The 576,716-nt window shown below is 44.6% G+C and overlaps 9 protein-coding genes, 4 long non-coding RNA genes and 1 other non-coding gene across 50 annotated transcripts in view; 6 read left to right on the forward strand and 8 right to left on the reverse strand.

Moving 5' to 3' along the window:
- Window positions 1-11,354, forward strand: part of LOC122466382 — a 19,105-nt gene extending 7,751 nt beyond the window's left edge. Inside the window, exons 2-3 of the long non-coding RNA XR_006291818.1 lie at window positions 5,326-5,332; window positions 11,343-11,354. This is a non-coding gene — a long non-coding RNA (uncharacterized LOC122466382). The remainder of the gene's footprint in view (window positions 1-5,325; window positions 5,333-11,342) is intronic.
- Window positions 11,355-29,584: 18,230 nt separating this feature from the next.
- On the reverse strand, window positions 29,585-40,998 carry LOC102940403. Of its 7 annotated transcripts, XM_043549776.1 has the most exons (6): window positions 40,237-40,366; window positions 37,561-37,952; window positions 35,719-36,450; window positions 34,237-34,443; window positions 32,088-32,304; window positions 29,585-30,587 (listed from the first exon to the last, which is right to left on the reverse strand). In XM_043549776.1, exons 2-6 carry the CDS (start codon window positions 37,688-37,690, stop codon window positions 30,392-30,394), a joined length of 1,482 nt encoding a protein of 493 aa, XP_043405711.1. In that variant the 5' UTR covers window positions 37,691-37,952; window positions 40,237-40,366; the 3' UTR covers window positions 29,585-30,391. The 7 variants fall into 7 exon arrangements, with proteins under 7 accessions (XP_043405711.1, XP_043405716.1, XP_043405714.1 ...); XM_043549781.1 differs by lacking the exons at window positions 37,561-37,952; window positions 40,237-40,366 and adding an exon at window positions 40,892-40,998; XM_043549779.1 differs by lacking the exon at window positions 37,561-37,952 and having other exon boundaries at window positions 40,237-40,362.
- Window positions 40,993-74,467, forward strand: MIS18BP1 (MIS18 binding protein 1). Of its 4 annotated transcripts, none has more exons than XM_043549775.1 (17): window positions 40,993-41,085; window positions 41,930-42,912; window positions 44,135-44,260; window positions 45,678-46,192; window positions 47,750-47,826; window positions 50,256-50,386; window positions 52,726-52,816; window positions 53,361-53,509; window positions 55,720-55,886; window positions 59,452-59,563; window positions 62,607-63,522; window positions 65,302-65,471; window positions 67,646-67,794; window positions 69,059-69,204; window positions 71,576-71,660; window positions 73,614-73,674; window positions 73,913-74,467. In XM_043549775.1, the coding sequence occupies exons 2-17, from the start codon at window positions 42,855-42,857 to the stop codon at window positions 74,008-74,010; spliced, it is 3,051 nt and encodes a 1,016-aa protein (XP_043405710.1). In that variant the 5' UTR covers window positions 40,993-41,085; window positions 41,930-42,854; the 3' UTR covers window positions 74,011-74,467. The 4 variants fall into 4 exon arrangements, with proteins under 4 accessions (XP_043405710.1, XP_037757329.1, XP_043405709.1 ...); XM_037901401.2 differs by having other exon boundaries at window positions 40,999-41,085; window positions 41,930-42,734; XM_043549774.1 differs by having other exon boundaries at window positions 40,999-41,085; window positions 41,930-42,323.
- FANCM (FA complementation group M) lies at window positions 50,762-233,077 on the reverse strand. 10 transcript variants are annotated; one of them, XM_043549768.1, is made up of 26 exons: window positions 232,474-233,061; window positions 226,754-226,926; window positions 224,715-224,792; window positions 223,803-223,961; window positions 168,873-169,004; window positions 167,556-167,688; window positions 162,529-162,660; window positions 161,836-161,934; window positions 145,771-145,955; window positions 143,860-144,066; window positions 139,558-139,792; window positions 126,904-127,061; window positions 125,769-125,921; window positions 102,943-104,091; window positions 102,096-102,828; window positions 99,636-99,718; window positions 99,468-99,536; window positions 96,930-97,064; window positions 94,002-94,155; window positions 91,014-91,120; window positions 89,171-89,743; window positions 87,915-88,299; window positions 86,210-86,501; window positions 79,037-82,142; window positions 58,412-58,534; window positions 50,762-51,562 (listed from the first exon to the last, which is right to left on the reverse strand). In XM_043549768.1, exons 1-24 carry the CDS (start codon window positions 232,961-232,963, stop codon window positions 82,007-82,009), a joined length of 6,150 nt encoding a protein of 2,049 aa, XP_043405703.1. In that variant the 5' UTR covers window positions 232,964-233,061; the 3' UTR covers window positions 50,762-51,562; window positions 58,412-58,534; window positions 79,037-82,006. The 10 variants fall into 10 exon arrangements, with proteins under 10 accessions (XP_043405703.1, XP_037757323.1, XP_043405702.1 ...); XM_037901395.2 differs by having other exon boundaries at window positions 99,636-99,715; window positions 102,096-104,091; XM_043549767.1 differs by having other exon boundaries at window positions 102,096-104,091.
- Window positions 190,016-219,794, forward strand: LOC102939086 (heme-binding protein 2). The gene is made up of 5 exons (XM_037901403.2): window positions 190,016-190,337; window positions 206,675-206,766; window positions 211,011-211,152; window positions 212,891-213,074; window positions 213,574-219,794. Exons 1-5 carry the CDS (start codon window positions 190,100-190,102, stop codon window positions 213,743-213,745), a joined length of 828 nt encoding a protein of 275 aa, XP_037757331.1. The 5' UTR covers window positions 190,016-190,099; the 3' UTR covers window positions 213,746-219,794.
- Window positions 233,078-235,273: 2,196 nt separating the features above from the next.
- Window positions 235,274-249,708, forward strand: FKBP3 (FKBP prolyl isomerase 3). The gene is made up of 7 exons (XM_037901409.2): window positions 235,274-235,445; window positions 236,424-236,525; window positions 238,104-238,211; window positions 239,129-239,264; window positions 240,282-240,349; window positions 243,153-243,250; window positions 249,472-249,708. Exons 1-7 carry the CDS (start codon window positions 235,341-235,343, stop codon window positions 249,524-249,526), a joined length of 672 nt encoding a protein of 223 aa, XP_037757337.1. The 5' UTR covers window positions 235,274-235,340; the 3' UTR covers window positions 249,527-249,708.
- Window positions 249,709-253,191: 3,483 nt separating this feature from the next.
- Window positions 253,192-290,873, reverse strand: PRPF39 (pre-mRNA processing factor 39). 6 transcript variants are annotated; one of them, XM_037901407.2, is made up of 15 exons: window positions 290,686-290,704; window positions 281,811-281,936; window positions 281,559-281,627; window positions 281,293-281,455; window positions 281,044-281,162; window positions 280,362-280,529; window positions 272,985-273,150; window positions 272,168-272,275; window positions 269,325-269,489; window positions 268,880-269,006; window positions 268,502-268,770; window positions 267,673-267,857; window positions 266,023-266,097; window positions 259,482-259,602; window positions 253,192-254,054 (listed from the first exon to the last, which is right to left on the reverse strand). In XM_037901407.2, the coding sequence occupies exons 4-15, from the start codon at window positions 281,377-281,379 to the stop codon at window positions 253,998-254,000; spliced, it is 1,647 nt and encodes a 548-aa protein (XP_037757335.1). In that variant the 5' UTR covers window positions 281,380-281,455; window positions 281,559-281,627; window positions 281,811-281,936; window positions 290,686-290,704; the 3' UTR covers window positions 253,192-253,997. The 6 variants fall into 6 exon arrangements, with proteins under 6 accessions (XP_037757335.1, XP_037757332.1, XP_043405499.1 ...); XM_037901404.2 differs by lacking the exons at window positions 281,293-281,455; window positions 281,559-281,627 and adding an exon at window positions 283,171-283,528 and having other exon boundaries at window positions 290,686-290,873; XM_043549564.1 differs by having other exon boundaries at window positions 281,559-281,936; window positions 290,686-290,706.
- LOC114021069 lies at window positions 268,336-268,423 on the reverse strand. The gene has a single exon (XR_003565723.1). It is a non-coding gene; the product is annotated as a small nucleolar RNA SNORD127 (small nucleolar RNA).
- LOC119566489 lies at window positions 273,149-277,094 on the forward strand. Its single transcript, XR_005225670.2, has 2 exons — window positions 273,149-274,810; window positions 276,556-277,094. It is a non-coding gene; the product is annotated as an uncharacterized LOC119566489 (long non-coding RNA).
- A 4,963-nt stretch (window positions 290,874-295,836) lies between the features above and the next one.
- Window positions 295,837-380,545, reverse strand: TOGARAM1 (TOG array regulator of axonemal microtubules 1). 9 transcript variants are annotated; one of them, XM_043549567.1, is made up of 23 exons: window positions 379,726-380,540; window positions 378,616-379,692; window positions 360,142-360,298; window positions 358,359-358,493; window positions 356,818-357,108; window positions 348,931-349,196; window positions 346,405-346,634; window positions 344,726-344,829; window positions 344,153-344,320; window positions 341,685-341,783; window positions 340,837-341,012; window positions 338,909-339,077; window positions 338,451-338,582; window positions 335,780-335,933; window positions 334,253-334,358; window positions 333,647-333,882; window positions 325,698-325,856; window positions 325,265-325,391; window positions 321,231-321,349; window positions 309,744-309,933; window positions 304,040-304,259; window positions 302,402-302,488; window positions 295,837-297,024 (listed from the first exon to the last, which is right to left on the reverse strand). In XM_043549567.1, exons 1-23 carry the CDS (start codon window positions 380,392-380,394, stop codon window positions 296,771-296,773), a joined length of 5,325 nt encoding a protein of 1,774 aa, XP_043405502.1. In that variant the 5' UTR covers window positions 380,395-380,540; the 3' UTR covers window positions 295,837-296,770. The 9 variants fall into 9 exon arrangements, with proteins under 9 accessions (XP_043405502.1, XP_043405501.1, XP_043405500.1 ...); XM_043549566.1 differs by having other exon boundaries at window positions 358,359-358,484; window positions 378,616-380,541; XM_043549565.1 differs by having other exon boundaries at window positions 344,726-344,826; window positions 378,616-380,541.
- Window positions 380,546-380,754: 209 nt separating this feature from the next.
- Window positions 380,755-400,206, forward strand: KLHL28 (kelch like family member 28). Of its 5 annotated transcripts, none has more exons than XM_037901410.2 (6): window positions 380,762-380,930; window positions 385,046-385,151; window positions 386,967-387,865; window positions 391,848-392,291; window positions 395,161-395,369; window positions 396,087-400,206. In XM_037901410.2, the coding sequence occupies exons 2-6, from the start codon at window positions 385,110-385,112 to the stop codon at window positions 396,248-396,250; spliced, it is 1,758 nt and encodes a 585-aa protein (XP_037757338.1). In that variant the 5' UTR covers window positions 380,762-380,930; window positions 385,046-385,109; the 3' UTR covers window positions 396,251-400,206. The 5 variants fall into 5 exon arrangements, with proteins under 5 accessions (XP_043404747.1, XP_037757339.1, XP_037757338.1 ...); XM_037901412.2 differs by lacking the exon at window positions 380,762-380,930 and adding an exon at window positions 385,537-385,641 and having other exon boundaries at window positions 385,134-385,151; XM_043548812.1 differs by lacking the exon at window positions 395,161-395,369 and having other exon boundaries at window positions 380,755-380,930; window positions 396,087-396,222.
- On the reverse strand, window positions 387,859-391,466 carry LOC122466223. Its single transcript, XR_006291582.1, has 3 exons — window positions 390,000-391,466; window positions 389,081-389,220; window positions 387,859-388,145 (listed from the first exon to the last, which is right to left on the reverse strand). It is a non-coding gene; the product is annotated as an uncharacterized LOC122466223 (long non-coding RNA).
- Window positions 400,207-412,152: 11,946 nt separating the features above from the next.
- C6H14orf28 (chromosome 6 C14orf28 homolog) lies at window positions 412,153-427,331 on the reverse strand. 2 transcript variants are annotated; one of them, XM_043549266.1, is made up of 6 exons: window positions 427,203-427,273; window positions 424,106-424,295; window positions 423,282-423,806; window positions 420,548-420,637; window positions 416,981-417,115; window positions 412,153-412,603 (listed from the first exon to the last, which is right to left on the reverse strand). In XM_043549266.1, the coding sequence occupies exons 3-6, from the start codon at window positions 423,803-423,805 to the stop codon at window positions 412,408-412,410; spliced, it is 945 nt and encodes a 314-aa protein (XP_043405201.1). In that variant the 5' UTR covers window position 423,806; window positions 424,106-424,295; window positions 427,203-427,273; the 3' UTR covers window positions 412,153-412,407. The 2 variants fall into 2 exon arrangements, with proteins under 2 accessions (XP_043405201.1, XP_037757342.1); XM_037901414.2 differs by lacking the exon at window positions 424,106-424,295 and having other exon boundaries at window positions 427,203-427,331.
- A 92,428-nt stretch (window positions 427,332-519,759) lies between these two features.
- LOC122466430 lies at window positions 519,760-525,049 on the reverse strand. Its single transcript, XR_006291892.1, has 3 exons — window positions 524,883-525,049; window positions 524,079-524,207; window positions 519,760-520,121 (listed from the first exon to the last, which is right to left on the reverse strand). It is a non-coding gene; the product is annotated as an uncharacterized LOC122466430 (long non-coding RNA).
- Between the last annotated feature and the right edge of the window lie 51,667 nt (window positions 525,050-576,716).

The following is a 576,716-nucleotide window of genomic DNA, read 5'->3' on the forward strand; positions in this document are numbered from 1 at the left end:
AGTTTGTGGAAGAGAAGAATGAGGAGGGATTTGATAGCTGCTTTCAACTACCTGAAAGGGGGTTCCGAAGAGGATGGATCTAGACTGTTCTCAGTAGTAGCAGATGACAGAACAAGGAGTAATGGTCTCAAGTTGCAGTGGGGGAGGTTTAGGTTGGATATTAGGAAAAACTTTTTCACTAGGAGGGTGGTGAAGCACTGGAATGGGTTACCTAGGGAGGTGGTGGAATCTCCTTCCTTTGAGCAATTTATTTGAGCATAAGCTTTCGTGAGCTACAGCTCACTTCATCGAATGCATACTGTGGAAAGTATAGAAAATCTTTTTATACACACAAAGCATGAAAAAATGGGTGTTTACCACTACAAAAGGTTTTCTCAAGAAACTCCCTGAAAAAGCACAAGATCAAATCCGCACAGACACACCCCTGGAACCCAGACCTGGGATATTCTACTACCCATCATCTCAGGCATTGGCACCCTGACAGCAGGATTGTCTGGCTATGTAGACTCCCTCCTCAGGCCCTACGCTACCAGCACTCCCAGCTACCTTCGAGACACCACTGACTTCCTGAGGAAACTACAGTCCATCGGTGAACTTCCTGATAACACCATCCTGGCCACTATGGATGTAGAAGCCCTCTACACCAACATTCCACACAAAGATGGACTACAAGCCGTCAAGAACACTATCCCCGATAATGTCACGGCTAACCTGGTGGCTGAACTTTGTGACTTTGTCCTCACCCATAACTATTTTACATTTGGGGACAATGTATACCTTCAAATCAGCGGTACTGCTATGGGTACCCGCGTGGCCCCACAGTATGTCAACATTTTTATGGCTGACTTAGAACAACGCTTCCTCAGCTCTCGTCCCCTAACGCCCCTACTCTACTTGTGCTACATTGATGACATCTTCATCATCTGGACCCATGGAAAAGAAGCCCTTGAGGAATTCCACCATGATTTCAACAATTTCCATCCCACCATCAACCTCAGCCTGGTCCAGTCCACACAAGAGATCCACTTCCTGGACACTACAGTGCTAATAAACGATGGTCACATAAACACCACCGTATACCGGAAACCTACTGACCGCTATTCCTACCTACATGCCTCCAGCTTTCACCCTGACCACACCACACGATCCATCGTCTACAGCCAAGCTCTGCGATACAACCGCATTTGCTCCAACCCCTCAGACAGAGACAGACACCTACAAGATCTCTATCAAGCATTCTTACAACTACAATACCCACCTGCGGAAGTGAAGAAACAGATTGACAGAGCCAGAAGAGTTCCCAGAAGTCACCTACTACAGGACAGGCCTAACAAAGAAAACAACAGAACGCCACTAGCCGTCACCTTCAGCCCCCAACTAAAACCCCTCCAACGCATTATTAAGGATCTACAACCTATCCTGAAGGATGACCCAACACTCTCACAAATCTTGGGAGACAGGCCAGTCCTTGCCTACAGACAGCCCCCCAACCTGAAGCAAATACTCACCAGCAACTACATACCACACAACAGAACCACTAACCCAGGAACCTATCCTTGCAACAAAGCCCGTTGCCAGCTGTGCCCACATATCTATTCAGGAGACACCATCACAGGGCCTAATAACATCAGCCACACTATCAGAGGCTCGTTCACGTGTACATCCACCAATGTGATATATGCCATCATGTGCCAGCAATGCCCCTCTGCCATGGACATTGGTCAAACTGGACAGTCTCTACGTAAAAGAATAAATGGACACAAATCAGATGTCAAGAATTATAACATTCATAAACCAGTCAGAGAACACTTCAATCTCTCTGGTCATGCGATTACAGACATGAAAGTTGCAATATTACAACAAAAAAACTTCAAAACCAGACTCCAGCGAGAGACTGTTGAATTGGAATTCATTTGCAAATTGGATACAATTAACTTAGGCTTGAATAGAGACTGGGAGTGACTAAGTCATTATGCAAGGTAACCTATTTCCCCTTGTTTTTTCCTCCCCCCTCCCCTCCTCCTCAGACGTTCTTATTAAACCCTGGATTTGTGCTGGAAATGGCCCACCTTGATTATCATACACATTGTAATGACAGTGATCACTTTAGATAAGCAATTACCAACAGGAGAGAGGGTTTGTGGGGGGGGGGGGGGAGAAAACCTGGATTTGTGCTGGAAATGGCCCAACTTGATTATCATACACATTGTAAGGAGAGTGATCACTTTAGATAAGCTATTACCAGCAGGAGAGTGGGGTGGGGGGGAGAGAAAACCTTTTGTAGTGGTAAACACCCATTTTTTCATGCTTTGTGTGTATAAAAAGACCTTCTATACTTTCCACAGTATGCATCCGATGAAGTGAGCTGTAGCTCACGAAAGCTTATGCTCAAATAAATTGGTTAGTCTCTAAGGTGCCACAAGTACTCCTTTTCTTTTTGCGAATACAGACTAACATGGCTGTTACTCTGAATCCTTCCTTTGAAGTTTTTAAGGTCAGGCTTGACAAAGTCCTGGCTGGGATGATGCAGTTGGGGATTGGTCTTTCTTTGAGCAGGGGGTTGGACTAGATGACCTCCTGAGGTCCCTTCGAACCCTAATATTCTATGATTCTAAGAGGGTATCCATATTGACTGTGGCCGCTAGGCCATGCAGAAATATTGACTCGGTAGGTAGGGCGGCTATAGTGACTCTGGCTGTTAGGCCACCCTGTCCCAGCAGAAAGGTAGCCATATTAACTGTGGCCGCTAGGCCACGCAGATATGTAGACTCTGGCCATTACACCACGCAGCCCCGCACCTGCGGGCAGCCATCTAGACTTCGGCCAGTAGGCCACACGACCCTGAGTGATGGCGGAAGCTTAGCTGCGGGCCATAAGAACTCTTACCATCCCAAAAGGGGAAGGGCTCCTCACACTGCTGCTCCCTGTGGGGCGGGGAGGGAGAAAAGGTCTCTGTTCACTTTCCCTCCAATCAGGGAGTGGAACCATAGTGCAGAGGTGGAGCTATGCGAGGAGGGGAAGAGGATGTCATGGTGCGCTAGAGCACTGAATGCCTACTTTGGATCCAGGGCATCATAGGGAAGTTGCTGCTATGCCCTGCTGTGCGGTTCTGTGGACAGAGAGAGTCTCCAGGGCTGTTGAACCTGCACCTGTCATGAGCACTCACTTCACTTACATTTCCAAAGGAGAGCAGCTAGCAAAGCTTCGGTCTATGCGCTCAGCCCACTATATGTCAGGGTTTCCTAACTCAAAGCATTTTAATGCTGCTAAATGTAAATGGATACACCTAAGGAATAAAGAATTTAGGCCACACTTACAGCCTAGGGCATTCTGACCTGGGAAGCAGTGACTCTGACAAAATGTTCGGAGTTGTGGTGGATAATCAGCTGAACATGGGCTCCTAGTGGCAGTAGCCAAGAGAGCGAATATGATTCTGGGATGCATAGACAGGGGAGTCTCGAGTAGGAGTAGAGAGGTTATTTTACCTCCGTATTTAGCACTGGTGCAACTGCTGCTGGAATACTGTGAGCAGTTCTGGTGCCCACAATTCAAGAAGAATATTGATAAACTGAAAAGGGTTTGGAGAAGAGCCACAAGAATGATGAAAGGATTAGAAAACCTGCCTTCTAGTGATAGATTGAGCTCTTTGAATCTATTTAACTTAACAAAGAGACGGTTAAGAGGTGACTTGATTACACTCTGAAAATAGATACATAGGGAACAAATATTTAATAATGGGCTTTTCAATCTAGCAGAGGAAGGTCTAACTATGACCCAATGGCTGGAAGTTAAAGCTAGATCATGTCATGTTCAGGGTAAGCCCCAGGCGGGCCACAAGACACTTTGTTTACCTGAGCGTCCGCAGGTACGGCCGCTCGCAGCTCCCAGTGGCCGCGGTTCGCTGTCCCCAGCCAATGGGAGCTGCGGGGAAGTTCCCATTGGGGCTTTCTGAGGAGATTCTCCTTTCTGAAGAGAATTGTCCTCAGCTTTCTGACAAGAATTTTGTTTATTCTAGGAATCAAAACCTTTTTCTTGAGGGGCTTCTTGCAGACCAAGACCTCCCCAGTGCCCAGCCGCAGGCCAGCCGCCTCTGGTAGCACCAGCACATGCCCTGATCACGCTCCAACCCCGCTCTGCAAGGGCTCATTCACTATGCCCCACCCTATCCTTAGAGGCAGCGTCCATTTTTCTTGCTATATAATTTCTATCATTATAATAAAAACAGATACGACAAGAAAAAAAATTACTAAATTTAAACAATATGAACCTAGTCCTAAAACAGCTATTCCACACAAGCCCATCCATTATGGAGCTATTGCAAAAATATGCTCATGCTGAAGTGCTTCTTAATTATATAGCATAGGCACCCTTCCGGATCAATCAGATATAGATTCTAAAACCAGAAGGGAGCACTGTGATCATCTAGTCTAATCTCCTATGTAGGACAGATCATAGGACTGCCCTGCTTAATTGCTGTTTGAACTAGAGCATCTCTTTGAGAAAAGCCTCCAGACTTGATTAAAATATTTCCCATGATGGAGAATCCAACTCCACTCTTAGTAAGTTGTTCTAGTGGTTAATTATCCTTGGTCATGGGCCTCGTCCTTCCACAATGCCCCCTTGGGGTGTGATGGGGTTCTGTACTCACTCAGCTCATCATCCCATCCAGGTAATCTGCCGCAGAGATCCAGGGATGGAAACCCAGGCCTTCAGTGAGATTCTGCTGGAGCTCACCCCTTCCAGGGTTCGAGAGAAAAGAAACAGAGGAAAGGAAAAAAACAAGACAGTCCCAACAGTGCTGCAGGCAACCCTTGCTTCAAGGAATCCCGTCAAGCCGCAGGCTGGCCTAGTTTCCTCAGGTGAGCTATCTTGAAGCAGTTGCTGGGAGTCTAGCCCCCCTTCCTCTCAGGATCCACTGAACGCATCCAATGAAGTGAGCTGTAGCTCACAATAACTTATGCTCAAATAAATTGGTTAGTCTCTAAGGTGTCACAAGTCCTCCTTTTCTTTTAACTATTTAAAGACTTCTGATAACTAGTATTTTACAGCACTGAGATTTTAAAACCCCCACTAATAGTCCTGACGACACCACTCATACAGATATAAAGATTTGAATATCAATAGTTGGGGACACTTTCCATAACTCATACTAGAAAAACACTGGGCTTGTGATTATGACACCGGCCTGAAAGCCAGGAAATGTTGGTTCAATTCCCAGGTCTGTCGGAAACGGCCTGTGTGACCTTACGCCAGTCACTTCATCTTTCTGTGCCAGAGTTCCCCATCTGTGAAATGGGGCAATTATGTTTCGTTTGTCTGACTCAGCTAGGCTGTAAGGCCGTTCCCCAAAGAACTTTGCTTTATATTTGTTAATCACCTAGTACAATAGGTAAGCAGATGGAGCCTCAAGGTGCTACTGTAACGCAATAATACATCTAGGAAATTAATTTCGCTACAAACATTAACATAGACGTTCAAAATCTCATCAGCTTTTCAAAAGAAATGCACTTGTCATAACACCCCTGAGCAAAGTATTTGCCTAAAATGAGGTTTGCTCTATCACCACTTTTGGTAGCAGGAAGAGCAAGAAAATGGTCCTCAGGCAGGACATCTGTCCTCCTAGCCTCTGACACAGAGAAGAGGCAAAGAGAGCTGGAAAACAGTAGCTAGACTGAGGCAAACATTAACAGCAGCACTTAAAGATCCAACTGTTATGAGGGTGAGCTACAGCGAGGAGCCACATGAATTTTTAAACTCTCGGGTTATTCTGCATAATTTCTTATGAGACCTCGGGACATGCAAAGTCTTCTCACAGTCCTGGGGAAAAGGGCTGAGGTCTAATAATCGCAATGTATTACTTCCTAAAAACAGCCATCCTAAATCTGCTGCTGAATAATACCCAAGGGAGTGATGCTTGACAGGGTGTGCAAAGTCAGCTCCCAGGGAAGGAAACCCTCAGTCCAATCCATTCATTGTGTGTGTGTAGGTGTGTGTTAAATCATGTAACGTTTTAAAACACACACTTGGAAGAAGCAATGAGCAACTTGGGCAGTGAAAAGGAAGAGTGTGATACAAATCTAGCCTCAGGAAGTGGCCAGCTGTTAGCTAGGAAAGCAACTGCCCCAGAGGTGAAAGTAAGCCAGTAGGCCCCGGTACGGCGTACCGGCAAGAGCTGGTGCGCCGTACCAGGACCGGCTTTCCCAGATGGCAATTTAAAGCCCTGGGGTAGCGGCGGTGGGGGTCCGGCGCAGATTTAAAGGGCCCGAGGATTTAAGGCCCTGCCTCTTTCAGTTGAGGCCAAGCCCCCGGCTCAGGACTCCGGCGTACTGGTAAGTCCTTTAACTTACTTTCACCCCTGAACTGCCCCGACTCCAACAACCCACCAGGTCAGTTGCACAATGCTGCACATGGAGAAAGGGGACAAAACTGATCTGCTTATAGGACACCACGAAGCATCAGACTGTGTCAGTCTGTCTGATACTCCAGCCAAGTCTACACTAGCCTATTACAGGATGACGATATTTCTTCCCGTCAGTTCTCTTTCAGTAAAAGTTCTCTTTTACTCTTTAGCTCCCTTAATGTTCTATATTCAACCCAGTCATTGCCCGCTTGCTATTGAATATAAATATGATGCTCCCTGCAATTGGGCTTGGGTGTCATGACATATGCAACAGATGGAGGGACAGAATTGCTTACCAGTTCATTTCAAGCTAGGAAAACATACAATATTGGGGTTTATTTGTTACTCTGCAGCAGGTGCGTATCTGTTGTCACCACTGAGACAACTGCAGTTTGGTAACAAACATCTGTTCTCTTTTGCTCTGGGAAGATAAATGACTCTGTAAGTCTAATTAGTGGGCAGAGCTGACCTCACGCACAGGCAGAAACAGCTATTGCACATCAATTGTACCTCAGGGAACAAAGAGATAAAACACTGACTCATTCCTTAGAGTTGGGTTTGGTTTAATCCCTTAAAAACTAATACTCGTAAGGGGAAAATCTGATTTTTAATTAAAAGGCTGCACTAGCACAGCAACATTTTCGGTGGCTTCCCAGCTCGGCCGGCAAGCAGACCTGTATGTGTGCTGTGTGTGGTGACAAACACGGAGGACCAAGGGACGTTTTGCCAAGGGACTGATTCTGGATTTCAATTTACTGGTCACAGTTCCATTTAATTGAAAGAAAGAGGTGATTCTGTTCTTCCTGCAACCATTGTACTCAGGATGGCACAAACACCACAGAAACAAAAGAAAAAGTCTCTTCTAACCCCTGGCCTAGTTTGTTAGCTAGGCCTATGCTACAGTAATACAAGAGAAAGATGCGGTGGGGGGGGGCGGTTCCTAACGAATACTAGTGATTAGAGGAGGTGGAGGACAAGGAAATGCTGCTGTTTTAAATTGTTTTATTTGTTGCATCTCTGGATTTTATAACTATGTCAAGGGTGCCCAGAGTTTTGGGCTGGAGTCCTATATTGTGGAACTTGTTTTAGACTAAATATCTAAACTAATTAACAAAAATAGCCTTCTCCATCTCTGTATATTAGTGCCTTCTGGGAAATTAGGCAAAAGCAATCATGTAGCCTGCACTATTATTTATTTGTATTGGACCTAGAGGGCCAAGTCAAGGACCAGGACCCCATAGAGTTAGGGGCTGTACAAACACAGAACAAAAACACTAGTCCTCATCCCAAAGAGTTTAGGATTTTCCAAGTCCTAACACGCCAGGCAATAAAGAAGCTGTGTGAGGCAGTTAAACACAAAGGAAATGAATTCTCAGTGATGTAGGATATTTAAACTAGCACATGTTGCTAGCACATGTTTGTAACACTCTTCACTGTCAGCAAGGCCATGCTATGGTTCGTCATCACTGGGTATCACTCTGAGTATCTGACAGAATGACAGACAGGGAGGAAGGAGGGTCAAACTCATTCTGTGCTGAGGACAGAATTCTATTTCTAGCTAGGGTCATGGGCTGAGGTACGAAATGCAGGCCACGTGATACCTTTGCTACACAGGGAGACTCCTGGAATTGACCAGAGGAGTTTGTCCAAAGACCAAGAGTGGACTATTACCCTTATGTAGTACTGAGTTGTTTATGTATGTGACAGGGCTCCACTCACCACAATGGCGCCTCCTGCTGGCCATCTTGGAGATCAGCTGCGCAGGTCAGTACGCCCTCTCCTGATGGTGCCTTGCCCACCGTCCCATCTGCTCCTGGACCCAGGTCATTCCAAGAACCACAGTGTCTTCTTCATGACACAGTCCTCCGGCCGTGTCACGATATGTGCTCCCCCATTCCGGGGGCCCTGCAGTCAACTGTCCAACCACTTCCCCAGAGGCGATTGCAGTCAATTGTCTTGCCACTTCCCCAGTGGCGAGTAGGGGATCAGGGCCTGCTCACTACTTTGGGTCCCAGCCCAGATATCCTGTAGATGGCAGCCACATGCTACATCCCCTCCAACTCCTCCGTGCATTTCCCTGGGCCACTTCTCCGCAGGCCCAGCACCTTCTTTGCCCCTACCTCAGGGACTCAGCATGCCAGTCCTAGCAGCCAGCCAGGAATGTCCTCTCACTCTTCTGTTCCTGCCAAGCACTACTCTGGGTTCCTTCCACCTACAAGGCACCCAGTCCTCCCTCCTTGAGCTGCAGGGAGTAACTGACACTGCTCTGCCCTGCAGCTCTCCTTATATGAGCCTGCTGGGTCTTGATAAGCTGCTCCTCACAGCCCCTCTTCTATTGGCTGCTTGTGCAGCCTCCCTATGGCTTTATTAATCCCTTACAGGTAGTGTTGAGTTCTTTTGCCTTTTCATCTTTGGAAGGTATTCTGGGGTGCCTTAGCAGCAGGACATCTTTCAATCTCCCTCATCCCACTGCTGTTTCTCACTCACTCGCCGCACTTTTGCCAGGTGAACAGGAACAGCAATAGGGTGGCGTGGAAGGGAGTAGCTGCAGGCCTTGTGCTTGATGAACTGTGTGTGTGTTTGTTTTCTGTGCAGGTGGTATGGCTGGGCTGCTGGGCCCTGAACAAGCCAGGGGAGACACATCTGTGTTTTGGTGAGGGCCCTGTGGCTGGGACCCGGGGGCCTGTGATTGGCCCGGGTGTTTGACATTTGAGTGGTTAATCCCCCCTGGTTAGTGAAGGGGTGGAGCTAAGCAGTGAGACTTACTATAGAAGTTAGCTACCTAGTGAGCTCCTACGCAGGGAAAGAGGATCAGCTATTGAGTTGTGGAGTGGGTTTGCATTGGGCAGCGTGAGAGGCTTTCTAGATACATTTCTATATTTTATACCAGGACGACCAGCACTGGAACAATGACTGAGCCATGTTTTCTTTTCTTCCTGAAGCCAGAAGCATCAGAGAGCATGTGGAGTACTTGGACAACCAGAGTCAGAAAGCATGACAACCACAGATTCAAGAAAGAAAGGAATGGGTGCCCAAGGAACCAGACAGAGTGGAAATCAGAGAAGGAGGCTGACACTTTATAATCCCCAGAAGCAAAAGGATCAAGTGGCATTCTTCACAGCTGGAAGCAGACAAGCATGGGCAGGATGGGACTACCAGTGAGAAGAGGACCAGGAGGAATTCCACACAGCTAGAAGTACCCAATTGTTACCAGATCCTCAGTACAGAAACAAAAGCAGATGTCTCTGAAGATCCAGCTGATCGAAAGGAATGGAGAGGTGTATAGGATGCATGTGTGGATGGCTGCTCCGCCTAGCTGGCAAGCACAAACATGTTCACAACGGTCTCCAGCCAGCCAAAGATGACAGATAATTTTTGCTGGGAAGTCTGTGCTAAGAGGCATTGAAGAATTGAAGCAAGGGACAGCCAGGCAAAAGGATGGCGTGAGGTCTTCCCAGAGTCGAGACATGAGATGTGACTGCAAGAATGGATAGGCTTCTGAAGTTGATGGGTCAGGGCCCACTGGTGATGCTGCAGGTTGGCACTAATGACACTGCTTCACAGGATACCTAACAGATTACAGTCGACTCCAGGAAACTCGGAAGGATGTGATTATAGTCTACTCCAGGCTCGGTGCTCTGGAACAGCTCCGAACCAATCTCAGGCAGGACCCGCTTCAGTGTGAACCCCCTCAGGGCACACTCTCACTAGGGTAAGCCTCCTTGGCTTCAGTGCCTCCTGGGACAGACCTCAGAGCCTTCAGCTCCCCTGTTCCACACTGTGAGCTCCCTGCAGCGAGTCCACCTGAATAGGACACCTGGGGGAAGCCTTACACACACCCCCAAAGGGGAGTCATCCACCCCCAACTTCCACAGTCAGCAGTGACTCTCAACCTGCGGTGTAAAACAGAAGGGTTAATTAGTTGTCTGGAACACAACGTAGGCAGGTTCTTTCTTAACACAGAAACCAGAAAGTTATAGCTAAGTCCATTTTGGTCAGGCCTAGAGCCCTAGCTCTCCCCCCAGAGACCCAAACTGGAGAGTGTCCTGCTTCTAAGAGCCCACCCTCAGTCATGTCCAGTTGCCTCTCCTCTGTCCTTTGTCGTCTTTCCCAGGAGAAACTGGGCACCTGGCCTCCATCTCAACTCTTTGTTCTCCAACTCACTGTAGCTGGCTGGTTTCTTGCAGAGGGTGGTCCCCCTCCCCCAGCCATCAGCTGTTAAGTTTTGAAATGTCCAGCCATTGTCTGGGCCCAGGTAGCTAGATGGCAGTCGCACCTGATCCGCTAGGTAATCTCTGCAAAGATCAACACCCTTGTGCCACCACCTGGTTAATCATGCAACACATAGGGGAAACTGAGACACACACACAATATTCATACAAAACATTAAGACAATCCCCCACTTTGTCACAGTGCTGAAGGAGAGAACTATCCAAGTGATCTTCATGGAGATTCTTCCGGTTCCATGAGCAATGGAAGACAGAATGCAAATTTTCTGGAAGAGAACTGCTGGCTAGGTAAGTGGTGTAAGGTAGAGGGTGAACTTTGGTCCATTTTCTATGGTCAGAGAGGGATGTGCAGTTTGGATGGCTTCCATCTCAGTAAAAAGGCAACCAGTCTGTTATAGGACAGGCTGGCTAGAGTAGTCAAGAGGGTGTTAAACTAACAAGGGAATGGTGAAAAGAGAGAACAAATGATCCCTCATTTAGCACAAAATCAAGATGTCAAGAACAAAATTAATGAAGACTCCAAGGCAGGAGTGAGTGGGAAAAAGGGGAGAGGGAGTGGCACTCTATCAAAAATGGCATTTCCCGTTTCTGAGTCACTGGCAATCTGGAAGCAAATTATCTGGAAAGGTAATGGATCAATGTCATCACAGACAGAGCACAAGATTGGGTATTAGTTGGTCTACAACCGTCCACCAAAATACACCTGATAACAGGAAAACTGTCTCCTTATGCGTAAGGAAAAATCTGTGATCATGGGGAACTTCAATCTGAGCAACCACTGCTGGAGGTGTCATGATGCCAGTACTAAAACATTTTTGGAATTGCTAAAAGTTGTAGATGACAATTTCTTAACTCAAGAAGCATTGCATGCAACATGGGGAAATTGTATATTAGACCGCAGCTTGATAGATGAAGAACTGATCACAGAACTAAAACTGAGTGGTAGCTTACGTACAAGTGATCATGACTCGATCTATTTATATGCAAACATTAGAAGTCTCAACAGTACAGTAATATATATACAAGTAATATACTTGGTGCTTTAAGAGGCCAGTTTCATAAAGCTGAAAACAATTATGAGCCAAATCAACTGGGAGAAAGAATTTAAACAGAAAATGTAAATAGTAATTCGCAACTGCTTAAGAACATTTTACTAGATGCCCCCAAACCCACAATCAAAAAAGAAGGCTATGCTGGTTAAAATTGGCAAAGAGCGGAAATGAGGCAGCAATAAAAAATAAAAAGCAATATATAACAACTGGAAACAAGGGGCAATTGATAGCAATTAAAATAAATTAGAAGTTAGAAATTGATAAGGAAAGCAAAACGACACCAGGAGAAATCTATGACCAGAAGCATTTAGGATAATAATGAGACTTTTTTAAAGTACTGTATATTGGGAACAATGGGTATTGGTTCATTACTAGATGGGAATGATAGTATTGTCAATAAAAGTGCAGAAAAGCAAAAGTGTTCAATAAATATTTCTGTTCTGTTTTCGAGAAAGAGCCAGATGATGTAGTCATATCTTATCATGAAATTATTTCCATTCCATTAGTAACTAAGGAGAGTGTTAAACAGCAGCAACTAAAGTTAGATATTTTTACATCAGCAGGTCTAGATATCTTGCATCCAAGAGCTTTTACAAGAGCTGGCTGAGGAGCTCTTTGGACCATTCATGTTGATTTTTAATAAGCTTTGGAACACTGGAAAAATTCCAGAAGACTAGAAAAAAGCTAAATGTTATGCCAATTTGGATGGCTCAAATAATCACAGGCTTGACAGCCTGACATCAATCCTGGACAAAGTAAATGGAGTGGCTGATGTGGGACTTGATTAATTATCCTTTTTTAATTCTTTATCAATGCCAAACAACATGGGTTCATGGAAAATAGATCCTGTCAAGCTTGGGTTTTTTTATGAGATTACAAATTTGATTGATAAAGATAATAGGGTTGATGTAATAGATTTCTGTGAGGCATTTGACTTGGTACCACATGACATTTTGATTAAGAAACCAGAACGATACGAAATTAACATGACACACATTAAGTGGATTAAAAACTGGCAGCTTGTTAGGTCTCAAAATGTAACTGTAAGTAGAGAATCATCAATGAGAGGGTGTTTCTAGTGGAGTCCCAAGGGATTGACTCTTGACCCTACGCCATTTCACATTTTTATCCATGACCCAGAAGAAAACAAAATCATGACTGATAAAGTCTGCAGATGACACAAAGATCGGGGGAGTGGTCAATAATGAAGAGAGCAGGTCACTGATCCATAGCAATCTGGATTGCTTGGTAAACTGGGCGTAAGCAAAACAATATGCATTTAAATACAGCAGAATTTAAGGTCTTAAATCTAGGAACAAAGAGTGTAGACCATGCTTACAGGATGTGGAAACTCTCCTGGGAAACAGTGACTCCAAAAAAGATATGTGGGTCCAGGGTCAGTCTGTCAACCAACAGTCTCTGTCCCCAAAAAGGGAGAGTGTGTGTTTTTAAATGTTGCCAGAATGTTTGTTCTGTCTTCCCAGGAAGTTTGGTGGGCTCTGTGGGAGGGCAGAGCCAGAGGATCAAAGTGAGTGGCTTTTGCCTCATCCCAGAAGTATTTGCAGGGACCTGTCTATCAGAATCCACCTCCCCCTTTCCTGGGTGCAGGTGTTGACAACACTGCGGTGACCCTAAGAGCCTCAGACTCAACCAACTCACTACTCCCAACACTCTGTTGTCATGGTATTTATCCACAGAGCATTGTGTAAAATATCACATGAAAGCTGATAACCACACTGGTCTTAATATTACTGCAAAATGCCCATGTTAGCATTATATGTGAAGTTATGAATTCCCTCTGTATAATGTTACTAGAACATATTTAAGATCAGATGGCTTAGCCTAGGTAAAGGCAATAAACAGATCTACCCTAAGTAGATGGGTAATAGGTGCCTATATAAGAAAAAGCTCCCAAAATCAGGACTGTCCCTATAAAATCGGGACATCTGGTCACCCTAACCCTAAGTAAAGGAATGTGACTTTACCTCAATTTATATTAGCAGTAAACAAAGCTACCGAGCTAAACCAGAGGGGGTTATCCTGAGCCTGCATCCAAGAGACAGAAAATTAACATGGCTCCTGCACCCAAGAGAGACACAGGCAGCTGAATCCCCAGGAGTCCTTCCTGGCTTGTAAAACAAAGACAATCCCACTGGGGATACATGGAATGGAGGGAGACTCCATCTTTATCCTCTACGTTAGGAGGAACTGAGCTTTTTGATTTCTGTGATGGATCCTGGCCAAGCTGGCCCATTAAAGCTGGAAACGAGACTGTGGGTGAGACAACCATCTTGAACAAAGACTGTATCTTGATAGATTAAGTTTTGGTCTTTTAGATGCGTGTTTTTACTTTTATTTGTTTGTAACCATTTCTACCTTGATCCCTGTTACCTGGGATCACTTACTCCAGGCTCTTTTGTTAATACACTCATTTTGTTTTCATTATAAATCATCAGTGCTGGGTAAATTCAAGGAAATGTTGGCTTCTAGAAAGCTGACAGGTCGGAGTCTTTCATTCTCTCTGGAGAGGCAGTGAACTTAACACAGTCCCAGAGAGAGGGACTGGTCCCTGCAGGAGGATGATTTGGGGGTGAATTAAGGATACTCAGGTCGGCCTGCCAGGGGTAACCAGGCTGGACAAAGCCAGGGTGAGGCTTGTGGGCTGCTGGGGGGTCAGAGCTCTGGACCAAAGCTGTGCAGACACATGACCCCCAGGGTTACAAAGCAGACATTGACTGAATCCCTGACTGGCCTGGGTGAACCCCAAAACACCACACCTGCTTACTGAATTAACTCTGTATACAGTAGACATTTTTACACCCCACAGAACAGACAGATAATTAATAAATTATTACAGAGCAGCTCTAAATCTGTCACAGTCCTATGGCCTGTGTGATGCAGGCCAGATGAGCGCAATTGTCCCGCCTGGCCTTAAAATCTATGAACTTTTGTCCCGCTTTCACTCCGCATTTTTCGTTTTATTTTCTGCATCCCCTTTTTGATCTCTTTCCTTTTCCATTTGTACTCCTTGCTCCCTATTTCTGGCTCCTGACGCTCTTTGCAACCTAATTCTCTGCACCTGCCTCCTCCCAGCCTCTGGGCATGACCCTTTAGTTCTGGTCTCTGCTGGCCTCCCACTATAGACAATTTACACATGAGTAGCACTCAAGCCAATTTTCCTTAGCAGTCTACTTGGCTGGAGAGCGTCTCAACTTGTGAAAGCAGGGAGCCTACTAAAGAGGAAAACTGATGAAGTCTGTGAACCTACATTGGTCCCGTTCCAGGGACAATTAATGAATGCTGATTTTAGCCAATTTCTCACACTTGCCATATTGGAAAGGGCTCACAGGTGGTTTTCTACATCATTTACACCCTGCAGTGGGGTGCTGCACTAGGGACTTTTGAAAATTTCTGCTAATTAGAAGGGGGATCTCAACACCAGCCCCACGTACACCAGCACAGAGACAACAGGGGGATGGGCACCATCTTTTCATTAAAAAAAAAGAAAAGCAGTACTTGTGGCACCTTAGAGACTAACCAATGTCTCTAAGGTGCCACAAGTACTCCTTTTCTTTTTGCAAATACAGACTAACACTGCTGCTTCTCTGAAACCCATCTTTTCATTCTGTGTTTGTACAGTGCATAGCAAAATGGGGTCTATGATAATACAAATAAATAATTATTATACCGTGGGACCCAGAATGATGCAGCTCCGATGGCCCTAAGCCTTTGTGCAAGTGGCACAAAGAGGCTGCAGCAGCTATTCCCACCTATAGACAGCAATGGTGACTGCACTGTTCCTGGACGTGGGATTTTGTTCTGGTTTCATGAGGGTGGCATGAATGTCGCCCTGAGCACAGACGCTCTTTACAAATGGATTTAATAGAGAGGGTCAGATCCCAATCACTCTCCCTTAGCAGATGGTTATGTGTGTACCAAGATGTTCTTGTGTTTACTGCCACTGGCCCTGGGCCCATAGCAAAGCAAGCACAAAGTGATGTGGATATATGAATATAGGGCTGGAAATCTGACATCTGTGAGACAGAAACTGGTCAAGTGTAAGAGAAGGGGAACAGTCAGTGGGAGAAACCTCAGAATGGTTCAATATGGGGTAAAGATCCAAAACTTCAGATGCTTATTTGATACCATTTGGTCTAGAAACTTGTCTAAAAAAAACTGCACAAAACTTGGCTCTTTCTAGTGAGACAGCCACCAGATTACATTCTAGTCTTTGCCGAGATGGAAACACTGTGAAAATGTACCTCCAGCACCCCTGCTGCAGGGTGGTTAACCTGACATGAAATGCAGGACAAATCATGGAAAGGCTGATTCAGGATGCAATCAGTAAAGGATGTTAGTACAGCTAATGCCAATCAATATGATTTATGAAAAATAGGTTTTTATCAAACTTGTTTGATGAGATTACAAGTTTGGTCACACGACCATTCAGATAAAAATGTAGCCTGTACTAAACAGATTAAAACTGGTTAACTGATAGATCTCCCCCCAAAATTTGGGAGTCATCCAATGGAGGTATTTCCAGAGGGTCCCACAGAGATCTCGCTATTCAATACCTTTAAACCACAATCTGGAAAAAAATATAAAATAGCAGCTGGTAAAGTTTGCAAATGACAGAAGAAATGAGGGGAATAAAGTGAGCGAGGTAATATTCTTTATTGGACCAACTTCTATTGGTGAAAGAGAAGCTTTCAATATACACCAAGCTCTTTTTCAGGTCAGAAAAAAACAGGAGAGTGTTTGGCAAACAGCAGCTCTGAAAGGGTCATAGTGGAGACCAAGTGAACGTGAGCTGCCAGAGTGATGCCGTGGCTAAAAGATTCAACACGAACCTTGGATGAATACGCCGGAGAACATTGACTAGTAATAGGGAGGTAGTACTACCACTGTATATGGCGTTTGAGAGACCAGTACTAGAATAGCAATGCAGAGTTCTGGTGTCTACACTGCAAAAGGAACTGGAAAAGTTCAGAAAAGGGCTACCAGAATAATTTCAGGTTTTAATAATGAGGGTAATTAACCATTGGAACAGCTTGCCTAGGGATGTGGTAGATTCACTATTACTTGAAGTTCTTAAATCAAGACTGGACTATAAGATGGATAGAAAGTTGGCTAGATTGTCGGGCTCAACGGGTAGTGATCAATGGCTCCATGTCTAGTTGGCAGCCGGTATCAAGTGGAGTGCCCCAAGGGTCGGTCCTCGGGCCGGTTTTGTTCAATATCTTCATAAATGATCTGGAGGATGGTGTGGATTGCACCCTCAGCAAGTTTGCAGATGACACTAAACTGGGAGGAGAGGTAGATACGCTGGAGGGTAGGGATAGGATACAGAGGGCCCTAGACAAATTAGAGGATTGGGCCAAAAGAAATCTGATGAGGTTCAACAAGGACAAGTGCAGAGTCCTGCACTGGAGACGGAAGAATCCCAAGCACCGCTACAGACTAGGGACCGAATGGCTCGGCAGCAGTTCTGCAGAAAAGGACCTAGGGGTTACAGTGGATGAGAAGCTGGATATGAGTCAACAGTGTGCCCTTGTTGCCAAGAAGGCCAATGGCATTTTGGGATGTATAAGTAGGGGCATTGCCAGCAGATCGAGGGACGTGATCGTTCCCCTCTATTCGACACATTGGTGAGGCCTCATCTGGATTACTGTGTCCAGTTTTGGACTCCACACTACAAGAAGGATGTGGAAAAATTGGAAAATGTCCAGCGGAGGGCAATAAAAATGATTAGGGGACTGGAACACATGACTTATGAGGAGAGGCTGAGGGAACTGGGATTGTTCAGTCTGTGGAAGAGAAGAATGAGGGGGGATTTGATAGCTGCTTTCAACTACCTGAAAGGGGGTTCCAAAGAGGATGGATCTAGACTGTTCTCAGTGGTAGCTGATGACAGAACAAGGAGTTATGGTCTCAAGTTGCAGTGGGGGAGGTTTAGGTTGGATATTAGGAAAAACTTTTTCACTACGAGGGTGATGAAACACTGGAATGTTTTACCTAGGGAGGTGGTGGAATCTCCTTCCTTAGATATTTTTAAGGTCAGGCTTGACAAAGCCCTGGCTGGGATGATTTAGTTGGGGATTGGTCCTGCTTTGAGCAGGGGGTTGGACTAGATGACCTCCTGAGGTCCCTTCCAACCCTGATATTCTATAATTCTATCGTTCTGGTAGAGCAATAGCATATCTCAGCTTAGAAGTTATGGGCTTGATACAGAAGTTACTGGATGAGGTTCTTACAATGTATACCAGGATATGCAGAGGCAGCAAAGCAATAAAATGGGGAGGATATAACCACAACTTTTCAAACCTCAAAAAAAGTTCAGTTTTTATTAAGGTTTAGGTCAGTTCTTATTTTATCTGAACTCTTACTCATCCTTATGCTTTGAGATCTATAGATGAGACAGTCTCTATAAAAGTATTATTATTATTAAGAAATATAGCTATACTGTATTTTCAACAGAAGTGCAGCCACCCATAGCTTTATATGGAAGGTGAAATCTTAGCAGCCTTTGAGCTTTAGGTTGCTGAGAATACAAATAAGAAGGGGAATGCTTGCCATCTAGTGGAAGCTTGACCTACTCTACTGTTTTTCCACGAGTTCTTTTCAGTGCAAACAAAATTGGATTTTTCAAAATCCAGTGTTTTTCTTCTTTCTTCAAAGATATCATGTGTGGAATTGTTTTCTGCAGGGCCTTTGCTACTTGCAGGTGTCTCAGAATATCTTTCCTTTTTATTAGGCAAAAACCCCATACCAAATGGGGTATCATTTGAAAACTACAGTATCTGATTAAAAAAAATAACTTGTAAGAGACTTAACATGGCCCAGCGAGGCTTGAAAGGTAATACTTTGAAATTGCTGTCTGATCCTTGTAACTAAGCCATTTATGTCACTACACCTAAGACCGAGGAGTGTTTAGCATGCAAAATAGGATTTTGTTAGAATGTAGCTAAACCCTAAACAACAAAATATTTAAAAGATTTTTTTAAATAGTTGGCATTTGCTAAAAGTTATGGACAGGCCAATGAAAATGATGGATTTTTACTGCACATTTTTCCAAACTTAACTTTGTAAAACAAATTAAATGTAGCTGGTCCTTACTCTATATTTATCTTTTGGTACTTACGGCAAATAATGTGCTGTATAAAAGATGATTCTTTAAAGCTTTTTAAAATATGCCTGTACATATTAACATATTGGCAGCTTAATACCATAGCTGGATATGATGATAATAAACATGATCAGATCTTTAGTGTGTTTTCAAAATATAAAATAAGATGGGATCATGGTCCACATGGGGAGATTAATCCATAATAGAGATTACAAGGATTTGGGAATTTTGTTTAAGACTAGGTGTGTGGCAGGATAGGCATGACTTTCTTTTTCTCTAGGAAGACAGGAATTGCCACACTGCTTCAGACCACTGGCCCATCCAACCCACTACCTTGTTCTCGGGTCTGATTCAAATTTAAGAAAGAATAAACTGGATGAGCTGAGTAATTATAGGCCTATCAATCTGACACTGATCCCAGGCAAGATAATAGAGCAGCAGCTACGGGACTCGATTAATAAAGAATTAGAGGAGGGTGATGTAACTAATGCCATCAACATGGGTTTATGGAAAAGAGATTCTTTCAAACTAACTTGATGTTTTTTATGAGATTAAAAACTTAATTGCTCCAGGTAATACTGCTGATCTAATAAACTGAGATTTCTGTAAGGCAATTGACTTGGCACCACTGATATTTTGATTAAAAAATGAGAATGGTACAAAATTTACATGGAACACATTAAACTGATAGATCTCAAAATATAATTGTAAATGCGGAATCATCATTGAATTGGTGTGTTTCTAATGGGATCCTGGGATGGGTCATTGGCCCTACGTTATTTAACATTTTTATCCATGACCTGGAAGAAGACATTAAATTATCACTGATAAAGTTTGCAGGTGACACAAAAATTGGGGGAAGTAGTGAATAATGCAAAGGACAGGTCACAGATTCAGAGTGATCTGATCACTTGGTAAGTTGTGTGCAAACAAACAATATGCATTTTAATATGGCAAATGTAAATGTATACATCTAAGAACAAAGAATGCAGCCCACACTTCTGTGATGGGGGCAATTCTATCCTGGGAAGCAGTGTCACTGAAAAAGATTTGGAGGTCATGGTGGATAATCAGGGAACATGATCTCCCAGTGCGAAGCTGTGACCAAAAGGGCTAATGCAAACTTTGGATGCATAAATAGGGGACTCTTCAGTGGGAGTAGAGATGTTATTTTACCTCTGTATTTGGATGCGACTGCTTCTGGAATACTGTGTCCAATTCTGGTGTCCACAGTTCAAAAAGGATGCTGATAAATTGAGGCGGATTCAAAGAAGAGCTACAAGAATGATTAGAGGACTGGAAAACATACCTTATAGTGATAAACTAAACAGATTGAACTCCTTGAGTCTAACAAAGAGAAGGTTAAGGGATGACTTGACTACAGACTATAATTAGCTATATGGGGAACAAATATTTAATAATGGGCTCTTCTATCTAGTAGAGAAAGTTATAACATAATGGCTGGAAGCTGAAGCTAGACAAATTCAGACTGGAAATAAGGCATAATTTTGACCAATGGGATAAATTAACCTCTGGAACAATTTACCAAAGGTCGCAGTGGAGTCTCCATCACTAGCAATTTTAAAATCAGGATTGGATTTTTTTTAAAGATCTGCTCTAGGAATCATTTTGGGGGAGTTCTATGGTCTGTGCTATGCAAGAGGTCAGACTAGATGATCACAGTGGTCCTTTTTGGCCTTGAAATCTATGAATGTCAAATCTCATTGCAGTCAAAGGCCATTTCTTTTGACTTTTGTGGGCTTTTGAACAGGCCAGAACCAAGTGCTTCAGAGGAATGAACAATCATGCATTGACATTCACCAGGGAGAAGTGTCTTCCTAACCTCACTTTGGTTGCTGATATCCTGAAGTAGGAGAGTTCATATCCTTTATAGATCTTCCACAGAAAAATAAGACTGGAAGGGACTTTGAGAAGTCATCAAGTCTAGCTACCTGCACTGAGGCAGAACCAAGTAAACCTAGACCCTCCCTGACAGGTGTTTGCCTGACCTGTTCTTAAAAACCTCCACAACCTTCCTTGGTAAGCCATCCCAGAATTTAATTACCCTTCCAGTTAGAAAGCTTTTGCTAATATCAAACCTAAATCTCCCTTCCTGCAGATTAAGCCCATTACTGCTTGTCCTACCTTCAGTGGACATGGAGAACAATGGATCCCTATCATCCTTATAACAACCCTTGACATATTTGAAGACATTATCAGGTCCCACCCTCAGTCGTCTTGTCTCAAAACTAAACATGACCAGTTTTTTTAACCTTTCCTCATAGCTCAGGTTTTCTAAACCTTCTATCATTTTTGTTGCTCTTCTCTGGACTCTCTCCAACTTAGCCACATCTTTCCCAAACTGTGGCACCCAGAATTGGACACAGTACTCCAACTGAAGTCTCACTAGTGCCGTGTAGAGCAGGACTATTACCTACCGTGTCTCATGTAGGACGCTCCCATTCATACATCTCAGAATGATATTACCTTTTTTCAGAGCTGTATCACATTGTTGACTCATATTCAATCTGTGATCCACTGTAACTGCAAAAGGTCCCCCCCCCACTCTCCTGCTGGTAATAGCTCACCTTAAGTGATCACTCTCGTTACAGTCTGTATGGTAACACCCATTGTTTCATATTCTCTGTGTATATAAATCTCACCATTGTATTTTCCACTGAATGCATCTGATGAAGTGAGCTGTAGCTCAAGAAAGCTTATGCTCAAATAAATTTGTTAGTCTCTAAGGTGCCACAAGTACTCCTTTTCTTTTTGCGAATACAGACTAACATGGCTGCTACTCTGAAACCTATAACTGCCAGATCTTTTTCAGTAGACTCCTGTATACTTCAGTGGGTTCCAGCTCAAGCCCCAAGTTTCATAGTACCACCTGTACGATGTCTGACTTTAATCAGGGATATTCAAGTTTTCTTTAAGATAAGACTGGGAGTCAGCTTGGCACTCTGCTTTAAAAATATAGTCAAAACTAAACATCCTTTACTTTTTTTACCCCCACCCATGCTAATACAAGGGGTAAAGAGGCACAAAAATTCTCCTCCCATTTGCTACCCTCCCCAGTTCTTTAATTTTACTGAAAGTTACCAGATGGTGCTATTACAGATAGCATGTTCTGTTTAACTGAATGTATAGACAGATTTTGGAGACACACCAGTTGTTAAGTGTGATTCAGTTAATAATTTTAGCAGCTGTGTTATTGTACATGTAAAATTGGTTTTCTACAATTTGCAGGTGTCATAGGTTAAAACCTAATTTCAGTGGCTGATCCTGCATTCCACATCTGTGGAATCATTGTAAACAATACATCACTCCCTTTAGAAGAGTGCACTACAGTCAGAGTGCAATGACATAAGGGAAACTTATAGAAATTGGCAGAAGTTGTCAAAAGCTTTGCATCTCAATAATGGAAATGACAAAACAACAGTAAGATGAAGAACAGGACTTAAAGGACAGTTCTCTCACAAAGTAAGCATGGTAATGAATAGGGACCTGGACACGGAAATGACCATTTGTACGTATTATCTAAAGTAACAGGGCCTTTTACAGTGATGTGACTTCTCTCTGAATAGAAGGAACTCTAGTATATTTGGTCTAAAGACAGACAAAGCTACAGGGAACGTTAAAACCAGTGAGTTGGTAAAAAGAGGCAGGCATAAGGGGAAAGGGGTAATTTTCAGAGATGGCAGGAATAAGAAACCAGTGGCTTACACTGGTGAGTAGGCAGACAGAGGGATATGGTAGAAAAGATTTTGTGATCAGATAGGTTGTATTGCTATAAGAGGGCACTGATTATTATTAGGCACCTTTCTGGTAGACAGTGAAGCCACACAGATGGTGCTTTATTGGACTCGTGCAACTACTGGGCTCGCAAGAAGTTAAGTAACGAAACAAATAAAGCAGAGAAATAAAAACTATTTTGACCAAATGTTCAGGATATAGCAAATAAAAATAAGGGAAAGGAATGCATCAATATGGAAGATTGCCACAGGGTCAGTGTGTAAATGCAAGAAATTATTTACATAAAAAAATAGAAAGACAATATATATAGGCAGGGAATTACACCATGATATACGTACCTGAAGCATGATGATGTAAAACTCAGTGGGAGTTAAATAGAAAAGATATAAACTATGTATGGAAGCTAAAGAAGAGTGAAATATTACCCTTAGTTACAAAGATTTGGAGGCAGTTGACATGGGAGATCATATGCTAGATGCCATTCATATTCCTGCTGTTTTGTCATTTTCCATCCTTGAGATGCAAAGCTTCTGGCAACTTACAAGATGGCAAGATGACAAGTTAGATGCCTTCAAGTCGGCAGGGCCAGATGAAATACATCCTAGAACACTCAAGCTGTTGACTGAGGAGACATCTGAGCCATTAGTGATTATAATTTGAAAAATCATGGAAGATGGAAGAGACTCCAGAGAACTGGATGACAGCAAATATAGTGCCAATCTATAACATGGGGAATAAGGACTACCCAGGGATTTACAGACCACTCAGCTTAACTTCAGTACCCAGAAAGATAATAGAGCAAATAATCAATCAATCATCTGAAAAACCCTAGAAGCTAAAGAGGTGATAAGTAACAGTCAACATGGATTCGTCAAGAACAAATTGTGTCAAACCAACCCAATAGCTTTCTTTTCCATGGTAATGAGACTTGTGGGTGGGGGAAAGCAGTAGATATGGTATATCTTGACTTTAGTAAGCCTTTTGATACTGTCTCACATGATCTGCTCATAAATAAACTAGTGAAATACAACCTAGATGGAGCTACTATAAGGTGGGTGCCATAGGTGCTGGAACAATTGGTATAACGTGGGTGCTGAAAGCCATTGAACAAAACTGTAAATCCTGTATATGATGGAAACCACTTCAAACCAGGAGATCCTGCTGCACCTCTAGTTCCAGCACCTAAGGTGGGTGCATAACTGGTCAGAAAACCATTCCCAGAGAGTAGTTATCAGTGGTTCACAGTCAAGCTGGAAAGGCATATTGAGTGGGATCCCATAGGGATTGGTCCTGGGTCCGGTTCTGTTCAATATCTTCATAAGTGATTTAAATAATGGCATAGAAAGTACACTTATAAAGCTTGTAGATGATACCAAGCTAGGAGGGGTTTCAAGTGCTTTGGAGGAGTAAAATTCAAAATGATCTGGACAAACTGGAGAAATGGTTTGAGGAAAATAGGATGAAATTCAGTAAGGACAAATGCAAAGTACTCCACTTGGGAAGGAACAATCAGTTGCACACATACAAAATTGGAAATGACTTCCTAGGAAGGAGTACTGCGGAAGGGGATCTGGGTGTCATAGTGGATCACAAGCTAAATATGAATCAACAGTGTAACACAGTGGCAAAAAAAGGAAACATCATTCTGGTATGTATCAGCAGGAGTGTTGTAAGCAAGACATGAGAATTAATTCTTCCACCACTCTACTCCACATTTGATAAGGCGTCAGCTGGAGTACTGTGTCCAGTTTTGGGCACCACATTTCAGGAAAGATGTTGGCAAACTGGAGAAAGTCCAGAGCAGAGCAACAAAAATGATTAAAGGTCTAAAAAATATGACCTATGAGGAAAGATTGAAAAAACTTGGTTTGTTTAGTCTGGAGAAGACTGAGGAGGCACATGATAACAGTTTTCAAGTACATAAACAGTTGTGACAAGGAGGAGAGTGAAAAATTGTTCTCTTTAACCTCTGAGGATAGGACAAGAAGCAATGTGCTTAAGTTGCAGCAAGGGCTGTTTAGATTGGACATTAGGAAAAACTTCCTGTCGGGGTTGTTAAGCACTGGAACAAATTGCCCAGGGAGGTTGTGAAATCTCCATCACTGTTTAAGAACAGGTTAAGCAAAACCTATCAGGAATGGTCTAGTTATTACTTAGTCCTGCCTTGAGTGCAGGGGACTGGACTAGATGACCTATTGAGGCCCCTTCCAGTCCTACGCTTCCATGATATAGGAATTACCAACCAGGTACAGCACTGGTAGATATGAAAGAGAAAAGGACCACACCGTGATCATGCTGATGCATTTACCATATCATGTGATCAAAATGAGCATAACTTTTGTTGAAGAAAATTACAGAATAAGAAGAATATTTTTTCCCATAAGGTCCTAGACTGCTCTGGGCACCATATAACATTAGAACACAATAAAATAATAATTTTAAAAAACAGTCTGCTTCAGTACATACAAAAAATAATCAAGAGGTTCAAAACCAGGAACATGCGATAAGAGGGAACAAAAATGGTCACACCCATGAACAGCTACGGCCTGTTGAGTTTCTTAAGTATGGTAGATGTGGAATGAAGTGTTGCCAACTCTCATGATTTTATTGCAAGTCTTGTGATATTTCGTGTTTAGAATTATAGAAATGTAGAACTGAACAGGACCTTGATAGGTCATCTAGTCCAGTCCCCTGCATCAAGGCAGGACTAAATATTATCGAGACCATCCCTGACAGGTGTTTATCTAACCTGTTCTTAAAAACCTCCAATGACAGAGATTCCACAACCTGCCTAGTTAATTTGTTCCAGTCTTTGACTACACTGACAGTTAGGAAGTTTTTCCTAATGTCTAATTTAAATCTCCTTTGCTGCAATTTAAGTCCTTTGCTTCTTGTCCTGTCCTCAGTGGTTAAGGAGAACAATTTATCACCCTCCTCTTTATAACAACCTTTTATGTACTTGAAGACTGTTATTATATCCTCCCTCAGTCATCTCTTCTCCAGACTGAACAAACCCAATTTTTTCAATCTTTCCTCATGGGTCATGTTTTCTAGACCTTTAATTATTTTAATTGCTCTCCTCTGGACTTGTTTTAAAACCCAAGCTCCTGGAGTCATGTGATTCCATAACTAGCTCCATTTTTTTTATTTTAAAGGTAAATTTCTAGCTCTGGTGGTTATCAAGAAAAGCCAAAAAATGTTAACGCTAAAACTGAAAAGACACAAAATGTACTATTTTTTTAAAAATCTCAATTTTTAAACTAATCATGATTTTTTGGACCTGACTCGTGATATTTGAACGTTTGGGTTTGGCAATACTATCAAATCAAGGGTGAACTCGTTCTACAACCCAGGACCAGCCAAAGGAAAGCACTGATCACATGCTAACTTAAAATGCAATGGAGAGATCCATAAAAGGTAGGTGTGTGCAAGCACAGAAACGCCTAGGAGCTTGTAAAACTACTAGTGCAATAGGAGCTGCAACTGCAAACACACTCAAAAGCAATTACACAAGCATTTCATCCTTATCCATACCCTATGTTGCCAACACCAGTTCAGCTGCAGCAGTGTTAGCGACCGTGGGACCTACAGCAAAGGCAGTGCTCTAGCACCTGCTTTCAGCACATTGTCAGTTAGACTTGCTCTGAAAACGTTCACTCGATAGATGAATGAAAATGGTTGCCTGAGCCAGAGAGCTGCCTGCACTAGAGCTCCCACCAGTCCAGCTGAACCAGTGTTAACAATAGCAGGAATTTTTTTATTAAAAGATTCCCATCTAGACAAGGCTTTAGGAGAAAGATGCCTGTAGCCAGAAAGGCGGAGGGAGAGATCTAGATGGGCTATATACTACATCTTCTTTGTGTTCTTGAACTGGACTAGTCTCTTTTCCTTTTCCCAAATAGAACCCCCTCCCCAATAAATTGCACACAGTAGACTAGCTATGGAGAAATCACTGCAGGAAGCAACATCAGGGATTGCCACTGCCCAAACAACTGCTTTGGCCTCCAGCTGAAGGAGCAAGTAGCATCTTAGGGCAGAGTCTCTATTATACTTTCCTGAGCCTTACTTAAAAGGCACAGGACAGGGCACTCCTTGCAATTATCTCTGCATCTGTTTGTTCAGAATCACAGAAGAGAAAGTACATTGATTACAGGAAATTACAAGCTAGTGACACAGCCTCTTAACTGCAAGCCTCAGCATGATTAATCTGCCCTTTTCAAATGCTGAAGAGCCCATCAGCTGCACCATCAGCAAGGAATAGCTTCAATATATTACTCATTTTATATAAAAGTGTAGTGGAGAAGGGCTGGCTACCAGGGAGTTCAAATGCATGTATACCTTGAGTCACTACCTTTGTTTCACCTTGAAAGTCATGTTCCAATACTGGCTTTCCATTTTTGAGTGGCACGGCACATTGAGCAGAGAGTTTCACTTAACTGTACAGGTCTTTTTATCACTATTACTATTTATTTCTATTCTGGTAGAGGCCTGGAGTCATAAAGAGGTTGTGCTGGCAAAATACAAATACATGGCTAGTGTACACTACACAAAGGCTTTGCTGGCTATCTATAATGGTAAAGCCTTCTAGTGGAGACAGAGGTTATATGAGCAAAATGAGTTATTTTGTTGCTACAGTTAAACCACCTCCCCAAACGACATAAATTATGTCTGCACAGTGGGAGGGGGGTGTTGCCAGCATAGCTACATCGGTTAAGGACTATTTAGAAAAGCTGGACATGCACAAGTCCATGGGGCCGGATGCAATGTGTCCAAGGATGCTGAGGGAGTTCGCTGATGTGATTGCAGAGCCACTGGCCATTATCTTTGAAAACTTGTGGTGATCGGGGGAGGTCCCGGACGATTGGAAAAGGCAAATATAGTGCCCATCTTTAAAAAAGGGAAGGAGGAGAATCTGGGGAATTACAGACCCGTCAGCCTCACCTCAGTCCCTGGAAAAGTCATGGAGCAGGTCCTCAAGGAATCCATTTTGAAGCACTTGGAGAACAGGAAGGTGATCAGAAACAGTCAACATGGATTCACCAAGGGCAAGTCATTCCTGACCAACCTGATTGCCTTCTATGATGAGATAACTAGCTCTGTGGATGTGGGGAAAGTGGTGGATGTGATATATCTTGACTTTAGTAAAGCTTTTGATACAGTCCCCCACAGTATTCTTGCCAGCAAGTTAAAGTAGTATGGATTGGATGAATGGACTATAAGGTGGATAGAAAGCTGGGTAGCTCATCGGGCTCAATGGGTAGTGATCAACAGCTCGATGTCTAGCTGGCAGCTGGTATCTAGCGGAGTGCCCCAAGGCTTGGTCCTGGGGCCGGTTTTGTTCAACATCTTCATTAATGATCTGGATGATGGGATGGACTGCACCGTCAGCAAGTTTGTGGATGACACTAAGATGGGGGAAGAGGTAGATATGCTGAAGGGTAGGGATAGGGTTCAGAGTGACCTAGACAAATTGGAGGCTTGGGCCAAAAGAAATCTGATGGGGTTCAACAAGGACAAGTGCAGAGTCCTGCACTGGGGACAGAAGAATCCCAAGCACTGGCTAAGCAGTATTTCAGCAGAAAAGGACCTGGGGATTATAGTGGATGAGAAGTTGGATATGAGTCAGCAGTGTGCCCTTGTTGCCAACAAGGCTAATGGCACATTGGGCTGCATTAGTAGGAGCACTGCCAGCAGATCGAGGGAAGTGATTATTCCCCTCTATTCGGCTCTGGTGAGGCCACATCTGGAGTATTACATCCAGGTTTGGGCCCCCCACTACAGAAAGGATGTGGACAAATTGGAGAGAGTCCAGCAGAGAGCAACGAAAATGATTAGGGGGCTGGGGCATATGACTTATGAGGAGAGGCTGAGGGAACTGGGGTTATTTAGTTTGCAGAAGAGAAGAGTGTGGGGGGATTTGATAGCTGCTTTCAACTACCTGAAGGGGGGTTCCAAAGAGGATAGAGCTAAGTTGTTCTCAATGGTGGCAGATGACAGAACAAGGAGCAATGGTCTCAAGTCGCAGTGGGGAAGGCCTAGGTTGGATATTAGGAAACACTATTTCACTAGGAGGGTGGTGAAGCACTGGAATGGGTTACCTAGGGAGGTGGTGGAATCTCCTTCCTTAAAAGCCTCTAAGGCCTGGCTTGACAAAGTCCTGGCTGCAATAATTTAATTGGGGTTGCTCCTGCTTTGACCAGGGGGTTGAACTAGATGGTCTCTTCCAACCCTAATCTTCTATGATTCTATGGTTAGAGATGATTTCTTCCACACTCCTATCAGCTATGCCAGCAAAACAAGGTGTAGACCTGGCCCCAGAGGCAAAGTGACTCAGCAAAGCCAGGAATAGAATGCAGCTGCTCTGACACCTACTCCTGTGTCCTATTCACCAGACCATACTGCCACTCTCTTTTTCTGGAGCAGTTACAGTGAAATGCAGTAGAACCTAGCAATGTGCAATACAGATCTGGAGAATGCTATGAGCTTCATGGAAGCCTGCAAAATTTAAGCTTTAATTAAAAAACTGAGTTTATAGCCCTTACAGTTGTTGAAACAAACCTTCCAAACATGAACCCAATGCTGCACCGAGCCTTTTTTAGACAGAGAGCCTGAAACACTAGGTATGAACTACCCCATTTATTGGTCTAGCTTCATATGGGCCTGACCTACACTAGAAAATGTTCACCACTGAGTGTAGCTACAAAAGTTTTTAAAATTGTTTAAGTACTAGTAGAAACCAAACTCTTTTCCACACCAGTTCAGACAAGTGCGATTCATACCTGGTGGAAGGTAACAAATTTTTGATCTGTATTTAAAGAAGGTGCTAAAGGTGATCCTGGGAAGTACAGACCAATAAGCCTCACTCAGGCATTAGGTAAAATGGTTAAACTAGAAACATAAGCCACTTGGATGACCTTGAGTATCACAGGGAATAACCAGCATGGTTTCTGCAAAGGAAAACCATGTTTCATGAATCTCAGAATGGGCCAATAAAATAGGTAATAAATTATGGATAAAGGAGAACAGGTTGAATGTTTATTGGGCTTTCAAAAAGCTCTTGACAAAAGCTCCATAAAAGGCCATTACAAAAATCTAAGTAATCATTGGTTGGTAGGTAAAGAGCCACTATGGATTAAAAACTGGCTAAGACACCTAAAAGAATAGAAAAAATACATTTTCATGATGGCGAAAGTTAACTAGAAGGGGCCTGTGGTTCCATTCTGTGACTGGTGCAATTTGCTGGAATCCTGACCTTTTCGGTAACTCACCTTTATCCACCCAGGCACCTCCTTGCTGACACTTTACTGAGACTTACATGCTGACAAATCCCTCCCCTCTTGTATTTCCCTTATTTTCCAGTATCCCTGAGCCGCAGCTTCTCTTATTTCCTCTGCCCCTTCTCCCATGCCTGAGCTGCTGGCTAAGAATGTCAGTAAAATTTACCAGGCAGAAATGACAACAGAGTAAAAGAAAAATATCATTTGCATGTAGTCAAGCATCATATTAACAGAAGTGCAGAGTTTTATCAATGGCCATTGAAGACTTACTCAGAAATTTTAATATAGAATGCCAGTATTTGTTTACAGTTCTGTCTTGGCAGAGTTACAGGCTCAAAGATGACATTTCTGTTTTTCATATTAATGAGCCATTGGCTGTAGTGAAGAGCTATTCAGTTATGGAGAATGTTGGAGGTTTGTTTCCACTACATCTCTTCCTCACATGGAATTTCAGCAGAACTTTACAGAAACATTCTTGGTTTCCTGATAGCAGTACATTTAGCAATCAAAGGTCTGTAAACAGTGGGGGGGGTTATAAGAAAGGCAGTGCATTACGTGCTCCATAAGCAGTCACATTTAGAAGACACTGAATGCCACTCTACGAGGAGATGTACCCTGCAGTCCGTTGTGATGCGAAAATTCTGGATTGCTTCTTTTGTCAGATTTGTGCTACCAGTAACATCAAGTTCTCGCAAACTCTCCAGTTTAGCCAAGCTCAACAAGATATTGTCAGTCAAAACAAAACCACTGGGAATGAAAAACAGATTGCACTTAGGGCTTCAGAGGGAGTTAGAAACAGAGAGATATCTGAAATAGAGCAAAAGAACACTTTCTATATTGGGGACTTAAAGACCCAGAATCTCCCACTATTGATGGCAGCGATGTGTGTTCATAGAATCAGAGAGATTAGAGGTGGTCTGGGTGGCCTAACAAGTCTCTTCCACGTCCCTGTCCATGCACAAGCATGCCAGCAGTGAGCATCGCCAGGGACAAAGGATTAATAACATAACTAATTGTAAAGAACTTTTTATCCCAGAGGGCTGCCCTATGCAGTATGAATGGGCAAAGGGAATTATATGTCTTCTCCAGACCATGATCAGGGCTTTTTGGCCAACTCACAGCTATTCAAAGGTCAGATCCTCCCCAGTTGCTGGATGAGCTATCAGGCCCCCCTAACCTTAGGAGAGAGGAAAATCTCTCTGCCTGCCCCGGCTGGAGGAGTGAAAATGGCAGCTTACCACGCCTGGACGTCACTATCTGGAGAATAGTGAGTTAGAAAGACTTCCCTAGGGGAAAGAATATTGAGGGACCAGATGTACTATCCTCCAGCCAGAGACTATGGCTCTGCCCTTACTCCAGCTCCTCACTTCCCTGCCAGGTTCTTCAGTTGTTGGCTACCCAGAGTCATCGCACAGTTCCAAGTGCTGGCATCATACAACCCTCACAATGTCTTCAAGTCTGGCACCCTCCTATGCTCTTTGGAAGTCAACTAATGAGATCACTCGCCATCTCATGTGAGGGTCAACATCATCAACTCACCTCCTGTTCATGTCTCCCTGTATATTCAGAGATTAAGGAAATGAGGGCAAGTATCCCATGCCCACAATTCTTCAGCACTTGTGAGAGCAGAAACACTTGCTCCTGCTACTGACTACCCAACTGCCTATTAGCTTTACTGGCATGGTAAGGGAGATATCTCCCTTGCCCTTCCCTTCGTCTCCTCTGAATACACTGGGCTGAATCTGATGGTCTGGAAGCAAGGGCTTGTTCACATGGTAAATGGAACCAAAATACTGAATGAGGCTACATTTCACATCTGTAATTATTGCAGTTCAAGCCTGTGTATTGATACTCTTATTTCTGAATAACTTGATTTCTTTTTTACTGAAAAATTTCAAAATAGGGCATTTATTCACAAACAGAACTGAACTAGCCAGAGGTGTGAATTACTACGGATTTAGTTATTTCACTTCCATTTACTGGATAAATAACTCCCAGGAGACACAAAACAGGGTAAATAAAGAACACCCACCCCTTTCTTAATCGCTTAGTGCTGCCTCTTTATTTAGCTTTAAAGGGGTGTTAACTATGGCCATGTCTACCCACAGACTTGTACCAGTTTATCTAAAAATTGGTTAAAAAACCTCACACTTTTAGTTAGACCAGTGCAGCTTGTAACATCAACAAGTCCTAATGTAGTAAGTTTCTTTCATTCTTCAGTATCTGTAGCACATTGTCCAGTCATACCTAAGGCGCAGTCTAGTCAGCAGTGGAAAGAGGTGGGGAAATTGTTTCAGAGTCTTTTCATCAAATCCATATGAGAGGGTTAGATCCATTTCTCTTAGCTTCCAGGATTTGTCAGACAAACAGCTGAGAGCAGAGTTTGAGAGCTTGGTTCCAATCACACTTAGTTTAACAAGGCTGGAAGGAATGTTATCAACAAACATATCCAAATTGGAGATCCCTTTAAAAGCAGACAGAGGACAAAATGGAAAGACATTTATGACTCTTTTCTTGACAATATTTTTCAAAGTAAGTATCAGGGTTTTTTTTTTTAAAGTAAACTTTGTCTTTACTTTTTTTTTTTTTTTTTTTTAAAACAGATACCAAAGTTTTATGTTTTTCATCCACTATTCAGCAAGAATGAGACAGTGAAAAAGCATGAAACGTACAAATAAAACCAATATTTGTGTTACATTAGCACTTAGAGGCCCAACTGAAATCAGGGCTCCATCGTGCTAGGTGGAATACACAAACATAGACTATGTCTACACTACCGCAGTAAGTTGACTTATGCTACACAACTCCTGCTACGTGAATAACGTAGCTGGAGTCAACATACCTTAGGTATGTTGCATATTTATGCTTGTATATTTATTCCTGCCTCTGGAAATTTCCACTATATGCATCCAACGAAGTGGGTATTCACCCATGAAAGCTTATGCTCCAATACGTCTGTTAGTCTATAAAGTGCCACAGGACTCTTTGCCGATTTAACAGATCCAGACTAACATGGCTACCCTTCTGATGCTTGATACCTTAGGTAGAGTTACCATAGGGTCTACATGGGGGGGGGGGGAGGGAGCGCGGGGGGGTCGACAGGAGAAACTCTCCCATCGACTTACCTTACTCTTCTCGTCAGGGGTACAATACAGGGGTCGACTGTAGAGCAATCTGCTGTCGATCTGGTGGGTCTTCACTAGACCCACTAAATTGACAGCCAGTGGATTGATCTCAGATCGTGGATCCCGGCTGTAGTGTAGATGTAGCCTTAGTGACACACTGTCCCTGCCCAAACACCTTACAAGCTAAACAGACAATGGAAGTATCACCATCCCCATTTCACAGAGGTGGAAGTAAAGCCTGGGGAGAGTAAGTGACTTTCCCAAGGTCACAGAGGAAATCACGGCAGAGCCAAGAGCTGAATTTCGATCTCCTGATTACCATCTAGTGCCTTAACCCCAAAGTCTCTCTAGGAAGACTACATTTTCAAAACCTGCATTTTCAAGTACTTAGCTTAATAAAATAGTATCTTTTTTTCCCCTAATAAAAATAAAAACTTCCAGTCCTGTGACTTCAGACTTGTCTAAACTTAATATGCTACAACCATAGGCACCGACTCTGTGGGTGCTCCAGCCCTGGGGCAGAGCGGGGGCAGGGAAGAGGCGGGGGCTTGGGAGAAGGGGGCGGGTGGAGGTGGGGCCGGGGGTTTGAGCACTCCTGGGGCCAAGAGGAAGCCAGCGCCTGTGGCTACAGCAGCACAACTGTGCAGCGGTAACACTTCAGTGTAGATACCAACTATAGTGACAGGAGGGATTCTTCCATCGCTGTAGTTAAGCCACCTCCCCAAGAGTCAGTAGCTAGGTCCATGGAAGAATTCCTAGTCTACACCAGGGTTAGGTCGGCATAGCTACATCTCTCAGGGTACTGATTTTTCACACCCCTACATTTTCAGTATAGGCCAGCCCTTACACAGAGGATTAGGACTTCACAGGGGTTTTCACAGGTGCAGCCGCATCAGTGGCTGGTTCCATGGCTGAAATGGGGACAAATCCCAAGAGTAGATAAGAAGTAGTGGGGATCTGTCAACTGGACTGGGAAGGGAACCCGGAGGGCATTAAGAGCCATAAGGCAGCAGCTCCATTAAATAGTAGATATCTAGACTGATTTTTCAGTCAGGTTTGAATGAACACAGTCAAGCCAAGCAGATTCTGAATTGGGGAACTGATTTTTTCAGAGACAATATTAAGATGTATCAGCCAACAGAAACATCCATAAAAATAAGCTCTTTGCTGTCTTGCTGGTTACCATTTAACTGAAGATGAAACTACCCAAACCTTCCTAAGCCTGCACAGAACAAAACCAAAAAAACACTGCAATCTTAAAAACAACTTACATAGAAGATTTAATTCTGTCAAGTTTGGTAGGTTCTTCAGCACCTGTCCAAAGACATCCACTGAGTGTAACAAAAAGTCCTTGATGTAACAAACAGTCAGAGTGTGGATGGTGGAGAGCTGATCCAGGAAACGCTCTGAAAGAAGGTTATAACCAGTTTGCCTCAAGGCCAGAGTGTGAAGCTGAAGTTTTGGAACAGCAGGCGACTCTAAACATAGTGGATTGATTGAAAAGGTGGGGGGAAATACTTATTTGACATCCCAGAGATATTTGTTTTCCAATATTAAAGCACAAGGTTGTGTACAAGTCTTTACATTAGGTTCATACTTATGGTAGCACATAGTGAATATAACAGGAAAGACGGGGGGGAAATCCCCCTACATACCCACACTTTGGTTAATAATTTGGCTTAACTGCAACCTAATTTCTTCAAACAGGAAGGTATCTGACAATGAGTTACCTAGAAAGTTTGAACAACAAACTAACCAATCGTTGGTTAGTAGAAGGGGTCTGAAAAAAGGTCAGATATGGAAATTTCATAAAGGGTCCATTTAAAAATTATTTTAAGATTCCTAAACTAAGGAACAAATTCCGCTAACGATCCCCAAAGAACTTTCTCTATGTTCTCCGATTATGTGCTGTAAAGTGAAGATACACAGGGTTTTTCATATAAAACAAAGAGGTTGAATCTCTGCTTTAGTGTAAAACTGAAGTATATTATAAAAATGCTACAATACTTAAATGTGTGTGTCAAGATTTTAAAAAATGACTAGTGATTTAGGAGAGGGCGAGGTAATTTTTTGGGGGGTCACTTTAATGGTGCCTGATTTTGAGGGCAAGTGCTCAGCTCTTTCTGAAAATCAGAACCCATTAAAGGTGTCTCCATTTGGACATCTGAGAACAGACGCACTTAAAATCAAGTCACTTTTGACAGTCTTGGCCAAGAACTATATCCTCCTTTTAGGCCAGGATTATATTCTACAGCCTAATCATGGGTCCCCATATCCTATTTTTAGAGCCTGGGATTCTCAAGGGAGTTCAGCATCCAAAAGCTATCAAAATTCAGGGGAGAGGGACACCAAAGTCCCTTTTAAAAATCCCAGCCATAATCATAATTTGAAAAAGCTATTTATATCTTCAGTTTAAAATACTCCACAAGCTTTAGGAAACATGTTTACAACATATCAAAACAGTGATGCAATGAAAATCTGAACCTAGTCCACTAAAGCAAGGGGATACAGCTAAGAATAAATCTTCACTACCAATACATGCTGAGTATATTAGAGTGTGATCCTTTGAGCAACAATGGACACTTAGGCCTCAATCCTGCCAGCTCTTATGCACATACTTAACGTTCTACCTTGAGTAGTCCTATTGATTTCTCATGGTAGCAAAGTTAAACACATGCATCAGAGCTGGCAGGACTGGTGCCATAATTCTGAATATAGCGTATACAAATATAGCCTATAGAAACAATGCTCACCTTCTGATGAATAAGGGATGGGATGTCTATCTGGCGAACTGAGGCATAACAAAAAATGCTCCTTATTCAGGATATAAGAAAGTGACAGTTCTCTGAGTTTCGGTAAATGGAATAAAACATACTCTAGTGCTTTCTCAGGAAGAGCCTTTTGCACAGTATGCAATGAGAGCATATGTAGGTTTTGTAAGCAAGCAATTCTGATCAATTCACTGCCACTTAAGAAGGTTATGCCACACAACAACAAGTGGGTAAGGTGTTGAAAGTGCACAAGTTCCCTGATTACACTTCTCTCAGATAACCTAGAGCACATTTTCAAGTGAAGTTTCTGTAGATCTGTGAGCTGCTGTAAACCTTGCAGGATTTCCTCGCTCCAGAGGGAATCCACAGTTACATCTAGCAGACCAGGCATGAACCTCAGCAGCTTTTGCCATTGCTTAAGCCCAATTTCTTTCACTTCTACAGAAGTGATCTTTCTTTTCCGAAGCACGTCCCAGAACTCGGTGTTGAAAGCGCTTATGCGTCTGAGAACAATGGTACTCTTTTGCCACACAACAGGCTGATCAACCAGGTCCTTGAAGAGACTGCATGTGGCACGGACCTTGGATTTTTCTGCAGGAGGAAGGTACCTGATTATCTCAGTCAGCATTTCTTGCGGTAACTGCAGCAAGTGAGTGGCTCTCATTAGCCCTGTATTACTGGCTGGCATACTTTTCTCCTGCATTCTTCCACTCTCTTAAAAAAAAACAAAAAAAACAACAATTAGTTACGTAGCCAAGAAAAGTATTATGTAAATGTAAGCCCTGTGGCCCAAAGCCTACAATAGAAGGGAGTTGACTGAATGAGGTAGCATGACTGCCACCTACATTTATACCACATATTAACATGTACCATGAAGTACATAAATGTGTGCATGAACTACAGTGTGTTTTGTAGAGCTACTGTAAATAATACCATACCTGTCTTACAATAAAAGAATGTTAAGGTTGCAAGGTCAGGTACAGGAAAGTTAGAAAGTGGCAGAATTAAGGTTGTCTGTGCATGATACAGTAGGGCATTGACTACGGTGTTAAAAATTCAAGCTGTCACTTGAAGTATAAGGGTTTTCTGGTCTTGCTTGCAGGCTTGGGGGCTCTGTACGGAAGCATGTGATCTGGATTTTCAGCAGTCAGTCTGTAAAGAGTCAGCCAAGAGCAAAGTGGGTTAAGTTGTGTTTGTCTGCCTTGGGGAGCAACCTGCTTTGCCTCTCTCTGATTTTGATTCTTGTGCGTTAGGGTTGTGGAGTCTAAGAAATAACGTAGTGTGTTACATTGCCACTTTCCAGAGAGAGCATTTTATCCAACTTTGTGTTTGTATGTTACGAACATAACAGATAGTGTTTAATTACATGATTGCACAGTATTTTTTCCACAAAACCTCTGCATCATTCACCATGCATGATGGAAAGTGTTCACAGGCCTTATTTATTGCACACCATCCAAACCCAGAATTATTAATTTCAGGTTGTCTTCCGTGCACTCACTGTACTATCTGAGCCTAAAAATATTAATGATTTTATCTTCGCAACTCTCCATTTTACAAATGAACAAAGGCACAGGCCCAGATATTTAAAGGTATTTAGGCATTGCTCTGCTCTGTGGTGCAATACTCAACTGATTTAGAAGTGTGTCTCACTTTAAAATGTGAGCGAGGAGTTTAAGTACCTAGGTCACTTTTGAAAATGACACTTAAGCCTTGCAATGCTGAACACTTAAATACCTTTAAAAATCTGGGCCAAAGTGACTTACTCAAGGCCGCAAAGTGAATCAGCAGCAGAGTCAGGAGTAGAACTAGTCATACAATCACCCAGTCCTGTGCTTATTCCTCCAGACAGCATTGTCCTCTTATAGCTAAGCAGCCATAGCTGAAGTTGTGGGTGCTCAGCATGTCTGGAAGTCAGGTCCCAAGTCAGGTGCTCAGAAAATGATGAACACATAGTTAGTGGCGAACTGTGAAAGTTTTGGTTTCAGTAATGTGCCTTGCATCACACAAACTCTGTCTCTGAGGCAAGGATAGAACAGAGTTCTTCCAGGTAGCATTCAACTGCCTGAACCACAAGATCATCTTTTCTCTTCCTGTAGCCCTCTGCTTCAGTCATGGCAGACCTTCCAATTTCTGAAAACAAGCCAAAAGTACTACAGCCAACAGCCTTATTCACAGCCAAGATTCATTCAACCGCAACAAATAAAACACAGACCCTGCCAAGGAAGAAATGGGAAGACAAAAAACAGGCGAGAGATTAGACACGTAATACGTCTAATTAATTTGCAGCATGAATCAAAGAGAAAATTAAAGATTTAAGTGGATTTAATGGCATTTCTGGAGTTTTAAAGCCGAAGTATGGGTTATTAAATAATTATAAATTTGACTTCTTCCCCAAAGGCAAAAGACGGACCAGATTTATTCAGAGATCTAAATGTACCTGAAATGAGATCTCAGAAATTCAAAGAGTAAAAGAGTATTGCAGAGCATGATAAAAATTAGTACTGATTCTGAAGCAACAGCATGCACTTCTTATAAAAATGGAGCAAAGAAATGTGGTAATGCCAATAAACTATAAAGTGGTAAACTAGATAGATATGTAGAAAAGACAAATCTAATTACACCACTGCCAAGAAAAGAGTCCAAAAGGGAGAGTAACAATTAATGACTGATTTCCAAGGTTCTTCATAGTTGCTATAAATCTCTGTAGGAATCAGAATGCAAATCTTCAAGAAATGGATTATTATTTTTTTAATTTCAAAGAATAATTTATTCTGGTTGAATGAGGTGCACCAAGTTTCTCTTAATATTAAAAGGCTCCCGCAGCCTAGCCTAAGCCCTCCTCATTGTACCTTATTTCAAGTGCACAAGGAACTGGTATTCTTCACTGATATTACAGATAATCTAGCGCAGAAGGGATAAAATGGGCAATGATACATTAAGTCTTACATTTCCCGAGGCAAAACAGTATGTAAAATGCTGGAATGCTAGAAGATAGCAATAACCACTACTATAGGATGGAGCCACTCATCAACGGCACCACACATGTACCTTTGTACATTAAACACAGCCAATACACTTTATTTCTATTGCCCCACTATAGCCCCAAGATCTGTTATCATTATACCTAGGCCAAAATTACAATCTAAACAACCAGACACAAAATATAAAAGTGCCCCTACCCTTGCAGCTCCTGTTTTGATTTTTTACCAACTTCCTCTGGTGTTCTCTCTCTGTCTCTAATTCTCTCTCTCTTTTAATTTTACCAGCTAATGATGGGTTTCTTTTCAATTACCTTACCAGATGATCCCAATTTAAGTGATTGACACAGGGTTAGCAGCACAGGTAGGTGAAACCCGTAACATAATGCAAAGTTATTGGCTTGCTGAAGAAAACAGTGCCTTGGACTGGTGAGCACTTCTCTTTCAGTTTTTCACAACTAATCCTCTCTCCTCCACCATTTGCACATATAACATGTTGACTCGCATCCCCCTTACGCACACAATATCCTCTCATCACTCACACAGGTTGCTCCCCTGCAGATACCTCTCTCTTCTGGGGTTGGAGTTTCTCTCTACAGACTAGAGGAGGAGAGGGAAAGCAGCAGATATAGTTAGGAAATCCACAATGGATGGTCTTAGCAAAGAATAGGGTCCAGACAGCCACTCCTGCCCAGATGCCTTGAGCTTGTGAAGGTTTTTCATCAAACTGGATGTTTTCCCTGAAAAACTCAACAAGCTGTCACCAGCTTCCTCCCTGAAGAGACCAAGCTTGAACTTTGATCCCCAGTAATTGTGTATTTTCCTTTTCCCTGATTTAGATTTTATATACGTGCACTCTGCATAACTAGTGTAATTATCCAATCAGTTACATTGTTGAATAGTTACATGGCCTTTTGCCTGCAACTCTGAATTTTAAAGCTCAACTAGTGGAGCCAATCTAAATCCATGAGGTCTGGTCTATTAGATGACTTTGCTATCTCCTGATTTCACTCCCTCTTTATTTTCTTATCTCAGTGAGCCAGCACATCTGGATACAAGTTTTGTTAGTGTCACCATTCACTTGTCTTTTTCCTCTTTCCTTTTGTAACATGGTGGTAGAACTCACTATCTGGCATATTACCCCAGGCACTAACGACACCTACAAACCTACGATTTTCCACTGAATGCATCCGATGCAGTGAGCTGTAGCTCACGAAAGCTTATGCTCAAATAAATGCGTTAGTCTCTAGGGTGCCACACGTCCTCCTGTTCGTTTTGCAAACCTACTGAAGTCACTGGTAGGAAAAGGGCCACCTCGTCACCTGATGGATATAAAATCGTATGCCCAAGTATCAATGAGATAAATAACCCACTCAGAGGGAAAGGATTTCTGAAACTGAAGGAGACCTTTGCCTTTCTCGACAAAACGCAAATCAAACTAAGCACGAACATTTCTTTGAGGAGGCTGAGGAAAGGCAAAGAACAAAGCAGAGGTGCCCCTCCTGTTAATAAACAGCACCTGGATCATGCAGACACCTGCGCGTGAGCGACCTGACCCACGCGAGCGAAGCTGCTCCGTTGCCTGCAGCGCCTGAGGCGAGCCAGCGCGTTCTCTCAGTCCCACAGCAGGCAGCGAAAGCAGAAGCCCGCTCCTGGCCGCGGCGCGAGCGGCTGACCCCCTCAGGCCGGGCTCAGGCGTACGGGCCGACGGGCGGCGCAGGGCCCATGTCACACCCCGGGGGCCACTCACACCCAGCCGGCGAGCGGGCTTGCGCCACGCCGCCCCCTCCGCTCCCCGAGGGGGACAAACAAGAGAGGAGGCCGGCTGGGGTGTGGGGGGCTGGCCCCGCCGCCTCTTCGTGGGGCCCGGCATCTTCCAGCCCCGCCCCACTTCTGCGGGGGTGGGACCTGCTGAGGAACCCCTCACGCCCCCCCACCCGCCAGGGCCCGCCCCCAACACCGGGCAGCAGGCCGCGCTCCCCTTTGTTCGTAAATAACAAAGGGGGGGGAGGGCCCCCGTCCCAGCCACCCGGCGTGGGGATCCCGCGCCGCTACGGCACGAGGCGGGGAAGGAAACAGCGCCCGCAGACCGGCAGAGCCCAGCTAATCTCTCCCCTCTCCCCGCACCCCGCACCCCGGCTGGTTCCCGCCCGGTTCCCGCCCGCCGCGCTTACGTCACTGCGAGCGAACCACGCCCGGCGGGCGCCTCTGCCCGCTCCTACCACGGCCGCAGTCCCGCCTCCGCCGACGCACTCCCCTCCCTGCCAATCAGCGTGCGAGGCGGCGGGACTCAAAACTTGTAACGGCCGCGCGCGCGCCGCGCAGGGGAGAGAAAAGCGGCGGCGGGAGGCGAGAGCGAGGCGGCGGGGTGAGTGTGGCTGGCCGGGCCCTGCCGCGGAGGGGCGGGCGGCCGGGCGCGCGCGCGCTTGGGGGAGGGGTGGTGGTGTGACGGGGCAGAGCGCGGACCCAGCCTCTCGTGGGCCCTGCCGGGCTCGGCGCGTCTCGGGCGCCTGAGGGGAGCGGGGCGGCCGGGAGCCCCGATGGGGCGGGGCTGTCGGGCTCGGCGTGGCCCGCCCGGGGCGAGACCAGCGCTGATCCCGGGCTAGGGGGGAGGGCCAACGTGGGTGACCGCTTGTACCGGGAGCTGGTGGGAGGCACCAGCTGTCAGCAGCAGCGGCTGTTCCCTCCCGGGCGTTGTGTCTCCCGTGGCCTGTGCTCGGCGCTGCACACGAGCTCTGTCTCGCCCATGAAACCCCCGCTCTCGTGGTACAGCTGCCCCGGATAGGGACTGTGGCTAACAGGGCTCTGGGGATGGGGAACTCCTAAGCCCAAAGCTGATCTTTCCCCATCGTTTTCCTGACGCCTGGAAGAGGCTGGAGCCTTGTAGTTTTAGAAAACAGCCAAGGGACTTGATCCTGTTCCCCTTGAAGTCACTTGTGAAGTCGCCTATTTACGTCAAGGGTCTAGAATTCTGCTCCTTGAGACATTCTTAACCGAGTAAACCGAGCAATCCATGAAAATACAGTTGCTTAAGTGTGGCATGTTTGTGTGTCACTTTTCTGAAACTAAATAATTGGCTGTGAAACAAGCAGGCTGCCCGTCTGTATGCAGCACTTCAACTTGACTGATGTACAACAGAAGTTTACTTTAAAATGTGGCACTAACAGTGAAAACGTAAAGACCAACTTTTTTAACCACGTTTCTCTTTTTAGCTGAAATTTGAAGAAATAAAGTCGACAATCCATGGAATTCTTGTTCCTCCTTCCGTTATTTAAAAAACTATACCTAAACATGCACATTTTAATGACTTTGCAGTAGGAGCACAACACATTGTTGTCAACATTGGCAAGATGATTGCTACACCTTTAAAAAATACAAGGATTTCAAAATCTCACATTTCTTCTAGCAGACGAGGAGATATGCCTTTGCAGGCAATCTTACTGAGTAACATACCGTCAGGTACTATTACTCCTTTAAAAGATTTGGTGAAATTTCAAAATGCTGGTCTGACTACTTCTGCAACAAAAGAAGCTGTGCTCCCTTCAGTTTTACGTGACTTCAAGGAAAACCATGCAAGAGGGGCAGGAACTTCCAAGAAAAGGGAAGGTATTTTTCAGTCCACATTAATAACAGGTGGCACGTATGTTAAAGAATTTCTTGACCTCAGTGAAATAAGGCCAGATTCTGACACTGTAGCAGTACAAGTTGCATCTTGCCAGCAGCAACAGATCTTGCCACTAAAAGACAAAAATTTACTGAAACGCAAAGCTTGTGATCCTTTAACTCATGAATCTCCAGCAAAAATCTTCCAAAGAATGAAAACCAAGGCATCCCATGAAAAACAGCATCAAATGCCATCCACGGGAACATTGTTAGGGACAAATTACAACAGTGATTTGATCCTGACTCCTGCTACAAAACTTGTCCATCAGGGAACACAGGATAAAAAATCCAGTGATGAAGAAAACCAGCAAAAAGCTGGCAAGGTACCTGATAGACAGATCCAGCCAGGGAAAGGTTTGTTGCATTATATTTCCAAGATGCCTGGTTATATTACATCTCCAGTAAAACACAAGGATGATGGTGGTATCTGTCTGATCTGTATCACTGTAATACAGTGATTGTGTGAATGGAGGGATGGATCAAGCTTCAGGGAGCAACCAGTACACACAGTCATGGATTTCTATTCCATCAGGTGTGCTATGCTTTTGTAGGGTTTTAGAACTGGGAGTAGGCTGCTGTGGAGGGTACTTCACATTGCCACACTGTCCCTGTGCTGTCCCTGTCCTCTTAGGGGGAGTGACATGGTCTGTAGTATCTTAATGTCTTATGAACAATATAAGACCACTGTTGTCATACAGTGTTCTAGTAGTTTTGAGCCTTTTTATGTCTGTATTCAGGCTGTGTACAGGCTACAGCTTAACTCGGTATAAGTTGCATCACGCAGGGGTGTGAATAAGTCACCCCTCTGAGTGATGTAAGCTACACCGACCTAAGTGCTGTTGGTGAGAGAGCTTCTCCCATGGATGTTGCTACCATTGCTTGCTGGGGCTGGAGTAATTAAGCCGATGGGAGAGCTGTAGCCTCAGCAGGAAAAAGCATAGAAAACTTAACTGACTGAATTTCCCTGTACAGAAGTTTCCCATTTGTACACAGTGACAAAGGAGTAAGAGGAACTGGCTGGCTCCCTTAAGTGTTCACTTGCAGATATCTTAATGTTTTTTTTTTTTTTTTTGGTTGTTTTTTTTAAAGGTGTGGAATTTTTTTGATACTAAAGTAATAACAGTTTTGGTTGTTAGCTGGAATCTTCTGTTCCATTGTGGGGTAGTAATAGCACTCCTTATTAGGGGTGAAAGCCTGATCCCACTGAAGTCAATAGCAAAGCTCCCATTGATATCAGTGGGGCAGGATTTCAGGTCTTAAAGATTTTTAAGAGCTGAACTGCTCATGTAGAGAAGAGATCTAAGACAAAAGGGGAAAAAGACGGGAGGTAAAAACAAGAAAAGAGAGAAACTGTATCTCATCAGACTGTGCCTGTTCCTAGCCATAGATAAGAAGCACTGCCCTTTCCTATTCCAAAAGACAACTCTGATATTGGCAAGTAGAGGGAATTTAAGGAGTGAGCCAAATCAGGTCTGTTGTGAAGTGGGGCATGACCTTTATTTTTTCAAAAAAATAAACTTTTTAATGGAACAGTGTCCCACTTAGAACAAATGGCTAATATAAATCCTGTTTTTTGTTTGTTTGTTTTTTTAAAGTTTGAAATACAAGAAATAAGAGAATTATGTATTTTTTTCATTGGTGAAGTTAATGTTCTATGAAATGTATATTTAGTCTAGTAATCTTTAAATGAATACTAACAATTTTTGTTATACTGTTGTTCGCTTCCTGAATTTAAGAGAACATTTTTCTTTTAGCACTGCATTGCACCAAGATAGTGCGAAACAAAAATGTGGATTCCCTCACTGTGGACACTCTGGTTTCAGAATCTCCTCAAAAGTTCTTCTTGCGCATGAAACAGAAAGTGCAGAAGCAGCAAAAAGGTACTTTTTCTTGGTAGTGCTGGTAGTGGTTCTTAAAACAGTGACTGGTTTCTTATGTTTCTGTTTGTGGGTATTTTAGATACACTACACCCTGGCCATAACGAATCCAGTGGGATCAAAGCCATTTGTTCATTTTAGCGAAAGAGTCCCGCGGCGGGGAGGGAAGGTGGTTGACTGTGATAGCTGCAGGGGCTGAAGGAGGGGGCAGCCATGGGACTCGAGGTGGGATCCAAGGACTGGGTTCATTATAGCCGAAGGTTCGTTATTATCAAGGGCATTATAGCGAGGGTGTGCTGTAGTTAGAGTACAGTATCTCCTCTTCCCTTCCCCATCATTGCCTCATCACTCAGGGTTGAAGCTGAAGATAAGCAAATTAACTTTGTGGGGCCCCAGGCAATTGCTCTGCTTGGTATCCCCTAATGCTGTCCCTGATTTTTAATCTACTGGCTATGCAGAAAAACAGGCAGGCCGTGGAATTTTTTTGGCATGGGTGGGAGGGAGGGTGTATTATTTTCTTTATCAAAAGAAAAAGGTTGAGAACCCCTGCACTGGACGTTTGTCAAGATTTGTACCAATCCTTCATTTTGAGATGGGTGGGGGTGTAGGGTGTATCATGTATCTTGTCTCTTTTATAAAATGACTGCTCATGACATCTGATTCCAATTGTGGAGCTTGGTATTATCTTCTCCCTACTATATAAACTTCTCCCTACTAGCAGTACTATGTAAATTTCCATCTACGTTGTCTCTCCAGATTCTGCCTCTGTGTGGACAAACGGATGAGGTAATATCTCTTATAGGACCAACTTCTGTTGGTGTGAGAGACAAGTTTTTGAGCCACACAGAGCTCTTCTTCAGGTCTTTGTGGGCAGACAAAAGTTCTTGGAGCCTCTCTATACTTCTGCATACAAATTTAAGACTTCTGTGTTCGTCACTTTATCACTAACAGCTTAGGAGCAGTTTGGTAAGGACAGCAAGTGAGGAAGGTTGAAGTGGACTTTAGCAGCAGAAGTCTTACTTGGAGCTCATGCAGCTGAGTTGCTGGTCTTGGGGTATGTGGAAATCATTGTGCCAGCTGATTGGGGGTGGAGGGGAAGCTATAGTTTCTACTCAAGATTCATTAAAAAGAAAAGGAGTACCTGTGGCACCTTAGAGACTAACAAATTCTTTGAGCATAAGCTTTCGTGAGCTCACGAAAGCTTATGCTCAAATAATTTGTTAGTCTCTAAGGTGCCACAGGTACTCCTTTTCTTTTTGCAAATACAGACTAACATGGCTGCTACTCTGAAACCTGTCACGATTCATTGTAATAGAATCAGATTTCTGGTATTATGAATGCAGGTTTACTTTTTTTGGAATAACATGAGTTACTTTGCCTGAATTTATTTTTCTTTTTTTGGTTTTTTTTAATTGGGCAGATCCTGCATTGTCAAACCAAATCAAGCAAAGCATTTCTTCAACAATCGTGAACAAGCCGTTAATCAAATCTGATTTTGCCAAACAAGTCAGTAACTTTAATGGAGAATGTACAGTTAACAATACCAGCAACAGTCAGGATGATGTTTTTCTTGTGGAGCCGATTGATGCTGATGATGAAATGTCTCAAAATACCATGATTGATACTGTGAACGCAAACTCCGACCCTTCTAAAACTGGGGTTCAGTTAGCAGAAAGGTATGGCAGTGGAGAAACAATATATGCCAGTCCTCATCGAGAAGGAAGACTATTACAAGAGAGCACCTGGAAAACATCTCAAGGAGTAGAGAAGAAATCAGAGACTGACCCTCAGAGACCCACACAGTGCTTCTGTAGTATTATGTTTTCTTCTCCAAAGGTCCACATACCAAGAAAACAAAAACCAAAAGAAGGAGATTGTAAGGCCCCCTCAAGCACATCTCACATAGATAAAAATGATGGCAATGCAAATAAACAGGTGGGAAAGTTTGTTCCTTTGTGGAAGGACTTTGTATTGAAAAATACCTTCAGATTTGCTACAGCTAGTGGTATTTGTTTAGTTTTTTGTCATATATAGCAATATATAAGTATAAATATGTATCTATACTGTGGAATTCATAAGCTTCATATGTGTCCTTCTTTGGAAAACTTGCAGGCTGTCAATCTAACTATATGATCAGAGACTGGGCCTCATGTGATCCTGTTTTGGTTGATCAAACTTGTTTAAGCTTAAAAATGGTGATAGAAATAACACTTTTTACACTTTTTTTTTTTTAACAAAACTCTCAACCAAACATTGGTATTTATTCCCAGCTTTCTTTATTTTAATATCTATTAATATTAAACAGAACATTCTAAGTGGATGGAGACAAAAACTTTGAAAGAGAGATATGGGGGATAGACATTACAGGCCAGGGATCTGGGACAGACACCACTACACTTTTTCTTTTTTTTTTTTTTTTTTTTTTTACTGCTTTTGCAGCCAAAGGAATCAAGTCCTGTGTGGGACTCTTAGCCCTGAGGTCTGCATTAGTGCATCAGATTCTATGATTATGGTCAAAGTCTAACATTTTAAAAGGCAAAAACCCCTAAATCCATTACATCAGGCAGGGAGGAAAAGAAATAATAAAGAAAAGGTGTGTAGTTAGTTAATTTAAGTGTTAAAGGAATTTTTAACAAATACAGTTTTCATAATGGAATGATATAGTTCATAAAACTCTCCAGATCTTGGGTGCGCACGCATGTGTGTATAATGTTCAATATAAAATTACAAGGCCAGTTTCCAAAAGCGATAAGGCACTTGAAGGTCTGTCTTTAGTAGGCTGTCAGGTCCATTGTCTGCACCTGAGGCATGCACTGAGAGTTTACTGATACTCCCTGTGCTGTGTGTTTTGACTATAATATAATCAGTAAATACAACTGGAATCACTTTAACTCTTCCATGTGTCAACTACTGGATTTCTCCCAACAATAAGGGATTACAGGTGTGGGGGAAGAGTTGGTGTTGGAACCTTTAAGAGTTTCCAGATTTTAATTGTCTAGAAGTTTTGGAATCTAACTCCCCTAACTTTTTTAAATATTTGGGTTTTTTAACTTTCATTTTTAAATTACTGTCAAACATGTGCATATTTTTCAGTTGCTTAATATTTTGAGGCATCTGTTTTCAACTTTACCTGGAAATAGCAAATTCCACCCGCACTGGAAATAGCAAATTAATGTAAAAAGAAAAGGAGTACTTGTGGCACCTTAGAGACTAACAAATTTATTTGAGCATAAGCTTTCGTGAGCTACAGCTCACTTCATTGGATGCATTCAGAGGAGTTAATGTATCATTTGGTCACTTTTTCATCTCCTGAGTATTCAGTTTGTTGATTTACTGTTAACATATGTAGAATTCTTTGTTTAAAACAAACATTATAAAGCTTTTGTTTTCTTAAAAGTTACTGGTTAAAGGATAGTTAGTTTGCTTTTTATTTTAATGGCTGTATAATTGGCATATTAAGTGTACCTATAATGCTCTTTTTCTTTAACTTAGTCAAAAATCTGTCTAAGTGAGTGGAGGATTAAGGTTATCAACAACAATACTGCTGTGTGTGTAGAAGGAAAACGGAGGTAAGTGATTTTTTTTCCTTCATCAAAGTTGCACATTTCTGTGGCATAAAACATAGTTTTTTTTATTCTCATTTCTGTATCTCAACTTCACAAATATGCACCATCCTGGCATCTTCGCTTAGGACTATTGAGTGGATCTGGAAAGAATCACGTGCACCAAAGACTAGTCTGCCTCAGTTTAACCATTACATAGGGCTACCACTGCTGCTGACAATGGCCCCCACCAACTTCTGCCTCCCTCCACTTACCAGAGAGAGTTTGGGGGATGGACCTAGTGCTGTTAAGTTTAAGAGAGCCACGTGCACAGCTGGTGAGAAGATAGCCTAGAGCTTCATTCAGCAAATACCAAGTACACTCTCCTGTTCTGCTGTGTTGAGGGAAGGGAGCTCTTCAGCTAAGTAACTTAAAGATTTCAAGGACTAGCTGTCCAGTCTATCATAGAATTGTAGGACTGGAAGGGCCCTCAAAAGGTCAAGTCCAGTCCCCTGCACTCAAGGCAGGACTAAGTATTATCTAGACCAGGGGTGTGCAAACTTTTTGGCCTGAGGGCCACATCTGGGTTTGGAAATTGTATGGTGGGCCATGAATGCTCATGAAATTGGGGGTTGGGATGGGGTGAGGGCTCTGGCTGGGGGTGCTGACTCTGGGGTGGGGTTTGGGATGAGGGGTTGGGAGTGCAGGAGGGTGCTTCGGGCTGGGACTGAGGGGTTTGGTGGGTTGGAGCGGAATCAGGGCTGTGGCAGGGGGTTGGGGCACGGGAGGGGGGTGCAGGCTCCAGGCAGCGCTTACCTCAAGCAGCTCCCGGAAGCATAGGAGCTGGAGGGGGGGCATGCTGCTGCTTCTGGAAGCCGTGTGGAGTGTGGCAAGCCCCTGACGCTACTCCCTGGCAGGAGCTTGAGGGCCAGATTAAAACATGTGGAGGGCCGGAAGCGCCCCCCCGGGCCGTAGTTTGCCCACCTCTGATCTCGACCATCCCTGACAGGTGTTTGGAGATTTTTTTAAGAGCAGATTAAACAGTGATGGAGATTCCAGAACCTCCCTAGGCGAGTTATTCCAGTGCTTAACTACCCTGACAGTTAAGAAGTTTTTCCTAATGTCCAACCTAAACCTCGCTTGCTGCAATTTAAGCCCATTGCTTCTTGTCCTATCCTCAGAGGTTAAGGAGAACAATTTTCTGCCTCCTTCTTGTAACAACTTATTATGTACTTGAAAACTGTTATATCCCCTCTATCTTCTCTTCTCCGCCCTAAACAAACCCAATTTTTTTTCCAACCTTCCCTCATAGGTCATGTTTTCCAGACCTTTAGTCATTTTTGTTGCTCTTCTCTGGACTTTCTCCAATTTGTCCACATCTTTTCTGAAATGTGGGGCTCTGAACTGCAATGCTCCAGTTGAGGCCATATCAGCGCGGAGTAGAGCAGAAGAATTACTACTTGCGTCTTGCTTACAATACTCCTGCTAATACAGCCCAGAATGATGTTTGCGTTTTTTGCAACAGCGTTACATTGTTGACTCATTTAGCTTGTGATCCACTGTGACCTCGAGATCCCTTTCCACAGTACTCCTTCCTAGGCAGTCATTTCCCATTTTGTATATGTACAACTGATTGTTCCTTCCTAAGTGAAGTACTTTGCATTTGTCCTTATTGAATTTCATCCTATTTACTTCAGAACATTTCTCCAGATCATTTTGAATTTTAATCCTATCCTCCAAAGCACTTGCAACCCCTCCCAGCTTGGTATGGTCTGCAAACTTTATAAGTGTACTCTCTATGCCATTATCTAAATCACTGATAAAGATATTGAGCAGAACTGGACTTGATATGCCCTTCCAGCACGACTGTGCATCAATATCTTGATTCAGGTGTGACTATGAAAACAATAACCAGCAGCCCTCTCCTGTGCCCTTAATACCTACAACCTGTCCAGGATCTGGTTCTATGTGTGACAGTTTATGTTCCTTATCTTTTATTCTGTCTTACATAACTGTGGATGTCTTCATTACCCATACCTGGTAAACACCTAATCCATTTTTTACTCCAGTTAACTGTGCTCTTATATTCCGTGATATCAATATTAAATTTCTTCCATTGCACTCCCAATTCACTTAACTTTGTTAGATCCCTCTGGAGTTCCTCAGTCTTTCAGAATCTTGACTGTGCTAAATAAGGGCCTGAATCCAGTACCCATTCAAGTCAATGGAAAGGCTTCTGTTGACTTCAGTGGGAGTTGGATTGGGCCATAATTTTGTATTACTGCAGATCTTGATGCTTCTCTGTTCATTCCCTTTTCCAGATCATTAATGAAAATATTTAAACACCAGTCTGATACAGAATCTTGGTATTCTCATTGTTGGAACTTGAAACTCCAGTGTTAATAATTTTCCCTAAAGAAAATGAACAACTTATTTCTATTTATCTGTCTCTTCAGAGATATGAAAGAACTGTACTGGCATAGTAATGCAATTGTGGAACGCATGGCATCGAATCAAGTTAAAACAATATCTGGCCGTATTTACTTGTTACAAGGAAATATAAACTCTGTTTCCATGAGAAAAGAAGGTAAGGAAACTCATTTGAAATTTCAGCATGTGCAGGAGGCTAAGAAATGTGGGCAGTGGCAGGCTTGGGTGAGGAGTGAATTCTGAAGTTAGACACCTCATTGAGAGAGTCTTGCCAAAAGCCCCTTCTTCGTATATCAAGATGGCAGTATGGCTTGGGGAGAAACGTAGCTTGTTAGGTAACCTGGACCTAAGCCATTTACGGCTTTAAAGGTCTATGCCAGCACTTTGAATTCCACTCAGAAGCCCACAGCTGCAGTGTGTTTCAGTAGAATAAAGTTCCACTTAATAAGCAAGTTGCTGTACTAGCTTCAGCTTCTCAGAATGTTCTTGAGGCCCCAAGCAGAGAATATTACAGAGGTGACAAAGGCTCAGATAAGCATGAAAAGGTCCAAATCCTTTATTAAAAAAAAAAAAAAAAACGGTTTCCCTCACTGAGTACAGATGAGGAAAAATGCACTCCTTGATCTACAGTTTCTTTCTGAGAATCTAATAGCAGCCATGGCCTAATAAACCCCCTGAATTGTAAACCTGATTCACAAATGGCCACACACTTTCAATTAGCGGAGCATACATCACTTTATCTAATGCTACTCCTACCCAACGGTGTAATCTCTGCCTTGTCCACCTAAAACCTCAGCCAGCTAACCCCAAATCAAACCCACTCTCTTATTGACACTGGTAACTTCTACAGCATCAGTGGAATTGACCATAAGGATATTTTCAAATCAAGACTGGATTGCTTTCTGGAAGATAAGCTTCAGTCAGACAGAAGTTATCAGGCTCCCTAAGGGGGTAACTGGGTGAAATTCTTTGGCCTGTGATATATACAGTAGGCCATACTAGGAGATCTAATGGCCCCTTCTGGCCTTAAAAATCTATGACATTCTTTGGAAGTGCAGTGAGAGAAATCTATGACATTCTTTGGAAGTGCAGTGAGAGAAGCTCTACTCCATGTCCAAATGGAGACAGCTCAGATTAGCCATACTATCAGAAATGGTTCAACTATACATAGCTATGCAAATGCTATGAAAGAGCCCCAACAATTGTCTTTAAATGTCTTTATATTCCAGTTGATTGAACTCAGGTGGGGATCTCGGCCCCTAGTGCTGTAGTCATTCTTCCGTTCACTTCATCCATCACAAGTCTTCTGTATGCCAGTGGCCTGTTAGGGTGACTTGAGGAAAGACAGCATTTACTAGCCACTGCGTGAACAGTCATGGACAACTGAAGAAGTGTAATGGTTATCCTGTGTCATGGATGCAGTGATTACGTCCCTAACCTCCAACCCATTTCCAATCACTAAATCCAGCGTGCCGCCAGCTGCATGCAAAGTAGCTTTAAATTAAATGGACTTCCCCCATTCCTACGGCAGTATTTTCAGTATTCAGCTTAGCAGTTTGCTCTTCAGGGAATTAATTAAAAGTCACAGACGTAATTGACTACATGTCTATTTCTTTTTCTTTGGGGCGGGGGCGGGGGTGGCACGGAATTGACTACTGTTCTTTTTTTCTATATACAGTAGAACCTCAAAGTTACAGATACCTTGGGAATGGAGGTTGTCCGAAACTCTGAAATGGGGGTGCAAGGGCTCCGGAGTGGGGGGTTGGCTCGGGGCTGCAGCTGCAGGATGGGAGGGAGGGCGGCTAGGGCTCTGGGTTGGGTGGTGGTGGGGGGCCTCGGGGCTGCAGTCGCAGGGGGTGGGGAGGGGGTGCCTGGGCAGTGGAGGGGTGCTCACAGATGCAGCCACAGGGTGGGGGGAGGGGGCACTTAGGGCTACAGCCACAGGGTGGTGGGAGAGGGGGCCAAGGCTCCAGAGGTGGGTGCCAGGGATCAGGGCTTTAGCTACAGGGGGAGCGCTGAGGCCGAAACCGGCGCTCCCTTTGTAGCTAGAGCCACAGCACCCTCCTCAGGGCTGAAGCTAGGTACAGAACTGCAGGGTTTAAGCCCCGAGCCCTGGTGCTCCTGAGGGTCAGAGGCCCCAAGTCCACCCTGAACCTCCCCCTTGCCCATGGCTGCAGACCCAACCGTCCAGTGAATAAAGCCCCAAGTCAGTACAGTATTTGTGGGGGGTGTTTTGGTCTGTGCTGCTGCCTGATTGAGGACTTGTGGTTTCACAGGGTGTCCGGCTGACCAGTAAGTCCATAACTCTGGTGTTTTTATCTTTGAGGTTCTACTGTCACATGTAATGTACTACAACTTATGTACTCCTGTCAGTGAACCAAATTCACTATTCAAATATCATTCTTTCTTACTGTGAAGGGGGAGGAAATGCAGTAGAAAGTAGAGTATGCTGTTAAAATTTTAGCCATTATTAACGCTCTCCTCTGTTTCAAACAGGATTTCCATACAAATTCATCAAGAAGTTTACATTTGGATTTCCAAAACAATGGAAACAATATGTTGAGAATTTTCTTGGGGAACTAAAGAGGTAACTTTTGGTAGGCCTTTATTTTGTTCAGTGCTAACTTAATAGTGTAGAGTGAATATTTGTTTTTAAAAAATATGTAAAACAACTGAGGTTCAGTAGATATGTATTTAGACTAAGTTCTAAGCAAATTCTTAGTAACCAATGTGTTAACTGGAAAATAAAGTTTAGCAGGCTTTGTCTACTCTGTGTGTGTGTGTGTGTGTATACACAAGAGTGTAAGTGAGAGAGAAACTAGTGCAGCTACACTGATTTAGCTACAGTGGTGCTACCAGTATACCCATTGCACTAATACCGGAGGACTTGCACTGGCTTGGCTTCTGGCGTAGTTTATTTACATTAGGGGTTTGACTCAGTGCAGCTGCATTAATACACTGGTGTGGGGATAGGGAAGAACCATGTACAAGGCTTTTCATTTGTGAGTTTTCGGTGTTTGAATGGTGTACAATAGTATTTCAGCTGAAGTTCTTTAATAACAACTAAGCAATATTAAGCAGTGACAGATTTTGGTGTTTTTTTTTTCTTTTCTTAAACTTCAAAAAATTAGGAAAGAACAAGATACTGATGGGGCTGGCAATGAAAAAATCAGTTCTGTGGAAGTGGATATGTTGGAAGAAGAGGAGGTAACAGGAGACTTACAAAAACAATCTAGAACACAAAACACCAGTTATGAAGTAGCACTGAATGATAACAGATGTGAGTACTACCCCACCTCCACCCCCCCCCCCCCCTTTTTTGTTCTAAATTGATGGTAATTTAAATGGTTAAATAACTGACTGCTTCTTAACATTTCTCATTTTTAGAATGGTCACAGCATGAAGTTGTTTTTTTTCAATTGTAGTGGCATTTCTTTCTCACAGTGAAGCTCAGTGTTCTATTAAAATATTGGAACATGAAGGGATAAATTTAACCCACAGTTTGTGAGGAATGATCTATCAACATTGGTTTGTGTAGAATAACTTAGGCTAAGTCTGAATTTGGTCCAAAGAGGTTATGTGATGCATTCACATACATGGAATAAAAGGTTGCGAGGGGGTAATTTCCTTGTAAGTTTTTATTTTACTCCCTTTTATAAAATGAGTACATTTGCAATTCCTGTTGTTCACAGCCATTCCAAATTCTCTCCTTTAAACTATTTCTCTTTATCTCCCTTAATGCATGGACACATGAGGTGGGTGGGGTAATATCTTTTAGTTGGTCCAGTAAAAGATATTACCTCACCCACCTTGTGTCTCCTAATAACCTGGGACTGGCATGGCTACAACTGCACTGTATGAACAGTTATGACATTCAGGTTTTCTCTGAAATGTTGACATTTTTATAACCCTATACATTGTTTCCTCTTATCCACTTCTCTTTCTTAGTACAAGCCTAGTTTTCCTAATTCTAGGGGCACCATATCTTAATTGCTCTTGGCACCTCTGTCAGTTCCTGAATATCCTTGTGATCTGATGCTCCAAAATGGCTTTCATCAGATTTAATTATTCATTATCTCTTTATCCAGACTTCTTCATTTTTGTATCATCTGCACATTTGTACTCTTTCCAGTGTGCTTCCAATTGATTGTGTACTTGGGAATAGATTGAGTCTAAACTTTTCTTTGGCTAAATCCACTTATCACCACCTTCCTATGTGATCTCTGTGTATCATTACTCTCTGAACTATGTCACAAAGTCAAAAGACTTCAGAGCATAAATTTGGTTGCTGTGGGGGGCAAAAATTACTATAATACTTTAATCACACTAAGTTACATGGGTCTTTGACTTGTCTGCTTTTAAAAGTAAGAATGGTAATTTCTTGATTTAGATGTTCACTTTTGTTTTGTGTGAGCATCATTTTCATGTAAATCAATACAAAACTGGGTGACTGGGCAACAAAATGGCAGACGAAATTCAATGTTGATAAATGCAAATGCACATTGGAAAACATAATCCCAACTATACATATAAAATGATGGGGTCTAAATTAGCTGTAACAACTTAAGAAAGATCTTGGAGTCATTGTAGATAGTTCTCTGAAAAATCCACTTAGCTTTTTTGACTGCTGCTGCACTAACAGAATGTTGTGAATCATTAAGAAAGGGATAGGTAAGAAGACAGAAAATATCATATTGCCTCTATATAAATCCCTGGTACACTCACATCTTGAATACTGTGTGCAGATGTGGTTGCCCAATCTCAAAAAAGATATATTGGAATTGGAAAAGGTTCAGAAAGGCCAACAAAAATGATTTTAGGGGTATGGAACAGTTTCTATATGAGGAGAGACTAATAAGACTGGGACTTTTCAGCTTGGAAAAGAGATGACTACAGGGGGATATGATAGAGATCTACAAAATCATGACACGTGTGGCGAAAGTACGTAAGGAAGTGTTATTTACCTGTCATAACACAAGAACTAGGGGTCACCAAATGAAATTAATAGGGAGCAGGTTTCAAACAAACAAAAGGAAGTATTTTTTCACACAACACACAGACAAACTGTGGAACTCTTTGCAAGAGGATGTTGTGAAGGCCAAGACTATAACAGGATTAAAAAAAGAACTAGATAAATTCATGGAGGATAGGTCCATCAATGGCTATTAGCAGGATGGGCAGGGATGGTGTCCCTCGCCTCCGTTTGCCAGAAGCAGGGAGTGGGAGACAGGATGAATCACTTGATGATTACCTTTTCTGTTCATTCCCTCTGGGGCACCTGGCATTGGCCACTGTTGGACGACAGGATACTGGGCTAGGTGGACTTCTGGTCTGACCCAGGATGGCCGCTCTGAACTTGCTAACGTTGGTTTATGCCCGTAAGATCTTACTAAAGATTACTTTTAAAATACAGTATTCTGATGTTTTTAAAAAAACAAAACTCAAAACTATCCTGCTGCTAACAAGATTTTTCTTTTTGTGTGTGTGTAGATATGACACCCAAACGCAATTCTGTGCAAAAAGATCCAGATGCAAGTTACAGCCGTAGTGGTCGGCGCATTAAACCGCCATTGCATTACTGGTGTGGACAACGAGAGTTTGTTGATCGTAAACTAAATGTTACTATAGAAGAGGGTGGAAAAAACTACTTGAGTATTGTAAGACTTTTCTGCATGTTATTACCTTATTGTTCTATACTTGTTTAAAAAGTATCTAAGTTAAGATGACTTTTGTATGCCACAACCTTTTAATTCAGTAGTTTTTGAACTTTTTTCTGTGTGGACTACTTTGTAAGGATCACTTTTTTTTTCATAGATATTTAGGTCAGAAGGGACCATTATAATCATCTAGTCTGACCTCCTGCACAATGCAGGCCACAGAATGTCACCCACCACTCCTGCAAAAAACCTCACCTATATCTGTGCTATTGAAATTCTCAAATCGTAGTTTAAAGACTTCAAGGAGCAGAGAATCCTCCAGCAAGTGACCCGTGCTCCATGCTACAGAGGAAGGCGAAAAACCTCCAAGGCCTCTTCTAATCTGCCCTGGAGGAAAATTCCTTCCCGACCCCAAATATGGCGATCAGCTAAACCCTGAGCATATGGGCAAGATTCATCAGCCAGATACTACAGAAAATTCTTTCCTGAGTAACTCAGATCCCACCCCATCTAATATCCCATCACAGGCCATTGGGCCTATTTACCATGAATATTTAATTACCAAAACCATGTTATCCCATCATACCATCTCCTCCATAAACTTATCGAGTTTAATCTTAAAACCAGATAGATCTTTTACCCTCACTGCTTCCCTTGGAAGGCTATTCCAAAACTTCACTCCTCTGATGGTTAGAAACCTTTGTCTAATTTCTAGTCTAAATTTCCTGGTGGCCAGTTTATATCCATTTGTTCTTGTGTCCACATTGGTACTGAGCTTAAATAATTCCTCTCCCTCTCCGGTATTTATCCCTCTGATATATTTATAGAGAGCAATCATATCTCCCCTCAACCTTCTTTTAGTTAGGCTAAACAAGCCAAGCTCCTTGAGTCTCCTTTCATAAGACAAGTTTTCCATTCCTTGGATCATCCTAGTAGCCCTTCTCTGTACCTGTTCCAGTTTGAATTCATCCTTCTTAAACATGGGAGACCAGAACTGCACACAGTATTCCAGGTGAGGTCTCACCAGTGCCTTGTATAATGGTACTAAAACCTCCTTATCCTTACTGGAAATACCTCTCCTGATGCATCCCAAGACCGCATTAGCTTTTTTCACGGCCTTATCACATTGGCGGCTCATAGTCATCCTATGATCAACCAATACTCTTGAGGATAAGGATGGTTCAGTGGTGAGCATTCTAGCTTGGAACTTGGGAGATGTGGGTTTAATTTCCTGATCTGCCACAGACTCCTTGTATTACCTGGGCAAGTAATTTAGGGCTGGATTTTCAAGTGCCTAAAGAGCCAGATATCTGCCTCTGTAGGCACCTGAAATCCCTTTTGAACATCTGGCCCTGGGTTCCTCTGTGCCTTGGTTCTCCATCAGTAAAATGGGGATAAAAGGGCTGTGCTATCTCAGAGGGGTGTTGTGAGGATAAATACTGTGACACTGCACCCCATATTCTTCATAGTTCTATTATGATATGATTATGGCATAATTATGATGCATTTTGTACAAGATAAGTCATGTGAGGTGTCATGGGAAAAGTTATGAATTGCTGAATATGATTATTCTATTTGCATGCGTGTATCACTTTTGTATCTGAAGTTATAAATACTGACTATGTATCTGTACTTCAAATGTAGTTATACCTGGGTAACACCCACTACTCTAAATAGCTGGTTGTAAAGGGCCTAATCAGGGTAAGGGGCCATTAGGAAGACCAACAGGCCTTAGGAGAAGCTTATCCCCCACTGGATGAGTCTTCCTGAGAACTCTCCAGACAGCATGTAAGTAATGGCTGCTATGACCCTACAAGGACATGTGACCAGGCCACATGATTCTGGACTCCATCTTGGGATATCAGTATTTTTCCACAAATTGGTCTGGGAGCCAAAGCTTTGAGACAAAGGGTTCCCGCCATATGCTAGAGCTATATAAGACAGGGAGTGACATCATCTGGGCTTCTTCACTTCCCACACAAGAAGACCCCTGGAAACACTTGAGGAACAAAGACTGAACTGGGGGGAAGTGCTGGACCCAGGCTAAAGGGATTTCTGGCCTGTGTATGAAGCATCCAGGGATTCCAAGCTGCAAAGCAAGTGTAGCTTGTGCCTTAAGAACCTACAAGTCTGCATGTGCCATTAGTTAGGGTGAGAATCTGCTATTCATATCAAATCTATCTAGTATATTAAGCTTACTTTGCAGTTTTTGTTTATTTGCTAGGTAATCTGCTTTGATCTGTTTGCTATCACTTATAATCCATTAAAACCTATCTTTTGTAGTTAATATATTTTATGTTTTAATCCAAACCAGTGAGCTTTCACTGGAGTGCTTGGGGGAAAATCTCTGCTTGATTACCACAAGTGTGCATTGCTCTCTTTACATTGAGGGAGAGGTGGACCAGGTATTAAACCCATACTCTGGCCAGGTTTGAGCAGGGCAGGACGGTACTGCTCTGGGGTCCTAGGCTGGGAAGCTGGTTGTTAGAGAGTCTTCATGTAACTGCAGTTGGGTGTGTACCTACCTGTGTGAATGCTGGTGAAAGTGCAGGCTGGAGGGCTTTGGAGCTTGTTACAGCAGCACAGTGTGAGAGGGAGCCCAGGCTGGTGCGTCAGGGCTCAGTGGTACCTCAGTTCCACGTGGCACCCTGGAAGGAACCAGTCACAAATACATCAGATTGTGAGGCGCTCTCATACTATGGTAATGGGTGCCATATAAACACCTGAGAGAGATTCCTTTGCAACCTCAAAATGCTCATTCCACAACTATATTGATTATATTAAAAATGTAATATTAGGACAGCACTAAAGAGAGAAGATGAAAATAAACTCATGCCAGTGCAGTAGGTATCAACATTTTTTATCTGTGCTGTTTAATTTAATTTCCTCAGTGGCTGGAGGACTTCACTTTCATTAGGACCAAATGTTCCCTCTTCTCCTGTAGCTCTTTCTGGTCTGATCTTCCCTGGTCACTTTGCAGTTTGGATCAGTCTTTTGTGTTTGGAACTGTGGGCTAATTCTAACACACTGGGCAAATTTGATTATGGTTGAATTTAAGTGAAAGGAAGATGCTGTTATTTCTGAGTTGTGCATGGGCTTAAATGGGGCTGCTGTTATGGTTTTTTGTTTTGGGTTTTTTTTTAAGCTTAATTGATCTAAAAAGCCTCTAGAAACCTTAAGAGGACTGGACTTTGCTGTAATAGCTAGCTGGTAGCATTGCTTGACGATGCATTGCTGCTTTACCATCGTGATATAAATGGCTCCATGGACCTCAGTTTGAGACTCACTTTCTTAGTTACAGTGGTCCTATAAATTAAAGGAAACCTGATCTACTATTTTGGTCTCACTGTGATGTCCCATGTGGAATCTGTATGAGCATCAACATTTACAAAATACTACTGATGCAGTATAGCAAAATACTGTGCCATATAGTTTATTACTGACACCTCCACCCCTCCATCTTAGAGTGCAACACAAAGAATTTACAGCTGCTTGTTCCATACTGGTTTACTATAGCTGATGTGTAGAATCTCTGGCAGACACATTTATTTTCTTATTTTTCAAGGTATGTAGTAGTAGTAAACAAGCCAAAAAGAAAACCATTTCCAGCTCTCCAAAGAACAACAGAGAGGATACAACAGAGACAAGTGAAGGAAAAACTAAAAGCCAATCTAAAGGTAAGAATGGCCATGTGTTTCCAAGCTATGAAGTGCATTTCCCCCCCTCGAAGTAATTGTAAATGGGGAAGATAGTCTATTAAATGTGGGCCTATAACAAAACCACTACGATGGTGTTGATGCTAGATGCTAAGAACTTTTTTCATCTATCTTGATTGCCAGTTGATTTTTTTAATAATTAAAGCAACACTGTCCACTAGTTTTATGCCCAAAAGATAGATAGGTGGTGTGAAAATAGAGAGGGGATACAAACTTCATGAATAGACAGATTTGTTATCTGTCATAAATTGAAATGGAAACAGGTTGATTAAAATTTCTGCTACACTATGCTGTGAATCTGAACACATAAGACTTGGAGTTGTCAGTGTGTGACAACTGAAAAAGGAAAGAATAAACAAAAGTTCATCAGTCTAGCTTCACTTTTGAAACTGAGTGAAGTGCAGAAAGTAAGTAGCCTGCGTGAATAGGAAAAAGTACACTCGATCATCAACTTTTAAGTCTTTTGGGAAATATACAGTAAACCCATAAAACTAAGTTAACAAAAGTTAGTGTCCTTTTTGAAACAACTAGAGCCTCTCTTATAGAATTCTTTATTGCGTGAAGGGAATATTTTATTTTGGCTGGGTCTTATCCAAAATAAAACTCATGTAGCTGAATGATTTAGATTGAGTAAAACAGTAGCATTTTCTATTGACTTTATGTTCCATGTTTGTTCAGTTTCTTTATGTTGGAATTAACTCTTCAAGATTCTCTTTGTGGTTTTGATAGTCTTAATTTACTCATCAGTTCGGATGGATTCTATTAATTGGGTACACTTAACTGAAACCTAGCAGATTTGTTTTGTATGAGGAGCCCTGCCCGGGGCCAGGCCTGCCTCTTCCCCCCCCCCCCCCCCCAATTGTTGTGAGCAAAAGGGTGTTTGCATTTTTAAATGGAACTACTTCCTAATGGACCAGTTCTGCTTCTGTAATGACCTGAGGGCTCCCACTGACTTCAGGGAGCAGAATGTGTCCCTAAGCAGTTGAGGGAGAAGGATTCTTCTCAATTGAAATATCATGTCCTGATACAAGAACTTGAAGAGACAGATGTAATGAGTGCAACGTGTCCTCTGTGATCTAGAACAGGCTGTCAGCTTATTTGGTGGCTGAGATTTTTGGGGTTCAAATCCTCCTTGCTTTACTTGTTACAAGTAGGTTGACTTGTGTAAGCAAGAGGGATTTGAAAGGGCTTTCAGGGATCAGGATGACATACAATCTTGCACTTGTTTATGACTAGAGCTGCAAGTTTGTCACAGCAGTGGAAAAGTCACAGACACCATGATTTCTCTGTCTGTGATTTTAATAAAGTACCCATGAAGAGGGGAAGGCCTGGTGGGGAGAGAGTGAGTTCTCCCCATATTCAACCCTGGGAGTGGTGACTCCTGTGTCCCTATGAAACCTGAGCGGTGCTATCGACCTGTGCACTAGGCTGCACCACCTGGAGTAGGGAGTTGGGTCCAGCTCTGTGGGGAACAGGAGCCGCTGCTGCCCAGGGTGAGTGCGGTGTGGGCTCAATCTCAGGCACACACCCCGCTTCAGGCCTCTCTTCCTCACTTGTCAGTCTTCTTTAAAATAAAAAAAATGAACCTGTGACTTTTTCTACATTTACTATGACTGCTGGAAATTTGTACTTTTTCAATTTTTTGTTTGAGCATGAAGTTACATTTTCTTCCAAGAAAAAAAAGGAACTTCCACGTTCTTTGATACATGATACCACTCAAGCCTTAGTTATTAACATCTCTTCCCAAGCCTCTTAACCATAAAAATCTTAATAATTGAACTGTATATATTTTCTGATAATTGGGTTGTTTAAATTAAACTTGAAATATATTTTTACTGCTCACTTTCATGAGCATGAAATGTGCAGTGAGGCTATTCTATAGATTTCTTACTGTACCTAACTGAAAAGTATAAAGATGGGAAAATGTGTTTATGGTGTAGATTGGGGGGAAAAAATTCCATGTTTCTCTTTGATCTGTGCAATACACAGTAAGTTATTAGCATGAAAATGTCTTCCAACATAACTGATATATTTAACTCTTATCTAGTGCTTTTCATCCATAGATCTCAGAGTATTTCACAAAGGAAAATCAGTTTCCCCCTTTAAAATGGGGATGATATTTAAGACAGAAAAGTTAAGTATCTTGACCAGGGTCCTGCAGCAGGTCAGTGGCAGAACCAGAAAGAGCCTAGGTCTCCTGCCTCCTCATTCAAGTGTCCTGACTGCTGGACCATATTGCCTCACACGTATACTAGGTAGCATCTGACTTTCCAGAAGGGTTTTGAAAATATAAGCCTTCTCAGTGGAGTCTCAGTAAATTGAAGTATATGCAAGATTGCATAAGTGGGCCCATAGGACTACATTGTACCTTCCCGAGGCATAACCCCCGAGATGGACCAGAGAGCCCAGAAAAGTTTGCCATATTCACCTGGTGGAATTTTCAATTAATGCTCATGTTAAATATGACGTAGCACCATAGCCTTCAAATGCTGGGCAACTGACTCTTCCACCACCTGGAAGGGATGTCCATGCAAGGTGACGGCAGCTTGCCTGTGCCATATCTTTCTCATGTTTGGGACAGGATAGTACAGGGTCAGAGTTAACGCTGCTTAGCGGCACTAATTCCCACTGGTCTTACAATATTATTTCTGTATGTTTGGGAGGAAAGCTGTCTTCTTAAGGCAGCTTCTTCCTAGCCCAGCATGAACTGATGGACACCCTCCTGACCTCTGGAACCCTAATCTCCTGTTAGTCTGATGGAGAGGCTTCTGTGGAGTCAGGGGATTTGCACACTGGGGAGTTGCTGCTTGCCTCAATCCTGTTCCACTGGATTCTGCCAGTAGAAGTGGAATGGAGCATCCAGCTTTAACAACTGTACAAGGGGTTGAATGTAGCTGCTGTACGGGGCGCACGGTATAGTTGTTTAACAGTGTGCAACGCTACATCACATGTAAAACGTGTTTTGGTGTATGTGAAAACCTGTATATAATATTTTTTCTTTTAGGAAAAATCTATGAGAAGAGAGCAAATTTCAAAAAAGAAATTGGGTCCAGTGACAAAAGAGACCCTAGACGTTTTATTTCAGATCCTGATGAAAGTGACACTGAAGCTGAACTTAATAATATTGATAAAAGGACTGTTGTGTTGACGCCCTTGAAGCATAAAAAGCTGTATCAAAATAACCTAACATATAATAGCCAGACTGCAGAAAAAAATGCAGAGCAAAATATTTCAAAATATGGAATTGAGACCAGAAATTGCAAAACAAACTCAAGGAGAGAGCTAAAGACTTGCAAGTATTCTCTAAGGTCACTGAAACAGTTTTGCCAAGACAAACTGTCTACAGAAGAATCCTCAAGCAAGGATGAGGAAGACTCTAATGAAGATATCCCTCTGTCTATCAAAAGGAAAACAAAACCCTCTTTGGAAAGAGAGATTCATAATTATAAATCTTCCTCTGATGCTAAGAGTTCACAGAGCGATACAAAGAAAAAATCCTCGGAGCAAAGAAAAATAGAAAATTCTGCAGCCACTTCCTCTCACAACAGACAGTTAAGGATAGAGCTGTCTGACCAGAAGAAACAATCAGAAGTGGAACCTAAAGCGAAGGCTCCTGCTGGTGGGTCCAGCAGTGCCCCTTTGATTGATAGCACACGAAACACAAGAAAAGCGAGTATTAACCCTCCAACATATGTGTTTGAGTCAGAAACCGAGACAGAAGACTGGGATAGAGAATTTCAAAGAAAAGAAAAGAAATCAAAAGTATCTGCCAAAAAACCTGATTGCAAGATTACCAACAGTACAAAGTCTTCAGCGGTGAAGTCAAAGGAATCTGACAAGAGAGAGGTGCAGAATTTCTTGGAGTCTTTTCCAGGTGCAACTGAAGACTGGACTGAGAGAGAACTACAGAAACTACACAGGCAAGCAGTTACGCTTGGTAACAAAAAACAGCAATCTACCTGGACTTTTAAGCAATGTATTAGACTTGAGCATTTAGATTAGCTTAGCATCGCTTTGATTACTTCTCAGTCAAGGTAGAGTAAGACGTACCAATTACACTAGTGTGTCTTTAATATGTGCTTAGACTATTCTGTTCAAGTTTTTCATGTTTCATTTTCAGTCCTTATCTGTTTCTTAAATTTGGAACTTTGTCTTTTTCAGACTTTAAAAAAAAAAAAAAAAATCGTGAACTTTTGAGTATTTCTCCAGACAATACAATCCTGTACACCTAAAAAAAATAAAAAAATAAAAAAAAATTTGAAATGAAAGACACAGACAATGTAGGTTTTGGTAAAATAAGTTATGCAAAACCTTTAAATTTTGATTTAAACCAATTTTTCTTGAACATGAGTCTCCTGTTTTTTTGACAGGGTTTGCAGCTCAAACATATTACAGCATTGTGCCAGTGCTGGAAAGCTAGAAATTTAAAATGACTAGAAACAAAATAAAAATTCACTTACTTTTGTTGTGGAAGTTGATATGCAAAAAGTAAACCATATATGTTGTATAAAAACCCCACAGAAATTAGATTTTTTAATTCTTCAGTTGAATGTGCTAATGTTTCTAAGTGTGAAAGATTTTTCACATGAGGAAATTTAGAGAGCTCAGGACTGTTTAGTTGAAGGAGCAGGTGAATAAGAGGTGACATAATAGAAGCACACAAACTAATGAATGAGATAAAGATAAGTGGGAACTACCATTTGCTCCCTCCAAATACAATAGGAAGGGGATGTTAAAAAAAAAAAATTCTAACACTTAAAATTTACAGGGAAATTAACTTGTGGTACTCATTGCCACAAGGCATTGATGAGGCCAAGAACCATCAAATTAGGCCTGAATAAAGACTGGGAGTGGATGGGTCACTACAAAAACTAATTTTCCCCCTGCTGATACTTGCACCTTCTTGTCAACTGTTTGAAATGGGCTACCTTGATTACATGGAACTCATTAGCACTACAAAAGTGATTTTTCCTCCCTTCTTGTCAACTGTTGAGAATAGCCCATTTCCACCTTAATTGAATTGGCTCGTTAGCACTGATCCCTGACTTGGTAAGGCAACTCCCATCTTTTCATATGCTGTGTATTTATACCTCTCTACAGTATTTTCCACTCCATGCATCTGATGAAGTGGGTTTTAGCCCACGAAAGCTTATGCCCAAATAAATGTGTTAGTTTCTAAGGTGCCACAAGGACTCCTCGTTGTTTTTGCTGATACAGACTAGCATGGCTACCACTCTGAAACCTGAGCAGGATTTGACACTTCTGTGAATAATAAGAATGACTACAGTTATTTTAGGATAAAAAAAACCACTTAAAACAGAAATAAATTCATGTTTCAGGGTGTAAAAAACTACTCTGCCTGAGATTAGGAAGAACCTCTGCCCATGTGCAGGTCACGGCATGATTGTCTGTGATGAAGGTTTTACACCTTCCTCCAGATTGTCTGGCACTGCCTGCTTTTGGAGGCAAGATTCTGGATTAGAAGGACCATTGGTCTGGTCTAGCAATTTCTACATTCCTAAGAAAAGGAGTCTGTCTTTTATAAAATTTGATTTTATTTTTTTAAACCTAACAATTTAAATGTTAGATTCAGTCTGTCTTATGACTTTTGTAGATCAGAGGTTTGACTTTTGAATGAACATGTAGTTCAACCCATTTCTTCTAGCTATAGATTATTAAACGTTTTGCTCTCTTTACAGGGCTGTTGCTTCTTTTCCAAAACACAAGAATGGCTTTTGGTTGGATGTAGCAATGGCTTTGGGTACTCGATCTGCGGAAGAATGCCAGCAGAAATATATGGAAGAGCATCAGACAAAAGGTTCCAAAAAGCATGCCACAAAGACTGTGTTAGATAAAAAAGGACAAAAAGGTACTGGCTTTTCTGCCCAAATCACATTTGTTCCTTCTATTTCTTCCTTTTTCTGATTTTTTTCAAGCAGTTTTTTTTTAAATTCAGTCCACACTAAGCAGGTAGACTTACACAGAAGTGGTATTATTGCATGTGTAGTATGTAAATTGATAGTGATGCATTGGATTTAATCCAGTACAGATAGAATAGAATCTATTATCTGCTGAATAGAATCTAATATCAGTCTGTAAATCCTGTAATATTGTTAGCCCAGTAAGAACTGAAGAGGTGCACAACATTTGCAGCAGCCTAAATTTCCTTGTTGTGAAAATAAGGCTGCCCACCTGAACCGCTCGCCAGGGTGCACACCATCCATGCTGCCAGCATCTCCACACCTGTCAGCCCACTCGGTACCACAGACATCACCGCCCGCCTCAGGTGCTCACAGGGACGTTCCCTGTACTCCAGGACACTGTGAACCGTTTCTCCCATTGGTGCATCTCAAACTGTCCGACGTGCATTCTCTGCTGCTTGTTACAATCGAACCACCCACTCTGGTGGATGAACCGTCCCTGCTCCAGAAGCAGCATTTCCAGGCTGTGTGTTGCGGACCCCCTGTACCAACGACTCCACCGCTCCCGGAGGCTTTGTCAGGCTCCAACAGTTTCTCTGAGGTGCACCTGATATTCTCCCCTGCTTCCAGGAAAAGCTCGGACTCCTGTACCCACGCATCTCACCCCCTGGCATATGACCTGGCGCTGCTGGCTTGGTACTGGTACACCTGTGGCCCACATACTAGCCATATCCATCCCTGTCCTCCTGGATTACCTCCTAGAGCTCAAAATGTCGGGCTTTGCCCTCAGCTCTGTTGGGGTTCCTTTGGAGGCACTTAATGCCTTTCTTCCCCCCCTGTGGATGTAGACTCTGTTTACACTGACCCCACCACTGTTCACTTCACGAGAGGCCTTCTCAACAGCTTCCCTCAGGTACTTAAAGCTATGTATCTATGGGACTTTAATCTTTGCCTCTCCACCTCCCTTCAAAACCTCTGGCAACGTGCTCCCTCTCACATCTCCAAGAAGGTAACCTTCCTCATGGGTATCACTTTGGCCAGGAGAGTCATTAAACTGGCAGCCATGATAGCTGACTGCACACCCACCCACCCCCATACACGCACACTATATTTAATAGGGACAAGGTTTCCTTATGACTGCATCCCACGTTCCTCCCAAAGGTGGTGTCAGAATTCTTCCACTTCAAATGATCTGTTCTCCTTCTAGTTTTCCATCCTGAGCTGCATTCCACTCCTGCAAACAGGACTCTTCACTCCCTTGATGTCCGCCATGCACTGGCTTTGTCTGCTCAGAACTCGCTTCTTTCAGGCCTCTCCCAGACTGTTCGTAGCCACTGCTGACTGCTTCAGGGGCCAAACCCTCTCCTCCCAATGAATTTCAAAATGGGTCTCAGGCAGTCCAGCACCCTGCCACCTGACGCCATTATGACACACTCATTGTGGGCACAGGCAACCACGTCTGCCTCCCTAGCAGACGTCTCCTGGCAGGCCATCTGCTGGGTGGCAGTGTGGTGTTTCATACATACTTTCACAACCCATTACACCATCTCCCATTTGCTAGTCCCCATGTCTGTTTTGAAGCTTTAATGTTAAATACTCAATATACAAATAAATACTGTAATTTATCAACTGTGAGAACTAAGTGGCTTCAGATCCGCAGAGGGTGGAGTCCTCATTGAACTGTACAAAGTTAGTTCTGGAATGAGCATTCCAGAAGCTGCTGAATCTATCTCAGGTCTGCTCAGTCTATTGCACAGAAGATCTGAGACGCAATGAAGCCGAAGGCACCTGAGCTCACAGATTCTGTACAACAGAAACCTAATGTCTGATATGCCAACACAAAGACTATTTCTGCTTAACTGCCCAATAAAATAGCTAAAAAATTGATGTTTACAATGCTGCCATAAGGCTGCAGAGTCAACATCCAATTGAGATAAGGGCTAGACTTTTCTTTTTTTTTTGTGTGTGTAAATTCTATAGAAACTAGAAGTACCGGGAGCAGGAAAACTCCAAAGATCGTAAGACTGTGGATTATGCTTCACAACAGTATTGTCTATAAATAATAATCTGTAAGGCCAAATAACGTAGCCAGTACCTCTGAACAAATGTAATATGTTGGCAGATTCAGATAAGAAACAACCGGTAATGATAACTGCTAAGGTGGGAACGTTTAAAAGGAAACAACAGATGAGGGACTTCCTGGAGCATTTGCCAAAGGATGACCACGATGATATTTTCACTGCAACACCGCTACAGAATAGAAGAGTAAAGGTAAATCTGTAATTTAAAAAATATATTAAATCAAATCTTCTGTTTTAAAAATCTGCCCGTTCAATTTCTTGGATCATAGGTCAGTGACTTGTGCTGGGAGAAAGGGCTTATATCTTTGACCACTTATGGCCGAGTGTTGGCAATCTGGGTTTCCTAGATGTGCTTCTAGACATGTCTGGCTGCTGCAAGCGTCTGGCCTTCAATCAAAAGTACTGCAGAGACTTGAACTTCCAAAGAAGAGTCTAAGAAATAGCTAGAATAGGTTCCTTTAAGCTACGGATAGCAATGTTACAAGGTTTATTTCCCCAGCCTCCTCTTGTCACATAGTGCACCAGGATTTATTTGAGGGGCTGTCTTCAAGAACCTTGATGGTAATGGTTTTCCCAGCTACTACTCTAATCTGACTTTCTTGGGCAAATTTGAAGAGGAGGTGACATGAAATCTAGCAATACTTTCCCTTTCAGGACATGTTATGTCCCTTTCAATTCACTTCCAGACCTGGCTATGGCTCAGAGACCATTTTGAAAGATGTTGTTTTAGTGCTTGTTTGAAGACAGGTTGAATACGAAGGGAAGTTTCTTATAAATCTAAAATGAGGCAGGTAATAAAACTGTCTGGAGGTTCTGTCTCCTGTAATTACAGTTAGAATTTTTATTCTGCAAGTGAGATCAAAGTGATGGCTAGGTTTCTGTGTGACTAGTAGTTGATGGAAAAATTCCACAGTTGTGTGGTCTGATTATTTTTTTTAAAGGTGGGTATTCCCTTTGTGGGTACATACACCTGCATGCATGCTTGTCAAGCCTTATCCCGTGTGTACAGACAGACTTCACAAGCATAAACCTGACAGCAGCCATTAGTTTTTAAAAAGTGCACATGTAAAACTGTGCATGCATAAAAGGAGGCTGAATTGAGGCTTATTTGAAAACCAAATCCATCTCGTGCCAAGGAAAACTTAATATGGATTGAAATATCTTGAAAGCTGCTAAATAAAATTTTAAGGCAACTTTTAAATCTCTTCCCATCTCACTCTCAAAACCCAGTCCAATATTCTTGGTGTCTGCTAAAACAAAAAAAAGTGCTGTGGCTTTTGCTGTCCAAATAAAAAAGCATTTGGCTGCAGGCTATTTCGTCTGTGCTCCTTAACAAGAGACTACAGAGGGGAAAGCAGAATAAGTAAGGTGCATCTTTAATTCACTGTCCTAGATGTATAGGTTTCTAAAAGTGCTAGTTCATTGATGACGACGATGGTGTGATTTTCTTGTAGCTCCCAACATTTCGGGAAAGCCAAGATGATGATGTCTTCCAGCTTATGGACAGCAATCCAATCACACCTTCCTCAGCTGTCTTCCCCTTGGTAAAAACCCCTCAGTGTGATCATATTAGCCCTGGCATGCTGGGATCTATCAACAGGTAAGAGCTACAAACTGCTGTTCATTGTGTAATTGCCCAAAGAGTTTCTCAGTTATGTCTTTCTACTTGAAAGGCGGGGAGCAGGTTCTGATGGGCATTATCACAGAATCATAGAAGATTAGGGGTGGAAGGGACCTCAGGAGGTCATCTAGTCCAACCCCTGCTCAAGGCAGGACCAACACCAACTAAATCATCCCAGCCAGGGCTTTGTCAAGCCGGGCCTTAAAAACCTCTAAGGATGGAGATTCCACCAGCTCCCTAGGGAACTGCACTGTTCAGGCTCTACCTTTTTCATATAAATTGCAGTCGCTGGCCAGGTGTTTAAACTTTACAACCAAAGAGTAGACTTTTAAGAAATTTAATATTTTGAAGCTGGCTTGGATGGCACCCTGGAATTAATAATGTGTCAGCTTCATGGAAATGCGAATTGGAACATTTAATTAAGACTTAGCAAAACTGTCTCCATGCTTCAGAGCTGAGGTCCAAGAAGTGTTCGAGATGAATACTAAGAGTTTATATCTTAAATAAAAACCCAGCATTTGAAAGATTCTGTAAGGACACAACAGCAAGTTCCTGTTGTGTTTAATTGTAGTTGTTCAGGTACATTACGTTATATTTCTCTCCGGTTTTGTGTGCTTTTTTTTTTTGCCTTCCTCTGAAACATCAGTAACGGGCAATTGTTGGAGCTGGGATATTGGTTTTGCATGCAGGCTAGGCTCCTGCATAGGAAATCCTGCATTCCTGTGAATTTTTGGTTGGACAGAGAGATGTTTAACAAAATTGCTCATGCTATTTGAACTATGTGAATTTGAAAATAAACATCTAAGAAATTGATGAATTGATTGCCCTTTTTCACTCTTATGATTAGTGATTGAGTTTCATATTTAGCAGGGTCTTTCTGCTGGCAGTGGAATTTCTTCAAAAAATCTGAAGAAATTTGGTTCAGAAGTGGACTTGTCATTTTCAATTGCTTGCAAATTGAATGTTTGGAAGGGGGAGCCATGAGTGTTGTGTTCAGGCAATTTGCAAAAAGGAAAAGGAGGAACAGAATGTTAGCATTTAAAGATGATTTAAGAGCCAAACACAGCACTTCACTTGTATCACTTCAAGTATTTTTAGCTTTAGTTCCAAACTAGATTCCTTCATACCAATCGGGAAATTAAAAAGTGCAAAAAAGCATCTTAAGTGTGGAAAACGTGAAGCATAGGGTAGTCGTGAAATATGTAGTAGTGTAGGATTTGTTGTATCTTTCTTGGGGTTTTTTGTTAGTGGTCCACTGCCAATGTATCTGAGCACCTTTCACTTCATTCATGCGTCGAGTTTAGTGTGTGTGGGGTGGGTGTGTGTGTGTGTGTGTGTTTCTTTTTAAGGTAAAAATTGGGTTTGAATTGCCATCAGCCATTTGATGTTTCCTCTTTCTCCATTACACATATCTGCAAGTCTATGGTAATCCTGACAACCTGTGCATAAGGCTTAGATGGTAGCACAGTACCCGCCACCCCAGAGAATACTAGGAAAAGGTTAGCTGGGATAGCTCTACTGGCAAACCCCTCTAGGGGGAGACGCAGCTTATACTGGGAAAAGTTCCATGGCCTGGAAGTTAAAGCTAAACCAATTCAGACTTTAAAACAGTGAGGATAAGTAGCCACTGGAACAACTTATTCAAGGTTGTGGTGGAGTCTCCATCACTATCAATTTTTAAATCAAGATCTGCTTTAGTTCGAACAGGAATTATTGCAGGGAAATTCTATGGCTTGTGTTATGCACGGAGACCAGTTGAGAAGGTCACAGTTCTGGCCTTATGATCTATGAAAGAGACTTTTTCGGTAGTATAACCGCATCTACACAGTCTACAGTAGAGCTTTTTGCTGGTATAAAAATGTCCTAAAGAACTGCATCCCTAATCAGTATTATTATACCAGTAAAGTTTGTAGTGTAGACCTGGCCAAAGTTGGTTGAGAACCCTCAGTAGTTCCTAGAAGTCCTGAAGTAGAATTCCTACTACTGTGGCCAATACAAAAGGCTTCACTTCCGGGGTTGACTGAGGAAGCAGCAGCTTCTGGGATGCTAAGCTTAGCTAGTGCTAACTTGTGAATGGAAGGGATAAGCACTATATATTTTAAAGGAGGATGCTGACTGTTTCACTGGTCTCTCACTTCAGAGAGCTGTCGCGCATTCTGACTACTGTGTTACTATAAAGTTTATCATACAATTCATGCACAGAACTATAGTGCTGGCTTTTTAAAAAAGACTAAATATGGTATCAGTTTTTCTTTAAAATGGTTTGGTTACCTTTCTGTCTACAGGGGTAACTTATTTATAATGGCTGTAATTACACCAGTAATACTGACTGACCTGTTTGTATTTACAGGCATGACTATGATAAGTATGTGTTTAGAATGCAAAAGAACACACAAGGCAAGAAGGGTACCTGGGGCAACATCAAGAAGAAATCGGTAATGATTTTTTCCTGTAATTTGAACTGAAAACTAGTAATGCTAGCATGGAGTATGTAACCCTAGTCCCTGTGCGTTGTTCCTCCTGCTGAATGGAATCAGAAAAATCCCAGAATTGCAAAGCTGTAATTGTAGACCTATTTGTTACAGTTTTGAAGACTGGGAGCTTTTACTATGTTGGAGAAAACAACTTCTAGCCAGAAAATGGCAATTCTCTGCAACGACTAAATTCCGAAACACTAGGAGCTAGATCCACAAAGGGATCTAGGAACCTAACTAGCACTTTAGGTGCCAAAGTCCAAAATGTAGCTCCTCAGAACATGTGATCAGCTGCTGCGTAGCCCCGTAGGTCAGTGGTAGGCGACCTGTGGCCTGTCAGGGTAATCCGCGGGCAGGCTGCGAGACAGTTTGTTTACATTGACTGTTTGCAGCTCCCAGTGGCTGTGGTTTGCTGTTCCTGGCCAATGGGAGCTGCGGGAAGCAGTGTGGGCACCTAACTGCCTAGTTAGGCACTTAAATACCAGAATTAGGCTGCATGGGGATTCACAGATGCCCCCAAACCCTGTAGGCACCTAAACTTGTTTGGTGCTTAATTTTTGCAGTAAAAGTTCAAGTGTCTGTATCCACCTCTGAATTATGTGCACTGCATCACCAGGTCAGGCATCCAGCTTCCTAAGGCTCAGAGCGATGCAAAAACTAGGAAAAGAGAGGCAGATAAATACCTAATTAGCCTCCAAGGTCCTGTCTGATAAGCTCCCTTACTGAATCAGACCCCTCTAGGGAAGCTTACACAACAGAAGGCCTCCTTCAAAACTCTTAGACTGGTGGTCACAGTTCTCAGCTGGGATGCCGGAGACTCCTCCAGCTGAGGGGAAGGGAGGTTTTGAGCTGGGATCTGCCAGCTCTCACATTTGCTCTAACGGTTGAGCTATGAGCTATTCTGATGTGGAGCTCCCTCTGTCTCTCCTGTTGAAGCTGTTGTACTATGGTTTAAGTAAAGAATCATGTAGCCAGAGAGAGAGAGCATTAGTGATGCGATAGTCTGGGGGTTAGAGCACTCACCCGGGAAGGTCCAGTCCCCCAATCTAATGATTTTTTTTAAACATCAGGTATCCACCATGGAACAGCTTCAACAGGCGCGCCTGCGGGATTCCCCCATCGCCCAGTGGTTAGGGCACTCACCTGAGAGGGGGTAATCTCCGTTCAAATCCCTGCTCCCTGTTGTGGAGGGAGTGGGAGAAATTTGAACCAGAGGTCTCCCACTATCCAGGTGAGTACCCTAACCACTGGGATAAAAGTTGAGGGAGCTCCTCTTACTATTAAAAATTAAAAAGTGCCTAATGCCATCAGTGTTTGAAGTTGAGGGAAGTGCCTCCCTGTAGCCTGGACTTAAACCCTGCCCCTCTCTTGGCGATGGGCACCTAATACCCTCCTCATGTTGGCACTTCCCATGACCTAGCTTGGGCAAGGAGCCAGCTAGCAGGATGATTTTTGTAAATCCTGTTCTCCGGTGCAGCTTCCTCCATTCAGCATGTAGGAGCCTGGGTGCAAAAGTCAGGCTTTGTGAATCCCTGATTTCCCAGGCACCTACCCAGTTAGGCCTAGCAATGCTCCAGATCACAATGCCGAGGCGTCTTTGTGACTCTGCCCCTAAGTGCCTAAAATTTCTCCACCCAAGCTCAGCTGCTGCCTCACCCCACAGTTACGGCACCTAAGTTCCCTCCAGTGGGCATGTGCAAAATCGACTGCTTCCTGGTACCTAGGTCATGCCAAAGCCCTGGTGGGATTCACAAAGTAGGTGTTCCCCCATCTGGTGGACGGTCTGAGGCCAGCTACTGAATGGGGCCCTACACCACACATAATTGCATTCTAATAGTGAACTAGTATCTTCATTATAGTTGATGCAAAAATGGACAAAGTTGTGTAAACTTTCCCCCCTGTCATTTAAATCAGGCTCGAACTGTGTTTACCACTCCAGCCACTGGAAGAACCACCACATTTGCCTTTGATCAAGGTGAGCTTTGTTATCCTTGCTGCTTTTCCTCATTTCAGGCCTAATCCTTTGAGATGCTGAGTTGAAGGTGATTGCTACCTTCAAGCTAGGAGTGCAGCAGCATGCTCCCTAAAGTTGTTCTGTTGGAGCAAAATCAGCAGCAATTCACTTCCTGCCTGCACTTCTATATCTGTATCTGACTTCTATAAGCGCTCTTCTACTCCAGTCAACTTTCCCCCCAATGCTTTCCTTGTTGCAGGTGCAGTGAATGACTCTGTTATAGGGAAGCTGTTCGTAGGTGAAGCAGCAGAGCGGTCTGATGAAGAAGAGCAAGAAGATTCCTATTTTTCTACTTAACCAAGTCCATGGTTGTAAATAGTTTAACATTTACTGTAACTCTCGTACTGAATTAAAGGGCAAAATATTCCAAGGGGCTTCAGCCACCCCTTTCAACTTGTGCTCCCATACTTGGCCTTCACACACTAATATTTGGCCTGTAGTGTTTTAAGGTGTCCAATTATGTTCGTCTTGTTTCATTCATGCCTGTTGAGGAGATTAATAATGCTTGATCTTCTGTGTAAATTGAAACACTCTGTCCCAATTCAAGGTGTACCTTTCACTTCACTTCCTCTTCTGGGGAAAATTTATAAAATACCAATTAGTGTCAAAAGTTGTTTTTCCTTAAGGTAAAAATGATGTTTTAAAAATGGTAGTGTAATAAATCTCCAATAGGGTTTGTAATGAAATGGCCTTTTAATTTCCTATATTGAGACCACCTGTATTTTTATTAAATAACTCTTCTCAATGCTTTTCAGATGTCTCAAACTGTTTCATGATCATGTCATTATTATAGTAAATGATTTAAAGGTGTAATTATAATATCAGTTAATTACCAGCTGCTTCAGGTTGTAAACCTGTACCCTTCAGTTAGTGTGTAGGATTTTTTTTTTAATAAAGCCTTTTTAAATTGGGGGAAGGAGGGATCTCTGGCCATGTAGGATCTGTATATGAGGCTTGAAGAAAACACAAGTCCTACTTTTCAGCACCTAGGGCCTGACAGCAGGTGCATCTCTCTGCCTCGTTGCAATATCCTCAGAACCATCCAGGGAGGCTTTCACCCTAGTGAGCCTTAATGTGTCCCTAGCTGTTACTTTCCTCTAGCTCTGTCTTTAATAGTGCAGGGTGAATTGAGGCAGGGTTCCCAACTTAATGTTTCTCAGGATGGAGGAAGGTTGGGCATGCCTCCCTTCTTAGCAGTGCCCACTTCAATAAGCTATAGGACTTGCCCTGCCACTTCTTGTACCTACCCACTGATATTGTAGCCCTGTTATCACCTCCATGGGATCTGGTATTTCCATAAGCAGAGTTTGGGGCCATGCTCAGAGTCTAGCTTTATACAAAGCTAGGGGGCTTAATTAAGGATCTGTTTCTGTAACTTGCTGTGAGGATTAGTTCTGTTCTGCCTCCTGAGGTGTAGGCAGACTTTGCCAGACTCCTTGGTACAGGGCAGGAATTAAAGCCCCACAAGTTCATATAACTGCTGACTGATATCACAGACTGCAAGTCTGTTCTACACTACGCTCTGATAGGCTGAGGGATGCTTCTATGTACCCCAGTGAAGGGCAAACTAAAGGCAGTTCAACTTGTTTTAACCTACAGCTCTATGAGGTTCAGATGCCTAGTTTTGGTTGTGGTGAGGGGAGTGGAATCAACCAATTTCACCATTAGAGAGATCTTACCTAGACCTCCTGCATTTGTGCCCACAACAGCAGCAGACCTTTTTAGAAAGCTGTTAGGTAGGACTTAAATCTCAGTTGGAAAAAAAATTTCACTTTAGGTAACTGATGGAGCAAGTTCATTAGGCGTTCACAGAATATGAATGGAAATGGTAGAGTTAAAACAAACATCTTAAAATGTGTGAAGTACTTGAGTAAAGTAGAGTTTTGAGCCACACTAACTTATTTCCTGGACTATTGCCTGATTAATTAGAGAGTGAGGCACAGGGGTAGAAGACACCACTAGAACAGAAAAGTCAGGCAGGTGCTGGCACAGATTTTAGTTAACAGTGGAACAAACTGAGGCAGGAGCTGTGGCTGCTGTAGGAAACAGCTTGCTGTAAGGAAGCTAGTCCATTGCTTTGGTAATTAGAGGCTTGCTTAGGGTTGAGGCCTGAGCAGAGTGGAAGAATTTCTTCTCATGTCTTGCTTACAATACTCCTGCTAATATATCCCAGAATGATGTTTGCTTGTGATCTAGTATGACCCCCAGATTCCTTTCTGCTGCAGTCATTTCCCATTTTGTATGTGTGCAACTGATTGTTTCTTCCTAAGTGGAATACTTGGCATTTTTTCGTATTGAATTTCATCCTATTTACTTCAGATCATTTTGAATTTTAATCCTACCCTCCAAAGCACTTGCAACCCTTCCCAGCTTGGTATGGTCTGCAAACTTTATAAGCGTACACACTATGCCATTATCTAAATCACTGAGGAAGATATTGAACAGAAGCAGACCCAAAACAGATCCAGGCAGGACCCCACTCAATATATGCCTTTCCAGCTTGACTGTGAACCACTGCTAAGTATGCTCTGGGAACCCTAAATATGGGTTTAGGGCTCACCACCATCTTTCCTCTTGATTTAGCACACATTTCCTCCCCCACCCCGAAACAGCTGTTCAAACTTTCTAGTTTTCTACACAATCTCTATGGGAAAGAGTTACATAGTTCTATACACTTTACCTTCCATGGTAGCAGTTAAAGCTTTGTTCCTTTTTGAAAGGAGAGTGAAGAGCTTAGGAGCAAACTAAGTAGGGTCATGAAAAACACATCACAGACTGAAATCTGGTCTTTTGTGTACTTTTACCCTATACTATACTCATTTCATGGAGAAGACCAGTGTTTCACAAACTGAGGGGCCCTATCCAAAAGTGGTTTGCTGGGGGTTGCAAGGTTTTTGTAAGGGGGTCACGGTATTGCCAACCTTCTGACCTGCCTTCAGAGGTGGGTGGCGGAGAGCAGCAGCTGCTAGCCAGGCCCCCAATTCTGAAGACAACGCCCTGCCAGCAGCAGTGCAGAAGTAAGGGTGGCAATACCACGCCACCCTTACTTCTGTGCTGCTGGAGAGTGGCAGCTGCTAGTGAGGGCTCAGATCTACAGGCAGCAGCAGAAAAGGAAGGATAACAATTAGGGCTGTTGACTAATTGCAGTTAAGTCTAAAAAATAATCATGTTGAATCATATCATTAAACAATAGAATACCAATCAAAATTTATTCAATATTTTTGGACATTTTTCTGCATTTTCAAATATATTGATTTCAATTACAACATAGACTACAAAATGTACAGTGCTCACTTTTGATTATTTTAATTACAAATATTTGCACTGTAAAATGATAAAAGAAATAGTATTTAATTCACCTCATACAAGTACTGTAGTGTAATCTCTATCGTGAAAGTGCAGTTTACGAATGTAGATTTTCTTTGTTTTGTTTTTGAGTGCCGTTACATAACAATGTAAAACTTTAGCGCCTACAAGTCCACTCATTCACTCAGACAAACAAGTTTGTTTACATTTACAGAAGATAATGCTGCTGGCTTATTTACAATGTCACCTGAAAGTGAGAACAGGCATTTGCATGGCACTTCTGTAGCTGGCATTGCAAGGTATTTACGTGCCAGATATGCTAAATTTTCGTATGCCCCTTCATGCTTCGGCCACCATTCCAGAGGACATGCTTCCATGCTGATGCCACTCGTTAAAAAAATAACCTGTTAATTAAATTTGTGACAATTCTCTTCCAATGAGTGCAATGTCTCCTGCTCTGTTTTACCCGCATTCTGCCATATATTTCATGTTATAGCAGTCCCGGATGATAACCCGGCACGTGTTGTTCGTTTTCAGAACACTTTCACAGCAGAGCTGACAAAAAGCAAAGAAGGTACCAATGTGAGATTTCTAAAGATAGCTACTGCACTCAATCCAAGGTTTAAGAATCTGAAAGGGATGAGGTGTGGAGCACGCTTTCAGAAGTCTTAAAAGAACAACACTCCAATGCGGAAACTACAGAACTCAAATGACCAAAAAAGAAAATCAACCTTCTGCTGGTGGCACCTGACTCAGATGATGAAAGTGAACATGCATTGGTCTGCACTGCTTTTGATTGTTATTGAGCAGAACCGTCATCAGCATGGATGCATGTCCCCTGGAATGGTGGTTGAAGCACGAAGGGACATACGAATCTTTAATGCATCTGGCACATAAATATCTTGTGACACCGGCTTCAACAGTGCCATGTGAGAACACCTGTTCTCACTTTCAGGTGACATTGTAAGTAAGAAGCCGGCAGCATTATCTCCTGTAAATGTAAACAAACTTGTTTAATGATTGGCTGAACAAGAATTACGACTGAATGGACTTGTAGGCTCTAAAGTTTTACATTTTGTTTTTGAGTGCAGTTACGTAACAAAAAAAATCTACCTTTGTAAGTTGCACTTTCACCATAAAGAGAGTGCATTATGGTATTGTATGAGGTGAACTGAAAAATACTATTTTTTGTTTACCATTTTACAGTGCAAATTGTAATAAAAATAAAGCAAGCACTGGACACTTTGTATTCTGTGTTGTAATTGAAATCAATATATTTGAAAAAAGAAAACATCCAAAACTATTTAAATAAATGGTATTCTATTTTGGTTTAACAGCATGATTGATTAATTTTTCTAATCACCTGACAGCCCTACGGGCAATACCAGACCAGGCCATCCTTACTTCTGCGCTGCGGCTGGCGGCGGCTCTGCCTTCAGAGCGGGGCTCCCGGCCAGCAGCTGCCGCTCTCCAGCTGCCCAGCTCCGAAGCCAGCGCTGCTGCCAGCAGCAGTGCAGAAGTAAGGTTGGCGATACCCCATCCCTCCTTCCAATCACCTCGTGCCTCCCCTCCCTGCAAACCCTGTGGGTCAGGACCCCTACAGTTACAACACCATGACATTTCAGATTTAAATATCAAATCATGGCATTTATAGATTTTAAAATCCTATGATCGTGAAATTGACCAAATCGGAGTATGAATTTGGTAGGGCCCTAACAATAAGCTATGCCATTTAAAAGAACCTACCAGGAGATTTTACTGCAATGGGGTAGAGCCATTTTCTAAAATTTAAACATGAATCAGTGTAACTAAACATCAGATCTATGTTATGAGAACTAAATGCAAACCACAATGCTTATGGAGACCTCCACTATTAACCACACTTCACTGTAACTTGTTCTGCAGCCCAGCAGGGCCTGGGATGAACAAATGGGTTTTAGAAAGGCCAACCGGGCCTTCAATACCATGTGTTAGAAATAATCACTCATCAACAAGGATTTCTACTTTTGTTGCTTACCTTAAAATCCATACAATTGTCTTTCTGAAATCAAACTCTGGTTGCTGTGGAAAAGAAACAGGAAGGCTTTCACTAAGATATCATTAGCAGAATCTTTCTTAAAAATCTTTATCTTCACTCATCCTCCTAATATTAAGCAAGGGAAGACATCTACCAATAGATTCCCCCCCCCACCGGTTTCCACAAGGTGGCAGCAACATGCTGAGCGTGGTTGCCTGGCGTGAGGGCTGGTGTTTTACAGAAATTGCAGCTATTGCTATGTTTTTTTCCAAAATGATTCTTCATTTCTGGAATTGCAATTCAGGGTGGGTGGGGCATATAGGGTCACATTCCCTCCCCTCCCCCCTTCAGATTTTTCCCCAGACACACCTGATTCATTCCCAGGGCAGAGGCTGGGCCCTGGCTGATATTCCGACTCACCGCCAGCTTCTCCCTTCCTCACACAAGACTGGGCTTGGCAAAACCACCATGGAGCTCCCCCTGGATGGGCAAGGCACTTGGCAGCAGGATGCTGAGCTCTCTCACTATGCCGCAGAGTGGAAGGTGTTCGCACCTGCTCTCGGCAACGTCCACAGCACCTCGCCCCTCTCCCCCACAAACAACTGGCCTGGCTGTACCCCTGTGCCCAGCATCTGTCCTCCTCTGCACACAGCTGGCTCTAGGGTAGAGGCCTCTGTGCCCAACATCTGTCCCCCATCTCTCCAACATAGCTGCCTCTAGCATTTTTTTTGTATTAACATACCCAAAATTACTCCGTTTTCATTGCCAGAAAACACTGGCCCTACTGGTTGTTAGGATATAGATATTCAGGCCTGTCTGTAAAGGCCAAACTCTAAGAATTTAGGTGTATTCTTATCACTTGGCTAGTTAGAGGTATAAAAGAAAGAATCAAAATCACTGTCTGCCAGTGTAAGGGCCTTCTCTCACTGTGACAGTCTGAGGCCCTATTCTTAGGCTAAGGCCTCTGGCTAAGCAGCAGAGGCAGCCATAAGCTGGGAAGCGACCGGTCACCTCCTACCATTCCAAACTAGTCACACTGAAATAAGGTGCTATTGGGCTGTTAGGAATACAATCCTGTCCTGATAGTGCCTGTCGCCTCCAGAGAAAGGGAAGTGTCTAGAAAATGTAAAAGGAAACTTAGTTTGATAGCATCCTGTCTGGCAAGAACTCACTTATCAATAGCTAGAATGTGAAATCCTCACTTCTGTATTGTTTTGTCATTATAGTTCCCACTTTGCTATTGTTTGTCTGTATAATCTCTGTCTGGTTCTGTGATTGTTCCTGTCTGCTGTATAATTAATTTTGCTGTGTGTAAACTAATTAAGGTGGTGGGATATAATTGGTTACATAATCATGTTACAATATGTTAGGATTGGTTAGTTAAATTTCAGGAAAATGATTGGTTAAGGTATAGCTAAGCAGAACTCAAGTTTTACTGTATAGTCTGCAGTCAATCAGGAAGTGTGTGGGGGGGATGGGAACAGGGAATGGGGGTGGGGAAATTGGAATCATGTTTTGCTAAGGGGGTGGGAATGGGAACAGGGAATGGGGCTGGGGGGAAATTGGAATCATGTTTTGCTAAGGCAGGGAATGGGAACAGGGACACAGGTAAAGCTCTGTGGTGTCAGAGCTGGGAAGGGGGACACTAAGGAAGGAAACTGGAATCATGCTTGCTGGAAGTTCACCCCAATAAACATTGAATTGTCTGCAGCTTTGGACTTCGGGTATTGTTGCTCTCTGTTCATGCGAGAAGGACCAGGGAAGTAAGTGGGTGAAGGAATAAGCTCCCTAACATCGATGTGTATCATTGAATCAAACGGTTCCTGGATACATATTGCCGAAGAACAAAACGACAAATGGATCAGCACTGGAATATCGAAACTTTTTACATCATGTTTCTGCATTTGAACAATGTTTCAAGAGCGGAAAGCCATTGGGTACAATGAGCCACTAAAGTTTTTACTCCTGATGTGAGAACTCAGTTTGAAGATGTACTAGATGTGGAAGGATCAGTTTGGTGGGGAGCTTACTATCTTTCCATAACCCAGCAAAGCAACGGCCCCAGCTTTAGTCTACCTGTGGAATCCCACTGTCCAGCTGTGGTTCCAGACCATTCTATGTGGACAAGTAGCTAGAATTCCTGACCAGTATGTTAATCCTACATTCTCTGGACAAGAGGAGCCATGTGTACTACCACTCAGCTGACAACCTTGCTTCATTTAGACAAGCTATTTAGGCCTCCATTATTAACCAGTTCAGCTGTAACAATGCTGTAACCCTGATGTCATAATAAGCTGTAAGTATTATTAGTAAGAGACAGGGAGAATTCAGATGGCTCTGGAAATCATTTTGGCATCTTTACACAATGATCAGCTTGCCCACATGATGGACATCTGCCAGGGAAAGTTTGAATGACATGATCCCTGCCCATATTTGGCATACATATAGTAACACCTTTCAAGTAACATCTAGCTATGAAAAAATATAAAGCAGTACCATCTCGTTACTGTAGTGGAGGGGCTGAGATGTAATGTCATGCCCCTTGCAAAACACGAAGTTTTACTGCCCAAATTAAAGAAGCGTGGTTCTGTAGCTCAGAGGCAGAAGTAGACTCATACGTTCCTATGTATGGACCAGCCACTAGAGAAGGACAGAGCCACATAGGTTACCATGCAAGACAGATCTGTTCTTCCAAAAATTGTTGAGAGAGAGAGAGAGGGATGGCCAGAGTGGACCTGGTCCAGCAAATGCTTCCCCCAAGTACCAACATCATAGATACTGTCTCATTCTGTCACAGCAGCACAACTCAACATCCCCTCTCCCACCTATAAAGAAATATACTTTTTGTGCAACGATTTATTTACATATTTTACAGTGAATCATATGTAACAATAATAAAGTGCATTGATTAAAAATAAATTGCCTCAAAGTTCCAGAGTCCAGACTTGTGTTTCTCTCAGTGTGTTGCTGTTACGTGTTACTCTTCCCTTTGGTGTGAAGTTTTTCAGGCAGCATTTGCAAGTCAAAGCCAGAATGGATATAGCGGTAGATCTCTTCAGCCTTCTGCTGACTCACTTGGGCACAAGTGGCTATGTCCTTCGGGCAGCTGCAAAAGACATTACACAAACGAGGATATTTCAGATGCTGCTCTTTGGGTTCCAGCTAGGTTCCACAGTAGGGGAAAAGCCAATTGGGACAAACGAAACAGGTGCTTGTTAAATCTGCTACAGGTATCTGTTACAAGTAAAGTGAGGGCCCAGAGATGCCAGGGAACTTTTCATAGTATTCTCTCACTGGGACTTGAGGGAACTCCCCGCCATCAGAGGAGGCCAGCCCAAAGCAGAGAACAACTTGGGACACAATGAGGTGAGAGCAAAGGCAGGGCTGAGGAAGGGGGCTTATGTCACATTCCAGAGCTAGGAAGGGAAGATTAGCAGGAAGCCTAGAGAGCAGTGCTGGGGGGAGACACCTGGAAGCAGTGAAGGAAGGAAAGCACAGGGTTTCTCAACACATTTTTTGATAGCCTCAAAGTGTGGCCACCGACACTTATTGGTGGCTGCTCTGACAATTTTTTCCTAAAATACTTAATTAACTTTAGGAAAAACAAATAAATATGCACAGATACACACCCAAATCACTGTAATTTATTTATGTAAGGTTTCTTTTTCAAACTCAATCAAAATAATGTACTGTTCTTTACTGGACCTCAACAGAATAGACACAAAAATAAGGTGCTTTGCATGTTCTTGTCTTTTATTGTTGTTTCTTTTGCTTTTTTGGTTTCTGTTTTGTTTTAGACTTGCTAGTTAGTAAATGGCTCGCGTGGCTCGGGGTCGCAGTCTGCTCTGCTAGTTAGTAAATGGCTCGCGCGGCTCGGGGTCGCAGTCTGCTCTGCTAGTTAGTAAATGGCTCGCGTGGCTCGGGGTCGCAGTCTGCTCTGCGAGTTAGTAAATGGCTCGCGCGGCTCGGGGTCGCAGTCTGCTCTGCTAGTTAGTAAATGGCTCGCGTGGCTCGGGGTCGCAGTCTGCTCTGCGAGTTAGTAAATGGCTCGCGCGGCTCGGGGTCGCAGTCTGCTCTGCTAGTTAGTAAATGGCTCGCGCGGCTCGGGGTCGCAGTCTGCTCTGCGAGTTAGTAAATGGCTCGCGCGGCTCGGGGTCGCAGTCTGCTCTGCGAGTTAGTAAATGGCTCGCGCGGCTCGGGGTCGCAGTCTGCTCTGCTAGTTAGTAAATGGCTCGCGCGGCTCGGGGTCGCAGTCTGCTCTGCGAGTTAGTAAATGGCTCGCGCGGCTCGGGGTCGCAGTCTGCTCTGCTAGTTAGTAAATGGCTCGCGCGGCTCGGGGTCGCAGTCTGCTCTGCGAGTTAGTAAATGGCTCGCGCGGCTCGGGGTCGCAGTCTGCTCTGCGAGTTAGTAAATGGCTCGCGCGGCTCGGGGTCGCAGTCTGCTCTGCTAGTTAGTAAATGGCTCGCGCGGCTCGGGGTCGCAGTCTGCTCTGCTAGTTAGTAAATGGCTCGCGTGGCTCGGGGTCGCAGTCTGCTCTGCGAGTTAGTAAATGGCTCGCGCGGCTCGGGGTCGCAGTCTGCTCTGCTAGTTAGTAAATGGCTCGCGCGGCTCGGGGTCGCAGTCTGCTCTGCTAGTTAGTAAATGGCTCGCGCGGCTCGGGGTCGCAGTCTGCTCTGCTAGTTAGTAAATGGCTCGCGTGGCTCGGGGTCGCAGTCTGCTCTGCTAGTTAGTAAATGGCTCGCGCGGCTCGGGGTCGCAGTCTGCTCTGCTAGTTAGTAAATGGCTCGCGCGGCTCGGGGTCGCAGTCTGCTCTGCGAGTTAGTAAATGGCTCGCGCGGCTCGGGGTCGCAGTCTGCTCTGCGAGTTAGTAAATGGCTCGCGCGGCTCGGGGTCGCAGTCTGCTCTGCTAGTTAGTAAATGGCTCGCGCGGCTCGGGGTCGCAGTCTGCTCTGCTAGTTAGTAAATGGCTCGCGTGGCTCGGGGTCGCAGTCTGCTCTGCGAGTTAGTAAATGGCTCGCGCGGCTCGGGGTCGCAGTCTGCTCTGCGAGTTAGTAAATGGCTCGCGCGGCTCGGGGTCGCAGTCTGCTCTGCTAGTTAGTAAATGGCTCGCGTGGCTCGGGGTCGCAGTCTGCTCTGCTAGTTAGTAAATGGCTCGCGCGGCTCGGGGTCGCAGTCTGCTCTGCTAGTTAGTAAATGGCTCGCGCGGCTCGGGGTCGCAGTCTGCTCTGCTAGTTAGTAAATGGCTCGCGCGGCTCGGGGTCGCAGTCTGCTCTGCTAGTTAGTAAATGGCTCGCGCGGCTCGGGGTCGCAGTCTGCTCTGCTAGTTAGTAAATGGCTCGCGCGGCTCGGGGTCGCAGTCTGCTCTGCTAGTTAGTAAATGGCTCGCGCGGCTCGGGGTCGCAGTCTGCTCTGCTAGTTAGTAAATGGCTCGCGCGGCTCGGGGTCGCAGTCTGCTCTGCTAGTTAGTAAATGGCTCGCGCGGCTCGGGGTCGCAGTCTGCTCTGCTAGTTAGTAAATGGCTCGCGTGGCTCGGGGTCGCAGTCTGCTCTGCTAGTTAGTAAATGGCTCGCGTGGCTCGGGGTCGCAGTCTGCTCTGCTAGTTAGTAAATGGCTCGCGTGGCTCGGGGTCGCAGTCTGCTCTGCTAGTTAGTAAATGGCTCGCGTGGCTCGGGGTCGCAGTCTGCTCTGCGAGTTAGTAAATGGCTCGCGCGGCTCGGGGTCGCAGTCTGCTCTGCTAGTTAGTAAATGGCTCGCGCGGCTCGGGGTCGCAGTCTGCTCTGCTAGTTAGTAAATGGCTCGCGCGGCTCGGGGTCGCAGTCTGCTCTGCTAGTTAGTAAATGGCTCGCGTGGCTCGGGGTCGCAGTCTGCTCTGCTAGTTAGTAAATGGCTCGCGTGGCTCGGGGTCGCAGTCTGCTCTGCGAGTTAGTAAATGGCTCGCGCGGCTCGGGGTCGCAGTCTGCTCTGCGAGTTAGTAAATGGCTCGCGCGGCTCGGGGTCGCAGTCTGCTCTGCGAGTTAGTAAATGGCTCGCGCGGCTCGGGGTCGCAGTCTGCTCTGCGAGTTAGTAAATGGCTCGCGTGGCTCGGGGTCGCAGTCTGCTCTGCTAGTTAGTAAATGGCTCGCGTGGCTCGGGGTCGCAGTCTGCTCTGCTAGTTAGTAAATGGCTCGCGCGGCTCGGGGTCGCAGTCTGCTCTGCGAGTTAGTAAATGGCTCGCGTGGCTCGGGGTCGCAGTCTGCTCTGCGAGTTAGTAAATGGCTCGCGCGGCTCGGGGTCGCAGTCTGCTCTGCTAGAACAGAGAAAGAATGTTGCTGTTCCTATGCCAACAGAGGTGAAAGGGGCCAAACAAGCAGCTCTCCGGTTCTGACGGACTATGGAAAGTGACTGCTGCTGTGAAACGTGATATTTGTATGTTTGTTATCATTTTTCAATATCATTTTTCACAGACGCAGTCTTCTAGCTAGCTGGGAGGCAGTGAAAATTGATACTAACATAAAAATATCACGTTTCACAGCAAATCTACTCAGCCCTCGCATGCTGAGGGACAAATTAAGCCCTGGATAGGGAGGTGGGTAGAGGGTCAGCAGGGTCCAGGGGCAATAGGGAGCGAGGAGCCTGGGGTCAGCGCCCGAAGCCCAGGTCTGGGCCGAAGCCCTGAGGCCACGGTCTGCCACTCCATGGCCGGAGCCTGCTGCCTCCCATCCCAGGGCTGCAGCCGGAAGCCTGAGCCCCACCGTCCCCAGGAAGGTGGGGACTCACACCGACTGCCTGCTCCTCCAGCGTTTCTGGCTCCAGAGGGGGGCAGGGTCCAACCTCTGCTGGTGGCCTAGGGGAGGAGTCACTGCTTCTCTCCCCTTGCCCCTCCCCTCCCAATCACTGCCCAGGAGGCTGTGGCCGCAAGAAAAGCCCCTGGTGGCCACATGCGGCCACGATGGCTGCATTTGAGAAACCCTGTGTTCGGGTAACTTTATTATGAGCAGTGCTGTGGCAGAGACTGCTACCCCAAGCCACTCTAGCCGATTCCTGCCCTGGCAAGAGATCCTGTGTGAGAGGGCCAAGGAAGTGGCATGAAAAGCAAAGGCACAGAGGGAGGTGAAAGGATCACCTCTGCCAAATTCACTTTTCCCTGTAAAATGAATCCTGAGGTATTTGCAATGCAATCTACCCTGCCATTACCTGTTAGCCATCTTCTTCACAGAATCAAAGCCATGGCACATGTTCAGTGCAGCTACGTAGCTGATGTTGGGAATACTCAGATAGAACCGGAGAGCTTCTTGTTTGGCCCCTGTCACTTCTGTTGGTACATGAATAGCAACGTTCTTTCTCTGTTCTACCAGAGCCAGATCTTTCAGCAAATGGGCAGATTCCTCTTGGCAAGAGCTGAAAAGGATTCGGATTCCAGCCCGGATTAAGGCTGACAGCATGGCGTCATAGTACTTGGTCCTTTGGAATAATCTTGAAGTCTCTCCTGCATATTTAAAATAGAAAAGTTCAGAATCAGAGTTTTCACAGAGATTGAATTCTTTTTAAATCTGGGATTGTTAAGAAGGAATATACATCAATAATCATGACCACAACTTTGTAAGTTACTTTACAAACAATAAGATTGTTTTAGAGAACTCACTATATAAGATGATGAGATGAGGGAAAACTACTCAAATAAAGAGAGGATTGGGGAGAAGGCTGGTTTCTTGGAAGAGGAAAAGAGAAATCGTGGCAGAAAAGAAGTAGGAAGCCGTACCAAACACAAGGGCTAGATGACAAAATTCTAGGTTGAAAATGCAAAATAGATGAAGAGCAGTTAACATGAGGGACTGGGAGGAGCACAGGGGCAAGCAGTGGAGGAGAAGGAAGAGCCAAAGATGAGGAGAGATTATATAGGGCCATGAAGGTAGGGACTAGGCGCTTTAACATGAAGTGGTGAGAAATGAGTAGCCAATGAAGAAACTTGAGCAGATAAGTTACACGGATGGAGTAATGGGGAAGGAAAAGGAGGAAAGCAGCAGCATTCTGGAAACAATGGAACGAGGGAAAGAGGACAGGATGTTACAGGAATGAACAATGTGTGCAACAGCATCAGCAGTGGGATAGTGAGGCACCTTTACATAAGTCAAGACACTTATTTTTGTGACTGTATAGAATTTAAGCACTTCACTCTCAGCGTCCATGTTCAAAACTTGCATCAATCCCATAGTCCTCTGCCGGTTTGTTACACAGGGGCAGGGATCAGGAGCACTGGGGGTTACAGTTTTAAGCATTTATACTTCACATAAAACAAAGCTACATTTACAAAAACATTTGGTTTCAATAATTTAATACCTACAGCTGCTGTACAGAGTCTCCTACTTCTCTCTCTGATTTCAAAGCAAGGCCATTGTCTACATAATCTGTTAGATACTAAAAGTCTATTGGCAGCAACATGGCAATTTTGATGGAACAAGTTGCTGTCTTAATGCTAAGTACGCTTTAGTTTAAAAATATACAGTACGCTGTTTTGAGGGAACATTGGAGTTTACCTTTACAGCACTACTTCAAAAAATATTTTCAGCTAAACAAATAAGAGAAGGTAAATTGCCTTCATCTCACTGGGCAAAGCTGGCTTTTGGCTGCTTCAGGGACTAGCATTGTTATGAATAAATAAAATAGGGATCACTATGTTTGATTTTGCAAATAACTTTACATCCATTTATAAAACCTTTCAATATACAGCAAATTATATTGCTCAGCTTGTAGCGATGGGTTTCTGGCTTTATTTCCATAAGACCTCACAAAGGTTCTAAAACAAATGTTCTTAAAATTTCACTGATTCCAGTAATATATAAAGCCAATGCAGTAACTATTAATTTTGCCAGTCACAGCAGCAGCGTGAATACTAGCTAACCTGCTTTAATCCTGTCCTTTTCCACAATCACACATATCCTCTCGAACATGCTCTGCAAATGCTGAATCCGTTGTGTAACTTTGTTCCTGTTCATACTGTTCAGCAGTTCTGACTGAGTTCTCCTTTCCACGGCCATTCGATTGCTCACAATGTAATCACAGCCTCCGAGAGAGCAAACCTGCACCTTTACTCCATGAACCGCTTTCAGGGAGGAAATTATTTCTGATCCAGAGGAGATCTCACGACTGTCGACCAGAATGCAAAGGGAGGCATCTCTCTCCAGAAGACCAGCTGAAACAGGTGGTGCAGCAGCAGAATTTCCCTTGGAACCAGAGCACCATGTATCTGAAGTGTTTGCACAGAGGTTGTTTGAAGAACCTTCCACCTGCAAACAGAAAAAGCACACACTACACCACGTTTGCAATGGCAATATGGAGCAAAAGGATGGCACTCCCTAAGAATGTAGATTTAAATATAAAGGCTTAGCAGCATCAAGTTTCGTTTCACGCTCATCCTGGCATTCTCTCAGAAATCATTCAGTTGCATCTTTTAATGAGAAATTCACTTTTATCTTGTTTGTAACTTTTCTGTACCACAGAGACTTAAGCTTCAAGGTCAACATTTCAAATCTGTCTGCCTAAAGCGAGGCTCCCAGCTCTGCATGCAGGTACCAGACGAGTGGCCTGAACTTCACAAGTAATCAGCACTCACCAATACTACTGATGCCATCGGCACCGCAGGTGCTCAGCACCTTTGACAATCAGGCTGCTTTGATTTGGGTGCCTACACAAAGATTTAGGAGCCAAATTTTAGACCACCCAGGGTTTGATTTTGGACCAAGGGTACAAACCTATTACAGGAATTATAAATACAGAAATTATAACAGAACCCTGGTTATTTGACCCCAAACTATCCGAAGCTCCCCATTATTGGAAATATGGTCATGTTCCTCAATGACTGTTAACTGAAAATTCTGTCAGTTCCCAACATCTTGACCTTGACCATCAAATGCACAAAGCATGCAGCAAAGCTCCACTTGGTGAGTGATAAGGAGATATGGCCACTCCCCTAGTACTCCGTTGCACCGTCCCTTCAACTTTCTCTCGAATGGCACCAGATTCACAGCCATTATTATCACCTGTATTTACAGCAGCACAAGTACTTAATCGCTCGGGGCCGGGGCCCCGGTTTGCAAGGCACTCTACAAATACATGTGAAGTGAAATGGCACTCTTATGCCTTTGAAATAATACCCACCTTGAGTTTTGCCTGAAAATCCCCATCCCTTCTCAGCGAATCATTGTTGGCAATAGCCAGCGAAGACAGCCTGCCTCTGCCCCTACTTTCTGGCTGAAAGTCCAGCACTTCAGACACTGAAGCCTTCAGGTTAATTAGTCTCTGATCCTTGTTCTCCAGGGGCTGATGAATAGAGTTCTTTCTAGCAGGAGCTTTAGGCTGTCCAGGAGAGTCTGAAAGCAATGACTTGGGTATGTGAGCATGGCTGTAGTCTGTTCTGGGAGAAGCTGTTTTTACTGGCCTCTGATTACTGACATTTGTTTCATCCCCACTAGAATCATCAAGAACAATAATTCGGGACCTTTTCTTTGTTAACGGAACTGCGCAATTCTGTTCTGTCTTGGCCTGGTTTAATTTTACTCTGCGGCGAGTGAAGTATTGTTTTCTTCCACTAGCAGAGCGCTCATCCATTACAAGGTCAAAATTGACACACACTTCCTCTTCTTCACTAGCGTCACTTTTCCTGAGATTTTCCTCTTCCTCCTCTTCGACACAGAAACTATCTGCTAAGTAAGCCTCATCTTGCTCAGGAATCTGGAAGGAATTAGAACACGATCACTTTGGCTTTGCACTATACGTAAGTGGTGTGCTCATTTATCCATTTTATGCAAACTGCTGAACGCAAAACAGGTACCTAATATTTGAGCTACTTCCAGTGCCCAATCCTACAGCCCCCACATGCGTGTGATTCCCCAGGGAGTAAATGGGAAACGTGCAAGTATTGCAGGCTCAGGCCCATCATTTGTCACTAGAAAATATTTATAGTGAATATGACTAACATAACAGGAGAAATTAAATGAGATTTACTGGCTAATAGTTCTGAGACTGCATTTTAAACAAGCAATCCTAATTTCAGTTTTCAGTATGTGTTATAGCTAAATATTTCAGATTACAAATATTTATTCTTTTGTAATTTCATTCATTCTACAACCTCAAACTTGTACCCAAAAGACAAAATTCTACAATTTTTTACATTAAACAATGCTGATGACACACAACTCACATTCTACTATGTATACAATGCAAATTCCACAACACATGCAAAATGGCTTCCACTAGGCCTATACAACAGATTTTACAATAATAAGACAGGCATTTTGCTAGATTTGTTTTCAAAACAAGCTATCTACTCTGCACAAATCATCTCAATGCACAAAGATTTGGGAAATGCAAAATTAAATTCCAGAGTGCGGTCAAGTTCGGAACATAAGCTTCACAGGTTACATATACGCCACAGCAGTGGCAGATTCAGAAAAAAAGTACCTTCTCCACAGATTCTGCAGCCCCTGTGTGCATTGTTTATGCTTTGTGGAATTTATCTGCATGCAAGTGTAGGAGACCAGCTTAATTACCATGCTAGTTTGATTTTTCATTTGTAAATAGCAAAAAAATTGAGATTTCCACCTATAAAATCAGTATTACTGCCGTGATGAGGACAATGTACGACACTATATTGACTACAAAGAGGCCACCGGCAATAATTAATGCCATTGTCCATTTTGCATTGTTCAATAAATGAAAGACGACTAAATATTGAAAACCAAACCATTTAACTTCAAATTAGGTAATGGCCTCTCTCTGATGGAAAAAAGAGTAGTATAAAAGTACAGATGCATGCATGTCTATCAGTGTATGCATTCTGGTCTCTTTTATAATGAATAACAAAATCATAAACTGGGTTTTTGCTAGAAAGAACTATTTAGGAACTCTGGGTTGCAAACAAACCTGAAAGAAAGATTAAACAGAAATACAGCCTTAAATAGGTTACATTTCTTGAGGAAAGCAGAGTCATTTCACTTCATACCTGTGAGAAAACTGCCATACTATTGAATCCTTTATGCACCATTTTATACCTGTTGCCGAGAGCTGGGCTACGCACAGATTTTAGATAAACTCCTTCCATCTCAGAATCTGAATAAAAATTATGAAAACAGAGACACACAACATTTTATTAAGTGTTTAATTACACAATGGTTTTCCACCAACAAAATAAACATTTCCATAAAGGTATTGCCCAAAGTAATATTCCATAGCAAAACAAGCTCTTCAAATTTTTCCTGACTTGATAAAGACTCAAGAGTCTCCTACAAAATCCCCACATGCTCTTGGAAAAATAGAAGACTGGACCTACCCAGTCTTCTATCAACAGTGAACTAGGAGTCACACAATAAAATGAATAGGCAGCAGGTTTAAAACTAACAAAAGGAAGTACTTCCTCACACAACGCAGTCACTCTGTGGAACTTGTTGCCAGGGGATGTTGTGAAGGCCAAAACTATAAAAGGGTCCAAAAAAGAACTAGATAGGTTCCTGGAGGACAGGTCCACCAATGGCTATTAGCCAGAATGGTCAGGGATACAACCCTATGCTCCCTAGCTTGTGTTTGCCGGGAGCTGGGAGTGGACGACTGGGAATGGATCACTCAATGATTGCCAGTTCTGTTCATTCCCTCTGAAGAGCCTGGTATTTGCCATTGTGGGAAGACAGGCTACTGGGCTAGATGGACCATTAGTCTGATCCCATATGGCACGTTCTTTTGTGCCATAAGATTTCTCCCAATAGGCAGACCTCATAAAGCTCATTATAGCTCCCAACAGAGAAGGTTGACATCATGTATCTGTAACATTCAAACCATCCATTTTTCCACTATGCAAGTCTCCCTGAAAATGGATCTAACCATCATCTCTTCATGGGTCGCTCTGAAAACAGGGATGGCATTGTCGAAATCCAACATAAACAGGGAACAACTGAGACCTGAGCTGCAGGAGAAAACTCCTCAAGTAACTGCCTTTAAGAATCTATCAAACCAAAGTGAAGATGAATCCATTTTCCTACATCCTTCCCTCAAAGACAAAATTAGCCTTCCAGACTCAGAGCACCTAATTATTTAACCTGAACAAGACACCATCCATTAGCATCAATTTCTTCCCACCTCCTTACATGAAACATTTGTTTCCAAAGCTGGTGATTTCCAACATTTTGCTGGCCGATATTCCACAATCTCATACTTACTTCCTCCCTCATCCCCTTATATAGGACTGTATAGAACAGGGGAGCAGAAAGTTGGAAATGAAACAGATGCAAGTCTGGCATAGTGTATAAAATGCATCCTGGTTGCTAAAAGAATAATTCAGAATAGAAAGTGGAACAGATTTGACAGGCCATCTTCCAGATCTATTCCTCGGGGGGAACAAACCTCAGACAGTAATCTACTGGAGTAACCACTCACTTCACTTGTGATTACTAATTCCTTGGTCCTGCCTCATTCCCCACACAGCCAACGATTTGCACAAAAGTACTAAACAATTAATTAATCATCCCAGCAGAAAAACTTTGCTTCCTCAACTTTATCAGTAAGTTCATACCATTTTATCTTAAAAAGCACCTGATCATAATCCTCACTTTATATAAAAGCATTTTCCTAGGAGACCTGAAAGATCCAGACAGACCCCAACTGGAATGGAAAACTGAGGGTTTTCTACATTCATAATGGAGGAAAAAAATCACTTAAGGAAATACAACCTGGTTATAATCAGTCAATCCTTGAAGAGCTTCTTCAACATTGCACGACACTGTCACACCCCAGAAGCCCGCAGTGAAGAATAAAATGCATTGTAAATCTATGTGGACATGAACACCATGAGACACAGACACCATAGCAGGGTTAAATGCAGTGGCTATTGCTTTATTTAAAAGTATTATCCAACTGGAGTGACTACTCCAAACTACCCAGCAGGGTTGTTCCAATGCAGACCTCACCTGGCACAGATAGCCCTGGTGGATTATAAATTTGAGGGTGTGTGTGAAAGCCATGCCCCCTTCTGCAGCCTCAAGCCTACCGAGACTGGAAAACAAAGTGCTGACTTGCTCCCTTCCTTCACGTCATAGGTAGGAGAGAGGAGGTGAAGGGAGCCATATGCCATGTCACAAGAAGGTACACCCTCTCTCCATGCAGGGCTGTGCCCAGGACCAATACCCAGCAGCTGCATGGATTACAAGGACCTCACATCGACCCTTTCTACCCCTCCACCTGCACTGGAATCTGCCCAAGTTGTGACAATTGTCATTTGAACCCCTCAAAACCAGACCTCCAGAATATAGGAGAGAAAGTGAAAACCCACATAGTAGGTTGGTCAGTTTTGCCATATGGGAAAAATCCCTTCCAGACCCCAAAGCTAAGTGATCTGCCTACCTCCCAGAATCACAAGAGATCCAGCAACTAGATTAAAGGTGAGGCTGAAACAAGGAGCTCACAAGGGCTACTCCCCGCCTAAGCAGCAAACTGTATCAATCCCTCACACTCCACCACCAACAGGAACCAATCATCCAGCTCCAGCAGCAGGACAGGTCTCAGTGCCTGGGGTCAGATGCAGTATGTGATTCCAAGCCCCGATGCCCTGGGGGGTGGGGGGAAGAAGAGAAGCAGCTGCCCCCACATAATGTAAGCAAATGGGGGAGAGAGAAAGGAAGAAGGGGCATGTGGAACATTGCCTCAGCTAAAATTCCTTCTAAAATTCTCCACACACACCTCTCACTTTCACTAGAAAATCTTCCCCTTTTCTTCTCCAACACACCCTCCTTCCCATCCTTCTTTCTCAGATCTCACATACAACAATTGGACATTGTGTATCTCACCCTTTTTACACGTTGCTTTCACCACATGGAAATATTTGGCCTTTTATGCAATATGTTCCTCGATAAAATGTGTCTAATGGTTACCTGTGAGATCAGATCTTCAAGAGAAAATCTCAAACACTGTTTTAATAGAAGGGAAAGTGATATTCTTCATTTACCATTTAAAACCTCTGTGAACTGTGTCTCATCATTAAGGAATTGATTGAGTGAGGAGTTTTGTTCGTTCTCTGAATCACTCTCATCAGATGAAATATCCTCTGCCTCTTGTACGGAAAGTTCAGCTTCTTCATCTAAAAATTGTCTGGCTGCACTCTATGAAAATGCAAACAAGTGAGTCATTTACAGTAGCATACTTCAGAGGAACTTGTATCGTAGATAAGTAAAATCAATTAATGAATTCAGGAGACACAGGGCTCTCCGATGACCACAGATTTTATATGTCAGACTTTGAAATCAAAGGAAGAGAAAGCCATGAAAGAGTACAGTCAAATTGCTGCAACTGAGGTTAGAAAGGAGTAGCCAAAGTCAAAATGGGGGCTGACTCAAATGCTGAAAGCAGAGAGCATATAGTCCAGGGGTGGGCAAACTTTTTGGCCCGAGGGCCACATTGGGGTGTGAAACTGTACGGAGGGCAGGGTAGGGAAGGCTGTGCCTCCTCAAACAGCCTGGACCCCGCCCCCTATCTGCCCCCTCCACTTCCCGCCCCCTGACTGTCCCCCTCAGAACCCCTGACCCATCCATCCCCCCCTGCTCCTTGTCCCCTGACCACTCCCGCACAGGACCCCCACTCCTGGTCTGAAGTGACCATGAGTTGGTTGAGTTCAGGATCCTGACGCAGGGAAGAAAGGTAAGCAGCAGGATACGGACCCTGGACTTCAGGAAAGCAGACTTCGACTCCCTCAGGGAACAGATGGCCAGGATCCCCTGGGGGACTAACATGAAGGGGAAGGGAGTCCAGGAGAGCTGGCTGTATTTCAAGGAATCCCTGTTGAGGTTACAGGGACAAACCATCCCGATGAGTCGAAAGAATAGTAAATATGGCAGGCGACCGGCTTGGCTTAATGGTGAAATCCTAGCGGATCTTAAACATAAAAAAGAAGCTTACAAGAAGTGGAAGGTTGGACATATGACCAGGGAAGAGTATAAAAATATTGCTCGGGCATGTAGGAAAGATATCAGGAGGGCCAAATCGCACCTGGAGCTGCAGCTAGCAAGAGATGTCAAGAGTAACAAGAAGGGTTTCTTCAGGTATGTTGGCAACAAGAAGAAAGCCAAGGAAAGTGTGGGCCCCTTACTGAATGAGGGAGGCAAGCTAGTGACAGAGGATGTGGAAAAAGCTAATGTACTCAATGCTTTTTTTGCCTCTGTTTTCACTAACAAGGTCAGCTCCCAGACTGCTGCGCTGGGCATCACAAAATGGGGAAGAGATGGCCAGCCCTCTGTGGAGATAGAGGTGGTTAGGGACTATTTAGAAAAGCTGGACGTGCACAAGTCCATGGGGCCGGACGAGTTGCATCCGAGAGTGCTGAAGGAATTGGCGGCTGTGATTGCAGAGCCCTTGGCCATTATCTTTGAAAACTCGTGGCGAACGGGGGAAGTCCCGGATGACTGGAAAAAGGCTAATGTAGTGCCAATCTTTAAAAAAGGGAAGAAGGAGGATCCTGGGAACTACAGGCCAGTCAGCCTCACCTCAGTCCCTGGAAAAATCATGGAGCAGGTCCTCAAAGAATCAATCCTGAAGCACTTAGAGGAGAGGAAAGTGATCAGGAACAGTCAGCATGGATTCACCAAGGGAAGGTCATGCCTGACTAATCTAATCGCCTTTTATGATGAGATTACTGGTTCTGTGGATGAAGGGAAAGCAGTGGATGTATTGTTTCTTGACTTTAGCAAAGCTTTTGACACGGTCTCCCACAGTATTCTTGTCAGCAAGTTAAGGAAGTATGGGCTGGATGAATGCACTATAAGGTGGGTAGAAAGCTGGCTAGATTGTCGGGCTCAACGGGTAGTGATCAATGGCTCCATGTCTAGTTGGCAGCCGGTGTCAAGTGGAGTGCCCCAGGGGTCGGTCCTGGGGCCGGTTTTGTTCAATATCTTCATAAATGATCTGGAGGATGGTGTGGATTGCACTCTCAGCAAATTTGCGGATGATACTAAACTGGGAGGAGTGGTAGATACGCTGGAGGGGAGGGATAGGATACAGAAGGACCTAGACAAATTGGAGGATTGGGCCAAAAGAAATCTGATGAGGTTCAATAAGGATAAGTGCAGGGTCCTGCACTTAGGACGGAAGAATCCAATGCACTGCTACAGACTAGGGACCGAATGGCTAGGCAGCAGTTCTGCGGAAAAGGACCTAGGGGTGACAGTGGACGAGAAGCTGGATATGAGTCAGCAGTGTGCCCTTGTTGCCAAGAAGGCCAATGGCATTTTGGGATGTATAAGTAGGGGCATAGCGAGCAGATCGAGGGACATGATCGTCCCCCTCTATTCGACATTGGTGAGGCCTCATCTGGAGTACTGTGTCCAGTTTTGGGCCCCACACTACAAGAAGGATGTGGATAAATTGGAGAGAGTCCAGCAAAGGGCAACAAAAATGATTAGGGGTCTAGAGCACATGACTTATGAGGAGAGGCTGAGGGAGCTGGGATTGTTTAGTCTGCAGAAGAGAAGAATGAGGGGGGATTTGATAGCTGCTTTCAGCTACCTGAAAGGGGGTTCCAAAGAGGATGGCTCTAGACTGTTCTCAATGGTAGCAGATGACAGAACGAGGAGTAATGGTCTCAAGTTGCAATGGGGGAGGTTTAGATTGGATATTAGGAAAAACTTTTTCACTAAGAGGGTGGTGAAACACTGGAATGCGTTACCTAGGGAGGTGGTAGAATCTCCTTCCTTAGAGGTTTTTAAGGTCAGGCTTGGCAAAGCCCTGGCTGGGATGATTTAACTGGGACTTGGTCCTGCTTCGAGCAGGGGGTTGGACTAGATGACCTTCTGGGGTCCCTTCCAACCCTGATATTCTATGATTCTATGATTCCTAACAGCCCCCCCGGGGACCCTACCCTCTACCCAACATGTAAAGCTCCTACCTTGAACATAAAGTTGTCATCACTCTTTTGCCTTTTGACACCTTTTAGTTGTTTCCTGTAACGGCTCATGTCGCAATCCACAGTCCTGTTTGATTTCTTGTGAAAATCCATGCCCTCATCACTAGATACGTCTGACTAGAGTATGTTACAAACACTTCAGTGAATAGGAAGAAGACGGTCATGTAACCATTCATAATGGCTCAGTTTGCTATTCTTCAATATCAAATATTATCTAAGCAAGTGGTTGTCAAACTTATTTGATCGCGCCACCCCCTTTCTTTGTGTCTGTAGTAGTTTACGCCTCCCTCACTCTTGCCACACAAGTACATATATGGCTGCTTAGCTCTGAAGGCAGCATAAAAGTAAGGGTGGCATAGTATGGCATTGCCACTCTTACTTCTCCACTGCTGGTGGTGGTACCGCCTTCAGACCTGGGTGCTTGGCCAGCATCTGCTGCTCTCTGGTTTCTCTCCCCGACTGCCCTCCGAATACCCCAGTTTGAGATTCTCTGATCTAAATAATCTGTGCATCTGATATGATGATAATTATACTCCCACAAAAAGAACATTAATAGTAATCTTTCTATGAAATAAAGAAGCCATCCATTTTTGAGGAAGGGAGAAGAAAGCTTATGTCATTCGGAAAAAAGATTAAGTGAAATATGATATGAAAGCTTTGTGGGCTTATTGGTAGCACAACTCTCTTATTTTACTAATCCTTATAAGGAGAGAGGCTCTGTTCTTAAAACTGTGAATGTATAATTCATTGCCAGATACAACTACATATGCATCTTAAATAAGATATTTAGGGGTCAAAGGGAGAGAAGAAAGAAACATTCTAATGAGTTTGGGTCAGATGCTTTTGGTCCTGGATCAGGCCCCTGATGAGCTAGCTCTTGAAGCCCAACATATTAAGGTCAGAAGGGACCATTATGATCGTCTAGTCTGACCTCCTGCACAATGCAGGCCACAGAATCGCACCCACCGACTCCTGCGATAAACCTCTCACCTATGTTGAGCTACTGAAGTCCTCAAATCGCGGTTTAAAGACTTCAAGGTGCAGAGAATCCTCCAGCAAGTGACCCGGGCCCCATGCTGCAGAGGAAGGCGAAAAACCCCCCAGGGCCTCTTCCAATCTGCCCTGGAGGAAAATTCCTTCCCGACCCCAAATATGGCGATCAGCTGAACCCTGAGCATATGGGCAAGATTCACCAGCCAGATACCCAGGAAAGAATTCTCTGTAGTAACTCAGATCCCACCCCATCTAACATCCCATCACAGGCCATTGGGCCTATTTACCATGAATATTTAAAGATTAATTCAGGAGGTCAGACTAGATGAACATAATGGTCCCTTCTGACCTTAATATCTATGAATGATTTAGCTTTATAAACAACTTAAACAAGTGAATCTTTGTTTCCAGTTCTGAATATTCCATTTGATTAGGTTTTGCAAAAGGAACGCCAAAACATCTATTAACTCATTTTCCAAGTAACTTTTTAAACAAAGTCTTAGAACCCCAAATCAGTTTTATTTAACAATTTGGTATTTTTTTTAAATATACTGCTAAATATAAATGGTATTTAAATTAAAATGGCTAAACTGATATAAACTGGCTTAAACCAATGTCAGTGTGTCCACACTAGGAGTACGTACAAATTTAAATTCGTTTGTACAACAATTTTGTAAAATCAGTGCAAAAAACTGCGTAGACAAGCCCTAGTTTAAATCATCCAAGCTATTGCAGAGTATCCTGATATTTGCCTACCTGAAACTGGAAATTCATTCTAGTTTTACTTTGTAATTAAAGCACAACGTACAGACGAGCCGTGGAACTGAAATTCAACATTTCCCAGAATTGTATTGTCTTTGTTGTTTCCAGAAGGGCAGGGGCCACAGCAGCTGGCTCGCTGGGCCTCACTCCAGAGAATGCCAAAGTTGCCAGTTAATGTCATTTACAACGGTGGTTTGAGTGATGTGGAAGAGATCTATCCAACTAGCAATTGGACTAGACAGCTTTGGAGGCAGGAAGAGGGGAGTGAGGGGGAAAGGGAGACACTAGCATAGCTAGTCTGCAAAATAATCTACCATACATACCCTAAAACTGGCTCCCCCAATTTTATTTTCCAAATGCTGTTTTTCTGAAAGTTTCAGATATCCTCTAAGACCTTTACAAAAGCTGGACTTTTACCCTGAGAAGGGAGTATTTCAGAAATTAAGTTTGCATCCAAAAATGTGACCAAGAGCCGAAAATCTGAGAAATTAATTATTAGAATTGGAATGAAGAGGAGGCCATTTTGCAAGAGATGTTGTCCCTTAGCACATTTTAAAATGGACTGTAAACTTTACTTTGCATGCTTTATATTCGTGAGTCAGCGTCCCTTATGGTACACCAAAGCAGGTTTTGGGTTATTTTTTTTTTTAAAGTAGGAAAGATTCTATAGTGATTGGGAAAGTGTTTGCCATTTTAAAATCAGCTGAGTGAAATTGTGTTCTTTTAAACATATTTTCTTTATGTCTTGTTCAAGCATTTACTTACTGTGTTAAGTGGATGTCTACGCTTCTTGACAGCATGAACTGGTGATTCAAAATCGCTGTTATTCTTAACCTTGGTGAATAGAAATAAATTAAAATGTAATTACAGATTCCAGAAAGGAGTTTTGCTTTGGCGTTTAATGAAACTTTCTTTTTTTTTTTAATGACTCACATCAGGAGACTTCAAAACATTTCCTTTTTTCTTATTTTTCCTTTGGAAAACAATCTCTTCTTCACTTTCGCTGCTACTTTCTACTGAGGAGTGGCAAATAGATAACAATCATAAGAAAATTTATTCTCTACAACACAATATAGCTCTAACCAAACAATCATAATCTATTTGGCTTTGAAGATGTCTAAAAAAATAATTACTTATTGATGTATGTAGTAAGCATTGTTCCTGTTAGCCCTGGTAGCCAAAACAAGTATTTTCCTACTGAGATACAAGGAAAATGAGGTTTACTGTGTATTTCTTTGCATTGAAGTAATTACCCATGCAGCACAGAAGATGAAGAGTGGAGAGAATAAAGTAAAAGAGGGGAAAAAACCCATATTAGTAGTGAACAAGTTACATATTTATTTTCTTGTTAGTTGCCACATTCTTCTTTTGTTCCAGCACACCCTGAAGAGAAGTGGAACTGACTGAAAATTCTTCTTACGAAATCTGTAACAGTCTGTGTATTAATTTTCTAGTGAACTACAAAGAATTATACCCTGTTTGATGTATTCTGAAAGATGCCATATTCCCTACACTGCCCAAGATATAGCTGTCCATTCTGACTCTTACATGGAGTTCCTGAACAGACGGATGTTCTCTGATGAGTTTTCTAATTTGCCAGTAAGAGCCATCAAGAGGCTATTTTAGCAGTCCTTTCACCTTCTCTAATTTTTTTCTCCAAGGTGTGCCTGAGACTTGCTATAGTCACAGTTGGCAGGGTTATTTATTTATTTCTTTATTAATTTTGGTGCTTGCAACAGAAAGAAGGCGAAGTGAACATTGGTTTTATTACTTTAGGGAGAAGCACTAATAAGTCATACTACCTAGCACTTCTATAGCAATGTCTTCAAACATTAAATTGTAGTGATCCTTATTCACTACATCTTCTTCTAGTTGGAAATAACTGACCTAATTCACTAATTCCAGACTTTTTTACTAGGTTGAATTTGTTTATTAAATTTAGTTAATTTAAGTGTTTACTGAAGTTGCTTGCTCAAACATCCTGAAGACTGAACAGATATAGACATCACACAGGGAGATGTGAGAGTCCGAGCAATGTGCCTCAGCCAGATTCTAGAAGGAACCTAAGTTTCTGGCAAAAACAAGCAAGCAAGCAAGAGACTTTAGAGAATCCAGTAACTGGAGAGACTGAGCAAGTGTAGTAGGAGCGTAGGGGGAGAAAAGAAAGACTCTTCAGCTGCAGGAAGAGACTGCTCAGCAGTGAGTTATTTTCAACATTTAAGAGTAATAATGAAACCAGGCAGCAAACCTCAGTAGGCCCCAAGAATCAGGTTCAGTAACATTAGATCTTGATTTTTGTCAAAGTAGTTCAAGGTTATTTAGAGATAAGTGGGCTGGAGGGACAGAGGAGGGAAGAGAAGACTGCTGGCCCTGATCAGTTGGGAAGGTTTGGGCTTTTAAGGACAGCAGTATGGAATTTATGAATTTTGTGGTATAGATGCACCTAGAACAAGGGAGAGATTTAGAAGATTTTACACACACACGCACCCTTACACCCTTTATAAACTGACATTTATAAAGGCAATCCACGTTCCAGCAGAAGTTATTGTCAGGAAATATTTACCATGCAAGTCAGTCACTGTGTAATTAAAATTAAACAGATCTGTCAATACAATTTCTGTCCCATTTAGAACTATGATACAAAAATGTGAAGGCATGGATTTAGGGGTTACAGAGTAACAGATCGAGATGATTACAAATAAGACACTGAGAGGATTAAACAGGCTTTAAAGGCAGCTACAGTTCACATAACTGCATCTCACATGTTCACATGATCAGTACTTGTGCACAGACTTTAGGGGTTTAACCTAGACCCCCAATTGCTGCAGTATTCACAGTCATTCCGCCTGAAACAGACACATTTAAATATGTATTCTGCATGTTAACCAAGTGAAATCTGAGGCAAGCTTTATAGAAACTAAAGTTCCTTAGGATTATGCTCACACATTTCTCTTCCTTCTCCCCTCAAAAATCAGACTGTATAATCCACTGCTGAGTCTGAATGCTGCCAATAAAAAAAACATTCTCAGCTGTAATCCAAAGGAACCCTTACTGAACAAAGAATAATTCTTTATGATAGCTCAAGGGTGATGAGAAAATAATTTATTCCTATCAGTAAAACCGATAGGAGTTATTAGCTGATGCTCTGGCAATCTCTGTACAACATTATCCATACTGCGTTATCCATCCAAGAGAATTCTGGGGTCCATCCCCACATAGCCATAAAGGTTGCCCCCCCCCCAGAAATCAAGGGGTTGTGCTTCCTCCCACACTCCTGATGTCACAACCTAAAGGTTGAGGACCCATGAATTATTGAATTCTACAGGAAGATCTATTTATTTTTTTTAATGGAAGTATGAGCAACCTTTCAATTAACTACAGCTGACACCTTACCTTCAATAGGAAACTTCTGGGAAACATGCAGCTGTCTGTGGTCCAGGTTTTCAGTCTTTCCTGAGGGGAGGTCTGGTGTATCAAAAGCTGAATTTAGCCCAACTTTAACAGTGTTGGTATTTACTTTATTTGTAGGCAAAATCTGGGGAATTTCCTGCCTGATTCTAGAAAAAGCATTCATAGAAATTCTTTTGAGGACTTTAACATTCCTAACCTTTCTACCTTTTGGTGTGGAAAATGCAGAAGCTAAAGAGTCATATGATCCATGTTCCTTTTCTTCTCTTAGCTTCATAGGAGAAATGACTGAGATACAGTTTTCAGTCAGTTTTGCTTGATTCGTTCTCTGATTCTGTGAGGGCAATGGTGTAGAAAAGTTTGTTCTTGCAATGCTTTCATCTTTCAATTTTGGTGGAGATGGATGTCTTAAGTTATCATTTGATAACTCATTTTCACCTCTAGTAGGTTTAACATCTACATGAGTGCCCAAGATACCATCTGAATTTTGACTACCATTCATGTCTATTTGTTCATCCTCAGACTCTTGAATAGAAAATCCCAGATCAAAGTTAACGGAAAACAGTTCCTGAGAACAGTCATAAAGATCTTCATTATCCAGAAATTGTTTGCTTACAATATCCAAATGTTCAGATATTTTCAAATTTCTGGTCCTACAGCTTATTAGTGATTCTCTGGGGTTTGTATCACTGTCTAGAAAGCACGCATCTGAAATATGCCCTTCAGAAATTTGTCCAGCACTTGGTGCGTCTTTATCACACAAATCTGATGACATCAAAAGTTTATTGCAATTGTAATTAGAAAGGCTTGCATTGTTAACATCAGAAAAATGTTCATCTTCAAATAAATTTATGCTCTCATCTCTGTCAGTGGCCACATTTTCCTGGAACTTTTCAGAATCCATTTTATGCCCGTCAACTGAATTTCTGTCTGAAGGGCTATTTGTCAGAGCATGATCTACCATTGTTAGATTGTCCTTTTGAATTTCTGTGTGCTCTCCATTGTCACAGTCAAAGATGTCGTCCCAGTTAAGACCATTATTTGTCTTGCCAACAAAAGCCTCAGAAAGGAAGCTTGGTTCTGAAGGACAGTTATTTATAGAGGAACACAATTTACTGGGGGCATTTAATTCTGAGCATTTCTGAGTGGGGAGTGATGGATTCTGGAACTCTGTGAAAGAGACAGAGGTTTTGCCCTGCAATCCCTCTGTGAATGTGTTGGAAATAACTTTTTGAAAAGGAACAGGCTGTTGGATTTCATCTTCTCTGGTTCTGTCCAATCCTTCACAATTATGGAGTTTATTCAAAGGTGGAGGAGACTGTGACAAAAGCCTTTTTACATTTGTTAATATTATTTTTATCAAGGAAGGATCCTCAGTTGGAGTTGTGAGTGCAAATGAATCCAACTCTGCTTCCGGTAGGTAAAACAAGCTAGGTGAAACTGGTGATTTCTCCTCTGTGAAGCTACTGTAACCAGAATCTGCACAGTTTCTGTTCAGTGAACTATAGGCTTGATTTACAGATTTACATTCCTTTACTATTTCACTTGCACAACAAGTAACATTTCCACTGAGATCACCTGGGGCAGTAAATTCATTTAAGTGAAATGTCACATTTTCTCTGTTATCTGGTAGACTTTTATGTACAGTACATTCAGAAACAGCGTCTTCTGCGGTTGAAAAAGAATTTAAAATGTTAACTTCTGTACATGCTGCAGGCATTTTCAAATTTAATGCAGATGTTCTTTTTGTGGTCTTGAAGTTGGTTGTTTTAAACAGTGAAATACATTCTGTATCAAGTTCACTTAAGGAACACGAACCAAGTTTTACTTTCGATCCTTGTGCCACGTTTTTTCTGGATGAAAATGCCTTCTCAGCCTTGGAGTTGCTGGTGGAAAGACATCTACTCCTTTGAGCATTTGAGGTTTTAATATCGTCCATATTTAAATAAGGCTGAATTTCCCGTTCATAGCTGCAGTCTCCCTGGTGAGAAACAAACAAATATTTAAACTCAAACATTTAAAATCAGATAAAAACAAACAGATTCAGGTTTACAGACATTTTAATAAAACCATTTAAAATAAATGCCAAGATTCTAGGCCCAAGGTTTAACTACCCTTAAAAATGGGATAGAGAAAATTCCTTTGGATTCTAAGGCCAAATTTTTCCAATGAAGTTTGCCTGAAGTTCAGTTCTTACACACATATTTAGGTATCCAGGGTTGAAAATTATGGCCTAAGTCTTTTTAAAAACAAACAAACCCACCAAAAATTAAAAGGTAGTGTTGTCACAGAGAATATCATGCATTGTAGATTATGTTTCCTCTGCTGCCTTAATAGTAGCAGTTAACTATTCTCCTTCATGACATTATCTGCATTTGGATTTTTTTCTTAAAATATCCACTTCTGCTGCAACCAGTTCAGCTCCACCAGTGGGAGAATAAGCACCCTTCACCATCTGTGCTTGCATCTCAACCCAAAGATCTGAATTTCAGAGTCAAGAGTGCTAGAATGGAAAGTGGCATGACCAAAGATTAATCCACCATAACTAAGTATTGGAGTAGAGCCCATGAGTTGCTAGAATTATTACTGTGTCAGAAAGTCAAAAATTCTTAGAGCTATAGGAGTTCTGTTCCATCTTGTGCTGGGAACTTGAGGTCCAGGGGTGAAAATCTTGTAGTGATGGTATCTTTAAGGAATATATCTATCTACTTTCCATCCTTCCTTAACTGTCCAGGATATCTATTCTCCTTCTGGATACTCCCAAGCCAAGTGTCCAGTGTTTAGTTTGTTCAGTGGGAATAACTGTAATGCCACAATATTTTGTCATTCTTGAAATAAGACTCTCTGAGGAATATGCCTTCCTCCCAAATTGTGCAAGCTGTCCATCAGTACAGATTAAAAAGCCTTTCTTCCAAAGTGGGACTTCTTGTAAACTACTGACAAAATCAGATATGCTGGAATTACAGTTTCAAACCCTCCCTGCAGGCTTGACAAAGAGACTAACCCAAGTTTTCCAGAAGTGACAAATGATTTTGGGTGCCTCAAGTTTTTTGGTGGCCCACTTAAGACACTTTAAAGGAGCCCCAATTTTTGCAGAGAGCAGATGCTCAGCACTTTCAGAAAATTGGCCCTCCTGCAGCTGTATCAAATCAGTCACCCCAAATCACTAGAGACTTTTGAAGATCTTTGCCTCTTATTTTATGCACATGGGTGGTTCAAAAGCTCCCTAGCAGGATCTAGCCACTCTTCATTCACAGGGAATGCAAGCTCTCCCTCTCAATAGCTGTAGTATGCCAAACTCTGTGTAAGCTGGCTGTAACGGACATTTGTTTTCAAAACCCAACCATTCTGCTCATTAGATAGTGAAAGGCTGTTGCCATCCATAGAAGAGGAAGAGATCAAGGCAGAATCATCTGTGGCTAATAATTAAGGGGGTGGAAGCTCCAATGTTGGCCCTGCCTGTTCCTCCTCAGTCTGTGCAGGCCTTGCCTCTCAGGGGATGGAGTCCCAGAACTCAAGAGCGCATACTTTCCTTATCCACAGGAGAAGGATCTTCCTTCACAAAGCTGACAAACTACAAAGGTGGAACTCTAGGCCAAATACGTTCTGAGATGTCAAATCCAGAGAGAAGAAACTGCCCAGGAAGCATAACTCCAGGGAACAGACAATGCAGAAAAAGAAAACACAGAAGCTGTAGTAATATATGGTGGCCCAACAACCTCCAGCTTTCCTCTGCGAATCTGAAGTCTGTGTAGAGACTTGAACAGTGAGTAAGTCATGCTCTGATCCGACAAGCCCAACAAGGGTTCCCTTTGTAAGGCAACAAAGGCCTTAAAACAATCTCTGAAGGAAAAGCTGGTTACAAAGACCCCACCAGCTCAAAGGATCCATTGCTTGGATTGGAGGAGGCTCTGTCAACCCTTGAAAACCCTAGAAACACAATTAGAACCAACCTGTGGCTCCAACTCCTTTCCAAATGTGGAACACAAATGACTGGTAGGGGTTTTCTCTCTGAAGACGACTGTGGAGGAAACTGAGAAGCATTCAGAGCCTTTCGGACTTAGGTACTTTGATCTTCTGTGTTAAACTACCTCATATCTTCAGACTTAGGGCTTGTGTACACTGGCACTTTACAGTGCTGCAACTTTCTTGCTCAAGGGTGTGAAAACACCCCCCCCCCCCCCCCGAGCACAGCAAGTTTCAGCGCTGTAAAGCGCCATTGTAGACAGTGCAGCAGCGCTGGGAGCTGCGCCCCTTGGGGAGGGGTTTTTTTAGAGTGCTGGGAGAGCTCTCTGCTGTGACTACACAAGCCACCTTAAAGCGCTGCTGCGGCAGTGCTTTCACGTTGCCAGTGTAGACTAGCCCTCAGTCCTGGATCCAGAGAATCGTGGATCCTTCCCTGAAAAACGTCAATAACTACTGCATACTAGAAGCGAATTAACAATAAACTATATAAAAAATCAAGTTTAAATTTTTGATCTCTCACACTCTCATTTAAATAAGAGACAGTGATCAAAATTTGAACCTAAACTCCACTCTCATGTAAGGAAACCACAAGAAGGTTATTTTCTGTAACCACCAGCAAGCAGAAAGTAGTAATGGACAGGAAAGGGATTACGGAGGGGGCTTCTATACTGTGGATTTCAAGAAAACTGTACCCAAAACAGCATGTGTGTGCATTTACAACCCCAACCCCCCAAAAAACTACTTATTACTCTGAAAAGAGTTCTGTCTCTTCTGTGACAGGGTATGCAATTTGTACAGTGTCTGCTGTGGCAATATCATGAAGGAAAAAGGAAAGACATGAAGCTTTATCATAGCTTTTTAGAAACTCCGAAGAATCAATGACAGTTAACAAAAGCTATTAGTTTGTAATACACTTTCAGCTCTGGGATTCATTTTCATCAGTGCTTGATAGACTTTAAAGGAATCTAAGATATAGAGAATTCACCAGGCTTCATTCTTAGTTCTCTGTGCATTAAGTATAACTATATGCATGAAAAACCAATTTAAGAATCAAAAAGTAATTTGACAAATTAATATCTAAAGATATAAGTGTTGATCTCCCAATATCCAGTAGAACACGTATAATGTACAGCCAATTTATACACGAGCTACTTAAAACAGGAATACAGAACAGTGTGTCATGTCTACATAGCCAGTGCTCAAAAATCTTCTAACATCTAGGTTACTGACATCTGTCCTAATTTCAGGCTTACAGGGAGTTACATAAATGTTCTAGTTTGCTATAGTGCAGTGCTAAATCATACAAAATGGTTTCTTCAAACAAAACTGCTTACTACTTACTGATGGATGCAAAGACAGAGTTACAAAAGTTACATTTTAGCCTGAATACATACAATTTCTAAAGACTTAAAATGTCATCTGACAAACTACTCCACAATCTAGCAAGTTTCAATAGTGCATCAGCTGATCAGTAAAGTAGGTCACGAGAAAGAGGAAAACAACCCTCTCTCTCATATTATTGTATTAAACCAACAACCTTGTCTAGAATTATTAAATTCAGTTTTTCCTAATACACAAAAGGCAAGTATATAAATAAATAAATAAATACAAAAGTTCTAACATCTGAAATGGGCTTCTTGGCTGCATTTAAGGTGATAATTTATTTTAATTGTAATTCCTCTTTCTATTATCTAAGGCTTCTGTATCAGATATTCTGGATATTCAGATATTCTGGATATCAGAATTAAAATTCACAAGAAAGACTCCATAAGCTATAAAATGTGTCCAAAGCAGGTTAAGTCTAAAGTCTATATTAATACTTTTTTTACTATTTTAAAATTAACAGATAAATGCTACAAGACAATGGACACTTTGTAAAAGTTATATCTTCCAAAAAAACAGGCTTGTTTAAAACTAAGGTATTGAAGTAAGACTAGTACTAACAATTAGAATCAAATCTATTGTGACGAAACAGAAAAATAAATACTTATATGTCAATAACTTTAACGCAACAAAGTGTAGGAAAGACAGGGCTTTGGAATGTTTAGGGTTTGGGTTTTTGTTTTGTTTTTTTTAAATGTTGGTTTCAGTAGCTACCCAATGATGCATTTGGAGTAGTTACTACCTTCAGTATGGATAGTTCAATTAATACTTTGCTATCTTAAGGTTAATTAGATGTCGGTTACAACTTTAATGAGCACTTCAATGCCAACGTTACAACATTAAGCCTAGTGGCTTTTATACCATATGGTGTATAAACAAACAAAAGAACAGATGTCATAATTAAACTGGTACATTCTATTCTATTTGAATTACATATAGTTGCAAAGTTATCCTTTTAGCTGATCAGTTCACTTCTTAATTCTCAAGGACAAACCCACATTTGTTGGTTCTTTGGTACAAGACAGTCTTTCCTATACTTGGAACAACAAAGTACCTTGAGCGCTACTTTGAAACACAGCGAATCCCCTTTTTAAATTTACAAGTAAATATTAACAATATTTTAAAAATATCAGAATGCTTTTAACATGCACTTAGAAAAAAAATCAAGCTTCTGCATAAAACAATATGTAAGAAGCCAGCTATGCCATCAAATATAAACAAAACTTTTGGCAAAAGTCAAATAGTGTGCAACCCATCCCCCCTAAAATGGAGTGTTATTCTTACAAAGACAGCCTTCTCCTGAAACCAGCTTCTTTAAAAACTTCTGTTCACCTGGTTGATTTGGATACAGAGGACAATTGTTCAGAGGAAAATACTACAGTCCTCTTTAAAAAAGAAATAACTAGGCTTGTTTCAGTGGAAGTGGTTGCACTTTCCAGTATTTCTTTGGTCATTACTTCCAGTAAACAACGAAATGGATCTTACTAATAAGCTATAACAATAAAAAGGTAAAGTCAAACGATTCCTCAGAGAGGAGGACTCATAGCAGCAAAATATGACAGTCATGGTAGCAGCTAAAATAACCAGTATCATCAATGTGGTTCTACAGATGTTAAGAGGCTCTCAAAGAACAAATGAAATATGAGACTAATAGATTAATATGAGTTGGAGTGGATATATTGTAGCATGACCATTCTGGATACAAATGATAGCTAGTTTGTATTACAGATGCCTGAAATGGTGGCTGCAACAATTTTCTCCTGTATGGAAGACAGACATAACGAGCATCTGAGAAAGTCCCCTGTAGCTCACATGTTGGAGTTCCCAATAGTCCACAATTCACCACTGTTAGAGGGATATAATCATGTATTTTAAAACTGTTCAGGTATGATTAAAAATATAGATAGTCTAAACCTAATAAACTATGGATAACAAAGACACATTGTTGGATCCCAAACTGTTTCAAATGTTCCTAAACCTTAATGCTTCTTTGTAAGGTTCCTAAACCTTAATGCGTCTAATACAGACATAGCCAACTGCTATCCATTCTACTGAAGCCTACAAAACAAATATATACAAAAGCAGTTTGCTAATTTCAACAGTCAAAATAAATTACAATGTACAATATTAAATTATCCCAATGGAAGGTTTATTTTTATACCTACAGTAGCAAGACCCTAAAATGCCACCCTCTCCCCACATAAGTAAGTAAAAGACTTCAATCACTTAGATGTATGGTAATCCTTGTAGGAGCCTGGATGACTTGTTATTAGATGTATACAAACTGATAATCTGTTTACATTTATAATTCAGGGTTTCAATAATCATTTCATCTATAGAATTTCAGGGAGGAAAACATTATTCTTGTGCAAGGATATTTTTAAAATTTAGGAAATTGAAAATTACAACTATTTTTAATAATTTGAGTTTTAAGCAATAAAAAAACCTACATACAAAAAACAAGTCACTTATACAGAAAATAATACTTACATAAAAAGAAAGCCATAATTAAATAATATAAGTCTTATGAATATGTGATTTAGTAACTAATGTGGCGGTCATGGAGTACCAGTAAGAAACTGAAAAAACCTACAGTGGCCAGAACAAAAATCAACAAGTGCTTCCAAATTAAATAATGTTGCTCAGTTGATACTGGTGACAGTGAAGGGTGGTATAGATTGTGAATACTGCTGTGTGGTATAATACATCCAGTAAGTTAATGAAGAGTATACTGGAAATATCATAGAATCATAGGACTGGAAGGGACCTCGAGAGGTCTTCTAGTCCAACCCCCTGCATAGAAAGCAGGATTAAGTATTATCTAGACCATCCCTGACAGTTTGTCTAATCTGCTCTTAAAAATCCAATGACTGAGATTCCACAACCTCCCTAGGCAATTTATTCCAGTGCTTAAACACCCTGAAAGTTAGGAAGTTTTTCCTAATGTCCAACCTAAACCGCCCTTGCTGCAATTTAAGTCCACTGCTTTTTGTCCTACCCTGAAAGTTTAACAAGAACAATTTTTCTCCCTCCTCCTTGTAATAACCTTTTATGTACTTGAAAACTTATGTTCCCCCTCAATCTTCTCTTCTCCAGACTAAACAAACCCAATTTTTTCAATCTTCCCTCACAGGTCATGTTTTCTAGACCTTTAATATTTTTTGTTGCTCTTCTCTGGACCTTTTCCAATTTGTCCACATCTTTCCTGAAATGTGGTGCTCAGAAATGTACACAATACTCCAGTTGAGGCCTAATCAGCATGCAGTAGAGCGGAAGATCATGACAGGAGTGATAGGAACCCCACACTGATATTTGTTTTACTCTCTGTGTGAGACGCTGAATAAAAATTATTTCCTTAGTAAGATGAAACCACAAGGGTGCAGTGGTGGTCGTGGGGTGTGCCGGAACCTGAGGCAGCAGTGCCATGGGAGCACTTAACACATTAATGCCTTAGTATGCAGGCACTGGGTTCCCCCTCACAACGAGTGCACAGCCCCAGGTCCCCACAACTAAAACCCCTTCCCCTGAAGCCTCATAACTTGCTAACTTCCCATGCCCCTACACCTGGCTGCTGATTTCCCCAATGTCTTTACTTTTCCTTACCTTAAACACAAAAAATCTGGAGCGTTAATAAAAATAAGAACCACCTGCATGTAAGGCCAGTACCAGTTTTAACACGTGCCTAGTTAAAATATGGCACAGTCTCAAACTATTTTAACTATCTGTCAACAGCATCAGAATGTTGGCTATATTCTAAAAGGGAACTACCATAATCAAAAGGCTGTAGTGTAATTTTTCTCCTTTGTCTATAGCTCAACTTCTTTCCCAATGCAATTTTCAAGATCCATAATTGTAATATTTACAATACTAAAGCACTCTATGGTACACACTTTATCCAGAAAGCAATTTTAAAAAAATTCATTGAGCTAAAGAAGAGCAATGCAAGTAAATACTATTGTAGGCAAAGTATTAGCCATACCAAAAGTATTCAATTAAGCACTGTGTATATCTGCTCATGATCCTGTCCCGCATTCAGCAGAATTTCCAATTTTGAAAGAGCACATAAATCTGTCTTGTTCATTCCAGATGGAAAACATATTACTTTAATTATTTTCCTTTATTTGTACAGAAATACCTAAATTTACACAAATGTATTCTAATGATTAGTCTGTCCTGACCTTGTATAATTTAATCTTCAAGATGTTTAAAAGCTATTACACTGTTTTGGAGTTTAAGAGTCAACTTGGTTTGTTATCATGTTACACAGAAATCCTTGCTTACAGTCAGTAGAAAATCCACTCCATCTGCCCAGTTCTCGTTGCCTTAGTAATAAAGCCACACAGGCATTAAAAGCTTCCTGCAGTACATGCGTTTGCTACAAAGGGTCAGATATAAATATATATTTTTAATGTTCCAATTTGTTCTTTGAATACATGACAAACAGGCTAAAATGGATAACACTTGTATAACATTTACTAGATTCTCAATTGCCATAAAACAAAATAAACTCAAAACTCTATTAAATGCAAGATTAAAATACAACAGAATCTATTTTTAGTTTCTAGGTTTTTTTAAAAAAACTTTAAATGTTTTAATTGTATTTGTTTAGTCATTATAGAATGAAAACAGTTGCAGGGTAAATTTGAGGTTTCTTCAAAATCAGATTAAAAGGGCACAATGACAGGAGAATGATTGTTTTTTGCCTTTTTGCCACAAGCCTATAAAGAATATACAAAACATCTACAGAGCAGGTAAGTCTTCAGATATTTATATTAGAATAAAGTACTTTAAATTAGCACTGTTCCAAATAAGTGCTTAATAGTCTCACCACATACTTCTAGTTTATTTGCTGGTTTTGAAGAAAACAGTGTTGATTCACTTACACAAACCACTGTAGTTTGAAGTGCAACACCTTGGTTATTTAAAGTGGTGGCTCTGACTTGCATTTGCCTTAATCCTTCTATTATTAAGGGCTGTAAATTAACATTAGAGGAGAAGGATTAGTAGCAGTACATTTGGCTATCTATATTTATAGTAGGTACCTGGCAGTACCCCATAATAGCTGAGACTGAATGCATCCGATGAAGTGAGCTGTAGCTCATGAAAGCTTATGCTCAAATAAATTGGTTAGTCTCTAAGGTGCCACAAGTCCTCCTTTTCTTTTTGAGACTGCAAAGTGATTTCACTTATAACCATACCAACACTGCTGTTTTTGCAAACTCACTTTCTTAGAACACGGCCTTTTTAGGTTGCAGTTCTACAGGCTTGGTCTCTGCCTACAGGTTAATTCTCAGGAAGTTACAGTAAAACCCCTTCATCCATTGTTGAGATCAGTGAGGATGGGTAAATAAATATAACCACATTAAGGTACATCAAAACATCTGAAACTTGACATGGCTAAAAGAAAAGGAGGACTTGTGGCACCTTAGAGACTAACCAATTTATTTGAGCATGAGCTTTCGTGAGCTACAGCTCACTTCATCGGATGCATACTGTGGAAATTGCAGAAGACATTATATACACAGACACCATGAAACAATACCTCCTCCCACCCCACTCTCCTGCTGGTAATAGCTTATCTAAAGTGATCATCAAGTTGGGCCATTTCCAGCACAAATCCAGGTTTTCTCACCCTCCGCCCCCCCACAGACAAACTCACTCTCTTGCTGGTAATAGTCCATCCAGCAAGAGAGTGGAAACTTGACATGGCTGGAGTCCTCACTGAGGACTAGTGCCTTAATTTCATTTGAAGAACAGTGGTCTTGATTAAAGAAAGTGATAATTTGAAAACTGCGTCCTGATCACATATAATACAAAGTCTACAGATGCATACCTAGATGCACTACACCTGTCCCAATTCAGGGCCACTGCACCTGTATTCCCCATTAGTAGTCCAGCAAAGGCACGCACACTCTCAGGCTTCCAGCCCCCCAGCTCCTGCCTCTCGGGCAATGACACATGTCTCTCTTACTGTTGACCAGGGCATTTCCAGGCCGAACAGTTCCCTGAATTCACTGTTATTCCCAGCAAAAGACAATCTGATTCAGCAGGCCTGCTTCACTTCTCCCCTCAGAGACTGTATAAAGTACAATTGTCCCAGTTATATGGTACCACACAGTTCTTTCTAAACAAGCATATTTTATTCTTAAGGTAAAAGCTCTACAGAGAAAACATTAAAACCTATACAAGAACCTGCATGCACGCTAATAATCTTACCAGAGATCCCCTCCATCTGTTTCCAATAAGGGCTCTGGCAGGTGAGTCCTTCACTCACACTCCTTCCACCCCCACCCCCCTTCTACCCCCAAGAGATCTCTTTCGTGGTCACAAGTTCATAACAGCCTGGACTCAGAACTAGCTCTCAGGTCTTATGGGGCATCAGTAAGCCAAGTCCTTCCAACTCTTCCCTAAGGATTGCGGCCCTCTATGAACCAGAGGTCCTGCCCATTTGCTGGATCGGAACAAAAGCCCTGAATCAGTCTAAAGTGGGGCTATATATTCAAAAGTCCTTTCCTTTGTCTGATGGTCTCTGGTTCTTTGAACTGTCCTTATGTCACAGGTGATCAGCAAACAAAAAGATCCTCCCCTCAGGGCAATGCTTCAAAGACAGAGTCTGTAGGTGGGGTTTTGCAATACCCTCCTCCCCAGTACTTCCGAGAAATTCCACTTCACACTTATTGTCCCAAAGAGAAACCACATCTGCTATATTGTTCAACATAGTCATTTGAAATTCACCTTATCTCCCAGAGACTGCATTAATCCCTCTTTCTCCTACAGAAGTCCCATACAATTTCCCCCCCACCAAGATATTAAATGTAATTCAATAAGGTTTAACTTAATTCCATAAGGTTTGCCCAGGATATTGTGCCACAGTGCCTATATGTTGATGCCTGGATCCTGCAAACACCTAAGCATGTGCTTCAAGTAAATGGGATTTTTCATGGTGCTTAAAGTTACATGTGCGTAAATGTTACCAGGATCAGAAACAGCTCGTAAATACATTGCTTAGCCAAGTCTACACTTGTTGGGTCAAAGAAATGTATAAGCTTTACTGGCTAAGTCAAAATCTTCAAGACAACTGCTTCCCGATATTCTTATTTTCCTTTTAGATTTTGCGTAATCATAGAATATCAGGATTGGAAGGGACCTCAGGAGGTCATCCAGTCCAACCCCCTGCTCAAAGCAGGACCAATCACCAACTAAATCACCCCAGCCAGGGCTTTGTCAAGCCTGACCTTAAAAACCTCTAAAGAAGGAGATTCCACCACCTCCCTAGGTAACGCATTCCAGTGCTTCACCACCCTCCTAGTGAAAAAGTTTTTCCTAATATCCAACCTAAACCTCCCCCATTGCAACTTGAGATCATTACTCCTTGTTCTGTCATCTGCTACCACTGAGAACAGTCTAGATCCATCCTCTTTGGAACCCCCTTTCAGGTAGTTGAAAGCAGCTATCAAATCCCCCCCTCATTCTTCTCTTCTGAAGACTAAATAATCCCAGTTCCCTCAGCCTTTGCGTTATTTTTGCATTTAATTTCAAAACAAAATGTTAGTCTTGAAAGATTAAGAACTCCTTAACTAGTAAAATTTGAGAGCTAAGATTATTCCAGTGTAATCAACTCATCCACAGAACTTTCTGTTCATCTTTCTCTTGTTAACAGCATGTGCAACACCACCAAGTTAGTTTTGCCAAAGCATGCTGAAGTTTTGGAATTTCCTGACTTGACTAGTATTGCATGCAATACTACTACTGTTTCCCATTATCTCCTATTTCATGAGGGAATTCCGAATGTGTGACTCGCCAGGCATGACGGACTCCTAGACTTTTAGGAGGTGAAGGAATGCCACATTATTTGAAAGGTAATGTTCCCTAGATTTTGGTTCAATCTATGAATTTGAAACCACGCTCTATTATTCAAGTTGATGCCAATATAACATTTGAGCAAATTTTAATTTTTTAAATTTTATACAATTAGAATAGCTATATATTTAACATTTTACCTCAACTCAGTATACATATCGAGGAGGTGATTCCAGTTGTTCATCAAATAAGAACTAATGTAATGAGGCGATTACATTGGAATTGTGCTCTCTCTCAAACTATTAGAGGTGGGTATACAATAACGGACAGATTCTTGAGTGTGATATTCAATTTATACATTTAGATTTTTTTAAAATTTAAAGGATCAAGGAAAACATCAATTAGCGCATGTATATAACATTTTTAAAAGTCCCCTCCTCTTAAAACCAGTAATTTTTAAAAAATACTTATTTTACTTACAGATTATTTAAAAGTTAAATAGTTGTTTCAGCTGCCATCTTTCTGATGTACCCAAATCCATTGCTGACAAGTCTTCCTTGGGGGGAGGGCTTTTGTTTTTGAAAGAAGGTAGTTGATTTATCCATTAAAATGTGGGAGAGCTACACTAATTCCAGACCTCCCGTCTATACTCCCCCTACTGCTGACCTATTATCGGCTCTGAACTCCCCATCCCTGCCCTTGCTTCTTGGATGAACAGCTTAGCTCTCAAAGTGCTGCCTGAATCCCATGCATAAATGTCTCTGCGACTGCCACAGCTAACCAAGCCTTAAGATGTAGATGCAGCTACAATGAAGATTAAGGGAAAGATTCTTACCGATGATTAAGATTATAACAATCTTCTCTCCTAAAAAAAATTAGAAGAGCTAGCATTAGGACTCCAATTCCCCAGAAGCAAGGAGTGGCACAGCTGTCATGGCTAGCATGACTAAGCCCGCTTTGACCTGAGAATATGGAACCCTGCGTCTCAAGGCTCATCTCCTAGTTCTAATTCTGTTTATCTGTCATTATCCCTTCAAGATCACCCAAGAAGAAAAGAAAAAGAACATCAGACAAAAGAATGAATGCCCAGCACAGATCATTAGAGAACAGGGTGGGTGAACCTCTGAGAAACTGAGGTTGCTAGCGGGCAGGCTTCACCATAGATTTTGAAATCTCTTAGTGACATGTTATCTGTCACACTCTCCCGATTCATGATGGAGTTGGCTTACAGAGCTAAGGCAAGTGGTATTCTCACCACGGGTGGTTTTATACATGGCTTTTTCTTTCAAGTGTTTTTTACACAAAAGGATCTTCACTCTGCAGTTACCCCACACTACATAATTATACAAGATGTGCCTGTTTGCTAGCTTTGTTCTCACAGGTCACCCTGATTTACTGATGATTTTCAGCAAATGAGGCAGGAGGGAAGACAGTTAGACCAGCAGCGGCATAAGTCTCATGCCAAGGCTGACTAGCTGCAGCAGAAAGCTTTGAAAACTCTTATCTGTGCGGCCTGGGATGAAGCACCAAAAAAAAAAAAAGAAAAAAAAAGTCTTTTTCCTCCACCATAGCATCTACAAAATCTTAGACAGCATATTTGTTTTGGGTGGAAGAGCCTGGTAAATCCAGGCTGCCTGAACTCAGTAGCTGGTCTGAGCACACCTCACTACAAGAAATTGCGTTATTTTGCAGAAAGGACTGATCAGATTAGGAATGGGCTGTTTGATTCTATGGTGAGACAGAGCAAGGCCTCAGGAACCCAGGACCTCATCTTTCCTGCTAGTTTCAATCAGTGATGATCACTGGGGTAATGGAGGTGCTCATTCCAAAACCTGTGCGTGGGATCCATGTACTTCTTGGCTGGGGAAGTAAGGAAGGAAGTACTGGGTACCTGGCTTGAGAAGACAGTCAATGCTTCTCAGAAAGGGCAGGTTGCCTATTGCTTTGAAAGAAACATTAGTCTGGTTTTTGCTCAAAAAATCATTGCTTGATACTGACCGTTTAGTTAAATTTCAGCCACCATCGCATCTTCCCTTCTTGGGTAAGTGTGTCGTTCCCCTGGTGTTATGGGGACCAGTGATCTGCTAGGACTCCTTGACTCTGGGAGCCAGCTTTACCCTGCTCTGCAGTGAGACCCCCACTCCTGGGCTGTTCACGCACAGTCTCTGTCATGTAAGCTGCTCCTTGGACTGTGCAACCGAATGACATTAACCAATATCTCTGGTCCCAGAAACAACCCTAGGAACCTCTGTCTTGCAGTGTCCAGTTATGCCTGCTGGACACTGCAAACTTATATGAGTTCATCAATTTAACAAAGAAATTGATATGTACCATGCTTGTTATCCCAAGGGGAGTCTCTGACACACTTCAAACCAAACACACGCTTCAGTGAGCGGCGGGGGACAGCAGAGCAGCAAACAGCAGGAGTTTGCCTGGGATCTGTGTTGGTGAGTATCTGGGTATCTGAGTGTGTGTTTGGTGAGAGGATCAGAGTGTTTGTAGTGAGGGCAGCTTGAAAGTTTGAGCGAGTGCTTGACTGGTTGGCTGAAAAGGGCGGGAGTTGGGAGTGTTTTGTTTCAGGTGAGCCTGGCTGTTTAAAAAAGCCGGCGCTTCGCGAACCAGCTGAGCAGCGGGGAACCAGCTGAGCAGTGGGGGACAGCAGAGCAGCAAACAGCAGGAGTTTGCCTGGGAGTTCACCTGGGGTGAGCCCACTGAGGCTTACACCCTAACGACTTCTCTGAGTAATTACTGCATCTCCTGAGGAAACTCATAGTAGGAAGGTAATATGGATGGGGAGCGTTCAACTGTTGTGACCTGCACTGGATGTGCCATGTTTGTCTTTCTTCCAGAGGACAGAAGCAACTTTGTGTGTACAAAGTGCAAGCTGGTCTCCATATTGGAAGAGAAGGTTCAAGGTCTGGAGCAACAGGTATCGACCCTGCGTTGCATAAGAGAAACTGAAGATTTCTTGGACAGATGTCAGGATATGCTTCTACAGGCACAAGGTTCTGAAGATTCAGAGCAGGCTGCGCAGCGCGGACAGGAGGACGGTGAAGAAATCTGGTAACATGTGACCTCCAGAAGAAGAAGGGGGAACGTCCATGTACCAGCTACGCGGATACAGGTAAGTAACCGTTTTCATGTTCTCTCCACAGGCACCATTGCAGGGAGTGGCCCAGATGATACGTCTGGGGGAAGGGAGCAGAAGGAGACTCCACCAGTTGAAAGGCATGAGATGCACCGTCCTAAGGTTGGGGGTTCCACGACCACCACTCCTAAGAGAAGGAGGCGGGTAGTGGTGGTCGGGGACTCTCTCCTCAGGGGGACTGAGTCCTCTATCTGCCGCCCTGACCAGGAAAACAGAGAAGTTTGCTGCTTGCCAGGGGCTAAGATTTGCGATGTGACAGAGAGTCTGCCGAGACTCATCAAGCCCTCGGACCGCTACCCCTTCCTGCTTTTCCACGTGGGCACCAATGAATGGGTACGCAGGTGGTGTCGGAGAGAAGGCTTTGGATTCTTTGACCATGGGATGGTGTTCCAAGAAGGAGGAGTGCTAGGCAGAGACGGGCTCCACTTAACGAAGAGAGGGAAGAGCATCTTCGCGAGCAGGCTGGCTAACCTAGTGAGGAGGGCTTTAAACTAGGTTCACCGGGGGAAGGAGACCAAAGCCCTGAGGTAAGTGGGGAAGCGGGATACCGGGAGGAAGCACGAGCAGGAGCATGTGAGAGGGGAGGGCTCCTGCCTCATATTGAGAACAAGGGGCGATCGGCGGGTTATCTCAAGTGCTTATATACAAATGCACAAAGCCTGGGAAACAAGCGGGAGAACTGGAGGTCCTGGCAAAGTCAGGGAATTATGATGTGATTGGAACAACGGAGACTTGGTGGGATAACTCGCATGACTGGAGTACTGTCATGGATGGGTATAAACTGTTCAGGAAGGACAGGGAGGCCAGAAAAGGTAGGGGAGTTGCACTGTATGTAAGGAGCAGTATGACTGCTCAGAGCTCAAGTATGAAACTGCAGAAAAACCTGAGAGTCTCTGGATTAAGTTTAGAAGCCTGAGCAACAAGGGTGATGTCGTGGTGGGAGTCTGCTATAGACCACCGGACCAGGGGGATGAGGTGGACGAGGCTTTCTTCCGGCAACTCGCAGAAGCTACTAGATCGCACACCCTGGTTCTCATGGGCGACTTCAATCATCCTGATATCTGCTGGGAGAGCAATACAGTGGTGCACAGACAATCCAGGAAGTTTTTGGGAACTGTAGGGGACAATTTCCTGGTGCAAGTGCTGGAGGAACCAACTAGGGGCGGAGCTCTTCTTGACCTGCTGCTCACAAACCGGGAAGAATTAGTAGGGGAAGCAAAAGTGGATGGGAACCTGGGAGGCAGTGACCATGAGATGGTCAAGTTCAGGATCCTGACACAAGGGAGAAAGGAAAGCAGCAGAATACGGACCCTGGACTTCAGAAAAGCAGACTTTGACTCCCTCAGGGAACTGATGGGCAGGATCCCCTGGGAGAATAACATGAGGGGGAAAGGAGTCCAGGAGAGCTGGCTGTATTTTAAAGAATCCTTATTGAGGTTACAGGGACAAACCATCCCGATGTGTCGAAAGAATAGTAAATATGGCAGGCGACCAGCTTGGCTTAACAGTGAAATCCTTGCTGATCTTAAACATAAAAAAGAGGCTTACAAGAAGTGGAAGATTGGACAAATGACCAGGGATAAGTATATAAATATTGCTCGGGCATGTAGCAATGGAATCAGGAAGGCTAAATCACACCTGGAGTTGCAACTAGCGAGGGATGTTAAGAGTAACAAGAAGGGTTTCTTCAGGTATGTTGGCAATAATAAGAAAGCCAAGGAAAGTGTGGGCCCCTTACTAAATGAGGGAGGCAACCTAGTGACAGAGGATGTGGAAAAAGCTCATATACTCAATGCTTTCTTTGCCTCTGTCTTCACAAACAAGGTCAGCTCCCAGACTACTGCACAGCGCAGCACAGCATGGGGAGGAGGTGGCCAGCCCTCTGTGAAGGAAGAAGTGGTTCGGGACTATTTAGAAAAACTGGACGTACACAAGTCCATGGGGCCGGATGCGTTGCATCCGAGAGTGCTAAAAGAATTGGCGGATGTGATTGCAGAGCCATTGGCCATTATCTTTGAAAACTCATGGCGATCGGAGGAAGTCCCAGAAGATTGGAAAAAGGCTAATGTAGTGCCCATCTTTAAAAAAGGGAAGAAGGATGATCCTGGGAACTACAGGCCAGTCAGCCTCACCTCAGTCCCCGGAAAAATCATGGAGCATGTCCTCAAGGAATCAATTCTGAAGAGCTTAGACGAGAGGAAAGTGATCAGGAAAGAGTCAGCATGAATTCACCAAGGGAAAGTCATGCATGACTAATCTAATTGCCTTCTATGATGAGATAACTGGTTCTGTGGATGAAGGGAAAGCAGTGGACGTGTTATTCCTCGACTTTAGCAAAGCTTTTGACACGGTCTCCCACAGTATTCTTGTCAGCAAGTTAAAGAAGTATGGGCTGGATGGATGCACTACAAGGTGGGTAGAAAGTTAGCTAGATTGTCGGGCTCAACGGGTAGTGATCAATGGCTACATGTCTAGTTGGCAGCCGGTATCTAGAGGAGTGCCCCAAGGGTCGGTCCTCGGGCCGGTTTTGTTCAATATCTTCATTAATGATCTGGAGGATGGTGTGGATTGCACCCTCAGCAAGTTTGTGGATGACACTAAACTGGGAGGAGTGGTAGAGACGTTGGAGGGTAGGGATAGGAGACAGAGGGACCTAGACAAATTGGAGGATTGGGCCAAAAGAAATCTGATGAGGTTCAACAAGGACAAGTGCAGAGTCCTGCACTTAGGACGGAAGAATCCAGTGCACCGCTACAGACTACGGACCGAATGGCTCGGCAGCAGTTCTGCAGAGAAGGACCTAGGGGTGACAGTGGACGAGAAGCTGGATATGAGTCGACAGTGTGCCCTTGTTGCCAAGAAGGCCAATGGCATTTTGGGGTGTATAAGTACGGGCATTGCCAGCAGATTGAGGGATGTGATCGTTCCCCTCTATTCGACACTGGTGAGGCCTCATCTGGAATACTGTGTCCAGTTTTGGGCCCCACACTACAAAAAGGGGACGTGGAAAAATTGGAGAGAGTCCAGCGAAGGGCAACAAAAATGATTAGGGGACTGGAACACATGAGTTACGAGGAGAGGCTGAGGGAACTGGTATTGTTTAGTCTACGGAAGAGAAGAATGACGGGGGATTTGATAACTGCTTTTAACTACCTGAAAGGTGGATCCAAAGAGGATGGATCTAGACTATTCTCAGTGATAGCAGATGACAGGACAAGGAGTAATGGTCTCAAGTTGCAGAGGGGGAGGTTTAGGTTGGATATTAGGAAAAAAATTTTCCGTAGGAGGGTGGTGAAACACTGGAATGCGCTACCTAGGGAGTAGGTGGAATCCCCTTCCTTAGAAGTTTTTAAGGTCAGGCTTGACAAAGCCCTGGCTGGGATGATTTAGTTGGGATTGGTCCTGCTCTGGGCAGGGGGTTGGACTAGATGGCCTCCAGAGGTCCCTTCCAACTCTGTTATTCTATGATTCAGGTAGAATCAACAAACAGATTTATTAACTACAAAGACAGATTTTAAGTGATTATAAGTCAAAGCATAACAAATCAGATTTAGTCAAATGAAATAAAAGCAAAACGCATTCTAAGCTGATCTTAACACTTTCAGTGCTCTTACTAACTTAGATGCTTCTCACCACAGGCTGGCTGGTTGCCTTCAGCCGGGCTCTCCCCTTTAATCAGCGCTTCAGTCGCTTGGTGGTGATGTCTGTAGATGGAGGTGGAAGAGAGGAAGAGCATGACAAACGTCTCTCCCTTTTATCATGTCCTTTCTTCCCTCTTGGCTTTGCCCCCCCCCCCCCCCCTTCAGAGTCAGGTGAGCATTACCTCATCACAGTCCCAAACTGACCAAAGGAAGGAGGTGACTCACTCCAGAGTCCAACAGATCCTTTGTTGTTGCCTAGGCCAGTGTCCTTTGTTCCTGTGAGGCTGGGTTTGTCTCATACATGCCCTGAGATGAGGTGTGAACTTCATCTCTGCTCTTCGAGAGTTTTCTCCTGGGCTTGCTTTAAGCCACAAGGACACATTTTCAGCCTCATAACTATATACATGAAATTACAACCTATAACATTATTGTAACAATTACTATAACATCACTATAACAACAATGCTCAGTGCATCATGAGCCTTCCGAAGACACCCGACATGACAAACTTTGCACTGGATATCACAATATCACACAATCATTTTACAAGGATGAACATGGGGGTTCCCCTGAGGTACAGAGAGTCACAGTAAGACTGTGGAGAAGGTTGTAGCGAGATGCCTTTGATCTTCTTGATCCTCGTCAATCAAGATACGGATCTGGCTTTGGCACAAAGATTGCACTGGTCAACAATCTCCTCCTGACGGTGGATGACTAGGTGGTCCATGTCAGTATTAGATTAATCAGCTACTTTCAATACTGTTTATCGTAAGATATTGCTGACCTGCTTGAGGACCTTGGCAGGAACAGACTGGGCTGCCTTTAATTGGCTTCATTTTTTTCTCTCAGAGATCTCGATGGGTAGTTGTGATTGCTCTTCTTCCTAAAGAACTCCGATGCAGGGTGCTGCAAGATGTCATTCTGTAACCCCTCCTGTTCATGCCTAAGGTGATGATGGTGGGAACCAACCTCAGGAAATGGTATAGGCAATATCAACTCCTGTGATGAGGGAGTGAATCTACCATTTGTTACTAGGTTTTGCAACTTAGGGTGATTCCAGGCCTCCTGCTGCTGTTAAGCAAATTAAATTACAGCTGTGATCTAGCCAGCTTTTAACCACCTGTGTCTGGTTAGAAGGTTGCAATCCTTCCTTTCAGATACAAACCTTGCCATAGTTATCCATGCCTTTGTTACCTCAAGATTGGACTATTCCAATGTGCTGTGCATGGGGCTACTCCTTACAGTTAAACTGGAGATTAAAGTTGGTGCAGAACACAGTGGCATGGTTATTGAGTGGGCATCTCACTGCCCGCATGTAACACCAGTGCTCCAGGCTCCGCACTGGCTGCCTGTTGGTCTCTAGGTGAAGTTTAAGGTGTTGCTACAACCTTTAAATAGAATCCCATGAAATTCTTTTTCTATTATAATCTTTCATTTTATTTTTAGGGAATTTCTTGTCATTTCATTTTATCCCACTGGGATGACAGAGGGGTGGCCAAGTCAAACCGGAGCAGTGCTCCAACCCTGTGCACCAGATTGCAATGCCACTCACTAAAGTTCAGCCACCCTGCCAGGTTGGAAAGGCAGCCCAGTCAAACCTGAGCAGTGTTTCATTCTATTTTAGGTCACACTTAAAAAAAAAAAATAATAATATTTCATGTTTTTTCATATTTGCGAAAAACACGAGGCTCTACCTATGAAGTCTTAACTGGTCTAGGTCCAGTCTAGCTGAGGGATTGACTCTCTCCCTGAGCCACCCTGGTCAAAAGAGGGGGCTGCTGAAAGACCGCTCTCTGTGAAGACCCCAAGATTCTGGGACTTGCTTCCCTGCTTCATCTGAAATGGCCTTCATCCAGTGACCTTCCAGGCATGTAGCAAAAAACATTGATTTGAAAGGGTTGTGGATGTGCTTCTTAGATGATGGCTGGCAGAGTTCCTTTTTGAATTATTTTATTGCTGCTGGGTTTTTGTTGCAATACTCATGAATTAGGGCACCTACAGCACTGCATAAGCATATTTTGTATTTAAATAAAATAAACAGGAAATTAAATCCTCACAAATACTCAAAATGCCACAATCAAAATGTACAGTCATGATCACACACTAAAACAGCATTTATAAAATCTTCTACACCATGGCAAAGGATGGGGGTCAAACAAGGACTACCTTATGAGCCTTCTCCCACTTAACAATACGTTCATGAATCCAGATTGAGAACCCATGCTCTAGAAGGGCTTAAGACTTCTACTGTTCTGGGCTGAAATGGATAAGATAAAGCTGTCCCTAAAATGTCTATTTATAATTTACCATTAACTCACTTTCCTGGCAAGAAATGCAACTGCAATGTCTCTAATTCTTTCCCAATGATTAACCATGCTGTTCAAGAAACTTTGGCAGCTAAGCAACAGATTCTGATGACCTAGAAAACTTCAGCACACCAAAGAGCCACATTTACGGATTATGCTGAAGCTAAACTGGACGAAAATGCAGAATAATGTCCAATTAAAATCTTCAAACTTTGTTAATACATCTATCTGTACATAATATCACCTACAAATGCATTTTACTATAAACACCAAATGCCACCAATCAATGACAATCTAAGGAAATCGATAATATTCCCAACTTAATTTTCCTCCCTGTATATTTGATTGGTGTACTCTTGACTCTTCAATCTCCTTCCTTAGAAGTTTTTAAGGTCAGGTTGACAAAGCCCTGGCTGGGATGATTTAATTGGGGATCGGTCCTGCTTTGAGCAGGGGGTTGGACTAGATGATCTCCTGAGGTCCCTTCCAACCCTGATATTCTATGATTCTATGACCTTGCTCTTACCTTTTAGAACCCAACAGAGAAGGTTCTGGCTTTCTTTTAGTATTTTATACTGTGATAATTAGAGCATTTTTTGTGAGATATTGCTGAAGTATATTTTCAGTGCTTATATGGGATATGTGAAAACGATGAATTTGTGTAACTGCATTTAATACATACAAGTGATATGCAAGTACTTCTAAACTTTTAATATTTTTGGAAGATTGGTAGTGTCCCTTTTTGTGATTTTGTTATGATGTTGCTTCCTTGGTATGTGTTTAGTTCTCTTATTGTGGGTTTTCTGAAAAGTGATATCTGGATACAAATAATTATTAAAACTAGAATAAATTTATGTCATAACATTCTGCAAAAACAAACAAACACTTACCTTTTATACAACAGTTTAATAGCACAGTATAAGCTTTTGAAAATAAAAGACTGCAAGTGAGGGATATTTTAAGATGTTCAGTTTTGTGAATATTTGCTTGGCCACTACGCCGTCTTTAAAAACTACATACATTTTTTCCTTCTTTCATCTTGACTGACAAAGATACAGAGACTAAACCACTATTTGGGCTTGTCTACGTGCGGAAAAGGTTGTGAAAAGCTAATGTGGAATAGCTATCACTCAGTATTAACCTAAACTGCTACTGCGGTTTAGATTAACCCACTTTTTAATCTAAATTGCAAAAAGGTACTCAGTGTGGAATAAGAGTGCCTACACAAGGAATTATTGTGGAACAGCTAATTGCGCATTAAATTTACACCCTAGCTATTTCATACTCACCTCCCTGTGAATTTTTGTGTAGATAAGCCCTTAAACATATTAGAATTTGCTTTTTTTATTATTATGCAGTTGATGCATATCTATACTTGCATACATAGTCAAACATAGTAATTCAAAGAACCTACCTCTTCATGTCTCATCAGTTCTATCATTTCCATAACTCTAATAAAATGGTAGCAACGATCCGAGTGGTCAACCAGATAGGTAGGAAAGGGACGATTCTGCCAAAGTCTCCACTCAGATAGGGAAAGTTCATGAGCTCCTTCCACTCGAGATGCCTGCAGTTTCAAATAAATATTAACACGAAGATTTCAATCAGGCAATTGGTTCACAAAACAGAGTCCCAGTTCTCTATGGAAACCACCCTCAAATGTCCTGAACAAAAGAGAAGGCCTATAAACTTATTGTTATGAGGGGGATATGTCTGTTTTAATAAAAGGAAATATTCTCTGTTTTCAGTCTGAACTATGTATTCTATACTACTTTCCAAGTAACCAAAAGGAACTTCCAACTATTGCCATTTGTCATGCACAAAGCATGCGGATCTAAAATGTGTGAGTGATAGATGGGGATCCCTATTTATTCTTTTGCATCAAGAAAGAGCCCACTGAGTGGGAGTCTGTTAACTTGGAGAAGCCAAGAGGGATTTCAAAATACCCATAATTACTGATCATCATCACTGAGGATATAGTTTCCTTTTTAAACAAGAAATAAGTTTATACAAGTTGTTTGTATCCAACAGAAATAAGTTTCCTGTGCCTATAATAGCAGCAGGAGACATGACAATATTCTACAAATATTTTAATTGACAGGAAGTAGGTCTCAGATATTAGAAAAAGCTCACATGCTGAACAATCTCTGATTACAATTCCCTGGTTCTTTCTCATATAGATATCAGAATGTCCTTAAATTGTATTTTTTAGATAGGCTTCCTTAGAATCTTTTTCATCAATTTGATTCACTGCCCAGAAGTCTTTGGGATTATTTTCCCTGTCAAAGGATTTCTTTGAATTGTTCTCATATATATGAAGAAGAATCTTGGTCTGGGAAACTCATTAGGTAATATTCTGTCAGCATCTGGCATCCCCATAGCAGAAGTAGTTCAGATTTCTCTACAATATTACAATAACTTCTGATAATTTTACAGTGTAGATCAATTCTAATATTAAGGAAAAACACGTCCAAAAATCAATGGCAGAGATTCACTTCTGTAATTTCTTCTGGGTCTTCTAGTGACATTACACTTAAGTTTGAACTTACTGCTATTTCCTCCATATTTTCTAAAGTTTCAAAGTGACTTTGAGACAATATTGGTTCTTTGACTCCATCACTTTCTTTTAGTTTGTATAAGCTGTTCCATACTTCAAATTCCTCTGACGTTAGGAACCAATTTTCACGAGAGTCTGTTTGCTTTGTGCCTGCAAATGGGTAAAAATGAAAACATCTTTGGAAAAATAAATCTATGTAACAAAGAAAAAGACAGTGATTAATTAGGACCTCATATGATACCAGCCACAGGAAATCAAATTCGCACTGCCACATTGGTAATTAAATATTAACCTTTTCAGTCCTATTTTTCTTGTATATTAAATTTATTTGCATTATTAACTTTTCTCCCAGAATCTTTATGATATCAGCAAAGAGTGTGTTTGAATTTGAAGGCTAGAGTGTTGGTTTTTAACCTGTGAGTGACCTATATTCATGTGACCAAATATTGAGCTATACTTTATTATGGCTGGCGCCTCCACATACGTGGGGAAACATATCCTCCACCTGCTAGAGGATTCTTTGCTCCTTGAAGTCTTTAAACCATGATTTGAGAACTTCAATAGCTCAGACATAGGTGAGAGGTTTATCGCAGGAGTGGGTGGGTGAGATTCTGTGGCCTGCGTTGTGCAGGAGGTCAGACTAGATGATCATAATGGTCCCTTCTGACCTTAATATCTATGAATCTATCTATATGTCGAGGAAAAAGACCGAAGTATGGAAATATGGTATAAACACGAGTGGGTGGTTGATGAGGGGTGCCTAAGATTTAGTTATGTTGTTTGATTGATAAGAGGTACTTGTTATTGCAGATGTCTTCTGTAATGGATAAAATAAGGATCCACTGAAAGATGTTTATGTTAACTCCATAAGAACTGGCAGTTGTCACAGCTGTCAGTAATAATGACCAGATTAGAATCCTTTTTAGTTTATCGATCATGCAGCCTAAAGATATCATAAAGAAAATTCCATCCATATTAGGTAAAAAAAGTCAAAACAGGTCATAGTAAAATTAGTCATCAGAATTATTTTCCTTCCGAAAAGGAATTTCTTTGTCTCAGAGGTTTTGGGAGTTAGATTGGGAATTAACACTGTCAGCATTCCACCAAATACGGAGGAAGGGACCAAACTACCTTTTCTTCACCTACATCAAGTGGTGAAGTATGTCTTCTTTCTGTATTCTGGATAGTGCTGTACTAAACACTGATTGTTAATCTTTAATTAAATAATTCTATTTCAGCCTGTTATTTGATCATCTCTAATTGCTATTGAATTCAAACATGCAGCAACACAAACTGAAATGGATAGGCAGAAGAATCTGTTGTTAGAAGCAAAAAAAAATTCAAATATTCTGTTTTATGGAGGAGCTAGTGGACAGAGGTGTGCGTATGCTTGTAAACGAACACTGGCAAGCCCTGCAGGTGGTGATAATTATCACACAGGGCAAACATAGTTCCTCAGTTAATCATGTGTTGCCAAAAGACTAAGGAGAAAATTGAAAATATCAGATGGAATTATTGGAAAAGCCCTGTTATTGCACTGTCTAAACCGTTAAAAATGTTAAAACCAAACAACTAATTAATCCCTTGACTATTTTGGTCCCCGTTTTACCTATCAAGGGCATGTGGATGGGGAAGAGAGTACATAGGAAAGAACTAGAGCAATCTTTGAGGAGGAGGAAGAGAAAGGAAGCAGAGTACACAGAATGCTAATTCTTGTCCTCAGTTGACACCTTATGTAGCCAACACCAAACTCCTGAAATGAACACACTGGCATTGGGGGCATCAGAATAATGGAGCGATTCCTCAATTTGCAAGGGGCCTACCTACTGTTCCTAACCGTCCTTTCCAGGTTCCTCACTCAGATGCCACAAAAATACATGACTTTCATATCTCAGTTCAAAGGCTGGTTCATGACATATGATCATAAGCAAAAATAAACTGTAAAAGTAAGCTGGTTAGATGTAACTTTTATACTTCTATGAAAGGCATATTTGTCCTCAGTACATTACAGTACAGTAGGCATGCTTTTATAAACACATGTAGTCTTTTGGATTATACATGACATCCACCTAAACTGCTTTAAGTGCACAACCACACAACACACATCACAATATTAATAAAAGCACAGAATAATTATTCAAATTTCACTTTATGCTGAGACACTAAAAAACTCCCACACCCCAAGAACAAACCAACCCCTCACACCTCACCTGTGAGAGAAAATGGGTCTTACAGTGGCATCAAACTTGGAAAAAGGAAACTGGACCAAACACAGAAAGCAAAGTTCAGGGTGGAGTGTCTTCCAACAACACCATCCTGCTTCCAATCATACAGTACTAGGAATCATCAACGCAAGAGACCCAATTGGAATCAAATTTAAAGGTACAGCATAAAGATCTGCAATATCCAGGGCCCAAACCTACTTGGTTTTAACAGATTTAAAAAAAAAAAAAAAAAAAAAAATCTCCAAAAAACCATCCATCCAATTTCACCCATAAACTTAATAGGAGCAAGTGCAGTCTATGGAGCAAAGATTAAATATGTTCCCTGCATAAAACATCTATGTAAACAGGCAGATTCTGTAGAAGTTGAAGTTTCTCAGTAGTTTATGCTTTTAAAATACTCAACCATTCATCCCATTGCCTGACACTAACCTTACTTCACCTCTAAACTGCTTAAGATTAATAAAGATCAACATTTCTTAAAGACACTAACTTAGTGCCAGAAGAAAGCTCTTTATTACTTTGTTACGTTACAATCCATTACATAATAGTACCATGCACCAAGGTTCAGTGTTAGGAGGAGAGAAACAGAAGCACTAAGTAGCACAGCCAAAGACTGGGTTTAAAGAAGGCATGACCTAAATAGTAGAGAGAAACAGTTCAGCTTTGTTTAAGTTTTAGGAATCAGATTTGCCTCTTTTGTAGTATCTTTATGTTTCCAAAAATCCACAGAAAGGGAAATTGTCTGTAGTTGTAAATAAAGGATTTAGAAAGCAAACTCCAGTGTCATTAAATGCTGTTACAAATTCAGTTTTAAGAGACTAAATGGACAAGTTAAATATTTAGCAATTTTGGGGGAGATGGAGACAGGGATTAACAGAGAGACTTTATTTATAAAGAGGGCTCAAGGTTGACCACCGCAAAAATGACATACCTTAAAAATAAGCTTCTTGTTCCATTTAAGAGACACCACAATACTATTTCCTAAGAAACTGTCACATACATATCAACAGGAGCATCTATTCCAAGGAGCTTTCAGCCACCTGTAGTGGTGGCTTGAGTCTCTGGTCAGTCAGTCAGGTGAGCAACTTCAGTCAGGGTTCCCTTCCCTTCCCGCCAATGACCAGATGCCCTGAAGATTCTAACAGATACTCAGATACATAAGAACAAAAATTAGGCCCCAAATGAACTATTTACTCCCTTAGGAGCGTTAAGCCTCCCTGTTCAGCTGCTGAAGCCAAACAGATGAGACAGAGCTCAGGAAAGAAAAAATATTGCAAATGTGCTACCTTCAAGTTGTCACTAACTTTAAAGAATAGTGAGAGCATGTGGAGGATCTCCTGTGGACTGGCTTTGAAACAATAATGCAATGATGGACAAGATTTGAGTTTCAGAAACCGGTACACAAATGAAGTTCCTGCTTTTTTGTTTGCAATAATAAAATCTCACTCAATACAGAAACGTGATCACCTACCCATGGGTGCATTACATATAGATATACATGGTTACACACATGGGAACAAGGAAGTCTCCAGAGCATCCCTGGAACATACAGTGCTGTTTGTGCTTTTCACAGTGGCATCACTATCTTGGAAATGACTGTTCCAGTCAGACTGACGGTATACCTCGTATTTCTGACTCCTTCCTTCTGTTAAGATATTGTCCAGTAAGAATTCAATTGTTTAGAATGCTCTCAATATAGATTCATAGATACTAAGGTCAGAAGGGACCATTATGATCATCTAGTCTGACCTCCTGCACAATACAGGCCACAGAATCTCACCTACCCACTCCTGCAAAAAACCACACCTATGCCTGAGCTACTGAAGTCCTCAAATCGTGGTTTAAAGACTTCAAGGAGCAGAGAATCCTCCATCAAGTGACCTGTGCCCCATGCTACAGAGGAAGGCGAAAAACCTCCAGGGCCTCTTCCAATCTGCCCTGGAGGAAAATTCCTTCCCGACCCCAAATACGGCGATCAGCTAAACCCTGAGCATATGGGCAAGTTTCACCAGCCAGATACTACAGAAAATTCTTTCCTGGGTAACTCAGATCCCACCCCAATATCTAAAGCTATGGGCAAATACAGGCTCTGTGCTCCTAAGTCTTTTCATTTTCCACAGAAATTAAGGAAATAAAACTGAAATCAGGTCTCTACTTGCTGTTTCCTAGCCTTGCTATTCGATATCCAGAATATGTGTAAGCATTACTTTAAGATATTAAGCAGAAGCTACCACCCTAAAAACAAAAATGCAACAGTATAGGTTAAACACGCACATTAATTCCTTGCTTCCTTCAGGATCCACTTAACACTCAGAACTCCCAAGATTCCCCTATCCTATTTTCTCCACTTTTATACATCTATCCACGAGGCTTTTGTTGAAGCTGTAATCTCCGTTGGAGGACTGTGATTAGAGCTTCTTTCAAACTTGTCACCATCACTTCTTAAGTCAGTCAAAAAGAGTCTCAAAAACATGAAGTGACACTGGCAGGCAAGGTGCCAGATCATGCCAAATTCCCCATGTCCCAGCTAGACACTTACAGATACATAGCTGGAATCTGTCTGGTTCACTTTGGGGTTAACACTGATAAAACTGGTATTAGAATGATAAGAAAGCATTTAATGTTTGGATTCTATCGAGTGCTTGTCAGTTGCCACATGCATTAATCTTATCTGTAATATCTGTGTTCCATGTTGTACTGCAATATTTGAGCAGGTTGTACTGTGAGCCTCTGTGACCGTATGGCGACATTAGTGTGAAGAGCTGCTCTTCTACAGAAATCATTACACCTCTCCCAAAAGAGGAGACCCATTGATATCAGATGGGCTAGAGTTGAATCTTGTAACTGGAAACTGCCTACATATGGATAGAGAAGCCATCAACAAAAGGACTAAAGACAGGACAAGAGGCAATGGGTTCAAACAACAGCATACAGATTTAGATGAAATCTCAGGAAAAACTTCCTAACTGTAAGAACAATAGGACAATGGAACAGAGACCTAGAGAGGTTGTGGAAGCTCCTTCACTGGAGGTTTTCAAAAGGAGGCTGGAGAGCCAACCGTCTTGGATGGTTTAGACACAACAAATCCTGCACCTTGGCAGGGGGTTCGACTAGGTGATCCTTGTCATCCCTTCTAACACTATGGTTCTATGATTGTTTTTCTGCTCTTCTCCCCATGAAGAGTAGTCATGCAAGCGGATTCCTCCCATCAGCTGAGTTAGCAGCTCAGAGCACATGGCAGAAGCGGAATAAAGACCCCAAACAAAAGGAACTAGCTATCTCTATGCTGCTTGGACTCTGGGGGAGCAAGGTGTTTCTAGGAATAAGCAACAGATTCCTGGCTGCTTAGCCTGGGTTAGCCCTAAAGGATAAATAGAGCTTGCTGATGATAGAGGCCTATATTACTCTATTATATATATTTATATATATTTTATACTCTATAAAAATTATTATATTTTTGAAACCTAAGACTGTAACTCATTTGTGTGTCTATGTTTGCTTGCTTTAACCTTGTAAATAACAATCTAGTTCCCTTTTTTTTTTTAAATAAATCTTAATACAGGTTACTATGGAATTGGCTACAAGCACTGTCTTTGGTATCAGAGTAGCAGCCGTGTTAGTCTGTATTCGCAAAAAGAAAGGGAGTACTTGTGGCACCTTAGAGACTAACACATTTATTTGAGCATAAGCTTTCGTGAGCTACAGCTCACTTCATCGGATGTGAGCTGTAGCTCACGAAAGCTTATGCTCAAATAAATTTGTTAGTCTCTAAGGTGCCACAAGTACTCCTTTTCTTTTTGTCTTTGGTATGAGACCTAAAGCGCAACTGACGTGAAGTAAGTGACTGGTCCTTTGGGATTAGGAGTAACTTGAATATTGCTGTGATTTTTGGTGTAAGGGGCCATCGATCACAAAGATACGCTTACTTGGGTGGCAAGACAGACTGGAGTACCCAAGGGGACAGTCTGTGGCTCTGTGTTGAGGCTGTTAAAGTCTCTGAAGAGTTGGCACTTAGTGCAGTTGGTTGGTGAAACCTAAGCTTGGAATTCACAATCAGTTTGGAGTTTGTGCCCTGGTTTTTAACAGTCTGCCCTGAGGTTGGTACTCATACTTTTGTGTCACCTTTAAGATTGTCACACACGATGCACTTTAACACCCCCAGGTACCACTGGGTAAGGTACTTCATTTTTCTGTAGGGTACAAACTTGCAAATGTAACACAAACAGTGAAGTGAATATCAGAGTGAATAACGACTTGGTCCTGAACTGAGAGAGTGTTTACGATTTAATACCATGCTATTGTCCTGTGATGTTTACCCTTTCTTGAAGGATCTGCCTTTTATGAACTATTTTTCAACAGGAAAAATCTTCTCCAGTAACTTTTTAAAAAATAGACTTTTTCTATTGCTGTAGCACGAAGGGGACAAACCTAACAGACATTAAGATACAGGCTTTCTGTACTCAGTTAAAAACTTCATAGTTACTTAAAGTGAATATAATCAGTTTTTTCTGAAGTACAAAGTGTGTCACTTGAGACGGAATGTGCTATAGCATCCCCTTATTCTAAACTTGTTCCTTCAAACAGATTAGAATGGTTAATACTTAGAAAGCTATATGACAGATTTTCCAGTTAACCAAAATGAAGCTATGATGTCCAGTACACCACACTATTATGTTTGGACCATACTGCAAAATCCCCAAACCCTTCATGCATGTTGTCAGGAAGTAACATAACATTCAGAAGAACTCCTGGAGCCTTTTTAAATTTTCTTTTAAAGCCAAACATTCAAGCAGGATTCCTGAAGTCAAGTTTTACTGAGTTTTTGTAAGGCCCCCTGAACAACAGTGTAATATCACAGGTCAGCATGGTTTTGCCTTCCAACTGAATGTGTAGGGGGGAGGTCATGTGATGCAGCCGAGCAGCTAAGCAGTGTTTCAGTGAGCTCCCTGCTAAATCCATTTAATATCATCTAAATAGCAATTTTTTTTGGCTCCTCATAATTATAACATAGAAATAGCTTTCTACACGGAAAGAGAAGAATGAGAGGGGATTTGATAGCTGCTTTCAACTACCTGAAATGGGGTTCCAAAGAGGATGGCTCTAGACTGTTCTCAGTGGTAGCAGATGACAGAACAAGGAGTAATGGTCTCAAGTTGCAGTGGGGGAGATTTAGGTTGGATAGTAGGAAAAACTTTTTCACTAGGAGGGTGGTGAAACACTGGAATGCGTTACCTAGGGAGGTGGTGGAATCTCCTTCCTCAGAAGTTTTTAAGGTCAGGCTTGACAAAGCCCTGGCTGGGATGATTTAATTGGGGATCGGTCTTGCTTTGAGCAGGGGGTTGAACTAGATGACCTCCTGAGGTCCTTTCCAACCCTGATATTCTATGATTCTATGATACACCAGTATGAATTTTTTATGAGCATCAGTGAAGACGAATCCTGCCAAATTTAGTATCAAAACTAGCAGCTGTAGAAGAATGGGGGCAGACGAGGACGACAGTCAAGGTTGCTGAGTCATTTGGTCTGCAATACCCAGCAATGTGGCCACCAAGATCATGTAAAAAATTAAACAATCAGAAATTACAGTCCTGTCTACATCAGGCTCATTTTTGAAATATTTCCCATTATTAACATCAGTTCTGCTGAATCACTGTTAGCAACACCAGGATCCCACGTGAAAGCACTGGCTGTTGACACTGTACCAACCAGATGTGCTCTAACCAGAGGGTTAGAAGACATGGTGTTGAGAGTGGTATCTGCAGCAAGGCCAAGCAGTCATATGTTATTTGACTATTATTTTCACCCCTCCATGACAAATTATTCAGCATACAATAAGTAAGTTTTTCAGTACAGCCATAACCAGCCTATAAATATGACATTTAGACATTTTAGTTTACTCCATATGCTTCAGTCACATAAAACCCTACAGAGACAAGTACAGAAATATTTTACTGCATCAGCATTTTCCATTTTATTTCCATGGAAATAAGAGGGGCCTTTACCAGTTATGCCTCTGGATCCCAGAGCAGGCTCAAAAGCAGCACTCTCTGATCCAACATACTTGACCTTAAAAAGCCAGATTAGGTAATCAGCAGTTCAGTAATATTTTTAAGTGTTTTTTTTTTTTTTTAAAAGGAATTTTAGAAAAAGGTAGCCCATTGCAATGAACATGCTGATGAGATAAGCATAGGGATGGAGGCAGTGTAAATACTCTGATTAAATGAAATGGCTGAATCAGTCTTCTGGAGAGTAGCTTATAAGTCACAAAAGTCCCTGGGGAGCACCTGCAATTTGTGTAGATCAGTTTTAAAGTCTAGAGGCTTCCATGAGCTCTTAATCTTCTCAGTATCTAGGTCAAGAGGGAAAGCAGACACGTTCTTCAGTGAGAGTAGAATTCCTGGATGTGAAAGATCCAATACAAAAGGAAAAAAGCTCAAAATCCTTGGTTTGGAATTGTCTGGTCTTACCAGGAAAACAATCTTCCTCTTCCTATGGTGTGCTGAACAACAGTAACCCTTCCTTCTGAGCTCTGATATTTCTAACTGCTGGAAGGAACCAGCTGGAAACAAAGAATCTCTCCTACCCCAAGCCCTCATGCTTTCTCAAGCAGGCATCAGCTCCAACAGTGCAGCACCACAGTGGCTGACCATGAGCAGCTGGAAGCCTGGCAAATTCCCAATGTAGACAAAGCCTGAGGAAGGTAAGATTCTGAGAGGAGAGCTTTCAGAAAGAATCGAATTTGCAGGCAGCTGCTGCTCGAGGAAAGTGGCTAATTGTACTTGCTCTACCAAGTGACACCTGAGTCTTGCATGGGAAACAGGATGGAAACGAGATGGAGCTAGTGGAAGCAGAGTCTGCAAGAGAGTCTGGAAGTTTTACTAAGTTCCCTTTCTTCCAGGCCTTCTCAAAAGCTGGTTAAGAAACCAAGCCACAGAAGAATTAATCCTACTGAGTTGAAGAGGCTGCAGGCCTCTTTCTTCAGATACTTACTTCTGAAGCAGGACAGCAGCAATTTTAGGATCCACTTAGACCAGGTACCTCTCAAGTACCTAACCAGGACTCAAACTCAATGGATCTTCATCCTCCCAGGGGAGAAAGGGAATGTATCAAGGTAAGAGGAGGTGCAGTAAGGGCCAGCAGAAAATGGCATAATGACTGTACTACAGGCTGGGCACCTAATTCCTTCCCCTGACCCTTGAGAGTAAGCATTATTTTTTAGTACAGTCCGGGCCATCTGAATCAGATGTTAGGTAGTACTCAGGCTACTGGAGGGAGGTGAGGGCTGGAGTGAAGCTGGAGTTGCCAGAACTTCAGAAGTATGATTGACCATTGCCACCAACCAAAATGCATGCAAACAGCTCACTATCCCATAGGATGAGTGGGCCATTACAGCAAATACTACATCTAAAAAATAGCCTCTTAAACAGATTACTCAAGTAATTAGGATCTCTGGTTTAAAACAATAATAGATACTGTTCCACTCACCAGCAATTACACTTATCTCATAGGAATAAAAAATGTGCCAAGCATTCGGATGACACAGTGTGATTTCACACCAATGAGCAGCGTTGTACTAAAATGGAGAGGAATGGGGACGCAGGTTGGCACAAGTTCATATATGCATTTATTTGTAAAATAAGTCTTTGAATCCGTTATCGTCAGCGATCCCTCGAGGTCAAGGATGATCCCTCTCACAGATTTTATTTTTTATGGGTCCTTTGATGAGTGAGGAATCTAATCCTTGAGCCGCAAACTCATTGGCAGACATTGTAGGTGGTGTTGGAAGTCAGGGTTGGACCAAGATTGTTGTGTGTCAGTTGTCTGACCTTTCTTTTCTGGTATTTTTCTGCAATCAGGGCAAGGTGATTTTCCTCAAAAGTAGACGTTCCTTCTTTGACAAGCCTTCACCACTTATCTCTATCCTGTCTCCCAGTGTGTGGGGTCAATGCCACATCTCTTGGATGTTTATCTTGACGGTGTCTTTAAAGCGTTTCTTTTGGCCTCCCAGTTTCTTTTCTCCTTTGGTGAGCTAGGCATACAGCAGTTGTTCTGGTAAGTGTACATCAGGCATGCACGCACAGTGGCCGCTCCACCTCAGCTGCTGTTGGATAATAAGGGCCTCAACACTGACGATGTTGGCCTCTGTGAGGACACTGACATTAGTGTGATGATCCTCCCACTTTAAACTGAGGATCTTCCAAAGGAAGTGCTGGTGCTGGCATTCCAGGTTTTTCAGGTGTTTTTGATAGGTCACCCGAGTCTCACAGCTGTAGAGGAGAGTTGGGACTATCACCACTGCTTTATAAACTAACAGTTTAGTGTGTGTTCTGATGCCGTGATTGTTGAGCACCTAGAGAGACAGTCTGCCAAAGGCAATGCTGGCACACTGGATATAGTTTCACCTTTTTAAAACCCCAAATTAAAGGATTCATTTGCAACAAAAGACATAAGATTTGTCACTACGAAAAATGCATCAGCACTCTTAAATATGATGTAATTAAAAAAAAATTCAGACAAATTGACGTCTACTGAAAAAAACATATTTGTAATAAGTAGAGAACTTTAGAGCTAAATAATAACTGTAAAAAGATATATGTGACATAAGTATATTACTTTAATACATAACCATAGATCAGAGGCTTATTCAAGTTCAGTATATAAATGCAGAAGAGTAGAGTATTTGAAATTACAAGTAAAGTTCTAAGTAAAAAAATTTGAAAAGGCATTTCAAAATACAGTAGTGATTAAATTAATGGAAATAAATAATTAAACATTTTACTGTTGGTCTTATAATTTAGATTGTTGTCTACAACATCTAGACATATTAGTTTGTTTGGCACAATTATTAGTTTGTATAGCCATAAGAATGGCCATACTGGATCAGACCAAAGGTCCACCTAGCCCAGTATCCTGTCTTCTTGTCTTTGATCTCAGTGTCTCCCCAGCCCAGTAAAATCTTACAAAACTCCATCTTTCTTTGAGAAAAGGGATTAGGAGGGATTTAAAAACATATTCTGTTTATGTAAATTTTCAGTCATCCTGTAATGAAGTACCAGAATTCACTGACATTTTCTTTTAAGTTGTACGCTACTGGAATGAGCCAAGCTGCTTTCAGAGATGAATTATCAAGTCTTGGGGGCAGGAGAGAAGAAGGGAAGGGGCTAGATTATGTCTACTACAAAAACTTTTCGGATGAACCTAATCTCAAGTGGTAGAACAAGCAGTTCCCTGGACACAAGCTGTGGTGCTGATCACACCTTTACTTTTCCTAATGTATTAGAAGAGTCTTTGGTTATTCCTATCTGTTCTGAGGGTCCCCTTCTTCTTACCAAACAAGAGAACGTGAAATGGCCAAAGGGTCGACAAAAGATTTAAGTATCTACATGGGGAACAAACATTTAATAATGGGTTCTTCGGTTTACGCAGAGAAAAGTATAACATGACCCAATGGCTATTGGCTGGTGCTAGACTGGAAATGAGGCATAATTTTTGAGCAGAGCGTGTACAGGGTAATTAACCATTTGAACAATTTACCACAGTGGATTCTCCATCAGTACTTTTAAAAAAATCAAGACTGGATGTTTTACTTAAAAAGATCTGCTCTAGGAATTATTATGTGGAAGTTCTATGACCGGTGTAATGCAGGAGGTCAGACTAGATTATCACAATAGTCTCTTCTGACCTAGGAATCTATAGTTCCAATGGGTCAAGTCTAAGACCCTGCCATTTTTCAGACTGAAACAAGAGCTCTGCAAATACAGGGAGCATTCCATCTTGATTTAGTTGGGGATTGGTCCTGCTTTGAGCAGGGGGTTGAACTAGATGACCTCCTGAGGTCCCTTCCAACCCTGATATTCTATGATCTATAGTTATCTGCTAAAATATGTGGTGAATTTTCAGCAGTTTTTCTAATATTATTAAAATTAGTCAAGAAAACAATTCCTGCCTAAGTTACAGAGCCTGATAAAGATGCAAAAACCTTTTGATGCAATACTACTTGTTTAAGACCCAGCAAACACTTGGGAGTTGAGTTAAGGAAAAGTGAGACAAGGAGCTGATTCACACTGTACACACTAAGGGAATAACTATGATTCAAGGATGCTGAAAGAATTGGAACTTGTATATAAACAAGTGGTCTCATCATAATATTGGAACTGAAAAGTTATGAGTAAGATAAATTATATTTTTTACTAATGACCCATAACACTTATGAACAGTTTTGTGCATGTTTCAGTATCACAATGCAGTCAAGACATCAGCTTACACCAATGCTTCTAAACCCGTGGCCCAATCAGCACACAGCTGCGGTCCATGTGACATCCTCAGGGCCATACAGGTAGTATTGGATGCAGCCCACAATGGTAACTAGTTTGAGAACCACTGGTTACATAATACATGTAAAGAAATCATCATCATCTTACTTGTGCCCATGGAAAAGAGAGCGGATTTATGCTGGAGGGAGCTGGATCTTCTCTCTTTGGAAAGTGATCTTGAATTATTTGGTTCATATATTGCAGGAGTGATAAACATTTTGTGCAACTTTGGGTTTATTCCCTCAGGAATCAGACGAGGGCTTTGCTGGTAAAAGTGAAGCATTTTGTTTTCCGAAATTGCTTTGTAAATGCTCTTTTTGTTGGACTGGCTTTGATTGTAAGTCTGTAAAATAGAGGATAAGCCACTTGTTACTGGAGAGTTTCACCTTATAACTAAGAGAATTAAAAGGCCACTTGAACATTCAGGTATTTTTTAATACTTTTGTTACGGATTATATTTTTGAGTCCCCAAACGTGTTACAAAAACAAAAGAAAAGGAGGACTTATGGCACCTTAGAGACTAACACATTTATTTGAGCATAAGCTTTCGTGAGTTACAGCTCACTTATGCTCAAATAAATGTGTTAGTCTCTAAGGTGCCACAAGTCCTCCTTTTCTTTTTGCGAATACAGACTAACACGGCTGCTACTCTGAAACCTGTCAAAAACAAAAGAATACAGGCCAAATTTGATGCGACACATCAAAGCCAGATTGTGACTCCTTTACTCACATGAATCGCCCCAATGGAGTCAATTGAACTACTTGTGAGAGTAACGGGTTCACAGAGCTGTCGGTAAGGGGTTCACAATCTGACCCCATCTCAGGACGAACAGAGGAAAGGAAGAGAAAGATATGCATGACAATAATCAGGTCATCCAGTTACACAGAAAAACATCTTAAAAGTTCCAGTGGGAGAAAAAACAGAACAGAACAAAAAGACTGCCACTCCCTTTCTTCTCAGCCCATTCTTACCTTCGCACTCACTTATTGCAGGCAACTAAAATGAGGTGAGGAGATGGCCTGACAAATTCATTTATGAAAACCATGCAGAGCATAATACACAGCACTGAAGAAAAGACAGATGTCTGACAACATGTCATCTGAATAAGAAACCGCCCAGTAAGACATAACAACAACAATAGTATTATACAGAATTAAATTTTTTTTGTACACAGTATCAAAAGTGGGCATGAACCCTGGGGGGCAGAGGGGGAACCACCCCTCCCTGAAGGAGTTTAGAGTAATCTAGATTAAATACAATGTGACTTGGCCAAGTTTGATTTTTATTTTTCAGATTTCAATTAATATCAATATTTTAAGCATTTTTGGGGTTTTTTTTAGATTTCTAGCTATTTAAATTTTCCCAGTTGTGCAAAATTATGGGGTTTAAAACTATAATAGTCTGTACACCCTTTCTTCACCAAGATGAAACTTCTGTATAAAACACAACAATACTATTTCTTTTGTTTTTCTTATTAAAAGCACGAAAGGAGAAGTCCAATAAGATGCCAATTCTAAGTGATTTCTTCTGTGATGTAGACATCCGTCTAGTAGGACCAGACTGAGACAAGAGAGGCCATCAGCTGGCAACCACTTCTGGTCACTGCTAACTTGGACTGTATTTGAAAAGATTACTTACAAATGAAGAACGCCAACTCTCAATCAGCTCCTAAATCATACAGTTTGCAAGAAGTTTTTGTTAGGTGATACTTTTTAAGGAGGAAAATCTATATAGGGAAACAAACGTTGTGCTAGTAGGCCTGCATACGCCTTGAAAAATCTGTATGGAGTTGTCTGACGACCTTCCTGAATAATTTTCCTGTTTAGAACGTATGGGGCTGAGCTTTCACATGCCTCTTCTTACACTTGTGACCCCAAAATCTTTGGATGTAAACCTGAGACCTGATTCCCCACTCCCACCATTCCTAGCTTCCTTCCAAAAGTGGTGTTTGAGTTCCTCTGACCAGCTTGTGCTAAAGTGGAATCTAAAGCTTACAAATGTATGATCAGAACGGTCTGCCTCAAAGGTTTCCATGCAATAACCTGAAGGTCACAGGAATACAACTGCTTCAAAAGGAAGCTTCAGCAAACAACCACATTAGTATCCCATGACGCAGGGAGCTTTTAAACATGTACAATAATCAGGCAGATTTTGTAGGTGGCAACTGAAAATATCTACTTAATACATTTAAACAACATATCGCCCACCTTTTTCTTTTCAAATACAGTATGCCCTTCTGAGAGGTTCCTCTTAACAGACAGGAGTGACTAAGGATACCTTGTCTGAGAATCAAATCTCTGTCATCTCAAAGTCTAAGCCAGATACAAACAAACATCACATCTTGGACTGGAACAGTATCGAGTGAGAATGTTAAGCTGAGATGGGATGCTCAGCTCTTTAACAGTCACAGGAGATTTCCATTTATGCAGATCTCCTCAGACCTCACCTCACACTCAGTGCTGCTGTTCCAAGGTGCTTATCACTAGGGCTGCGATTTAGTCACGGAATCCGTGACTTCCAAAGATCTCTGTGACTTTAGGCAGCGCTGGATGGGAGCTGCAGGGTCCCCTGCTGCCTGCGGAGACAGGCAGCTGTGAGATACTCCTGCTGCACTCCCCTCCGCCGTGAGCAGCAGAGGACGCCTGCCGCGCCTCGCTGTGAGCAGCAGAGGACCCTGCCACAAGTGACAGGGGAGCCCGGCAGTTCAGAGCCGCCAGCGGAGGGGGACCATGGAGCTACAAGCCCCCACTCTAATTCCAGCTCTGCCACTAATTATTTTGTGACCTTGAGCAACTCACAACCTTATATGCTTCAGTTTACTCATCTGTATAATAGGTATAATTACTTATCTGCCTCAAAGGCTTTGAAAGACTTAAGACTGAAAAAAACCCCAAAGAATTCATCACCATCATCAAGCTCCCCAGGATTTTAATCAATCTGCATGCAATTGTTTTGTGAGAATTTTTGAGGGAAGGAGGAGGATCCTGGGAACTACAGGCCAGTCAGCCTCACCTCAGTCCCCGGAAAAATCATGGAGCATGTCCTCAAGGAACCAATTCTGAAGCACTTAGACGAGAGGAAAGTGATCAGGAACAGTCAGCATGGATTCACCAAGGGAAAGTCATGCATGACTAATCTAATTGCCCTCTATGATGAGAAAACTGGTTCTGTGGATGAAGGGAAAGCAGTGGACGTGTTATTCCTTGACTTTAGCAAAGCTTTTGACTCAGTCTCCCACAGTATTCTTGCCAGCAAGTTAAAGAAGTATGGGCTGGATGGATGCACTACAAGGTGGGTAGAAAGTTGGCTAGATTGTCGGGCTCAACGGGTAGTGATCAATGGCTCCATGTCTAGTTGGCAGCCGGTATCTAGCGGAGCGCCCCAAGGGTCGGTCCTGGGGCCATTTTGTTCAATATCATCATCAATGATCTGGAGGATGGTGTGGATTGCACCCTCAGCAAGTTTGCGGATGACACTAAACTGGGAGGAGTGGTAGATATGCTGGAGGGTAGGGATAGGATACAGAGGGACCTAGACAAATTGGAGGATTGGGCCAAAAGAAATCTGATGAGGTTCAACAAGGACAAGTGCAGAGTCCTGCACTTAGGACGGAAGAACCCAATGCACCGCTATAGACTAGGGACCAAATGACTCGGCAGCAGTTCTGCGGAAAAGGACCTAGGGGTGACAGTGGACGAGAAGCTGGATATGAGTCAACAGCGTGCCCTTGTTGCCAAGAAGGCCAATGGCATTTTGGGATGTATAAGTTGGGGCATTGCCAGCAGATCGAGGGACATGATCGTTCCCCTCTATTCAACACTGGTGAGGCCTCATCTGGAGTCCTGTGTCCAGTTTTGGGCCCCACACTACAAGAAGGATGTGGAGAAATTGGAGAGAGTCCAGCGAAGGGCAACAAAAATGATTAGGGGACTGGAACACATGACTTATGAGGAGAGGCTGAGGGAACTGGGATTGTTTAGTCTACGGAAGAGAAGAATGAGGGGGGATTTGATAGCTGCTTTCAACTACCTGAAAGGTGGATCCAAAGAGGATGGATCTAGACTATTCTCAGTGATAGCAGATGACAGGACAAGGAGTAATGGTCTCAAGTTGCAGTGGGGGAGGTTTAGGTTGGATATTAGGAAAAACTTTTTCACTAGGAGGGTGGTGAAACACTGGAATGCGTTACCTAGGGAGGTGGTGGAATCCCCTTCCATAGAAGTTTTTAAGGTCAGGCTTGACAAAGCCCTGGCTGGGATGATTTAGTTGGGATTGGTCCTGCTCTGGGCAGGGGGTTGGAGTAGATTGCCTCCAGAAGTCCCTTCCAACTCTGTTATTCTATGATTCTATGAATAAGTGATGAGACTGAAAAGTTAGAAAATACTACAGTGAGAGATTTCTTAACTCACCCGTTGTTCCCGTCCTTCTGCAAGTATGACAACAATTCTGCCTTTCCGCTTGCGCCCAGTTCGACCCATTCGCTGCACAAGACGAACTGGACTTTTTTGAGCATCAAAACAGATTATGAGGTCCACTTCTCCAATATCTAACCCTTCTTCTCCTACACATGTAGAGACCAGTGTATTATAGCCACCTTCACGAAAGCATTTTACCACCTAAAAATGGATTAAAACACATATCATAAATCTCCTTTACTGTCCTAAATAAATTCTCACCATCTTTTTACATTCCAGCCTGGTGATTAAAATTCAGCTTGTCTAAAAACTGTAGAAGCACAATCTACCTCCTTCCAAAACAGTTAAGTATTCCAGTTCAAACTGCTGACTAACAAATGCTAGATGTGTCAGTATTATCAATGTTATTCTACCCTTAAATACAGAATCACAGATGTTTCACACCTTATCCAGCCTCCAGCTACGACATACACAAGACAAACCTACTCCTACTAATCAGTTTCTGAATATTACAAATATGTATTTCTACTACTCCACTAAGTCAAGATTTTAGGGTATATCTCACCTTTTAGAATTCCAAAAAACTAGGGAAAACAGCACTGTACTCAATTCATTCCACAGACATTTTCATTCTTTTCAAATATTGCATATTTGTTATTAAAAGAAATCACACCACAAAATTATTAAATGCAAATATTTTCTCTTTTATACATTTCTTTTTGGGCAGATGACCTGAAAAAAAATACTTTGCAAGTGGATGTCATGCTTCCCAGGGCTGAGACACCCCACACTACCATCTGACTTCGGCGTGAGGAAGCCATGCCTGTATGCTGGGGGGTCAACTCCCGAGCCCCACTGGCCATGGGCAACACAAGCATTCCCTCCTCTAAGCCTATGCAGGCCCCACTCTCTCTCTACAGGTTAGCTCCAACTGTCTCCCTGGAGTGTCCAGCTCCTGATCCACTAGACATCCGCAATATTCACAGGTCTGCTACTTTCAAAGAACAATACATCCCTACTTACCACTTTCACCTCAAGTCACCACTCCACTTAACACACAGCACTTAGATAAGTTTATAGAGAAGTCAAGTATAAGTTTATTTAACGTAGCACAGACATTTAAGTAATAGCTAGGAGATGTATTGGAAACAAACTGTTACGTATAAAATAAAATCGTAACATGCGTTCTAGAGTCTAGACTTAATTAACTACTCTCATGTGTTATAGACTATTGCTCATGCAAAATCCTTTCAGTGCTTTACAGCCAGGCTGGCTGTGACCCTCCTTTCATAAAACATACTGTTAGCTTGTCTTCTCAGTGAAGGATCCTGTGTGTTTCTTTGCATCCTGATATACCAGACTAGTTCTTTGGTCTTAGTGAAACAGGATACCCCTCCACTGAGTATGCAAATAGGCATTCATTGTGGGACACACAATACTTATGGCCAGATAGAGAAAAAAGCATCTGTTACCTCCAGCCTGAAAGGAACATGTGCGAGGTCTGTCACTTCTTGGTGACTTGCCTCAGCTCCCAGACCTTAAGAACATAGTTTTTAGTATAGATACACAACTCCTCAAATATTATCCATGCCTACATTTCACAAAGATTATGATGTCTGGTGGGCCCTTGGATCTCAGTAGAGTCCACACATGTCACGCTTTGGTGAACTGTTATGCATATATCTGATCCAGAGGATCTCTGTAAAATCCTGTGCACCCCTTGGACCCTCTCCAGTTGGCACCAAGAGGTCCTGAGATCACAGTTGTTTACCTAATACAGTGGTTTACCTAGTACAGCAATTTACTAATGGAACTTAAAACTACACAGTCATTTCTATACAATATATATTAGCACATCACATTCCCTACACCCATCTTCTCAAACAAGATTGATTATACCTTTACCTCAAGCTGATCTTTTTGTGTAAAGCCCTTCGTGCTCTTTCCTGTGGAGTGGCCAACGAAGGTCATTACTCTGACAATTGGCTCGTGCTGGGAAAGCATTTCAGCAATTTCTTGGACGCTGTCTCGAAATGAGGAGAAGATCATAACTCTGGTATCACTGGGTTTGCTTTCAGACATGCTTTGATCTGTTTAAGACAAAAATAAGTCTATGAGCTAGAAAAGGATTTTATATCCACAATAAATAAAAAACACAGGGCCAGATCACCCCTTCTTTGGGCATGCATAACTCCCATCACTTCAATAAGGATAAGATTGTGCCCAAATGGATTTCATTCCATTTTTTGATTTAAAGTGTGCCCTTCCCATTTGTGCTATGAGCACAAAGTCATCCAAATTAACACAATGTTAAGAAAAATGACAATTACACACTTCCTAACCTATTAAAAAAGAAAACTCTCCTCATTCACTACAGAAAGGATACAGTCACTCCCTGGAACATATCACGCAGAACTAACACTGGCTCTGCTCTGGAATTTGATCCAAGAGAGGGCCCTGCACTGAGAAAACCTTGTCCCCAAGTCACAATTTATTATAATGTATTGCTTTATAAAGCCCCAAAGTGCACTCAGTAGATGCCGCAAAATAAAATTAAGACATGGTTGTGCAACAAAGAATCTGCAATCTAATTTCAGAACCAAATATATAATGACCAAACAAAAGAGATAACAAAAGTCAGGAGGCACAGGGGAAGTAAGGATGACTTCCTAGCAATAAAAATGCACGATACTCAGGAAAGGCTAGTGCACAGCATGGTAGAGCAGAAACATGGGGTTTAAGTTATAAATCAGGATAAATATCTTAGTTGATAAACAAATTTAGGTACTGATAGCCTTTATCAATTACTGCTAGAAGTCGGCAACTTCGGCTTCCTGGGTGAGCTCTCAGCTCAATGAGTAACAGAGCAATATGCTAAGCTGCACACCGGGACTTCCGTTATGCTGTGGCAGCCTCCAGACTGCAAGTTACTGAGTGTTGTAGATTCACACCTTGGCTTGCCACATAACCTGCCACGTAGACAAGTCCCTAAGAGGCAGTTGTCCTGCCACTATCTCAAGGCTCTACTTTACCTACCATAGGGCTATATTCTGTCCCATTTATCTTCATACAGTCACATCACCTAAAAGATCGTGTTGCCTGTATTCATTGTTTATTTTAATGGTGCAGGTAAATTGCAGCTGAATTTTATTATGTATTTGCACAGCACCATTTTGGGGTTAACACTGGGATTAAAGCATGGTTTGTTGATCATTTGAAGGGTAATTATCTGAGCTATAAGCAGTATGATTATGCAGTTCTGTCTACTCCTTCCAGGTACTGCAAATACATTACCACCAGGTGACATAAAAGCCAGGGAGATCTTAGAAAAAATCAGCATGCACACCTGAACTTTGTCTAGCTCATGAATTACTGAAACCAACACTGCCTCAGGGCAATATCAAGGTGTAATTGCTGTCTGAAATGGAATACGGCAATTGCAGGACTATAGGTAATTCAAAAGTTCCTTTATCACAAACTTCTAACATCTTCGCCTCTCCAAAAGAAAAAAAAAAAAAGATAGATATAAACATGGAAATAACTGGCAAGACTGATTGTATAAAGAGATGGTTTCTTGTGAATAGGCATAACACTCATTTGTTGGAGAGCTGCCGAGAGCCACCTATGTTTCCATGCTGTGCCTGTTACTCTGGTATCTGAGTGCCTCCTGAAGTTAGAATTGAATATAGATATTTTTCACAAAGGTGTCTCTCTCTCTCTCATTTTCACTCCTCACTTCAACCAACAGAAACTGCATTTTATTTATTTTTCTTTTAATTGTACGTGCCTGGCGTGTTTGCGTGCAGTGACATTTTGGGCAGGCAGAGTCAAAGAAGTGGGTTTTGCAATCTCCTTTTAAGAACCTGAAGTTAGTAGCCCTACTCACCTCTTCCAAGAGTGAATCTCAGATTCACAGGCCAGTTGACGAGAAAATGGTCTCCGGAAAATACAAGAGTCGCTTCTGAGGTCAGCAATTTCCTTGTTCTTGTGGGATATAGCCAACATGGAAGGCCATTCTTCAGGTAACAGGGACCAATTCCAGGGACGGCATGGAAGTTGCAGACTGAAACTTTGACTATGATCCAATATTCAACAGGGAGCCAGAGCACTGAGTGGAGTACTGGTGTGATGTGTTCTCAGTAACTTGTCATGCTAACAAGAGAGGCTTTGTTCTGAGACTAAGTGAGATCTTCCAAGTGCTTATTTCTCTCCATCAGCACTGCCTCATTCTTTCCAGTATTCAGTTTCAGCTGGATGCTGAGCTCAGACCTGTGAATAGCTGCGGGATGGTACTCTGTGTCTCATTTGAAGCTCTCATACAGCCGGGTGTTGCCTGATACAGTGGTTGAACAGGATACAGGAACAGATGGATGCCTGGGAGACTCCACAGCTGAGTGTTCTGCTGGTGAAAGTAACCCTAACCATGGCTCTCTGGGAGCAGAATGAGGGGATATACTGAATCTATCTTAGCATGATCCTGCTAACCCTGGCCATAGTTGAGGTGAGACAACAGGATTCCATGTCTGGCTGTATCACATGCTGAGGCAAGGTCTAGTGATAAGCCTAAGGATCCTTGTTCTATAGGAAATCTTCTGTTAATGCCATCACTGTTCCATGACCTGACCTAAAGCCTGACTGGGATAGGTCCAGCATATCAGCTATATCCAGCTGAAGTTGGAGGCAGCCCTTGAACAATCTAATAAACTCTCCAGGTATGGAAGATTAGATACTGGGCAATAGTTGACAAAGTCCATTGCACTGAGCAATTGTTTCCTTAAAAAGTGGCCAGATTATGGCATCTTCTAGAGCTGCTGGTAAATTTCCCTGCCCAAAATAGGTGTTGGCAGTTTCAGCAGAAAAATCCCAAATGAACTTGACTCTTTCACTATCCAGAAAGGGATGAGACATACCAGGTGACTCTGTAATGCTTCTAGCAGTTCCTGTTGCATGAATAGGCTGAATTCAGAGAAGGAAGGAACTAGGTTCTCATTCATGCGTCTGTTGTATAGTTCCTGGTGTCCCAGGAATCCCGTCTCAACTGCAGATAATTTCTTTTGAAAAGGAAGGGGACAGGTTCTTTGCCACAGGAAATGCTGGGTTCTGGAGTCGAGTGGAGACATTGTGTATTGTTGTGTTAATCCAGAATCTAGAATAGTTCAGTTTTTCCAAGGAGGAAAATTCTGATATCATCATGCAATTCAAAGATGTGCTGGAACACTTTTCCAACATGACAACCACCTGACTTCAGTGTGAAACAGAAGCTGAGCCCATCTCTTCACACAGAATGCTAAAACAACATTTGTTCACTGTCTGGGATTTTATAAAATTAACAATTTTAATAATGATATTGAGGGTCTAGAACAGGGGTCTCAAACACGCGGCCCACGGGCTGCATGCAGCCTGCGGAGTTATTTGCTGCAGCCCGCCAAGCTCCCTGACACCCCCCCCCCCCCCGAGTTATTTCCTGTGGCCACCAAGCTCCCCTCCGCTTCACCCTCCCTCCCCCCACCCCCACAGCGCGCCACGTCCCCACTCCTCTGCCTACCTCCAAGAGCTTCCTGCTGCCAAACAGCTGTTTGGCGGTGCTTAGCGCTTTCCAGGAGGGAGTGGGGAGGAGTGGGGAGCCGCGTGCTCAGGGGAGGAGGCAGAGAAGAGGCAGGGCAGGGGCGGGGATTTGGGGAGGGGGTTGGAATAGGGGCAGGGAGGGGGCGGAGTTGGGGTGGGGACTTTGGGGAAGGGGTTGGAATGGGGGTGGGGGCTTTTGTATCTGTGTATGAAAAGGTGTCAGTGATGTGGCCCTTGGGCCAATGTACTAGTCCTCATGTGGCCCTCGTGGTGATTTGAGTTTGAGATCCCTGGTCTAGAGACTTTCAGGTTTCAACTTATTCTGTGCCAAAGCTTGACAATGAATCATGCAGTGTCTCGAAACTGCTGCTAATGTGACTTTCTTTACTTGTGCTACAACCCCACTGTTCTTTCCAGTCCTGGCTGCTGCCCCATTAGTGCAGAGACCCCCACACATCAGTTAAGACCTTCATCTACTATAAATTTATCGAGAACCTTGAATATTTCCTCACCAGTTATTTGGGTTGGGATTTCTTTGCAAAATGAAAGTTCTTCAACTATTGTACTTGCTTTGACTTATCAATATCACATAACATAGAAGTTGAGCCATTTTGGCTATGTCTGGATTCATCAGGCTGCAGAGCGAAATACTGGCTCTTCTTAAATTGTTCCATCAATTGGTCCTGGACATTTTCTGCAAGGTCATCAGTACATCGATGAAGGGTATTGTTTAACATAGGAATGGTTTTCAGCATCGTGGCTGCTCGTTACAGAGTCATAATTCTACACACGTCTATTGCTGCTGGAAGTAGAAGGGTCTCACCAACGGTGTGTGCATGTTTACATTTTGCAATTCACCTGGCCACAACATAAGATGCTTGTAAAGCTTTTTGAGTAACAGCTGCTTCTTTAGACATTACTTTATTGCTGCTTTAATTCTTCAAGTTTCTGAAGGAAAATATTGTTGGGCTCTTTTTTATAAATTCCAGATGTCTGGTTTCTAAATGTCTCTGTAGTTTCCCTGGCCTCATACTTTCATTTACTAACATTTTAAAACAAATGACACATTGGGGCTGTGGACTTTCTGCAGTAATATTGACACACAAAAATCCAAGCATAATGTAACTATAATTGGATTGTCTGCTTTTCTTCTTTTTCTATTTAACATTATTAAAATCATCATCTTCAGCCAAACGTTTGCTACATGTAGGTTTAGCACGTGGTAAAGGTTGTTCCAGTACAAGGATATCCCTCAGCCCCTTTCCCCTTGCACTGGGAAGCTCTCTCTGCCTCTGCTCCAGCTGGGGTCTTTCAGCTGAGAGACTTCCTGTTCAATGTTTCCCCTAGCCGGGAGTCTCTCTGCAAAAGGCTACCTCCATGAGCAGAGGCACCCAACCTCTGCAGCAGCAGGAGCATAAGACACAGACCCATAGATAAGACACAGGTGATTTTTACGCCCAGTTTAATAGTCCCTTAATTAAAAGCAAACAAAAAATTTGGGGTATCAATTAAAAACCTTTTCCCAACACTTGTGACTCCCCCATGAACCATTTATGGCTCTTCAAGGGAGCCATGAATTATAGTTTAGTACTGATTTAGCAGATACAAAGGTGGAAAGACAGGATTTCTTTATGTCTTCCACAGAGAGGGCATAGGCTCACAAAAATTCCTTGTTGGATGCTGTCTGCACCTGCCTATATTTTACACTGCTGATGTACAAATTCTCTTCCTCTGACTCCTGTCACAGACTGCAGAGAACCGTGGAGATCTCTTGGGAAGGGTGGCACTTCGGTGTCAGTGTCAATTGCTGTGGTTACGGAATAGTTACAGTGACTCGCTTAGTTTTTGGTGACACAGAGTTACATGCAATGATGCTTTGGAATTTTACTGGGTCCGTGAGCTTCTGGGGGTGGACTAGTATGATTGCTTCTTGTCTGCAGGAAGGAGATCACCAGAAGCTGTTTCTTGTATTCCCTGTATTTCATTTGAGTCTGAAAATCTAATCCAGAGTGTGACTGGCTGCATGTGTGTAGGTCCAGAGATTACTTGGAAAAAAATCAAGGGTACAAAGGGTAGAAGTGGTGGTTTTGGGTCATTGCAGCATCAACACGGTGTTTAGATACACATGGACAATAAGCCTTGGAAACAACATCACTGTTTCACACAGGTTTCAGAATGGTAGCTGTGTTAGTCTGTATCAACAGAAATAACGAGGAGTCCTTGTGGCACCTTAGAGACTAACAAATTTATTTGGGCATAAGCTTTCATGGGCTAAAACCCACTTCATCAGATGCATGGAGTAAAAAAGACAGTAAGAAGTATATATATTATAGCACATGAAAACATGGGAGTTACCTTACCAAAAGGGGGGTCAGTGGTAACAAGCCAATTCAATTAAGAATGAGAATAAGCCACTTCCACCTTAATCGAATTGGCTTGTTAGCACTGACCCCCCACTTGCTAAGGCAACTCCCATCTTTTCATGTGCTATAATATATATTCTTCTTACTGTCTTTTTTACTCCATGCATCTGATGAAGTGGGTTTTAGCCCATGAAAGCTTATGCCCAAATAAATTTGTTAGTCTCTAAGGTGCCACAAGGACTCCTCGTTATTTTTACTATTTCACACAGTATCTCAGTCGACTCCTTTTCAAAAGTCTATAGATTAGCAGGATGCCCATGTTGCTAGATTCACGGAGTAGGCCGGTGCCCTGTGTTGATTTTCTGATAAGACTGAATAATAAAGGGCTTCCTGATCTCTGATCTTGCGTTGATCAAGAGGAGCACTACTCTAGGGTGTTTGCCTTTGTTATAAGTATGTGCAAAGTAGCTGTTTCATGTTTTAATTTGATTGACCACAAGTGCCTCCTGAACTGCTTTCTGGATGCTGGTTTACACTTCCTGCAGCTGTTCCTTCTAGGAAAGACTTGGACTGAGGAGAAGTGGTAGATGTATGCTGTGATGGATCAATGATACTGATGCTGCCCAAGATAGCCAGCATATGAATGACAAACATGATACAGTAACTTACTCTCTGTGCTACAAAAGACTGCTTAATTATTTATGTATACATTTTAATTTTGCATTATAACTGTAAAATTGTTAATCTCTTGCTTAGAATTGATGCCCAGCACACACTATTCACCCACAAGGTTCAGAAATCTTGGTCCATACTTAAATATTAGAAATCTCAAACATTTGAACTGATTTGAATATTAATTACTTTTAAGAGGTCTGGCAAGCCCTCCTGCCCGTGATCCTAAGTAGCCAGGATTTACTGATTTTAGGACACATTGCAGGGCCAACATGTTACAACCTATGAATCTTCAAAGGTCAAGTGAAAGGCCAGAAAGAACCATATTATGATCATGGAATATGATCTCTGCATCAAGACAGTAAGTTCTGTGAGAGCTAAAAAATCTCCCTTAGAAAGATGTTCAGTGTTGATTAAAAATCTTAACTAATGAAGAATCTACCACATCCCTAGGTAAGCTGTTACAATGAATTACTCTCACTGTGAAAAGTGTGTGCCTTATTTCTAATCTGATTTTGTCTAGTTTTAGCCATTGGCTCTCATTATGCCTTTTTCTGCTAGATTAAAGAGCTGTCTACTGTCAGAAATCTCTTCCCCTTGTAGGTACTTGTAGACCATGATCAGTCAGCTCTTAACCTTTTTCTTGGATAAACTAAATGTACTGGAGCTCCTTTAGTCTCTCCCTAGTTTTCCAGACCTCAGATCATTCCTACAGCTCTCTTCTGAAGGCTTTCCAATTTTTCAACATCTCCTTTGAAGCATGGAAACCAGAACTGAACACAGTATTCCAGTAATGGTCTCACTAATGCTGTATGCAGAACGAATAACCTCCCCTTCTCCTACTTGATATTCCCCGACTTAAGCATCTGAAGATTTTGTTCATCCTCTTAGCTCAGACAAGTAGGAGATGAGAAGATGAATAGGTGTGTTAACGTTAATTATGAGCTGCTGCTTGGTAGATGAGCTAAGCTGATTAAACTTTACTGGATTTGGAAATTTAACATAATTGACAGGGTACTGAGAGCACATATCCAGGCACTTTTTATTTTGATAAAAAAGGAAACAGATTATTTAGCACTACAAACAGCTACTATTGCAGAAAACTGGAAGGTGGCTAATGTCGCACACCCAACTATAAAAAAAAATCTGCTTCTCTGTTTCCGTTTGGCTACACGGAAAAAAAACAAATCTACAATTTTTAATTTGTAGGAAGTTTCAATAAAATGTTTTCCAGACCTAGACATATAAAAAATGAACAATAAGATCTTTATAACTGAATAAATAATAATAAGTAGCAACATTGCGCCAGTAAAATTTCTGCAGTCTCTCAAACCTCAACTGTCACCACAAGCCTCTTACTTCTATGGTTATTTGCACAAATTATTTTATGTATTATTGTGCTAAGCATACACCAAAAGCATCAAGCTTTTTTAATCTAAAATTGGAAAATTTGTGTTTTACTGACCAAATTATTTTTGTAATTTTGGCAAAAATTCAATGCTGTGATGGTAGAAATATCTATAAATCAAAGAGTACATTAAAAATAGTAATTTATAAAGACAAGCAGTTATACACTGGTTGAATAAGATTAAAAAAATACTGTAACAAGCCTTACATACTGGCCTGAAATATTTTCCCCCAATTTTTAAGGTATCAGCACATACATAAATACTATTATGCTTAATCAATATTTCTGTAATATCATTACTTTGGCAATGCATCTTGCAAATTAAAAAAAGACAGTCCCTTTCCCACTAACCTATTAAAAAGAGCATGGTCTCCTTCCCTGAAGAATTTGCAGTCTCTATATATGTATCCAACACAAACACTTAATTGTACAACAATTAAAGTTGCTCAAGTAAAGCCATGAGCACCACCAACAACAGGAAATTCAGAATTATGTTACATCAAAACTACCACATAGTAAAAGACAGTTACCTTTTCTGTAACTGGCGTTCTTTGAGATGCGTTGCTCATGTCCATTCAACTTAGGTGTGCGTGCTTGCCACATGCACTGGTGCCTCAGCAGTATCCAAAGGGAACCAGCTCTGGCACCCCCTAAAGTGGTGTGCACATGCTGCGGTATATTGGGCACTGCTGGTTCCCCCCACCCTCAGTTCCTTCTTGCCGGAAACTCCGACAGTGGGGAAGAAGGGCAGGTTGTGGAATGGACATGTGCAACACATCTCGAAGAACACCACTTACAGAAAAGGTAACTGTCTTTTCTTCTTTGAATGCTTGCTCATGTCCATTCAACTAAGGTGACTCCCAACCAGTACCCCTCAGAGGTTGGTAGGAGTTCACGGATGTGTAGATTGCAACACAGCTCTGCCGGACGCAGCGTCATCCCTGGCCGGCTGAGTGATGGCGTAGTGGGCTGTGAATGTGTGCAACGAGGACCACGTCACAGCTCAACAGAGGTCCTGGATTGGGAAGTGCGCCAGGAAGGCTGCTGAAGATGCCTGAACTCCAGTTGAGTGGGCTCTGAAGATTGGCAGTGGAGGGACTCCTGCCAACTTGTAGCAGGTCCAAATGCAAGAGGTGATCCAGTTAGAAATCCTCTGCATGGACACTGGGAGGCCTTCCATCTATCAGCTGTAGAGATGAAAAGCTGAGTGGACTTACAGAAAGGCTTTGTCCGATCTAGCTGGAAAGCCAGAGCCCTTCTTATGTCCAAAGTCTGAAGGCGCCTCTCTTCACTAATCTCATGGGGCTTAGGGCAGAAGACTGGAAGGAAGATGTCCTGGCTCATGTGGAAAATGGACACCACCCTGGGAAGGAAAGCCAGGTGGGGCTGAACCTTGTCCTTACTGAAGACTGTGTACGGTTCTGAGATCAGGGCTCGCAGCTCGGAGACTCGCCTCGCTAACATCACCGCCACCACGAAAGCTACCTTCCATGATAGGTGAGACAGGGAGCATAAGGCCAAAGGCTCAAAGGGTGGTCTCGTGAGCCTGGACAGAACCAAGCTGAGATACCACTAAGGGGCTGGCAACCAAACTTGAGGAAAGAGTCTCTCGAGGCCTCTAAGGAACCTTACCATTATGGCATGGGAGAACACCGTCTGCCATGGATTGGCAGATGAAAGGCTGAAATGACCACCAGATGCACCCTGATAGAGGAGTGTGCCAGACCCTGGTTCCTCAAATGAAGCAGGTAGTCTAAGATCGACTGCACCAAAGAATGCAAAGGGGAGATGCCCCATTCAGCCACCCAGTGGGAGAACCTTGTCCACTTTGCCAGGTAGGTCTGCCGAGTTGAGGGCTTTCTACTCTCGAGGACCTTCTGGACCCCTTCCAAACAGGCCTGTTCATCTGGGTTCAGCCACGCAACATCGATGTGGTGAGGTGGACGGACGCCAGCCAGGTTGGGGTACAAGAGTCGGCTGTGATTCTGTGACAGCAGGCCCAGTCGGTTAGACAGGGCCAGGGAGGGATCGCTGACAAGCTTGATAGCGTCCAGGACCAACGCTGCAAGGCTACGCCGGGGCGATCATGATAACCTGCGCCTTTTCTCTCTTTATTTTCGCTAGGACCTTGCTGATGAGCAGAATCAGAGGGAACGCATACATCAGGCTTCCTGCCCATGGCAGGAGGAAGGCATCAGAGAGGGAGCCCTTGCCCAGACCCTGTCTGGAACAAAATCTGCGGCACACCCTGTTCTGCCTGGTCGTGAACAAATCCACTTCGGGAGTTCCCCACCTCTGGAAGATCATGCTGGCTACCTTCTGGTGAAGCACCCACTTGCGGTCAGAGGAGAAGTCCCTGCTTAGGTGATATGCTAGTGTGTTCTTGGCACCCAGAAGGTGACACACTTCTAGATGGATTCCGTGGTCGATGCAAAAGTCCCAGAGACAGAGTGCCGAGGATTGCGTGCCGCCTTGTCTGTTGATGTAGAACATCAAGGCTGTGTTGTCCATGAGGACTCTGACCACTCTGCCCAACAGGTAAGGTCGGAAGACTGTGCATGTACTGTGCACCGCCCTGAGCTCTTTGACGTTAAAGTGTAGTATCGGTTCCTCTGGGGACCACATACCTTGGGTCTGGAGGGTGCTGAGGTGTGACCCCCAGCCGAAGTCCAAGGCGTCCAAAACCAACTCGACTGAGTGAGGAGTGCTGACAAAGGGAACTCCTTCTAGGACTTTCCTGGGGTTGATCCACCATAGCAGCAAGGTAAGTACTGTCATGGGGATGGTGACGACCTTCTCCAGGTGGTCCCTGGACTGGAAGTAGACCGTCGCCAGCCACTGCTGCAGGGGTTGCATCCGGAGCCTGGCGTGGCGCACCACATATGTACACGCTGCCATGTGACCTAGTAGACGCAGGCAAACCCTGGCTGTGGTCAGGGGAAATGCAGAGACTTCCGCGATGAGGTACATCAGTGTCCTGAATCTCTCCAGTGGCAGGAACGCCCTGGCTCAGGTTGAGTCGAGCACTGCACCGATGAACTCTATCCTCTGTACCGGAACCAACATGGATTTTTTGTCGTTTACCAACAGACCGAGGCAATGGCAGGAGGCTAACAGCATCGTGACATCCCTTTGTACCTGGCTCTGCCCTTGACTAGCCAGTCATCTAGGTATGAGTAGATCTGGACACCCCGACATCTGAGGCAGGCAGCCACCACTGAAATGCTCTTGGTAAATACCTGTGGTGCTGTTGCTAGGCCAAACGGGAGGACTGCAAACTGATAGGGTTTGGGACCCACCGTAAACCAGAGGAAGCGTCTGTGTCCCTCGAAGATGGACAATCTGAAAAATGCATACTTTCACATGAGGGCGGCATACCAGTCTCCCGGATCCAGGGAAGGGATGATGGAGGCCAGAGAAACCATGAGGAACTTCAGCTTTGTTAGGAAGCGGTTCAGGTCTCGTAGGTCCAGAATAGGTTGTAGACCGCCCTTGACCTCTGGGATTAAAAAGTACCAGGAATAGAACCCCTTGTTCTTGAACTCTGGAGGAATGACCTCCACCACACCTACCTGCAGTAATCCCTCTACCTCCTGCATGAGGAGACCCTCATGAGAAGGGCCCCTAAAGAGGGACAGGGAGGGGGGTTGGAAGGAGGGGTAGAAAGTAACTGAAGGGTGTAACTCCGCGCCACCGTACTGAGGACCCATCTTTCCGACGTTATAGATGCCCACACAGGGAGGAAAGGAGAAAGGCAGTTGGTAAAAATAAGGGAGGGAGGATCCTGGGAACAGTCTGGTATGTCGTCCTCGGGTGCACCCTCAAAATGAGCACTTGACACCTACTTATTGTGGGTCGAGCTCGACCGAGAGGCCTGCGAAGGATGTTGGCTAGGACACTGCTGGTAGCCTCTGGATTTCTTATGGGGAGGCTCCTGGCGAGGGTGGCTCCCCTGACCCTGAGGCTCCTGCGGCTTAAACCACTTGCGGGTAGGGCCGGGAACATACACGCCCAGCGTTTTAAGGGTCATGCGGGAGTCCGTTTGGCCACGGAGCTTATTGTCAGTCTGTTCCACAAAAAGGGCTTGCCCATCAAAGGTAAGGTCTTGCATCGACTGCTGAGCCTCCGTGGACAAGCCAGAGAAGGGCAGCCAGGATGTCTGGTGCATGGTGACGGCTGAGGCCATGGTTCAGCCAGCAGTGTCCACCGCATCCGATGACGCCTGAAGCCTGTCCCGAGGCAAAGTCCCGTTGGGGACCTACAAAGTCTCTAACTATACTTACGGGATTTATAAACACTAATCAAAAGCTATATATAGTATAATACAGGACATAACTAGTTTGTGCAAACGACCATCTACAGCACTAGCTGAAGCAGCAACACTTCCAGCACCGTCACTGGTGGCAAGAAGTAATTGAGGGTGGGGAGAGCCGATGGCACCTGTTAGGATATAGATATTCAGGCCTGTCTGTAAAGGCCTGTACTTTAAGAATTTAGGGGTATTCTTATTACTTGGCTAGTTCTAGAGGTATAAAAGAAAGAATCAAAATCACTGTCTGCTGGTGTAAGGGCCTTCTCTTACTGTGACAGTTTGAGGCCCTGTTCTTAGGCTAAGGCCTTTGGCTAAGCAGCAGAGGCAGCCATAAGCCAGGAAGCGAACAGTCACATCCTCACTAGCCACATTGAAAGAAGGTGCTATTGGGCTGTTAGGAATACAATCCTGTCCTGAATACAATCCTGTCCTGATAATTCCTATCACCTCCAAAGAAAGGGAAGTGCCTAGAAAATGTAAAAGGAAACTTAGTTTGATAGCATCCTGTCTGGCAAGAACTCACTTATCAATAGCTGGGATGTGAAATCCTCACTTCTGTATTGTTTTCCCACTTTGCTATTGTTTGTCTGTATAATCTCTGTCTGGTTCTGTGATTGTTCCTGTCTGCTGTATAATTAATTTTGCTGGGTGTAATCTAATTAAGGTGGTGGGATATAATTGGTTAGCTAATCATGTTACAATATGTTAGGATTGGTTAGTTAAATTTCAGTAGAATGATTGGTTAAGGTATAGCTAAGAATATTACTATATAAATTAGGGGCAAACAGGAAGTAAGTTGGGATTCGAAAATAAGGTAAAAGGAACTTGTATTTAAGCTTGCTGGAAGTTCACCCCAATAAACATCGAATTGTTTGCACCTTCGGACTTCGGGTATTGTTGCTCTCTGTTCATGCGAGAAGGACCAGGGAAGTGGGAGAGTGAAGGAATAAGCTCTCTAACAGCACCCTACATACCGTGGCATGTGCACGCCACTCCAGGGGGCACCGGAGCCGGTCCCCTACGGATACTGCTGAGGAAAAAAATTCCAGCACCGATACATGTGGCAACCACACACACCTAAATTGAATGGACATGAGCAATCACTCGAAGAAGAACCAATTAACTTGGAGAGAGCACCATTATTCTGCAACTATTTACCACACTTACATCATCCATCACACTCCTAAGTATATGCATATTACATAGATATAGATCTCTCTATATATCCACTCTGTATTTAAAGAATAAGTGATATAAATTTGAAAAGAACACACCGTACTCTTCATATATAACGAAATGGTTAAATTCCTACTTTAAATATAAAATTCAATTTAACCTTACTATGGAGCCATGGTCAGTACCTCCATATATAAATGACAGGTATACATACTCAATGTGACTGAATATACCCCTACACACTTGTAATAATCTTTGCACAAAAAATGCCTTGTAAGGCATCATTTGAAAACTCAATTTGCTGGTCAGTATTGTCTGATAAAGTATGTGTGGCATGATCGTACCCTAGTACGTCACATTCATGTAATATGACATGATTCCATGTGACTAGAGAGATGAGATCAACTTGCCAAGCTGACCTACTTTAAATTTGTTTCTTCATGCAGTCCTTAATTTTAGGATTCCTCCAATTGTTCTTTTCAAATCAATGGTTTCAGCACTAAAAACTGTTTTATTTTCAAACATTTAACTTATGCTTCCTGATGCCAATGCATATAAAAATATATGGAGTAGGATTGAGGGGGAAGAGAGGTTGTTTTTGGTGTCATAAATTCTCAATGTTGCAAACACGGATTGCTTTACAATAAGAAGTCTCAGAAATTCTGAAATTAAGACTGGAATCACTTTTAAAAAGTCAGAATTTTTAAGCCTAATTAACTTGATACAGGTGAATCATTTAACGTTATCTGAAAGTGCTCTTTTCTCTGAAGCATCAAAATAAACATTTTGCATTATTTAAAGCACAAATATATGCACTGATTATCTTAGGTGACTTTTATGGCTCTTCACAGAATCTCAAATTAGGAGCGTCAAGCATTGTATCCTTGAACTCCATAATGAAGAGTGATATACCTTTTCCTCCCCATTAATTGAAGTTTTCAGTGGGAGAGCTCTTCCAATTCTTCTTCCCAAGGAACTTTTGCATAATTAAAATATGAATTTTAATTTTTTTAACACTTTTTAACACACAAAATAAACCCTATAAATCACACTAAAGTGAATCAAGTAAAAATACTACAAAGAAACAGAAAACTCAAAACAGATTAATAACATATCACATATGAGGATTTTGTTTATTTTGAATCCAACTCATTCTTAAAATTTCACATTTTTCCTTTAGTTATGTAGAAGTCACTTTGTCTGAAAACTTTGTTCCAAGTTCTCTGCCACTCAGGAAGATGACATTGCATCAGTTCTTGTTTACACTTTAAAATGTTTCCTGCACAACCATATTAACAAGATTTTTTTAAATGAAAGCATAGCTTCAGGGGCATAATTCTGCAGAGAGAGTTGGATTCCACAGCCTGTTCCATGGCCATGAAATCCTGGAACAAATGAGGCCCCAGTAATAAAACTAAAATGTTTATTATCATTGTTTTAACATTTGGTTAGAGTTGTGAAAGAATGTATAGTAAAATAAGGTTAACGTAACCTATAAGGGAATTTCACTTAAATAATTCTATGATGGCAACTTGTTTTTTCAGGGATTGCAAGGGGGTCCACTCATCACTCTGGTGCCTCCTCAGCCTGTCTTGGGAATTAGCTCTGCTGTTGAGTGTGCCCCCTTTATGTGGTACATTGCCGCCGTGATTCCTGCTCTTGGACCCACGTCTCTCCAAGGACCATGGTGTCCTCTTCAGCGACACAGCGCTCCGGCCGTGCCACACACTGTGATCCCCCATTCCAGAGGACCTGCAGTATACTGTTCAGCCACTTCCTGCCAGTGGCAAACTGCAGTCCATGGTCTAGCCACTTCCCGTGTGGCTCCGGCACCCCCTTTACCCTTGTATCAGGGCCTCAGTCTGCAACCCCCCAGCAGTCAGCCAGGAGTTGTCTCTGGCTTCCTCGGCCCCTGTTTGCAGCACTGATCTGTCCAGGGTGCTGGCAGTTCTCTTGGCCCTTCAGGGACACAGTCCTTCCTCCCTGGGCTCCCAGCAGAGAACTGCCCTACTCTGCCTTGTAGCTTCCTTTTTATATGGGCCTACTTAGCCCTGATTGGCTGCCACCAGCACAGCCTCCCTAGGGCTGCTTTTAACCCCTTTTCTGCCAGTGAGGGGCAGCCGCCCCATCACAGGGATATTTTTTCAAGTGGATAAAATAAAAATACCTAGCAAAATATGCACGACTTTCAATCAATTAAGGAATTAGAACATAAGAATGGCCATACTGGGTCAGACCAATGGTCCATCTAGCCCAGTATCCTGTCTGCCAACAGAGGCCAATGCCAGGTGCTTCAGAGGGAATGAACAGAACAGGTAATCATCAAGTGATCCACCCCTTGTCGCCCATTCCTAGTGTCTGGCAAAAAGAGGCTAGGAACATTTCAATTAAATGAATGAAACAATTAAAGAAGAATATTATGGATTCATACCCAGATAGTGCTATTAGATTACATTTTGGAGACTAACATTTACCTGTACATCCCTTCCAGGATTTGAAGTGTTCTACTACAACCTCTTCTAATTTCTTTAATTTTGGATGACTGTAGATGATTTTATTTTTATTTGCAGGTCCTGTAAACCAAATAAAGTCATTTTAAAAAATATACCTGTATGCCTTTTTTGGAATAAGTATATAAGAGGTTCTGTGAACCTTGTTTTCTTAGTCTACTTCTCTCTTCCAAGTCTGAGAAGCACCAATTCCCAACATTTCCAATCTAATTACAATAACTATCTAGCACATGAACTTCAGTGAACTCATTACTGAAGCGCATATTTGTTAAACCCAGTTTTTCAAGACCAGAACATTACTTTTGTTGTGGTCAAATTAAAAAAGTATTGCACAAGGCTAGTTAAGAGATTATAATAATTTATAGTTAAATTCTAACTGAACTTCAAGGCTTCAGACCTACAAAACTGTGATTTGAAGGCAGATGGAACTGCTTAAATAGAACACATAAAAGCTGCAATGTAACTACCATCCAGTTTTGTGCACTAGGAAAGAGAGGCACCACACTGAATATCAGACTTATTTTGCATCACGAATCATCAGCAGTTAGGCTTTATGTTGAATAGACCTTTTGCCAGATTTAAATTTTGAGGGGAAAAAGTGCTCTTCTAGAAAAAATTCAGGAAGCAAATATGCTGACTTCAAAGGTAAACACTGACCTGTTCTATTGTTGTAAAGAAAATTTCCATTTGCTGAAGTCACAGATGTGTCTGAAAACATGTTTTCAAGTTGCCGATACAATTTCATGAAGTCCTCATTCCGGCTAAGTTCATTCCTGGCACGAGTCAAGCCTTTATAAAAAGATAAGATGGTTTAATATTCAAACTCTTGAGTAATCTTAAAGATTTGGTGTTTTGCTACATATAAATTGAATTTAATTTAGAATCAATTCCACATTTCCTTAACTGAAACCGAAATAGAATTTTCTGAAGCAGCTAAGGTTATAATGGAAAGGCTTATGTAATTGGGAGTAAGTATTATTTCAGGGGGTGTTCGCATGTAAGTACGAGGATTAAATGCACATAACAGAAGTCTACATCCTGTTGAGGAAAATTAAAAATGATTATTAAAGAACTCTTAAGCTTGTCCTTTTCACCAACAGAAGTTAGTCCAACAAAAGGCATTACCTCACTCACCTTGTCTCTTTAATATTATCCAGTTTAAATTAGGAAACTGGCCAGCTGTTCAAGATGCTTTCTGCACTCGAGGGGACCCACAGCTGAAAACAGTTGAGCTACTAGTGTAAGCAGGACAGTGTTACATGTCTTCTTGAACGTGTCTGTAACAGTGCAGAAAAAAGGTTTGCCCTGGTTACCCTAACAGCTGAACTATTGCCAGCCCTGGTTCAAGGGAACCCACTGTAACGGAGAATGTTGTCAGTAATCAACTTCCCATTGTAGAAAGGGCTTAAGGAAGCAGTGAAACGGAAGAAATGGGAAAAATAATAAATGCATACTCCAGTGCATGCATCTACTAATACAACAGTAATAGTCTGTTGTATTAGTAGATAGTAATAAAATGTCAACGTAAGCATGTATGAAAGCAGTAATTGTAAAAATACCAGCGCATGAATGTCACAAGACACTAGCATATACATTACTATTTGCTAATGATTTCTATGATCTGAGGCATTCTGTAAGGTTGTTTTTTTTTTTACATTGGTATCAAACCATCCAGAAGTGCTAATGGTATCATGAATACAAGGTCTCATGAGAGAGCTCCTGTCGGCTTAATAACTCCACACGTCTGCAAGAAGCAGTAGCTATATCAGTGGGAGAAGCTCTCCTGTCAACATAGAGCTGTCTACACAGGGAGTTAAGATCGGTATAACTACACTGTTCACACCCTGGACTGATGTAGTTATTCCGAAGCAAGTGTGTACTGTAGACGTGGCCAGATTCATATTAGTTTCTTTCTAAATTAATAAGGATATGTGTATATTGCATTGGAAATCCAGGGTCAGACTCAAGTGTGAGCCCAACCCCGCCCTACCAGCCACACACAAATCTTTCTGACTTGAGTCACCAAGCACTCAGGACCTGGCTCCTTGGATTCATCTGGGGAGCATGTAGAGAAGTCCAAGCCCTAGTCCCACTGTGACTTGGGTCTAAGCCCCGTCATTTTGCAGTGTGGATGCAGTTCAAGCCACAAACTCAAGTCAAAAGGTCTGCATAGTGCAGTATGGACACGCTAGCATGGTTGAAAGACCCGGGTCCCACAACTGTAGACCCAGGTTTACAATGCAGCGTGGATGCTCAAGCATACCAAGTCCACAAGCACAGGTCCCACAGACCAGGGTTTACAACACAGTGTAGACATATCCTAAGTGGTTAAAATATATTGTGTATCTTATTCTATACATCTGTTTGTACCCTGAACCCTTTCTAGATATGTGGTTCTCAGCCTTTTCCATACCATGGCCCCATGTTACAAAAGAAAGTGTATGGACCAACATTCCTTTCCATCTAGCCACAAAGAAAGGGTGGGTGGCAGTGACCCCAGGTTGAGAAAGAGGTTACTCGCCAGTAACTGTTATTGCTTGAGTGTGACACCCCTGCACACTCACACTTCTGTGGCTGGCATCTCTTGGCACAGAGCTGCCCAACCATCTTGAGAGTCATTTTGCCCCTTGAGAAGAATTCCAAAGGCTCCAACCACCCCTCAGTTCCTTGCCTAATTTTGGAATTATTGAACTGAGACTCAAAAGAAGTGGAGGCAAGTTGATGAGGAGTGGGAATATGCAGAGGCAACATGCTTGACGAACAGTTACTGGTAAATTTCTTTTCCAGTGGCTCTGCATTCTCCCATTTGTGGGAGACTAGTGAGCAGTACCTCTCAGAAGATGGGATGAGCAATTCCAGGTGAACAAGGACTTAAAAATGAGCATCACCTTTGGATGACAGATCAAGAGAGTATTAGAAGTGCCTACAATCTTGCTCTCCCAGATCTGACCTCAGTGAAGGACAACAATTTTTTTGCGTTAAGACCATACAGTTTTTCAAGTAACGGCTTTGCAATTTCTATAAAAAAAACTAGTAAGGACGCCTGTAATATGGGTGCTGTGTTCAGATTAGTTAATACCTTTTGATATATTCAGATAACTGAACACGGGCAAGTCATAACAAGGGCATAAATGAGACTTGGGAAAATACAGACACGTTAGTGACCTGTCCAAGATGGAAACAGATGGCTGGAGACTGAAAATGGGTATGAGGACACTGACCAAATCACATTTCTCACATGCTCTACAGTTTAGAGAGTATTTGCCATCTGGCCTGTATCTAACTAAGTCTGTGGGCTGAAAGGCTATGAGGAATTACTTCTTCACAGATGTCTGCTGTATGGTACAGATGATACTCTGACAAACCAGAGGTCCCAAGAGCTTTGTGAAACAAGACTCCAATCCCAAAAGCAAAAAAAGAGATACATGAAGCAGAGGAAATATCCCATGACAGCTACATCCACCTCATGATGACAAAGATCCAGTGAATTGGGAAGACGTATCATATTCAAAGGCAAACCCTGGTAAGGACTACTAACAACATCTTGGCTCCACACCAGCTGATCACAGAATCATAGAATATCAGGGTTGAAGGGACCTCAGGAGGTCATCTAGTCCAACCCCCTGCTCAAAGCAGGACCGATCCCCGACTAAATCACAGACCGATCTGCAGACAGATCTCGAGAACCAATAGGATCAAAGAGAATACACAGAGGAATTCCTGATTCCAGCCCAAGAGAAGGGGCTTCTATCAAGGACATTAGGTCTTGTTTGACCATGTATCAGAACTGGAGACAATGAGCGGTCTCCTTGCCTAGTCAGGACTACTCTCCTTGTACTATACAATACCCGAACAAGACCTAAGACAGACATCTGTGTCATTGTATGAAAACTCTCTTCAAAGTATTTGCCTGGACATAGCTCTCCACCCTACACCACATGAGTATGTGGTATTGGCCAAAGAGAGACAGCCTTCCAAGCTAAACAAAACAGCTCTCAACTCCAGAACACTGGCATGAAGCTTTCAACTGGGACGAGATCCACAAACCTTGAAAAGGTGGGGGTGAGGTGGCAAGATAAATATCCCAGTCCACATCTAGAAATATTCCTTTAGAGATGGTAAGGGAGGTGAGAAGGGAATTCCCTTATATGCATGTGTTTCCTTCACCTTTTCCATCTTGAATGATCTGAGACTTAAGCGGCTCAGTTGTAAGTAAGGTCAAGAAGAGGTAGAACTTTTGTAAATCAGTGTTGTGAAGACCACCGATATAGCCTGGGTGTAGTATCACCCAGTTACACTGTTAAGGAGCCTGTCTGTGGGCCAAGGTCCGGATGCGGAAATGAATGAAAAAATGCCCTGACACCTGGAAACTTGAACATTTCTACTGATTTCATCTAGAGGACTCCCACAAAAGTAACTTCTAGACCCTCAGTAAGCTATCTCTGCAGGAACTGAAAGTAAACCATCTGTAACCATCACCTTTGTGTAGTGTTTATCTGAGATTAAGTTTCTGATACTGGAAAGACTCTAGGACAGGAGATCTAGGTATAAGGATGCCAACATAGTATACCCCAAAGGATCAGGGGACTATTGTGTTCCCTATAAAAGCAGAGTTAACCATGCCAGGTTCTCAACACCAGACTCAGACTATCCAGTTAGGTCTGGGGACACATCCTCTGAGCAACTTATGCTAGACAGAGGCCCACTGCATATGAATATGCTGTATTGCACTTAGACTAGTACATCACCAAAGCTGACACTGGATGAGGAAAGCATCAAGGATCCTGTGTGCAATAACTGCACCTTTGGCAGTAAAGAAGGAATTAGAAGCAGTTGGGACCATTCCCATTTTATACTCTCAGAACCCATCACCATATATATATACACATATACATGCATTAGGAAGGGGCAAGTGGCCCCAGACGCTGCTCTCTAGAAGACTGCACAGCTTGATGCCAGGAGGTACTAATCCCACGAATAGGAATATGCAGAAGCCAGTCAAAGAAGAATCCAGGTTTTATACCACAGTAAGATCTTTTCTACACCATCAAAAATGGAACACACTATACTCCACTGGTGATGGCGAGAGAGGAAGATGTAGTGCAGACAGTGTTCAGGCATTTTACTGTCATGTACCTAACCCTGCAGAGCCAGGAGACATGATGGTAAAAACACCAGAGTGCTGCCCACGCTCTGTCTTCCATGGCTGCTATTACCAATAGAGCTGAATTGTTGGGGAATTACAGGTCCTTTTTTTTTTTTTTTTTTTTTTTTTTGGCCAGTGTAGACACTGCCTTAAAGACCTAATCCATTTCTGCACAGACCTTTTAATGGCTGGTTCTGTCTCTTTTCAGGTCTATTGCTGTATCATGCTCTGAACTCTGATTGCATCTTCCTCATACTTCACTGATCTATCTCCATACACACATCATTGCTTTCCCAATCTAACTACACTATCTCATCTACAGATTATTTCAAGTCTTACGTTGAGCATGATATTTTCATCAAAATGTAAACTGCAAAAGGAAAATATACAAATTTTATTTGCAACTCATTTGTTAAACTATTTTTGTTCTAAATACTCATATATACCTGGTACTCAACGTAATATGTTTTTATTTCCTAGTAATTAATTGGAGGAGGAAATAAGGAGCAGAGATAGTTTGTTTGTGAATGCATTTTACCTTTTGATCCATCCATAATTCCACACAGGAAGATAAATAATGATCTTGTTCCCATCTGCAGCAGTAGTTCATAACCATGATACAAACTAATGCAAAGAGCAAAATCTCCTTCAATTACGCCCTGCTGTATCCCCTAATAAAACAATTATGACACATTGGATTAAATAAAAGAGGTGAATAAGCAACAGGGATCAAACTGCAATTTTTGATGCCAAAAATCAGTTTAACATTTGAAAAATGAAACTGCAAAAGAAAACAATACTGAATTGGTGGTTTGTCCCCCAAAAACCTCATGAACCAGGCTGGAAATGGTTTGGGAAAGTTTCCTAATAATTAATAAAAGAAACCTTTTTTCTCAAAGGAGTCATGGAAGAATTTTGATAAAGGAATCACTTGAGAATAATGGACATTGGCAAAAATATTTTCAAAATACACCAATGCTGTTTTGCTTGTCCTCTGGAATAAATTAACTATCTGCCTTATCAAGAGAATACCATTTTGTTGTACTGCTCTTTTTGTTGTACTGCTTGTTGTGTCTGGCAGGGTGGGATTTCCTTTACTCTTACCCAGCCTAAGCATCTTGAGTTGATAAAGCTGTACTGGTTGTTACAAATTACATTCTCTGTTATGCTTAAGGCACTCATAGGACTTTTGGAAAACCATAAATGAACTGAGTTTCTCTGTATAGCTGTCACCTGGCTTACTGAATAAATGAAGGGAAGACTATTTGTGATTAGTAAAAACCCTGGGGCAATTCAGACAAGGAGGTGCATTAGCTGAATTTTCAGACCTCAATGTAATCTGGGCAGTTATATTTTACACGTCTAGTTCCCTATATAGTTTCAGATGGATACAGTATTCTTCCCTCTTTTCCTAAATCAGGGGTTCTCAAACTGGGGTCAGGACCCCTCAGGGGGTCGTGAGGTTATTACAGCGGGGGTCACGAGCTGTCAGCCTCCACCCAAACCCCACTTTTTCTCTGCATTTATAATGGTGTTAAATATATAAAAAAGTGTTTTTAATGTATAAGGGGAGGGTCACACTCAGAGGCTTGCTGTGTGAAAGGGGTCACCAGTACAAAAGTCTGAGAACCAAGGTCCTAAATGGTCCTGCAGTGGTGTTGAGAGTGGTTAAACAAGTTGGCACATTCCATCCCAGGGCTGCATATCTATGGTAATTTCTATTTATAGTTTGTCCAGCATTTTGAGATCCATTGGTATTTTATGTACTATGTAAATGTAGGAGTATTACTACTTTTTATTGAATACTGTAGAATATAAACTCATTTAGCCAATTACATTACTAAGTAACATTTACCGCATTGCGTGAAGAAGGGTTTTTCCGAAATTGATCTCTTGCTAGAATTATCTGGTACTTTGTAAGGCTGGGAATATCCCGCTGTGCCAAAACTCGAATTTTAATCAGGCGGCCAGCAAATGTTTCCAAAACCTGCGGGTAAAACAAAAAGCACATATGTAATGCAAAGATAAGAAATGATTATGCTTTTTCAAAATTTTGTTTGTTTATAATAAACAGTCAGCTTTAATAAACAGTTATCTGCCAAACAGAGATAAAATAAACAGAATTTAACTGACTCTCTTAGTTTGTAGGTTAAATGGTAATTTTGTAGAGACTATTCTGTGATTAAATTCACATCAGGATAGCTTATAGTATAGCAGATGGATACTGCCCATGTTATTTCCCATTACAGTGTTCTCCACTGTCAATGTAAGTTTCTTGTGTCTTCCAGGGTGTAAGTATTTTTTTTTTTTAAATTTAATTCTGTTCACACACATCATGCAAGCCTGTTTTCTACTTCAGTGGAGCAAGGAAAATTACCTGCTCTAATTCATCTTAATACTGTTTTTCTCCTTTGCTCCTTTGCCAAAGGTGGTCAGGATTTTTTTCCATATACTTAGTTTTGCATGAGCACTAACTCTACAATTTTATTATTGGAGTAATCAGATTTGCTCTAGACAAGTGGCCTTTTCAATTTGTTGGTCCATTTGGGTAGCAGTATCGAAAGAGTCTTAGCACTCTGTAACACCATCACAAGTTTTCTCCAAAGACATCTTTGTTAATTTGACAAAAGACCATTAACTCTGAATTCATGTTAGCTGTATGCACTAGTAATCAGACTGAGGTAGTGTCTGTACTAACTATATTTACACAATTTCCCAGAGGTTGTAGGAGGAGCTCAGTTGAATTGGTGTAAAAGCCAGTGAAAGCTGTAACATTCAGAAAACTCTGGACGCCCTACCTGTTTATAGCCATTTTTGTTAAACATGTTGAAAAACGAGGCTAACTGCAATAGTAAGTACAGGTCTGCTTGTTGGAATCTTGGGTACCAACAGCTCCCGCCAGTTTGAACACTGGTTAAGGCTAAACCAGAGGGAAACGGTTTGGGAAAGTTTCCCCTGTGTCTAGAGTGAAATGTACTAACAGCAGAAAATCAGTATCAGATAAATCACAGTTTTAGAAGAAGAACACTTTTATTCCAGACGTCAACTATTCCAGTTTTACTTTGCACAAACCTATAATATTCCGATCTCTAACTATGGTAATTATCAAGTCTACAATTCATCTACACGTACCCACTACGATGACAACTTAACATAGTTCTTTTTGCTCACTTGCTTCAACTTATACTGCAAGTTGTATTGTTCTGGCTCCTTATTTTGCATTTGCTAGGTTAGACATACTAGGGCACTTGAAGGCAAGTCCTGGGGGAGGGGAGAGCGATAAACTGCCTCAGCTCATCTACAGAGATTTCTCCCCCACAGAATCACCAATGGGAAAGGAAAGGGAGTGGGAGAGGAGTGAGAGGAGCTTCAGTATGGGAACATATCTCCATCCCTGCATGTCACAGACCCGTTGAATGTGGAAAACCTAACTAGGGGATTATAAAGTCAGCAGACTAAGCAGCCCATTATGATGTGAGCAGTGGGCTGTTTATTGGAAAATGAGTCTGGGGCTCCAACTACTAACTTAATGCTCTGTTGGGTGGATCTGGGTCTTCTTCTCTTGCCTCCTTCCATGGCCTTGAATTGGGAGACAGAAATGATCCACTGCTAGGACCATGATAAAATGTTGAAGCTAATGTAGCAGGTTCACGCAGCTTGTCAGTAGCAATTTCTACCTTGGGAGAACTGCCTTCATATCATTGTGTCACTTGCTCCCTCCTGGGAGGAAATGAAGCAAAGCAGGAAAGATCAAGGGGACTGGTTGCTGCTTCACTGTTGGGGCTTCCCGACTTTTTTCTGGCTCAGGAGAAGGCTATTAGGGTGACCCCTTCCTGAGCTGGCCACAAAACGAGGAGAGCTTATTGTCTATGCACTGTCGGGCAATAAGTGTCAGAATATCAAGTTTTCCCTCTAGGCTTTTTTCTGCTTGATTGCTAGGCTACAGGGGCATACGCTGCTGTAGTACTTCAGGAAGAAAGGGAAGCCAGAATCCAATCTCTCTGTCCCAAAAGCCAGTGAAAAACACTTGCCCAGATTTCTGCATCAGAAATTAAAAACATTAAGGTTTATTTTAATTTAGAAAAAAAATCAGAACTTCCTAAATCTCTTGCAGCAAGGAGTTCTTGTTCACTTTGCCTGTATCTGTGGAGGCAGAATAAAGGTGGCATACTCTTCAACAGAACAATTATACCCCGGGAGCCAATAAGTCAGTTCTTCCCCAAAGACCTATTGTAGAATCTGTAGGGACTTTATTGAGCTGAAGAAATACATATTCTATTGCATATATCAATGTAACTTGTAAATGACAGTCACTAACCACTAAATTAACAACATGATGGGATTTGAGTGAGATCTGCATTACACATTGGAATAAAATATCTAAATAACATGATTTGAGCAGGTCAGGGGAGACATTTACTGGAATGGCGTGCCGTAAAATACTATATTCTAAGAGAAGCAATAACTTCCATAATGCAGTACTACTATTAGATCAAAGAAACACTTCAAGATGAGAACGTGGAAGACCTGAAGGCAAAAGTGTAGTGTGCATTACACCCAAAGACCTGTATAGTGTACATTAGTATTTGAATATAAGCTAAGAAACATAAACAAGACTTCTAACTAAAAAATAGCATATACAAAATATAAAGGTAGACATTTTTCCTTTAAAGGGAGCCAACGCCTTTGCTAAATTTTGATAACATCATAGCTATGGTTTTATGTACAGGTTTTTTGTTTTTTTACACTATTATTTCTTGTAATTAGATACATCTTTTAAATTTTTCATTATGTATGTTTGTGTTTCATCTCCCTGACCTAATCTGCAGTATGGAAGAAAATGATATCCCCACTACATACACGGTGTACAAGCACTGACTATCTGATCTAATCATCTTCTACAAAACAAACCAAGAAAGACTATTATGAAAGACAGCAGGATTTAGTCACCTGGAGCTTTAAAACTGAAGTAGATAAGGACTGTAAACATAACCTACTTAGAAAAGTTACAGCAACATGCATCACTCAGATACAAGTGAATCATTACATTTAACTAATCTCCCAGTATTTGATTTAAATCAGCTATAATTAAAAAGCAGAGTAACTGCAAATCATTTTAATCTTTCCAGGACATTTTAGTTATACACAATAATATAAAAATATTTTTTTAAATAGAACTGTAGAACAAATACATTTTCTTTTAAATTTAAATACGAAATTCTCAATAGTGCCTGAGTATATTTATAACTCAATGAGGTCAGTTAAAAAAAACAGCTGAATATATTACCAACAGTATATACAAAGACATGCATGCATAATTATCCCACTCTATCAAGTGGGAAAGTAGCCATGAGTGCAGTGGCATATGGTATCAAATTAAATAAAATATTTTCCCCTACTAAACAAAATCAACATAACTTTCACCACATAAAAACTGTTCAACTTCACCCCCATACCACTTAAGGTATTAAACTACAAAAAGGTTTCCCATGGCCCACTAATATCCTCAAGTATACATGGAATCATTTGAGACCTGAATTCAAATCTAGCATAGACTGCAGTATGGATGTTTTAATATATTTAAGAATATGCACATTAAGTCAAATCGGATATGATTTTTTTAAGAACCGCTGTGATCTCTCACTAGTTCATGGCGTTAATTTGTTCTCTTTCAGCCTAAATAAAAATAAAGGATGTGGGATTATTCCTAGAGACGGCAGATTTAGGCAGGAAATAAACCCTGTCATTAGACTGGTTATTTAACTCCACACTACCAAGTTTCCCGCAGTTAAAATGATCTCTAACACTAGAAGAGGATCAGGAAAAAAAGATTTAATAGCTTGCGCATAAGGAAGTCTTTTTTGGGAGAAGGATTAGTTTAAGGGGAACTATCATCTTAAGAACATAACATAAGAACGGCCATGCTGGGTCAGACCAATGATCCTTCTAGCCCAGTATCCTATCTTCCCATAATGGTCAATACCAGGTGTTTCAGAGGGAATGAACAGAACAGGCAATCATCAAGTGATCCATCCCCTGATGTGAACTCCCAGCTTCTGCAAATCAGAGGCTAGGGACACCTAGAGCGTGGAGTTGTATCCCTGACTATCTTGGCTAATAGCCATGATGGACCTATGCTCCATGAATTTATCTAATTCTTTTTTAAACCCTCTTATAGTTTTGGCCTTCACAACATCTCCTGGCAATGAGTTCCATAGGTTGACTGTGTGGTGTATGAAGAAATACCTCCTTCTGTTTGTTTTAAACCTGCTGCCTATTTATTTTATTGGGTGACTCCTGGTTCTTGTGTTATGCAATTGAATGTATCCTCTTAAAAATAAAGATGGTAAGATCTAACCTACACCTGGCCTCCCATAATCACAGGAAGTTCAAAGTCTGACCTCCTGTCAAAACACAGGCCACGGAGCTTCCCCAAAATAATTCCTACAACATATCTTTTAGAAAAACATCCATCCCCACCTCCACGGAGTGGCAGACCTTAAGGAAAGTTTGGCAAACAGAGGATGTTTATTGTTCTAAGGTATGTTTTCTCTTAAACGCTTTGAATTCAAGAAAATCTGGAACATTTTATCTATAGAACTACTAAACATTAAGAGACAAATGATACACTGCTATACCACCTTGAAATCCTTTTTTAAATTGTCCAAAACTAAATCGACATCCAAAGCTAAATAAACCCAGACTTGGTATGGAACTCATTGTGGTCTGCCCAATAACAGTACCTATATCCCTCCTTAAGTTGTCTTTCTGATAACCATATACATTCATTCCGATCCTTCAGCCTTTCCTTACTTCTCACCTGCTTTCTGGTCAGATGATTATATATTATTCATAAAAAGATTCAGAGGCTTAGGTTCCTTTCAACAACTTGCAGTGATTTTTTTTTCTCTCCATATGAGGTTTTAAAGTTGTCTGAAGCTACACAAAACAGAATTCACACAGTTTTCTTGCATTTGTATTCATTAAGCTAAAAACAGATATCACACACAGTCTTGTATAACCAATTTTAAACTAAAACAAAAAGGAAAAAACGGTTACCTACCTTTCGTAACTGTTGTTCTTGGAGATGTGTTCCTCTAGGTGTGTGCGCGCCCATGTGCGCAGTCGTCAGAGATTTTTCCCTTAGCGGTATCCGTAGCTTCAGCTGCGGTGCCCCTCTGAGTGCTGCGCTCATGCACTGGTATATTAGGCGCCGCCAACCCTACGCCCTCTCAGTTCCTTCTTGCTGGCAACTCCAACAGCGGGGTAGAAGGGTGGGTAATGGAATGGACATGAGCAACACATCTCCAAGAACAACAGTTATGAAAGGTAGGTAATTGTTTTTTCTTCAAATGCTTGCTCATGTCGATTCCATTCTAGGTGACTCACGAACAGCATGCTCAGAGGTGGGCTCAGAGTTTACAGTCTAGCGGCTTACAGTACTGCTTTACTGAAGCCAGCATCGTCCCGGGCCTGCTGGGTAAGTGCGTAATGGGACGTGAACTGTGGAAAGACGAAAAGGTGGCTGCCCTACAGGTGTCCTGGATAGGCACTTGGACTAGGAAAGCTGCCAAAGAGGCTTGCACCCTGGTTGAGAGGGCGGTTATAATTGCCGGAGGTAGCACCTTCGCCTGATCGTAGCATCAGCGAATGCACGCAGTGATCCAAGAAAAAATTATTTGAGCGGACACTGGACGACCTTATATCCTGTCGGCCACTGTGACGAACAATTGCGTTGACTTGCAGAATGGCTTGGTCCTTTCAATGTAGAAGGCTAGTGTCCTCCTGACGTCTAGGAAATGCAACCTACTCTCCTCCTCCGAGTTATGCAGCTTTGGAAAAAAGACAGGTAAGTAAATGTCCTGGTCCGTATGAAACTGAGAGACCACCTTGGACAGGAAAGCTGGTTGTGACCGCAGCTGGACCTTGTCTTTGTAATAGACCGTACAGGGCAGTTCTGATGTAAGCGCCCTAATCTCAGAGACTCAGCGAGTAGATGTTATTGCAACCAAGAATGCGACCTTCCAGGAAACAAGAAGGAGAGAGCAGGAAGCCAAAGGCTCAAAGGGGGTAGGAGTTTCAGGTCCACGGAGGAATGCCATGCAGGTAGAGGCGCTCAAGGCCCTAGAGGAACCTGGCAGTCATGTCCGGGGTGAAAACTGACCTACCCTGACGTGGCAGATGGAAGGTCGAGATAGTGGCCGAGGGCAGTGGTTTTCAAACGTTTTTTTTGGGCGGCTCCCAGTCAGCAGTGCTGCAGGGGTGCTAAGGCAGGCTTCCTGCCTGTCCGGGCACTGCGGACTACGCTGCGCCCCAGAAGCGGCCGGCAGCAAGTCTGGCTCCTAGGTGGAGACACACAAGCAGCTCCGCGCAGCTCTCGCCCCCGGGCACCACTCCCACCCAGCTCCCATTGGACGGTTTCCAGCCAATGGAAGTGCAGAGCTGGTGCTCGGGGCGGGGGCAGTGCACGGAGCCCTGTGGCCCCCCTGCCTAGGAGCCAGACCTGCTGTTGGCTGCTTCCTGGGCGCAGCGCGGTGTCAGAAGAGGTAGGAACTAGCCTGCCTTAGCCGGGCAGCACCGCCGACGGGACTTTTAACGGCCTGGTCAGCAGTGCTGACCAGAGCTGCCATGATCCAGTGCCTTACATTCCACGACCCAGTACCGAGTCGCAACCCGCAGTTTGAAAACCACTGGCCTAGTGGACCTTGATAGACCTTGGAGCATGAGATGCAGAAGATAGCCCAGGATTAACTGCAGTGGGCCAAATGCCTTTGTCGGAGGTCCAACAAGCAAAACACTTCCATTTGGCCAGGTCGGTCGCTCTGGTGAAGGGCTTTCTGCTGCCCCAACAGGACCTGTTGGACACCAGCTGAGCACTCCTGCTCCTCTGCATTTAACTATGCAGCAGCCAAACCGTCAGGTGCAGTGCTGCCAGGTTCAGATGCAAAGACCTCCGTGGTTTTGGGACAGCAGGGACAGCCTAAGCAGTGGCTAATGGAGCAGCTACAGAGAGGTCCAGAAGCATGCCGAACCAGTGCTGGTGCGGCCAAGCCGGCGCTATGAGGATCATCTTTGCAGTGTCCTGCTTGATCTCCGTGAGGATCCTGTGAATTAACAGCATTGGTGGGAAGGCGTACAACAGAGTCCCTGACCACGGGAGCAGAAAAGCGTCCGACAGGGAGCCTCTGTTGATCCCCCGAATTGAGAACAAAACGTGGCATTTCCTATTCTGCCTAGATACGTACAGATCCACCTGGGGATTCTCCCACCTCTGGAATATGATGCGGACCACTTCCAGATGGAGGGAGGATCGACCATGAACTGCAGGGTGTAACCTGAAGATATTATGTCGAGCACCCAATGATCTGAGGTCAGCCAAGACCAGGCCGACCAGAAAGGACACAGGTGATTGAGGAAAGAGTGGGAGGCTGAATCCTGGAAAGAGACTAGGGCGCCGTCCTCTAGTGCATCCTCAAAATGTCTGCTTCTAGCCTCCTTGGCTCCCAGAAGGGCCAGGCTGAGCAAATGAATGGGAAGACGACTGGTGTCGCTGCTTAGATCCCTTGTCTCTATCCTTTCTCCTGTAGGTGTTCAGCCCGGGAGTCCCCCAGGACCTCCTCAGTCTAGGTGAAGGAAGAGGATGGAACAGCTTCCTGGACTGCTGAGGGATATGAAGGCCCAAGGAGCGAAGGGTACAGGAGTCTTTAAGGTCGTGGAGCCTTGTGTCTGTGAGCTTGGAGAAGAGCCGTGCCCCCTCAAATGGGGGGTCCTGAATGGTGGTCTGCATCTCCTGGGATAAACTGGAGGACTGCAAGCAAGAGCTGCGCCTCATGGCCACTGCAGAGGCGATCACCCTGGCCGCTGAATCTGTAGCGTCCCAGGTCATCTGCAGGGCGCCTCTCGCCACCGCTGCGCCTTTGTCGACCAAAGCAGCGAACTCCTGGGCTTGGTCCTTGGGAGGGCCTCCTTGTATCTGCTAAGAGAGTCCCACAGATTAAAACTGTACTTGACTAACAAGGCCTGGTGGTAAGACACCTGAAATTGCAGGATGGCTGTCGAATGAGCTTTTCTGCCAAACAAGTCTAGTTGCTTGGCATCTTTGTTTTTCGGAGTGCCGCTGACTTGGTCCTGCCTGTCCCTTTCATCCACAGTGGACATGACCAGTGATGCCGCTGGAGGGTGAGTGTACAAATATTTGAACCCTTTTGCAGGGACGTAGTACTTCTTTTCCGCCTTCTTAAAAGTAGATGGAATGGAAGAGGGGGGCTGCCACAGCGAGCTGCCAACCTTAAGAACTCCTGGGTGGACAGGCAGCGCGACCCGGGCTGGGGTGGAAGAGGATATAATATTAAGAAGTCAGACTTCTCCGCGAACTCCTCAATTTTTAAGTTCAAATTGGCAGCCACCCTTTTAAGGAAGGCCTAGTGCTCCTTGAAGTCGTCAGGAGGACTGCCCGTTTGGAAGGGACATGCCACCGCTTCATCCAGAAACAACAAGGACGATTGCACCGCCGGAGGAGGGGCGGGTTCCCCTTCCCTCTCCGGGGACGGCTCCTTACGTGTTGGAGTCTGCTGCGCTGCCCCCACGTCACATTCAGTACCATGTTCCGACTGCGGTGCCAGCGATGCCAGAGGTGGTTTCTCTGAGGTGGCCAGGGAGGACTGGTGGAAGTATGGGACCGGCATCATCAGTACGTCCTGCGGGTTCCAGTATGGTCCTTGAGCGGGCCACTGTCCCCGCTGCCATGCCGCTGCTGCAGATGCCACACGGGTCTCACGGGTCGGCGGCGAATCACTCCTTTTTGGTGAGGGGCTGAACTCCAGGTCTGACTCAGACCATTGCCCTTCCGGCGACCAGAGTGGAAGGCCTGAGTCTGCTGACTTACCCTGGTTGGTGACCAGTGAGATGAGGGTGAGGATCTGTGCCTTCCCAAGAAGCGATACCAAGGAGGTGGAGACCGGTGCCATGATAGGGAGCAATCCTGCCCCTGTGGGGACTGACGTCTAGGTGAAGGTGACCTGTGCTGTGGCAATCTTTGGCGGGAAACTTGCCAGTACCACGGACACAGGGATCGGTGCCTTAACTTCAGCGTCCCATGCCTTGTAGGGAGAGAGTGCGGCACTGGGGACCTGGGCATTCTGACCCACTCTACTGAGAGTGTGGTGCTGGGGTCCTAGGCCGTGGATATGGGGATCTACGCCTGAGGTCCCGAACCCAGGCTCTGAGTCTCAGAGCCCAGGTCATTTGACTCAGGCTTGTAAGGTGAAAAATAGTAGTGTAGACATTTGGGCTCAGGCTGGAGCCCAGGCTCTGAGGCCCACCCCCCTCATGGGATTTCAGAGCCTGAATGTCGACCCTGGAATTTTTAGCCCTGCAGCCAGAGTGCGAGTCAGATGACCTGGGCCAGCCACAGCCATGCTGCGGGTTTTTTATAGCAGTGTAGATATACCCAAAGAGATTACAGTTAAATGGTCAGCAAAGCTTCAGCTCTCTGTATGCATGTAATTTAACATTTCTACATCTGTCCATATGTGCAGCTTGGCTGCTTTGAAATACTACACATTCTGCAATCAGAAGAATCGAGAGTATGCACTGTCCTTTTATCATACGATGGCATGAAAAATGCTAGTGATGACACACTGTAATCTCAGTTTGTAAAACTGAATAATTGCTTCTCTGTTGTGTCTTGAGAACAACAAAAAGCACTAACTGCAGCACAATTCTCTCCAGAACAGCTGTGTTTCTTAGCCAGCACAGACAGAGTCTCGTTAAACTCCAGTCGATACTGCTGGAAAGGATGATGGCTAAGCAATGTATTCATGTTGAGCCCATCACCCTGGTATCTGGACACAAACTGCATGGGTTATTTAGCAGTATTACAAACATATTGCTTAAGAGTCAGTTTATCCCTACAACCTTAGCCACTATTAGATACATCAGAAATGCAATGCATGTGACTGTATGTATGCATGTTATATCACTGCGTATCAAAAGAGCATCACCTTGATCTGTAGACTTGGGGTCCTTTTGAAGTCTTTGCTCCTGCTGGAGTCTTAAATAGCTACAGCAATGAAAGATGACTTTTTCCAGCTGAAAATGGCTAAAAGCCTGTGCCCCATCTTGTCAGATGATGACCTGAACACAGCAATGCATACCTGTGTGACTTCCAGGCTGGAGATCTACTATAATTCACTATGCCTAGGTATAATTATGCAGATATTTACAAAACTTCAGTCCAGAATGCAGCCTTCCCCCAGAACACAAACAGTGGAATACAGCAGATCACCTTGGTGCTGCCACACTACTAAATCAAATTCAGATTTCAGGTCTTAATTTTCAAAATCCTCTGTGTAACTGTCTCAATAGGACACCTCTCTCAGTGCAATAATTCTCTTTCAAGTACATTTCCTCACAGGTTAGGAATTTGTCAACCTGAAGAGTGGAGCCTGCGAAAATGAGACACCGGGCTTTCTTGGCAACAGGGCCATGCCTTTGGCACCTGTGACTGCAGCTATTTAGAATGATGTTGTGGCCTTCAGAACCACATGCAAGACTCACTTATTTGACTTGGCTTTCCTGCAGTCTCAGTTAAAAACAGAAAAGTAGCAAAAAAGAAGATGGACCAAAAAGAGGAGATGTCAAGAAGGAATAAAGGGAGAAAAAAAGAAAAGAGAAAGGAAGTAAAAACTAATTAAAAACCCCCAAAATGACACACAAATCCAACTGCCTTGAAGTGAGTAGAGAGAAAATAATGCAATGGGCCTTTTTAAGACTTGGATTTGATTCTTTACCAGGTGCTTGGATACAACAATGCTGGGTGATGTTATAAGAAAAATACATATGGTGGCCAAATCTATTTGAAGATTCTGCACAAAGTGCCTGGAATTCTGTGCAGACAAGACAGCATCTTGGGTTGCACCTCTGCTTTCCTGATTCCAAACAACGTCACATATAAACCACATCACAAAAAAGTTCCTTTGTGCCCATTCTTAGACTGATTCTGATGGAACCCCGCCATACGCACCGAGGTTCTAATGTGCAGGGGGTGGTCCCCCAGCTCCGCCCCAGGTCCCACCCCCACTCCTCCCCTTCCCCCAAGACTCCACCCCACCCTGCCTCTTCCTGCCCTGTTCCACCTCCTCCCCCACAAGTGCCCAAGCCCTCGCTCCTCCCCCCCAGTGCCTCCTGCATGCCACGGAACAGGTGATCTGCAGGGGGTGGGAGGCGCTGGGCGAAGGGGGAGGTGCTGATAAGGGGGCAGCCAGTGGATGCTAAACACCCACCATTTTTTTTTGTGGGTGCTCCAGGGCTGGGGGACACTGTGTAGGACAACATGGAGGCAGCATAGGCTGCCCTGAAACACCATCCAGGCCAGGCCACGTGAGCGAGTGATGCAACACAGGTGTAATGGCACAATCTGCTGCTTTGCTGTTACAGTAATATTTGCTGAAGCCACCACCCTCACTCTGCCCTTATTTGGGACTCCAATGTGTTCCCTGCTGTTTATGGGGGTTCAAGGGTACACTGGAGTGGGGGGGAGAAGAGAGATGGGCAGAATTTGTGTGTGGGGGCAGGAGGAATGAATACACAGGATGACAAAACAGCTGGAGGTAGAGGAAGGAGAAAGGCCCAAGGGCAAAATCACAGACAGGGAGTAGGAGTTGGGGGTAAGAATGGGATAGAGGCACTGCCAGATACTGGGAGAAGGAAAAAACACTGGGATGGGAAGAGGTAGAGGGGATAAAGGGTGAGCCACCTGCAGTGGTTGCAGAAACAGGTGTGGGTGACAGAAGGGCTTCTTCCCCCCATCCCTTTCACAGGATGGTACATCTCAGCATCCACTTCCCAGGGCTGTGTTCTTAAAGGCACAGTGCATCCCAATACCTAGACAAGGGAGCTCTTCTTCACCTGAAATGACTGAGTTACTAAAAGGGACTTGATTCACTGAAGTATTTTACACACTTACACACACTCCTAAAAAAATCAGAATTGTCATACATGTTTTTAGAGTTGAAAAGAATTCTTTATTAGTTTAAATGTCTGCATAAAACCGCATAGCACTACATAAATTTGTCTTATCTGCTGTTCTGATACCCTGAGTTTGACTTCCTTTCTTGTAATCTATTGTAAAAGTAATTTTGCGCCTTTTAATAATTTTTAAAATGCTTTTACAACTACTATTCTTAGCACTTCATTTATCTTTGTTAACAGATGAATGTCATTGTGCTATATAATTTGTATTTTATTAACAAATCATTAAAAATAGGGCTATCAAGTGATTAAAAAAATGAATCATGATTAATCACATTGTTAAACAAGAATGGAATACCATTTATTTAAATATTTGTGGATGTTTCCTACATTTTCAAATATATTAATTTCAGTTACAACACAGAATACAAAATGTATAGTGCTCACTTTATATTTTTTATTACAAATATTTGCACTGTAAAAAAAATAGTATTTTTCAATTCACCTCATACAAATACAGTAGTGCAATCTCTTTATCACGAAAGTTGAACTTACAAATGTAGAATTATGTACAAAAAATAAACTGTACTGAAAAATAAAACAATGTAAAACTTTAGAGCCTACAAGTCCACTCAGTCATACTTCAGCCAATTGCTCAGACAAACAAACTTGATTACAAATTGCAGGAGATAAGACTGCCCGCTTCTCGTTCACAATGTCACCTGAAAGTGAGAACAAGTGTTTGAATGGCACTGTTGTAGCCAATGTCGCAAGATATTTATGTGCCAGGTGCTCTAAAGATTCTTATGGTCCCTTCATCTTCAATCACCAATTCGATAGGACATGCTGATAATGGGTTCTATTCGATAACGAGTAGCAGAGAGGACCGATGCATGTTCATTTTCAGCACCTGAGTCAGATGCCACGAGCAGAAGCTTGATTTTTTTTTTTTGGTGATTCAGATTCTGTAGTTTCGGTATCTGACTGTTGCTCTTTTAAGACTTCTGAAAGCATGCCGCACCCCTCATCCCTCTCAGATTTTGGAAGGCACTTCTGATTCTTAAACCTTGGGCTGAATGCTGTAGCTTTTTTTAGAAATCTCACATTGGTATCTTCTTTGCGTTTTGTCAAATCTGCTGTGAAAGTGTTCTTAAAACAAACATGTGCTGGGTCATCATCCAAGACTACTATAACATGAAATATATGGCAGAATATGGGTAAAACAGAGCCGAAGACACACAGTTCTCCCCCCAAGTGTTCAGTCACAAACTTAATTAACGCATTATTTTTTAATGAGCAACATCAGCATGGAAACATATCCTCTGGAATGGTGGCCGAAGCATGAAGGGGCATACGAATGTTTAGCATATCTGGCACGTAAATACCTTGCAATGCCACCTACAAAGGTGGCATGCAAACCCCTGTTCTCACTTTCAGGTGACACTGTAAATAAGTAAGCAGGCAGCAGCATCTCCTATAAATGTAAACAAACTTGTTTCTCTTAGCGATTGGCTGAACAAGAAGTAGGACTGAGTGGACTTGTAGGCTCTAAAGTTTTACATTGTTTTGTTTTTGAGAGCAGTTATGTAACAGAAAAACTACATTTTTAAGTTGCACTTTCATGATAAAGAGATTGCCTACAGTACTTGTATGAGGTGAATTAAAAAAATACTATTTCTTTTATCATTTTTACAGTGCAAATATTTGTAAGAAAAATAATAAAGTGAGCATTGTGCACTTTGTATTCTATGTTGTAATTGAAATCAATACATTTGAAAATGTAGAAAAACATCCAAAAATTTTTAATAAATTTTAATTGGTATTCTATTGTTTAACAGTGCGATTAATCACGATTAATTTTTTTAATCGCAATTAACTTTTTTTTGAGTTAATTACGTGAGTTAACTGCGATTGACAGCTCTAATTAAAAATATTATAGTTGCTAGTAGTTTTAGCAGTCACAGCTAAGTAGTTTTAGTGTAACGTTTTCTGTGGTTTTTATTGTGAATTTGTAATTTGCAATTTTTAAATTCTAATTTTTATAGTAAGTCAGAGGGGGACAAACTACGGACCACGGACCACACCCGGCCCGCAGGACCCTTCCCTCTGGCCCCTGAGCTCCTGCCAAGGAGCGGGGTCAGGACAGGCTTACGGAGGAGCCAGCCCAACTCGCCGGCAGCGTGGTGAGCTGGACGGAGGCTAGCCTTTGCCCCCTCCCTGCCTCCCTAGCAGTCACACCTGGGCAGCGTGGCTGCAGCTCCAGCCGGGCGCACGGCTATAGCGTGGCCAGACCTGGTGCTCCAGGACAGTGTGGTCAGGGGGAGTTCCGGGGGGGGGAGCAGCCAAACAAGCAGGGAAAACGCACAAGGAAAGGACTGAGCCCTCCTTTCCCCCACCCCACAGGTAACGTGGAGCAGGGAGAGCAGGGAGGGTTGGACAGGGGGTGGGGGGGCCCCAGGGGGGGCAGTCAGAGGGTGGGGAGCAGGGGGGATTGGATAGTGGACAGGCTTCCCGGGGGGATGGTCAGGGGGCAGAGAGCAGGGTGTTTGGATAGGATGCAGGAGTCCTGGGGGGGTAGTCAGGGGTGGGGAGCGGGGGGGGGGTTGGATGGGGGTGTGAGGTCCGGGGTCTGGAATGGGGGTGGGGGCCAGGCCACACCTCGCTGTTTGGGGAGGCATAGCCTTCCCTACCTGGCCCTCCATATAGTTTCTGTACCCAATATGGCCCTGGGGCCAAAAAGTTTGCCCACCCCTGTAGTAAAGTTTATTCTTTTGGACCCAAAAATCATGACATTACCAAAAATAAAAATAAAAAAATGATTCTTTTCATTTGCCTTTTTGTTCCTGAGCCTTCAGGTGCAGTAGGCCCAGATCCACAAAGGTATTTCAGCTCCTAACATCCACTGATTTCAGTGGAAGCTAAGAGGCTAAATAGCTTTGTGGATCTGGGTGTAGACTCATACTTCTTTTATCTCTTCCAAAGAGCCCATATACCTAAACAGCTAGACATTCCTAGAATGTTTAATGCTATTTTGGACTCCTTCCGCCCCAATTTAAAATTAATTAAAAATCCCTATTTCTGTAAGTAATTCCGCAATCTTGCAAACAGTGAAGTGAATGCTTTATATTCTTCTATTACTTCATTTGGTGCATACATAGATGTTGATTTTTCTACTGAATTGTCTTATTTCTAATTACATTCTTTACTGTTATAGCAAAATATATGAGATACATACTTGTGCTATGATACATTTCTGAGGTATTCTTCATACTGACAAGATTACTGTTTTGTACTACTAAAATCAAAGATGTTTAAGAATGAATCCATTTTGTTAGGTTACTCCTTTGCATTGTTGGTCAGGCATGGGGGCATAGTGCTGACCTCACCTAGTTTACCCTTCAATATAACTTAAGTGCGTGGTCTCTGGTATGTTTTTACAGCAGGTCGGGTAATACATGCTAAAAACACAGGTCGGGTAATACATGCTCATGGCAAAAAACACATCTTACCACTAGTCAAACATAATGTAAGCCTTTTTTTTCACTAACAATACGCTCCCAGGAAAATATGACTTACAAACGCACCAGAGAGACAAAGTAATATATTTTATTGGACCAACTTCACTTGGTCAGAGAGACTTGCTTTTGAGCTTATACTGCACACTTCTTCAGGTCTGGGACAAGCACTCAGTGTCACAGCTAAATACAAGGAGGAACACACTGTTTAGCATAAAGTAGTTAACACATATTTCCAATAACAATTACGTAGGTGAAACCAGACAATCACTATGCTCTCGTGTGACCTCATAGAAAAATGATAAAAGTCAAAAACACTGTATCATATGTGGGTGAACACTTCTGACAAAGTGACCATGCTGTATCTGACCTATCAGTCCTCATCCTCAAAGAAAACTTGCACAACTAAAACCTCTCCAACGCATCATCAAGGATCTACAACCTATCCTGAAGGACGACCCATCACTCTCACAAATCTTGGGAGACAGGCCAGTCCTTGCTTACAGACAGCCCCCCAACCTGAAGCAAATACTCACCAGCAACCACACACCACACAACAGAACCACTAACCCAGGAACCTATCCTTGCAACAAAGCCCGTTGTCAACTGTGCCCACATATCTATTCAGGGGACACCATCGTAGGGCCTAATCACATCAGCCACACTATCAAAGGCTCGTTCACCTGCACATCTACCAATGTGATATATGCCATCATGTGCCAGCAATGCCCCTCTGCCATGTACATTGGCCAAACTGGACAGTCTCTACGTAAAAGAATGAATAGACACAAATCAGACGTCAAGAATTATAACATTCAAAAACCAGTCGGAGAACACTTCAATCTCTTTGGTCACTCGATTACAGACCTAAAAGTGGCAATTCTCCAACAAAAAAACTTCAAAAACAGACTCCAAGGAGAGACTGCTGAATTGGAATTAATTTGCAAACTGGATACAATTAACTTAGGCTTGAATAAAGACTGGGAGTGGATGGGTCATTACACAAAGTAAAACTATTTCCCCATGTTTATCCCCCCCTCCCCCCCGCTGTTCCTCAGACTTTCTTGTCAACTGCTGGAAATGGCCCACCTTGATTATCACTACAAAATGTGTTTTTTGTCGTCCCCCCCCCCGCCGGTAATAGCTCACCTTAAGTGATCACTCTCATTACAGTGTATATGGTAACACTCATTGTTTCATGTTCTCTGTGTATATAAATCTCCCCACTGTATTTTCCACTGAATGCATCCGATGAAGTGAGCTGTAGCTCACGAAAGCTTATGCTCAAATAAATTGGTTAGTCTCTAAGGTGCCACAAGTCCTCCTTTTCTTTTTGCGGATACAGACTAACACGGCTGCTACTCTGAAACAACACTTTCAGAAGACGAGCCTGGGAGCTGGAATTCATAACTTTGCTAGACACTAAAAATCATGGACTAAATAGACACACTGGATTTATGGTTTATTACAATAAATTGTAACCCACTTTCACCCCCTACCTGCCTTTCCCTCCTATGACTAGAGGGGTGTTAATGGGCCACTTCACCTTGAATTGTCCCTTGAAATATGTGTTAACCACTTATGCTAAACAATCTGTTCCATCTTGTATTTAGCGGGGACACCCTGACGGCTGGTCTATACTACACAGTTAGGTACACATAAGGCAGCTTATGTCAACCTAATTATGTCAACATCTACACTACAGCCTTCCTCCACCCTACTACACCTCCACGAGAGGTATAAGGCTTATGTCAGCGTAGTCAGAGTGACGCAGTGTCTATGAAGACACTGCAACCGTTACATTGACTCTGGGGGAGAATGGACTCTGCCCCCAGCTGGGACCTGCGGTGAGAAGCCCTGGTGGCCCTCACTCCTCACCAGAAGCTAGGCATCCTTGTCAATTTCATGGTTCAGTGACAAGGCTTCCTGGCTCCAGGTGGGGAGGGGCAGGGGAGGATTGAGGGCCGAGAAGTCAGGGTAGCTGGACCTAATTCCCCAGGGGGGCAAGAAGCCACTGGAGGCTTCCCGCAGCTCCCAGCAGGGAAGGGAGAGGGAAGAAGCTCCAGGTGGCTTCCTCCGCTCCCAAAGGGGAATGGGGAAGACAGAGGGGGCAGCCCCCTGGGAATCCAGGAATCTGTGGGGCAGCCGGGGTCACGGCAGGGAGCAGCCAGAGGAACTGACAGACCAGGCTCTCAGCTCCCCATGATGATCCAACCAGTGGACCAAATTCGGTGATGAGTCCTGATCACATGACACCTGAGGCATGTTGCACATATGCTAAAATGACTACCCTTCTTGGGATAGTGGTGGAAGCCCTCCTGGTGAGGATGTGCACCACAGACCCAAGGAGGGCAGTGTGGATTGATGGTTGTAAATCGACCTCATATAGGTCAACTTACATTTCTAGTGTAGACATGCCCTGAATATGTTTCCCAGACCTGAAAAAGAGCTCTGTGTAAGCTCAAAAGCTTGTCTCTCTCACCAACAGAAGTTGGTACAATAAAAGATATCACCTCACCCACCTTCTCTCAGATATTTCAAGGGGCCATTCAAGGTGAAGTGGCCTGTAAACATCCCTAACAAACATGGAGGGGAAAGGAAGGGAGAGGGGAAAAAGCAGCCTGGAGAAGCGGGGTGTTAATGGGTTATAGATTGGGATGATTTAGTTGGTATTGGTCCTGCTTTGACCAGGGGCACTGTTCCCTCTAAGCCAGGGTCGGCAACCTATGGCACGTGTGCCAAAGATGGCACGGGAGCCGATTTTTAATGGCATGCTGCTGCCTGCCAGGTCCCAGCCGCTGGCCCCGCTCCGCCCGCTACCGAACCCAGGCCAGGACCCTGGCAGGCAGCAGCGAGCCATTAAAAATCCTGCCCCCCACCCCCTTCCCTGGGGCAGGGTGAAGAAGCTTGGTCCTGCCGGCTGCTGCTGCAGGGCAGGCAAGGTCCCCCCTCCCCGACCTCTTCCCCCAGCCTGCTGGGTCCTGCCCCTCCCCCTCTCCCTCTCCCTCCCTGCCTCCAACCTGCTGATGGCCCCTGCAAGGGAGGGGGAGAAGCAGAGCCAGAGCAGCCCTGCTCATGGGAGGAGGCCGAGAAGAGGTGGGGATGGGGGGGTGGAATCAGGGCATATCCCCTCCACCCCCTGCCATGAGCCACTCTGGGCTGGGAGCACCCCCATGACTCCAGCCCACACCCCCAGCCCTCTGCCCTGACCCCTGCACCCCCCTCACACACTCCCAGCCCTCTGCCCTGACCACTGCACCCCCCTCACACATACCCCCAGCCCTCTGCCCTGACCCCTGCACCCCCCTCACACATACCCCCAGCCCTCTGCCCTGACCCCTGACCCCTGACCCCTGCACCCCCCACACACCCCAGCCCTGACTCCAGCCCCCCTACACATACCCAGCCCCCCCACAGCTTTTGCCAACTCCTGCACCCCCTCACATGCCCCCAGCCCTCTGCCCTGACTCCTGCACCCTCCTCACACACGCCCAGCCCCCTGCCCTGACTACTGCACCCCCCCACACATACCCAGCCCCCCCACACCCCATGCCCTGACTCTTGCACCCCCCACATTCCCACCCCCACCCTGAGCACCAAACGGGAGCTCCTGCACCCCCCCCCCCACATTCCCACCCCCACCCTGAGCACCAAATGGGAGCTGCCCAGGTAAGCACTCCATCCCCAAGCCTCCTGCGCCAACCCTGAGCCCCCTCCCTCATTCTAGCTCCTGGCCAGACCCTACACCCCAACCCCCAGCCCTGTGCTCAGTGCACTCCCACCCTCAGCTCAGTGCAGCAAGAGAGGAAGAGAATGGGCTAGAACCAGGGCGAAGGTAGGTACCCACTCTGTGTGGGCAGGGATCCCAGACCGGCAGCGGGCTGAGTGGGGCCGGCAGCCGGGACCCTGGCTGGCAGGAGCCGGCGGATGGAACCCCAGACCAGTAGCGGGCTGAGTGGCAGCAAGCTGAGCCACTCAGCCCACTGCCGGTCTGGGATTCTGGCTGCCGGCCCGGGATTCTGGCTGCCGGCCCCTTACCAGCCAGGGTCCCAGCGAACGGAACCCCAGGCTGGCAGCGGGCTGAGCAGGCCGGCGGCGTAAGATCAGCATTTTAATTTAATTTTAAATGAAGCTTCTTAAACATTTTGAAAACCTTGTTTACATACGACAATAGTTTAGTTATATAATATACAGACTTATAGAGAGAGACCTTCTAAAAAATGTTAACCTGTATTACTGGCACGCGAAACCTTAAATTAAAGTGAATAAATGAAGACTCGGCACACCACTTCTGAAATGTTGCTGACCCCTGCTCTCAGCTGTGCGCGTGTGCACACAGATCCTAAACCCCGCACACATGGCGAAACACCGTGCACACAAAAATTTGCAGAGAAGCACAACAATTTGCACAGAAGAAATTTTTTTGCACACATGGCCTGTCAAAAATTAGAGGAAACACTGAGCAGGGGGTTAAACTAGATGACCTCCTGAGGTCTCTTCCAACCCTAATCTTCTACGATTCTATGATTGTTATAATAAATCATGATAATAATTATAATAAATTGTTATAATAAATCCAGTGTCTCTAGTCCATGATTTTTAGAGTTTAGAAAAGTTATGAATTTAAACTCCCAGGCTCATCTTCTGAAGGTGTTCATAGTACAAGAACAAAAGTTACAGCTCAGTATCCAGACAGTTGCATATAGACTCAGTGGAATAACCTGGATAAGGATCAAACTGTGATAATGTTAGCAAGTGTTTCAGCTGCAGCCAATAGTCATATCTTCACTAATGATTATATGTAGCTGTAAAGTTAAAAAATATAACAGAAGTTCAAGGAATTTTTTTTTATAATCTTACTAGTTAATTTAAATTATATTTTGCATAATTAATCGTATCATCATTTTTTCCCATCAGCTATTTTTCAAAGCTACAGGGGGACTTCTGCAAGAGGTGGGAACAGGCGCCCTCCCTTCCAGAGAGAGCCAATAAAGACATCCCAAGCAACAGGAAAGAATACTGCTGCACAAAGATGTATAGCCCTGATGTTTACAAAACACTTACATTGTACAATTATTTGTGAAGATAAATATTTTGGTTTTCTTGCAATTATACAGTTGAAATAGAAACGAGTAACATTTAGAGCAGTTCGTTTTAATGTAGGTTTGAATAAAATGTTAATTGTTTCTAAAACCACACTCAGATGCTTGTTTTGGCAAGAAGGTAATGTAAAGCCAGCCACTCCTTTTTCTACCTTGTCACAATGGTCACCTTTTCCAGCTGAGAAGAACCCCTCTCCCTGTCCACCTTTCAGAAGGTAACCAGCTGGCGCATGGGGGCACCGCCGCGCGAGTTGCGAGCCCCGGGCCAGGGGGCTGGGAAGGGCAAAGGCAGCAAGCGGCGGCAGGGGCGAGGCAGCTGTCCGCCAGCGCGGCGAGCCGCGGGTGGGGCCGGCGGAGCAGGCTGCCCCCGCCCCCGGGCAGGGCGAGCAAAAGCGCCGCCTTGGCCGCCGCCGCCGCCAGTGCTCGCCCTGCCGCGGGGCGGGGAGCAGCCCCTCGCCCTCGGCCCGGCGCGGCGGGGCCGGCGCCTCCCCGCCATGCAGCAGGAAGCGGCCAGCTGCCGCATGAGCGGCGCGGCCGCGGAGCCCGGCGCCCCGGGGGCGATCACGCTGGAGGAGCTGGACAGCATGGCCGAGGAGCAGAGCCCCGACGCGGCTTATCACAGCAGCAGCTGCAACCCGGCGGAGGAGGAGGCGGCGGCGGCGGCCGAGCAGGAGCGCCTGCTCAGCTACTGGCAGAGCGTGGGCAGGGGGCACCAGGTGGACGTGCCCAGGGGTAAGAACCCGCCCGCTCGCCGCACGGCAGCGCAGGAGTGGCCCCCGGGCTCCCCGCCGGCGGCCCAGGTCCCAGAGGCAGAGGGGGGTGGCTGTAGCCGACCGAGGGCTAGAGAGACCAGACGAAATGGCGAGCATGGAGAAGAGGCAGCGCACGATTAGAAGGGTTGTGTAGTTTGTGCTGCAGCCCCACTTCTCCCCTTCATCTCCATCCTCGGCTCGTTTTTCAGTCTGCCACCATAGATGTGTAAAACGGGATCCAAGGCTCCCCCAACAACTCCGGGTGACATTTGAGGTGGTTAGTGCTCTTGCACCCTTTTTAAGGTAATTTAAAGGCCATCCCAAAATTCAAATTTAAATTTGAGCCTCTGTACAAGTGTATTTAATTATTAATTAATTTAATTTATGCAGTAAACGAATGTGCCTGTAAGTGATGAAACAGTGTGGAGCTGGGTTAAACCTCTTAATAAAAACAGTTTAGGATTTAGCGAGATTACACAGAAGGAACTTGGAAGGAAGGAGCATACTTATTAGAAACATGATATTCCAATTCTTTTAGGAATCTTACAATATTGTCCTACCATTAACAAATTTTACTTTTGTTTTATGGACTATGTAGTTTTTTTCAAATGCTTTGTCTGTATAGTGAGATTGAAAAAGAAAGGGAATAGGAGCAATGATCCTTCCAAGGAGCGAGCAGGGAAGAGATTACAATTTGTGTTATCACGGTGACAGGTTTCAGAGTAGCAGCCATGTTAGTCTGTACCTGCAAAAAGAAAAGGAGTACTTGTGGCACCTTAGAGACTAACCAATTTATTTGAGCATAAGCTTTTGTGAGTTACAGCTCACTTCAATGCATCCAAGTGAGCTGTAGCTCAAGAAAGCTTATGCTCAAATAAATTGGTTAGTCTCTAAGGTGCCACAAGTACTCCTTTTCTTTTTGTTATCACTATGACTCTAACAGAATTGGCCTCCACACTGGTGAAACTGAAAATAATGTGTGTACAGTTATAAGGCTTGTATAGGTGAAAGTTTACTCTTGGAAGAAAGCTGATATATTCCTGTCACTACAGAAAACGGGCAGGGAGTGGGCTGTTTAGATTGTGGTTCTATTATAATTGATCAAAGAGCTTGCACCAATATTTTTGAAACAGTGACTTCTGCAAGGCTGCTGCTAAATATCTGGTTTACAAGCCAACTTTTACACCTTCTAATCTGTATTTATTGTCACATGTATCGAAAATTTTAGTCACTACCATCATGAAATTTCCCACAGTAATATTTTAATGTGAGGGTGTGGATAGGGAGAGCTCATATTAAAGTTTGTTTGATATTAGCTATCATGTAACAAATATTGCCTTTTGACTATAGTTAAGGGAATGTAAATTAGACCTCTAGTTTCAGGTGTTTTGGGGAAGTTACACTTCCAATTCTGAGACATGTGGCCTGAACCATCAAGAATAGAGCAGTGTGCATATGAGATAAGTGGATCAAAACATGGATAAACAAAGTCACAGCTAAAACTTTGTTCAAAGTAATTGTGGAATTTAAAAAAAAAATTATTTGGAGTAATTTTTCAGGTCCTAGGAACCTGACTTGTTTGTAGTGCAGGACATACACTAAGTAAAAAAATGTGGACAGCTCAACTCTAAAACGGAGTTTGGTTTTGTTTTTTGTAAACATCTTTGTCACCATTCTTGATCCACCCGATGAAGTGAGCTGTAGCTCACGAAAGCTTATGCTCAAATAAATCTGTTAGTCTTTAAGGTGCCATAAGTACTCCTTTTCTTTTTATTTTTAGTGTTTGTAGAAAGTGATGATACTCTATTACTGTCGCAACAGCGGGCCCGATAGTCAAACCAATGCCTACCCACTGGACCATGGCAATGGCAAACGCCTCAATATAACAAATACAAAAGTTCTCCTTTAGTTATAAACACAGCTCCTTCACTATCTATCATCAGAAGCAGGAAACCTATAACTGCAGGTATTTCAGATTACTTTATTCCAACTTAAGAGACTCCTTACAAATCTTTAAAAAACTGGCAAAACCAAGCCTATCCTACTTGCTTGAAGCATCCAGTTGCTGAATTTTAAAGTTATTAGCCAAGATATTTAATGCCATCATAATATAAAAGGCATTGTGTATGCCATATACCTACTTAGGTTAGTGACTGCCAAGTAGAATCCTCCTCTCTTTTCTCAAGTGAAGCCTACAGTAGGTCTGATGAATTTAGATAAGGTGCCTGGTAGGACATTCAGTATCTGGTGAATGTATATGCTAAAAGACCCACCACAATTAGAGGTTACCGAATCTTCTTATTAACTGACTTCTAAACCAAGTCCCGTCAAATATATCAGACCATTCCTACCCTCTTCCAACTGAAATCCCACCAAAAAGACTTGCTTCTTCTATAACACTCACATATAGAGTCAATCCTAATTACCATTTTAATATTTAAATAATTGAACCCTCAAGATGTACACATAGTGCTGCAATTCATCCTTCTTCAGCCTGTCCCCTCCCAAAGTTATTTCACATCTTATGTCTGAATGTTAAGCTTTTAAGGACATGTACTATATGGCTCAAGTACCTATCACAGCTGTGGGCATTATTTTAAATATATATATATGCTATACTAGTTTTTATGTATAAATCCATAACAAATGTTCAAATTTAAAAGCAGTTTGAATTGAGTAATATGTATTTTACTTCACAGTTCCATAATACAAGTTGTTTGGCTAACATTCCAAAGACTTACCTTCAGGCTAAACATGAAAAATTTCCTCTAATGGAATTTTTTTAAAAAGGTCACTAGAAGGGGTGAAATAGAGCTTATAAAGAATACCTTATGCTACGGAGATGCTTCAATATATCAAAAGCCTTATTCCAACTACTCTCCTGAGATAAAGGTAAAAAATCCTATTACTATAAACAGCATAGACAAGAATGTTATTCAGTGATTTAGCTTGAATTAATTTGCTTTCGTACAAAATTTTTTCTATCAACTCTCAATTTGTGTCATGTTATATATTTTATTGGACCAACTTCCACTGGTGAGAGACAAGCTTTTGAGCTTATACAGAACTCTTCTTTAGATCTGGGAAAGGTACTCCGAGGACTAATGCAGCTGCACCGCTGTAGCACATCTGGTGAAGACGCTCTAAAACAGTGCTTTTCAAACTTTTTGTATTGGTGAGCCCTCTCACATAGCAAGTCTCTGAGTGTGATATTCCCCCCCCCTTATAAATTAAAAATGGGGAGGTAATGTAATTTAATGGGGACTTGGGGCTGTGAGCCCCACAAAGCTGACAGCTTGTGACCCCCACGTAACTACCCTGTGACCCCCCTGAAGGGTCACGACACCCAGTTTGAGAACCCCTGCTCTAAACTGACAGGAGAGAGCTCTCCCATTGACTTATTTACTCCACCCCTGTGACAGGCAGTAGCTATGTCAGCTGGAGAAACTATCCTGCAGACAATGCGCTATCTACATTGGCGATTAGGTCAGTGTAATTTACATCGCTCAGGGGTGTGGATTATTCACACCCCTGAGCGATGTAAGTTGCAGGGAAGTGGTAGTGTAGACAAACCCAGAGTGTCACAACTGAACAGATAGTAATTAGCACCTACTCTAAGGGACTACTCAAGGTGAAGTGGCCCGTTAACATTTCCTGCAGTCATAGCACAAAAAGGGGGGTTTGTGGGTTACAGATTGTTGTAATAAGACATAAATCCAGTGTCTTTTTTAGATCATGATTTTTAGGGTCTAGCAAAGTTATGAATTTCAGCTCCCAGGCTTGTCTTTTGAAAGTGTTGTTCAGATTTCCTTTGAGGGTGAGGACTGAAAGGTCAGATATAGACCGATCGTTTTGTGAGAAGTGTTCATCCACAGATTGTGTTGTCTTATTTTCCTGTGTGAGGTCATTTGAGAGCACAGCAATTGTCTGATTTCAAATGGTGCCTTAGAACATGAGCTAACTACGTGTATTAAACTATCTGTTCGAACTTGTATTTAGCTGTGACATGGAGTACCTTTCCCAGACCCGAAGAAGAGCTCTGTAGCACGTAAGCGTCTCTCCTCCCAACAGAATTTGGTCCAACAGAGAGACAAGTTGGGTGAGGTAATATCTTTTAATATCCTGGGACCAACATAGCTACAACTATACTGCATATCAAATTGTAAGTCAGCCTCCGATGACATTAAAGCAGGATCTGATGTTTTAATTACTAAGCAAAAAACTTAAGGTTTAAACCAGAGATCAAAAGTTAACCAATTAATATTAACATTTTCAATAACAGAGTTCTCTTCATTAGAAGATGACATTCAAGTCACACAAATAGCATAAAGCTTGCATGTTCTTGGATAAAAAATATAAAGAGAACTACTGTAAAGATCTGAAAATGTAACTAATTTTTCCACCCAACAGACATCTACACTTGTGGTGTACAAATTGAAACTCAGTCCTACTAACAAATAGTTACTTACCTTCCAGTAACTGTAGTTCTTAGAGATGGGTTTTTCCACACACATTCCACTCAGTGTCCATGCAGGTGAGATTGGATTCTTTTGAACATCAATGTCTGCTAAGCCCACACTAGGTGCCTACCGTCGAGGACATGAAGGGTGGGGTGGCTGCAACCCAATAAAATCCTCTAGGAGCAGGAGTCCTATGAGTGGTGATGGAGGATGCTTTGTAAAATCTGTGTGGACAACACATCTTAAAGAGCCACAGTTATTGTAAATAACTGTTCTCTCTTATTTCAGGGATTTGTCCACACATTCTACTCTGTGACTAAAATGGTTGCCCGGAGCTAGGGTGAGCAGAGGCTTACCTGAAGAATAATTGTAGAATCTTCACTACCAAAACGAGTATCCAACTTTGTAGCTTGCACCAGGGAATGAGTGGTAATGGTATGGACTGAACTCCATGTTGATGCCCTTCATCTCTCTGATATGGGGATATTACCCAAGTAGGTCACCAAAGGTGCTTGAGCCATGAATGAGCTTTCATCTGTCCAGGTAGATCTTTCTTAGCCAAAACCTGTCATAACACAATCAGAGACCTGCTTTGAGTCTCTGATGGCATAGGTTGCTCCTTAGCCCATTCCACAAATGCCACACACAGTCTAGATGTACACCTGAATGGCATGGTCATATCTAAATAAAATGACAATGCTCAGGATTATCCAGCATGTGAAGTCTCATTTTACCTGGAGTGGAAGGCAGTTCAGGGAATGTGAAAAGACTGATGCAGAAGTTGGAAACCACCTTACGCAGAAACTTAAGGTGAGATCTGAGAGTGACAATGTTCTTGTGAAAGAATGTCGGGGGGACCCTATCACGAAGGCCTGAATCTCTCCTATTCCCCTAGCTGATGTGATGGCCACCAAAGAGGCTGTCTTCCTCAACATGTAATAAAGAGACCTGGTAGCCAATGGTTCAAAGGGTGGACCCATCAGTCCAGTCATCACCAATTTGAGGACCAAGGCAGGAGGGGGTTCCCACTGCCAGACCAGTGGGGAAGCATGTGAGCACCCAATAAAGAACCTTGTCGGGTGCTAGAAAATGGTACAGCCTTGTGCAGGAAGATGATTCACCAATGTCTCTGCCAAGTGTACTCATATCAAACTAAGGGTCAGGTTTTATTGTTTTAGAGAAAGTAAGTAGTTCAGTATAGCTGAAATCGAGGCTGCTACCAAGCAAGAGCTGATGCTGCATTGCCCAGACAGAAACCCTCTTCCATTTGGCTCTGTCAGTCTGGGTAAGAGTTTCCTGTTTTGGAGCAAGATGGCTTGAAATGCAGCAAAGCGGATCCTTTCTGTAGATGTTAGCCAGCCAGCATCCAGGCTATCAGATGCAGGATCCAGCCATTATTCTGTAAGACCAGATCTGAAAAGGAAATGAGACATCCTAAAAGGTTCACAAGGCTTGAGTACCAAAGCTGTCTGGACTTTGCTGGAATTATGATAACCCAACCTGCCTCAATTTCCTCAAGACCCTAGGCATCATGGGTCTTAATGGAAAGGCATACATCACACCAGGAGCTCACCAGAGGAAAAAGACAGCATCAAACAGGGACCCTGGGCTTGTGCTTCCCGTGCAGCACAACCTGAGGTACTTATGGGGACAGGTTGCAAATAATAGAACTTTAAGAAATTGACCAACCAGTCCATGCTGTGCCTGTTTGGTTGAGGCTGGTGTATCTACCAATCTTAACCACCCTTGCAAAGACTGCAGGTGAAGTCTGGCATGCTTCCTGTGACATATGTCCATTCCAACACATACCCCAAGAATCTGAGGCTGGTCATACTCACGGTATGTCTCAAGTTGCTCGAGGAAGATGAGCACAGCCTGCAGTTTCAGAAAGGTATGCTCTAATATACCTGAAATGTAACAGCACCCCAATAAAGTATGCTCAGAGACAGGGTCAGTATGGATTTTTCCTTGTTTACCCTGAGTCCCAGCACAGCAAAGTCCTTTGAAATAAGTCTGTCAGTTGCTGGAAGGATTTTCCCTGTACCAGCCAGTCATCGAAGTAGGAATACACCTGGACTCCTTGTCTTCTCAGACACGCCTCAGCTAGGACATGGGGAGTACATGCAGGACTGCAGAGAAACCAAAGGGTAGGATTCTACTGATAGAGACATACATATCAGGAACCTCAGTTATCTTCTGTGAGCAGGATGTATTAGATGTGAAGGTAGGCATTTTGAAAGTTGAGAGCTGGCAAGCCAGTCCATGGGATCCAGGGAGGGGATTACAGAGGCAAGAGTCACAATATGGAATTTGAAGCAATAGACAAAGCTGTTGAGATGGTGAAGACTGAGGATAGGTCTTCAGCCCCGCTTTTTTCTTTGGGATTAGGAAATAGTGGCAAGTGGGACAGGTGGTTGCCAAAAATAGGAACAGAAGGAGGATCTGCAGACAGTCTAGCCGGACTCTCAATGTACATGTCAAAACTGGTTTATGTCAGGAGCCCTGGAATGTGGGGCAGCAAGAAAGAATGTGGTGAAATCACTGCCTCTTCCTCCAGGCTCGGAGGACTGTTAGTGCAGATAGTGACTGTCGTCTGGCATATGGTTGCTATTGTCTCAGGTGCTTCCTTTTTGGGGATGAGATGCACAAGCCTAAAGATCTCAAAGTAGTTCTTGAGTCTTTTAGGATGTGGAGAGACTCATCCATATCACTGTTAAAGAGCTCACTGTCTTTGAATGGGAGGTCCTCCATGATGACGTAGACTTCCAGTTTCACTTCCAATGCTTAATACTACAAAGACCTCATCATCCTGGCACTGGCCATTGACCTGGTGGCTGCATCTGATGCATCAAGAGCCACGTGGAGCACTGTTTGGGCTGAAAGCTTTCCAGTTCCTCGAGCTGTCCTTTCCAGAGTCTGTCCCATAAAGGAAAGTTATGTGTGGAGAGCAGCACTTGATCCATATTCACCACACCCAACTAAAGTCTTACTTGGTGTCACCATGCCTTCGTGGGTCATAACTGAGAAAACCAAATTCAGGACAAGCTGCTGGAAAAAAGGGCAGACACACTCCAAAACTGGTGGTTATTCTTCCATAAGATATACCATATCAGCAACAAATGTAAACTTGTGTCTTACCACACTGGCTAACAAGAAGTCAGAAATGCAGCCTCCTTAGATATTCCAGTCCTGGATTCAACACCCAGAACTAGACTTAAAGATGAGTGGTTCTTTAAAATCAGTTTAATCAAACAAAAGGTTCTCCTGATCTCAAAGGGCCAGCCACACACCCAGGTCAATATATAACTCAGATCTTACCCAATAACCATACTGTTGCCAATCCTTTAGTATTTAAAATCTAAAGATTTATTTATAAAAAGACAGACAGAAAAGAATTAAAATTGGTTAAAGGAATCAAATACATACAATAAATGAAAAGCTCTTCGATCAGGCTTGTAGCAGTGATGGAGTAAACTGCTGGCTTAAATCAAAGCTCTGGTTGCTTCCAAATCATTGGAAGGTCCTCAGTCCCTTGGTTAGAATGCTTAGTATAAGTCCATAGTCCAGAGGCTAGAGCAGGAAAGCGGCCAAATGGAGACGTTTCCAGGGCCTTTTATAGCTTCTTCCAGGTGGAGGGAAACTCATTGTTCCAAGCAAAGCACTCAGCACAGTTTGTGGAAGAGTACAAGCATACAAGATGGAGTTCAGTACCACATGATCTAGTAGTCACATACCCTTGCATTCTTCGATGAGTTATAGCAGCCATTACTCACAGTCTGGCTGAAACGTCCTCAGGAAAGTCCATCAGATCCATCAAGTTCTCTCAAGTGAAGGGAAACCCATTGTTCTCTCTATGGAAAATTACAGGTAGCAAGATGGTGTTTGGAGTCACATGGGCAAGTCACATGTCCATGCATGATTTCGCTTAGTCACAGCAGAAGCCATTACCTATACTCCAGATGGAACATTCGTAGGAAAATCCATTAAGTGTAGACAGGCATCTCCCATGGTACATTGTGAGTTAAGTGTTCCTTAATGAGCCATTTTAACTTGAATAGTCCCTTCAAGATGTGCAGGCTAAATACCTTGTGGGTGGCTACCCAGGAGCAAACATTTGAAATCCAGGTATAGAGCTAATACTCCTAACTTCAAATACAAAAATGATACCTCCATACAAATACCACAATCATATTCAGCAAATAATAACTTTTCTATTGACACCTAATTTGACACACAGTACAAGATTTGCTGCAAACATATAACAGTGGTAGCAATAATGATCTACATGGTCATATTTTAATTAGACAACATCACACTTGGGAATACACTTTTCTCCCAAAGAGGTCTCATTTCTTCAGGTCTTTCTCTTGAGAGCAAGGCTTTGGATGGCCCTCCTGCTTTGGCTTCGCATGAGCCACCTGTAATACAAGAGTACCAATAGGTTTTCAAAAAAATATTCAAACACTTTAGCTAACACCTGATGTCTCCTGTGGAGAGTTTTCGATGTTGCTGTGACTAAGACAAGCCTATGCCCAATCAATTAGGCTGATTCGAGCAGTCCATCATTAATGGGCATGGCCACTTGCCCCAAGGAGGAAGGCTGCAGGATATCCAGAAGCTTATGTTGATTCTCTTGGATGATTTTCCACAGCAAAATATCCAGCATCTCCACTATTCTCTTTAACAGGTGCTAGAAGACCTTTAGCTTGTCCATAGAAGCAGTGGATTTAGGATTAACTGCTTTATCTGGGGAGGATGATGAGATGGGTAAAGGCAGGTGACTTTTAGGAAATGGTCACCTCCACTATATTCGTCTTCTCCCTCCATGAAGAGAGGTTGAGCCAGGAGAGGGGCCTGGGCTGACAGGAGCTATTTCTTTGGCAAGACAACTTTAGATGAAGCTAACTTTCTCCAGTGCAGAACAAAAAACTCTGAAACCACAAATATTTAGTGTGAAATGGAATTCTTATTTTCCAACCAGTCCTACCTACAAGCCTTACAAAAACCACAGTTTGGACACTCTTAGTAGAGACTTATTAGCGAACAGCTAAAATTGCTGAAGATTCTGTCCTTACTGAGCATGCTCAAGCTTCTCACATATCCTACCACTGTACTGGCCAGACTGCAGGTGTGAATCCCCACAGAGCAACTGAGCGTGTGTCATCCCGTAACAGCTCCAACATGTTACCATACTGCACATAAGCGATCCTCACAGAATGAGTGATCATGGTGCAGCCCATGGTAACAGGGGCAAAGACAGACCTTCGATGAAATGGCTGCTCCAGGCTGGGATGGGGCTGGGCATTGGGACTCAGAGCAGGGAGCTTCTCTCTCTTGTGGTCTCAATGACCCTCCTGCTGGCATCCAAGCAGCATGGAGAAGAAAGCTGTCTGATTCAAATCCAGAGAAGACAAAACCCAGACCTGGGGAAAGGAAAGTAGCTGGGAACGGGGACAAGAAGTCTGGTGAGTATGGGAGTGGGGGAGGAGAGAACCTGGGACACACTGAGCAAGGAGACTAGGGGGATGGGAGCGAGTAGGCTTTGGGGCACAAACACTGAGATTGGACAAGAAGCAGGGACTGGCAGGACGAGGAGCCTGGAACGAAATCAGTGATGGAAGAAATGGGGGTGCAGGGGAAGGGAGACAGATCTGACAAGGGGCTAGGTGTTCAGGGAGAACGGGGACTGGCTAAACAGAGAGACTGACAAGGAACCAGGGAGGGGAAGAGGTCAGGGGAAAGACAGACTGGATAAGGAGTCCAATGGAGGGAAACTAGGACTGGACTCTGGGGGAGTGGACATGGGAGAGCAGAGAAGTTGGATGAGGAGCCTGGAAAGGGACACGAGGACTGGCTGGGCAAAGAGAATGGGTCTGGCATGAAGCTGGGTAGGCAAGGAGGAGACTGGAACAAGGAACTTGGGGTGGAGCAAAGACGCAAGTGGGACAGGACAGAGGGTCTGTACCCACTAGAACACACTCCCCTCAGAGTCTCACCATTCCTCTGCTGTTAGCAACTATCTTTGAAACTCACACACAAAGTGTCTCTCCACCCCCTCTAGTGCTGACCCACATACAAGATGACAACCTACAACTGCTATCAGTTACTCCATTAGCTCAAGTGGCAGAGGTCTATGCAGTGGATCTAAAAGGTTCCAACCTTGCAGAGGACCGATGTTGGTGTCCCTATAATACCACAAGAGGGCACTTCCTGTTATTCAGTTTGCTTTTTTTAAAAAGAGCTAGGAAATTACATACAAAAACATATTAAAAGACTATTACGTTGCAAAGTCAAGCACTCAGATGTTAAGTCTGGCATTTCCTAGGGGCCCTGTGCCACCTTAATTCAGCTGCCTGGGTGCCAGGACTGTGATCACAAGCAACACACATGACACTTAAGAGGCTCATTTTTTTATATGTAACACCCTCTTTGCTTACAAACAGAGCAAAGTAGTGTGCAAAATGCAAGTGTGCCTTTTAGCCCAAACAAAACTGGTAACTTTTTGATTTTAGACTTGCCAGCGTCTTATGTTATGGCATTATGACTAATCTTAAAATATTAATCCACTGTGAATTCTTTCTGCAGCAGGATGTGAAAAATTTACAAATCTGAAGTTATGAAACCTATTTTGTCCTGATTCAAGCTTTTGTACATTACAGCTTCATTTTGCTAGAAAGTCAATATTTACTATTACAAAAGTTGACCAATTCATTCTGTCATTAAATATCTTCTGCACCTTTAAAGTTAAAGTAACATCCCTTATCAAAAGTAGGTTATGTATCATTACATCATTGATATTTGACAAATATGTATAAAATATTATGCAACAGATGGAAACAATTGCAATATAAAAAGCCTTCTACATCACAGGTTTTAAAGTAGCGTGTAGAAAAATTCCCCATGTTATTTAAATATTGAATTATGGACCTGTGGCTGTTTAAAATAAGCTTTCAAAGGACACGATCTTCAGCGAAACGTAAAGCTGGCATGTTTCATAAGTTTGGCCATTTTATTCCTTCTTAGCTTAACTCGATTTCCCCATGTAAGAAATCTCAGTAGTTTTTAAGGTTAACGTGACAAAGCAAACTTCTTTTCAAGTAAGCTTAGTGCCTGTCTGTGGTATTTAGATACCATATTAATGTCATACTTAATTCTGTATAAGTTGCATGCACGAACTCCCGATCAGTTCCTTGACTGAAATCCCTTGTTTTGCTTCAGGGCTTTGTTGTTGTTTTTTAAATACTCTCCTACTTTGAACTCCTTGTTATTAGGGAAGGCTTGTGTAAGGAGGCAGATATTGCACCATTCTCTGAAGACAGCCAGACAGTGACTTGTCCAATTTCTATGGGTACAAAGTTTGTCACATACCCTGAGCTGAAGTGTCCTGCCCATCAGCTTCATCCTATGCTTCATCAGTCACATAATCCCTGCTGCTTGCAGCTAATAGTGGATCACAAGGAAAGATAGTGTTTTAGGACATGTCTACACTTACCTTCGGAGTGATCGATCCAGCAGGGGTCGATTTATCGCGTCTAGTGAAGACACGATAAATCGACTGACGAGCACTCTCCCGTCGACTCCGGTACTCCATCAGAGCAAGAATCGTTGGCGGAGTCGAAGGGGGGAGCGTCAGCAGTCGACCTACCGCAGTGGAGACATCGCGGTAAGTAGATCTAAGTACGTCAACTTCAGCTATGTTATTCACGTACCTGAAGTTGCGTAACTTAGATTGATCCTCCCACCTCCCCAGTGTAGACCATGCCTAAGATAGCTACACTCTAGCCCATTGAGGGCTTCAGAGGTTAGGACCAGGACCTTGAATTTGATTCAATATTGAATGGAGAGCCAATTGACTACCAGAGTAATGTGCTCTCATTTATTTCTCCTGGTAGGAGAAACAGGCTGTTGCATTTTGTGCAAGTGTAGATTAATTTCCAGAGATCGAATGAAAGTAACTGGAGGTGACTGAGATAGTGTGGGTCACAATGACTAAACCAGTGGTTCTCAACCTATTTACCATTGTGGGCCGCAAATGCAGCTCTCTATGCGTTATGTGGGAAGCATCCACATACACGTCATACGATTAACTAAAAAAATTTAATCACAATTAAGCGCACTGTTAAACAATAGAATACCAATTTAAATGTATTAAATATTTTTGGATCTTTTTCTACATTTTCAAATATATTGATTTCAGTTACAACACAGAATACAAAGTGTACATTGCTCACTTCATATTATTTGATAAGTATTTGCACTGTAAAAATGATAAATAGTATTTTTCAATTAATCTCATACAAGTACTGTAATGCAATCTTTTTATTGGAAAAGTGCAACTTACAAATGTCGGGGTGGGCGGTTGTTACATAACTGCACTCCAACACAAAACAGCGTGCAACTTTGGAGCCTACAAGTCCACTCAGTCCTACTTCTTGTTCAGCCAGTCGCTAAGACAAACAAGTTTGTTTACATTTACAGGAGAAAATGCTGCCCGCTTCTTATTTACAATGTCACCTGAAAGTGAGAACAGGTGTTCTCACATGGCACTTTTGTAGCCAGCATTGCAAGGTATGTGTGTGCCACATATACTAAGCACTGGAATGCCCCTTCATGCTTCGGGCACCATTCCAGAGGACATGATTCCATGCTGATGACACTTGTTAAAAAAAAGTGTTAATTAAATTTGGGAATGAACTCCTGGGGGACAACTGTATGTCTCTGGCTCTGTTTTACCCGCATTCTGCCATATATTTCATGTTATAGTAGTCTCGGACGATGACTGAGCACATTGTTTGTTTTACAAACACTTTCGCTGTAGATTTGACAAGACACAAAGAAGTTACCAATCTCAGATTTCTAAAGATAGCTACAGCACTTGACCCAAGGTTTAAGAATCTGAAGTGCCTTCCAAAATCTGAGAGGGATGAGGTGTGTAGCATGCTTTCAGAAGTCTTGAAAGATCAACATTCGGATGTGGAAACTACAGAACCTGAACCACCAAAAAAGAAAATCAACCTTCTGCTGGTGGCATCTGACTCAGATGATGAAAACAAACATGCAACCTAGTGACAGAGGATGTGGAAAAAGCTAATGTACTCAATGCTTTTTTTGCCTCTGTTTTCACTAACAAGGTCAGCTCCCAGACTGCTGTGCTGGGCATCACAAAATGGGGAAGAGATGGCCAGCCCTCTGTAGAGATAGAGGTGGTTAGGGACTATTTAGAAAAGCTGGACGTGCACAAGTCCATGGGGCCGGACGAATTGCATCCGAGAGTGCTGAAGGAATTGGCGGCTGTGATTGCAGAGCCCTTGGCCATTATCTTTGAAAACTCGTGGCGAACGGGGGAAGTCCCGGATGACTGGAAAAAGGCTAATGTAGTGCCCATCTTTAAAAAAGGGAAGAAGGAGGATCCTGGGAACTACAGGCCAGTCAGCCTCACCTCAGTCCCTGGAAAAATCATGGAGCAGGTCCTCAAAGAATCAATCCTGAAGCACTTAGAGGAGAGGAAAGGGATCAGGAACAGTCAGCATGGATTCACCAAGGGAAGGTCATGCCTGACTAATCTAATCGCCTTTTATGATGAGATTACTGGTTCTGTGGATGAAGGGAAAGCAGTGGATGTATTGTTTCTTGACTTTAGCAAAGCTTTTGACACGGTCTCCCACAGCATTCTTGTCAGCAAGTTAAGGAAGTATGGGCTGGATGAATGCACTATAAGGTGGGTAGAAAGCTGGCTAGATTGTCGGGCTCAACGGGTAGTGATCAATGGCTCCATGTCTAGTTGGCAGCCGGTGTCAAGTGGAGTGCCCCAGGGGTCGGTCCTGGGGCCCGTTTTGTTCAATATCTTCATAAATGATCTGGAGGATGGTGTGGATTGCACTCTCAGCAAATTTGCGGATGATACTAAACTGGGAGGAGTGGTAGATACGCTGGAGGGGAGGGATAGGATACAGAAGGACCTAGACAAATTGGAGGATTGGGCCAAAAGAAATCTGATGAGGTTCAATAAGGATAAGTGCAGGGTCCTGCACTTAGGATGGAAGAATCCAATGCACCGCTACAGACTAGGGACCGAATGGCTAGGCAGCAGTTCTGCGGAAAAGGACCTAGGGGTGACAGTGGACGAGAAGCTGGATATGAGTCAGCAGTGTGCCCTTGTTGCCAAGAAGGCCAATGGCATTTTGGGATGTATAAGTAGGGGCATAGCGAGCAGATCGAGGGACGTGATCGTTCCCCTCTATTCGACATCGGTGAGGCCTCATCTGGAGTACTGTGTCCAGTTTTGGGCCCCACACTACAAGAAGGATGTGGATAAATTGGAAAGAGTCCAGCGAAGGGCAACAAAAATGATTAGGGGTCTAGAGCACATGACTTATGAGGAGAGGCTGAGGGAGCTGGGATTGTTTAGTCTGCGGAAGAGAAGAATGAGGGGGGATTTGATAGCTGCTTTCAACTACCTGAAAGGGGGTTCCAAAGAGGATGGCTCTAGACTGTTCTCAATGGTAGCAGATGACAGAACGAGGAGTAATGGTCTCAAGTTGCAATGGGGGAGGTTTAGATTGGATATTAGGAAAAACTTTTCCACTAAGAGGGTGGTGAAACACTGGAATGCGTTACCTAGGGAGGTGGTAGAATCTCCTTCCTTAGAGGTTTTTAAGGTCAGGCTTGACAAAGCCCTGGCTGGGATGATTTAACTGGGACTTGGTCCTGCTTTGAGCAGGGGGTTGGACTAGATGACCTTCTGGGGTCCCTTCCAACCCTGATATTCTATGATTCTATGCGTCGGTCCACGCTGCTTTGGATTGTTATCAAGCAGTACCCGTCATCAGCATGGATGCATGACCTCTGGAATGGTAGTTGAAGCATGAATGCACATAAGAATGTTTAGTGCATCTGGCATATAAATATCTTGCGACACCAGCTACAACAGTGTCATGTGAATGACTGTTCTCACTTGCAGGTGACATTGTGAATGAGAAGTGGGCAGCAATTATCTCCTGCAAATGTAAACAAACTTGTTTGAGTGACTGGCTGAACAAGAAGTACAATTGACTGGACTTTTAGGCTCTAAAGTTTTACATTGTTTTATTTTTGAGTGCAATTAATTTTTTGGACATAATTCTACACTTGTAAGTTCAAGTTTCATGATAAAGAGACAGCACTACAGTACTTGTATTAAGTGAACTGAAAAATACTATTTCTCTTGTTTTTTTACAGTGTAAATATTTGTAATCAAAAATATAAATTGAGCACGGTCCACTTTGTATTCTGTGTTGTAATTAAAATCAATATATTTGAAAATGTATAAAACATCCAAAACTATTTTTAAAATGGTATTCTATTATTGTTAAACAGTGTGATTGTGATTCATTTTTTTAATCGCTTGTCAGCCCTAATATATATATATATATATTACACACACACACAGAGTGTGGATGCGGCCCACATATATAAAACCCATATACCTTCGAGGATGTCACATGGACCGCAGTTGTATACTGACTGGGCATGTTGAGAACCACTGGACTATGCTCTTATCTAGGTTTTGTTTCCTGAACAGCTGTACATGTTGGGGTTTTCTACTGGAGCAGTGGGAGTGTCAACAAGCAACAAGGGGTATAGTAGGGCTCAGACAATATGCTACTTTGTGATATGAATAAATAGAGTCTCAAATTTCCTATAATTTTAGAGGTGCAAAGGTAAGAGTCAACTGACTATGTCTTTCTACACTGAGGTAAGTCAGGCTCATTTTTAACAAAAACACAAAAGCAAAGTGGGCCAAAATAAAACTACATGTGCTTACTCCTTATTTCTGTAGTTTCAATTATAGAATTAAAAACATATGATGTCATTGCAGACATGGCAGAGCCAATTCAGCAACTGACCAGAAATAATCAACATCAGGAGAGGGAAAGTATCCCATTTACACTGGTACACCGCAAAGAAAAGGTAATTCTCTTCCTGCAAAGTATTTATTCTGGTATTTGAAATGAGTACACTTTGATAAGCAATTTAATTGTATACGTGTTGCAAGACTGATACAAACCTGGCCCTAATGTCTTAACTGTCCATAATTGAAGAAAGGGAGAACAGTGCACACAAGTGATTGAAATCAGTACGCCTAGAATGAACGTTAGGTGACCCAAAAACACTTCAGTATGTGAACATCCCAAACCAGTAACTGAATGTGTACTTAAATTAAAAGAGTTTAAAGGATATTTTCCCTTTATTTACCTTGTAAAAGGAAAGTTCAAAATTTTGAATACATTTTCCTTTCCCAATGAAAATCCAGAATGTGTGTCTTGCCAGGTATGCAAGAGATGTTATTTTCAAATATAATTTTAAAAAATAAAGTCAGTGTTTTCCCCAAGCAATTAGATTAAGTCCAAATTAAACAGAAAAAGTTAAAGTGAGAAACAGAGTATGAGATTTGTATGAACACCGCATAATAGCTACTGAAAGCTTAATGCAAGCTAAATACTTAGATATGTTAACTTCAAAAGTAAGAGTCCAAAAAAAGACTGTCCTTGAGCGTACTTTTGATTTGTGAATTTGCCATTTTGTACAATCCATGCTTACTCTGATCCAGAGAATAGAATACCTTCTCTCTACTCAGAGCCTGGGTTAGCTACAGTCTAGTTCTGCTTTGCAGATTTCAGGAATACACATGTAGAAATTATCTTTAAAATGCCTCCAAGATAACATTTCCACTCCTTCAGACTATTTGAAATTCATTTCTAGTTTTCCACTTCCACTCTCAAAATGTATCACTAAGCTGGCTAATCAAGTGGTAGGGTTAACTTCTCTGTTTATCAGATCCATTGTTTTATCAGAACACAAAGGCTATTACCAAAAGTGAGTAAAAAAATTCTCATCAGATATTTAAAAGCAAAAAGGTGAAGCCAGAAGAGTTGGATTATCTATCTATAGCTACTTCAATTAATTTCACCTGTTTACAAATAGACAGTATTAGTTATTGGAACTACAACAAACATTCATTGCAAACAGATTTCAGACTCTGGATTTTTCACCAATTGCATGTGCCATTTACTAGTCATTACAAATAATAGCATGGCCAAGCAGAAGGGGTCCAGGTTGGAAGAAAATGAGCAGAAGAATCTGTGCTCTGTAGAGCATACTCCCACCCAGAAGCTGGAATCTAACCCAAGATTCCTGAGCCTCACCATTCCTCTGCTATCAGCAACCGTGAAACCCACCAGCAAATGTGCATCTCATCCTCCTCTAGTGAAAGTCCACATAGCAGTAGTACCGGAATCCTCTATCAGTTACTTCTTTACTTCAAGTGGCAAAGGATCTAAAGTTTCCACACCTACTGATAAACCAAGTTGGTCTCACTATGATGCCACATGAGGGAATTTTTTTCCTCAGCTGCTTTTTTAAAAGCCTAGGAAATGATAGTGGTGTTGTAGTGGTGTTGGTCCCAGGATATTAGAGAGAGAAGGTGCAATTTAATAACCTCCTCAAGGGGGGAGGGCTACTACAGCTCCTCCTCCAGGAATCAAAAGCAGTGGGTGGTGATTAAGGCCCCCTCCCCCAGTACTCCTTCCTGAGAAGACTCACATATACTAATTGAGACTTCAGAGATCAAGAGACTGAGAAAGTACTTTAGAATAAACTGCCTGAGTTTTAACTGACTTGAGGCTCTTTTTCCTGTTCCAACAAACAGAACTTTCTGTTTAATGGGGCAGAGACTAATGGGTAACCTCTAGTGAACTTTTGGTATACATATAGGAAAGTACTTTATTTTATAAGTTCTCTCTATAATGCTTTTAACCTTATGAACAAAAAGCGCTGTTCAGGAGCTGTGTGGTAACTTCTAACTGCTGGCAATACATTAGTCATAGTTCTCAGAAAAACACAGAGCAGACACTGGTCTTTTAGGCAGACTGGCTTGCTGGGGATACCAGTGTAGATCAGGTAGTGCTGCAGCCTCAAAACCTCTGTCAGGAGGGAGTCAGACAGTTCCCACCCAGGAGAGGTGATGGCTGGAACCTGGAAATCTTTAAGCAGGTTCCTGAAGAGACCATGGAGGGGGAATACAGGTGCAGTTATCCTGGAACTGTGACAGTTACATACTATTTTCCTCTACAGGATCTGTGCCTCATTCAATGGATGTGATGGAAAGTGCTCTGGGTATGAATCAAGGCTGTGTAGTACAGGAGGCTGTTGTCAATAGGATCCCTGCCTCATTTGTTGCAGAAATTACAAGGTGTGTAGGAATGAGGCAGGGGATTGCAGGGAGAGAAAGATGGTCTCACAGTTAGCTGAATGCTGCCCTGGAGAATCAGATTCTATCTCTGCCTCTACCCCCATTTTCTTATGTAATGCTGGACAAGTCACTTAAACCCAAACTTTTCAGGGGTGTTCACTAATTGTGTTCCTCATTTTCTGGGTGCCCAACTTGAGACACATGGCTATGATCTGAATAAATGCTGAGCACTCACTGCTGCAACTGCAGTCAGCTGGAGCCGTGCTTTGAACATATGAATTGTTATATAATGCTAGTACGCTGAAAAGATCATGTTGTTGGCCTCTCAAATTAAGCACCCAAAACCAGGTGGATACTTTTGACCTGTATCTCTGCCTTCAGCTCCCCTTTGGTAAAATGGGCATAGTAATATCCCTTCATCTCACAGGAGTGTTGCAAAGATTAATTATGGTTCATGAAGCACACACTGAACGATGAGTTCTATAGAAAAGTCCAGGAGGAAATTAATACTGTCTTTAGAGCTGGGTTTGAATAGTGTGGAACGAATAAGATGTAAAGCCACACATTCAACAACGAGGATAAAACAAATACTGCATAGCTGCTCATTAAGTGAGTACTGTCCATCCTGTGCACTGAATGAGGCAGGAGTTCTGGGGGAAAAAATAGTAGGTCATCAGGTAATTAGAGACTGTACCATAATGCATAGGTGTAAGGGAGTGAATTAAGGCTGCATGGGCAACTTTAATTCTGGTATTTCTTTATCTTTGAATGCTTGACTTTGAAACCTCAATGTTCTTTGAACATAGCTGGTAATTTACAGTAGTACTGCAAACTCACTGAATGCTAAATCAGTTTAAGTTATGTTTCAGAGTAGCAGCCGTGTTAGTCTGTATTCGCAAAAAAGAAAAGGAGTACTTGTGGCACCTTAGAGACTACCCAATTTATTTGAGCATAAGCTTTCGTGAACTACAGCTCACTTCATCGGATGCATAAAGTGGAAAATACAGTGAGGAGATTTATATACACACAGACCATGAAAAAATGGGTGTTTATCATACACATTGTAAGGAGAGTGATCACTTAAGATGAGCTATTACCAGCAGGAGAGTGGGATGGGGGGAGAGAAAACCTTTTGAAGTGATCATCAAGGTGGCCCACTTGTGAAGTGAAGATTATCACATCAAAAGGTTTTCTCTCCCCCCACCCCACTCTCCTGCTGGTAATAGCTCATCTTAAGTGATCACTCTCCTTACAATGTGTATGATAAACACCCATTTTTTCATGGTCTGTGTGTATATAAATCTCCTCACTGTATTTTCCACTTTATGCATCCGATGAAGTGAGCTGCAGCTCACGAAAGCTTATGCTCAAATAAATTGGTTAGTCTCTAAGGTGCCACAAGTACTCCTTTTCAGTTTAAGTTATATTACCTTGCCACTAACCTCCACATAAATCTGTTTTATGATCAAGTTACAGCACCATTGATTATGGCCCTTGTCAAGGTAATCATTGATATTGATTAGAGTTAATGGAAAACTTGGAAAAAAATGAATATATCAAAATGTGTAGATGGCCCCACTACCAGAGTTTTAAGTCTTAAAAAAATCCTGCAACTTACCAGTGTAATAATCTTTTGAGGCAAGTGGCTAGCACGCAGCTATATCTCAGCAGACAATCCCCATTAGATAACCTTAGTGTTAGCGACAAAAAAAGTGAACTAAATATTTAAGACTTGAAAAGCAATATTCTTTACAATTTTTTTAATTGAAACACCTAGACTTTAGTATAAGTCACGTCATTCTTTTCATTCTCCTGCCCATGTACCAGTTAGCTTATTCCCTTTCAAAATAGGCAAAGGATCTGACTTAGTCATCTTAAACACTGAGGAGTTCTTTAAATTACCCATACCAAAGCTTAACATCAAATTAAGATACTAACTCATTGTCCGATTTTTTGTTTGCAGTTTGGGGAAGTGCTTTACGAAAAACGTCAGTATGGAAAAGCTAAATGGGCTTGTATTAAAATGCAAGAAGAACAGTATGAACAGAGCATATGTCTGGGATTCATGAAGCTTATGAAATATATTTGTGAGCAGAACTCTTCAGGTAACTACAGATGCTAGTTTTGAATTACAACATCTTCTGCTATTTATGCTCCAGCACCTCTCATCAAATTCTAGTTTGATTTGCACCAACCAAATACACAATCCTTTATAGCAGAAACAGCTCCCTGTGACAGCTTCTTTGTATTGGAAATGAAAACAAACAAAACAAAAAACGCTCAAACTGAAATGCCTCCTTGCACAAACATTTCAAAAGCACAAGTTTTATAATTGAGTGATCTCCAGCTTTTATTTCCCACCAAGTCCTCTCCCTTTCAAATTCTGATGGGGCTGGGATTTGTGATTTTTGTACTTACACTGAGTACACGATCAGCACTAAACAAATGAGTTTTTCCTGAAAGGCTGTCTGGATATTGGTCGTTCAAATATTTCTAAACTGGTAGAATACTAATGAAAAATTGTAAGAGTCAGTTTGCACAGCTAAAGGCCAGAAAAGACCACTAGATCATCTATTTCTAATCTGATCCCTTGTATAATACAGGCCACTAAATTTCACCCAAGTACCGCTGTATTGAGCCAAACATGCGTTAGCCAACACGAGCTATCTTCCTTGTATTGGAAGGCATCCAGTCTTGATTTGGAAATTTGTTCCAATCATCATCACCCTCCCTATTAAAAATTTGTGCCTAATTTCCAATATAAATTTGTCTGGCTTCAGCTTCCATTTATTGATTCGTGGGCCGTTTTCTGCTACATTACAGAGCCCTTTAGTACACAGAATTTTCTCCCCCCAAAAGTACATATACACTAACCAAGTCACCTCAGTTTTTCAACTTCCTTTCTAAAATGTGAACACCAGAAATGGACAAAGCATCCCAGTATCAGTCTCATCAATACCCATATACAGAGGTAAAAATCACCTCCCTACTCCCATTCCCCTCTTTATCCATCCAAGGATTGCATTAGTCCTTTTTGCCACAGTTATCATATTAGGAGCTCACACTGAGTTGCTTGTCCACTATGGCCCCTAAATCTTTTTCATAGTCACTGCTTTCCATAATACAGTCCCTCATTCTGTAAATATGGCCTACACTATTAGATGTGTAACTCTGCATTTGGCTGCATTAAAATGCAAAATAATGATCAGTAGAGAGTGTGTGTGTGTGTGTGTAAAAATATATATACAAACCTGTTAGATTAATAAACCTAAAAAGACAAGTGTTCAGAGTTAAGGCAGTTTGTGGAATAAGGGAATTATTCCTGTGTAACTCCATGTCTGGAGGACCCTATTCTGCAATAAGAATGCTCCTATTCCAAATCCAAGTGGATTAAGTTATTTCAGACAAAGGTACTCTTATTGCAGAACAGCAGCATCCACTCATGGAGTTAATCAGGAATAATTAATTCGCTTTAAATTCACACACTACATTACTCTGTGATTAACTTTCATGTGTAGACAAGCCCTATCTTTGCCAAACCTAACTACATCTAGACAGGGAAGAGCTCTCAGAACACTTCATTTTAATATATTGTATGTACTGCAATTCCAAGGCACAGTGGAAGGTTAATATCAACTAGCTGCCTCCAGCCAACAGCACCTAAAGCCACCACTTTCTAAATCTACTGAATTCCATTCTGCTATGAAAAGCTTTTCTACTCTACAGTAGTTTATCTATGCTTAGCTTAAGAATGTTCAATATTAGTTTTAAAACTTCATACATATTGAGTGCAAAAGTTCTCCTTTGTATTCTCTAGAGTGATGGTCATGTATTTTTCTTTAGGATTGTACTTGGGGATGACTATACCCATTGTGACTCTAGTGCATACTAATGAATCTCACTCAGAGATCACACGTTCAGTGACAGTCGCATACTACCTGCCTGAACTACTGCAGGAGCAGCCACCTCAGCCTTATGATTCTGACATAATTATTGAAGAGTGGCCTCCTACTGTTGTTTATACTAGGTAAGAAACACATTAATCCTGTTCTAGTAAAGCCTTAAGTAGTACAGGTCTCTTTCTATATATTTAAAATAGAATATGACAAAAACTAAAAGCTAACATTGAAAATCAAAGCGTGTGTTATATCTATTAAATACCTCTTGTTTCAAAGACGAAAGTCAAAGTCAACTCAGGACATAACTATTACATTCTGTAGACTGTTGCTAAGGTCACAGAAGTATTTAACTTTTTGAAGTAAATTAGTTACGGTGATACTTCTATTGGGCCTTTTTATAAAAAAATGGAATGATGAGTACAACAGGGAATGTTACATCTGACAATTGTAAATTTTGGGTTAAGAAACATTTTAGCAGTTATCACCATGTATAATACATACATTAAGCAGTATCATTGAGAATCACCATAGAACCACTGGGAACAGAAAAAGAATCTTCCAGGTTTAGAGGGGACTTCAGGAAATACAATAAAAGAATAGAATATAATTAAAAATTGGTTGTTGCAGGAGCTTCAGAGGGGTCACCAATGAAGACTCTATAATGAGAGAAATAAACTTCTTGGCAGAACTTCTGGAGAGCCCTGAGCTATGTTTGCAGAATATATTCATTGTTGCAGGATACACCAATCCAGCTGCTGCAAATCGACACAATGAAATATGGTTCCTGCAAAGACCATAGCCTCCCATTTCTGATGCCTAGCATTATCCAAATTCAGTTTGTACACAATGGCACGCTTAAACTTGCAAGTGAATCATGTCAGCCTAGTTGACAGCTTTATAAGTCTTTGTGATAAACTATACACAATTTTTAATCCTATTTTCCTAAACTACATATCACAGTCTATCAAATTAGCACGACAATCAATCCAATTTAGTTATTGAGCCATCAGGGTTAACATCTGAAATTTTACTGCCAATTCGGAAAAAGTCTTATACACAATTTCTCATTAGTTACTTCAGTTTTTACAGTTTATCCATAATATTTCTGAGATTTATAGTACTTTGCAAATTGATTCATGTAATCTTTGTAAACAAGATAAATTCAAGTCACAAAGGTATAGATCATAAGTTCTAGTGTTAAAAAACTAAACTTTTTAGATTTTTCAAATATTAACATATTAAATATTTTTCCACTACAGCATCTCTAGGGTGCCCAAAACATTTAGCAGGAGATTTTCAAAAGTGCTCAGTGTTGGCCCAACTCTGTTCCCAGGGAAGACAATAATAAAAGTTAGGAGCAGAGTTTGGTCAATGCTGAGCGCTTTTGAAAAATCCCACCCTCGAGTACAGGTTTTCCCCACTCTTCTCAAAAACTGAGTTAACCAAAGTATTTGTCACCTTTGAAATACAGAGTCCAGGATGCGAAGAGTCAGTTACATTATTCATTCAAGTTTTGTAAGTAAATAGTTCAATTTTTCCATTTTTTAAAACTCACTACCACACACCCATATATGACTAAATACACTACTCAGCAGACAGAAGATAGACATCATTCCGGCTCAGCTGTTCAACTTACTGAGTGACATGAACTTTAAAGAGAGCTTTGCCTAGATATTCAGAATATAGTAATCAAGGCAGATTAATTGGCATCACAGAAACTTGAAGGGATAAATCTCCTGACTGAAATATTGATATATAGGGGTACAGCTTGTTCAGGAAGGACAGGAAGGGCAAAACATGAGGAGGTCCATAAGGGTGTGGGAGGCAGACTAGTTGAAAGTTTCTGAGTAAAGATAAAAGGGAGAGAAAATTGTGTGACATCATAGTAGGAGTCAAATATAGACCACCAGGAAGAAGAAGTGGATGAGGAATCTCTAGAACATACAACAGAAATATCAAACACAAGACCCGATAGTAACAGGGGAATAACTATGTAGACATCTGTTGGAAAAGTAATATGGCAAAGCACAAGTTCTTGGAATGTACTGGGAACAACTTGGTGTTTCAGAAAGTGGAGGAAGTAACTGGGGGACAGCCATTTTAGATCTGAATCCAATCAATGGGGAGGAATTGGTAAGGGATCTGAGGGTCGAAGGCAATTTGGTATAAACTGATCAAGAAATGACAGATTCTAAGGAAAGAAAGGAGGAAGAGCAGCAGAACAAGGACATTGCACTTCAAACAAGTAGACTGACAAACCCAGAACTGATAGATTTTTCTTCCCATGGAACTTTATCTAAGTGACAGAGGAGTTTAGGAAATCTGACAGTTTCTCAAGGAGACAATATTATAGGCAGAACAGCCATCTATTCCCAAGTGAAGGAAAGACTGGAAGAATAGTGAGAGGCAAATATGGCTCCATCAGGAGCTCTTTAAGGACATGAACATCAAAAAGGAATCCTACAAAAAGTGGAAACATGGACAAACTGGTAGGGAGCAGTACAAAAAGAACAACACAGGCATGTAGGGACAAAATCAGAAAGGCTAAGGCACAAAGTCAGTTACACTGAGCAAGGGATATAAAAGGCAATAAGATGATGTTCTTTAGATATATTAGAAGCAAGAGAAAGATGAAGGAAAGCATAGGTTAGCTACTTAGCAGGGAAAGAAAGCTAATAACTGATGACATCACCAAGGCTGATGTGTTTAATTCCTGTTTTGCTTTAGTATTCGTTAAATACTCAACAAAATTAATATTGACAACAAGAGGGAAGGAACACAAGCCAAAACAAGAAAAGAACAGGTTAAAGAATATTTATCTAATTAGATGTATTCCAGTTGGCAGGGCCTGACGAAATTCATCCTGGAGTACTTAAACTAGCTGAAGCAATCTTTGCGCAACTTGCAGTTTTCTTTGAGATCTTCTGGAGGATGGGTGAGGTCCCATAGGACTGGAGAAGGGCCAATGTAGTACCTAACTTTAAAAAGGGAACAAAGAGGACCTGAGGAATTCTAGACCACTCAGCCTAACATTGATAGGTGAAAGATGTTGGAACAAATTATCAATCAGTTTGTAAGTACCTGGATGATAACAGGGTTATAAAGAATAGCCAGCATAGATTTGTCAAGAACAAATCGTGCCAAATCAGCAAACTTCATTCTTTGACAGGGTTATTGTCCTAGTAAATAGGAGGAAAGATCTGATATATCTTGATTTTAGTAAGGCTTTTGACACAGTCCCATATGACATTCTCATAAGCAAACTAAGAAAATGTGGTCTAAATTAAATTACTGTAAGTGCACAACTGGTTGAAAGACCATACTCAAAGTAGTTATCAATAAGGCTGCAAATTTGTCATGGAGGTCATTGATTCCATGACCTTGGTGACTTCTGCAGTGGCCAGCTGCACCAGCTGCTGCTGGGGCAGTTTTGGGCCATTCCCGCCCCACTCCGAACAGCAGCAGGAGTTTGGGTGGAGGGCAGGAGGGGGTGAGGGCTCTGGTTGGCATTTACCTCGGAGGGGCTCCCCGGAAGCAGTTACATCCACCTCCCTTGGCTTCTAGGGGGAAGCACGGCCAGGGGGCTTTGTGCACTGCCTGCACCTGCAGGCACTGTCCCCGCAGCTCCCATTGGCCGCGGTTCCTGGCCAGTGGGAGCTGCGGAGCCAGCGCTCAGGAAAGAGGCAGTGCACAGAGCTGCCTGGCCATGCCTCTGCCTAGGAGCTGAGGGAGGAGGATGTTGCCACTTCCAAGGAGGCATGGAGCCTGCCAGCCCCACCCTGCAGCACCAGCCGGGGTCCTGGGCAACATTCCCCCCCCGAACCCACAACATACCCCCTCAAGCACCCGCTGTGCCACTCGCCCCCCCCCCGAACACCCACAGTGCCCCTCAGGCCGCCCCCCCACCCCCGGGGGACGCGCAGCACCCCCAGGCCGTTCCCCCCCTGGATTTAGTCAGGGGTATATAGTACAAGTCATGGACAGGTTATGGGCTGTGATTTTTTGTTTACTGCCCATGACCTGTCCATGACTTTTACTAAAAATACCAGTGACTAAAACAGCCTTAGTTATCAATGGTTCATTGTCAGATGATGCGACGTATCTAGTGGAGTCCCAAGGGGGACAGTGCTGGGTCTGGTGCTATTTAATATTTTCAGTAATGACTTGACTGATGAAGCGGAGAGAATGCTTATAAAATTTTCAGATGACACTTGGCTGGGAGGGGCATCAAACATTTTGGAGGACAGGATTGAAATTCAAAATTACCTTGACAAATTGAAGAATTGGTCTGAATTCAACAAAATGAAATTCAACTAAGACAAGTGCAACGTACTTCACTTAGGAAGGAAAAATCAAATGCACAACAACAAAGTGGGAAATAATTGGCTAAGTGGCACTACTGTTGAGAAGGACCTGAGAGTTATAGTGGATCACAAACTGAATAAAAGTAAATAATGGGATACTGTTGCAAAAACTGGAGTAGTGTGTCCAATCCTGAGTGCCACAATTCAGGAAAGATATGGACAAACTGGAAAATCCAGAACACAGCAACAAAGATGATAAAAGCTTCAGAAAAGCTAATCTATGAGGAAAAGTTAGAAAAACTGGGCATGGTTAGTCTTGAGAAAAGACGACCGGGGGGGAACACCTGATAACAGTCATCAAATAGGTTAACGGCTATTGTAGAGGAAGGTGATCAATTGTTCTCCATGACCACTGAAGGCAGGACAAGTAGTAATGGTATTAATCTGCAGGAAGGGAGATTTAGGTTAGATATTAGTAAAACTATAATGGTAGTCAAGCTCTGGAACAGGCTTCCAAGGGAGGTTGTGGAATCCCCATCACTGGAGGTTTTTAACAACAGGTTGGACAAACACCTGTCAGAGATGGTCTAGGTTTATTTGGGCCTGCCTCAGCGCAGGGCATTGGACATGACCACCTCCCAAAGGCCCTTCCAGCTCTGCATTGCTATGATAGCTAGCATACAGCCTTACTCTGAAACCCAGTAAGAAGTTTATCACATTACAACTGAAGAAGTGTATTCACAGGAAAAGTCCAGTGGTTAACTGTATACAATATTGATTAGATACATTAAAAGAATTTTCAAAGTAGTTTTTAGATGACATTTGTTTCAGTGCCACAGGACTCTTTGCTGCTTTTACAAATCCAGACTAACACAGCTACCCCTCTGATACTTGAAAGATATCTTACATTATATTAAGTATAAATATATAGCTTATGCAGACCTATGAGTTTCAATACAGGATCCAGAGATGCAGTCAGATTTCAGTTTCTGTCCAATCAATTCACATATGTGGCAAATACAGGAAAGGGGAGAAATAGGTGGTTTCACAATAGCTTACCAAGGTTTCCTGGCAGACACTGAAAACCTATGCATTTTGATTACTCAATAGTAATATCATCAAAACATGTTTTTGGCAATACAAACTTCAAAAATCTATAGGAAACAGTTAATGCCTATAGTCTGAAAGCATCAGTTTGTATTTAATCTACAGAGCAAATAAAACCTCAAACAAGTCTCAGTTGTTATGCAGTTTTCAGTTCAGTTATAGAACTATTTAACTATTTTTGTGGGCGTCAAGCAAGGTCACACAGAAACATTCTTGTTAATGTGTAAGCTACAGAAAAATCTTCCCACAGTATCTGAATGTGTGTTCTTCAACACCCTGAAAACTGCAGTAAATTGTATAGTCATTTTATGTAAAACTATGGATTAATGTAGAACATTATTATTTATTATGAGTTGTGTCAGATTGTTTAAGCTGCTAGAAGCACCAATTAAATTTCAAGGTTGAAGGTACATTGTATGGCTATGGAAAACTGTATTTTTTCTGTAAATGGCCAGTACACTAGTGGGTGCAAGGAGACATGGTTTCCTCATTTATACAGGTTTCAGAGTAGCAGCCATGTTAGTCTGTATTCGCAAAAAGAAAAGGAGTACTTGTGGCACCTTAGAGACGAACAAATTTATTTGAGCATAAGCTTTTGTGAGCTACAGCTTACTTCATCAGATGCAGCATATTTTATAGGAACATTGATGAAGCTTGTTGAAATCTCGCTATTCTTACATACTAACATTTGAGGAGGCTGGGGAATATACTTCTAACAAGTCATAAAATTCACATTTGTCATGCTGTGGTACCTGCTTCCCATTATCTGACTAGACATTTTATTATGCTCCTATTGCTATACAGTGGAATCTCAGAGTTACGAACGCTCGGGAATGGTGGTTGTTTGTTACTCTAAAATGTTCAAAACTCTGAACCAAACATTACTGTTGTTCTATCAAAAGTTTACAACTGAACATTGACTTAATACAGCTTTGAAACTTCATTATGAAGAAAAATGCTCCCTTCCTTTTTTTTTTTAGTAGTTTATGTTTAACACAGAACTGTACTGTATTAGCTCTTTCTTCCCTCCCATCTCTGCTGCTGCCTGATTGTGTACTTCCAATTCCAAATGAGGGGTATAGCTGACTGGTCAGTTCGTAACTCGGGTGTTCGTAACTCTGCAGTTCTACTGCACTTCCTCAAAGCATTACTAAAGTAATTCATATTTTTAATGTGAAATGTTTAAATAGTTTGGACACAATATACTGTTAAAAGCAGCTGACAAAACTGCATCCATCCAATCACATCCTGGCAGTTTAAATATTTCCGCCTTAATACTGAAACATTGTTGCCCTGCCTACTTTGTACTTTTCAAATCAGTGTTAGTGCCTAAGAAGTTTAATCAAGTTATTGTGAAACTCAGGGCCTTGCTTATTTACTTTTACAAAAATAACTGTTTAACTAGGATAGGATACAGAGGGACCGAGACAAATTAGAGGATTGGGCCAAAAGAAATCTGATGAGGTTCAACAAGGACAAGTGCAGAGTCCTGCGCTTAGGACAGAAGAATTCCATGCACCGCTACAGACTAGGGACCGAATGGCTTGCAACAGTTCTGCAGAAAAGGACCTAGGGGTTACAGTGAACGAGAAGCTGGATACGATTTAACAGTGTGCCCTTGCTGCCAAGAAGGCCAATGGCATTTTAGGATGTATAAGTAGGGCCACTGCCAGCAGATCGAGGGACGTGATCGTTCCCCTCTATTTGACATTGGTGAGGCCTCATCTGGAGTACTGTGTCCAGTTTTGGGCCCCACACTACAAGAAGGATGTAGAAAAATTGGAAAACGTCCAGTGGAGGGCAACAAAAATGATTAGGGGACTGGAACACATGACTTATGAGGAGAGGCTGAGGGAACTGCGATTGTTTAGTCTACGGAAAAGACAACTGAGGAGGGATTTGATAGCTGCTTTCAATTACCTGAAAGGGAGTTCCAAAGAGGATGGACCTAGACTGTTCTCAGTGGTAGCAGATGACAGAACAAGGAGTAATGGTCTCAAGTTGCAGTGCGGGAGGTTTAGGTTGGATATTAGGAAAAACTTTTTCACTAGGAGGGTGGTGAAACACTGGAATGCGTTACCTACAGAGGTGGTGGAATCTCATTCCTTAGAAGTTTTTAAGGTCAGGCTTGACAAAGCCCTGGCTGGGATGATTTAGTTGGGGATTGGTCCTGCTTTGAGCAGGGGGTTGGACTAGATGACTCCTGAGGTCCCTTCCAACCCTGATATTCTATGAACTACAGAACTAGTGGAATTTTTCCAGCTTTGTTGCATTACTGCTGTAACTTGTTTTACGCTGTCATTCACTTTCTCTTAAACTTGTGTCTTGTTTAATGTTACAGACCGTCATAAATAAAGCTTCAGATTTCATTGTGCATGGGGGTCTAACTTTTCAAGCACATTATGCGCTTAGCATGCATATACTAATGTTATTTTTAAAAACCTGGACCTCTAATCTATGCTTACAGATGCTGAGAAATGTTATTTAACCTACATATATATATGTCTACTCTGGCCTTGCAAAGTTTTGCTGAGAACTTGTTGGGAGCTCTTAATTGAAAGGTGGACTTCAGACTTTTCTCCAAACTATTTGAAGGACGAGAATTGTTAAAAAGCATTTAAAGAGTGTCAATCAGATTTTATTTCCTTGTTGCTGTGATGTCATAATCCTACTAGTTTCTTAATGGCATAGTCAGAAAATGACATATAAAAGAAGGTGACTTTTCAAAAAAGCTTTCCAGAACTTTCTGTTCTACTTCAGAATCTAGTTGTGCACCTTTGCAGATCACCTGGAATCCAAAGCATAGCTAGCAATGACACAGCAAAATCATAAAAGGTATCATTCTACATCTATAAGGACTAGTTAGTCTAAAAGATAAGCTGGTAACGATATTAAAAACCAAAAGGCTTTTTAATCTAGCTTTCCTACAACAAGCCACACACTCCTTGCCCAGCTTGAAAATACGGAATTAGTGTGTACAAGTAGTCTCATCATGACTTTGCTGCCTAGAAGCTGTCAGCCTGGAACTGCTATGCAAGGGTACAATCTACCGTGCAGCTAGAGGTGTAATTCCCAGCTAGGGTAGATGTGGACATGCTAGCTTTGACTAAGCTAACTTGCTAAAAATAGTTGCAGGGGAGTGGGAGGCAGCAGAGCGGCGTGGGAGGCAGCAGAGTCTAGCCACCTACGTACAATCCCATCCAAGACCCGAGGTGCACACACTGGCAGCTAGCCCATGCTGCCGCTTGCACCACTGCAGCTACACAGCCATTTTTAGCATAACACAATCAAAGCTAGTGTGCGAACGTCTATCCAAGATGGGAATTACACCTCCAGCTGCAGTATGCTCTTCAGAGTGGGGAAGGTCTCCTATTATGTGTCAGAAGAGTGCCTAGCACAGAGATGCCCTGATTTTAGCTGGGCATCTCAGTGCTATTATAATAAAAGCCTTTAATAAGAATTGCCACAGAGGGTCACAAAATCTTAAGAGTGAGTTTCCCATGATTCCCACTGGATGCCCAAGATCCAAGAGTCAGAATAAACAACATAGGATGTTTTGGAAATAAACAAAAACAAACAAAATGAAAGAAAAAAAACCCCCCACACACCACAAGAGGCATTTAATAAAGAGTGTCATGTGTGCACATTAAAATGTTTTCCCTCCATTGCCCCATCACCATGTGCACTTGAAAATGCTGCGATGGTGACTGGCCCTGGAGGACAGAAAGAGCTCTCCCGCTCGTACACCTGTCAGGGAAACCACAAACCTGTCCTCAGGGAGTGCAAAGGCCAAGGAAGGTAAGTGCCAGTGCGTGAGACACCTTGAGGGCCAGCAGGGTCATGGCTCCATCCTCTTTTGAAACAGGTGATGCACAAGTGCAATACTACATCTCTGAAGAGATGTTGTAGTTACCTGAGCCAGTCCCCTGTGCCATCTGAGGCATTTTAACCTGCCTGTATATTCTACAAGTAGAATGCAGGAGAAAACCAGTGCAGTACCCTTTCACTCTCCTACCTCCTTCACTGCAGCTATAATTAGTGTAGGTAAAAAAGACATCTTACATTCCAAATCAAAATAAAAACCTCAAGTTCTCAGTGCCAAATCCAAAAAGGAAATTAACACATGACTGAATGCATACTGGCACCCATTACAGAAAATAGAGTTTGGTTTACAAAGAAACTACACTGATTTAATTAAACTGACACAAATTTGTGGTGGACACTTGTTTCAGTTTAGCTTAAATCTGCTCTAAATGGATTTAAATTAAACCAAAATAAGCTATGTTTAAGATAAAATGAGTTAAGGGTTTGCACTGGTTTAAAACTTAAATTAATTAAACCAGTTTGACTGTCTCATGGAGATAATCTCTAAGATTAAAGATCTGAAAATAGCTCCAGGTTAAAAACTGTCTCCTAAATCTAAAGATGTACAAATAAGAAAATGTTCTTCATATACTTAATAGGACTCTTCACATAGACCCTAAACAAAACTTATTAACGTGGAAGGCAAACTACCCCTTCAACAACATGGTGGATGATCAACTTTTAAAAAAATAAATACAACATTTGGAGAAAACATGTTACTAAATCTAGCAACTTTGAACATGTATAAACCTCATCCATTAATAAATACCTGAAGATTTCTAGGAAGAGCCTCCGTTTTTAATAATTACTTCCATAAAGCAGACATCTGTCTAATAGAACCTGACTGAGAACAGCCAGGCCACAGAACAGCCATCAGTTGGCAGCCACTTCTGTTCATTGCTAACTGGACTGTATTTGAACAGATTACTTATAAGTGAAGAATACCACCTGAGCTCCTCGGTCATACAGTTTGCAATATTTTTTTTGCTTGGCAATACTTTTTAAAGAAGAAAAATCTATTTAGCAGTACACTCACAAAGCAGCTAAGAATCAAAAGTTAAATTTTTACAGAAAGGAAGACAAGCATTTGATTCAATACTCACAGTATAGGAATAACTTTTGTGTAAATATAGCAATGAAATGGATAGCTTGAGAATTGTACCCATCATGTTAATACTCTTACACCAACCCACTTAAAATAAGCTGTCAATTTAGTTTAGGCTCAAATGTAGGTTTTGCAAGTTTCTTAATCGAGTAAGACACCATATGATGAGATTTCTATATTTTAATCCAAGTTTAATTTTAAACATTACCTCATGCTGTTGTGAATTCAAACAAAAACTTGAAGCAAGTGTATCAGAAACATTAAGAGATACAGTAGTAACAAAAGTGAAACTGGCCACTCTGTTTTACTATCTGAGCTAAACATAAGCAAAAAGCCAACAGCATAAATAACGTAAGTTAGCTTAACAGAGTACTTGTCTTAGTAGTTAAAGGCATTAACAAGACAGATAAGGATTTTATTACTATTTCTACAGTGACATTGAGCTCTTTAATAGTAAAAAAAAAATAGTAACTCACCCTGATGTAAGCATTCTGAATTTCTGCTAGTTCTTTACCAAGTGGAACAACAAATTTTTCAACTTGCCGCTCATGAGAGTAAGGCTGAATATCTGGGGAATCTTCAGAACACAGCTCTATCTGTGCTATCAATAGGTTGGAAATAACTTCCTGTACAGCCTATGAAGAAGTCACAGGAAAAGAGTGTTTAACATAGTGTATTTTTCTTAATGTCATCTCACTGCTGTAAATCAAGGATATGTGAAAGTTAGCAACACAGGCCCTGTAAAACTATTTGAAATAGCAAAGAAACATTACCTGTATTGAGGGATATGCAGACAGCAATTCATTTTTCAGCAGTCTCCACTACAACTAGGGGCTTTGATTGATCTTTTCAGCCATTTTAAACATCAGACAAAACAATGTAGTCAGGAAAATGCCCTACCACATCATATACATAGCAAGTAAAACAATCATTAAAATAGCAATAAGAAAAAATACTTGAGTTAGAACTATTCTAGCACCATTTGTTAAAAAGTTTTGCTATAAAAAACTACGTCTGCATCAGCTGCCATAACCCTCCCTCACTCCACCTCATCAGGCCATTAGTCCAGTATAAACAAGTACATTAATAGGAGAGGGATAATTTGTGACATTTGTTATAAATGTGGAAGAGTTTAGATCACTGAGTTTGGAAATTCCTTGTTTCCTCTGATACTATTTGGGAAAAGGTGGCATAACACACTCAGACTAGTACTGCACAGCAACATTAACAGTGCCGCAGGAGCCGCTTGTGCCTGACTAGGATCATGCAATTCTAATCAGCAAACTGCTGCTGCCAAGAGAGCAACACTCATGTAATGATCGCTCTTCTGGGGGGGCTCTATTGAAGCCACTCTAATTCTCAGTCCACCAGTGCAGTCCTTGACTCACCTTTGTGTCACTGCCTGGTGTGGCACTTAGAGCCAAGATTCTGAATTGGTTTGTGTATTTGCTCAGTTCCTTCACAACCTGACAAAAAAACCCAAGAGTTACATTAATATCCTTAAAGAGGAAAAGCTCTTACTCTCAATGGTTTACATATGTGAAAAATTAAAATTTAAATGTTCAGAAAAGTATTCTCCACAAAGTTAGTGTCTAGCCTAGAAACAGAATCTAACAATAAATGATTGTCAATCCCCTCCCATCCCACCCCCCAAAAAACCCTTAGATTATGTGAACTGGCTTCAAGAGCCAACTCCACATACTAGAATAGGGGTAGTCTTTTTTTTTGGGTCAAGGTCTACATTTATTAGTCAAGATATAGTGAACATCCAGACTCAAGAGAAAATAAAAAAAATAAGTAAAAAAAAAATCGCAGGGTCCGTGCAAAAGCATCTGGCAGTCTGGATTTGGTCCGCGGTTTGCCTGTTGACTACCCCTGTACTAGAACTACTTGGGTGAGCACTGAAAAGGATTATTACTGGATTCAGCAAGTGGATTTACAGCACATTAGCCAAATGAGCTGCCAAACAGGAAATCTGGAAGGCCACTCTGAAAGCCAGCATTTGCAACCTGAGTACAAAACTAGTCTGAAATGATGAAGAAAATGGTATGACAAAGGAGCTGGACAAGGGGGCAAAAGCTGCATAAAACCACATGCACCCATCTGTCTCTCATTGCAAACTTGTTTTAATGGCAACTGGGAAAGAGGGAGGCTGAAGCCATCTATATTCCTGTTCCTCACCCAGATCAGCTCCTAAAGTCAAATACACAATTAATGTACAGGGCTACAAGCAGCCTAGCAGCACAAGCATCTACTCTTCTGTAGTACTCTGATATACTGTGACCAACAGTCAGTCTTCTGCTGTGTGGGGAAAAGTATGAGAACCACTGGAAGGGCACAGAAAAGTGCTACAAATATCAAACAGAAATTTAAAAAAAAATACAAAAAAGTCAACACATAGAAAAGGACAAGGGAATTAAATATACACATTAAAAAGTGATGGTAGTCATGCCCAAGTACAGCAAGACAGGACAAGGAAAAAAGCATTTTATATGCCAATTCCACAGCAAAGGTGACTAACAAAGGAAGCTGGGAACCACTACTCTGCATTAAGTAAGCTCACAAAATTCTCAATGAAATGTGAGTCTTGTTTCCCCACAACACAGGTAAACGATCACCGCAAAAAAAACCGATCACCATTAAAAAAAGCTACATTGGACTTTAATAGAATAAAGTAGTATGTAATCCTTTGTCAGATGCTCAGAAAGCACCACAACATGTACACTTGCATTATTACAAAATGAAAACAAGTTACTAAAGGGTTTGAAATTTGGGAGGGCTGCAGGAAGGAGATGGTGCAGCTATGGTGAACAAGCCTGTTCTCTGTTTTAATTCTAATAAAAACAGAAGCCTCAGCATTTTCCTTTATGTGGGAAAACAGTGGGTCATACTGGGCTCAGAATTTAGTTCAATTTAAGTAAAGTTTTTTAAGAAATGTGGTTTAATTTGCAATCTCTAAGATAGGAGACCCCAGTGGCAGCAGTTTAAATGTTTAATTCCTTGCCGATACATGCCAGATAGACTAATGTAGATTGAGTTCTCATAAACATACCCATGCCCTGTAGAAATAGCCCCAGCCGACAAATGCATTTTTAATTTTTTACAATCTAAGGTTTAAAAATTAATTTCTGAAAAGAAAATGCATTCAATACCCAACCATACAAAATGCTTATCTCCCCATCTACTTAAGATTTCATAATACAGTTAGAATGCTCAGCATCTTGTGTACATTCTTGCTGCATGCAATTTATCCATTACTTGTATCAACGTATTGTAAGCCACAAAATAATGTTTTGTTTTTGTTGATTTCTTAGCAAAATCCTCAGTTTAAAAAACTGCAGAGCAATCTACATTTGTGCGTAAATTATCTATGATTGCAAAAAGAATTGCTCACAAGATTATGCAGTTCACATTAGTCCACCATTACCTGGCAGTAGGCGTAGTTTCCAAGAGCTTTGTGGGCTTCATCAATAACCAGACATTTTATTTCTGCTGCAGGACAGGTTCCACGAGAAAGATCATTTACCATTACTTGAGGAGTAAGAAAAAAGACCCTCTTATTGTGCCAGATTTCCTTCCGATTGAGAACCTGGGTACCCCCTGGAAAAAAAAAAAGAGCACTATTACAGATTTCAATTAGTTGTTACCACTCAAGGGAGAAATCTTGGAGTCACTGTGGATAGTTGTCTGAAAACATCCACTCAATGTGCAGCAGTAGTCAAAAAAGTGACCAGAATGTTGAGAATCATTAAGAAAGGGATATCTCAAAAAAGATATATTGGAATTGGAATATATTCCCTCTGGGTCACGTGGCATTGGCCACTGTCAGAAGACAAAAAGAAAAGGAGGACTTGTGGCACCTTAGAGACTAACCAATTTATTTGAGCATAAGCTTTTGAGAGCTACAGCTCACTTCATTGGATGCATTCAGCTGTAGCTCACGAAAGCTTATGCTCAAATAAATTGGTTAGTCTCTAAGGTGCCACAAGTCCTCCTTTTCTTTTTGCGGATACAGACTACTGTGAAACCTGTCAGAAGACAGAATACTGGGCTAGATGGACGGGGAACATGCCTTTTTAAGTCTGAACAGTTTTATAGGCATTTCACCTGCTGAGTCACTCAAAGCTTAAGTTTATTGTAACCAGTATGAAAAACTTCACTTAAAACAATAGGATGGCCCAAAGATTCCCTGGAGAGTACCATCTCCTATGATACAGGTGCCATAGCTCAAGCTCAAGTTTAGATCAGTGGCAGCTTGAAATAAGGAAAGTGAAAATTAGTTTGGGAATAGGGAACAGACTGACTGCATTATTCTGAGGTCACATCTACACTACATGATAGGGGTGAGATTCCCAGGTCGCAGACACATACTCGTGCTCACGCTCATCGAGCTAGCACAGGTATAAAGAGTAGTGTAGCTATGGTAGGATGGGCAGTGGCACAGGCTAGTGGCCCTGAGCATAAACCCACCTGAAACCAGTGGCTACCTCTTTGGCACAGCTTGCCGCCACCGCCCATGATGTGTCACCATTGCCCGGGCTACACTACTATTTATACTTACCTTAGCAGCGACCGATCTAGCATGAGCATGCGTACATGAGCTGGGAATCACACCCCTAACTTGACATGTAGACATGCCCTGAAGATCCCCTAATCCGTGGAAAGCTACACGAAGAGGTATTACATGTTGAAGTTCATGCCCACCCTCGGCTTCAGGAAAGAAGGCAGCTTTTAAACATGGATAATAGAGTCTTCTAGAAATATCTAGTCCACCTTTTGGATAATAGGGTTGAGAAAAGATTACTTTGTGTATTGATTAAGCCAGTAAACATCACAGATTTACAGTTTAGGTAAGAGGTGTGAGCATCCTGCTGAGCTGAAAATTGATACAACCTGAATTATGGTCTCCCTACTGCTCCGCTATAATTGAGAGTAGTTCATCACTAAGGCTGCGAGTCTGTCATGGAGATCACAGATTCCGTGACTTTCCAGGACCTCCATGACTTCCGCAGCTACTGGTGCGGCTGACCCTGGGGGCCGGCCACTGGGGCAGCTCCTGGGCTGCCTGAGCAGCAGCTGGTGCCACTTGCTCTGGGCCATATCATTCAGTTTCTTCAGAGTTGATTTTTTTCTAAATTAAGTTTCTAGCCCATGTGGCAGCAAAGATAACCTTCCAAATGTGACTTGAGCGTAACTGTTGCAGTAACGTCTGAGTCTGTAGGCAGCCTGATACAATGATTCTGAGATATGAACTGCACTGTCTCCTGTTAATCTGATTAAAGTATCAATTTTGTGATGACATTTTAGTGTCAATATTAACTACAGATTAAGTGTTCACTTTAACTGATGAAATGAGGGTACAGAGTAGTAATGAAAGAAGGAACTGCAGAGAAAAGAACAAAAGACTCAAACACAGGGGTGTAGGAGCTCCTGTTTGGTGCTGGACTCAGGGCACGGGGGCGCTGGGGACGCGTGGGGGGGGTGCTGGACTCAGGGCACGGGGGCGCTGGGGACGCGTGGGGGGGGTGCTGGACTCAGGGCACGGGGGCGCTGGGGACGCGTGGGGGGGGTGCTGGACTCAGGGCACGGGGGCGCTGGGGACGCGTGGGGGGGGGTGCTGGAGTCAGGGCACGGGGGCGCTGGGGACGCGTGGGGGGGGGTGCTGGACTCAGGGCACGGGGGCGCTGGGGACGCGTGGGGGGGGTGCTGGACTCAGGGCACGGGGGCGCTGGGGACGCGGGGGGGGGGTGCAGGACTCAGGGCACGGGGGCGCTGGGGACGCGTGGGGGGGGTGCAGGACTCAGGGCACGGGGGCGCTGGGGACGCGTGGGGGGGGTGCAGGACTCAGGGCACGGGGGCGCTGGGGACGCGTGGGGGGGGTGCTGGACTCAGGGCACGGGGGCGCTGGGGACGCGTGGGGGGGGTGCAGGACTCAGGGCACGGGGGCGCTGGGGACGCGTGGGGGGGGTGCAGGAGTCAGGGCACGGGGGCGCTGGGGACGCGTGGGGGGGGTGCAGGACTCAGGGCACGGGGGCGCTGGGGACGCGTGGGGGGGGTGCAGGAGTCAGGGCACGGGGGCGGGCTGGGGACGCGTGGGGGGGGTGCAGGACTCAGGGCACGGGGGCGCTGGGGACGCGTGGGGGGGGTGCAGGACTCAGGGCACGGGGGCGCTGGGGACGCGTGGGGGGGGTGCAGGACTCAGGGCACGGGGGCGCTGGGGACGCGTGGTGGGGGTGCAGGACTCAGGGCACGGGGGCGGGCTGGGGACGCGTGGGGGGGGTGCAGGACTCAGGGCCCGGGGGCGGGCTGGGGACGCGGGGGGGGGGTGCAGGACTCAGGGCACGGGGGCGGGCTGGGGACGCGTGGGGGGGGGTGCAGGACTCAGGGCACGGGGGCGCTGGGGACGCGTGGGGGGGGTGCAGGACTCAGGGCACGGGGGCGCTGGGGACGCGTGGGGGGGGTGCAGGACTCAGGGCACGGGGGCGCTGGGGACGCGTGGGGGGGGTGCAGGACTCAGGGCACGGGGGCGCTGGGGACGCGTGGGGGGGGTGCAGGACTCAGGGCACGGGGGCGCTGGGGACGCGTGGGGGGGGTGCAGGAGTCAGGGCACGGGGGCGCTGGGGACGCGTGGGGGGGGTGCAGGAGTCAGGGCACGGGGGCGCTGGGGACGCGTGGGGGGGGTGCTGGAGTCAGGGCACGGGGGCGCTGGGGACGCGTGGGGGGGGTGCTGGAGTCAGGGCACGGGGGCGGGCTGGGGACGCGTGGTGGGGGTGCAGGAGTCAGGGCACGGGGGCGGGCTGGGGACGCGTGGTGGGGGTGCAGGAGTCAGGGCACGGGGGCGGGCTGGGGACGCGTGGTGGGGGTGCAGGAGTCAGGGCACGGGGGCGGGCTGGGGACGCGTGGTGGGGGTGCAGGAGTCAGGGCACGGGGGCGGGCTGGGGACGCGTGGTGGGGGTGCAGGAGTCAGGGCACGGGGGCGGGCTGGGGACGCGTGGTGGGGGTGCAGGAGTCAGGGCACGGGGGCGGGCTGGGGACGCGTGGTGGGGGTGCAGGAGTCAGGGCACGGGGGCGGGCTGGGGACGCGTGGTGGGGGTGCAGGAGTCAGGGCACGGGGGCGGGCTGGGGACGCGTGGTGGGGGTGCAGGAGTCAGGGCACGGGGGCGGGCTGGGGACGCGTGGTGGGGGTGCAGGAGTCAGGGCACGGGGGCGGGCTGGGGACGCGTGGTGGGGGTGCAGGAGTCAGGGCACGGGGGCGGGCTGGGGACGTGTGGTGGGGGTGCAGGAGTCAGGGCACGGGGGCGGGCTGGGGACGTGTGGTGGGGGTGCAGGAGTCAGGGCACGGGGGCGGGCTGGGGACGTGTGGTGGGGGTGCAGGAGTCAGGGCACGGGGGCGGGCTGGGGACGTGTGGTGGGGGTGCAAGAGTCAGGGCACGGGGGCGGGCTGGGGACGTGTGGTGGGGGTGCAGGAGTCAGGGCACGGGGGCGGGCTGGGGACGTGTGGTGGGGGTGCAGGAGTCAGGGCACGGGGGCGGGCTGGGGACGTGTGGTGGGGGTGCAGGAGTCAGGGCACGGGGGCGCTGGGGACGTGTGGTGGGGGTGCAGGACTCAGGGCACGGGGGCGGGCTGGGGACGTGTGGTGGGGGTGCAGGACTCAGGGCACGGGGGCGGGCTGGGGATGTGGGGGGGGTGCAGGAGTCAGGGCACGGGGGCGGGCTGGGGATGTGGGGGGGGTGCAGGAGTCAGGGCACGGGGGGGCTGGGGACGCGTCGGGGGTGCTGGAGTCAGGGCACGGGGGGGCTGGGGACGCGTCGGGGGTGCTGGAGTCAGGGCACGGGGGGGCTGGGGATGTGGGGGGGGTGCAGGAGTCAGGGCACGGGGGGGCTGGGGATGTGGGGGGGGTGCTGGAGTCAGGGCACGGGGCGGGCTGGGGATGTGGTGGGGGTGCAGGAGTCAGGGCACGGGGGGGCTGGGGATGTGGGGGGGGTGCAGGAGTCAGGGCACGGGGCGGGCTGGGGATGTGGTGGGGGTGCTGGAGTCAGGGCACGGGGGCGGGCTGGGGATGTGGTGGGGGTGCAGGACTCAGGGCACGGGGGCGGGCTGGGGATGTGGGGGGGGTGCAGGACTCAGGGCACGGGGGGGCTGGGGATGTGGGGGGGGTGCAGGAGTCAGGGCACGGGGGGGCTGGGGACGCGTCGGGGGTGCTGGAGTCAGGGCACGGGGGGGCTGGGGACGCGTCGGGGGTGCTGGAGTCAGGGCACGGGGGGGCTGGGGACGCGTCGGGGGTGCTGGAGTCAGGGCACGGGGGGGCTGGGGATGTGTCGGGGGTGCTGGAGTCAGGGCACGGGGGGGCTGGGGATGTGGGGGGGGGTGCAGGAGTCAGGGCACGGGGGGGCTGGGGACGTGGGGGGGGTGCTGGAGTCAGGGCACGGGGGGGCTGGGGACGCGTCGGGGGTGCTGGAGTCAGGGCACGGGGGGGCTGGGGACGCGTCGGGGGTGCTGGAGTCAGGGCACGGGGGGGCTGGGGACGCGTCGGGGGTGCTGGAGTCAGGGCACGGGGGGGCTGGGGACGCGTCGGGGGTGCTGGAGTCAGGGCACGGGGGGGCTGGGGACGCGGGGGGGGTGCTGGAGTCAGGGCACGGGGGGGCTGGGGATGTGGGGGGGGTGCTGGAGTCAGGGCACGGGGGGGCTGGGGACGCGTCGGGGGTGCTGGAGTCAGGGCACGGGGGGCTGGGGATGTGGGGGGGTGCAGGAGTCAGGGCACGGGGGGGGCTGGGGACGTGGGGGGGTGCAGGAGTCAGGGCACGGGGGGGCTGGGGACGCGTCGGGGGTGCTGGAGTCAGGGCACGGGGGGGCTGGGGACGCGTCGGGGGTGCTGGAGTCAGGGCACGGGGGGGCTGGGGACGCGTCGGGGGTGCTGGAGTCAGGGCACGGGGGGGCTGGGGATGTGGGGGGGGGTGCAGGAGTCAGGGCACGGGGGGGCTGGGGATGTGGGGGGGGTGCTGGAGTCAGGGCACGGGGGGGCTGGGGATGTGGGGGGGGTGCTGGAGTCAGGGCACGGGGGGGCTGGGGATGTGGGGGGGTGCTGGAGTCAGGGCACGGGGGGGCTGGGGATGTGGGGGGGTTGCAGGGGTCAGGGCCCCTCCCTACCTGTCATCTCGGCCATGTGGTGCTGCGGGATGCCCATGACGCGGGCGCAGGCCTCCATCTGCTGCGCCACCAGCGGCCGGGTGGGCGCCAGGAAGAGCACCTTGGCGGAGGGGAACCAGCGGTAGAAGTTGTACATGACCACGGCGGCCACGAAGGTCTTGCCCAGCCCGGTGGGCAGGCAGACCAGCGTGTTGGCCAGCAGCGCCGCCCGCGCCATGCGCTCCTGGTAGCCGCGCACCGGCCAGTTGGTGGGGTAGACCCACAGCGAGCCCGCCGCCGCGCAGAACCCGCCGCCCGGGCCCCGCTCGGCCTCGGCCGCCGCCGCCGCCAGCAGCAAGTCATCGTCCCCGGCCGCCGCCGCCTCGGGGCCGGGCCCAGGCGCGGGACCGGCAGCCGCCTCCCGCCGAGGGGCTGAGGGGGCCCCCGGGGCGCGGCTCACGCCAGCCCCCCAGCTCTGGAACAGCGTCCTCTGCCCGCCGCCGCCGCTCATGCTCGGTGGGGAACGGCCGGACCCTCCCTCAGCGCCCGCCCGCCAGCGCCCCCGCCGCCATCTTGGGGCCGGCGGCTCTCCGCGGGCGCCTGAAAATCTCGCCACGCTCCGAGCGCCGCCGCCTGAGCGCCGGCCCCCGCAGCACGCTGGGAAGTGTAGTCATTCAGGGCCGCTCTCTGCGGCGAGGGGCGCTGCGGCATGCTGGGAAATGTAGTCATGTGGGGGGCTTATTGCTAGCAGGCACTGCAGCATGCTGGGAAATGTAGTCATGTGGGGGGGCTTACTGCTAGCAGACGCTACGGCATGCTGGGAAATGTAGTCCGTCTAAGAGCCTGACCAACTTCCCTAAAGGGAAGGCAAGTGCAACCCAAGCGCTTGCTAAAGCCACCAGGACCCAGTCCCGCCTTCCCAAATGCTCTAGTCCCTGTGCATGTTGTTCAGGGAGCCTGTGCTGGAAGACTACCCACAGTATTGCTTCTGCACTGTCAACCATAGCATGTACCGGGCTGGAAACTTACTAGCCATCACTTTACTAATGTGGAACTAGGCCAAGGGGAACAGAACCGAATAGAAGTTATTCACCTATTTCACTGACCCGTCATGCTCCTGTTTAAAATGCTGGCAAAACTCTAATCAGGCATTTTATCAGACTGTCTGTTAAACCAATTTCCGTGATAATAACACAGTAAAGAAAGGTTTCAGTGTAGTAGCCGTGTTAGTCTGTATCCGCAAAAAGAAAAGGAGGACTTGTGGCACCTTAGAGACTAACAAATTATTTGAGCATAAGCTTTCCTGAGCTACAGCTCATTCATGAGCTACAGCTCACTTCAACACCCATTGTTTCATGTTCTCTGTGTATATAAAATCTCCCCACTGTATTTTCTACTGTATGCATCCAGTGAAGTGAGCTGTAGCTCAAATAAATTTGTTAGTTTCTAAGGTGCCACAAGTACTCCTGTTCTTTTTACAGTAAAGAAACACCCTGACAAACACACCCTGCACACCCTGACAAACAGCTAGTCAGGTACACCCTGACTGTGCACCCTGACTGCACACTCTGACAAACAGCTAGTCAGGTACCACAAGGGTTCAGCACGTTATAAGAAAATAGATTGACTACCAGTACATAATGACAAGCACCATTACATACTTTTTGCCAATATTTAGGTTATAAAGTCTTCTAATGATAGCTCTAGAATAGTTGTGTTTTCATGTCATCCCATTATTTACACTTAAAATCAGTTTCCTTATCCTCTTCACAGTTACGGAACAGTCCACTGGAAGCTGGACTGCTGCAGATGTGGCTGTCTAGAAAATAATTACTAATTATGCACTGAGTACTCTGGAGAAGTTTGAAAAGTAGAATTGCAGGGGGGACCTGCCTCCTAGTCCCACGGACAACAGATTCTTCCTCTTATCCACCCTTGCTTCATAAACAAGCAGATTTTAGACACAACAAATCCTGCATGTTGGCAGGCGGTTAGACTAGATGACCCTTACCATCCCTTCTAACCTTGTGATTCTATGATTTACTTTCAGCTTGAGATAATTACATATTTTAAGTAACCCATTCTTGCCCTGTTATCTTTCTACCACTTTGAACAGCATCACAGTCAATAAAGTGAAGCGCAATAAAGTTTCCACTGCAGATTGCAAGTCACCACAAGATGTTGCTTCTCTTTGATTGTACCTGCATATTAATAGTTTCTTCATTTCTGTAGGTGGATGCCTAGAGAGCAGCTCTTCCCTTCAGCCAGGAGGAGCCAACTGCCAACCTTCAAGAAGAGCTCTGTATGGCTTGAAAGCTTGTCTCTTTCACCAATAGAAATTTGTCCAATAAATATATTACCTCACCCACCTTCTCTCATAATATTCAAACTGGCCTTTGTCATGACTGGTCCAACCTCACCCACACAATGGGGGTTGTGGTGCTTTAATTATACCCAGAGAGTCAAAATGGATAAGGACAGGTTTCAGAGTAACACCCGTGCTAGTCTGTAGCCGCAAAAAGAAAAGGCTGCATCCGATGAAGTGAGCTGTAACTCACGAAAGCTTATGCTCAAATAAATTGGTTAGTCTCTAAGGTGCCACAAGTCCTCCTGTTCTTAAAATGGACGAAGGTTACTCTACCTGCCACCCTTCTGGCCCCGCCCACCAATCCCAGGCCCCGCCCTGACCCCACTGGCCCCGCCCACCAACCCCAAGCACCTCCTTTACCCCTTCGGCCCCTCCCCCCAAGCCCAGACCCCGCCCCGCCCCCTCTGGCCCGTCCCCCCAGCCCAGGCCCCTCCCCCAGCCCTCTGGTCCCTCGCCCCGCCCCCAGCCAGGCGCTGCGCGGGAGCCCCTGCGACGCAGCCGGGGGGCGCGGCGCGGCAAGATGGCGGCGGCCCCGCCGCGGCAGTGGAGCGCGGAGCAGCTGCGCAGCGAGACGCTGCCCAAGAAGGACCTGATCAAGTTCCTGCAGGAGCACGCGGCGCAGGCGGTGCGGGCGGAGCGGGGGGAGGGGCCCGGGGCTCGCGGCGGCCGCGCCCGCGCCCTCCTGAGGGCAGCTGCGCAAGGCGCGGCCGGACCCCGCGGCCATCCGGACCTACCGCCCCGCCCCGGCCGGACCCCCCGCCCCCGCTCCCCCCCTCGCCCCCGCCGGACCCCCCTGCTTCCCCCTCTCCCCGCCGGGCTCCCTCGCCTCGCCCCGCCCGGACCCCCCGCCCCCGCTCCCCCCTCTCCTCGCTCCAGGCGGACCCCCCACCCTCGCTCCTCCCTCACCGGCCCCCCCTGCTTCCCCCTCGGCTCGCCCGGGCCGGGCCACCCCGCCCGCGCTCCTCCCTCGCCGGCCCCCCCGCCTCGCCTCGCCCTGGCCGGACCCCCCGCTCTCGCCCCGCCCCCGCTCCCCCCGCGCCTCACCCTCACCCTGGCCAGACCCCACGATCCTTCTCAGCCTGCCCCCCCCCCCACCTGGACCCCATGATCCTCCCCAGCTTCACCCCCCTGCCCCCAAGTCATCCCGGCTGGACCCATGATCCTCTACAGCTTCACCCCTCTCCGCCCCCCCAACTCATTGCAACCAGACCCTATGATCCTCCCCAGCCCAGACCCTCCAGCTCATCCCCTGCAGGATCCCATGCCCGACTCCCTCCTCTGGCCAGGTCCCCTGGCTCCACCCCAGCAGGAGAACATGACCACTTCCAGCTTCACCTTCACCCCCAGGCTGCCCCTGTCTCTCGACTCCACCCCAGCTGGTCCCCATGACACCCCCACCTCCGACTCCACCCTGGCCGGACACCACCACCCCACCCACCCAGGCACCCCCAAGGGAGTCACAGGTCCATCCTGTGAGAGCCCCCAACTCCCCGAGTGCAACCTGCCATCCCCAGCAATGCTAGCACCCCAGGGCCCTTTCGCGGCAGACTGCGGGCACGGAAAGCCCTGGCAACTCAGCTAAATTTCCCCTTCTTGTCTCTAGTTTCTTGCAGAACACAAGTTACTGGGGCAAATAAAAAATGTGGCCAAGACTGCGACCAAGGACCAGTTAGTTACGGCCTATAACCAGCTCTTTGAAACTCAGGTGGGTACCTGCCTCTCCTAGGCCTGTATGGGTCAAAGAGCCCCTCGTTCTTATAGCACTTGCTTGTGACTGAGAACACAGATGGCTTTTGTTCTAGCCTCATTTCCATGTTCTCCAAACCGTTCGCCTGTTTGGCTGAATTGTTCTGAAGCTGAAGCATATTTTTGTTTTTGAACTTTGAGCAAAATTCTTGCTGCTTTTCATTTGAGTGCGTGAAAATAGTGTTCATCTATTTAAAGGGACATTGTGAACTTCACAATCACACTTGCATTGGAATAGCGTGTGCCTGCTGTGGCTCCTAAGGCAGTCATTTGTAACTGAAAGATGAGATTTTTCTCTGTGCTTTGCTTTATATGTTTGACAGCACTCTCTATAGTCAATTTCATCATTTGTTGATCCTTTGTTCTTGCTGTCTCCTGCACACTCTTGCTAATAACAGCAACAAAATTGGAACTGAGGAGACAGATACTGTGTGCTCAGAGAGGAAGGGGCTAGAGGGGAAAGAGTCTGATACTGCTTTCAGATCTCAACAAGGGGCCTTCTGAACATCATTACGGGAACAGAAACACCCAGATATTTGATAAAAGTAACTTAAAAATTCTGTGCAGGTTATTTTTAGGGTGTGCTATCAGAAACACTACTTGTTCAAGTTAAACCAAGTTAATAGAACTTTTTAAAAGGGTATTACCACAATTCACAGAATAACACAAACATGGATGAAGGTTGATAGCTGACACTTGGTATATAAGTAGTTCTCAGTGAGTGATGGTTTTGCTGGGTTTTGAATTTTTCCTTTGACCCATCAAAATCCAGATCATTTGAATATATATTTTTTTTAATCTAGAGGAATATGATTTGATTATGCATGCCCTTCAAAGCAAATTAAGATAACCAGTCATGCAAATACATCCTGTGCATCTTCAGTTGTCAGAAACCATGTGACATCTTTTATCCTTTATAAATATCCTGCATCATTATACATAACTCATATTTCAGTTTGCAGTGTTTTAGTCACCTTGATCCTAAGTTATTAGAGAGGTGAGGTAATATCTTCTATTGGACTAACGTCTGTTAGTGAAAGAGGCCAGGTTTGGGAAAGGTACTCGGAGCATAGCAACTAAGTACAATGTAGAACTGATCGTTTAACGTAAGTAGTTACATATTCTAATCTAAGAGACCATTCAAGGTGAAGTGGCCCTCTAGTACCCCCCACAACACACCTCTCAAGATCCCTGGGTCCTACACATGCCTATCACAACAAGGCGGCGTACCTCATCCAGTACACTAAATGCCCCAATAACAGCTATATGGGTGAAACCAGACAGTCACTACTCTCTTGAATGAACTGTCACAGAAAAATATCACCTGTGGGCAAACACTTTTCATGAAATGATCACCCCATATCTGATCTAGGTCCATTGTAGAGCCTTAATACTGCTGACTATTGGAATCCATGGTTGTTTCTCTTCCAGAACTGGTCCTTAAGTATATAAAAGCTGTAAAGTAGATTTTTGACAGCCTTCTGAAGGATTTTCTATCCTATTATGTAGCAGGTAATGATAAATGCTTTCCTTACAGCGCTTTAAAGGCACAGAGAGTGCAGATAAAGTGACGGAACAGGTAAAGAACGTCAAAATTGATGAAGACAAGGCAAAAGAAACTAAGCCTGAAGAGATCGTTGATGAGGTTTGTATAGAAAACTACTCTTTCTTAGATTAGGACTACTGCCTATGTAGTAGAATAAATGCTTTTGAAACCTTGAATTATAAAAGGTAGAGAATTTGAGTGGGCTGGGTTGAGGGGGATTGGTAATAAAGCATGCAGCCTGAAATGGATCCATAAATTGATTCTGAAATTGTTTAAGATGAACACAACAGTTCTTGGAAGTGAAATGGTATGGCGGACAAAAATTCACTAGTGGGATCTTTGGTTGGTTGGCAGTATCCAAGCAGAAAGTGTTAATATGACTGCAAAATGTTTCTTTTATTGGTACAGTGTATCCCCTCAGCATTTTCTCTCTTGTTGGAATAGTCACTAACTGGACAGGGGTACATTTGAGGGCCAAAGCCCCATGAAGACATTTTCAGTGAGGTTAAGAGAGCTGAGCAGCGTAACATATACAAACTGGTAAAGAGAAATTGTGTGCTCTTGGTACGCTTTCTCACCAGAAGTGACAGCTGTGAAGTGTTTATTTACAAGTTGTTGTTCTTCATAAGTCTGTATTTGTAGTTTTCTGGAAGACCCTCATCCGATTAAAAAATTGGACCTTAATTCAACTTCTCACTTACCCAGCATATTTTGAGCCAGTAGTCATTCTCATGCAGATTTCTCCCCAAAGTTTTAAATAACTTCGGCATCAGGACCAATCTTGGTTTGGCATAGACTACATTTATATAACCCTTTCCTTCCCAAAGGATGCTAAAGTACTGTACAGACTATATTAATTTAAAAGCATATATGAGTGCTGTTCACCTTAGTATCTGAATGTGGTTCGTTCAGTGGCTTAAACTCAATTAGCTTCAGTTAGTCCATCTTGTGCTTTGTTGGTAACTTGGGACGAGTCATTAAGGTTGTGGTAATTCTCTATTTCTATCTTAATTCAGGGTCCACCAAAATATACAAAATCAGTTCTGAAAAAGGGGGATAAAACTAACTTTCCCAAAAAAGGAGATGTCGTTCATTGCTGGTATACGGGAAAGTTACAGGATGGGACTGTCTTCGATACCAATATTCAAACAAGTAAGGTCACATGGATAACAAGGTCTTTCAGGTTTAAAGAGTTCAGATAGTTTACACAACATATGAGTGGAAGAAATTAGCTGGAACACTAGTCACCAAGTTGTCTTTATGCATCTTAAAGGCTTGAATAGCCTGGGTCCTAAGAAACTGCTTCTGCCCCGTGTCCTGTTGCTGTCAGTTCTTGGGATGAATCTTTCCAAGAGAGAAAGCAGGGTATTCTTTGAGGACTCACTTTTATAACATGATCCCTGCATCTTGCCATAGGCTACATATGGTATTTCCAGGCCATGGATAATGTGAAACATACTGATTTAGTCAGTCCTGTGGCTCTGCAGAAGGGCAGAGATAAAGGCTTTTAATTCATAAAACTCTGTTTAGCTATAGAGCCTGAGTGGTGGTAGCTTATTTAGCTGCCCAAGCAGACAGCTTGTATAATTATCAGTTAAATGCAGAGATGCTTTGGGGATAAGTGTGTAAAATACATAGCTTATCGGGGAGACAAGTGCTAGAAACATAAATTTTGCAGCAGTTTTATAGCACTGTTAAAAGTAATAGGTTGTAATTGCAATACTATGCAAGGTTCAGATCATTGTTTTACAGTCTGTTTTTCTACTCCAGACATTGTACATAAAATTGGTTCCCTGCTGATTTTATTGAACATGTTGCTTGCCAAATACAGTACCTTCCTGCATTTCTAATACCACAGAAATAGATCTTCTCTGTTTGTTACTTCAGTGTCAGCTCTGGTGTTAGTGCAACTTCACTGGTTTAAAGAAACTATGGGCACTTGCATCAAGAGTGAATTTGCCCCATTATTTGCTATTTAGCTGCAATTTTGAATGATTAAATTATATGAAACATGGGGAAATTCATTTATAGCTCATCTATAATATATATCTTGGTGCAGTAGATATTTGTGGTGCATAACTGTAGTGGTAGTTCTAGTTAGAAATATTAGTGTGAGCTAGTTAATGACTTAACTTTGGCTGAATAAATGTATCTACAAGTGTCTTTTAGGTTCAAAGAAGAAAAAAGGAGCAAAACCTTTAAGCTTCAAAGTTGGTGTAGGAAAAGTTATCAGAGGCGTAAGTAAACGACATAAAAGTCTGTCTGTGTCAAAGTCTGATGAAGTCCTCGGTCTGTAGGTTTACCTGTTGGTGTGCATCTGTTGTGTGCTTCTCTGAATTATCTGGAGAAGAGAGTGAGTTTACAGCTCTTATGCCAGGAATATGTTTTATTTCAGTTTTTATATAAATGCCCTCATCTAACTTCCCAGTGCTAGGCCCTCTCCATAACTAAACACATGGACAGCAGTATTCAGGTGTATGATCTTTGGGTCAGAGACAGTGTGTTAGATATTTGTACAGCACGTAGCACAGTGAGCCTTGATTGGAGCCCCTGCGTGCGACAGGCTGCGTTCACAAAGGAGTCTAACTGCTAGGGGTCCTACATCTAGTAGAATTCACAGCCCTGAGTGAGGCGCCTAAGAAAGGGATTCTCAGAACTCAGCAAGCTGAGCCAGGAAGCACCTAAGCAGAAGTGTGAAATACAGAAGAAAGGGCTGGGGCTTAGGGCCCAGATCCACTGTGGTATGCAGGTGCCTAATCCCCATCGGTCCAGACCTTAGGCACCTGACTGACAGAATGGAGAGAGGCACCTCTCTCTGCTTGGAATTCTCCACCGTGATAACTCTCCTGGAGTCAGGGCCTAAGCAAGATCAGCGCTTTCTTGTGATATGCCAGAGAGACAGGCCACTACCCCACTACAGCAAATAGCGCAGTGGTCAGGGCACTCACTTGGGATGCAAGGGTCCTGTTTTCAGATCCCTGCACTGTCTGATTTAGAGCAGGGACTTGAACCCAGGTCTCCCATGTTTCAGTTGAGTGCCCTATGGGGGAGAGGAGGGTTTCTCTGTATAATTAATATTCATTAGGGCAGAGAAAAAGAGAGAGTTAGCAAGTATCTCAGTACCCAAATGGTTAGGAAGTCAAGTTCAAGGCCCTGCTCCAGTGTATAGTCAGGTTTTTTTAGATAGTGGAGCAGCACCAACAAAAGAGAGAGACCTGCCACAGAATAGTCAGGCACTTGGTGGTTAGGGCACTCTCCTGGGATGTGGGGGCCCTGGGGCCAAATCCCTGCTCCAAATCAGGCTGAGTGGCTGTCACGCAACGCAGGTCAGGGCCCTAACCACTGAGCTAATGGGTATTCTGATACAGATAGCCCCCAGAATTCCTAACTTTGCCCTGGGCTGTCACATGCAAGTTAGGTCTTCTGAGAGCATATATACCAGACTGGCCCTGAAGGCGAGAGATGCAGAGGAATGCCTAGTTTGGGAAATCCGATAAGACTTGCCTGAGCGAGGGCTCCGACAAGCTTGCCCACCCGTGGAAACCTATGCATGAAGTGGTGATTTAGGTGCCTAGCGGGTTTGGTGGCAGCTGAGTGGTGGTTTTGTGAATGTCAGTTGTGCCTAAAGAGGCATGTAGGCACCCAAGTCCCTTTGTGCATCTAGCCCTACCACAATGCAAATTGACAATATGTGCTGGTTCCAGTAACCTGACAGGTCAGTCAACATATCCTTATCTCCCGCCAGAGCCCCTCTTCTACCCACTCAGTCACCCCTCATGCCAAAGCTGAACAGACGAGTTAAACAGTATCCTGAACTATCCCCAAGCTCTGATGCGTGTCATGGTGTCAGAAGAACAGCTGCGAGCCAGTATGGTGTGTCTGGATTTCACTTCAGAACTCTGAAGAGCTGATCACACTTCTTTGCACTTAAGCTTGATCCTTGCACAGGGCACAACATAGAGCTCCAGTCTGTCACTAGTGCAAGTGAAGGCTACTTTTAAAAGGATGGGTAGCTAAGTAAAGCCCTAGGTATAGTCCTCTGGACAAAGCAGATGTGTCAAGCCCTTTACACAACTGCCTGCCTACTTACCTTGGAGAGCCTAGAGAATGGGGGCAGGTGTGGATGCTGCATGGGTATGTCTGAGGAGATGTGGGTGTATCCTCTCATAATGAGGTGCTTAGCTACAGGCCCTGCTCGTTGCCTCCCTTCTATTACTGGACAGTAGTAACTTGGTGGCCGCCCTGCTGCATTTCTCAGTGCAGGATCAGGTTCCTCACCAGTGCCATGCACGACTGCTGTGGCTCGGCGTGGATGTACTGTGACAGCTACTTATGGAGGGGGACACCCCCAAAATATCATTGGTCTTGTGCCCACTGCTGCAAGGAAACACTTGCTTCAGTTTTTTGTGATAAGCTTTAGTCTCTTGCTATAACACTTCCATGCTTGGATTGTTGCCATACACCTCAAACAGCTGAGATCTGAACACCACCTGTTATCTGATAAGCTGATACTGTGCTAAACTCTGAACACTAGCTATGAGGTTTGGCACGGGGAGGGACAAGCGCTGAGAGATAAAATTAGTTATCAAACTTTATAAACCCCAGCTGGATAACAGCTTATCTGTAAATCCCCAAATAAGTGGAATCTGTGAAAACACACACTCTGAGTTTCATACTCTTATTGAAATAAGAAAGATTTGGCCTACTAGTATCTTCACGTCAGGGGATACTAAACTTCAGAGGCTAGTTTCCACTGTACTGTATGTGCCTGGGCTATAAATCCAAATCCGTGGCAGTAAATCCTAGAACAGCTCTTAAGCAGGTGTTATTGTGGGAACATTTTCATTTTTTAAAAGGAAAAATCCAGTTGTCGAACACTACTGCTTGGAAGGCCATCTGCAGTTAGTTAAGCTGCAAGCTGGGAAGCATTTACTGGTGTGTGTGTTCTGGCTCAGAACCCAGGTACTTAAAAGGATAGAGTTGGAAATTACATCTTTTTTTTTTTTTGAAGTTCATGTTACAACATACTTTCTTTTTTAGTGGGATGAAGCTCTGTTGACAATGACTAAAGGGGAGAAGGCTCATCTGGAAATTGAACCTGAATGGGCTTATGGGAAGAAAGGGCAGCCTGATGCCAAGTATCCTTTTACTTGAAAATATGAACAGGATTGAATGTACCTTTTGGGAACGTCCTTGTTGTTCTTCAAGTCTCTTTGCAGTAAGATTTTTCCCTCTGGAAACATATAACCAAGGCAAAGATGGATTTCTGGCGGGGTGTACGTTGGCAACATGGTGCTTGACTTACAGAACAGGACGATTTTGGAGTGTGCGCGCGCGTGCTCTCTCTCTGTGTCTCAGCAGCACCTGCCATGCACACTTGTTTCAGAGATTGTTGCCTCTGCTCAGCAGTTAATACAGTGGGAAAAGAGCAGACTTGTACTACTGGCTGTCACAAACGCACTTGGCAGGACAAAGGCCTTGCAGGCAGGGATCTGGCAATGGAATATACATTTGCAGTTACAGGTTGGCTTAGGGTGGAAGCCTAAGTGAATATGGGTGGAATTAATGTAGGTATGGATTTCAAAATGCTAATGACGGTTTATGCTTTAAAAGTGTGTCCTAGCTGAACTAGGAGCAGGACATCTGAACTGAGGCATGACACTAATTTGGGAACAGGGATGACTTGCCATTCGTCTATGGTAGCTTCATTGGCATAGTTCTTCCTCTCTCCTCTGCAGATAAGTATGCGTTCTCTTAAATGTTTCCAGCTCCAGCACTGAAACAAATTCAGTGGTCTATCTGGGGACCATATAAGGGTAGTAAAGAGGTAACTTGCTGTGCTTTAAATGAAGGGGAATCTGATTCTAGTAGAATTCTTTGAGGGGATGGACCAGGGGGATCCAGTGGATATAGTGTACTTGGACTTTCAAGAAGGCTTTGACAAGATTCCTCACGGACTCTTAAGCAAAGTAAGCTGTCATGGGACAAGAGGGAAGGTTCTCTCATGGATCAGTAACTGATTAAAAGTAGGGAGACCATATTTCCCTATGCTGAATATAGGCCACCTGTTAAAATAACTCATATGCAAGCGAGTTCAATGGCAATCAGTCAGAACTATGCAGTACAAACATTCAATTAACATCAAGTTGACTGAGCCCTTGTTAAAAAGAAATACTGTGTAGTTGGATTCTTTTTATTTACCTTATCTTTAAAGCTTTAGGATTCACATGGGGCGAGGTGACACACACACGCTCCTGTATACCTCTCTCACATGGTGTGGGGGTGACCAACCGACCTGACCCTCCCTGCCCAGCCCTCTCCACCATCAATGCCTGGCTTGGCCCCCGGGACAGACCTGCCTCTCCTGGTACCTGGCACCATGTCTTCCCAAGGCTACACGGGCTGGGGAGAGGGAGGCACGTTTTTAAGAAGTCGGAACACCTGCAAGGGGGCTTAAATATGGGACTGTCCCTTTAAAAATGGGATACCTGGTCACACTAGTTAAAAAACACACACGCACAGTCAACCTGTGGAACTCATTGACAGAATGTTGTGAAGGTCAAAACTATAACTGGGTTAAAAAAAAATTAGATTAAGTTCATGGAGGATAGGTCCATCAATGGGTATTAGCCAAGCTGGTCAGGGATGCAACCCCATGCTCTGGGGGTCCCTAAACCTCTGACTGCCAGAATTTGGGATTGGATGACTGGGGATGGATCACTTGATTGCCCTGTTCTGTTCATTCCCTCTGGCACTGACCACTGTCAGAAGACAGGATACTGGGCTACTTGGACCATTGGTCTGACCCAGTATGGTCATTCTTATGTTCTTAACAATCGGGGTGGGAGAAAGAGAAGTCTGTTGTCATTGCTTCAGCGGCAAAGAGAAGAGGAAATAGTGAGATTCATCTGCGCTTATGTTCCAGAATGCCTCTGGCCGGAGGACACAAGGAGAAAACGGGAGTGGGCTGACCTGCTGAACACTCCCTACATCCTACTTGTCTTTGTTCCTTGCTAGCTTTTTTTGCTGCTAGTAGGAGGGGGAGAAAGGGAAAATACCCCCTTTGTCTCCAGCATCTCAACTTGTGCCCCCTGGTGCCTTGTCTGCCTGGTGCGAAGGTTGCGGATCTCTTGAGTTATCTAAATAGACTTACGTGTAGCGCTGGGGAGGAGCCGGTGGTCGTGGTACATGTAGGTACCTATGACGTAGGGAAGGGTGGGAGAGACGTCCTGGAGGCCAAATTTAGGCTGCCAGGAAAGGGACAAATTCAGGACCTCTAGGGTAGCATTCTCAGAAATGCTACCAGTTCCATGTGTAGGGCCAGGTAGGCAGGCAGAGCTTTAGAGTCTCAATGCGAGCATGAGACAATGGTGTAGAGAGGAGGGGTTTAGATTTATTAGGAACTGGGGAAACTTTTGGGGTAGGGGGAGCCTATACAGGAAGGATGGGCTCCACCTAAACCAGAGTGGATCCAGGCTGCTGACACTTAACATTGAAAAGTTTGCAGAGTAGTTTTTAAACTAAGAGATGGGGGGGGGGGCGATGGCTGCAGAGGCACAGGTGGGTCGGACAGAGACTTCTCTTAGAGGCAAGTCTATTGATAGACATTCTCTAGGGTTTAGTCAGGAGGAGGGGATGGAAGAGGACAAAGAATGGGCCAGATGAGATGAGAAACATTCACAAAGAATCTGACACATCAGAAAAGGGCAGACAAATAAGCAGTGACAAGTTTTTAAAGAGCTTGTACACAAATGCTAGAAGTCTAAATAATAAGACGGGTGAACTAGAGTGCCTCGTGTTAAAGGAGAATATTGATATAATAGGCATCACAGAAAGTGGGTGGAGTGAGGACAATCAATGGGACACAATCATTCCGGGGTACAAAATATATCGGAAGGATAGAACAGGTCGTGCGGTGGGGTGGGGAGTGGCACCATATGTTAAAGAAAATGTAGAATCAAATGAAATAAAAATCTTAAATGGATCCACATGTTCCATAGAATCTCTATGGATAGTAATTCCATGCTCTAATAAGAATATAACAGTAGTCATCTATTATCGACCACCAGACCAGGACAGTGATAGTGACGATGAAATGTTAAGGGAGATTAGAGAGGCTATCAAAATAAAAAAAAGTCACTAATAGTGGGGGATTTCAATTATCCCCGTATTGACTGGGTACATATCACATCAGGACGAAATGCAGAGACAAAATTCCTCGATGCTTTAAATGACTGCTCCTTGGAGCAGCTGGTACAGGAACCCACAAGGGGAGAGGCAACTCCTGATCTAGTCCTGAGTGGAGCGCAGGATCTGGTCCAAGAGGTAACTATAACAGGACTGCTTGGAAACAGTGACCACAATATAATAACATTTAACATTCCTGTGGTGGGAAGAACACCTTAACAGTCCAACACTGTGGCATTTAATTTCAGAAAGGGGAACTGTGCGAAAATGAGGCAGTTAGTTAAACAGAAATTAAAAGGTCCAGTGACTAGAGTGAAATCCTTGCAAGCTGCATGGACACTTTTCAAAGACACCATCATAGAGGCTCAACTTCAACGTATACCCCAAATTAAGAAACACAGTAAAAGAACTAAAAAAGAGCCACCGCGGCTTAACAACCAAGTGAAAGAAGCAGTGAGAGATAAAACGGCATCTTTTAAAAAGTGGAAGTCAAATCCTAGTGAGGTAAATAGAAAGGAGCATAAACACTGCCAAATTAAATGTCAAAATGTAATAAGAAAAGCCAAAAAGGAGTTTGAAGACCAGGTAGCCAAAAACTCAAAAGGTAATAACAAAATGTTTAAGTACTTCAAAAGCAGGAAGCCTGCTAAACAACCAGTGGGGCCTCTGGATGATCGAGATACAAAAGGAGCACTTAAAGACGATAAAGTCATCGCGGAGAAACTAAATGAATTCTTTGCTTCAGTCTTCACGGCTGAGGATGTGAGGGAGATTCCCAAATCTGAGCCGTCTTTTGTAGGTGACAAATCTGAAGAATTATCACAGATTGAAGTGACACTAGAGGAGGTTTTGGAATTAATTGAGAAACTTAACGGGAACAAGTCACCGGGACCAGATGGCATTCACCCAAGAGTTCAGAAAGAACTCCAATGTGAAACTGCGGAACTATTAACTATGGTTTGTACCCTGTCCTTTAAACCCGCTACTGTACCCAATGACTGGAAGATAGCTAATGTAATGCCACTATTTAAGAAGGGCTCTAGAGGTGATCCTGGCAGTTACAGACCGGTAAGTCTAACGTCAGTACGGGGCAAATTAGTTGAAACAATCATAAAGAATAAAATGATCAGATACATAGAAGAACATACATTGTTGTTCAAAAGTCAACATGGTTTCTGTAAAGGGAGATCATGTCTTACTGATCTATTAGAATTCTTTGAGGGGGTCAACAAACATGTGGACAAGGGGGATCCAGTGGACATAGTGTACTTAGATTTCCAGAAAGTCTTTGACAAGGTCCCTCACCAAAGGTTCTTACGTAAATTAAATTGTCATGGGATAAGAGAGGGATGATCCTTTCATGGATTGAGAACTGGCTAAAAGACAGGGAACAAAGGGAGGAATAAATGGTAAATTTTCAGAAAGGAGAGGGGTAACTAGTGGAGTTCTCCAAGGGTCAGTCCTAGGACCAATCCTATTCAACCTATTCATAAATGATCTGGAGAAAGGGGTAAACAGCGAGGTGGCAAAGTTTGCAGATGATACTAAACTGCTCAAGATAGTTAAGCCCAAAGCAGACTGTGAAGAACTTCAAAAAGATCTCACAAAACTAAGTGATTGGGCAACAGAAATTTAATTTAATTAAATTAATGTGGATAAATGTAAAGTAATGCACATTGGAAAAAATAATCCCAACTATACATACAATATGATGGGGGCTAATTTAGCTACAACTGATCAGGAGAAAGATCTTGGAGTCATCATGGATAGTTCTCTGAAGATGTCCACACAGTGTGCAGCAGCAGTGAAAAAAGCAAACAGGATGTTAGGAATCATTAAAAAAGGGGTAGAGAATAAGACGGAGAATATCTTATTGCTCTTATATAAATCCATGGTACGCCCACATCTTGAATACTGTGTACAGATGTGGTCCCCTCATCTCAAAAGAGATATACTGGGATTAGAAAAGGTTCAGAAAAGGGCAACTAAAATGATTTGGGGTTTGGAACGGGTCCCATATGAGGAGAGATTAAAGCGGCTAGGATTTTTCAGCTTGGAAAAGAGGAGGCTAAGGGGGGAGATGATAGAGGTATATAAAATCATGAGTGGTGTGGAGAAAGTGAATAAGGAAAAGTTATTTACTTGTTCCCATAATATAAGAACTAGGGGCCACCAAATGAAATTAATGGGCAGCAGGTTTAAAACAAATAAAAGGAAGTTCTTCACCCAGCGTACAGTCAACCTGTGGAACTCCTTGCCTGAGGAGGTTGTGAAGGCTAGGACTATAACAGAGTTTAAAGAAAAGAAAACTGGATAAATTCATGGAGGTTAAGTCCATTAATGGTTATTAGCCAGGATGGGTAAGGAATGGTGTCCTTAGCCACTGTTTGTCAGAGGGTGGAGATGGATGGCGGGAGAGAGATCACTTGATCATTACCTGTTAGGTTCACTCCCTCTGGGGCACCTGGCATTGGCCACTGTCGGTAGAGAGGCTACTGGGCTGGATGGACCTTTGGTCTGACCCAGTATGGCCGTTCTTATGTTCCCAGATCAGCAAACAGGGCTAATGGAAAGCAGACAGGGACACCCATTGCAAAACTGCTCAGCAGACTCCCAGCCGTGCTCCCCCTTCTATAGCTGACGCATGGTTGGAGGCTACAGTTCTTCCCTTGCTCCTACTTTGTTGCTCTTTTTGGACCTGCAGCTCTGCCAATGAGACATGCTGATGCTCTGTCCAGAGTCTTGTGCTACTTTTGCCCCTCTTCCTGCTAGAAGCTGAATCAGCAACATTAATAGTACCCTAAAATGAGGAAGATTTATGGCTTTATGCTGCTCCTGACTTCCTTACATCACTACCCTAGCTGGGCTTTACGAGGGGGAAAGTCTCATGCCACAAGCATTTCATTAAGACCTTGTGAAATCTACCTGCTGAGCAGTTGGTACGGAGTGTTTCGTATGGTCACTGCCATGTTACAAATACAGTGAATGATTTAATAGCTTGCTTTTAGCATGTAAACTAGTGGAGGTGAAAACTTTTCTTGCTAGAGGTTACTGAAATGTCAAACTTTGAAGTGTCAGGTTGAACAACAGGTGGTAAGTCACAAGTTATATCTAGCCAGTTCATATATCCAACTGGATTATGTTAAAATGTCTTTAACTCTTGTGCAAACAGGATTCCTCCAAATGCAAAGCTCTTTTTTGAAGTTGAATTGGTGGATATTGATTGATACGAAGAATTTGTTCCTTTAGTGCTGTGAATTCATCGATAAGTGAGAAGACATCTGCCAATTGCAATTCTGTCTTACTGCTTCAGGAAATGTTACAACTATGGCCTTCTGTATTGAAAATCATTTTGTTTTTTTTCCCCAATTGCTGTACAGTAAAACATCACTAAAGAAAACAGATTATAGATGCAGGTAGTTTGACTTCTTTTTTCCTTGTGCTTCCATACTTCAGTAAACTTATTCGGAAAATCTGTTCTTCTGCAGTGGAAGCAGACGCTGGGTTTATTTGTAAGTTGGCTTTGTAGAATCTGTTGCAATGAGGGGGAAGGGAAACCCACTTAAATTTTGTCAGCATTTTTCCCTCCCTGTTGGCCTGGGTGCTAAACCCTGCCTTCAGTGGTGGTGTACTTCTGCCTCCTTTAAGCTCCTAGCAGTGCCTGGTTCAGATCCATGTAAGCTGTGTCTGTCTTTCCACTTTTGTCGTTTGGCTCATAGAAAACACCATAGGTTGAGCAAGGAATGTATTAGCCTCTTCAGCCTTACCAACCTCTTACTGCAGTTGGCTAAGTTGTCTTTAGTTTAGCTTTCTGATCACAGCAGTGACACAAGAGTGGATTTTTTTTAGGGGTTAGCTAAACTGGACTCTATTTGGAAAGGGGGAGGGCAGAAGGAAACAGACAGCGCTAGGAAATAAATTAGTAAAAACTTCACAGTAACCTTCCAGGTGTTGCTCAAGCTTTAGCTGAACCCTCTGGAGGTCATGGCATCTAGTTCCTCTGGACCTTTTTAATTAACCATGGGAACAATTGACCATGGGTTGCTGTGGGTTCTCCATCTGACAATTTTAAAATCAAGAACAGATGTTTTGTGAGAGTTGTAGTAAGGTACTTAAATTTTCTGTGCAGTTTCCCCATTTATGAAATGCATTATGTGCTTACCTTGTCATTTTTAAGACTTTCAGATACACAATCTAAGGTGGCATCTATGGTTGATTTGCATTTGTTTTTTATACATAGGAAGTGTGGCATCCCAAGTGTTGCAGTATTGAAAGAGGAAGAGGTCCATGGGGTGGTATCACACATACAGATTTTACAGCTGAATGAAGTCAGGGAGCAAGTTTGCAATGTGTTTGCATCAGGCCTGGTCAGGCAAGCACCACAGTCCCATCTCATTGCTTGGGTTGTTGCAGGTTGAGCACTGCAGAACACCAACTCTGTTTTGTAGCCTTGACTTCCACTGTAGGACTCTTGTATCTCTGCTTCAGAATTTAGGCCTAGGTCTTCTCAACTAACTGAACGGTCTGGCACTTGGGGATGTGCGGCAGATCCAGCAGTGGGAAATTACATTTAAGTTTCACATGCTCAATACTGCCATACTAGTCTCTCATGGAGGTTTAATATAAGGTGTCTGGGTGAGGATGGGCAAGTTCCTTGAGATTCTCCCCCCTCAGGTTCCAGGACTTAACTGTGTGTGTCACTCTGAACCTTATATCTGCAGAAAGGCAGGGTGGGTGGGTAATATGTTACTGGAGCAATGTCTGTTGGTGAAAGTTGGGCTTTTGAGCTTATACAGACTCTGCTTAAGGTCTAGGAAAGGTACATAGCCCTGGTCTACAAATACCAATCTGTCAGCATAACAGGCTTTGTCTCCACTAGCACTTTCCTTGTTAAAGCTTTAGTCACTCAAGGGTGTGAAAACATCCCCCCCGCACAACAAAAGTTTTAATGCTGGAAAGCACTGGTGCGGACAGGGCTTCATCAGCAGGAGCCGCTCTCCTGGGAACAAAGCTACCGCCCCTTGTCAGGGGGGGGCAGGGGCGGCGTTATTTTGTTGTCAGGGACGCAGTGTAGATGTAGCTTAAGTTGCTCAGGGAAATCCACACCCTTGAGTAACAGTTATACCATCATAAGCCCCAGTGTAGAGACAGCGCAATGTTACTAGGAGGGCTTCTCCCATCAACATAGCTACTGCGGCTCCATGAGGTGGAGTAGTGACACTAGAGATGCTCTCCTGTCAGCAGAGGGAGCACCTTCACTAAGTGGTACAGGGGCACAAGTGCAGCCCTGTAAGTGTAGACGAACACTTAGTGTCACAGCTAAATACAAGGTAAAGCAAATTGTTAAGCAAAGGAATTAACACATTACAAGAAACCATTCAAGGTGAAGTGGGCAGTTAACAGCTCCCCATCAGAGGACAAAAGAAATTAGTGGGTACAGATGGTTCTAGTACAGGGGTTCTCAAACTGGGGGTTGGGACCCGTCAGGGGGTCTTGAGGATATTACATGGGGGGTTGCGAGCTGTCAACCTCCACTCCAAATCCAGCTTTGCCTCCAGCATTTATAATGGTGTTAAATATATAAAAGTGTTCTTAATTGATAAGGGGGGTAGCATTCAGAGGCTTGCTATGCGAAAGGGGGCACCAGTACAAAAGTTTGAGAACCACTGTTCTAGTAAGCCTTAAATCCAGTGTCTTTATGGGAGTCCATGATAGCTATAGATGTCAGCATGAAGTGATGGAAACAGCTACAACTGTAGTTGAGGGCTTTTGTTTGGAACATCACTTGGGCTTACAGTGCGTTATCATCCAACTTAAGTTCTCAGCCAGTTTTGGCTTTTCTAATTTATATATTATATATAAAAACCACACACACATGAGCTGTGTGACAACACCAGCTTCCAGCCATTTAAAAGGAACTGTTAGATATACTAGAAAAGGATTTGACCCACAAGCTAATTAATAATTTATGATTTGATACCTAGCTGCAGGGGCTATAAACGATTTTCCAACAGTAGTAAACAGACCAGAATAAAAGACTCTTAGGAGCCATTAGTAATTAATAGTACATAATTGAAAACATGCTTAGGCATATAAGTCCCTTCCAGTTCAATCAAGAAAAGCTTTTTCTATTTTTAAGGTTTAGGTGCTGTTTGTGGACAGAGGTAAATAGTTTCCTGAATTCAGTTCAGGCCCACATGGCAAATCATAAATCTAAAACTAGATGAGCCCAAAGCACTCTTCTCCCATACTTCCTCCCCCCTAAACTAGATGAAACTTAAAAGGTACATTTGCACCTCCACTGCATAGGGGTTTAGTTCAAACATCTTCACCTATCCCCCACCACTTTTAATTCAGCACAATATGTGCTAGAAGAATGATATTCAAAAGTGTGCTCTACAAAGCTTAAGGCTGGAGGTGGCCTCTCTAGAAAAGAGCAAATGGAGAACCCCTGTGCTGCAGAAGTTCAGTGTGCACTTCAGTTTCAAAATACCAGTGGCTTGCTAGCTTAATTTTGGTGTTCAAACCCATCTGCATTATAGGAGAGCAAAGGTCAACACAGAACCTCAGTTAATAGTACTTCCATTTTTTAAAGGATGTTTTAGCCCAGAGTTAGTTATGCTAGTAGTCGTAGTTGCATTGTTAAGGACATAGGTACATCTACACTGCAATTAAACACCCATGGCTGTTGTGTCAGCTGACTTGGGCCTGGGCTCAACTGTCAACACTGCAATTTGATAGCCCCATGAGTCTGAGGCAGCTGATACAGGCCAGCTGTGGGTGTTTAATTGCAGTGTAGACATACAAGTTTTTCAATGGCATAACAATGAGTTTTTACATTCACGAAGTTTTAATGGGATAGCAAAGAGAAAATCCAACAAAGCTCAAAGAATTACTGAATAATTCCTTGGTTTTATTACAAAAGAGAATGATCACTTTGATCAAAATGAAAAAGTTTACTCACAACTTGTACATGAGAATTCTAAATTACAAACATCCACCCCAAACACCATCGTTTCAGTGCCTTTTTAAAAAAGGGATGCAACCATTTTGCACTGCATTTAATTTGTGACTATGTAAAATATAAAATACACATTATAACTTTCAAATGTTGACATTACTGTATGCATTATGATCATGGCAATAGACTCATTAGGGCACTGCTCACTTGGACCATGAAAAATTTCACAGGAGGAGCCGGGTAGGAAATGAGGTTTTTGGATAGTGAAGAGGAGAGCAGGTAAAGATGAAAAAAATTAAAGGGGGCTGCTCATGTTCATAGACCTTTCCACACTGTTCATCTCTTGTAATGGCGACTGTGACGAACACTGGACATCAGAATTTCCTCACTGCTTAAAAGAAGATTGTAGCCTGAAGGATTTAAAAATCCCTACTGAAGCAATGCTAACTCAAAACAGAACGCAACAAAAAAAGCCTCCAGATAATTTTTCCATAAGTTAGTGTGGGAAATAAAGTTGCATTTATGGTAACTAGCAGCGTACAGAGATCAATGCATCATTTACCAACACACAAATCTTGCTTCACGTACCCTGTGAACATGGGCTTGTTTCACATGCAAAAAGACAAAACTGCAGGTATTACAATAGTTCATTTGTTCACATCCCTAATTTAAAAAAATATATTTTCATACTCCCATCTTTGCTGAACCACGACAATGAACTCCGGTCTCTCTTCTGATCAGGTTGGAGGGGGAGCATAATACTGTCCATAATTCCAGGCATTCTGGTAGTTGTACTGGAAAAGAGACATCATGGGGAAAATGAGCAGAAATCATTTTTCAAATATATTTGATACGTTGCAGTTTCATACTACCTCCACACATCATGCCAGGAAAGAATACTTACCCTGCACTGACTGGGATGATTTAGTTGGGGTTGGTCTAGATGACCTCCTGAGGTCCCTTCCAACCCTAATCTTCTCTGATTCTATGACTGGTTCTTCAAGGTGGTATAGTCAGTGTGGATCTCCCTGGGGGAGCACACGCGCCACAAGACTGGAATCTTTTGAACTGCTGTGGCCATCAGAGCTGCATGTGCACCCTGTGCCCTCAAGCGAGAGCATTAAGGGCAGGGAGGTCACAACCCTGCAGCAGTTCCCTCACAAATCAAAGCCTGCGGTTGGTACAGACTCCGGAAAGTGGGGTTAGAGGCAGATCATGGGATCTGTGAAGACTGCAATATCTCAAAGACCCCCAGTTACTGTACAGTACATACCATTCTCTCAGAGTACATGTCAGTGTGGATCCCAACATACGTGACTGGCAAGAAGTCCCCTCACTGGATAATGGGAATGAGAAATTTTAAACTATTTTAGTCAAAAATTGAAGCATCGTTCCATCACGGGCATAATGTTTGACCATTTGGTTGGTAGGTTCCTACCTGGCAGATCTCAGATATTGGCACATTCCTGAAGCAGGCTGAAGACACTGATATATTATATATATATATAAAGTTTCCTTAGGTATAGGACAGGACAAAAACCTCTCTTCTTTGTACAGGGTGCTGAAGGAATTAGCTGAAGAATCTCAGAACCATCGGCAATATTTCCAAACTCATGGATGACCGGAGAAGTCCCAGAAGACTGGAGAAGGGCTAATGTGGTGCCCATTTTTAAGAAGGGAAAAGAGGAGGAGCCAGGGAATTATAGACCAGGCAGCCTGACCTTGGTACCTGAGAAGCTACGAGAGCAATGTATAAAACATTCCATGTGCGAATACCTGGAGGACGAAGGGGTGATCACCAGCAGCCAGAACAAGTTTACCAAGAACAAATTGTGCCAAACCAGCTTGATTTCCTTCTCTGACATAGTAAATGGTTTGGTGGATAGGAGGAATGCGGTAGACATAATATACTTGGATTTCAGCAAGGCTTTTGACACAGTCCCATGTGACATTCTAATAAGTAAGCTGGAGAAATGTGAGCTCCCTGGAACTACCAGTAAGTGGATACATAATTGGTTAACTGCACACAAAGAGCAACTATTAATGGAATGATGTTGGATTGGAGAGAGGTCTCAAGTGGGGTTCCCAGAGATCTGTTTTGGGTCCGGTGTTCTTTAACATTTTTATTAATTACCTGGATGTAGGAATAGAGATCAAATTTGCAGGTGAGACAAAATTGGGGTGAAGGGAGTGGGTTGCCAACACTCTGGAAGATAGAGCTAAAATCCAGAGAGATCTGGATAAATTGGAGACCTGGGCAACAGACGACAAAATGAAATTCAACGAAGACAAATGTGAGGTGCTACACCTAGGGAAGAAAAACAAAATGCATAAATACAGAATGGGGGATAACTGCCTTGCAAGCAGCACTGCTTAGAAGGATCTGGGAGTTGTGGCAGATTACAACCTCAACATGAGTCAGCAATGCAATGCTCTTGCAAAAAAAGCAAATGCAATTTTAAGTTGCATGAACAGAGGCATAACATGCAAGTCACAGGAGGTGCTAGTACCGCTCTTCTCAGTGCTGCTTAGACCTCAGGTGGAGTACTGTGTCCAATTTTGGTCACCAATGTATAGAAACGATGTAGCGAAACTGGAAAGGATCCAGAGGCAAGTGACAAAGATGAGCAAAAGGACAGAATGCAAACCGTATGAGCAAAGGTTAAAGAATTGGGAATGTTTAGTTTAGAAAAGAGGAGATTAAGGGGGAAGACAAGATACGGTCTTCAAATACCTGAAAGGCTGCCATCAAAAAGATGGAGAAAACTCATTCTTTGCCACAGAGAGTAGGACAAGAGGCAATGGGTTCAAACTACAGCATAGCAGATTTAGATTAAATCTCAAGAAAACCTTCCTGACTGTAAGAATAGCAGGACAATGGAACAGACCTCTAGGGAGTTCATGGAAGCTCCTTTTTGGAGGTTTTCAAAAGGAGGCTGGATAGCCATTTGTCTTGGACTGTTTAGCCCCAACAAATCCTGCATCTTGGCAGGGGGTTAGACTAGATGACCCTTGTGGTCCCCTCTAACCCCATGGTTCTATGGTTCTATAAATACCAGAAGTAAAAGCCTCTTCCCCTGTATTCTGGTACTGCCTCCTCTTTGGCTCCGAGATGAAGCTACAAAGCTACTTCTGTTTGCAGCAGGCTCTTGTGAGAAAGATCCAGTGAATGAAATTGGATGGAGCAGCCATGGGCACTGATCTCCACACCCACTCATCAGATGCTACGGCACACCACACCTGGTGGAATGGGGTAAGGCAACTTACAAAGGTAACATGTTCTGAACGAGCCCTAAGACAACTCCTAACAGTCCTGTCAAATTTACTACCGTTCCGCTAGTGCTGAGTGTGTCACTAAAGAGGAGGAAGATGTGTCCTGGCATATCTAGCCTTTATCTTTAGAGTATGATCGGGCTGCTTGGTGGGATATGACTGATTCCTCTCTATCATCTGAGGTTGGCAATGGTACAGTTTATGCTAAGGGGCTACAGTACACATTCCCAAGCAGCACAGGGTAGTCTTCAGATCCTTAGGAATGCAGAGCATTGTCTATGTGTTGGCTGCACAATTCCATCCCCTCAAAGAGTAGATCCTATATCATGGCCTGTACCTCTTGGGAATCACTGACATCTGGAGCCATAAGGCATTTCATATAATAACCACGATAGCCATGGACCTGGCTGCCGTGTCCGAACCATCCATGGCTGCTTATAGGGCCACCTTAGCTCCTAACTGGACCTCTCTGATTACCTCCTTGAGCTCATTCCTGTTCTCTGATGGAAGCTTGGACAACACAGGCTGTTGCTATGTCCCAAGTTAGAAAATTATATTTGGCCACAAGGGCTTTGTAGTTTGCCACTCAAACACGGAGGAAGGCAGAAGAGTAGGCTTTCCTCTCAACCCAACAGAGTTTCTTTGGGTCTTTATCCCTCAGGGTGCTTGTTAGACTTTTCTCACACTGAGTCTGCCAACAAGCCCAGGATGGGGTAGGCATAAAAATATTCACAGCCTTATGCACAACTTGGTATCAGTTCTCCACTCCTTTTGCTGTGGCCAGGATAGAGGCAGGTTGATGCAATGAATAGCAGACAGACATTCTTGAAACAGATGTCAGTCATACAAAAAAAAAAAAAAAATCTTGTAAATTCAATCTGCTGACATCAAGCCTGGCCAGGTGAAGAGAGGTTTAACCCCACTAAGGCATTACGTCAAACCACACTTCAGTTATTGCAATTGGCAATCCTGGCTGGTCTTGGTGTCATCAACATATCAAATTTACGAGATTTCTCTTGGTTAACTGACATCTATTTCAGCAGTCTCAGCTATTCTCTTAAGCAGATTTCAGAATGTCCTAAAGTCAGCTGCTGCTGGGGTCATTGCTTTGTCTTGTGATTAGGCTGAAACATCCTTACAAGGCAAGGTAAGATTGTGTTGCTCCTCTGATCCTATGTTCAGGAATTCCTGGCTTTCTTCTTGGCTCACTGTCTGTGGTCTAGCAAGCCACGCCATTGAGGAGTGCAATCTCATCCTCTTCCTAGAATGGGATGGGGCTCTGCTCCTGGAATTATGCAAAGGAGGACCCCAGTAAACCCAGGACATCAATGGTAGCGTTCCATATGGATATGGCTGGCTTGCCTGATGATGGCAGTCCAATACTAATCCCCATGTGGCTGCAGGCCCTAGAAGGAGAGTCACCTGGTCTATCCATGCTCTCACAAGTTGGCCCAAGGAGAGAAGATTCCCTGCTTGAGGGAGGTGAGAAGACATGTCCCTGTGATAGTAGGGAAGAATAGATTTCTTCTAGCAGTGGTGCCAAGGCATATGACATTCTCTATATCAGGGTTCAGGACAGTGGCTGTCTCGGTAAAAGGGTCATTTTCAATATGGGACCAGAATCCTCCAAAAACGTGTGCATCAGGGCCGTCAGTGACTGTTGCTGGGGTCAGTGCTGATGGTTGCAAAGTGTGTGATGCTGTGATGGTTAACAAGGAGCCATCTCTAGTTCTAGATTTAGTGTGGGGCTCAGTGATCCCCCTGCCTCCCCTCAAGGCTTTATGCAGTCTTTCCCCTGGAAGACCCCAAGCCCTGCCTAGAGTCTCTGCCCTGATGTTCGGAGTGGCCTCTCTTGACACCAGACTTTGCTACACTGATGTCTGCATTTGCTTTGCCACCAGCCTTGGGCATCCTGTGTCTACTGGAGGGGGTGCTTGTAGATGTTTTATCTGGTACCTGATTCCTGGATCCAGAGAGGCCCTTCATTGACTGCGCCAGTGAATGGAGCTGCAGTTCAGCATCCTGCACTCCTCAAAGAAAATTATTGGAATACACCAAACACATATCTGGTGCATGATTCACTCCCAAGTAGAAGAGGCATATGCTATGCCCATTCATTAGCAGAATTAGGCCGTTGGAGAAAGAGCAAGGCGTGAAACCCGAAGATTTAAGAGTCCACCATTAGGTAGGCGGTTGAACCATGCCATATGGGGGCATGTCCAACTTCAGGACAATAGTGGGTCATAGTTTATCTGTTGTTTCTACAGCAAGAAGAAGGTATTTTGGAAAGTTCTGAAGAGTTTAGTGGGAGCTAAAGCCTAACAGATTGGACAGTTGCTAGGTTCTGTCTTGCTTCCATGGGCAGCGAGAGAAAATTCAGGGAGGGCTGCAGCTGCCCTGCCCCTACAGGAGCACGAGGGAGCACAGGAGGCACCCACACCAAGACTGGCATCCACACAGGCACGCGCAATGCCATCCTGTGTTTCTCTCAGACGAGTAACTGTAAAAAAGCAAGTCAGACCTCAGGTAAGTGTTGAGGCAAGAAAAAAAAAACAAAAAAAAAAAACTCACGAACGTGGCAACCCTGAGATAGCCTTTCTGCAGAAATGTGTAGTCCTCCACCTGCAGGGCAGAAGATTCCAGCATGAAGAGAGGCTGATTTCCTCCACTGTTTGTGTACTTTTGGGGTCTTTTTTATGCAAGCAGGCCCATATAAGAAGAGTCAAGTCACACAAGAGCCAGCTATTGCAGTCTTTGCCACTCTTGGCCCACGACAGAGGAACAAATTCACGTAAAGGGGCAGTGCGGGTGCAAAAGGAAAGAAGGCAGAACTAGAGTTTTATCTGAGTCATTAAGTATCTAGCTGCAGATAAATAAGGTCCTTGGGGGTAAAACAGCCACATACATTCAGAATGTACAGTCATGGAAAGTGATCACCTCATACCCACCTGATACCATGCATTATAATTATATGCAACCTGATTTGCTTGCATGTCTCCATCCATCATTTGGGTAGATGCCAACGTTGCATCATCTGTATGTGCTTTCTTCTCATCTGGCTCCTCTGATCTGCAAAATTAAACAAATGTATTTTGTTTAACAAACTTTAACACACTGTCTAGAAAAGCTTTACTTCCTACACGAATGTGTATTTGTATACTTTATAAGAATCAAGGTGACGTTTTCAAGTCTGGGCTTCTAAGGTGGGAGCCCAAAGATGGAATCCAATTTTGGGAGGTCAGGCACATGCTGGTTTCGCTGAAGTCAACAGGAGCTGCAGATGGCAGCACCTAATTCTTAGAAACTACTCATTCAGATGCCCACATATGGATGGAGCTACTCAGCTTTAGGTAATCAAGTTTTGACCCCAAGCATTCGTTATTTTTGGCAGCAGTGCTCTTCAGCCTGTCTCTGCCCTGTAACTCGTAAGTTCCTGACTCTGCCAACAAGCCCTTCTGTTGAAGAAGGGAATATTCTAACATTGCTAAACATCTGGGGCACACTCTTAACCAATACAAGAATAACAGGCGATGGTAACCAAGTACACTTCTAAACCGAACACCTCCTTTCAAAATAGGACACATTTTTAGGTTTAAGTGTTGCCCAGGCCAAACTTCCAGGAATTCTTCCTGAGATGCCACACTCCATGTTATTTTAACTAAATGTAGTAATCCTCCATGCCTGGCAATTTAGGTTAGGACTTTAGGGTGAGGAGTGGACTGTCACTTTCCTTTGTTGGAAACAGTTCCAGTCTTGTAAGGGCAAGCTCTGAAACTCTCACAAGTAGACTTGTGTGCAATGCTGTGATGTGTCTTTTTCAAGGTCAGAAAGTTGCTGCAGAAGGGAGGTGGAGGGGCCCAGGGAGTAGCTATGGGGCACTCTGTCCCCAGTACTCGCCTGTCTGAAAGGAAAGGGAATACATGTGCTTGGTCAATGGATTTCCCTGCCCCCTAGGCCTATTTCTGGAGATAGTCAGGTCTGGCTGTAGTCACATTGACTGTTTGGACTGAAAAGAGATTCACACCTTTGCAAGGTCTGGGCTTGCCCCTGGCATTCTGGGTCCAGGTTTTGCCTCTGGTTCTCTCGTGTGCCAAACAAGTGTTCTCTCATAAGGAACAGCCTCATGGGCCAGCGTCCATTCACACACTGAATGTGGAAATAAGTCTGTGCAGTGTTTAATACCTTCCTGGCATCTAATCTTATCCTGAACACCATGTCTTTTGTAAGGTCATGGATATTCTCGCTCTCATTATACACAGTGGTAATATAGGACATACTTTAAAATGCTCTAGTTTGTTGAAAGGATATTTTCTCCTGGTATCCTTTCACCTACAAATAGTCCCAAACCAACTACTGAGATTCCTGTAGCTGTCAGGCATCATCAGCAAAGATTAAAATCCCTGAGCTCCAATCTAAAAAGGCTTATAAAGAAGTAAAAGTTGTTTTGAGGCATGTTAATTTAAGATTGGCGTCCCTCACTTCAGAGTTTTAAGGATCAGGTTATTCCACAATTTTTCCTCGTTCTCTATTTAATTCTTGCTCCAAAAAATGATTTTGTACGGGGGACTTTAACCTCATAATCTAACCAGTCACAGGTCCTGGCACAAGATGCTTGATGCAGCTTCTGGAAGATTCTTCGACCATTTTAATTATTCTTTTGGTTATCTGTAAAAAGGCCAACTGAATCCAGCCTACAGCTTTTCAACTAGTCATACCCAAGACTTCTACCCCGAATTCGGATATACATTTTGTTTGCAGGATTAAAGACAGGTACATTAACCCCTTGCTACTCCCAAGAGTTCAAGAATTTACTTCTATTAACTTTCAAGTTATTCCAAAAACGAACACACATTTTTTACTCATTGACTTTTCAATATTATGTGAAGTTTATTCTAGATTTTAAGTATGTCATATTAGTGGGGTTTAATTTATGCAAGTCAAGTGCCAGCTGGTAACGTTCCTGTTCATTGGCATGTACTGCTCTGTTCAGCGCTGGCTAGGCCTCATCTGGAGTACTATGTCCAATTTTGGTCGCCAGCACAGAAAAAGGATGTAGCGAAACTGGAAAGGATCCAGAGGCTTCATCCATTCACCACATCCCACAAATCTGTTCTAGATCAAATGATGTTTGGAAGTCACTTCTATTTGATAATTTTCACTCAATTTTTCTAGACATGTAAACTGTTAGATGTTTTCATCCTAGACTTTTCATTACTCCAAAGGAATCCTAAGACTGAAGTTTTGGCTATTTGATCTGTGCAGCCAGAATATCTAAAACCAACATTCGGAATAATTAGAGACGCTTTGGAGATGTAATCATTTTCAATTGTACTTAGTCTTCTTTTATACTCTTGATAACCAGGGCCAAAATTTTCCTTAATCAAAACAGACCTCTTTCGTAAAGCACCTTGAGATCTATGGATGAAAGCCCTCTGACTGTGAAAGTTCTCGCTTGGAAAGTCTCATGGCTGGTGAGATGAAGGCAGCTGGGGGACTAAGGGAATCAGCCAGCTGGTATTCTATAAGGAAGAACTTGCAATGGGAGGGAAATAATGTGTCACCAACACCATTGCTAGCTTTTCCTCTGCCTTCAGACAATCATCTCTGGCGGCTTCCTGGTCTTGACTTGCTGGAAATGAGGCCTGCATGCCCCACTGATGAAAGCCAGACCGCAAGAACCACCCCGTGTGAGAGGTGTCTGTCGATGGAATCGCTCAGGAAGCAGGTGAGAGATGCGCAGGGGGAGGTGGCTCATGGAGCAGAAGGACTTCATCAATAGGATGCCTGTGGAAACATCTGGGATAGAGGATGCTAGTTGACTACAGTGGCACAAGAGGAAGATGGAGAACCAGCTGCTGTAGGGGGAGGAGACTGGTTGCTGACCACCTCAGGCAGTAAGTAGTGCTCCACCTTCCACCCAAGTTCCCCATCCATCGAGGTGAACAAACGGTACACTGTACTGGCAATGAGAGACGAGGAGCAGACCTCAACAGCTGAGGACAAGGAACCACAAGCCCCTAAGGCTGGGAGGCTCACAGTCATGGCACCCAAGAGGAGGTGGTATAGGGTACTGGTGTTCAGGGACTGCTGAGGGGAACAAAGGCATTCATCTGCCAACCCGATATAATGTTCTGGGAGGTGGGCTGCTTGCCTGAAGCCTGCATCCAAGATATTATGCAAAGGTTGCCGAGGCTTATCTGTCCCTCTGATTGCTACCCTGTGCTGCTCATCCACATGTGCACTAGCAGATCAGCAGTGACTACCAGGCTCTGGGAAGGAAGGTGAGAGTCAGGAGCTCAGGATGTATTCTTGTCCATCCTTCTGGTTGAGGGTAAGGGCCTGGGCAGGCACACGTGCATCCTGGAGATGAATGCATGGCTGCGCTAATAGTGTCAGCAGAAGGTTTAAAACAAACAAAAGGAAGTATTTCTTCACACAGCGCACAGACAACCTGTGGAACTATTTGCCAGGGGATGTTGTGAAGGCCAAGACTAACACAGTTTTCAAAAAAGAACTAGATAAGTTCATGGAGGATAGGTCCATCAATGGCTATTGGGCAGGGATGCAAAACCATGCTCTGAAGCGTCCCTAGCCTCTGTCTACCAGGAGCAGGGAATGAGCGACAGGGGATGGATCACTTGATGGTTACTTGTTCTGTTCATTCCCTCTGAAGCACATGGCATGGGCCACTGTCGGAAGACAGGATACTGAGCTAGATGGACCTTTGGTCTCACCCAGTATGGCCATTTTTTTCTCAACGGGAGGGCTTTGGCTTCCTTGACCATGGTATGCTCTTCTGGGAAGAGATGGGACCCACCTGACCAAGAAGAGGGAAAGCATCTTTGAACATCGACTTACCACATAGGGAGGAGGGCTTTAAACTAGGTTCAAAGAGGCAGGTGATAAACTCAGAGAACTTGTAGGTAAGATGCCATGCAAAGAAAATCTAAGGGAAAAAGGAGTTTAGAAGAGCTGACAGTTTCTTCAAGTGACAATATTAAAGACACAGCAGCAAACTATCCCCATGTGAAAGAAAGACAGAAGATTTGTAAGAGACCAATATGGCTCCGTCGGGTGCTTTTTAAGGATATGAACATCAGAAAGAAATCCTACAAAAGGGGAATCAGACAATTGCTAAGCAGGAGAACAAAAAAGTAGCACATGGGGACAAAATCAGACAGGCTAGGCACAAAATGAGTTGCACTTGGCAAGTCACACAAGAAGCAATAAGAAGAAATTCTTTAAGTACATTTAGGAGCAAAAGAAAGATGAAGAAAAATGTAAGTCCTCTCCTTAGTGGGGAAGGAAAGCTAATAACTGATGACATCACGAAGGCTGGGGTGTTTTATTTTGAGGTGCCTATTTTGCTTCAGTCTTCACTAAAAAGGTTAATGATGATCAGATATTCAACACAGTATTAACAAGAATGGGGAAGGAATGCACGCCAAAGTAGGGAAAGTACACTTAAAGAATATATTGATAAAGTGGGTGTATTCAAATGGGCAGAGCCTGATGAAAATCATCCTAGGGTATTTAAGGAACTAACTGAAACACTCTCGGTACTGTTAGCAATTATCTTTGAGAACTGCTGGAGGAAAGGTGAGGTCCCAGACAACTGGAGAAGGGTAAACATACAAAGAGGAACAAAAAGAACCCAAGGAATTACAGACCAGTCAGCCTACCTTTGATACTTGAAAAGATACTGGAACAAATTATTACACAATCTATTTGTAAGCACCTAGAGGAAGATAGGGTTACAAGGAATAGTTAGCATGGACTTGTCAAGAACAAATCATGCCAAACCAACCTAATTACCGTCTTTGATAGGGTTGCTGGTGTAGGGGGTGGGAGTGGGAGCATTAGACATGGTATATCTTGATTTTAAGTAAGCCTTCTGAGACAGTCCCACATATCTCATATCACATATGTCAAACAGTCTCATAAACTAGGAAGATGTGGTCGAGATGAAATTATTGTAAGGTGGGTGCAAAACTGGTTGAAAGCCAGTACTCAAAGAGTAATTAGCAATGGTTCATTGTCTGGTGTATCTAATGAAAATATTGAATCGTACCAGACCCAGGGCTGACCCCAGTGAGACCCCCATTAATGACTTAAAATTTGCAGATGACACCAACTGGCATAGGTTGCAAGCACTTTGGAGGATAGAATTTGAATTTAAAATGACCTTGACAAACTGGAGAATTGATCTGAAACAAGATGAAATTCAATACAGACAAATGCAAAATCCTTCATTTAGGAAGGAAAAAAAATCAAATGCACAACTACACAATGGCTTAGGTGCTAGTACTACTGAAAAGGACCTGGGGTTATAGTGGATCACAAATAAAATATGAATCAACAGTGTGTGCAGTTGCAAAAAAGGCTAATATTCTGGGATACATTAACAGGAATGTCGTATGTAAGACAAGAAGCAACTGTTCTGCTCTGCTCGGCACTGATGAGGTACTGCGTCCAATTCTGGGGCCACACTTTAGGAAAGATTTGGACAAATTACAGAGTGTCCAGAAGAGAGCAACAAAAATGAAAAAAGGTTTAGAAAAACTTGACTTATGAAGACAGGTTAAAAAAAACTGAGAAAAGAAGATTGTTATCAACCCTCCCACACCAATCTTCAAACATGTTAAGGAATGTTATGAAGAAGACAGTGATCAATTGTTCTCCATATCCACTGAGGGTAGGACAAATAGTAATGGGTTTACTCTGCAGCAAGGGAGATTTAGGTTGGGTAGCAGGAAAAGCTTTTTAACTATAATGGTAGTTAAGCTCTGGAATAGGCTTCCAAAGGAGGTTGTGGAATCCCCATCACTGGAGGATTTTAAGAGCAGGTCGGACAAACACCTGTAAGGGATGGCTTAGGTTTACTTCATCCTGCCTCAGTGCAGGGGGCTGGACTTGATACTTCTTGAGGTCCCTTCCAGCCCTACATTTCTATGATTCTATTGGGTGGGTTGGGGGGGGGGGGGGGGGGGGTGTTGGGTGTGTTTTTTTTTTTTTTTTTTTTTTTTTTAAACGCACATTTCCAGGAATTCTAGCAGCTTTCAGCACAAGCATTTGAGTTTAAAGTACTTTTGGGATGCCAATGCTGTAAATTAAGGCAAAAAACATTACAGTCAAGTTAGAGATATACCTAGATACGCTACACTCTATTTGATATTTAGCACCACTCCCTTTTCTTTTAGGCCTCCTGGGAAGAGAGTACAAAGCCCAAAATAGTTTAAAGGTCTTTAAAAAACAACTGAACTTGAAAAACCCAAAATACTTAATGATGAGTATGGGGCAGTCAGTGACATTCTCTGAAATGTTTTAGAAACATTTCAAAATGTTTTGTTCCAGATACACTACACACACAGTCTATACACTTCTACAATACCCCAGGATCCTGTCTTTGCTACCCGGGAATTCAAAGCAATACCACTATTGCACGAACTATTAATTGACTTAGGAGCATGAGGTGAATACAGTTCATACCCATTTTCTGCTTTCCTTTTTAAAGAATCCTGCTCTTTTAGAAGTGTTTGATGTTCATCATAGGCATCCAAAAGCCTGGGGGGGAAAAAAACACACACACACCCCACAAACTTTATTTAGCATGCATGTTAAATTTTCAAAACAGTACAGCCTGTACATAATTAGGCTACCAATCTGTACATCTTCTATCCATTGTCAATCAAAGGATGTTTTATAGTGACAATTGTTAAGAATGTCTATTTCAGACTGTAAAAATTCTGTATTACTATGAAACTATGGAAAGGTAAACTAATTTTTTAAATCAAATTAAGACCAAGATTAAAGCTATCCACTATGAAGTGAGGAAGACCAAAAAGCTTGCTAGTTTCAATTATTTTCATAATGCACAGCATGTATTCAAATGTGTATGTTAATATAGTGAAGAAGAACATTTTCAGTGGCATGTGAAGACATTTTCCCCCCACAAAAATACCAACCTACCATTACTTACAGTTGTGTTTATATTAAGCATTTATACTGCACCATAAATGTGCATGGTGTTTTACATGTGTTGCTATAATTCATATAAATATCTAAAGACCTTTCACAAATAATATGAAAAATAGAGGAATTCAGTGCTGCATGAAGAGCCATATAGCTATCAAGTAACAGTGTATAAAGCAGCCCATCTTTCAATAGGCGCAAAAACAATTTTTATGTTTCCTAGATATTTCATTTATATTTTAATTTCATTTAATATAGGCTCAGCTGCTGGTTCAGATTCGTCTTACTACTGCAGTTCAAAAGTTGACAGACCAAAACTGCTTCTTCCATCAGCCACCTCCTTTGACACAAGTAGGTCTGGAGTTCCATCCCTGTTCTTTTCGTTCAGCACATCTCAGATATTTTGCCCTGCAGCACCATATCAGAACCTAAAAGCATGCCTTCTCTTAGCCAGTTTCCTTCCTGTGAGTTACATGCATAGTTCCCATGAAACTCAGTGCATATAAGAAGGCAGAATTTTACCATAGGCTATTATTGGCAACATGCAATGCAGAAAAGCTAACTTATGGCTTGGGAAATCCAAGCCAAAAACAGGAAAATTACACTTCATGGTAATATTGAGAATGAAGAGGATAAGAAGTATTCAATTAAAAGTTGCATTTTTGTAAATGTCTGATGCCCAGAGAAGGCTCAATGCACAGCATACAATTAGAAAGCCTGTGATTTCTGAACACATTAATGATACTAGTCCTCAAGGATAAGCCAAGTTAGGGCAAGTTTGAAAATTTAACTTCACCCACAACTGCCTATCTTAGAGTTAAAAAAAAAAAAAAGGCATTGAACACTTTTTTTCGTGTCCTCTTTCAAGAGTATCCCCCACTATAAAGCCTAGACAAATGGTCTCTTACCACAGCTTTCAAACAAAAAGACAACACTCTTTTGAGCTGAGAACAAGCATGGGACAAAATGGCAGCTTTTCCAGAAAGTTGCTAATACCTGAAAATAGGAACTTAGTATGAATTTGTCTGTCCTCAACTCTAACAGTGTCATAACTGCAGTGCTAAAATAGTAGTTTAAGGAGTATAGCTAACAAACTCTTCTCCCGAAGTTATAAACAGCACCTCATTTGGTGACCCCATTACAGTCATAGTGTAGATTAAATCTTACTTGTTGACGTCAGAACCAAAATCTTCCAGAAATTCCACTTTTCGCTGAGAAAACGTAATCCTCATTTTTATAGACAATGCACCATTGACAGCTTTGTCAAAACATGTGAGGATGTTTTCTTCATTTTGTTTAAGATCCCCACTATACTCCATTTCAAGTAAGTTGAGATATAATTTAGTGTTCTCCTGTGGAAAAAAGTTATAGTTTATTGTAAAATAGTGTTTGTCCAAGTACATCTCCAGCATTTCTTTCTAATCAGTTCAACAGCTCTGCGCACCAGAGCGTCCTACATTGTAAATAGATGTTATAGTGTAGTCAGTACAAAGGTTTCCTGTCCTAAAGTGTAAGCATAGGTGCTGTTTGTCTATAAAATGACACAGGTCAGACGCCCATGGTCTACAGTAAATCTGAGGGTATGTGTATCCTTGTGATTAGCATGAGGGCTCGAAGCCCAAGCAGTGCTGGCGCCCAAATAAAGTGGTCCCGCGCTAACACTACCGATGGTATTTAATAAATTCCTTCCATGCAATGTCAGCATTCCTGCATTGTTCGTTATGTTTGAAAGGGAGCAGGACAGAGAAAAACAAAGATGTCTCAGAACACTAGGGGAATCATGGATGCCATCTGAAGGGTGAAAAAGGCAAGATTCATAACCTGCAAATCTGGCAACGTCAGCTTAGAGGGACTGGTGTCTCCATGTGGCAATAAAATGCTTTACATACAGTCTGAAAACCTGTCATCATTGTTGCCGTGTTTTAATGCACTGACTAAAAGGAAGAGGAAATTAAATATCACAGGACTGTTTATAAAGCCTTCAGGAAACACATACTTTGTCTCTCTCAATGGCTTCCAACAGCACTTTTCTTGCTTTTGGAAGGTTCTTCTGAACTTTGAAAAGATGTCGTGCTAACTTGATGGCATAAAATGACGATTCACCGCTTGATTTAGCATTCTTAACAGCTTCCTGAAGCAGGTGTTCAGCTTCTTCCATGTTTCCATGTCGGCGTTCTAAGCTAACTCTTCGCAAGCGAACCATTGCAAGTCCCAGAACACACTCTTCAAATGTTTTCAAAATTCTTCTTGCTTCATTTATGTTTCCTAAAAATGTTGGGTAAATATTTAATGCAGACACCATGCATCCATCAACTCTTAAAAAAAATCACTGCCAGCAACAATCAAAAGTCTAATTTAACTAGAAAAGCCTTACCCTGCTGTTCTTCAAAGGCAGCCCATAGCATATGAACCATTGGTTTCTTAGGAAGGTGTATTGTACAGGCCCTGCTGTAGACATGTCTCACTCCTTCAATACTGTGATTCTCCATATACTTGGCATACTACATTTGAAAACAGAGTATAGATTGAATAATTTAAAGCTTATTTTTGGTCTTTAAATACATGACAGAACGATAAAATTCTTTTGTTTAAACCCATTCAGCACCTTTATTGAACCACTAGACTAGTTTCTGTAAGGAAGGACGTAGAGAGGCAACGAAGTTGGCATATGCAGCAGTCAAATCTGGTTGCAAGCAGACCATCTCCTAATGCAACAGATATAGTTATATATGAACAACATTCAACAAGAGTACAAAAGGTTAGTCACTAGATCAATGTTTGCAATCAGGAAGAATTAGTTAGTAAATCCCTTCCCTTACCTTAATCCAGAAGTCCTCATAGAGGGCACATGAAATAACACATCTTTCAAAGAGGACCACAACTCGTTCATGTGTCCCATTTTCTATCTCAGATTCTAAGTATTCTCTCCAGTTTTTCAACTGGGCTTTCTCCAAAGGTTTTACATGGAAGTAAGGTCGTTTTATCTGCAACAGATGAACAACATGGGAGTCAAATTCAACAACTTGTTCAAAAACACACAGCAAGATAAACGGTTTGGATGTTACTTTATACTGGAATTTATACCAAGCCCTCTGACTTTTCAGAATAATAATCTTATGTAGGCTATTCAAACGTCCAAATCTCAATGGACTTCAGGGTATGACTAATTTTAAAGGGTTACTGTAATTGCCAATTCAAGTTTCGGCCAAAATCTAGGTCTTGTAAAAACAGCTTTTCCAAAATAATCTTTTTTTAAATAAATTACCCACAACAGTAATGCTGTTAGTAATTAATCAGTCCTCTGCCTTGTCTGCAATTCAAACATAGCAGCATTAAGAACCTGTAAGAGACTAAGGGGAGATATGACAGAGGTCTATAAAATCAAGAACGGGTGTGGAGAAAAAAAATGAATAAGGAATGTTATGTACACCTTCACATAACACAAGAACCAGGGAACACCCAATAAAATAAAACAAACAAAAGGAAGTACTTCTTCACACAACGCAGTCAACCTGTGGAACTCATTGCCAGGGGATGTTGTGAAGGCCAAAACTATAGCGGGGTTCAAAAAAGAACTAGATACATTCATGGAGGATAGGTCCATCAATGGGTATTAGCCAGCATGATCAGGGAATCAGCCCCATGCGCTGGGTGTCCATAGCCTTTGATTGCCAAAAGCTGGAAGCAGACGACAGGGGATGGATCACTTGATGATTGCTGATCTGTTCATTCCCTCCAAAAACCTGGCATTAGCCCCTGTCTGAAGACAGGATACTGGGCTAGAATGAACCATTGATCTGACCCAGTAAGGCCATTCTTATGTAAAAATTTTGATCAGGATCCTCAGATCAGGCATGGCCACTTTGCACTGTACTGACAGCATACTATGGTCCCCAAAAGGAAGCATTCACCCTGGCGCAAGGGTGATCCTGCACTGGTATATAGCAAGCCCTGTATACCATACACCCTCTAACCTGCTGGCCTGGCAAGGAAAGGGGGGACCCATGGTCAGGCCTCCCCTCTGGTTTTTGAGCCTTTATGGCTACTACAGACCACTGTAAGGTCGTACAGACCTTGCGCTGCTCAAACACAGAACAGAGAACTCAAAAACATGGACTAGAATCCTTGCAATGCAAGAAAGAGCTTAATGCGGCTTTATACACTGCTTGACCTACACTTATTTGCTCTGGAGTACCTTCTCCACTGTTTTGTTCATGATGAGCTTTCCATTTAAAATCATTTTTTTCCCCATAAGAATATAAGAACATAAGAGCGGCCACACTGGGTCAGACCAATGGTCCATTTAGTCCAGTATCCTGTCTTCTGACAGTGGTCAATGCCAGGTGCCCCAGAGGGAATGAACAGAACAGGTAATCATCAAGTGATCCATCCCATCGCCCATTCCCAGCTTCTGGCAAATAGAGGCTAGGGACACCATCCCTGCCCATGTCACAATGTCCATGTGAAATAATACAACTGCTAGTTCAAACCAACAGAAAACTACTGCCAGATAAACAGCAGCAAGAGCAGGAATTCCCCATGTCTCCCATTCCCTTTAATGAAACGTGAACGTCATAGCCCAATTTGAGACCACTTAAATGCAAACATTAGACATAGGCAAGTTCTTCCTCTTTAAAAACAAAGAAAATTGAAGGCAAAAATAATGTCCTGTTATGTTTACATGGTAAATGTATGAAGAATTCAGAAGTTGAAGTTGCAAAAGTAACTCGGCTTCACTGAATATATACAATTTCATATGCCTGTTTTGATTGACTGCTTAGTTTAATTACTGTTTGTTATAAAGCATGCAGCACAACTTGGTGTGATTGGATGAATAGTTAGTTCAGGGGTAGGCAACCTGTGGCACGTGAGCTGATTTTCAGCGGCACTCACATTGCCCGGGCTCTGGCCACCAGTCCCGGGGGCTCTGCATTTTAATTTAATTTTAAAAGAAGCTTCCTAAACATTTTAAAAACCTTATTTACTTTACATACAACAACAACAGTTTAGTTATATATTACAGACTTCTAGAAAGAGACCTTCTAAAAACGTCAAAATATATGACTGGTACGCGAAACCTCAAATTAGAGTGAAGGAACTAAGACTTGGCACACCACTTCTGAAAGGTTGCCGACCCATGAGTTAGTTTTTGCCAGTCTCAACAGAATTTCACAACTAAAATTCTCAACAGAGCAGTATCAGATTTTGGCACCTAGTTGGACTCTTTACAATTTCTATCTTGCTGACAACTTAATTTTAAGAAGTTTTTCTTTTTATTGACTAGTTTTAATTCTGCAATATACCACATTTATGAAGCAGTACCCTCTTTCTTATACATGGTACAAAAAAGACACTATATGTAAAGTTTACACACTTAGTAAAATGTATTTTCCCCGCGTTGCCTCTCTCAAAGTAAAACTTATTACCTACCTCACAGAGATGCTGTGAGAATTAGTTATTAATGTTGGTAGATTTTAAAAAAGTACTCTTATTGAAGATGGGAAAACCAAGGAAATGAGGGTAAAACCAATTATTTGCCCAAAGCTTTACAGTAATTCAGTCAGAATTAGAAACACCAGGAGTTTCTGGTTCCCAGTCCCATGTTCATGCCTTTAGACCACGCTGCCTTTCATACAAAAAAGGCTATCACAAGAAAACTTACTCCTTCTTCAAAGGTCCACCTCTTGCTGACTTCATGTTCATTGTGATTGAACATTTCTTGATGAATCTCTTGGATTCTATGTCTCATGTTTTCTATTTCAGTGATTAGCTAAAGATACATGATAAAAGCAAGTGATTAATACTGGTCTGTAAAATATCAAGTTTACAATTGTATTGTATTATTGATGTGATCTGCGTAAATTAAAAGATAAAAGATACACAGCTACTTCAGGTGCTGTCCTGAACAAGTGGGATAAGAGTGCACATGGTCTTAGCTCTCAGTGTAATGGACCTGAGGAGGTCTTGGATCCAATGGTCCGCCTCTTAATTTCTGAAGTGATATTAATCTGACATGTGTCATATCCAAATAGGATTCCATCTTTAGTTTGGTACAACCCCAAATGGGCACTTCTTTCTAGCTGGTTCCACGCTTTTGCATGCCCTTCAAGGAGCACGGATCTGCACAGGACATTACTAAATAAATATATTAAAAAAAAACCTCACAAAACATGCTGTAACTCTTATCCCATTTATTTGAAAGAGTCAACACTCTGCTAAAATTTTGTAGATCACTTTTAATATTAAAATGTTAATTGCATTGCTTTCAAACCTAAGTAGTCTAAGGGAGATCTCTTCTTGTCCATCACACACTAACTGCTGCTCTTTGGCTCACATATAGGAGATGACACTCTACACTATGGTATCAGCTCAGCCAAAAACATAGTACACTACGTGCAAATAAAAGAAAACTCTCCTCTCAGCAGCAGCAGATTGAACAAACATGCAAAGGTGTTCCTCAACCTCGCCTGCACATTTACCTTTGCAGGGTCAGTTATGTCCTCAATTCCAGAAGGAAGGTCATCTCCGGGTGGTGCATCATCCCCACTATGGCCATTGACAGATGCCAATTCCCGGCGCAGCTGAATAAACTGCTCAGGAGTTAGAAGGTCTCGAGGCAAATTATTTTGTATGTGTTCTTTAAACCTGCAAACAAACAGGATTTGTTCACCTAACAAATACACAATTTTTACATGTTATATTTTAAAAAATACTCACTTATTCTAAATTATATGACCAAGACGAGGAAGTTACTCACCTCGTGCAGTAACAGAGGTTCAAGATGTGTCCCCCTGTGGGTGCTCCACTTTAGGTGTCATTGCGCCCCTGCGCTCATAGCCAGAGATTTGTGGTACCAGTGCCCCCGTTGGGGTGTACAAGCACAGTCTCCGTCTCACGCTGCTTCAGGTGGTTAACTGGTGCTGTGCGACCAACCCCCATATGCCCCCGTTCCTTCTCCACTGCAGAGTCTGTATATGATAGAACTCCAAAGCAGAGGGGAGGAGGGCGGGCAGTGGAGCACCCACAGGGACACACATCTCAAAGAACCTGTTACCGCACAAGGTGAGTAACTTCCTCTTCTTCTTCTTCTAGTGGTGTCCCTGTGAGTGCTTCACTTTAGGTGACTTCAGAGCAGTGCCCTCCGGTGGAAGGAGGGGGCTTCGGAGTTGAAGTCGTAGCAGATGAAAACAATGTGTGACCAAAGAGGGCATCAGAAGATGCGTGTTGCAACGCATAGCGTTGTGTAAAAGCGTGCGGGGAGATCCAGGTTGTGGTCCTAAGATTTCCGCAATAGGGATGTTGTTGAGAAATGCTACAGAGGTTGAAAGACTCCTCGTAGAACGCATACGGATCCCAGTAGGGGGTTGTTATTTATACTGGAGATAAAGAGTAAGATGCAGTCTGATATCCATTTGAATAGGCGTTGTTGGAAATGGTGTGCTCTTTACAGCATTCGGTGATAGAAATGAATAATTTTGGAGATTTGCGAAAAGGTTTTATTCTATCAACATAAAAGGCGAGAGCCCTGCAGACGTCCAAGTAGTGTACTCTGGATTGTCTACTGTCTGTAAGTGGTTTTGGAAAAAATGTAGGTAAGTATATAGGCTGGTTAAGGTGAAACGATGAAGCCACCTTAGGCAAAAGCTTAGGATGGGGTCTGAAGATACTTTATCTTTAAAAAAGATCATATAGGGTGGATCCCTAATGAGAGCAGCTAGTTCTCCTATCTGCCTGGCCGATGTAATGACCACTAGAAATGCAACCTTCACAGAGAGGTGTAGTAAGGAGCTTGTAGCTAAAGGCTCAAAAGGGGGCTCGGTGAAGGCATGGAGGACTAGGCTGAGGTCCCATGGTGGGGTGGGTTTTCTCACTTCCAGATGGGAGCTGGAGAGACCATTTAAGAGGGGTTTAGTGATGGGATGCATGAAAATAGAGAATTTGTTGACTTTATGATGAAATGTCATGATGGCCAACAGGTGTACATGGGTGGAACTCATGGAAAGTCCCGGTTAAGTTCCAGTAGGTAGTCTAAAATAAGAGGTAAGGAGGCTGACACAGGTGCCATCTGTTTGCGTTGGTACCATGATTCGAATAGTTTCCACTTATGTCTGTAGGAGTGTTGGGTAGTTGCCTACGGCTGTTTAATAATATGTTTTGAACTTCTGTGAACATGTCATTTCAGATCCTGAGATTCATGTAGTAACCAGACTTTGAGGTTCTGGATGGAGGATGCTCTCTGCATCCTGCAACAGAAGTCGAGGCAGAAGCAGGAGCATACGGGGGGACAGACCAACATGTGGAGAAGGTAAGGGTACCAGGTTTGTCATGTCCATGTGGGAGCTATGAGGATCTCTCTGGATCCATCTTGCTTTATCTTGTGGAGTACATGGGCTAGGAGGGGGGTGGGAGGGAAAGGCATACAGGAGGGGGGGCGTTCCACTTGATGAGGAAGGCGTCGCCCAGAGAGTGTCGACGGAGTCCTGTTCTGGAGTAGAACTGGGGGCATTTGAAGTTGTGTGCGGTTGCAAAGAGGTCTATCTTTGGGAACCTCCACATCTGGAAAATATCTTGGATGACCCGTGTGTTCAGCTCCCATTCGTGGTCTCAATAAAAACTTCCTGCTCAAGGTATCTACTGTGTTGTTCTGGAAGCCAGGAAGGTACAAAGCTATAACATGGACATTGTGTTTGATGCACCATGCCAAAGATGCATGGCTTCCGTACATTAGGGAGTGTGACTGCACTCCTCGTCTGTTTATGTAAAACACAGTGGCTACATTGTTCGCGAGGATCTCTACCATTTTGTTTTGGATTAGTGGTAGGAAATGAGAACAGGCATTTTGAACCGCTTGGGAGTTCCAGCAGGTTGAAATGAAGCTGGGACTCTGCTGGAGACCAGTGGGCCTATATAGAATGTGCTTCGAGATGTGCCCCCCAGCCTAGGAAGGATGCATCTGTGGTGATGGTGAGCGCTGGCAGATTCTGCAGAAACTGCACACCCTGCAGACACTGGCCGGATTGGTCCACCATAGCAGGGAGTCCTTGACTGCATTCGGCATAGTGAGGAGTTTGTTTATGCTGTGCCTGCGGGGAGCATAATTTGTCCGTAACCAGGCTTGAAGGCACCGCACGTGTAGCCTTGCATGTTGGACGACGAAGGTCATGGCGGCCATGTGGCCTAGGAGTTGCAGGCAAGTTCTGGCAGACACCTGCGGGCCGTTCCGCGCTGTTAAGTTTAAGGCGGTTAAAGTCAGAAAGTGCTTTGTTGGGAGAGGCAGTTGCTCTCAGGGAATCGAGGTCCACTCCAATGAATTCCAGGTACTGGACAGGTGTTAGGGTAGACTTTTGTAAGTTTATTTGAAGTCCTAAGGAGATAAAGAGATGTATTGTACGTTGGGCGGAACATATGGCTGGCTGCAGTACTGGTGCTTTCAGCAGGCAGTCGTCCAAGTATGGGAATATCATTATTCCCTGTCTGCGAACGTAGGCCGCTACTACGGCGAGTACTTTGGAAAATACTCACAGTGCAGTGGGAAGGCGGAATGGTAGAACTTTGTACTGAAAGTGATTCTGTGCTATTGTGAACTGCAGAAATTTCCGATGTGAGGGATGGATCGATATATGAAAATATGCGTCCTGTAGGTCGAAGGCCGAGAACAAGTCCACCTTCTCTAATGCTGGGATTATGGTGCCTAGTGTGACCATTTTGAATCTCTGTGTTTTTACAAACTTGTTTAGTTGCCGTAAATCTACATAGGTCTCCAACCTCCTGTTTTATTCTGTGAGAGAAAATAGTGGGAATAGAACCCCTTCCCGCTGTACTCTGTCGGTACGGGTTCTACTGCTCCCAGGGATATGAGATGGTTCACCTCTTCCCGCAGTAGATGTTCGTGAGAGGGGTCCCTGAAAAGGGATGGGTAGGGGGTTTGCAGGTAAGGGGGATGGAGTAACCAGTTTTGATGATTTCTAACACCCATCTATCGTGCTGATGGACTACCAGATGGGGCAGAATGGAGAAGTAAGCGATCTCCAAAAATTTTGCCATTGACAGATGGTGCCAGCATTGAGAGAGATGGGATTCTCGAGCCCTCGACCAAGGCTTCAAATCTGTTGTCTAGCAGTTGATGGCTGAGAGTTAGTAGTCGAGGAAGCGGACTGTCTTCTCCTCGAAGTTTTCTGTTTCCACCCCTGTTGGTCGTAATACCTATTCCACTGAGTATACTGAGGGGGTTGGAACTGTTGAGGAGTTTGGTAAGTGGTCTGCCATTTCTGGGCATCCACACACCTAGGAACAAGACACTGCAAGGTGGCCCTTGGGTCTTTCAGGGTATGCAATGTCCATTCTGTCCACAAAGAGTATGGCACCTTCGAAGGTAAGTCTTCTATGGTGGACTACACCGGCTTTGGGAAACCGGATAGATGAAGCCAGGAGGCTCTCCTCATAACGACTGCTGTTGCTATGGATCTTGCTTCAGAATCAGTGGAATCAAGGGCAGCTTGGAGTAATGTTCTGGTGATAAGTTGGCCCTCTATGACGAGTGCTTTGTATTGATCCTTTTTGTCATCTGGAATAAAGTTTATAAATTCCGAGAGACTTGCATAATTATTGTGATCATATTTTCCAGTAGGGCTTCATAGTTGGCAATTCTCAATTATAATGTCGCAGCAGAGTATGCTTTGCGGCCGAATAGGTCGAGCCGTTTCCAGTCTTTATCATACGGGATACTTCTATAGTATTGTAGTTTACCCCATTCATTCACCACGTCAACAACGAATGAATTCGGCGTTGGATGTGAGAAAAGGAATTCAGTGCCCTTGGCTAGCATGTAATACTTCTTATCAGACCTTTTACAGATAGGTAGAATCAATGCTAGGGTTGCCTGAACAACTTCACAGGGTCCATAATCAGATCATTCATGGAAAGGGCGACTCTGGATGAAGTGGATGTGTGAAGTACGTCCACTAGCTTGTGGCGAGATTCCTGGACCTCTTCCAGGGAGATATCTAGAGAAGTGGCCACTCGCTTGTAGAGATCCTGGAACTGCTTGCAATCATATGCTGTGGTGGGGCATAATTATGTCATCTGGTGAGGAAGATGAAAATTGTATGTCAGCTGGTTTGTCTGGGTCCGAGAATTACTCCTGTTCTTGGGCCCCGTGTTCGGAGACAGCAGAAGGTGCCTTTGATGGCAATATGGGTGGTTGAGGGCAGAGTGTTGGGTACTCCCTGTTGTTGCTGCTGTGAGTATGGCACCAGCAAAATGGCCACTGCGGTTGGAAGGGCATGGTGGGCATCCATGGTTGGCCCAACCAGGGTTGGTTTGTAAAGTTTACAGGGAAGCCTATGCTTGGTGGGAACTGTGCGGCAGGAGTAGCCACGGGAGAGGAAAGCTGTGGCGAGTGTCCAATATCCTCCTCTCCATCGTCCTCCTCACTAGAGGACTGCACTGAAAACTGTGGAGAGCTGAGTTGGCTTAGTACCGCGTATACCGTGGTACCGTTGGTGCTGAGGAGACTGTGGTACCGATGAGAGAGATAAGTCTGTGTGACACAGGAACTGCTGTGACGTGTCTGGTCTTGGTACCGGTGGGATGGTGGAGCTCAGTACCGTGTGCTGGAGTGAGCTTATCGGCGCAGCTGTGTGGTTGGTGCACCTAGTACCAGCAGTAGGTGGCAGCATTAGCGCAGGATGCTTGGTACTGATGGCTTGCTCCCTGTTGTTGGTGCTGTGGCATGGGGTTTCACCTTCCCCTTAACACCTGTGGCGGAGCTCGACTGCTTTGGAGCTCTGGGTTTCTTAGTACCGTCGGGACGTGGTCTGTCAGCTGTTGATATGGCTGGTGTGGTCGGTACTGAGAGCATCTGGCCGCTACTGGAGCGCCTTTTCTTGGCCTACTCCGGAATCGGGGACAGGGTGCCCAGTTTCTTTGCTGCCCTCTTGACAGGGTTATTCAGGATCTTTTCCCCTGAAAGAAGGGCCTTTGTCCGAGGTGCCAGTCAGCGATTTCTGGCCAGGAGGGGTTCGTACCTCAGGCTCAGATGCCGGGCGAAGAGATTTCTCCACAAGGAGAAGATTTAGCTGTAAATCCCTTGCCTTTCTCATGCGGGCTTTCAAGTTTAGACAGTACAAGCACTTTCGCGGTACGTGTCCCTCACCAAGACAGCAGATGCATTGAGAGTGTCCGTCTGAGAGGGGTATTGAAAGCTGGCAGGTAGTGCAGCGTTTAAAACTTGGGGAGCCAGGCATGCCCCTGAGGGAGCTTATTCTCTCAGTGATGCGGAGAGATATAAAAGTATAGTGCTGCTGTGATCAGGAAGACTGAAAATTTATGGTCCTATGAGGAAAAATTTTTATTTATTTTTAAACGACGGGGATAAGGTAAGAAGGGGAAAAAAAGTCTACTGTATTCTAACTAAGAACTACTACTAAAGGGACAGGAAAAAATTATTTCTAGCTGTGAGGCGCTGCTGAGTGCTCCGACTTGAGCCAAAGGCAGTAGAGAAGGAACTGGGGGTGGAGGAGGGAGGAGGGGGAGTTGGTTGTACAGCACCAGCTAACCGCCTGAAGAAGCGCGAGACGGGGACTGCGCATGTGCGGCCCAACCGGGGCACTGCTACCATATATCTCTGGCTATGAGCACAGGGGCGCAACAACATCTAAAAGCAGAGCACCCACAGGGACACCACTCGAAGAAGAACTGATTATTAGCACAAGCGGATGGTTTAAGAACCTAGAACTCTGCTGGAGATGCGACTTCTCACAGTGTACATAATACATAGGTTATATCTACCTGGTGTGCAAAGCAGCTTTCTGTTTCAAAAGATTCAAGTACCATGAAGGTCAAACATTAAGGAGTGGCTTGTAACTGAATACCTCTGCAAACTGTGGTGGGAAAAGGCTACCTGCTCAGTGAATAGGATGGCATGGGATGTTAATTCTCAGAGAATGACCACTTGCTTGGGAATTCCTAATAAAAAACTTCTTTAGAAACTATTAGGAAGACTGCTGTACCTCTTAACTAGGGTTTCCGGTTTTTAATGTTTAATTAAAACTGAATAAAGTAGTTTTCTTTAATTAGTTTATGGTACAAAACAGTTCAGCTGAGTATTGCAGCAGGATATGGAATTAGAAGCTGAACAACAAAACTTTCTGGTAAGATGCATCCTTTTCTAAGTTCACCACATTTTTCTTCCTGCTAACAATTCCCACACCTTCCTTTTTACAGAAAAGTTGGTCATAGGCAAATTTGTGAATTTTGACATTTTTGGTTTTTCTCTGGAGACCAGTTCCTAAACTTTGCTTCAGTGCTCAAAAGAATAAAAAGATCTCAGTCTGTATAACTCTGCTCCAGGCAATGCTGATTTAAATACATTCTGTCATTTAATACATTTTATTGTGTTGTACATTTTGCATCAGTTTGAGGTCTTGCTGCTCCAGAGATCACTTCCATGGCTCCCTAAAGAGAAGTCTCTGCCCATTCTTAATGAACGTGAAAACGTTTTCAGTCTCCAATTTTCTATTAGCCCTAGTTTTATTTAAAGAAATGCTAGCATGTGAAACAGTGCACTCATAGTATCAACGTAAGAACTACAATGTAGGTTATTAAAACATAGATGGTAGAGTAAGACACTACACAAATGTATTTGTTTATAATTAAGTAGCGAAGTTTACCCAGAAGCTTTGTTTTTTTGGAGAGTCAATCACTTTTATTACTAGCTTAAGTGTAATAACTTTCTAAGTTCCTGTTTGGATTGAACAATTTTGAGTTTTACAAAAATATTAAACGTTTATTTATATTTATGCCTATTTAGCAGAGTTAATAGTAGGAAGTTAACCAAGGCTTTAAGTTGTCCTTACCTCTGGAAGTGATGGCTATAGAGCTGTGTTGGAATCCCCAGGATACGATCATATATAGCTGTAACTTCTCGTAGGTTGCCCTGTTCATTTTCCCAATTTATATACATTTCCCATAGTCTGTCAGAGCGGAAATCTGTCCCTGCAGCTAAGACCGCATGTTCATAGGCTCTGAAAAAATGTTTAACAGCCATTTCTGAATGTAGTACCTCAACTATTCAAGTAGCAAGAAGAATTAGGTGGATTTTTTTGTAAGAGCCTCTGAATGTTCTATTTAGCTTTTACTGCATTCTTTTGGGGATTCAATCAATGCATGTTACCAAATATGTTCTCTAGATATATGATAAATATAAGACCTTTTTAATAAGCAGCTCTACAGTGATTTTTCCTAATATTTTCACAATAAAAGGAATAAGAGCAACATAAAAATAAGCCATAAACAAGAAATCAAACCACTAAAACCCACGAGGAGTTTCTCTCTAAGAGCTTAGTCCCAAGGCTCTGAGGAGTGAATGGAACTATTTTATCAGACAAAAATGGAGACACCGATACAGCTAGATGCTACTTCAGCTTTGCTCGAATGTCTAAAGATTTTTACTTTTTCTTGTAGCTACATATCATTTACAACTGCGTTCATGTGTTTCTTCCCTTTTTTTTTTTTTTAATATAAACACAACCAACTTACCCTCTTACAGTATTATTAGTTTCAGGGTCAACAGGATCCAGGGTCTCTTTTAAGAAGTTTATATAATGTATCCAAAGATCAACACTAAGAGGTATTGCCTGTAGCCCTCTCCGATACACCTATGAAGAGAACATCATAAACTGTACTTCAAATATTTAATAGCGTCCTAAGAGAGAGGCAACACTGTGTTATCCGGTGAACCTTAGAAATACTAATTACTGGAATTTTGTTTAAATAATCTACCATTACCATTTGGGTGGAGGTTGGATAGAACATGGCAATGTTCTGATCTCCACGTGCAGAGTCTTGATCTTCAAAGCGCAGCGGTCCCTGCATTCTGACCAGGTTGTGTGGGCAGGCTTTGGGGTACAGACCATAGGGCACAGACCCATTAGAGCATCATTGACAGCGTCTGACCAAAAATGCAATAAGATGTAGCAATTGTGACCAGCAAACCAACTATATTGTTTTGAAAATGAGAAATAAATGTAAGTGACAGAAAAGCCCTGCCCTACTTGTTAAGCTGCAGTGTAATACAGAGGCTTGCACTGCAAAGCTTGACAAACTGTAGAGGTTTAACGCACCTGCCAACAAAGAGAGAAAATATTAGCTACAAATGCCACAAAAAAAGTGACAAATGCAAACAAAATCCCTATAAATCTGACCATATATGGTAGGTACTGGCAGCCAAAATGACTTGCAGTGGTTTAGTCATCATTTGGCTTACAGGACCAAATGGTGATAGCTATATCCAGCTACCAACGTACCTCATCAGACTGTTTAATGTTGTCATGTCGCTTTTCAAGGTCTGCATACTTTTTCCAATATCCATAGCAATATGGATAATGTGTGAAAAATCTGTCAAATGCTTTCCTGGCAGCCAGCAAGTGGTTCTGTAAGAAATATACAACAGAACTATAACTTAAATTCTTAAGAGAAAGAATTCATGCTCTTCTCTAGTTATTTGAAACTTACATGGAGGGCACCATTCCAATTCAAACATAGAAAGCCATGTCCTAATAGCAGGTGCTTTTCAGTAGTTTTATAAATAACTTTGAATATACATGAGCACAAATAATTACAACACTAAGACCTAAGCTAACTTAAGTTACAGGTCTACAAAGATGCAAGCAGGCACAGCTTAAGTATTCCCACACTACTCTGCTAGCATCTTCAGTCAGAACCTGCTTCTTTTCACCTCAGCCACTGCACTTGATTCTTTAGACAGATGTTCCAGACCTCAACTAGCTGTCAGTAGGGCTCCAGGTTTTCAGTGATTCTATAGACAATGACATCTATGTAACTCATCAAGCCATGGAAACAAAAAGTTTCACACAAAACTAGGCTAGCATTTGAACTTTTATAAACAGACTGAGAAAAAGCCATTATCTGTTAGTATCTGATGTCTGCATTACAACCTGCATCAGTAGTAACACTTAGAAGGTGGGTGTAAATCATTATCTGAGTGCTAAGTGCTGGACAAGCAATATTCATCTACTAGCTTGATTGTAATGCAAGTAAAATGAGTATGTCTTTGTAGCTAGGTGGAGCTGCTCTTTAAAAGGATTTTACAAGATATAACAATGCTATTTTAAAAATCTAATTAGAAAGTTTCACAATATTAGTGCTCTCAAGACTTAATCATCTTTATTTTTTCCTCTCAACTGGTTGAGGACATGGCACAATCACAACTGGCCACGAAAATTGGCCAGAGCTGCAGTGTTTCCATGCTCTGATTGTCCCTAACCCATGACTGCAGAAGTCAGGGCTGGATCACTCAATAACTGTCCTGTTCATTCCATCTGAAGCCTCTGGCCTTACCTACTGTCAAGAGACAGGATACTGTGCTAGATGGACCACTGGTCTGACCCAATATGGCCTTTCTTATGTCCCCTTTTTTAAGGGGCTAGAATTCAACATGCATAAAGCACAGAGATTTGAGAGCAGAAGTCAGAGCTTATACCCTTAAGAAAGAACACGGCCCAGTAGTACAATAGAAATCCAGAACCACTGTCTTGAAACAATATTTGCTAGGGACCGAAATACAACTTTAAATTCAAGACTGGAATCAGAGGACAATGCCTTAATTCATCCATCTATGCATTTCGGGGAAAAAGATGTACTAACCTCCTGCTCTACGTACTGCAGCAGATATACCCAGCCTGTGAAATCCTGGGGATTCTCCTCTACCACTTTCCAGAACTTCTCATATTCAGGAGGGAAATGAGCCTCAACATCAGTCGTGTGTAAACTGTGAATATTTGGTATTCCACTCTCTTGTGTGGTCTCCTCATTTACATCAGGAGAGCTATCGGGAGACTGTTCCATCTCTGTGACACTCATAATCTCTGTACTAAAGTCCGTAAGCTGCTCTCCTGCTGCGTCAGTGCTGCTGACTGTGTTGTCATTACTTAGGTTACAGTCATCCTCTGTATGATCTGAGTTCTGCATAGCTGCTGTTAATGTTGTTCTGTTGAATGATATCCTGTGGAAATACAGATTAAAGGTTACCATCTTCCAGATGCCAGTACAATTTAGCTGTCAATTTTTAAATTGTCCTACTTGGTGTAGCAAAACATTCCATGTAATTCAACTGAACTACAGGAAGAAGGTAATTTTAAAAGATTTATAATCAGTTCCATTTGCCTGTAAGAACATATCCTCTTTTAGCAGTAAAAGATTATTAAATAACCAATAAACTGCTATGTTGCCTCTGATGAAATGAAAAGGAGTGCTCAGTATCTCACTGCAAGTAAAAGAGCTGGCAACTGTGTTCTCAGGTGCATCCAGTATTTTTTAAATTAACTGATTTAATCTGACTCTTCTGTACTGCTATGTAAAACCAAAGAAGAAAGTTCACTGAAGCCTGCAGCCTTCAGAAACAAAAAGGATTTTAACCAACAATGGAACAATCTCTAGCTGTGCAACATGACTGGCCATGGATTAATCCAAGTTAGATAAAGAATTATACTTGAATGAAGTGTGGTAACTATGTTGGTCCCAGAATATTAGAGACAAGATATTACCTCACCTATCTTTTACTGGACAAACTTCTGTTGGTGAGAGAGAAGTTTTCAAGCTTACACAGAGCTAAGCTGAAGAGCTCTGTGTAAGCTCGAAAGACGTCTTTCTCACCAACAGAAGTTAGTCCAATAAAAGATATTACCTTACCCACCTTGTCTCTCTAGTTATACTTGAACAGTTTACTTTCAACCATCTGAGAAAGCCTCCTAAGTGCCTCATGCATTCATCTGCTTGGTCACAAACTTAGACTTTCCACACTCACTAGCACCATTCATATTTACAGAAACACTGACAGTGATGGGCATTTCTAGACTTTTGGGGAGAGTCAGCTGCAACATCTTTTGTAAATATCCCATGTAGTGATCCAGGTATTAGAACCAACCACTGCAATTTCCTTGTAAGAGGTTGAGGTTTTTACCCTGTATAAAATATCTGTTTAAGTCAATTTACTACTGCTAGTTAATACAGAATACTATATTCCAGTTACACCCCAAAGTATATCATCAACTGCAACTTCTAGATGAATTGGCTCAAACTATGATTTCACCAAGAAAAAAATTACCACCATCAGCAAGACATTCCGTCAAGCCTGAAGCTGGCTAGACAGGATGAAACAACAGAGGGTCGCAAAAAAGATTCGGTCCAGACCCCGCCACACAGACTTTCTTCCAGGCAAAATTCACAAGACAGAAGCTTCTCCCTAGTCCTCCAGGAGGGATTCATCCGTCCTCCCACTCTGCATCCTTGATATTCCCGCCAAGTGAAGTGGCCCAAACCAGCCCACGCCAGACACTTGCCTGGCACAACTAAGCAGCATGCTGCATCTTTGCTTGCTGCTCTGTCTCTGCTGCATCCAAGCCCCTTACAAGAGAGGTCTAGTTCTCAAGGATCCTGCATTTATCTTTCTCTGAACCCAATGGGAGATCAGTCCAAAGTCAGAAGAACCCAATAGCTCCCTAGTAATAATGGACTTTATCACTAGAGTTTCATAGATTCCAAGGCCAGGAGGGACCATTGCAATCACCTAGTCTGACCTCCTGTATAACACAGGCCAGAGAACTGCCCCAAAATAATTCCTAGAGCTGATCTTTTAGAAAAACAGCCCATCTTGATTTAAAAATTCACAGTGATGAAGAATCCACATCAACTCTTGGTAAATTGTTTCTTAATTACTCTCACCATTAAGAATTTATGCCTTTGTCTAGCTTCAGCGTCAGGCATTAGATTGTTATACCTTTCTCTGCTAGAATGAAAAACCCATTATTAAATGGGTTTCCCATGTACATACTTACAGATTAATCAAGCCACCCTTTAACCTTCTCTCTGTTAAGCTAACCAGATTGAACTCCTTGAGTCTATCACTAAAAGGCATCTTTTCTAAACCTTCCATCATCATCATGGCTCTTCTCTGAACCCTCTCCAATTTATCAACATCCCTGTTGAACTGTGGGCACTAGAACTTCATTATATACCACTCCCCCACTTTTTGTGTCTTCTGAGAACTTTCAGTGATGGTTTTATGTTTTCTTCCAGGTCACTGATAAAAATGTTAAACAGCCATGGGGTCAAGATCTGATCCCCGCAGGACCCCAGTGGAAACATACCCCACTCAAGGAGTATTCCTCTTTTCAATTAAAACAGATGCATTCTCTCCTATGCTACCTCATCCTCAACAAGAATTGCGTAACTAATATGGCTCTCGTCTAAGGTAGGAACTCCGGATATTGTCCAGGCTCGGTTTTCCATACCTATCTTTTCAGCGTGAGGGACCTTTCCTTCCTTCACATTCACAATCCATGCCCAATCCTTCAAAGCAGCTGTAGATTTTATACCAGCCTGATGGTAACAAACATGACTCCAAAACCTGTAATCAGGAGGTGATGCTCCTAGACTTCCTAGGTCTAAACTATTGGGGGTGGAGGGGGGAAAATCAGTCTACAAATTTTTAACTGTGGGCTTATCTACACATACAGCGCTTAGTGAAGATGTTACCTATGCCAACGGGAGAGACTCTCCCGTTGGCATAGATACTCCACTTCCCCAAGAGTCAGTAGCTATGTCGACAGGAGAAGCCTTCCTGTCAACATAAAGCTGTCTACACCAGGCGTTCGGTTAATATATCTGCATCACTCAGGGGTGCGGATTTCCACACCCCTGAGCGACAGTTATACTGACATAAATCTGTAGTGTAGACAGACCTTGAGTTTGTAACCAGGCTGTAACAAAAATTAACACGTTGTTCCTAAAACTGCAGCTATACTATGTTTCCAACTGATTTATCAGCAAGGGAGTACCAACTGCAGATGTAACCAGGTTCTAGATAGGACTGTCAACATACATACAACTGGGCTGGCAAGTCCTACCACCTCTCAGGTCCCTTTCTGTGGGAGAATATTCCAGCCACCCTCAGCACATTCAAAATGAAATCTAAAACCCACTTCTTGAACCTAGAATTCCTGAGACTTGGGAGGGAGAAACAAAAAACTGTGTATTCAATTCAATACGTAAATGCTCAGATACCATGTTGAGAAGTACAACAGAAAAAGCCTAGACAGAAAGCATACTGCACCAGTGAAAAAAACAGAGTCCTGTGTCTCTGGCACCAGCAGCTGAGACTGTGTGAGACAGCTGCCCAAATTTCCCAGAAAGCACCAATACAAATCCGACTGCGGAGTAGTGTGAAAAGGCTGACATGGTTGATACATGGCATACCAGAAAAGGGCTGCTTTTTGGATCCTCTGAACGGTGTTCAGTGGAACTGTCAAATGAGTATGTCTAAACCTGACGATACTTACAATGATTCTGTCTATGGTGAATACAGTATAAGCAAAAGTCTGCCACATATAGATCACTGCATTACTGACTGGGCCTGATACCCAGCCACAATACTTATGACTGTTAGTATAAGATAACTGTATTTTTCATTTTAAAGCTCCTTGTTTCTCTTGCCTGTAAAAGACTGCATGTATCCTTCACCTTGTGTATTTTGTCAACATGCATTAGCATGTCAGTAAATTTTAAAAGGAGTGAAATTATCTCTGGGAGGGACTACCATACAGTCTTGTAGTAGAGACAGTTAACAGCATGGAGCGGACAGCTTTTTTTCATAATACTCCGGAAAAACATTTCAGCCCTTACCCTCCATGCCCCTTTCAAAAGGCCTGTATTTTAAATTGAGGTCACAGTAATCACACCCAGGTGGTTACAGAGGTCAAGCCCTATCTGCCCTTGCCATTGACCATGCTGGAGAACTGCAAATTACAGACAGGCTGGCTGAATGAATTATAGCCAGGCTTTTTTGTCCTGCTGGAAAAAACCTTGATACCAGAAGCATCAAGCAAAGGCGCAGACAGACTGCTGGACAAGACTGCAGGGGAAAAGCATTGGGTTAGTGTAAACTCTCAGTCAGCCCTAAGTTTCTGAGAAAAGAGCCTTTGAGCAAACTGCACCCCAAAAGGTGTATTGCATGTGATTGTCAAAGGTTCATAACTCAATCAATTCTCTCCAGAACAAAGGCATTTCCAAGTAAGGATGGTAACTCCATGCTAAGTTTCACTTTCAACTTGCTTTCAGGGTATTTCAAGAAATAGAATATCCACAATGTTCACATGTGGGTTTTTTTGTTTTTGGCTTTGTTTTATTTTTAAATTGGAAAAGTATTTTTCACTCTCCCCATAATCAAAAGTGGCTACACCATTTTTGCCTAAACTTGGAAAAACAAGGGGTAAAACTGCAACGTAAGCATGCTTAACTGTAGTGGTCACTCCCTCTCTTTCTACAGTGTTGCAAACCAGCTTGCTGGTTAGGGGTTATTAATAAGGGTACTCAGGATTACCGCCTTATTCACATAATGATCTAGGAAAGCATTACTTCAGTAACATTTTCCAAATAGCTTGAAATACACATATTATTTGTAAAATTCTCAATCATAAAGGTCCCTGGCATCAAAAAGGGCATATATTATAATGTAAAAAACCTTTGAGAAAAAATGCAGCATTTGTATGATATAAATAGTTTTGTAAAATTCCATTACTACACTGCACAGCATACTATACCATATCTATTACAGTATAAAAGACTTCGGTAGAAGATGGTCAATCTATTAAGAGACTGATTACTAAGTTTCCATTTTGCCAATATATAGCATACTCGAGTGATTTAGCAATTTCAACTGCAATATTAACTTGTTTTAAAAAATAGAAGTAGTGAACTAAGCCATCATATTCTTTTATAAGTGCTTAAAATCTACTAGCCATTTTATTTTTAACTTGCAAAACAAGAGTAGACAAGTGCTGAGGCAGAGCAGTGGCTTACGAGCAGAGTAGGAGCTCAAGTTTTGGTAGTGAGAGATCATCCCCTCTGTGGAGCTCACAGGGAGGGAGAGGAAGCCAATAAATATATAGGGCATAGGGATTCTCCTCTTGAATTTGGTGATGAGATTCACTACTGTGCACCATTTGAGTTGATATATGGCTACATCATCACCAGAACAGCTCAAACAACTCATCAGAATCTGGTTTTGAGTAATTAATATCTAGTGTCCAACATGTTTTAGACTAAAACTTACTCCTTGAAATTACACAGCAATTAGACTATTACACTGTAGTTTTCCTTTAAAACATTCAACATAATCAGTGCTGCTGCATTAGAACACCAACATCCTAGAATACATGCGTTCGGGAAGCAGATTTTTTTTTTTTTTGGGGGGGGGGGGGGGGGGGGGGGGGAGGGAGTTCCAGAGATGTGCCTTTTCCTCACACATGGTCTCCATGCTTCTGTCGCCATGTGGTACCAGTTACTATTGAGAAGCTGTTGACTTTGGGACTAAAAATGCCATTTTAAGAGAAATAAAACCCACTTGCAAAATTCAATAATTTTAAGCAGCTTTAAAACTGATCTCATTCATGTATTTTTTAAAGAATCTCCACCCTGCAAGAATGGAAATACAATCTCTGTACTAATTATTTCTTCTTCCATACAGTAACATTTTCCCTCTGTTTAAGGAGAAAATTTGTTTACCAATATTATCAAGAACGTCAAAAAGCTACACAAATAGAATTTGTTGATGAAGTGAAAAATTACTGCACATGCTGATCTAGAGTGGACTAAAACACACTGTAGGTCCTACACAATATCACTTATTAGACGTTTCTCTGGGATTAATTCTACCTCAAAACACACACAAAGTTATTTAGCGTATGCAGAGTATTCATAATATTTCTTAGGCCTCTTGAAGATATCCATTCAGTACTGTGATCAATTAAAAAATGTCACTGAAAATCAAAGTGGAATTTCAAGGGGAAGTTGAATGTCTGACCACTCCTTTCCAACACATAATGAAGTAGTAACACTGTAAACTGTCAGTACAGTACAGACTGTATTGTTGAAGGGAAACAGATGTTACCAGTTGGAGCTTGAATACACAATCTTAGCAAACTCAAAAAAACCAAAACACCTTAAATGTTTGAAAGCGGTTACACGAGTATGGTATATAACAGGGGTGACCAAACTGCAGCTCCTGAGCCACACGCAGCTCTTTTACAGTTTAAGTGTGGCTGGCAGAGCCCCCCGCCTCCCCATTCTCCAGCTTTTGGGGGCGGGGGGCCGCGGGGAGCAGAGTGGAGAGCCAGCGAGCTCCGGATCTCTGCCTTGCAGTAGAGTGGTGGGGAAGGGGGTCTTGAGGCTTCCGCCTGCGGGGCCCACCTGCCAGGCCTCGGGCTTCAGCAGGAGCGGGGCCCCGACAGATGCCTCCAGGGGGACAGAAGCCCTGAGCCCTGGCAGGCCCATCCCAGCTCTCCAACTCGGGAAGATTGTCCGATGCGGCACAGAGAGTCAGTAAGTTTCGCCGCCCTCCCGCCGTTCCCCCAAAGTCCCCCCTCCGCTGCCCCCCATTCCCCAGGCGCCCCCCACAAAGTCCCCCCTCCGCTGCCCCCCATTCCCCAGGCGCCCCCCACAAAGTCCCCCCTCCGCTGCCCCCCATTCCCCAGGCGCCCCCCACAAAGTCCCCCCTCCGCTGCCCCCCATTGCCCAGGCGCCCCGCCCCCGCTACTCCTCCCCCATTCCGCAGGGCCTCCCCCCAGTTCCACAGACGCCTCCGGTCCTCCTCAATTCCCCCCCATTCCGCAGGCGCCCCCCCCCCCACAAAGTCCCCCCTCCGCTGCGACCCATCCCCCAGGCGCCCCCCCCGGCCCTCAATTCCCCAGGCGCCCCGGCCCCCGCTACTCCCCCCCCCCATTTCGCAGGGCCTCCTCCCGGTCCTCCTCAATTCCCCCCCCCATTCTGCAGGCGCCCCCCCACAAAGTCCCCCCATTCTCCAGCCGCCCCCCCGGTTCCACAGACATACCCCATTCCCCAGGCGCCCCGCACCCCACTACGCCCCCCCCGGTTCCACAGTCGCCCCCAACCCCCCATTCCCCAGGCGCCCCGCCCCCCACTACTCCCCCCCGGTTCCACAGACGTCCCCTCCCGCTGCCCCTACCATACTCCAGGCGCCTCCCCGCAGTTCCCCCGCGTCCCCCAGGCGCGCCCCCTGCTGCCCTCCCCGTCCCCACGCGCGCCCCGGCCGAGGCTCACACCGCGCTGCGGAGCTGCTGCCGCGCGCCCCAGCCCGGCACTGACCTGGCGCGAGGTTCTGTGCCATAGGCCTCCTGCGGCCGCACCGCCTCTGCCAGACCCTGCGGGAGCGCGCACTACGCATGCGTGCCAGCCCTTCCGAAACGTGCCTGCGCAGGCGCCACCACCCCTAAAGGCGACGGAGAATCGCTACGCATGCGCCGAAGGCCACAGAGAGAGGCTGCCCGTCGCCTGTCCCATAGAAGGCACGCGCCAGCGCCCTCGACCTTTGCTGTGCGCATGCGCCATCCCAACGCGGGGCTTGGGTATTGGCTCCACCCCTCCCGCTGGCCGGGCTCAGGCGGCGGTGCTGCGCCACGTGCCGAGCCGGCGGGGGCCGACGTGTCGCCTCACGCCAAGGCGGCCCCCCCCAGGGCCCCCTCCGCCAGCTCCCCCCCACACCCGTGGGCTCCGCTCCCCTCAGACCCGCGCCAGCTCCCGCCCACGGCCCCGGCCTTGGGCCCCGCTCCCGCCAGCCCACGGCCCGGCCTTGGGCCCCGTTCCCCTCAGCCCCCCGCCAGCTCCCGCCCCGGCCCCGCTCCCCTCAGCCCCCCGCCAGCTCCCGCCCCGGCCCCGCTCCCTTCAGCCCCCCGCCAGCTCCCGCACACGGCCCCGCTCCTCCCCACGGCCCTGGGCCCAGCTCCCCTCAGCCCCCCGCCAGCTCCCGCCCACGGCCCCGGCCCGTCCCCCCCGGCCTTGGGCTTCGCTCCCTTCAGCCCCCCGCCAGCTCCCGCCCCGGCCCCGCTCCCCCCCACGGCCTTGGGCCCGGCTCCCCTCAGCCCCCCGCCAGCTCCCGGCCCTGGGCCCGGCTCCCCTCAGTCACCCGCCAGCTCCCGCTCCCCCCCACGGCCTTGGGCCCGGCTCCCCTCAGCCTCCCGCCAGCCCACGGCCCCGGCCCCGCCTCCGGCCCTGGGCCCCGTTCCCCTCAGCCCCTCAGCCCCGCGCCAGCTCCCGCCCCGGCCCCGCGCCCCTCAGCCCCGCGCCAGCTCCCGCCCCGGCCCCGAGCCCCACTCCCCTCAGCCCCCCACCAGCTCCCGTCCCGGCCCCGCTCCCCCCCCCGGCCTTGAGCCCCACTACCCTCAGCCCCCCACCAGCTCCCGCCCCCGCTCCCCCCCACGGCCTTGGGCCCCGCTCCCCTCAGCCCCCCGCCAGCTCCCGCCCCGGCCCCGCTCCCCCCACGGCCTTGGGCCCCGCTCCCGCCAGCCCACGGCCCCGCCTCCGGCCTTGGGCCCGGCTCCCCTCAGCCCCCCGCCAGCTCCCGCCCCGGCCCCACTCCCCTCAGCCCCCCGCCAGCTACCGCCCCTGCCCCGCTCCCCCCCACGGCCTTGGGCCCGGCTCCCCTCAGCCCCCCGCCAGCTCCCGCCCACGGCCCCGGCCCGCCCCCCCCGGCCTTGGGCCCCGCTCCCTTCAGCCCCCCGCCAGCTCCCGCCCACGGCCCTAGGCCCCGCTCCCCTCAGCCCCCGGCCAGCTCCCGCCCCGGCCCCGCTCCCCTCAGCCCCCCGCCAGCTCCCGCCCCGGCCCCGCTCCCTTCAGCCCCCCGCCAGCTCCCGCACACGGCCCCGCTCCTCCCCACGGCCCTGGGCCCAGCTCCCCTTAGCCCCCCGCCAGCTCCCGCCCACGGCCCCGTCCCGTCCCCCCCGGCCTTGGGCTCCGCTCCCTTCAGCCCCCCGCCAGCTCCCGCCCACGGCCCCGCTCCTCCCCACGGCCCTGGGCCCCGCTCCCTTCAGCCCCCCGCCAGCTCCCGCCCCGGCCCCGCTCCCCTCAGCCCCGCGCCAGCTCCCGCCCGGCCCCGCCTCCGGCCCTGGGCCCCGTTCCCCTCAGCCCCGCGCCCCTCAGCCCCGCGCCAGCTCCCGCCCCGGCCCCGAGCCCCACTCCCCTCAGCCCCCCACCAGCTCCCGTCCCGGCCCCGCTCCCCCCCCCGGCCTTGAGCCCCACTCCCCTCAGCCCCCCACCAGCTCCCGCCCCGGCCCCGCTCCCCCCCACGGCCTTGGGCCCCGCTCCCCTCAGCCCCCCGCCAGCTCCCGCCCCAGCCCCGCTCCCCCCCACGGCCTTGGGCCCCGCTCCCGCCAGCCCACGGCCCCGGCCCCGCCTCCGGCCTTGGGCCCGGCTCCCCTCAGCCCCCCGCCAGCTCCCGCCCCGGCCCCGCTCCCCTCAGCCCCCCGCCAGCTACCGCCCCTGCCCCGCTCCCCCCCACGGCCTTGGGCCCGGCTCCCCTCAGCCTCTTGCCAGCTCCCGCCAACGGCCCTGGGGCCAGCTCCCCTCAGCCTCTTGCCAGCTCCCGCCAACGGCCCTGGGGCCAGCTCCCCTCAGCCTCTTGCCAGCTCCCGCCAACGGCCCTGGGGCCAGCTCCCCTCAGCCTCTTGCCAGCTCCCGCCAACAGCCCTGGGGCCAGCTCCCCTCAGCCTCTTGCCAGCTCCCACCCACGGCCCTGGGCCCCGCTCTCCTCAGCCCCCTGCCAGCTCCCGCCCCGGCCCCGCTCCCCCCCACGGCCTTGGGCCCGGCTCCCCTCAGCCCCCCGCCAGCTCCCGCCCACAGCCCTGGGCCCGGCTCCCCTCAGCCCCCCACCAGCTCCCGCCAACGGCCCTGGGCCCCGCTCGCCTCAGCCTCCCGCCCTGGCCCCGGGCCCGGCTCCCCTCAGCCCCCCGCCAGCTCCCGCCCACGGCCCGGCTCCCCTCAGTCCCCCGCCAGCTCCCGCCCCCGGCCTTGGGCCCCTCTCCCCTCAGCCCCCCACCAGCTCCCGCCCCTGGCCCCGCTCCCCCCCATGACCTTAGGCCCCTCTCCCCTCAGCCCCCCACCCACACTCCCCTCAGCCCCCTGCCCGCTCCTGCCCATGGCCCCGCTCCCCTCAGCCCCCCGCCAGCTCCCCCCCTGCTCCCCCCCATGGCCTTGAGCCCCGCTCCCCTCAGCCCCGCGCCAGCTCCCGCCCACAGCCTTGGGCCCCACTCCCCTCAGCCTCCTGCCAGCTCCGACACGGGCCTGCTCCCCCCAACAACCTTAGGCCCCACTCCCCTCAGCCCCCTGCCAGCTCCCACATGGCCCTGGGCCCCACTACTGCCAGCCCCATGCCCACGGGCCCCACTCCCCTCAGCCTCCTGCCAGCCCCCCCCCCACACCCACTCCCCTCAGCCCCCTGCCAGCCCCCCCCCACACCCACTCCCCTCAGCCCCCTGCCAGCTCCCACATGGCCCTGGGCCCCACTACTGCCAGCCCCACGCCCAAGTTCTCCCCCCATGGCCTTGGGCCCCACTCCCCTCAGCCTCCTGCCAGCCCCACACCCACTCCCCTCAGCCTCCTGCCAGCTCCCTCACGGCCCTGGGCCCTGCTCTCCCACTAGCTCCCCCCATGGCCCTGGCCCATGCTCCCCACAGCCCTGCTCCCGCCAGCTCCCTCCCCCACAAGTCCTCGGCTCCACTACCGCTAGGCCGCCCCAACCCTGGGCTCGCTTCCACCAGGCCCCCCTGAAGTGCCCACACTTCCACTGCCCTTCCACCTGTGTTCTGCAGTCATATGGAGCAAGGGTTTGTGAGAAAACACTCAACTACTGCAGTCTGCTGATAAAACTGTGAAAACCGGGCAACAGTAGTAGTAAGCCTTCCACACGCCCAGGGAGCTGTACCCACTGTTTGTCATGCTGACCAGTAGTCTCATTGTTTGCCTGTACTCTCCCCATCAAGCTGTCATCTTTCTTATACTTAGGTTGTAAGCTCTTTGGGGCAGGGACTGCATTTTTAAGGACATAAGAATGGCCATACTGAGTCAGCTCAATGATCCATTTAGCCCAGTAACCTGTCTTCCGCCAGTGGCCAATGCCAGGTACTTCATAGGGAATGAACAGAACAGGTAATCAAGTGATCATGGCCCCTGTTCCCCATTCCCAGCTTCTGGCAAACAGAGGCTAGGGGCACTTCAGAGCTTGGTTTTGCATCCCTGCTCATCCTGGCTAATAGCCATTGATGGACCTATCCTCCATGAACTTATCTAGTTCTTTTTTGAACACTGGTTTAGTCTTGGCCTTCACAGCATACCTTGGCATCGAGTTCCACAAGTTGACTGTGCATTGTGTGAAGAAATACTTCCTTTCATTTGTTTTAGACCTGCTGCCTATTTATTTCATCTGGTGACCCCTAGTTCCTGTGTTATGAGAAGGAGTAAATAACACTTCCTTATTTAACTTTCTCCACACGTCATGATTTTATAGACCTCTATCATATTCCCCCTTAGTTGTCTTTTCCTAGATGAAAAGTCCCAGTCTTATTAATCTCTCCTCATATGGCAGCTGTTCCATATCCCTAATAATTTTTGTTGCCCTTTTCTGAACCTTTTTCCAATTCTAATATATCTTTTGAGATGAGGCAACCAGATCTGCACACAGTATTCAAGATGTGGGCGTACTAGGGATTTATAAAGAGTCAATATGATACTCTGGTTTATTTATCCTTTTCCTAATGATTCCCAACATTCTGTTTGCTTTTTTGACTGCCGCTGCACATTGAGTGTATGTTTTCAGAGAACTGTCCACAATGACTCCAAGATCTCTCTCTTGAGTGGTAACAGCTAATTCAGACCCCATCATTTTTGTTGTTTCTGTACAGTACCTAACAATGAGCCCCCATAGGTGACTGGGGACCCTAGCTGCTACAATGCAAATAGTAATAGCAGTTAAAGGAACATTCAGGTGGCTATATGTACAAGTGGCAGCGGATGATGTGTGGCCAGTAGGCTCATACTCTTCCCTGCTCCCATTCCCCTTGGAAGTAAACATTCATTAAGAGCTGAGAGGCTTGTGCTAAGGAGCTAAAGGTGGGGAATGAAAATCCTGTCAGAAATAATATCTACAACTAATTTTCCACACTTAATTTAGCTCCAGCTATATCTGTAACTGAAGTGGACACAAAAGAACTATTTGTACGGTTTCCTTGAGCTCACAATTTGAGGCGAAAAATACAGTTTTACACTTTTAACCATCTTACTTTTAGCACTACTGCCCATGAAACAGAACCTTGCTTCATGGTAACATTCATCCTCTCATAATACCCAGTGTAAACCAGAACTTTACAGATAACACTAGTCTTTGTTGTATGTTTAGTTGTCCATAAATGATTTTGTTTTTGCATCCAACAAAGGGAGAGAGTTTTTGAGTGAAACACCATGTCACACTTTTACAGAAATAAATCCATTTATTTTTTATAACATTCCTTTTTCTTTTTAAAATGAGTACAGTACCTGTAGCCGGAGAACTCTGAAAAAAGCTATTGAAGACGTGGCACTATGTTGTTGAGAATTACACACCTGGGCTGAGAGATAACACCTTTATAAATATTTGACAGATAAAGATTAAATTTAGTGTTTTTAAACAAAACTACGGAAGTTACATTCACCACCTGGAAATTTTTTTTTAAGACAAATGTGTATTTCAAAATCTGTAAAAATTATTTCCTAAATTTTTTTGTCATCATGCTTCATTATAACCTGTTAAAATTTTACATCTGTGCAGCTGATTATGCCCAACTGTCGAACAGATGTTATATCAATGTAACAGGAGCAATAGTAAGCTAATACTGCACAATCATAAGTGGACTGATTTAAGAAATACATATTTTTCACAAATGTCACACAAACCCCTGTGCTTGGTACCATATACATCACTCAAGGATTTTTTTCCACTTACGTAAGTAAGGCTAAGTGAGAAAACATGTCAGAACATGATTACATAATAAAAAGTATATTATTCATTACAAATTTCATATCTATTATTACATACAGGGTACTGTGCTGTAATTTCTAAAGAAGAGTGCAAATGAGCAGGACTGACTTCTCTTTAAAGACCTTAGATACTTCCATGTGGCCTGCAAGCAACACTGGTGAGGACAGTTCATGAGTGTTATACTGATTTGGTGTACATGTGCTGGGTCAGGACAGTGAGGTGCTCTACAGGTTGTCAATAAAGGCAGCCATTCTAGTTTTCTACATGAAAGTGCAGGCACTGTGAAAAGCAACTTTAGAATTGTTTCACTTGTCTTCATGTAAACAGGTATAAGTCTGTCATATAGTGTATGTATTGACTGGGCTACACACACACACACCGTTTATTTTAGGTAGCTATATCAAGAAATTCTTCTAAATTCTTTTTGATGTGTGGTGGCTGAGATGCAGCCTGGATTAACAGGCTTTGACCCATTTGTGCAAAAAGTGCTTTTGATAATTTAGCTGTAGCTGTCCGAATATTTCCTCCAGCTCCCGGTAGCGAGCCACTGTTTGTCATGTTTCCTAAGAGATGCCACAGGACAACTAAAACTTTCTGCTCTATAGCATGAGGCTTCCGTGGGTATAGCTCCATAACAAGATCTGAAAGAATTAAGAGAACACAATACAACTGTAATTACCATGTTGTAGTATATTATTTGTATTTTCTTTGCAAATACCATGACCTCTGTGAATCCAATTTAAATAGTATCGCTTGACAATCATCTCCCTCTCAGAGGCTTTTTAAAAGTTATATCCATCTAGCACAAGTTAATAATTGTAACCATTCATTAAAAAATAATGTCAGATAAACCTAGAAAAGGAGGATACATTTTGAGGTTGGGTTATTATAACTTCCTTTTCTCATCATTATGTATCAGTATTGCAGTTTGTGTGTTAGGATAACTGACAGAGTGCTGGACAACAGCAGCTGTACCAGCACGCTGACCAGTGGATCAGTGATTAAATCACTCCCAAGTAAACCTCAGTGGTAAAGTTTGGTCTAATTGATAGATTGGGATGGTCCCAGGAGAGCCCCAACAGCTAATTAGCCCATTACTAAAGAGGTAGAAAAGGCATAGGAAGGAAGTGCTCAAAGAGAAAGACTGCCAGGTTTTTCAGGGTCAGAGCCCAGAGAGATCTCTAAGCGGGAAGATATCTTCTCTCCACCTGTCTTGGCTCACTGAGCTAAGGAGTGTATGCTTTTATCAATACAGATCTGCAGAAGTTGGTAAGGGTGCTGGGGAGAACACTATCAATAAATCGCACCAGATGTTTTACAAGAGGAAGGTCTCTGAGCAGTTTGTGGCTAGAAGACAGAGGAGTAAGGTGATGCTGTCACTCTAATCCACTTGTTCTGTTCTAGGCCTGGCAGGGGTGCTCCAAAAAAGCGAGGCTCAAACGCAGCAAAGTGGCGAATTATTGGCTTTATTGAAGGTAAGGGACTCCAAGCGTTGCTGTCACGGAGGCAGAGAGCCCAGTGCACCGGAGCAATGCCTGGGACGGAGTCCCACGAAGGGGTGGATAGCAGGCATTAATATACACTTAACATTATTAGCTCATGTATAATTACTAAGGGATTGTGCTCCTCTACTGGCTAGGGGCCCACACAAGGCAGTCAAGGCCGGTTAAGGACTGGTTTTGACCGGTTCCTCATGTCCGACACTGACCAATAGTAACTGTCTGCACGAGAAAGCGTTCGTCCCTAGCTAGACGGTCACAGAGTCTTCCACAGTCCCTTACACCATTCTTCTGAGAAACCTGACAGAGTTCCACACGTTCTGCAACACTTGGGCATAACAGATAGAACTAAAAACACTGTGGCAGTACAGAAGCCCTATAAGATAAATACCCATAAATAAAATAATTTCCCTACTTAAGATTTAACAACTTCAAAGCATAAATATTACAGGCATATTTTCATCTCGTCACCAGAATGGAGAGCTATACAGTGCCATTAATTTTACTAGATCACTACCACCACCCTCACGGGGAAAAAAACACACAACCTGATACACAAATGTTCTGGAAATTCAGCTTCATATGTAAAATGTATAAGAATGGCCATACTGGGTCAGACCAAAGGTCCATCTAGCCCAGTATTCTGTCTTCTGACAGTGGCCAATGCCAGATACTTCAGCGGGAATGAACAAAACAGATACCTATCAAGTGATCCATCCCCTGTCATCCAATTCCAGCTTCTCACAGTCAGAGACTAGGAACACCCAGAGCATGGGGTTGCGTCTGTGACCATCTAAGCTAATAGCAGGGGTCTCAAAGTTCTGACAACAAAAATTAATATATGACCCCAGGAGGGTGGACTGAAGCCTGAGCTCCACCACCCCTAGCAAGGGGGCCAAAGTCCAAGCCCAGCCTCCTGGACAGCGGGGCCAAAGCCAAAGACACTTTAGCAAAGCTTTTGACATGGTCTCCCACAGTATTCTTGCCAGCAAGTTAAAGAAGCATGGGCTGGATGAATGGACTATAAGGTGGACAGAAAGCTGGCTAGATTGCTGGGCTCAACAGGTAGTGATCAATGGCTCCATGTCTAGTTGGCAGCCAGTATCAAGTGGAGTGCCCCAAAGGCTGGTCCTCGGGCCGGTTTTGTTCAATATCTTTATAAATGACCTGGAGGATGGTGTGGATTGCACTCTCAGCAAGTTTGCAGATGACACTAAACTGGGAGGAGAGGTAGATATGCTGGAGGGTAGGGATAGGATATAGAGGGCCCTAGACAATTAGAGGATTGGGCCAAAAGAAATCTGATGAGGTTCAACAAGGACAAGTGCAGAGTTCTGCACTTAGGACGGAAGAATCCCATGCACCGCTACAGACTAGGGACCGAATGGCTAAGCAGCAGTTTGGCAGAAAGGGACCTAGGGGTTACAGTGGACAAGAAGCTGGATATGAGTCAACAGTGTGCCATTGCTGCCAAGAAGGCCAATGGCATTTTGGGATGTATAAGTAGGGGCATTGCCAGCAGATCGAGGGACGTGATCGTTCCCCTCTATTCGACATTGGTGAGGCCTCATCTAGAGTACTGTGTCCAGTTTTGGGCCCCACACTACAAGAAGGATGTGGACAAATTGGAGCGAGTCCAGCGGAGGGCAACAAAAATGATTAGGGGACTGGAACACATGACTTATGAGGAGAGGCTGAGGGAACTGCGATTGTTTAGTCCGCGGAAGAGAAGAGTGAGGGGGATTTGATAGCCGCTTTCAACTACCTGAAAGGGGGTTCCAAAGAGGATGGATCTAGACTGTTCTCAGTGGTAGCAGATGACAGAACAAGGAGTAATGGTCTCAAGTTGCAGTGGGGGAGGTTTAGGTTGGATATTAGGAAAAACTTTTTCACTAGGAGGGTGGTGAAACACTGGAATGCGTTACCTAGGGAGGTGGTGGAATCTCCTTCCTTAGAAGTCTTTAAGATCAGGCTTGACAAAGCCCTGGCTGGGATGATTTAGTTGGGGATTGGTCCTGCTTTGAGCAGGGGGTTGGACTAGATGACCTCCTGAGGTCCCTTCCAACCCTGATATTCTACGATTCTATGAAAAGTCTGAGCCCCATCATTCAGGGCAGAAGTCCTTGGACTTCAGCTTTGATCCCAAGCAGTGGGGCTCAGGCTTTGGTTTCCAGCCAGGGTAGTGGGGCTCAGACCTTGGCTTCAGCCTCAAGCCCTAGCAAGCCTGAGGCCAGCCCTGGCGACCCCATTGAAATGGGATCCTGACCCACAGTTTGAGAACCACTGGATTAGTCTAATGATCTCCCACCTCCTTTAGAGTACTGATAACAAAAGATAATTCAGCCAGATATTCATGATTATACTTATGCAACACCCATCTCCCCCCTCTCATTTCGTATTAAAGAATATAATCTCAAACTGTAGTACAAGCTTTAGGTGTTTTGTTATAGGTGATAGAAAACGTACAGACAATGAATTTGAAACTATACTCCTAAACTATTAAACGTGATGTGGGACCACAATGAAGCTACAAGAGACATTATCTGCCCAACTGGTATATGAACACTGAGGGGGCAACTTTTAAATCTGATTTTCGGCCAAGTTGAAAATCTGGTCATTATGGAGAGCATAATTAATGAATCTTAGTTAGGTAACAATTGGCTTGGGTGTTGCTGTTATCGCTGCCATTGTCATTTATCTTCCTAACAATATTTTAATAATGTTAGTGAGAAGATCTAGATGTGAATCCAGCCATACACAAGACAACTGTTTCCAGGGTGAGGTACACTTACAAGTCTATTCTGTCTAAATCATCATGTCCAGGGCATCGATCTAATACCTTCTTTTTAAAAAAATAATATGCTACTAGATTAAGATCCAGTAACAGAGTGTGCTGACCCCTTTCAGAGGAAATGCAGCCCACTTTGCCTGTTACTGGGCCTGGGTCTCCTGTAGCGTGAGGCAGTGTGATATCTTTCGTCTTCAAGGACCGTGCAATAACAGGCTGAGAGCAAGGCCTGCTGTGAAAACTAGTAAGATATAAAAGCCAAACCACTGTGTCAATGGGAGAAAGACTTGGAAGACAGAACAGTCTCTCTGCAGGCAAATCTAAAGAGGAACAGCCATGGCTGCAGTTTTCTCCTGACAGGGGCCTCAGGAATAAGTCTACAAAGGACTATGGTCGGAAGCTGGTAAGAGGGCTAGCCATGAGGGGTGGAAGGACTCTTCCCATACCCTAGTGAAAGGACTGTGGAGACCCTCTGCAGCTAAGGGGTAGAAGACTGTTGCAAACCTGATACAAGAGAGGAAGGAGAGTTACTCACCCTGAGCATTAATTGTAGTTCTTCCCAGCCAATGGGAGTGCAGAGCCAATGCTTGGGGCATAGGTAGTGCACAGAGTCCCGTGGCCTCCCTGCCTAGGAGCCAGACCTGCTGCTGGCTGCTTCCAGGGCACAGCGTGGTGTCAGAACAGGTAGGGACTAGCCTGTCTTAGCCGGGCAGCACCACTGACAGGACTTTTACCAGCCCGTGGTTCTGACCAGAGCCGCCGCAACCCAGTGCCTTACATTCTGCAGTTTCTTGCTGGAGTCTGTTTTTGAAGTTTTTTTGGTGAAGAATTGCCACTTTTAAGTCTGTTATTGAGTGTCCAGGGAGCTTGAAGTGTTCTCCGACTGGTTTTTGAATGTGTTAATAATTCTAGAATTACAAAAACCAGTCGGAGAACACTTCAAGCTCCCTGGACACTCAATAACAGACTTAAAAGTGGCAATTCTTCACCAAAAAAACTTCAAAAACAGACTCCAGCAAGAAACTGCGGAACTGGAATTAATTTGCTAACTGGACACCATCAAATTAGGCCTGAATAAAGACTGGGAGTGGATGGGTCATTACGAAAACTAAAAAACTAATTTTCCCATGCTAACGTCCCCCTGCTGTTTTTCACACCTTCTTGTCAACTATTTGAAATGGGCCACCCTGATTACCACTACAAAAGTGATTTTTCCTCATGTTGATAATAGCCCACTTTAATGGAATTGTCTCATTAGAATTGGTAAGGCAACCCTCATCTTTTCATGTACTATGTATATATATCTTCCTACTGTATTTTCCACTGCATGCATCTGATGAAGTGGGTTTTAGCCCACGGAAGCTTATGCCCTAATAAATTTGTTAGTCTCCAAGGTGCCACAAGTACTCTTCGTTGTTTTTGCTAATACAGACTAACACGGCTACCACTCTACCGTTTAGGTTATTATATGGTCCCCTTTGCAGGAGTATCTGACCAACTAATGTGTCTGCTCCTTTGGCTTAAAAATACTATTTCTTCTGACAGAGAACATGCGGCATGAGAATCACTGCATGGGCCATGCGCATGATTTCTGTGGCTGCAGGGCATTTGTGCCAAATGCGATACTCTTGTTGTTGTGACAAACATAACCACTTGCATCAAGAAGTGAGTTTGGCGAATGAAAAAGGAATACAAGTAAAAGTGAATTTGCAAAGCAATATGTAACTTTACCAGCAAGCTTTTCAGTCATGTCTTGTTTTGCTTTTCCATTCAAAAACTGGGCCTTTGTGCAGAATGGTTGGAGAAGCAAGTAATTATCTAAATTCAAAGAATAAAAAATGTTAAAAACCATCAGAATAATCACATTTATACAACAGTAAAGTACGTAGGCAAGTTAAAACGACTTTATAAAATAAAATCTTCAGTTCAGAATTTATTAAAATAAAACTGCTGAACCAAAGTGACTTAAGGTAGAAAGTTTCTTTTTTCACTGAAGATCAAAGAATTATTTTAACTTGTGAATTTTTATGAATAGCTACAAGAGAACTGATTTCTTGTAAGGACTAACTACTACATTACTGCAGAGTTAGAAATGTACATGGCAGCTAAGGCCACGAACATCTACATTACTGCCCATTGGCCTAGTCCTCAAAGTTGCTTAACACTTTTAAATGCTATAAAAGCCATTACAGTTAGGGGCACTCAGCCATCTCAGCAGGTGTTACTCAATTTGCAGGACTGGGCCCTTCCTGACTTATATAAATTGACTTACAGCAACACTGTTGCATCATTTTATGTGCTGTGTAGGATTGATCAGGGCAAACAGCCTAAGTGATGTGAGTGTGCAAAGTGAAAAAGGTAATGGATAGCCTCTGTTTTTTCACACTTCCTAACAGTCACCAAAGTCAATCTATGCTTAGCGTATCAATATACTCAGGCCTTGGCTACACTTACAGATGTACAGCGCTGAGAGTTAAACCCACCTTCGTACCGCTGAGTAGGGAAAGCGCTGCAGTCTGTCCACACTGACAGCTGCCAGCGCACTGTGGTGTCCACATTTGCAGCTGCCTTGGGAGCAGTGCATTATGGGCAGCTATCCCAGCATTCAAGTGGCTGCAATGTGCTTTTCAAATGGGGGGGGGTGGAGTGTGACAGGGAGTGTGGGGGGAGAGAGAGCATGGGTTTTTGGGGTGCTGAGAATGCGTCCGCTTGCTGTCCTGTATGTACAGGCCCCGCTCCCTCCCCCGCCTCTCTCTCACTCACTGAAAGCAAACGGCATAGATAGATGAGATAAGCAGCGGCTTATCCTCATAGATGAGATAAGCAGCAGCTTTCAGAAACAGAACATCCCCCCCCCCCTCCCCCAAGCAAACATTAGCTGTCAGCACTCCAAACGGAGCCCCCCTGCCTGCCTCTCACTCATTCAAAGCAAACAGCAGCTGTGTTTGGTTTTTTTGATAAGCAGCCCCCCCCCGAAACTAAGCTTTGAAATGGCACTTCCGCGTCCGGAGTTCACAACAAAACAAGAGAGGACGCTTCAGTTAAAAGGATTATGGGGAGTTTCCGGAGGTCAATCAGTGTGTAATAACGATATTCCCCGTTTACACTGGAGCTGGAGCGTCTCAGCCAATGCGCAACAGTTGTTAATCCTCTCGGAGGTGGAGTACCAGCAGCGCTGTAGCCGCGGAGACACAGCGCTGTACGTGCCTTGCCAGTGTGGATGGGGGGTGAGGTACAGCGCTCTGGGTGGCTTTATTGCACTGTAACTCGCAAGTGTAGCCAAGGCCTCAAACCTCCTACCCACCACACACATACAATGGCTTGGTAGGAACAGTTTTATAAAGACTGGCTACTTCAACAGTTAATTACCTAAATGTTGACAAAGAGCTTGAATAACATTTGTGGCAGCAGCATAGATCCCTGGATTCTTGGAGTTCAGGTTGTTGTCTACCATGGCTGGAATCAACATGTTGATAACAGGTGATAAGTTATCTTTCAGCAAAGGAATCATCTTGTACATTGTCTCTAGAGCTACCTGATTTACTTTGCTGTTGGAGTCATGTAAGCGAGACTTGAAAGCGTCAAAGATCTGAAAAAAGCGTACAAATATCACAGGAGTTAGAGAAGTTTCATGTTTTCTCACACATTATATGAGTAATTTGAGTGGTACATTTTACCCAAACAAAACTTTGATGTGCAGTCATCTGGGATTTTATCCTTTTTACCAAGGTAAAATGGAGTTTGATATTTTTATACTGTATATAGTTCAATTTTATCTCATTTCATATGTATTCTAGTCATTCCCAGACAACACAATAAGGTTAAACTAGCCTTCTGTAACTTTTGATCTGATAGCCGTATTTTCTGTGCTACTGTTGTTTTTAAACAAGGCTACCCATTGAAATAGACTGAATCCTTAGATTTTGCATGAGAAGAACAGAGCATCCCCCTCCCATAGCATTTCAGAGACATGTCTGTGCAGTGTTAACACCATGGGGCCTTGATCTATGATTTCAACCCCTATGTGCTACCACAACACAAATGATAAAGGATAAGTACGCCAAAGGGGTTTTTGCCTTCCTGAAGCAAAGACAAAAACAGAAACAATAACTATTTCTATTTATAGACTTTTAAGGCCAGAAGAGACTATTATGATCATCTAGTCCAGTGGTTCTCAACAAGGGATATGTGTACCCCTCGGAGTACACCAAGGGCTTCCTCATCTAGATATTTGCTTAATTTTACAACAGGCTACATAAAAAGCCCTAGCGAAGTCAATACAAACTAAAATTTCATACAGACACTGACTTGTTTATACTGCTTTATATACCGTACACTGAAATGTAAGTACAATATTTATATTCCAATTGATTTATTTTATAATTATATGGTAAAAATGAGAAAGCACGCAATTTTTCAGTAATGTGTGCTGTGACGCATTTGTATCGTTATGGCTGATTTTGTAAGCAAGTGGTTTTTAAGTGAAACTTGCGGGTACACAAGACAAATCAGACTCCTGAAAGGTGTACAGTAGTCTGGAAAGGTTGAGAGCCACTGTTCTAGTCAGACCTCCTGTATAACACAGGCCATACACAGAACCTCACTTAGTAATTTCTGTATCAAACCCACAATTTTTGTTTGAGCTAAAGCATCTCTGTGACACTGACAGAACAGCCAACCTGTGGGTGACCCATAACAACTTAACAAGAGGCACTGAAATGTAATCAAGACAGTCTACTTGTATGTGGATTTCAAAGAGATGTGCTAGACCAGAATTGTTAACCCATTTATTTGTAGTAATAGAAATCAAGGGTAGATGCTAAATGTATGTGTCTGTGTTTACCTGTATCTTGTTAGAAGCTTAACAATGTGATCTAATTAGCTGTAGATGCTCAATCCTGTTCCTGTCTTATAATTAGGGCTGTCAAGCGATTACAAAAATTAATTGTGATTAATCGCACTGTTAAACAATAGAATACCATTTATTTAAATATTTTTGGATGTTTTCTACATTTTCAAATATATTAATTTCAATTACAACACAGAACACAAAGTGTACAGTGCTCACTTTATATTTATTTTTTATTACAAATATTTGTGCTATGAAAAAAAAATAAACAGTATTTTTCAAAAAAAAAAAAAAAAAAACAGGAGTAGTTGTGGCACCTTAGAGGCTAATAAATTATTTTTCAATTCACCCCATACCAGTACTGTAATACAATCTCTTTATGATGAAAGTTGAATGTACAAATGTAGAATTATGTACAAAAAAAAACCTACATTCAAAAATAAAACAATGTAAAACTTTAGAGCCTACTAGTTCACTCAGTCATACTTCTTGTTCAGTCAGTCACTCAGACAAACAAGTTTGTTTACATTTTCAGGAGATAATGCTGCCTGCTTCTTGTTTACAATGTCACCTGAAAGAGACAGGCGTTACAAGATATTTACGTGCCAGATGCGTTAAAGATTCATATGTCCCTTCATGCTTCAGCCATCATTCTAGAGGACGTGTCCATGCTAATGAGGGGTTCTGCTCGATAACTATCCAAAGCAGTGCAGACCGATGCATGTTCACTTTCATCATCTGAGTCAGATGCCACCAGCAGAAGGCTGATTTTCTTTTTTGGTGGTTCGGGTTCTGTAGTTTCCGCATCAAAGTGCTGCTCTTTTAAGACTTCTGAAAGTATGCTCCACACCTCATCCCTCTCAGATTTTGGAAGGCACTTCAGATTCTTAACCTTGGGTCGAGTGCTGTAGCTATCTTTAGAAATCTCACATTGGTACCTTGTTTGTGTTTTGTGAAATCTGCAGTGAAAGTGTTCTTAAAATGAGCACCATGTGCTGGGTCACCATCCAAGACTGCTATAACATGAAATATAGGCTGAAAGTGGGTAAAACAGAGCAGGAGACATACAATTCTCTCCCAAGGAATTCAGTCACAAATTTAATGAACACATTTTTTTTAACAAGCATCATCAGCATGGAAGCATGTCCTCTGGAATGGTGGCCGAAGCATGAAGGGGCATACGAATATTTAGCATATCTGGCACGTAAATATCTTGCAATGCTGGCTACAAAAGTGCCATGCGAACGCCTGTTCTCACTTTCAGGTGACACTGTAAATAAGAAGCTGGCAGCACTATCTCCCATAAATGTAAACAAATGTATTTGTCTTAGTGATTGGCTGAACAAGAAGTAGGACTGACTGGACTTGTAGGCTCTAAAGTTTTACATTGTTTTGGTTTTGAGTGCAGTTACATAAGAAAAAAAATCTACATTTGTAAGTTGTACTTTCAAGATAAAGAGATTGCATTATGGTATTGTATGAGGTGAACTGAAAAATACTATTTCTTTTGTTTATCTTTTTACAGTGCAAATATTTGTAATAAAAATATAAAGTGAGCACTGTACACTTTGTAGTCTATGTTGTAATTGAAATCAACATATTTGAAAATGTAGAAAAACATCCAAAAATATTTAATAAATTTCAATTGGTATTCTATTGTTTAACAGTGCGATTAAAACTGTGATTAATTACGATTAATTTTTTGAGTTAATCGCGCGAGTTAACTGCGATTAATTGACAGCCCTACTTATAATGCTTCATTACTGTATTCTATTGACTCCAAGATCAGAAGGGGATATTAGCATTTAGATGGAACTTGTGGTATAGTAATATTATTGTCCTAATCTCTCCTTGAAACCTGTAATTCCACATAGTAAACCACTTGTGATCTGTCTTGTTAGTTTGAATGGCTAATTGCCTTATGTGAATGAATGCAACTAGTTTACCTGTGTATGCACAGGAAATACAAGAAATACAAGCATCACAGTAACAATCTGCACTGCTTATTCTTCCTTGGGAAAGGTCCTGCTATGATAAAGGTCATGCTGGTCAGCTTGGTAGGGAGTTATAAAGAAAACTCATGTTCAACTGGTTTTCTACCTTGACCCCCCAAGTCCTTTTCAGAGTCACTGCATTCCAAGATACAGTCCCCATTCTTTGTTCCTAGATGCTTTACATTCTTACAACTAGCTGTATTAAAATCCATATTGTACAAATGCATACTGTACAAATGAACTGTGGGAATGAAGAAAAATATGTGCTTTGTAGTTTAAGTAACAAAGGGTTAAATTAGTTTAAAAAAAAAACAAACGTGTTTATGTAGGTCATGTAAAGTGCAGTTGTGGGAAAGCCTTGAAAGTACGCAGCTTAATTGAAAAATAGGACCTGAGAGTTAACTGATAAGATAGAAGGAAGAAGAGGCCCAGATTATCAGGAATAGTTAATAATAAGGAAAGACTGTGTGAGTTGAACCAGCAATGACCCCAAACCACCAAAACCTGGGTTTTAGCTAGTTAGCCGTTAGCAGTGACCTCACTTATTTGTTAATGGCTATAAAAGGATAAGCTCTTGAAGGGTTCACTGCTAATACTTGACCAAGTTGAAGCTGGCCATGGCTTAGCTCTTTTGTAGGTATTTTGATCAAATGTTATAAATGTTTTGTTACAGTTTGAATGCAGTAGTTGCCTACTATTTAGGCTATTAGATGTGTTTAGAACAATTGTATAAATATCATTCAGACTTTGGATTTAACAGAGGAATTTATGGTTCAGATAGTAATATAGGGTACCACCAGACACTAATATCTATAATGATAAATTCCAACAAGAACCCACCTTACCAAGCAATCCAGAATGATCTGTATAACTGACCTAACCCCATCATTATTTACCATTCTAACCATTTTTATGTCATTTGCAAATTTTACCAGCAATGGTTCTGTATTTTCTTCTAGATCACTGATCAGGATACTGAATAGCATTGGGCCAAGAACTGATCCATGCAGGACTCCATTAAAAGTAAAGGGATTCTGCTAGGGTTTTAACCTAATCTATTCTAGGCTGCTATTTTCCCCCTAAAAAATGGCATTCCTGAGAAAGTAGACTGGATGCAGCTACCGCATTGATACTAACAAATTAACTCTTGGAAAAAAATAGAAATAGACCTCTTCTCTTTTAAGTCCCCAAACAAGAGTGAGTGAGACTTTCCAGAACTATGCTGAACAGATAGTACAGAGGAAAGCTGAGGGAAGTCTGGCAGTTGCTGATGTGGAGGAATCTGGGGGAAAGGGGTGGTGGATGGCTGACATCTTTACTGAGACAGGTTAAGGTTGTGGAGTGGTGTCTTGTTTGGTGATTGTTCTAGTGATGAGGTGGGCGTCTTTGGGGGGATGTAATAAATGGTGTGGCATATCAGATGCATTAACTTTTCATTTCCTTGCTTTTTGCATTTTGTATAAATTATGCTCTGTACAGAGCAACCTTAATTCACACACAACACAGGGTTTTTGGGGTACTAATTTTGATTGTATGTCTCTCTTTTACCTTTTATGTTTTCCTTACTTTTTAGAGTTAAGATCTTCAGGCAGGTATCATGTCTTCTTTTACACAATGCCTAGCACAATTATGCCCCGATCCAAACTACCACAACCGAAATAAGCAAGCCACTGCAAAGATTGATTAAGCTGCTCAGGAGTTCTTTAGACTGATGCAGTCTATGGCTTCCTAAAATAAGATTTGGTAAAAGGCTCACACAGTGGTGGTAGAATTGTAATAAAAAGAAAACAAGAGAAAATCCAAACTGGGCAATAGATTTTTGTTTAACTCACACAAAGATTTAACATGGAATTAAGATAAGAATAAAACTGTAATAATTGGAAAAAATACTCCAGGATTAATTCTGCAATCAGGTCTTTGGCCTTCCCCAGTCTTTCCAATCCCTTCTTTTTCAACCTCTACCTAAGACATAGCTCTAAGCCTCTCTCTTTTCCATCTGTTTCCAACTATTTTTGGACCTCGCCATCTCCTCGTTAGCAAGGCCTGACCTACTCCCCACTTGCTCTGGGACTCTCCTGTTTGTCAGATTTTCATAATAAAAGACCAGACCAATGTTTTTAGTAGTGAGAATCTCTGAAGCAGTACATTCTTATTATCAAGGCTTTTCCTACAGAGAATCAGGATGAAGCTTAATGGGCCTTTGAAAGAGGATGTTTTTATATACAGTTACCTTCACAATGTTCGCAACAACGAGGTCTTGATTGTTCTCCGTGTCTGATAACAGTTGTTTAATTCCATTAATTCTGTCCCGAAAGTCTTTTGCATTCAGTAAGCTTGTAATGACCTTAACATATTCTGCACTTTCTAGTGAATTACGAGCAACTGGTTTTCTTGTAATTTCACGTACTTCTGTAATCTCTCTGTTGGGGGGGGAAAAAGGATTACTGTTATCTGGTTAACATTCAGACCAGCTGGAACAATAGCCTGATGTTAATGGATAGTCAACTTTCTCAGCTATACAAACATCAAAAACGAAATAGAAAAACTTCCTATCAAAGGCATTTGGGCATTTTAAAGTAGGTTTATTTAAAATGAACCATTTCTTACCCTACCCGAACTGTGGCTCTTCGAGATGATGTCAGGGTGGATCCAACTGTAAATGCACATGAAGCAAGATCTGCGTCTGCTGGGGCTGTGCATGCACCCTGTGCTTCCTCGTGCTCCTGTACGAGGGCATAAAGGTCAGAGCACCCAGGGACCTCTGCTCAGTTTCCCCACAACTCACAGCCTGTGTTTGCAGAGGAGTGGGAATGGAGAGCCAATCATGGGATCTGCACTTACGACACCTCTTCAAAGAACCAGAGTTATTGTAGGGTTAGGAACTGTTCATTCTTCGAGTATATGTCATTGCTGATCCCACTGTAGGCAACTGGCAAGCAGTGCCTCTTCTGGGTGGTGGAATGAGGAACATCAGCTGCAGCAGGCAAACGGGGATTATAGCACTGTTCTTTCAAACTTGCCTGGCAGCTAAGCCTAATGCATAATGATCGACAAAAGTCAGTGGATTACTCCATATTGCCGCCATGCCGATCTCAGAAACTTAGCATATTTCTGAAGTAGGCAGAGGATGTTGCTGGAGCTCTGGTGGAGTGAGCCTTGATCTTCACTGGGAAAGATGTCCTAGCTAATTGGTAACACAGTAAAATACATCATGTTACCCACTTAGATATTCTTTTGAACATCAAATGCAAGTCAGGTGCCTCAGGTAAAAACTTCATATGAATTCATTTGCCAATAGAAACCAGAGCCAAAGCCAAGGTAGATTTTATGCTTATTTAAATATCACCACAGATAAAAGGACTGATAATGGAGCTCAATGATTCCTTGTTGGCAATGGCAGTGAAATACCCCTAATTTGTCATCCTGGAAGATTTCAATACTCATATTGGCAAGGCTGCAGATGCAAAAATCCCAAAACTCATCTCCTCACTAACTCACACTCAGACTGTCACAGGTCATCTCTGCTTCAACAACCCTCACAGCCATTCATAACCTGGATATGATCTGCAGCCTAGATATCAAGATGGAAGACATTATAACCCAGCCACAGTCTTGGACAGACCCTCACCTCATTAAGGCAGTGATCAGAGACCTTCTAGAATCCATGTAACAAGAAAGACCAATGATCTTAATTCAACCATGAAGACTTATGGAGTCCAAGAAATTCCAAAGCCTATTATAGAAGACGAGGACCCCACTCACAGGACAAGGAGTTGAAGGGCTCCCCACTCCAGCCTGTTGGCTCTTGCTGCTTGCAGATTTGCTGTGGCAGGCTCCTTTGAATGGGGGTGGGGGGAGGAAGGGCTCGCTATCTGACCATCCATGACTACAAGGGTTGGGGAGTGGAAGGGGAAACGGTTCACCAGCCCTGCAAAACACTCCATAATAAATATGGGATGCTGATGCCAGGGCAAAGGGGGTGAGGGGCAGTGTGGGGGTGGTTCCTGGGTGAACCATAAGGGACTAGAGCAACAGAAGGAAGAGGGGGTTTGGGGCAACCAGCAGCTGGCGGCATACGGGCTGATCTATTGGGCAGACGGACTTGGGTGTTGACGGCAGCAGAAGGGCACTGGTGGGAGCAAAGGGTGGTGGAGCAGCAGGAGAAGGGGTGAAGAGGGAGTTTGAGGGGAGGCGATGGCGAGTAGGGAAGGTTTTATTGGGGAATGGGGCTCGAGGGGATGGGGAGAAGTGGTGGGGAGGGTTGGCAGGGTGATGTTTTACAGGTATTTATTTGAGGGTTGTGTGATGGTGTGGGTTTACTTCAGGAGATGGGGGTTGGTGTGGCAGGGAAGAGGGATGAGAGGGGGCTATGGCAGGAGGTTTTGTGGGGTTTAGATTTATCTGGGGGGATCAGAGAGGTTGGATGTTTATTTTGGGATGGAGCAGCAGCAGGTTGGATGAGTTTAAGCAGGAGCTGGGTGGGGAGTTGGAGGTTATAGGGGGGCTATAGGACAGTGGTTGAGGAGAGATGGTGGGATTTGAGGGAGGGATGGGTTGGTGGGCTATAGTAGTATAGTATAGTAGTAGGGGATGGGCTTTGGGAGGGACAGGTTGGGGGGCTACAGCTGGGAGCACAAGGAGCTGTGGGGCAGTGTTGGTGTCCTCAGCTGGCTGTGTCTGGCTCCCTCCACTGCAGACCGCCCCCACTTTCTCCCCTCCCTGTCTAATCTCATTCCTTCCATCCCTCCTTTGCTGGCACCAGCCCCAGCTCCATGCCAAAGCGCAGGGAGGGATGGACTTGCCACCACCACACCAGGGATGGAGCTGGCTCACACGGCGCGGGCTGCACTTAGGATGGAATCTACCCCTCTAGCCCTACTACCCAGCGCCTATACCCCTTGGATCCCTCCCACCCACTCTCTCCTCCAGGGCAACTAAGCAGTCGATGGTTCAGGGAGGAGTGCAAGCCTCAAAGGAAACCAATGGAAGAGGGGAGAGGAAATGCTAGAACGCTGGAGCGTTGCCCCATCCTGGATTCCAGGTGCCAGAGTGACACTCGAGACTGCCCCGGCAGCACTACACACCTGAAGATGAGGAATCATTACCATTCTGCACTGGCCTCGACCACTGACATGCTGGTCCCCAAACAGCCCCTTCTTCCCCATCACCCATACAGGGCTCCTTAGTTTTCTGACAGCCTGTGCCAGATGGAGAGAGAAGGGTGGAAACTCAAGCATCAATGGCAGAAAAAAATTCATTCAGATAGGATGAAACGTAACGAATACCTCAAAGCCTATCCTGAGGTTGTCTTACAGGCCAAGAGAACCTTCCTATCAGCCTCCACCAAGGCTGCCAAATCCTGCTCCAAGGAGCAATCAGTGGTGGTAAATCACTTCATCAATCCTCAATGCCTGCATTAGAGCCCAGCACCCAGCTCTGTGAAGAGTTATCATCCTATTTCACTGAAAAGATCACGCACATTTGGGAAGACTTCTCAAACAGCATGGATCTCTCCGCTTGTACCCAACAGCCAACAGCCCATCTGTATTCCCAGAGTTCAGTACATTCACTCATCAAGAAGTTCTGGATACCCTAAAAGAGTCCCAACCCAAGACCTGTGAATCTGACTCATGCCCTTCCTGGCTTCTGAGTCACGAACAAGTGATGCCACTCCTGACCAATATAGCCAATGCCTCATTCAGAGAAGGAATCTTCCTCTTTCAACCACTGAATAGTCTGAACAACATCAAAAAAACCCACCATGGATACTTTAGTCCTAGCCAACTACTGCCCAGTGTCAAACCTCTCATTCCTAAGCAAGCAACCAAGCAAGCAAAAGGCTAACTATAAGCTCATCTAATGGAAGCCAACATTCTAAACCCAGCACAATCTGGATTCAGGCCAGGACAGGGAATTGGAACTGCTTTAGTTGCATTGACAGGAGGAGATCATCCATCAATGAGTAAAGGACAGACATCCATTCTCATCCTCCTGGACACCTCTGCACCAATAAACATTGTTGACCACAAAGGTACTGCTGTCTCTCCTGAGTTAGGTAGCAGGAGTCTGAGGTAAAGTGCTAAATGGTCTGAACTCTTCCTGGAGGGATGCACCTAAAGAGTCATGATGGGAAACTGCACCTCCACCACTAGACCCCTGTCTTGTGGGGTTCTACAAGGTTCAACTCTTTCTCTAGTTCTTCTCAACATCTCCAGTTCTTCTCAACATCCAACCACTAGGTCAGACAACATGAACTCAAATGCCAGCAATATACAGATGACACAGAGCTTTCTCTATCCTTCACCACATACGGACACAACTGTACTACAAAGACGACCCAGCGCTTGGGTGAGATCCAGAGCCATAACTAGACATTTTAGTGCCCAGGGCAAGCAAGCATATTTGCAGCCCCACCGTTTTTCCATCATGTTTCCACCCCTGCAGCTTTGCACTCTGGGTGGCTTCCCTGCTGGGGCCACCCTGGTTACAGCCCTGTAACTCTGCCACTTGCCTCCTTTGTGATCTTGGGCAGATCATATGTTTTGGTGCCTCAGTTTTCCCTTATACAAAAGAGGGATAAAGATACCTACAGAAGGATGGTGAGAGGTAAAATTCACTGGTGAAATGAAAGGGATTATAAGAGTTCGAACAATAGTTCATCTCTCCAGAACGTGTATATGGAAAAAAAGGGAAGCTTCCCCCCGTAAACCAGAGATCACAAGTTAGGAGCCCTTTCAGAAAGCAATACTGCAGTGCATTGCAATCAAGATCTCTAAGGCTAGAGTTTACAGTGGAGTCACTACAGCCTTTGGGACCAGTGTTGTAGTATCTATTTTATAAAGAAAAGGAGTACTTGTGGCACCTTAGAGACTAACCAATTTATTTGAGCATAAGCTTTCGTGAGCTACAGCTCACTTCATCAGATGCATACTGTGGAAAGTGTAGAAGATCTTTTTATATACACACAAAGCATGAAAAAATACCTCCTCCCACCCCACTCTCCTGCTGGTAACAGTTTATCTAAAGTGATCACTCTCCTTACAATGTGTATGATAATCAAGATGGGCCATTTCCAGCACAAATCCAGGGTTTAACAAGAACGTCTTTGGGGGGGTGGGGGGGTAGGAAAAAACAAGGGGAAATAGGTTACCTTGCATAATGACTTAGCCACTCCCAGTCTCTATTCAAGCCTAAGTTAATTGTATCCAATTTGCAAATGAATTCCAATTCAACAGTTTCTCGCTGGAGTCTGGATTTGAAGTTTTTTTGTTGTAATATAGCAACTTTCATGTCTGTAATTGTGTGACCAGAAAGATTGACGTGTTCTCCGACTGGTTTATGAATGTTATAATTCTTGACATCTGATTTGTGTCCATTTATTCTTTTATGTAGAGACTGTCCAGTTTGACCAATGTACATGGCAGAGAGGCATTGCTGGCACATGATGGCATAGATCACATTGGTGGATGGCAGGTGAACGAGCCTCTGATAGTGTGGCTGATGTGATTAGGCCCTGTGATGGTGTCCCCTGAAGAGATATGTGGGCACAGTTGGCAACGGGCTTTGTTGCAAGGATAGGTTCCTGGGTTAGTGGTTCTGTTGTGTGGTATGTGGTTGCTGGTGAGTATTTGCTTCAGGTTGGGGAGCTGTCTGTAGGCAAGGACTGGCCTGTCTCCCAAGATTTGTGAGAGTGTTGGGTCATCCTTCAGGATAGATTGTAGATCCTTAGTAATGCGTTGGAGGGGTTTTAGTTGGGGGCTGAAGGTGACGGCTAGTGGCGTTCTGTTATTTTCTTTGTTAGGCCTGTCCTGTAGTAGGTGACTTCTGGGAACTCTTCTGGCTCTATCAATCTGTTTCTTCACTTCCGCAGGTGGGTATTGTAGTTGTAAGAATGCTTGATAGAGATCTTGTAGGTGTTTGTCTCTGTCTGAGGGGTTGGACATTGACATTGGTCAAACTGGACAGTGTCTACGTAAAAGAATAAATGGACACAAATCAGATGTCAAGAATTATAACATTCATAAACCAGTCGGAGAACACTTCAATCTCTCTGGTCACGCGATTACAGACATGAAAGTTGCTATATTACAACAAAAAAACTTCAAATCCAGACTCCAGCGAGAAACTGTTGAATTGGAATTCATTTGCAAATTGGATACAATTAACTTAGGCGTGAATAGAGACTGGGAGTGGCTGAGTCATTATGCAAGGTAACTTATTTCCCCGTGTTTTTTCCTACCCCTCCCCCCGCCCTCCAGACGTTCTTGTTAAACCCTGGATTTGTACTGGAAAGGGCCCACCTTGATTATCATACACATTGTAAGGAGAGTGGTCACTTTAGATAAGCTATTACCAGCAGGAGAGTGGGGTGGGAGGAGGTATTTTTTCATGCTTTGTGTGTATATAAAAAGATCTTCTGCAGTTTCCACAGTATGCATCCGATGAAGTGAGCTGTAGCTCATGGAAGCTTATGCTCAGATAAATTGGTTAGTCTCTAAGGTGTCACAAGTACTCCTTTTCTTTTTGCGAATACAGACTAACACGGCTATTACTCTGAAACCTATTTTATAAAGATTTCAAATATACTTCTCTGGAATTTAATCCTTCCCAACACTAAACTCCATGGCCATGTGTGGCTTCCAGAGAGAGAATCTTGCCTGCTAACATGTCCCAGTGAATGGGATCCACCACTGCAGCTGGACCCCTCCTACTCGGTCAATAATCTGCCTGTCTTTCCCTAGCCCACAGGAGCTGTGCTAAACTGCTCTCTTCTGGGAAGCATTCCCGTACTCATGTCGAGCAGACATAAACATCTCTTCCATCAGGCAAAATCAGATCAGTGTTTTGTTTCCAGCAAATAAAGTCCAAATTTTATGGTAAAAGCAATTTCCCTGTTTCCTGATTAATAACAACAAACAAAGGCCCACAGGCTAGGGGAGGAGAACAGAGTTTAACTGACACTGAGTTTTGAAATGGGGTCTTAATGACCAAGTTCAAATTAGCCAGCATCACCTTTTCATCCTGGGGAATGGAAATGAAATATGATTCTCTATAGCAGGATATGGCTAGTCCAACTCCCACCACACTCACAACCCTTTAAAAACATGTCTCAGATAAAGTAGGTATCTTGCTCTTTCACAGGCTCTGTTATTTTCCTCCTTCTGTTGTCTGAAGCACAGATTTTAACACACACACCCCCACACACACACCTATCTAAGCCACCTGTGTTCCACCTGCAAATCAAGAGGACGACGTGATCTGGGGAAAGGACAACAAAAAAATGGCTTTGTACTGTTTTGTTTGTCCAAATACTAATAAATGCACAAGTGGGCACGATCCTGTGCTGGCAGGGAGGACTGGATGGTCTAACTGGCCTTTTTAATCTCCAGAGTCTGTGATTTACAAACACTGACTAATGAATCCACAAGTGTCCAGTGTCAGTAGATGTCTGGTGTTTGAGGGACATCATCCTAGTGCAGACTCATTTACTAAAAAGCTTGGGTACTGCAGGAGTAGGCAGTGTGGCTGCACAGATTGGCCCGGGAGTCAGCAGTGGTGAGCTCAGTTCCTGGTCTATCACTGACCCACCATATAATCTTGAGCAAATCCCTTAAAACATCGTGCCTCAGTTTCCTCATCAAAAATTACACTTACCTATGTTTGTGAAGGGCTCAGAGATCTTTCAGAGACAAGTGTGATCTCAGGGCTGAGTATATCTAGGTAGATAAAAAAAGACAGGAGCGCTGCCCCGAGGAGCTTACAGAGTCAGTCTAAATCAGAAGCACAATAAAGATGCCAGTGGGGGATGGCCTAGGGAAGAGGAGGAAGACAGCAAGAGGCTGACACAGAGAACAAACCATGCTTGTTGCACTTCCTCCTTGCATATTACCTCTGTTGCACTAGATTCCTGTTAGCCTGGGTGTGCTTAGCAGGTGAATTCACAGCAGCCCGGCACCTCACCAAGGAAAGAGCCTCTTAGCTGTGGTGTCCCCGGGCAGCACTTTCCCTATGTCTGAGACAAACAACAGCCCTGTGCTGATCAAAATGTTACATACAAATCCGCCGATTCTGGTGATTTCACAACCAAGACATCAATCCTTGCTGCTTTTAACCTCACTCGAGGACATGCAGGTATCAGTCCATTGCAAAGTCCACAAGTAATGTTTTCTACCATCTCCACTTGGCTAGGAGACTCCATGCCATTCCTGGCAGAAAAAGACCTGGCCTCAGTTATTCAGGCCTTCGTCACTTCTCACCTGGATGACAGCAATGTGATATCCCTATGCACAAAACTTTCAATACTTGGGAAACTCCAATTAATACAAAATGCTGCGGTGCATCTCCTAGGCAAGATGGATTACCGTGAGCTCATGACACCTCTCCTCTGCTCTCTACTATGGCTTCCCATAGAATTTTGAATCAAGTTCAAGGTGTTGGTCCTTATCTTCAAATCACTCCTTGGGTGATGGCTTGGGCCCAGGAGATCTAGAAGACTGTCTAAAGCTCCATTGTAAAGACTGTGGTTGACAGCTTCACTCCTTTGGTACAATGGAACTCTTAACAATAAGACTAAAGCTCGTCTGTGTGGGAGACAAATCTTCTCCAGGGATGGTCCGAGACTAGGGAATGAACTTTGTCAAGAACTAAGGACCATCACAAACCTCACCACTTTCTGATCCAAGGTTCATTTCTCTGACCTATCTTCTCTAATAATCACGTAGCAACAGGTATATTTATTTAATAAATACATTTTAATAGAAGAACAAAACCCCACCAAAACAAGACATTACACGGCCTGTGCTTCTCACTCTGGAGAGAGGATGAGAGGAAAAACACCACATGACAGATGCATAATCACTTTGCATATTGCTTTAATAGAGGACGCTCAAATACTATGGTGACGAGTTTGGTATAAAAACCTATACAGAACAGAATTTGTGATGAGATGACCTATCCCTTGGACCATCCAACTATAGCCAAGAATAAATGGGGACACTGCCCGAATGGTTTGGTTCTGTCAACATACTAAACAAAGCTCTGGAAATGTCCAGTAGGTGCAATTTCTCCCCCAGTGAAGAGTGGGGAAAAACAGGAGACTCGTGAGACCTTCTTTATCGCCCCTTTCAGAATGCTCCTTACTTCATCTCACTCTGAAGACAGTCTTCCTTCATTTCAGCCAGAAGAGTGAGTGTGTTGAGCACTTAAGGCTGAACCTCCTTACTGACTTTCAATAGGGTCCTGGTGGCGTGGAAAACTCAGGCCAAATTCTGAAACTGAGACATTCGCCAAATTCTGTGACTGAGACGAAAGTATTAGCTGTGGTATTGAGGCTGTAAGTGCCGAGGCTACGAGTGCAAAAAGCATCATGTCAGAGTTCGTGCAAGTTTTGACAGCGTCCTCTTTGTTGCCTTTCTTCTGCTGCCTGACCCCAGAGCATCGTGCCTGTTCGAGGGAGTGCTGGCCAATGCCAACTCTTTCATAGCCACTTGGGTGGTTGTTTGCTCTGGATCCAAAGTGACCAGTATGAATTGTTCAACCAGATGTAACCTGAGCCAGGCATCCCTGGACTGCGGGTCCTGGAGGAAAACTATGAGCACACCATGCACTTTGGGATACAGCACTCCCACAGGAAGAATAGGCAATGGCTGTGTCTGTCCGTGAGGAGAATGATGCCAACGCACGGTTTGAACCCTGATGGCTTAGAGTCTGTCATGTTAGCACAAAGAGGCTCACCCCCACCGTATGGGTGTGGGGAACTACTCTTTTCTTCCTGCAACATCCAAAGTAAAGAAAATAGGGGATAAGAGTGAAGATAAATTCTCTACACCAAAGTAATCAAGAAAACGATGAGTCTGAAGCTCTGTAGTAATGAATTAGACACTTGCTGGGCTCTACCTCGCTGCCACAGGCAGTTCAAGGGAACAGAGATGTCTGCAGCCACTCCACCCTTTATGACCTTGCACTTGTGGCTCCAATGGACAATGCTATTCAAAAGACTCCAACCTTGTGCACATGAGGTGCATGCGCACCTACAGGGGGATCCACACTGACACATACTCAAAGAAGAATTATATTTAACAAAGGAACAATAAAATGTTACAAATTCATGTGCAATTCCTTTTACTCAGTATACTTTTAATATTGCTTCTTGGATCTCTACCTTTCTTCTCTTTTTTCAAAAGAGTTTCTAATGGTATGTCTACAAAGCAAGTGAAGGTGTGATGGGTCTGTACTCCGGTTCTAGCCTACACTGAAGACCATACTGTCACATCTTTAAAACTATTGCTACCCACACGGCTAGACTAAAGCTAGCATAAGTATGCCTACCTGTGCTACAATCACACCTTCATCTGCTGTGTAGACGTATCCTAAAAGAGATGATTAAAACAGGAAGGAAAACTATTATACTTTCCACACGAGTATCCAAAATATCAAACATCACATTTCAATCCAATGTGGAGTCCATGCTCTGTGTATTATATAAAATCTATTTATATTTCAAATGGTTATTCTTCTACATGGCCATGTTTACAATTAGGAAACAGATTAAAGGCAAAACAGCTGTTGAATATTTGATACACAGATAGCACATGTTTTGGATACAGCAAAGTTATCTATCTAGAGTATGTAATGCAATTTTCCATATATAATTTAGTACACGGTATGTGTGTATTAGCTCAGGATCTATACTGCTTTACTAGGTGCTCAAGAGTATTGAATAATTGGTTTGCTGCAGCTCATATGCTCTCAAAAGTCCAGAAATTCTTTGCTTCTACTTGCAATTTGTTTTACGCCTGTAGTTTTAACATTTATTTAGCCACACCTTCAATATAAGCTTGTTTATGACACATTTCCTAACAACTATCAGTATTTTGAATAAGTATCTGTCTTCTCAATGCTTGGGGTAGTAGCTCCCAGAATGTAGCATTCCCATTTGAATCTAAATAGTTTATACCGATGACAAATCTGGATTGTCAAAAAAACAAGGGTCAGTATTATGATGATTAATATAACAGTTGTGTAAACTTGAGACATATTCCTCTATTTTTATCAATTGACAATACTGCCATTTAGTGATTTTTATCAGACAAGTTATCCACTGACCAGCTCCATTACTTATGGTCTAGGAGGGTATAATCAGAATGCTGTTGAAAAGAGTTCAAAGAGCCCATTGTAGAATTTATATGCAACTTATTTTAATTATTTTGTATTAGTCTCCCAGCCAATAATTTAACTTTTCCAGTGGAGTTTAGTCATTATCAGATTAATGATTAAACACTATAAAACATATGTACTGATATTCTTACTGATATGGTCCAGCACTGAGTAAGAACTTCAGTTACTCCAATATCATGCACAGAAAAAGTAAAACCTTTAAACTACATTTACAGTAATAGTGAAGCACTGTACATGAACAAAAGGCACTACAAATGCTTCTTCATAAGATACATGTGTCTTCATAGGCAATCGGTGAGTTAATTAACACCTAACTGCACAAAGCAGTAAGCTAGTTATTAGTAAGGAGTGACAGCCTAATTAAAAGTATTTACTTGAGATATATCAAGTTCCACCAACTTTTTTTTTTTTTTTTAAGTTCCATTTAAATCTGACAAATATTGCTATGAACATTGTACAATCTCTCCCCAGCGGTACTGCAAAGAATATTCCCCAGAGATGAATTACTAACAGAGTCTGCAATTTAGCAAGACAATTCTACCTTTCAGTGATATTGAGCGCATCTCTCGAAGTGGATGATGACCTGGAATGTCCAATGCTGCCAGTATGAGAACGTCTTCCTTTGGCTGACGGTGTGTCTAGAGGCATCTCTCCTAGGCCCTGCAAATATATGACCATAAATAAGAGGTTATCCAGTACTGTGCTGTGGCATTGGAAGCTCTTTAATAGCAGCCTAAGGGTTGATCAAACTGCAGTAGCAAATAGTTCACTTGTTGCAACTGAAGCAATTACAGATTAGATTCACTTAGTGTCTTTTCATAGGTGCAGTCTGTTCACAATGCAATTGTATTCCAAAGCAATACAATACAATGACCATTTATCCCTAGTATTAACATTATTCACCATAGCTAAGATGCAAGACTGTAAACTCACTATTTGTTTATATTAAATTTACATAAGTAGGAAAGATACTTAAAAACACTGCTATTTCACCTCTTCATTTCCTTTACGTTATCCCCTCCTCCTCCAGCCTTCCTGATTTATATGCCAAAGCTACATCCATTGGTGACAGCCAAAACTACCCAAAGCTAAACTCCATCAACTGCCACTGCTTGATCCCTGTCCAGGTTTAAGTCTTCAAAGGAGAAAGTCACAACAGACTTTTCCCCTATGCAATTTATTGAAAGTGATGAGTCAAACTGCCATCTTCACATTTAGAAGCTCCTAATGATTTTGCAATTATTGGGTTAAATGTCTGAGTTGTGCAAATACCTAGAATACGGAGTTGTTTCTATCCCATTAAATATGTTAGTTACAAGTTTCGGCGCCAATTATCAAATTTCTAATTCTTCCTTTTGAGAAGCTGCTAACTACTTGGTTTTATGGGGCAATTTTAAATTAATCCGCTTGTCTTAAGAATACCTGTTGTATTCTTTGAAACCCTTTCGAAATAGTAAGTACAGTACAGTCATGTCTGGTTGCTGAAAGGGATGGACTAATGTTGGCTGTAAAACTAGGTTCTCAATGCTGAGCTTAAAACTCTCAGTGATTTAGTTTGTTCTCTCAGCATGTGACCACACTGGCAAAAACTGGACATGCCATTCACCACTGCTGCAGCTGCTCAAATGTTGACAATGGCGAAAACTGTAGTGTAAACATTATTTAGGACTTTTTATTCCGTCATTTAATCTTGCTCCATAGTACTGAAACAAGTACTTACACCAAAACACTGAGGGACAGTTACATCTCTTGCAATTTTATTTTATTGTAAGTCACTTTATGCTCCTCCCTGTAAATTATTCATTTGTTTTACATGTAACTTCGCTTTTCAAGTCATCACACAAGGTACAGAACATTGGGCAGTCACAGGAACTGACTACCACAAGTCCCTTAAAAGCAGCAACCTACCAGTGGTTGCACCCCCCAGGACGCATCAGTAAGAACAAATGTTTTAATAATAAATTATAAAAGATTTAACTACATATTTTTCTAGCTAATAATTCATTATTGAATATTAAAGTGCTAGCCATGTGCTAGGAGCCATAGAAGACAAAGATAAGCCCCTGAACGCTAGTAATCAGAAATGTGAAATACAACATCTCTCAAGGAAGTTGCCTAACATGCTGAGACACCTCTTGGCAGCAGTATTTCTGAACATAGTAAAGGGTTTTCAGTGCGCTGGATGATGGACAATGGTAGCTCTTGGGTCCCACAGATTTGGTCTTCACCCTGGACAGTGTCTGGGTAATAAAGCCAGCTATTTGTGCTGAACCTACCTTATCTTAAACCCTGGCAAAATGAAACCTGTCCTGTTCGGTGGAGGCTGTTGGTAGGAGGTTTCAACTGCCTGTTTGTTGAGGAAACTTTTTCAGAAGTTGTGGACCAGATTAAGGAACCTGGAGAATGTCTAAACCGCAATTAAAACCATGTGGCTGACCCATGCCAGCTGACTCAGCCTCACGGGATTCAGGGTTCGGGGCCATTTAATTGTGATGTAGATATTCAGGCGTGGGCTGGAGCCTGGGCTTGAAGACCCTGCAAGGTGAGAGGATCCCAGAGCTCGAGCTCCAGCTCAAGCCTGAATATCTACACCTCAATTAAACAGCCCCTTAGCCCGAGCCCTGTGAGCCTGAGTCAGCTGTGGGTTTTTAGCTGAAGTGTAGACATACCCCAATGTCCTTTTTGATCAGGTCCTTTCCAATGAAAGCCATGGGTCAGAAGTGATTTCCAAGTGTCTATTCTGGTTGTGTAATCTGTGCAACCTACACCCTTACTTATTCTGACGTGCCCTCCGCAAAGTAACACGCTCCTTCCTAACCATGAGGCATGATTATTGTAATTCCATTTTAGCAGGTCTCCTCTTTCATTTGTTCCTGGTTCAGAGGCACCAACACATCGACTCAGGTTTAAGCAACGTGAGCATATTATGCTGTCTCTGTATTCTTTACACTGGCTGCTAAAGTGTCAGACTGACCATAAAGATAACTGGTTTTAAAGGTTGTCCTCAAAACTTTGAGCCTCATCTTGCCCATCACTTAAGGGTCCCAACACTGTCTGAAGCCAACAATCATGCCTTAGCTGCAGTGGATATTATGGTGTGGGACTCGTCCCAACCACAGATCCAACTCAATCCATCTCTTTCCTACTTATAAAAAAGCATCTAAAAATTACTTCCATCCCAGATGTCCTCTATTGGCCCCTTATTAACTATTTTATTACATTATACCCATATGTTTGCTCTTTGAATTTAAAGAGGATTATAATTTTGTTTGTGTATTTTAACTTACTTTTATGTTGTACAGAACTATGTCTTGCTAAAAGTGGCATTTAATAAATAATGATGAAAGTATTTCATGGTCTTTTCCTTTGTAAAAATTGGTATGCACATTAGCTGTTTTTGAAGGGTGTCAGACTGACACCATTGGATACTGAAGTCTTACGAACTTCCCCAAGACTGCACTGTGAAATGTATGCCTCCGTTCTCTTCAGAAGGGAGTATCTCTTGCAGAGAGAGGACAGCAATTTTTAGGATCAGTCTTTGGCCTTGCCACTGAATCAGTCAACAAGCAATTACTCGATACCAACTGCCATAGTGCTTTGTGTGATGTGGACTACTCTCCACAAGGAAAATGGCTATTCATTAGGCTACGCAGCAGTAGAGATTGCTGTGTACTACTGACCTTGGCCAGATTAGAAACAATGACCGGCAGGTTCACAGATTTTTAAAGCCAGAAGAGACCATCATGATAATTTAATATGACCTGCTGCATAACGTAGGCCACAGAACTTCATTCAGTTATTCCTGCACTGTGCCCAATAACTTGTGTTTGAACTAGAACATATCCTTTAGAAAGATATCCAACCCTGACTGAAGGCATTAAGTGATGGATAATCTATCGTCTCGCAATCTGTTCCAATGGTTAAATACTATCACTGTTAAATTTTTCCAGCGGTTGGATTTGTTACTCATTTGTCTGCTCAATTATATAACCCTCTAGTACGAGATTACCTGCACAGAGTGAGGGTCTTTTTAGACCATGATCAAGTCTTCTTTCAACTTTCTCTTCAATAAGCAAAGAAGACTGAGCACCTGAAATCTCCCACTGCAAAGTGTTTTCCAGACCTTAAATAATTTTTGGAAGCTCTTTCATGAACCCCTTCCTGTTTTTCAATATCTTTTTTCAAGCGCAGATACGAGAACTGAACACAGTATCATGTAATGGTCTCACTAATGCCATATACAGAGGTAATACCACGTCCTTACTGCTATATCCCCATTTATACATCCAAGGACTGCATTCACCCTCTTAGCCACAGCACTGCTTTAGGAGCTTATGTTCAGTTGGTTATCCAGCATGAACCCCAAGTCCTTTTCAGAGCCACTGCTTTACAGGAGCGGCTCTATCTGGAAGGTATGGCTTACACCCTTTGTTCCCAGAGGAATGGCTGTATTCAAAAGTACATCTGACCAGTGGCTTACCAGTGGCCTTGTATCACCTTACAGATCCCGTAAGCCATTTAGTCTCCCTACATTTATTTTTTTCTAACCTGTTAGACAAAAGCTTTTCCATATACCTTTTGACGTAGACCGCTGACAGACTCCTTAATGTAAGGTAAATCCTTAGACGGCACATACTTTTCAAGCATTTTGTCAAAGTCTGGATGAGTCATCATACTGAAGAGCATCTTTCGACCATAGTACCTAAAATCGTAGCAAACCATTTCATATTAACCTAGAAATATTAGGGAAATTTGGCCCATTACCACCTGTCTAATTGATCACAACAGAACATATCTTAAAATGAAATTTTCTAAGTGCAGAAAGACCTTCAGATATTCATATGCCCTCACCACCTCCTCCAAAGAAACCACACTCAAGAGAAGCTAATTTAGGCACATGAAAAGGTGAAAAAAAGCTAGTTTAGCAAGTTAAAGAATGAAAATAATCTTTAGTTTCCACCTGGAACAGCTATTTGCTATATATAAAGTAATACTACTACCTACTGACCTTGTTTCTTGTGAGCCATCCTGTGCAAACTTGGCTACGGCAGGTAAAATCCTGTCAGTAACATCCTTAATTCCAGATAATATCCGTCCTGGTCCCATTCGTTCCACCACATCTGATAAGTGCTGGGCTGTGCATCTTCTCACTGCAGTGTGCAAATGACTAGAGAAAAAACAGTAAGATACAAATGGTCACTAACAACCCATGGAAAGGGCTAACCTATATTTTCTCACTCTTTCAATGCTTATTGAAAGCCAAGTGTTTTAAATTCTTCCACTCAAGCTGCAACTCTGCTCTACCGACCAACTGCTGAAATTCGGATACTTATTTTAACTTTGTACAAAGAGATGTCCATTTCCACTCCATGGCACCAAACGTTTTAAAGGGAGACTGTTGGATTAAAAACTTCATTTTATTCTTACTCATATACATACCACATACACACTAGAATGCACAATTAAAATAGAAGAATAAATTTCGCTTTTGTTTCAAGTTATTTTTACTTTCTAGCCCTCCTATATTGGCACAGCGCTACAATAACCAGGTTGCAAATGCTGATGGAAAACATTACTTTTAAAAGTATCCTTTTTGAGCAAAGTGAATATTAATTTAAAAATAATCTATTTTAAAGATGAATAGTAAGAAACATACCTTCCAACATATAGTCACTAATTTTATTAGCAACAAATTATTGTGCTCTGAAACATTCTACACAAGGACACCAATCTATAGAGTCATTTAAAACAAAACAAATCAGCATCTTTATTATCCTTTAAAAACTCCACTCAAGTGTATTTTCCCACCAGAGGTGATGCCAGCATGCAAATATAAAACAGAATATTCTCACCCAAAATTTCAGAAGCATGCACCCAACTACCAAGTATATACATGGAAGTGCAACCGCAAATTAGACGCATGCAATTCTGAATATTCAAACCGCTCTTCCCCATTTTGTTATTTTAGCCTCCAAATAGAAATTTGATATTGGGGCTAGTACAGCACTTACAAACCTTAGCTGTGAACAGAGCAGTGCGACATTCTAACAATACATATATAACTTGTCAGTCACATGCTAAAGAGAAAAAGGACATTTAGAAGAGAGACTTAAAGGAAAGAAGTGACTTGTGGGCTTGGCGGAAGTAAAGCACAAGTAGAAGAGCAATTCCTATTGCTTGGACTGGAGGGGAAAGACAAAGACTAGATCCAGGCTGGAGAAACTTAGCGAGCAGGTAGGGAAGGGAACAGATCAAGTGACAGATTGGAGAGAATCTATGGAATGCTATCAAGATTAAGAGGGCAATTTTTAAGTGGATTTGGCACTTCATAGGAGTCTCTAAGTGACAGAGAGTTGCAGGGGATCATGCAATATGTAAGAGCAAGAGTAATGTCGCAGCACCAGCAAGCAAAAAGTCCTATGGTCTGGAAGACCAGGCTAAACAGAAGTGCTCCTAGACAAGTAAAAGCATCATTCTGCCTGTCAGACAATGCAGCAATGGAAGAGATGGGCTAAGTGATATTAGGCACAGCAGCTGAGCTGCCCATCCTCAGAGAGGAGAGTGGGAGTGGTGCAAAGGGCGGGGCGGACTGGCACAAAAGGACGAGAAGTGGCTGAGCAAAGCAATAGAACAGAGCCCCCAGTCAGAGTGAAGGTAATGGACCTAGTTGATGGCAGTTACACAAGAAATGCCCTGGGGCCTGACTGAGGCTGAAGCAGTTTGAAGGCCCGGACTGTTAGTGCTTGGATCAGTGGTCTGTGGTGACTGAGGTGAGCTTTTCAGATAGCCAGATGGTTCAAAAGCGAGCAACAGTTTAATTTTCCAGCAACAGTAGTCTGTGTAGCAAGTTTTTGGGTATATTTACATTGCAATAAAAACCTGCAGCTGTCCCGTGCCCAGTGACTTGGGCTTGCAGGGCTTAGGGGCTATTTAATTGCAGTGTAGACATTTGATGGGCCAGCCACAGGTGTCTAATTGCAGTGTAGAGTCTTGCAAACTTGGCAGCAATGCAGCTGCTGCAAGACAGAGTTTCTTTGATTTTATGAGGAAGCGCAAAGACTGTAAGCTGCAGTCACATAGTTCAGAGATCATTATGTTTGCCAAAAATGTAAACAATAGTGTAAACTGCCTAACCCAGACAAAACATATTACAACTTGATTACTTACTGAAACTGCAAAAATACAATTTGATTTGATCTTAAGTGGGAGATGGCCTCCTCTAAATTAAGCAGGTAACCCTACAATCTTGTAATTCCAAATTTAACTGCTGATGCCAGAGCCAACCAAGATTAACAAATATATCCTTGATTTACACACTATTTAAAACACGTTTTTATACAATTATGTAGACAGACTTCATTTTTTAAAATTATCAATATTTGGATCAATTGCTCTTTCTGGGGGGTGGCAGGATGGGGTGTTCAAAATTCCATCTGAAAGCCTGGCCAACTAAATGTAAAGCACATGTTACAGAAGAGTATAAAGAACATGAGAAACTTAGACCTAAAACGCTTCCCCAGCAGACATGGTTTTCATGTCAAAAAGATTGAATGTTTTGTTTTAATTTGCAGAAAGCATGAAAAGGTTTGTGATCATGGCAATGCTCTTGCAAGGAGATGTAAAGCCTTTCTAGATTCCCCTGTATGTTCACAGCTGCTCTGCTGCTTGGGCGAAATGCATGGTGGCAGAAAACACCACTCTGTTCGCAAGAAGCTCCAATTACTCTCTATAAAATGTAGCACAAGGAGATTCCAAGGGTGGCTCTTGTTTAACCGTTTACACAGATGCTAGACATGATTTTAAAATCTCCCAAACTGAAATACTCCAACTCGCAAGGCACGAGTGGTCTAACCATGGATAAACACCCACTCACAGAGGTACCCACAATGTCTTTTGGCAAAAAATGTCTCAGAAAAAGTATACCAAAAAGTAGATTTATTACTGTGCTTATTGATATGCTGTGCTGAAAGCTGTCACTGAGAAAGCGTCAGCATATATCAAATTTGCTCAGGAGAGGGAACCTTATACTCTCTTTGCTGCCATAACAGACTTGGAATGTGGGCAGCTAATAGTATCATACAGGGAATAAAAACAGCCTTCCGAGTTGTGGATCAACTGTAACTTGACCTAAACTTAGATGGTGCAGTAATGAATATGTACTGTTCAGACAGTTCAGAGGCCAAATTTAGACAAGATATTCATATTGCTGTGCAATGCATCATCCACAACCATGAGCTACCTACTCTGGATGTTAAAGAATTCTTGTCCTTATCTTAAAAGTGCTGAAGATTACGTTGAAGGTTATATTGAAACACATTTTGTGAAATTTTACTGTATAAGTCTTGAGGGGATGACAACTCCAAGTTTTTTTCTGATGCCTTGGAGGCTACTGATTTATCTGGGAAGTATGCACCATGTAGATTGAGTTGCCATTCAGGTCAGAACACGTTGAAAGCAATGATAAAAATAGGGACTATTACTCGTATTGCAAAAACTCTGTCACAGCAGAAGTCAGAGTCGGAGTTCAAGGCCAGAAGGGACCACCAGATCATCCAGTCTAACCTCCTGTACAACACAGGTCACCATCACCACCATCATCCCCCCAGTCCCTCCCCCCACACATTAAATCCAACAACTGAAATTAGACCAATTTATTACAGCCCACAGGAGACTAGACTGTTCTGTGCCACAAGCAGGCAGGGAACAGGAGGGACTGAGGTCCTCGCAATGGCCCGGAATTGAGATATAGCCAGTTAATCCTGGAAAGTGACCTGCACCCACATGCTTCAGAGGAAAACAAAACAAAACAAAGCAAAGAAACCTAATGTCACTGACAATCTGACTTGGAAGAAAATTCCTTCCCAACTCCACACGTGGTGATCAGTTAGACCCCGAGCATGTGAGCAAGAACCAGCCAGCCAAGCACCTGAGAGAGAAAATGCACAGTACCACCTCAGAGCCCTGGCCTTCCCTATCCAATCTCCCATCTCCAGCTATGGTTATCCCTGATGATTTAGAGGAAAGAGATAATATAATCCCAAACAAACCCAGAATACATTTGGGGAATGGGGAGGGGCCAAAAAAAATCCCTTCTGACCCCTGCATGTGGCTGGTTGAAACCCTGAAGCACATGGGCTTTTAGGAACTTAAGTTATAAACCAGCACTGAGTCTCAGGGATTTTGAGCCCTACGCCACCCCATTACAAGCAATCCTATCATACAATAGCACTCAGGTTTGTCCAGCTCTCTCTCAAAACTAATTGTTTCCCCCCCGACAACTACTATTTGGAGGCTGTTCCAGAACCTCATTCCTCTGATGATTAGAAACCTTCTAATTTCCGGCCTGAATTTGTTCATAGCCAGTTTATGCCCATTTGTTCTTGTGTCATCATTGTCCTTTAGCTTAAATAGCTCATCTTCACCTCCCTGGTGTTCGGCCGCTAACGTGTTTATAGAGAGCAATCAGATCCCTTCTCAACCTTCTTTTTTGCTGAACTAAAGAAGTCAAGCTTTACTAGTCTCCTCTCATCAGACAGGCCCTACGTTCCCTGATCATCCTAGTAACTCTTCTCTGCAGCTTTTCCAGCTGGAATTCATCTTTATTGCACATGGGTGACCAGAATTTTACCCAGTATTCCAAATGAGTGTTACACCAGTACCTTGTACAATGACATTAATACTTCTCTATCTACTGGAAATGCCTTGCCCGATACATCCTAGAATTGCCTATGCCTTTTTCACAGTTGCATCACATTGGTGGCTCATAGTTATCCTATGATCGACCCACACACCCAGGCTTCTCTCCTCTTCTGTTGCTTCCATCTGATGAGCCCCCAGGCTTGTTGCAGAATTCATCCAATCCTACATGACCTTGCACCTTGTACTACTGAATTTCATCCTGTTTCTGCCTCTCCACATTTTCCTATACAATATTCCAATCCCCTTCTGTTCTAACAATAACTCCTAATTGTGTAGCAGCAAATTTCATTAGCACACTACTACTTCTTGTGCCAAAGTCATTTAATACAAATATTGAATAAGACTGATCCCAAAACCAATCCATTAGTAACCTCCCTCCACTCCGATAACACCTTTCAGCACAACCCATTGCTTTCTCCTCTTGAGCCATTTCTTCATCTGCCTTACAGTTCTTGTACTGATTCCCATCTTCCCTAATTTAACTATGGATTTCCCATGTGGTTTCATGTCAAATGCTTTACTGAAGTCCAAGTACATTAGAGATCCTGCACTTTCCTTATCTAAAAAAAAAAACAGTTATTTTCTCAAAGACAGCAATCAGGTTAATCTGTCAGGATCTACCTTTGCTAAACCTATATTGCATCATATCCCCTTTACCGCCATTAATTTAATTATGCTTTCCTTCACAATTTGTTCTAAAGCTTTGCAAACTACTGACGTCAGATTAATGGGTCTTTAATTGCCCAGACCAACTTTTCCCCCTTTCTTAAACATAGGTACAACATTACCTATTCTCCACCATATGGTACTCCTCTGGATACACTTATTAAAAATTCTTGTTACCAGAGTAGCAAGTATTTCACGATGAGTTTAATCATCACTGTGACTGAAGTCTCCTTTAACTTCTGAAGAACTCGATCTCTAGTTTAAGATGCTATGCTGGAACTCTCAGCACAAACAGACAATTCTGACTTAAGGATCTGAAAATGTATCAGGGATGGGCAAATTTGATGGGGAAGCCTTTACAAGCCTCTAAAAGCAAAGCTGCAGAATGGTCATTCTATATTCTTCAAGTTGCAATTTTACATATGGATGCCAGATTTACCAAGCTATGGCAACAACCAGTGACATAGTTTCAATGCCTGGACTGAGACAGCAGCCTAGTGTTTTTGGTTCTTTTTAAAGGCTCATTATGTCAGTGTGTAAACTGACAATCTGCCGCATTAGTCTGTAAAGGTACTAAGCAAAAGCAAAGTGACCTATATCAGTGGTTGCCCTCTAAAATTAAAATTATAATGAATGACAGTTTAGAGGTATGCAGTGGAGTTGTAGCCATGTTAGTCCCAGGATATTAGAGAGACAAGGTGGATGAGGTGGTATTTTTTATTGGATCAACTTCTGTTGGAGAGAGAGACAAAGTTCTCGAGCCACACAGAGCTCTTCTTCAGGTCGTGGTCCTTCCTCTAATCAAAACAAGCCCATGCACATATATGCAGCGCAGTATATTCCAAGACTTGACATAGGCGAGGAAACCGCTCAAGTGAAAATGCTTTCCAGAGCCCACAATCTATTTTCTACTGGCCTGATGGATGACCAGGAACAAAACATACCTGTGACTCTGTCCACCAGTATCACTCAACAACAGGCAGCACTACTGCAGGACTAATCCAGGGCTATTCTGTACGCTCAGACCTAGCTTTCAAACTAGAATGATTTTTTTTTTTTTTTTTTTGGGGGGGGGGGGGGGGGTTGTATTATAAAGTTTATCTGAATCTGAAATGCCTGATTGCACAGTCTCAGTTCCAAGTCACAGTAGGAAACAGATGGTGCAGGGGCATTTTCTAATTACATTAAAGCAAGGATACAACCAAAAATAAGATCAAGCGAAAGTCAAAGACACTAAAAACAAGAGAACAGAAATGAGAAACTGTCACAGTAGCCCAGATCAGGACAAGCAATGCAGAGCAATGTCTTTAGGCAATCACAGCAGATACCGTGTGTTATTTTAATTTACCAGAGAGAACGAGATCACAGATCAAATTCAGGGACAAACCACATTTTCTTGTTGGACACCAAATTACAAGTCTTAGCTTAACTGAGGGATCAGCAATTGGAACATTTTTCCCCACAGCCTGGGAGGCAGTATTTTGTACCCCAGAAGTTTAGTCAGGGAATTACAATAGTCCTATGGGAAGTAATGACACAGAAATAAGGATTCCAGCAGAAAAAGAATCAGATTCTGGCAGCGTTCTGGAGATTGTGACAGGCCAACTTGCCAGGAAGAAAAGTAGGGGGGGAAAGGCTAGAATCATGAATAAAGCCAGGATTTTTAACGCTGGGGACAAAGTTAAAGTTTGAGTTAAGGAGTGTGACTGTCAGAGACACTGGAGAGGGAGGACTGAGCATTGAAAAATTCATATATATCCAGAAGCAGGCAGAGAGATCACAGAACGAGACGAAAAAGGTATACATCACTAGCAGGGATGTCTGAGACTGAAGCTAACTATTAGAGGTCCTATAGATGGAAGATGGATAGAGGATATAAAAGGTCAGAAGATAATATGCTTAATGAAAAAAGGAACGAGTAAACTTTCTACCAAAAATGTGGGGGGGGGGGGGGGTTGGGGGTGGAGGGGAGGAAGTAGGATTCAAATCATGAAAAAAAGAGATGGAGAGAAGTTGTCTTGTTTAAGGTACTCAAGAAAGAATGATTGATAGCATGAAAACTCATGCCAAGACCAAGCAGGAAGTCAAAATTCATGTGCAGAGACAAAGAGCTGCTTGTCAGTCACTCGGAGAAGTGTAGTCTTAGTACTGTGAAATCAATCAAGACACATGTGTTCAGAAATAGAAAAAGAAAACCACTTTCCCAAAACTGCTGAAGAAAAAGGTTTATGACAGCAAAATAAGTGACAGAGGAGGATGAATTAAATAAGCTCTGCCAAAAGACAATGAGTGTTATCAGGCTTCTCAAGAATATGGCAATGAACACTACTACAGATTACTGCAGTCTTACAAAACTATCATAAGATGTACCAACTAGGCACAAATTTTACTAATCTACCTTTTACCATGATAATGGAAAAAAAATCTTACATTTCACTTGACTGCCAAAAAACATTACTCTGGATAAGCAGGGTTTTGCAAGGCTGGAGTATTTCATTTTGAATGTTCTGCTTTGATAAGAAAAATTAAGTGCCTTATGTGATGCACTGAATTGGTTCTTAGTTATTTTATTACAAGCTCTTTAGGAATTACCTTTGACCTCCATTTATAAGAGAACAAAGTGCTCGTGCTGGAGTCACATTATTAACCATAGCCTTCAATGCTTTGTCTACGTCTTCCCTTATAAAGGTGTTGGATTCTCCGGCTTTGTGCAACAGGACTTTCACAGTACTGTCTAGTTCTTGATCCATGCTCTTTTTCAGGTAGGTGAACAAATCCCCTAAACAGACCACAGCAGCTCGGGAAACACCAGAGCGTAAATTCTTCACCTGCAAACAAGAAAAACCCAAACAAACAATGTGTAAGTAGTAAAACTTAATTTTATTTTCCTGTTTGTAAACTTCTAGTCATTTAGAAAAAGAGAAATTCTCATTTTGATTCCTGATGTGTGGGAGTTAATATGCATAAAATATCAAAATGATATCAGGTTAGATCTTAACTTTCACAGCTTTCAAGCAAATTTAAAACTACTGAATATCCCAAATACAGGCTGCTTTACAAAACTGCACCCATCCTTTCAAAGCTGGCCAACATAAAGAAAATAGCAGCAACTGAACGTAACACCTCGCCACTCAAACGTTTACCTCACTCCTATCAAAACAATATTTTTGGCACAAGATTTTTATATCAAAATTTAACCTCTTGAACTACAGCCAGACTTGTTTCATGCAGCTTTCCAGTCAACACATCAGCATGGTAAGCAGACAAACATCGAACAAAGTTCAGTCCTTCAATCTTCTTCTCCCTATATAAAATAAATATTTAAATTAAAAGCAGTATCTCACAAAAACCACAGAGAAGGGAGATAACTAGAATGTCTGGGGTGACAGTGGATCACAAACTGAACATAAGTCAACAATGTGCTGCAGTTGCAAAAAAGGCTAATATCCATGTGGGGTGTATTAACAGGACCGTTGTATGTCCTGCTCTACTCAGCATGGTCAGGCCTCTGCTGGAGCACTGTGTCCAATTCTAGCGGCCACACTTTAGAAAAGACATGGACAGACTGGCGAGAGCCCAGAGAATTTTATAAAAATTATAGAAGGTTTAGAAAACTTGACCTATGAAGAAAGGTTAAAAAACCTGGGCGTATTTAGTCTTGAGAAAAGACGACTAAGGGGGGGGGCCTGATAACAGTCTTCCAATACTTTAAGGGTTGTTATGAAGAGGATGGTGATCAACTGCTCTCCATGTCCACTGAAGGTAGGAGAAGCAGTAATGGGCTTAATCTGCAGCAAGGGAGATTTAGGTTAGATATCAGGAAACTTTCTAACCATAAAGACAGTTAAACTCTGGAACCTTCCTAGCGAGGTTGTGGCGTGCCTGTCATTGGAGGGTTTTAAGAGTAGGTCAGACAGGAATGGTCGAGGTTTACTTGGTCCTGCCTCAGCACAGCGGGATGAACTAGAGCAGTGTTTCTCAACAACTGGTCCTCGGACCAGTACCAGTCCCTGAGATTTCCCTGACACAGTTTAAGAAGGCAGAAAGCCGGTCCCTGCTATCAAAAAGGTTGAGAAACACTGGACTAGATGACCTCTTGAGGTCCCTTCCAGCCCTGCCTTTGATTCTGTGTCTAAGTAGCACAACCATCGGGATTATTAAGGAAACAAATAGTGAATACAAACTTTGTTTCCAAAAACAGCAATAATTTAAACTAGAAGCTCTCGCAAAAATATTCCGTGGTACAGACGGTAGCAGGGCTGGATTAAGACAAGACGGGGCTGCAGGTACATCACAATGTACCCTCCCTCCCCCGACTCCAAGAGAGGCAAGAAAGGGGCCAATACGCCAGTGCCACTGCTCATCTCTGGAGTGTCAGCAGGGGCCCATCCTCACATCTGGAACAGTACAATGATGTTGGTTAGGAGCTCCGCAGCACACTGTGTCTTGGAATTAACAACCCACTGAGATGCCTGTCCCACCTCACAGAGCTGTTGTCTCAGGCTGTCTGCAAACTCAGGCAGGCATCACTCCGATGGTTATGCTTGGTTCACTTTTTCAATATTTTCTTTGCAACCATGAGGACTTGCCCTCTTTTCTTATGTTTTACTAAACAGACAACTTTTTTTAACCAAAAAGCTATGTACATTTCATTTTTTTAAAATAAGTATTAACATAAATGCTGCAAATTATAATCAGACTCCATATATATGTGTATATACACACCAGTCATCATCAGCTAAAAGTCGCAATGCTTCTGTCAGTGCTGTTTCAGGTTTTGAAAAGGGTCGCAACTCTGATGGATCCATTATCTCTGGACTATGTGTGACTGATGGGGTCCGATCCTTATACTGCCCTCTCAGTCCAGGAGATGTTTCATCTGTCAAGTCATGAAGTGTTTAAGCAATAATCAGTGACTAATCTTCAGAACATGAAGAAAATGACTAGCAGTAAGACATGAATGTAGTTAGCTACACTAAAGCTGGTGTCTGGACAGATTACTATTGCTAAAGGGCTGATTTTTCAAAAAGATCACCACAATTACACCCACAACATTTGCAAGTGCACCATTTGGTGCATGTAAATGAAAATTTGTGCACACAGGCACTCACTTTGAAGACCGTAACTTGAACTGCACACACAAATGCAGGGTTTTACAAGGAGAAACAGACGCATTCAAAGATAATGTGGGCAAACCTAAGAAGGCTACCGCCTGCATTTGAATTTAGAAGTCTAATTTGAAAATTATTTATATACCTGTAGCTCAGAATTTTTCCAGAGTTCAGAAGAAATGATGTGCTGTTTCTCAATTACACACTTCACTGATATAAACAGGTATTTGGTTCTATAGTTTGGAGAGGCAACAAAATCTTGGTCTAAGGATTGAATAGCTCCCCAGAAATCTCTAATGTTCCAAGCTATGCTTTCATAAAAATACATGAATTCCCCAATTAAATGTTCCCAGCAGATATAATTAACACCACTGAATCATTCCTTTGAATTTTACTGTTAGTGAATCATTATTTTAAATTTTAATGAGCTATTGCTCAAATTCAATTTATCTGTATCACACTACCTATAATTGCAAAGACAGCTGTAGATTTTCAATATGTTTTACTAGCAAACTAGAAAGAAGAATTTCTAAATTATTTCATAATCCAAAATGCATTTGTTTGTTAGTTTCTGTGTTGCTACTGTTGTAGCCGATTGATAATGTCTAAAGAACTAACAGCATAGCAACTACAAGCCTCCAGGTTGAAGGGCTTTCTATCAGACATTTTAACTGTATCAGAGTTAAACTTTCCTTAAACTGACATAGTATCTAGGGGTTTTTTTTAACTTTGTTTTTACTCCATTAAATATTTTTTGAGTCACCGGGGGGGGGGGGGGGGGGGGGAGTGAAATGCCAGTAGTGTTTTAAATGTCACTATTTGCCAAACTCTAGATGAAAAACATTTCAAGGGAGCAGCGACCAATTTAGTGACCCAAAAATAACTTGCCTAAAATTTTATTTTCCTTGCAGGTCAGACATCTTATCATCTTCAACTCTTGCTCCTTTGGTAAGGTAATCAAAAACTAGTGACCCTGCACACTCCCTGAATTAGAGCCTCAGCACCACTCTGCTCACATTGCAGCGCAAACGGAACAAACTGTAGTCGGGATAGTCGGTTCCTATGCCACCTCTCCTGCAGTCCCCTGTGCACCGCACTCTGACTATCCATACTTACTGGAGGGTCCCTGGGGACCACTGACAGTTGGCAAACACTATAGAATCTCCCAGCTTGTTGTAACCCTCAACTGGGCTGGACTGGGGCAGAATTTTGCAGAAATTTAGGGAGCTGAGAGCAGCAGAATTGAGTTGCAGCTGCACCATTGCTTTGTCTTTATCATGGCATGTTAGGAATGAAATAATACATGAAGAGCTAAAAACGTCAGGATGGCAGGCCTGCCCTGCTCAGGAACAAACACAATAAACTTTAGGAGAAAATGGCGGTGTGCTGTTCTGGAAGAAGTTACTCAGACTGAACTTTGCCATGGAAGTCCTATCACAAAAAAAAAATCCTAGGACCCTCCAACCCAATAATGATTCTTACAACTTCTGTGCAGCTTCTCAGGTATCTTGAGTAAAGAGAGTCAGGGACTAGGGAGCTAAAGTGGCGGTTATGTTTTTACGTATATTTATTCTACACTCATAAGTATAGCATCTAAGGCTTCAGTCGCATGTGCTTAATTTTTACTGATTACATGGGATTACTCATGTACTTAAGTATAAGCAGACGTGTAAGTCTTTGTAGGATCAGGACCTGAGTGCCTTAGCTGGTGTCAGGGATGCAACTTTAGCATCTAAGCCTTAGTGCTGTTTTGCTAAATCAGCAATTATCATATGATAAACTTTGGGTGAAATCCTAGCTCTATTTGAGGTCAGTGGGAGTTTTGCCATTCGCTTCAATAGGGCCAAACTTTCACGTGATGTGTGTGTCTTTTTCCCTCCATCCGGTTAACACCAACAGCATAAAATCCTGACTCAATGTTATCTCTTTGGGGATAGAGTATTTTAACGTGGGTTTCAATCTTTTAGTAAAAACTGTATTTGTAACTGCTTTCAGTTTTGGGATATGTATCTGCCTCTTCCACAAAGGAAGATGGAGATGTGAAAAATGCATTAGAAGTGTTGTTCTATACCTGCAAAATGTAGGTTTATTCTCTGTAACGTTAGTTATAAGAAGTGGTAGCTAGCACTGAACTAAAATGTAAGGGCATACACAACTTTGCACATTATCCCTTCAGTTTTAAAATAAATCATATTAAGACTGATTAAACTATGGGTTTGTCTCATCTGCCAGCATCCGAACACTTTAATACAGTGTTTTACATTTAATTAACTGTAACAGCTTACCTGAATCTAGCAAGACCGAAGACTGTGTCTGCCTTAAACTGGATGTTCTTTTTAGTGGAGTACTGAAGGCAACATCTTCGAAAGATGACTCATTCTTGGATGTTATTAACACATCTCCATAAAAACTTAAACCTACAAAACAGAGAAAGAACAGGAAAATCAGAAAAAGGGAAGAGGTCGCTATTTCTTAGTACTATGCTGTACTCTATAAAGATCTCAGAAACAGTCAACTTATCTGTCATAAATTCCTTCCTTATTATTGTTAGTATTTTATACCCAACGACAAATAAACTCACGAAGGAGATTACATTGTAGCCTAAAATTTCAGTAATACCTGATGTCATTTTGGGCAGTCATAACCTTAAATAACTAGTGTTATTATACCAGATTTAGAACATACTTTTTAGTCAACACCATTTAATAGTATGCCATTAAATTGACAAAATACTGAACATTACTTTCTGTTGCCATTTTCTCTGGTTCACTGCGTCTCAGTCGTTCCCAGGGATTTCGTTCCTTTTTTTCCACATCATTGACTTCCTGATGTTCTTTATGACTCTGTTCTTTTTCTTCTTTCTTCTTCTGCCTCATCTTATCCCGGGCAGATTTTGACATGGCAACTTTCATCTGCACAAAACAGGAAAAGTCCCACTGTAAAATATAATTGAACTGAAATAGTTCAGCCAATAACTTAGCACTGGGAATCTTCTTTGCTAAACAAAGGGGCTCACAATTTCTACTAGTACTCCACAGTGCATTTGGGAATTATTTACGCTAATTTGGGACCCAATCCTGCAAAGACTTGTGCATGTGCTTACCTCTATGCACTGTGAGCAGTGTGGTGTACTTATACCATGTAAAATGAGTTCAAGACTCTTTGCAGCACAGAAATAATCCCTCGTGGTAATCTATGAATAATTAAGCTATTAGGGGGAGCAGGACTGTGAACCCCTAGATTTCATGGTACTACATGTGTGAATAACTAGTTACTAATTTGAGTAAAGGGTTTGGAGTCCGGCCCAACTTCAATTTTTTGACTTTTTTTTTAAACTATCAATTTTTTGATAGAGCAATCTTCAAACTGTGTGACCTGATTATTTTAAAAATCACTTTAAGGGTTCTTGTGATCCCCTGTTTTATGTTTAAGGGTAAATGGTGGATTCTCTGTAACTTGAACTCTTTAAATCAAGATCTGAGGACTTCAGTAACTCAGCCAAGGATATGGGCCTATTGAAGAAGTGGGCAAGTGAGGTTCTGCGATGTGCAGAAGGTCAGACTAGATGATCACTATGGTCCCTTTTGGCCTTAAAGTCTAGGAGTATTTTCAGTTTGTAATTTTCTCCCTTATCTATAAGGAAATAGTGAAACTGACTATTAAAAGTGCAGTCAAGTGCACAGATTAAACAAAGTGAGAAAACAAATAAATGGTCATTAATTTTTTTAAATTTTAGCAATCTTAGAGGTTACTTGACATGCATTTTCAGGAAGAAGTGTGATTTTCCTTTTGAAGAAGTATCTTTACCTTGTGTTATTTTATACAAATAAATATTAATGTTCAAAGTCATAGGAAAGTTGAACAAGATGTAAGTAGCAGCACAGCTTTTCATAAAATCTCTCCACAGTGCAGACACAGACAAGATTATTTACAGGGAATGTATGGTTTATGAATGGTGTTGGATTAAAAGTCTGCAAACTGCAGTCCTCTCTTTGTCCACACAACAGATGATGGTCAGTAACAGCAGCTGATTCCTCACACTGCCTTGCCAAAATATCCTGATCATGAAAGGAAGGGACTACTTTAGGGGCTAGTGGGAAATTCATTCTCCATGTCCCTTCAATCCTTGGTCTCTTTGCTCAGAGTGTTAACAAAAAATGCTAATTAGTAACAATTTTAATGGCTATTTTGTGATGTTGATACATTTCAGTACCTGCTACAGCTGAACAAACAACTGCATTTGCAACAACCAATTGAATTCCTTCACCAAATTTAGCCCTTTAATCTGTTTGAATCGTCATAAAAAGACTGAAGAAATAAAATAAATCTCTATTTCAGGTCTAAAGACAACTTTGTGTGAACATTTGTACAAACAAAACTATTCACATAAATGTTTACTAAAAGCGTGCAAACTGACAAAGCAATATCTTGTTCAGAGGTCATCAGGATATTGACAAATGATTCCTCATTATTCACTCAGCTTTAATCTCCAGTCTGTGCTGGAATTAGACCAGAGACCTAGAAATAAAAAGCTCTGTATTCCATTATCAGCCACCTGAGATATCGATGGCTGTACTTTAATCAAACATTTATTTACCAGAATCTGGAGAACATAAAACTATATTCACTAGTGACACTTGAAAAACAATCAAATCTGTTTTACACTCTTACATCTTTCTCATTTTCAGTATCAAGGAAAGGTGCACTGTTCTGCTGGACAGCTCTCCCATAGATCCCTGATAGAGGCTCAATGCCTTGTTTGAGAGAAAGGACGTCTCCGTTCTCCACACACGATATCATGGACTGGCTGTATGTTAATGGCGCAGATGGGGGGCTTCCAAAAACACCTGAAATGGTTATCATATTGTAACCTCACCAAGAGGTCATTTTCACACAGCAGAAGTCACTCAGTAACACACTAAAGCAAAGCAAAAATAATTCCAGAAAATAAAACTTGGGTTGCTATAACATTAGTGCCAAATTCTACTCGAAGTTACATTATGCATGTCCACTGTCTGCAATGGGACTTTTTCTGTGTGCGGGTATACGTGCAAAATTTGGTCCTCATATGTTCTTACTGTTCTTTGTTATTTAATGCTAATATTGTAGTACAGTGCACTGTTCCCTCTAAGCTGTGAGCGTGTGCGCACGCACACAGATCCTAAACCCTAAGCACATGGCGAAACCTCTCGCGCAAAATTTGCACAGAAGCAGAACAATTTGCACAGAAGAAATTTTTTGCGCACACGGCCTCTCAAAAATTAGATGGAACATTGGTACAGTGTATCTTACCTTTCTCATTAAGAATGTAAAAATATACAGTAATTCCAATACTTTTTTTGAACTTTAATACTTTTAATTTATTTTAAAAATTGGGGATTGTTTACTCTTTAAATAATAAACATTTGAATGAACTCATTTCAACTCCCCTTCTCCTGACTGTCCAAAAATACTATACTATTGTTTCTATACTAAAATTTTATTGCATATATAGAGAAAAAAAGTTTTTTTTAAAATACCTTTTCCAACAATTACTACAGAATCTTCAGACAGGGCACTCGGTGAAATGAAGTCTAGGTTGTTAATTTGCTGTAAACTAGATGTTGACCCTGTAAATCCTAAAAATTACACACAAAGAAGAGCCAAATCATGTAGTTTACCCATTACTATGTATTGCACTCTTCCAAAGTATCATTTTACCAAAAACTTAGTTTTACCAAACTGATTAATCACTTTTATGCAGGACTGTATTTCTAATTTACTAGAGTATTGCGAGGCTTACTTAACGCTGAAATTCTCAGAAGTACTATATCACATATACTAAATATCATTACTTTCAAATACACTAAATACCAACTCGCTTTACACAACTATTTCCCTAACCTAACTATTTTTCCAATAATTCAGCACAATTGTGCCAATTTAGCATCAATTGAAAACTACTGATTTTCTGTTCCAGAGCACTTCATGTTGATTACTGCACAATTTATCAGTTCCTCAATTTTTCATTTCAACATACATTTTATATTTTAATTCCGGTTGCACTGTTTGCATATATGGCAATGTCAATCAGTAACAATGGCAGACTGGCATTACATTCTTTAGCATTAAATAACTCCCATGGAGTAATTAACATTTTCAGCTTGAGGAAAGTCAGATCACTCACTGGAAAAATCACAAATAAGTCAAAAAATGTTATGGCAAATAGATGCTGAGGTGCGGCAAGCCTGACTTTATCTTATTGTTGTGATTATATCTGACAGTCTATAACAAAGACTTTTTAGCACAGAGGTTTGAGACCAAGCCAGGACTACACAAACTGGAGAGTCAAAAGAATTCTTAAGCCTTTTAAGACTCTATCCCAGGAGAGCTGTTCTGTTTCCTGACTCAACCTCCATCTAACTCCTTCCCTATGGAAAGTTCACTGGAGGGAGATGGGGCTGACGCTGTTGAAACTGACCAGCAAATGATTGGTTTTTGCTTCTACTCCCTCCCCACCCCCCGCTGTGTGTGTGTGTGTAACATAACATAATAGAAAGCCTGGAACTGGTTTGTTTTGGGGGAGGGGTTAATGTCTCCTCTGCTCTCTCCATCCCCTACTTCATCCTCCACCCCCACAAAAAAGGTTATTAGTTGCTGGTTTTTTTATACCAAAAAATATCAGATACATCAAGCCTCGTCTTCTCTGCTTTTACTGAATAACTTCTTGAGGTTCTAAAAAGCTGTTTAGTGTGAGCTTTTATCCCTTAACTGAACAGCCATGGTTCTTTAGCGAGAATTGTATCTTTAACCAAATATTACTGATATTACAGTAGCAGCTACGAACCTAACCCAGGATTGTCCTACATGTTGCACAAAGAAGAAAGAAGCCGGTGTCTGTTCCAGATGGCTTACAGTTAGGGTGACCAGACAGAAAGTGTGAAAAATTGGGACAGGGGGTGGGGAGTAACAGCAGCAGATATAAGAAAAAGACCCAAAAATCGGGACTGTCCCTATACAGTCAGCACATCTGGTCACCCTACTTACCGTCATGGTGTTTCATAGGCAACAGGAATTAAACTGGTGTTAACAAACAAAAGTATTAAACAGTCTGACTAAAATCCCTTTCCCCCACCTTCACTCCAATTGCTCAGATTTCAGTCTCTTGTAATGGCATCATGTCACTATATCTATGCTAACTGGAGAGTTTGCAGGATAGATAAGTCCCCAAATTTTTAATGTTAAAAAGAAAGAAAAAAAGAGCAGAAAACCATACTCTTTGGGGACAGATTCTCTTGGAGACTTTCCTTATACATCACACATGTCTATCAGGCTTTGAGATAAGGCCACTACATTTCACATCAGACACTAAAATACTGCCACAGGATATTTACTTTAGCCACTACCAATCAGCCAGATTTTAAGTGATGTAAAAGGTGAAGACTATATCCCTTAATCTGACTTTCATTTTTAGCTTTCTTGGTCAAAAAGACACACTATCATGGCTGTATGCTAACAATGGTCAGAGACAGACAAACACATAGAAGACAAAATCCTTTAACCATAGGTAAGCTAGTTATGATGCAGGGAGCAGTAGCTTTTGTATATTACTAATATGTGCCTAGTGCTAAATCAATGCAACTTTTCAAGACCTCATTAGAACTTAAACACAAAAGCTTATGATTTATCTGCCTGAACTTTACCAATAATGATGGCTTAATTAAAAAAATGAAACATATATAGCTATATCCATATTTTGGCTGAGAAAAGTGAGATTCTGATCATTCATTTCAAGTCTTTTCCTATCCCTGAGACTTTAACAAGTGTTAGATAACTGTTAATTAACAGCTTGTTAATTTCACAAATATATCTTATTAAGCTAAAAGGAGACTGTAATTATAGGACCAAGCTGAACTCCATGAAATATTTGATTAATAAAAAGCTAAATGTTTGGGGGGTTTTTTTTTGCCATAAATAGGAGGTCACAAAACATAGGAAGCTCACTAACCTTTTGTAGGTTTACAATGCCTTTGATGCTCTTTGTTCTGACCTTTAAAAACACAAGGTGACACTTCTCTCTGCTTGTCATCTTCATAATCACCAGATCCATTTCCGTAGTTCAGACGTTGGCCAATTATGCTCACGTTAGAGGTTGATTTATCATGAAATGTTATCCCTGCACAACAGAATCCATAGTGAAGTGTTCAGTATGTATCACTGAAATGGTGCATCACTATTTCACAAATAAAAAACCCTCAAATCAAATTTTTTGATATCTCTGCAGGGTTGAGGCTAGTTTTAACGTGCCCTAGCTGTGTTACAGGAAAAGGGAAAGAAACAATCACAGAAGTTTCCTCTCAAACCCAAGCCCATGGTATGATTTCAAAATGGTCAATTAAAATCTAATAGAGTAAAAAAAAAAAAAACACTTCTGGGCTAAGATTTAATAGGTCAAATAAGACCAGAGAAAATTAGATACTAAAGTGGGGCTTGTTATGAAAATATTGGACAGAGCCTTAACTAAAATGGTTTCACTTTGACCGAATTAGTTATATCTTTCTTTTTCTGCACAACAAATTACCTGCACTGGAGCTCTGTTCTACTATGTTAGTACTTCTATTCCTTGCTGAAGACAGTCTTGCTGGACATGATTTGCATCCAAGTAGAGGAAAGATGTCTGAGCTGCTGCAATACAAAATCATTTCTATAAATATATTTCTGAATGGCACTAGGAGCCCGGCCTAAGAACATTTTTCACCTAAAGTGAAAACACAAAATGTTGGGTACAAAACATTTCCAGCACATCACCAGAAATGGTCACGTTTACTACAGATTAGAGAAAGAGAATTCATTTGGTAACGATCAGGTTCACCACCCCCTCCATTCTGAGTAGCTCCTTCTAAGAGCAAAAAATTACATGAGGCAGATATATGGGAGAAGTTTCCATTTCTCCTGCCCATGCTGTTATTTGTTCTGTGAACACAGAATTTCAACCTCCAGTGCTGGAAAGCCAGCCGTAGGCCTAACTGGCATCCTAGTACCAGCTCTTGTGGGCATTTGTTTATGAAGTTATTTGAGAACTCTCGGTGTTCTTGTACCATCCTCTCAGGTCATGAATGTGCTAACTTGGTTAGCTGACACCTAGTGTATTACTATTTCACCATGTCCAGGCCTACTTTGGTTCAGCCTGTCAGCTATGCCTAGGGCTCCAGCAAGGCCTACATCAGCATCTGAACTAAACTCTCTTAAATATATAAAGAAACTTCAAGGTATTTAATGACTCCTGGCATGGCATTCTGTCACTCTTGCACAAATTCAAACTTCCTTATATAGGTCATATCTTCCCTGGTGGACTAGACTTGCATTAGCTGTGAGCACTGTCATACATTAAGGCTGCAATGTCGGGGACTAATGGAAATGTTCTGTATTACAGAATACTGTTCCTATCACTCCTGGTCAGAGCCCATGCTGCAACAACATGGCAAGCCAGAGGTTTTTTCTGTTGGATTTTTACATTACTTTCTTCAGGCCTGAGCTGCAAGCAGCTTGGCCATGTGCCTAGGAAGAAGGTAAGGAGAGGATGTACTTGCAACACTCAGCAAAATATTTCCCACTTCATTTTGCAAAATTAAAAATAAGTACATACTGCAGCTAATTGCTCAACCTTATTGCACCATCAAAACAAATTCCATCAATACACTATCTATTTCTTTGCAAAGGAGATGAGAGAATGAAGGCATTACATAGAAAACCATTCTCCGCAATTAATATTACAATGGAAATGCTGCATTAGTGGATAATTCAGGTTTAGCAACAATGAAAAAAGTTTAAATTATTTGTTTCATCCCCACCCAAAAATCTGTTTAAGAAAATGCATTCCTGATTAACTTTCCAGGTTGCAATAAGAAAACCTCTTCCTCCTCCTCCTGCTGATTCATTCTGTTTTACTCATTTATTTAGCCTGTGGTTCAGCTTCATTATAAAATATTTAATAGCAACTGCAGGGCTTTAACAGCTACTTGGTGTTACTATAGCTAGAGTTTGGCACTGGGTCAAAGAAAAAGCAGGAATGAATTAAAACAATATTAAACCACAGCACAATGTATTTTAACTGGGAATAACTCTCAGATAAAATCTAGGCACTAAGCAAACCCATGTCATATTAAAAATACAGGTTTCCCACCATTCAATATTTAACTAACCCTAACAGCGATTACGTCAGAATTCTCAATGTGGGTTTGACATATAAATTACACTCACGTTGTCTTTCCCTGAGGGGTTGTGGACACTGGCGAAGTCAGAGACTCCTGACTGTAAACTCCACTTTCACTGTAAGAGCTCACATTTGGAGAGGAAGTACGGGAAGGGGAGTCCATAGTCAGATCAAGTTTAAGCGCAGAATCGGGGCTCTCAAGATCTGAAGTGCTGCCACTCAGTTTTGCCCTCTTCTTAGCTGCACTATTACGGAGAGACCTAAGTGAACTCTGCATCTAAACAGAATTGAAAACAATGTCACAGTTTACATGCTGCATGTATAATTCACAAACACAGGAACGAGTTGTCAAATACAAGCCTGCTTCTAAAATCTTAATTTTTATTCACTGTACGTTGACAGGGCTGTGTCTATGCCCCCTTTGGGCAAGGTAATCTATATGGACTCAATGTATCAGTATGTTATTTATTTTCTTAACGTCAGAGATCATTATTATTCTTATAAAGTGAAACAAACATGCACAATTTAATAGTACAACCAATGCAAACCCAAATGCTGCATGCACATCATATCTAGTTATGTTCTGCAAAGCTTAAAATGAAAGGTTCCTCACACAAACACACTATCAATCTTTTTAAAAAAAATAATTTTCTTAAATAGGCTCATGTTAAACAGAAGAGTTAACTGGCTCAATGGCAGTCTGTGGAAGGGACCTCTGATTTTTGCTCCCCAAGCTAGCCAGTGCTGGGAGAACTGCAAAGGTGAATCTCACCCCAGTCTACCAGTGAAGGCTGCTACCCAAAGTCATGAAACTACAGCTACTACAGCCCCATTCCACTGCATCTTCTCCCCTCTCCTTGCGGGAGATACTCAGAGTAGGAAACAACGGCACTGGAAGGTGGTATTATAAGACAGGGTTTTGCAGGGGAGGAGCTGGAGGGAGGTTGGGACAAACTACAATAAAGGGTGGGATGGGAGAAAACCGTATTTCTACCTGGGACCCCCTTACTGTTTTGTCCCATTCACGGTCTCCTTTCTCACATTCCAATCTCTCACTAGTGACTTCCACTCACTCAAGGCCCCCACACTCACGCACACCAATCCACCATATTCACACCTTCATTTGCCAGCTCACCCCATTCTCCCACAATCAACCCTCCCAACCCAATTCTGGGTCAGAGCTCCCCACGTTCTCTTGAGCTTCCTCCAATCAAACCTCACTGCTCAGAAACCCCTTGCTCCCCAACCTACCCACCCCACCCATAGGCTCAAAAGCCCCTTCCCATCAAACCCAGCAAGCTCAGAACCCCTCCTCCCTTACCCCAAAAACACTACCTTTATGGGTTAAACATGGGGACCAACCAGTGGATTTTTCAGAGCCACAGGAAGTTAAGTAGAGAGATAGGATTAATTTGAATATGGGGTACCTTGGCATGCATCTGTGCCTGTTCACTAGTGACCCTTTGTCTGGGGTGTTTTTTTTTTTTTTTTTTTTTTTTTTTTTTTTAAAAAGATCTTGGGAGTAAAAGATGCAAACTGAGACAGCCGCCCCACTGCCACCCCAGCTTCAGTGACCCCTAGTTTGGTAGGTATATTTATGGATTGCTTTCATCTCTAATTTAATGTACTGCTTTTCTTTCTTTTTATACATGAGTTTGTGATTTTCAGAGGATGAAACCCCACTGGATAAAAATTATTTAAAAATGATCATTTATTAATATAAAATGAAGCTTTAACTTAACTGTATTGAAGATGCATTACAATTTTCCATACAATGTGTGTTTGTCCATCCCCTTAGGAGAGGCAAATCAGGCATGATCTATACCTACTCTCTTATATGGATTCTGTATTACAGCTGTGTTAACATCATAATGGCTCCACATTATGGAGTGACACAATACAGTGGAATGACTCCAGAGGTGACACCCTAATTCACTTATTCATACGTTAGATCAGGTTTTCTCATTTCACTCCATGGAAACTTAAGCATGTGTCAAGGGCTGCATCAGTGACAGTGCACTTCAGCAAACTTTACAGGTGAACAGAGTCTGAACAAGAGATTGCTGGAAGTTAAACAGAAGTCACAGTAATCAAGTGCTATTTTCTATAAAACCATTAAATAAAAATAAAGGATTAATTATTTAAGTCCTACATTAAGGGTAGCACTGTGGTTTCACCTTGGACAAAACCAAAGAAAAAGTTCAGGCTGTGTAAATGTCTAACTCATGCCATGGTACTATAATGGAGAATGTCAACAGCGTGATTTGAGAACCTCAAAATAGGTAAGTAAAATGAGCCTATGCCCAGGGCACGGACAGTGTCCTTCAATACTGACTTTCATTGCTTTAGTTAGTTTCTAACAGACACAAAACATCATCTTAATGGAGTCTTTTGGTATCCATGACATAATCACAAAGAGTACAGCAGTAAACATATATATATTTTTTTCTTCTTCACCTGAGGTTTTAAAGGGGGTTGGGTTTGGTGTGGGGGGGTTGTTTTTTGTTTGTTTGCTTATAAAATGTATATTCTAGCATCTTTTTAAAGTATGTAAAATCACATTTAAATCCAACCTCTTCCTGGTCTGACTCCTTATCATTGACATTTAATTCTGAAAGATCAGCTGCAAGTTTCTTGTCTTTTTCACTCTTCCAAATATCCTCAGACTCTTCATTTTTCTGTCCCGCTGTGTTTAACTCAGATTTATCAGGCAACGGGCTTGCCCCCCTTGGTATTGGGGGGACAGGTTTGGTCCCATTCAATCCTCTCCGTGAAGCTGGCGATCTCACCAAGGCTGGTTTAAGCTGAATTGGAGAATGCTTTTCCTGTGCATTTTCCCCTGGGTAAGATACAGACAGATGTCACCATTTCAGAAGAACAGAGGAACACATCACTCAACAGGAGAAAATACATATTCAATTTTCACGAAACACAGCAAAAATATTTTTAGAAGAGGTGATTTTCCCCTCACTGAAGGGGCACACTTGTGACGCAACATTTAATCATGTAAATATTTTAAGGGTACCTTTGGTTGAAGCAGCTCATTTTTCACGAGGAAATTCTACCCTGTAATTTTGTGGCACATGGAATATGCCAATAAATAGCTCATGACACAGGTGAGGTACAGAAACCTAATGACACCAGTAAGATGCATACATTTGTTTAGGCCTGTCCTTTGAGATTTCATAATTCTATTTATTGATATACAGTAAACCCTACTAAATCACACTTATTTGTTCACATGCTTTATAACCTTCACATAAAATTGGCCATATCTAACTGCCTCTCTGGGGAAAAAAAAAAGTCTCACATTACTAAGATGTCATACCATGAAGTATCCAATAATTAATACTAAATTATAGTTAACAAAATTAATTGAAGTACATTCTGTGATGCATAATCCTCACTTTTTTATTCCAGGTTTTCAATTACTTGAAAGTTTGCAAAATTCAGTAACTCACAATGGGTTTTGAGTGTGAATTCCTGAATTAAAACTATACATGTGGAGAAAAATAATAATGCTTGCATGACTAACTTTTTTTTTTTTTAAATATAATAGCATGCTGTTCTTTTTCTTCAACTTCTATACAACTTTACCTGGTAAAAGATATTTCATTGATTATTCAAAAGCTATTTTTAAAAGATTAACAGTATTAGGTACTTTCTGTTTTCAAAAAAATCCAGCCTTCTTCACTTTTCTAGAACAGCTACCAAAAGCAGTTTTTGTTTCAAACAATAGAGAGTGGGAAGAGTGTATGCATATAGAATACCTGGCTGGTGTCTTACAAAATTTGTCTTTACTAATGAGAAGACTTAATATAACTCAAGAAGATACTTGTCAAAGAAACTAGCTTTCTTCAAAACTTACAGATCATCCAATTATCGATTGTTAGGTAAATTACTTATGATTAGGGCACTACCAAATTCACAGCCATGAAAAACACGTCACCGACCGTGAAATCTGGTCTCCCCCCGTGAAATCTGTACCGTATAGGGTAAAAGCACATAAAGGACCAGATTTCATGGGGTGAGACCAGTGTTTCTCAAATTGGGGGTCCAGACCCAAAAAGGAGTTGCACGGGGGTCACAAAGGGGGGTCATAGTATTGCCATATTTTAAGGGGGGTCATAGTATTGTCACCCTTACTTCTGAGCTGTCTTCAGAACTGTGTGGCGGCCAGGTGCCCGGCTCTGCAGGAAGCAGTGTAAAAGTAAGGGTAGCAGTACCGCAACACCCTCCACCCCCAACTCCTTTTTGGGCCAGGACCCTAAAATTACAACACCCTGAAATTTCAGATTTAAATAGCTGAACTCATGAAATTGACAATTTTTAAAATCCTATGACTGTGAAATTGACCAAAATGGACCCTGAATTTGATATGACCCTACTTATATGTGAAAGGTCATAAAGAACGGCCAAAGGTAAGCCTTTGATATTTTAGTTAAAAACATCCATGTTTTTCAATATTGTATTTTAGTTTGCTTTACAAAAATATGTTAAGTGATACTATATTGAACATCTTCTGGTTCCTTACTCAGATATTTTCATTGCTTGCCAACTTTCTAGCATCTTTGCCCTACACTCTGCCATTACAGTAACCTTATTACACTGGCAGCGGCTTACAAAAGTGTTTCACCTTTGTCCAGGATACTTTCTCTTAGGAGATGTAACTTGGTCTATTTTACATATGTTTTGAGGGAACAAAATGTACACATTAAATAGTGCTCTAGATTTAGCTTTCTGAATCCAGAATAAGTAAAAGTTGTCTGGTTCCATGATAAATGCTGTGGAAACTGCTCCGCTAAGAAGACTATTATAGTGAAAGAACAAATGGCACAGCTACTGCAAACAGGCTAGGCATGCAAAAAGTCAGCTATTAATAGTTGTGCTCCATCAGGACAGTCACTTTAGGGGGAAAACTGCCAAATAACTGACTTAGGGCTTTTCTACAAAAGAAAGCTGCACTGGTTGAACTTAAACGTGTGATTTTAACTTGATTTAGTTAAACCTCTGCAAAAAGCTGTGTGGATCACTCTTGGTTCGGTTTTAAGCAGGAGCGTTTTGTTTTAGCTTAAATACATTAAGGCTATACCTACACTACACAGCTTTAAGTGACGTGGCTGTGTAGCTACAGCCATGCTGCTAAAAGTCAGGCAGCATAGCTCCTGTTTATCAGCTCTCCGGCCGACAAAAAACTTCTACCCCCAATGAGCGGCATTTGCATCGTCGGCTGGAGAACGCTCCTGCCGACAACGCGCTGTTCACGGTGGTGCTTGCCACTGGCAAAACTCGTGTCTTTCAGAGGGGGCTTAACACTTCACACAGATGTCTACCCTGGCAACTGAACAACAAAACTTTGGTCTTTCAGAGGCATTTAAAAAAAAACAAACCTGAAAGACAAAAGTTTTGCCGTGTAGCTAAAAGCTGTGTAGCGTAGACGTAGCCTAAGAATCAGCGTAAGGGCTTGTCTACTCGGGCACTTTACAGCGCTGCAACTTTCTCGCTCAGGGGTGTGAAAAAACACACCCGCATGCTGCAACTTTCAGCGCTGTAACGCGCCAGCACAGACGGTGCGGCAGCGCCAGGAGCTGCGCCCCTTGCGGAGGTGGTTTTTAGAGCGCTGGGAGTGCGCTGGCAGCGCCGCGACGACACAAGCCGTGTTAAAGCGTTGCTGCGGCAGCGCTTTAATGTTGCCAGTGAAGACGTGCCCTAAGAAACTGAAACCAGCTGCCCTTAAACTAAAATAAGCGTGTCTCGACAAAGGTTTAACTAAATCAGTTTAAAAACCATTTCAGTTTAAGACAGTGCAACTTCCTTGCATAGACAAGGTCTTACACCGAGCGTTAATGGCAATGACTGATGTTGAAACTGGAATGGAATTAGCATAAAAATTCCCATTATAAGTACATTTGGCCTTAATTAGATTTTAAATAGGTGTGAAACTGTGAGGTCATTAGATTTTAAATAGGTGTGAAACTTCTGTATTCTGGTCATTGAATACAGAAGTTTCCAAATAAAGGTTAAAAGGGAAAAAAGGTAAAATGCAATGAGTATCATTTTCTCGTATATTCATTCATGAAGGTATTTTATTGCATTTAAGTCTTTTAGATTGTTTTTCTTTACAAGTGCTATCTTCTTTTAATCAGAAGATAGATGGTACACTAGGGCATGGCTACACTTGCAGATGTAGAGAGCTTTGAGTTAAACCCGCCCTCGGAGAGAGCAGTAGGGAAAGCACTGCTTCTGTCCACACTGACAGGAACAAGCGCACGGGTGTGGCCACATTTGCGGCACTTACAGCGGCATTGGGAGCGGTGCATTATGGGCAGCTATCCCACAGAGCACCTCTTCCCATTCTGGTGCTGTGGCTTGTGGGAAGGGGGTGGGAGGGCAGGGCATTCTAGGTCCTGTCCCAATGCCCTGTGATGCATCGGTTCGCATCCCAGCAATCCCTGTGCTTCCGTCCACATTTGGCGCCATCTTTCAACATTTTTTGTACTGCGCACTCTGTCTTCCCTTTTGGTCTGCGGGAATGGAGCCCGAACTGCTGAGGAGTATGCTGACGAGTCTTGCCAGCACGTCACGTTTGGCAATCAAGTTATTCCTTATGATCCAAAGTGACAGTGAGGGCTCCAACGATTATATCGACTCGAGTAACGCATATAACGTAAGTTTGTTTGGGGCATTCACGGACATGCTCACCACCATGGAACGCTGCTTTTGGTCTCGGGAAACAAGCACTGAGTGGTGGGATCACATCGTCATGCAAGCCTGGGATGACGAGCAGTGGCTGCAGAACTTTCGGATGAGAAAAGCCACTTTCATGGGACTGTGTGAGGAGCCCGCCCCCATCCTGTGGCACAAGGACACAAGATTAAGAGCTGCCCTGATGGTGGAGAAGCGGGTGGCTATTGCAATCTGGAAGCTAGCAACTCCAGACAGCTACCAATCAGTCACTAATCAGTTTGGAGTGGGGAAGTCGACCGTTGGAATCATGTTGATGCAAGTTTGCAGGGCCATTAAGCGCATCCTGCTCAGAAGAACCGTGACTCCGGGTAACGTGCATGACATTGTGGCTGGCTTTGCACAAATGGGTTTCCCTAACTGCAGAGGGGCGATAGATGGTATTCATATTCCAATTCTGGCACCAGCCCACCTCACCTCCGAGTATGTTAATCGGAAGGGGTATTTCTTGATGGTTCTCCAGGCGCTTGTGGATCACCGTGGGCATTTCATTGACATTAACATAGGCTGGCCCGGAAAGGTGCATGATTCACGCATCTTTTGGAACACTGGCCTGTTCAGGGAGCTGCAAGCCAGGACTTTTTTCTCAGACCAGAAGATCACCGTAGGGGAAGTCAAAATGCCCACTGTGATCCTTGGAGACCCTGCTTACCCTTTAATGCTGTGGCTCATGAAACCCTACACAGGGAGCTTTCACAGCAGCAAGGAGCAGTCAAACAGGCTGAGCCGGCGCAGAATGACTGTGGAGTGTGCTTCTGGCCGTTTAAAGGGCCGCTGGCGCTCGTGGTATGGGAAGCTGGACCTGGCCGATGACAGCATCCCCGCGGTTATATCCGCGTGCTGTATCTCCATAACATTTGTGAAGGGAGGGGTGAATGATTCACTCAGGCATGGAACTCAGAGGTTCAACACCTGGAGGCTGAATTTGAAGAGCCAGAGAGCAGGGCTATTAGAGGGGCCCAGAGCAGGGCTGCAAGGGTTAGGGATGCCTTGTGAGAGCAATTTGAGGCTGAAAGCCACCAGTAATGTCTAGTGCCCTGCCTGAGAGTGAAGTGCAGTGGTTCCAATGTTAGTAGGAATCTGTTTGCTACACTGACTTGCAGTGCCTGTTTCTTTCCTGGGCTAAGGTATCTTTTACTTTATGCAATAATAAAGAATGTTTTCAAAGCCAAAAAATCCATTTATTGAAAACAAACACAACTGCTTGGGAAACAGAAAGGGCAAGTGGGTGGGGTGGGGAACCGTAAAATCACAGATTTGCATATGTCCTGTTATCATACTCAGCCTTCCTGTCTGGATTGCTGTGCTGCACTTCAAGATGGCTATACTGCATGGTGATGGGGGTTGAGTGCAGTGGGTAAGGATCATAGTTTTCAGGGCTGGGTGGTGAAGCTACAGGTGTTGGAGGCAGCTGGTGGCGATAAGAACCCGGATGTTGGGGAAAGTGGGTTAGAGGTGACATGGGGGCACAAGGGAAAGAGTTTTGGGACAAGGGGGGGCGGGGGCGCGTTGGGCACGGTAGTGCTATGCCTGGATGGCTACGAGTGCCTGGGTCGAGTCCGCTTGGCGTGCCATGATGCTTATCAGCTGATCCGTGCTTTGCTGCCAGAGCTCCTCATTCTGCTGGCGGATCCTCCTTGCACTATCCCACCACTCCTGCACTTTTCAATTTTCATTACTTGAATGCTGCATTAGTTCATGCAACATGTCTTCCTTGCTTCTACGTGGCCTCTTTCTGATTCTTTGGAGTCTTTCGGCCAGTGGTAACATGGACAGCTGAGATCTCAAGGTTTCATCTGCAAAGGCAAAATGCAACACTTAATAGAGACAGCATTGTTCACACCAGACAGAACAATGATTCCCCCGTACTTAAGTGTAGACTGTGCTTGCCCAAGAGCATAATTTGCCCGTTCCAAAGCGAGCACACACAACCCACAGGAGCCCAAAAATGGTGAGTAAGCACAGGGTCAAGCGTGACTGATTGTTTCACAGCTGTACTGTCCTCTGGGTTTCCGTGCGTTAGGGAGAGCCAACAGTGGCAGGGGGCCCCCTATATCGAACACTATCCCCACATTTTCCACAGGAGTTCGTCCTGGAAGATATCTCGCTGCTGAGGGTGACCTGGGAAGCAAAGGAGGGTCTTCTACTGCAATGCAGCTTCCGCCCTGGCCCGTATGCAGGTTGCCTGTGTGCAGCAATGGTCCCCACGCCCCTCACGGCACAGTGGCGTGGACAAGTTAGCCTTACTGGGACAAGGAACACGGTGGCTCTCCTGAGAAACCTGCGCAAGCGCATTGCCCAAGTTCTGGATGAGACCTTTGAAGAGATCACTGAGGCCGATTACCATGATGTAAAAGAGCACATTAATGCCCTATTCTGCATCTAGGCATGCATGCAGCCCATACTCTCCTCACCCCAAGAGCCCGCACCAAGTAACTTCCTTCCCAAAATAAAAGCCGCTTACCGGGAACCACCTCTGGTGTTTGTCCTTCCCCAAGCACCAGCCGCCGCAACTGGCTACCTTCCTCCTGGCTTGAGAACAGCTCCTGGCTGCATGCATCTAGGGATTCCGGGGTGTCTTCCTCCGCCTCAGCACCCTCGCTCTTGCTTTGCTGCTGCTCCTCCTCCTCTTCCCGCCTTATAGAACTGGGCTCTGAAGTGTCCATGGTGGTACTCGGAGTGGAGGTGGGGTCGGCCCCAAGTATCACATTCAGCTCTTTATAGAAACGGCAGTTCGCAGGGGCAGCACCGGAGCGGCTGTTTGCCTCACGGACTTTGCGGTAGGCATTCCGCAGCTCCTTCTCTTTAACCCTGAACTGCAGTGAGTCTCGGTCACGGCCCCTTTCCAGCATGTCCCTTGATATCTGCCTGAAGGAATCTTCATTCCTACGGCTGGAGCGCAGCTGGGACTGGACAGCTTCCTCCGCACAAACACTGATGAGGTCCAGCACCTCGCCATTGCTCCATACTGGGGATGGCCTGGCGCGTGGAGGCATGGTCACCCGCAAAGATTTGCGGAGACCACTCCACGCCTGGCTGAGCAAACAGGAAAGGGATTTTCAAAATTCCCAGAGAATTTAAAGGGCGGGTCTGATGGTTGGTCACCTGAGGGCAGGGCAGTAGAGTTCAAAGTGATGACCAGAGTGGCTAGAACAGGCATTGTGGGACACTTCTGGAGGCCGATCAGAGCACATGACCAAGGCGTCCACACTGGCACTGCGGCGCTCCAGCAGGGGTGCACAAAACGTTCTTCCACTCGCCGAGGTGGAGTACTAGGAGGGACCAGCCGCAGAGTCAGAGCGCTGTACGTGCCTTGCCAGTGTGGATAGGTAGTGAGCTAGGGCACCCGGGGCTCCTTTGCTGCACTGTAACTCGCAAGTGTAGCCAAGCTCTTAAGTGTGTTCCAACTGAGACAATTCTTGCCTAGTACATTACATATTTGTGCACTTATCTGGAGTATAAAAGCAAAAACAGTTAGATTAATCTAACTGCAAATATATATTTTTTTAAATGTATAAACAAAAGAGCTGAATTTTCAAAAGCTGGGTCTTGACCATGTGCCCACAACAGTGCATATGCAAAACCCAGTTTACAGTCGCAAGCAGGATAAGTGCACATTTCCCAATGCATTCACACAGATGCAGGTTTTGCATACACTTTTTTGAAGGCCACTTTCAAAGTGTGACCATAAACTTATTTTTCTGCAATATTTTTACCTGCATTGTCTCCTGACTTTTGATTGAGAAGCTTCTGAGGACTGGGCTTGGACAACCCTTCAAAGCTTTTAAGAGGCCAGGAATTTGAAAAGTTAACAGCATGATCTTGAGACTTCTTTGGAGATTCAGCAGGAGGGGAGGTGTGCTTTGGACTGTTTCTAGGTGATGAGAGTGGATAAGATGGAAGAATGAAGGCCCCTTGGCTTGTGTTAGAACTTGGAAAGGACAAAGTACGCTCTGCTGGACTGCAAAAAGTTCGCTGGGTCTTGGTAAAATTTAGGCTGGCACAAACTGATATTAAAAGGAATGAAAAAATATTATTTATACTAATTAACCTCTTTAACAACCAACAACATTTTAATTTTACTTCTCTTTCTAGCCAACTTGTCCTTCAATTAGGCTTTAAAATACTCTGAAAAAAACTAATTTTAGGAGGAATCAAGCATTATTTTGTTAAGGACTTGTCTACACATTAGAGTTAATCCAGAATAAGGTAGGGTGTGAATTTGAAGTGGATTAACTATTCCTGAATAACTCCACATGTGAATGCGCTTATTCCAAAGTAAGAGTGCTTTATTCCAAATTGGTTTACCCAAAATGGATTAAGCCAATTCAGAATAAAGGCACTTTTATTCCGGAATAAGAGCATCCCCACTTGGAGGTTATCATTAACAGCTATTCCAGAATTATTCTCCATGTAGACAAACCCACAGTTGATAATCAAGTCCATGACAATCACCATCTTTAAAGTATCAGTCTAAAACAGTCAAAATGCTAGATTCAATAGGATACCATTAAGAAGACAGTGGCATTTAATTCTGGTTGGGTATACTATTACAGCAATAATTTGTAGCAAAATAATACATTTACCCAAACTATTATAAGTGAAGGGCAGAGCTTTATTTGAGCGAAAGATGCAAGCTAATAGATCAGTGGTTCCCAAACTTGTTCTGCTGCTTGTCCAGGGAAAGCCCCTGCCGGGCGGGGCCGATTTGTTTACCTGCCACGTCGGCAGGTTCGGCTGATCGCGGCTCCCACTGGCCGCGGTTCTTTGCTCCAGGCCAATGGGAGCTACTGGAAGCGGTGGTCAGTACATCCTCGACCTGCACCGCTTCCAGCAGCTCCCATTGGCCTAGAGCAGCGAACCGCAGCCACTGGGAGCCGCGATCAGCCGAACCTGCGGACATGCAGGAAAACAAACTGGCCCGGCCCGGCAGGGGCTTTCCCTGCACAAGTGGCGGAACAAGTTTGGGAACCACTGTAATAGATGAATTGTTCATACCATCTAATTTCATGTGTTTAGTACAAGCTACCTGGTCTCTCAAAAATTCTACGTCCATGTTTGTGTTTGGTTATACTTTGACTATAAGCTATTTGTTTTTTCATCTCATCTATGTTCTTTTACTAAACACAGAAAATTGCCAGATCATATTTCATCCAAATAAAAATAAAATATTTACTAAGAGACCTGACACAGGACAACACAATAATGCTCTCCAAGGGGTGTGCACAAATGTGGAGTATGATTATAGTCCATGTACCTTTATCTTGCCGATGGTTATTTAATCCTAAAAGTTGTAAATCAGAACCCACACTACCACTCTTTCCACGTATCTGTGAGTATCCAAGTTGTCCACATTTCCCTGAAATATGTGGCTGATGAGAGCCCACACCACCTTACAAAAGGAAAAAAAAATGTCAGCAAGTACCTCCATATGCAGTTTAAAAACACAATTAAAACAAACACAAACTTAAAACCCTTTTTGAATAGTTATAAAAATATTATTAATTAACAGTGATTAAAAAACTCTTTTTTAATTTGGATAATAAAACCTAAATGAAAAGTTTGAAAGTTTTCAGTGCTGCACTCATGAGTTTCTAAGCAACCTTATAATGTTCTTCATGCACATAACCTAGAATAATGGCTGGCACTCATGCAAAGAAGCCTGTGGTTCTACCAAGGCATATTACCAACAATGGGATTTGTAGTAGGTGAAACAAAAACCAAACAAGTAATTTCTTCTTGGAATATGGAAAAATAAAGGGGAGAAAAATGCCTTAAAAACAGAAAAATATGAAGTTTTTCTTTAAAATGACATCATTCTTAACAGAATAGTAAAAACGCTTGGAATTCCAAATATGTCAATGCTCCCAATGGGGGTTGAATATAAACAGTGCACTGCCAAGAAAAGGGAATGAAACAAGTTTGGTCTTGCCCAGTGTCTCCACGTGCCTTTTCACTATTAGAATACAAAAGATAGCTATCGTAAGTTAGGCATTGCACTGAATGCCCAATCTTTTATAGAATTTATCTTTAAAAAGGTTCCCAACTATTTTAAAAGGGAAAAAAAAAAATCTCTTTTCAAAACCGTTCTCAAAAGTCACTTTTCACCACCAAAAACTATTCAGGCACTTTCTAGTTTTATGTCTATCGCCGACCAATTATTAAAAAACACAACAGAAAAGGGAAAATGTGAACATACGCAATAGAAAACCATTTCACCGCTGACAAAAACATATTTCTGAAAAGGATACATTATATAAATGTAGCCATTGCGGCATGTTGCCCAATTTATAGTTCAGTGCTCCATTTATTAAGTTTACTATTCAATAAGGCCTTTGTTAGAACAGTTTCCATGGCAATAAATCACTATTTTCTCAAACTGTTCCCATTGAGACGTTGTCTCAAATTGTTCCATTGCTCTTTCATTCACTATTCAATCTGAAGTTTGAACTGTATTTTACACAATGCACAAGAACTCTGGTCAAAACTGTTTCCCTGCTGATCTACATAGAAATTGTGATACAGCATTTTTTCTACATTTTAAAATCAGGAGAAAGGTCTTGACTCAAGGTCACCCTGAAATTATGTCATTCATTTTAGCTGTTAAAAGACTGAACTATTTCCTATTAATCATTTCTTACATAGCCAAATTAAATTGCATACTTTGAAACTAAGGGCATGTGTACACACAAAAGCTAAACTGATTCAACAAAAGGTGTGATGTTAAACAAATTTAGTTAAACCAATGCAAATTTCTGTGTAGACCAGGATTAAGAATCTGACTGTAGTTCTTGTAAATCAGCACAGTGCCCATGATTTCAATACACCTATGCCAATTTACTGCAGCTGAGGAAATAACTCTGCTTTTATTTACTCAATACTGGAGCCTTCCTATTTAAAAAAACAAAAATCACCAAATGATTATACATTCTCAGAATGCTGTAAATGAGCACAGATGTCTTACCAAGTTTTCCTAAATGCACCTGATCACTAACAGATCTTCTGCTTATTTAAACACAATTATCTACAATGATACTTACCAGGACAAACAGGAGAATGCTCAGAGTTAAGATCTAGACTATTCTGAAATAAATTCCTTGAAGCTTTTTTTCTGCTAAAAAATAAATCATCACTGACTGGCATTCCTTGAGAAGATCTTAATTTTGGAGAATGAAGGAAATCATTGTATGGACAGAACTGTAAGAAAATGGAAATGTAAAGAAACATTTATTCATATCAATGTGCCCAATTTTTTTTCTTTATAAACAGTGGAATCCATAATGAATTACTGTAACACGACATTTAGAAGCCACCCTCAAATAATAACTGTCTTCATTTAGGATCTGCACCATTGCCAAGCTAGACACAGAGGACATATTTTACTAGAAACTGTGGTGTCAGATGGAGGGGAACAGCACTGAAACCAGCAGCCACTGCTGCAGTTCACAAAGGGGGCAGGACAGGACAGGAATCAGAATCTTACCCTGGATACTCTCAATGTACAACTGTGGAACAGTGTTTGCATGCAATTTACAACTCCCTGTACCCACGGAAATTAATCTGGCCCATAATGTGTACATTCAAGAACTAGCTACGCTGAGTGAAAAGGGGGGGGGGGGGGGAACGATCACCTCTGCTCTGACCCTTATATGCCACTCTGGTGGTGAACAGGACCCACAGGAACAACATAAGGCTGGCATAAACCACTACCCTCACAAGCCCCAGTGAAAGCAGTATAATTGTGCATGCCGGGGAAGAGAAGGGAAGGGACGTCTCCACAACATACTGACACTTGAAAATTCTGGGCTCTGAGACAGCTCAGAGAGAGCAGTCAGGAAGCTGTCATATAACAGCAAACTTTGGGATGCTCTAATTTACACCACAGGCTGCACCAGCCTCTAGCCAATCCAGAATCTCTGTGCACACCTCTAAGAGGCGCACCACAGAATCGGACTCAAAGTCACAGCTGATTTCTCTCATTCTGAAACTTGCAAATGTCATTTTTCCAATTACCTTACATTTAAGATAAGCTTTCCTGAAGTTATCCAGATAAGATGATTCATCAGTATAAAAGCAGGGATGAAGCAGGAATAAAATTTTTTATGCAAGTAAAGGTACTTCAATTTGTTTCAGAGTAGCAGCCGTGTTAGTCTGTATCCGCAAAAAGAACAGGAGTACCTGTGGCACCCTAGAGACTAACAAATTTATCTGAGCTTAACCTTTCGTGGGCTACAGCCCACTTCATCGGATGCATGCAGTGGAAAATACAGGAGGGCGATTTTATATACACAGACAACAAAAAACAATGGATGTTATCATACACACTATAACGAGAGTGATCAGTTAAGGTCCTAATCACATCAGCCACACTATCAGAGGCTCATCCACCTGTACATCTACCAATGTGATATATGCCATCATGTGCCAGCAATGCCCCTCTGCCATGTACACTGGCCAAACCGGACAGTCTCTATGTAAAAGAATAAATGGACACAAATCTGACGCCAAGAATTATAACATTCAAAAACCAGTCAGAGAACACTTCAATCTCTCTGGTCACTCGATTACAGACCTAAAAGTTGCAATATTACAACAACAAAAACTTCAAAAACAGACTCCAAAGAGAGACTGCTGAATTGGAATTAATTTGCAAACTAGACACCATTAAATTATGCTTGAATAAAGACTGGGAGTGGATGTGTCATTACACAAAGTAAAACTATGTCCCCATGTTTATTTTCCCCCCCGTACTGTTCCTCACACGTTCTTGTCAACTGCTGAAAATGGCCCATCTTGATCATCACTACAAAAGGTTTTTTTTTCCCCTCTCCTGCTGGTAATAGCTCACCTTAACTGATCACTTTTGTTATAGCGTGTATAACACCCCCCATTGTTTCATATTCTCTGTGTTTATAAAATCGTCCTACTGTATTTTCCACTGCATGCATCCGATGAAGGGGGCTGTAACCCACGAAAGCTTATGCTCAGATAAATTTGTTAGTCTCTAAGGTGCCACATGTACTCCTGTTCTTTTTTCAATTTGCTTGTAATTTTAAAATAAAATTTAAATTCTAATAGAAAATCAGAGAGTAGGGATCCAGATGTAATTCCCCACTTTTATTTATTTATTTTTAATACTGATGTTTCAAATCCTGCTTTCCAAGAGTCCTAGCTAAACAGAAGAAATCTCAGATAATCATTTACTGGAGGACTAGAAGGCTCAAGGGATTGATAAATGGGATATGGAGCCTTTTGCTGGCCTGAATGCAGCACACACTGGTTGCAATATTGCCAATCCAAAAGTGTTATAAATCATAAATCAGAGCACCACACGCACACAATCATGAACCCCTACAATCTAAAGTTGAGCCTCTATGCATCATATTTTCAAGGTTTCCTCTGCAAGCATAAGGACTAGATCAGGGGTGGCCAACCTGTGGCTCCGGAGCCACATGCGGCTCTTCAGAGGTTAAGATGCAGCTGTTTGCATAGGCGCCGACTCCGAGGCTGGAGCTACAGATGCTAACTTTCCAATGTGCTGTGGGGTGCTCACTGCTCAACCCCCTGCTCTGCCCCGGGTCCTGCCACCGCTCCACCCCTTCCCCCAAGGCTCCTGCCCCTCCCCTCGAGCCTGCCATGCCCTCAGCTCCTCTTCCCTCCCCAACAGATCCTCCTGCACACTGCAAAACAGCTGATTGCGGCGGGCAGGAGGCATGGGGAGGGAGAGGGAGGCGCTGATTGGCGGGGTTGCTAGTGGGCATGAGGTGCTGGACGGAGGTAGCAGGTCGGGGGCTGCTGACATATTACTGTGGCTCTTTGGCAATGTTCATTGGTCAATTCTGGCTCCTTCTCAGGCTCAGGTTGGCTACCCCTGGACTAGATTAATTTTTTTTAACAAAGTATGAGATTCTCATGTAATTTCAGGAGTGGGGGCTTTAGGAAAACACTAAATATGAGAATTGCTATAAAATCACAAGTTGGCAACACTGTGTAGTGATCAAAAGGCAGTCTATATGGAGAGTAAGGTGGTCTCAATCCACTTCCCAGTGGACATGTGTATCACAAAAACTACTATAACTGGCACCTTTGACTTATCTGCTGAGATGTGCGAATATAGAGACTAAATTATTCACTCAGCCCTGAAGTTCACAGCACTGTTTGGGATGAGATATTTATTAGAGGGGTAGGTACCATCAGAAAGCACTCTATTCAAAGTTTTTTGGATGGAGGACTTCATTCTCCAAGTCCAACAAGCCAGCACCTTTCTCAAGCAATAAGTTCACTTTAGGAAAATCCTGACTTTTAATTTCACTGCAAGTATCAGTTTACCCTTGGGTTTGAATTCTGAAAGCAGGAATCTCAACTCAAATTTTTTCAAAAAGTCAGTGAACACATGGAATTTCAATTAGTCTGATAATTCAACTTCTCTGCAATTTACAGCCTAGAGTATACATTATAACAGACACTACCTAATAAAATCTTAAAAGGCACATCACTTTGACTGGATAAATGAGCTCAAAATGAAGCTCAAAATAGACTGCAACCAAATATTGCAGTTGTCACTATCTAAAACTTTTACATGGAGAAACTGATCTACTGAATACCTAACTACATAAGCTGTAAAACCTTACTACAACTGAACAACAAAAGATGCAGTGTAAACCACAAGACAGTGGCCAATGGTAAAGATTATTAAATGTGTTATGTTGCAAGTACTACTGCTGTAATAATTTGACAGGTTGAAAGTTAGACCATCTTGGCCAGCATACACAAGGACACGTTTTGTCCTCATTTAGACACATACAACTCTACTGAAGGCAAGCGGGGTTCAGAGACATGGCAAGGGGCAGATTTTTCTAACAGATCTGCTCTAGGAATTATTTTGGGGAAGTTCTATGGCCTGTGTAACACAGGCGGTGAGACTAGATTATCACAATGGTCCCTTCTAGCCTTGGAATCTATTAATTTGGCCCATAATCTTTTCACACAGTGGATGACTGTACCTGAAGTGGTGTAATTATGAGATGTACAGTGTGACTGTGAGCATGTCTTGAATTTTAAAGTTAAAATATTTAATTATGTTTCATAAAATGTCCTAAGAAGCGGTTCAGCTTAATTTCTGCAGCTATAGCATGCTATCAAAAGTTATTTTAAAAGTTTAAACAAAAGCTTGAGGGCTGCTTTTGTAGTTCAAGAATATCTGCAACACACTTTAAAAAGCCACAACCCTAACCAAAACAACAAAAACAAAATTATGACACCTCTCTGAAATGGAAAAAATGTTTGAATTCTGAAGTTTATTAAGTTATCCATTTTAAATTGTGCTGTCTCTAGTAAGCTTCTTTTCCTCAAAATGAAAAATCCGTTACAGCCTGCATGTGGTAAGCTGGCAGCGAATTCTAGTCTCTCTAAATTCCAAAGAGTCACTTACCTATTTTGGTTTAAAATGGAACAAACAAAACAATTTTTTCAACTGGTTTATGGGGGAAGGTTGTTCGCTTTTGTGATACTATTCCACGTGTACACATGCAAGCATAGCAGTTCTGAAACTGAAATGGTTTCTACATTTGCTTTTGTCTTTATTAGCCAAAAAACCAAAAGCCCAAATTTCATTTTAATTTTATCTTTTGAATTTTATGCACTGCTGCCACAAAAACTATATTTAAAAGTTAATCCATAGATCAATTCCAAACCTCCATATTCAGGGGCTTAAAACCAGTCCATTGAAAAAACACAACAGCTTAAAACCTGGCTTAAGATCTTTGCCCAGGAATTAAAGCTTTATAAATAATTTATAAGAATTAGTTTCTCTTTTGTTTAACTTGTAGATAATCATCTGGTTTGAGATGTATATCACCAAGATTAGTCTGTACAAGCCCAGATGCTTGAGTCTTCCACTGAGACTAGATCCATTTCTAATGAAAGTCTATGGGGAAACAACTTGCTACAAGTCTTTCGGAGCCACTGATTCCAACAGAATTAAAAACAAAGTAAGAGACACCTCAATTTGCTACAGGTCTATTGAAAATAATGGCATGAAACCCTCAATAATGATGTATAATAATGACAACACATAGCATTATATAGTGCTCATCTTCAACATTTTTGTATTAGCATTATTTGACTAATGAGGAAACTAATACAGAGAGGCTAAGTGATTTGCCCAAGGCTACCAAGAGTCTGAGTCAAATCTGGGATGGGAACTCCAGAGCCCTAGTTCCCAGTCCCCTGCTCAGACTACTAGACTAGACTCTTATCTGGATGAATTTACTACTTTTGAAAATTGATAAACAACTTTGGAGCTTGAAGTTCAGATAGGAAGTACAATAGTGCACAGCACAGGACAAGCAATAAACCTAGACCTGCCATGGCTGCCAGCTAAACAGAAGACATAGCTTGAAGAACACAACTCAAGGCCTTCAGCTCCAATCACAAAGGCATCCACTCGTAGTGCCAACCACATAAGTAGAGCCCTGCGCGGATAAAAATTTGCATCCGCATCTGATCCTCAAACATGATCTGCAGCTATCTGTATCCACAGATATAAAGTAGATATCAGCAGATTTGCAGAGCTGTAGATAAAATTTTGATCTGCATCCATCTGCAATCCACAAACCTGGTCCATGGATGCAGATATCGGTGGATATAAAGTAGATATCTGCAGGTTTGCAGGGCCCTACACATAAGGATACTGGGTTCCATACTCCATGAGGAAAATTAACAGGGTTAGCAACCCCTTTCAACCACCAGACTGTGAAAGTCTCAAACTGACAACTGGAGAACTAGCAGAGAAAAACATATCCTTACTCACATTGTCCAATCTGTATGCCTCAACTCTGACTAGAGGAACAAGTTTTATTATTATAGGGATAGTTCAGCCCTCGTTCCCATTTAATCTGTGCTCTCTTTGTTGAGAAATGGCAACCAGGATGGTGGTTTTAGTGCACAGATGCTTTTTCTTCTGAGAACAAGATACAAGCTTATATCTAAAACTAATTTCAGAGGACACTGAACAGCCATCAGATGATGTGTGTCATTACTGCCCTCACAGGACCCAGTCACCAAGACCCCCAAGGAATTCCCCAACTTAAGAAAATCGGAAACGGAGGAGAGTTTCAACTATATGTATGAACAATGAAGCTACATGAAAATATGTCTCATGTATACTTCTCTTCTGAACTGCTGCATAATGTTTAGGGCCCTACCAAATTCATGGCCACGAAAAACGAGTCATGGACCATGAAATCTTATCTTGTGTATGCTTTTACCCTATACTACACAGATTTCACAGGGGGAGACCAGCATTTCTCAAATTGCGGATACTGACCCAAAAGGCAATTGCCGGGGGGGGTGGGGGGGGGGTCGCAAGGTTATTTTAGGGAGTTACAGTATTACCACCCTTCCTTCTGCGCTGCCTTCAGAGCTGAGCAGCCGGAGAGTGGCGGACGCTGACTAAGGGCCCAGCTCTGCAGGCAGCAGCAAGCAGAGCAATACCATACCATGCCACTTTACTTCTGCACTGCTGTTGGCAGTGGCTCTGCCTTCTGAGCTGGGCTCCTGGCCAACAGTCACCACTTTCCAGCTTTGAAGGCAGTGCCGCCGCCAGCAGCAGCGCAGAAGTAAGAGTAGCAATACCGCACAATGCCCCCCCGCCCCATACACAATAACTTTGTGATTACCCCACAACTCCTTTTTGGGTCAGGATCCCTACAATTATAATACCATGAAATTTCAGATTTAAATAGCTGAAATCATGAAATTTACAATTTTTAAAATCCTATGACTGTGAAATTGACTAAAATGGACCGAGAATTTGGTAACGCCCTAATAATGCTGCTGTACACTATTCGACAGTTGTCGTCTTCCACCTTCAAGGCAGCTGCTTTTCAGAATTGGGTGAAGTGATCCACATTCTGTCTTTTACAGAGCAAAAGCTATAGTAACTTTAGATTATGCAAGGTTCAGTATACATGTTCTCCCACACAACAGATTCTTTAAGCGCAAAGTTCAGGTGACAACTACCAAAAATTAATTTTCCAGAAATCCCATAATGTAGTGTTAACCTCTTCAACCGTGACTGTGCAGCTAGAAACAAGGAAAAGCAGATCAACTTGGATCAGTGGGATTTATGAATCAGTAGCAGTTACTCCAGAAACAGTGCTATGCACATCACAGTGGAGGTCTTGGTAAACTATATAAACAGAAGTCCTAATTTGGAATTGCAATGGGCAAGAAAAATGTGCCAGCTTTTGTCAGGGAAGAATAAGGTACTGTGATGATTCAAGTTTCTCTGAACATCCCTGCAGGGGTTGTTAAGGCTGTGTGGTTGTTCTGTCTGGAAAGTCACCATTTCTACATTTCCTGGTTATGCATGGTGACTTTGGTTAATTCAAGTCTCACTTTCAGGAAGGATATGGAAAACAGAAAGCGAATGGGCAGGTGCAGCCTTAAGTCCTCCCTTGCCATATTTTGTGTGGTGGAATTTTCTTGGTTTATACAGACAGTGGAATTTCACAGGAATGAGACGAAGAGATTAAGTCGGTAGCTGCCCAATGCTTTATTAAATGACAGATTTGTAATATCCTTGCTGTGTTTGCAAGACTTAGTAACATTTGGTTATTTGTAGAAATGCAGTTAATTCAGAGGGATTTCACATGCGTAATGGCTATTTCTGACATTCCTCAGGAGCCATGTGATACTTGTTCTAAATGCTCCTTCTCATGCCCAAAAGCTTCCCCACTTTTATTGAAAGGTGCACTATGCAAAGATTAATTCCCCAAGACCAGGAACACATTTTTGATTTGCACTACTGGGGCTGCCTCTGGCTCTAAGGAAGCCCCATGCCTCCTTCAAAGAGTTATTCCACCAAGACAACTGCACCATTAGGCTAGGACTTTTGCTTAGGACAGTTAATTTCTGCTTCCTGCTAGATGGGTAAAATTCATCGGTGGATGTAACTCATTTGTAATCCTTCGTGGATTCCCCCAGGCACGTTGGTTCTGGAGGCGTGCCCATCCCTCCAACAGTGCTTCAGGCCCCCAGGACATACTTTCTCTCAGATCCCATCCCCCATCACAGCTTTACTTTCTTCCCCCAACTCTTTTTAATTATGAATGAGCAAAACACAGTTTTCAGACTGAAGGCAAGAGCACCCCACTGGGGATTTTTAGGAAATTACAATTCAAAAATTTCCAACTCATTCCATGCATGAAATCTGGTGGAAAAGTCCATATGGATCCAAAGGCATGTTACTAATTTTCAGCCTCTAAACAGGGGTAGCATTTACTTAGTATTTGTATTATCTTAGCACCTAGGAGTCGAAGTCATGGACTAGAACCCCATTGTCCTAGGCACTGTACAAAAAGATGATCCCTGCCCTGACAGAGACAACAGATGGACACAGACAGATAGCGAATACAAGGAAACAATGAAACAATGTTGGCCAGTATATTAGAAGCTGATGGCTAGACATCAATGAAATGTCTTCAGAGACAGGCCAAGATTTTAGTTTGGACAGAAGGAGACATGTCTGGAGTAGAGAGGTAGATATGTATATCAACCTATTGACTGTAGTCAAATTTGTGTTTGCTGATGGGAAAAAAAGAGAAAAAAGTGCAGCGGGCGAAGGAGAGGATGGAGAACAGAGCCCCCACGGAAAGTTGGGGGGGGGGGGGAAGCAGATGAGGAAGATCCACTGAAGGAGCAATTAGAAAAAGGAGAGAGGACAGGACAGTCACAGAAGCTAAGGGAAGTCAAGATTCCAAGAAAAGCATGGTTGACTGTACCAAAGACAACTGCAGGTTGAGTGTGTTTCTGAACTTTGGCTCGGCAGAGGTCAGAGACTTTGGCAAGAGTGGTTTCGGTGAAATGCATGGGGGCAGAAGCTAGATTGGAGAAGACAAAGTTGAGAAAAATTGTAAACAGTTCATTCATTGAAATGAAGGGGCGGTAGCTGGAGAAGCAAGTTGGGTCACGGGTAGGTAGTTTTTTGGTTTGGTTTATTTTTTAAATGGGAGAAGCTAAATCCTGCTTGTATTGTGAAGGAAGAGAGTCAGAAGAGTGAAAGAACAAGGAGACTAATAAGGGAGGAGATGACAGTGGGCATGAGATTGATCAGGAAACGCGTTAGGATGGGGCCACTGTGGCAAGTGGAGGGGTTACAGAAGGAAAGCAGACTTCTGTATTTGACAGACAAGGAGGAAGAGGAGAAGAAGAGAGCTGTAGGAGGGCAAGGAAAGGCAAGCCTTTAAATCAAGACTGGATTGGTCTACAACAGAACTCTAGGCTAGCTCAAACAGAATGTATAGGCTTAAGTCAAGAATTATTGGGTAATGTTCTCTGGTCTGTATTATGCAGGAGACCAGACCAGATGATCATAACGGTCCCTTTTGGCCTTAAAATCTATTTATAGGCCTTGCAATGGGAACTGGACTGCAACCTTAACTATGGAGCAGCTGACAATGCTCTACAGCAGTTAAGATATTTTATATTCTTGGTGAAGAGTTTTGGTGAAACTGTCTCCTTGCTTCACGCCTTTTTTGGCTGGAATGCAAAGGAGAATGTCGGAGTTAATCCGTCATGCAGTCAGAGTTTGCTTCCTTTAGTAGTCTCATGTAGTTTGTGTCAATGCCCTGCTCTGCAAGAGCTTTCAGCACTGCATTGATCTCCACTCTGTCGAATGCTTTTTCTTAGTCGATGAAGGCAATACATAAAGGGAATTTTGTCTTTGTCTTGAATCGAGCGATCCAATAGCTGGTTTATTGTGAAGATATGGTCTATTATGCTGAAATTCCTTCAAAAACCTGCCTGCTCTTCACAGCCTGCCTCAAAATGGTAACGAGGTAGACGAACCGGAAGGGTGGAATCAGAGTCAACGGAGAGCAGTTAAAACACCTTAGATTCGCAGCATGCATCCAATGAAGTGAGCTGTAGCTCACGAAAGCTTACGCTCAAATAAATTTGTTAGTCTCTAAGGTGCCACAAGTACTCCGTTTCTTTTTGCGGACAATGCTGTGTTGATTGCCGAAAACTCCAAACTACAGAAAATGCTGCAAGACCTCAACACAAAAAGCAGCCAAGTTGGACTGAAAATGACCCGCTCTAAAACGAAATGTACGTGATCTGATGCCTTGCCAAAAGCCCAAGTAATAATCAAGGGAGAACAGACAGAAGAAGCTGAACAATAAGTCTATTTGGGCCAAGAAATTAACATGCACCATGATCAGGAAGGTCAAGTCTTGCGAAGAAAGCAAGCTGGTTGGTGTGTATTCAATTCTATCAAGGATGTCTTCCAAGGAAAAAACAACAAGGCAACCTCTTTAACTCAACAGTACTACCGGAAATGTTGTACATCAGAGAAACATGGTGCTGACAAAGATAGAGGAGCAACAACTGTCTGTCACAGAAACAGCGATGGAAAAAAGAATTCTGGGGATTTCAATCTGCGACAGAGTCCCCAGTGAAGTGATCAGACAGCAGAGTGGAGTGCAGGATGTCATTGTCGAAAGCAGGTACAGTAAAATGCGATGGGCATATAGGTAAGCTCACTGACAATCAGTGGACTGCAGCTGTCCACGAGTGGTCCCCAGGGGAACTGAAACAACCACTCAGCCGACCTCCAAAGAGATGGGAAGATTTTATCGTGAAAAGGCATGGTCACACATGGAGAAGGAAGGCCAGGATAAGACAAGAATTGAAGACGTGTTGTGACTGGAGCAATCTATATGAGTGCTGAAGGACCGATCGATCAAGGTGATATTCTTGGTGTAAAATATTTTAATGGCATCCACCTAAATAAAGCAGCATATGGTCTTGGATATCTTCTAGAAATAGGCAACATCCTTGGTTATTCTAAAAATAAATTAACACCGTTTGCAGCTTTAAAACCAAAATATTTTGGCGGAGTTTCTCCTTTTTTACTTGATTGTTCTACGCCGTGTGGCTCCGCATATTTGAAATAACTGATTAGAAGAGGTATTTGTTCTTGAAAACATGGTCAGTACTGTACCAAAGAGAAGAAGCTATAGTAATAGAATATTAAGTTTATCTAGAGTCCAAAAGTGTGCTTGGCACTTTGCAACAATCAAAACTAAGTTGACAAAAGCGCCGATGGCTCCCCTGTACAGTAATGTCACACAAAGACAGAGCAGTTGGTTTTGTTATCTCAAGGGCAGTAGGGTAAATTTCCCTTCCAGACCCTGCTCCTAACACCAAGTGTGCTGATGCACTCAACCTGGTACAGGGCTTGGATAAAAGATGCTGTTAGAGTGTTAGCAAACATGTTCTAACCAGTATGTTTGCAGAGTAATGCAGACAGGGCAATAAGCTCCCCTGTAGGCTTTAACTCAACCAGCTTCAAATGTGTTAGACCTGTGCTGCTCACAAATTTGTATTCATGTAATTAGAGGTGTAATTTTATACTGATTTAGTTTAAATGTTGTTACTCATGTTACCCTTCTTAGCAGTTTGAACCTGACTTACAAGAATTTAGCTTGAATCTGTATATTTACAGCTGCAAGTTGAACCCAACAAAAGTTTTAAAGTGATATAAGTAATCCACAAAGAAAACCTGCAATGGTTTAAGTAAAATGATTTATCAAACTGTGGCAACTTGTGCGCAGGCAAAAGCTTTAACACAGCCTACACAACATGCCCTGGTCTACACCTAAAACGCTGAACAACCTAGCTACATCACTCAGGGCTGTGAGAAATTTCACACCCTGAGGGACGTAGTTAAGCCAACCTAAGCCAAATGTAGACACTGACACATCTATGAAAGAATTCTTCTGTTGACCTAGCTGCCAACACTTGTAGATGTGCAGGTTTACTTCAGCAACAGAAAAAACTGTTCTGTGGCTGCACTAAGTGTCTATGCTACAGCAGTACAGCAGCAGCCCTACAGCTGTGTCAATGTAGCATTTGTAAAGCAGACATACCCTGAGAACACACTGATTTACACATTCCAGAATCACATCTTTTATCCTAATCTATACAAGTCTTGGGGGTTAGTAAACACCAAAAACGATGTAATGTCTCCTAAAATCTTTACCACCAGAGAGCTATGTATATTAAACATTAAACTGATTTCGTAAGTTTTCAGCTACTAAATGGCTCCGAAAGTTAATTTTTAAATGAGCTCACCTCAAAGGAATGTCCCCACATTAATAGTTAAACATTATATTTACACAAGAGGTCAGATACTCTAAATATTTTTCTATGATTTTTGTAGTTTGCAGTTTTATTTTTTATAAAAGCAAAACCTAAGAATTAAGATTTATCCAAACCTTTTTTCTTTTTGGTTTTCCATGTCCTGTGAGAGTCACATCATAAAGAAGTAGAGCTTATCATCTCTTTCAGTTAGCAGACGATGTCCCCAAGTACAGAAAACAAATGGTCAATTCAGCAATGGCATGAGCACATGCCTCTTCACTGAAAAGCATGGAGTTCATGTACTTCCATCAAAACTGAATTTTCCCAAAGGACATGAACTTTCCCCCCCCCAAGCATTTAGGACCTCATTGTGTCAGGTACCAGAAAGCAAGTAATAAAAAGAGTCCCTGCCCTAGGTTTCAGATAAAATGCAATTCAGACAAGAACAGGGGGTTGGGATATGAAGATGAGCTAACAATAAAATTAACAGTTTAGAGCAGCAGAATTCTTAGTTTATCTAAGCAGCCTAATATCTCAATGCTTAAAAGCAGCCTAGCAAAACTGGCAGTGTGTCAAAAGGTAAAGGTCCATCTACATTAGGAAACACTTTTTAATGGCAGTGGTTATAAAGAGGTTAAGACCCATCAGGTTTGAGTGAAATTAAGCACGGCTGTACTGATCCGCTCCTAAAAGTAACCATTACACAGTCTAACAGGAAAGAGGAGCTCATGGCTCTCTCAGTGAGTGGTCTTCCTAGTTCTCTCTCCTCTAATGACCTGCCCTCCTCTCTCTCTCTAGGCTTCTCCCTCAAGGGGAGACTTGTTATTTTCTTGCACTGGAAGTCCAAGGAAGAGGGGTGGGGAGTACACAGCTACCCTTCACAATAAACATAAGGTTAAAAATAAAATTCTACATTCTTTACCTATTCCAAAGGAAAACTGATACAGCCCACTTTGTCTTTAGGAGTATTCAGATACAAAGGATTTATAGGACAAGTTTAAAGAGGAATGGCACACTTCTAATGCATCAGACATTGATACCTTTTGTCACCAAGTGAAGCAATGGTTAGATGGGAAGGGGTATGATTAATGACTATAAACACAAGCCTGGGCTGAGTTAGTCTAATAGTGGACAAGTAAGACGGCTACTCCCAGAATCAGGGCCTAGTCACATTTTGCTTTAGGTCTATCCTGAGAAAGTCTGTCTAGTTTTTGTCAACAGGCGAGTTGGGAGTTTGTTTCAACAATTAAAACATACTAAGTACTAGGTACAGAGTACAGTGTTAGTCTGTATCCATAAAAAGAGCTACAGCTTATGCTCTAATAAATTTGTTAGTCTCTAAGGTGCCACAAGTACTCCTTTTTTTTAACTAAGTACTAAGCATGTAAATAACGTTTAAAAACAGTAACCATGTAACCGATTAAAATTCTATTCGTTACACGGTTAAACGTTTACCCAGGGAACTAGGCACGCGGGGGGTGCTGCAGCACCCCCATGTTTTACGCAGGGCTCCTGTGCTGCCCCCACGCCCAGGGATCCCAGCTGCCAGCCCCACATCTGGGTCTCTGCTGCTACCCAGCACCCGAGCTTTGGGCCCCTCGCCCGTGGCTCGGCTGCTATCCAGCATCCCCGCGCGCCTGGGGTCTCAGCAGCCAGGACAAACCACGGGTGCAACAGGATGCCAGGCAGCAGCAGGGTGGCAACCAGGACCTCGGGTGCGGGGCCAGAAACCAGGATGGACCTTGGCGGCCCAGAGGGACGCCGGGCACACGGGGCGGAGTTTAACCATTAACAGAAACCAATAAGCATCAGGCTTGTCGGTTAACCATTTAATACAGTTCTTAGTAGAGATGTGAGAGTTTAATAATGGGCACTTTCCACAGACGACAATTCCAAAATCTCACAAGTATCAACATACTCCCCTTAACCCACACAAATAGTGTTGGAAACTATTTGCCTTTTAGTGCAGACTGAGACAAACCCTTTTCAAAACCATTACAAGACACACACAAGACATCATGCTCTATCAATTCTAGCACACTTTCTGTAATTGTGTGGATAACAATATGACACTTTCTATACTAGTGGTTGAACTGTACCCAGCACTTCACTCAGAAAGTGGCTAAATGAAGCAGATCTGGCTTGCATGTTGTGATTACGTGTATCTAGTTTAGAAATAGACTTTTCAGAATAACCAGAATTTGGATGCTAACTTTTATTCTGGCAAGTACTTAGCAGCGTATGGGTAGAATGTTATGTGGGGAAGAGTTACATTTTAATGTAAAGGTTATGATTAAGAAATTTTCTGGTTATTCAGCCACCCTTCAAGTAAGAGTGGACAAGGGGCACATTGGGTTACCAGAGGCAGAGTGCGACTGACAAAATCTTCAAATTCAAACACCTCAAAGTCATCACTCTGCCTTACAGACAACTAAAAAATAAGAATAGACAGACTATAAAATGGAAGTGAGGCAGACAGTTCTAAGTCACAGGTAGGGGAAAGACAGGAACAGAAAACACTTCCAGAAGGGACTGGGTGTCTCTGAGAAAAGTTTAAAACAAAAATGGAGTTCAAATACAGTCCTACAGGCTGCATCTTCACTCCGGAAGATAATCCTGTCACACTAACCACAGAAATCTGAACAGCAGTAGTGAAGGCAAGTAGAGTCTTTTTATTTTCACTGAACGGCTCCTTGGCAAAGCCTTGAACAGCAAAAGTAATGGAGCTGTCTGCAAGCTCATGAAAGAGATGTAGAGCAATGTAATATCATGTTCGGATTTTGAAACCCAAAGGCTAGAATTTGCATGCCTAAATCGCATTATGGATTAGCCCCAACTGCCATTTAGCAACTAAGTCCAAAATTCAGATCCTCAAAACCCCCACTCAGCTTCCAGCTAACCCTTGTAGGTACCTGAAGTCCCCAGGCACCCATGTTTCCTTTAGGCATCTAAAAATCTGCCACTGGCCACACACAAAGCGACCTCAGTCCTGATGCCCACGTGCCTCGCTCACGCCCAAGCCCCGACAGGATCCTCCAACTAGGCATTCCTCTGCCTATTTCATCTGCAGGGCCCAATGCAGAAGGTATTCTCAGAAGCTACCTAACAGATCAGGCCCTAAACCTAAACAAAGTGACAGCACTGGAGGAGGAAAAGGTGGCCTCCTGATAACCTTTAGCCCAGCATTGAGAGTGTTCATCCAGGATATGGAAGTCCTGGATTCAAATACCCCCTTTGCCCAATTTGGAGCTGGGATGTGAACCTACCTGTCTGGAGAGTGCACTAACAACTGGGCTATGAGATATGCTGGGGTGTGTCCCTCAATATTCTGTTGAAGCCATTCCACTTCATGTAAAACACTTAAATACTCACTGGAACAGAGAGCTGAAGGTGGATCTCCCACTGGCCAGGTGAGGGTCCTGACCACTCAGCTAGCTACTGAGTCAGTCTCACTCTGTCTCTGGATCAGTGAACATATATGAAAAGTGAAATGGCTTCAGCAGGAGAGAGAGACCTCCCCACACCAGAATATTCCATAGGTAGGCTTGGCAGAATGTTTTTTTTTTTTTTTTTAATAATTTCAACAAATATTGATATTTTATAAGCATATTTTCTATTTGTACCATTGAAATTTTCAGTTGGGCAAAATCATGGGGCTTAAGTATTTTTTATGTTTATCAATTTACATTTTCACTGTTGTGGGAAATTATAAGGGTCAGACAATTATTTAATGACAGCAGACGTTGAGATTAAAAAAGTTACAGCTTTATAACCATTAAAACAAACTGACTACATCTCATGTCCAAATATACAGAGTAAATATAATTAAAATCAAACTCAAGTGCTCGCAGTTATTACTGATAGAAATATTTTTAATGAGTCTGTGTGTCCGACAAAATTGACATTTACAATAACCAATAAAAATCTAATCCTTCCAAGCCTATCCATAGGCTAGTGGTTAAGACACTCTCCAAAGATGCGGGTTCAAATCCCTGTCCACATTAGACGGGGGGTGGAGGGTATTTGAATCCAAGTCTCCCACATCTTGGGTGAGTGATCTGAATGCTTGGGTGAATGTGCTAAAGGGAAGAAGGGGGCATCACCTGTCTTTTTTTTTCTCCCTAGCAAGAAAGGTCTTAGGCACATAACTCCAGGAGATGTGAATTCCAGATGGAGGCAGGCCCCTAAGTCCCTTTAAGACACCAAGCTTAGGCCACATCTCACCCCAGTATTTCCTATTAGCTACCTTAGGCAGCTCAGTCTCCACTCAGCTTGCTAGCTTTTGTTGATCCCATTCTTAGGCACCTAACCCCCCCACCTCCCCAATGCATTATACAGAGAAGCTGGGCAGCTAACTCAGGGCTGAGGAGTCCATTGGCAGAAGGGTGCCTAAAATTACACACTGCAACACTGAGCCTAAGCCTCTTTGTCAATCCAGCCCATTGAGTTTTACATAAAACCTTATGTTCTGCAAAGATTGTTGGTGCAGCTGTAGGTTCCTCATCTGACACACACTTTTTCAAGTTCTAGTCTACACATATTTTAGGTGTGCCAACACCAAGAGGAAAACAGTGCATTTAGCATGGTACAAGATGACATTATTGAGAAGGGTGGGATAAATATAAGAGGAAAGTTTGTGCTAAAAAATTAAAGGTTTCCTGCGCAAGTTCTGTGAAGAAGAAGAAATTGTAGTGAACAATTCACTACCATCCGAGGCTGTTTCTCCAGGTCAAAGCAAGCACACTGATGGGGTGGTGTGGGAAAATTTTACACCATTCCCGCCCATACTTTACTGATTCTGTGGTTAAATGGAGGTCTTTAGTCTCAAGTGTTGTCAATATGGCCACTTTTGCCCATTGTTTTTGTGAGCGGACCTCCCCTTTGAGGTCTCCCCCCAATCTACAGGCATCAAATATGTCCACTTTTGAAAGCACATTCACTTGAAAAAAATTGGAACCATTTCACAGCAACCAGTTGTGATGTCACGGAGAGGATTGTCTTTTCAAGCAGTGAACAAGAGCTAATTTCTGAAGTTCCATATTCATAAAAAGTTTCCTAATGTTAAAAAAAGGTGAAAGATTTGTGACACTAATGCATACCACAGTATACAACTTGATTCAGTTTACAATTAGTACACTGTCAATTAGCAATTACCTACACAATTAGCATTAATATAATTGTTAGTCTCAGAAATGAGGACAAGAACTGAGTGAAATCTCTTCTAACCCGCAGAGATGGCAGGCCAGCATCGAAACCCTTACCTAGACTATCTGTTCTGTGGATAAATATATGACAGTAGTGCCCAGGACTGCCAATCTGAAAGTTTCATCACTTCAGATATTAGCATAAATATATACACACTGATTAAGGAATGTGCTTGTGCATAATCAGTCTCCCCCTTTTTCAATTTCTCAGTGGTTCTATATCCATTATGTGGGGCAAATTAGTTCAGGGGAAAAGCTCAAGGTACTGAAACATATGAGCAAAATATGGAGCTTAGAATAGCTACATGACTGAAAATTAACTTTTAAATGGAAAACATATTCAGTGGGGAAAATTGTTTCAGTAAGACTGATTTTCTAACCAGCATTCATTCTGAGTTAGCTTTCTAGATAGCAACCCATGCTAAAATCAAAACAACCTGTTTAAGAAGTTTTAGCAGACAGGCAGACTTTTCATGAACATTCAACAAATCATGAGAATGGAGGGCTGCCTAGTGCAGAACTAGAGGGGACTTCAGATGACCTTAGATAAGTCACTAATTTATGGATGATAAGCTCACATTCAGGGTTTGTCTGACAAGGAAAAGTGGTCAAATTTAGACTATGATTAGTGGGAGTGTATTAGCTATGTCTGACCTAAAACCTTTTCTACTCAATGCAGGCTCTCATAGGGTCAAATGCAACTCAGGTAACTACTGACATGACCTACACATTTAAATATTCTGTGGTTGAGCCTACTGTCAAAAGCATTGGCTATAAGAGCACTCCAGAGCTCTGTATAAAGAGCCAGAAGCAAAGTAGTTTATTTTGCACTGTAGGATCACAGTCATGTTCCCTTTTCAGTTTATATGTGAAGAGCTTTTGCACTTAGAAGGAAACCGACCAGTTTCCTCTTGAGGAAAAAAACAATTGGTTTTTAATGACAGGAAATCTGTTTTTTACTATTCCTAACTCTACCATAGACTGTACTTGACTTTGGCAACTCACTTGGCTTCTGCATGCCAGCTTCCTTATCTGACACAGAAGCAATATAACCTAGATCAAAACATTCAACTTCTTTCATTAAATGGTTACAAAGAGCTCTGAGATCGTTGTATGGAAGGGCCTTTAGGAAAAAAGTGTTAAGTGAAGTAGTGTACATACCTGTTCTATGCCCTTTGTAAAGGGTGTCTGGTTTCCTGAACAGCCTCCTGTGCCTCCAGTTCGCTCATTTTCCCAAGGCAGTTTGTTTTTTCCTTTACCTGCACTTAAAACCCTTCTGGGACATATCCCTTGATCAGTATAGGGGCTGTGAGAGCCATAGTTTTGGGTAGCATCCCTTGTATGATCCCCACAGTAACTGTGTGCACTCTGAGTCCTGTTGCCTGCCAGCAACCAATCTGTGTCTGCTCCATGGGGCAGATGGACCCCCCTGCCATGGGCAGAGGATGGCATGGGCACAGCATACTCCACAAACCCCTGGTCTGTTAACTTAGGCAAGGTTTTCCTGGCCAGCCTGGCCTGTACAGCGTGCATCACCCCATCCCCGTTGTCCTGCAATTCAACAGCATCCACAGCCTTAAAGAGGAGGCTGGTTCTGCCTGAGCCCATGGAAGAAGCCAACACAGCAAAGGCCTCCAGGGCAGCATGGCGGACCCGCCGCTTACTGTCCACCAGGGCTGGTGCTAACCCAAACGCCAGCTTGGGCAAGTCAAAGTCCTCACTAGGGTATGTGAGCAGGGATCCTATGCAGATGTTCACCACCTCCTCCCTGACCTTGGAGTTCTTGTGCTGAAGATGCTCTGGCTGCAGTAGCAGGCACAATACCTGTTGGGGACCCACAGCCTTCATCAAGCACCAGAAGAGCTGACTGTACTCCTGCCGGATGGCCAGCTTGTTGTCACCCAGCACCTTGGCAGCGGCCGACACAAGGGGTCCCAGGTAGGCCTGAACCCGCTCGCCCAGGCGCAGGGCCAGCAGGTGCAGCACCTCCAAGGTGCCATGTACCACCTTGAAATTGGAGTCGTCCAGAAGGGTGTAGAGGAAGCTGATGAGCCCCAGCAGGCTGGGGGCGGGCGTGGAGGCCAGGCTGGCGGAGGCGACATCTGTCAGCACCTGCTTGAGCTCCTCCACGGCCTGGGTGCGGTTCTTGTAATCCTCCTGGTCCAGCAGGCGGCCGTGCAGCTCCTGAGGGATCAGCCCGAACTTGAGGTTGGTGCTCAGGGGATCCTGCTCCGCGGGCCGGGCCCCCGCGGTGTCCCCGCCGCCGCACAGGTCCTCGCCGAGCCGGGCCTCCAGCAGCCGGTTGTAGTGGGCGCGCAGGGCGGAGGGCAGGCGGCCCAGGTAGCCGTGGAAGCGCTCGGGCCCCAGGGTCTCGCCCAGCTGCCGGAGGCTGCTGAAGGCGGCGGCCGCCTCCTCCCCCGGGCCGCCCCCGGGCCGGGCCGGCGCGCCCAGCTTGCGGGCCAGGCTGAGGGTGAGGTCGCCCAGGTCCAGGCCGCGGGGCAGCGGCGGCCCGAGCAGCGCGGGCAGCAGCAGGGCGGTGGCGGTGCGCAGCGCCGGCTCGGCGCTCTCCAGCCCGTGCTCCACCAGCGCCCGCAGCGCCTGGGCGCCGGGCCCCGGGCGGGCGAGGCGGCGGCGCAGGCCCCGCAGCGCCTCCCCGCGCAGCGCCGGGCTCTCCCCGCGCAGGCCGCGCACCAGCTCGGCCAGCGGCAGCTCGCCCGGCCCCGGCCCCGGCCCCTCCTCGCCGCCGGCCGCCGGCAGCGCGGGCAGGGCCGGGCCGGGCTCGGGGCCCCGGCGGCGGAGCAGCTGCTGCAGCAGGGCGGCCTCCCGCTCCCGCTCGGCCGGCGAGCCCCGGCCCTGGGGCGCGCGCGTGTCCCCGCCGGCCCCGCGCTCACTGGCCTCCATGCTGCCCGCCTGCGGGGGAAGGGCGAGGGCCGCGGCCATGGGGCGGCGGCGGCGGCGTCCCCGGGCAGCGGCTGGAACCGGCCTGAGAGGAAAACATCGCGGTCTCCAGGGGCCGCCCTGCGCCTGCGCGGCCTCAACCAAGCGCGGCCGCAGGTGGAGTGGGCGGAGCGGACGGAACCAACGCGTCGCCCCCATCCCCCCGCAGCGCGTGGCAAAATGGCCGCCCGCCAGGGGAGGGCGTCACGTGACCGTCCCAAGGCACGTCTCGACGCCGCTTGTTGCCGGAAAGGGCAGTGTAGAGCACTATGGGATTTGTAGGCTCCGGGAGCTCGAGGGTGAGGCGCCACTGTCCCTCCTCGGGGGCGGGGCGGCGGGCTAGTGTCATGTGACCCACAAGATGGCGGCTGTACCGAAATGGCCGTTGGGAAGGCAAAGCTCCGGAGCCGTGGGTTTGGGTGCCCGGAAGTGACGCAAGACCGCTGTGTGTTGGTGTCTGACAGGAGGCGACGGGGCCTACTGCTGCCGCCGCCGCGGGCTTCGGTCTCGTCCCGGCCTCTGCCGCCCTCATGACTCAGGTGAGCCGAGCCTGCGGCGGAGCGGCCCCCGGGCCGGGGAGGAAGAGCCCCGTCCGCAACCGAGCCCCCTGTGCGGCGAACAGCGCCCCCCGGTGGCCGAGCCGGGCTGCGCCCCCCGTCCCCCCGCCGGCCCCGAGCGGCTCCGGGAGCCCAGCTCGCCACGCGGGCGGGGGGCCGCTCCCGGAGAGGAGCGGGCCGGTACGCGGCTCCGGCCCGCGTGAGCCCCCCGGCTTCGGGCCGTGCCGCGGCGCCCCTCGCCCGTCCCGGGCGCGCCCCTGTCGCCCCTCGGGTCAGGGACCGTCCCCCGGGCCTCTGGGCCGCCCCAGCTTCGCAGCGCCTCGTGCCGCTGGGCGTCAGCCTGACGCCGCCGCCGCCCTCGGAGGCGCCCGAGCGAGCCGGGGTCCCAGGCAGGCGCTGCCCGCCGAGCGCGCCCCGGGCCAGTCCTCGGGTTTGCAGACCTGCCCTGCCTCGGCTCCCAGAAGACACCGAGGTGATGGGTAGTAAGAAGGCAACCTATAAACCAAAGCTAGATCCCGCGTCCCAAACCAAATTCCTTTGCCGTGGGACATTCCAAAATAAATGAAACTTCTTGCCGAATGGAAAGGCTGAAACTTTATTAAGAAAAGTCAAAACGGTGCTTCAGTTTGACTTGCTTGAAACGTTTCCAAGGCTCCCCCAGCCCCCTGGAGTTGCGGCAGCCGGCCAGGCTGGGACCCCCAGTTCTGGGGCAAGGCACCTGGCAGACTGTGCTGGGAGCCCCTGCTCCCAAGGAGCCAGGAGGGTGAGCTGGCGGAAAATGAGGCAGGATTCCATTGAAAACCTTTCTGGTTTCTGGCTGTTTTGTCAAAATTGTCTCATTCTCATGGAACATTTTGATGAATCAGTGTTTTCTGATGAAAAATGTTCCATGGGAAAATTGCCACGTTACCAGTGAGGCTTTTTAGACCAAACCCAGCATTTTGTATTATACCCAGAAGTAGATGGGGAAGCAATGCGGAGGTGGCAAAACAAGTACACTTCACCAAGTAGGTAGGCCTTCTGTTACAATTGAATTTTCAGAGTTGTCTTTAAGAATAGCCATAAGTAGAGAATATTCAGTAATCCAGTCTGGAGGGGACAAACGTAGTTCTGTCTTTAGTGTCCTATGATTTGTTCATAGAACCTAGAAATGGAACAGGCCTGTCAGGTCTCAACTAATCCATAGTTTGAGGAGATTACAATACAAATAATATCTCTGTATTGACAATGGTACCCAAAGGCCACATGTGTCCTTCTAGCATATTTTCCAAAGCTGTGCCTCTGGAGAGAGTTAAATAAGAGGCTAACCCAGCCTGTTAATTTCTTCAGCAGTAAACTTGTCTGAAATGGTGGCTTATTTGTTGCATATTCCCTTTTTTATATTATGGTCTATATCAGAGTTAGAATAAAATTAAGAAGCACAAACAAGAAGGTTTATGCTACACAGTGTTGGGGATGGCATTTTTTTTCATTGTAATTTGACACACAACTTGTGGTTGCTTAAGAAATTTAAAATTAAACTTGGTGAAGCTCTTGAATGTGCCAATAGGGAACAAGCCTCTACTGGACAGGAGAAGGCCTTCATGGTCATGTGCTGTGATTCTAGGGTTTTATGGTACAAATGAGGATTTGGGGGAGGCATTTCAAAGCTCCCTTGACCTGGAATAAGCACTTGAGCCCTTACTTCCTATTATTCCCATGTAAAGAAAATTGCATATAGATAATGGGGGTCATTATATAATATTGTTTGTGAAAAGGGGATAATTTATAGGTCAAGCAAATTTAATATAACTTTTCCAAGATAATCATGACATTCCTAACAATAATTCTGTTGGTATTTATTGTACTTCCGTTTTAATTTTTCTCATTAGAAGGGACTAGGACTCAACAGTTCATCTAAGTGTTTTATAGGAACAGTACCACGCTTTGCTAAGTGCAAGTTATTTGAATAGGCACATTTCTCTGACTAGTGAATTTACCTTGTTCTCAAGTAGCGGGGGTAGCCGTGTTAGTCTGTATCCACAAAAATAACAAGGAGTCCGGTGGCACCTTAAAGACTAACAGATTTATTTGGGCATAAGCTTTCGTGGGATGCAAGTGGGTTCTAGTCCACGAAAGCTTATGCCCAAATAAATCTGTTAGTCTTTAAGGTGCCACCGGACTCCTTGTTTTTTTGTACGCAGGGCTTTGGAGCGGAGCCCGTGGAGGAGCTCCGGTGCAGTGGAGCTGCAGGTTTTGCCTGGAGCTGGAGCGGAACCGGAGCACAGCTCCAAAGCCCTGTTTGTACCTTGTTCTGACTTCATGGCTAACAAACTAAGTAAAGATGTGCACAGAATCTGCATTGTTGTTTATTTGAAGATCACTGGTTTTGTTATGTGTGGTAAACACAAATGTGAGTAGTCACAATTAATTCTGTGGGACTGCTCGCACGCAAAGTTACGTGCACACATTTTTGCAGGATCTGGGACTTATTCCATATCACACTAATGATCCTGGTTCTCTATCCATAGTCTTTCAGGATGTTGTTAGCTTCGTGTGTCTGTTGGATTCTGTATACTCGTAGAGTAAAATTACGAAGTGAGGCAAAGAAATATAATCTCTGTAAACAAATACACTTAACTAAAGGAAGTAAAAAGAAAAGAAGCAGGGGTTTTAGCTGCTAGATTGCATCACTAAGCTTGTGAATACTGCAAATTCAGTGACCAGTTGTCACAATCTTGTTTTCAGAGAATTGTGATGAAGGGTTTTCTTAAAAACTTTATACAATATTATAATAGGAAAGGGGTAAACTTGTGTATTTTCCTGCACAAAATTGTTTTTACTTTGGTTGTAATTCTTCACCTCTTTGCTAGCGACTGCTATGTTCTATATTTAAACATTGTCAGATAATTGTCTCCCTCCAGATTCAGCACTTCATCGGTGCTCTGCTGTGCAAATTAGGTGTCAGGGAGTTATAAAAGTGGTGAAGAGAAACTTGCCAGTGACCACAAGTCCTTACTTTTTAGTACCAGTTTACAAGAAGTAAAATGATAATGCATTGTAGTCAGTTTAACAGATGAAAAGCTGATTTATTTAAAATTCAGAAATCTGATGGGCACAATGTTCATATGTATTTTATCTGGACTCATGAACAAGAGCGGGTCTGTCAGTTGTAGTCTCTGCCATTGTATTTAAACAAGCTGAACAAGCAAGAGGTGAAAACGTGTAGTATAACAATGGGGACACGTTAATGGAATGCTTGAAAAGTTTACAATTTAAAATGTTGTTTCCTTCTAGTTGATTTATCATCCTTTCTTATGCACAATACCTAGGTTTAGAAGTCTGTTCTTTCCTCTGTGCATAACCCCTATGGCTGATGCTGGGAGCAGCTGTGCATGAATAAGTGGATAATGATGGCGAAATCAGAATTTAAAATGATTTGGCCAAATTTTCCCTCACAACCCATTGATTTCAGTGGGCTTTCAGAGTGCAGGGCTAGGTCTGCACTACAGGTTTCTGCCCGAAGAGCTGTATTGGTCAGGGGTGCAAAGATGTGTGATTCCTGACTGACCTAGCTTGTGCAACTAGAAACCCTTAGCACGCATGCAGCTGTGCCAGGATATGTGCACTTTTACCAGTTTCTTTCATTTGTAGGGGATGGTTTTATTATACTGGTATAAAGCTTGTATAGTTGCATCCTCACTAGGAGCACTTTGCTGGTAGATAGTGCTAGTATTCCTAGACTGGTAAAGCACATCTGGATGTAGCCTAAAAGGGTAGAATCTGTCGAATCATTATCTGAGAAGGAAATTCCGTTGCCTCAGTTTTTAGCAGCCTGTCACTTTTTCCCCACCACAAATTTAATAATTCTGGTTGCGATACAAAAGTAAACAAAAGAATTACTTCTGTGGTTTATGAACCAATAACTATAAAAACAACAAACAGAATTATACTCAAGATAGAGTCTAGGGGTGTTATATTTAATAAATAATAAGTGTCACAGTTCAGTGCAGCTGTATTTCCCCTCAGTGGTTCAGCCTGGGCACCCACTCTCAGGCTTCCAACTCCCCAGCCATTGCCTTTCTCTGTGGAAACGTGTCTCTTTGCCTTCTGACCAGGGTTTTGCCAGGCTGAGCGGTTCCCTGCCTACACCGTGTTATCCCCAGCACAGACAGGCTGCTGATGGACACCTGCTTACTTCCTATTCAGAGACGGTTAACACAGGTACATTTGCTACAGTTATAAGGTACCACAAAGCACTTCCTATGCAAGCCTTCTTTATTCTTAAGGTAAAAGGCACTACCAAGAAAACATGACAAACAATAAAAGAACCTACACACATGCTAATAAGCTTACCAGACATCATCCTAACATGGATTCTGGCAGGAGCAGTCCTTCAACCTCCCACCAAGGGGGGATGTCTTGTGGTTACAAATTCATTACAACTTCAGCTCAGAAAAAGCACCCAGTCCTTTCAACGCTACGCTAAGGATTGAGGTTCTTTGTAGACCAGGGTCCCATTCATTTGTTGGTTCAGGAAGAAAGCCCATGAGCCAGTTTAAAATTAGGCTAATTATTCAAAACCCGTTTCTTTGGCCTTTGGTCCCAGGAGAATCCAATCTGAACTAATATATGTGAGCCTTTCCAAGGTGGTGGCTTCAAGTGGTTGATAACAGAGGAAGTACATTAGCATCCCCTCTCCCTTCTAGAGAAGGTATGTACAATGCCAAAATAACACACAATTGCATTTTTAATACACAGTACCTCAGAGGTATTAACCCTAATTCAGTAAGGTTTAATTTAATTCAGTAAAGTTTATCTTAATTCCATAAGGTTTGTTCAAGATATTGTCAATCTGTCACAATAAGAAAAATAGTTTTGTAGGCAGAATGGCCCCTTATAATTGTTTGTTAGAAATGATTTTGAAATAAGAGATTCTGGAATAAGCACTCCCGTTCTTTTCTAAAACTACAATAATTTAATTTAGTAATGTTTGAGAACTTTTCAAAGCACATTCTAAATATTAAATAATGAATCCTCCCAAGTGCTCCTGGGAAAGGAGGAGGAAGATATTGAACCTCCTTGCAGAATATTAAATTTTGAAGAGTTCATGGCACCTGCTTTCCTCCAATGACATGTGTAGTAATTGTTTCCTCTTCACAAGGTTTGCTCAGTACAGTAGGACCTCAGAGCTATGAACTGACCAATCAACCACACACCTCATTTGGAACCAGAAGTGCACAGTCAGGCAGCAGCAGAGACCAAAAAAAAAAAGCAAATACAGTCTAGTATTGTGTTAAATGTAAACTACTAAAAAATAAAGAGAGAGCAGCATTTTTCTTCTGCATAGTAAAGTTTCAAAGCTATATTAACACAATGTTCAGTTGTAAACCATAATGTTTTCTTCAAAGTTATGAACATTTCCAAGTTATGAACAACTTCCATTCTTGAGGTGATCATAACTCTGAGGTTCTACTGTATTCACTAAAAAGAATTATCAGTACAGCTCATTGACTTTGAAGCGTTCAACTGGATATTAGGCAGGTTTCTTCAAATGGGGGCATTTGTGCATCAACCTGACCGAAAAGGGCAGTGATCTGCATCTCATATTACTTTGATAAGTTCTGTCCAAAATGAACATGGTCTCTTAATTGTTTTTATTCCACCACTGTGGTTGTGTTGAGGGTATATTTGATGCAAAATCCCAGTTTAAACACACTATCAGGTACGTAAGGCCCAAAATACAAGTTCTGTAAAGGAAAGACTTTTTTAAAAATATAATAATACCTTTGACTTTAAATTAATGTGCATAAAAAAAGCACGTTGCTAGTTTGTGAAAATCAGAAAGAAAAACGTTTGTTTTATTTGTCCAATTGGAGCATAATGCAATAATTAAAATAACAGCATGAATGATGAAAAATAAATTTGATTTTTTTAAATGTTGTCTGTTTAATGATTTAAGAGGCCTAAGTAAAATGGATAATGAAACCCTTTAAAATAAAAGGCTGAGTAACATATTTAAAATTTTGTTTGTCACAGATGGACCAGTCGTCTCCAACCTACATGCTTGCCAACTTAACCCACTTACATTCTGAACAGCTTCTGCAGGGCTTGAACCTCCTTCGCCAACATCACGAGCTGTGTGACATTATCCTTAGAGTTGGCGATGTCAAGATCCACGCACACAAAGTGGTACTTGCTAGCATCAGCCCGTATTTCAAAGCCATGTTCACTGGAAATCTTTCAAAGAAAGAGAACTCCGAGGTAGAGTTCCAGTGCATTGACGAGGCAGCACTGCAGGCTATAGTGGAATATGCATACACAGGGACTGTATTCATCTCGCAGGACACTGTAGAGTCACTTCTTCCAGCTGCAAATCTTCTTCAGATCAAACTTGTACTAAAGGAATGTTGCACATTTCTTGAAAGCCAGCTAGATCCTGGCAATTGCATTGGGATTTCTCGTTTCGCAGAGACGTATGGCTGCCATGACCTCTACTTGGCTGCGAACAAATACATTTGTCAGAATTTTGAAGATGTTTGTCAGACTGAAGAATTTTTTGAGCTTACACATGCTGAATTAGATGAAATTGTTTCAAATGACTGTTTGAATGTTGTCACAGAAGAGACGGTTTTTTATGCACTGGAGTCTTGGATCAAGTACGATGTGCAGGAGCGACAGAAGTACTTAGCACAGCTGCTACACTGTGTCCGGTTGCCACTGCTGAGCGTTAAGTTTCTTACTAGGTTGTATGAGGCAAACCATCTTATTCGTGATGACCATACTTGTAAACATCTGCTGAATGAAGCTCTGAAATACCACTTTATGCCTGAGCATAGACTTTCCCATCAGACTGTGTTGATGACACGACCACGTTGTGCTCCCAAAGTACTTTGTGCTGTAGGAGGAAAAGCTGGACTATTTGCTTGTTTGGAAAGGTAAGGAGTACTGGTGACACTAAGTGGTGTTAAGAAGCCATGCATTAACATATCCCTCCAGGTCAAGGTTGAGACAGTCTTTGGGTTGTAACTGTTTACTTTGTAATTAAAGGGCTTCAGTCTTGAGGTTGTCAGTGTATCAGCTCCTTTCATGAGCACCCAAATGACTCAAAAATCAAATTTAAAAAATGTCAGAGAAACAGGGTTGAGCATACTGTGCTCTTTATTTTTATATATGATCTTCCTTGATACGTGTTCTTTATTTGTGCTGAGAACTTTTCTGCAATGTAAAATATTGCAAAGCCTTAGTAGATCGTTTGGGTTGCATGTATTTAAATGTGAAATTTGTTAACCGTACAGTTATTTTCACTCTGTTTTTGCCTTGGTACCCTTTCATGTTTTTACTGTGTATACGATTTTTGTTACTCTCCCCAATCACCATTCTAGACTGCCAAATAGTAAAAAATGTAGCTTAGGTACCATAGATGTGTGCCCCACAAAACCTTATTGATAAAACAGACCTTGTACTTAACCAGGATGTATCACTGGGGCTGCTAACTCGCTCTTATTTTTCAAATGATGTTTGAGATGGTATAACTTTTTAAGTTACATTTTTAGTGCTTTGAATCCTTGATTGTAAGTAGTATGGCTACACCTTTAGTTAAAGTTGCTTTATACTTATAATCCTCTGTTTTCAGTTGCTTAAAACCCTTAATCTGAAATTTTCCAAACTTCGTGTGCATTAGCAAAAACAGTTCTGTTTTTTCTAAGAATGAGATGGTGTGGGGGGAGGGAGATTAGGTTTACTAAATTCAGATAAATGGATAATCTGAGAGCTGTAGTGCCTCAAATGTTTGGAATAAGAGCTTGAAATTTGGCAGTGGGATGATCTTGGGGCCAGAAATGTGCCTTTTGCTGTCCCCATGAAAATCCAACAAGATTTAGGATCAATGTTAACCTCTGAAGTATAGCTTATTAGAAGCATGTTGCTACAATATAACGTTCTATCTGCCCTGAGCATGCTCCAAAGCGCAGCGCTGGAATTGGATGAGAGTGAATGCTTGGAAGAGGGAGGGGAAGATTATGCAGCACTAATAGCAACAACTGCTGTCACCCCCCTGGCCTAGGAGAAGCCAGGTGTGCTAGTCTCACTCGTAAATGATTGATTATGTACACTACACAGCCTTTCTTTTGAACAAGGGCTCATATCCTTACCTGAGGAGGGAGACAAATGTAATTTCCCACCACTTTAGAGACAGGGTAATTGAGAGCTTGCACAGGTCCTTTGTTATGAATAGACCCCAATGCTCATATTCTATATACATCTCTGAGTTGTGTCAGATGCCGAAAGCAAACTGTATTTAAAAAAAAAAAAGAGAGAGAGAGAGAGAAACATGACTTCTTTTGGGGTATTTTCCAGTTCTGGTATTGTTCGGGGTTGCTTATAACAGTGGTTCTCAAAGCCGGTCCACTGCTTCTTCAGGGAAAGCCCCTGGCGGGCCAGATCGGTTTGTTTACCTGCTGCGTCCGCAGGTTCAGCCGATCGCGGCTCCCACTGGCCGCGGTTTGCTGCTCCAGGCCAATGGGGGCTGCGGGAAGCGGTGCGGGCCAAGGGACGTGCCAGGGGCTTTCCCTGAAGAAGCAGTGGACCAGCTTTGAGAACCACTGGCTTATAACATTTTCAGACAAATGTAATGTGGTGTTTTGTTTTGTGGTTCATAGTATACCTTTAACACTAAACATTAAGCCTTATTATACTGTTGACTGATAGAGTATTCATGTCACAGTTTCTTGGTAACTGCACCTGTATTCCCCCTCCATGGTCCCTTGAGGATACCCACATATGGTTTCCAGCTCCCAACTGTCACCTGTCTTTAGTGGAGACCCATGTCACTGTCATTCCTGATTGGGGTTTTAAGGCTGCACAGCTCCCTGCCCACGCTGTGATATCCCAGCAAGCCAGTCTGCCCAAAGGCTGGTCCTGTGCTTTACTTTCTTTCCCAGGGCTATGAACAGTGTGTTGTCAGTTACTGCACAGCTCACTCTGTGCAAAACATGTGTATTCTTAAGGTAAAAGCATTACAGAGAAAACATAAAAACAACCAAAATTCTGATATGCGTGCTAAAATCTTACCAGAGGTTACTCTTCAGTCTTCTGGGATCTCTAGTAGGCCAAAGTCTTTCCAGCCCTTCCTCAAGGATTGGGGCCCTTGGTCAGGAGGTCCTGTCCATTTTCTGGATCAGAGAGAAGGTCCTGTAGCTCAGTTCCAGGTCATCCTTTTATACCAAAAGCCCCTTCTTTGTCTTGTCTTTGGAAAACTCAGCTTCAACCAGCATATGCAAACCTCTCTAGAATTGTTTAGTCTTAGTGACTGGCGTTAATCACCCCCCCACTGTTTTTTATTTCCTGTATGAGCTCTGGTAACCCTCCCCCATGGAGTAGAATGCAATCATACATAAATCATTTATAAATTTAATACAATGGCACTTAAAGATACTGGATGGGGTTGTGATATCTGTCACAGTTCAGACCATCTCTTAGAGTAGAAAGGCTCAGTTAGTATCCTGTTAAATAACTTGAAACCAAACTCCTACAATTACATGACTTAAAGAAAATTTAGCATGTCATTTTAAGTTTTTAATTTTTGAGGTAATTATTTTTTCTTGATATATAATCTGTAAATCTACATATGATTTACTGTAGATACAACTGTATTTCTTAACTTTCCCAAATTTGATCTGAAAACACAGCTTTCCTGAAGCAAAGTGATGATTGAAAACCACTATTGGCACAGAAGACAGTCGGGGGTGGGAAATTATCAGTTCCTCAGATTTAAGGATCAGAGGTATTTTAATTGAGACTTTGTAGCTTTCTATTAAATCAAATCGTGTACTTTTCTGAAATTCTCTCTGGAGCTGTTCTTCTGCAAACTCCCACAGTGAAGTACTGACTGTAAGACTATCCCTTCCCAATATTTTTGTCGGAAATCCATTGCTTTCAGCTGTTCTCAAGCCTTTAGCAAATGCAGTGGAATAAGGAGCTTTTCCTCTTCCCTACTGTAATTGACTAAACTGAAGTCCTTGAGTTTAAACAATCCATCTGGACATAAAGAGCTATTTGTTTATCTATTTATTTGTTTTAACTTTTCTAATAAATTCAAGGTGAAAGGTAGCTGGGGGAAGAGCAAATGCAGATATCTGCTCCACAAGCAGCTAGTTGCAAATGGGCCACACCACTCTGCAGCATGGAATGCTTTCTCCTGCAGGACAGCAGAGTTGTAATATTTGCTGTTGTATCTTTATCAGCCTCTGCCTTGAACCCTTTTGAGAAGACTGAGGTTGCTGGACTCTGTAACTGTCAAAGAAATAAAGGTCTAGGAAAAATCCAGCTGTGATCACTGAAGTGTCATTTGGGGTCTGAAGCTGTCCCAGAGACTGTTGAAGCTGGATTTCCCATGGCAACTTTAATACCAATTGCCAGCAGATTTCTGGTCTTGGTGACCATACAGTGATTGCGGGGGGGGGAGGGATAGCTCAGTGGTTTGAGCATTGGCCTGCTAAACCCAGGGTTGTGAGTTCAATTCTTGAGGGGGCCATTGGGGATTGGTCCTGCTCTGGGCAGGGGGTTGGACTAGGTGACCTCCTGAGGTCCCTTCCAACCCTGATATTCTATGATTCTATGATAATATATTTCATGGTGACTTTTGGGAATTTTCTCTTCCTACCTGTGTATATACAGAGGAAGTGTTACCTCACCGAATAACTCTCTCATACACATTAATCAATGAGTGTGAAATACTCTGTATTCTTGGATCTGGATCACTTAAGGCCTGATCCAACTCCCATTAAAGCCACTGGAAGGTACATGGGTATGGAACATACATTTCAGTCTTTAACAAATAAATACTACTTGGTGGGACTTAGCAAAGCTTTAAAGAGTAAAGTCTGTTCACCTAATCCAATTTCTCTATTTCCTCTCCAGTGTTGAGATGTATTTTCCCCAGAAAGACTCCTGGATAGGTCTGGCGCCTCTTAGCATTCCCCGCTATGAATTTGGAATATGTGTCCTGGACCAGAAAATATATGTTGTAGGAGGGATTGCAACCCACATGTGTCAAGGCATCAATTACCGAAAACATGAAAGTTCAGTGGAATGCTGGGATCCTGATACAAATACCTGGACATCTCTTGAAAGAATGAATGAGAGCCGAAGTACTCTTGGAGTCGTGGTTCTAGCAGGAGAACTGTATGCCTTAGGTGGCTATGATGGGCAGTCTTATTTACAGTCAGTGGAGAAATACATTCCAAAGGTCAAGGAATGGCAACCAGTGGCCCCAATGAGTAAAACAAGAAGTTGTTTTGCTGCGGCTGTCTTGGATGGGATGATATACGCCATCGGCGGCTACGGCCCTGCCCATATGGACAGGTACGTACTCGTGAGGTCTGCCGGATGAAAACAGTGTGAACTTGGAAAACCAGTGATAATATTTACCTTGTGATCAGCAGCCATCTGTAAGTTTCTAAGCAAGATCAGTGGTAATCCACGGTGGGCCTCATTAGTTATTGTTCTGCTGCATCAACATTAGAATTCATTTGGGGAATCTTTTTTCAGTATACAACTGAAGTGTTCTACCTAAGAGCTCAGCTCTTCTTTTATACAAATCTTAAGAGAAAAATATGCTTAAAGTTCTGATGCTAACAATATGAAAATGTAAGTCTATATAAAGGCTTGTACTTAAGTATCTTGCTGAACTGGAGCCTTAGACTAGTTTAACAATAAAGTTCCAGTACAAGGGGATGAGCACAAAACCACACACAGTCACAGGCCCTAGTCCTGCATTCAGATCCCCGTGGATGGAATCTTGCACCCATAAGGAGTTCCATTGAAGTTGTCAGTGCTCCATTCAGTTGCCAGCTTCTCACCACATGGATCTTGGTCCATGATCCCTTCTGTCCGTGAATCCCCGTATACGTTCCCTTATTTCCTGGGCCATGGCAAGAACAGGATTGCCTGCATTGCCCTCACCATGCTCATAACACTTGTAGTTCAGTGTTAACATGCTGACTATAATCAAATTTCGTGCTTCAGCCAGTCACCTGCAGGGTCAGGAAGATTTTTTTTTTTCCTGATGCACAATTGATCAGATGTGTGTTGGTTTGTTTTGCCTTCCTCTGAAGTATCAGATTGGTCAACTGGAGGCCGGACAGCAGATTGGGTGGATCAGTGCTCTGATATGATAGAGAGAATCTTCTTTCTAGATGCCTGGCGTGTCTTACTCATATGCTCAGGCTCTAACTCATCACCAGATTTGGGCTCAAGAATAAATTTTACCCCAGGTCATGTTGCCAGGGACCTTGGGGGTTTTTTACCTTCATCAACAGCATGGAGCAGGGATCACCTGCTGCTGGGCATCTCCCGTCAGATCAGTTCCCAACCATTGCAACAGTATTGTTGACACCTCAGTGTCCCCTGTTCCCTGCCTGTGGCACATGACAGTTTAATCTCCTTTGGACTAACATCATTGGGCTCAATTTAGGGGTGTCTGGTTGAAATTTAATGGTTTGTGTTATGCAGGAGGTCAAGACTCTGTGATCTAATGGTCCCTTTTGGTCTTAAATTTTTTGAAATCTGTGATCTGGCTGCAGGATTAGGGCCACAGGATGCAGCTTACACAAACTTTCCTTCATTAACAAAGGCAGCAGAACAGCTGGGCATTTCTCTTCAAAAGGCAAGCTAGCAAAAGAAGACTCACTTAAAACAGCAGGATAATCAGCAAAAAGATGGAGAATCTGGCCATTTGTGAACTACCAATATTTAAAATTATTGAATGTAATATATATAAATAGACTAGTTGGGCAGTGCTGACCTGGCATTTGGTTCTACTGCTGTTGACGTTCTTGGCACTGAATTAAATGGCGAAAGGATCAGACCCCTAGTTTGTGGCAAAGGAGGTGCTGTTCAGCTGATGAACAAATGAGACATGCATGAGTTTCTTAGAGATGAGTTCTGTTAAACGTTGTTGGGCGGGGGGGGAGGAGACTACTACATTCATTGCTGGAGTAATGTGAAGTATACTTATTTAAGTATTAAACCAACGTAAATTTTAAGGAAAAAACACTAAGAACAGACCTCAATATTGAACGGTTCTGATAGTCTTACTCTTCTCTTATATTCGTAGCTTGAACAGCTCTTCCTTTGTCACAAAGGAATTGTTAGTATCACTCACAGTTGTGGTGTTACTGAAATTGTGGCAGATATTTCTAGATTCCCTTTTTTAAAGCTTTTTATTGAGTGGCTTTGTTTTTCGCTATTTATGGACCCTGTTTATGACATGGTCATCAGGCTCATACAAGCCCTGGAAGATCAAGTAAGCTGGCTGATATTTAAATAAGTTCCTTGCCTTCAGTGCACTACTACTCCTGGTTCCCTGTTCCTCTCTCTTTCCTTCCCCCCCATGCCACGGGCGCGGCACATCTGGTAAGGGATGGCTGCATTCCTATGTCTGTAGTAACTACTGTCTTCTGTACAGCTCCAGTGCTGGGGAGGTATGTTTCGTGGGGCTGCATGTTACTTTCAAATTTACCCTGAAGTGAGGACATGTCCCATCCTCCGTTACTGTTCAGTTCCAACCCCTGTGTTGCCATTCTTGACGAATACTCCTTTCCCGTTTCCATCCCCACCCCCACCCCCTTCCAGTCTCAGATGTGTTGTGGCAAGATGGGGAAATCTTGAGCCTGGTAGACTTTTCGGTTAAATTCCATTGCAGAGTTGTGAAATGTTCAGATTAGCTGTTGGTGGTGGTGGTTACTTGAATTATAATTGCACTTGTCCTTCACAAGAACCCTCAGCCCCGCACTCTGTCTTGTTTCATGTCAAAATGTATCCTGTGGTTATGACCGTAATCTGATAACCTCAGAGTACAGGCAGAACTATATTGTTTGGCCATGAGGGGATATTTTTAAATTGTTTTTGGCAATATTGTGGGCTGAATCTTCAGTTATGCCAATTCTTCTTTGCTGGAGGATCCTAACAGGGGCTGATCCTTCTGTTGTTGAGTATGTTGGCTTCAGAGCTTCTTTGTGCCAGCCTTGGTGAAAAGAAGCTATACTGCAGAATTTTTCCATTACCCTAAACATTTTTTCTTGTTGCCTTACATAATGGAGCAAACTTTTTAGTAGACAGAAGCAAGCTAGGAATCCCTGATGAATGCAGATAAGTCTCCTGTGGTATAAAACTCGGTGCAAACAAATGTCATTAAACCCAAGACTTACAAGTTGTTTATTTGTATCTGCAGCATGGAACGTTATGATCCAAGTAAAGACTCCTGGGAGACAGTAGCTTCAATGGCAGACAAAAGGATAAACTTTGGTGTTGCTGTCATGCTGGGGTTCATTTTTGTAGTGGGCGGACACAATGGGGTGTCTCACTTGTCAAGCATTGAGAGATATGACCCACATCAAAATCAGTGGACGGTGTGTAGACCTATGAAGGAACCCAGAACAGGTAGGAATGTGTAAAGTGCTGAGAATGTCGAGGTTTTCCTGGTGTCCTGAGAGACAAAATTGCCATTTGACTTTATAGAAGAATGCAGGACCTGGCCTTCAGAGTGTTGTCTCTTTTCCCTGAGTAGACTAAAGATCGCTGAAATAATGTAATGTCATGTGAAAGAATGACTGACTAAATATTGGATTTAACTTTTGTGTGAATACATTACAAGAGCATTTATTTTGCTAATCTAATTATAATAAAAGGCCCAATTCTACTACTTTTACTCACATTGAGTAGTATCTTATTCACAAGTAGACCGTTTGAAGTCAGTGTGGGCTATCTGGGGACTCAGATACTTTTCAACCAAAGGAAGGCAGAATCTTGACCAAGATTTATAAAAACAATAACTACTACTGATATGTAGAAAATGTCATTTTTTAATATCTTTATGAACGAGGCTAAAAATGGGAGTAGAACTATCCTAAGCAGCTGGTTGTGGACAGGCATTTCAGTTTCAGCAGTGCATATCCCTTCCTCCCGGTCTGACTGGGAAAAGGGGGTCAGGTGTTGAGGGAGGGTGCAGGGTGATTCAGGAAAGGAGACACAGATCTGAAGGGGCACAGATTTTTCACCCACATGCAACCTTTTTTAAAAACACCATTTTAGATGGTTAAAAATAAAAATATTATTTAGCAAAAATTAATTAATTTTGCATCTTTTTCCCTTTAATAGGAGTTGGTGCAGCTGTAATTGATAACTACCTTTATGTAGTTGGAGGTCACTCAGGGTCATCCTATCTGAACACCGTACAGAAATATGACCCTATCTCAGATACTTGGCTGGACTCTGCTGGTATGATGTACTGTCGATGCAATTTTGGTTTGACTGCACTTTGATGAAAAGTGTGAACTCATGGACTTAATGTGAAGATGGAACTTTTTCCACTTGAAAAGATGCCCAATTCATGGAGACCATAAGCTGCATTTTCTGGAGTTGGAGGAGTGGGGTGAATATTTGATTGACAGAGTTGGATTTTTTTTTCTTTTCAAAAATTGGCCTTGGTTATTGTTAATTACACAAAACAAAACAAATGGAAACTTGTTGCCAATCTAGGGTATGGACTGCATCCTGTGACTGGCATGAAGTAGTTATCTTAACATTAGGATACCTGGGATAGGGTTAGAAAACCTAGTGTATCCTTTCACTTTTTAGAGCTTTTACCTCTTCCTACTACGAAACATGCAGTTTACTGTGCGAGGGATGAGAGGCCTTTGAGTGTGTCGTATGACTGGGCTGTTCGTTAATAGTTGTCTGGCTGTGTCTTCATATTGAGAAAATGCCAGTGCTTCACGATCTTTTTTATGAATAGTAACTAAAGGGCTGCCTTGTTTCTGAATCTCAAGGTTTGTAAATAATAAATGCCATAGTATGTTGCCTGTACACTCCTTTGTTACCTGCTTAATGTGTTTTGGGCTGGGGATAATTATCATGGGTGACTATTTAAATTAATACATTTGCAAGGTAAGTTTAATGCCTTTTATTATAATTTTGAACCTATTAAAACAAATTGCAATCAACTGACTTGTTTTAACCTTCCCCTATATTTTTGTTGTGGACGGACTAATGCTAGATGAAATTACTTACCTGGTCTGCAATGTGCTTGTAATCATAATACAAAGACAATTTTAAATGGTTAATTCATCAACAATGTCTTGGTTTTCTTAAGTAGCACAGCAGAGTTCACAGCGTAGGTGTAAATATTTAGAAAGATGTGTCCATCCCATCCTTGGTCCTAGCAGACTTGTGTTCATATTTCCTTGTAACTTTTATTTTTTTAAGAATGTGTGATTGCTTTTACAGAGTGTTCAGGTATCAAAATGGTGCTAAATGTAGGATTTACCACAAGGCTGTTACCAATCTAGTGCAGTATGCATAAAGCATGATTTGTTTTGATTGTTCTCTAGTGTATTTGTTTCTCTCTATCTGCTTTATTAATTTGTGCCTATGAAAAATGTCAGTAATAACACAACATACTCTAATTTTTTTCAAATTGATCTAGTTTAATATTCCTATTTTCACAAAGTTTCTAAATATGGACTGGATGAAGAGTGAATCTCTGCCTCTTTAGACAAGTTTTGCCTTTAAAAGTATCACATTGAATAAAAAGCACTGGGCATGGTTATTTATACTATGCACATATCTTTGTAACTGAACCCTGAAGGTTGTTTCTTCTGATAAACCAGAATCTGAAGAAGTCTACTTCAGTGATGGCTCTACAGTTAGTTAAGCTTTGGGTGGATAAATAAAAAATTGAGGTGGTTATGTGATGACCATTTATTTAAAATAAATAACTGAATAAATATTAATTTGGGTTGCAAGAGTATGTTTTACAAAATGTTTCTTTCTGTTTTAAACAAGGAATCACGTTTATCTTGCATTCTGTTCTAATATTTATACTTATACTTGCCAATTCTGGTACTTGGTACATTTTTCTGCTTCTGGGATTACTTCCATCCACCCCCCCCCCCCTTCCCAATTTTAACATAATAATCCAATGTATGTTTCCCCTCGCTCTTAAAATCCACATACTATTATTCTTGAAAGTGCAATAATGTTAGACAGAGTTGTTTAAAAAGCCATTTATAAGTACATAAAATAAGGTGTCCTGGATGTACTTAAATTTATTTTTCTGTAAAACTAATTGCAACCAGGCAAACTGCAGTTTTCCTTGTTCTTCCATAAGCTAGCATTCGGATTTAAACAATGAGAGAACTGTCTTTTAACCATAAAAAAAATCATGTTTTACCAATGTTTGCACAAATTATGAAATCCTGCAAATAGTCTTCATGCTTTACTAACTTGGTAGAATTCAGCAGGATTTGTAAGCAAATACAGTGGACAAATTTAGCATTTTATATGCTGCTTATTTGAATGACCTATTGCTTATTCTAGTTACATAGCAATAATGCATAATTGAATGATTCCAGTTGATCTGTTGATAGAAGACAGGTAGCTCTATTGTTGTACATGGAGAGTTTGTGCGCAGAAAAGCAATTTTAGGAACAAGTCACAACCAAAATCATGTTAGTCTGCTGTCTAGGCTGCCTTTTCATTTTGTTCAAGTAAGTACCCAAGCTGAATGTTTACATATGCTGTTTTGCTTTCCAGTTACAAGTTTATAGCGATACCATTCATTTTTGTGAATTAAGGAGTATCTTATCCCCCATCTAAACAAGGAGATAAAAATGCTCAAGAACCTAGTTTGCAAAACAGTGTTTGTTTGAGTTTATGCCTTGAAGTGGCTACAAGTTTTTTCTGTAATTCAGTATGTACTGAATTTTTTTAGGAGTTTGATTAATTACAAGAGCACTCCATGAATGCAGCTTTTTAAAATACAGACTTAAGTCTCATTTGATTCATTAGTAAACAAAGTTCATGTGTAGAAAGTGGCACAAGATACAGACATAAGTGGTCTGGCATCAATAAAAAGACAACAGTGCATACCTAACAGGTATGGTGATGGTTTGTCAATATTTAGCTAGCGCCTTTCGTTTAGTGATCTCAAAGCATTTTACAAGTGCAATGTACATTATTCCCTTTATTTAGGCTATAGTGAAATTAATTTATGTTAAATAGACTTACCACTTTACATGACACTGAGGTTAATGCAGCCTATTGCTAAATTTAGAGTACTACTAACCTAAGTAACGTTTCAGTATGCAGGTTTGATGTTAAGAACGGAAGAAGTATTAGTTAATGAAAAATCCTGCTGTTTCTAGATGCAGATCTGTTTAGATTGGATATTCATAGAAGTGGATCAATGTAAGATGCAGAATACTCACATATGCTGTACGTCTATCAAGTTTAGAGATCATATAAACTAATAAATATGGCATATTCATTTTCTGTTTTGGGCGCTGCTTGTGCTCTTCACCGAAGTGCTCCATTTTAGGGAGATCTGATGCAACAATCAGTTTAGCAGTTAAAAGAAATAAGCCTATTACAGCCTGTACCATCTTTCATGCAATCTAAAAGTTAAGACCTTCAAATAAGATGTCATACAACTTTAAATTATCATCCAGTTCTATTTCTTAATCACTCAAAATTATTTTTTTAGAAGCACTTTGAAATAGGTGTGAGTTTGTATATGCATAAGTCATTGGATTTTCACTCACATGTTTAGAAGAAACTTAATAAAATGCCATATGCAAGTTTCCTGACAGTCACTGCTATTAGAAATGCTTTGATTTTGGAATATCCTGTTTGAATGTGTCCAATATACATCTCTGATGTTCCAAATAGCTAACTGTTTTACGGAGGTAGTTAAGTGTTGCTTTGTGAATTTGTCATCTGTAAGTCCTCATTTATTTATATGAAACAATGCAAAAATTTCCAAGTTTGCCTTAAATTCCTGATGTTTAATTAAAACTCAAAGAACTGGATGATAATTCCTATATTTTGCCTTATGTCCTGTGCTGTACTTTAAACCCAAGGAGAATTTTAACTTTTAGCAGGATTTGGAACTATTGTAGAGTGAGTACTGTATTGTACTCTGACTTGTGAGGAGTGATTTGGTTGTGAGTTTCAGATGAGAAATGTAATTCTGTGTATGTACAGTGTTTTTATGTGTACACCTTTTTTAGCAGCAGGATTTTGTTTTCATTATTGTTTACATAAGTGGCATTTGAGTTCAAGAAAAAACTGCTGAATAACTTGCAATCTTGTTCTTAATAGTGTTCTCAATATGTGTTTGCTATTGTGATAATGCTCTGTAACAATTTGTTGTAACAGTATTTCATTTAATGTGAAATGTTTACTAAATAAATCTGAGAGAAAAAGGATTTTATTTTTACATTTTGGCTGGATGGTGGATGGTGAATGCAAATGCACGCTGGCTTTAATCCTACTTTTAAATACGACATCCATGTGATTTGGTCCCTTAAGGGGGTTTGAGACTTAATTTAGGTCTGAGGTCCCAGTTCCCAGTCATGGATTAAGCTGAGAGAGAGAATAATTTTCAGAAATCTGCTTCCTGACCTTTGTCTGCTGGGCTACTTTTTGAGTCCTTTCTCAAAAGCCACTTCAGAGGGGGCTTTTATAGTATAGTCTTAAAACTGTAACCCCTCCTAACACATATGCATCACTCACTCAAATGACACTGTGATCTCTGTGTGTGTACATATGCACATAAAATACAATATTTGATATGTCGTGTGAATAACCAGGCATGCACACAAGGCAGCAGAGTTAAAAAGTTGTGCATTTTTCTTTGTATGTGTAAACCTTACAATTAATATGCTCAGTTGACATTTTTAAAATATGAAAGTTTTTTTAATCAGAGAGAAAAATTCTACAGTCTCTGCTTGTCTTGTCCCATTGTAAAGCCCTGTCCCACACACTTCACAAGGTGCGTAGGAGTAAGCCCCACTCCTGTGCAGCAAGCACACACCCACCTGTGAATGTGTCAACAAGTACAGGAGAGGGATTTTCCCTCCTGTGCTCCATAGCAAGGCTGCAGATGTGAAGACTCCTACCTGAAACCTAGTTTCAGGAAGAACTTTACGTATCCTGATAAAGCTTTCTGTGATGCAAAGTTCATGCTCTGACAGGGTGGATAAAAATCAATGATTTTAAAAAAAAAAAATTGATTTTTTTATTTCAATCTGATTTTTTTGATAAAATGCTTTTTTTGAGGAAAAAACCTATCTAAAATTAGTTTTAATTAAGGTACATTATAGCTCAAAGATATCTCATCATGGAATAGAGATTAGAAATTCTAATTCTATAATATGAGACAATATATTCATGTAATGGTTAAGAAAGTTTTGTAAATGAGTTCCAATGTTTCATGGATTAGGGACCCAATTTTATGGGGTTCCAGGGGCTTCTGTATGGATTATTTCGGTTAATCTTTCTATCTATGCAATGGGACTCAGTGCTCAGTCTAGAAGATACCATCAGAGATGCTTAGTTCTGCAGTTCTCAAACTGTGGATTTGTGTCTCCAGAGATAACATGCTTGTTAACAGCAAAAATGTTTTTAAATAAATAATATATAGAGGTGAGAAATAAGACTTCAACCCTATCGTCCCTCTGCAAATTTGTGTACTTGAAGATGATGAAAGGAACATGTCTGAACATGCAGGATCTTCAGGTTGGTAAACTTTTTTTATTTCATACTTCTTTCTTACGGACTGCCTGTCTTCTGGACTATTCTTGAATTCTCATGTTTGAGCAAAAAATATAGTTGTTACTCTATGGTACTGTCATTTTAGATGCAGTTGTGGTAAAAAATAAACAGCCAAAATAGGCAGAGCTTCCTTTTACAATTTCACCTTTAAAGTAAAAAGAAAAGGAGGACTTGTGGCACCTTAGAGACTAACCAATTTATTTGAGCATGAGCTTTCGTGAGCTACAGCGAGCTGTAGCTCACAAAAACTTACGCTCAAATAATTTGGTTAGTCTCTAAGGTGCCACAAGTCCTCCTTTTTGCGGATACAGACTAACACAGCTGCTCCTCTGAAACCTTTGAAGTAGTACTGCGTGTCAGTGAATGTAATGACTAATACTAAATGAGGAGTATGGTAATAATGAAATAACTGCATTGACTTACTTTGTTTAGGAGAATCCATCCTCAACATACAGGATTCTGAAGACTATCCACCTTCAAGATCACCATCATTTTCTATAGTTTCAGAGTTATCTGCCAATGATAGTGTTTCAGTCACATCATGTATGTCACATAGCGACAGTATATATCACCTGTAGCAAAAAGAAGGAAAAAAAAATCTCCATCATCCAGAAACAACCTTAGTTTGTGATAAGAACCAGCAGATTACAAAAAGAGGTAACTGATGAAAAAATTGCCCAGTTTGTTTATGCAACAAACTCTCCTTTCTGTATGATTGAGAACCCACACTTTATTAACATGGTTCAGTCATTAAGACCAGGATACAGTCCACCCAACAGAGCAGATGTTGCAGGCAAATTGCTGGATAAAGTGTATGAAAGTGAAACTGAGCAGTGTGCTAAGGGTTTAGAGGATAAAATCGTTAACCTGAGTCTTCGTGGGTGGAGCAATGTCCACAATGATGCTGTTGTGTGTGCTTGTGTGATAACAGAAGAAAGGAATGTCTTCCTTACAGAAACAATTGCTACATCAGGAAATGCACACACAGCAGAATACTTACAAGAAGTAGCAGTAAAAGCTATAACAAACTGAAAAAAATTTCAAATGTTTAGTACGCAGCTTGGTCACAGACAATGCTGCAAATGTATCCAAGATGAGAAGAAATTATTTAGAAGAGAGTGAAGAGAGTCCCAAGCCAATAACATACGGTTGCAGTGCTCATTTGATGCACCTCCTAGCCAAAGACTTCAGTGTTCCAGAAATAAAGGCTAATGTTGTTGAAATTGCAAAATACTTCCCGTAACAATCACTTTGCAGCAGCTGCTCTGAAAAAGTGGGAGGAACCAAGCTAACTCTCCTACAAGACATGCGAAGGAACTCAGTAGTGGACTGTTTTGAGCACTGTATCAAGAACTGGCCTAATCTGATGACAGTTTGTGAACAAAATTGTGAAAAAATAGATGGCACTGTCACAGCCTAAGTTCTCAACATTGGGCTTAAGAGAAAGGTTGAACACATGCTGAGTACCCTGAAGCCTATTTCCATAACCTTGCACAAAATGCAGGGAAATAGCTGTTTTATTGCTGATGCTGTTGAAATTTGGAAGGAACTGAGTGTGATCTGAAAAAGAGAAATATGCAATGACAGAGTTAAATTACAAGCATTAAAAAAACGAATGGGACAAGCACCATCTCCAGCTCATTTTCTTGTAGATATTGTCAATACTCGGAACCAAGGTCAAACCTTAACTGCTGAAGAGGAGTTGGCTATGATATGGACATCCAGCAATCATCCCTCCATAATGCCAGCTATATAAACTTCAGAGCTAAGGGTGAACCATTCAAGAAATATGTTTGCTGATGATGTTTTAAAGAAAGTCACAGCAGTGAACTGGTGGAAGTCACTTAAGCACTTGGATTCAGAGACTGTTGAAATGATGATCTCACTTCTAACAGCAGTAGCTTCTGCTGGTGTAGAAAGAATATTTTCTTCCTTTTGGACTAATTCATTCCAAATTGAGAAATCGTTTGGGACCTGAAAAAGCAGGAAAGCTTGTTTTCCTTAGCCAGATTATGAAAAAACAGAAAAATGAAGGTGAAGACTGAGTTAGCTGCAGAAGCCAATATTTTAAGTTTCTGATGTTGACCTGGTTGACAGTCTATTTAATTTTTGTTTTTAAAAAATATATATTTCATTTAACTATTTTAGTTTAAAACAATTTTAACAAAAACAAACCTGATTTTAAAAAACGTGAATGTTTAAGTTCAAAAATTCATATGCTTGTTTTGTTAAAATATTATGTTTGCTGTTGAAGAAAAAAATCCAGAATACATAATGTTGTTGTTTTAGTTAAATAAAACAATTGAAATGTTTGTCTGGTGATGTCCTCCTAATACAGCATAGCAAGAAAATCCTCCAAATATTAATGATTAACCTGTTGAATTGGAGATAGTTCACCTCTCAATGACGCCATAAATATCTGCTTCAGTTACCTTTGTTAAATGAATAACCAATCAGTCATTTTCTGATATAGTGTAAAACTAATCTGAAAAGTTTTCAAAATAAATCACTTAAAAATGTACAGTGTGTACCATCTAAAAACGAAACCTACATCTATCTCGGAGTTGTGAAGAATATGTATTAAAGTTATAACAACCAACAAGAATGCACTTTTATGTAGAAATCCATGATTAAATCGAGTCTTCCTGACTAGTGATTTAAATAGATTTGATTTTAAATCAAATCCACCCTGGTATCCTGCCTTCCAGCAATAGCCAGTGCCAGATGCTTCAGAGGGAATGACCAGAACAGGGAAATTTTTGAGTGATACATCTGCAGTCATCCAGTAGCAGTTTCTTGCAGTCACAGGTTTAGGGACACCCAGACCAGTGGTGAGCTGGAGCCGGTTCGCGCAAACCGGTCGTTAAAAATTGTTACAGCTCCCTGAGCTCCCGGCTGGGGAGGCTCCCCCAGCCTCTCCCCCACCATCCCCCCTCTCGCAGAGCCTCAGCATGCCACGCCGCCGGCTCCAGTGCTCTGGACCGCTTCTGGGCAGCTCGGCAGCTCCTGCCGCTTTGAGCAGCATGATAAGGGGGTGGGCCTGCGAGCTCCAGCGGGCTGCGCAGCATCCATACACGCTGCCCTGAGCAACATGGTAAGGGGGCTGGGAGGAGGGGTTGGATAAGGGGCAGGGAGCAGTTGGAGGGGGCGGAGGTTCAGAGGGGGGGCGGTCAGGGGATGGGGAACGGGGGGAGGTCGGGTAGGCGTGGAGTTCTGGAGGGTCTGCTGGGCAGAGCCAGTGCAAACACTAGGCGCCCTAGGCGGCTGCCTAGTCCGCCAAGTGGTTGGGGGCACCAAAAAGCAGTGCCCCCCAAACATTTTTTGAACAGCTGAGCACAAGGCTGCCACTGCTCTCTGCCTCCCAGTTCCAGAGGAGCCACCCTCTGCGCGGCCAGTCCCTCCCCCAGGGAAGCAGCCCGCGGCGCGGCCAGTCCCTCCCCCAGGGAAGCAGCCCGCGGCGGAGCGGGGAAGGGGAGGGTCTAGCACTAGCAGTTGCACCTTCTTCCCCGTGCCGTGAGCTGGGATCCCTGTGGCTCTTAGCAGCAGCTGCCACTGCTGAGAGCCTCAGGGTGGCAGGGAGCCTGGCTCGGGCATGGGGGGGGGGGGGGTGGGCGTTGGCTGCCTGCGCTGCCCCTGAGAGCCCCGGGGGCGGCAGGGAGCCCAGCTCGGGGACAGGGGGGCTGGCTGCCACCACCGCTGCTGAGAGCCCCGGGGGCGGCAGGGAGCCCAGCTCGGGGACAGGGGGGCTGGCTGCCACCACCGCTGCTGAGAGCCCCGGGGGCGGCAGGGAGCCCAGCTCGGGGACAGGGGGGCTGGCTGCCACCACCGCTGCTGAGAGCCCTGGGGGTGGCAGGGAGCCCAGCTCAGCCCGCAGCATGGGGAAGAAGATGCAGCTGTGCTCCGCTCTTTGGGCGGAGAAGCTGGGTGTTTACTCTGCCAGCAAGGTACCTAGCCGGGCCGCAGGGAGCTGCATGGGCCCGCGGAGTGCCAGGGGGTGGGCAGGTCCATTCCCTGGCCTGGGGAATGGTGTATGTGGGAGCAATCCGGGCATCCCTCCCCCTTGCCAGTGCCACCCCCTCCAATACCCACTGACCAGCTACCTTCTCCCCTGTGCACCCCGTACCCCAACAACCCACCCTGTCCTACCACTTTTGCCTTTGGGCAACCTCCACCCGGCACCCCCCCGCCCAGCTAGCCACCTTCACCCCTGCATCAACCTCGCAGACCCTGCCCACTCCTCCCTTGTGCAAACCCCTCCCTGCCACCTTCACCCCCCTGCAACAACCCTGGGCACATACACACCTCCACCTGCCAGCCCTTTGCAACAACCCCCTCCTGCCCATTTCTCCCTTGTGCCACTGCACCCCCTGCAACAAGCCCCTTTTGCCTCTGTGCAATCTTTTCCCTGCCACTACACCCCCATCCCCTCCACCTCTTGGCACATCCCTTAAATCAGAACCTTTTATAGGGAACCGATTAAGATTTTGGCAGCTCATCATTGACCCAGACCATGGAGGTGTGCCCCTGACCATCTTGGCTAATAGGCATTGATGGACCTGTCCTCCATGAACTTATCACATTCTTTTTTGAACCCAGTTATACTTTTGGCCTTCACAACATCCCCTGGCAATGAGTTTCACAACTTGACTGTATGTTGTGTAAAGAAATACTTCCTTATGTTTGTTTTAAACCTGCTGCCTCTTAATTTCATTGGGTGAGGACCTGATTCTTGTGTTATGTGAAGGGGTAAATAACACTTCCCCTCTTCACTGTCTCCACACCAGTCATGATTTTATAGACCTCTGTCATCTCCCCCCTTGGTTGTCTCTTTTCTAAGCTGAACAGTCCCAGTCTTATTAATCTCTCCTCCTATGGAAGCTGTTCCATACCCCCCATCATTTTTCTTGCCCTTCTCTGTACTTTATTCCAATTCTAATCTACCTTTTCTGAGATGGTGCAACCAGAATTGCATGCAGTATTCAAGGTGTGAGGGTACCATGGATTTATATGGTGGCAATATGATATTTTCTCTCTTGTCTTATCTATCCCTTTCCTAGTGGTTCTTAACATTGTGTTCGCTTTTCTGACTGCTGCTGCACATTGAGTGGATGTTTTCAGAGAACTATCCACAGTGACCCCAGATCTTTCTTGAGTGGTAATAGCTCATTTAGACGCCATCATTTTGTATGTATAGTTGGGATTATGTTTTTCAGTATGTATTATTTTGCATTTATCAACATCGTATTTCATTTGCCTTTTTGTTACTCAGTCCTCCAGTTTTGTGAGATCCCTTTGTAACTCTTTGCTGTCAACTTTGGACTTAACCATCTTGAGTAATTTTATATCATGTGCAGACTTTGCTACCTCACTGGGAGTGTGTGGCAGATCTAGGAATTGAATCCAGATCTTCTGAGCCCCAGCCATATTTAAACAAGGACATCTTTCCTTTCCATCTTCCATGTCTTGAAATTTGTATCTAGTGACCTTGTGACAATTAAATTGGAAAAGGAAATGTGGTCACTTTCTAACCCCACTCAAGGCTGTGAATATGTAGGACTGATTGGGAGAGGTCAGCTCTGGGCACAAAGTTTTCAGCAGTCTCAGGCTCCGACCACTGCATGTTTGAGAACGCTGTGCCCCAACCCAACCTCACCTCAGCAGTATGGGAAACTTTGTGTATTCTAGCTGTACAATTTTTCATGTAAGCCACATTTCAATTTCAGAGTTTTTCTTCCAGGATCCCAAATTCTCAGATGTCTTGTAGCCCTTGCAAAGTTTTTAGGACAGTAGCTCTGCTGTAGTTACTTGTATTTCAGCAACAACTAGGGACCTCAACTAAGATCCAAGCTCAGTTGTACAGAGTAAAACAATGCTTGCCAGTATTTGACTGAGGTGGGTCACCAGCTTTCTGGCTGTGCCATTCATTCCACTGCAAACCCAAGGGATGTGGCAGAGCCAAAAAGCTGATGAATGACATTGCTCTTATTTCCTTTGCATGTGTAGAACACAGAATGCCACAATACAAGCTGCTTTCTTTTAGTGAAGGTTCAGCACATGCATTAAAGGGCCTTTGACCTTCTTGAATGGGTTGTGTTTTTGCAAAATATTTTATTGGAAAAGCTACTGTGGAAGAAACATATGTCCTTGGTCCTTCACCACAAATAGTCCCAGTTATATTGATGAGAGAGTGAGTGCATGAGAGAGAGAATTCAGGTAGAGCACAGGTGAGAAGGTCAGGGAGCAGGGAGATTAGTTTAGGTAACTAAAAGTGTCCCATTAAACCAGTATAAGTTTAAAACTTAGCCCCAGATACACAGTATGGCTAACTACAACCGTAAAGAGTTAAGGACAGAGGAGTCTACTCTTGCAACCACCATCTGACATAATGACAGGTTGCAGAGTAACAGCCGTGTTAGTCTATATTCGCAAAAAGAAAAGGAGTACTTGTGGCACCTTAGAGCCTAACCAATTTATTTGAGCATAAGCTTTCGTGAGCTACAGCTCACTTCATCGGATGCATACTGTGGAAAGTGTAGAAGATCTTTTTATACACACAAAGCATGCACAAAAATACCTCCCCCCACCCCACTCTCCTCCTGGTAATACCTTATCTAAAGTGATCACTCTCCTTACAATGTGTATGATAATCAAGTTGGGCCATTTCCAGCACAAATCCAGGTTTTCTCCCCCCCACAAACCCACTCTCCTGCTGGTAATAGCTTATCTAAAGTGATCACTCTCCTTACAATGTGTATGATAATCAAGGTGGGCCATTTCCAGCACAAATCCAGGGTTTAACAAGAACGTCTGAGGAACAGTGAGGGGGGGTAGGAAAAAACAAGGGGAAATAGGTTACCTTGCATAATGACTTAGCCACTCCCAGTCTCTATTCAAGCCTAAGTTAATTGTATCCAATTTGCAAATGAATTCCAATTCAGCAGTCTCTCGCTGGAGTCTGGATTTGAAGTTTTTTTGTTGTAATATCGCAACTTTCATGTCTGTAATCGTGTGACCAGAGAGATTGAAGTGTTCTCCGACTGGTTTATGAATGTTATAATTCTTGACATCTGATTTGTGTCCATTTATTCTTTTACGTAGAGACTGTCCAATTTGACCAATGTACATGGCAGAGGGGCATTGCTGGCACATGATGGCATAGATCACATTGGTGGATGTGCAGGTGAACGAGCCTCTGATAGTGTGGCTGATGTGATTAGGCCCTGTGATGGTGTCCCCTGAAGAGATATGTGGGCACAGTTGGCAACGGGCTTTGTTGCAAGGATAGGTTCCTGGGTTAGTGGTTTTGTTGTGTGGTATGTGGTTGCTGGTGAGTATTTGCTTCAGGTTGGGGAGCTGTCTGTAGGCAAGGACTGGCCTGTCTCCCAAGATTTGTGAGAGTGTTGGGTCATCCTTCAGGATAGGTTGTAGATCCTTAATAATGCGCTGGGATATTCTATCTACTACCCAAGATCCATAAACCTGGAAATCCTGGGCGCCCTATCATCTCAGGCCTTGGCACCCTGACAGCAGGATTGTCTGGCTATGTAGACTCCCTCCTCAGGCCCTACGCTACCAGCACTCCCAGCTACCTTCGAGACACCACTGACTTCCTGAGGAAACTACAATCCATCGGTGATCTTCCTGATAACACCATCCTGGCCACTATGGATGTAGAAGCCCTCTACACCAACATTCCACACAAAGATGGACTACAAGCCGTCAAGAACACGATCCCCGATAATGTCACGGCTAACCTGGTGGCTGAACTTTGTGACTTTGTCCTTACCCATAACTATTTTACATTTGGGGACAATGTATACCTTCAGATCAGCGGCACTGCTATGGGTACCCGCATGGCCCCACAGTATGCCAACATTTTTATGGCTGACTTAGAACAACGCTTCCTCAGCTCTCGTCCCCTAAGGCCCCTACTCTACTTGTGCTATATTGATGACATCTTCATCATCTGGACCCATGGAAAAGAAGCCCTTGAGGAATTCCACCATGATTTCAACAATTTCCATCCCACCATCAACCTCAGCCTGGTCCAGTCCACACAAGAGATCCATTTCCTGGACACTACGGTGCTAATAAACGATGGTCACATAAACACCACCCTATACCGGAAACCTACTGACCACTATTCCTACCTACATGCCTCCAGCTTTCACCCTGACCACACCACACGATCCATTGTCTACAGCCAAGCTCTGCGATATAACCGCATTTGCTCCAACCCCTCAGACAGAGACAAACACCTACAAGATCTCTATCAAGCACTCTTACAACTACAATACCCACCTGTGGAAGTGAAGAAACAGATAGATAGAGCCAGAAGAGTTCCCAGAAGTCACCTACTACAGGACAGGCCTAACAAAGAAAATAACAGAACGCCACTAGCCGTCACCTTCAGCCCCCAACTAAAACCCCTCCAACGCATTATTAAGGATCTACAACCTATCCTGAAGGATGACCCAACACTCTCACAAATCTTGGGAGACAGGCCAGTCCTTGCCTACAGACAGCTCCCCAACCTGAAGCAAATACTCACCAGCAACCACATACCACACAACAGAACCACTAACCCAGGAACCTATCCTTGCAACAAAGCCCGTTGCCAACTGTGCCCACATATCTATTCAGGGGACACCATCACAGGGCCTAATAACATCAGCCACACTATCAGAGGCTCGTTCACCTGCACATCCACCAATGTGATCTATGCCATCATGTGCCAGCAATGCCTCTCTGCCATGTACATTGGTCAAACTGGACAGTCTCTACGTAAAAGAATAAATGGACACAAATCAGATGTCAAGAATTATAACATTCATAAACCAGTCGGAGAACACTTCAGTCTCTCTGGTCACACGATTACAGACATGAAAGTTGCGATATTACGACAAAAAAACTTCAAATCCAGACTCCAGCAAGAGACTGCTGAATTGGAATTCATTTGCAAATTGGATACAATTAACTTAGGCTTGAATAGAGACTGGGAGTGGCTAAGTCATTATGCAAGGTAGCCTATTTCCCCTTGTTTTTTCCTACCCCCCCTCACTGTTCCTCAGACGTTCTTGTTAAACCCTGGATTTGTGCTGGAAATGGCCCACCTTGATTATCATACACATTGTAAGGAGAGTGATCACTTTAGATAAGCTATTACCAGGAGGAGAGTGGGGTGGGGGGAGGTATTTTTGTGCATGCTTTGTGTGTATAAAAAGATCTTCTACACTTTCCACAGTATGCATCCGATGAAGTGAGCTGTAGCTCACGAAAGCTTATGCTCAAATAAATTGGTTAGTCTCTAAGGTGCCACAAGTACTCCTTTTCATCTGACATAAGTGTTCCAGACCCAGGAACCTTCAGAATGATTTCTGCTGCCCTCTCCTGGAGAATCAGGAGACTACCAGCAACCTTTCCCCCGTGGTAAAATGTATTTTAGTGTTTGGTTGCTTGATAATTCTGCCTCTACCTTGAAAATCTGTTTTGGAGGCTTACATTTGTTTGGTTTTTAAATGATCTAGCTGTTACTTTTACTGACTTCCCAGTAAAGGGCAAAGTACAGAGTCTGAGTCAGACACTGTGGAAGTGAATAGGTAAAATTTTGCAAAGGCCACTTAATTCTCATATAATTTCTTAATCAGCATATTCAAAGCGGACCGTGCAAAACTTGAGGTTTTATGTACAGTGTCTCTCAACCTTAGTGCTATACTATGTCATTTTCTGGCCTTTTTTCCAGAATTCCATGACTTGCAACAGGACTTTAAATTTTGTCGGAGAGCTAGTCCTTTTGCCACAAACTGCTGTTTACTGGGTAAGTTATTCACGCTTTGAAATCCCCATGTCCTCTGTATTTTGCTAACATCTCATTTGTGGCATGCTGCCAGAAAACAGTGACCATTGAGTTAGCCTGGCACATGCACTGCCCTGTTTTTGTGCACCTCCCCCAGCCCCAGTCAGGCCAGGCACAGCTAGGTAACATAGATCCCACTCCCCACATCGGCACACTTTTTGGCATATAACATGGTGCACTGGGCAAGGAACGAGCAGTTCAAGTCTCTCATGCTGATGTGCTGTTAATTCAGTACCCTTTCAAAATGTTTATTTTTTTTAAGCAAGAGTCCTACCCCACTGAAAGGTTACACAAACTGGAAGGAGAATCCAGATCTCATATGGCAGATCCCACTCAATCATTTAGCCACACTATCGTTCAGAAATAATCTGCCAAATTTAACTGCTCAGCCATGCTGTCTGTAAAGTGGGGATACTCATGCATATAGAATCCACCCTTTCAGTGAGTGACGGGTGTTGCTCTAGAGGGCTCAGATGCTACTGACGACAGGTAGACTGGCATTCAATAACTGATATTTATTTCTGTTGTAAAAACTTAGCTTTACTTAGCTTTTTTTAAAATGTATTTCCTATGTTAAAATGTTTTTAGGCCATGAAGTCAAGCACTCATGAAATGCCACAAGTAAGGTTGTCTGAGCAACCTTAATTCTACCTGCCTTGTTTGTGCATTATGATAGGTAATCCATGTAAATGAAAGACTGATTTTTCTATCACCTACTTTGAAATATTAATAAAGAAACAAAGGATACAGCCATTCTTGGTTTTTTGCCTGTTTATTTTAGCATAAAAATTTGCCTGTATAAAAATAGCTCAAATGTTTTAAAAAATTGCATAGTGTTTCCAATTTCAAATTTTTACCTAGAGTAAGCATTGGACGATACAATACCAGAACTACTGTAGTTCTACTCTTTCCTTGGATACCAAGTATACATAAAATATAGACCTCCATTTGGGATGGGCCAGCTTTGGTGGCAGAGAAGGGAACGTGATTTAACTTTGTCTCCACAGTCTAGATATGCCATTTATTCTCTGCTGCTCTAATATAAACTAGAGATGACAAAAGAAGAAATTCTGGAGGTTTATTTAACAAAATTAAGTTGACATTTCTGAGGCCATCATAGTGCATCCAATACCCATCAATCTGGAAAGCTGCAGAATAATGATGCTCCTCTTTATTGAACAACGTGGCACCTTCCAATAAGTACCTGCAAATTAAGGCAAACAAAGATGTAACCATCACAAACATGCTCTTTCTGGAAGTAAATGCTAAAGAAGAATGTTACTACAATGGCAGGCATTTAGTTGTCTTATAAATCGTTGTAGAGAGGAGCCAGCATTGCCCTTGACTCCTCTCAGTGAGCTGTTTTCTTGCCCTAGTTGACTGATGTCCATCTGAGCAATTCCTGGAGCAAGGGTGACAGGCTGTGGCAAGATAACATCATATTGCTAGTCCGACCTTTCTTCAGAAAAGGCTTATCTTCTGTCCCCTTCACTCCAAATTAGTATAAGAAAAAGCATTAAAATAACTTTCAAAATCAATCTGGAGCGTGTTGCTGCTAAATGATGTGGCAGAGGGAAGTTGTGCATTGGCAGGGAAGAAGGAATGAATGAGCTAATAGAAATGGGGCAGTCTAACACCTATGACTCCACTGAGCATGGCATTTTAATACAGGCCGGCAACAAAAGTTAGTGCTTTGGTCCCAGGTGGCCTTTAAGTGATGCTTACTCCAAAACTCAGGGAAAGTTTACGATACGCTGTGACAGGGCGGCCTGCTTCTTTGGGGCCTGGAGCCAGCCAGCCCTGTTCAATTATCAGATCCAGCTGACAAGGGATCAAGGCTGAGAAAACTCAATTGCGAGGAGATGTGCTTCTGCAGTAGGCCCTGAAGCATAAGGATGGGAGGAGAGGCAGGGTAGTGTGGGGGTATTCTCTTTTCAGCACCGAGAAAGACAAGGAAGAAAAGCCTTTGGGCACCATAGCCCAGGGTCAGCAGAAGAACTTATGATGTTTTTGATATTTTTATATTTGAATAAAACTGTGCCCAGAAAAAGACTTGGGTGTGGCAGTAAATCCTGCCTGGGAGGGTCTTGAGATCCCACCTGAGGGGAAACTGAGGAGTGGCTAGCCCACAAGTGGCCTGAGTAGGTGGTGCTGTGACAGCTATGCACACGGGAAACTCTCAGCAGGACCATGACCTCGCAGCAATTAGTTCTACGTCTTCTATTAGAGATCAGTCTGGCTAGCAATCTGCCTGACTTGTGCCCCAGTCAGAGAACCTTTCCTTGGCCCACAGGCGAGCTGTCTGGGATTTTGTTATCAATGTTTCTAGAGCTATTTTTATGTTTCTTTTAAGCTCTTGATATAAAGCTGCACTATTAGTCGTTAGGTTGCTTCTGCAAACTGTCAATTTGCTCCTATAAGCCAGCCTGGTTTTTGCCTGTGTGTCTCTTTTTCCAGTAACTGTCCCCTTATTACTGCTTTAAAGTACTCCCTGGGATGTATCGTACAAGGGATTTTTCTTCATTATAATCAACAGTTTTGCATTTTATTCACAAAATATTTGTCTTAACAATAAATTTCTAAAACTCCAGCTTCTTTCTGAGTTGTGCCTTCTTTTCACAAAGACAGACATATGGTTAAGAGATATTCTAACACTAAGGATTATAATAACTTCATTAATGTGTAAAGATTTCATTCAATCTATTTAGCATGTTATAGCAATTTCTGAAGCAAAAGTAAAGTCCCTGAGGGTGTAAAAACCCCAAACATTCATCATGTCCTGTTCTTTAGATCCTGGTGATGCTATTATTTGATATTGTTTTTAAATGGATCTTATTGCCTACTTGGCAATCTATCCCCCACTGGGTTAAGACAAGAGTTAGTTGCATGCCACTATTGCACACAGGGTTACCAACCCTTCAGGATTGTCCTGGTGTCTCTAGGAATGGAAGATGAACCTTTAATTAAAGATCATCACATGATGAGACCTCCAGGGATACGTCCACTCAAAACCTAATTGCCCATGACTTCTGACCCACTGCAATAATTCAAGTGTTACTGAAGAAGGGAGTAGCCTCCTCATTTAGGGTATGCTACATATTGTAACATGTTTACCCCTCAATACACCTCTGTAACAAACCCATCTTGCATGTCCACCTCAATGCTGATCATTCTTAAGTCCACGTCTAATGGCTGCTGCTGGTTCGTTTGACTATCCACAGTGTCCAGTTTGTGTTAATTTTTCTTCAAACTTGCTGACGTAGGTTTCCAGCACCACAGCTAAGCTGGAATTAATCTGTGCCACTGTTGTACTTGTCATCCCCACAGCCGCTGATTCTCCTTCGGACTCAGATTCCTTCGTTTGCACGTTGCCCTGTTCCCCCTTCTGGGTAGTTTTTGTCCAGTGACCATCCACCACCAGTGTTTGAGACAGAAACTGCAAGGCCTGCTGCTGTTCCCCTCTGTGCTGCACTCTAACTCTAGCTGCCTCCAGGCTAGCTTGACCAACCTTATACAAGGCCAGGGAGAAGAACACCCTCTACTCCTTTCACCACTGCCTAGGATCAGAGATCAAGGCGGGGGGGGGGAGGGGGAGCAGGAGATGGGCAAAAACACCTATCCCTTCCAGTCCCCTCAGTGGTATTTCTATCCTTATGCCCAGTGCTGCTCCCTCCACTTGCTAGGACTTCCACAGAGAAGGAAGGGGATGAGGCTCTAATTGGCACAGCTGCTGCTCTGTGATCCTCCAGGGTCCAATGTTCACTCGATTTCTTAGCTTCCCAGCAGGTCTCCCCCTACTGCCCTGCCAGTGAGTTCAGAGGGCGGAGCAGCAGCCCACAGTTCAGCTGACTCTTGCAGTCTTCTGGGGAGGGATGGGGGCACGGATCACCCCTTAGCTGCTTAATGTCAGAAGAGGAAAGCTAGTCCCCTCCTGCTGTATCAACGGTGCCTTTGGGGGGTGGCCCAGCGCACAGCTCCACCCCTCTTCACAATCCTCTGGGAAGGGGAGCAGGATCTGCTGCTGGTTTGCTTCTATTCTCCTCGCTTGCCAGGGAAGGTGCGCTTATCTCCTGCTACCACATCATCAGGGAGGGGTGAAAGCACATCTTTTCACTATGTACACAATGGGCCTCTTCCTCACCCTTCCACCACTACAGACACACAGTACCTTGTGGGGGTGGGGCTGAGGCCCTCAGTCTATCCCCATAGTGTTGGCTACTAACCCATCTTACTCCCACCTGTCTTCTGCTCTTCTGGGCTCCCCCCACCATCTGAAGGTAGGAAATGGGGCCTACCTGGGGGCTCTGTTGTGAATCTTATGGGTAAACAGGTTTCAGAGTAACAGCCGTGTTAGTCTGTATTCGCAAAAAGAAAAGGAGTACTTATGGCACCTTAAAGACTAACCAATTTGTTTGAGCATAAGCTTTTGTGAGTTACAGCTCACTTCATCGAATGTATACTGTGGAAAGTATAGAAGATCTTTTTATACACACAAAGCATGAAAAAATGGGTGTTTACCACTACAAAAGGTTTTCTCTCCCCCCACCCCACTCTCCTGCTGGTAATAGCTTGTCTAAAGTGATCACTCTCCTTACAATGTGTATGATAATCAAGGTGGGCCATTTCCAGCACAAATCCAAGGTTTAACAAGAACATCTGAGGAACAGTGAGGGGGGGTAGGGAAAAAACAAGGGGAAATAGGCTTGAATAGAGACTGGGAGTGGCTAAGTCATTATGCAAGGTAACCTATTTCCCCTTGTTTTTTCCCTACCCCCCCTCACTGTTCCTCAGACGTTCTTGTTAAACCCCTTGTTTTTTCCCTACCCCCCCTCACTGTTCCTCAGACGTTCTTGTTAAACCCTGGATTTGTGCTGGAAATGGCCCACCTTGATTATCATACACATTGTAAGGAGAGTGATCACTTTAGACAAGCTATTACCAGCAGGAGAGTGGGGTGGGGGGAGAGAAAACCTTTTGTAGTGGTAAACACCCATTTTTTCATGCTTTGTGTGTATAAAAAGATCTTCTATACTTTCCACAGTATGCATCCGATGAAGTGATTTGTAGCTCATGAAAGCTTATGCTCAAATAAATTGGTTAGTCTCTAAGGTGCACAAGTACTCCTTTTCTTTTTATGGGTGAACAGTTTCCTTCTTTGCTCCTCTATGACAGTCACATCACCCTTCACTTTCTCCTTGTCAGGAAAGCTAAGGAAGTAAAATTTGGATTCAAAGTTCTCTGATGCTTAACTGGGTCTCAGCTAGAGCCCTGTATACCAAAATGCTAAGTCCTATAATAATACATTTGAAATATCTGCAGTTAGATGTATTTACAATAATTTATTAATAGAAAATAGGAAAGTGGGTTCTGAAACAGAACAACTGCTCTAAAAGGGTTTTGACAATAAGAAGTTAGCAGAAACTGACAGTGAGCATGACTCTGTCAATACTGCTTCATAATTATTGACTCTAAAAACACCCTTTCCTTTACAGATTATTCAAAAGGATTGTTGGACTCCTCCTGAGAACATGAAATGAAGAGAAGTTGTTTGCCTCATTAAATATAGTTTTAAAATACTTACTTGTGATCAGATAAATCCAAATGATATGGTACATATGCCAGTTCTTCTGGCTTCCATTGCTGCATATTTAAAACAACAAAAGGCGGTGCCCCATGGCAGAAAACTCTCTGGGTGAACTCTCTTAACCCATTACATCTGCAAGTAGAGAAGCAGAAATGGCAAATATTTCACTTGGCACGCAGAACAATTAAACAGTTTTTATTTCACATCCAGACATGATTGTAGGTTTACACTTTATTAGGGCAGGTTTTGTCTTGTAGTAGAATTTGGTTTGTTTATATTATGCAGGAAGGTGTTAATGGCTGTCATCCGGTGTGTCTTTGATCCACAGGTTTCAGAGTAGCAGATCTGTTAGTCTGTATCTGCAAAAAGAACAGGAGGACTTGTGGCACCTTAGAGGCTAACAAATTTATTTGAGCATATGATCCACAGGCAATCACAGACCTGTGAAAGCTGATAGATGTGCTGGCTATCCCTCATTCAGGCTACAGGGAAGCAGCAACTCACCTCCTTTATGGAGGTATGACAACTGGACCCAACAGAAGCTGCTGCCCAAGGCACCGGGACACATAAAAGGCCAATCAGCAGCCATTTCATGCAGCCCAAGGAGTTTCCTAGGGGACTGATTGGCTTTCTGCCTCTGACATAGTTGTGAGCATGGCTCAGAGGGGAGAGAGGCAGAGCTCCTTTGGGCACAAGACTGGATGGAGAGGCAGCCTTGGAAATAGTGAGCAAGAAAATTGGTGGCCGTTTGTTCCTGCTCTGCTCAGGAAAACAGGACTTTGGGTACATTCTTTGTGAATAAAGACTGCACCAAAGATACCAAACTCATGTCAACACACTCTCTTAAGAGAAACAACCCAGCTATGTCCGGAAGAATGGCTAACTGCTCAGGCCAAGGAGCAACAATAATTCGCAGTAAATTTAGAGGACACTAGCCAGTTTACTCTTTGCTTACCAACTTACTGCTTGAACCAAGCAGTCCTTTGGTGGAGGGACTTTCAGGTGCCCGGGGGAACGAGGTGCCACATCTCACTGAAAGTCAGCAGGAGCTGGTCACCTTACTCTTAGGCACCTTTGCAAATGCCACTGTAAGGGTCCAAAGCGTCTCTTTTTGGTAATCTGAGGCGATACTGCTGTTAAATGCAAAGGTGACACTTGGGGCAGCAGGGGCCCAGATCCTTCACTGTTGCTAGTTACCCCCTTCAGCTGGAATTTTTAAATGGTCCTCTGGTACTGGTCAGCAGTGATGTATGCAAAATACACAGCAGACACACTACCCCAAATTGGAGGTGTCTCAGTGGAGGAAGACAAGGGAGGACTATGGCCTGGGTCTACAAAGGGACTCAAGCATTACAGTGATGTATCTCCTGTACTGGGGTGATCTGTCCCCTAAAAGGTAGTGGTGTGAGGGATCAGCTCCCCACCATCACATCATGGTCCTTAAGATTTTTGGGAGGCTGGATGTGCAAAGGCCTCAGATACTGGAAGAGAGGACATGGTCCCGTAATAAGTAGTGTTTGGGAGGAAATCCCCATTATTGTTTCATCACAGGCCTGGCCCAGAAGCCTTGAAGAGTGGGCAGGGCAAGGCTCTGCTCTCTCCCAGCCAACGGGCACGACCTCTAGCAGGGGAGCCAGTTTATATGCTGCCTCTTCCTTCAGAGCAAGGGAGTCATCAGCAGGTCACGACTGCTAAGCCATCGGAGCCTAGGGACTAACTGGGGATAAGGGGTGAGCTGAAAGAAGGTGCCTCAGGCTCTACAGCTGGCCTAAGTTACAACCCTGGCTCCAGGAGCGTGTGTGTGGAGGGCGGGGGGAGGCGGCTGTGTCATCTCCTGTTTCGGGGAGGAAATTACCAACCTGAACCATAGTCCCAGATCCAGAAGCAGAGTTGAGGGGACTCCTCTCTGAAGGAGGGAGATACTGACTGCTTTAAGGGGACAGACAGAGGGACTGTCAAACACAGCCCCAGCTCCGGAAAAGGTGGTGGGGGGGGGGACCTCTTGTCTTAAGGAGGGAAACCAGAAGGATGGTTTGAAACCCAGCTCAGTGGCTGCTAGAGAGATGGGGAAGCCACTGAGAGCAGGCGCCTAGAGAAACACACTGGGGACAAACTGCTCAGGAAACCAGATCCTCTAGAAGAGAAGACCCTTCTCTCTGACTCAGAGGCCCCGTAGGAAACAGGCCAGAGAAACAGTGAGGGGGTGAGAGAGTAGTGCCAACCACTTCATGCCATGGCCCTGGCCTGGAACCCTGAGGAGTGTGCAGACCTCACTTCCCCTTCAAACCCAGCAAGATGATTTAGTAAGGCCTTCAACATGCTCAGAGAGGCCAGGGACCGTGCGCCCCTCATCTAGGGCAATGGGCTGCTTGAGGTATATGACTAACACTCAGAGGGGAAAGGACTACTACTAACCTGGCCAGAGCACTGAGGTCATAAAGAATCAACAAGTGGCTAGATGGCGATGGGTCTAGCAGAGGGAAACTGGGGCAGAATTATAGACTTAAAGATCAGAAGAAATCACCAGCTCATCTAGTCTGATCTTCTGTATATCACAGGCCACCAGCACCACTCAGCACCCGTACACTAAACCCAGCCACTGAAATTAGACTCAAGTCTTACAACCCACAGGAAACTAGCCTATTACATGCTGCAGTCAGAGACCCGAAGGAACCAAGGGACACCAGTGCTTGAGGCCTCCCCGCTGGCAGGGATAGGACTGAGATATACCCAGATAATTCTGACAAGTGTCTGGCCTGAGATGTCTGGTTTTGCTATAAGGAGGCACTCTGGTGGTGAGTGTACACTATAACACCAACTCAGAGAACACTATTATGAATCTGGCTTGGCATGCTTCTTCCTAGCCCACATCCCACCCCATCCTGGGCTCTTGGATCCATTTACCCGAACCAAGTTGTAAGAATATCATAGAATATCAGGGTTGGAAGGGACCTCAGGAGGTCATCTAGTCCAACCCCCTGCTCAAAGCAGGGCCAATCCCCAACTAAATCATCCCAGCCAGGGCTTTGTCAAGCCGGACCTTAAAAATATGACAATGTCTCTAGCATTCTGCTGACTCAATCCCCCACTGTCTGTTTTGCTCTTCCCATTCTGCAATCTCACCCCTCTCATTGACCTCTTCCCTCCCCGCAACTTAGTCCAAAAATTTCCCCCAGATGTTGCCCCTGGATTTTTCCCTTCCACACAAGCCTCTCAGATTTGGAACCTCAGATTTTCCTTTGCCAACTAATCCTTACACCATCATTGTTTCTCCTCACCCCCCCTCCAGACTGTTCGGCCCCCTATATTGTACAGGGATAGATCAGCGTGTTTGGTAGGCAGGAGCAGCAGGTGTGGATATAGCTGCTGGTTCTGGGTTTATGAAAGGCAGCCCCCCTGCAGGAACCCATGGAAAAATGTGTGCCGTTTGAGAGGTCCAATGTCATCTTTGGGCTGAGACCAAGCACAGAACATTTCAATCCAAGGGAAAGGTTTTGTTTAGCTGTGAGCAAGTGCACCCTCTGGGATAGCAAATACACACTTTAATGGCTATTATGCACTTACCCATACTGTTCACACAGCTCTATCTTGGAACAGAATAATTCATCTACTGCCCGCTGAATCAAGTCTCCATGAGGAATTTCTTGGGGAGGACTGAAATAGTTAGGGACATTTGATCAGATTTATTCTGTACTTACACAGTATCATTTAACCACAATGATATATAAAGAGTAATGCCTAAACTCAATACAAAAAAAAAAAAAAATCATCCCATGAAAAAGTCTTTTGAAGGCTGTTTCTCGTCCAAGAACCCAGCTACTTTAACTCAAATATTGAAAACATTTTGTCTAAAACTCTAAACCAACTTTTCTTGAACATGACTGTCATATTGAGAACTCTGCTACTGAGAGTCAAGTCTTTCAGCTCTGCAAACAGTCAGCTAAACCTGATCTCATCTTGTCAGTGTTACGATACATTTGTTCATGGCATGTATTCCATAATAAAGCCAAAAGGCTCTGTCCTATTTTGTACTCTAGGATCACCCACAAGATTTTCCATCAGACCTTCCTTTCCCTTCCTCCCTGGTGTTTGTGTAGAGTCAGGTAGTCCAAATACCTTACTCAGAAGAAATGTATGAAATACAGAACAGAGTATAGACAGGAGGGCTGGTGCTTGGTTGATACATCACATATTTCAAATATAGACCTCAAAAGGTGTCTCCATACTGTTCAGCACCATGTTCATTTTCACAGTACAACCATTGAGCACAGGGATTTCTATGTTTTTAAACCAGTCTGAGAAAACCACCTTAAACCCACTCAGAAAGGCTTCATTGATTAGCTGGCATGCCTCACTGGAGAAGCAGTGTATATTTAGAAGGTAGTGGTCTGTTGCAGCATTAATGTTTTAAGAGTCCCCTGTTAAAAGAGTCAATGTTAAAACAGCAAGCCCCTGAAAGTCCCTCGTATGGAAGATATTAAACCTAAACTGCTGTTACCTCGGCGCACAGACCCAGCCCTTAAAAGCTCATACATGACATGAGGGATTAGACAAATTTCTCTTCTACCTCTAAAAAAAGTTTAGAGCACCTGTTTTGGAATGTGATTTCTCATCCAACTATTAAATCAGACAAAGAATGGTGGAAACAAAGCCTTAATTGCTACACTTATTGCTGTATGAAATTAACATTTTGAGGGTACAGCGCTGTAATTCAAGCACAGGACAATTACATAGCATCGGGGTCACCATTAAGCAGAGTAAGGTTGACCTGACCAGCTAAGAAACTGAACACTACAAGTTGGAAAAATGCTTTCATTGATGCACAATGCCTGCAGTGAATGGGTAAAACTTCAAAATCTGAAGTATTTAAGTCCAGCAGATTTTCAAGCCCATGAAAGCAAACACCACAATCTGCAAGAGAGAACTTACGAAGCTGTAGCAGAGAGCCCTGTGCCTTACCATGTGGTCAATATGCTGCAGTTGTAACTTTAACTCATCTGCATCAGCTGCTAGTATAAAAACCTCATAGCAGGAGGAGGATGAAGAATCATTGATCATGATTCATACTGGTACCACTGACGCAGCATGAGCTCTCAAAGTTTCTGCTAGACAGATTTGAGAGTCAGGTAGTAAAACTACATTTCTAGCTCTTTCAGTGATCATTGAGCAGGTCAACAGAATTCATAACCCCAGAGATGTGTGTTTTGGCCTAATGTACTTCATTTAAGAAATGAAGACTCACTTCTTAGCCCCCCTCTTGTCAGACTTTGTATGTGTTTTAGTGCAATACACTCTGGACTTGGGTACAAGCTGAGACTACTAAGAAACTAGAGTAGAGAGTGCAACAACTTGCTTAATAATGTAATTTAGAGTTTCAACACAGAAGCACATTACTCCAGCATCTGAAGTATCCTCAGTGGTTTGGGAACTTGCTGCCTGAGAAAGTAGCTCTCCCCCAGCAACCTATTGCCCCAGTTCCAATCAGAGGTGCTAGAGCCCCTCCGTCTGAGAGCTGGAGCTGCCAACAGAAATTTTTCTGTTAAGGATGCTCAACTTTGAGACTCCCTCTCCCTGCTGCTTTTGTCGATTTGAACCTCCCTCTGTTAATTTCTAGGTATAACTGCAAAGGTCAACTCCACCAAGCCACTGGGGACACATTTACTAGGGTTAGTATTGGGACAGGGCAAAACAACTATACTGTTGCTCTTCTACTTTTATTCTTTACTGTGGAAAAACCAATCCATTTTAGGCTGGTAATTTATTTTGCAAGTGTTAATCTGTAGCGAGGACCCCGCATGAATGACAGGCACCTCTGGAGAGTTCTTAGTCACAATAAGTCAACAGCTATGAATGCAAGAGAGCAATTCTCATATCACATGCTCCAAGCAGGAGGGAAGAAAGCCCAACCCAGCAGTATTTGTTGAACAGCTCTCCAAGCCAGCACTCCCACTGAATCAGTGAGCATCAAAAACAATTAAAAACTTTAGCACTGCCGTGTAGAATATTAGAGACATGCTCTGCTGCAATGAATGCAATATTCTTTTTTTAAAAAAAAAAAAGAAAAATCACACTGTTAGCCAACCCTAGGCCAGAAGGGCTTGTTTCTAAGTCTCCTACAGCAAGATCTTAAGAGGAATGATTTGAGTACACAGGATGTACGCATTTGCTACAGTTACATACAACCAGAGTTGTATTCTAGCACTTTGACAAATACATATCTTTTAAAAAGGTGAGTTGCAGCCTCCTTTGAAGAAGTTTATTTCATCACAGTTGCATGCCAGTATGTACAGCAACTTACTTTATGTTAATTGTTCTCTGTGGATCTTCCTGCATACGAGTTGGACACCTCAAATTTGAACAGTAGCTCTCTTGAATGGTAGACATGAGACTTTCTAGATTCTTTGTAAAGTTATCATGCTCATTTCCAAATAAATCTATTTCCAGTGAAGCTTTGTGAACTTCAGATTTGTACTGTCGCTTCTCCATCTTGTCCCAAATCCAAAGCAGCTTCACCGTTGTAAAATTATAGGTGTCCATTAAGTAAAGAAAGTAGTCCACAAACTCTCTACCTAAATGAAGGGAGAGCTCCTTGGGGAAGTGTTCATTTTCATGCAGAATGACATACAACAACATCAAGAATCCATCTATAGTGCAAGTATTTTTCAGATTTATTTCAACATAAAGCGGTGTGCAAGATACAGCTTTACGGCCAGCTTTGATAGTAAAAACCCCTCCCCAAGGGAGCACAGGCCTCCAAAATGAGCGGTCTGGATCATGATTATTTTTAATTGATGCTTTGATCTCCTCAAACAGTGTCTTCATCCTGCAATTAAGAGAAAAAGTATGACTATATTGTACCAAAAGCATTCAGTTTTGGAACAGGCACACACTTAGAATATACAGTGAGTGGACCAGAACTTAAACAATTCAAGGGCTATCAGTATACAAGGCTTCCATGAACTGTCAGGAACAGCCCCTGCTAAGAATCAAATGGCTCTGAGATTTCCTAGTTTAGATATAGGTTTCTTCCCATTTGACCCAGCTAATTACTGGTCTTTAAAATTAATCACTAAGACTTTCTTTAGTAAAGCATGAGTGGGCACTGGAGGCATTAAGCTGTACCTTGAGAGATTCAGTCTGCAAGAAGGGATGAGTCACTCATATATCAAGGATGCTGTTATCTCCCCTAGAGTCCAGGCGGGCTGACTGGCTGGCACAAGACGTGTTTTCTTGCTGAATATAATCTGTGGTTAGTCACTGCCCACTGTTTGTCACCCAGCTACATAGGTTTCAGAGTAGCACCCGTGTTAGTCTGTATTTGCAAAAAGAAAAGGAGGACTTGTGGCACCTTAGAGACTAACCAATTTATTTGAGCGTAAGCTCTCGTGAGCTACACCTCACTTCATCGGATGCATTCAGTGGAAAATACAGCGGGGAGATTTATATACACAGAGAACATGAAACAATGGGTGTTACCATCACTCTCGTTACAGTGTGTATGGTAACACCCATTGTTTCATGTTCTCTGTGTATATAAATCTCCCCACTGTATTTTCCACTGAATGCATCCAATGAAGTGGGCTGTAGTGGGTTAGTCTCTAAGGTGCCACAAGTCCTCCTTTTCTTTCTTCCGACTATATAGGTTACTTTAGAGGACAGTTACCATAGAGAAATGTGAGGCAGTTATACTCAGTTTAGCTTAGTTAAGCTGAAAGTAACTTGAAATCAAGGAATCCCTGAATACTGTGACATATCAGTCTTAACCACTACAGAAAGGGTCTTTTTGGCCCAATGTCTGATTTTTACAACATGCTAGGTAATGCTGCATTTGAATTCTGAACGATTCAGTGCTCTACACAGTGAAATGACAATACATTATTGATAAAGTATTAGTCCAGAATGAGCTGTGTTTAGGGTTTTGTTACTCTAGTGCTGCAGGAAGTGTTTAGGACCCCCTAGTTTTAGGAAGCACTAGCATTTGCAGGAGAACCTCAGTGTTATGAGCACTTCGGGAATGGACATTGTTCAGAATTCTGAACAAAACATTGTTTCTTCAAAAGTTTACAATTGAACATTGACTTAGTACAGCTTTGAAACTTTACTGTGCAGAAAAAAAGCGGATTTTCCCTTAATTTTTTCAGTTTACGTTTAAACACAGTACTGTGCTGTATTTGCTTTTTTTGTCTCTGCTGCTGCCCGATTGCATACCTCCATTTCCAAATGGAGTGTGTGGTTGACTGGTCAGTTTGTAACTCTGAATACTGATGTAGTATAGTAGAACCTCAGAGTTACGAACGGCAGATATAAGGCTTTTTCTCCAGGGAAGAAAAGTTTCATAGTTAATATTTAGGCAATAACTACTGTAAAACCTAAGGCTTTTTGTGGCTCCTTGCAAGTTAAAACGTAAGACTTCCAAACTCAAAAGCATTTTAGTCTTGTAGACTGTGTTCAAAGACCTCCATTTTTCATATGGGAAGAAGTTGAGCCCCTATGCCACCATATACAGTTTCTAGCAAAGTCATTTTCTTTGGGCTTTTATTTCAAGTTATGGCCCTATAAAGACAAGAGAAATATAGATCATAATTTCTGGCTTCAGCGTAGGAAAAGAATGCGGACTAAAACTACAGACTACTTAAACAGTAAGGCATCAGTTAATTATAACCAAGAAACTCAGCACAAGTCCATTACTCTTCAGTCCATGAACTTTGCTTGGTTATTTAGACCATACGTTCTCTGCCATTACAGCTTGAATAGGGTAGGAAGTACAGGCCAAAAGATGACAAAGCAAAAGACATGAAGGAGAAACGGGGGGTTGGGGATAGAAAACAGAGAACACAGGGACTTGAGACAGTTCAAAAGCTCAGACACAGTGACAGAAACACTCCTAAGTGTCACATCATCTCCCCTATCACTACTGCTCAGGAGCAACTGCTTGTTTCTGCCAGAAGCTAATCTGCAGCGTTAGCTCTTTGGGTCCCAAAGGGCAGGGGAAGCTGCTGCTCCCTCTCCCTGGGGTTCTGCTCAGGGCCCACCACCTCACTTGGGCACAAGCACCATGCTGCTCAAGGGGTGCTAACAATGCCAGGAGGGAGCAAGCAACCCGCCTGCCTCCACCTTGCCCAGCTCTCACCACCAGTGCCCTTCGGCAACAGGTGCACACCCAGCGCTCCTCCCACTCGTGGGGCGCTGCCAGGCCAGGCTGCGCCTCGAATGAGAGGAGCTCTGCAGAGCTGGGCCCATGGGATGGCCCTTGGCTCTGCCCCAGAGCCAGGGCCGGGTCACCTCTTGCGGTGGCCTGGGGAGAGGATTAGGCACAGGGGAGGGTCCATCAGGGCAGCAGCCACCTGGCCCAATGGAGGCAGCGCAGGGGGAAGGATCACAAGGCTCTCCCCACAACAACCCCTGTGGTAACCCCACCCACCACCAGCAATCGTCCCCCCACAGCCCTCATGGATCCCCCACACAGGCAATCTGCACCCCACCAGGTGCCACCAGCACCCCCCCACAACCCCTATGGGTCCTCCTTCTCCTCCCCCCCCGACCCCCTGCTCCCACCGCAGATTCCCCCCCCAGCCCCCTGGGTCCTCCTCTCCCCACCCCAGACCCTCTGCTCCCCCAGGAGGTCCCACCCACCACCAGCCCCCCAGAACCCCCATGGGTCCTCTTCCTCCTCCTTGATCCTCACCCCCCCCACCTCCATGGGTCCCCCACAGATCCTCCCCCACCACACAGGCCCTCCACCCTCCCCAGCAGGTCCCACCCACCAGCACCCCCACGGGTCCTCAGCCGCCATGGGTCCCCCACAGATCCAACCTCCCCCCTCCGCCCCCATGGGTCCCCCACAGGCCCCACCCACGACCAGCCCCCCCATGAGTCCCTCACAGATCCAACCTCCCCCCTCTGGCCCCCGGCAGGTCCCCCCCCTCGACCAGCCCCCCACAGATCCAACCTCCCCTCCCCCGTCCCCCGGCAGGTCCCCCACAGATCCAACCTCCCCCCCGGCAGGTCCCCATGGGCCCCCCACAGATCCAACCTCCCCCCTCTGCCCCCCGGCAGGTCCCCCCCTCGACCAGCCCCCCCACAGATCCAACCTCCCCCCTCGACCAGCCCCCCACAGATCCAACCTCCCCCCTCGACCAGCCCCCCACAGATCCAACCTCCCCCCTCGACCAGCCCCCCACACTCTCCTGCCCCCGCGGGCCTAGGCCGCTCCCCGTACCTGTGCCGGCCGCGCCGAGCGCCCCCCCGGCCGCCACATCGACCCCGCGGCCCGAGCGCGCCGCGCCACGGCCCGGCCAGGCCCGGCCGCCGCTTGTTATTACGGAGGGGCCCCGCCTCCGGCGTCACGGGCCCCGCCTCCCGGCCCCGCCTCCGGCGTCACCGGGCCCCGCCTCCCGGACTCACCAGCCCCGCCTCCCGGCCCCGCCTCCCGGCGTCACGGGCCCCGCCTCCGGCGTCACGGGCCCCGCCTCCCGGCCCCGCCTCCGGCGTCACCGGGCCCCGCCTCCCGGACTCACCAGCCCCGCCTCCCGGCCCCGCCTCCGGCGTCACGGGCCCCGCCTCCGGCGTCACGGGCCCCGCCTCCCGGCCCCGCCTCCGGCGTCACCGGCCCCGCCTCCCGGCCCCGCCTCCCAGCCTCACCGGCCCCGCCTCCCGGCCCCGCCTCCGGCGTCACCGGCCCCGCCTCCGGCGTCACCGGGCCCCGCCTCCCGGACTCACCAGCCCCGCCTCCCGGCCCCGCCTCCGGCGTCACGGGCCCCGCCTCCCGGCCTCGCCTCCCGGCGTCACGGGCCCCGCCTCCCAGCCTCACCGGCCCCGCCTCCGGCGTCACCGGGCCCCGCCTCACCGGCCCCGCCTTCGGCGTCACGGGCCCCGCCTCTGGCGTCACCGGGCCCCGCCTCCCGGCCCCGCCTCCGGCGTCACAGGCCCCGCCTCTGGCGTCACCGGGCCCCGCCTCCCGGCCTCGCCTCCCGGCATCACGGGCCCCGCCTCTGGCGTCACCGGGCCCCGCCTCCCGGACTCACCAGCCCCGCCTCCCGGCCTCGCCTCCCGGCGTCACGGGCCCCGCCTCCGGCGTCACCGGCCCCGCCCCGGAACGGGCTGCGGGGCGGGGCGAGAGGGGCGGGGCGGGGCTGCAGGCTGAGGGGTCCGACTCTGGGACCAAGGGGCAGGACACAGCAGGGCCAGGCAGGGCTGTGGGGACGGGGGGCGGGACAGACGTGGGCGGGGCTAAAGGGTGAGGGGCGGGGCTGTGGGGACGGGGGCTGGAGAGACGTGGGCGGGGCTAAAGGGTGCGGGGCGGGGCTGTGGGGACGGGGGCGGGACAGATGTGGGCGGGGCTAAAGGGTGGGGGTGGGGCTGTGGGGGCGGGACAGACGTGGGCGGGGCTAAAGGGAGTGGGGCGGGGCTGTGGGGACGGGGGGCTGGAGAGACGTGGGCGGGGCTAGAGGGTGAGGGGTGGGGCTGTGGGGACAGGGGCTGGACAGACGTGGGCGGGGCTAAAGGGAGTGGGGCGGGGCTGTGGGGAGGAGGGGCTGGAGAGACGTGGGCGGGGCTAAAGGGGGAGGGGCGGGGCTGTGGGGACGGGGGGCTGGAGAGACGTGGGCGGGGCTAGAGGGTGAGGGGCGGGGCTGTGGGGAGGAGGGGCTGGAGAGACGTGGGCGGGGCTAAAGGGTGCGGGGCGGGGCTTTAGGAGGGGTGGGGCATGCCAATATGGGAGGAGCTGAAGAGCCAGGGCATCACAGGGGTGTCTGTTTCCCAGAGGGGTGTTTATTATTATCATTATTCCCCCTCCAGGGGTGTGGAGCCTGTCATTTATTTTTTGCATTCTCATCTGTCTCAGAGGACAGGCCGTAAATCTGTGGCAGCCTGCTCATAATACCCACTGCATGTGAGAGGCCTGGTCATCTGCAGAATCCTGACGGGGGCAGGTGATTGGAACCAGGCAATATGTTTATTACGAGCAGACAAGAATATTTTGTGCTTCGGTTGGTGAATTCTCTTGAGAACCAGCTTTCCCTAATTGGGCAGCTGCAGGATAAAATGAGTCTGCTCTACAGCCTTAGCTAACAGCCAGTTGGCTTTTAGCTCATGCACTAGAGGCTCATGCATTAAGCTCCAGAGGTCCCACCGATGATTGGGGTCTGTCTGCGTTACACTTGCAGCATGCACAGTTCCTCTAAAATCCTATACAGAGAACCTAAGGCGGAGGAGAAGTTGCATCCATTCATTTTTCCCGTGAGAATGAACCAAAGCCATTTCACTGCTGGCATCAGGCTGGAACAACATACCCCAAAATAAACATGGCCAAAACTCCCACTTCCAGTTCCATCGCTGCCGACCTCTCACGTCCTCTCTCCGGTATCAGCCCTCAGGTCCCCAAGGCCGCCCAGCTCTGAGAGATGGAAGAATTAAGATTTTATCCCCTCTCCCAAAACATGAGACAAGGGAAGGGATACAAAACCCTCTCACTGCCAAGAGAGAGGGAAAAACAGGGACAATCCCCCCACTGTTCCTCAGACATTCTTGTCAACTGCTGGAAATGGCCCACCTTGATTATCGCTACAAAAGGTCCCGACCCCGGCTCTCCTGCTGGTAATAGCTCACCTTAAGTGATCACTCTCCTTACAGTGTGTATGGTAACACCCATTGTTTCATGTTCTCTGTGGAAATAAATCGCCCCACTGTATTTTCCACTGAATGCATCCGATGAAGTGAGCTGTAGCTCACGAGAGCTTATGCTCAAATAAATTTGTTAGTCTCTAAGGTGCCACAAGTACTCCTTTTCTTTTTGCGGATACAGACTAACACGGCTGCTACTCTGAAACTAGTAGTTGACATAGATCCAGTTGTTTCTTATGGACGCTGTCTTCCAGATAACCTACTGAATGGACAGTAACCAATTTATCAAATATTGCTGTGTCAGGATGGAGGACTGGTATCCAGACACTGAACACGATTGTTTTGAATAACATATGCCTTAGTTAGGATGCAGTGTCAGTAACCCAAATTCTGACTGGTACTAACAGGGAATTTGTTTAACCAATTTGTAGTTACTGTGTAACTTAATTTCTTTACCAGTTTGTTTTTAACTGCCTTCATGTTGTTTGCTGCCCTTCGTTTGTTCATTTCTACCTGGGTGTTGGTTAAACAGTTTAGCAAGGTGGTGCACATTGTAAATGTTGTACAGCAATAATACAACAGTACCACAGCGATACGACAGTTGTTTTTACACAGTAACCGAGTTGAAATTAAATGACAGTTTATCCTGGTCCCGCTAATGGTTTTTAGCTGATTGTTAACTTAATTGTCCACATATGGTAGACAGAGGTGTATTTGACCAGTCTCTTATTTATAAAGCACTTCATTTTTCTTTTCTTGATGCTTGGGGCTTTCTTCGCTGTATACTGATATTTTCTGGTGTCTTCAGGGTGTGATATTTTCTGGTGTCTTTGGTCTGTGGGACGCAACTTAAACAACGTTTGTTAGTTAACATAGTAAAGTTTTTTGTTTGTTTTCCTTTTTTGTTTTTGTTTTCAGTAAACCAAACTTACTACAAAGTTTAAATTATTTTTTTTTACAATGTAACAGGGACCGAGTCTTTGATAACACAAGCTATACTTTGGCAATTGTTGTACAGACATTCATTTTCATTTGAGGTGCATTACTAATATTTTATACTAAATGTGATGCTTAACTGCTAAAATAGATGCTCACACTCTTCTATGAGAAGGTGTATTGCTTCCCCTTGCTGAGCACTCTTTTTCTGCAAAAGAGTTAATAACAGAATTTTTACCAAGCTTTTTAGATTTAATTTGCTTGTAATACCAATTTCACTCTTGTTAACTGTTTAGAAGCACAAACTTTAACAACCACTGCTTCCCATTAAGATAACATAACAAAAGAAAAGCCTATCAAATTAAACCAAAATAAATTTTAAATACAGGTCCATGCAAATACTTTGAGGGTATTAAACTTTCATGATGCTTTGTTGTGTTTGGGAGCCAAAGGTGGAAATCTGTGGAAAACATGGAAACCTGTTGAAATTGTTTGGTTATCTTTATGCATAAATTATTATTTTTAAACATTTTTGCTATCACGTTCTTATAACTCTATTTAAAAGTGGAAACAAGTTTATAAAAACCCAAACAAGTAATTGACATTTTGTTAATATTATCTTTACCTTAATGTTGAGGTTTCCCCTTACATTTTTTCTTTGAATAACAAATAAAAAAACTTGAAAAACAAACCCGTGGTTAATAAAAGAGAATTCTTTTTGTTTGCCATTGCGTTATTTGTTGAGGCAGAAATATATATACCCCCAATCATAATATTAAAATAGCGTGGTACCATTTATATCTATTTAAAAGGGTATACAATTGATTTTTGTTGCAACAAAATAAAAATAATAAAAAATAGTCACGTGACACACACAACATACAACACAGGACACCACACATGACATACAGGACAAACTTACAATTAAAAACAAATGGCGCCAGAATTCTATATATAGAATATATATAAAGGCAAACAAAAATAAAAAGGGTCAAACATTTAAATAAACAAGTTATTACCTTATTTACAACTTTTAACATACATTGATAAAAATATATAAATATTTGCCACATGTATTGTATTAATTTGCTAACAAGGCATTTTGCATTACTTTATATTTAACATGATTTTTAAACTCTGCTATATGGAAATAAGAAAAGCCCATGTTCCAAATATTAGTGAGTGGTTAGGATTAGAAGCAGAGTGTACATTTCTGTTGCTTGGCAACCATATCTTCAAAAAAGTTAGGAATAATTCCATCGGTTGCATTCCTGAAGGGTTAAAATAATGAATTTACTGGATTTATTTAAAGTAAAGTTTTTACCTTGTTTTCTTTTTGTTTCTTGTTTTGTTCTGTTTTCAATTGCTCTTATCTTTTGGAGGTTTCTGTAAAAACTATAACTTTTAACGCAGAGAGAGAGAGAGAGCGAGAGCCAAAGTGAGGCGAGGCAGGGTAAAGTGGGGGTGAAGACCAACCTAGGAAGGTAGCTAGACCTGAGCCCAGAGGGATTAACTCTGTCAAGTTTCAGAGTAACAGCCGTGTTAGTCTGTATTTGCAAAAAGAAAAGGAGTACTTGTGGCTAACCAATTTATTTGAGCATAAGCTTTCGTGAGCTACAGCTCACTTCATCGGATGCATACTGTGGAAAGTGTAGAAGATCTTTTTATACACACAAAGCATGAAAAAATACCTCCTCCCACCCCACTCTCCTGCTGGTAATAGCTTATTTAAAGTGATCACTCTCCTTACAATGTGTATGATAATCAAGGTGGGCCATTTCCAGCACAAATCCAGGGTTTAACAAGAACGTCTTGGGGGGGGGGGGCAGGAAAAAACAAGGGGAAATAGGTTACCTTGCATAATGACTTAGCCACTCCCAGTCTCTATTCAAGCCTAAGTTAATTGTATCCAATTTGCAAATGAATTCCAATTCAACAGTTTCTCGCTGGAGTCTGGATTTGAAGTTTTTTTGTTGTAATATCGCAACTTTCATGTCTGTAATCGTGTGACCAGAGAGATTGAAGTGTTCTCCGACTGGTTTATGAATGTTATAATTCTTGACATCTGATTTGTGTCCATTTATTCTTTTACGTAGAGACTGTCCAGTTTGACCAATGTACATGGCAGAGGGGCATTGCTGGCACATGATGGCATAGATCACATTGGTGGATGTGCAGGTGAACGAGCCTCTGATAGTGTGGCTGATGTTATTAGGCCCTGTGATGGTGTCCCCTGAAGAGATATGTGGGCACAGTTGGCAACGGGCTTTGTTGCAAGGATAGGTTCCTGGGTTAGTGGTTCTGTTGTGTGGTATGTGGTTGCTGGTGAGTATTTGCTTCAGGTTGGGGGGCTGTCTGTTGGCAAGGACTGGCCTGTCTCCCAAGATTTGTGAGAGTGTTGGGTCATCCTTCAGGATAGGTTGTAGATCCTTAATAATGCGTTGGAGGGGTTTTAGTTGGGGGCTGAAGGTGACGGCTAGTGGCGTTCTGTTATTTTCTTTGTTAGGCCTGTCCTGTAGTAGGTGACTTCTGGGAACTCTTCTGGCTCTGTCAATCTGTTTCTTCACTTCCGCAGGTGGGTATTGTAGTTGTAAGAATGCTTGATAGATATCTTGTAGGTGTTTGTCTCTGTCTAAGGGGTTGGAGCAAATGCGGTTGTATCGCAGAGCTTGGCTGTAGACGATGGATCGTGTGGTGTGGTCAGGGTGAAAGCTGGAGGCATGTAGGTAGGAATAGCAGTCAGTAGGTTTCCGGTAAAGGGTGGTGTTTATGTGACCATCGTTTATTAGCACTGTAGTGTCCAGGAAGTGGATCTCTTGTGTGGACTGGACCAGGCTGAGGTTGATGGTGGGATGGAAATTGTTGAAATCATGGTGGAATTCCTCAAGGGCTTCTTTTCCATGGGTCCAGATGATGAAGATGTCATCAATATAGCGCAAGTAGAGTAGGGGCGTTAGGGGACGAGAGCTGAGGAAGCGTTGTTCTAAGTCAGCCATAAAAATGTTGGCATACTGTGGGGCCATGTGGGTACCCATAGCAGTGCTGCTGATCTGAAGGTATACATTGTCCCCAAATGTAAAATAGTTATGGGTAAGGACAAAGGAGAAAACCTGGCTTTGTGCTGGAAATGGCCCAACTTGATTATCATACACATTGTAAGGAGAGTGATCACTTTAGATAAGCTATTACCAGCAGGAGAGTGGGGTGGGAGGAGGTATTTTTTCATGCTTTGTGTGTATAAAAAGATCTTCTACACTTTCCACAGTATGCATCCGATGAAGTGAGCTGTAGCTCACGAAAGCTTATGCTCAAATAAATTGGTTAGTCTCTAAGGTGCCACAAGTCCTCCTTTTTTTTTAACTCTGTCAATGTATTTGAAAGTATAGGCAGCAGCAGCGAGTTTAGCCAACTGGGAAAGCCTAGAAAGGGAAAAACTTAATCGGTATGTGAAAGTATTTGAGAGAGAAGGTTCTATTTTTAGATATGAGCACAGAGTGTGGTTCCGTGGGTCAAAGTAGTTGGGAACCCGAATAGCTGTGAACCGCGCCCCTGGTTTTATCCTGGCTTTGAGAGGAGAGTGCGGGTAGTTACCTCCTCTTGTAAAACCTGAATTTGTTCCCCCAGTGTCTGTTGCTTTTGTGCGCATGCCAGACGGATGGCGGGAGTGCCCTTTTTTGCTGCAGTTAACTGTTTTGGGGCAACTCCATGTGTTAATGCATCAATTCTAGGTGTTAACCTGCTCAATTTTAGTTTTTGACTTTGAAATTCCTTTTTATTCACTCCACTGCGATCGAGTCGGAGCTCCTGTCTCCTAATGTGCTCTGTGAACTGCTCCATTTTTTCCTTCATTTGATTTACCAATTCAGTGAAAGCATTGTGTGCTTCTTCTTCCACCTATGCACTTACTTGTCCCGTTCTGACAGGCACCAGTCTAGGTCCTGGGTTAGGTTTTACCAGAACCTGGCTTTTATCATGAGGTAGTGGTTGCACTGCAGTGGGCCCTGTTTCATCTTTTAATTTTACTAGGGCCACCTTTTTCCACTTCTGTCCCCATTCTTCAGCACAGGGGAGCTACCTGAAGCCTGCTCTTTACCACCAATATTTATAACAGGGGATGGCGCATGTATTTTTTGGAGGTTTCTTGTAGCTGTTTCCAAGGTTTTATTCGGTTCCTGTGCCGGTTGTCTCTGGGCTGCTTGCCGCCCTGCGAGGGAGGTGGGAGCATTCCAGGGCTGTGTAGCTTCTTTTGATTCTTTTAACTCTTTCTTTGTTTCTGTTACATCCCCCGCCAATTTTGTGGCGGGCTGTTTTAACCATTTAACAGCCATGGTTATAGTTTGCTATATTTTACATTTTAAGGCTTCGGTCTCTGCCCTAGCTTGACAAAAAACATTGCATGTTTCTTCCCCATTATATTTTTTAAACTCTGTGGGGATTTGCAGGAAGGGGTTAAGGGGGTTCCCTAGCTCGTGGTTTTCTGTCATGTTAGATCGCGATTCCTACAGCGGACAGCTCGCTTACTCACCAGATCAGCGGTCGGGGTCACCAATGTTGTCAGACACCACTGGTGTGGTGCTGTGCTCTATCCAATGTTGATAACAGTCAGCTGCGTGCGTGTGTTCCCTCTGTGTGCTGCCTGGCTCTGCACAGATCGCTGACACGGCAGACCCGAAGAGAACCCCCAATGACCACAGACTCCGATAAGGTACGAAGGCACCCGGCCAGGTTTATTGCCAAACGAAACACAGTCTCTAGCTCCCCGGATCAGATGTCTACAGTTCTGCAGTACATACGTGCTCCCTGACAATGGACACAGCTCCGTCAGTGGCGGGACTTTCCACTGCCCCCTAGGCCGGACAAAGACACTGCCCCAGGGACCATCACTCCTGACGTATTGAGGTGCAACCCCTCTACGTAGCAAGGTACAACCCCTCTACGCCTCTCACCTTGTACATGTTGGTTCGAACAAAACAACTCTATCCCTCATGTTACCCTTTTGCCCCCGTCTTTAGGGTGGGCCCACCTGTCCTTTGTTATCTGCGTGTAATGTGCAAGTATCGGAGTGTTCTGGTATCTCTAGTGTCCAGGACCTTTTAGGTATGTGTATTTTTGCAACATCAGCCCTTTCCTTGCCAGCTTCTGTGAGCAGGGCCTGCCTCTGGCTCACAGCTTAACTTTGCTTTATGTCAGCAAAGTCTTGACCATTCCTTTAGCCCAGGCCTTAGGCCTCATACCGGGCCTCTGATACAAGGGTTTATGTTCCAGGGCCTCATCTCACTACACCGAGCAGGTCAGAAGAGGACACCCAGCATCCTGCAGATAGAGCTAGGGAGAGATGGAAGACAAGAGGATAGAAAAGAAGGGGGGCGGGTGAAGGATGGAGGGGACGAGGGGTTGAAGGGTGAAGAGGAACATAATGGGCAGGAAGGGTGAGGCCGGCCGATGGGGTAGTGTGGAAATAAGAGAGGGATGGGAGGAGATTAGAAGAAACATCCAAGCAGTGACTGTACAGGCATCTATCCAGAGAGGGGTCTAGTCATAAGGGAAAGCTGTTGGGATGGAGAAATCTGCCCCTCGTGCTGCTGCCCCCGCTGTTGAGGTGGAGCTCCTCCTGCTAAGGCCATGTGGAGAGGTGGTGAGGACACTGGTGGGACCTGTTGTGTCTGGGCAGCTTTTAGCTGGTCCACTCAGGAGTGGAGCTGTTGTATCCTGACTTCACCCCGTGCTCTCTGTCCTATGGCTGCTGCTGGAGCGAGGGAGAGGCTGTGGGGGCCAGTCTGAAATGCTACGTGACATTCTGCGCAGAGGATTTATTATTATTGTTACAGCACCAGGAATGTGCATGGTGAATGTGAATGCTGTAGCATGGCATGTGGGTTCTTTTGCTGCTGTGTATGCTCTCTTCCTTCCCGGCCCCAGAGGGTCTGATGGGTTAATGGGACAAGCTGGAGTGGATAAACAAACACAAACCTTTGGCATGGGAGTGGTTTGTCTGAACATTTGGCACCATGTCGGCATTTAGAAATGGAAGCGCCCTGGATATCAATTGATGAAGCTGCTATTCACAACAAAGGCAAGGTTGCACTGTTGTAAGAACCTTTCAAATAACACTTGCAAGTCGCAGAGCAGCAGCCGTGTTAGTCTGTATTTGCAAAAAAAAAAGGAGGACTTGTGGCACTTTAGAGACGAACAAGTTTATTTGAGCATAAGCTTTCGTGAGCTACAGCTCACTTCATCGGACTTGCAAGTCGGTTGCCCAATCATTCATTGAATTACGTGGATTGTAGCAGATACCTCTCAGACAGCTTGCCTACCTTGTCAGTCAGAAGCAAGTTCCTCTTGAAGTGGATCTTGATAATGAGTGCACTGCCATGGCAAAAGGAAAAGTCCCAAAATACATACTTAGCCTTTACTCACTGAGATCTTATGAAACCACTTCACTCTGGTGAGAAAGAGGCATTGAAAAAGCGAAAACTTCCTCTCCACTTAAAAAAAAAGTACAAAAAACCCCATTAACCTCCTATGTACTGCAAACTGTTTAATAAAATAATTACCATAATAAATCACATCCTTTAATGTACCTACCCACAAATAGCAATCCCTGCATCAGAATAGCCAGCCAGTTACTTAAGCTACATTTCCCCAAAGACCATGGGATGGGATTTTAATCCCTGAGTTGGGGACACTGGGGCATGGCCACTAGGTAACTCGAGGGGATGGAAGACCACGAGTGTCGATGAAGCCCCCTCGCACTAGGCCCAGGTGTCCTTGCCCGCCCCCCCCCCCCCCCCCCCCCCCCGCCTGGAGGCACTCGCAGCAGCTCTGCGTACTAGGCCCAAGTGTCCTTGGCCCCCCCGCCTGGAGGCACACACAGCAGTTATGCTGAGAATCTGCAACAATATGCTGCAGAGTCAGACTGCCTGAAACTAAGCAAGGCCACACAGGGCAGATATGGAAGAACAATGCTGAATAAAGCAGCTTTATGTATAGTTTAACAATTAATACAAAGAACCAGGGAACTAGCTGGGAACTGGATTGGCTGGCTATATGGATATTTAGGGCAGCTTGCTATTGAATAAGTATGCTAAAAAAAAATGTATAAAAGCCTGTGTAACTTCCTGCTCTAGGTACAGGATTTGAGATTCAAATCTCCCTATACCTTTTTGAAGCTTCAAATAAACTTTTCTGCTTCTCCACCCCATTGTAATTATTGGGTGTAGCACACCGGGTAGCGAACCAACTCAAGCTGTTGTTCAGCCTCTCGGCACTGGGTGCCGGCAACAGCTTTTGGCGTCCCTGGGTGGGCGGAGGCTGCAATTTAGCCTTGCCCGGACCCCTCCTGGAGGTCGAGGATTGCGGCGAGAACCGACGCCCAGCGCGCACCGGTGAGTTCATCGGGGGCCTCGGAGGAGACGCGATTTGATTGACCCTGGAGGGCACAACGGTGCAACGCACTCATATAGTGGAGAAGCAGTTGTGGTGGACGACGGTGAAGAACTGATCCCTTGCAGTTGTGGACGACGGTGAAGACCTGGTCCCTTAAATAAGGTAGGAACCTTTTGAAATCCGGATTGTATGCTCTGTTAAAACCTGGGGACACCCAGAGTTACCCTGTAGGTATGGGACAGGGACAGAGCTCAGGGGTTAGGGCACGGTGTACGCCCCTAAAGTGCATTCTAGGAAACTGGAAGGTATTTGGTGCGGATCCGATGACTAGGAGCCAATTAAAACAATTCTGTACAGTTGACTGGCCTCAATATCAACTAAAGAACCAGGAGTGGTGGCCATCAGGAGGGTCAATTAATTACAACACGATCCTTCAGTTACTCCTGTTCTGTCAGAGAACAAGGAAATGGAATGAACATATGTATGCGCATTTGTTTCTGACTTTTATGTATTCGACCAGATATTTTACAGCACTGTAATCTGACTCCGACTGGTTCGGTAGCAGCTAATGTTAGTTCCCAGACCCCCACCCCCACTGTAATGGCAGAGCCGGTGTCCCCTTCGGCCCCTACACCCACACCTGTAAGTCCCCAATGGTTGGCCTATACCCCTTAATCACCAAAACTAAAGTCGCCCTGTCTGGATCGGACAGGCGTCTGGCCACGACTATGCAGGTTTATACTCATGTGCCCTTTAATCCTGTGGATTTGGCTGCTTTCAAAGCACAGGCAGGAGAGTTTTCCACCAACCCAAGCAGGTTTATATCAGTCTTTGAGGGGTGCCTCAGTAGTCACAAGCCGGACTGGGATGATTGTAACATCCTCCTGCGAACCCTATTGTCTAAGGTTAAAAGACAACAGGTTGTGTCCAAGGCAAGGGAGGAGGCGCAGAGACGGAACGACCGGGATTGTATTAATGTCCCTGACCCGGATGCACAAGTCCCCCGAGCAGACCCCAGGTGGAATCCAAATGATCATGGGGATATGACCCGCCTTACCTCCTATAAGGAGTTGCTTTTGCATGGACTCCGTCACTCGGCTGTCTGACATAATAATTGGGCAAAGCCATATGAAGTAATGCAGGATTTAAAAGAAAGCCCAGGGGCCTTTCTACAGCGTATTTGGGACACCATTCGACAGAATACTAATGCAGACCCCGATAATCAGGCAACTGAGTCAATTATTAAGGGAATTTTTACAAGCAGAGCAGTCCCTAATAGTAAAGAAAAGTTACAAAAAAAAAAAATTAATGGGCATGACCATGGCACAAATCTTAGAGACTGCAAACCGAGCTTATAGTCTAAACAAAACAAAAAAGCAAGTAAAATTAATGGTAACAGCGGTACAGGCCGGCACTAAGAGAAGTGGCCGGAGAGAAAGGGGCCGTGGACGTGACTGTCCGGGCCCGCAGAAAAGACGACTGGGTCGCAACCAGTGTGCCCTGTGTCGACAGGAGGGACACTGAAAAAATAAGTGCCCAAAAAGAAAAGAAAAGGGGGGTGCCCCTATGATGGCGATGGCGGAGCAGGAATAGGGGTGTCAGGGGAGACGGACCACCCTACCCCCGGAACCCCGAGTAAAAATGCTGGTAAAAAGCTCAGAAATAAATTTTTTAGTGGACTCTGGAGCGGCCCGAACAGCCGTAAATCAACCTCTTCAGTTGCCAGTAGCAGATTCCCTTACTGTGGTGGGAGCCACAGGCAGGGACACCAAGTGCCCAGTGTATGCCCCAGCGGAATGCGCTTTGGGAAACAGGACTATACCCCACAAGCTGGTATACCTCCCTGAGTATCCAATGCCTCTGCTGGGACGGGATCTACTTTGTCGCCTCGGTGCCACCCTGCATTTTACTAAAAATGAAATAACCCTTACCTTACCCCCTGAGAATGCATGGATCATGACCCTTGCAGTTGAGCCCTCAGCCATGCAAGCCCCAGAATGGAGCCCATGGGAAGACCAGATGTACCCCCTCGTGTGGGCATCAGGGATTCCAGGAAAGGCCACCCACCAGACCCCCATTACTATTCAGCTCATACCAGGGAAAGGCCCAGTGCAAGTAAAACAATATCCAATAAAAAAAAAGCCAAAAAAGGTTTACAGGAAACTACAAATTAATTCCTAATGTATGGTATTCTCCGAGAATGTCAGTCAGCCTGAAACACTCCCATTCTACCCGTACAAAAGCCTGATGGCACGTATTGGCTGGTACAGGACCTAAGGGCAGTCAATGAACGGGTTAAGACTCTGCACCCTCTTGTCCCTAACCCGTATACCTTATTGGCTTCTATAGGGGGACAGTATACCCATTTTTCAGTCCTTGATCTGAAAGATGCTTTCTTTACCATCCTAGTTGCCACCCCGTCACAGGAGATCTTCTCCTTCGAGTGGGAGGACCAAAAAAGGGTTAAAAAGCAACTTTGCTGGACAGTGTTGGCCCAGGGATTTAAAAACTCCCCCACCCTCTTTGGCCAGGCTCTGGCCAGGGACCTAGAGGAGTGGGATAATGAGAAGGCCCTCCTTCTGCAGTATGTAAATGATTTGTTAATTGCCACTGTGGCCCAAACCCCCTGCCTTAAAGCCACCGTGAGCCTCCTGAATTTTATTGGACTCCGGGGATATCGGGTAGCACGGAGTAAGGCTCAAATCGCCCTCCCAGAGGTACGGTACCTTGGGTTTCACATACGGCAAGGGGAGCGTCAGCTTTCAAGCAAAAAAAAGAAAGCTATCTGTCAAGTTCCTACTCCAAGTAATCGTAAGCGGCTCAGGGCATTTCTGGGTATGGCAGGCTTTTGCAGGATCTGGATCCCAGAGTTTGGACTGTGGGCTAAACCCCTGTACGACTGTGTAAAAGGAGCAGATCATGACCCCTTCTATTGGACCCCAGAGGCTGACAGGGCATTTAAAATCCTAAAAAAAAAATTAATGGAAGCCCCGGCTCTGGGCCTGCCGGATCTCTCTAAGCCGTTTCAGTTGTATATACATGAACAAAGGGGGGTGGCCCTAGGAGTGCTTACACAGCTGTTAAAAGCATGGAAACGTCCCGTGGCTTATTTTTCTAAGCAATTAAATCAGGTTGCAAAGGGTTGGCCGGCATGTTTACGGGCGGTCGCAGCTACTGCCCTAGTGCTTGAGGAAGCCAAGAAGCTAACATTGGGAGGGGTTATGCAAATCTATACTCCCCATATGGTCCAAGCCTTATTGAATGCAAAGAAAGGGCTTTGGCTCACCCAGGCTCGGATTGCTCGGTACCAGGCTAAGCTGTTAAAGAACTCTGAAGTCACCTTACAGCCTTGCCCCTCCCTTAACCCAGCCACTCTCTTGCCAGAAACAAGGAAACAGAAACATAACTGTTTAAAAATGATAGATGTCCAGTACTCCAGCAGTCCGGATTTAAAAAATGTACCCCTCCCAAATGCAGATTATGAGTGGTACACTAATGATAGCAGTACTGTAATAAATGGACAAAGGAGGGCGGGTTATGCTGTTGTGACCCTCCATGACACTGTGGAAGCTGAAGGTTTGCCTGCTGGGACCTCTGCCCAGCTTGCCGAACTGATAGCCCTGACCCGTGCACTTGAACTGTCAAAAGGAAAGCGGGTCAACATTTTTACTGATTCAAAGTATGCTTTTGGGGTGCTGCATGCTCATGCTGGCCTATGGAAGCAAAGGGGAATGCTGACAGCCCAAGGCTCCCCAGTCAAGAATGGGCCCCAGATCCTCCGGCTCCTAGAAGCTGTACAACTTCCCTCGGAAGTGGCGGTGGTACATTGTAAAGCCCATCAAAGGGAGGATCAAGATGTGGCCAGAGGTAATGCCCGGGCAGATAGAGAGGCTAAGCATGCTGCCACCCTGCCATCCCCTCAGACTGAGAACGCCCATATGCATGCCCTTATCCCATCAGTAGGGGAGCTTCCAACCCCTCAGTACTCTGAAAAAAAAAAAAAAACAGCTAACTGACAAACTCGGTCTCCGGAAAAAAAAGGGAATGGCTCCATTCCCCAGAAGGGAAGGTCCTCTTACCAAAGGGCCTAATCTGGCCAGTGCTGCAGAAACTACATCAAACCACTCATGCTGGCAGGGAAGCACTTATCCAACTAATGGGAAAATACTTTATCACTTCCGGTCTCCGACCCCCGGCTGCCCAGGTACAAGCGGACTGCTTAGTCTGCCAAAAGAATAACCCCCGACTGGGACATCCTGTGCCACCAGCTGCCCTAGAACCCACTCCGGGCCCTGGACAAGTGTGGCAAATAAACTTTACTAAGTTTCCCCGGACCCAAGGGTTCAAATATCTCCTTGTCTTAGTGAATTGGTTCAGCGGCTGGCCAGAAGCCTTCCCATGCCGTAACTGCACTGCCAGAACAGTGGCCCTCAAGTTTGTTAAGGAGATCGTTCCTCGCTTTGGACTCCCCCTGTGGATGGAATCTGACAACGGGACACACTTCACGTCAAAAATCATTCAAAGCATCTCACATGCCTTACTGATCCTCTGGAAACTTCATACGCTCTGGAGACCGCAAGCCAGTGGGTAGTGGAGCGTACCAATCAGACCCTTAAATGGCATCTCTCAAAAGTGTGCCAAGAAGCCTCACTGCAATGGCCTGATGCTTTGCCCCTCGTCCTGCTCCGTGTCCGCGTTCTCCCAAAGGGTAAATTAGGGTTCAGTCCCTTTAAAATTATGTTTAAAAGGGCATGGCCTATAAATGGCACCCCGGTTCTGTCAGGGGAATGGGAGTTGAATAATGTTTTTTTGTCACAGTATATGTGTTCCCTGTCTGCTGTTCTCTTGTCTCTTCACAGGTATACCAAGGATTCCCAACCTCTCCCCTTGGACACGCCCGTCCACTCCTTACAGCCCGGTGACTCCGTGCTTGTTTGTACCTGAAAAAACAAGCCTCTCCAAAAAAAGTGGAAAGGACCCTATACCGTCCTGCTGATCTCCCATACAGCGGCAAAAATCAAGGGACACAAGAACTGGATCCATCCCTCTCGTCTGAAGGCAGTACCCGCCCCCTCGTCAGCAGAACAGTGGACCGTCCAACCTGCTGACTCCTCATCTAGTGACGATCTCGGGCTAAAGCTACTGTTTACAAAACACAAATAGCGGGCACCTTAATGCTAAAATGGGCCAACCCAGGTACTGAAGGCCCTAAATTAAAAAAACTCTAGTAATAATTAATTAAATAACATTGTTATTCTCTGTATTGGTATTTCCAAACTGTGCATATCGGGAGCATAACTCCTTTGTTTCGCTTGCGCACCAAGTTGCTACTTTAACAAACCAGACTGATTGCTGGGTATGTGCTCCGACTCCCCTGTCCCCCCAAACAGGAATGCCCCTGGACATGCTGCCCCTGACCCTAGCAGAATTAGCCGCCACCAAAGAGCAGGAAGGAACGGACTCGCCGTTCTGGAATAAGACCTCTTTACAGCAAGCCACCTATCAGGACCAGGAGTATTCAGTTGCAGTAATCACTGAGGGAGTGTTATGTTTTACCCGAAACCAATCTAATCACTATAGGCATCCTGTAAAAAAAAGCTCCTGTGTTATTACACAGTGGGCTAATAAGTATTAAATAAAGACCAACAGGAAAGGCCAACAGTGTGGGTGTAATGGTTCCTCCCCTTTTAAAAAAACTCTTACAAATAATCTTACCACAAAAAAAAAATTTAAAAATATAACTTGCCGTCCAGTTAATATCTCCAATGTAGCAAGCCAATGGTGGGTTTGTAGTAGTCCCTATAGCAAGTGTAATTTAAACAGCACAATTAGAAACACCCCCACTTGTACCCAATCAAAAAAATAGGATGCCCCCTTAGGGGCATATAAACTGTTTAAAAAAGCAGCCAAAGCAGCCTTAAATATCCCAGGAATCCCCTTAAAAAACAGTCCTTACTGGGCCCTACAGGGTCACTATTTTGTATGTGGCCAAAAGGCTTACAAGGTGCTGCCAGCCAACTGGACAGGTAGTTGTTATATAGCTCATGAAGTTCCTCATCTGTCAATAACTGCCACACTGCCCAAAAAAAAAATTAAAAATGCCCAAAACACCTCTGTTAAGTCTTGGCTTAGTGGTTTATTTAGCCTGCTACCAAAACTTCTCTTTCCTGTATTGCTTGTATTACTAATATTATGCTGTGCAGTATCATGTATTAGGGCCCTTTTGCAAAAGTTAATAAGTCATTCTCTTCAAGGCTATCACAAAGTGCTTATGCAAAATCCTATTATAAAAAAAAAAATAGCCCAAGTAAAAAAACTCAAAGCCAAGGTTGTTAAGTGTTCTCAAAGGGGGGAGTTGTTGGGGACACTGGAGCATGGCCACTAGGTAACTCGAGGGGATGGAAGACCACGAGTGTCGATGAAGCCCCCTCGCACTAGGCCCAGGTGTCCTTGGCCCCCCCGCCTGGAGGCACACACAGCAGTTCTGCTGAGAATCTGCAACAATATGTTGCAGAGTCAGACTGCCTGAAACTAAGCAAGGCCACACAGGGCAGATATGGAAGAACAATGCTGAATAAAGCAGCTTTATGTATAGTTTAACAAATAATACAAAGAACCAGGGAACTAGCTGGGAACTGGATTGGCTGGCTATATGGATACTTAGGGCAGCTTGCTATTGAATAAGTATGCTAAAAAAAAAAAATGTATAAAAGCCTGTGTAACTTCCTGCTCTGGGTACAGGATTTGAGATTCAAATCTCCCTGTACCTTTTTAAAGCTTCAAATAAACTTTTCTGCTTCTCCACCCCGTTGTAATTATTGGGTGTAGCACACCGGGTAGCGAACCAACTCAAGCTGTTATTCAGCCTCTCGGCACTGGGTGCCGGCAACACCTGCTGTGACCCCTGTGTGTTTTTGTGGCAGACCATGGGGGCCATAAATGTCCTGGTGTTTGGCAGGGGAGAATTCCCTGGGCATCTCATAGGGCAAACATAGGAGCATGAAACCCTACAACCCTCAGGGAGAAGGAAAGACTGGGACCTTGGTACTATGGGAATTCTCAGAGGCATCACCAGCCATGGGGTAGCAAAGAGAGACTGCCATAATCCCTGAGCTGCCTGAATTATGCTGGGGCTGGAGTTGGGAGAGTGCAAGGGTGGCATAAAGCTCCTTTTACCCACCTTCCCTTTGGGCTGCAAATTCTGCAAATTCTGCGCCCAGAATCTCACCCCACAGGCGGAAAAATCAAAGTTCACATTGCCCAGGTAGGTGAGGCCCCGAGTCCTCGCTGCATCTCTCTCCCAGGGAGTGCCAGACCTAGCCTGAGGAGAGCGTCCAGGGGAATTACCACCTCCCCACTTCACCGGCCATATCGTTTATAAAATACAGTTCAGCATTTACAGCAGCCAGTGGAGAAAATTGTAACCACAAAATCCAAGACATACGGCCCTCTATGCTTTGCACAGAACACTGGTCATCAGCCTCTTCTTTCTCCTCCTCCAAAAGAACAACTCTCCCTTCCTAGCTCAAAGGGCCTTTTAAATATCCTTTTTCATGCTCCCATTGACGGGGAAAGATGTGCGTGTTTTGGGATTGCCCAGGGCACACCAAGCATAAAAGTAAAAGCCTGTCAGCAAGCAAAGCTAACACCCAAAGGCCTTTCACACCCACTTAGCCACACACTCCCACGCTACTGGCTGCAATTTGCATAACATTTCCATCCCCTCCTGCAGGCAGTTGTTACTCTCTGTATATAAGAACAGAAGAACGGCCACTTTGGGTCAGATCCATGGTCCATCCAGCCCAGTATCCTGTCTTCCAACAGTGGCCAGTGCCAGGTGCTTCAGAGGCAATGAGCAGACGAGACAATTTTCGAGTGATCTATCTCCCTGTTGCATAGTCCCAGCATCAGAGCCTTAGGGACACCCAGAGCATGGGGTTGAATCCCTGACCATCTTGGCTAATAGCCATTGATGGACCTATCCTCCATGAATTTTATCTAATTCTTTTTTGAACCCTGTTATACTTTTTGCCTTCCCAACATCCCCCCGCAATCAGTTCCACAGGTTGACTGTGCGTTGCATGAAGAAGTACTTCCTTTTGTTTCTTTTAAACCTGCTGCCTGTTAATTTCATTGGGCAACCCCCTGGTTCTTGTGCTATGTGAAGTGGTAAATAACACTTCCTTATTCATTTGGGGGGAGGGATAGCTCAGTGGTTTGAGCATTGGACTGCTAAACCCAGGGTTGTGAGTTCCATCCTTGAGGGGGCCATTTAGGGATGTGGGGCAAAAATTGGGGATTGGCCCTGCTTTGAGCAGGGGGTTGGACTAGATGACCTCCTGAGGTCCCTTCCAACCCTGATATTCTATGACCATCTATTTTCTCCACACCATTCATGACTGTATAGATCGCGGACATCTCCCCCCTTAGTTGTCTCTTTTCAAAGTTGAACAGTTCCAGTCTTTTTAATCTCTCCTCATATGGAAGCTGTTCCATACCCCCAATAATTTTTTTGCCCTTCTCTGTATCTTTTCCGATTCAAATATATTGTTTTTAAGATGGGGTGATCAGAACTGCACGCAGTATTCAAGGTGTGGGTGGACTGTCGATTTACATATTGGCATTCTGATATTTTCTGTATTATTATCTATCCCTTTCCTAAGGGTTCCCAACATTCTGTTTGCTTTTTTGACTGCCGCTACACATTGAGTGGATGTTTTCAGAGAACAGTCCACAATGAATCCAAGATCTCTCTCTTGAGTGGTAACAGCTAATTCAGACCCCATCATTTTATATGTATAGTTGGGATTATGTTTGCCAATGTGCATTTCTTTGCATTCATCAACACTGAATTTCATCTGCCATGTTATTGCCTAGTCATGCAGTTTAGTGAGATCCCTTTGTAACTCTTCTGTCTGCTTTGGACTTAACTATCTTGAGTAATTTCTATCATCTGCAAACTTTGCCAGCTCACTGTTTACCCCTTTTTCCAGATCATGTATGAGTATGCTGAACAGTACTGGTCCCAGTACAGACCTCTGGGGACATCACTATTTACCTCTCTCCATTCTGAAAAGTGACCATTTATTCCTACCCTTTGTTTCCTGTCTTTTAACCCGTTACTGATTCAGAAGAGGACCTTCCCTCTTATGCCATGACATCTTACTTTGCCTACTTACGAGCCTCTGTTGAGGGACCTTGTCAAAGGCTTTCTGAAAGTCCAAGTGCACTATATCTACTGAATCACCCCGTCCACATGTTTATTGATCCCCTCAGAGAATTCTAATGGATTGGTGAGGCATGATTTCCCTTTACAAAAGCTGTGTTGACTCTTCCCCAACAAGTCATGTTCATCTATGTGTCTAATAATTCTGTTCTTTAATATAGTTGCAACCAGTTTGCCTGGTACTGAAGTTACATTTACTGGCCTGCAATTGCCAGGATCACCTCTGGAGCCTTTTTGAAAAATTGGCATCACATTAGTTATCCTCCAGTCATCTGGGACAGAGGCTGATTTAAGTGATTGGTTACATACCACAGTTAGCAGTTCTGCAAATTCATATCTGAGTCCTTCAGAACTCTTGGGTGACTCCCATCTGGTCCTGGTGACGTATTGCTGTTTAATTAATCAATTGGTTCCAAAACCTCCTCTAATGACACCTCCATCTGGGACAGTTCCTCAGATTTGTCACCTAAAGAGCTCAGGCGAGGGAATCTCCCTCCATCCTCTGCAGGGAAGACCAAAGCAAAGAATCCATTTATCTCCTCTGCAATAGCCCTGTCTTCTGTGCGTGCCCCTTTAGCCCCTGGATTCTCCAGGGGCCCCCCTGATTGTTTGGCAGCTTCCTGCTTCTGAGGTACTGAAAAAAATGGGCTGCTAGTTTTTGTGTCTTCTGCTAGTTCCTCTTAAATCTCTTTCTTTTTGGCCTGCCTGATGTTACGCTCACACTTGCCTTGCCGCGCCCGCTCCGCGTGACGCTCGTTACATCGGCTTCTCAGTCCAAATCCCCCCAAAGCGAGGCTCGATGGGTTTAATGTTTATTTATTTATCTATGTATCTTGATTTACACAGAAAAGGGAGAAAGGAACAACTCCCATAGATCTAGGACAATAGTCAAAACTAAAATGACTAAAACGTCCCCATAAGGTATTATTGCAGGTTCATCTGCTCCAGCTAAACCCTCTCCCAAGCCTCGTGATATTATCCAGGCAAAAAATAACCCTCCAGCCCCAGTCCTCTTTCACCACTTCCCACCTTCCCCATCTTACTTTCTCTCTAAAGGGCTGGGAGAATCGATGGACTTTGTAGTGAGACCTGCAGGACAACAGATTTGGGGCACTTTGGACCAAGAGGGAAGACAATTCCAAAGTCAAGGGACCCTCACAGAGAACTCCCTGCCAGCAGTCTCTTTGTTTATACAGTGCCTCCAGCCTTGCAGTTTTGGCAGTATGACACAGGTAGACAGCAGGGCTGGATTAAGGCTCAGGCACGATAGGTCTGTGCCTCCCTAGGTCCCCAGCCACTGGAGGCATTTGATGCCGTCAGCTTCTCTGCCTTGTTTCCAGCCTACGGTTGCGAAGATAAGCTTGAAAACATGAACTGAGTGTAATATCTACCTGAGTCTGCAGGCAGCCTGAAATCATAGACCATATTGTGACCTGGCCCGTTCATCGTTCTGAGTGATCACTCTGAAACCCACGGCTCTTGGGCTCTGTGTGAGGGAAACCCTTGCTGCCACCACCCATCATGGCTCCCGTCACCACAACAGCCTGCCTGAGGGAGAGGGGTGGTGAACTGGGGAGGCTGGAGGCCGCAGCTAGTCCAAAGAGGAGTGGTAGCCCCCACCAGCACTGCAGACAGCATTTGTGAGGGTGGCTCTTACAACTCTGAAGGGGAGTAGAGCCATGGTGCAGGGCTCATGGACATGGCATGAAGGTGTGCCGAGGGCCTTGGATAGCCAGCCCTGGAAGAGAGACAGTCTCTCAGTGAGGCAGGTCCCACGTTGTTCCCCTCCTCCCCCCAGTGTGGTACCTCCCATTGAAAATCCTGATTCTGAAGGACTTTGATTCAGCTTGTGACTTGACACAAACTGGACCAATCTCGTTAGCACAGTTATTCAGAGAAGACACTCGTTCAGATGTACAGAAAGGCAGCTTCTCTATTGTACGGTTGGCTCTTTCCTCCTGGGACCGTACTGCCTACACACTAGGTAGGAATTGCCAAACTGCATTAAACCCAAGCTCCACCTTGCTCCAAATCCTGCCTGCAAGAGAGGCCAGCACCAGATACTGCAGAGGATGGTGTAAGAACCCCACAATAAGCAGATGTGGGCTAATCTGCCCAACACACGAGGTCCTGGTCTCTAATATTTAGAGACTGGTTTAAGCCCTGATACATGAGATTTAATATCCCTTCCAAAATTGTTATCGTCATTAATTTTAACACTGGTTATTCTTGTTATCCATATAAATGTCCAATCCCGTTTTGAATCTTGTTACATTCTTGGCCTCAGTGACTTCCTGTGACAGTGAGTTCCGCAGTTTCATTGCAAGTTCTCTGAAAGAGTATTTCCTTTGATTGGTTTTGAACATCCCACTTTTTTATTCCATTGAACCTTGTTCTTGTCTTATGAGACTGGAAGAACAGAAGCTCCTGCTCTATCTTCCCTAGACCATTCAGTATTTTTATATTCTTTTATTATGTCCATTTTCATTCAGCTCCTCTCTAAGGTAACAATCCCAATCTTTTTCATTTATCTTAATTGGAGAGGCTTAGGCCTTGTCTATGCTACAGAGTTTTGTTGACAAGAGTTATGTCGACATCAAAAAGTGTTACAATAAAAATCGGTATTGCGTGTTCACACTCACTCCCCCTGTCAGCATAGTGCCTCCACACTTGGGTACCTATCACACAGTCCAGCTCAACGTGTTCTGCCACTAGGTCTTGTGGGAAGGTGGAGCCGATCGCAGCACATCTTGGGACTGGGCTCAATGTCCCATGATGCATTGCTTTCTGTTCCAGCAGTCCATGGGCTTCCGGCTTTCTTTCTCAGCATTTTTCAAGGGCCTTGTTTGCTGTGCACCACGGCATCTTTGTGAGAAAGGATGGATCCCGCCCTGCTCTCCTATGCTCTGATAACTGTCATGAAGACATCATGGATGGCAGTGCAGTCAATTGCAAAGTTCCTAACTGAAGAAGATTCCCAGTTGCCTGACATGCTGTCTGATGTGGATAGGAGCAACTTTAGATTGCTTTTGGCATTCACAGAGCAGCTGCAGAGGGTGGACCATCGCTTCTGGGCTCAGGAAACAAGCACTGAATGATGGGATCATATCATAATGCAAGTGTGGGATGATGAGCAGTGGCTACAGAACTTACAGATGCAGAAAGCCACCTTCCTGGAACTGTGTGCGGAGCTCGCCCCAGTACTGCGGTGCAAAGACACCAGAGTGATAGCTGCCCTATCGGTAGAGAAGCATGTGGCAATCGCTGTGTGGAAGCTGGAGACTCCAGACTGCTACTGGTTGGCTGCGAATCAATTTGGAGTTGGGAAGTCGACTGGTGAGGCTGTGTTACAGCAAGTGTGCATAGCAATTGACTGCATCCTGCTACAAAGGACCATGATTCTGGAAAACGTGTGTGAAATAGTGGACAGCTTTGCAGAAATGGGTTTCCCTAACTGGAGGGGTGATAGATGGCACACATATTCCTATTTTGGCACCAGACCACTTTGCAACAGAGTACATCAATAAGAAGGTGTACTTCTTCATGGTGTTGCAGACACTTGTGGATCACCATGGGCATTTCACTGACATCAACACGGGGTGGTCCGGGAAGATGCATGACTCATGCATCTTCAGGAACACCAGCCTGTATAGAAAACTACAGGGACTTTCTTTCCAGACCAGAAGATTACAGTGGGGGATGTTGAAATGCCCGTAGTGATCCTGGGAGACCCGGCATACCCCTTACAGCTGTGGCTCATGAAACCTTATATGGGAAACCTGGACAGCAGTAAGGAGCGGTTCAACAACAGGCTGAGTAGGTGCCAGATGACAGTGGAATATGCCTTTAGCAGATTAAAGGTGCTCTGGTGATGCCTTTATGGCAGGTTAGACCTCAATAAGGATATTATTCCCATGGTCATAACCACATGTTGTACATTGCATAATCTCTGTGAAGTTTAGGGTGAAAGGTTTGCTCAGCGGTGGAGTGCTGAGGCAGATGGCTTGGCTGCTGATTTTGGACAGCCAGATACCAGGGCTGTCAGAGGGGCCCAGAAGGGGGTAATTCGAGTCAGGGAGGCTTTGAGACAACACTTTGAAAATGAGAACCGGTAATGTATATCTCTGTGATTGGTGCTGCAATGTTACATTTCATGTAGTTTTCCTACGAAGCAATGGTGACTTTTGGGGCCTTACATTCCAGTGAGCACATGGTTACACTCCCTGTGCATGCATTGGTCGTGCCTGCTATCTCAGTTTGTAGGAAACAAATAACGATGAGTTTCCATTCGAAAGCTTTGCTTTTATTGCACAAGAAACAACACAAACATATACAAAAATAGTTGGTGGGAAAGGAGGTCCCGGGGAAGGGCAGACTTTCAGAGCTGTGCACAGGTCCAGCTATCATTCTGAAAGTTATCCCAGGGGGTGGAGTGAAGGCAAACTCCAGAAGTCCCAGCAAGAGGAAAGGACTGTGTGGGTGGATTGGGGTGGGGGGGAATGGAAAAGAGTTTTGAATGTGCTGCAGGGGAGGGCGGGCACACATCGGCTCAGTCTGCAGCATTATTAAGGACTTCAGCCCCTGCATTTTCTCCTCCATGACTTTAATCATCCGCTCAGTAGCGTCCTTAAACTCCTGATTTTCTTTTTTGTCCTGCTTTCAGCTTCCCTCCACTCCTTGTGTGCCCTTTTCTCTGCATTGGAGCAGTGCAGGACCTCCCAGAACATGTCTTCTTTGCTCTCTCTTGGGTGCTTTCTTACCTGGCGGAGACACTCGGCCGGTGTGTGTGGGGTGTTCCTCAAGGCCACATCTGCTGAAGCAAAAGGAACAATGCACAGAAGCATGATTGTTAAATTCATGCACAGCACTGAAACATTTCAGTAAAACACACCTTTTGCAACACGACAATCACTTTCTCACTGACCCTTGGCAAGCACACATCTCTGCGAACCACTCAAAGTATGGTAAGCCTTGGCTGGGGGGAAGAGGATACTCTACATGGGGAAAAGAGCACAAGGGTTGCGGTGCAGTTGACTAGGGAAGAAATTCTAAAATTCTCCCACACTTTTCCACAGGCAGGGGTCATTCTAGCAGACATCTCAGTGCTGAGGGTAAGCAGAGAAGCGAGGCTGCATCTACTAAACGCTTGTGGCTTCCGCCCTGCTCCCTGTGCTGCTCGCCCAGGTGCCGCTTTTGTCCCTTCACAAGTGATTGCTGAATGGCGCGGGAAAGTTTCCTATAATGGGGGAAGGACCAAAGCAGCTCTGCCAAGGAACCTTCGGCAGAGGATTGTGAGTACCTCCAGGAAACTTTCTTGGAGATCTCTCTGGAGGATTCCCATGAGATCTCGGCACGAATCAACACTCTGTTCTGCTGTACTAATTAGCTACACAGCGAAATGTCCAGCACACAGAAACACAGCCAGTCATGTACATTTCTATACCCTGAACCCACCTCCGCACTACATAGGCTACAGCCACTTACCAGGCATCTCCTCTCCTGCTTCTTGCTCGCCAGAGAGCAATTGCAGAGCCAAGCTAGACAATTCCGGAGTGGTGAACAGTTCCTGGGTGCCTGCCCTACCGGGCAACATTGCCAGGAGCAGCCCATCCTCATCTATCTCCAACTCTTCATCAATGACTTCATCCTCTGGGTCCTCTTTCCACCACCTCCAGGCCCGCCGAAGTATCCACGGGGCTCTTGGCAGTGGAGGTGGGGTCACCACCGAGGATAGCGTCCAGCTTCTTATAGAACTGGCAGGTCATAGGTGTAGCACCAGAGCGACGGTTTGCCTCCCTCGCCTTATGGTACGCCTGCCTCAGCTCCTTATCCTCACTCTGCACTGCAGCGTGTCTTGATCACAGCCCTTTTTGCACAAGCCTTGAGAAATCTGCCCATCGGTATCCCAATTCCTATGTCTCAAGCACTGTTGGGACTGCACAGCTTCCTCTCCCCATATCCTGAGCAGATCCAGCAGCTCTGCAGTGGTCCAAGTGGGAAAGCGTTTGCTGCGATAACCTGCCATGGTCACCTGGGAAGATGAGATGAGACCTCTCCATGCCAAGCAAACAGGAAATGGAATTTTAAAAATTCCTGGGGCTTCTAAGGGGGAGGGGTGGATGGTGGTTTACCTGGCTGTAGGGCAGTGGAGTTCAAACTGCTGACCAGAGCGGTCAGGATGGGCATTGTGGGACACCTCCTGGAGGCCAATTAAAACGATAAAATGAAGTGTGGTGTCTACACTGGCACTTTGTCAACAAAAATTTTGCTCAAAGTGCCTTATGTCTCTCCTCGGGGTGGTTTTATTTTGTGGCCAAAACAGGGCATTTTGGCAGCCAAAAGTCGCATCGCAGTGTGTACGCATCCACTATTTTGTCAGCAAAAACTGCCCTTTGTCGACAAAACTTGGGAGCATAGACAAAGCCAAAGTGTATGTTTTGGTTTATGAACTAGATAAGATATCAGTTAATAATTGTAGAAAGACTTTGGAAATCTGATGTGCTATATAGAGGATATGTACTCTTGCTGAATTTCTATTTCTTTAACAGCTCTGCTACTCCCTACAATTGAAGAGCATCTTAACAACCCCTAATCTGAATAAATCAGCTGGTCATTGAAGCAATTGCCACTATATTGTTCCAAAGAGGGGTTGATTTTTTGGGGGAGGAGGGTGCTTAGAGATGGGCTTGAGTGGAAGATATTTACTAAATATATTATTTACTACGTGGTTTGAGCAGGCTTCTTTGCATCTGTGGCATGTGGCTTGACCTCAAGAGGGCAGCAAAAGGCAACAGGCTCTTTCCCTAAAATGAACCCACACAAGTGCTGTTGCATTTCTAAAAGTATTAGTCACAAAGCCATATATGTTTCTTTTCCTTTTCTCTTCCCATCGTTCTGCGACAAAGCATTTGGTTTTGGATGCTGCTGAGGGAGTGAATGACCTTAGCAACCCATCATCCCTGAAATTACACAGTAACGCTGCAGAAACAAGGGGCAAAACTTGATCTTGTTCGTGAGCCAAAACTTTAAATGTCCAAGGTGTTCAGCAGTGCAAAAAAGTAGTTCTTGAAATGAGAAAGTTCTGTAGTTGGGTGCCAGTACCAGTCTTAGGACCACTGAAGACAACTTTAAAACTCCCAGGCACTAAGGGTGTGGTAGGTAAGGAGGGGATCCCAGCCTAAACGTATGAACTGCTCTCCCAGAGGTGTAGAAGAAATGCAAAGAAATCAGTTCTTGTAAAACAGAACTTTTCCAACTAAACAACCTCCATAGAATTGTAGACGTGTCAGAGACCTCGAGACATCATCTAGGCAGTCCCCTGCACTCAAGGCTGGACTAAGAAATGACTAGACCATAATATGGCCAAAAGAATGTGAGGGCTTTATTCAGCTTTCCATTGGTGTCTATGGCCCTGTCTTCACTGTAACTATTAGCTAAGTTTGTAACCAGTCACTGGCCTGGCTACACAAAACATGGTTAAAGCTCAGTCAGTAACCCTGGCTACCTAACAATGTTTGACCCTGGCCACCAGCATAGGCAATCACCTGGTTGTCATCCTGTTACTGGTTTAGCTTGCTCCTTTTTTTGCAGTGTAGACAGAGTGTTGTACCTACAGACCTGATCCAAAGCCCAACTGAAGTCACTGCAAATCTTTCCATTGAGTTCCATGGGCTTCCGCTCAGGTTCTCTGATTGCGGAGCTTATTTGCGCGGTGTCCTCTTCCTAGTCCCTTTGTGGTTGGGCATCTTAGAAGGCGTTGCCCCATATACTGCTAGTCCTAATGCTGCTCTGTGTGTATCTGTCCGTGCTGCTCATGCACAATTTGACAAGTGTGGACACAAACCAAACGGTGTAGTGAAAGTGAGGGTGGCTTTAACTTGTTATAAAACCCAGGTTAAAAACTGCAGAATGAGGTGGGTGTAGTGCAGCCATGGCACTACTCAGTGTAGTAAGCACTACTCCTGATGGAAGGAAAGGAGTACTTGTGGCACCTTAGGGACTAAGATAGTGTCTACAGGGTTGGGCGCCGTAAGGAATGGTGATTAGAATCTAAAATTAGAATCTAAAATTAGCAAAAGGTGGAGGGAATTGAAATCAAGCTGATGACAATCTAAACACGGTGGGTAGCGCTGACTGAGCAGCAAGCAAGCCTGAACTCTTGCTTAAAATGTTACTGTGTAAAAGTTTGCTGTGTGACTATTTTGTTTGGGGGTCTCTGTTAAATTACTGGACAATGCCCAAGCTAAGTGTTTTCTACTCTGGGTTCTGCATGCCCTAAAATGGAGTTTAGTGCTATTGAGCTCAGGAGCGTCTAAGAAATGATCAGAAATCAAAACTATTTTGGGTCCTTACAGGAGATGAACAAATGGACAGAGTCCTTTGAGCTGTCTCGCTCACCCCACGCACTCTTTGGGGTTGCTTTCATCATTATCACAAAGCGCATTCAGAATTTACATCTGCTTTCATACAGTCCCAAAGCCTTTTCTTTCTAAGTAGCTGGAGTTTAAAAAAATACCAACATAATTTCCACCAGCCTCTTTAAGCTAAAAAGTGTCCTCGGCACAGAGATGGCTACTGCCCCCAATTACAGCTCTTTGTGCAGCTGCAGCAATACCACGTGTGGCTAGAAAAGTTCATCCCGCTTGCTAAAGCCCGTGTTGTGACCCTGTGAAGGGTGCAGCTATACGCTTCAGTGGGTGGCTCTGTGAGAAAAGCACAGGGGCTTCCTCTGGTGCAGAGGTTGGTGAGGGATCGGTAACAACACTGGGGCTGTGGCATGACTTTTCTTGTAGCATGCATAAACTGGACCTAGTCCTGCATCCTCACACAGTCAGAATTCTTACTTCGTGGGAATTATGACCGAGCACTGAGCTATGCATGGGTCTCGGCTCAAAGAGCCGAGGAAGGGAGGGAGGACAGACCTCTCCTGGGCACAGCAGCGGGTGAAAGGAGAGCGGCAAAGAAGTCAACTGTAGCTCACTGATCCCATGGGGAGCTGGGGACACGTGGATACGTTTCCCCCCACCCTAATTTAGAGTGACCTCAGGGCTGCTGTAAACTACACCTGACAGCAGCAGCCCTGGGGGGTCACCCACTAGATGTGGATATTTCTGAAACACAGCACACTCTGGCCACATCCCCTCCCACCTTTGGCATGGCCCAGTGCTGGGAGCCAGGAGGAGGGATGGCGTACTGCTGGCTACATCATCTGGGGTTACTCCCCACTCCCCGGCTGGCTCTTTGAGTCAGCTATACAGCTCCTTTGTGCCACCAGAGCAGTGCTCACGGGCCGGGGCAGGGCTCAGAACCAAGTCCAGGATGTTTAGCTTGCAAACTCAGATGGTGTATTAGTCACTGCAGACGCAGCTACGTGTGCACAGAGCAAAGACTCCTGCAACGCATGGGAGTACGATTGTGGCTTTGTTCAGGCCAGCTCTCCTTGGGGGTCCTGTCTTCCCACAGGAAAGCTGCCACCATAGCTAGGCACTCTTCCACCACAGGGACTCCGTCTCCGCCTCACCAGCTTATGGGGCAGCAAGCTTTGAGCTGGCTAATGAGAGGACAATTCCCTCCCTCAGGGTGAGCCTCCTTCTGGTTCTCTCTTTCCACTTGTTCGCTAAGGACTCAGTGGCTCCTCCGAAGGTATGTGTCTACTTCACGTCCTTCCTGCACAGGTGCATGGTACCCTGCTAGTGTAGCTGCGGGGAGTGGGGCAAAGGGAGCTACAGTCAGGCCCCACACCTTTATAGACTGAGCTGGTGTTGGGGGTTTTTTAGTAGATGTTTTTGCATGTGCCATTTGCCTTAGACCTATGAAAGCCTACAACTACATTCGATCTGGGATAGTTAAGGGCGGGGGGTGTTGGAGCAGCAGGGGTGTTATGTGGAAAAAGTATAATGAGCCAGGTAATTCTGATATCCACAAATATTTAAAAGGCTGTCATAATAGCACTGGATACTAGAGCCTGGTCCCGCAGTGAGCCCCACATGGGCAACCCCCTGCACTTACATACTGCACTGTGTGGAGATCAATGCAAACTGGGGCCCTAGATCAGCAGGGGCTGCCTTGGTGAGTCAATCTGGAAAGCACAGTTTAAAAGGGCATGCTGGAAATGGCAGTACTGTCAACCCCAGCAGTTCAAAAACCATGTGTCATGCCCCCAACAGTCATGAAATTGGCTTAAATATCATGAGATTTTTAAAAATCACAACTCTGTGGTTCTTTGCCCTGTGGTGTTTTAGCTTTTGGGGGTCACATTTTCAGGCTTTGCTTTGTAACCATGAAGGCTAGAAACTTTTTCAGAAGTGGAAGCTGAGATTTTCACATAATCTATGGCTCCAAGAGCTGGGACCTGAAGAAAAGCACCAAGAGACTTGGGATACAATTGCAAGAGTTGGCACTAATGAAATGTTTTTGCACAACTGGGAAAAGTATGTCAAGCTTTCCTTCACACAATTGTCTCCTCCCTTATCAGAGGCTCAGGAGAGTTACATGTGTAATTCCCATTTATGCCTGTAGGAATTACCTGCCTGGAATACAATCTTAGCTGTGTGTTTTGACTGACTGTACTGCAGTTCTAAGGCAGACAGTTGGGACAGTACCAGGTCATTTTTGTTTTAATCCTCTATCCCATGGTCTGGTCTCCTTGCCTGCCTTTTGTCTTGTGTACATTGTTGTTCCTTCATATTGCTTCCAGTACTATAAAAATCACTGAATACAGCTAGCTCCTCTCAGGGGACTTCGTGTGTCCTGACAAAACCAGCGTAGCCATGCAAAGCAAATTTCTTTATATAACCTGACAGGGAATTATGGAGGAAACATTATGATGGCTTACAACGCTGCTGTAGAATATTAAACATGAAAAGGTTTGACTAATGGAAACTGCTGAAAACTTTTATTAATGTCACTTTTGTTTCCTACCCTAGTTTTTTCTGAATCCTCCCCTGTGCATTTGATACCCATCTTAGCCTTGCTTTCCTTTAGCCAGGGGAAAGAGATGATATCTGATGGAGGACAATAACACAGCAATAGAAGAAATGCCGAGAGGAAAGGATATATATTGGGATTGTCCAGTGGGCAGAGAACCTGAGAGTCATCTAGTAAATCTGGGGGTAGATAACTGTGATACTGGCTCATGCTTGGACACTCTGCCAGTTGGGAAATTAATTGATCGTCTGGGGGTGTGTACATTCCCCAATGGTCATTACAGAGCATAGGCACCAGCTAACAAACACGTGATTTACCCTTCCTGAAAATCACATGGAGCAGAGCCCTAAGTCTGAATTCAGTTCAGGGCTGGCTCCAGTGTCTCACAAGAACATTAGAACGGTCACACTGGGTCAGACCAAAGGTCCATCCAGCCCAGTATCCTGTCCGCCAACAGTGGTCAATGCCAGGTGCCCCAGAGGGAATGAACCTAACAGGTAATGATCAGTGAGTTCTCTCCTGCCATCCATCTCCACCCTCTGACAAACAGGGGCTAGGGACACCATTCCTTACCCATCCTGGCAAATAGCCATTAATGGACTTAGCCTCCATGAATTTATCCAGTTCTCTTTTAAACCTTGTTATAATCCTAGCCTTCACAACCTCCTCAGGCAAGGAGTTCCACAGGTTGACTGTGCGCTGAGTGAAGAAGAACTTCCTTTTATTTGTTTTAAACCTGCTGCCCATTAATTTCATTTGGTGGCCCCTAGTTCTTATATTATGGGAACATTAAATAACTTTTCCTTATTCACTTTCTCCACACCACTCATGATTTTATAGACCTCTATCATCTCCCCCCTTAGTCTCCTCTTTTCCAAGCTGAAAAGTCCTAGTCTCTTTAATCTCTCCTCATATGGGACCTGTTCCAAACCCCGAATCATTTTAGTTGCCTTTTTCTGAACCTTTTCTAATGCCAGTATATCTTTTTTGAGATGAGGGGACCACATCTGTAGGCAGTATTCAAGAGGTGGGCGTACCATGGATTTATATAAGGGCAATAAGATATTCTCTGTCTTATTCTCTATCCCTTGTTTAATGATTCCTAACATCCTGTTTGCTTTTTTGACTACTGCTGCACACTGTGTGGACGTCTTCAGAGAACTATCCACGATGACTCCAAGATCTTTCTCCTGATTAGTTGTAGCTAAATTAGCCCCCATCATATTGTATGTATAGTTGGGGTTATTTTTTCCAATGTGCATTACTTTACACTTATTCACATTAAATTTCATTTGCCATTTTGTTGCCCAATCACTGAGATCTTGTCTGTGAGATCTTTTTGAAGTTCTTCACAGTCTGCTTTGGTCTTAACTTTCTTGAGCAGTTTACTATCATCTGCAAACTTTGCCACCTCACTGTTTACCCCTTTCTCCAGATCATTTAAGAATAAGTTGAATAGGATTGGTCCTAGGACTGACCCTTGGGGAACACCACTAGTTACCCCTCTCCATTCTGAAAATTTACCATTTATTCCTACCCTTTTTTCTCTGTCTTTTAACCAGTTCCAATCCATGACAGGATCTTCCTGCTTATTCCATGACAACTTAATTTACATAAGAGCCTTTGGTAAGGGACCTTGTCAAAGGCTTTCTGGAAATCTAAGGTCAAAGGCTTTCTGAAAATCTCAAAGTCTCAGAGTAAAGAGAATCCCCTCCACAGGAGGAAACCCCGTGCCTCAGCTTAAGCCCCTGATATTCCCTCAGGACTCCCTGATCATGACAGCCCCTAAAATGGAGCCAGCTGCTCTGCCTAAGGAAGTAGGGGAGGACTCCAGCTATAAGGATGGGATTTGGGGACAGTGAGAGAGAGTTAAGGGGTAGCAGGTTTGCTCCCCTGAAAGCAAATGGCCTATCTGAGATTAGGGCAAGATCCTATGGAACCCCTAGTGGGCTGGTTCAGAGGGGACAGTTGTTAAAGTGCCCAAACATTAATAAACTTTTCAAAGAAGCTGAGCACTGATAACTCCCTTTTAGGCCTCTAAACAAGTGGCCAGAGTTTCAAAAGAGCTCCGCTCCCACTGAGGCACCTAAATGGGGAGATGCTGGGAGCTAAATCAGCCTATACCTCAATTTCCCAATGACCAAGTTTGTTTCAATTTAATAAATTAACTTTTTTTAAAAAAGAAAAAAAAATCCATCATTAGAAATGCAGACAATTGTCACACCTCAGTAAATACCTGATGTTTTCCCCTGTATCCCTTTGCTCAGTAGAGACGAGCAAACCTCGTGGAGTGGGAAGATTTCTGGCTTTGCAGAACTTGTGTGAATTTGCAAATCATTTACCCCTGTGTTGTAAACCCATGTTTTTTTACCCTCCAAATAATGCCCCCAAACAACCTGATTCTGTTTTTGTTTCTTACCTGTGGTTGGCTTAGTCCGCTTTTCATCCCCTAGGGTTTGCCGAATCACAAGGCTCAACACCTTTGGCAAGGTGAGCACACCACAGTCTTCCCCATCTCTCATTTACCCAGGAACAAGCGTGGCTCCCCTTTTCATCAGACCCATTAACCCGGGTTACTTACATCCAGCAATAAGGAAAGCAGGTCCTCCCTACAGAATGGGGACTGTATCCTGGGGAGCAGCGATGCTGAAAAGGATTAAGTGACTGTAACCGTGCCTCAGTGGGTCACAACTGAGAATGTCAAACTCAGGACAAAATGCTGAGAAACGGGGCAAACAACCCAAAACCGGTGATAAACTCACTAGATAAAAGGTTAAAGGCACTCTCTTTCCCTTTGCAACTTTCCTCATTGGCAACATGCAGGTTACCAGACTCAACAGGCTTAGGAATCATTTCCTCCTTGTTACAAGTTTTCACTGTTAGTGGGTAACACAGTTTAAATCACCTTCAAGTTCTTCTTGTGCCCTGGCTAGGATAGCGACCTGATCAGACAAGGTTGTCATATCTTTACCCAGCAACACACCAGCAACAAGCAAAATAGCAGCCCCAGAATTGCCGGGTCTCTGGGAATCTTGTTATGATACTAACTGGATGCAACCTAGTTACAATGTCATTCTCCTTAGCAGACACAAACTTAGGAACACTTCCATCCTGGGCTTTAGTTGTATCCAGAACCAACTCTGGGACAACTGACAAATTCTCAAGTAGCATAGACTGAGAAGCGCTTTCTGTCTGCTTCACAGACAAAGAACTGGAGCTAATTCCTTACAGTGAGAGATTTAAAGCTTTAGCTTATCAAAAAGAATACGGAGAAAATACTGGGTGTGACAGGGCTCTTTAACCTGCTTGAGAAATGCAGAACAAGAGCCAGTTGCTGGAAGCTCAAACCAGACAAACTGAAATTAGGAATATGGCACACATTTTTAATGTGTGGGTGATTAGTCATTGGAAAATACTACCTAGCAAAGTGGTGGATTCACCATCTCTTGATGTCTTCAGGTTAAGACTGGATGCCTTTTTGGAAGATGTACTTTAGAAAAACACAAGTTACTGGGTTCAATGCAGGGGTAAGTGGGTGAGATTTAATGGTCGGGCTAGATGATCTAATGGGCCGTTCTGGCCTTAAAAATGTATAAATCTATGAAATCAGCCAATCACTGAGGGCTAGAGTAAAGGGCAGATGGGGAAAGATGACACTTCCTTTACCTATTTAAAATTATTTTTTAAAAATGCAAATGTATATTATGACGAGGTGTACCTACCACGCACTTGGCTGGAGGGGGTTAATCCCATACTCTGGGTTGAGGAAACCATGCCCCCTCGCCCCTGCTGGGCATAGTCCAGCTGGAATCACCATATAAGAGGGAGCAGCTCAGCTCAGTCTGGGCTGGCAGCTGATGAGAGCAGATGTGCATTGCAGGCTCCTGCTGGGAAAGTGCCAGAACTCCCAGACTCTGATGCCAGCCGGGTTAGGAGCCCAACAGAACCCCAGCCATCAGCCAAGGCTGATGGAGATGAGGCAGTGGGTGCTGAGGAAACCTCCACGTTGGAACAAGGGGTAGGAAGTGACCCAGGGAATGAGGCAGTAAGGACAGGTGACCAAAACTGAGCAGCAAGGTATCCGTACCCTAGAGCCCTGCATCAGGACCAGGTGGACCAGGGTGGGCTTTTGTCCCCCTACCTTGTCCAACACCCCGTGAACACTGCTGATGGTCAGGGAAGGGAATTGGGCTGCTGTAGACTGTTACCTAGACTTTGGCCACTAGGGCTTACTGTCCTGAGACCTGGGACAGCCCTATTGACTCTAGCCATTGGGACATACTGCCCTGGGGAGAAGGTTGGCTACTTAGATTTTGGCTACTAGCCCTTACTGTCCTGAAGCCCAGGCCTACCTTAGGGCAGTATGGGCCCATGAACTTAGTCTCTAAGGGGTTAATGGTGCATACTTATCCAACAACTGTGTATTTCTCCCCTCCCCAATCATCCTAGATTGCACTGACATCCTACATTGTGAGCTGTCTGGGACAGGGACTATGTGTTTGTGTCACATCCAGCGCACAATGGGGTCATGATCCTGAATGGGCTCGAGGAGTACTTCTGCAATATTTAACAGGTATTTTTAATCTTCTTGAGTTACAAGGAGAGGCAGTTCTAAGCACCACCTTAGCTATAAAACCAATGAAGTGTTAGTTACTGTATCTTTGACCTTTAAAGGAAAAAGAGACCCCATGGACGGTTTAGAAAAATTATCCAGAGTTGTGGGAAGCCCACAGATGTGGTAACCCTCGTCTTTGTGGAACTGTCTTCCCTGCTGGTCTGTGGATCATCTCCAGATATGCATGTCTTCTGAATCCCCATGTGGGCCAAACAATGTAAGGGACCAGGATGTAGGTGGTCCGGCCTAGTGGTCACAGCTGGGCTGGAGTTTGCCCATCAGGGATGGTAGTCAGTGAGCAGGGATTGGAGGAATCACTAGATCAATAAGCAAGAGTCACGGTCAGAGTCAGAGACGGGAGATCAGAGGTACTACCAGACTGGAATCAGGAAGGAAGAATCAGGGTCAGAGCCATATTGGATCTAGAGACTGGAAACATAGGCGCAGACTCCATGGGTGCTCCAGGGCTGGAGCACCCACGGAAAAAAATTAGCGGGTTGCTAGCACCCACCGGCAGCCAAGCTCCCCTGCCCCCCCAGCACCTCCCACCTGCCAGTGGCTCTGCCAATCAACTCCTGCCCCTCACCCCCACGCCTCCTGCCCACCACAATCAGCTGTTGCGTGGCATGCAGGAGGTGCTGGGGGGGAGGGGCAGGAGCGGGGATGGGGTGCGCTTGGGGGAGGGCTCAGAACTGGGCGGGAAGAGGCAGGGCGGGGGTGGGGCGTTGGGGGGAAGGGGTGCAGTGGGGGCGGGGCTCGGGGCTGAGTGGCGGTTGAGCACCCCTGGGGAAAGGAGGAAGCCAGCGCCTCTGACTGGAGATCAGAAGCAAGAATCAGGGTCAGACTCTGGCTGGGATCGGAGGCCAGAGATCTGGAGACAAGGTGAGGTCTGGAGTCACAGCAGGCCTAATATCTGTGTTGCTGCTCAAACAACTTCCTGGGGCACCCTCCAGGGTTAAATAGGGTGGTTAGCCAATGAGAGGTCGGTGGTACTTGGGTGGTACTTGGGTGGCTCCCTTGGGTGGTACTTCCTGCTGTGCCTGTTCGCCACAGTGCTCCCTAGGTATGGCGCTGCATAGCCTCCTGGGGGCATTGTGGGAGCATCTGCCATCCCAGGCTCTACAGGCCCGGTTTCTGGTCCCCACATCCTTACAGTCAAATCCCAATACTGTGATTTGCTCATCATCCGAGGTGCCATATGTTACAAGGGCTTGTTCCTGTGGGTTGCCAGGAGAGCCCTTCGAAGGGATGCTGGCAATGTAAAACTCACCCTTCTTGCCAACATTTTACCTACTATTGTAAACTTACAAGTAACACAATTATACAGCTGAAAAGTTTGAGGAAAAAACATCTATTCCTCCCTATTTTCAGTTTGGTTACTGTGCATGTGTAGCTCTGTGTATAGTCAGTTCCACCGCTTCCCCTATCTAATTATTATTCACTTTCCCTAGTTTGCGTGTGTGCAACTTGGCACCAGGGGAGAGAAGAATGTGTAAAAGGTAGGAGAAGGTGATGGTAAAACCAAAACCGTTGGCCAGAGGGCTCAGGGGCGGGGCAATGCTTGACACTCCTTTGAAAGGAACAAGATTTCCGGTTGAATCAATCCCTCAAACAGATGGTAGATTTCTTCTCCCACTGATATAGAGTCTCCAAAAATCTATACTTTTTGTTGAGAATAAAAAGCTTTTTAGTTCCTTTGTTTATGAACTAAGGCCCTGATCAACCTAGCTTCACAAGGAGACTACTTGCACGTATAAGCACACGTGAGTTTTTCCGGGACCTTCACCTTTGATGTATACATTAAAGTCCTGCTGTCTTTTTGATTCTGCAGTTGAACAATAGCACCAAACCGAGGTGTGAATGTCTCCTCCTTATTTTAATGGCATGTTAGCTTCACTTGTCAATATTTAATTGCTAACACTTTTTAAACTCAAGCCAAAACTCAAACTCCCAGCTTGAGCCTCTGAAATTTAATTACAGGAGACAGCTGGGTCCAGCTTTGCCTTGGATTCTAGACCACATGCACACACACACACACACACAAACATACCCCAGACACACCAAGCCGTCTGGAGGCATCTTAGTAATTTTAAATAAAAATAAAGTGTGTACTCTTAGGGTTCTAACAGTCCCAATGTTTACTTGGTATATTACCGCAGGTAGGGTCAGTGCAGATAGCCTGCACTGGCTTACTAGTGCTGCCAGCCTCTGGGATTCTACTTCCTATGCAAGAGAGAGCTCGGAAAGAGAAATCTTGACAGGCTTTCCCCCCAGTTAGGGTTGCCAACCCTCCAGGGTTGTCCTGGAGTCTCCTGGAATTAAAGATTAATCTTTAATTAAATATTATGTCTATGAAGAAACCGCCAAGAATACATCCAGCCAAAACTGGCAACCCTACATCTGGATTCCTCTTGCTCTAAATAGTGCTTATAAAATGCTTGGGATGAAAGTTCTTACCTTATCTTACTGGCAGAGAAGAGTTCCAGTCTAAACGCATACAATTAGACAGTCTAAAGCCTTGGAATCCCCTCTCCATCTCCTCTGGGGACAGGGAGAGTTACAGTCTTGTAGTCATCCCTCTCCAGACCTCCAAGCCTCTTTCTTAACTCCTCCAGCCAAGAGAGGGACAAGAGGAGTTAGCAGTTTAAAGGGAGAGGAAAAGCAGAAGCAATGGTTTGAGCTTGGGATTTGGTGTTTTTTCCAGTTCACCTTTAATTTAAAATACTTTATGAAAGCTGTAAATATCCAGGTCAGCTGCCTCTCTTTTCCCAGGGCCCTATCTGCTGGCGCTGTTTGGCCAGGGGAGGATCTGGGCTTGATCCTATTAATTAAAGATGGAGCCTTCTGGCAGTCTAGACTTCTTCAGCTCTTCTCTTGCACCCTTGCTCTGTACTTCCCCCACAAGGGTGCTTCTCCTGTGTGTGCCCCACACCACCTGCTTTGCTTCGTCTCCTCTCCCCTTTGTCCCCAGGGGCCCTTTAATATTGATGTGGCAGAAGGGCAGCAGCATTGCTCGAGAAACATGTCTTATTTTAAGAAGCATCTCCATCCATCTCCTCAATTTTAAAACAACCCTCCCTGTATGTTACCCAAGGTTTTCAGAACCCAAAGCCATGGTAACTTCACTGTTTCACTCCAGGCACTGTCAGGAATAAATCAATGGGGGAAAATAAGTTACCTACCTTCTAGTAACTGTTGTTCTTTGAGATGTGCTGCTCATGACCATTCCAAGTAGGTGTCTGCGCCACGTACACAGTCGTCGGAAGGTTTTTCCCCAGTGGTACCTGTTGGGTTGGCTTGGGCGCCCCCTTGAGTTGCGCCTTCATGGTGCCGCATATAGGTCCCTGCCGTTCCGCCCCTCCTCAGTTCCTTCTTGCCGGAGGCTCCAACAGAGGGGAAGGTGGGTGGGTCTTGGAATGGACATGAGCCACACATCTCAAAGAACAACAGTTACGAGAAGGTAGGTAACCTTTTTTTTTCTTCGAGTGCTTGCTTATGTCGATTCCCAGTAGGTGACTCCCAAGCAGACCGTCGGAGGAGGGTCGGAGCTCACGGATTCACTGATTGAAGCAATTCTCTGCCGAAAGCTGCATCGTCCCTCGCATGCTGGATGATGGCACAATGCAAGGTGAACGTGTGGATTGAGGACCAGGTCACTGCCCTGCAAATCTGTAGAGGGACTTGTGCCAGGAAAGCAGCCGAGGAGGCCTGAGCCCTTGTAGAATGCGCTGTTAGTGTTGGGGCTGGCGCTTTCACCAGGTCATAACAAGCCATAATGAAGAGTCATTATCAACCGAGCCACAACCACAGCATTATAAACTGTGGTTGGTTGTTGGTTGTGGCTCAGCATTATGACTCTTCACAACAAGCTCAAATGCAGGACGATGAAATTCTTTGGGATGGTATATGGAGGCCTTTCACCCAGTCTGCTATAGCGACGAATAGCTGGTTAGACTTCCGGAATGGTTTTGTCTTTTAAAAATAGAAGGCCAAAGCCCACCTCATGTCCAGGGAATGGAGTCTTTTTTCCCGGCTGCTGGTGAGTGGCTTCGGATAAAACCCTGGGAGGAAGAAGTCCTGACTTGTGTGAAACTGAGATATCACTTTTGGCAGGAAGGCTGGATGAGGCTGCAACTGGACCTTGACTTTGTAGAATACCATGTATGGAGGTTCAGATGTCAAGGCTTTGATCTCAGACATCCTCCTAGCCGAAGTTATCACCACCAGTGGAAATGCTACTTTCCACAAGAGGTAGAGGAGGAAGCATGTTACTAAGGGCTTGAAGGGAGATCCCGTTAACCTGGAGAGCACCAGGTTAAGATCCCATGCTGGTATTGGACGGCACACTGGAAGGTATAACCTGTCCAGGCCCTTGAGAAAACAACCTACCATTGGCCTAGCAAAGACTGATCGACCGTCCACCCCTGGGTGGAATGCCGACATGGGTGCTAGGTGAATCTTTAAGGATGACACCGCTAGACCTGACTGCTTCAAGTGCAACAGATAGTCTAAGATGAAGGGTATTGATACCTGCGATGGAGACATGCCCCTTTGTGTTGCCCAGATCAAAAATCTCTTCCACTTGGCTAAGTAAGTGACTCAAGTGGACGGCTTTCGGCTGCTGAGGAGGGCCTCTCTGACAGGTTCAGAGCACACCAATTCCATGGGGTTTAGCCATGAAGCGTCCATGCTGTGAGGTGGAGAGACTCGAGGTTGCAGTGCTGAAGGCGACTGTGGTCTTGGGTGATGAGGTCTGGCACCAATGGCAGGGCGATCGGAGTGGCCACTGGCAGTTCCAGGAGCAATGTGTGCCAGTGTTGGCAGGGCCAGGCAGGTGCTATCAGAATGACTGATGCTCTGTCCCTTCCGATCTTGAGCAGGACCTTGTGAATGAAAGGGTGGGAACGCAGAGAGCAGAAGGTCCTTCCGGGGCAGGAGAAATGTGTTTGTAGTTGAGCCCGGGCTGTGATTCAGGAAGGAGCAAAACTGCTGACACTTCCTATTCATTTTCATTGCGAACAGGTCCACCTGGGGAGCTCCCCACCTTTGGAAGATGCTGCTCACGAGGTCTGGGTGGATCGACTAGTCGTGGCCATTGAAGGATCTGCTGAGATGGTCTGCCAGCTCATTCTGGGATCCTGGAAGGTAAGATGCCCCTAGGTGTATTGAGTAAGCTATGTAGAAGTCCCACAGCTTGAGGGCTTCCTGGCTCAGGGGAGAGGAGCGTGCTCCATCCTGTCTGTTTATATAAAACATCACTGTTGTATTGTCCATCATGACGGATACACACCTGTCCTCCTGGTGGGATTGGAAGGTTTGACTGGCTAAGCGAACTGCTCTCAACTCTCTGACATTGATATAGAGCAAGAGTTCTGCTTGGGACCAGAGGCCTGACGTCCTGAGGTCCTCTAGATGCGCACCCCACCCCAACACCTAAGTGTCCATGACAAGAGACATCAATGGTTGCGGTCTGGAGAAACAAACTGCCTGAGGATTGAGCCACCACTGGAGGGATAACCTGAGGAGGAAGTGAGACTACGTCGCTCAAGCTGTCTCTGCTTGGGCAGTATACTGAGGCTAGCCAGGCCTGAGCGGCTCTGAGCCGCAGCCTTGCATAGAATCATAGAATCATAGAATATCAGGGTTGGAAGGGACCTCAGGGAGTCATCTAGTCCAACCCCCTGCTCAAAGCAGGACCAATCCCCAATTAAATCATCCCAGCCAGGGCTTTGTCAAGCCTGACCTTAAAAACTTCTAAGGAACGAGATTCTACTACCTCTCTAGCTAACGCATTCCAGTGTTTCACCACCCTCCTAGTGAAAAAGTTTTTCCTAATATCCAACCTAAACCTCCCCCACTGCAACTTAAGACCATTACTCCTTGTCCTGTCATCTTCTACCACTGAGAATAGTCTAGAACCATCCTCTTTGGAACCACCTCTCAGGTAGTTGAAAGCAGCTATCAAATCCCCCCTCATTCTTCTCTTCTGCAGACTAAACAATCCCAGTTCCCTCAGCCTCTCCTCATAAGTCAGGTGTTCCAGTCCCCTAATCATTTTTGTTGCCCTTTGCTGGACTCTCTCCAATTTTTCCACATCCTTCTTGTAGGGTGGGGCCCAAAACTGGACATAGGACTCCAGATGAGGCCTCATCAATGTCGAATAGAGGGGAACGATCACGTCCCTCGATCTGCTGGCAATGCCCCTACTTATACATCCCAAAATGCCATTGGCCTTCTTGGCAACAAGGGCACACTGTTGACTCATATCCAGCTTCTCGTCCACTGTCACCCCTAGGTCCTTTTCCGCAGAACTGCTGCCTAGCCATTCGGTCCCTAGTCTGTAGCGGTGCATTGGATTCTTCCGTCCTAAGTGCAGGACCCTGCACTTATCCTTGTTGAACCTCATCAGATTTCTTTTGGCCCAATCCTCCAATTTGTCTAGGTCCCTCTGTATCCTATCCCTACCTGCCACCGTATCTAGCACTCCTCCTAGTTTAGTATCATCCGCAAATTTGCTGAGAGTGCAATCCACACCATCCTCCAGATCATTTATGAAGATATTGAACAAAACCGGCCCCAGGACTGACCCTTGGGGCACTCCACTTGATACCGGCTGCCATCTAGACATGGAGCCATTGATCACTACCCGTTGAGCCTGACAATCTAGCCAACTTTCTACCCACCTTATAGTGCATTCATCCAGTCCAACGCATGCTGGACTACGTATGTGCAAGCGGCCATGTGACTCAGCAGCTTCAAGCAGCTCTGTGCCATTGTGGTGGGGAAAAGTTGAAAGTCTTCTATGATGGAGCACATGGTTTGAAAGTGCGACTCTGGTAGGAACGTCCTGGCCTGGGTGGAGCTGAGCATTGCCCCTATAAACTACCTTCTGGGTGGGGATAGGGTGGACTTGGGCACATTCAGCAATAGCCCCAGACTGTCGAAAGTTGCTTGTATCAGATGTATGTGTGCCGCTCCCTGAGCCCTGGAGTGGCTCTTGACAAGCCAGTTGTCGAGATGCGGGAATTCCTGCACCTGCCGTCCGCTTAGGAAGGCGGCCATGACTGTCATGCACTTGGTGAACACCTGAGGGGCCATTGACAAGCCAAAGGGAAGGACTGTAAACTGGCAATGGTTGTGATTCACTATGAACCTGAGAAACCGTCTGTGGGACGGGACTATCAATGTGAGGATGTACTTGTCCTTCAAGTTGAGGGCAGTGCACCAGTCCCCCAGATCCAGGGAGAGGATTATGGTGGCCAAAGAGACCCTGCGGGACTTCAGTTTCTTTATGAATCTGTTGAGGCCTTGCAGGTCGAGAATGGGTCTGACTCCCCCTGTGGTTTTGGGAATTAGGAAATACTGGGAGTACTGTACCTCCTGCATGAGAAGTTGCTTGTGAGAAGGATCCCTGAAGAGGGACGGGGAAGGGGGATGGGAGGAGCAGAATTGGAGAGAATATCCCACATCTACTGTGTGGAGAACCCAGCGGTCTGAGATTATCTGGGCCCACCCACAATAGAAGTGGGACAGACAGTTTAGACAGTTTAGAAAACAGGGAGAAGGATCCGGTGACGAGACTGGTGTGTTGCCCCTGGGTGCACCCTCAAAAGGCAGCGGATAGGGAGGCTTGCGTCTGTTATTTCTGCCCCGCTTCCTGGAGAAGTCCTGTGCAGGCTGAGGAGGGTAGAAATGTGGAGGAGGTTGGGGCTTAAAATGCTTTCTCTAGGTAGCAGGAGTGTGCAGGCCCAGGGACTTCAAGTATCTGGCAAGAACAGAAGTGGCCGATTAATTTTTTATTCTTTAGGTTTTGAAAGTTTGCAGCTTTCAAAGGGTAAACTTGAAAACACTGAGAACAAAATGTATTAGTTTAAAATGTGAACACCACTTCCAGGATAATTCAGCTTGAGGACAACTTGAGTTCCTTACTGAAACCTTAGGCTGCACAATAAATGTACCTTGAAACCTACGTGGCTCACTAAATGGATTGCGTGTTTCACATTGGTCCAAATCGGGAGCTACTGACAATGGAAATACTGCTTTCTTTTAATTCTGGAAGGATTTATGAATGAGTCTTGTCCTCCTGAGACCAGGATGGGATGGTCACATCTTGTGACACTAATTCAGTAGTTTCCCAGATTTAAAATTTTTTACTGAGAGAAAAAGGAACAATGAATGCTCTGTATCGCTTCCCATGCCAGAGCGACATGCGCTGCCATTATCCCCTGTGGAAAGGCAGTAGTACACCTAGCCACTGGCTGCACTGAAATGTGTATTTACTTTTAGAGGCAAGAATCTGCTCATGTTGTGGCAGCTGGGAGAGCATGGTAAGAGCATGTACCCAGTGCTGAAAACATACCGTACCGCATAGCCCCAGGTTGAACAGATGGACATATTTCTCCAAATAATGATCTGAAGATATTTTTCAAAATGTGCATTGCCCTGGGAAAATAATTTCCCTAAGTGTGTTAGCTTATTTGGAAGTGTTTGCCTCCGCTCACCTCCAACACGGTTGTGTTTAAGTCCGTCAGCATTAAAGTGAAAGCATTGATTCATTGGTTACAAATTGTCTTTTGTATAAAATCCTACACACTTGGATTTACAAATATCAGATGTGTAAAGTCAAAGGAACGATGGTTCTTACACACAGGGCTAGGAACCAGGTGGCTTGGGAAATATTTTCAGTTCTGCTACAGACTTCTTGTGGGATCTTGGGCAAGTCTCCTAGCTTCACCTTGAACATCCACTGCCCTGTACCTTGTGAAGTCATTTACACCCATACAAAGTTGGTGTCAAAGGCTGCTCCCAGTGTTAGTAGGAGAAGATTTCAGACTGTGGAGCATTTTGCACTATGTTTGCGCAGATAGAAACAGTGACATTGGGTCAAGGCAATGAAGAATCAGGCTCTTAATGTCTCATTTTCCCAAGCTGTACAAGGGGAATAATATCCCTGTGAAGTAGATAAGAAGTGGTATTATGAGGTTTAGTTCATTATGGACCTGATCCTGCAGTTGGAGCCATGCAGGCAGACCTCTTTGACTTCAGTGGGTCTCTGGCCAGGTGACTGATCTGATGACAGGATTGTGATGGACATGGAGCTGCTCTGTAAGAACCCAAGGATACGGAGATTAGTAATGGTATAAATACTGTGTGTAACCTGGCCAGTGAAGTAAAGTTACAACGTAGCTGTGTTTGATTATAAGAATTTCCTGAAAGAATGTACTGATCTTACTTGACAGGGATCTGTTGGAAAAACAAGCAGGGAAGCACCCCAATAAGTCTAGATAAGCAAACCTCCCAATAAACATCGGAGGGGGGCAGCACTTTGCAGCCCAATAGGTTGTTCAGGTAGAAGTTACACAGTTTTGTCAGGCTGTAAACTGATAGATCAAAGGGTTATAAACAGTTAAATCTCTGTCAAGGGAGAAAAGGTTGAGGTCAGGTGCAGTACCTGGTGAGAACAGACTGCGATGGGACTGTGACAATCTGTCCCCTCATGTTCATCCTTTCTACAAAAGTGTGATAAATCATGTACCAAGTATGCCTTGTGAGGTATCATTTGAAAACTCATAATTTTCTAATCATTATTGTCCTAGTAAAATATCGCCTGTCACCTGAGCCCCCGCTGGAGATGATTCTCAAAGAGGAGGAAAAGATATAAAAATGAGGAACAGAGGCCCCAAATCACCTCTCCCCCGTCATCTCTACTCACGGCATCAACAATGTTTGAAAGACAAAAGAAACATCACTGAACTGGCGGAGGGATCCTGGCTGAAGGCATCCAGCCAGATTGCTGTGAGCATGTGGTGAGAGAAATCCTTTGGCTTTAAGTTCACTTTGCTTGTTAAGTTAGGGATTAGTTTGTGTTTTACCTTTTATTTCCTTGTAACCAATTCTGACTTTTAGGCCTTGTTACCTGTAATCACTTTAAATCTATCTTTCTGTAGTTAATGAACTTGTTTTATTGGTTTATCTAGACCAGTGATGTTTTTGGGACCCTCCATTTGAGATAACAGGGTTTGTGCATATAATTTTCTATTAATGAAATGACGGGCTGGCTGGTGCTTACCTCAGGCGGCTCCCGGTCGGTGGCGCAGTGGGGCTAAGGCAGGCCCCCTGCCTGCCCTGGCTCCATGCGGCTCCCGAAAGTGGTGGCATGTCTCTGCGACTCTTAGGTTGCTGCGGTTCCCAGCCAATGGGAGCTGCAGAGCTGGTGCTTGGGGTGGGGCAGCGCGCGGAGCTCCCATGGCAGCCTCTTCACCTAGGGGCCGCAGGGAGATGCCAGCAGCTTCCGGGATCCAGGAAGAGCCTTAGCTCTGCTGCACCGCCGACCAGACTTTAAATGTCCTGGTCAGTGGGGCTGACCGGGGCCGCCAGGGTTCCTTTTCAACCAGGCGCTCCGGTCGAAAACCAGATCCCTTAGATCACAAGGGACTGCAGCCTTAGGACAAGTCTGAGAGTGGGAGAATATTGTGATTCCACTTGGAGTGAGATATTAGCTGGCGGCCTGAAACCTGAGTGGGGGCATGCTCGGTGAGAGCAGGAGGGGTCAGAGGTGCAGTTAGCCTGGGAACTGTGGCAAGGATTATGGCCTTATTGGCAAACTGCCTAGAGATTCTTGGATGAAAGGCACTACTGAAGTGGAAATCCTACATGAAATCCAGGGGTGAGGAGGTCAGTGCTGAATATCTTAAGTATATGATTTGTTTTCCTTCATTGGGTTTTGACTTTTTTAATTGACTTTAAAATTGACTTTAAAATTTCCCTTAAGAAAGAAATGTTGCTGTGCTCTAAATATAACTTTTAAGGTAATCAAATATTACATTTCTAATGAGAATTCATTGTATTATCTTGCTGATATCTTTTAAAAGCAACAAGGCCTGGAGAGAGCTTCTGAAATGTTGTAGGGAACAGGCTAACCGCAGGTTTTTATCTTGTCACTGGATGTCAGTATTGTTCCATTTAAGGGCAGCTGAAATGAAACTGATGGCTAACTAGCCAGTAAATATGTGTGTCTGCCCTTCTCAATTGGGTTTCACTGCCTGCCAGGCTGTGGGAACATAGATTCTATTCCCATTTTCTTAAAAAAAAAACATTTTTATTAGTTGGGTGAAAGAATGGGAGCCAATATAACTGTCACACTGGACCAAATTCATCGCCGCCCATTTGAGATTTCAATTAAGTTAGAGGGATGAATGTTGCCAACAATGCATGGTTTTCCCCCCTGCTAAATCCAAACGAAACCTTGTCCAGAGACCACTGCAATTTGTATAGTGATCTACATCACACAAAATTACTTATAAAGAGTTACTGGTGTCATTGCCTGTGGGACCATTTTTCAGGCAAGTTGATTATTGTCAATAAACATAAGCTACAGGACCTCTTGGCAAAGAGCAAGTACAATATTAATTTAATATCTGATAGTCCCCCCCAAAAGGCATATCTCCTGCCCTTGGTCTGAAGGAGATAATAGCTACAACTGTCTTAGCTTATTGGTCATCCTGGTAGAAGCTCCATCTCTTGAGCCCTGTTATTTATGTCCATCAATGTGCAGATTTTTAAGGCAGAAGTATCAGCTGAAGAGCTTTGTTTACTCACCCCTGTTCATTCTTTTTTTCTACACAGCCACAGAATGATTAGGGAATCCACTGCTATGCTGCAGGCACCTGTGATCCTGCACTGCAGAAAAGTCCTCAGGGCCTTGCTCCCTGGGACCAGAGCTGCTCAGAAGGGGCAGACAAAAGGGGCCATTTGTCCCTATTTGAGAGGGATGTTGCGGTCTGGTGTGTGGGGTCACAGCACCACTCAGGTTTGACCAGCATCCTTCTGATGGAAGGCTGCCAGGCCGAACCTGAGTGGTACTGCAGTCCTGCATGCCCGGTCATAATGCCACTCATTCACATTTGGCCTGGCCACTCCCATCATAATTGGTGCTGTGACCCCATGCACCATAGAATATTAGGGTTGGAAGAGACCTCAGGAGGTCACCTAGTCCAAGCCCCTGCTCAAAGCAGGACCAACACCAACTAAATTATCCCAGCCAGGGCTTTGTCAAGCCAGGCCTTAAAAACCTCTAAGGATGGAGATTCCACCACCTCCCTAGATAACCCATTCCAGTGCTTCACCACCCTCCTAGTGAAAAAGTTTTTCCTAATATCCAGCCTTGATCTCCCCCACTGCAACTTGAGACCATTACTCCTCGTTCTGTCATCTGCCACCACTGAGAACAGCCGAGCTCCATCCCCGTTGGAACCCCCTTTCAGGTAGTTGAAAGCAGCTATCAAATCCCCCCTCATTCTTCTCTTCTGCAGACTAAACAATCCCAGTTCCCTCAGCCTCGCCTCATAAGTCATGTGTTCCAGTCCCCTCATCATTTTTGTTGCCCTCTGATGGACGCTTTCCAATTTTTCCACATCCTTCTTGTAGTGTGGGGCCCAAAACTGGACATAGTACTCCAGATGAGGCCTCACCAATGTCGAATAGAGGGGAATGATCACGTCCCTCAATCTGCTGGCATTGCTCCTATTAATACAGCCCAATATGCCGTTGGCCTTCTTGGCAACAAGGGCACACTGCTGACTCATGTCCAGCTTCTCGTCCACTGTAATCCCCAGGTCCTTTTCTGTAGAACTGCCGCTTAGCCAGTAGGTCCCCAGCCTGCAGCGGTGCAGGGGATTCTTCCGTCCTAAGTGCAGGACTCTGCACTTGTCCTTGTTGAACCTCATCAGATTTGTTTTGGCCCAATAGTCCAATTTGTTTAGGTCACTCTGGACCCTATCCCTACCCTCCAGTGTATCTACCTCTCCCCTCAGTTTAGTGTCACCTGCAAACTTGCTGAGGGTGCAATTAATCCCATCATCCAGATCATTAATAAAGATGTTGAACAAAACCAGCCCCAGACCCAACCTCTGGGGCACTCCACTTGATACTGGCTGCCAACTAGACTTTGAGCCGTTGATCACTACCCGTTAAGCCCGATCTAGCCAGCTTTCTAGCCACCTTATAGTCCATTCATCCAGCCCATACTTCTTTAACTTTCTGGCAAGAATACTGTGGGAGACCGTAGCAAAAGCTTTGCTAAAGCCAAAATATATTACATCCACTGCTTCCTCCATATCCACAGAGCCAGTTATCTCATCATAGAAGGCAATCAGGTTGGCCAGGCATCAGGTCACAATACCCGGAGCAGAGAGCCAGGCCCATCCTTGTGGGACAGAAGCCCCCACTGCAGCATAAGTGCAGGGCAGGGTCACGCTCCCATCCCCACCTCAGGGCCTCCCCCCATTGATAATTTTTTAGCAGAGTAGTGGGGGTGGAGAGGGGCTCAGTTTCAGATTTTCCCCATCCACCCAAAAATCCTCTCTACAGCTCTGCCTGAGACAGAATATTCTGTTCCCATTTGCATTGGTTTCAATAGCTTATTTGACTTACTCCCTCCTGAACCGCCACCTGCAGAGAAACTGGCCGTGTGTTAGTTTCGATGAGTTAGCCTACAGTCAGAAGGAGAGGGCAGGAATGGGACCTTCTTATTGTCTGTCTGTACTGGGCCCTGACCCTTTGTGCTTTCGCAACACAAAAATAAAATAGTAATAACAGCTTTCTATCTTTCTCAGGTCGTTACTAGGCACCTCACAATCTTTATTGTATTTAGCCTGTTGTGGTAATTGGGCTAATAAATTTACTCTGTCTGTGAGTTTCATTGTAAGGAGTGAGCAAAAGTTTATAAAATGTTACAGTAACCTATCATGTTGATGGGAAAAGGTACGAAAGGGGAGACCTACTGATATAATTCAAGGACTGTGTTACGACCATGCCTGGTAAACAAGAACAGTGTGAGACTGAGAATCAGAGGTGAAAGTAAGCCGGTATGGGCCGGTACAGCGTACCGGCAAGAGCTGGTGCACCGTACCGGACCAGCTTCCCCAGGCAGGCGATTTAAAGAGCCTGGGGCTCCCGGCAGTGGCTGGAGCCCTGGGCTCTTTAAATTGCCGCCAGAACCCCGCTGCCGGAACCCCTGGGTAGCAGAGGTGGCCGGGAGCTCCGGGGCTCGGGCGGTGATTTTAAGGGCTCGGGGATCCCAGCCGCCACTCCCTCAGTGGAGCCCTGGGCCCTTTAAATCTCCGCCAGAGCCCCACTGCTGGAGCCCCGGGGTAGCGGCAGCAGCTGGGGGCGCCGGTGGCGATTTAAAAGGTCCGGGGCTCTGCTGTGGTAGTGGCTGCCAGAGCCCCAGGCCCTTTAAATCACCCAGAACCCCAGGGCTTCCAGCCACCTTTGCAGCTGGGAGCTCTGGTGGTGATTTAAAGGGCTCGGGTTCCCAGCCCCCGCTACTGCAGCCAGAGCCCCGGGCCCTTTAAATCAAGCCCGGGCCCTTTAAATCTTGATTTAAAGGGCCCAGGGATTTAAAGGCCCACCTCTTCCAGTCAAGGCCACGCCCCTTCCAGTTGAGGCCACGCCCCCTGCTCAGGACTCTGGCCTACCCATAAGTCCTTTAAGTTACTTTCACCCCTGCTGAGAATCAATGAACTGAAATTGGTGTGTTAGAAATTAGGTCTAATTGGTGGACACAATAATGAAGGAATGGGCTATTTCACCCACCACTGCCTTTTGTGGTCCCTCTCGTAAAGTCCTCCTTTAAAATTGGCTACTGGTGCAAGCTTCACCATCATGGCTGCTATCCCCACTGTCTCCCTGGAACCCAGACCTTCTTTATCCTAATTCCGAAAGATGTCCTGACCAAACTGGGGCAGAAAGAGGGAGCCAGATGACTGACATCAATGCCTCCACCAGCTTCGGCTGAATCCTGAACACTCTCTGGGATGTAAGACTTCGTCTCTTCCCCCACGCCCAGGATGTCCCTTTCTTTCCCTACCTTACTTCCTCTCTTTCCTATCTCGCTTCCCCTTTTTCCTTCTGTCTAATAAGAGTCAGGCTTAGCCGTCCAACACTGCATATTTTGCAACACGGTTGTGAGCTTGTGACCAGGAAGAGGCAGCTAAAAGCAATGCCCTAAACAGCACAAGTTTGCCATGCCCTGAAGAAGCTGATCAGACTTTGTGCTGAGCTTGTGTTTCTCCGACAATCAGGTTGCGAGAGAGTCAACACCAGAGACAGAAGCTGCACGTTCTCTCTTTGCTGTTTGTTTCTCTTCCCTCTTACGTGTATTTGTCTTGTTTTGTCTTCTAGGAAATGGGGCTGGACTTTAAGAAAAACAGCAACAGCTCCAGTCCATCTCTACTAACTTCTTCACTCCCCGCAAAAGGACAGTGAGTGCCACCTTTCATAGTATCTAAACAACTGCCAAACAAGGGTTTTTCCTTATAAAAACTCTCTCCAGCTAAAGGGGCAGGGAACAAGGGATGTTAAAAGGAAAGCCTTAGTGAATAGATTACATTTCAAACGCTTTAACTGCTTTTCCTTTTCTTCTGTATCTTTAAGAACAGGTTAAAAGGATTGTTCATGGAATGTTTGCCATGGCACTAAGCAGGCTGAGGTCTCTAGGCCACACGTGATTGTCTTTGACACGATTTAATGTTGGACAGTGACTGGGTGATAACAGCTTTGGCCCATATTCCATCTAAATTAATACAACAATCCCCACATTCCCCTTGTGGGGCAGGGCAGTGCTATGCTCCGTGTTGCACAGAGGGGGAATTGGGGCACAAAGAAACTAAGGCCCAGCTCCTCAGCAGTATGACCAACTTCAGTGGAAGCGAGTAGCCTAAACACTTCAAGGCATGCCCAGGGCCACCCAGGAAATGTGTGGAAGAGCAGGAAATTGGACCAGGGCATTTTCAGTCCTGGGCTAAAACCCTCACCACTGGACCATCTTTTATTTTTGATAGGACACTGCCTCCTTGTCATGTGGCTACAAAGGACACACAGCATTAGTGTCAGAACAAGAGCGGTGCATTGGATGTGTTTGTTTTAGCAAAATCTCATAGGAACTCAGTATCCCCTAAATATAAGAGGCCAGACTGAGATTTGTGGGGAGGAGGGGGCAGATTGTCCCACATTTGTCTACTGTGGGAGTTCCTATGGTTTGCCTGACTGGCTCAGACCCATGGTCCATCTAGTCCAGTATCCTTTCTCTGTCACTGTCTCGGACAGTGGCAGTACCAGATGCTGCAGAGGAAGGTGCAAGAGACCCTGCAGTGGGCACTTGTGGGACGCTCTGTCCCTGGGGAATTTTCCTACTGACCCCCAACCATCAGTGGTTGGCTTAAGCCCTGATTGTTGAATTTTTTGTTTTGTTTTTTTTTGTTTTGTTACATGGACAAAGCCTGGATACCTCCTAGATTTGGATCCACAGTCTAGAGGAATATGGAATGTTTTACATTTTCCAAGTTTCTCCTGCTCACATTTTGCAGTGAATTGTTGGCTCATAGTAATGTAGTAACCAGCAATCAAAGGAAAAGAAGGGCTGTAGAGATGAGACTAAAGAACAGAATTCCATTTGGGTTTTGGTTTGACTTGGTTGTATATTTTGCAATGGGCCTGTGACGCGGTCCTTCCAACTCTTGCACACTGTGGCCAGTGAATTCTTGCAAGAACTTGGCAAATTCAGTGCCAGTCACCTAGGCAGCCTATTGGCAAACACACTACTGCCCTGCTCTTGGCTTGGAGTGTGTGTGTGTGCCCAGTAAGGCTAATCCATCACTGCTGGATCCTTACATGTGTGGCACAATGCGGTGTGAACTTCATATGGAGCCTGATTAAATACAGTACTTGCTGTCAGGTTTGTGGCATATAATCCTGCCTTCCCTGGTCTATAGATGCACATTGTGCCATTGAATAGCATCAGAAAGATGAGCTGTTGCAAAGAAGGGCTTTCAAGAAAGTTACTTTCAGAAGATAGAAGCACTGCAGCCGCAGTCACACAAATTAATAGATTCATAGATTCCCAGGCCAGAAGGGACCATTGTGATATCTAGTCTGACCTCCTGTATAACACAGGCCAGAGAACTTCTCCGAAATAATTCCTAGAGCAGAACTTTTAGAAAAACATCTAGTCTTGATTTAAAAATCAACAGTGATGGAAAATCCACCACAACTCTTGGTAAATTGTTCTGATGGTTATTCTCACTGTTAAAAACTTATGCCTTATTTCTAGTCTGAATTTGTCTAGCTTCAAGTTTCAGCTATTGGATTGTGTTATACCTCTTTCTGCCCAACCGAGCTGCAGGGCTCGCCTTTTATACTTCCACTTCCTGTCCCACCCCTAAGCTTCCAGTGGGGAGGGTGTGGCTTCCCTGGCCCTACAACCCAGGGGCAGGTTGTGGTCCCTCCTAGTCTGTCTCTGAGGGTTGTTATACCTCCTCGCTACAGTCACACTAACAGCTCATGTTCAGCTGATTATCTACCACAACCTCCAAATCTCTTTCAGGGTCACTCCTTCCCAGGATAGAGTGCCCCATCCTGGAAATATGGCCTACATTCTTTATTCCTAGATGAATACATTTATGTTTAGCTCTGTTAAAATTCATATTTTTGCTTTCTGCCCAATTTCCCAGGCTATCCATAATGGTCTGTATCAGTGTCCTGTCCTCTTCATTATTTATCACTGTCCCAATTTTTGTGTCATCTGCAAACTTTATCAGTGATGATTTTAGGTTTTCTTCCAGGTCACTGATAAAAATGTTTAAATAGCATGAGGGCCAAGAACAAATTCCTGAGGGATCCCACTAGAAACACACCCGTTCAATGATGATTTTTCCATGTAAACTTACATTTTGAGACATATCAGTTAGTGAGCTTTTAATCCATTCTTTGTGGGCCCTGTTAACCTTATATTTTTCTAGTTTTTCAACCAAAATGTTGTGTAGTACCAAGTCAAATGCAATATAGAAGTCCAAGTATATTACATAAACGCTATTACCTTTATCAACCAAACTTGATATCTCATAAAAAAAAAAGATATCAAGATAGTTTGGCAGAATCTATTTTCCATAAACCCGTGTTGTTTGGCATTCATTACATTTTCCTTCTTTAATTCTTTATTGTTGGGATTCCCTCCGAGACCTTTTCCACTCGGCTTCCCAGAACTCAGTTTGACTCCAGACTTTGTCACTCAGGTATCTTTACTTGGCATACTACAATGCTACGCTGTGTTGACATGAGGAGGTTGGTGTGTGTGTAGATGCAGGTAAATCACAGCTCCAAAGTTACATAGAAACCCTGTCACTTTATATACATTACACATCTTTGGAGAGCTAGTAAAATGTTCTTCAACAACTCCAAGTCATCATTTAAATTTTTCTAATAAAATTCTGCCTCCCAGCTGATCTGGCTCTTAATTGCTTTCAGCTTTGTGAAATTGGCACTTTTAAAGCACCAAGTGTGTGTGTGTGTGTGATATAAAATCTGGACTGAAGGTGGGCATGGATCAGCATTCATGTCACACTCCCTGTGAGTACCCAGCCCGAGCCAGGGAAGCTAATGATCCAACCAGCAGACCACATTTGGTCTAAGGCATGTTGCACATACACTAAGAAGACTGGACTGGATCTTATGCTGTTTACATATTACAAATGGGATCAAGTGATGTTCACTTGTACCTAAGCTACCATTAATTTTTAATTCTGTGACCAGTTCCTCTTTAACTGCCAAGATGAGTTTAATATAGAATTCCCTCATGTTGGTTGCCACACTTTCTGAGTTAGGAAATTGTTATCTATAATAATTAGAAATTCCAAGGATGTTGGCAGCATGAGGCCTCCAGCATATATCTTCCAAACTGAAGTCCCCCATGATCATGTAGATTTCTTGCCTAACATTATAAATAGGTATGTAAGGAGCTGCTCATCCTATTCCCTCAGTGATTTGGTGGTCTGTAGCAGACACCAATGAATATCCCATCTTGTGCTTTATCTATTAGGACAGTGATCCATAACCATTCCAGATCATTTTCTTCTGAGTTACTGACTCAGAAACAGGTAATGCTGTTTTTTACATAGAATGCCCCTCCCCCTGCCGTCTAGCCCACTCCATTCTTCCTAAATAGTTTATAACCATTGACTGTAACATACCAATTGTATGAATAATTCCACCAGTTTTCAATAATAACAACTAGAACCAATTTATACTCATAAATGAGCAATTCCAGTTCCTCTTGTTTGTTACCCAGGCTGCTAGCACTGGTGTAGAGGAAATTCAAGAATTACTTCTCTTCATGTCCTCTGGTTCCTTGATTAATTCTGTTCTCAGCAGCTTGATTTTTGGGCATAGTGCTCAAATCTTCTCTCTTTTTACCCTCCCTTTTATTAGTTCAACGCCCTCCTGACTATTTTAGCCATTGTTTCCCTGAAGAGATTGGTTCCCTTTCTACTGCGGTGGAAGCCATCCAAACTTTGCAGCCGCCCTCTCTTCACAGAAGGTGGACCAGTGTTCCACAAAACCAAAACCCTCCCCCACTTACCTAACCAGTGATTCACTTCTGGAGTCTTCTGCCTTATGTATTCGTTCACTTTTGGGGCACAAAGAATCTCAGAGAGGATCGCTCGGACATTATTCTTCTTCAGCATGCTTCTGAGTTCCCTGAAGTCATCTACTATCTGCAAGACATCCCACGGTGCAGTGTCGGTAGTGCGGATTTGAACCATTACCATTGAATTCTTGCCCATCGATCTCAGAAGCCTATACAATTTTAGAGTGATGTCTTGTGTCTTCGTTCTGGGAAGACAGCACACTGTCCTGTTGTCTGCTGTCCATTGCAGAATGGTCTTTTGATTCTTCTGAGTATTGAACCCATGCAGGGATTGTCGGTCTGCCTTGGGAGCTTGGAGAACTCTTTGTGGGCAAAGCTTCTTTTTCTACAGGTTGGGCCAAGCCGCCTTCCACAGGCGTGTCCCTTACATCTTTCCATTCCCTTGGACAAGCTGGAAACTTCAGTTGTATCAATTGGAAACTTCTAGCTGAGTGGAATTCCTCCCGATCCTCTTCTCTCTGGTGGCCACAGCCTGCCCACCCTTTTCTATCTCAAGTTGCAGTGGGGGAGATTTAGGTTGGATATTAGGAAAAACTTTTTCACTAGGAGGGTGGTGAAACAGTGGAATGGGTTATCTAGGGAGGTGGTGGAATCCCCTTCCTTAGAAGTTTTTAAGGTCAGGCTTGACAAAGCCTTGGCTGGGATAATTTAGTTGGGATTGGTCCTGCTCTGGGCAGGGGGTTGTTTCCGAGCAGGAGTGTCCTGTGGTTAGGGTGGGGAATTGACCACTTCCTTCCCTTCTCCCCTCCCCCCTGCCCTCCATCCCTTTGCTCTCCTGTCAGCATGTCCCGGTCTCCCCTATGGGTCACGGGGTCAGTCACATGCATGAGCATGGGGCAATCTACTTCTGGGGTAGTGTGATGGGGTGTCCACCCCACCCTGGACTTGAAAGGGTTAAGGTGGCCAGGTAGGCCTATTAACTCCACAGGCTGCACCTGGTATGGGAGCCAGGGAGCAGGGAATGGACTGCAAGCAGGTTCAGCTGTGCAGGAATGGGCAGGACCTATAACACCAGGAAGTTGGCAACAGACAGGGGCTGCTGCTGGGATATGACAGTCACTCCCTGGGAAGAGGGAGGAGGGTTTGGAGCTAGTACACCCAGAGTGAGGCAGGGAACCAGGAGTGGTAGGAAGCAGTTCAGGGTCAGTGCTGGGAGGGGAAATCGCAGAACTCCTGGGTTTCAGGGTCACTGGACTGGAACCTGAAGAAGAGGGCAGGCCTGGGTTCCCCAACCAGCCACCAAGGGCGTGGCATAGACCAGCGGGGCAGGGAACAGGAAGACCGCCTGTGGTAGTGACAGAGAACTGAAGGACTGTACCCCGAAACGGGGGATGCTGAGTGACCCGGGCGGAGGGCTGAGTCACGAAGAGGACACTACAGCTCCTGGATGAGCGAGGAGCTACAGACCTGAGAGAGAGATGAGGTGACGACCTGCAAACCATGGAAGGGGGGTGTTGACCTTGAGAATTAATCCCCAGCTTGACCAGGAGGAGGCGCCAGAGAAGCGTGAGTGGAGCACCCCGGGACAGGTAGGATTTGCACCGTGCTCTGTAGCTCTCTGCTGTGATGGCCCTTTGACAGCCAGGGCGAAGTTAGAGCAAAAATGGCCTCTCAGGCATTAGTGTGCAGTATAAAATTCCAGCAGTGGAGGAGGGGAGAGGATGTTCAGTTAAGGAGGGGGAGGTTAGGGGAGAGTATGGGCATTAATTCTGCATTCCTCTGAGGAGTGAGGCATTCCCAAAATGCGCCCAGCCTAGAAGAAGAAGTAGTGACACGGAGCAGAACAGAAGGCAAAGCCACACTGACACCTGTCCGCAGACGCATATTAACAGCTCTGCTCCCTCACTGGTTCCCTTTGCTCTGACAGGCCCTTTTGCAAATTGCTCTCAGTAGTCCCCTACAATATACAAATCCTCCCTCTCCCAGGAGATCAATAAGAAAACAACAGAAGGGGGGTTAGCAAGTGGTGGTAGTAAAGCAATTAGTAATGATTAATGGAGTGTACGCAGCCTAGGAAGCAGTTGGCGCAGGATCCCAGGGGGACCAGTTCTGGAGCCACTGCTGTTCAATGCATGGAACAGCTTGCCTGTGTGTCAGTCCTTCGGGCTTTTGGTAGCTTTCTCTTTTTCAGATGCAAAGCGCTGTCTTTATTGAAATCCTGCTTCTCCTTCACGTTGCTTCACTAGGCTGGGAAATAAAGCAACGTGCGAAGAGTTGTTTGCAAGCTGCACCTTGGTAAAACACCAGCCTTCTACTGTGCTGACAAAGACCAGAGCACTTTCCTTGCAGAACTCTGCCACTGATGTCCCTCTGCATGTCCTCCAAAGGAGGAAAAATGGCTCAACAAGAGCAGAGATGAGTCGGGGTTAGAATTATTCATCCTACAGCACCTGTCCCAGATTAAATGGCAATCAAGAAGCAAACAGCCCCCTGCTCTTGAGGTTTCTTGTGCCTGTGGCACATAACAGTTAGATCTCTGGAAAGCTGAGAGATCTGGATCTAATTTCAGTTGTTGGGTTGAATGCGCAGGTGCTGGGTGGTGCAGCTGGCCTGTGACACACAGGAGACCAGATTAGATGATCCGGTGGTTCCTTCTGGCGTGGAATTCTATGACTCTGAGATGATCTTGTGCCCATGCAGAGTCCCACGAACATAAGAACAGCCAGACTGGGTCAGAACAAAGGTCCATCTAGCCCAGTGTCCTGTCTTTTGACATTGGCCAATGGTCTTCAAGGGTTCACCTGCATGGCTGTGATGCAGGATCAGGGCTAAATATCCAGCCCTGCTTTTGCCCATCTTTGTGTGTGTGTGTGTGTGTGTATACATATATTGATGTGCATGCACACACACACACAAGCTCCATCCATCCATCATAATTATGGTCAGCTGGTGTTTCGTATCCTTCCCAATGTTGTCCTCTGAGTGTTCTGCTTATCATGACACTGTGTGTGGGGGGTCACTTGCGGGATGGGACTTTGCAGTCAGTTGTTTATGTACGTACTTTTGATTTATTTCTTTTACTGGGATTTTCACTTCAAAAAAATCAACTCCTGTGTGATCAATGGGGCAATTAAGCAGCACCTTGCACAATGGGGCCAGCCTGGCTGTGGCCTTTGGATAATACCACACGAACAATGTTAAAGGATAATAGTTTAGATGTAACAATTGTTATGGCTTTAAAGGGTCTCTTTTGTTGCCAAACTTAATAGGGCTCCTGCCTTGCACTGCTCTGGTCCAGGATGGATCATTAATTAGTGTGTGGTATGGGTAACTAATACACCAGAGGTTTAAAAAAAACAAACGCCGAGGTTCTGCATTCTGGGGCCAGTGGAGGAATAAAGGTTCTTTGCCTGTGTCAAATGAAAGGGAGAAATAAATAATAATGGAGCCCTCCTGAAGTCCTCTTTTGGGCAAACTCTTGTTGGCTTCATTGGGACTTTGCCAGTGTAGGGCCTGAGGCCTCGACCCTGCAATGAAAGTCCTGTGCCTACACCAAACCCCAGTAAGATCAGTGGGGCTCCATGTGGGTTCAGAGACCTCTCCATAGGGAGCTCGTTGCAGGATCAGAGCTTAGGAAAGCTCTTTCCAAGCAGAGAGCATCCCTGTGAGGCTGTGGTCTTGTGTCTGCCGTGATCTTGGTGCGGAGCCTGTAGCGGGGCAGTCACCCCGCTCTGGCTCGGAAAGGGTTAAAAGCCAGCCCTTGGAGAAGGCTGGGGCTGATTGGGTTGGCAGCTGCAGGTGTAGCCACACCCACTTAGGGTCCAACTGGCCCTGATAAAAGGGCTGGGAGCTAGGCAGGGGTGTCTCACTTCAGTGGTGGAGTGGGAAGGACTTGGCTAGAGAAGGGTATCTCAAACAGAGCAGTGATGGGGAACTCTGGCCAGGCGAATCCTCAGGCTAAAAGGGCCTGTGGGGGCACTGAGGCTGCAGCGGTGCAGCCAGGCCAGGAAAAGGCAGCGGGTCCAAACCCCCTTGCCAACGATGAGCGGCCATTGCAGACTGCAGTTTGCCCCTGAGAAAAGGGGCTAGATGAAGACTGGCAGTTGGTCACTGAGGCAAGGTGGGCTTCAGGGAATTGGGCTTCCCTAGTGAGGAGAGGACCCCTGAGTGTGGGGTACCACCAGGGGGCAGTGCCCAAGCAAAGGGGCACCACGGGCCAGGAGGGACATGGGGCCTGAACTAAAGTGTGGTGGAGAAAAGGGAGAAGCAGGCGGCAGCAAGGGAGACACTGGCCAGCAGGAGGCGCTTCGAAGTGGAAGAGCTAATTCCCAGACCAACCAGCAGGAGGCGCCACGCCGGTGAGTGCTCCGCCTTGCTACAGAGACACTGTCTTCACTTGGGCCCTTGCAGTCAGTGGGAGCTGGATTAGGCCCTGGTGTAAGGAGGCAGTAGCGATATATACCCCATCGGTCAGGGTGTGGTATGGGTCCATCTCTGGGTCCAAGCCACTGTTGCTTTATGTCGCAGCACCAGCTGGAGATCGTGGCTCTGGAGTTCAAGCTGTGGAGACTCATGTTTTAGCGCCAGAGTTCCTTGATTCAGTCCCCGCTGCGTCAGCCCGAACGATGGCCATCGCAGAAGCGGGGGCTTCTCAGGATTCACCGGGGTGCATATAGCCAGGGCTGCTTAGTCGGCTGAAGGGGTTGAGACTGGCTTGATTTTATTTTGCGCTGGGTTCATGCGCTGTTGTTACCCGATGGGTTTAGAAATGCTAGATGATGGTTTATATTTGATTTTTGTAATGGGAGATGTTATCTGCTTGTTGAGAAATGTCAGGCTTTGTAGTGGGGCTGGCACCGTAATGGGTTTCGGATCGAATTAAGGGTATTAATGCACTATCTATCTCTCGCTGTAGAAACCTTCCACTGTGGGGAGCAGATTAGAACGAGGTTTTGCTTTCTGAATTCTCTTCGTTAACTGTAGAATGTACTTTAATGAACTAGATTTCCCCACCTCTCCATGTGAATCACAGCTCCTTCCTGACAGCCTTGTGATTAGCTCTCCAGCCTCTCATCACTGGGACCCTGCCTTTGGCGGTGTTTGTGTGGGTGGGGGTGACTCACTTTGTACAGATGAACAGGTTTTTATAACAGACTCCTTTGACTCTTGCATCAGTTAGTGCTATAGCTGATGAGCCCCCGCGGCTTGCATCTTCTTTCCTGAATGAAAGAGGATGCATGTGCATCCAAAAGCATTCCATGTCTACGCTACTGCTCACATGAGTAACCAGAGGGCTTCCACCTGGGGTGAATGCAGTGAGTAACGGTAGGAGTCGTATGAAGTGTGTTTCAGGATCAGAGGAGCAACGTGGTGGTGCTAACCGGCCACTGATCTCAAATCTACTCAGGAAAAGCTCTTCCAAGCAGGTCCCAACCCCCCGAAGCGAGATTAGAGAAATGGTGCTGAACTCTGTCTGCACCTCTCCGCCTTTGTAGCGAAATGGTTATTGACACCAGATCAGCTGCATCCATCGCTGGCCGTGGCTGCCAGCAGCGTGGAGACAAACTGCAAGGAAAAGAAGGGAAATTGGACACTTCTAGGAGGTGTTTCCTTCTCCCTCAGTGCGGCCTGTTCTACTCGGGACCCCGGATGAGGCAGCATGTGAGAGATCCAGCCTCTGGTCTCCGAGTAGCTGTCTTCCCTGCTTACCTGACCCTCAGCACAGTTACACACTTCAGGTTACTTAGATGTGCCTGGCTCATTATTACCTCCCTCACACACAAAGGTGCCAACCCAGCTGACTCTGCAGATGGGGATATTACAATCTCTCTCCATCATCCGCTGTTGTATTTGTTGCCTTTACGTAAACAGGTTTGGGTTCCTGGTTTTATTCCTCTATCCATTTTACATTGCATTTCCAAGAAAGCATCTCGCTCCTTTTGGGACCTTCAGCTCTTTGCATATTAGTTGTCCTTGCTGGAGGTCCAACTTGCATCTGAATTTAAAGACCCAGGAATCTCCTACCGTTCCCTCTTCTCTGTGTCCAATATGAATTATTGATTGATTAAAGTCACTGTCAGGGTCCCTTCCCCACTCTGAACTCTAGGGTACAGATGTGGGGCCCCACATGAAAGACCCCCTAAGCTGCTTATTACCAGCTTAGGTTAAAAACTTCCCCAAGGTACAAACTTTGCCTTGTCCTTGAACCCTATGCTGCCACCACCAAGCATTTTAAACAAAGAACAGGGAAAGAGCCCACTTGGAGACATCTTCCCCCAAAATATCCCCCCAAGCCCTACACCCCCTTTCCTGGGGAAGGCTTAATAAAAATCCTCACCAATTTGTACAGGTGAACACACACCCAAACCCTTGGATCTTAAGAACAATGAAAAATCAATCAGGTTCTTAAAAGAATAATTTTAATTAAAGAAAAGGTAAAAGAATCGCCTCTGTAAAATCAGGATGGAAAATTCTTTACAGGGGTAATCAGATTCAAAAACACAGAGGATCCCCCTCTGGGCAAAACCTTAAAGTTACAGAAAACAGGAATAAACCTCCCTCTTAGCACAGGGAAAATTCACATAAAACAAAAGATAAACCAATCCGCCTTGCCTGGCTTACCTATACTGGTTGCAATACTGGAGACTTGGATCAGGATGGGCTGGAGAAGATGGATTTCTGTCTGACCTCTCTCAGTCCCAAGAGAGAACCAACGGGTAAACAAAGAGCACAAACAAAACGCTTCCCCCTTCGTCCCCCCAAGATTTGCAAGTATCTTGTATCCTTATTGGTCCTTTGGGTCAGGTGCCAGCCAGGTTAGCTGAGCTTCTTAACCCTTTACAGGTAACAGGATGTTGCCTCTGGCCAGGAGGGATTTTATAGCACTGTATACAGAAAGGTGGTTACCCTTCCCTTTATATTTATGACAGTCACTGTCACAGTATCATTCAAATCTCTCCTTATGACCCATTCCTGTAGCCCCAACTTCCATGACTGCTTGAGTCAGTCTCCATCTTGTCCCTCTGTGAGTGCCTGGGCCCGGATCCGAGAGTGCTCGATGTGGGCAGAACACTCTGGACAGTTTCTCCTATCTATGGATCAGGCTTTGCAACCTTGTCTCCCTGCTGTTGGGAGAAGGAGGAAGATGTGCTCCTGGGAAAGAAGGTGGTTGGGCCAGAGTTTGGTCTCAGTTTCACTGGAGCGATTCATGGAACTGAGATCGGTGTCACGGAATGCTAACCTGTATTACACTCTTCAGCTACTAGGTGGCACTGTGTGTAAACTACCTTATTTAAAGGAACCTCAGCCAGACCTGGCAGAGCGTTAAAGGATTTTATGGTGAACACCTCTTGTGTATATAAGCAGTCTCTGTAGCCAGGCCATATCTGGTACAGGGACGTGACATGCTGTTAGTTTACTCCTAAGAACAGAAACAAAGCGTGAAGCACCTAAGGTTGCAGACAGAAGGAACAAAGCACTAAAAGTCACAGGATCTCATGAACATGCCACTCTCCAATGCCCCAGAGAACTTCAGCTTTGACAAACCTTCACAGTGGACAGACTGGAAGCAGGATTTTGCAGGATTTCAAATGGCAAACGAATTCCAGAAAGCAACGGATGTTCTGCAGGTGTTGCCTTTAATGTATGCTGTGGTGAAACAAGCCGCGCCTATCTTTAAATCCTCTGACTTTACTGGAGACCGTCACAGAGATGTTTGTGAAAGGGTTCTGGCTATGTCTGATGCATGCTTTATACCTCAGAGAAATGGGGTTTATGAAAAAGCATGTGTCTCACCCGAGCATTCAAGCACCAGGGGAAAATGTTGAATGTTTTATAAAAGCTCTGTATACATTGGATGAAGACTGAAGATTTTTGGGACTGCAAAACATAAAAATATCAGCCAGGCTGGATGTTGCGATAACAGATAAAACCCTTCCAGCAGCTACAATTGAAGAGAGATTGAACCCAGGTCACAGCTGTAGAGATAGGAAAGACATCAGAATCCGCAACATGCACGGAGGGGGGCGGCAAGGAGGGGCATGCCCCCCACCATAATCGGCAGGGGCACAGAACTCCTCTGCCATGGGGGGAGAGCAAACTCCTCTGGCCCCCAGGGCCACAGCAGGAGCTGACAGCTCCTCCAGCCCCGGGGCAGGGTTGCCATTTGGGGGGGGGCAGGCCCCCCCGTTTCGTACCGGAGGTCTGCTAACAGTGCACACCCAGGCAGAGCTCTTGGGTTCAGCGCTGGGCAGCCAGATCCTCTTCTCCAGGAGCCGGCATTCTCCAGAGCTCACCCACCCTTCCCCCTTTTCTGTCTCTACCAATAAGCAGCTGAAATGATGAGGAGTGACAATCCTCCTAGCCAATAGTAACGGGGCAGTGAGCAGAGCCTCTGGGTGTGGGGCAGGCAAGGAAGGGGTCCGTTGAAGGGGAAGCACAGGGTCCTCAGTGGGGCCCTGGAAGGACAGTGAGCTCCTCCTGCCTTGGGGCTGCAGTAGGAGCACAGAACATGCCCCCACCCCAGAAGGGGTCAAACTTTTATTCCTGTGGAATCCCCCGGTCAGAATTAGTCAAACAACAAAACGAAAGGCTGGAGCAAGTTGGAAAAACCTGAAACTAGTTTGTAAACAGACAACAGATGAAAACTCATTATCGTAAAACCCCCGAGGCAAGGAGAGAATCCCAGACTAAGAGGGACAAATTCCAGCCTCACATGCACAAGATGTGGAAAAAGTCATATCCCAAGAGATGATGCATGTCCAGCCAGAGGCACATGGTGTAATAATTACACGAAATAGGGCATCCTGCAGCTGTTTGCCTCACCAAAGCTGTCAGGGAGTTGACTCGTATTACAGACGATCAAGAGTCATTGTTTCTGGGATCTATCACTTGTGATGACATAAAGCCTGCCTGGAGAGTGAAAATGAATATTCATGGCAAGATTACTGACTTTAATATTGACTCAGGTGCAGGACTTCCCACAGCTGAAGTCACCGGACACAGCTCTGAGTAGCCCTGGCGGTACTCCGAACTGCACAGGCCACAGCAACAATTTACACTCTGAATGCACAGCTTTTGTCTTTGTATGAGATCAAAGGGCCACAGACCAACAGCCTTCTCAGCCACCGCATGGCAGCCAGGATGAGCCAAGTGAGAAAGGTGGAAGAAGTGGATGGAATATTTGGTGATAGTCAACTTTTAAAAGGAGATCAGGTATAAATAACCTTAAGAGACAATGCTGAATGCTATATTGTACATACACCTTGCAGGATTCCTGTCCCATTACTTCATAAAGTAGAAACAGAGTTAGAGAATGGAATGGATTGGCATACTTGAGGAAAATCTCTGAGCCTACAGCATGGTATGCCCCAATGGTACCAGTTATTAAAAAAAAAAAAATGGAAAAATACACAGTTTAGTATCTTAAAAGACTTACTGAAGCAGTTGTGCGAGAAAAATATATTCTCCCAGCACTGGATGACTTCCTCCTCAAAGTGAAAGGAGCTACAGTATTCTCCAAGCCAGCTCTCTCAAGCGGATTCTGGTAAATTCCTACATTTATCACACTCTTCGGGAGATTTTGCTTTTGAAGCCTTTTGGGCTTACCAATGCACCTGAAATTTTCCGAAGAAAGATGGCAGAACTGTTAATGAACACAAATGGAATTGTAGTTCCCATGGACAATATTCTGATATGTGGATCTTCAGTGGCAGAACAGTGTGGACTGACTGAAGCTAGACAAAAAATGTGTTTTCTGCCTGCCCCAAATAGGTGGGTTTTTTGCAGGGGGGATAGACAATAGACAAAGACGGAATCAGTCCTAAGCCTGAGAAAGTAAAAGCAGCCTGAGAATTGAATGCACCAACTAATGTACTAGAAGTGAGGTGTATATATTGGGGATGCTAAATTACTTAGATCAATATCTACAAGATGTCTCTACAGTGACAAAACCACTGAATGAACTGCTAAAGTCCCACACATCTTGGCCATGGGGGCCAAACCAAGAAATTGCCTTCAAAAAGGTAAAATAAATTATCTCAACTACTCCAGTTCTCCAGAACTACGATGTGAGCAAATCCACCATGGTCCATGCAGATGCCAGCAGCAATGGCCTAGGTGGTGTATTGTTGTGACTACATGGCTTGGAATTAAAGCTAGTTACACTTTGCTTTTGCGCGCTTCCAGAAGCAGAAAAACGATCTGCACAGATTGAAAAGGATATCTGTGTGGACTGGATTAGTTTACACTGATAACAGACCATAAACCACTTGTAACTCTCATCAATAGAAAAGACCTGGATCAAGCACCGCTGAGATACCAACCTCTGTTTTTAAGGTTAATGTGATTTAACCCAATTGCTAAATATGTTCCTGGGAAAAATCTGTAGCAGACACTGTCACGGAGCCTGGCATCGCACTTAACTACTCTTGAACTTGAAGATGATGTAAAGGCATAAATGGATGTTGTGGCCACCTACAGACCAGTTTCAGAAAAGAGACTACTCCAGCTACAAAAAGCAACCCCGACAGACACATAACTTCAGGAAATTTTAAATTACATTAGAAGCGGCTGGCCCAAGTATCTAAAGGACACACGAAAGTGACAAAAGACTACTTTGCATGCGGACAATTAAGTGAGTCAAATGGACTCATGATTAAAGGCAATTCCACTGGAATTCCAAATGAAATGAGGAGAACTCCTAAATCTCTCCATGAAAGACATCAAGGATTAAATAAATGCCATGAATGGACCAACCAGTCTATGTCGTTGCTGATGCCTGGCCATCACATGAAGTATCAGCATGTGAACATTGCAGAACTAACAGACCCAACACAAAGCCTTTAATAACAATGCCTCCAGCAGACAGCCCTTGCATTATTGCCTTCAGGACTCATGTGTGATATATGGCTGGACTTACTTGGCCCAACTATGGGTTCACAGTTGTTGGCTAATATAATGACTGTCACCATTGGTTACTCACGGCGATTGAACCCAAGACCTCCAAAGCTGAAACAGCTCTGAGCTACCTACATTAAAGGACTAAATGCTCTAGCTGGGAGCTATAGAAGACTTGTATCCACTCTGGACACAAATCGGAGGGGGATGTGAAATGCATGCTGAACAGTGGGTTATGCTAATACAGTTGGAAAGAAATGATTTGGCCTTTTAGGTCATGTGTATGAGGGACTAACAGATAATGCAGGAGCACTGGTGCGGGACTGGGTGTTTATTGTTATGGCAGATCAGGAAGGTTACTCTGCCATATTCTGGACTATTGTAAGATTAAAATACAGACTACCCGGAGAAAGGGAGTCTGTAGGTGGAAGCAGTGGGGAAGAAGTGGCAGGCTAGCATGTGGAATGGAAGAGCTGATCTGTTTTTTGTGTTTTGTTTTGTTTTTTTTTCCTGAGAAACCTCCCTTTCCACCCATCCACCTTGTTGTATGTACTTCCAATGGGTTCTGGGAGGGAAGTAAAAGGCAGAGAGGTGGTTAGATGCCAATACGAGATGATGTGACAGATATTGCAGTGTCTTTGGGGCCCATATTGTATCAAGGCTTATGAATGGTTTATGTAACACTGTGGGAAGTGATTGTATGTAACTCCAGAGGGAGAGGGTTGCACAGCTGCACCAGGCATCAAAACCGGAGATGATTAAGGAGGTGAATCGCTGAAGTTCCAACACATCTGGAGAGGTACCACGCTCTGAGGACACTTGCCTGTACCAGTCAAATTGCTTTCCCCCTCCCAGAAATCAACAGACAAAGAATAGGCTTTTCAAAGGCTGGTTTTAAATTGATTCAGGGCCTGCTTTCTGATTCAGTAAAGACAGGAAGTTCTGTCCAAGGGGGCCCATAGGCGCCAACTCCGTGGGTGCTCCCCTGAGCGCACCGCATCTCCACTCCTCCACCTACCTCCCAGCCCTTGCCGCCGCCAAACAGCTGTAGCAAGTGCTGCGAGGAGCAGGAACGTGACACGCTCAGGGGAGGAGGTGGGGCAGGGATTTGGGGAAGGAGTTGGAATGGGGGTGGGGCAGGGGGCGGAGGGGGTCAAGCACCCACCGGCGCCAGAAGAAGTCGGCGCCTATGAGGGGGCCCCAACCCTTGTGGAGGGGTTGGAAAGACTTTGGCCTGCCAGTGCCCCATACGACTGAGGGGTGACCTCTGGCGAGTGTCTTGCATTCATCCAGGAATGTCTGTTATGGTTTTCTTTGTCATGGTTTTAGCTTAAGAATAAATGTGTTTTGCACCGAAGGAGCTGGGTGGTGCCTGGTAAGTGATGGCAATGCACTATTCATAGCCCTCGGAGGGAAAACAAAGCACAGACGCTGTCCCTTTAGACAGATGGGCTCACTGGGGATATGGCAGAATAAGGCAGGGAGTTCTGCAACCTGAAAACCCCCCGTCAAAAGGGAGTGAGACAAGGGTCCCTGCCCAGAGACAGGCAGAGGCTGGAGGCCGGAGTCATCGATGCAGGATGGGGGCATCGATACAGGTGCCCTTACCCTGAAACTATGATGCTCGCTGCATTGCTTACATCCATGTAAATCTGATTTCTGAGTCCTTAAGTTGGGGTCCCCAAACTTTTGAGGGTTGCACATCCCCGCCCACGCCCCATGCCCAGAACCAGGGCCAGGAGCAGGGCTGTAGCTCTTGAGGGCTGGCGGGGGAGACGGGGGTAAGGGGCAGCTGGGGGTGAGTCTGGGGTTGGGAACGGAGCCGAGGCCAGGGGCTGAGGCTGGGGGTGCGAGTGGAGCTGCAGCCAGGCAGCTGTGGGGGCTGGCAGCCGGGCCTGCTGCCAGGTGTGGCTCCACTCCCGTCCTCATCCTCGCCCCCACCCCCAGCCTCAGCCCCGGGCAGGAATGGAGACACGCCAAGCTGGGGATGGGGCCCAGTGCGAGGCTCGGAGCTGGGGGGGAGGGGCTGGATAGCACTCCCTCCCTGCCCCCTAAGGGGGCCGACCCAGGCTCTGCTGCACCCCCCATAGGTTCCTCTGCGCCCCCTAGAGAGGTGTGCCCCACAGTCTTAAGTGGTGCCAAGGCTCTGTGCTGGCTCTCAGCACCGGGGTGAATTTCACCCGAAGCACGTAACTGTCGCCACAAAACTGCCAGCGTCGGTGGCCTGTCGCCCCCTCCTGTGTGAGGCAGAAGCAGGCTGAGTGGAGATGGCGATTTCCCTCGCAGTCCGGGTTGGAATGGGAACGGTGCCTTCTGATGACCTTTAGACTGGGGTGAGACGGCGCTGAGTGCCCCTTTCCCGGTAGGAGGCATGAAGGGGAACGGAATTGTCCAACGTGCCAGTTATATGGGACAGATACATTCAGCTTCCGATTATGAATGCATCAGGCCTCTGTTCTCTTATCGCCATTGCGGTGTGACAGTTTGGCTGGGATAAGTCTATCAAAATCCGATTTCCACTTTGCTACACATTACAAACCCCAATCTGCTATGTGTGACCCCTCGGAATGTAAGCCTTTTAAGAAATACGTTTTCAGACCTGCTCCCAAATTGAGTTAGCAGCTTAATTTTCTTCACTCAAGCAATACTCTCAGAAAATTACTCTTCTAACAGGAGAAAAGTCTTGGGGCTGATAGCACCGGTACTCAATATGTGGAGCACATTGCTTTTAAAGGGACCATTTTAATAGCAGCAGATAGGTTTGACTCTTGCTTTTCTGTGTATGGTAACTCTTTCAGAAGATAGTTTCTTACAAAGAAGTGCCTTAAGTTACATTTAAGCTACTTATATTTTCCTTGTGATGTAGCATCTTTTAGCCTCATATTTAAGTTTTTAAATACTGATAAATGCTTTGATTGTGTGTGGGGTGTGTGTGTGTGTGTGTGTGTGTGTTGCTTTTGCTCCAAATACTTTGATCCTCCCCCAAGCCCTCACTCCTACTCCCCCACCCCCCCAAAATCTTTATTCAAGCAGCAGGAGTATTTTAAAGCACGTTGGTCCTGATCCTGCCATAAGCCCTGTCTGGTGGGAACCCTACCTGGAACTGATCCCAGTGCATTTCCATATGGACTCAGGGTTCTGCTCTTCCAGTGCTCATTGCAGGATTGGGACCTACATCGGTACTTTCAATACAGCCTTTGCATCTGGGGTGGATATAATTTTGTCTGGGAGCGGTTCTGATGAGCAGGATTCTTACCTTCTGAGCTGATCTGAACAGAAGTCAGGACAGTGGATTTCTGCCTGCCATGGGTGAGCTGGTTATTTCACAGCTGAGCATCATTAAGACCAATTAAGATAAATCAGACTCAAGGTCTGTTGAAACAATCCAACACCTCCTTTGCCAAATTCTTACAGTGTGTCTTCTGCCTGGAAAAGGCTCAACCAAGTCACCTTTAAATTAGACCTGGAATATTCTCAGACCCAGAGTCATAGACACTTCTCCCATATTGGTTTAATGGCACAGTTTAGTTCTAAAGTCCAACTGCACCAATCTATCTTCCCTCAATGTTAAACAGTTTAGTTTTATTTTGTCCCTTGCTGCTTCAAGAATTGGAGAGTAGGCATAGGTATCTTAAACATACACTATGGTGGCTTTTAATATATTACTATGTTCTTTCATAAATTGGTTTCAATATTTGAATACATTTATGCCAATATATTAAATATTAGCAGTTTTCTATGCCTGAGCATATTTTTCTAACTTGAAAATGTCCTAAATGAGAGTGTAGCTAAGTTACTTGCCCAGATCAATTGTAAGTGCTAGTGACCATAATCCCCTTGATCGGTCCATTAGCCCTCACAGAGAGAGCATCGATCCCAACACATCATTCATGTTCTAGCCAGTCATTCAGCCACCTGCTGGCGAGGCTGTCAGTGGCCCCAGACACCAGATCAGCATAGCACAACGCAGCCCAGAACCTCTGAGCGATCTACCAGCCTCCGCCTCCCAAGTAGCTGGGAATACAGGCATGTGCCACCGTGCCCAACAGTGACCATCATAATTATAACATTTAAAAATGAATTTCTCAGTTGCCTCAGTAAACGGATTCATTTTGGGCTGAAAACCAACTTGGAAACAACAATAGTACTTTTGTCACAGTCTCCAACAAGCTTATCGGGACTGCTGTGAAAACAAGTGAAATGGCAGGGCTGTGAAATCCCTAAAGAGGGAAAGCACATTGTATTTTAATATAGTCTGATCTGCAGGGAAAATGTTTGAATCCTCATCTTTGTTGATAATAATAATAATAAAAAAAAGATGACAGCCCTGCAAGCTTAGGGCAGGCATGTGAGTAATCGAGTGCTTTGAAACACCATTGTCTCTGTGGTCCCTCATCTCAGCCATTGTGCAAAGTGGAATTGGGTGCTCTGTATCTTGCTTGGTAGGAGGGTATGTGATGTTTTTTTTTTATGGCACATTAGATTTATTCTTTGGCTTTTGAACCCCCATATTGTATAAAATGAAGCCCCTATTTTTCCATCTATTCTAGAGGGGTCAGCCTGGCGTATTCGGAAGGCAGGGCTGTGGCTGCTAAGTTAACCTGTATGGTTGTATTTTTTGCTCAAAGAAAAGGAGGACTTGTGGCACCTTAGTTCCATAACATGGCTGCTACTCTGAAACCTGTCATTTTTTGCTCAGTGTGTCAGCAGTTGGCAGACAGCTGAAGACCAGGGTTTGGTGCTCGGTGTGTTCATAGCTTTCAGATTGTCAAAACAAGTACAGAGCTGCAATGGCAATGGATGCCCTTCCACATCCCTGGGCCATTTTGCCCCACGGATCTCTAGGCACTATAATATTGCATTATCCGAAGTATTCGAGGCACCGTCCAGACATGTGCTACAATTCAGCAAAGCACTTAAGCATGCAAGTAGAGCCTTCCATCAGGCTGCTCATGTGCTTAAAGATAAGCAGGTGCTTAGGGGCTTTGGTGAATTGGGATCACAATGAGTCCCTGACCATGCCCCAGAAAGCTCACAAGCAGAGGTGGCAAGCAACATACAAAGGGTGCAGGAAACATGGTTAAACCGGATTTATAAAAATCAGCAGTTCCAGCTGGCTCTTGCTTTAGCCATTATTAACTAGTTAATTTCTTGTATGGATCTAATTAGAAGTGGATCTTGAGGAGAAAAGAGTGATATGGAATTTGGGAAGCATTCCAGGTGGGAGGGGTGACTTAGCAGAATATGCAAAGGCAGGTGAGAGAGAAGCAGGCCTGGCAGAGCCAAGGGGTCTCTGATGTGATAACAGATGTGTAGTAGGGAAAGGCAGAGTCAGAGGGAGTCTTCTCATCCTTCTTTAGATAGGGAAACGGAGGCACTGAGCCAGCAAGTCTATGGCAGAGCCAAGAAAAAGACACAGGTTTCCTGACTTACAGGCCTATTCTGGACCAAAATTTCTCTCCTTCCTCCTCCTGAAATGTGCAGAAAGGCAGACTCAGTCATGTGATTGGCTATCTCATGCTAAGCCAATTCTCCGCTATCTGAACTCCCTTCTGCTGCAGGCAGTGGGGACTTCTGTGACCTGGTGATACCCATTAGGAATTTGATCCCAGACATTTATTTCACACACAGCACTGAACAGCCATCAGCCAGCACCTTGGACTGGGTATGAACCAGTCATCTAAAAGCAAAAGGCTCCATATCTCATAAAATATATATGTTCTCTAGCAGGTACTTGCATGTTGGTTTGTATGTACTTGAAGGGCCACGTTTTGCATTCCAAAAAGGCACTTTAGAAGTATAATATCTGCATTAGAAGGACTCCCATGCCTCATTCTGAATCCTGCCTGAGCAGTGAGGAAAATACATGAATCTGGGACTGCCATGTTTTGTTCCTGGTAGTCACCAGGTGCATATCTGATAGGGAACACGTTCTCTCATCTTTAGCTATCACCCTTACAGTAACAGCTTATTCCCATGTAGATCCTCTCTGTTATCCATGTAGTTACATCTTTATTGTCCTGTCTGGCTATAACTAGCCCACAACTGAAACACTAGTAACATGTCAGTTTGAAGGAGGGTCCCCAGGAATTTCCTTCTGGGAGAGAGGATTAGAGCAGTCCCGTTAGCCACTCCATTTCTGAGAAGAGAGGTCTTTCTCTATGAAGCTTTCTCTATGTCAGCTTTGCCTCAGCTGGCAAAGCCATGATGGAAGTGGCGCCCCATTGGGGAATGATCAGGGGAGGTGAGGAAGAAACCAGATGGCTGATGAACGAGTCTTATGTTATCCATTTGCAGACACTGGTGATCTTATTCCATATTCACATGTTCCCCAGCTGCTGGCACACCCTACTAATGTCGATGTAGGGATGTGGTGGGCAGATGAGTCTGTTATTCGTGAACATATTCCTACAAGGTGAAAACCTCCCAACTTAAACCTTCACCCCCAGTACATAACAGTCACTAAATAACATAACGGATCCAGCTCTTGAAGATCTGTTCCTGGGGAAACCAGCATGGCCTGTTAATTGGTTGGTCTCTGTCTTCTGTCTTCCTTCCCATGGTAGTGGCTGGGAAGGTCAGTGAGCAATGGCTGCAGTTTGGAGAGGGGAAGCAGGCAATAATCTGGAACAAAAGGGCAGAGGCCCAAGTCTCACCAGCCGCATGAGCAGGGACGGAGGAGGGGTGGTGCTGGGAGTTGTTACAGAGGGGGGCGCTCTATGTCACTTTGCACTGGTGATTAAAAGAGCTTCGTGCTGCTGCAGGTTCATCCCAGTCACTGGCCCCAGCTGTCCACTGGCCCTCAGCCAGGGCACCAGCACAGTGTAGGCCACCCCGCTTTCGCAGCTTGGCCCTCGGCTCCCAGCACCAGTCAGGGTCAGTGCAGTGACATCTACTGTGCACAAAGGGAGTCAGCTCAGAAGATCTGAAGGCCCTTTGACGCCTCTGGAGGAAACCGGGGCAGCAGCCATGTCCCTGCTCTGCTTTCTGGGGAGGCAGGCTGCCTGTTCTCTGCATTTTGTGTCTGGAGGAAGGGAGCTGGCAGTCCTATCCACGCACGTGAGATGGGGAAACTGAGGCGGGGGTATTAAGTGGCAACACCTCCCTAAGGCTGCTGCTCATCCCAGTACAAGACCTACAGTGTTGCCAAGCCCAAGCCTTACAAATATAATGAGCTAGGCCACCCAAAATCATAAGATTGGTTTAAAAATCATGAGGTTTTAAAATAGAATGCACCTTAACTTTTCTTTTCCCTGCTGGCTTCTGTGCTTTTGGCCAGCAGGCAGTTCATGTCTTCAAGCTTTTCTCTGCAGCCAGGAGGGTTAAAAAGTTACTCTCCTCTTTAATGCAAGCTGAGATTCTCAGACTCACTTCACTCCAGGAACTGGGGCTAGAAAAAAGCACCCAATGTTGGGAGACTCAAGATAAAATTGCAAGAGTTGACGATGGTGCCTGTGCCCCGCTTCAGTCCCAGTTACATCTTTCGGGGTACTGGCAAGGGCTGCAGGTTAAAGGGGATTGCAGCACATGTCGACATACCCACGCTGAAGCCTGCGCTGCCCCAGCTTCCCTGCTGTGGGTACCCATGGTAGCTCGGTGAAAGCTAGTTTGAGTATGCCTACCTGGGCTGCAATCACACCCTCTCCCGTCCTTCCTCCAGTTGCCGTGTAGACACTTACCGTGTGGTCACTGAACAGCCCTATCTCAGTTTCCTCAGCTGTAATATGGGGATACTACTGGCTCTCTTGCTTGTTGGCTTTAATACGACAATTATAGTAAACCCTCATTCCTCCACCCTTCCTCTCCTCCGAGCAGCCTTGTTTGTTCTAAGCAAGCCATCCACCCTGGCTGTGCTTCAAGGCAGCCTGCTGTGGTTTTTGAACGAATTTTATCGTTCATAAAGAATGGAAAATACATGTTCCAGTGCTGTTCCTATCATTATAACCTGTGAATACTTTATAGTTAAATGTAAGCGTGGGGAGGGGGCAGAGAATGGAATTTTGCAACAGTTTCTCTAATGAATATGAATCACTGTAGCATTTTAAACACTTCTCCTGCCTTTGATAAGATGAATAATATGCCACACTCAAGTGTTTAGCATTCTGGCTATGTAGCTGGGCTCGAAGGGTTTAGGCTGTGGGAATAAAGCAGAAGACAGCATGTTCTGACAGCTGTGAAGAACACAGAAAATATTAATGGTGGCAGTTAGAGACAGACAGAGAATGGCAATTCACAGGTGCATTTTCCCTAGTGACCATATTGCCTCTTCTGTATTCATGATAAAACTTCAATACCTCATTCTTTACATATGAACTAGAAAACAGTTTAGACTTATTTCTGTTCTACAGTGGCCTGGGACAGCTATCAGTGTCCCCAAATGGGTTATGTATATTAGCGATGAACTGGGCTGCTAATACAATTCTTAAACATCACAGTAAAGCAGCTTCCCTCTGTCTTGTAATAAGGACGTTACATACAATGAAGCTTTGTAAGACCTCTCTGCTGGCTTTGCTCCCCCTACCCTCCAATCTCACCTCTGCTGTTCAGGGAGAAATCGATGTTAAGCTGATGAGCTCACTTGCATTAGTTTGCCAAGATGTTCTTAGATAAATATTCAGGCTCCCAAGAAACAACTTTCTGGCTCCCTGCAGTCCAAACTGTTGAGTCAAAACATTACTTGTGTCACTGTCAGTGTAGGATAAAGCCATGAGCCTTCTTGGCCTGGTCTGCCAACTTGTGCATGGACATGCAGGGTCTGTCAGGAGCAGCTGTTGCTTCTGCAGCTGAAAATGTGGCTCCTCACAAGGCCACATCAGTGCAGCATGCTTTGAATGATGGAGGAAATGAGCGCTCACGGCACCCGGAGAGCAGACAGAGATGGTGATGGCAGGAAAGTGTCTACTCCTCCTCCTCCACTGAGGAAATTGATCGCGGGAATGCACCCACCAGTCCTGCTGGATGATCCCTGTGGAGGAAGGCAAACTCTCGCTGTTTGCCTCAATCTAGAATATGAACTATTAACACTTAACATTAATTTGAAAACAATTCTTTGTATTGTAGATTCATAGATTCTGAGGCCTGAAGGGACCATTGTGATCCTCTAGACTGACCCCCTGTATAATACAGGCCAGAGAACTCCCCAAAGCAATTCCTAGAGCCGAGCTTTTAGAATAACATCCAGTCTTGATTTTAAAATGGCCAGTGACGGTGAATGCTCCACAACCCTTGGTAAATTGTTCCACTGGTTAATGACTCTCACCATTAAAAATTGAGGCCTTATTTCCAGTTTGAATTTGTCTAGCTTCAACTTCCAGCCATTGGATGGTATTAGACCTTTCTCCGCTCAACTGAAGTGCCCATCATTAAATATTTTGTTCCCCATGTAGGTACTTACAGACTGATCAAGTCACCCCTTAACCTTCTCTTTGTTAAGCTAAATAGATTGAGCTCCTCGAGTCTATCACCATGTTTTCTAATCCTTTGATCATTTTCATGGCTCTTCTCTGAACCCTCTCCAATTTATCAACATCCTTCTTGAATTGTGGGCACCAGAACAGGCCCAGAATTGCAGCAGCGGATACATGAGTGCCAAGTACGGAGTAAAATAAACTCTACTAGGGCTGTCAATTAATCACAGTTAACTCAAGAGATTCACTCAAAACAAACTAACTCAATAAACAAATCAAGATTAATCAGTTTTAATCGCACTTTTAAACAAGTTTGTTTACATTTACGGAAGATAATGCTGCTCACCTCTTATTTACAATGTCACCTGAAAGTGAGACAGGCATTTGCATGGTACTTTTGTAGCTGGCATGGCAAGATCTTTATGTGCCAGATATGCTAAACATTCGTATGCCCCTTCATGCTCCGGCCACCATTCTGGAGGGCCATGCTTCCATGCTGATGATGCTTTGGACTGTTATCATGCAGGACCCCATCATCAGCATGTAAACGAGATTGCACTGCAGGACTTGTATGAGGTGAATTGAAAAATACTATTATCTTTTTACAGTGCAAATATTTGTAATGAAAAATAAGATAAAGTGAGCATCGTACACGTTGTATGCTGTGTTGAAACTGAAATCAATATATGTGAAAATGTAGCAAAAGTCTAAAATAGTTAATTAAATGGTATTCTATTATTGTTTAACCATGCAATTAATTACAATTATTTTGTATGGTTTTAATAGTTTGACAGCCCTACTGTCTACTCCTTCCTGAGATTCCCCTGTGTATTCATACCAGGATCACATTAGCTGTTTTGGCCACAGCAACATCCTGGGAGCTCATGTTCAGCTGACTATCCACCATGATCTCTAAATCTCTTTCAGTCACTACTTCCCACCCTGGAAGTATGGCCTATATTCTCTGTTCCCAAATGTGTACTATGACAAAGCTCTGTCCTTGTCTCCGTGGGTCCCGCACTTCCTGGTGGATTTTGCTAGCCTCAGAGGATCACTGTGACCCTCCACGCAGCCCTTCTCTCTCTAGAGGCAAGGTTCACAGCCTACTGAGCCATTTTCATCATAAGCCAGCAAGGGAGGTGAGGAGAAGCAACCCTCCCTCGCACAGTCTCTGTTGTCTCCCAGTCTCAGTGATTAATCAGGGATGGGGGAGACCGGGTCCGCCCTCTACTCTGGGGTCCAGCCCAGGGACCCTAATAGTAGCAGCTATGGTACTGACTTTTTGGAAATAGGACGTGTACAATTCCCTGGGCCACTTCCCCACAGTAGCCCCCACTTCCTCAATATCTCCTTCACCGTTACCTCAGGGCCTCCTCCCTTGTGCCTGAAATGGTTTGTACAGCTCAATTCCTCCAACAGCACAGCTTCCTCCTACAGCTCCTGACATGCACTCCGAACTAACTGGGAGGCTTTTAACTACTTTCAGCCAGCCCCTAATTGGCTTCAGGTGTCCCAGTCAATCTAGCTATCTTCCCTGCCTTCTGGAAAGATCTTAATTGGCCCCAGGTGTCTTAATTGATCAGGAGCAGCTGCATTTACTTACCCTGGTAACAGGGATTTGTTTAGGCTGGGGCTAATATATCTATCTCCCACTACTTTTCTATAGCCATCTGGCCTTGCCTCGTCACAATACATTTACAGTTAGCCATATTAAAATGCCTATTGTTTGCTTATGCCCAGTTTACCAGGCAATCCAGAGGGCTCTGAATCAGTGACCTGCCCTCTTCATTGTTTACCACTCCTCCAATTTTTGTATCGTAACTATCAGTGATGCTTTTGTTTTCTTGCAGGTCATTGATAAAAATATTAAATAATGTAGAACCAAGCCCTGTGGGACCCCACTTGAAACACACCTGCTCAATGATAGTTCCCTGTTTTCTATTACACTGTGAGACCTGTCAGTTAGCCAGTTTTTAATCCATTTAATATGTGCCATGTTAATTTTTATATTCTGTTCTTTTAATCAAAATGTTGCGTGGTACCAACTCAAATGCCTTACAGAAGTCTAAGTATATTACATCTGCATTATTAGCTTTATCAACTAAACTTGTAATCTCATCAAAAAAAGATCAAATTCATTTGACAGGATCTATTTTCCATAAACCCAGGCTATTTACATTACGTAACATTTCTTTAGTTCATTATTAATTGAGCCCCATATCAGCCGTAGTACCCATCCAATGCATTATTAAGGATCTACAACCTATCCTGAAGGATGACCCAACACTCTCACAAATCTTGGGAGACAGGCCAGTCCTTGCCTACAGACAGCTCCCCAACCTGAAGCAAATACTCACCAGCAACCACATACCACACAACAGAACCACTAACCCAGGAACCTATCCTTGCAACAAAGCCTGTTGCCAACTGTGCCCACATATCTATTCAGGGGACACCATCACAGGGCCTAATAACATCAGCCACACTATCAGAGGCTCGTTCACCTTCACATCCACCAATGTGATCTATGCCATCATGTGAATTGGAATTCATTTGCAAATTGGATACAATTAACTTGATTATCATACACATTGTAAGGAGAGTGATCACTTTAGATAAGCTATTACCAGCAGGAGAGTGGGGTGGGGGGAGGTATTTTTTCATGCTTTGTGTGTATAAAAAGATCTTCTACACTTTCCACAGTATGCATCCGATGAAGTGAGCTGTAGCTCACGAAAGCTTATGCTCAAATAAATTGGTTAGTCTCTAAGGTGCCGCAAGTACTCCTTTTCTTTTTGCAAATACAGACTAACACGGCTGTTACTCTGAAACCTGTCATTATCTTCCCTGGGATTGATGTCAGACTGACAGGCCTATAATGACCTGGGTCATCCCATTTATCCTTTAGATCAGCGGTTCCCAAACTGGTTCTGCCGCTTGTGCAGGGAAAGCCCCTGGCGGGCAGGGCCGGTTTGTTTACCTGCCGCGTCCGCAGGTTCGGCCGATCGCGGCTCCCAGTGGCCGCGGTTCGCTGCTCCAGGCCAATGGGAGCTGCTGGAAGCGGCGTGGGCCGAGGGATGTACTGGCCACCACTTTCAGTGTTTGCTTTAATTGCTGTAGATTGGGAAGTATTAGCCCATCCTGTTAAATACCAGCTGCCACTGCCAGCAGCCCCGCGCTCCGCAGCGTCAGGCTCCTGCCTCTTAAGGCGCTTTGAAAGTAAGAACTCTTTTTGGAAACAGTCCGATTCCCCAGCCATGGCTCATGCTGAGTAGTTAGGAAGTAGTCTGCTCTCACAAATGAGTGCAGCATCTGCCCAAACCTCTGTGGCTTCACTGGACAGTCTGACCAGTCTCATCCTTTACTGGGCAGAAGCAGTTCACACACATGACGGAGCAGCAGCTACTGTTGTATTAATTTAGGTGGAATAAAGGGGCCCAAAGAGTCAAAGGTGGTAACAAGACCCTTTCGCTGTCCAACGTTAAACGGTGTCCAGTGAAGGTCAGGGTTTGGCATGCAGAGACTTTAGTCTGCTTAGTACCATGGCAAATATGTGAGGACATTAACGCCAAAGGTTAGGCATTTGTTGCTTGATACATGCAAAAGGAAAAGAATCAAAACAAGACCAAGAGCACTGAGGCTGAAATTGAGTGATTATGCAAAACAAACTTACTTAAAACTATCAAAGATCCTCTTTGAAGTCAGAGAACATTGGTTAAAGTCCCTTATTAAGTCAAACTGTCCTTCTTGGTGAGGAAACTCAGGTTGGTTCTGTTGTTCAATGCTGAGTCAGGAATGGCCATCACTTTCCTGCTTTAGACAAACGGGGACACACGGACGGGAGAGGAGTGATAGGATAGAAAAAGAGGGGAAAATATAGGTTTTGCTGATGTTCTTTGGGCTGGCAGGACAGACATGACAGAAGTTGCTCTAAACCTGGCTCACCTCCCTGGTCAGGGCATCATCCGGTTGGTTTGGTGAGGTCCCTCTCCTTCACTGGTCCTTCTCAGTCGGAGCAGAGCTGGATGGGCCATTTCATCTCGTCATGCTGGGGCTGTGCAATACAGTTGATTTCAGGATCAGGTGAAAAGCCGAGAGAGAGAGAGGACAGGAGGAAGACAGGTGAGCCAGAAAACAGTACATCAGGGAAGGGAAGCTAGAGCAGGAACTCCAAGGTCAGGCGGGGGTGCTCGCTGGTGCAGCAATGATGGTCAGGCAGCCCCACTGGAGTATCAAGATCGAGTGTCACAGCAACAATCCTTGCCCCATTGAGTACATTTTCCCCCTCTTCTCCAAAGTCTATCTTTACGGGCCCCACAAAGGGCAATGGGTGGAAGTGTTCATCCTCTCATTATTTTGCCCACTAATTAGGCCTAATTTCCAAAGCATCAATTTTGATTAAGTGTCATAGAATCATAGAATATCAGGGTTGGAAGGGACCTCAGGAGGTCATCTAGTCCAACCCCCTGCTCAAAGCAGGACCAATCCCCAAATTAAATCAGAGGGGTAGCCGTGTTAGTCTGGATCTGTAAAAGCGGCAAAGAGTCCTGTAGCACCTTATAGACTAACAGACGTACTAGAGCATAACCTTTTGCAGGTGAATACCCACTTCGTCGAATGCATGTAGTGGAAATTTCCAGAGGCAGGTATAAATATGCAAGCAAGAATCAGGCTAGGGATAACGAGGTTTGCTCAATCAGGGAGGATGAGGCCCTCTTCTAGCAGTTGAGGTGTGAACACCAAGGGAGAAGAAACTGCTCTTGTAGTTGGCTAGCCATTCACAATCTTTGTTTAATCCTGAGCTGATGGTGTCAAATTTGCAAATGAACTGAAGCTCAGGATTAATTAATTTCTGGTCCTTTACTGCTGTAGTTTACCAGTCATAATCTTAACCCGGGCCTTGAGTTAAATTAAATTAAATTAAATTTTCTGTTTACATTAATTTGGTCTGTCTGTCTCCTACTTACACCTTTTCTTCCATAATTTTATGATAGCTTCTTATGACCTTTGATAAACGTTTGTTCGTTCTGTACAGGTAAAAATCTCACAATTAGAGTAAACTTGTAGGCTCCATTAACCCAACACTCCCTCAAGGCTGTGATGCAAATGAGGGCCAGATCCTGATCTCTGGGTGAGCAGTGCTCCTGGGGGCAGGAAGGTCAATTTCAACTTTCTGTCCCCCTGAGCATGGGCTCATCCTGGCCCCAGTCTGGGTGATGGGGTAAAAGGACAGCTGCCTGAAGCTTTCATTGATTCTGGCTGCTTGCGAGTTCACGGGGCTGTTATAGCAGCTGAGGCTCGGCCAGCTGTACCTGGCCATGCCTGAGTTCCCCTGGGCCCTTCCCCTGCTGGGGCTGGGAGATGCATCTGGCATAGGAGCAGGAGGCTCGATAGCCCTTCTATGTATATCCCGTTCTCTGAACTAGTTCTGTAGGGCGCTGCAGGTCCCAGTGTAGAGTGATAAAGGTTTCCTTGATTTGCTGCAAAAGCTCTTAACTGCCCCAGGCCATGGCCTGTGGGCCTAGGTTAGCATAGCGGATCACAGCCTTTCCAGGACCCTCACTTCCCTCAGAGCTGAAGACAGGCCTTCAAGCTGACATTCCCCAAGCTGACCTTCTACCACACTGGGCATTGCGGAGTTCCCTAGCCCAGCACCCTTAGAGGCTGCCTGGGCCCGCATGGCTTTTCAGCTGGGCACCAAAGGCCTTGTAGGGGCATAAACTGGCCAATTCACATCAGGCTGCCATGAAGACTTGCATCCTACCCAGGGCCAGATACGGAGCAGCTCCAATATTCAGGTATATAAGTAGTCGGGCAAATCCAGCAAATCCAGCCCTGCACTCAGGGCATGAATGAGCTATACCAGCCTTCAGGGGAATGGCACTGGGTCAGGCCATGTCTGCAGGCAAAGGCATCCTGCAGGAGTTTTGGTCCGGATGGCGCTCTCCTAGCCTTGGCTGGTATATCCGATCCATTCCTCCCAAAGCTGCATGCCCCTGAAGGCAAACGCCTAACTCCTCCTTGCCTGACTGGTCCTAAATGCTGTCTGCCGTGACAGTATACACTACAGTGAGCTACAGCTAATGTTCTTTACAAGAGATTGGATAATTTCATGGCTCATTTGACTGATAATCCCACTCTGAATTACTGGACCCGTTCAGTGTTTTCTCCTCAGACACTTTCCTCACGTCTTGTCTTCTCCACTGTGAAGCTTTAGTAATTGCATAAAATTCACCCCCTGGGGGCTAAGCATTGCTCAATGGGAGGTAACCAAACAGCAGAAGGCTTTCGTTTCTGAAAGTCAGTTACAGCAGCTTCTTCCCTTCCCATAGAGAAACTTCAGCCTTTGGACCAGCTTCCTCAAAGGCCCTGGTTATGATGTCAGATGAACCACATGCTTCTCCCATGCATTCCTATTATGGGGAAGTGGAACATTGCTGTGGGCTGCGTACGGGAAGACACCACCATTGCCACTTAAACCACGCAGCTGTGGCAGGTGGGGACAAGCTCAGCCAGGACTTTCTCTGTTCACAAACACAAAAAAAGCCAAAGGCCTCTGCCACTAAGCTAATGCAGTTGCTCTCTTAGCTCAAGTCGCCCAGGCCTGTGCTTGATAGTACTTGATGCTTAGTTCCATTCTCAGAGTGCTTCATAAACATTAAATCCACTCGTGACGGGGTGGACTAGGCCCAACGCGCCCCGACTGGAGGCCTCGGGGTTCTGCCACAATCATGTTAGGAAAGGAGCAGTGGACAGCTCCCCCAAGGAGGCTAGAGTGGCTGTAGGGGAAGCAGCCAATCAGAGGGGCCGCAGGGAGTAGCCAATCAGGCCCCAGCAGGCTCATACAAAAGGAGTTGCAGGGCCAAAGTGAGTTCAGTAACTTCAGGGGGACCAAGAGGTGCTCCTGGCTGGCTGCAGGGACTGCAAAGACTAAGGCAGGTCGTTGCTGCTGTCAGGGGACAGGGGAAAATAGGGAATGGCTTCTGACTGGCTGCCAGGACTCAATTAAGACATGCAATGGGGAAGTGGCCCAGGGAAATGCAGTTAGTTAAAGGGACAGGGCATGTGGCTGCTACTTAGAGGGTCCCTGGACTGGACCAGGAATAGTGGGTCGGCCCAGGTTCCCCCACCCCAACAGCCACTGGGGAGTGGTTGTGCCCTGAGAGAAGGGAGTGTAGACAGGCTAAGGGAAGGGACTGGATGTGGAACTGGGGCTGAACTGAGCCTGACCCAGCTGGAGAGCCGGGGTCAGAGGACTAACGGGCACCTGGGGAGGGGCTGCTCCACTGCACAGCAGGAACCTTTGCACATAAGCTGGCCAACTAGGGTATCGTGATGGGTCCTGTTGGACTGCGAAGGGACTGAGCCCGGGGAAAGCTACAGGACGTTACTGAGGGCTTTAAGACAGGCCCAGTGGAACAGTGTACTCCAGAAGGGGTTTGTTTGCACATGAGCTGGGGATGACTTGGCCAGAGGGCTGAAGTCACCAAAGACCCACCTGACAAACGCAGCGGCCGACAGGGGACACTGTGAGCTGAGGAATTGAGAAAGTTGCAGGTATGCACGCACTTGACCAGGGGGCACTCATGAGAGGTGGGTGCCGCCTCGTTACACCATAGAAATGATAGGCCAGTTCTACAGAGCAGCCTGGATATCGTGGTAAACTGGACTCCCTTGAACAAGGTATGTTAAGCCAGCTAAAATGCAAGGTTATACAAGGAAAGAATGTAGGTCTCTCCTTACAGTGTGCAACTGTGTTCTGGTAAGAAGTGACACAGAAAAGGACTTAAGTGTCATGGTGGAACCCAGCTGAACACAATCTCCCAATGTGATGTGGTGGCTAAAAGAGCAAATGTGAGCACTGGATTTACTGGAGGAGGAATATGGAGTAGAAGAAGGGAGGTGGGGTTACTTCTGTATTCAGCATTAGTGAGACCATTACTGGAGACTGTGTTCAGTTCTGGTGTCCACAGTTTAAAAGGGATGGTGACAAACTGGAAAGGGTTCTGGAAAGAGCTACAAGAATGATCTGAACTCTGGAAAGCCTGCCTTCTAGTGAGAGATTTGAGAAACTCTCTAGATATTTAGTTTAACAAAGAGAACATTGAGGGGTGATTTGAACATGGTCTACAAGCACCTACATGGGGAGAAGATTTCTGGCAGCAGATGGCTCTTTAATCTGAAGACGAGCTCTGTGTGGCTCGGAAGCTTGTGTCTGTCACTGACAGAAGTTGGTTCAGTACAAGATATTCCCTCGTTAATCTAGAGGACAATGGCATAACAAGATCGGTGTGGCTAGAAGCTGGAGCTGGATAGGTTCAGACTAGAAATGAAGCACAACTTTTTAACAGTGAGGGGAGTTAATCACTGGACTATCTTACCTAGGTGGGGTGGATTCTCCAACAGCTGGAGTATTTATATCAAGTTACATGTCTTTTTAAAAAGAGATGGATTAGCTGACACAGAAGTTATGGGTTTGATGGGAGAATCACTCACCAGGAGAAATTCTCTGGCCTGTGTTCTATAGGCAGATAGATGAGATGATTATAATGGCCCCTAGGCCACAAGAGAGCCAGGCAGTCCTGGCCTGCCTTTTGTGTGGGCAAGCAAGGAGTGAGAAGCAGCAACGCTGCTCAGCTGTGAAGCACAGCGCTCAGCCCAGGACTAGATTGATGCTTAGATGCCATTCTGCTGTGCTGTACCCAGTGGGGCAAGTAGAATTCATTTCTTACCAGTACGCTGCACCAGCTAAAGGTGGGGGGCACATGACCTCCCCACATGACTCCTCACGTGACCCCGCCCTGCCCCCAGCCCAGGGCCCCACGCTCTCCCCCTCCCTTCCCCGCGATCCATCCCATGTTACCTGGGTGGGGGGCTCTGTCCTCCTCCCGCTGCGCCGGAGACTTCTGAACCGCGGGGCTCTCCTGGGAACCGCAGCGGTGAAAGGAGCAGAACGTCGGGCGGCCCCAGACTGGCAGCTCCTCCAGTGCAGCTGTACTGCCCCCAGCCCTGTCCTCCGGCAGGGGGGCTGCCTACCGGCCCCAGACTGGAGACGCTAGATGCAGCTGCATGGAAGAGCAGGGGGTGGGGCTGGGGGCGATACAGCTGCACTGGAGGAACTGCTGGCGTGGGGTCGCCCAGCAGCCCTACATCCTGCTCCTCCTGTGTCTTTCCGGTACGGCATACCAGCTATAAATAGCTCACTGGTATGGCGTACCGTGCCACCGAACATGCACCGCTGGCCGTACCGCACTGTGTTCTGTTCCCAGTGTCTCTATGAAAGGTGGCTGAAAAGATTTGTCCAGACCTATTGGGTAAAATTTTGCCTTAAGTTATATTGACATAAACTCAGAATAACTCCACTGAAACACACAGAGTTATTCTGAATTTGTGGCTGAATAGATAAAGGCAAATTGTGACCTGCTGTTTTTTTTCTCTTGCATGTACCTCTGTGCATGCCAGCCTGGGGACTATGTGGGTGTGGTTCCAATATATTGCTCTGTAAGACCTGAAGCCCTTGGCATCATTGTCATTGGTCTTTATTCCTGGGTAGAACACTGTGAAGGTCTCTAAATCCAGCCTTCTGGCCGAGGTATGTCTTTGAGAGGCACAGCCAACAGTTTTGTTCATTATGGCTCTGCTCCCAGAGCCATCATGAGGATGAAGCTGGAAACTGGTCTGAGCATCCGACGAAGTGGGTATTCACCCGTGAAAGCTTATGTTCCAGTACGTCTGTTAGTCTATAAGGTGCCACCGGACTCTTTGCCGCTTGGCCTGAGCCGGAATCTCCCCATGAGGTGCACAACCCATACACAACTGCTGTCTGAAAAGAGCCCGTTTTATATGCAGTGACGGACTTCCGGGAGATCACCTCTGCACTAATCAGAAAGGAGGGGAGACTTTCGATGACAGCCCACACATACGTAACAAGCGATAGAGGTGGGCCACGTATGTTCTCGCCAGGTGGGCTCCCTGTCCGGATTTGTCTGTTCTCGTCCCTGTTTCCCTGACGCTCTGTGCCGCTCTCTAGACAGCTGCAGGGTGTCGGTGAAACTGACTGACCTGCTCCCCGAGGCACTGGCGCAGAACACTTAGGGATCAGGATGTTCCTCGGTTGTACTGATGCTCTGCTGCTGCTCACGCCCAGAGCGGGGAGCCCGCACAGCCGGGCAATCAGAAGCAGAAGCAGTTTAGAGGGAAGGAGGAAGAGGACTTTGAATTTCCCATGGTTCAAACGGGGTAGTGGGGTGGCAGAGGCATCTCATGACAATAATGGTCCTCCACTTGGGCCAGTGGTTCAGTGCAACCATCTGGCCCCAAAACAAGAAGGCGTTCAGAGGAGAAGCCCGCAGGAGCTATTTCTCTCTCTCATCACTTGGCAATGTGCATCTGTAGCTCACTAGGTTGAGTATTTTGTCCTTTTCTTAGTAGGTGAGCTCTGGCTTCGTTTTTAAGGTGTGTGTTGTATGGAACCTCTGGTCACTCGACTAAACTCTCCCTGTGGTTTTGGCTCAGCCTTGCTGTGGGTTTTCTTCGCTGCCACCTTTTATTCTTTCCCCGGTTGAGTGTTTCAGATTCAGGCTCTTGCACAAGATCGTGTCACCCTTCTGCCACTGCCTTCCTTGTGTTTCTCTTGCACCTGGTTTCACAGAATCCTGGGTAAATATCCTGCCACCCTTCTGTTGCCAGAGCTGCTTCTTATGTCAGTAGGAGTTTGTCTATTGTAATGTAAAGGCAGACAGACAAACAATTGCCCCCACCCCCTAGATGTCTAGGACACCGAGTCAGCAAATCACCAGCCCTGCCCCGGTTCAGGAGTGTGTCCTTTACACTAATCTAGTCAGTGTTTTAACTGACCTACTTTTGAACACGTCGTCTGGGCTGTTGCCTCAACGATCTCCTGTCTTGTCACCAGGCTTAGAGCAACTGTGGGGACTATATGTACAAAAGGAAAACGCAGTGGGGAAGAGAATGCTTTATTTGTGGACTTCCAGGCCTGGTTTTTGTGGCTCCAGACAGGCATGCATTTGTCGCAACATGCTCAGCGTGCATCTACGTTGCATGTACATGAGTTCCCAGTTGCATTTGCTTGGGACGAAACACCCAACTACCCAACCATGTACTAGATATCTATGCACCTTATAATCTTTAATGCATTTATCCTCTCCCCGTGACGTTAGGCAGTGCTATTGTGCTCTTTACAGATGAGTAACTTGGACATGCAGAGACTAAAGAACTTGAGCAAGGTCACACAAGAAGTTTGTGGCAGAGCAGGGCATAGAACTCAGGTCTCCGAAAAGGCAGCCTGGCACCCAAACTGCTGGACCAGCCTCCTACTTAGGCAGCTAAATGTGTGTGTATGAACAAGGGAGCTGAAAATCAAGCCTGATGGACTCATGCAAGTCCCAACCTCTCTTCCTTTTATTCTTCCTATTGCCCTGGTCTGGATTCCGTCTGGTTATCTCAATGTCTGGATGTTTTGGGGTGTTTTATGTGAACCCCAAAAAGTGTGTGTGATGCAAAAGTATAGCATAAGTAATGTTCGGTCAGAAGATGCTACCCTGCATTAATATATAATTCTCCATCAGGTGCCAGTATACTGGGACAGCAGTGCGTACTCTGGTAACTGAAGGATGGGTCAAATACAGAGGAGCATCTAACCTAAAGTGGGACATATGACAACCACTCTGTGTGGGTTGTGAAATCTGAATGGTTTGAATGGGAAATTCGCCAAAGGGGAGAGAAGTGTGGTATGTGTGACATCCATCAGACACCAGTTTAGAAATGCACATGTCTCTGGAGGTTACGGCTTCCAGCACATTTCAGTGTTTGTTGAAATCAGTTGAGACTCATGCCTGCTTATACTGCATTAGAAGTGGCTATTGCCCAATCACAAAGAACGTCCAGTATCTCATATTACAGTGGAATAACAATCAGGCGTTATGAGAGAGGACAGCTGACTGCAGCTAAACAAGTTAGAGCCGACACACAGCAATAACACTGCTTTTGGTAGAAAGGTGGCAAGGCTGAAGAAACAAATCAGGACCGGTGGAAAATATTCCCAGGAACCGATTTAAAGTGGTATATGGCATTTCATCCTCTTTCTTTTTGCTTTCATGTATGTGAGAGCATTTCCAGAAGATTACATCTACTTAGTGTGGCTTTCTGCACTGGAAGATTCTCAGCTCCAATGATGTGATTTCCAAAGTTGATTGATAAATCCTCCATCTATCTGTATAACAAGATTTCTAGTGCCCAGGCTTCCCAAGATGTGTTTATCTTCATTGATGATTCATTATGCCTTTTTTGAGTCAAATTCCTTTAAATCCACTTTAGTCTGAGTCCTGCACTGAAGGAGATCACGTTAGCATGGTATAGCTTTCTGCAGTGTGAATATACAAGTGGCATATTGTAGGGTTTTTTTTTGGTTTTCACTGAACCATAAGGCTGAGGTTTCCAAAGCTGTCTAAGATGATGAGACACCCAGTTAATTAAATTGGGGTGTGTGTGTGGGAGGCGAAGGATTTGGATCCCTGTTGCTATCCCAACCCCTTAGATAGCTTGAAAACGGCCTTAAAAATGAACCAAATGAGAAATGGATAATTTTTCTGTGTGGATTGCACCATCACCGGGGCATGAGAGCAGAGTTCTCCTTCGCTTCCTGGGCTACACTGCAGTGGAGGGTGGCTGTGTGGCAGGAAGCACTAAGCTGGAGCTGTGCATTGGGGAGAGAGGCTCCAGGGGGAACCCCGGGAGATTATGCCTCAGTGTATGACCCTGTCCTGCAGTCTCTTGTGTACTTCAGTGCATTGTGTCTGATCACAGTATGGAGAGGCAGAGACAGCGGCAGCCCAGTGGTACAAATCCCAGCACCCACCACGTACAGATCACAAAGAAAGCCTGGAGCTGCACAAGAGGGTGGGTCTCTCGATGCAAAAGTTGAAATGGAAGTTGTGCCACGGCCATCCTTCAGGGCAGCGGTTCTCAACCTTCCTTCTGAAAACAAATTACTCCGCGCCCCCAGGAGGGGGGACGAAAGGCCAAGCCTGACCGAGCACCGCTGCCCTGGGCGGGGGCCAACGCTGAAGCCCTGGGGCTTCTGCCCTGGATGGGGGGCATGTAACTTTAGTCCTGGGCGATGGGGCTTGGGCTTGGGCTTCAGACTTGCTCGGGCCCAGGGCCAACACCAGCCTTGGTGACCCCATTACAATGGGGTCATGACCCACTTTGGGGTCCTGACCCACAGTTTGAGAACCCCTGCTTTATAGCAATGGTGTGGGTGTGTTAGGAATAACATGGTCTTCCACAGTCAGTAAGTGCCCTTTTAAGTGAAGGGAAGATTGTTACCAGGTGGCCAAATTTTTGTGCTGGAAAAGTGCGGAGGCAAATCCAGGGTATTTTGTCAGCAATAAACACTGAGAAACTGGCAAGCGGTTTATGTTGAAAGAGAGGCACTTGCTGTCTGACAGCATCCTGTGACCTTAGCTCCGTCGCTCCTAGAGATAAATGATGCACAGTAGGTGCTGTCTGTCTCTTTGATGGACAGTGATGTAATCCTCTGCCAGCTGCTGATGGACATTCGTGGCAAACTGCCTTTTAACTGCTCTAGTGGCTTATTCTGGATGTCGGCTGACCAGCACCCCCCTTCTTTGTGGCAGTGTGGGTGTTAAGACTTCAGTATATCTTTTTCTAAATACGTCTTTTTCTGATAGGGCAAAGTTCTGTTTCATTTGCATTTCTCAGTTTAAAAAACCACCCTGGCCAAAACTACCATGCTGTGGAGCGGAGTGTTGCAGCCCCTGCTAGCTGGGTCTGCCCTCCCGCAACGGGGAACAGATCCCTGTTTAACTTGATGTTCTGGAAAATGCAGTGGTGACAGGTGTGAGAACCTGAAAGAGTCATGTTTTCCTGGTCTAGGCGTATGTGCTCAGATGAGTTTTCACCCATTTGGATTAAGGCTTTAGTTGTGTAACTGGCTATTCAGGTGTGCAACAGCCTGATTTGCATATGTGATCACTATGCAAATGAGGCCCGGAGAGCAGTCTTTCTGCTGTCCAGGGCATACAGCTGTGCCTGGTGCCTGTGCAAGAGGCAGAATGGGCAAGGATCTCTGCACCCTCTTTCGCGCCTTGTGCACCCGTGCAAGGGGTCAGTCACAATCTGGCCTATAAGTGGAATGTCCCCAGGGCTCTGGGGCTAACCCCCCCCCCCCCCCCCCGGCCCCACCCTACCCTTTTTGTGACAAGTGCCTGGGGTCTTGCCGTTACACCTCTGCTGAAATGGCGCTTCCAGCACTGCTCTGTGCTGCAGCATTGATGTAGCAATGTCTCAGAGGGAGAAGTGTCAAATGCTGACCCACCAGTATACCAGCTGGGCTGCCTTTAGCCCCAGGCAGCCCAGCCCAGCTTATCTTGTGATAGCTGATGAGATCTGAATAACACCAGGCTTGCTGGCAGAGCTGCATAGGAAACCCTAGGCAGTCCCTGTCCTCAGCGCACCTGGCTCCAGCTGGGATTGCAGTATTATTCCTCCAAGTGCTATATTTACCCACCTCTATTCTCCAAGAGACTCTGCTGGGTTTCCTCTCAGCATGGGAGCCCTTAGGGCTAGATTTGCAGCTAAATTCTTGCCTCTCAGTGGTTGCATAGGGCCTGATACTTAGCGGTACTGAGCAAAGAGACACCCCTGGGGGTTCAGCGCCTGCACTCCCTCTGCATCCCAGCCGGTGGGGCTGCTGTGGCTCAGGGTGCCGGCTGCGTGAGGAGGGATTTCGTACGACTGCCCCTGTGATAAGGAAGGGTGGAATGCAGAGGATTGGGCAAGACCCTAGCCAAAACTGCCGCTCTGTGGAGCTGTGTGTTGAAGCCCCTGCTAGCTTGGTCTGCCATCACACAACGGGGAACAGATCCCTGCGGGCGTGTAGTCTGAATGCACAGCTCCCATGGGAGAGACGCAAGGCTGTCTCCCCCATCCAGCCTGTAGATTTGCTGCCTGCTTCCCTGGTACAGGGAACGGCTTCTCACAGATGTTCGGAAGCCCTGGTTTACCATCGTTCATAAATGCACCAGCCTCCCGTCCCAGCTCGAACGTCTGCACTGCAATTAAACTGCCCCTTGGCCCGAGCCCCACGAGCCCAGGTCAGCGGGCATGGGCCAGCTGCAGCTGTTTCATTGCAGTGCAGACACGTCCTATGTTACTGCCGGGCCAGAGCCAGCTGCTCTCCCAGGGCACTGGAGCACTGCTCAGGCACCCATGTTCTTCCCACAGAGCTAAATTGTGTCCTGGTAGCAGGGAACTAGGAGCAGGGCTCCTGTCAGCTCTGTTCCTTCTCCTGCGGTGATAGCGCTGAACAGAATCTCTTCATTTACTGCAGAATGAAACAACCTTCCTCCTAGATTCATAGATACTAAGGTCAGAAGGGACCATTATGATCATCTAGTCTGACCTCCTGCACAACGCAGGCCACAGAATTTCACCCACCCTCTCCTGTGATAAACCTCTCACCTATATCTGTGCTATTAAAGTCCTCAAATCGTAGTTTAAAGACTTCAAGGAGCAGAGAATCCTCCAGCAAGTGACCCGTGCCCCATGCTACAGAGGAAGGCGAAAAACCGCCAGGGCCTCTTCCAATCTGCCCTGGAGGAAAATTCCTTCCTGACCCCAAATATGGCGATCAGCTGAACCCTGAGCATATGGGCAAGATTCATCGGCCAGATATTACAGAAAATTCTTTCCTGGGTAGATTCACTCCGAGCTTGGGGAAAGTCGGGCTGAGTGCGCCTTTCCGCCTGGGCCTTGGGGCGAAGTCCGAGCAGACAGCTCCGGCAAGGTGGGAAGGCTCGGGAGGAGCTGGAGCCATTTGTAGTGAATAGTGGAGTTAGTGGTGAATTGGGGGGTGTGCACAGGGAGTCGGGGGCGCTGGTGCTCGTGCCCAGGCTCTGTGGCCTATTCTGTGAGCCTTGGTGGGATTGTGCTGTGAAGGCCCCAGCCTGAGCTGGGGCAGTGCAGAACCAAAGTGCCCCAGCTTGGCACAAGCCCTCCCCGAGCTTCCCGGTGCCCAGGGCTGCGTGCACGCTCTGCAGCCCTGTGGAAAGGGCAGGCTGCTCCCCAGCCTGGCCCGTGGGGCGCGTGGGCTGCAGGGTTGAGCTGGTTCCTCCGGGGTGCTGGGACTGAGCAGCCCCACGAGCGCAGGCCGTGCTGTTGGTGCTGGCGCTCTCCCCGGCTGCACAAGGGAAGGAGTAGGCTCTGTATGCCCATTGCTGGGGCCTGGCACACGCTGACCTTGCCCTTTCCATGCCCCAGCTGCCCTGCTTGCCAGGTGCTCATTTACCTGGCGGGGCCATTGTGGGCCAGATCCTGCGTCCATTCTGAACCCTGCCCCACAGTGCCCTCATCAGCTGCCGTGCAGTTAGGGGGCGTTTGGAAACAGAGGCCTGGGCCCAGTATCTGTCCAAGAAATGCAGAGCGTTCAGCGACTGAGCCGTCTGGCTCTGCTGTGGACATGGGGCACTTTACAGCAGCGCTCCTGGCAGCCGTGGGCTGGCTCTCTTCCTCAGGGCGTCCCCGTCCCTCCCGGCTCCCTGCCTGAGCTTGGTAACGTCCTATAACCCCTGTGGGGTGCAGCCTGCTCCTGTCCAAGCAGGTGCCCAGCCAGCCCCACGGGCAGTGATGGGCATAGCCGGGGTCTGACCCATTGACAAAGGGATCAGGCGCACCGCCCCTGCTCCTCACCCTGTGCCAGCTGGAGCCGTGCTGGTTGCCTGGCAGAGCAGGATACGGGCCTCCCTTGGTGCAGCAGATAGGACCAGGCAGGTCTCCCTCTGGCCCTTGCCCTTGAGGCCCTGACTTCCCCTGGCACCGGGGCTGGCTGCGTGTACCGTGAGGAGCGACACACGGGGGGGTTTGTCTTGGAAGCTGGGAACACGCTGAGTGAAAACAGTCTGGCTGCACAGGAGAAGCTGCCATCTGCTTTGTGGTGAGTGGCATAGAAAGTGGGAGAGCAGGGGTGTGAACGGGGAGGTGAGTTGGGGGCATGGTGAAGTGAGGGTGATAGGGGGAGGAGCAGGGGGAGGGCACGAGGCAGGCAAAGCGGGGGTGGGGTGTGTGTGTGTGTGTGGGCGAGGCGGGGGTGTGGGCAGGGCGAGGGGTGGCGTGTGGACTGGGGGCATGGGCTTACGAGATGGGAGGAGGCGTGTGTGATGTAGGGGATGGAGTGTGAGGTGGGCGGAGCAGGGGATGGTGTGCCAAGCAGGGGTGTGAACGGGGCAGGATGAGTGCATGGGGGGCGGGTGATGTGTGAAATGGGGGTGGCGTGCAAGGTAGGGGTGTGGAGCTTGCGAGGTGGATGTGTGGGGTTTGTGAATGGGGGGGTGGTGTATGAGGCAGGGGTGTGAGGCGAGGTACACAGCCTTCTTTTGTGTTTGAATTCCATGCAGTTTGTCACACTTTCACTGAGTGCTACTTTATTCTCACCGTTGAAGTTGTTAGTAGCTGGTTTGTTGGGTACGAGACTCTCTGCTGCGCGGGACCTGATTCTTAATGCACGTGCCGCCTGAATCGATCTCCACTGCTGTGCAAGGCCCCAGCTGTTACCAGGGGCACGGGTTTGAATGACCCCCTGCCTGGGGACCGCCTGGTGCCGCGTGCTGTCCAGAAACTTTGGGAGAGACCGTCTTGGGAGGGGCAGGTCCAAGTGCTGACAGCTGGAATAGACCAGACAGACAAAGGATGGGGAATTGGGAAACTGAGGCACAGAAGCGAAGTGACTTGCCCAAGGTCAGTGACTGTTGTTAAGCTGAACACAAGAAGCCTGATGCTTTATTTATTAGATCTGGTTATTTTGATTTTTTTGCTGTCTGAGAAACATCTTTTGTTTGAACTGTGTCTAGAGTGTGTCTCAGACTATACCCTCTTGCTATAGGACTACAAGGCATCTTATTTCATATTAGCTAGTTAGTTACTAGTATATTGTGTAGATACAGACTTTTGTCTAACGACTAGTCAAGATGATTTGAGGAGAACCTCTTCTTGTGGTGTAGTTTTACATAAACCAGAAATACCGATTCTCCATAGCTGTGCAGGGGGGCTGGAACAATGTTTATAGTGGGGGTACTGAGAGCCATTGGACCAAACTGTAAACCCTGGATATGATGGAAACCTCTTCAAGCCAGGGGGTGTGGCAGCCCCCCCAGTATTCCTAGTTCCAGCCCCTGTGTAGCTCTGAAACATGAGAAGTTGCCCGATAACTGTATTATGTCTTTGCAGTGATTAGAGTGGGGAAGGGTTGCGCTTTCCCATTTGAACAGGAATTCAGTTACCCCTGTAACAGTGAAGTGATCAGGAGGGAAGCTTGAAATATACATCAAAGTGAATTTAATCAAGGCAATGCTAAAAATAAAAAGGCCTCCTCACAGAGCTAATAATACTAATAAAAAAAATCCCAGCAGGATAAAAAGAGTTCTCTGGAACCCCCCAGCACTAACACGCTGAGCTGGCCACAGATACCATCCTCAAAGGCTCCTTAGGAATTGGAAGAGAACTTTTCAAGCTGGAGAAGGGTTGGTAGTTTTATCTATTCCTTTGCTGGTTAATTATTATTATTATTATTATTTTTTTTTGGAGCTGTCCATTGCCAGTGGTGGCTGGGGGTAAAAGGAGTCAACATGCCAGGAGGTGGCTCACTGGGCCGGGTGGCTCCACCATGTCACATGCCGCTGGCACCAGTGACTAGTTGTTCTTTGTGAAATCACCATTAACTTTGCTTTATGAATGGGGCGTCGCAGCCCTTGGGTGTAGATTTGTGGAACCAAACCGCATCAAAAGCCAGGTCCTCTCCTGGATTATAACTGGCTTTGTTAACATGGCACAGCAGGACTTGCACATAAACGTGCTAAAAACTGCATGTCTTGTTGGGACCATTACATTTATCTAGGGTCCTTCTGTGGCTTTGTCGCCCTTGTATCTGAGCACCTCGTGCTGTTGAATGTATTTCTCCTCACAATGTCACCGAAGTGGAAGGGACCTCGAGAGATCATCTAGTCCAGTCCCTGGCATGCAAGGCAGGACTAAGGATTATCTAGACCATCCCTGACAGGTGTTCGTCTAATCTGCTCTTGTCCTTGTGAAGAATTGTCCCCATTGTACAGGTGGGGAAGGAAGCCACAGAGTGGCTAAGGGACTCCCCAAGGTCACATAGACAGTTGCTAGCAGAGCAGGGAATTGAACTCGTGTTTCCCAAGTCCCACCTTAGCACCTGACCCACTGCACCAGCCTGCCTCTTTAAACCTGGGCAGCAGGCAACGAGAGCTTTTCCAGGGCAGGGCCCAATCCCCTCCTGTCCTGCGGATGTTGATCGGCTGTTGAAGCCGACAGGACTACTTGTCCAAGTGAGGTGAATAGGAGTGTGGCCCAGCGGTGATCATTCTCGCCTGGGTCCTGTGTTCGGGAGTGGGTTGTAAATGCAGCTCCGAGGTGGAGAGCACTTGGCTTCATTTGCATCCCTTTAAATCTTGTCACCCTGGTCTGTTGGGGGACCAGCCTCCATTGCTCTGCTGTGTAGTGGGTGGGGGGCAGTGAATTTCGGTGCTTGTGAAGGTGAGAGACAGCGGTAGGGCTGCTGCGTGCCTGGCAGTTGCTCCCATCGCACCTGACAAGTGCGTGGCAGCACCGCCCTCCCTGCTGAGTGGGGGCTGCAGAAGGGCGGCCCTCTCTTGTGGACAAATGCCCAGTAGAGACTAGACTGCAACCACCACCACCACATCGCTGGTAATATTGAACGGTCTCCACGGGGGAAAGGTTTCTGCCTGCTCTCCTCACCACCTGTGGCAGCCGTGAGCCAGTGGACTCAGAGACATTCCCAACTACTGCTGACTCGCTGCGTCTCCGTCTCATTTACCCCTTCTGCAAGGTGGGGCCCTGCTCTGCAGTCCCCTGTGCACAGAGCTTTGCGTCCAGGTGGCGCCCTGTGCTCCCTCTGATTATCAGCTCCTGTGATGGGGAAGGCCGGCTTGCGACTGGCTCTGGCTGTAGCGTCTCGGGGCCGGACTGTCCCTTAGTTCCGTGTCAGTACACACCCAGAGCAGTGGGGTCCTCATCCGTGAGCAGGGCTTCTACGTGCTGCGGTAACGCAGGATAACTGCGGGGGTGCAGCATGCTCCCCGACCGCGCACACGTGCTCCTCGAGCAGGGCCCGTTACGTAGCTCAGCTCTGAAGGGCCCGGGTTGCTGTGATGCACGGAGCCTTTCCTGTCCATTGCAGCGATTCGAGACGGCACACCTTGAAACGGAAGGCCGCGCAGACAGAGCTCGCTGGCGGCAGGACCTTCCTTCAGGAGAGGGATGGAAACACAGTTGCTCTAATGCCAGCATTGCCAGGGTAACTGCCCAGGTGCTTGCGCCCCCCCCGCCAGTGTCCAGTGGGGTGTTTACACAATGCACATGCCTGCTAGGGTGCATTGTCAGCTGGTTACCGAGGGGGGAATATTAGGAAAGCATTAAAACCTCCCACTAAAATCGTGAGAACTCAGCACAGTCGCACTCAGGCTTTGTAGGGTAACCAGTATTAATGGTACCCGGGGGAATGGGGTTGGGAGGCAGCAAAAGCAGGGGCAGGAGGTTTTCTGCGTGCCTAGATACGCTAGTGGAACCTCTGTTGCCACAGGGCCTTTGTTTCCATTCCACCAGCTCTGGCAGCTCCAGGACTGCCTGCGAGAGAGTTGGTGACTCGCTGAGTTTCCTCTGGTCCCAGCCCAGCCAACAGCTGCCCCGAATGCTTGCGGGGCGGACCCTTCAGAGAGTCACGCTCCGGAGGGAGGCGCCAGGCTTCTGGCAGAAATGGGAAAGGGGGGTCCCAGGCATGCAGCCCGAGGAAGGGATGGGCTGCCCCCATTCTGCACCAGGAGCCTGTTAGGAAAAGCTGCTTCAGAAGGGGAGGGGCAGGGGGCCTGGCGACTCTGGGGAGCCCTGGAGCGAGGAGGCCCCCTGTATCCGTGAGAATTGGGGGGGGGTTTCCAGGCACAGTGAGCGGGTGCAATGGAGCTCAAGGGAGAGAGGGAGGCGAAGGGAGCAGCCAGGCGTGAAGGTCAGGCAGAGCATGGGGCCAGTCTCCACCGCTCAGCTCTGGAGTGCTGCCCAGGAACTGCTGAGCTGCGGGTCAGGCCCTCAGCTGGTGGGAATTGGCACAGCGCTGCGGGGATGCTGGAAAGCTTGATGCTACTGCCCCAGTGTTGCCAGCTTGTGTGTGTTTTTGATCAGAAGTCTCTGCATAGTTGGTGTTTTTCATAAAGCCCCAGTTCATGGATGCATGTGAATATGAGAGGCTCAACTTTCATTAAATCAAGGACATGCCTAGCCCTCCTGGTTGTAGAGGAATGATTGACAACATGACCCCAGAAGGCAAATGAAAAGAACCCCACATTTATCATTTTTAAAATCTCATGATTTGTGGGGTCCACCTCCTGGTGGTTTGGGGGTGGCCGTACTGCAGCTCTGAGAACTGGACCCATGGCTGGAGACCTGTTGTAAGGAGCATGGGCCACAGCTAGCATCAGCCTTTCAGGAAAAGTGGCTTCCTCCTATCGTGACTTCAGCAGAGCTACACCCCTTTATTCTAGCTGAGGATCAGGCTTTTTGTCTGAGTCTCTTTCACTGAACTTGTATACCTGGGGTATTCACCAAGCTGCTCCCAGGGGGTGGCGTCCTTTCTTTCTATTCTCATGGCGGCTCGGATCCCTGGTCATGGACCCAAACACGGAACAAAAGGCTGGTCACTGCTCCAAGGAACTTACAATCTAAGTGTAAAACAAGAGAGCGGCTGGCTACAAACAGACAGGGGAATCCAAGTAGACGGTATTGCTCAGGCGGTGGTGTCTGCACATTAACAGCCTAAACGTTGCTTACAAAACACAACAACTTGACATCGTGACAAAGGAGAGTTGTGTGACCTTACTCTGGAACAGCTGTTTTCTTACAGATCTGAGCCGTTGGAGCACTGTCGTGGGGCCGATGCACCTCGTGGGGGCGGAGGAGAGGTGTGTCACAGCCCCGCGATCGAGTTTGAAGAGGAGCCCCGGGTCTCAGGGCTGCGTGGCTCAGGGGCCTCAGTCCTTAATGTGGCTCTTGATAGCAGGGCGGTGCGGCCTATCGGCAAAAATCAATACTAACGCCCCTGCTGTCAGGGCAGTGCGGCCCAGTGGCCAGCGTCAATGATTTAGCCCCTGCTGTCACGGCAGTGTGGCCCAATGGCTGGAGTCCATATTACTGGGGAGCGGGGCCACCACCCCGTGGTGGGTAGTGGCCAGGATAGGGGGAACCAGGCCCACCCTCTCCACTGGGTCCTGACCCAGGGCCCTGTTGGTGGTGGGTTTCCTCACCACCAACTCAGCGTGGGTCCAACTGAAACACACCGAGCCTTGGTCCGGTTCTGTCACCGTTTCCCTGCAAAACCTCCCTGGGTCACTTCCTACCCGAGTCTCTGGAGTCCTCCAGCTCTGGGATTCTCTGGTCTCTCCCCTCGCCGCGGCATCCCCTGCCTGTATGGCAAGGTCCATCTCTGACTGGCTGGCCTCTGCCTTGGAGTGCAGGCAGTCCTCTCCCAGGAGCTGGTGACACACCTCCTTCCCTGCCGGCGGTCAGCCCAGACTGAGCTGCTCTGCTGGCTTTTATATCCTGCCTCCAGCTGGAGCATGCCCAGCAGAGCCGGGTGGCGGTGGCCTCCTCGGCTAAGAGAGAAGGGTTAACCCCTGCTGTACCAGTGTGGGGCTGATACACCCCGTCACAAGCACATCTATTCATTTGTGCCATTATCCCAGGAAGTCCAGGTGCAGGGCTATTGGTTTATGATCACACTGAGAAGACTATAAATGGTTGAAGACAGCAATGCCAGCTCTCTGTTCTGGCAATGAAAAGACCTGCAGACATTACAGAGTTAAAAAATAAATAATAAAGCTTGTGAAACATGAGAGATGATTCTTCAGACATCTCCCCCCCCCCCATTACCCCAGTCCCATATTGTTTCTTTCTGCCTTGGGATATCACATTTGATCTGCATTCAGATTATTGCGGGATAAAAAAGTCTCTCTGGTCTAAGTTGAAGTGACAGACCGTGTCACATTCTGTCACCCTCTATTTCCAAGAGGCAAAGGAGAAATAGAGTGAGAAAATGGAATAATCATTTTAATGCTCCCCCCAGAAATTGGAACGTGAGCTGGGACATGTGGGTAATTTGTGAGATGTGGAGCCGGTGTCGGGGTGTGTTCAGCTTCAGCAGCTCTTCTCCATGCTGTCGAGTTCAGAGCGGTCGCATGGCGTGTGCTTGGAATCCGAACGCTGGTGAACAAGCCTCTACGCGAACCTGCTCCTGTTCTCTTGGGAGCCAGATGTGGCCCAAACAGAGTGTTACTAGCGTGCTCTATGTCTGTACATATGTACATAGTTGTTAGCAGCTAAGGAGCCTGGAGATGGTGCTCAGGAATACATAGCATAGTTTCTGGGCTGTCTAGGACCAATAAAACGTCTTGTTGTGAATGGCAAATGGGTTCCTGTGGCAGCGCCAACCAACCACTCTTTCAAGGGAGTATTTTTGAGTCCCACTATCTTTTCTGAGAGAGGGAGAACCTCCTCCTTGTCTCCGAACACACACACTTTCCAGATGACTTGGAAGTGCTTGGGGCAAAATGCTCCTCTCAGTTATGTCACTATGACACCATGAATCTTCATGGAGCTTCATGGAGATAAACCAACCCCAAACTACTTTAGTCGGGCCCCATACCTTTGATATGAGCACATACGCTGGCCAAACTTCGATGGTTTGGATAAAGCAGAACTTGGATTCAAACTCAGAGCATGTGTGCTGTCTTTTAAATCTGTAGCAGGAAGAGTGCATGGGGAAGGATAGAGGTAAGTCTTCTGACTTTTGGTTTCAGTGGATAAATGCTAGAAATTATTACTTGTATCTAAGGTCTTGTCTACATGGAACAGTAATGTGGCGGGAGAGGGGGTGGGACGTGATTTCTAAAGCACACTAATCTGTTGCACATTAATTGGCCTGTGTAGGCCCTGCTGGTGTGTACTAATATCTTTAGTGTGCCTTAAGGTAGCGCTGTTTGAAAAAGTACTATGTTAAAGTGCACCAGGGAACATTACAGAGAGCTTACTCATTACAATGTATATACAATATACATTACTCATTTTAACATATACAGAGGGAAAGCCCCCCCCCCCACCCAATTTTTGGACATCTACGTGTAACCCTTCTGCCCGTCAGAGTTGGCAGCAACAAGGGCTGGGTTCAGTGTCTAGGGGATCCATTCCAATAACACAATGCAAAACCGGCTCGATCCCCCACCCAGTGACCTGGGACAAATATATACCACCCCCGCTGGGCGCCTCCAAGAGGCAATACTTCCCCTCTCGCAAGTACAGAGTCTGAGTGTAGCAAAGCCTTTTAATAACAGAGAGTAACAATGTGGCATTATGTTGGGGAAACACCACCAACAGGATTCCTAACACAACCCATGAGCAAAAGACCCACCCCAAGCAAATTGGGCCGTGTCCTTTCCCTTTGGTTCTTGAGTCCAGCAACCTAAAATCCCAAAAGTCCAACACCCCAAAAGTCTCTGTCCCTGGTCAGTGCAGCCCCAGAGTTCAAAAATTTATCTGCAGAGTTTTACCTCCCAACCTGGGTGGAGATGGGTGGGGGGAGTTAAGGGACACCTTACATGGTCTAAAGCCACTTGCCCCACCTCTCCATGGGGCTCTGCTCGACCAGCCGTCCCACAAATTGCTCCGCTCTGCCAGCCGCCCCCACGAGCTGCTCCAGGCATCCCACAAACTGCTCCACTCCACCAACTGCTCTGCCAGCCATCCCATGAGTCGCTCCAGCCACCCCACAAACTGCTCCGCACTGTATCTTCAGGCTCCCCCACTACTTAACACAACACTCAGTGATTTCAGCTCTTAGTAAGTTTAGCTGTTTTGTGATTTCAGCTTGTAGTAGAGGAGCCTCCATGCTGGCGTAACATTGGCCCAAAGTGAATTCAGCTCAGCAACCTGTAATTAGATTCCTAATGGAATCAAAATTAGCTCTGATATTCCACAGTGGAGAAAGGGGGAAGATACAATTAGCATCTAAAGCCCTCAGCATAGGGCCCATACCACTAAGTATTAATACTCATCCCCAGCCTCTCTCTATTCACTGGGTTTTGGAACCCATGACCCTTGCCTAGTGAGTGCTGCTTAGGTGATGGTGAATCCCTCCATCATAACAAAAGGCCAAGTACAGTTCCACTGTCCTTGATTCACATAATCAGGATAATAACAGTTTATTCCTGCCCCTATAACAGAGAAACTGGGGCTCCTACAGCAGCCAAAGTGACCATCTAAGCGGGGTGGGTGTGCCTATGCAAATGAGATCAGCCCCTGAAGTTCTTTTCCACAACCCACCATGATGTCAGGGTAGAGCTCATCCTGACCCTGCTTACATCCATAAAACTCAAATTTCTAAAAATAACCCCTGAAGCCTAATTTAATGGTGTCCAGTTTGCAAATTAATTCCAATTCAACAGTCTCTCGTTGGAATCTGTTTTTGAAGTTTTTGTTGTTGAAGAATTGCGACTTTTAGGTCTGTAATTGAGTGACCAGAGAGATTGAAGTGTTCTCTGACTGGTTTTTGAATGTTATAATTCTTGACATCTGATTTGTGTTCATTTATTCTTTTACGTAGAGACTGTCCAGTTTGGCCAATGTACATGGCAGAGGGGCATTGCTGGCACATGATGGCATACATCACATTGGTGGATGTGCAGGTGAACGAGCCTGTGATAGTGTGGCTGATGTGATTAGGCCCTATGATGGTGTCCCCTGAAACCTCTCCAGCGCATCATCAAGGATCTACAACCTATCCTGAAGGATGACCCATAACTCTCACAGATCTTGGGAGACAGGCCAGTCCTTGCTTACAGACAGCCCCCCAACCTGAAGCAAATACTCACCAGCAACCACATACCACACAACAGAACCACTAACCCAGGAACCTATCCTTGCAACAAAGCCCGTTGCCAACTGTGTCCACATATCTATTCAGGGGATAGGTATTAGTACCTGGTGGTATGGGCCCCCTGGTCAGTGCCCTATATGCCAGTTGTACTTCTTTTTTTATCTACTGTGGAATGTCAGAGCTAATTTTGATTCCATTAGGAGTTTAGTTACAGGCTGCTGAACTGAATTCACTTTGGGCTGATGGTGCATCAGCACTGAGGCTCCCCTACTACAAGCCGAAATTGCAGAAGAGCTAAAATTACTAAGAGCTGAAATTGCTGAGTGTTGTGTTAAGTACAGGGGGAGCCTGAAGATATATTGTGGAGCAGTTTGCAGGAAAGCTGGCAGAGTGGAGTGGCTGGTGGAGTGGAGCTGTTTGTGGGATGGCTGGAGTAGCTTATGGGGGGGCTGGCAGAGCAGAGCGATTTGTGGAGAGGTGGGACAATCGGCTTTGGACCACGTAAGGTGCCCTTTAACCCTCCCACCTCCACCCAGGTTGGGAGGTAAAACTCTGCAGATAAATTTTTGAACTCTGGGGCTGCACTGACCAGGGGCAGAGACTTTTGGGATGTTGGACTTTTGGGACTTTGCGTGACTTTTGGGTTGCTGGACTCAAGAACCAAAGGGAAAGGACAAGGCCCAATTTGCTTGGGATGGATTTTTGCTCATGGGTTGTGTTATGAATACTGTTGGTGGTGTTCCCACAACATAATGCCATATTGTTTCTCTCTGTTATTAAAAGGCTTTTGCTACACTCAGGCTTGGTGCTTGTGAGAGGGGAAGTATTGCCTCTTGGAGGCGCCCAGCGGGGGTGGTATATATTTGTCCCAGGTCACTGGGTGGGGGCTCGAGCCGGTTTTGCATTGTGTTATTGGAATGGAACCCCTAGATACTGAACCCGGCCCTTGTTGCTGCCAACTCTGATGGGCAGAAGGGTTACATAACATTCAAAAACCAGTCAGAGAACAGTTCAATCTCTCTGGTCACTCGATTACAGACCTAAAGTCGCAATTCTTCAATAAAAAATCTTCAAAAACAGATTCCAAAGAGAGACTGTTGAATTGGAATTAATTTGCAACCTGGACATCATCAAATTAGGCTTGAATAAAGACTGGGAGTGGATGTGTCATTACACAAAGTAAAACTATTTCCCTATGTTTATTCTCCCTCCCCCCCCCCCCACATCTTCTTGTCAACTGCTGGAAATGGCCCACCTTGATTATCACTACAAAAGTTTTTTTTTTCCCCCTCTCCTGCTGGTAATAGCTCACCTTATCTGATCACTCTTGTTACAGTGTGTATAGTAACACCCATTGTTTGATGTTCTCTGTGTATATAAAATCTCCCCACTGTATTTTCCACTGCATGCATCCGATGAAGTGAGCTGTAGCTCACGAAAGCTCATGCTCAAATAAATTTGTTAGTCTCTAAGGTGCCACAAGTCCTCCTGTTCTTTTTGAAGATAATCAGACTGTTCAGAGTTTAAGACAGCAGTGAATCGGGCTCTGTATTTTAGAAACTGACAATGCCAGTGGCCGATGGGAAATCGTTATCTCCAGTTGTTTGGTGCAGAAAGTGCCTCTTGCATTACTTAAAAATCAGTTTGCTGGTTAAGCAAATAGAAATGAAAGAGGAATATTTGGTCTGAAGAGGTGATGAATTGAGTGTAGCTCTGAAAAGAAGTGGAAAAAAATCAGAAAAACGCATCTCAGTGGAATAAAAGCTGTGGCATTTCTGTTTTTGAAGAACGTGTGAGCTGTGGCATTTCTGTTTTTGAAGAACGTGTGAGCGTATAGGTTTTTTTTTTTTTTTTAAAAAAAACCTTTGCAGAGACAGGCATTCAGAATGACTTTGAAAAAGTCACTTCACTGAGTGAGTTAAGGGATTTCACTGGAGCTTTATTCTCCAAGGATGAACGTACTTAATATTTTCAGTGTCCTTGAGCAGCCCTGCCTAGTTTTGTAGCAGGTACCAAGGGTTCTAAACCTTAAGGAAGTGTGGTGTCAGAGACAAGTTTTATTGATAACTCTGAATTATACCCTCCTTGTGGAAAGTCCCCTCCAGTGAATTGTATTTGTACATACTTGTGATGTGATATTAATGATAAAACATTTAATTTTAATTCTGTGAGAGCTTGGGGAAAGAACCCCTTCCTCCTCCCCCCCCCCCAAAAAAAACAAACAACAACCTTTATTTGGGGAATTAGTTTTCTCATTATTTAAAGAGATAGCACCTGGTCCTACAGAAAACTTAAAGACATGAAAATATTACAATGAAAGATGGAAACTAGATCTAGAATATATTTGCTCTTTCTCACGGATCTGACAAAAGTGTAAAGACTCAGAAGAAAACTGCAGGTATCTGACGGCCACTTGGAGACGAGAGTAATAATACATCACATTTCCATAGTGACTTTCACCCCAAGATCTCAAAGGCCTTTACAACCAGTAATTAGCTAACACCCCTTCTTTGTAAGCTAGGGAAGTTACTCAGTAAACTGAGGCCCAGAGAGGCTCACAGTGGATTAGTGGCAGGCCCAAGTTGAACGTATGCATCCCGGTTCTCTCTTCGGCATAATCTCTTCCGATGATAACCGCATCGTCCCTATAGTATGTCTCGGGAGTCGCAGCGGAGCTGCTGAGGAATCAATAATCCCCGCCCCCCCGAGCCACTGTGGATGGATGATTGTATGACACTGATCTGGCCCTGGCTAACAGGTGCAGGAAAGTGCTGTCAGATGGGATGGATTTGGGCAAGAACATCCTTCCGGGCTTGGAGCAGAAGGGCAGAGGGCTCAGCGAAGCTCTGTCTGCCAGTGGGTGAAGGAGGAGAAGGCTAGTTCTACCCCTGCAAATGGCCTGTCAGAGGAAAAATCTAGATGCTGTTTTCCTTTAAAGCTTTTTGTGCCATCTGTGTCAATGGCTGTGTGGCTCATGCAGAGCCGGCGTTTGTGGGGGTGTGCGGGGGAGACCCTGTCAGGAGGAGCGTTTAAAGCGGCCCATGGTGTTTATTCAAGCCAGCTGTAATGGGTCTGCCCAAGAGAAACCTGAAAAGGACGTTAAACTGTGGCATAAAAGGAGCATCCCCTTTTGCTCTGCACCGCCGGACCTCATCCTTCCCTTTGCGAAAGCTTGTGCTCTGCCCACCCCTGGCACAGCCCAGCCGGTCCCCAGGAAAAGGGAAACCGGGGGCTCTTTGAGCAGGTGAAATATTTAAAAGTTGTGTAATAAAATATTAAAATTCTATGACTTGTGTTTTTCCTTTTGATTAGTTACCAGCTTGTACGACTGCAGCTTTTTAAGGGCTGCAGATCCTGGCAAGGAAACCCCGAAAGCCCCTGTAAGTGCTCTGTGTTTTTGTTTAACATCAAAAGAGTCTTTGAAATGCTGAGTGCTGCAGAGGAACCACAGTATTTATGAATCCCCAAGGTGGATCACCTCAAAGACCGCAGCTACCTAGGAAACAATGGGCTGCAATGTATAAATTACAACAGGGACTGAATGTCAGGAACTCAGAGTTCTTTTAACCCCTGGCATATTCTTTCTTAGGAGATTCAGGGTTTGTCTTGTGAAGGGTGCTCTCAACACCCTAGCAGCTCTCTCTATGGTCTTGTTCACTCTTGCTTTGTCACTTCAATTTTCCCAGCTTGAAAGGGGGCACCTGAGCCATGCATGAAGGCTGCCAGTGTTATTCAATAAAAGAGAAGTTATGGGATGTTTTGCAGAATTGAGGAAGGTGCTACAGCTGGCAGGAGAGAGACAGAGTCAATTCAAAATGTGTTTGGCATCTACGGTCTCAAGTAGGTGTTTGCTATGAGGGTTCGAGAGGGGAGTGGACAGAATTCCAGCGGAGAAGCAAGGCCACCAGGCATGCGAGTCTGAGATGTGACCGACCACCTAGAGTCCAGGCTGGCACCGCTGGCAGTTGCAGAGGAGTCTGGCAGGTTTGGCACATCCCTGCTGCCATTCCACGGACACATGGCTCTGGAGCCCAGTGGCTTTGGAACGTCACTGATCGAGCCCCGCGTTGGAGCTAGGACCACGTCCAGTGGCTGGTCGCAGCGAGTTCTCCTGAGGGCCCTGGAGGGAGAGCAATGGCTGCAGCACTGTGGAAGGAAGGGATCTCTTTCTGTCTCTGTGGGGGAACTTGTCTCAATGCTGGTGCTCTAGTCTGCTTGGATGAGAGTTGCTCTTGGTGTGGATGAAAGTGGGCTTTGCACTGAGGACGCTGGTGACCCAAGGCAATTACTACTCGCTGAGCAGCTCTTTGATGCTGGCAAGTCCAAACTGGGGACTGTGACGCTTTCAGCGCAGACGTCTGGGGAGAAGACAGAGTTCTCCATCCAGCAGGAGAAGGGCTGGCTGTAGTCAGAGTTGAGCACTATTCTGGTCGAGCTGGTGAGCACTCAGAGGTGGGAGAGCCTTTGGACAAGGGGAATGCTGACGTGGTGAGAGATGGTGGTTATTACTGGGCCAGGCACTCCATTCCACCAGATGGGGTTGTCAAAATGGTGGTGGGGTTACTCTAAAGACCTACTGGTGGGAACATTCAAGCTATGCTATTCCCTGTGTCTGAGTCCCTCTGCAGCAACAAGATTATAGGGCCGATCAGTCTGTGGGGCATGAATCTGACCCTGTCAAAATGGCTGCAAATCACACCAATAACACCTGTCAATCTGACAGGGGACTCACTGTGGTTGCACAGATGCAACAGCAGGAAAATTTGGCCCAAATCCAGATAGGAAGGGTGTCTTTATGAATGTGTGGGGAGGGTCAGTGTCCATTAGCTCCTGATAATGAGGTGACCAAACCTGATAAGGTGGCTTCGTTGGAAATATTGCTCAGATTTCCTGCAATGGTGTCACTTGTGGGTTTGGTTTGGTTTCTCTTAGAAAAGTTTCCATCTATGTTGTGAGTGAGGTTTAGGTCTGTAGGTCCCTTACTTTTCTTGAGTCAGCATCTTGTTTCTTTATTCCCCTGCTCAGCAACTTCAGTAGTAAGGAATGACTTATTGGAGCTTCATAGGAAGAAAGTTAGGGGCCTGTGACTTGATCAGAAGTGAAGGAAGAGCCAGGCAGTCTCGCAGCAGTCTAAAGAAACAGCAGAAAGTTGGATGAAAGAAAGAAAGACCTTGCACTGCCTACACATACAATATTTTTTATCTACACAGTCTCGGAAGATTGTAGCTCCTGGGTTTTATACTCATGTCAAAGACAGACTCATACTTAAAAATCCCCCACAACTTCCTATAGCTTTTCTTTTCTTTTCTTTTATGCGGGGTCAGTGGAGGGGTGGAAAAGGTTTGTGATTATACTGATTCTCCCAAGCTTCAGGAGACAGAGCTGAGTTTGAAATGATTTAGGGGCAAAACCACACAGTGCCTCATTACTTAGGAAACTGACCCTTCTCACATCTGGTGTAAACGAGCTCTGAAAACACTCTCCATTCCATTACCTTGTTAGTTCCTAATATCAGATGCTAATAAGAGTTGAAATGCAATACAGCTTGGGCTGGTAGCAATAAATGAAAGTTCTCCCACTGCGGTGTACTCTAACTTCACAGCATACACAATCACTGCTTAGAGTCTACTAGTGGTTTCCTGGTGTGGTGCCTGACCAGCACAGTCAATCTGATAGGCGTTTTTCCTGTTATTTAAATGAGCTTTTCAGTATGAGCTCAGGGCAGTAGAATGAGTAATAGATCAACTCTTCGGAACCACCCCTATTCTGGACAAGCACAAATATTTCAGTAGGAGCATGGTTCCTGGGAGGCAGCAGCAAATCGAAGGAGAAACAGGAAGAAGTTGACACGTACTGGGCCAAAGCTTCGTTCGTTCCAGACACTTTTTTAAACGGACGCTGAAATATTTTTATGTACTACTTCTGTTCTTGTTCTTTGTTCTGTTTGTTTCTCTTTGTTCTTGGTTTTTTTTTATTATTTTCTCTGGAGTTTGGACCTTGTCTATACCTTGACTAAGAAATCTGGACCTTGACTAAAATAATTGGCTATCCCTGTGATGATGGGTGATGCTGGAAAGATGATAAATTGTGGAGTCATGTGATAAACAAATGGTATCACATGTTTGGTATCATGTGATACATGTCACCTTCATATGTGTGGAATGTGTTTTGTGCAGGAGAGATCTCTGGATGTATTTCACAATTAATTGACAAGATGGATAGGCCCCTAACCCAGCTCTTTGCTGACAGGCGTCTATGCCATGAATTTCTGCCAAGCTCCACTCTCTGTTTGAAATTATAGATACCAGGGAGGTGGCGAGGTGCAGTAGTTGGTTTTTTGGCCTGGATTTGCTTCAGAACGGTCACATAACAATAATCCAGCTTTGCATTATGGGCCTGTGTAGAAGAGCAAAGATTGACTCATCTGGATGTCAGTGTGGGGATCTGTTTTGCAATTCATGTCAGGCTGTTTACTTGCTGGTGAGACTTTTCTGGTTTTAATGGAAATCAGACAAAAGGATTTTAAGCTGCAAAGGAATGTAACATGTATCCCTGTGACATTTGACATGCTAATCTTATGGAAATAGATTAATTACAAGTGCCATTTCTGTAGGCTTAATTTACTATCATAAGGTCATTGCTAAAGCATAAAAAGGCCGAGGAGATTGTGCAGAATAATAATGCAACCACAGGAACGCTCAAACAGCGAATCACAAGTTGCACCAGAAAAGGATGGAGTTCAAATGGAAGTTTTCCTGGCTCCAATACTTGAAGCATTTTCAGGCTGTTTGTTGAAGCTGGTGCCTGCACTGAACTCTACAGCTGGGATTTCCAAAGCTGCGATAGGGTCTGGATGTTCAGTCCCAATGAAAACTAATAGCTGGGAGTCCACATCCCTTGGGCAGCTTCGACAATCTCAGCCTATGAGTTTTAGATGCATTTGCTGATCCATATTTCAGCAAAACATGGCAGAGTCCAGTTGTGTTCACCTCAGAGTGCACTACAGGGCAAGAATAGCTCTTCTCAGGAGGCAGGCAAACGACTTTCTTTGGAGTCCTATCTCACGGCTTGCACTCGGGCAGAACTCGCATTTACTTCAGCGTGTATTCGTCTGTTTTCAGCAGTGCTGGGTTCTCTGTAAAGAAGGGAGCAATGGACACTGCACAGATTCAACACATATCATTCCTGCTGTTGTTTGAGGGAATTGCTAGGGGAATCAAACAGGAGGGGTGCCTCAGTCACAAGAGGGCGGCATATGGATTCCCTTCTGCATCAGATGTGCACCTGTTTAGGGAGTGGTTTAGTCACTTCTCCTGCAGTTGCCCAAACCGGGCCCTGTGTGACAACTGTAGTGTTATCAATGACTCCAATGGAGGCAGCGTTTCTGGTGAAGTCTTATGGCTGAACACATTCCAAGGGAAACAAGTTTTCTTTCTTCTCTGTTAAGTGTGTATTTGGAGGCGTTCTCTCTCGACCTTGGGCCAAGGTCTTGCAGTGTTCGAGAAAGTGATTCCTTCCCTCCTACCATCTGACTTGGTTTCTCATGTGAGAAGCAGGTTGTCTCTTTCCTAAATCAAATCTTTACGCAACCATCTTTCACCTGTTTGAAAAGTCAGAAACAAGAATCTGAGATTCATCTAATGGAACAAATTTGATAACAAAATGTGTGCCCTGTGATAGCTGCCGTATGCTCTGTGATGACTGGTACTGACACAGGTTGGCAAGAATGATGATGGTGATGAGAGAGACAGAATGAAGTGTGGTCTGAGTTCTGCTTCCTAGACTGGAGACTCTAAAATCATTCCGTGAAGCTCACTAAATGTCAGGTCTTTTCTTCCAGGCAACCTTTTAGCCCTTTCCAAGCTCCAGAACAGACCTTATGTGTCTAACTGCACAAAACAGGACTATCAGTATGTAAAGTTAGGATCTTCTATGTATGTCAATGTAAGTTTACTTTGTAGTTTAATTTTGTTTGGTTTTCGATTCCAGTTACAAAACAAGCAGCCCCCTAGAACCCATCTGTCTAACTGTTTAGGTTTTACTCTTGGCATCCACCAGTGTAGCATCCCCTGGAATTTTCCATTTGTCACTTCCATTTCAGCAGCACTGGAATGGGTTCCCTAGGGAGATGGTAGAATCTCCATCCTTAGAGGTTTTTAAGGCCCAGCTTGACAAAACCCTGGCTGGGATGATTGAGTTAGGGTTGGTCCTGCTTTGAGAAGGGAGTTGGACTAGATGACCTCCTGAGGTCTCCTCCAACCGTAATATTCTATGTTCATGACATCAGTGTGTTGCCATGGAAATGATGGTGTGATGTCAAGTGGCGGATTGTAGGGCACTTATGCTACATGACTGCAGTGTAGTTGGCATCATCATTTGTACCATGCCCTGGTTGCTCCCCAGGGATAACACACAGACCCTGCCCTGTGGAGCTTGCAGCCTAAGGCCATAGTACAGGAAGGTTCTTAAGTAAAGAAGTAGCCCCACTGAAGTCAGTGAGGCTATTCACATGCTTAAAGTGATGTGCACAATTAAGTACCTTGGTAACTGGGGCCCAAACATTCATAACAGAGAGTACCAGACAGCGGGCTGGGTGTCAGGCTGAGGGAAGGCCGGGGGCGACAGTAGCTAAAGACTCCCCCTCACAGCCCCAGGACATGCTGGCCCGTAGGAAGGAAAACATCCTTTGGAACTGACTGTGGCCCGGAAGCATCACTGGGGCCATGGGCACGTTGAGCGAACTGTTCCGCAAGACGGGCCTCTCGGAGGCCAGTGCTGGAGTTCGCCTTGCTGCTCCCTCCGTTTCTATCCTCAGCAGAGTCCCTGAGTTCAGGAGCTTATGTTTATTTCGGTTTGATCTTCAGTTCTGGGTTTTGTTTTTTTTTTGGGGGGGGGGGTTGTGGTTGTGGGGGTAAGGGGCTGGCTTTGTTACCACCACACACTGCTTTGCATTGGGCTGCTTTCCACACAATTTGCTTTTACTGAGTCCACTCACAGCCTGGATCCCCCAACGCCTCTTGCATTTGCATGCCTCCCCTATTGCTCCTCACACCTCTGTTTAAAGCCACTAGTTTGCAGATGATCTCCCCAGGACAGTTATTATTAGCAACTGCGAAATCGGGCTGCTGCAGGATTTGCCCTCCACACGCAGTGCATCTGGAAACGTTTCTTTTCCTGCGTAGACAAGCTTGGAGCTCTTAGCCTTCATACAGTGAAGACTCATGTGGCCTCCTATGCTCAGAATCTGAAAGAATGTAAACAAGTCCCACAAAGCATTTGCCTTTGGCCAAAAAGGGGAAGAAGAGATTGCGCCTTCTCCCACCTGCAAAAGCTTCAAGCACCTTCTGGATACCAAAACCCACAATTGCCTTTGTTGCCAAAAGCCCCCGGTGCCCCTTCCCGTGACAACTTTGGCAATTGCAGCCCTGCATGGTCAACGCAAAACGATCCAGCTCACTGCACAGTGCGAATTGGAGGCCACTGTGAAAAGGAACATTCCTCGATTGAGATTAATTAATATTAGCCAGGTTTATGGTGGTAGCTGAGAATGAGGCCCCATTGTGCAGGGCACAGTGGCCACACATGGACAGTCCCTGGCCAGAAGAGCAGCCAGTCGAGACAGGTAAGGCAGAGAGAATAGGGGTGTGGGACACAAGCAGAGTGACCATTCAGATGGTGGCAAAAGTCATGTCGGTGACAACTTTTTTGCAAGGGGTGGTTAGTGAGGAGGGGAGAAATTAAATGGAAACCCAAGGGCCAGCCCAGGGTGAAGGGGCCTGATCTGAGGAGAAGAGGCCAGGGAGGAAGGTGTGAGGAGCAGATGCGGAGTGAGGCTGAGGTGATGAGACTGAGGAAGGGGTGCGAGGAGTTTGGAGCAAACAGCCAATCAGAGTCAAAACTAGAAAATCTTATCAGCGTCTGTCAGTCCCGGCTCGAGCTGCTCCTGCCACTTCAGTCTCTGGCTGGGTCTTCCCTGCAGGGCCTCTTCTCCCAGCCCTGGGGCTGGGGGAGTGGAGCCAGCACATGGGGAGCAGTGACCCGGGAGGATGTGGGGTGTGTTTCTTGCCCAGTTCTCCCTGCTCATCAGGAACATCCATGGAGGTACCACGAGGAATAACCTGCTGTTTCTATGAGCCCTGCTCACATGTGAGTCAGTGCAACCCCCCAATTTCAATGTTACCTGACATGGCTACAAGAAAAGGAGAACTTGTGGCACCTTAGAGACTAACCAATTTATTTGAGCATGAGCTTTCGTGAGCTACAGCTCACTTCATCGGATGCATACTGTGGAAATTGCAGAAGACATTATATACACAGAGACCATGAAACAATACCTCTTCCCACCCCACTCTCCTGCTGGTAATAGCTTATCTAAAGTGATCATCAAGTTGGGCCATTTCCAGCACAAATCCAGGTTTTCTCACCCTCCGCCCCCCCACAGACAAACTCACTCTCTTGCTGGCAATAGCTCATCCAAACTGACCACTCTCCCCACACTGTGCATGACAATCAAGGTGGGCCACTTCCAGCATAAATCCAAGTTTAACCAGAACGTCTGGGCGGGGCGGGGGGGGGGGGAAACAAGGGGAAATAGGCTACAAGGGGACATGGCTACAGAAATTTCAATATGCTACAGAATTCAGTATTGCTGGGCTTTAGAGAGCAGGGCCCCTGGATGCCAAACTCCGGTCCTGTGTGCTGCAGAGTAGCACCATGTGGATTTAGCACAAGAAACAGCCACAGCAAAGACTGTGTATGAAACGTGGGTGTCTCAGACCCTTACTTCCGGCTTTCCCCCCTTCCCAGACACAGGGTGAGACTGGGGAGAGAGGGTCCTGTCTCTCTTTTAACACTCCCCAGATGAGGAGCCGAATGGTCTGTGTAGTGGTTTGATCACCTACCCATTGCTCCTCAGTGTGGCCCAACTGGGGGATGCTTACAAAGTGTACAGATCTATCAGCCAGCTTTAGCCTACTTGCTCCGTCACTGGTGTCGCCTTATTTGAGTGTCCCAGCTAACAGAAGAGGCCTGATTTGAGAAAGTGGCCTCTCCTGGATGAGCTCCCAGTCGTGCTGTGGGATGTCATGGCAGATACCTTTCAGAGGGGACTGGAGATCTCTGCTCACTATTTCACTATTGCTGTATTCCTAGAGAATGTTTACTCCACAGAAGAGAATTCATGAGACTGAAAGGACCTCGTTACTTGAGAAGGGACCATTCCAAAGCCTATTGGAGTCAGTGTGTCTCTTCCTGTGACTTCATTGGGCTTTACAGGCCTCAGGTGATTGTGTACTGATGTCACTCATTGCCAGGGGTTGAGAGTGGAGTGCAATCCTGATTCCTAGAGACACCGTTTAAATCTCTCCTCACCGGAGTGCAGTTTGAATCGTTGCAGGATTTGATCTGGATATTCTGTTGCAATGCAATTAATCTAAATCTTCTTAATAAAGAGTTAATGATAAAAGAGAGGGAGGCTAGCTGGCAAGAAATTGCTACAATTTGCAAGAGCTTTCACACTGATTTCGAAGACATGTAGGAGTAATCGTGATAAATATTTCAACTCACCCAATGTGAAAGAATGGTGGTGGAGAGCCTCCGTTTTGACAATTGTTGCAGAATTCCTTTCCTTCAGCTAGTTTGGGCCACATGCTGCCACTGGCTTAATGGCATTGCCAGGGGGCCTTAGCCTGTATGTTCGAGAGAAGTATTCTTGTTTTCTTAGCCTCTTGCTTTTTTTACAGTTAACAAAAACCCCAGTCCTGGGAAGAGTCACTGGGTCTCCCTAATTCTGTCTTTGCTACTGAAAATCTTCACAGCTGTCAAGGCTCAAACTGCCCATCCCTCTGCTCCCTTATTCCTCCCTGTGCCGCACAGCGTGTTCCTGGCTGCCTCTCACCCCTGGCCAGGTCGCAGGAGTCTGAAATGTGCACACGACATTAGCTCCTTACTTAAATCCACCTGTACAGATTCACTGTATTTCTTTGGAGTTTGCACGGGGATGTAAAGTTGCCAGACTGGAGCAGACCAATGGGCCATCTGGTCCCACATATTGCCTGTGATTGAAACCGTAGGCATGCATCACTTCCCCACAATGCACGTATGTTTGCAGTCCCTGTGGGAGGATGCTCTTAGGCCTCCAGTCACCCTATCATATTATTTTCCCCAAAGCACATTCCCCTGGGATCTCCCCGCACTGTCTTCTCCTCCATGTGGCAGTCTCCAGACCTGATCTCCCAGCCAGTTACCGTTCCCCAAGGGTCAGATTCCCCCGCTATACTTCTGCCCTGCCTAGGGGTTGGAACGAGAATCCACTGTCACAGCTGGTGGCCAGGTGTGGCGGTTGCACAGGGCTTTGTGTGTGCGGAGTGAACGTCACCCCAAGTGCCAGAAGCAGGAGTTAATTATTTTTTCTGCCTTCTTTGTTGGCATTTCCCAAGTGGACTGAAAATGAAGCGTTTGGGAAGGAAAAGCCTCTATGACAGGCTGGCCACGCAGTGCCTGTCGCCTCGTCCCCCCCCACAGCCAGCGATAGCAGCAAAATAGCTGGCTGGGGACTAGTCCCCGGAGCTCTCTGCTCCTGGGTGCTGCAGGTGAAGCAGAGGATTGATGCAAAGAACACACAGCTGGTCTCTTCAGTCTCTCTTGTTGGGAATGACATGACACCAATTAATTTGCTCACATCCAGACTGAAAGTAGCTAAATGCGCTTTTGCACAAATCAGATTATGCTAACAACTCCGCTACCTTAATTGCAGAACACACCGAAGGTAGAGGAAAGCAGCCCAGCGCTGGAGGAAAATTCATTCCTATGTGATTGGCACAAATCCTCATGACATGAGGTTTCACTCAGTCTTCAGAATGGCAGTAGGAGCTGGGCTTGCCTGGCGCAAGTGAAAGTCTGAAGCAGAGAGCAATAGGTAAACAGCTGGGTGGATGCCTGTCCTTTAAATACAGCGTGATGTCAGGTACCGTGTGCAGCTACATTAACAACAAAGGAGCCGTCTGACCTGTGCGGCGGTTAGCGTGTTGGCTTTATTGTCGCGTGTGTTACCTCCACGTGTTATCCAGCTGCTAAACCCAGGGCACGTCTGCCCAGCAAGTAACCGCCTGGGGCCGGGCAGCTCAGAGCCTGGGTTGACAGACTCGGGCGCATGGGGCTGGTGCTAAAAGTAACCGTGCAGACTCTGGGGCTTGGGCTCTGACGCGTGAAGAGGGGGCTGGGCTCCATCTCCACATGTACCCCGCTGGTTTTAGCTGCGTAGAGCGAGCCTGAGTCTGTTGGCCCCGGCTGTGCGGCTCGCTGCTGTGCGGGGCGCAGAGGCACCGCCAGACACTAAACACAGAACCTAGGACTATTCCTGAAGGGGCCTGCCCGGTTCAGGAAGACAGAGAATTTCATCCAGAGTCGAGGAGGCTGGCAAAATACAGCCCAGCTGTATGGAGACTGAAGGACGTTTCCCCCCCTCAGTAGTTTTAAGATCGAGCTTGATAAGGGCATGAAGGGGAGGCTGTGACAGGGTCGCCTGCGGTAGCAGGGGCCTGGACTCAGTGCTTCAGGAGGAGCTCTGCAGTCCTGTGTCCCTAGGTTCCCACTCCGCGTCGTTTTGGAGACGTGGATCTGCTGTTCTCTGGGACTGGTTCTCCTGTGTACGGGGTCAGGGCTCTGTCTCCGGAGAGCCACCGTGGTGCTGCAGCCCCAGGCTGCTGGTGCTCTCGGAGAAAATGTTGATTCTTCCCTTACTGGAAGTGTCAGGAGCTGCATCAGAAAGGGAGGTGTCTGGCAGAGTTCGGGCCTGCTTCCACCACCGGGGGTGGCTAGTCCTTATGGAGGGAGGCCTTGGACTCTGGGTGGATAGAAACCAGATCTTGCACTTAGCTAGAAACAAAGCCCCCTCCCCCCCCACTAAAGGGGAAGAGCGACTGAGTGGAGATGTACAGCTATTTGGATCCACTGGCCAGAGTGGGATGTTGTTTACTGCAGGGAGCTAGGTTAAGGGGCTTATTTTAGCACATGCCATGCTCTGGCATAGTGCTTCATGCTTCTTTGCGTTACTCGTGGGGCATCAGTAAAACAGCGGCCCTTGCATTCCAATACTGCGTTTATATAAAGTGGGTCAGGAGGGCATTTGGGAACCTGCCAGAGTTAATATAGGAACATGAATTGTCCACCTTGTGATTCTCCACTGGGATTACTGCGTGAAACGAAACTCTAGTTTGAATTTGGGCATGGTGCCAGGGGACATGTAAGCTTCCCTTAATCTTGTTTGGGGCGCTGAGTGCTTGAAAACACTGAAAATAACAACAACTGTGCGGTAGATGGCAGCAAAGGTCTATTGCAAAAGAGTAATGTCTAGACATTACTCGTCAGAGGGAAAAGATAAAGCAACTTATACAGCATAACACTGTCTGTGCCTTAAATTAACCCATTTAGCAAGCATTATTGCATGCCTTTCTGGAAAGAAAAAGCGACTTTTAGAATCTCTCTATAGCTCTAATCCAGAAGAGTGCTCTTAGGCTTTGATTCTGTTACTAGAAACCTGAGTAGGGTTTGTTAACCTCAGAGACTAAACAGTGGGAGTGTCCTGAGTTGTCATATAGGATGTCTAAATTAGGAATTCCCTGATTCCCTAGTCCCATATCATTGTTGTCGGTGTGCTTCAAGGCACTGGAGCGCTTGGCCCTACAGCGCATATTACCCGACGTGGAGAGAATTTTGAGCCCTGACCAAGCCGGCTTTCGCCGTGGCCGTAGCACGTGCGACCAAGTACTCGCGCTGACCACATTTGTTGAAAATGGCTTCCAGAGAAACTTCAAAACAGGCATTGTTTTCATCGACCTAACAGGGACATGCAATATGGTATGGCACACTGACCTGCTCATGAAGGTATCACGGGTCCTGCAACCTTGGGTCACAGGCATCGTTGAACTGTTCCTCCACGATAGGCAGTTCAGAGTCCATATGAGGGAGAAGACGAGTGCTTGGAGATGACAGAGCAATGGGTTACCCCAGGGCTCTGTGCTTTCGCCAACCCTGTTCAACCATTCCATCAATGACTTGCCAACAATGAAGTCATGAAAGTTCATTTATGCAGACAACATAGAATCATAGAATCATAGAATAACAGAGTTGGAAGGGACCTCTGGAGGCCATCTAGTCCAACTCCCTGCCCAGAGCAGGACCAAACCCAACTAAATCATCCCAGCCAGGGCTTTGTCAAGCCTGACCTTAAAAACTTCCAAGGAAGGGGATTCCACCACCTCCCTAGGTAACGCATTCCAGTGTTTCACCACCCTCCTAGTGAAAAAGTTTTTCCTAATATCCAACCTAAATCTCCCCCACTGCAGCTTGAGACCATTACTCCTTGTCCTGTTATCTGCTATCACTGAGAATAGTCTAGTTGCGGTACCCAGGCCTGGATGTTTCACGAGCTTGATGCCATCTTAAACTGGGACATGACAAAGTTAGTGGAAGGACCTGCCACTTCGAGGAGGCAGCAAAGCAGGATAGCTCTCCAAAATTTCAGCTAACACTCTTAGCTGCTGAGGAGTCCATTGCAAACAATGCATGGTTACAACTGTGGTAAGGAGGATCATTCTAGTACTACGTGCACTGAGCCACTGGACACTGAGTTAGTACAAAAGAACTTAGTTTCTAGAAGGGGGCAACCAGAACTTCACAAAGCTCCAAAATCTCAGAAGCCAGCTGGAAACTGTAAGATTGGAGCTAAGCTTTGAGGGGCCGACTAAATGGAAGGAGGTGCTAAGTAAACTGGCAGGAGAACCGTGTCACACCACTCAATGTTCATTGAGAAAGTGCTTAAAAGATACTGGTTCCCGGGTAACCTCCATACCTCAAGAATTTTACAAAGAATGCTTGGTACATACAGAATTGCATCCAATGGTAGAAGTACTCCAGGTAATAGGATCTGGAGGTCAAGAAGTTCCTTATTTGGGATACATTATTGCCTCAGTCCAATGCCTGCAAGAAAGTTATGGAACGGTCAAGAAAGAGATGTTCATCGCACTGATATACCCCGATCAGAATCCGCCAGCTTCAGTGTTAGTTATTGTGGGTACCAGTGTTCCATGAAAACTTAAGGAAGGCTGTGAGCAACTGGCAGGTTCATATTTCCTGCAGAACCTGCATGTTGTTACTGTATGGGATGGGGCATACATTGTGCACAATGCTGTGAAGAGGGCTCAGAAGGGAACTGCAAACTGAACTGTAAGAGTTGCAGGGGGGCGGGTAAACAAGTGACTCACTCCAGGTGAAGTAAAGGAAGTTACTTGAAGTGTAAGGATGTTACCAAAAGAGGAACAACTCAAAGTCATACTAGAAGACGCAAAAAATGGAAGTTTTCCAGGAGGGCCAGTGGTAAAAACTCAGTTCGCCACAGTAGCCACAGTAGCCACAGCGTCCCCTAATAGGATCACTGTATTACTGCAGAATGTAAGTTCCCATGGACTCACACTACCCAGCAGGATTGCTAAGGGAGAAGTTGTGGACTAGGTCAAGCCAATGCCAGCCATAAAAGGAGATGACAACACCCCTCTTAATTTGGACCTTGGTGATTCCCCTATACATTCTGATTATAAACAGCATCTTGAGAAGAGAATCTTCCAAGAAACAGGAGCAGCTTTCCCCAGACATTATTCAGTTTTGGGGAGTGTCCAGGGACTGACTCATGCTATTCATCTGTGAGACAATGTGCCTTTGAAGGAAAGGACAGGGCTGGTTTCACCAGCTGATTTTGAGGAATTGCAATAGCAGGTCTTTGAACTATTAGCATGCAGAATCATAGAGGAGTCAAATAGTCCTTGTGCTTCTCCAGTTCTTTTAGTCAGAAGGAAGACTGGTGCCTTAAGGACAGTGGTGGATTACAGATGACTTAATAGCATCACCAGGATGGGTCCATATCCTTTACCAAGGAGAGAGGAAGCTCAGTCTTTGTTTTCTGGATTCAAGCGGTTCACTGTTCTCGATTTTAAAACTGGGTACTACCAAATTGAAGTGGAGAAGGAGGATAGACCCAAAACAGCATTCACTATGCCAGTGGGAAATTGGCAGTTCTATATGATGGCGCAAGGACTGCCAATGCCCTTGTGACATTCCAATGGATGATGGAACATGTTATGAAGGACATCAACCTCACAAAGTTATAGCATTCCTGGATGACTTGATGATATTCTCAGCAACCCTTGGAGAACATGAAGCAAGTCTAATGAAGGCTCTTCAATGTTTGGTAGAATGTGGGCTGGAGTTTCCAACCCACATTCCAAGTGCAAGTTTTTTTTTTTAAGTGTTTGTTAAGTATTTGTCACATATGATCTGTATAGAACCTAACTCTGACAAGTTGGCTGCTTTAAAGGATCGGCCAAGGCCACGGACTGTAAGAGAAGTAAGGACTTTCCAGGGATTCACACGATACTGTAGAAGATTTGGGGAGAAATACTTGGCTATTACTAAGTCTTTGATATCACTCCTCGGGGCAGAGTGAAAAGAAGAAGAGATATCATGGTATAGGCAAAAGCTAATGGATCAATGGACTGACAGCTGTCAGGAAGCCTTTGAAACCATAAAAGAACTATTAACAACTGTGCTCATCTTGGGGGTTGCTGACTGGAAGTTTCCAAATATATTACGTAGAAATGCCAGCTTGGCAGGACTGGCAGAGGTACTGTATCAAGAACAAGAAAGAAGACTCGGAATAATGGCATATGGCAGTTGAGGGACTGCGTGCAAGTGAACAAAGCTGTCTTGTGCATAAACTTGAGTTCCCAGAACTCAAATGCTCTGTATCTGCAAAATTCCACGACTATATATACATATATGGAGTAAAGTTTGAGGTGACTGTCAACAAGCCTCTAACATAATTCTTACAAATGCAGAGTTGGATGCCACATCTCATTGATGCTTGGCAGCATTAGAAATTTATTCACCATTGGAGCTAATATGCATAGATTTCTTAGCATTAGAATCTGATGACTGTGATACAAGGAACCTTTGTGTGGTGACTCATTATATTACTGGGAAAGGCCAAGCATGTCCTATTAAAGATCAAACAGCCAAAACTCTTGTTACTACTGCATGGGAAATTTTCCTCTGTCATTATGGTTTTCCAAAAAGAAGACACAGAGATCAAGGAGAAAACTCTGAATCAGAGTTAATAGCTGAGCTACGCACCCTAGTGTGGGTGAAATAAAAAACTACTCCTTATCACCCATGTGGAAACCCTGTAGAGTTATTCAACCGAACGCTGTTGAGCTTGTGAGGGACCTTGGAGGATCGAGAAAAACTCAGTGGAGGAAGTATGTCAAACCATTGGTTCGTGCTTACAATTGCTCCAGAAATGACGGAAGTGGAGCGTCTCCATATTTCTTAATGTTTGGCACAGTCCCTTATTGCCAATTGACTTGTGTTTTGGAATTAAACTGCAAGGCAAATCTGAAATAACTCATCAACAGTACGTGAACGATCTTAACAGAAAACTGAAGCATGTTTATGAGTTGGCAAGAAAAGAATCTGAGAAAAGTCAGAGAGCTAACAAGAGAAGATGGGACATGGAAGTTAGGCTTTCACACACATCTGAAGGTGACAGGCTCCTAGTTTTCAACCTCAACTTAAGAGGTAAATTTAGTGGATATACGGGAACCCTAGATATATGTTGTGGTCCAGCTACTGCAGGGTGTCCTTACTGTTTACATTGTGAAACCAGAAGATAGTACTGCACCGGAAAGAACACTGTGCTGTGATTTATTGAGGCCATGTGGTTTTTATTTCTACTACAGGAAAAGATGAACTTCAACTTGAAACAGTTCTGAAAATAACTTCTCAGGAGGGAGCTGGTTTAACTCTTGGGGAGATAAACTCTCTGGATTGGAGGAAGCCAAAACAACTTTTGTATTGAATCCTGAAGCATCAGAATTTACATCCGAAGATTCTACTTTTTCATATGCCATTGATACATGGCAACCAGATGCTGAATGCATTGTATTAATGAACTCAAATGACACTGTACTCTATGAACAAGGGGAGAGATTGTTAGATGTATCAGTAGAGTTCCCTGTGTACAATTAAGATGCTACTTTACCATATACACCCAGGGAAGAGTTTTCTGATATTCTTATTGAATTTCAAGCGAAAGAAGCAGATACAGAACAAGATGCAACACAGAATCCAGAATCAGCTAGGGAAGTTGTAGCTGAGAATTTGCTTCACAGGTGACAGGGGAAAAAGTCTTATGCCAGCGAAATTTTAGGACTATGTACATGGCTTCTCAAGCCCCATACTTATGGTACAACATGGGCATGAGTAGCGGCTTCGTTAGCATTATTAGCTGACGTGGTAGAACCTAATGTGATCGGTCAACATTTTACAGGGCTGTGGGAGACGCCAGTGGTCCAGGAGGGGAGAATGGAATCCATGCTTCTGTCCCTGCTCCTTTAAAACAGTAGCAGTCAGTTTTGTTTTGTTTGTTGCCAGAAGAGCGGAGCAGCTGTCCGCTCACTCCAGCTACTTTGGGACTAGCGGGTAAACCGAGGAAAAAGTTCACAAACCCCAGGAGCATGCTCAGTAGAGCATCTCCAAGGGTGGGGGCCAATTCCACTCCCAGACATAAAGCAAAAAGGTGCCACACTCCTCAGTTAGTTCAATGAGAGCCAGAGGCAGACAGCTGTACTGGAGGACAGGTGAAGATCTCTGCCCTGAGGGCGGATGCTCACAGGCCTGCTGTTAATAATTGCAGGTCTGTGCTGGAGCCAAGCTTAGTTAGCTATTCCCTGTTAGGAATTGCTGTTAGATGTTTCAGAACGTTGTATTGTGTGTGGTTGTGATGTATGGTTTATGTGGGAGAGGGGAGCTGCTGCTCAAATCTCGTCAGTTAGTTCAGCCAGCCCCAGAGCGAGACAGCCATACCTGAGAGCAGGTGAAGGTCTCTGTCCTGAGGGCTGATGCTCACAGGCCTGCTTTCAGTTATTGCAGAAAGAAAATAACTACAAGGAGAAGGATACCAGCCTCTGCAAAGAACTGCACGCTTGCTGCTTGCCCAGCTCAGGGTGATGTGGAGACATTCAAGCCAGATCAATGGTGCATGTGTTAAATGCATAGGATTTGTGGCCTGTGTTCCTTGTGCTTCTGAAGAAATCTGTATGTTTGATACTCTTATTTTTGTTTCCATAGTATTTGCCGTATTGCAGTGATAAGATTGTGTCTAGATTTACGAGGAGTCTAATTTAGTACTAAAATTACCCTCTCATAACTTAAAGGTTTCTTTAGTCTGAGCAGCTTTACTACATTGTGGTGTAACTTTATTCCGGTCTGGAGCAGCTCAGGGTGCAGACATCCATGATTGTCCAAATTTGCATATTTGTCTTACATGTTATCGACGGGGGAGGGGAGGGAGTTCTGCTGTCAGAACAGAGCTCACTATTCCTGTTTGCGAATTGTGTAATCAGAATGCAGTGGGCTACATAAGCATGTCCTGGCAGTGCCTGCAGTCCTATGCAGAGTCCTTGTCTGCACTGCCAGCACTGCTGGGGATGGGCACCCACGCACCTAACTCTGAAATTTGTTCCCGCAGCCTTTCTGAAATGTTGAGTGAGTCTCTCTCATTGGACTCTCAGACATTTGTCCGTTTGGAAAGTGAATCTGTTGCTCCTATACAGTGTGCGATATATGGCTCTATTCCAGTTTTTCTTTGCTGTCAGAGCCCTGCTTTTCACTGGCTGCCCATTGCTGTTCTGCAACACTGCATTCTCCAGTGTGCAATTCACACTGCTCAAGGGGAATAGTCCAGCCCCTGGGAAGTGTGGTGGCTCCCACATCTATTTGGGTCTCTCTGCATGTGTGCCTGTCACCTACATGGCTGGCTGTCGCCTAGTATCGTATTGCATTGCTACAGAGCCACATGTGTGCATCATACTTTACAGGCAGAACCAAGCAGGGAAGTTTACTGCCCCACAGAGCTTGCAGTCTAAGTCGGACCATGTTTGGCCATGGAACCTGGGGGAAAGGAGTGTGTATTGCAGAGATTTTGCATGCACCCTGCAGTCCCAGGATTTATTCAGTAGCATGTTATAAACACACATGGGTTATTTCAAATTGCTGCCATTTATTGAAGCCATGGAGTGGGAGAGAACGGTTCGCGGTGGAAGCACAGCGGGAGCAGGGGAAGGTGGACAATAGCGAGTCCTAGGCAGGCTGAGTCAGAGGGATTGTTGTTCCCGCACACGCAGCACGAAGCCATGAGCGTGTGGCTTGTCCGGGAAGAAAAGGGAACTTTCTTGAGAGCCCACCTAAGACTGTGGAACTGTCATGGTGTTGGTATTCTTGTTGTGCTTATTGCCACCTGGTGGCCAGTGTGAGGAAAGATATTTACCGCGTGAAGCCCTGAGGCTGGACTGAGCACGCTCCAGGGGGCGGTGTGAAGATGCGAACCCATGCCACGTGTCACATTGCCCATGAGGATAAGCTGAAAACAACCACCAGCAAGGTCTGCACAGGGTGTGTAAGTGAACACCTTTGTTTTAACTGCAAAGGAAAATGGCTGCACGGGGAAGGCTAGAAGCGCATGATGCCTGGCTTCAGTTCTCAGACTCTCTCAGGACTTCATCACTAATGATATACAGGATGATAACTAGAAACGTGCCATTTTATTGAGCATATGTGGAGCAAAAGCATATAGCTTCATTAGAAGCTCGGTGGCACAGGAAAAGACCAGTGCCAAATCCTTTGATGAGCTGGTTAAAGTTGTCACTCACTGTCATAACCCCATGCCGTTAGAGACTGGGCAACATTTTCAATTTCATAGTTTCTCCCACCAAGGTAGAATGTCCGTGGCAGTTTTTGTAGCGGAGCTGCATCGTTTATCGGAGCGTGGTGGTTTTGGAGATGGGTTAACGGCCATACTGCGGGATAGATTTGTCTCTGGTATAAATGATGAAAGATTTCAGAGACATGCATGGGCAGAGTCCACCTGAACAAAGCTCTGGAACCAGCCCAAGGCAGGGAAGTAACCTCACAGCACGCTGTGGATTTACAGGGTAGTACTAAGCAAAGAGTTGCAGGCATCTTGCGCCAATTGTCCGGCATTCCAACCTAAGGAAACGAATCTTTGAGTGAACAGAGGTATTGTCAAGCTGTCCTGCAGTGGCTCAAGAGTGTGGGTACCAACCTCCGGGCAGAAGAAGCAGGGCGCAAACCCCAGACTGGTTTTGAGTGCTGTACCTAGATTTCACCAACCAAGTATCAAGTGTGAACTGCTCAAGCACTAGAACTTACCATTGAGTCACAGAGAGTCCCCCTTGGGTACTCTGGTCTGTCTGGCCACCCAGCTAAGCTTGCCTTTCTGACAGACAGTCCCTTACATCAAAAGTCACAACAATATTCAGGCTTCTTTTCCAGGATCGTGTGACCCCTCAAGCCACAACAGGAAAGTCACCTGCAGAACGTTTAATGGGAAGGAAACGAGGAACTCATCTAAACTCTGAGCACTCTGACGAAGCTGCTACGGTGAGGGGAGAGCACGCAGCACAAAAAGTTATATTATGGTGTATGAGCATCACCAGGAACACGAGGTGGAGGGAATGCAGTATATGCTCTTAATTTTCGCAATTGCCTTTGCTGGTTATGAGGTCACATCATAGCCTGGACGGGTGATTAAGTTACCAAATGCGGGGGGCACATGTGTAGACATCACAATCAGGGTAGTCTGCAATACCATGAGGAAATACCTGTAGAGAAGTCTTATTTGGATGTTCAGGTACCAGGTGTACAGACTCATTTGACAATCCAGTTGATACATCCAGAAATAGTGAGATTGCCAAGGACCCTACTCTACAGCTGTCTTGAACATTAAACCCATAGAGACATTTTCAGAAACCCCTTCTGCACTTGCTGCTATCAAGGACCACGGGTGTTTTCACTGCGTTGTTCCAGGAGATGTCCCAAACTAAGAGACAGACTGGATTTGTAGGAGTAATGCAGTTATGCTAGAGAGGGGAAAGTAATCACCTGAAGATTATGGTAGTGTGACGTTATTGACATAATCTGGGACCGTATAGATCATCGTTGCAACCGAGGTCCTGTAGTGGCACCAAATCTTATATAAAGGGGGTCAAATGAGGTGTCTAAGACAAGGTTAGGGTTTGCTGGTTATGATTATGCTGTCTATATGTGTGTATCATTTTTGTAGTTAAAGTTATGAATATTGGCTCTAGACTGTCTGTAGTTCAAACGTGTGCTGTGCTTCTGGGTGACACCCCAGACAAGTTGGTGTCAGCTCTGCCTAGCCTGCTGGATGGCCCATTAAGGACCATCAGCTATACAACTGACCCATTGAGAGAAGGCAGACATGCCTTGGGACTCAGCCAGGTGTGCAGGGACAGGCCTATGGACAGAACTCTGAGGTGTTTCCAGGCCGTGTGATGGGCAGCTTGTCTTTGGGACAAAGAAAGCAGAGACCACATGTCAAGAGCCTATAAAAAGCTGCTGCAGCTCTTCCATCTTGTCTTCAGTCCTGCTTCTTGCCTCTGGAGGGACTTTGCTACAAACTGAAGGACTGAATGACCCACCCCAGCTGGGGATGTTCTCCAGAGACTTGATTTGAACCTGCAGTTTATTCCATCACTGCTACAAGCCTGACCCAAGAACTTTGCCATCACTGTCTGTCATTGATTCCATTTAACCAATTCTAGCTCTCATCTCTATCTTTTTCCTTTTATGCATAAACCTTTAGATTTTAGATTCTAAAGGATTGGCAGCAGCGTGATTTGTGGGTAAGATCTGATTTGTATATTGACCTGGGTCTGGGGCTTGGTCCTTTGGGATCGAGAGAACATTTTTTCTGTTACTGGGGTATTGGTTTTCATAACCATTTGTCCCCATAACGAGTGGCACTGGTGGTGATACTGGGAAACTGGAGTGTCTAAAGGAATTGCTTGTGTGACTTGTGGTTAGCCAGTGGGGTAAAACCAAAGTCTTCTCTGTTTGGCTGGTTTGGTTTGCCTTGGTGTGCATAGAAACCCCAGCCTGGGGCTGTAACTGCCCTGCTCTAAGCAATTTGTCCTGAATTGGCACTCTCAGTGGGGTCCCGCCAGAACCAGCCTCGTTACAGGTAGTCTATCCCTAACTGTGAGTTAAGGCATTTTGTTTTGTTGTCATCATATTAATGTTTTAAGTGTATTATTACTAATAATTTAAAGGGGGGAGGAGTGTAATGTTGTAGCTATTTTTGTTATGCTTATTGCTGCCTGGTGGCTAATCTAAGCATAGCTATTTACTGTTAGAAGCCCTAAGGCTGGACTGAGCACTCTCCAGGGGGTTGTGGGAGGAAGCTTTCCAAAGATGGAGGTGAACCTGCATCAGAATAAAAGATCTCCTGTTGTCAGTTTGAGTGTGTTTTGGGTCTCCATGTACTACAGGAACGAACTCCCCTGGGAGCGAACGCCCATCACAAATCTGAGTGTGAGGTGTTCTTCTCTGACCGCCTTTCTCACACATAAACAAGAACAGCATATAACCACCCTGTCCCCAAAAGGAAACCACAGCCCTATCCAAACAAAACACTTCCATGCCATTGGCCTAGAGCCGTCTACACTGGCTCTACATCACCGAAGGATTCTCTGGTGGAAGGAGAATTGTTATCCTGGCGTAATCGGGGTGTGCGCATAGTGCCTTGTTAATACTTTTGAGGGTTACTTATACAAAACCACTTGGGTCAACATGAGAATCTGAGAAAATGAGAATCAGAAGCTGGGAATGGGTGACAGGGGATGGATCACTTGATGATTCCCTGTTCTGTTCATTCCCTCTGGGGCACCTGGCTCTGGCCACTGTCCAAAGACTGGATACTGGGCTAGATGGACCATTGGTCTGACCCAGTCTGGTCATTCATACGTTCTTATGTGCTGCAAGATCTAGGCACAACAGAGTGGGCTAAAGGCAGGGATTCTGACCTAATTCTGAATTGCCTAGAGAGGTTCATTTTAACCATGACATTTAGCATCATGTGACTGTTTTACTATTATTTAAAGCTTACGAGCTCAGTTATCAGGCCGTGGATGTATTCCCAACTGATCAGTGCATGAGAGTTTATTAGTCAGTAATTTATTCTTTGAGACACTGGTTAAAAAATGTCTTACTAATAATGGCTGGTCCATTTTACCAATAGCCCTGCTGCCTGGACCCTGCGATGAATATTTCCGGTGCAGAGGGTGTAAACACCAAAAACGCTCCTCAAACCTGCAGCTCGCTGTCGCAGCCAGCCTGCAGTTTGACAAGGATAGGCTGGAAAGGCGAATAAATTAATAAAAAATCCATCATAGCCTGCAGTGCTGCGTGTCTCTGCTTTGATCTCAAACAGCATGGTTCAGGGGCTGCCATGCTAATGCCATTTAGCTTTCAGACGGATATTGTTACACACAGGCAGGCAGCTGGGGCTTTCTGAAACGAGCCCCGTTTGCCTTTCCCATCCCAACCGTATTTGTTGCTTTTAGCTGAATTTAGTCTTGCTGGTGGCAGATTGCAAATGACTCCAAATGCACCTTCATCTTCTGTTCCTTGTCTAGAAGAAAAACACAACCATTCTGTGTTGTCCCCTTTTGCCGGGCTTGGTACCACTCCCCTTTACAGCACTCCATCACTTTTGCAGACAATGATTTAAGAATCAATAGACGCTTCTGTTTTCTCAGGTTTTGGCTGCTTTTGGTAATTACTTGCCAGCAGTAAGAGCTCTCGCTCGTCTGTCAGAGCACTGATTCGCCAGGTAGTGCAATGGGCCCGGTTCCCCTCTGCCTCGTATCTTATGGAGTCACTGACGTTTTCACAAAGTGGCTGGAAAATGCGACTGGCAGTGGGAGCACGGGGAGACTTCTGAGGTGGTAGCATTTTATACTCACGTGTGCAAGGGGTACCAGGCAAAGTGCAAGGCAGCTAAGAATCAGACCCACTGAGTGGCGTTTGAACCACTGTAACTTCTGGAGCTCTCCCTTCTTCCATCCCCATTTGCCCCATTCTGCCTCTGGCTTCCTGTGTGGCATTCTATGGACAAAATATCTGTCAAAGAAATGATCCTATCAAGCAAGGCGTTTACAAAAATGCTAATACGCGTTCTGCTTCTAAAGGAAAGAGTACAGTACCCAGTGAAGATGTGAAGAACCGCAACAAAGCTAGTCTTCTTCATCTGAGCCATACTGGCTCCACAGCAGAGACTCCTAAAAGACGCTGCGTAGCCCTCAGAGGCAAAACAGCGGCTTTCTGTTACAGACAATGAAATATTGGCTAGCGCCCTGAGCATGGCAGGAGATGGGCTTGTGCTGCCAAGTGCAATTTTTAAGAGACGTTATTTAGAAATAACGGCATCTGTTTAAAAATTAGACCATAAGACAAGTGGTTCTTGGGCCTATGTGCTGTGCAGGGGCAGTAAGTGTGGCAGTCCATACCAGAGCACCCTCTGTGCAGCATTCTCACAGTACATGTTGACAAGGGGGAGTCACCAGGTGGTGCGGTTGCACAGTCTTACAAGTTCTTTTTAACAACATGGGGGAGCTGTTTGATGGTGTTATTGTTTTATGATGATCCTCACCTTGGCGGGAGCTGTGGCAAGCAAAAAGAGAGGATTCGCTCTGCCTTAATCTCTCTGACTGGACTCCGTTCTTGCAGCAGAGTTGCTCTGTGGAAACCAGGCACGGGTGTCTGAGATGAGCTCTCTCTGGGAGGGGGTTGTCTGGGTGCCGTCTGAGTGCCCCGTGATCCCAGGACTGGTGTGTATAGTGTAGAATTAACAAGTTGCATTAGGAATATACCCACACCCTGTGTCGCTGACTTCTCTGCCACTGGACAGCCGAGCGGCAGGGCCCTGACCTCCGCCGCTGCGATGGAACGTTCAGGCACAGTATCAGTGCATTTAGCAAGGGTAATGAACAAGTGGACACTGCACATGGGTGCTAGACTATGACGCCTCTTCTCCCCCCCCCCATGTCTGAGATCTGGTCTATTGTCCTACTTCCTTTCCATGACAAGTGCAGGAACTCTCATTGAACGAGTCCTTGCTGGCCTTAGTTACCTGAATTCTTCCATAGATGGAGACAGTGGCAAAGGGCTTCTGCATCCTCTCTTCCTCTGGACAGGATGGATAGCTGTTAGGACACAGCTCTTCCTGGAGCAGAGGGGTGGTGGATATGGGACTCCACGCTGGGAGACCCCATCAGATGCCACTCCTATCCCACTTACTTGTAGGACATCAGGGAGCCTCAGGCGGGCACCACTTTCTCCTGTTGCTCCCATTTCCAATTCCCCCAAGCCTGAACAAGACCTCATCTACCAGCTAAGGAGGTGGGGTTTCCCCTGGCTTTTAAGAAAGGCATGGGACTGGTGCTCCTCGCAGCATGCACTAGCCCAGAGAGTGCAGAACCGCAGGACTGTGTGCACCTATGCCAACCCTTAACCATCTTCCTCTGTGTGACAGGTACCATCCATTCCTCAACCCAGCCTAGGTGGCAGGATTTTGCCTTATCCCTTCGTTGTACTGACCTCCTTCTTCCATGTCCTTTAAATGTTTTGGAAATATCTGCCCTGGGTTTATACGGCTACTGAGCATGCAGTTACAAAGAGAGGTGCGGCGTGCTACAAGAAGAGCAATATCATTAAAGAAAAACTGACACTGAAATGCTGTTTGTCTGGAAATCATACCAAATACCCATCAATGGTTTCTTCCACTACTCAGGACTTGACAAAATTATGTTTTGATTTAATTAGATCAAGCTTCAAAATTTGAGTCACCCATTCACCAGTTCCAGTAACGTGTGTTGATGTACACATATATAGCATGACACATGAATTTAGTTTTTTTTAAATTATCAACCTCACCTTGATAAGGGTGGGAGCATATTTTCTCTGCACAGGCTTGTAAATTTTCAAGATGGCTTAGCAAACAGTGCATTGAAAATCAATAACGTACGGGCAGGACACCAGAGAGAGGTGAAAGCCAACAGAAGTGTGTAGAAAGGAATTTGTGAATGGGGCGGGGGTTAAAATACAATAGTGATTGTAAACATCTGAATCAATGAAGGTCTGTCCTTGAAAAGTAAATTGCTGGATCTTGAACTGAAAAAGCATTGCAATTTTGGGAGCAAAGTTATTTTTTTGCATGAGAGTGGTAGTGTCATAAGATACATTTGTGAAAGAAACCCAACAGTAAAGTAACAAAATGAGCGCAGGGCAAAGAGAAGAGGAGAGAATCAGTCTTTTAAATTAGAGACCAAACAAGCACACGATGACTGAAAGGACCACATAGGAAGAGCGCTCCAATTCTGCATCATAAGAACACCTGTATAGAAATGCAATACCTTTCTGGAGTCAGCAGCTGCATAGTTACAATATCTCAGGAAATGTGACAATAGGCTCTGCAAATACAGTATACAGACGTATTGCTGGGTGATTTGATTATATTTACCTTCCCTGCAATTAAGAGTAAACGTGACATGATAACATTGAGCAGACTGCGATCCAGTAAGACAGTTGTTACTATACCTGATAGAGATGGATAAACAATTATTATGGGTAAAAAGGTTTAGGAAAGGCAATGGAGCATCTTAATGCGAGGAAACAGATGTGTCCGAAGAACAATCTTATGAACTGAATGAGTCAATGTCAAAACTCTTTCACTTGGCAGGAGGAAATATTGTCTTTGATGGTTTTGATGGACTCCCTACATTCCATTGGCAGGATCACTCATTAGCCCCTATTATTGCAGACATTTTTCTCTCCTGAAGCACTTCAGTGATAGCCTACTGCAGAAAGAAGCATTGTTAAAAATCAAACCAAAAATTCCGAGCTCACCGCTTTGAGTCTGACATTCATCTGGTCATCCAGGCTCTGAGTTCCCAGCCTAAAGACGCTCATCACCATGGAACTTTAGAGTGGACAAAGACAGCCTCTTCCTCTATGTTAAGCACTCTGCTAATGGTAAGCAAGAGGATGGGGGTTCTTTGTATGATGTATCTCCAGATTTAATGGGGTATGATGTGCCTGCCTGTGCTTGAGAAACAACCAACCAAACCCAATGCACTCAAGGTCCCGTAAAGAGAAATATGGCCCGACAGTCAATTGCAGTCAATAGGAACATCAGGTGCTGAGCACCTTAGAAGTCAGGCCCTAAATAACGAGTAGATGCTTTTAGATGGATTATGGCTGATGGAAGGGTGAGATGCCCAACTAGGATGCTGAGGCACTTTAGATATCCATACCCACTGATCAGGCCCTGTGTGCTGTACAATGCTATCAGCAAACCTATCAGTGGAAGGAGGCACAAATATGAATGTGAAGAAACAAATAATGTACAATCTTAAATTAGTATGTTTCAAGATAATTTAGGATCAAGGTTTAAGGATAATAGTTTTTCTTACCCTTTTGAAGCCAGAGCTGTGGTTTTGTTGAATCTTATATGGGTGATATCCCGTAGTATGGAAATAGAGGGCACTGTACAAGACCAGGCCCTAACTGGGCAATGTTTACTAACCAAGAAAAATGAGCGTGAATATTTTCCCAGGAACACTGATGAAATCCTCAAGATCTTTTGCAATATTCATTGTAATAATAGTGTATTGGGGTCTTCTCAGAACAAGAGCATAAATCAAAGGGCATTTTCAATATTAATGGTTTAAAGATATCTAGTGCTGGGGAAAAAACAACCCCCCAAATCCTGTTGTCTACCATACTCTGTAATCCAACACACAGTTACAGACCCAGCCCAGACAGTGGCCTGTTATGTTGTGGTACATGGTGGAGAAACCCTGCCATGCCTCTTGCTTGGAGAATCATGGAGAAGACTGGTCACTCCCTCGTTCAGCGAACTCTGTTCAGATCACTCAGCCAGTCACGTCAGCACTTCTTCATGCAGGCGTTGGCACTGGAAATCAAATTTTCCAGCTCAGACTGGAGATTCTGCTCTCCTCAGGCATGAGTAAACTCCACTTCCTGTGAGTCAGGTGGCAGGATATGACCCTGTGTCTGTGACCTGGAAGGCCTGACAAAGTGGTGATAGCTTGAAGTGTCGAAAGATTTCCATTAACTTCAACAAGCTTTGGATCAGGCTGTAACATGGAAGGTGTGAGTCACAAGCTCTCTCTCCTGCTCCTCCTGCTGGGTGTTCTGCACTCCCAATGTGGGCTGAAGTCCTGGTGTTGCTGGTGTCTGGGCCTGATACATCTCCCCCTGACAAACTGCAGCAAAACACAGTGAGATAACAACGGGAACTTTTTGCTTAGCAGTTTTTCTCTGACCTCCTGTTTGCTTTACCATCAACCCAAACCTGTAGATTATTTCAGGCCTAACAAGTCTTTTGGGAGGTTCAGTTCCTCCATTTTAATTGGCATTGATATTCTACTTCAAGTGGCCAGGACCTCGGTTTTTAGGCTTAATTGGTGCAACTGATCTGTGGGACATGATCATGCAATTCTTGTAGATTCTCTCTCAATCTTCCTCTTCTTCTACTTTTTCTTCTTACCTGCCCTCTCCTTTCTCCTCTCATGAGTGACTGCTCTGTTTCTGTGTGTTAATGTCAGATCTATTGTTCCTAGGAGATTTATTCCATTCACTTTTTATCGACCATTTCCTTTTCCACCTGGGAAGTGTTTATATTCTGTTTTATCTGGGCTGGTCTAGCTCCCAGATGGCTCTCACTCAGCTGCTCAGTAACACGTAGGACCTCTCCATATATCTCATGCCCAGAGGACCAGATGTGCTGCTGTTGTGTGACTTTCTGAAGGGGTTTTCTGGCCCTATATTGTTTTTGTTCTCATTCTGTCACACTGCTTGGCTTTTATGTACAGTCAGTAGCCAATTCTTTCACCATTACCAGGGAGATCGATGCAGGTAACTCCCATTAGTATAAAAGAAATCCCCGCCACACACACGGATGGGAGAACACACCCGTGAACCTTTGCTGTACTCTACATCAGAAACACCAGTAGGGACCTACTGATGAAGAGTATTAGTGTGAGTTATTTGTATGAGTGTTTCGCCTTGGAGCCCCAGTCACAGACCAGCACCCCATTGCGGTAGGTGCTGTATAAACGCAGAACACGCAGATAGAACACCAAGGGCTGCTTCATAGCCACTGCCAGCGTGCTCCGAGTACAGATACATTTAAAGGGCCTTGGCCAAACCCCCACGGGCTTGGATCAGGTCTAAAGTGAGCTGCTGGTCGTTGCTTGAACCGTCTGTTGTGCTTTTCACCAGCTGTGCTGCACAGAGCAGAAGTGTCCAGCCGAGACAAGGGCGTACACTGAACTCACATTAAGTTCTGTACTAAAGCTTGGCACATGAGCTGGCTGAATCCCGTCGGCCCATCAGTCAGCAGTTTGTTCAGTGACTCTCTACTGCGTGAATGACCACGGCTTGCAGGCAGCGGTGGGCACTGGGTATTGTAGCAGTTTGCCTGAAGGAAGGGTGATCATGTAGATACCGTAGTTTCCACTTCTCTTGTGTCACATTTCTCCGGCAGCTAGCCTGAGTAGGCAGCCTGTGGCTGAGGCAAGCAATTACCCACCTCCATCCAGACAGAATAGGTATTTCTAGTGCATTGTTGTTATTTACTATTTGTAATAATAGAGGTCTCAGCCCCATTGTGCTGGGCACTGCATAGACCTATAGCAAAATGAGGGTCCCTCTGTAGGAGTTCTTTGCTTAGCTAACGGTCACTGCATACGCCCTCCTTATTAATTAGTTTGTAAGCTACTTGCAGCAGGGGACGGTCTTTTTGTTGTTTGTATAGCCCCTAGCACACTGCAGACCTGGCCTATGACGAGGGTGCCTCAGTAATCGGGTGTGACAGGGTGTAGTAGGCTGAGAGGCCCCCTGCTGGAGGCCTCGTGGTCCTAGCCTACCCTGCCCCAGAAACGGAGCAGTGGAGATGAGACCTGCAGGCTGCCTAGAGTGGCTGCAGGGGAAGCAGCTAATAAGAGAGAGGCTGCAGGGAGCAGCCAATCAGACTCCAGCAGGCTCATATAAAAGGAATTGCTGGAGAGAGCAGAGTAAGTTGCTGGCTGGAGCTAGAGAAGCAGGAAAGGTGCCCGTGGCTGGCTGCAGGGACTAAAGCGAGTGGGACTTCAGGCCTGAGCTAAGGGGGAAGGGGCTGCAGGGAAGTGGCCTGGGGACCCATAGGCACCGAACCCGGGAGTGTTCCGAGGCTAGAGCACCCACAGGGAAAAATGAGCACCGACCGGCAGTCCCCCATCAGAGCCTTCCCCCCAGCGCCTGCAGCTGGCCCTGCCAAATTAGCGCCTCCACCTCCCTCCCAGCGCTTCCCGCCCATCACAAACAGCTGTTTCGCAGTGTGCAGGAGGCTGGGAGGGAGGGGGAGGAGCAAGGACACGGTGTGCTCGGGGGAGGTGGTGGGGCGGGAAGAGGCGGGGTGGGGGTGGTGTGGGGGCAGGGCCTGAGGCAGAGCCCGGGGTAGAGCACCCCGCGGCACTTTTGAAAGTCGGCACCTGTGCGGGGAACAGTAGCATAGGGTTAAAAGGGATGCAGCACATACGTGCTATTTATAGGGTCCCTGGGCTGGGACTCGGATAGTGGGTGGGCTCGGGTCCCCCACACTGGCCACAGGCGAAGTGGCCAAAAGCCCTGAGGAAGGGGTTTGCATAGGAGTGAGTTAAAGATCCCCAAGAGGGCCAGCATTTGTAGACTTTCATACCCCACCTCCCCTGCAAAGGGACTGAACGGAACTAGTGGCCCAGCTGGGGCCAGTGAGGCTCGCTACCGAGGGAAGAGTCTCCAGGGAGGAAGCCCTGGGCGCACGGCTCTGTTCCAGAGCAGGGATCATTTGAGAGAGAACCCAGAAGGGGCTGAAAGACCGTTTGAACCATGTACTGTGATAGGGCCTGTTGGACTGAGCCCAGGGACGGGGGTACAGATAGAGACCGTACTGAGGGCACTGAGTTAGGGCCTGCTGGATTTGTACCGCGGTCGGGGTTTGTTTTGTTTTGCACATCGAGACACTGAAAACCCGCCTGAGAAGAGTTAACTGCCAGCCAGGGTTACCACAAGCAGCACTAACCTAGAGCGCGCAGGCCCACCCGTCCGGCAGGGGCGCTTGCGAGAGGTGAGTGGCACCCCGTGGAAATACAAATAAATAATAATACTCACCCTAGCTTCCTGCTCAGTGCCTGGGACCAAGAACAGATGAGGGACGCGTTGGCATGTATCAGGTGGGCACAGCAGTTACTGGACACCGCTGTCTCCTGTGACAGCTGCTTTCTGAAAAGTCCCATGGTTGAGCACTCAGCTGGAGAAGGGACACCCAGATCCAGGGCCAGATTTCCATAGCTCCTGCCTCGCCTGCCCTCGACCTTGAAACTTCCCTGGAGCTGATTGCTCACATTCCCTGCCCCTGTGCAAACACCCCTGCCCACCTCTCCTTCAGCCGGTGTGTTCACCTCTGTCTCGCAGGGAAGTGGAATTCACTAATGTTTGCTAAATGCTTTGAAATCCGCTGCTGGAAGGGGCTATGCAAGTATTTATTACTATGATTATTCTCCACTTTGCCTAGCCCAACAGGGCCCCAAGTCCTGTCACCACCTTGATTTGCAGATCAAGTGCATTGTTACAAAATTGAGCAGGTGATGCATTATACCGGTCTGCTAATGTTTTATGGACTCTATGCTCCTGTATGCTTGCCAGTCTTAGGCACTATAGTGACTGTACCCTGTGAATACCTCAGAGAGATGACTCTGCTGGGCTGAGGTAATATTCGGGGATGCTGAATGTGCAGCTCTGTGTGTGATTTTAAGGGGTTATTCTTGATATTATGTTAAATTAAGCAAAGGGCACCTTCTCCTCCCCCCTCAACCTCAAACAACTAACATTTCCTTGTGAGATTACCAGGGAATGAGAATCAGCTGACTAGAACTGATAGGCAGGCAAGGGAGAGGACCTGGTGTCAGGACAGTGGAGTAAACTGGTTTCCATGGGGCATCTCAGCACCCCCAAGCCTCTGTTGGTACGAAAGCAGTGAGGGTAGAAACGAACAGACATTCAGATACCAGCAATTCTAAATATCCTGTAAGTGATATCCATGTACTGCTTAAACAGCTCGGGCAGTGTACATAGATGGCCTTATAATTTCTATTACAAAGCAAATCTACTCAGGCGTTGTGCAGGAAAACAAAAATGCAGCCCAAGATGGGACAGAGCACCTCTGACTGCTTTCTAATGAAGGATTGATTAAGTGAAAACCCCCATCACACAAGTCACTGTGAAAGTGGCATTTAATCCATTAGACAAGAAAGCTTATGCTCAAATAAATTTGTTAGTCTCTAAGGTGCCACAAGTCCTCCTCTTCTTTTTATTGATGAATAAGAGCCCTCCCAAAATGTAGTCCCTACATTTCCTTGTGCTTGTAAACAAACTGCACAGAGCAAAGGGGCTACTGAGGACTGAACATGAAGATGGATGGACATTTAAAATGAGAGTCGTTGATTAGTGATGCTAGAAGAACCTACTCCCTGGAATTATGGGGAAGGGGCAGGCAGAGAGATGAATAGCTGGAGCCATTTTGTGACACTTATTTATTCTACAGACAACAAATCCCTCTCCCCAGCAGAGTAAACCACTCTGAGTTTAAGTAAAGAAGCAACCAATAGATTCAGTCCAGTCTATACATTCATATTAACTCAGGCTCTCTTTGAAGATTATCTGCCAGATTGGAGACAGCCTTTATGTAGCCTTTCCAGGGAAGTGGAGAGGAACAGTGCCCCATGTCACATTTGAAGGGATCATGTCTTCTAGCTCCACCTCTATGAGCTCCCTATCTGCAGCAAGTTTCCTTCTCCTCCCTTCCCGCAAGAAAGAGTTTACCTCAGTTCCCCTGGCCCACACCCCAAATACAGGTCAGCCATACTTCAGGGCCTGCTGAGATGAGTGAAAGCTACAGAGACCTTGCTCAGATCCCTCATCCCAAAGCTGCTGTGCCCGTAAAGATGAAATATCTGCTTAGCTAAGAAGAATTAGTGAGGGTTGTTAGCTGGCAGAAACAGAACAGAAAATAGAAGCTGGCAGCATTGCCAACCTCAGCTGTTCCAAAATCACGTGTCAGGCTCCAGAGAATTATGAGACTGGCTTAAAAACCATGAACTTTATAAAAATACTAAATTTTTGATTCTCTTTATTTGACTTTTGAGCCCTTAGGGTGCCCTTGTGTCACATTTTCAAGCAACCATGAGGACAAGAAACTTATTTTTTATTTGAAAGGAATTGGGAAGTCTCATGTAATCACAGGATTCCAGGAGCCGGGCTTTTAAAACCATCAGAGATCATCAGAGGGGCAATGAGATCACAGGAGCTGGCAATGCTGCTGGTATTGTTCCCTGCAGCAAGCCATAGCTCTCTACTCTTTCTATTCTTTTTACTGCTTTGCAGACTGGGGGCGGGATTGGTCTCCTGTTTTCTGATGTATTCTCATAACTGTTCTCTATACTCCACTATGGTGACTCAAACAAAACAAAACACGTACTTAGGCACTGTGTGATTCAGTTTGGGTTTGGGGTACTGACTTCCTGTGTGAACCTGGGTAAGTTACTTGAGGGCCTCGTGCCTCAGTTTCCCTAGCTGAGGCTAATAGTGCCCACCCATGTAAAGCATTTTGAAATCCACAGATGAAAAGCACAGTCAGTATTATCATCCAGATATATTTCCATCACCGGGAGCATCAGCTCACGTGTTGCTTCTTATCCATTCTGTAGTTGATGGTGTCAGCAACTTTACCCACTATCATTCAAGGCTTAGAAGTTGTCCCCGACAGGAATTACTTTGCCACTTGCTATTTATGTGGCATCAGACTGGAAAAATAAAATTGACTTGCTCTAGAATTAGGATTGGAGCATGAATAAATTGGTTCCTTCATTCCATTTTCAGTGGGAGCCAGGCTTACATGATGAATAAATTCATCTCTCTCTAAAATGTAATTATAAAAACCTTGTTTGTGACTCATTTCCTGTGGTACGACTTGACATCTTCCAAACAGAAACATTGTCAAGAATTGTGCGTTCTAGGGGAAGTACCTAGATGGAACACTTTGCAAAGCACTTTGGCATTTGCCTGTGTCAGGGTTCCCTCCTGACTCTGAACTCTAGGGTACAGATGTGGGGACCCGTGTAACCCTTTACAGGTAAGAGGTTTTTGTGCCTCTGGCCAGGAGGGATTTTATAGTACTGTATACAGACAGGTGGTTACCCTTCCCTTTATTTTTATGACATGCCCCCCAAATCACAGGTAGTGCTGGACAGCCGGTTGCACACTGGTAACCACCTGTCTGTATACAGTACTATAAAATCCCTCCTGGCCAGAGGCACAAAAACCTCTTACCTGTAAAGGGTTAAGAAGCTCAAGTAACCTGGCTGGCACCTGACCAAAAGGACCAATAAGGAGACAAGACACTTTCAAATCGGGGTGGGGGTGGGGAGAGGCTGTGTCTGTTCTGTGTGCTTGCTGGAGAGAGATCAAGAAAGCAAGCAATCCAACTCCATTAGAATTAGTAAGTACTAGCAAGGAAATAAGTTAGTTTACTTTTGTTTTGGTTTGTTATTTTCTCTGTGACCTGCATGAAAGACCACCGAAGCTTATTTTTACAAGCTTAGGGTAAAACTTCCCCAAGGCACAAACTCTTTGCCCTTGGAGGGTACGCTGCCACCACCAGGTGATTTAACAAAGAATCAGGGAAAGGACCACTTGGAGTTCCTATTCCCCCAGAATATCCCCCCAAGCCCTTACACCCCCTTTCCTGGGGAGGCTTGAGAATAATATCCTAACCAATTGGTTACAAAGTGATCACAGACCCAAACCCCTGGGTCTTAGGACAATAGAGAAATCAGTCAGGCTCTTAAAAGAAACAGAACCTTATTAGAAAGAAAAAAGGTAAAAGAAGCACCCCTGTAAAATTAGAAGGGAAGCTAATGTCACAGGGCAATCAGATTTAAAACACAGAGGATTTCCCGGGCAAAAACTTCAAAGTTACAAAAAGAAAACCAGGAATACACCTTCCTCTCAGCACAGAGAAAATCACAAGCCAAAACAAAAGTAAACTAACACATTTCCTTGCTAGTACTTACTAATTCTAATGGAGTTGGATTGCTTGCTTTCTTGATCTCTCTCCAGCAAGCACACAGAACAGACAAAGCCTTCCCCCCCGCCCCCCAGATTTGAAAGTATCTTGTCCCCTTATTGGTCCTTTGGGTCAGGTGCCAGCCAGGTTACTTGAGCTTCTTAACCCTTTACAGGTAAGAGGTTTTTGTGCCTCTGGCCAGGAAGGATTTTATAGCACTGTATACAGACAGGTAGTTACCCTTCCCTTTATTTTTATGACAGCCTGCTACGCCCTGAGAAACAGTTTACAGCTTTGTCATTGGGACACAGGTTGGTATGGGACGTTAATGCTTTCGTAAGTTTGACCCAGCAGCTCTGCAGTGTGAGAAAAGCCAGTAAGGTTGTACTAATGCAGGATAATAAAATGGGCCAAATTCATCCCTACAATGGAATTATACTATCTATTTGGTTTCTTTAATGGAGGCGAGGCCAGTTCATTTATGGAAATGTCTTTCTTCATGGGTTGCAAAGGCTAGGACAGGAAAGTATAATTCTGGAAAGTGGCCCAAACATCAGTCTATGGGTCAGACTGCCCTCTGACATATTCAGGCCGCTCTTGGTGTAGGTAAAGCGAGCTATACACTTGCACTGGTGGACAGAATTTGGTTTTATTAAGATTTGATTTAATCTATCAAAAGTGACTCCATTATATGCAGCTTCTACTGAAGATGCTATTGCCTCTTAGGCCGGGCGACTCGGCCCATACAACACAACTGGTTCAAGTTTGAACTCAAACCGTGGGTTAGAACTACAACTGGCAAGCCATGGTTGGCTCATGACCACGTGCTTTGCCACGTGTGAGGGAACGTGGCCCTCAAATCCAGGCCTGTGGGTCCTCAGTAGGCCACTACTCAACAGCTCACCTGAGCCTGTGGAGAAGGGGGCTAAGGAAGCTCTAGCTCACAAAGAGCTCTGCCCACAAAGCTTCTGATTGGAGGATATTTCCAGCCCCACCGATTGGCTGGGATGCACAACTTAAGCCAGAAAGAGGCACAGGATGTTGTCTGAGCAGCTAGGGGAATCTCTGGCTGGCAGCTGTTATGAAGCCTGCCTACTTGCCTGACTTCTGGTTCCTGCCCCCCATCCCTGTCCCCTGTCTACTCCCAGTTCCTGCTTTCCTGCCTTGCTCCAGATCCCTGCTCCTGTGCCCTACCTCTGGTGCTGACTCCGGCTCTGACTCTTGGCTTAACACCTAACTCTGACCCTGGATCCAGTTCCAGGCTCCTGACTCTAACCATTAGGCCTGACTGCCCACACCCCAGTCCCTACGATGCTTAACTTGAAGCCTGTGCGTAGTCCCATTAAAGTCAGTGTCCTCCTCGCACCCTCCGCGAGGGGACAGTTCAAATGCTGAAGTGCTTTGCTGGAACAGGGCCCCAGTGGTCAGAGCCTGGCAGAACTGAGGGTGCTCCCCAGAACCTTCTAGCCCTGGCCCCTGGTGGTCACTCGACGCTGGAGAAGGCCCATTGCATTGCTGGGGGTCATGTCTTGGGCTGGTTTGTTGAGCTTTGAAGCATCCTTTGTGGTTTGCTGGCTTCCCTCCCCCAGGCTGCGCCTTGCACCATGCCACTCCATTCCTCTGTCACTGCCTCTGTCTCTCTGTCTCCCCCTCGTTCTTTCAGTCCCTGTTCTCTTCCCCCTTTCATTTCTCCATTCTCCCCCTTCCTATTTCCAGTTTCATTTTGGACTCAGTCTTGTTTTCTTTCTCCCTGTCCTCAGAGGGCTACTTGCTGCTCAGGGGAGGGAGGAGGGTGAAGAAGACATCGGTGGCACCGTGGGACCAGGTGAAATGTCTGATGCTGCCAGATGCCGCTAGTTTTATACTTGGGCAACTTCACCAAGGTCGACAGAGTTATTCCTGATTGACGCTGGTGTGAACAAGGACCCCATCAGGCCCTACCTGCGTGTGTTCTCCTGGGCAGGTGGAATTGTGGCAGGTGCAGAGGAGAAACACAATCTCAGAGTTACCAGTCTGAGCCTGCAGCCCTGTATTGAGAACTCACTCTCACAGCTAGCTGGAGGAAAGATGAGTGGCTTTCTACAAGCTGCCTCTGCTTTACCCATAGCCATAAAAGCTTTGGAAGTGGGGCAGACCTGGGTTCAAGACACTCTGTGTCCAGGCTACTCTTCTGCGCCATTCCCACCTTCCGAACAAATAATCACCCGGGAGCCTGCCCCTCCACTTTGCCTGATGGTGAGAACTGATGCCTAGACTTGTCTACAGTCAAGATGGTCAGTACTCCTGGGGGAATTCTGTGCAATGCAGAATTTTGCAGAAATTAATGTTTTGTGTGTAGAATTTCCTTTCCCCCACAGAAATGGTCTGCAGTGCTGCTGGCCATGACTAAGGGCCGCGGCACCCGGCAGAGCCCAGCTTGCACATAGAAGACACTGCCACGGGGAGTGGGTAGCAGCTGGAGGGTTTCCGGCAGCTGCAGTTCCCCGCATGTGCTGATGGAAAGAGATGGTGGCATGCAGGAAACTGCACACAGGCTTGGGACCGAGCATCAAGCTATTTCTCCCTCTGGATCCCTGGCCTCTGAGGGATGGGGGGGGGCAGGTGTCTGGGCAAGGGGGGGGCCCTGCAGCTGGGCTCTTGGGGAGGAGGGGATGCAGGTATCTGGGGAAAGGGATTCGGGTATCTGGGCTGGGGGGCCCATGGCTGGGCTCTGGGGTGGAGGGGTTGTGGGTTTCTGGCCCCCAAGTTGGGCTCTGGGGGAGGGAGGGAGCAGAGAAAAAGGAACTGGGTTGTCTTAGGGGTTTCTTTAACTCTCTACTCCTGGGGGGATTCTCTTCATGTGCCAGTATATTTATGTCTACATCTGTAATTTTCACTCCATGCATCTGAAGAAGTGGGGTTTTTACCCACAAAAGCTTATGCCCAAATAAATCTGTTAGTCTTCAACGTGCCACCAGACTCCTAGTTGTATTGCTACAGACATACTTGCTGACAGGTATTCTGAGATGAATTATCAAAATAATTGAAACTGGCATGATTATATAGTGTTATTCTGACAAATAATGTTTGCAGAATTGTAAAATATTGTGCACAGAATTTTTAATTTTTTGGCACAGAATTCCCCCAGGAGTAGGGCAGTGAATGTCTGTAGTACAGAGTGCCTCTTTCTGCCTTCTCCAATGATACAGGCCTGCCACTTCACCTTGTGCTTCACCTGCTGAGGGAAGCCCTGTGTACACCAACTTGCTGGCTACCCTGCGTGTAGCTTGAGAAGCCAAGATGAGAACATTTCTTTGGTTGAATTTTAAATAGAAAGCTGCTCCATCGCCACCTGGCCCAAGAGACCGTCCTGGCCCGAAATTCGTATTTGGCTCTTTGATTTTCCTCTCCTGGGATGGTTTCTCAAGATCTGCCATGTTCTGCTGTTTAATTTGGTGGTTAGGGAGGTTGGCAAAACCCCATCTCTGTAATCGGAAATGGTCTGCAGCGCCTTTTGCCGTGTAACACAGCTCGTGCGGAGAGCTTGCAAAAATGGCACAGATCACCTTATCGCTGCAGGTCAGGCTGCCACTGAGGGATGCTGGAGCCTTAATTTTGTTACTGGTTTTCAGCTTTCATGTAGGTTGCAGGCCCACTTCTCTTCAGGTTCCTCTCAGTACAGTAGATAAAAATAGCCTTTCCTGCTTTTCCAGTAAGACTCGTATTGTATTTAGGTGTCAGCAGGCTAGCAAGGATATTGCTAGTCTGGAGATGTTCATTTTTGAACTGCTTGATATTTTCTTCCAGCATTAGTTATCCCAGGGCTGCATTGCTTTTTATGGTTATGGTGTTATGCCCCACTCTGATGGCCCTCGTGCAGGGGTGGTTGGTAGGGGAGCGCTGCCCAGTGGTTAGGGCTTAGGCCGGTGACATGCAGGGGGGGTTGTTAGTAGGGGAGCCTGAGCCCTCCCACTCCACTGGGCTCTGACCCAGGGCCCTTTGAGGGCTACCAGTGCTCTGACTGCCGGGGAGGCATAAGGCGGCCCTCCCTGGGCCACTTCCTACCCCCTGCCTGGCCTGTCCCAAGGTCGCCGCCTGGGTAAGGCAGCATGTGGGGTGTCTGCTCACCACAAGGCACCTCCTGGTGGCTGCGTGTAGGGAGGTCGTTCTTCCCTTTCAGGCAGCAACTGCCTCCTCCCGGGGTATGGCCCAGCCTCCCGGGCAGCTCAGTCCAAGGCTTTCCCCCGCCGGGGTAGTCCAAACGAAACTAAAGGGAATCGATCCAGGCCAGACCTCCTCGGAGAGGGAGTGCTTCTCTCTCTCAGGCTGTCTCTGCAGCAGGCCCTGCCTTCCCTGGGGCAGTTGTGTAGGGAGAGATTCTGCCTTCCTTCCGCTCGTCTCCGTGGAGCTGCCGGTTGCAGGTCTGCTCTCCTCCCTGGTCTGCCCCAAATGAGCTGCTCCCCTGCCTTTAACTCTTCCGGCTAGTGATGCATTTGCTACAGGTGTGAAGGGGCGGGGCTGGCTGAGCCCAGCATAGGTCCCTTTGCTGCTCCCTGTGGGGTTTGTACAGCCCATCAGACCCCCTGAGAACAAAAGTCATTTAGTTTCAAGAGTTCTGTTATTGTCTCAGATGGTTTTAGGGGTTTGCTTAGAGGCAGGTCCATTAAGAGGGAGGGATCAAATTGCTGTCTAAGGAGGGTTTGGCATAAATCTGGTAATCTGCATGGAAGCTGAGGTGATGAACCCCAGCAGGTGTTTGGAGGCTGAAAAGAAACTGATTACAAAACAGAATTTATGTAACCTAGGGGGGAAAATAAAAGGTAATTTCCCCCTCCCCTGCTTCCCCACGATGCAGCAGGCTCCATGAGGCTGAGTTGTCAAATACTGAGATTAGAGAATTGCCATTATTGAACTGTACATCTGTTTTGAATAATTAATGATACAAAATATTTCCCCATGGACTGTGTTCTCCAGCTTGGGTCACAACTGGTGAACAAATCCAGCATTCGCAGGTATCTGTGCCCATTTGCTTTCTGAAGGTTATAGATGGTGTCACGTGAATCCACTCTTGGAGGCAAAAAGCCAATGTAGACGGTCCTTACTCCTGTTGGGAGGGGTATGCAGTCGGCAGTACGGGCATACCACCAGAGTTCAAGTAGCTTGGCTGACAATAGATCCCAAATCTATAGCCTAGAACCTGGTGTATTCGTATCTAACAATAGCCCAGGAAAGCTACTTTAGCATTCTGCTCACAAGATTCATTTAAAAACATAATTCTGGCCAACACAGTCCTAATGCTAGTGAACATGAGTCCTAAATCACCACTTCAAAACACCAGGGGGTACTAGAAGAAACTGTAAATGCAAGAGATGTAGTTTATCATTCTTCTGTGGGACTGTTATGTAGCATGATCTTTCTGAGAGTTGCATTGATTTAAAACTCTGGGTTAACCTTGAAGCAACCCTGAGCATTGCTGGCCAGTGTGCATCTAGGAGATTTGGATGGTTCAAAAGAAATTGATATAGATTGAAATTCACCCCACAGCAAAGGACTTTGCACGATTTAACCTGTATGTTCACAGCATACACACAGAGAAATTAGATAAAAACATAAATACCTCTTCTGGAAGCTTGCAATGGGACCTGGCTTTATTTCTTAGAATTCAGGAGGGTAACACGCAAGACCCCCAAAGTAGTGAGAAAACAGGCTGCTCCGTAAGGCAGCAAGGCACAACTCAACCCTCCTTGTTCAGGCTGGCTCTTTCCGCTCTGACTCCTAATGCATGCACGCTTTGCTGCAGCGCCCCCTCGCCTGCAAGAAGGACCAGGAGATGCTTCTTTTTTCAAAGTGATAGCTTGCAATTCCAACACAGTCTTCAATACAGGAGGGTTACATGGTGAGCGTTAAGCAGGGTTTAAAAATGCCTTGGCCTTGTGTTAACCTTTCGCTGGGGTTGTCTCATTGACTTCACTGGTGATTCATGTGAATGAGGCTGGCAGAATTTGGTCCCTACTTTCCCGACCAAAGAGCCAGTGAATAGCATTGTCTAGTGGCTGCGTGCTACAGTTACATTTCTTCTAAGCTCTTCAGTAAATGTGTAACATAAAAGGGAACAAATAACAATAAACTTCATCTGAAGTTTTTTGTTCCATTTGTAAAAACTGGCAAACGTTTTGTTTTCTAAGCTGGAGTTCAAACAGCTGACTAGGGATCCAACTGATTAGATATTTTTTCTAATTTCCTGCAAAGTTCCTACAGAAAGGACTGAAGCAATGACACTGATTACTTGGTACATCATTAATATTTTAAAGCTTGCCATTATAAAATATTTAAACTCAAATGTATTGATGTTAGTACTTTAATACGGTTGCAGCACAAATAGGATTAGCAGGTCTCATATGCAGTATTCTAATTAAATCCATAAACAACACTTTAATACAAAACTTGCGCATAAACCTTGATTTGAAATAAATATTTAGAAGTGAAGAAGGAGGGTCTTCACTCAGGCCTGGGACTAGGAGGTCAGGGTTTGACTCCTGCCTTTGCTACAGAGTGAGCTTTCTACCCTGTGTGAGCTTGGGTAAGTCATTTAATCTGTCCTGTACCTCAGTTCTCTGTCTCTAACTTGGGGGTAGTGATCCATAGGCCTGGGTCATGTAGGAAGAACCACATGAGTAGACCCCTGTCAAGGTTCCTTCCCCACTCTGAACTCTAGGGTACAGATGTGGGGACCTGCATGAAAGACCCCCTAAGCTTATTCTTACCAGCTTAGGTTAAAAACTTAACCAAGGTACAAACTTTGCCTTGTCCTTGAACCCTATGCTGCCACCACCAAGCGTGTTAAACAAAGAACAGGGAAAGAGCCCACTTGGAGACGTCTTCCCCCAAAATATCCCCCCAAGCCTTACACCCCCTTTCCTGGGGAAGGCTTGATAAAAATCCTCACCAATTTTTACAGGTGAACACAGACTCAAACCCTTGGATCTTAAGAACAATGAAAAAGCAATCCGGTTCTTAAAAGAAGAATTTTAATTAAAGAAAATGTAAAAGAATCACCTCTGTAAAATCAGGATGGTAAATACTTTACAGGGTAATCAGATTCAAAACACAGAGAATCCCTCTAGGCAAAACCTTAAGTTACAAAAAGACACAAAAACAGGAATATACATTCCCTCCAGCACAGCGTATTTTACCAGCCGTTAAACAAAAGGAAATCTAACGCATTTCTAACTAGAGTACTTACTAACTTAACAGAAGTTTCTGAGACTGCGTTCCTGGTCTGGTCCCAGCAAAAGCATCACACAGACAGACAGACCCTTTGTTTCCCCCCCCTCCAGCTTTGAAAGTAACTTGTCTCCTCATTGGTCATTTTGGTCAGGTGCCAGCAAGGTTATCCTAGCTTCTTAACCCTCTGCAGGTGAAAGGGTTTTGCCTCTGGCCAGGAGGGATTTTATAGCCCTGTGGACAGACAGGTGGTTATCCCTCACTTTAGATTTATGACCACCCCTATGCTGGTGTGGAGACCGATAGACGCTGGATTGATTCTTCCTAAAAATGGGGGGGGGGGGGGCGGGGCATGCGGCCCTACCCCCTCTGTGACCATGCCCCTCTTCTTCCCCTGAGCCCCCAAACCTCCAGCCAAACCAGAAGCCTGGGGTTCCTGGGCCTCTCCACCTGCCTGTGGCCAGGGGGTGGGGGTGGGGGGTGGCTCAGGGGGAAGAGGAGGGGCAGGGGACCAGGCTTGTGGTGAAAAGTGGACAAGTCAGGCCCCTCCACTTTCAAAAGTGGGAGGGCCAAGGCCTGTTCTGGCACCCCTGCATGGAAGCCAGTGGTGCCATGTGTGGGTAGATGTCTACACTCCTGCGTGCCCACATGGAGGGACTTTAGAGAGGGAGTGTGAAAGCCAGGTACACCTACAATTCTCTAATCTTAGACCAATAACCCCCACCCCCAGCTATAATAGTAAAAAGAATGCAGGCAGATGTCCAGCAGCAGACTGGGGGCTATCCAGTTTATTGCACTGAATGCAGCTTGAGGGCAGGTGGGGTATGTGTGCATTCGATGTAAGCAGCTCATGGCCCTCAGAGACTGAGTCCGGGCTCTTGAGATCAGAGTGGCTGAACTGGAGGAGCCAAGGGAGGCAGAGACGTACACAGGGTAGATGGTCAGGGACACAGTAGAGTGGTCCCATCCCAACTCTGACAGTCTCTGTGCTGTTGAGGAGGATGAAAGTCTTGGGGAAGAAGAACATCAAACTGGAATGGAGGGAAATGATCTCATAGTTGGGACCCTGGTTTCTGATGTCATGGTATCCTCTCACACTAAGGATACTGCTGCAGGGGAGGAGACCCCAGTTGTTAGCAAGAGAGAGGTAATAGTGATGGGGGATTCAATTATTAGAACTATAGACAGTTGGGTTTATGATGATCTGGAGAACCCCTGCCTTCATGAACCATGGAGAGAACAGGACTGCTTGCATTGCCCTCAGTGTGCTCATAACACTTGCAGTTTTGCATTAAGACAATAACTATAACCAAATTTCATGCTTCAGGGCTTCAGCTGGTCATCTGCAGGGTCAGGAAGGGATTTTGCCCCCTGATGCACAATTAACCAGACGTGTTCTGGGGTTTTTCCCCACACCTTCTTCTGAAGCATCAGAGATGGGCCATAGCTGGAGACCAGACACTGACTGGCGGTGGAGTGAAAAGTGCTCTGAGGTGACACAGAGAATCCTCTTTCTAGATGCCTGACTGATGTGTCTTGCTCACATGCTCAGGGTCTAACTGATCAGCATATTTGGAGTTGAGAAGAAATTTCCACCCAGGTCAGATTGGCAGGACCCTGGGATTTTTTTTTCGCCTTTCTCTGCAGCCTGGAGCATGGATCACCTGCTGGGATGATCTGGGCATGTCTCACCTAATCAGTTCCTTGCCATCACAGGGACCTCTGGCACTGGTGACATCTCAAGCTGAAATGCTTTAGTCTAATTAAAGTCATTGGGCTGAATACAGGGGTATGTGGGTGAAATTTAATGGCCTGTGTTATAGAGGAGGGAAGACTAGCTTATCACAGTGGTCCTTTCTGGACATGGAATCTACGAATTCTCTGAATCTATCCTTAAAGCTTGTCATATTTGCTATGCCCCTGCCCTGCAGAGTGATTTGGGAAATGCACAAAATAAATGTTTTGAAAGCAGTATGGTTATGTTTTCTGACAGCCGTTGTGGCGATGCTCAGAAATGCATAAAATGGATAAGAAATGTTCATTGTTTTGTTATCTTAAGTTGTGCTAGGTTGCTAGGGAAAAAGAAAAAAGATTTTTCTGAAATTAAAATAAGTTTTCAATATGTTAGATAAATATCACCCCTCTTGAAGAGATGTTTGAGCAGGCATAAGAAATATCTCAAGAAGGAAGCAGGTAGCTTAATGAAATGTTTATATGCAGGCACTAGCTATGTGTAGACAGGGCTGGTGGGGGGGACCGCTTTCAAATTCCCCTTGTCACTCTCACTTGCTCAGCATCCTCATAAGTAATGCTCCCTTTCTCTGAAGTAGTAGATAGGGGATTAGGATGGCCACTGTTGCATCCCCAGAATACTAGACATTCCGGGTACTTCTGGGAACAGCACGGGCCCGCCCCCCCTCCATGACCCCGCCCCCGCCTCCATGACCTCTTGAAAGTGGCACCCTTGGCGCGTGATACTGGACACAACGCATCCGATTTCACAGCAGTACCAGGTTGGGGATGAACCAGACAAAAGCAGGACTGTCTGGGTTATGGGTGGACGCATGCCTGCCTGCTGTGGGGTGCAGTGTCTCCCTGAGGCCCGGGGTAGGATAACTTGTGTAATTAACGAAGAAGGAGCAAGAAGTTATAAGCCCCTCACTGTTGCTGCTGCGATCTACCCGGACTGTATCCCCTCCCGTCCCCCGTCCCGTCTCTCCTTTGGGTCAGGCTCTGCCGGATGCAGGATCGGGGTGTGAGAAACAAGAGGCAGTGTGGAAACGTTAAATAATGTGCTGAAGTTTAAGCCCTTCGGCCCCAGTTCTTGACACTTAGCAATTAGCACTTAAGTATGTTCTTAACTTTAAGCAGGTGCTTAAGTCTCATTGACTTCAATGGGATTTAAGCGTGTGTTTTAACCATACACACGTATCTGGGAGCTTTGCTGGGGTGGGTATGGGTAGGGCAAGGGTCACATAGCTTTTCTACAGCTGCCATATTGCTTTCTTCTTTTACTTCTGGACCAGTCACGGCCTCAGGTCCACACTGCCGTGTCCCCTAGCCATTGGGTGGCCACCTCTCAATCTTACCAACGACTGAATTAAATCCACATCCACGCCCCTCCCAGGAAGACACACCGTTTTTGTCATGCCGTGAACCTTCCTTTTGGCTGCGGGAAGGAGAGGGGGCTGCAGCAGCTCTGAGGAAGAGCTCTGCTCTCTGCAGCTGGATGCTCAGGGTGCCCCTCCGCTCTCTTTCCCCTCCTAGCTGGTTGGCATGGAGAGGGGCATTCTCCACTCCCTGCTGGCTGCTGAGAGGGACTTTCTCTCTCTCCTCCCCTCCTCCTGAGCTGCTGGAGGGGCGGGAGGAGAGGCACAGCGACTCATCTCTCTCTTGCATGTTTGCCAGCACTTGAATCTAGCAAGAGGAAGATTTGGGGAGTAACTACATGGGCCCAGGTTGTAACATCATTGAGACACATTGGACTGGATGGGCAGAGCTTAGCAGTGGCAGATAGTTTGCTAGAAAGGGAGTTGGGGACGGGCACCCTGCCTAAATGGGGCTAATCAGTGTGTGTGCCTCTGGCGTCTGGCTGTGCTTCCCTCTCAGAAGAACATAGGAATTGAGAGACGGATTATACCCATGGTCCATCTTGTCCAGCATCTTGTCTTTGACAGTGGCTGGGACCAGATGCTTCAGAGGAAGGTATAAGAACCTGCAGTAGGCAGCTGTCTGTAAACTGCCCCCACATTCGGTCTCAACCTGGTAGTAGCTAGAGATTGGTTTAAACCCACCTGCACAAGGGATTATCTCCCCTCGTTTGTTAGCATTAGCTATTATAACACTGGATAATTTTGTTATCCATATAAATGTTGGGTCCCTTGTTGAATCTTGCTGAGTTCTGGGCGTCAGTGACTTTCTGTGACAGTGAGTTCCACGGTCTGTTTACATGTTTGGTGCAAAAATATTTATTTTGATCAGTTTTGAATTTGCCATCTTTTAATT

This window comes from Chelonia mydas, chromosome 6 (genome assembly GCF_015237465.2).
Source record: "Chelonia mydas isolate rCheMyd1 chromosome 6, rCheMyd1.pri.v2, whole genome shotgun sequence".
Taxonomy (NCBI): domain Eukaryota; kingdom Metazoa; phylum Chordata; order Testudines; family Cheloniidae; genus Chelonia; species Chelonia mydas.

What these genes read in the sequence shown, in the direction of transcription:
- LOC102939086 (XM_037901403.2), top strand. Translation starts at nt 190,100, where the DNA reads ATGCAGCAGGAAGCGGCCAGCTGCCGCATGAGCGGCGCGGCCGCGGAG. An exon ending in CCAGGTGGACGTGCCCAGGG is followed by an intron (nt 190,338 to 206,674) that starts GTAAGAACCCGC and finishes ATGTCATTGCAG; the next exon opens with ACATGGCAGAGCCAATTCAG. An exon ending in TGGTACACCGCAAAGAAAAG is followed by an intron (nt 206,767 to 211,010) that starts GTAATTCTCTTC and finishes TTTTGTTTGCAG; the next exon opens with TTTGGGGAAGTGCTTTACGA.
- C6H14orf28 (XM_037901414.2), bottom strand. Translation starts at nt 423,805, where the DNA reads ATGAAGACACTGTTTGAGGAGATCAAAGCATCAATTAAAAATAATCAT. An exon ending in CAGAGAACAATTAACATAAA is followed by an intron (nt 420,638 to 423,281) that starts GTAAGTTGCTGT and finishes TAACTATTTCAG; the next exon opens with TCCTCCCCAAGAAATTCCTC. An exon ending in GAGCTGTGTGAACAGTATGG is followed by an intron (nt 417,116 to 420,547) that starts GTAAGTGCATAA and finishes CTCTACTTGCAG; the next exon opens with ATGTAATGGGTTAAGAGAGT.
- KLHL28 (XM_037901410.2), top strand. Translation starts at nt 385,110, where the DNA reads ATGGACACCTGCTTACTTCCTATTCAGAGACGGTTAACACAG. An exon ending in TTCAGAGACGGTTAACACAG is followed by an intron (nt 385,152 to 386,966) that starts GTACATTTGCTA and finishes TGTTTGTCACAG; the next exon opens with ATGGACCAGTCGTCTCCAAC. An exon ending in GGCCCTGCCCATATGGACAG is followed by an intron (nt 392,292 to 395,160) that starts GTACGTACTCGT and finishes TTGTATCTGCAG; the next exon opens with CATGGAACGTTATGATCCAA.
- FANCM (XM_043549767.1), bottom strand. Translation starts at nt 232,963, where the DNA reads ATGAGCGGCGGCGGCGGGCAGAGGACGCTGTTCCAGAGCTGGGGGGCT. An exon ending in CAGAAGGACGGGAACAACGG is followed by an intron (nt 139,793 to 143,859) that starts GTGAGTTAAGAA and finishes TCTATTTTACAG; the next exon opens with ACTTACAATCAAAGCCAGTC. An exon ending in AACTGATGAGACATGAAGAG is followed by an intron (nt 104,092 to 125,768) that starts GTAGGTTCTTTG and finishes GTTTCTCACCAG; the next exon opens with GGAGACTGCAGCTATGAACG.
- PRPF39 (XM_037901404.2), bottom strand. Translation starts at nt 283,494, where the DNA reads ATGCAGAACTCAGATCATACAGAGGATGACTGTAACCTAAGTAATGAC. An exon ending in ACATAACTGACCCTGCAAAG is followed by an intron (nt 272,276 to 272,984) that starts GTAAATGTGCAG and finishes ATGTATCTTTAG; the next exon opens with CTAATCACTGAAATAGAAAA. An exon ending in AAAAGGAAAGCAGAAAATGG is followed by an intron (nt 259,603 to 266,022) that starts GTATGAACTGTA and finishes TTAATTTTGCAG; the next exon opens with ATCAGAGGAGCCAGATGAGA.
- MIS18BP1 (XM_037901401.2), top strand. Translation starts at nt 42,068, where the DNA reads ATGATTGCTACACCTTTAAAAAATACAAGGATTTCAAAATCTCACATT. An exon ending in ATGCTGGGATCTATCAACAG is followed by an intron (nt 69,205 to 71,575) that starts GTAAGAGCTACA and finishes TTGTATTTACAG; the next exon opens with GCATGACTATGATAAGTATG. An exon ending in CACATTTGCCTTTGATCAAG is followed by an intron (nt 73,675 to 73,912) that starts GTGAGCTTTGTT and finishes TCCTTGTTGCAG; the next exon opens with GTGCAGTGAATGACTCTGTT.
- LOC102940403 (XM_043549776.1), bottom strand. Translation starts at nt 37,690, where the DNA reads ATGTGTTCATCATTTTCTGAGCACCTGACTTGGGACCTGACTTCCAGA. An exon ending in AGGAATAAGCACAGGACTGG is followed by an intron (nt 36,451 to 37,560) that starts GTGATTGTATGA and finishes TTTTTTTTTAAG; the next exon opens with AGAGTGGAAGAATGCAGGAG. An exon ending in GACAGAATTAAATCTTCTAT is followed by an intron (nt 32,305 to 34,236) that starts GTAAGTTGTTTT and finishes CTGCTTTTAAAG; the next exon opens with GGATCTCCAATTTGGATATG.
- TOGARAM1 (XM_037901457.2), bottom strand. Translation starts at nt 380,394, where the DNA reads ATGGCCGCGGCCCTCGCCCTTCCCCCGCAGGCGGGCAGCATGGAGGCC. An exon ending in AAAGTCAGGAGACAATGCAG is followed by an intron (nt 349,197 to 356,817) that starts GTAAAAATATTG and finishes TATCTTACCCAG; the next exon opens with GGGAAAATGCACAGGAAAAG. An exon ending in TTCGGTCTTGCTAGATTCAG is followed by an intron (nt 335,934 to 338,450) that starts GTAAGCTGTTAC and finishes ATGACTTGACAG; the next exon opens with ATGAAACATCTCCTGGACTG.
- FKBP3 (XM_037901409.2), top strand. Translation starts at nt 235,341, where the DNA reads ATGGCGGCGGCCCCGCCGCGGCAGTGGAGCGCGGAGCAGCTGCGCAGC. An exon ending in CGATACCAATATTCAAACAA is followed by an intron (nt 239,265 to 240,281) that starts GTAAGGTCACAT and finishes AGTGTCTTTTAG; the next exon opens with GTTCAAAGAAGAAAAAAGGA. An exon ending in AAAGGGCAGCCTGATGCCAA is followed by an intron (nt 243,251 to 249,471) that starts GTATCCTTTTAC and finishes TTGTGCAAACAG; the next exon opens with GATTCCTCCAAATGCAAAGC.